The 471,224-nt window shown below is 40.7% G+C and overlaps 6 protein-coding genes, 2 long non-coding RNA genes, 2 other non-coding genes and 3 pseudogenes across 13 annotated transcripts; 7 read left to right on the top strand and 6 right to left on the bottom strand.

Annotated features, from left to right (window-relative positions):
* The first annotated feature begins 7,987 nt into the window (after positions 1-7,987).
* On the top strand, positions 7,988-8,339 carry LOC129010628 (protein yippee-like 5; annotated as a pseudogene).
* A 25,757-nt stretch (positions 8,340-34,096) lies between these two features.
* Positions 34,097-34,168, bottom strand: TRNAD-GUC (transfer RNA aspartic acid (anticodon GUC)). The gene has a single exon. It is a non-coding gene; the product is annotated as a tRNA-Asp (tRNA).
* Positions 34,169-34,241: 73 nt separating this feature from the next.
* Positions 34,242-69,227, top strand: LTA4H (leukotriene A4 hydrolase). Of its 2 annotated transcripts, XM_054443509.1 has the most exons (19): positions 34,242-34,832; positions 40,985-41,115; positions 42,605-42,725; positions 45,672-45,740; positions 47,960-48,064; positions 49,073-49,125; positions 50,956-51,028; positions 51,293-51,433; positions 52,614-52,637; positions 53,071-53,141; positions 54,486-54,597; positions 55,187-55,331; positions 56,328-56,431; positions 56,923-56,993; positions 61,031-61,085; positions 63,753-63,848; positions 66,232-66,314; positions 66,990-67,094; positions 68,951-69,227. In XM_054443509.1, the coding sequence occupies exons 1-19, from the start codon at positions 34,674-34,676 to the stop codon at positions 69,066-69,068; spliced, it is 1,836 nt and encodes a 611-aa protein (XP_054299484.1). In that variant the 5' UTR covers positions 34,242-34,673; the 3' UTR covers positions 69,069-69,227. The 2 variants fall into 2 exon arrangements, with proteins under 2 accessions (XP_054299484.1, XP_054299485.1); XM_054443510.2 differs by lacking the exon at positions 66,232-66,314 and having other exon boundaries at positions 34,565-34,832; positions 68,951-68,994.
* Positions 69,228-73,755: 4,528 nt separating this feature from the next.
* On the top strand, positions 73,756-97,390 carry HAL (histidine ammonia-lyase). The gene is made up of 21 exons (XM_054443508.1): positions 73,756-73,814; positions 74,055-74,382; positions 75,053-75,113; positions 75,220-75,247; positions 75,909-75,983; positions 76,075-76,147; positions 76,236-76,302; positions 76,582-76,619; positions 77,273-77,398; positions 79,545-79,684; positions 81,836-81,883; positions 82,846-82,993; positions 83,889-83,984; positions 84,083-84,141; positions 86,053-86,133; positions 89,185-89,250; positions 89,327-89,492; positions 91,967-92,101; positions 93,338-93,446; positions 93,546-93,615; positions 95,669-97,390. The coding sequence occupies exons 2-21, from the start codon at positions 74,136-74,138 to the stop codon at positions 95,807-95,809; spliced, it is 1,974 nt and encodes a 657-aa protein (XP_054299483.1). The 5' UTR covers positions 73,756-73,814; positions 74,055-74,135; the 3' UTR covers positions 95,810-97,390.
* A 2,358-nt stretch (positions 97,391-99,748) lies between these two features.
* Positions 99,749-118,993, bottom strand: AMDHD1 (amidohydrolase domain containing 1). The gene is made up of 9 exons (XM_054441958.2): positions 118,668-118,993; positions 115,848-115,954; positions 113,694-113,758; positions 111,407-111,684; positions 107,731-107,956; positions 105,851-105,975; positions 102,567-102,660; positions 101,837-101,997; positions 99,749-100,594 (listed from the first exon to the last, which is right to left on the bottom strand). Exons 1-9 carry the CDS (start codon positions 118,802-118,804, stop codon positions 100,507-100,509), a joined length of 1,281 nt encoding a protein of 426 aa, XP_054297933.1. The 5' UTR covers positions 118,805-118,993; the 3' UTR covers positions 99,749-100,506.
* A 565-nt stretch (positions 118,994-119,558) lies between these two features.
* CCDC38 (coiled-coil domain containing 38) lies at positions 119,559-185,722 on the top strand. Of its 2 annotated transcripts, XM_054441957.1 has the most exons (17): positions 119,559-119,779; positions 121,362-121,532; positions 125,720-125,770; positions 137,225-137,325; positions 138,899-139,064; positions 147,791-147,855; positions 153,921-154,084; positions 154,183-154,263; positions 157,548-157,702; positions 161,764-161,862; positions 164,182-164,230; positions 171,137-171,206; positions 172,894-173,045; positions 174,344-174,479; positions 180,267-180,472; positions 183,192-183,285; positions 185,580-185,722. In XM_054441957.1, the coding sequence occupies exons 3-17, from the start codon at positions 125,734-125,736 to the stop codon at positions 185,691-185,693; spliced, it is 1,689 nt and encodes a 562-aa protein (XP_054297932.1). In that variant the 5' UTR covers positions 119,559-119,779; positions 121,362-121,532; positions 125,720-125,733; the 3' UTR covers positions 185,694-185,722. The 2 variants fall into 2 exon arrangements, with proteins under 2 accessions (XP_054297932.1, XP_054297930.1); XM_054441955.1 differs by lacking the exon at positions 121,362-121,532 and having other exon boundaries at positions 119,570-119,779.
* LOC129009861 (oocyte-secreted protein 4B-like) lies at positions 166,877-170,378 on the bottom strand (annotated as a pseudogene).
* A 1,020-nt stretch (positions 185,723-186,742) lies between the features above and the next one.
* SNRPF (small nuclear ribonucleoprotein polypeptide F) lies at positions 186,743-211,977 on the bottom strand. The gene is made up of 5 exons (XM_054441954.2): positions 211,890-211,977; positions 193,908-199,353; positions 191,673-191,798; positions 187,500-187,564; positions 186,743-186,878 (listed from the first exon to the last, which is right to left on the bottom strand). Exons 2-5 carry the CDS (start codon positions 193,908-193,910, stop codon positions 186,812-186,814), a joined length of 261 nt encoding a protein of 86 aa, XP_054297929.1. The 5' UTR covers positions 193,911-199,353; positions 211,890-211,977; the 3' UTR covers positions 186,743-186,811.
* LOC129009285 (uncharacterized) lies at positions 190,777-252,824 on the top strand. Its single transcript, XR_008492744.1, has 3 exons — positions 190,777-190,868; positions 217,166-217,233; positions 252,498-252,824. It is a non-coding gene; the product is annotated as an uncharacterized LOC129009285 (long non-coding RNA).
* On the bottom strand, positions 227,458-245,181 carry LOC129009286 (uncharacterized). Its single transcript, XR_008492745.1, has 2 exons — positions 245,004-245,181; positions 227,458-227,683 (listed from the first exon to the last, which is right to left on the bottom strand). It is a non-coding gene; the product is annotated as an uncharacterized LOC129009286 (long non-coding RNA).
* A 2,701-nt stretch (positions 252,825-255,525) lies between the features above and the next one.
* LOC129010966 (U6 spliceosomal RNA) lies at positions 255,526-255,632 on the top strand. Its single transcript, XR_008493117.1, has one exon. It is a non-coding gene; the product is annotated as a U6 spliceosomal RNA (small nuclear RNA).
* A 1,690-nt stretch (positions 255,633-257,322) lies between these two features.
* Positions 257,323-386,837, top strand: NTN4 (netrin 4). 2 transcript variants are annotated; one of them, XM_054441953.2, is made up of 10 exons: positions 257,323-257,916; positions 260,698-261,227; positions 310,290-310,568; positions 335,104-335,230; positions 337,806-337,994; positions 360,959-361,172; positions 361,849-361,964; positions 374,394-374,462; positions 378,654-378,824; positions 385,420-386,837. In XM_054441953.2, the coding sequence occupies exons 1-10, from the start codon at positions 257,862-257,864 to the stop codon at positions 385,554-385,556; spliced, it is 1,887 nt and encodes a 628-aa protein (XP_054297928.1). In that variant the 5' UTR covers positions 257,323-257,861; the 3' UTR covers positions 385,557-386,837. The 2 variants fall into 2 exon arrangements, with proteins under 2 accessions (XP_054297928.1, XP_054297927.1); XM_054441952.2 differs by having other exon boundaries at positions 257,356-258,386.
* Positions 368,485-372,273, bottom strand: LOC129009283 (phosphoglycerate mutase 1-like; annotated as a pseudogene).
* Positions 386,838-471,224: the final 84,387 nt, after the last annotated feature.

Below are 471,224 nucleotides of genomic sequence, written 5' to 3'. Positions count from 1 at the left end.
AGTTCGAGGCCAGCCTGGGCAACATGACAAGACCCGGTCTCTACAAAAACTACAAAAATTAGCTGGGTGTAGTGGTGCGCACCTGTAGTCCCAGCTACTCGGGAGGCTGAGGAGGGAGGATGGCTTGAGCCCAGGAGTTTGAGGTTATAGTGAGCTATGATCATACCACTGCACTCCAGCCTGTGTGACAGAGGGAGGCCCTGTCTCTAAAAAGTAAACTAAAATAAAGTAAAATAAAAAATTTGGCTGCTGAGGTTTAGCCAAAAGAAGAAGAAAAGAAGAAACATTTTCTGAAAAGAAAAAAATTTTTGTGATTAACAAAAGATTTATGGGTAAATTGCTAATATCAAAGCTTATTAAGTGCTTAAAAGCCATTTGACTTCTTAAATAGATTGTTTACATTATTTTTCTAGTAAATCCTTTCCCCCATTGAGTGGAAAAATAAACTTAAAACCAACTCCTATCTAAATCATGGGAAATATGGGTAAGATCCAAATGAATTTATTTGGGTTTTAATTTTTTTGTTTTTTTGAGACGGAGTTTTGCTCTTGTTGCCCAGGCTGGAATGCAATGGTATGATCTTGGCTCACTGCAACCTCCGCCTCCTAGGTTCAAGTGATTCTCTTGCCTCAGCCTCCTGAGTAGCTGGGATTATAGGTGCCCACCACCATGCCTGGCTAATGCTTTTATTTTTAGTAGAGATGGGGTTTCACAATGTTGGCCAGGCTGGTCTCGAGCTCCCAACCTTAGGTGATCCGCCTGCCACAGCCTCCCACAGTGCTGGGATTACAGTTGTGAGCCACCGCACCCAGCCAAAGGTTTAAATTTTTTCAAGTTATCATGTTAAATTCATAGACTTCATCTATACAAATAGATTTGAATTTGCTTAGAACTTATTTTGGCTAAAGAAGTGGAAACAGAGTATAACAAACAATAATTGAACAAATTCTAAAAAATTATTGGTAACAACATTGGCTGTTCTTCCATTTTGCTTATAATTATTTTATTCTGACTTTTTTTTAGATAATCGAGCTGGTTTCACTTAGATAACCTCTAGCTCTCCTAATGTAGATGTATTTAATATAAATTAAATAAATATTTCTTTTTATATCCTGTGATAAATTAAATATAAATTGGGGAGCAATTGAAAAGTATGAGAGAAAACAGGCCCAAATTAATGTCATGCTGTCGGGTAGGGCTTCAGGGGCTGTTATCACATTCCTCGTTTCTGCAAAATGTTTCACTTAAATCTGGAAAAATGAAAAGGCACAGTGTTTGTTAAATGCCTGAGGGCAGAGATGGGAAAAGCAAAGGTAAACTTTGTAGAGAAGTGAAGTTGGCAGGAAATTGCAAGATGAGATTTGGCTTGAAAATAGCTTATTTATCAAGAAAACTATGAAAAGATAAAAACACAAAATCCTCCTTGCACATTCTCCCAAATGATCCTGTGTCTGGCTTGTGTGATTAGGTTAACCACTTCTACATTAAAACTAGAGAAACTTTACATTTTCCTGTTGCTACTCTACTTGAAAAAATGGGTCATTGGCCGGGCGTGGCGCGGTGGCTCATGCTTGTAATCCCAGCATTTTGGGAGGCCGAGTGGCGGATCATAAGGTCAGGAGCTCGAGACCAGCCTGGCCAAGATGGTGAAACTCCATGTCTACTATAAATGCAAAAATTAGCTGGGTGTGGTGGTGCACCCTGTAATCCCAGCTACTCAGGAGGCTGAGGCAGAGAATTGCTTGAACCCGGGAGGTGGAGGTTGCAGTGAGCCCAGATCGCACCACTGCACTCCAGCCTGGGTGACTCTGTCTAAAAAAATAATAATAATAAAATAAAATAAATTTAAAAAAAAAGATCATTGCCCCAAGGTGAGTGGCAGGACTCAACTTACAGCTTTTATCAATTAGCTAGGCTTTTGCACATATAGATAACTGCATTTCTTTTTATATCCTGTGATCCAATTGTATATTTTTCCCTTTAAAATATCTGTTGAAATAAGAAGCATAAGTTGTAATCATTAAAAGCATTTTTACATATTTAAAACAAAGTAAAATCTAGAACAAGAGTTGAAGACACACCAACAAGTATGTATACTCAAGCTCCTTCTTCTTGAATTAAGTCAGCTGCTAATATTTTCTGGTTTGACCTCAGAAATTCAGTAAGGAAGCCGTTGTGAATACTTTATTAGAGGCAAAAGTCCTTGATAATTTTTTTTTTTTTTTTGAGACAGGATCTTGCTTTGTCATCCAGGCTGGAGTGCAGTGGCATGATTACAGCTCACTGCAGCTTCAACCTCCTGGGTTCAAGTGATCCTCCTACCTCAGCCTCCCAAGTAGCTGTGACTACAGGTGCCAGCCAGCACACCTGAGTAAGTGTTTAAATTTTTAGTAGAGATGGTGTTTCGCCAGGTTGCCCAGGCTGGTCTTGAACTCCTGGGCTTAAGCAATCTGCCCACCTTGACCTCCCAAAGTGCTGGGATTACAGATGCAAGCCACGGTCCTCGGCCCTTTATAAATGATTTTTCACCATTGGAGCTTACTGTGCATAACAGACACCTTTGGGGATCTGTTCAACCCACAGTCCCACCTTTGTGGCCACTACTTCTGTTGGGTGGCCTCTGCCATGACTCCTCTCACTTGTGTCCAGTAACACCTTTCCTTTCCCCTTGCCCTTCAAGCCTCAGGGAGGTGCTGGCTCGCTGCCGCTGCTAATGCCTTGGTGATTTCTCATCCTGTTTGTGTGCCTTTAACCCTGGCCAAGCCTCTGTGAAACACCATGTCTCATTAAACTTTTGTCAGTTATGTCCTATATGTGTGCCACTTGTTCCCCACAGGGACCCTATCACACTGTCTGTATTATTTCCTATTGCTTCTCTAACAAATTACTACAAATTTGATGGCTTAAAAAAGCACAAGTGTAGTATTTTATAGGTCTGGAGGTCAGAAGTCCAAAATGGGTTTAACTTAGCTAAAAGGAAGGTGTCAGCTGCGATTCATTCCTAGTGAGGTTCTAGGGGAGATTCCATTTCCTTGCCTTTTCCAGCTTCTAGAAGCTGCATTCTTCGGCTCAGGGCCCCTTCCTCTCTCTTTAAGACCCACAGTGTAGCATCTTCTCTCTCTCCTCTGCTTCCATCATCACGGTGTCTTATCTGGCTCTCACGCTCCCGCCTTCATCTTTCCCTTAGAGAGCCCCCTGAGATTTGATGGGGTCCACCCAAATCATCCAGGACAATCTCCCCATCTCAACTTCATGACTTGAAGCACATCTGCAAAGTCCCATTTGCCAAGTAAAGTAACATACTCATATTTCCAGGAATTAGGACTTGGACGTCTTTGAGAGGCCAGGGTGGACATTATTCCATCTACCATCCTTCCTTCAAGGCAATGGGTCCTTTTGTTTTCTTTCCCAATGCTCTGTTCCCCCAAATAGAAATACAGTCATGTATCACTAAACAACAGGGATATGTTCCAAGATATGTGTCACATGTCAATTTGACCATTGTGCAAACATCATAGAGTGTTCGGTACTTACACAAACCTAGATGGTATAGCCTACTATACGCCTCGGCTATATGGTGTAGCCTATTGCTCTAGGCTGCAAACCTGGACAGCACATTACTGTACTGAACACTGAAGGTAACTGCAACACAATGGTATTTGTATATCTAAATATATACAAACATAGAAAAAGTACAGTAAAAATATGGTATCAAAGGTTTTTTTTCTTTAAAAAGGATACCCCTCTATAGGACACTCCCCGTGATTGGAGTTTGCAGGATGGGAAGTTGCTCTGGGTAAGTAGTGAGTGGGTGGGGAGTGAGTGTGAAGCTTCCTTCCAGTGGTTGCTCTGCTCTTCCCCAGCTTCCTGTCCTCAACCTCCTGTCAAAGCTGGCTCACTACTCCCCTATCCCTGTCCCAGCCTGGGGACAAGGAAAAGAGGACATAGAGGCAAGCAGCTTCCTTTTAAGGATGGAACTCTGAAATTGCAGACGTCATTTCCACTCACACCTCAGGTGTCTAGAATGTAGTTACATGGCCACATCAAACTGCGAGGAAGGCTGGGAAATGTCGGCTGTCCTTGGGCAGCCATGTGCTCAGCCAAAACTCATGAGCTCCTGTTACTTAAATAAAGGAAAAGAAAATGGAAGTTAGGAAACCAGGAGGAGTCTCTGTCACATTCTCTGCAGCTTAGTTTTCTCATCTACAAAATAAGAAGGCAGTTTTGATGATTAAATGTCATGCATAGAGAGGGATGAGAACTGTGTGCAGCACACAGGTGTTCAATAAACATTAGTTTATGTTATTGGATTATATTCTCTTCTCTTCTCCTCCATGCTTGAGTCTTGTCTTTTTGTTGTTTTTTGTTTGTTTGTTTGTTTTTGTTTTTGAGACAGAGTCTTATTCTGTAGCCCAGGCTGGAGTGCAATGGCGTGATCTAGCTCACTGCTACCTCTGCCTCTCAGGTCCCGGTTCAAGCAATTCTCCTGCCTCAGCCTCTCAAGTAGCTGGGATTACAGGCATGTGCCACCATGCCCAGCTAATTTTTGTATTTTTAGTAGAGACGGGGTTTCACCACGTTGGCCAGGCTGGTCTTGAACTCCTGACCTGGTGATCTACCCACCTCGGCCTCCCAAAGTGCTGGTATTACAGACGTGAGCCACCGCGCCCGGCCAATGCTTGAGTCTTAATGTCTGCTCCAAGGTAAATGAAGACCATGAATGATCCAAGGATGTTGGAGGCACATTCCATTGGGTATTGACCTCTAGGGTGTAAATGGACCGATTCCTTTAAAGGTGCAAGAATAGGGTGAACCATCTGGCACCCACAAAGGGCCTGGCCTACCAAAAGTACTGGATGAATGTGTGGTGCGATGAATTAAATCATCTCTTTACGGACATGGAGTAGGTTCAGCCTGAAGAGGACAGTAAGGAAAGAGAGAGAAAGGCTGAAGAAAGAGAATGATGGGGAGGAGGACAGGAAAACAACAGAGGAAAACGAAGGGGCCAGCACCTTTGTGTGAATGAGAAAAAGATTCCCCTTCCTCAAGACATGTTGCTGCCATCAGCCTCAACATTGTCATAATACATATGCAAACCTATGCTGACTATGGCATGAATGGTGTCCCCTAGAGTTTTCAGTTTACGATAAATACAACTAGCCCTAGAAAAGCCATATAAAGATTGAGGGATTGCGGATGGGGTTCGGGGGAGGGGTGGGAATAACAGAGAGTAAGAATGAAAAACCACATTGGTAGGAAGTGTGAGAATTAGGAATTAAAAAATGAAAGGTGTGTGTTATAAACTGAAGGGGGTCCCCTCCAGATTCACACAATGAAGCCCTAACCCCTGGTTTGACTGTACTTGGAGACAGGGTCTTTAGGGAGGTAATTAAGTTTAAATGAGGTAACTTGGATGGAGCCTAATCCCATAGGACTAGTGTCCTTATAAGAAGATGCTCCAGATCTCCCTTTCTCTCTCCCTCCCTAAAAACCCTATCTGCAGGCTGGTGCAGTGGCTCACACCTGCAATCCCAGCACTTTGGGAGGCCAAGGCGGGCGGATCACGAGGTCAGGAGTTTGAGACCAGCCTGACCGACATGGTGAAACCCTATCTCTACTAAATTACAAAATAATTTGCTGAGTGTGGTGGAGGGCGCCTGTAATCCCAGCTACTCGGGAGGCTGAGACAGGAGAATGGCATGAACACAGGAGGCGGAAGTTGCAGTGAGCCGAGATCGCACCACTGCACTCCAGCCTGGGCGACAGAGCAAGACTCGGTCTCAAAAAACAAACCAAAAAAAACCCTATCTGCAAATACAGTCAAACTGGCGGCTAGGGCTTCATTGTATGAATCTGACATCTCTCCCTCTCCCATTCCCTCTCCTTCCTCTCTCTGTGTGGCACAGAGAAGAGGCCCTGTGAGAATAACAGTGGGAAGGTGGACAGCTACAAGCCCGGAAGAGAAGCCTCACCAGAAACCAGCCCGTATGGCACTTTGATCATGGACTTCCAACCTCCAGAACTGTGATGCATTAAATATCTGTTGTTTAAACTACCAAGTCTGTGGTATTTTGCTGTGGCAGCCCAAACTGACTAATATGTATTAAGTGGGAAAGAAAGAAATGGTTCATTATAGCAGAGAGTGAGCAGAGACGGGAGACGAAGGAAGGGCAAGAGAGAAGAGGAACTTCACTTCAAGGCCTAAATGAGGTTCAGCGCTTTTTTATTTTTTTTCAATGTGTATCTGGACTTCAGCAGGGAGTTCTCATGAATCTCGTCTTTGGGCTCTGCCTTGATAGTGAGGCTCTTCTGCCACCTGGTGGCAACATGCTTAACCAGTCATTCACTCATTCATTTCTTCATTCAAGAGACATCTGTTGCATGCCTGCCCTGTGCAAGGTATTGTGCTAAGCAAAGGATATAATCCTTAACATCTACTCTGTGCTGAGCTCTGTCCTACGTGTGTTTTGTTTTGAGACAGAGTTTCGCTCTTGTTGCCCAGGCTTGAGTGCAATGGCACAATCTCGGCTCACCACAACCTCCGCTCCCGGGTTCAAGTGATTCTCCTGCCTCAGTCTCCCGAGTAACTGGGATTACAGGTGTGTGCCATCACGCACGGCTAATTTTTGTATTTTTAGTAGAGATGGGGTTTCTCCATGTTGCCCAGGCTGGTCTTGAACTCCTGACCTCAGGTGATCCGCCCGCCTAGGCCTCCCAAAGTGCGGGGATTACAGGCGTGAGCCACCATGCCCGGCCTGTCCTATGTGTTTTACATGGAGAAATGATTCACACTTCACCACAACCCTCTGGGCTAAATACTATTATCTCCGTTTTATAGAGGAGGAAATTGAGACACTAAGAAATTAAATAACCTGCCCAAGAGCCTACAGACAGTGAGAGAGTGAGATCAGGAGGCAGGGAGCCCAGCTCTAGAAGGCTTTACAGACATACTCCCTGCCCTGGAGGACCTTACAGTTTCCTTTTAAAAAGAGGTAAATAACCAGCTTAAAGGATATGTATTTTAAAAAAATGAATAACGTGAAATGGCAGTGTACCATTCTATTCCGTACTGACAGGGACAGGATGCAGAAAAATTCTGGGCAGAAGAGGGTGGGTCCCCAGCGACGGCCCCGCCCTCAAGGTGAAAAGCCTAATACCGCAGCCCAAAGTGAAAACTTACATCCCTGTTTTCCCGCTGGGATGTTGCCTTTTCCAAAGACACCCACAGCCTGCCCTGCCCCCATCCTGTGTCTATAGTAACCCCAGAACTCAACTGGCAGAGAGGAGAAGCAGCTTGACTTAAAAGTGTGCAGCACATCCACCTTAGCTCTCTCTTGCTCTGCCTCCCAAAGTGCTGGGATTACAGGCATGAGCCACCGCGACCAGCAAGGCTGTTTTCTTATAAGGACACCGGACAGCTTGACGTTGTAGCTTTGGAAAGGAGTCCAGCAGGGACGGCTGGACTTCAGGGGAAGATTACCTTCTTGCTCTGTGCCCTTTTCAGCTTCCCTTTCTGCAGAGAGCCACTTTCACTGGCAATCAAATCCCCCATGTATACCATCTCCAATTTGTTGTGTGACCTCATTCCTCCTAGATGCTGAAGGAGAACTTGGGTGCGAGTGCAAAAGGCTGTCACACTGACTTTCCACTGAGTTGTTAACACTTAAGCTGTCCACAGATGGCAATGCTAAAAGAGCACTGTAACACTCTTTCTGGGGCTTCAGGAGTCATGGGTACCCCACTAGACCATGCTGCAGGGCCTCATGGAGTTTTGCTCCTGCCGGCGCCCCAAAGCACTCGCCCCAGCTCCTGCACCCACTCACCTGCACTCCCCCTTCTGTGAGGGGTCAGGGAAAATTTCCTGCTTCAGTATGAATTCTGGTTTTAATTAACTGTCAAGAATCCTGGGGCCTTCATCCCAGGTGAGGAGATCTGGCAGCCACGGATCTCATCGCCACTCCGAGACTTTAGAACTTCAGCTATAAAAATGGGCAGAATTTTCCTTGATCATATTGGTGGTACCTGTCTGTGTTCCTGTGCAAACTGACATGATCCTGACCAACTGCCCGGAACTCATCTCCACTTAGTTCACAGGCGCCCTGGCCTTTTAACAAGGTAGTTAACCTGCTGTGCAGTGAACTTTAAGATCTGGTCATGCTCACTGGCAGCCACAGGGTTCAAGATGTGAGCTGCAAAAGTTGCAATAGCAAACCGGGATGGATTTACGAATTTGCCACTGGAGATAGCCGTGTTATAAGGAAGGCTGTGTGATCCTGGAAAGTGCTCTAGTTCAAGAGAGTGAGGGCTCTGAGGAGCATGTACCATCTGATAATTCTTGAAGAAAAAGAGATAAATTTATTTTTCCCAGGTCCCCCTCACTGAAAACAAACAATCAGGTGACATTCACTGTCACCTTAGCATCAGATTCAGATGTATGACCTGCAGGTTGCGAGAATCTGAGATGGAACCTTTTAAAAAAATTTTTGTATTTTCCATCCAACAGCAGTGTATAGAGAGAATATTAGACAGATGCCATTAATTTTTTCCCCTGTGTTTACATCTTGAGGTAGAAGAGTGTGTCTGCAGCTACATGGTGGGTTATGTAAGAAAAAATATCTGGGCTATTGGCATGAAAAGTGTGTTTTATGTGAATTTTGAAAGGAAAATATGACAAGAGTATGGTTTTAAACTTACTTGGGCTTCATTTTAAACTTAAAAAAAATTCCAGTTATTTCACTTGATTTGCTAACTTCAGAGAATAGATCTGAATCTGTGCTTGGCGCTGAAGGCCCAGTGTTAGCATGGCTGTGCTGGCTGGTGTGCCATATTCTTGTTGGAAATGAACTGTAGCACCAGAGCCCATTCTTCCTTGTTGGTCTTGACCCAAAGCTGTCACCATTCCTAGTTTTTTGTTGCCACATAATTGGCGATGATTGGAAACTTTTTCTGAAATGGGCAGAACTGCTTAGTTGTCTTTTTTCATGTAACTTAAGCCTAGTAATATAAATAAAGTAATACTTGGAAAAAAAAAAAAGAAAGAATCTTTCCCTTTGACTAAAAGAGGCCACATTCAACTGGTTCATTGTGCATCCATTAGGTTAGGGCACTGGCCCCGACTGGGAGGATTTTTAAAACACAGGAAGTTGGCCAGTACAGTGGTTTACACCTGTAATCCCAGCACTTTGGGAAGCTGAAGTGGGAGGATCACTTGAGCCCAGGGGCTTGAGACCAACCTGGGCAACATAGAGACCCTAGGAGTTCAAGACCAAAACAGAGCAAGACCCTCATCTCTACAAAACACTAAAGAATTAGCCGAGTGCAGTGGCTTACACATGTAATCCCAGCTATTCTGGAGGCTGAGGTGGGAGGATTGCTTGAGCCCAGGAGTTCAAGGCTGCAGAGAGCTATGATCAAGCCACTGCTTGGGTAACAGAGTAAGACCCCCCATCTCTTAAAAAAAAAAAAAAAAAAAAGTAGAAAGCCAGCTGAGCACGGTGGCTCACATCCATAATCCCAGCACTTTAAGGGGCCAAGGCGGGTGGATCACATGAGGTCAGGAGTTCGAGACCAGCCTGGCCAACATGATGAGACCCCCGTCTCTACTAAAAATATAAAAATTAGCTGGGCATGGTGGTGGGCACCTGTAATCCCAGCTACCTGAGAGGCTGAGACAGGAGAATCGCTTGAACCCGGGAGACAGAGGTTGCAGTGAGCCGAGATTATGCCACTGCACTCCAGCCTGAGCGACGAGAGTGAGAGTCCATCTCAAAAAAAAAAAAAAAAGCCACATTCCACAAGAGCATTTCTGCAAGAGGGGTGGTAAATACATAGAAGGCAGAGCAGGGAGGGACGAGAGAAAGAAACAATCAAACTACACTATCCAATATGGTAGCAATTGTTTAAATTAATTTTTTTTTTTTTTTACAAAGTCAGATTGCAGAAGTGCAACAATCCCAGAGCAAAGCAAATGGTCCCTCTCCTCCTGACCTGTCTCAGGGATAAGCTGAGAGTGGCGATGTTGAGTTTAATTAGGACTTAGCTATTTTTCTATGTGAGGTGATAGGATTTTAAGAGTGACCTTATTCCTCCCTTCCACTGAGTCCTGCAGCTGGTTTTTGGGTGCTGCTACTCACACCTTCCAAGTGTCCTCTTGCCTGGTGGTTAGAGAAAGGAAGGACAACTTCACCTTCCGGTCTCCATTTCATTTGGGACTGTTGCTGGCAGTTTATGCTCCATTAAGTTGCCCAGGAGCAGCCTTTACTGCAAACTTGAGTTATGTGGGCCTCCAAACTTCTACCCCTATTCTTATGAAGATCTGAAGGTATTGTTCAATAAAAGCTCTTTCTTGTAATAATCATGCTTATTTGCTTATATGTGAGTCTCTGATTCTCTATCATTAATTTTTTCACTTGTGATAAACTAGCAGAGATGGGTGATTTAGACAGGCAATAATCAGCCAGTACAATAAACTTTTAATTTAGGTTGGCTGCTAAAGAGACACCAAAAGACACAAATATGCAGAACAGGGTAGCACTCAGGCTTTAATCTAACTATTGCTCCACCCCACTCTGTATCACTGCCTTGTTAAATCTTTCTTTGGTATTTGTCCCTTCCCTTTCAATCCTACTCTTCAACTTGGTTGAGTCCCTTGATCACATCTTGCACTAAGTCCATTAGCCTTCCTAAAATGTCCCTCCTCTAAGGTCAGTCTCCTTCAAAACACTCTTCAGCTGAATTCATTTGACAAATATTGAGCATCTACTGCTCTCAAAGAATTATGGTTAGTAGGGAGACACCTTGGTAAAATGAAATACATATAGATATATAGACACAGATACATAGTGAAATGTATGTATTGGTTAATGTTCCTTCGGTTGCAAATGATAGATAACTCAAGCAGGTTTAAGCTCAAAAAGGGGATTTGTAAATGCACAAAATCTAAAGAATGCACAAAATTCAAGAATATATCTTGAATTTAAGTAAGGCATGATTCAGAGGATCAAATAATGTCACCAGCAGACTCTTTCTCACTCTCTCTCATTCCTTTCACTCTCTTTATTTTTGCTTCATGCTCAGGCAGTATGTGGTCTGCTGGCGGCTCCAGGCTTGCAATAAAAACTTGTGTGTTTCTTCCCAGCTGCTCATGCTCAGTCCCAGGATTCACTCTAATTAGATGAACCTGGGTCACATGATCACCTCTGAACTGTAGCTTCTTAGCGCTCTGATTGGCTAGACTTAAATCACATGGGCTACACCCAAAGAACGGGGTGGGGGTGGGATGGGTTGCTGAACTCTTGTCAGAGAAGGCAGAATAGAAGCTAGTGTTAAAAGAAACAGTTTAGACAAATTAAATTTAACAGAGTTTATTTAGGCAAAGAATGATTCATGAATCAGGCAGCACTCAGAACCAGAAAAGGTTCAGAAAATTCCACTTGGTATTGTGAACAATGAGCTTTTCTAGGGTGAACACAAAAGCAATGTAGAGAAACCACTTGATTGGCAACAGCTAGGCATCTGCCTTATTGGGCCTGGTCTCATCAATTGGGTGCTTATCATTGGCTGGAGCTTCTCTGTGATTGGCTGAAACCAGGCTATATGTTACAAAAATATACTCCTAAATTAGGTTTCAGTTTGTTTACATGCTATTAGGTTGCTGTTTGTTCCACAGAAACTCAAAATATGGAGAGAGCCTCTGGCCAATGGCCTCATGCTTATTTAATTTAACACTAGGTAGATAAAAAACAACAAATATTTCTATAGTATGGGTAAGACATATTGAGAACACAATAAACAGGTGCCTTAATCTGTATGTGAGTCACGGAAGACATCACAGCAGAGGGTAAATCCGAGTTGATGCTTGAAAAAGGAGCAGGAGTTTGCTGACAGGCAGGGAAAGCCAGGAGGATTGGGAGGGAAGGGGTCCCAGTGGCAAGAATGGCCTATGCAGAGTCACAAAAGAAAATAAACTATGTGTCCATCGGACATGGCTTGGGTGTGTGTTCCCATCAAATCCATGTGGAATTGTAGTCCCCAGTGTCAGAGGTGGGGCCTGGCGAGGAGGTGATTGGATCATGGGGGCGGATTTCTCATGAATGGTTTAGCATCATCCCCTTGGTGCTGTTCCCGTGATAGTGAGTGCCTGTGAGATTAGGTTTTTTAAAAGTGTACATCACCTCCTCTCTAGCTCTCTCTTGCTCTTGCTCCCACTATGTGAGACACCTGGCACCCCCTTTGCCTTCCGCCATGATTGGAAGCTTCCTGAGGCCTCCCCAGAAGCAGAAGCCACCATGATTCCTGTGAAGCCTGCAGAACCATGAGCCAATTAAACCTCCTTTCTTCTTTTTTTTTTTTTTTTTTTTGAGACGGAGTCCCGCTCTTTCGCCCAGGCCGGACTGCAGTGGTACAATCTCGGCTCACTGCAAGTTCCGCCTCCCGGGTTCACGCCATTCTCCTGCCTCAGCCTCCGGAGTAGCTGTGACTACAGGCGCCCGCCACCACGCCCGGCTAATTTTTTGTATTTTTAGTAGAGACGGGGTTTCACCATGTTAGCCAGGATGGTCTCGATCTCCTGACCTCATGATCCACCCGCCTTGGCCTCCCAAAGTGCTGGGATTACAGGCATGAGCCACCGCTCCCGGCCAATCCCCTTTCTTTGTAAATTACCCACTCTCAGGTATTTCTTTTTTCTTCTCTTTCTTTCTTTTTTTTTTTTTTTTTTTTTTTTTGAGATGGAGTTTGCTCTGTCACCCAGACTGGAGTACAGTGGTGCGATCTCGACTCACTGCAACCTCTGCCTCCTGGGTTCAAGTGATTCTCCTTCCTCAGCCTCCTGAGTAGCTGGGATTACAGGCACCTGCCACCACACCCGGCTAATTTTTGTATTTTTAGTAGAGATGGGGTTTCACCATAAGCCAGGCTGGTCTTGAATTCCTGACCTCGTGATCCGCCCGCCTCGGCCTCCCAAAGTGCTGGGATTACAGGCATGAGCCACCGTGCCCGGCTTCTTTTCTTTTTTTTTTTTTTGAGACAGAGTCTTGCTCTGCCGCCCAGGCTGGAGTGCAGTGGCGCAGTCCCGGCTCACTGCCACCTCCGCCTCCCTGGTTCAAGCAATTCTCTGCCTCAGCCTCCCGAGTAGCTGGGATTACAGATGCCTGCCACTACACCTGGCTAATTTTTGTATTTTTAGTAGAGACGGGTTTCACCATCTTGGCCAGGCTGGCCTTGAATTCCTGACCTCGTGATCCACCCGCCTCGGCCTCCGAAAGTGTTGGGATTACAGGCGGGAGCCACCGCGCCCGGCAGGTATTTCTTTATAGCAGTGCGAGAACAGACTAACTCACCATCTTTTTGCACAAGGCAGAGAGCCAGATTAAAAAGGTAGATTGTGGAGCCAGGTTGCTTGGTTTGAATCCCAGTTGAATCTTGGCTGCTTACTTAATTGCGCCATGCTTCAGTTCACCATCTGTAAAATGGGAATAGTAATAGTACCTACCTCTCAGGCTGTTGCCAGGATTAATTGAAATGTGTTAATACATTTAAAGTGTGTAGAAGAGGGCCTGGGATACAGGAAGTGCTAAAAACAATTGCTAAATTAATCCAATGAAGTAAAATAAAATTGGTGTGATTATTAATTCATGCTGTGCTACAACCTACTTTAAAATAATGGCCTACAATTATTTGGTTCAATGCACTATAAATTTGGTTTAACAGATCACAACAAAAGAACAACACGACTTTCTCATGATCATTTATATAGGTAACACACAATCCAATTCCTTCTCATATATAAATTTCCCTCTTTGTAGTCATAGTGTTGTTACACTGTTATCCCACAGTTCCACATTTTATAGGAAATGTAGTTTCTCCTTCCGGCTTTTGTTGCCTAAGGTCTAATCTTGCAGACTTATTATAGCAAAATGTTGCTCAATTTAGCCCACCCAGTCTCATGAGACAACCGGCTGACCCAAACAACCCCAAAGGAGAGAAACTGACCAGAAGGCGCATACAACCCACACTGCCTTGTGTTCATTTTGTAAACATCAAGCTCTGAAATTGGGTCAATGGTCTTGTTATCCCTTGTCTGTGAGTTACATTTTCTGAATTGTGTATGTGTTAGGAACTTTGGTTAGATATTCTCTGTATATTTTATTATTTGGAAATCTTCCAACCTCCACCCTTAAGTAACAATGACTTTTGAAATGGTCTAAGAAAAAGGAAAAATCTCATTTGCAATGTTTTGCGCGGTGAGGGGAAGAGAGGAAGTTAGAAAAAAAGGCCTGTGGTAAGGCCAGTGTATAGGGCAGTGCTCTAAAAGGATGTGTTCTGGGGTCTCATTGTCTGCGTTTGAACCCCAGACCTGCCTGTTCCAAGTTGAGTTGACTTGAGCAATTATTTATTGGAGCTTCTGTTTCTCCTCTGTAAAACAGAGATAATGCTTCACGGTGGCAGCCAGCTTCCAAGGAGTCTCCCAATGATCACCCCTCCTGGTACTCATGGCTTTTTGGCATGCCCTCCCTCCTATTGTATTGGGGTTTCTCTGTGTGACCATTGGAATATAACAAAAATAGTTGTATATTATTTTCACGGCTCAATTGTGTTAGCAAAAGGCAGCTTCCCCATGGCTGCCATTTCCTCCACTTTTAGAGAATGGGAAACTTCAATGATTCCCTGCCCTGATCACCAGGTCAGGGTAGACTAGACGGCCCCAGTGCACACAGACATCTTGTGTAAAATGTGAGGCATTCATTCTTCGGAAAAACACGTGGGGGTTCAATAAGTGTGTCTTAGTCCATTCAGGCTGCTATAACAAAATACCATAGACTGGGTAGCTTATGCACAACAGAAATTTATTTCTCACAATTTTGGAGGCTGAGAAGCCACGATAAAGATGCCAGCAGATGTGACGTCTGGTGAGGGCCCATTTTCTGGTTCATAGATGGTGCCTTCTTCCTGTGTCTTCACATGGTGGAAGGGCATACAAGCTCTCTGAAGTCCCTTTTGTAAGAGCACGAATTCCATTCATCAAAGGCCGCGTCTGCCAGTACCATCACCTTGGGGGTTAGGATTTCAACATATAAATTTTGGGGGTTACACAAACATTTAGACCATAACAAAAGATGAGTTTTTTTCTGAATTTGCTTTTTGTTCCTAACTTTGCTTATAACTGTCAACCTCATAAGAAGTATTTTCCCTCTCAAATACCCATCCAAACTTTACACATTCATTCATTAGAGGTTTCCAAAGTAGTATGGACATAGGCACGTGGCAATTATTTGGATGCAGGCAGAAACTATTAAATCTTTAAGATTATTTATGTAACTGGCTTCACAAGCATAATTTGTAACATAGAATTATAAACAACTATATTTTATTCTTCTACTGTCCCTTTAATTTTTCTCAGTGAACTGGTATTTCCTCTGCCTCTGGATAAACCTTGTGCAGGCTCATGATTTTCTGGATCCTCAGATAATTACAAGTTCTATGATCATGTTTCATATATTGCAGCCTTAATTTAGAAGTTAGAATGTAAGCATAAGTGAGTGCCTGAGTCAGCTAAGGCTGCCAAAACAAAATATTATAGACTGGGTGGCTTAAACAACAGATATTCATTTCTCACAGTTCTGGAGGCTGACAAGTTCAAGTTCAGACTGTGAGCAGATTCAGTGTTTGGCATGGCCTCTTTTCCTGGCTTGCAGATGGCCACCTTCTTGCTGTATCTTCACATGGCAGAGAGAGGAAGCTCTAGTCTCTCTTCTTCTTATAAGGGCACTGATTCCATCACAAGGGATCTACCCTCATGACCTCATCCAAACCTAATTACCTCCCAAAGACCTCACCTCATAATACCCTCACATTGGGGGTTAGAGCTTCAATATATGAATTTGGGGGAGACTTAAACGTTTAGTTCATAATATTCTGCCCTTTGTCCCTCTCAAAATTCACATCCTCCTTGCATTTAAAATATATTCCATCTTAACAGTCTCAAAAGTCAACTCATTCCAGCATCAACTCTAAAGTTTAAAGTCTCATCTAAATATCATGTAAATCCAATATGAGTGAGACTCAAAATTCACCCTAAGGCAAAATTCCTTTCCAACTGTGAATCTATGAAACCAGACAAGTTATGTGCTTCCAAAATACAATGATGGAACAGGCTCAGGATAGATATTCCTATTCCAAAAGGGAGAAATTGAAAGGTAGAAAGGGGTGACAAGTACCAAGAAATCCAAAATCTAGAAGGCAAACTTCATTAGGTCTTAAAACTGAAATACAATCCTCTTTGGCTCAAACAATGCTCTGCCCTGTAGGCCCACTGGGGTGGTGGTCCTCCCTTCCAGAACCACTGGAAGGTATCACCCCCATCTTTCAGTGGGGTGTCCCTGCTTCTTCAGCTCAGTGTAGTACTGCCCACATGGCTCTCTGTGAGGGCCACACCCACATGAGTGCTGAGTAGCAGTCCCACTCTTTGAAACCAAGATGGAGGCAGCCTTGTTCCCGGGGCCTGTGCACTCTGGGCCTGTGGTGGGAGTAGCAGCCCTGATGATGTCTGAATTGCCTTTGGGATCCTTCCTCTCTTTTCCTGAAGGGTATTGCATATTCACAGCCTTACTTCATTCCATCTTGTTTTCTCTTTTCCTGAAGGATGTTGCATATTCACAGCCTTACTTCATTCCATCTTGTTTTCTCTTTTCCTTTTAGTCCCAACTGGCAGGGGACTAAAGCATTATTTCTCCTGGAATAATCCCAACTCTATTTCTGGCTTCTGTTGAGATGGCTGATTAGGCCCATGGTTTATACTCACACTACTCTCCTTATCAAATGGGTGACCAGCTACACTCTTAATAATCTCTTCTTTTCTTTTCTTTTTTTATTTTTTAAAATAGAGATGGGGTCTCACCATGTTGCCCAGGCTGGTCTTGAACTCCTGAGCTCAAGTAATCTGCCTGCCTTGGCATCCCAAAGTGCTGGGATTATAGGCATGAGCCACCATGCCTGGCCTAACTCTTCTGAACATGGTTTCTCATTTTTTTTTTGCAATAAGGACAGGCTAAGAATTTTCCAAATCTTTAAGTGCTGGTTCTTTTTTGATTAACAATTTCTTCTTCAATTCATTTCTCTCGTCTTAAATTTTACTATCAGTAGTCAAGAGGAACCAAGCTGCTCTTTCAGCACTCTGCTTAGAAATGGCCTCAGCCAACTATCCAATTTCATTGTTTGAAAGTTCTACTGTCCACAAAACACTAGAACACAAACACAATTCAGTAAGTTCTTTGCCACTTTATAAAAAGGATTTTCTCCATTGTCCAATAACATGTTCCTCATTTCCATCTGAGGCCTCACAGAATAGCCTTTGCCACCTATATTTCTGCTAGCATTCTGTTCACGATTATTTACGCATCCTCAAAGAAGGAAGACAGAAGCTCTTTTTAAGTCCTCACCAGAATCATCTTTAGCAATTTTTTCACAGCAACCTTGGCTTTTTCTAGCATGTATCTCAAAACTCTTTTAGCCTTCACCCATCACCCTGCATCATCACTGCTTCCACATTTTTAGAATTTATTTTAATTTAAAAAAATGTATATAATGTAATTCAGAAGATCCAAAGATATCCCTTATGCACCATATGGATGCCAATTTCACTATGCAAATTTCACCATGCAAATTCTTCCTCTCTCTGAAATACTTTGGCCTTTATTATTATTATCATTATTTTAATTTGAGATTCAGGAGGTACATGTACATGTTTGTTACATGAATATATTGCCTGATGCTGAGGTTTGGGCTTCTGCTGAACTGTCACCCAAATGGTGAACATGAACATAGTACCCAATAGGTAGTTTTTCAACTCTCTTTCCTCCCTCCTTCCCTTTCCCCTTTTGGAGTCCCCTGTGTTTGTTGTTTCTATCTTTATGCCTGTGTGTACCCTGTGTTTATCTCCCTCCCACTTATAAGTGAAAACATGCAGTATTTAATTTTGTTTCTGTGTTAATTCACTTAAGATAATGGCCTCTAGCTGCATCCATGTTGCTGCAAAGGACAGCTTTTTTATGGCTGTATAGTATTCCATTGTGTATATGTACCACATTTTCTTTTCCAATCCATCGTTGATGGGCACCTAGGTTGATTCCATGTCTTTGCTATTTTTATACATTTGTTATAGCAGCACCCATCCTGGTACCAATTTCTGTCTTAGCTTGAGCTGCCATAACAAAATAACAGTGAGCAATGAGAAAGATTAGCAGACCTAATAATTCTCCTACTCCAAGATGAGTGCATTAACAAACAAAACAAAATAATGATGACAAATAAGATCTGACAAAAGGTGCCCCCCATGCAAATCATAATTATAAGATGCTTATTTAAAGTAAGGATTTACATTGACCATTGTTAAGAGTAAACCTTGCCCTCAATGTATTTTGCATCTTGAGATATGATTAATTAGCACATGTAAAGAATTTGCAAACATTTATTGAGGGTGTGTCCACCTTTTTTGCTGATATTGGTGAACAATAACAAAAATTAGAACCCCCTGTTTTTTATTTCCATGCAAGCCTCACTGCTTCCAGGAAGATGCCCACTGATGTCTCCATTGAGCTCCTACAGTGTTTGTGACTGGTCCACCTGGATACCCTTTAAATATTCAGTCTCCAACACTGATCTTTGGTGGTTTAATTTTATAGTCCCCATTTTCCCAGTACGTTTGCAAACTTCCAAGGGACAAGTGGGCATCCCTGCTGTTCAGTACCCACAAAAGATGTCTGATAACTTGCCATAGGTGTGTTTATGCTTGCCATGATTGCCCACTTCCTTTTGGCCTAGAGTTTGGGAGTTCTAGAATTGTCCCTCTCCAAGTGAAGATCAAGGAGTAGAGGATGAGGAGAGGGAGAAGAAAAGTTTGAAAAAAAATCAAAGAAACTGGAAGGTTTGTTCTGTTAGATTTTGTAAAGAGCAGCAGAAAAAGCCAAATCTGTCATAAAATATAACTTGATTTCTGATATTATATTATTCTACTTCAATGATTCAATGAAATAAAGAGGAAGCATTTAAGGAGTGAGAGATGAGAAGTTCTGGGAAGCCATGCCCACTTAGATAAGCAGCACCCTCAGCTTCCATGGTGCGTCTTTTCGTTCTGCCATCTTTCCTTCTTTTGTTCCTTCCTTCCTTTCTCCACTCCTGTCTTTTATTCCTTTTGAATCTTTTGAGGACCTACTATGTTGTTTGTACTGAGCTGGGGGCTGCAATAGAGACAACAGAATTGTAAGGTATACCTGGAAGAAACTGCCCCCTCTACTTCTTTGGGAACAGAGTGAGGGAGGTATAAAGAAACAAATACAAACTAACCAGAAGGACAAGAAATATATACAGTCGATTCTCATGATTTTGCAGTAATTATATCCTAGAAAGTTCATAAACATTGCATTAGTGAATCCTGAACCTTTGCTCCCAGGGGAAATATAGTAGGTTCCTGAGAGCCTCTGTTCACATTTTCGTCAATCAACACAAAATCTCATTGTATATGTTTTTCTGTTTAAAGACACTTTTGTAATATATAGTTGATTCATTAACATTGAAATCACAGCCAACAGCACTGTAACTCATGCTTAATGCAGCTTATCTAACACACACACTTTGTCCCTAAAGCACATCGCAGCCTTCTTGAACTTAACCCTATACAGCACTTCAGCACCCACTTGGGGAATATTTTAAACTGCAAAATCACCAACGAAAAGCACAAAAATGTGTAAACAAGGTGACACTAGACTGCAAAAAGACACTTGTGTACAGTATAAGCGCAGAAGCAGGAAGGCAGAGGGTCACTTTGTTTAACCTCAGTTGAGACCGTGTACCTCCGGAGACTCAAATTTTCACAGCTCTGAGTGTGTCCAAGAGTGACCACAAAAGCTCTGTAAATATTGATTTTGGAATAACAAATAAATTTTGGCAAGTAGGCAAACTTGTAAACACCAAATCCATGAATAATGAGGATTAACTGCATGCATATATGTATGTGTATATACATACACATACATACATACATACATAGGTATGTGAAGTTCATGTTCACAAGAATTAATGACCAAAAGAGAGAAAAATACACTGGAAATATATCTATGGCGAAAGGGGGCAGTGAGCAGAGGTAAGAAAAGTGGGTATGGAGGGCCTTCCAGTACCGTGCATTGGTTGGATAGAGCTGAGTGGGGTGCAGGGTGTGTGTGAGGAAGAAAGGAGAAGGGGGCTGCTTTGGAAGCCAAGGGGAAGCAGCTTGGAAGGGAGGAGGAGGTCAGGTCTGGGAGGTTTGCGGAAGTGCTTGGCTGGGTTTAAGAAATCCTGAGACACATGTGCAGGAGAGGGCAGAGAGTGAGTCAACCATGTGAGTCTCTTCCATGGGTTTACTCAACTTTGAATTTCAAATAAAAGCCTTTTGTAAGAAATGACAAAATAATAGTTCCTCAAACATGGATTTGTAGATGAGAAGAACGTTTAGGAGGAAAGCATTTTGGGTTAGCCTTTGCTCATGAAAATGTTATTTCCATGAGCAAATAGGCATAACCTGCTCTGTTGGCAGAGCAAGAGAAACTGGGCTCAAAGCCAACAAATATGACACAGAAATAGGACTTTTGAAAATGAAACCCTGCAAGCACTTACCAAAACCTACTTGTGCTTCAAGTCATCAGAACAAAAGGTGTAAGTACCTGCTGTGATGAAATATCACTGCCTACTTAGTGGGAAAAATGTAAGCTGAGCTGGAATCTCTGAGTCAGAAAGAAACAGGTACAATGAAGCTTGCAATCAGGCTTACCTGGAAAAGAAACGGAAGTGAGTGAGAGGAAAATAAAGTATGATCAAGGCCAGCAGTTGTAAAGAACTTTTTCTCATAACTTGAAAACAGCTTCCCTCCCTACTTCATCTACTTTTAACCCCTACCCAAGCTGGGGTAGGGAGAAGGGTGTTGGATTTGTGTCAACAACTACAGAATCAGGTTGCTGCAGTGCAGTGAATGTTTCTGGCTTGGTGCAGGGGTCTTAAAGGAAATCTCCTGGCAGGGTGCAACTGTCTAAACTTCAAAGCAGCATGTCAAAACCTGGCTACAATGTGTTCACTGAAAGACACGTACCAGAATGTCCATAGCAGCACAATTCATAATAATAACTCAGAACTGGAAATCACCCACTTGTCTATCCACGGTTGAAAGGATAAGTAAATCATGATATATCCACACATGGAACACTGTACAGCAGTGAGAATGCACAGCCTAGATGTACACACAACATTATGGAGAAATCTTGCAAAAGGAATGTTGAGCCAAGGAGCCAGGCATGACAGAATATACTGTATGTGTCTGTTTATGCAAAGGAAAGACAAATAGCCGAACAGGTCAAGGTAATATGCTATTGGAAGTCAGGCAGTGGTTACCCCTAGGAAGTAGGATTTATAGAGACTGAAAGGGAACTTAAGGGAGGCAACAGTGCAGTGGTGGTAATGTTCTGTTTCTGATCTGGGTGCTGACTGCACTGGCATGCTCAGTTTATAAAGTTCAATGAGCTATACACTTATAATATGTGCATTTTTATGAATGGATAGTATGCTTCAATAACAATGTTTTTAAAAGTGTTTACCATTAGTTGGGGGGTGGGCTGGCAAGGGCATTCTGTATCACAAACAAACATATTGCCTGGTGGCATCAGAGGTCAAGGGCAAGTGCAGAAGGTGGCTTTTTCTTGGCTGCAAAGTCAACACAGAGTGAAACACTGAATAAAAGGATGCCTGGAACCTCATGTGAAATCTCATTCGCTCATTTATACATTTGTTCATTCATACAACAGACATGTGCTGAGAGGGAGAATATACAATCAGGGTCTTAAAGACACACCATGTAGTAGGGAAGGCTGACAAGTAAACTGACAATGATGCAGTGTGGTAAATGCTTTGTTGAGGATAACACTAGGATATTAAGAGAGTAATGATTTGGGGGTCCAGGGCAGTGGACCCCAAGAGAAGTAGTCCTGACATGTTTGATTAACACTTGAACTGATTTTTCTCCAATGCCAAAAGTATTTCTTGAGCCTCTAAGGCAGTGATCTCATTTAAAATGCACACAGATCACCTGGGGATCTGGATAAAATGTGGATTCTGATCCAGTAGGTCAGGACAGGCCTGATATCTGCTTTTTTTTTTTTTTTTTTTTTTTTTTTGTTGAGACGGAGTCTTGCTCTGTTGCCCAGGCTGGAGTGCAGTGGTGTGATCTCGGCTCACTGCAAACTCCACATTCTGGGTTCAAGCAATTTTCCTGCCTCAGCCTCCCAAGGAGCTGGGATTATAGGTGTGCGCCATGCCTCAGACTCAGCCACCCAAGTAGCTGGGATTACAGGTATGCACACCACGATGCCCAGCTAATTTTTGTATTTTTGGTAGAGACTGGGTTTTGCCATGTTGGTCAGGCTGGTCTCAAACTCCTGACCTCAAATGATCCGCCCACCACGGCCCAAAGTGTTGGGATTACAGGCGTGAGTCACCGCCCCTGGCCAAGATCTGCATTTCTGATGAGGGTTCTAGGAGGTACAGATGCTGCTGATCTTCAAACACACTTTGTGAGACCTAAGAGAGAAGGCCATGTGATGGTGGGCACTGTCTGGCTCCAACTCAGGACAGCTTGATAGCCTATTTGTTTCAGGCCAGTCCCTCCCAAGGACACAAGCAGAGAAATAAAAGACAGAACTGTGTTGGAGGAGACACGGGTGGCTGGGGGGGCTTTCCAGACTCTGTCTGCGGTCAACCATGGGGTGGGGTGGGGTGCCAGAAAGGGATCTGGGAGGAGACCACTTATGCTATTTTACAAAATTGGCAGAACTTTTTCATTTTGGCCTTCCCAGCTGCCCAAACCTTGGTTTTTTTTTTTTTTTTTTTTTTTGAGATGGAGTCTTGCTCTGTCACCAGGCTGTAGTGCAGTGGTGTGATCTCGGCTCACTACAATCTCTGCCTCCTGGGTTCAAGCAATTCTCCTGCCTTAGCCTCCCAAATAGCTGGAACTACAGGTGTGCGCCACCACGCCCGGCTAATTTTTATATTTTTAGTAGCGATGGGTTTTCACCATGTTGGCCAACATGCTCCTGATCTCCTGACCTGGTGATCTGCCCACCTTGGCCTTCCAAAGCGCTGGGATTACAGGCATGAGCTGCCGCGCCCGGTCCCAAACCTTTTCTTGACATGCAGAACAGACTGGAGATGTGACTATAAATATAGAATTCATCCGCATGGCTGCACAAGGAAGAAGAAATTTCACAGAAGATGGAGAAACTGGTCAGGATTGCCTCAACTATGTTGTAAGGTGAACATTAAAAATGTGGCTAAAATCATTTCTTCTGTTTGCTCACACACTGAAGGGAGGAAGAGAAGGGTGTCACATGCACCTTGTTCTCTTAGCGAGGGAGATTCTACTAGACTCTAGCCCAGACTGGAGGGTGGGGGGCAGAGTCCTGAAGGGTAGGAGGAGAGCCCTGCCAAGGTTGCGGGAAGAGTGGGAGTGGCAAGGGCATGCAGGCTCAAGGAAGGGCAAGAGAGTGCAGAGAGCTTGAACACCTTGGTTCAGCATGGCTGACGCAGGGTGTATCGAGCCACTCAAGTGGAAGCTGCAGAGTCCCGAGGCCAGTGGTAGACACTATGAAGTCCACAGGAAGTCAGCAAGCGCTGTTTCTGTTTGGGGTTTGGGATTCCAGTGACCTTTATTTTTTTCATATCAATAAATAACCCTTTTGAGTGGGAAATATATTCACATTAAAATTCAAAAGGCTTACAAGATTATTCAGTTGAAATATCTACTTCTCACCTCTGTTCCTTGGCCTTCCTTCTCTGTCCACACAGGCAAACAATACCATGAGTTTCTTGAGCATCCCTCCAGAAGTATTTTATGTAGATATGAACAAATTTTTAGAATAAATTCTCTTCCCCCTTTTTACACAAAACAGTGAGTCACCCATAGTCAGAATTTCATCAGGCTCCCTGACCACAATGCTCCTTGATTTTTCCAGACGTCACTTGTCATCCAAGACACGGACTTCCTTGGTTTTCCTTCTTCATCGAGGCCATTCCTTTCCAGTCTCCAACGCTAGCGTCTCTTCTTCCCCCTGTGCCATCCACATGCTGAACTCCCCAATGTGTATCTCCAGCCCAGTTCCAGCTTTTCTTCTGGACTCATACTCATATGTCCAACTGCCTACTCAGCACCTCCACTCGAATCACAGACACCTCAGATTGAATATGTGAAAGATCGAGTTGGGCACAGTGGCTCACACCTGTAATCCCACCACTTTGGGAGGCTGAGGCAGGAGGATGGTTTGAGGCCAGGAGTTCATGATCAGCCTGGGCAACATAGCAAGACTGCTGTCTCTAAATAAATAAGTAAATAAAATTAGGGGAAAAAAAGGACTGGACTCCTGAATTTACCCTCGCCCACTCCAGTCTGCTTCTCCCACAATCTCTCCTTCTCAGCTAATCCTACTACATTTTCCTGGTTTATCAGGTCAAAAGTCTTGGCATTATCTTTGACTCCTCCCTTTCCTTCATACTCCGTATCTAAACTGCCAAGAAATCCTAGTAGGTCTGCCTTCAAAATTTATGCTGAATTTGATCACTTCTTACTAATGCTACTGCTGACTCCTGGGTCCAAGCCACCATCATCTCTCACCTGAGAATTGCTGCAGCTCCTACTTTTGTTCTCTCTCCAGTCGTTTTCCTGTAATAATCACCAATAAAACTCTCTAAATGGAAAAGAACTACATGTTTGTTTGTTTGTTTTTTGAAACAGAGCCTCGCTGTCGCCCAGGCTGGAGTGCAGTGGCGCGATCTCGGCTCACTGCAGGCTCCGCCCCCCGGGGTTCACGCCATTCTCCTGCCTCAGCCTCCCGAGTAGCTGGGACTACAGGCGCATGTTTGTCTTTTAAAGCAACAAGGGAAGAGGGCAAGAGGATGCATGGGCTTGGGAGTTTATTTTCTCTCCTCCTGTCTACACCTCCTCTAATCTGTCTTCCATGCTGCCACAGAGAAATCTTTCTAAAAGACAAGTACCGACCATGCATATCCCAGTTAAGACTCGTCGACTTCTTGCAGCCTTAAAGGTAAGTTCCAGGCTCCTTCTCAAGGCATATGAGATTCTTTCAAGTCGAGTCCCTGCCATCCCCTTCAATTCACCTCCCGGGTCTACCCGACATGTTCTCACTTTGCCAACTACTGCAGGTCGCCAGTGAGGGAGTTTTCCAGGCAGAATGTGGAGAAAGCAAAGAGGAGCAACATGTTTCTGGAGAAATAACACAAAAGCGAAGAAGTGGAGTTGTGAGATAGGCTGATGTGAAGGTGCAGTTCAAGGATAGAGTGCTTTGGGGGAAGAATGAAGTATGAGATGGGAATGGTAAGCAGGATCAAGATCCTGACAGACCTGGTGGCCACAATAAGACTGGTCATTTGTCAATCATGAACATTGCTGTGGACCAATATATAGAAATCAGTTTGATTGAGCTGAGCATGGTGGCTCACGTTAGTAATCCCAGTGTTCTTGGACCAAACTGAGGGTCAGGCTGCTATTTCTCGTGGCCCAATAAGGAGATGCAGGTGAACTGGGGAGGAAGAGGGTTTTTATTTCTGTAACCGGTTACAGGAATAGTGACCTTTATTTTTTTCTAAGGAGAAGGCCTGGAAATTATCACCAGACCAACTCAAAATTACAAAGTTTTCCAGAGCTTATATACCTTCTAAGCTATATGTCTACATGTAAGTGTGCATTCATCTAAAGACGTAAGTGATTAACTTCTTTCCGTCTATAACTAAGGTCTGAGTCTTGAAGACCTTCCTGTGGAGCGTCAGTAAATTAATCTAAATGGGTGCAGGTGCTGGGGTGATTACCCTTAACTTGTCTCCTGCTAAATCACGGAGGTTTGGGGAGTTCCTTCAGACTCCCAATAAACTTGTTTAATCAAGCTTTAAGGTTCAGGAAAGGCCTAGGCAAAACTCTTGGTGGGCTTTTGTTACACTCCAGCCTTTGTATAAGGGTACTGGCTTTTAATATTTAATTTAACCACTCAGTCAGTACTGAAACAGTTGTTATGGAGGCCTGCGTTAGTGGACCTGGCCTGCCGTACCAGCACTTCGGGAGGCCGAGATGGGCACATTGCTTGAGCTCAGGAGCGCGAGACCAGCCTGGGCAACATGGCAAAACTCTGTCTCTACAAAACAAACAAGCAAACAAACCAAAAATACAAAAATTAGCTCGGTGTAGTGGATTGTACCTGTGGTCCCAGCTACTCAGAAGGCTCAGGTGGAGGATCCCTTGCGCCCAGGAGGCAGAGGTTGCAATGATCTGAGATCGTGCCACTGCACTTCAGCCTGGGTGATAGAGTAAGACCCTGTCAAAAAAAAAAAAAAAAAAAAAAAGAATAAAACAAAAAGAAATGTTTAATTTAAAACTGGGGGTTTATGGCCGGGTGCAGTGGCTCACGCCTGTAATCCCAGCACTTTGGGAGGCCGAGGTGGGCGGATCACGAGGTCAGGAGATTGAGACCATCCTGGCTAACACGGTGAAACCCTATCTCTATTAGAAATACAAAAAATTAGCCGGACGTGGTGGCGGGCGCCTGTAGTCCCAGCTACTCAGGAGGCTGAAGCAGGAGAATGGCGTGAACCCGGGAGGCAGAGCTTGCAGTGAGCCGAGATCGTGCCACTGCACTCCAGCCTGGCGACAGAGAGAGACTCTGCCTCAAAAACAACAACAACTGGGGGTTTATACTACTTTGAAGATAATAAGAGAGTGTGAGTGATTTAACTTGGTATAAAGGGGGATACACTTTTTTTTTATTGACATAAAAAGCATATGTATTTATGGGGTATAGTGTGATGTTTTGATGCATGTAGAGGATACACATTTCTGTAAAAAAGAGGCAAGAGGCAGAGTTTAATCAGGAGCTAGCTAGACCACATCAGCAGGCAGAGCGAAGGGAGGAAACCATTTTGTTTAAATGGCAACATGGTCTCGAAGAGCACCCAACTGTGGAGTCCAGAGGTACTGCTGCAGTCTTCCATGTCATTTCTCAGAAAATTAGGATTCTCAACTTTTACAAATATCAAATGCCAAAATAACAACAACAAAAAAAGTGAACTTATACAAGAAATGAGACTCATCTTTCATTTTAATATAATTTCAGATTTAAAAAATCATAAAAGCATACAAATATAACAGTATTATAATATACTGTGAATAACTGGTTATTTAAAAAAAAATTGCCAAAGCTTTCTTTAAAAAAAAAAAAGCCCACATTCATCTTTTTTTATTTATTTATTTTTTTAATTTTTTATTTTTATGAAGTATTTATTGATGATTCTTGGGTGTTTCTCGGAGAGGGGGATGTGGCAGGGTCATAGGATAATACTGGAGAGAAGGTCAGGCGATAAACACATGAACAAAGGTCTCTGGTTTTCCTAGGCAGAGGTCCCTGCGGCCTTCTGCAGTGTTTGTGTCCCTGGGTACTTGAGATTAGGGAGTGGTGATGACTCTTAAAGAGCATGCTGCCTTCAAGCATCTGTTTAACAAAGCACATCTTGCACCGCCCTTAATCCATTTAACCCTGAGTTGACACAACACATGTTTCAGAGAGCATGGGGCTGGGGGAAAGGCCATAGATCAACAGCATCCCAAGGCAGAAGAATTTCTCCTAGTCAGAACAAAATGGAGTCTCCTATGCCCACATCTTTCTACACAGACACAGCAACAATCTGATCTCTCCTTCCTTTCCCCACACTTCCCCCCCTTCTTTTCAACAAAACCGCCATCGTCCTCATGGCCCACTCCCGATGGTCGCTGAATCTTCGGAGCTGTTGGATACACCTCCCAGACAGGGCGGCCGGGCAGAGGCGCTCCTCAACTCCCAGACGGGGCGGCCGGGCAGAGGTCCTCCTCACTTCCCAGACGGGGCGGCCGGGCAGAGGCGCTCCTCAACTCCCAGACGATGGGCGGCCGGGCAGAGGCGCTCCTCACTTCCCAGACGATGGGAGGCCGGGCAGAGGCGCTCCTCACTTCCCAGACGATGGGAGGCCGGGCAGAGGCGCTCCTCACTTCCCAGATGGGGCGGCCGGGCAGAGGTCCTCCTCACTTCCCAGACGATGGGCGGCCGGGCAGAGGCGCTCCTCACCTCCCAGACGATGGGCGGCCGGGCAGAGGTGCTCCTCATCTCCCAGATGGGGCGGCCAGGCAGAGGTGCTCCTCACTTCCTCCCAGACGTTGGGTGGCCGGGCATAGGTGCTCCTCATCTCCCAGACGGGGCGGCCGGGCAGAGGCGCTCCTCACTTTCCAGACGGGGCGGCCGGGTAGAGGCGCTCCTCAATTTCCAGATGGGGTGGTCGGGCAGAGGCGCTCCTCACTTCCTCCCAGACGGGGTAGCAGCCGGGCAGAGGCGCTCCTCACCTCCCAGACGGGGCGGCCGGGCAGAGGCGCTCCTCACATCCCAGAGCATGGGCGGCCAGGCAGAGGCGCTCCTCACCTCCTATACGGGATGGTGGCCGGGCAGAGGCGCTCCTCACTTCCCAGACGGGGCGGCCGGGCAGAGGGGCTCCTCACATCCCAGATGATGGGCGGCCAGGCAGAGACGCTCCTCACTTCCTAGACGGGGTGGCGGCGGGGCAGAGGCTGTAATCTTAGCACTTTAGGAGGCCAAGGCAGGCGGCTGGGAGGTGGAGGTTGTAGGGAGCCCAGATCACGCCACTGCACTCCAGCCTGAGCAACATTGAGCATTGAGTGAGCGAGACTCCATCTGCAATCCCAGCACCTCGGGAGGCCGAGGCGGGCAGATCACCCGAGGCCAGGAGCTGGAGACCAGCCCGGTCAACACAGCGAAACCCCATCTCCACCCAAAATACAAAAACCAGTCAGGCATGGCGGCACGTACCTGCAATCCCAGGCACTCGGCAGGCCGAGGCAGGAGAATCACTGGAGCCCGAGGCAGGGAGGTTGCAGCGAGCCGAGATCACGACAGTACAGTCCAGCTTCGGCAACAGAGGGAGACAGAAAAAAGAAGAGGGAGAGGGAGAGCCACATTCATCTTTTAATCCCTTGGATTGTATGCCAAAAATTCTAGTATTTGAAAATGGGCCTTAAATCAAAAAAGGCAGATAATATCAACTGGCAATGTTAGTAAGATCTTGAAGGATTTTAAGCAGGGGAGTGAGACGATTACATTAGAAAGAATGCTCTAGCAGATAACACAAGCAAGAAGGAAGAAAGATCTGTCCACAATAATGTGGTGGAAAACCAACAGATAAGGGCAAGTATCTGGGGCAAAACTGATAAACTCACCCAACTGAGACCAGGAGTCTTAGTAAAGATTGAGTTCCCTGTGAAGGACAGAAAACCCAAGATAACACTGTCTTAAACAAAGTAGAAATTTATTTCTTTGAGAAATTCAGAGCAGTTCACATGGGGTTTCCATGATCCCCAGAGACCTGGCTATTTCCAGCTCATGGCTCCTACCTTGCTGCTCTACCACTCTCAGCGCACGGCTCCAACCTCATGATACAACATGGTAGTTACAGCTCTAGCCATCAGTGTATCTTATCTACATTCCAGGAAAAGAATAGAGAAAAGGTTAAAAAGAAAATAAAGTTACTGTTAAGGACACTTCCTGGGAGTCGTAATTGACAATTTCACTTACATTCCATTGGACAGAACTTAATGGCATGGCCTAACTGCAAAGAAGGTTGGGAAATGTCTACTTCCGGGTGGCCATGTGTCCAGCTAAACACGGAAGGTTTTACTACTAAGGATGAAAAGATATATAGGTATTAGGAGACAACTAATGATCTCTGTCATGCCAGATGTATAACCTGGAGAGGAAAGAAGAAAGGCAGATTATTGAGGAGTGTGTGAGGGCACTGCATTAACTTGTAGGACTTTGTACCTTCAGAATTGTTCTTTCCCAAACACATCTCTGCTTCTGGCCCCAAGCCTTGATTCCTGCTAAGTCCACCTGAAAAATCTGCCCACCTCCCACTCCCCATGCTCAATCCTACCATTTTTCCTATTAATATTTTGCTCATCCTTCAAATCCCATCTCAAATGCTATGTTAATCATGATGTTATTCTTGACTTTCTCCAAAGGGATAGAACTTGTCCCTCTAGAATTTCATGTATAGTTTTCCTTGGGCCTTAGTCTCCTCTTAACACCATGTTGTCTTAGGTCATTAGTACAGCTGGGTCCTAGAGTATAAATTATCCAAGAGGTAAGACAGAACCTTCCCCAATTATTTTCTAGGTAGCACAGTGTAGTAGAATGTATTTAATAAATATCTGCAAATTACATTGACTGTTTCAAGAAAGGAAAGGTATATGTAAAGAAGGGGAGAAAACAATGTAAAGTCTTTTTGCCCTTTTAAGGGAAGCATTTGTGCAACAATTGAAATTTCCCATAAATGCATTTCAAAACATATCTTTGCTAATGTTGCCATTCCTTTTTAGAGGCCTAATTTGGTGTGACTTGTTTTGCTGTACAAACCATGGTTGCTTCTCACTTCCCAGGTTGTCCTAAAAGCTCTTGCTAACACAACAAGGAAAAATAACATTACAGTGGTTAAAATAGACAAAATAAAAGCCAACAGCAATAATCATGTTAGCTAACAGGTAACAAATGCCCAATCTGTGCCAATCACAGTGTCAAGCAGTTCCCATACTTTATCTCATTTCATCTTTTCAACAACTCCACAGGCCATAGTGCCTCAATTATCCTGAGAGGATTGAGGGATTAAGTAACTTTTCCAGGTGAATAGCAGGGCTGGAATTCTTCCTGTTCATATTGCTCTATAAATATAGGTATTATTTCTTTTCATAATATTTTATATAGATCATCTTTTCATCTTTAAGTCTCCTTTGGTAACTAAACCCTGATATTACCCTTCTTTTATTATTATTATTACTATTATTTGTAGAGACAGGGATTCACCACATTGCCCAGGCTGAACTCGAACTCTTGGGCTCAAGCAATCTGCTTGCCTCAGCTTCCCAAAGTGCTGGGATTACCGGTGTGGGCCACTGTGCCCAGCCTTGCCCTTCTTTTATAGATGCAATGGAAAGCCTCATTTTTTGAAGCATTCTCAATTTCCCATTGGATATCAATAATACTCCAATTGCTTGTAAATTGTGAATTTTGTACATTCTATATTTGGGGTGAGTGGTATCTCAGAAAAACAATTCCTACTGTATATTTATTTTTTGATGAATATATTAATGGAGGAATTTATTTGTGGCTGTCTGTGGATATTTTTATTTAAACACAAGTGGCATAAACTCTGTGGGTTCCTAGTAATCAATAATAGAAGATGATGATAATGACGTTCTTATTAAAACAAACTATCCTTTCTCCATACTAGATAAAGAAGATGATTTGATTGTGTATTATTTGACTAAATGAATTCTATGGTATCTATTGTATTGTATTTGTCACCCTAGATTTGGTGACCTCAAAAAATGTTTGCGGCTCTGCATGGTGGCTCGTACCTGTAATCCCAGCACTTTGGGAGGCCAAGGCAGGTGGATCCCTTGAGCCCAGAAGTTTGAGACCAGCTTGGGCAACATGACAAAACCCCGTCTCTACAAAAAATATAAAAATTAGCCAGGCGTGGTGGTGGGCGCCTGTAGTCCCAGCTACTTGGAGGCTGAGGCACAAGAATTGCTTGAGTCCGGGAGGTTGAATGTGCAGTTAGCCGTGATCATGCCACTGTATCCAGCCTGGGCAACAGGACACTTGCCAAAAAAATCCGAAAATGCAAATGTTGATGACAGATTCTTACACCCTATGAATGAGGACCTATGCATGTGTAAGGTATTAGATTTCATAGTTTGGGATTTTTTTGTTTTGTTTTCCTTTGGCTTGCAGGGGCCAACACAAGGATATCCAGAAATATAGCAGTTTTTTTTGTTGTTGTTGTTGCTGGAGCTAAATTTCGTCACTTTTGATACAGAATTGAACCATACCAGCTTGCTCAACCCATCAACTATCCCTCACACCTCTGAAATCTTTACTTTCTTCTTCTCTACCTTTTTGCCTCTGAATCGATTCTTCTGCAGAAACTTTCCTCTTCTCCAGAAGCCCTTTCACCTGTATATCTAAACATGTTAAAGTTTTCTCTTGCCCTGAAAAGCAAAAATTAAAAAAATACTTTCTCGGCTGGGCGCGGTGGCTCACGCCTGTAATCCCAGCACTTTGGGAGGCCGATGCGGGCGGATCACGAGGTCAGGAGATCGAGATCATCCTGGCTAACACAGTGAAACCCCGTCTCTACTAAAAATACAAAAAAAAATTAGTCGGTCTTGGTGGCGGGCGCCTGTAGTCCCAGCTACTTGGGAGGCTGAGGCAGGAGAAGGGTGTGAACCCAGGAGGCGGAGCTTGTGTGAGCCGGGATCGCGCCACTGCCCTCCAGCCTGGGCGACAGAGCGAGACTCCATCTCCACAAAAAAAAAAAAAAAAAAGCTTTCTCAATGCTGCATTCCTCTCTAGCTTCCCCTTTATCTTCCCTTCTCACATTGGCCAAGCAACTTGACAGTGGTTTATGCTCCACCTCCCTCTTCTCTTCATTGCTCAATCCACTACTCTCTGGCTTCCATCTTCAACCAAATCACGACAGTCAACAAAATCACCACCTTCCCCACTCTCACCCCACTGCCAAATCTAGAGCATTTTCACTTCTTACTTCGGTGGTCCTCTGGACTGCATCTGGCATTGTTGGTTGGCTCTTTCTGGTTTATTTCATGGGTTTCTCTTCCTCTAGCCCTTTTTAAAACAATAAATTCTGGTGTTCTCTCAGCTTCCAACCTGTTTTCATTACCCTTCTCTTTACACACTCTTCTTGGGTTGAGCTTACCCACTGTCATAATTTCATCCACCACGTTATGTGACATGGTCATGTCTACCTGACACTTCCCCAGAGCTATGGACTTAAATATCCAAGTGATTCATGGACATCTCCACTTCAACTCCCATCGGTTCTCAAATTTCGTATGTCCAAAATTGAATTTAGCATCTTCCCCTTAAATCTGTCTGATTTAGTTTGAATATATGTCCCTACCAAATCTCATGTTGAATTATAATCTCCAGTGTTGGAGGTGGGGCCTGGTGGGAGGTGTTTGGGTCACGGGGGCAGATCCCTCATGGCCTGGTGCTGTCCTCGCCACAGTGTCTTGTGGGATCTGATTGTTTAAGTGTGTGGCACCGGCCCCGCAATCTCTTGCTCCTGCTCGGGCCATGTAGAGGGCTGCTCCTTCTTTACCTTCTGCCATCATTGTAAGCTTCCTGAGGCCTACCTGGAAGCATATTGGAGCTATGCTTCCTGTACAGCCTGCGTAACTGTAAACCAATTAAACCTCTTTTCTTCCCAGTCTCAGGTATTTATAGCAATGCAAGTACAGCCTAACATACTGTCCTCTTCATATAGACTACTACCTCTGGTTAATGACTAGCCAGCCACTGAAGCAGAAAGCCTGGGCCCCTTTCGTCTCCTCTCAATCTGTGAATCCACTTATCTAAGTATTCTTTCCATTCATTCCTTCCTGTCTATCCTAACTTACTACTTACCTATGTCAGGCCCCCAGCATCTTCTGATTGAGCCATTTTAATAGTTTACTAAATCTCCTGCTAATGGTTTTGATACCGCATTTTATAACATGAGTCTGACCATGCTTTATCAGTCCCCTGCTGAAAACTCTTCAGTGGGTCCCCCATTAATGCACCCAGGATTAAAAGGCCACCTGTTTAAGGTCCTTCGAAACCTAGCCTCTTCCAATTTTTCCAGTTTTAATTTTCAGGCCCCACCCTAAAGGCAAGGCATCCTTCAGTCCTCCTTCACCTGCCACAAGGGCCCCAGAGCTGAGCTAGATGTCCCAGCTCTGCACTCCCATTGCCACCAGTGCATAACTTTTATAGAAATTCATTAGTTTCTAAGATGGGAATGTTGGCTTTCTCCGTTTGAGAGATGCAGGTTCTGGGGATGTACATAATAAACACTCAAACTGACAAAATAACTGTTTAAACCTTGAATTACTTACAGCTAAAATAAAAACCAATTATTGTGCCTCCCCGTCGGGGAATCGAACCCCGGTCTCCCGCGTGACAGGCGGGGATACTCACCACTATACTAACGAGGAACCGCACAAAAGAAACCCTTCTGAGAGACCTTTTCTACGTTTTTGCTCCGCCCCGCCCTCGCTACATGCAAGCACTTATGAACCTGATTTTCTTAAATTTGCCACCACAGCTTCCACAGAAGTTGAACAGAGCCAAAATGGTAGTGTTCAGTTTCATCTCCCCCTCTATTCTCATCATTTCCCTCAGGCCACCCTTCTCCTAACTGCCCCAACTCCCCTCCTCTTCTTCAGCTCCAGGAGCATTCTCGGTCCCCCCTCAACACCCCTAACACACACGCTCCCAGGTAGCCAAGCGCCCGCTTGCCGCGCGGCACCATGGAACTTGTAGTTCCTTCACACATTCCCCAACGCTCGTCTGACTTTAAGAAACTTCCTTTCCCGGCGTGCACCGCGAATCCCTCCTCCTCTTCTTTACCTCTCTCCCTCCTCCTCGGATTCTCTGTCGACGAGTCCGGTAGCTGAGCGTTGGGCTGTAGGTCGCTGTGCTGTGTGATCCACCAGAGCCATGCCCGAGATAGTGGATACCTGTTCGTTGGCCTCTCCGGCTTCCGTCTGCCGGACCAAGCACCTGCACCTGCGCTGCAGCGTCGACTTTACTCGCCGGACGCTGACCGGGACTGCTGCTCTCACGGTCCAGTCTCAGGAGGACAATCTGCGCAGCCTGGTACAGTGGGGCGCCTGCCCAGTGCCCGTCTCTCCCGGGCTCCCTGCCCCTCGCCCCTAGTCCTTGCGGGCTCCTGGATCTCCGGCTCACCCCGCCGCGGCCCCTGCCTAGCCCCACGTCCCCGTCTTCTCCTCTGTAGCCGCCATCCAACTCATGTTGTGCACTTCTCTTCAGCCCCCAGATCTCCCACAGCACCCCCTATCAACCCCACTTACGCCTCTGCATCCCTTCCCTCACCCCGCACTTATACGTATGTCTCCTGCGACCCTCGCCCGGATCCTCTCTCCGAGGTCCATGGGCACATCCAGCGCCTCGTCCACTCCTCTCAACTCACCCAGCCCTTAGGTGTCATCTTTGCAGTAGCCCCCATAATTTTAGTTCCTGGCTCTAATTACCCCATGGCCTCCCCATTGCTTCGGACTGCGGCCCAGAACCCCCTTCTTCAGGCCCCAGACTTTTCCCTGCCCCCAGGGCACCTTCCTCAGTCAACAATCTCACCCAAGTCTCAGATCCCATGTCCTGTCGATCCCTGATCCCACGGTTGCCTCCCGGGAACCCTTATTTCAATCCAGTCTGTAGGGCACCACTCATCCGTCTCCCTCCTAGTTCCCTGGATCTCCCTGCTAGTCGTTCTCAAGCCTCTTAGGATTCCCAGCCCCGGCCGGGCAGGCCTCTTTCTTTCCGCCCTACTTTGAAACTAACAGTCCCTGCTTGCTAACTCTAGGCGCAGCTCGCTCTCTTCAGGGTCCTTTCTACTTTTTAATCTTATCAACTTTCTTATCTTCTAATAATTTAAGAACGGATGGGACATTCAAGTTTTCTAAGGATGATTCAATATGCTTTATTAATAGTTGGTTCCGAGGAGCCAAGTAGTTATTTCACTTGGAAAACACATACTTCTACAAACTCTATAACCATTGGAATGAAGAAAGGTTGTAGATTCTTGGAATATTATTCAATGATTTTATCTGTATCATAACCTATATTTAATGTTCTCGCTCAAATTGCCCGATAGTATTTGGTTTATACCTTTCACCTGAAGAATTTCATAGAAGATCATTTAAAAAATAAGAGGGTCATGAAAAGACAGTCAAATTCGGCTTCTTCACGAGGGCAGGACGCTACATGTGTATGTTACACAGTGTAGCATGGTGAAATCTACTAAAGCACATCAATAAGCAATCAGATCAGATCGGGCAGATAAGAATTGGTGGCTTTCAGGCCTCTTTTTCCTACTTGTGTAGGAAAGATCTGCATTTTGATTTCATTAATATAAACTAATAAGTACTTTCTTACTCTTCGTCTTTCAACATTTTGCTAGACTGATTGATTTGAAAAATAGGTCGATTCCTCTATGTACTGATAGGTAATCAACAAAAGTACTATATGAAAGAAAATAAAGATATTATAAGCAGGAAGGCATCTATTTCCTTGTAGATCGCACTTTGGTCTTCTTGAAGTACCATGTTATCTTTAATTGCAGTAGCAACTTTGCCTGAGCAGGGCTGAAGTCCTAATTCAATGAAGTTTCAAAACTAAACACCGCATGTTCTCACTCATAAGTGAGAGCTGAACAATGAGAACACATGGACACAGGGAGGGGAACATCACACACCAGGGCCTGTTGGGGGTAGGGGCCTAGGGGAGGGATAGCATTAGGAGAAATACCTAATGTAGCTGATGGGTTGATGGGTGCAGCAAACCACCATGGCATGTGTATACTTATGTAACAAACCTGCACGTTCTGCACATGTACCCCAGAACTTAAAGTATAATAATAAAAAAAGAAAAACCACACTGTGGGACTGTCATATTTGAACATGTGTTTATATGTCCTACATTCAAAAATACTAGAGATTTAAAAATTAAGCAATTCAGGAAACTTGTGTTCAGATGTGAATAATTCCAAACCAAAACCGAGGTTGCTAGTGCAAGAAATTTAAAGAGGTTTTTCTAATACATGAACAGCAAATTATTTCTTGAATCTTTAGCTGCAACATGTATTTCAGAAGAAATATTCCAATTGGTTTAAGATATAATAAAACCTTGACTAAGCCCCAAACCCACTCAAAGCTCTCAGTTAACTGGAAAGTTCTTGCTCTTCACCTTTATTTAAAAAAATTAAATTATAAACTATGCTGAAAAAAGTAAAAGAATGAAAATTTTTATAGCTTTTTGCTGCTTAATGTGACCTCACACTTACCTTTGTTTTGTAAAATAAAAACTTAAAAAAATTTATTTTTTGAAGTTCAGGTGTACATGTGCAGGTTTGTTACATGGGTAAACTTGTGTCATGAGGGTTTGTTGTACAGATTATTTTGTCACCCAGGTATTAAGCCTAGTACCCATTAGTTATTTTTCCTGATCCTTTCCCTTCTCCTACCCTCCACCCTCCGGTAGGCCCCGGTGTGTGTTCCCCCCGTGTGTCCATGTGTTCTCATCACTTTTGTAAAATAAAAACTTTACCTCTGTTCTATAAGTAAGCAAGAGTCAGGATGTTTAAATTTTGAAAAGAATGTCCCAATCTAAAAATCTGCTCATTGTTTTTACATTCTCCAAATCTAGAGAAAAGTAAGATTTTAAAATTGTGATTTCTGGTTGGCATGTCTGTTTCGCAAATTAGAGCCTGGAATTATAATAATGTTAGATGTTATACAAGGAAGGCAATTTGTAGTACTAAATAACATGTTTATAATTGTTTGCTTATTTATTTATTTAGACCAGGGGCTTATCCTTATTAATTAGTTAATTAATATTTATTTAAAGTTAACTTGTTTCTTTCCTCCACTAGATTGTGGACTCTTGAATGTAGAGACTGTGTTTCATAACTCTTTGTATCTCAACTTCCTAGTATAGTCTATATCTGGCATGTAGAGGACATTCAAAAGTTTGATTAATGGATGATTTCAATTAGAAAACAGTGCCTAAGCTTAACATGGGCTACATTGATAATAGTGCCAGCTGTATTTCAGAGGTGAGATGGGAAGACCCAGTGCCAGTGCTGAATCAGGAGAGACGTCATGTCTTCTTTTCCTCTCCATTCTTAGAGTTTGTGATGTTGAGGAATGCTGAAGAGCCTTAATCGGACAAATTCTAAGCTTTCTAAAATTCTTTTCAAGTTTTGGGTTATTTACACCGAAGTTTGATCCTCCAAATTTATGATAACTTTCATACATTTGTTTCTTTTCACTGAAACTTCCAGAAATGTTTAGGTGTTCTTTTGGTTAGTGGCTCAAGAGGTTTTAGTGCCATGGCTAAGGCAGAAGCCAGCAGTTAACAATAGGTATTTCTGACTGCAAACCATCTTGTCTTCACTAAGTAAATGGCTCAACTGGGAATCAAATCAAGGTGGTTTTTTAGTTTTAGTTTTGTGTTTCACACATAAACCTATGTTTTTTTTCCCATCATATCCCTGCACATAGCAAGTAGAAAATATAAATTTAGACATCATAATGAGGCATAAAGCTTTTTTTTTTTTGAAAAAAAATTCTGCTTTGTTCTAGAAAGGACTGAGACTGCTTAAAGCAACATATATAGTATAAGATTAAAAATAATTAAATAATTTGCAGGAAGAGAGAATAAGGATAGGAGAAACAAAACCCATGGCATAAAGCCCTCTATACTTTAAAAGAAGTGGGCCACAAGGTTGACATGGAGCTTCCTACCAGCCTGTGCAAAAAAGGAATCAGATATCTATTCCATGTCAACTGACCAGCTACTGAGAAGTACAACTGTTTTTTGGGGGGATGGAGGGTATTGTTCAAAGAGGATACTGTGAAACATAGTAAATTATATCCTATAATTAGTAGAGCTGTTGATGCTTAACACATGTTTCTTAAAAAGTACTAAATCCAACTTGTCAACAATGCAGTTTTCTTTATTTTTCTTTCTTATTACAGTTTTTGACTATTTTTTTTAAATAACATCACTGAAATTTGAAGGGGAATTTTAAAAAGTAGTTTGCAAATGATAGTTGAGGCTTAGGACTTGAGATAATACAGCTTAAATATTGCATTTTTTGTTTTCTCTTGGTCTAGGACCTGCTTCATGCATTAATTGATACCTAGTGTTTTTGAGGCAGAGTGCTAAACCCTGGGAATACAGACCTAAGTAACATTCTGTTTTAGAACCCTTAGTCTAATGGAAAAAGAAATCATTATAATGCAGTACAGTAAGTATTATAGGAAAGGGTAGGGCCAACTGCTATAACAGACACAGGGGATATCAAAAGGTTTCACAAAAAATACTTGTCACTATGACACTTCTGATTCTGAACAGATTTGGAAAGTTTAGCCAATATAGAAAACAGAATATGTTCCACTGGGAAATGGCCCAGTTAATTCATCTATATAAGCATGTGTTATAAACACAAGATACTCAAATCAAGTTTTTAAAACAAGTTAGCTATTCTGAATAGCTATTCAGAACTAGGTACTAGACTATGAAGAGACTAGAGAGGTACTAGAATACAAAGGAGTAACCCTATTATTTTAAATAAGATATAAACCGTATCTTCTACTAATTTAGAGTAAGGATAACAGATGAGGTACCCCCAAAAGAAAGTACCCAGGGGCAGCTGGGAAATGGCTGGTTCTTGGCCTTACATGTAGCCAGGCCAGATTTCAGAAAAGGAAAAAAATAATGCCAGAGGTAGGGAGATCTGGTAGAAAGCAGTTCTACCAGTCCAGGGCCTGACCTGAGTTAGTAGTGGAAAGAAAGGAAAAGTATGAAGACATTGTGAAAGAACAACTTTTAAGTGGCTGTGTGGGATTGGGAAATGGAATCAAACCTTAGGTAACTGGAAGAGTTCTTTTAACAGAATCAAGAAATCTGGGGAGAAATATGATTCAGGGAGTATAAAAATCATTTTTGGAATTTTTAGAAGCCTATTCAATGTGTGGTGCTATGTCCCATGGAAATGTTGAGCAGGCAATTAGACTGAGGTCCTGGGGAGGGAATACAATTGTAGAACTAGAATGGCAGGCATCTTCACAGAGATACTAGTTGAAGATGTGGGCATGAGTAAGAGCTAGGGAGTGAAGGATATGGCAAGAAAATCAAAGGACTGGGGCTGGAACATTGGGACATATCCATATTTTTGAATTGGAATAAAGGAGGGGGAAGGAAAAAAACATTAGACAAATAGAGAACCATTTATGATGTATGTGTACTGGCAAAGAAGTGAAGGAAGGGGTTTTAACCAGATGACATGGTCCATGAGGGCTGTGAGTAGACAGAGGTCAAGGTTATTGGACAGAAAAGACTTTGTTGATCGGGGTGGGGGCTGCCCTTTCAATAGCAAGAAGCCAGATGAAGAAGGGGAAAGGGAGGATGATTAATGAGGAAGTAGAAGTAGTAGTCATAGCAGTCATAAACTCCCTTGGAGTTTAAGGAAGGAAGGAGGAAAACTAGAATATTTAGTGGGTAGATCCATCAAGTAGAATTTTGTTTATGTTGTTAGGAAACAGTCTTGTGGCATAGGAAGGTTCAAGATTCTAGGACAAGAGATTAGTTGAGAGATGATTAAAGAGTATGATTTCTAGGGCTCGGGATTTTGGGGATAGAAAATACTCTGATGATGCCACTCCTTCATGCCCAAAGCAGTTGTCCTTAATTGGCAATGGCAAGTAGATATGGCCTCCCAATCCTCTGCAGAATCATTTGGTCTGAGTTGCCATACCAGGTTGGGCTTTTTCTAGATATACAACCACAGTGATATACAGTCTGCTGATTTGCTTAACGAACATGAAGTTTGAAAGTACATGAGTTCTAGGAGGAAATATATTGTGTAATGTATTGAGGAGCCAGAGTGAAAGAAACTTAAGTTATAGGTAAAGTTTTTCATAATAGAGAAAATTTTAGGAGTCGGAAGCAAACATATTTTGATTTAGATTTGACTTTTACTTAAAGCCCAAAATTTGTGTGACTGTCCTAGGGTTACTTAACAATATATATGCAAATCTTAGAACCCAAAAATTTTCAGGATGCTTAGAGTCCCAAAAAATGAGACCTAGACTACCTTTTGACTCTTTAATTCTTCTAATTTCACTTTGTATTTTACTCTCCATAAGCAACTAGTTGTTGTAGCCTATATCTAAGTTTTTTCTGGTAAATGAAACTATTTTCTTACTATTTAAAATTATTAATTTTAGGTTTTGGATACAAAGGACCTTACAATAGAAAAAGTAGTGATCAATGGACAAGAAGTCAAATATGCTCTTGGAGAAAGACAAAGTTACAAGGGATCACCAATGGAAATCTCTCTACCTATCGCTTTGAGCAAGTATGAATGTTATGATCTTTCTCTTTTACAGCTAAATAATGGGGAAACATATTCTTAACTAATTTAAATATTTTTTCTTTTTAAATATGTAATGATTGGTACACTACTTCTCCTGATCTTCTGTTCAGATGAAAGTTGATACAGCAGTTAAAATTATATATACTTAAGATACTAAAAATGTTGTTTGTATATAATACAACAAGGACTTTGGGAACTGTTAGTTTTTAAACGATTCATCCTTTTACTAATATCTAGAGTGATGCTGGGGGCATGTCATCATAAGAAGGCATTTCAGGATAACCTGGGCAGCTTTTACAAGCTGCACATTGCTTGCCCTTGCCCCAGAGGCCAGCTGCATTTATTAATGGGACAATGATAATGCCAAAGATAGAACTGTTAAAGTGCAGCAATCTTGGGATAAGTGCTTTAAATGCATTCTTGTATCTAATCCTTACAGTAACCCTGCTGGTATAATCTACACTTAAAGATGAGGAAAGGGAACCTTAGAGAAATAACTTATTCAAGAAAGTGGCAACCAGAATTGTCACATTGGGAGTATATGCCACCTCTTGATATATTGGGGAGGGGAAAAAGGATGAAAACTATTGGCCTAGAACAAGGGTGATCTACCCTAGTTGTTCAGAGGCCAGTGTTTTCATGCCTTCTCTTTCCCTCTAAGAGAAGGGAAACACTTAAGTCTAGCTTGTGAGGTAGATGGTATTCACCCCATTCTACAAGGAAACTGTGGCATAGGGAGGTCAAATAATTTCCCCAAGTTTACAGTACCAGTAAGTGATAGAGTCAGGATTCGAACACCAGCAGGGCTGCTGGTCTCTAAAGCTCTGCTGTTCCCTTATTATCAGTGCTTCTCAAACTCTCTGGGGTAAAGGACCAATTTTTATCCTCTTCAATCTGTCATAGACTGATACTTTTGTAAAATGCAATAAAAATGAAATATGAGGAAGAAGAGATGAAATACAAGCACACATTTTTTTTTATTAGATTCAACAGACATAAAAATGACTCTAAAAGTTTTGCAATGCTGACTCTCAACTTCTGGTCTTGTCTTGTCCTGGGCCAGTAACAGTTTGCAGACTAGCACTGCTCTGTGTCATGCTGTGGCACCTGCTGCTGTGGTAGTTGAAGCCCCAAAATGATTTCTTTCACTTTACCACTCTAATAAAATATTAAATGATATCACAGATGCAAAGTACGTGACACACAATGGGGTAGTCAACCACTGTTGGTTGCCATTAAGCCTTCGCTAGCAGTTAGCATGGGAGAGGTAAAAGGACCCACAGGCTGGCAATTAGGTAGGAAAACTGAGAGGAGACTTACCCACTGAGGATGTGGCATACCTAGAGCTTACTGCCAATCAGTGATGAGAATGCATACTATGTTATTTATATTATTTAGTGTATATATTATGAGTTTAAATTTTCACTAGATGGAATCATACTCTACTAATATATTTATTTGTTTCATACAGAAATCAAGAAATTGTTATAGAAATTTCTTTTGAGACCTCTCCAAAATCTTCTGCTCTCCAGTGGCTCACTCCTGAACAGACTTCTGGGAAGGAACACCCATATCTGTTTAGTCAGTGCCAGGTAAAAAGGATTCCAGAATGATTTCTGATGCAGAAAATTTCAGCACATATGGTTGAATGAAGCAAAATGAACAGTGGTTTTATGGATTATGTGGGTTTTACCTAATATAATGTATTAATTGATCATATAAAAACATATAAGATGAATTATGTATTTTCATTTTATCTTTCATTATTAATACACTCATGCCTTACTTTAAGAAGCTTCTTTCAGTTTGGAAATATGTCCACCTAGATAAGACTTTCTAGGCCTGACTTAGAACTTGGCAGAGAGTAGGTACTCAGTAAATAGTCATAAAATGAAAGGAAAAATTAATAAATAATATGTACTGGTTATGAAAAATGCTAATAGTAAAGAAATGGAAAGTGAAAGATTTAATTTCCAAACCTTTTCCAGACACCATTGCCCAGAGGTAACCACCATTGAGTTTGGAAAGTAGCTTTTCCATATTTTTCTTACACATTTACAAAAGTACGTATTATATCAATATATTAACTATCTTTAAAATTGCATGACTTAAACTACTTTTGTTTTCTGTTTTAAAACTAAGGGTAAAGAGCCATACAATTAGAGATAACCTGTCACAAGGATAATACATTTCAAACTGTCTTCTGAAAGAAAAAATACCTACTTTTCATAGTAATCAAATAATTTACAATTAAGGGAACTGACTTCGTTAAACGTTTGCTCTGTTTCCAGGCATTGTGCTAGATTCTTTATATGTTTCATCCCTCCCAATATTCCTGTGTGTTAGGTTCAAATTTCAATACAAGTCCATTTAAAACAGGAATTAGCATATGAATCAGACCTGTTTACTTTCTATGGCCACTTGAAACATCTTTTTAATCTAAGAAACCCTCAATTTAATAATCTAGAAGAGATGAAATGTTCTACTCAAGAGTGTACAAATTGCACAATCTGTATCTCATGAATATCTGATTTTCAGGCAATATTTCTTAATAGAATGTCTTAATCAAGAAATTTTTAATAGAATTTCTTAACCAAAGTTGGCAAGAAATGCAAGATTTGTGAGTCATGAAAATGTTAATTTTGAATATATTATTCCATTTCTTATTGGCAGCAATGTTGGGAATATGGGAAACAGATTTCAGCTAAATTAATAAATGATTGAGGTGATAGGAATCATGTAGATATGATTTTGTTTGATGAATTTGCTTACGGTTGTTCTGTATGCATATTTGCCTGGGTTTGGCCTTATCCAGTGAAATACATTTAAAAACCCCTTTGGTATTGCCATGTCACCTAACTAGAAACCATTAAGGAACTCTAGAGGCATGGTCTTGGAACTCTATTTTGGGAGAGAGAACCAGGTGGCTCTGCTAGTCCTACTTAATCCATCTAGAGGTCATTTGGGAGCCTATATCTTTGGAGAATTTTCTAGAACTGAAATGAAAAGACCTGGAGTTTGGGGGTTTTAAGAAAGCTTGTGGTGGAATGAAGTTATGTTTAGGATTTGTAATAGCTTCAGAGAAGGGTGTTAATATCAGAATTCCTTTGAGTTTAGTAGACTGTCTCAATGAGGCTGGGTTTCCATTTCATTGTTCACCAGCAGTAGACAGACTTATTTGTAAACAGACCGGGTATAAGATTGTAGGTGCTCTTTTTTTTTTTTTTTTTTTTTTTTTTTTTTGGAGACAGGGTCTTGGTGTGTTGCCCAGGCTGTAGTGCAATGGTGCGAACTTGGGTCACTGCAGCCTAGAACTCCTGGGCTCAAGCGATCCTTTTACTTCAGCCTCCTGAGTAGCTGGGACTACAGATGTGCACCACCATGCCCAGCTAATTTTTTTTGTGTAGAGGTAAGGTCTCACTATGTTGCCCAGGCTGGTCTCAAACTCTAGAGCTCAAGCAATCCTCTCATCTGAGCCTCCCAAAGTGCTGGGATTGCAGGAGTGAGCCACGGCACCCGGCCTCTGGCCATACTGGATGGAACCAATGTTAATAACGATTGGTGTGGCAGTAGAGAAACACTTTGCATATGGTATGAATGAATATGTCTAGATGGTATTGAAAGAGATTGTTTTTTCTCCCTTCTTTGCTTCTTTGTTTTACTTACAAGGTTTGCTGCAAGATTGAAGTGTCAAGACTACAGCAACATTTCTCAGCCTGTGTTCGTTAGAACACTGACATCCCATTAGCTGTTAAACCAGAGAGAAATGGGTTTTGTGTTAACATAAATGTAAGAAATCAAACAGGTTTCTTTATTGTAGGTGTGTTCAGAGGCTTCAGGCGGCTAATGTTCTAGTGGCTCTGCAAGACAGCAGTGCAGTATGCCATACTTCTCAGGTCTGTTTTGCTACAGAGCCCTTTTTTCTCAGGTTTCTAAAAGATTCTCACTGGGCACTACTGTCACCCAGACCATAGAGTAGGAAACACTGCTTAAGAGTTTCTCCATGCTTCAACTGAAATGTGAGGGTTAACCATAGATTAAAATGGAAAATCTGATTTTTAAAAGTCCAAGAATCTGTTTTTGGACTTTAAAAGATCCCAAGAGGCCAGGTGTGGTGGCTCACGCCTGTAATCCCTGCACTTTGGGAGGCCGAGGTGGGCAGATCACCTGAAGTTGGGAGTTCGAGACCAGCCTGACCAACATGGAGAAACCCCATCTCTACTCAAAATATAAAATTAGCTGGGCGTGGTGGTACATGCCTGTAATCCCAGCTACTCGGGAGGCCGAGGCAGGAGAATCGCTTGAACCCGGGAGGTGGAGGTTGCAGTGAGCCAAGATCGCGGCATTGAACTCCAGCCTAGGCAACTAGAGTGAAACTCCATCTCAAAAAAAAAAAAAAAAAAAAAAATCCCAAGAAATGAGGACTGTTTTTATTTAAAAAAAAATATGTCTAAGAACAATGCTGCAATTTTTAATGATTTCTTAATGACTTACCGGAAGGATAAATAGCTATTTCTTCTTGTTTCTCCCTTTTTCAGGCCATCCACTGCAGAGCAATCATTCCTTGTCAGGACACTCCTTCTGTGAAATTAACCTATACTGCAGAGGTAAATATTACGAATTATTAACTCAATTAAATGATGCATATCAGTAAATATGGTATAAATGATAAGCAGAGATGATAATTGAATTCCTAGAGCTAGAATTATTTTTCTTAATGAAATTCTACCTGAAATATGTAAAAAAGAGGCTGTGGCACTCATTCTGAATCTCTACTTTAAAGGCAGTTTTAAACATTTTAACTGTGAAAAAAAGGAAATGGAAACCCATCTGACTTTTAAAAAGGAATTCAGGGCCAGGTGCAGTGGCTCACGCCTGTAATCCCAGCACTTTGGGAGGCCGAGATGGGCGGATCACGAGGTCAGGAGATCGAGACCATCCTGGCTAACATGGTGAAACCCCGTCTGTACTAAAAAAACACAAAAAATTTGCCGGGCATGGTGGCGAGCACCTGTAGTCCCAGCTACTCAGGAGGCTGAGGCAGGAGAATGGCGTGAACCCAGGAGGCAGAGCTTGCAGTGAGCTGAGATGGCACCACTGCACTCCAGCCTGGGCGACAGAGCCAGACTCCATCTCAAAGAAAAAAACCAAAAAACAAAAAAACAAAAAGAAAGAATTCAGAATCCTGGATCTAAAAATAAGAACTTAGGAACAATTTTTACTTAACTTTTAAAAACTGACATTTGCAGGATTCAAGTTTCTATAAATGCATTCTGTAGCCATATAAGCCTAGTGGGCATATATTCCAGACTTATCTGTATGCAATTCCAACTTATTCCCTTGGTAGGTACTGCTAATCCTTTTTGGAAAAGGTGGACTGTAATTACTAAATAATCACTATCCCAGAGGCTAGACCTACTTAGACCAAGCAAATAGAATGAGGACCAACCCATATTTATGGGGCCTTCTTGCTTCCCAAATCATCCCACAACCAAATTACACCTAGGATAGTGCAGTGATATATTATACTTGGAGGCAAAGAATCCCAGGGCTCTGGCTCTTCTCCACCACTTAATAACTGCGTGAAGTCCCAACTACTTGGGAGGCTGAGGTGGGAAGATCACTTGAACTCAGAAGTTCAAGGCCAGCCTGGGCAACATAGCGAGACTCCATTTCTAAAAAAATAAATAAATAATGATATGACCCTTGAACAAGTTTTATGACCTCACAACCTCAGTTGGCACATATATATAACGTATCACCACCTAAATGAAGGGAGGTGGCTGAACCAAATTATTTCCTGAATAGTTTTGTGCTTTAGAATCTATAATTGTTGTAGCACTGGTTCAGGAACTTCTAATTCTGTGCCTGCCTCAGTCATAGCTTTGGGTCCTGAGCCATGCAAGCAGAACATGAAAGTCTGTCCCCTACTGGAATATATTCTTGCTTGATCATTAATACCTGGGGGAGTCCTTTATTCTGGCATTCATCAGAAATAAAACTTTCAGAATCATGGAGCTAGGATACACAGTTAAATGACTATGTGGTTTGCCCCATAAGGGTCTTTTCCGTATGGATTTCCAGAGAAAATTATTTGACAGTTTTTAGCAATAAATTTTAGTTTTTCACAGTTACTACTTTCAAAAGTTTCCTCTATTTGTAACTCCAAGTGTGTGTTTTCAAAACAAAATTGTTCAAAACCATTCTGTCCTACAGTGAGTATATAACGTCCTTTTGAATCTGTTTTGTGAGTGTAGGGGGAGCAGGGATGGTGGCTGCCATTGCCAGGGATGGTGCTGGGCTCTTCACTTATATTATTTATTCCTTGCAACAAGCCTTTGAAGTTTTACACTTACTTGATGGGGAAACTGAGGCTTGGGGAGTATATTTATTTGCCCAAGTTTGTGCAGTTAGTTATTAGGTGGCAGAGCTGGGATTTTAATCCAGTTTCTACCAAAACTCTGCTCTTAGTGTGCATGGGTGAATGGATAGAAATTTCACATTCACTTTTAAAGAAGCCAGTTTTCCATATTGCTAATTTTATTTACAAAACTGATATGTATATGTATATATATATGCTTTTTGTGTTCATATATATATGTGTGCATATATATACACATATATACACATTGTGTTCCTATATATGTGTATGTGTGTGTGTGTATGTATATATATGTATACTTTTTGTATATGTATATACTTTTTGTGTTCATAGTCTGTTTATTAGATAGTCAGGAAGGGGACGAAAAGGTTATTTTACATATATAGTTTAAGACACATAAGAAGCTTTTATTTATGACTAGAAATGATTTTTCTCCTTGATTAGGTGTCTGTCCCTAAAGAACTGGTGGCACTTATGAGTGCTATTCGTGATGGAGAAGCACCTGACCCAGAAGACCCAAGCAGGAAAATATACAAATTCATCCAAAAAGTAAGATCCTAGGGTCGAGATTTTTGTTTTCATTGGCAGTAAACTACAGTTAGCTTGTACACATCCAGAGGGCAAAATTACTTTTGAAATATTTCAGAATTTTGAGAACAGCTTTTGGTTTTTGTTTTCTTCATTTTTTTTTCTTTTGTGCTTTTAAAGGGTTTTGTTCTACTTACAGAGTGTTGTATTGAAGAGAGGGTTTGCTGTAGAGACAGAGTAGGGAGCGTGCCTGTTTTCATTTTCCCTCACTCCAGTCAGGGGCTGGCTTCCTGTTCTTTTGTGTTCTTGCGCATTCTCCTGCCCTGGTACTACAGTGTGGGCAAGTGGCTGTTGAGAGTGTTTACAAATGGAGGAGTCAAAACCAAAAAAGCACTCAGTTACAGTCCTGGTCATTAGACATGTATCTTTGACCTTCAATGAACAGAATGTGTATGCATGTATGAGTGTGTGTGTGTGTATGTGAGTGTGTGTGTGTGTGTTTTCTTAATTGACCTCACAATGGATAATTTGACTTCCACTGCAGCTTCTGCGGTTCCAAGCTCCCATAACTTTGGCATCTACTTATTGCTGGGTTACTCTGTGTGTCTCTGCAACATGTCAATAGTGCTTTGAAACATAAAGGAATAAAAAAGAAAACCAAAACCTTTTAAAAGTCAGCAGGAAAAAGGCAAACACCGGGAAAAGCACTTCCTGTAGGTTACTTTTTGAGAAATGCCTAAAATGTACCTTTTAATAGTATGTGTGATCTTGTTTTACACGTGTGAGAAGCTTTTGTTCCTAGCAGAATAAAAGGCAAATAGATGTTTTGAACAATGTTTTTTGTATCACAATTTCAAGCTATATGTTAAAGATGAGAACTATTTGAGAAGCATAAAAGCAAAGTTATCCCTACTAATATTAGGAGATTTGAAAGGGAGTTTACTTACTTTTAAATATGAATTGTCTTACTATGTAACATTTGTAAACACTAATGCAAGCACGTGGTGTGCGTTTGTTTGCCCTCTTTAGGTTCCGATACCCTGCTACCTGATTGCTTTAGTTGTTGGAGCTTTAGAAAGCAGGTGAGCTTTTGGAAAAATTTTCAGGTTTGTGGAAAGATCAAAACTTAGGCATCTTGAACCTCTCTCAAGGTTAATTGGTCGATCATTTGCATACTTCTCAAGATATCAAGCTGACAGCTCTAGAAAAATTCAAATCTAAATATAAAATGTAGGCAACAAATTAATTTTACATTTAAAAATCTTGACCAGTTACCCCTTAGATTTTTCAAGTATTGTAAAATGAACATGCTCTTACCTTTAGAGATCTGGATTCTCAGGGAAGCTTGAACAAGTCACTCTCTTAATCTCTGTTTCCTTATCCTTGAAATTATAATGTTTGACTTTCTACCTCATAGTGTGGCTATGTGAAACAAATGAGATAAAACATATTAAAGAACTTGGAAGCCTACAAATATTACAGAAATGTAAGGTATTTTACTAATATTTTACCAATAGAGTGCACTTCCTTCTTAATTCTTTGTTCTAGTTTTAAGCACCTTAACTGTTTTTAAGTGTGCGGTTCCTTAGTGTTAAGTATATTAACATTGTTGTGAAACAGATCTTCAGAAATTTTTCATTTTGTAGAACTGAAACTCTGCACCCATTAAACAATAGCTCCTCTTTCCTCTACCCCCCAGTCCTTGGTAACGCCCATTCTATTTTCTGTTCCTATGAATTTGACTACTTTAGATACCTCACATACTGTATGATTTTATCTGTGTCTGACTTATTTCATTCAAGGTCTAATGACCTTAAGGTTTATCCATGTTATAGCATCTGACAGGATTTCTTTCATTTTCTATTTGTTTCTTCTTATATAAGAGTATTCAACCTTTAAGTGCATAACAAAGTTTATACCCATTCCTGTTCTAGAATAGTCTTGTAGGCTGGGCTGTGTGGCTCACGCCTATAATCCTGTCACTTTGGGAGGCCAAGGTGGGAGGATCGCTTGAGCCCAGGAGTTTGAGACCAGCCCGGGTCTCAACATAAGTGAGAGCATGTCTCTACAAAAAAAATCAAAAATTAGTTGGACATGGTAGTGTATGCCTGTGGTCCCAGCTACTCAGGAGGCTGAGGTGGGAGGATTGCTTGAGCCCGGGAGGCGGAGGCTGCAGTGAGCTGTGATGGCCCTTCTAAACTCAGCCTGGGCAGCAGAATGAGACCCTGTATCACAAAAAAAAAAAAAAAAGCTGGGCGCAGTGGCTCACACCTGTAATCCTAGTACTTTGGGAGGCCGAGGCGGGCGGATCATGAGGTCAGGGGATTGAGACCATCCTGGCTAACATGGTGAAACCCCGTCTCTACTAAAAATACAAAAAAAAGAAAAAATTAACCGGACGTGGTGGCGGGGGCCTGTAGTCCCAGCTACTTGGGAGGCTGAGGCAGGAGAATGGCGTGAACCCGGGAGGCGGAGCTTGCAGTGAGCCGAGATCCCGCCACTGTACTCCAGCCTGGGTGACAGAGTGAGACTCTGTCTCAAAAAAAAAAAAAAAAAAAAGTAAAATAGTTTCTTATGATTTGTGACTGGGTTTCTATAGTTGTGAAATTGAGGGATAAAATGAGACCCTCAAGAGGTCTTACAAGAGGCAATAAACTAACTGGGGACAACTTATGTCTTGGTTTTTTTCTTTTTGCCCAGCCTGTAACTCCTTAGAGAGCTGCATATCTATTGCTGCATATATAACAGCAGGTTTGCATCTCAGGCCATGTAACCTCATCCCTTTCCCATAAGCACATGGTAAATGCACTCTCACTGTAAAGGTAAAATGCACTCTCACATTAAATACTTTTTAGAACCAGATGAATCATTTGCTGTGAATTTCTTTTTTATTAAGCTTTTTAATCTTGCAGGCAAATTGGCCCAAGAACTTTGGTGTGGTCTGAGAAAGAGCAGGTGGAAAAGTCTGCTTACGAGTTTTCTGAGGTTGGTCATATTGTTATCCTTTGTAGTCATTGTGATAGACAGTAGATTGAAGATTTTGAGTGTGAAATGTGATGGTTTTAAGTGATATGGGGAAAGAATCAGATTGTCTTTTATGTAGATGTGCAGTTGCTACATTCTGTTTATCATTTTCATTTAAAATAAAAATCATTAACTTGTAACCTTCATAGAAAGCAATATACAATTTTAAGAAATGTACAATGGTGATAATTAAGACATACAGACATATATGTGTTGATTTTTCAGACTGAATCTATGCTTAAAATTGCAGAAGATCTGGGAGGACCGTATGTATGGGGACAGTATGACCTATTGGTCCTGCCACCGTCCTTCCCTTATGGTGGCATGGAGAATCCTTGCCTTACTTTTGTAACTCCTACTCTACTGGTAAGTGTAAATATTTCTTCATTTGAAATTGATGTCTTTCAAAAATAAACTTAAGAACCTTAAGAGTCCTAATAATATGTATATATATGTAAAGAACCTTAGAGTCCTAATAATGTATATATGTATAAAAATCTTTTCTCTTGTTCATGTAACCTTTGTTTCTAATTTTATTGTTTATTGTGGTTATCACAATCTCTTTTTTTGTTGTTGTTTTTTGAGACACAGCCTTGCTCTGTTGCCCAGGTTGGAGTGCAGTGGCGCCATCTCAGCTCACTGCAACCTCTGCCCCCGGGTTCAAGCGATTCTCCTGCCTCAGCCTCCTGAGTAGCTGGGACTATAGGTGCACACCACCATGCCCAGCTAATTTTTGTATTTTTAGTAGAGATGGGGTTTCACCATATTGGCCAGGGTGGTCTTGATCCCCTGACCTTGTGATCCACCTGCCTTGGCCTCCCAAAGTGCTGGGATTACAGGCATGAACCACCCCACCAGGCCTCCATCTTGTTTTTGAAAGGAAAATAATCTGGCCATTTGGAGAAGGAGAATATTATGTTCACAGTATTTGGGGAGCTGGGCATGGGGGTGCTGTGTAACAACAATTCGTGGATAAATTATGTATCCAGACAAACAGACTATACCAATTACACTTGGTGTGTAGGTACAATTAAAAAAAAAGTCAGTACACCATGCATAGGAAAGGATTAGGGCCATAGTACACTGCTATGTTTAATATGCCTGTGAGCTACTTTAAATTCTTCCTAGAACCAAAATGAGTGATGGATTAGCAACAAAATAAATAAAATACAGCACAGGACACATAGGACACTCTAAAGTTTTATTAAACATATTTTGGGTAATAGAGAAAGAAAGTGATGGGTAAGTAAGAGCAGATGTAAAAATGGAAGTAGAAGAAATGTTTCATGGAAGTTAGACACAAATGGACTGGCTTTCATTGTATTGCAAAAATTCCCTAGAATTAGGGCAAGAAAGAATGATGCTAATTTTTAGTTCTGTATTTTTTTTGTTTTTTCAATTAAGGTCTCTTTTACCATCTTTGAAGTGCTGTAGTAGAAATACAGTGGGCCACCAGTGCCAGTATGCCAAGTATTTAGGTAGGCAATCTTTTAGATAGTCTGTAATTTGATTGCTAAAACACTAAGGTAATTTTCTTTTTTTGTAGGCAGGCGACAAGTCACTCTCCAATGTAAGTTAAACTTTTTCATTGTGGCCTTACCTTCAAGAAGTATTACGTCAACTGATTTTAAAATATCCCTTGTATTTTTATGTTAAAGATATGGTTATAACGGACAATTTGGGGACTCTTGTCACATTATTAACAATTAGATGTAATAGATTTAAGGAAATTTTATGGTTTGATCTCTTCATATATTTATGAAATATTTTTGATGCAGTGATATATCTAATATTTTCTAAGTAATTTTTGTTTTCTAATTACTTTATGCCATATTTCTGTGTGTGTGTGTCTTTGGTTAAATTAAAGATTTTGCTGAACTGAGTAACTCCCTGAATATCTCAGCTAATATTTTTTAAAAATTGAATAACATGGAGTGTTTACAGAATGGGTTATTTTAGGTTAAGATAATCAGTCTTACTATTAATCACACTGTTTTCTTTAGGTCATTGCACATGAAATATCTCATAGCTGGACAGGGAATCTAGTGACCAACAAAACTTGGGATCACTTTTGGTAAGATTTTTGTTATTATTTCTTTATTGGTTCATGTTACTGATTTTTTTTTTCCCTGCCTCCTACCACTCTGAATTGTTTTGTGTGTATCTCTTGTTTATCTTTGTTATCATCTCTTAGGTAGGCAAGGATTTTTTTTTTTTTTGAGATGGAGTCTCTGTCACCCAGGCTAGAGTGCAGTGGTGCGATCTAGCTCACTGCAAGCTCTGCCTCCCAGGTTCAAGTGATTCTCCTGTCTCAGCCTCCCGAGTAGCTGGGATTACAGGCACGCGCCACCACGCCCAGCTAATTTTTTGTATTTTAGTAGAGATGGGGTTTCACCGTGTTGCCCAGGCTGGTCTCGAACTCCTGAGCTCAGGCAATCCACCCGCCTCAGCCTCCCAAAGTGCTAGGAATACAGGCGTGAGCCACTGTGCCCAGCTATTTTTTTTTTTTATTGGAGACAAGGTCTCACTCTGTTGCCCAGGCTGTAGTGCAGTGATGCGATCTCTGCTAACTGCAACTCCAGGGTTGCAATCCTCCCTCCTCAGCTTCCAAAGTGGCTGAGACTAAAGGCGCATGCCACTATGCCTGGCTAATTTTTGTATTTTTTATAGAGATGGGATTTCACCATGTCGCCCAGGCTGGTCTCAAACTCCTGAGCTCAAGTGATCTGCCCACCTCGGCCTCCCAAAGTGCTGAGATTATAGGCATAAGCCACCACGCCCAGCCAACAAGGATTTTTTTTTTTTTTTTTTTTTGAGATGGAGTCTCACTCTGTTGCCCAGGCTGGAGTGCGGTAGTGTGATCTCTCTGCCTCTCAGTTCAAGCAATTCTCGTGCCTCAGCCTCCCGAGTATCTGGGACTCCAAGTGCACACCACCATGCTCAGCTCATTTTTGTATTTTTAGTAGAGACGGGGTTTCACCATGTTGGCCAGGCTGGTCTTGAACTCCCGGCCTCAGATAATTCTCCCGCCTCGGCCTCCCAAAGTGCTAGGATTACAGGCGTGGGCCACCATGCCCAGCCAACAAGGATAGTTTTAAAAAATTCTGTAACACTTATTACAGTGTTGGGAGTATTAGGTTCAGTCTAGGTGTTAAGTTTAATTCCTGATATACTCACACTTTTAACATAGGGACATGCAAGAGCAGAACCAGTGCTTAACTTTCCCTGCTGCCATCTGCTGGGCTGGGCTTCCCATTGCTCTGGATTGACTGCCTGGGAGCCAGAGTCAGCTTAGACTGTAGTGGTCATGCCTTACAATTGCTTTCCTCTGTAGAAAAGCCAAAAAGAAAATATCTTGATTGAAATGTCTTTTCTTCTCAGCTGTGTCTGTGTTTTTATTAAAACAATTTTTTTTCAGGTTAAATGAGGGACATACTGTGTACTTGGAACGCCACATTTGCGGACGATTGTTTGGTGAAAAGTTCAGACATTTTAATGCTCTGGGAGGATGGGGAGAACTACAGAATTCGGTAAAGGAGTCAAAGTTTTAAAAACTTTCATCCAAAGTTGTATAGGTGTTAAAAACTGAGTTTTTTTAAAAGCGTCTTTACTGTGTAGCAACCAAAAAGTCATTTTTACAAGTGTGGAAAGTGAAGTTGATGCTGGAATAACACTGTATTGATCCACACCATTCACTGTTCTATGTAAGGTAGTTTTGATGACCTGGTCTAAACAGGGAGCTATGGGACCTCACTGGGTCTTTGCTATTAATATAGCTGTTTACTATGTTTGAATTTTATTTGGTATATTTATGTCATTTTTAAGTGTTGTCTCCTGAAATCCGAATTTGCTGACCAGGCATTAAATCATTTTTCTAGTCTTTTTATAAGAATAAAGCCTGTATTATTGAGCAAGAAACATCAGAGAATATTATGTAAGTAAGCATTCTATTAATAGGCTTCCAGAAGTTTATGCCAACATATCCTAGTATTCCAGTCTCCAAGTTTTAGATTCCCCTAAAGTTATACCACTGAGTGAAGTAATACCTCCTTATGAGCTTATTTGCATGGTGATAGCAGTCTTTCTATATGTTTCTCCATGTTATTTCATGTCTTGTAGGTAAAGACATTTGGGGAGACACATCCTTTCACCAAACTTGTGGTTGATCTGACAGATGTAGACCCTGATGTAGCTTATTCTTCAGTTCCCTATGAGAAGGGCTTTGCTTTACTTTTTTACCTTGAGCAACTGCTTGGAGGACCAGGTAAGTAGCTGGTATTTTATAATTTTTTTTTCTTTTTGAGGGTAATGTGAGAATTATGAAGAATTGTAAACTGTTGTTTTGTTCCATTTAATACTTCCAATTCATTCTGGATGTAGCTGCTGAAGAAATCTGTATTGTTTTCTAAGTTACCTCTCAACTTAAAACCATTAATAACCCCTAAGGTTTAAATTATGCTGCTTCATTTTTTAAAAAATCTTATCAGTTTTTGAAATTAGGATAATAGTGTGTACTCCCTGAAAACATTTCTATGGTACAGAAGTTTATAAGAGTAACAAGTGAGAGTCCACCAACCCCTTTCCACTCCCCAGGGGTAACCACTGTTAGCAGTTTGGTGTAAATGGCTCTAGATCATTTTCTAGGTGTAAATTAACGAGCAGACAAATAAATACATATAATTATTTTAATTATAAAAAATGGATCATGCTATATATTGGCTTTGCATTTGTGTTTTGTTTTGCTCGATATTTCACATACACCCTTCTATGTCAGTACATATAAATCTGTCTCATACTTTTTAATGCCATCATACTATTTCATGATAAAGCTATGCTGAGTTATGTACCCATCCCGCACTGATGGACATTGAGGTGGTCTCCTTGGTTGATTGACTTGGAAGGCTATCACCTGGATCCATTCTGCCTGTCCAGTCTTATTTTTCTCCTTTCTAGTCATATGAAGGTTATTGCTTTTAGAACTTGGGTTATGCATTCCTTTTCTGTGTCTTCATGTGTTATCCCCTTAGCTATAATTAGAATTTCTCTTCTCCCTTCCACTGAATTACATATATTCTTCAAGGCCCAACTTAAGTCCCACCTCCTTTTCTGAACATTCTTTCACTCTGAAAGTCCTCGTAGATTTCCCTATTCTCTGAATGTTCTCTATTCTCTGTGGTTAATAGTACAATGCCAAACACGCACACAAAATGTCAAATAATTACCTTTCTATGAATTGATTTCTTTTCTTTTTTACTCTTAGAGATTTTCCTAGGATTCTTAAAAGCTTATGTTGAGAAATTTTCCTATAAGAGCATAACTACTGATGACTGGAAGGATTTCCTGTATTCCTATTTTAAAGATAAGGTTGGATTTAAAAACATTTTCTACTTTTCATGCTCGATATATCTCTATTTATTGACTGATTAGGTTAACTTGTATTATCTAATAGTAGTATTGGTTCAGAACTTTAGGACTCAACCTCTCATTGCATATTTTTTCTATTTTAAATGTGATCTTAACCACATGAACTACCTGTAGAATTTTCCTATTTCAGAGAGGTCATCAATAGTATGGTGATGAATATAAATTTTAGAAGATAGAATTATATGAGGTAATGGATATATTAGCTTGACTTAGTCCACATTGAATACATATATCAGAACATCACATTGTGTCACATAAGTATACACAATTATGATCTATCAATTTAAAATATTAATTTTTAAAAAAGATTTAGAAATTATCTTGATATAGCAGATTAGACAAAATTATATATCGAAGGACTTATAAGTTTAAATTATTTTTCAACAGGAAAGGGCATTCTATTGTAAACTGTGAATTCTTACTATTCATAGGTTGATGTTCTCAATCAAGTTGATTGGAATGCCTGGCTCTACTCTCCTGGACTGCCTCCCATAAAACCCAAGTAAGTACTTGCCTGCTAATGCTTTCCTTCTCATTCTTCTAACTCCTAGAGAGCCTCAAAATATCTGAAAGAATAGTATGCCTTCCTGAAACTGTTACTAGTTAATGATGAGAGCAGAGTTCTTAGGTGTTCTGGCCTTAACCCTGAGGCCAAAAGGATAATTTCCGCGGTTTACAAATATGGTTTTTTCACTTCAAGTAATTGAGTGCCTCCTTTCTGCACAAGGATGGTGAGGGATTTAGAAAATAAGCTATTGTATCTTCCTTCAAACTTCTGCAATAAAAATATTTTATAAGTATTATGTTAATTACAACACTGTTATAAGTTATTATCCGCATTTCCCAAGGAGGTAAGTTAGGTTTAGCTAGGTAAAGTGTCTTGCCCTAGGTTGCACAGCTAGTAAGTAGTAAAAGTTGAGATTCAAACCCTGGCAGTCTTATTGCCTCCAATATACTGCTTGCTTTCTTCTTTTTTCTTAGAAACAGGGTCTCACTCTGTGGCTCAGGCTGGCGTGCAGTGATGTGATCTTAGCTCACTGCACCCTCTGCCTTCCAGGCTCAAGTGATCCTCCTACCTCAGCCTTGCAAGTAGCTGGGACCACAGATGCGCACTACCACACCCGGCTAAGTTTTTGTACTTTTGCTAGAGGCAGGGTTTCACCATATTGCCCAGGCTGGTCTCGAACTCCTGAGCTCAAACGATCCACCTGCCTTTGTCTCCCAGAGTGTTGGGATTACAGGTGTGAGCCACTGTGCCCGGCCTCAATATACTGCTTTTTATACTGAACCCCCTCCTTCAATCGGACCTGAACCCTGGTCTTTCACGAGTTGTGTGAGGACACTGACCATGGCATGTTCCAGTCTCTTGTTGCCTTTCTTTTGGATCACCAAAATTGCCTACCAGCTTCTCTTACACTAAACAGGTCAGTTTAATTGATGTGCAGGGAGCAGCAGGAGAGAAGCTAAGAAACAAGATGAGGCCTGGTCATGTTTGTAAAGCACTTTAAACAGCTAGGCTGAGAAGTGTTTGCTTGAGAAGTTACTGGGAGTTTTGAGTATGGAACAGATGTGGTCAGAGCGCCCCACTAACTGGGCAGTCCTGGTTATCATAGGCTGTGGTGGGAAACAGGAGCTCAGATAGGGAGGGGTGATTACAGTAGAATGTTTCAAATTTTGTTTTGGAAACAGGTGGCACAAATCATCAGTAAACCCTTTGAACGTCTAAAAAAGGTATCAGCAAAAATAATACTTTAGATTTTTTTCCTAGCACTTCATTAAGAAGTGCCATACATTATCTCGTTAAGTTTTACAACAGCCTTACTAGAGATTATGAGGACCTGAAGTAATACAAAGGCAGTGGAAAAGAAAGGAGTAACTGAGAGAAGAGACGTTTGGGGGCTAGAATCTATTGGCAACTGATTGGCTGTGGTGAGAAAAGAAGAAATTAAAAATGACTGAGCAGAGATGTAATAAAGATTCAGCTCAATCCAGCACACATTTATTGTCAGGCACTAATATGATGAATAAGGAACTCACAGAGCAAATATGTATGTATCAAGTCATTATAATACAATGAAAAGTATTTTTTAAAAAAATATTAATTGTTGCAGGTGAGGAAACTATTAATTTTAATGGTGATGGATTTGGACATCGTCTTGGAGATGACTTACAAAGGAGAATACAAGAAGTAAACTTTAGAACCTTAGAGGATCTTCATTTTAGAGCTAGGACAGAGGAAAGGTAGCAAAATAAATGGAAAATTAGAAAGATTTCAAAGGTTAATTCATTGTTAAGAAAGCTGTGGGAAGAAATAATTTAAAAGTGGTACGGAGAGTGGTCAGCAGTCTGGTGTGCTGTAGAATTATCAGGAGCCTGGGAATAAAAGCATAGAATTTGGAGTTTGGAGTCTTTCAAAGACTCTAACTTCGGGGGCCTGATAAAGCCAAAAGACAGTTCCAGGAAGTTTAGGAGTGGAGAAGGCTTTGCCCATTGCTTTTAAAATTGGGGAAATCTGGGTGGAAAATTAGTTCTTCAAAAGTGTTTCTTTGATATCACCGCTGCTAAGGGATCCTTTTTGGGCGTTGGTTCATTCTAGATCCCTTAGATTGCTTTCAAGTAATACCAAAGTGCTGGAGGAACCCTGGAATCATTCCTGTGCCCAGAGATTCTGTAAAGAGAGAGTATCTTAGAAAATCTCAAACCACAGAAAATACATTGATCCATTGCAGCACAGAATCTTGGCTTCCACGATCCTCTTTTTATAATGCTGTCATCATCATTTGTATATGTATTTAAATATCTGAGTCTATCCACATCTCTCCATTTCCACTACCACTGTTCAAGTTCAGTATCACATCTTCACATCCTGGAAGACTGTTCTGGCACCCAAACTGTGCACTTGTATCTATCTGTTCTGACTTCTCCCAGCCACTCTCCACACTAAAGCTAGAGTAAACCTTTAAAAGCACAAATGTGTCATGGTGTCCTCCTGCTTAGCAGTCTCCACTGGTATCTCTTTGCTGTTGGGCTAAGACAAAATCCTTTAGTGGGGATTATAAGCTCCTCACACTCTAGTTCCCTTTACTTCAGTCACACTGGCAGTTTTGGAGTTTCTCAAATTCCCCATATGTCCTCCAACATAGTACCTGAGCATGCTGTTTCCTCTACCCGGAGCCCTTTGCCCAGTTAATTCCAATCTCAGCTCAAGAACCACTTCCTCATGGAAGCATTTCTTGACATCCCTGGCTAGGTCAAATCTCCCATTCTAGGGCTTCTTAGTGCTATATCCTCTCTTTGTAGCAGTTGCACAGTTCTAACTTTACATTTATTCGTGTGATTAAAGTATTTCCTCTTCGCTATACTGTCAGCACCATGAGAACAAGGCACATATCTGGTTTTGCTCTTTACTTTTCTTAAGACTTTGCCATAAGTAGGGTCCTTTCCCAGGCTAATTCTTAACTTAGTACTTTTAATTACACTAATAAGGAAGTTTCAGGACACGAAGAAACAGACCAGCTAAAGGTTTTCTACTTTGCTATTATTTTTTAAGAAATCAATGCTAATAATGTTTTAGTTGAAAGCAGTGTATTCTGATCAGTCAAGGACCTCTGATCCCACCTGTTCTGGAAGACAAAATGGCATGCCTGCAGTCCACAACCTGACACTTCATGTAATAAACTGGCAGCTGCTTCGAGGTGGGAGCTGCGTTGACCTCTTTATTGTCTCCCCTAGGGAACAAACGGAGTCCCAGTCACAACTCTCTTTAAGGGAGATTCAGTGGTAACCTCTAATCAAAACTTACTTCATTTAGGCTCTAAGGGGCAGGTGCCTCTCTGTTCCCTAATACAAGCATTTCAGTGCAAGCAAGCATGATTTATGGACAAAGAGGGATGTTTTGCGAGAATTTTGCACACACTACATGTTCTTTCCCATTGTTGCAAAATATGATTTCTAAGTTGAGAACACACAAATATTGGTATAATTTGCTTAACAATTACCATGTGTTAATTTCACTTTCTTCTGAAAAGAAAGGAATGAAATCATCAGGCAATGGTATCAGGCTCTCTCAAGGGTCTAGCATCTAGAACGGTGCCAATTATGTAGCAGGTGCTTGCAGGTTTGTTAGATGATTAGATGTTTGGAACAACCAAGTAAAATCCATGACAGCAAGGACTTGGTGTTGTTCATCTTGTTGTCTTGAGTGCCTAGAACTGTTCCTGCCATATAGTAAATATGCTTAGCTGATTCCAACTACTTTACATATACTACTTGAGCACATGACAGTCTTTTGCTGAGGTGCTTTGGCATTCTTTCTAAAAGATGGGTGTTTCATTACTGTGGTATCCATTTGGGTTTGTGAGTTCTTGGATGATGCCAGTAGTATGTAAGTTAAGTAAAATATTTCCTATTTTCATCACTTTGGAGTTTGTTTTCCTTATATAAAAGGGACTTTGAAATTTAAGTATGTATTGTAGCTTTAAAACTGCATTTCTGCAAAAGCACGTGCATTTTTAAACAATTTAATCTTTATTTTTGCAGTTATGATATGACTCTGACAAATGCTTGTATTGCCTTAAGTCAAAGATGGATTACTGTAAGTAATAATGTGTGATTTTTGATTCCTTTTTGAATTGTATAAATATGTCTTTACTCATGAAGCAGGGAGGGTACTTTAAATCACAAACAGTTATATTTGGAAAGGCTATTTGAAAGTCAGGTTTATCTAAGGTGATATTATATCTACTCTCAATATAGAAAATTAAGGGTTTGAGACAGGGTCTTGCTCTGTTGCCCAGGCTGGACTACAGTGGCGTGATCATGGCTCATTGCAGCCTCAACCTCCTGGGCTCAGTCAGTTATCCTACCTCAGCCTCCCAAGTAAGTGGGACTACAGGCGTGTGCCACCATGCCTGGCTAATTTAAAACTTTTTGTACAAACAGGGTCTATGTTGTACAGGCTGGTCTCAAACTCCTGGTCTCCAGTGATCCTCCCACCTTAGCCTCTCAAAGTGCTGGAATTACAGGCATGAGCCACTGTGCCCAGCCTAGAAAATTAAGTTTTATGGAGGGAAAAAATAGATGTTGAAGGCATTAATCCTGATTTTTCTTGCTTAACTCTTAAAGTATGCAAAAATATTTGCATCTTACCTTTCTTCTTTTCCTTTTAAATCATTTATAAGATACTGCTTCCAATACAGCAATTTCACATACCAGGTAAATCTAAAATGATCTTGGGTGACCAACGGCTGACTATTAGTGGTGGAAAGAATCGAGGCACTTTTGCTCTTTGTTCACTTTCTATGAAGCTTCTTAAAGAGGAGCTTCTTCATATATGTACTAAAATATAACCCTTTACTGAAGCCAAAGTAAGGATGTGCCCTTGATAATTCTTTAATGAAAAATAACAGAAGATTTAGGAATACTTTTATTCCTATTAATTTGCAACGGATTTATAATTTTTTTACGTAATTTCAACTTTTAAGTTCAGGGGACACGTGCAGGTTTGTTACACGTGCATATTGTGTGATGCTAAGGTTTGGGGTATGATTGATCCCATCACCCAGGTACTGAGCATAGTACCCAATAGTTTTTCAACCCTTGCCCCACTCCTAGTAGTGCCCAGTATCTATTGTTGCCACTTTTATGTCCGTGAATACAGTCGTTTAGCTCTCATATGTGAGAACATGCTGTATTTGGTTTTCTGTTCCTGTGTTAATTCACTTAGGATAATGGCCTCCAGCTGTGCAATCAGTTTAGCCATTGCCTTTTAAAACCTGTTTTGTGTAGTTGACAAACTTGTCATGATGAAAAGTATAAGAGATTTCTATGGGAAACAGGATTTTTTAACAGTGTGAGTGTATTAAAATCCTCTGTTTTAGTTTGAAAAATGTATTCCAGCTTATTTGGTGCTAGATAAAACTGCTACTAATTTCTGCTCAAATATTGCTTTGGGCCCAGCAGTTAAGGTGGATGATGATCAACTCTTCAATATTAGTAGAAACAGGCAGTGTTAGGAACAGATTCAGGACACTGTATTCACTAATGCACTCTTTTCCTTATGTATTTTATTTCTCAATGATTTGTCTTAAATAGTAAATAAATGCAAAATAATACTTATAACATATTCATATGGTGTAAAAAACAATTGTGTGACCCACCACTAGCATAAGAAGTAAAATCTTACCGGTACCTCTGTAGCATCCCTCCCCATCTTATCCCCCTCTCCACCCTCCTTGCTGACCCATCCAAGTAACCATTGTCCTGAATTTTGGTTTACCATTCTCTTGCTTTTTATGTTTTTACCACAGAAATAATATATCCTTAATTAATATATAGTTTAGATTTGCAGGCTTTTGCACAGAAAATGAGCTGGAGCTGTAAGTTCTCATATTAAGGATAAGTTGTAAAGGGAGAAGAAGTATTGCTATTAAGGAGAGTTCTGAAGGAGGGGAAGATGCAAAATATTTCTTTAAAAGGGTATATACATACGCATTAAATTTAGTGGAAGGATATACAGAAACTAATATTAGTTACTGAGGAGTAGTACTTGGAGACAGGGAGCAAAACCAAAAGAATTTTTCCTTCTGTCCTATTTGATTTTTTAGTATTTGCATATATTCCTTTTAAAGTAACAAAAGCCCTAGTTTAAAAGAATATAAAAGTAGTTCTAAATGATTTAAAAATCCTTATTTTTATAAGTTTTATTTAATATTGCTTAATCATCTTCTCAAATATTTTTTAGAGTAAATCCAAATTTGAAAAGTGAAGACTCATTTTTCTTTTTCTTAGATGGTTTCTAAGATTAAGTGGGGAAAACAGAATATGTGGGGATGGAGGAAAACATTAGTTTATGGCCTTACCAATTTATTAATGTAATATTTAAAAATACACGATTTCGTTCTTTACCTACATTTTTGAATTGGTCTATAAATTAGTTGACATGCATACATTTTGAAATGTTTCTTTGCTTTGGAAATTTCTGTACCTCGTATGGTACAATGAATGTCAACAGTTTCTTCCACTCTTCCTACCCATAATCTACTTTTTCTTAAGTAATATAGATTCTAGGAGTCATATCAGCTATTTAAATTACAGTAACTCAATCTCAGGATTACTTAAGTAACTCAGGCTTAAATTTATTTTGAATAATCTTGTTCATTCATATGGTTCTTTTTCTCAATTTTTACTTTTATGTCAGATAAACCAATGAGTATTATTAAATTGTACTTGAACAAAAATAACTAGGTAACATTTATTTTAGGCCAAAGAAGATGATTTAAATTCATTCAATGCCACAGACCTGAAAGATCTCTCTTCTCATCAGTTGAATGAGTTTTTAGCACAGACGCTCCAGACGGTAAGTACTAGCTCAAAACCTTAGAAATTAAAATGGACAGAAAAGCACAGCATTTATGTTCTACCCCACTTGGCAAAAGATTATTAATGTGGAAACTAATGGGGGAAAAAATCATTTATAAAATTTATTCATTTCTTTAAAAAAGCATTGAATGCTTACTGTGTTTTATATTGTGCTAAATATGAAAATATGTAAGAAAGGATATACCTTATCTTCAAATAGTTTATAATCTAGTAGGAAGGGGAACAGATGCAAAATTTAGCATAAGCCAGGCGCAGTGGCTCACATCTGTAATCCCAGCACTTTGGGAGGCTGAGGCAAGCAGATGACTTGAAGTCAGAAGTTCGAGACCAGCCTGGCCAACATGATGAAATCTCGTCTCTACTAAAAATATAAACATTAGCCAGGCATGGTGGCAGGTGCCTGTAATCCCAACTACTTGGGAGGCTGAGGCAGGAGAATCACTTGGACTGGGAGGCGGAGGTTGCAGTGAACCGAGATCACACTCCTGTACTCCAGCCTGTGCAACAGAGTGAAACTCCATCTCATAAAAATTTTTTTAAAAACATTAGCAATAAAAGGAGGCATACTTTAGGTATCATTTGGAAAAACTTAGTGACTCTTCCAACTGGGGGCATCAGAGAGGGAATTTTGGAGGAGACTTGATTTGCACCCCCAGGGCTAGCAGGGAGGTAGAAATTCAAGGTGGAGGGAGCAGCAAGGGCTGGAATTCGTCTGCAGCATTGCCGGAGTAAACAGTAGCACTGGGTAAGGTAGTCAGTGAAGGTAACACTAGAAAAGCTGGTAGGACCAGATGTGATGACTCTCAATGCTAAGCTAAGAAATTTTAGATCTTACACTGATCAGTAGGAAAGGATTTTAAAAATCCAGCAGGAGTGTCGGGATGAAATGCTGGGTTGTGAAAACTAATCTGGGGCCGTGAAGGCTGCATGGTGGTGAAGTTACTAGTTGGGAGACTGGCAGGAGTACCAGACTTGAGGGAGTGAGTTGCAGGGAGAGGGGAGAAGAGGATGTGAGAAAGAGGTTACACAGGATGAAAGCACAGAGCTTTGTGACTGACTGGATATAGGGGTTGACAGCAAAGAATCCAAGCAGATTTTAAGGTTTTGAATCTAGGCAATTGAAAGAATAGATGAAACCGAAAGGAGATGCTGCATTTTGAGATAAACCAATGACTGGATTTTAAAGACTTCCATGAAAGGGAAGTCTTCAGTCTAAGGACCTTGAGAAGGAAGATTTGGAGTGGAATTTCCTGTGAAATTGATGCAAAAATTAGAAATAGGATTTTGAGGCAACAAAGGCCCCATCAAAGAGAGAATCTATTTTTAGTGCATCGGGTCATCATGGTTTCATAAATTGCTCTACTACTGCTGGGTGGCCTAAGGCCACAGAGAGAGACAACATGGTAGGGTGATTCTGGAGTGGGTATGGCAAAACTTAGGGCAAGTCAGGGAGCCTTGGAGATGACCTTAACCAGTTGGTCTACCAGGGTGGACTTGGAGTTGCATGTGTCCGTAAGGGGCTAATGGACTAAATTATTAGTGACAGGGTTAGTAGTTCATGAGAGCAGAGATTGGTTAGTGAGTGTGGAGTCCTGTAAGGTAAGGAGGTCATGGTTGGAGGGGAGAGTTATCATCTACCTAGAGGCACCTCTGCCTCTCACAGGCACTACAAACTCTGTGCTTGTCCAAACTGAACTCATCTTTTTTCTTTCCTTTACCCAAACTTGTCCTCCCTTTTAGGGTGAGTTAAGGTAGGGATAGGATGCTTATGAACCCCCTGAAATTGTATACAGAAGTTTGTATTCATGTAGTAAGTGTATTTTCCCCCTAGGGAAAGAGTCCACGTTATTCATCAGATTCCCAGAGAGATCTATAATACAAACATTTAAGAACTGCTATTATGTAGGGATGCAGATAATTTAAGAGGGATTTCAGAGGAAATAATACAAAGATAAAGCTAGGGGGAATCAGTCAGGCAAAAATTAAGGAACTATGATTTAATCTGGAGAATGGAATTGCATTTAAGATATATAAGGTATAGAGAATAACTAGAAAAACTCTAGGAAAGGTCTGAAAGATAATATTTATACATGCTAAAAAGTCTAAGAAGAGCAATTCTCATTTAATGCTGAATACTTCACAAAGTAAATTATCCCTGTGCTCCCAGTAGAATATTCTCATCTGGAATAAGTTTGCACAGAATTTACTTTAGTGTGCAATTTGTTTCTTTTATTTTTATCTAACATTTCTATATTATAAAATATTTAGGATTTTAATCTGGCTATGCATTTCTCTCCAGCTCCTTTCTTCCAAGGAATCCTGTTGAAATGATACGGTATACTTCTTTATTTTGCTCTTAGGCACCTCTTCCATTGGGGCACATAAAGCGAATGCAAGAGGTGTACAACTTCAATGCCATTAACAATTCTGAAATACGATTCAGGTACATCATTTTAACTTGTCTCTGTGGAAGAAAGCAGAAAACTCCTTTGAAAGGTGGAGAAAGGGAATGCAGAGTATGAGACATACTTGAGTCTTGAGAAGTCCTTGTCAAACTGACTGCTTCTATATAAATACTTATAGTGGTATTTAAGGAATAGTTGCAATGTGTAATCTGATAGTATTAATCTTTTTGTTAGACTTTGCTCTAAACCTCTCTTGCCTTAAAAGAAAAAAAAAATTAGAATGAAGGATTCCGTGGTAAATAGGCTTTCTCCACAACCAACTAAATCTACTCTGAAATGGAAATAGTTAGAAATATTTTATTCTATTATATGTTAATCTTTCTTAATTCAAATTTGTAATGTGAGGCTTAAACCAAAGTTGAATTCCTTCAGAAATTGCATTTATAAGGTGTGTGAGCACCTACCTGATCCAGACCTTTTAAAATATATGATCTTTTTCAAGAACCAGCTCCTCTTCCTTTCTCTTCACCAATTATTAAATTGTATATATAAGGATTTGAGAGTCTCAGAATCAAGACATACCATAAAGTGGTGTACAGTATAACTATAGTGGGGTTATTCATATCACTACAGAAGTAATATTAAGATATACCTGTCATATCCTGCCCCTTCCTCATTTTCTACCCCATGCTCCCCTCAAATCCTCCTTTTAGATGGCTGCGGCTCTGCATTCAATCCAAGTGGGAGGATGCAATTCCTTTGGCGCTAAAGATGGCAACTGAACAAGGAAGAATGAAGTTTACCCGGCCCTTATTCAAGTAAGAGCCCACTCAGACTGTGCCTTGAATTCATCTAAGAGATAGGAAGAAAACTGTCAAATGTTTAAACGTAATCTATATGACAATATTTTTTAATTTGTTAAAGTTAATCACTATAATTTTGGAATAGGGATTCACACTTATAAATATTTAAAATTTGAAATAATTTCATTCCTTTTTTTAGAAGCATTATATATGGATTACCTATTTTGGGCCAAATAGAGTTAGACACTGATAAAATGGAAATAAAGATAGCCTTATATACACAAAGATTTTTAAAGGTAACTAGAAGATAATTGGTGGGTAGGTACAGACAAGAAAGAGTCTGAAGTTAAATATAAGGAGAAATAAGCAGATAAAGCTAACTCTTTTGTGTTCAAATGTTGCATAGAGGTCAAGGGTAGGTTGCTTGACATAATAAAGGAATGCTTAGTGAGAGGGGGATAAGTTGTATCTTGACTGCAAGATACAAGTTAAGAATATCTCAGTCAAGTTCTTTATGAATTTTGTCCAAATTCTGGAAAAAAAAATCATGCCATAAATATCCATGATTACTTTTGTTTGCTTTTCATTTACTTCACAAGTATTTAGGTTGGTGCAAAAGTAATTGCAGTTTTGGCCATCAAAAGTGATGGCAATATAATAATAACATCATAAAACTTGGCAAAATAAGTCATTATCTCTTTTTTGATGTGACCACAAAATTAATTTTTAAGTATATTTTATATGCTTTCCATAATTAAAACCAATCTAGCTTTGAATTGAGTAAAGTATACTTTAAATAGGTTTTTAAATAAGAGTATACTTGGGCCGGGTGCGGTGGCTCACGCCTGTAATCCCAGCACTTTGGGAGGCCAAGGCAGGCAGATCACAAGGTCAGGAGTTTGAGACCAGCCTGGCTAACATAGTGAAACCCTATCTGTACTAAAAATACAAAAAATTAGCCAGGTGTGGTGGTGGGCACCTGTAATCCTAGCTACTTGGGAGGCTGAGGCAGGAGAATCGCTTGAACCCGGGAGGCAGAGGTTTCAGTGAGCTGAGATTGTGCCATTGCTCTCCAGCCCCTCCAGCCCCTCCAGCCCGGGTGACAGTGCGAGACTCTGTCTCAAAAAAAAAATGAATAAATAAGAGTATACCTTTTGTTGGAAAAATAGATATTTCTGTTTTATGATGTTTATAGTAGTTACATTAAAAATGACTAATCCTACCTTTTGTATGGTAGGTCCTGTTTATTTAATGTATTTATTATTTATTTAGTGTATTATTTATTATGTATTTATTATTTCACTGTGGTCAGGATTTTTATTCTCAATTATTTGAAATTTTCAGAAATTCTATATAAATTTTAGTGTTTTCATACTCTTAAAATCTTGATTAAAAATTTTTTTTTAAAAAGCAGTTTTTAAAAAGAAAGGCTTTGAGGCTCACTCTCACATACAGGGCTAATATTTAGCCAGGAGATGAGAGGACTCCGTTCAAATAATAAAATCCTTCCATGCTGCTTGGTAAATAGCCACTGGTCCCAGCCACTCTAGCCCTTCCCTGTAACTTGCTGCAAAATATCTGATCTGCCAGTATAAAGGCCAGTCTCTGGTACAGAAGGAGGTCTCTGGGACCCTGTGGCAGGACCAAACCCATCTGATTGGCTGGGACTGGTGCCTTATTTGGGTGACGTTGGCTGTCACCCCTGCTGACATCCTTTAATTTAATCTTGGGTATTGACTCATGTTCTTATTCTCTTTCTCCTTCCTTTTTCCCTTCCTCTGAACCCCTCCCCTCCTTTCTTTCTTCTCTCCCTCCCTTTCTCCTCCTCTGTCTCCTTCTCGCCTTTCTTTCAATTTTTTCTTTTTTGGCAGGGATCTTGCTGCCTTTGACAAATCCCATGATCAAGCTGTCCGAACCTACCAAGAGCACAAAGCAAGCATGCATCCCGTGACTGCAATGCTGGTGGGGAAAGACTTAAAAGTGGATTAAAGACCTGCGTATTGATGATTTTAGAGATTTCTCTTTTTTAAATGGCATTCGTAAAGAAATATAAAACTTCCGCTCATAATTAAAACTGTCTTTTTAGTTTTGGCTTTTTATTGTTTTGTTGGTGATTTTACTAAAATAAAGTTGAGCTACTGCTTCTTATAGTGGCATAGTCTTTGTAAATTTGAACAAGGTTTAATCTTTTGATTTACAAATTTAAAAATTTTGAATTAGCTTTATATTAATTTTCTCCCAGTATGATCACAAAATATGTCAAGGTAGTATTTTACCTAATATATGATTTAAATTCATTAATTTGAATCTGCTGCAGATTCAAAAATTCAACATGATTAGGATTTTGCTTTGCTTTTTAAATAACCGTAAACATAAGGCCGGGCGCAGTGGCTCATGCCTGTAATTCCAGCACTTTGGGAGGCCAAGGCAGGTGAATCACCTGAGGTCAGGAGTTTGAGACCAGCCTGGCCAACATGGTGAAACCCGGTCTCTACTAAAAATACAAAAATTAGCTGGGCGTGGTGGCACGACTGTAATTCCAGCTACTCGGGAGGCTGAGGGAGGATAATCGCTTTAATCTGGGAGGCGGAGGTTGTAGTGAGCCGAGATGGCGCCATTGCACTCCAGCCTGGGCAACAGAGGGAGACTCTGCCTCGAAAAATAAAAAATAAAAAAAAACCTTAAACATGAATGCTCAGTAGCATTTGCACACCACCTACCTGGTGGACAGCAGATGAACTCCTTACCAGAATGTGTCAACCCTAGCAGGAGCTCTCAACTCCCTCCTCCTGGACCCCTCTGGCTCATCCAGTGGGCTTGTCCTGGTCTTCTGTCCATCAGGGGTCAGATGGCCACCCCAAGCACCAGTCTTTCCCATCCCTCTCACAGTCTGTTCAAAGACAACAAAATAACTTGAACCAAATAAAGACAAACATAACAAAGCACCCCTGCCAATGCAACGTAATGCCCGAGGGCACCTCGGCACACATAGCTGTATTAGGTAGAATTATTAGTGTATTAGCTCTATTAGTTAGAATTAATTAGAACCATAGCTGTGTTAGAATTCTTTGATTGCAAGTAACAGCAATCCAAGTGACCAGAAGTCAAAAAGGGAAAAGGAAGATTATTTTAAGGATACTAGGTATGGGGAGATGATCAGAACCTGGGACGGACAGAAGGGGTCTGATGCCCAGGACTGCAGCACCATCAGTGCTCTTGTCCCTCACCTCTGCCTCTCTAGTCCACGTTGTACAGGCTGGCCACTCTCCAGCTTTACTGTTGCAAATAGCTCTGACCACATGGAGAGGCTATCACAATTCCAAATTCCCAGAGGTGAGACTCTTAACCCAGGTTGGGTCCACCTCTGGTCAAATAAATTGTGTAAGAGGAATGGTGTCTTAGAGTATAATTGCTGGCATGGGGTGGGGGGGTGGGGGTGGGGGACGGTGTCCTGACCAAATAACCCCTCAAAGTGCTAATGCAGTGACTAAAGTTACAATAGGAGCGAACACCCAAGGTGGGACAGGTATGGAAGAGACATATTCCTGCCTATTCCCGGAATCCTGGCTTCTCCCTGGCTCTCACTCTCCCTAGGAGTTTTTGTTTTGTTTTTGAGACAGGGCCTCACGCTGTCGCCCAGGCTGGAGTGCAGTGGCATGACCACAGCTCACTGCAGCATCGGCCTCTGGGTTCAAGCCATCCTCCCTCCTCAGCCTCTGGAGTAGCTGAGACTACAGGCATGTACCACCATGTCTGGCTAATTTTTGTTTTGTAGAGACAGAGTTTGGCCATGTTGCCCAGGCTGGTCTCGAACTCCTGGGCTCAAGCAATCCGCCCCCCTCGTTCTGTCCTCTTGGTCACTTATCTACATTGCAGTGTGATTCTTTGTCCAGGCTCTACTCTCCCTTGTCTTCCTTGCCAGGAATAGAGAGAAGGGAGTTCAGTTCAAATCAGTGGCATAAGATCACATTCTAAGATTAGACTTTAGCAAATCCATTTACCCAAATACTGCTCTTTAAGGCTTCTGCCCTATGAGCTTACAAGACAAGCTCTAAGTTAATGTCGTTTTTAGTTATCACTTAGTGATACTGAAAGTGAATTGTGACAAGGGATGCTTGAAGGGTGGTGTGGAAGGGTGCTGTGAAGAAGGTAGAGGGCGCTAAAGACAAACTTAATCTTGCTTGCTGGTTTACCTAGGGGCCAGCTCGGTGCTGTTCACATTTCTTCAGTTCAGCTAGTAAGCATATGCTAAGTGTCTTTGTGCCAGGTCAGATATATACATAATTATGGATGAACACAGACAAGTAATTTCTAGATAATACTAAAGAAGAGCTATGCTAAGGCATCCCAAAGAAGGGCCACTTAACCCAACGGAAGAATTTAGGGAATGCTTCCTGGAGAAGAAAAGGCCTAAACAGGCTTAAGGAGTAAGAAAGATCTAGCCAGGCAAAGGAAGTTGGAAAGTGCATTCCTGGAGAAAGAATAACAAGGAAGTCTCTGCTCCACAATGCGTAGGGCCTGAGTTTAGTGTCCTCAAACTGCTGGGGGTGACTTACATGGCTGGGAGGTGGTATCATCTGGAAGCTCCTTCCCTCACTAGTCTGATGTCTGGGCTGAAATTACTCAGAAGGTGGACTCGGCAGTGACTGTCAACTGGAGCACGCAGTAGTTTGGGTTTTCTTGCAGCATGAAGATAGTTAGACCTCTTATTAGTCATCTTTATACAGCTTTATCCATCACCAGACAATAAGCCTCATGAAGGGAGAGCATGTTTGTTATTTCATCCCCAGCACCTCGCATAGAGCTTGTTACATAACAGGTGTTGAAAAAATATTTGTGAAATGAGTCAAGGAATGAATGGAGGGGGGCAGAAGGTTAAGGTGGTTCACATGTGCAGGCCTCAGTTTTCTCACAGATGTAGGAGGTAAGGTCTCCTTCTGAGAATTAGAGGAGATGGATGTTGAGAAGGTCCTGGCAGAGGGGTCAAAGTTTTGGAAAGTCACTGTGGGCTGGACGGAATAAAAGGGCAATACCATCAGTCTATGTGATCACAGGACTTTCTCTATCAGTGTCTTCTGCCTGGGTGAACACATATGGCAGTTTAATTTTAAACAGGGTCTTGCTCTCACCCAGGCTGGAGTACAGTGGTACAATCATAACTCATTGCAGCATTGACCTCCTAGGCTTAAGAAATCCTTCCAAGAGATGGCTGTTTTTTGTGATGACTAAGGGGATGTGTGTTACTCCAAGTGTAGACACAGGTTTAGGGATGCAAAGGAATCTCAGAGTGCTTAAGAAAGAGTGGTCCAATGAGCAACTAGGGGACCAGCTTCCTAGGACAGTAAGTGAGGATGCTGGTGGGAAGTGGAGGGATGAAGGGACTGACTGGAGGTCAGGTCCAAGGCCGGTGGTGACTAAAGTAAGGGGGCAGCTGGAAGGTCGTGGTCAGAAGGTGGAATATTGGAATTTCAGATTTCTTAAGTGTGTCAAATTCAGGTCATGACAAATTCCAGGGTGATTTCTTAAGTGTGTCAAATTCAGGTCATGACAAATTCCAGGGTGCAGTCACGGTGTGGGTAGCTGAAGAGCAAGTTTCAATAAGGCTCAAGGAAGGGTAGCTATTTGTACACTTCCTGGGAAGCTGTCAGCAGATGAGAGGGACTCTGGGTATGAGTATAGGTGTTTTTCGTGAGCAACCGTGTCTCTCTTCCCAACAGAAGTCTGATTTAGTGGAAACAGACTCTTTAGGATTTTTCTAGTGCAATAATCAAATCTCTAAAAACTGGCTTACAATGAAAGTGCTGCTTAGTCAAAATAGCATCTGCATATCTTTGGTGCCTGAATCATGCTATCCAGAGTTCCTTAATACCAATGGTAATGAGGCAGGTGCAGGGAGCAGTTATCTGTGGTGAAGAAGCTTAATTGGGTGAGGCATATCCATGTGCCAAGATGAAAGACCATTTATGGAACATTATAGCTTTATAATTCATACAGAACATTTACAAAGCATTATAGTTACATAGAGTATTGGTGTCCAGATACTAGTAATCACAGACACTTCTATAACATTTCCACTATGCCAGGTGCTGTGTTGAGGGCTTTACATATATGAACTGACTTCATCCTCCCAATAGCCCTTTGACATATATACTATCATCATTATCTTCATTTTACAGATGAGGCAACTGAGGCCCAGAGAAGTCAAATCTCTTGCCCACAAGTCATACACTTAGCAAATGGCAGAGCCAGGATTTGATCACAGGTAAATCCTGCACATACTGGAGGGAGGCAGTTAGCCCCTAGGCCTTCTGATAAGGAAATACAGGGTAATACTCACCTAATCAAGGCTAATAAGTAGTAGAGCTGGACTCTCATCCATGGCTGTCTGAGCCCCTAATCTCCAAGTCAGGGTGGTACATTTGCCCAGATGACGACCTTTAGTTGTGAAAATGATCTCTGGCCTTTGCAGTCTTCCCTGGTGGAAAGAAAGCTTCAGAAAACCTTACTGGTGACAGGAAGTAGTTGCTCAATACATGTTTGTGGAATAAACAAATGAGTGACGATTGCCACACTCCCGGTGTCACAGTTGGCCTGCAGGACACATTTTACAGTTGAGTAATCTCAGATAAAGACAGGAACATGGTGTTTATAAGCTGCCCTTAATGGCAGAGAACACAGACAGAAACGAGGGAAGAGAGAGAAATTGGGTCCCTGAAGAAAGGGGGCCAGCAGCAGGTAGGTGCCATCAGGGACAAGAACAGCACCTCCCAGGGTGGGAGACCCCAGGCCTTTCTGGCAGCAGGTCTGGATGGAAAGTGGACAGGAGGCTCACCCGTCTGCATCCCCTGCTCCTGCCCCTACTCGGCTACAAAAACCAAAGGGACAGCGGGTACCTCAATAAATATTTGTCCAAAGCGTGAATGCGTAAAGGTGAAGGAGGGGGAGTGGTTTGAAAGTCTATTCTCATCCTTCCAGCTGACCATACCCCGGTAGCCACTCCTGCATAAAGCTCTCCCCTCCTGTGACCAGCTGAGGACCTCAGGCTGCAGCGGAGCCATGCCCAGATACACGGTGCACGTACGTGGGGAATGGCTGGCAGTGCCCTGCCAGGACGCGCAGCTCACTGTGGGCTGGCTGGGCCGGGAGGCCGTGAGGCGCTATATCAAGAATAAGCCCGACAATGGTGGCTTCACCTCCGTGGATGACGCGCACTTCCTTGTGCGCCGGTGCAAGGGCCTGGGCCTGCTGGACAACGAGGACCAGCTCGAGGTGGCCCTAGAGGACAACGAGTTCGTGGAAGTGGGTGAGTGGCTGCAGGAGAGGGCCGCGAACGGGTGCGGTTTGGCCTGGCTTAGTCTTTGCAGCATTGAACCCCCACCTCAGGGAAAATGATGCGCAGAGGTCAGGCTTGCCGAGGCTGGCTCTGTGCAGGCACATGCCACGCCTCTGGGGATCTTAAGTCCTCACACAATCCTGTGAGATGGGTAGGATTCTCCTCCACCTCTGATGGAGGAGAAATCAGAGAGGAGGTAACTTACCCAGACTCCAGCAGCGAGTAAGTAACAAAGACTACACTAGTACTCAAGGCTGCAGGTCTGAATCCCTTTGCAGTGACTGAATCATCTTGAGGTTATGTTGCCTTTCAAAAGAATCCACCCCCACCCCCAGACTGGAGGCCAGTAGCATAGCATCAGTTCAGATTTTGAAGAAAATAAAGCTGGGAATGGGGATGGAAGTGGAATTGTGTCTTGAACTTTCATCTAAACCCCTGGTCTCTGCCCTGACACCTATCTCTCTGCTTTTTGCTCTCCTCCTACATAAAGATGCTAAGACCACATGAAACCATCTGAAGTAGTTTTAAAGCAGCCATTTCTATAGAATTCATGGGCCAATGATGGGCCCTTCCTTGGTTTAACAGGGGGAACATGGCTGTACAATGTGATCTGTAACGAGTCTCCCGTGCATTGTTTTAGTTATAGAGGGTGATGCCATGTCTCCTGACTTCATTCCATCTCAACCAGAAGGAGTTTATCTGTATCCTTTCCCACAGGCTCTTTGGTCTGCTCTGGGGGCGGCTCCTGCAGATGGTGGGGCTGGGGTTTTTCCACACCACCCTATATGTTCCTTTACCTGGATACAGATACAGCAAGTACCGGGAACCTGAAAAGGTAAGCTTCAAACCACTCTCTTTTTCTTCAGAAAATTAAGGCCCCTTATTTAAGAGGGTGGAAAGCCAGGACAACTTCTGAGTAAACACTGTCAATTAGAACAGGGCTGGCTGGGAGCAGGGACTCATGTCTGTAGTCCCAGCACTTTGGGTGGCAGAGGTGGGCAGTTCACTTGAGGTCATCAGCTTGAAACCAGCCTGGCCAACATGGCGAAACCTCATCTCTACTAAAAATACAAAGATTAGCCAGGTATGGTGGCATGCACCTGTAATCCCAGCTACTCGGGAGCCTGAGGCACGAGAATTGCTTGAACCCAGGAGGCGGAGGTTGCAGTGAGCCGTGATTGTACCACTGCACTCCAGCCTGGGCTGGAGACTCTGTCTCAAAACCAACCAACCAACCAACCAACCAACCAACCAACCAACAACCAACCACAGGGCTTTTATCCAGCTCTGTAGTAGGGAAAGGGGGCTTGGAAAGGCATTATGCTTTTGCACCAATCAGGCTCCTCTTATGCAAGCTGCCTTTTTATTTAGCACATTCATGTTTCATGCAATGATCAGATCTCTGAAATGTCAGTTTGGTTCTGTTGGAGGTGTCCCTACTCTGGTTAGAATAATCAAGCTGTTCACACTCACTGAGATCCCCTTCTTTTGTGTAGTACATCGAGTTAGATGGAGACAGTCTGACCACGGAGGTTCTGGTCAACTTGGGAAAGGGACACTACAAAATAAAGGTATGGGGAGGGAGGGGAAATATGTCCTCTGGCCGTTTTTGCTGCCCGTGGAAGTCTTTAATGTGCTCAGTTCTGATCAACATTTTCCTAGCTCACCCTAACTGCTGAGAAGAGGGTGCAGAAATCCAGGGAGGTCATAGATAGCATCATAAAAGAGAAAACAGGTATCTTTTTATCTTTATGTTATAAATATTTTTATAAACAAACAAAAATCCCTGCATCTAATTGCATAATGTCTCTTTTTTATCCTAGTTGTTTACGGTATTACTACAGGTTTCGGGAAATTTGCCAGAACTGTAATTCCTATCAATAAGCTACAGTAAGTTTAAAACACACATATGTTCACATTCCACCTATCCTCATCTTTGAAATATTTTTCAACAAGGGAAATCACCTTTGCCCCAATTTACAGATCAGAGGATGAGGCTTGGGTTAACTTGCATGTGAGTTGGTATTGAAAACCCAGGCTGGCTGGTTTCTCCCATTGCCTTCCTTCTGTCCGTCCAAGGATTTGACCATGATTCCCTTCATTTTCCCAGCTGAGGGAACATTTTTTCACTGCAATGTATCTAAGAGGGTTTTTACCTTTCTGTTGCAGGGAGCTTCAGGTCAACTTAGTACGCTCACATTCTTCAGGTAAGTCAAAACGTTGGGTGCTTCCTGGATCTTGTGTGACTAGATGAATAAAGCACAGCACAGTGTGAGTTATCCAGTTATAGTCACAAAAATCTAGTTTCTCAAAACAGCATTTCAAGAACTAGGTGCCGAGGTGAGAAGGGATGCAGAAAGAATCAGCTGAGCCTTAGAAAAAGAAATGGGCCAGGTGGAGGGATGGGGTTGGTATGAGAACACATGTCCCATCCCGTGGAGACAGTGTTGCATTCAGGGAAGGAAATAAAGCCTGGAACTCAGAGAATGAGTTAGGATGGGCATAGTGAGATGGGAAAGACTGTCGCCAATCAGCACACATCAAATGGTAAAGAAGTTGTGCTAAGGACTCTGGATGCTATGTATTCTAAAGGTGAGTGGGAGGTCAGGGGTTCACTGAAGCTTCCCGAAAAGGGGAATTGAGAAGGCAAAACTGGGGTCTTAACCTTTGTCAGGAAGATGGGGCTCGGACAAGTCAGACAGGCAGGAGGGAGAGTAGTCCAACTACCTGAGCCGAGAGGAGAAGGTAATAGCAGGCTGGGCTACATATGGGAAAGATTGGAGGGAGGGAGGCAGGGAGGTTGTCAGGAGATAGAAAGGAGTTTGCTTTTCTTGGAGAAAACATCAATTCTGTTTTGCAGGTGTTGGGAAGCCACTAAGTCCTGAGAGGTGTCGGATGCTCTTGGCTTTAAGGATCAATGTCTTAGCCAAAGGATACAGTGGCATTTCCCTGGAGACCCTCAAACAAGTCATAGAAATGTTTAATGGTAATGCAATGGCTCCCTAGACGGAACCTCTGTGGAGGCTGGGCGTGTACCACAGGGTAGAATTGATTGGCCAGATGCTGAGGAATCACCTAAGAAGACATGAAATAATTGAAATGAGTGGGAAATGCCCTTGGCAAAAAGAAGGACAGTTAGATGGGGGAAGCGGAGAAAGTTGATCAGAGATGCTTACTCCTGTGAACTTTAACTTATTCTGCAAGACCCTTTCCCTAGCATTTGTCATCTTCAAGACTAGAACAGGACTCTTAAGTCTGCCCTTACATTCAAGCCTGCCTAGAAGAACCTTGGATCAAGTGGTACATGAATATGGTTAGAAAAATTGCATAATGGTATCAATGTCCATCCCAAAGGCCAATTCAGTAGTTCTGGTTGGTGCCTGGGAATCTGAAATCGTAATGCCCCCCAGGTGATGGCTAGACTCGCACACTAAAATCCAACTTCTTGCAGGGTAGAACAGAAATGCAAAGAGGTTAATGACTCCCTTGTAATCAAGAAGTCATGTAGTGGCAGGATATAAGAGAACTCAACTCTGGAGCTTTCTTCTTGGATAGGAAAATTCTAATGTGGAAACCAGATTTGCAGTGGTTGGAGGTACTGTCCCTTCTCACAGGTAAGGACAAGCCTTCTAGGTCAGTGGAGACTCAGAACTCTTTGAGGGGAAGGAGAGGGAGGAGAAGCAGAGCTGAGGAAGTCACAAACAGCAAAACACATTCTTGAGTTTCCATGTTATGGACGCAAGTGGCATGTAAACAGGATATGCCAATGGGTGGAGAGCAATTTGGATGAGCAGTCTATTGTCTATAGGGCTGTGCTGAACAGACTAGTAGTGATTCCAACACCTATTTCTACCCCTACCTTGGTCTGCCATACTATATAGCCCTAAAATCTCAGACAGTAGCACTCCAACCTTAAACCCACCTGTACTTTATGGGTGAGTCTAAGGCACCTCTGAGAATTCCCCAGCGTGAACTATGAGCCAGAAGCTGGTCTGTGGATGGCACTGCCATACCCGACTGACATTATTTAACAGTTGGAAAAAATGCTGCTGTCAGGAATCTGATTTTATTTCAGAAAAATGAAGCCTCTTTTTTGATAGCTTTTTGGGAATTTCTTAGAAAATGGCACGTGTTCATTGATAAAGGGCAGTGGAGTGTAGACTGGGTGACTTGCAAAATGAAAAGACTCAGTTGCCTATGACTTCTCTTTCCCTGGGAAACCTTGTTAATGCTTCGGTGCACCACTTCCTTCTGGAACATTTTATATTACTTTTCCAATGTTTCCAAACATTTTCCAATAGCTGTGAATGGCTAAACTTGGTCAAATGAATGTCCTTGAATTTCATATTAAGATAATTTCTATTTTTCCTTTAATAATGAACTAAAAAACAAAACAAAACAAAAACAAAAACAAAAAAACAGCTAGTTCCTGATCACATCTTTAAGATACATTGCTAAAATTTCTACAAGTGGAAGTACTAGGTCGAATTAGAGCACACAGATTTTGAGGGCTTTGCATCCAGAAGTGTCCTCCTTCCTTTTTCTTATTTATTTAGGAGACAGGGTCCTGCTTTGTCACCCAGGCTGGAGTGCAGTGGCGCGATCTTGGCTCACTGCAACCTCCGCCTCCTAGATTCAAGTGATTCTCCCATCTCAGCCTTCCCAGTAGTTGGGACTACAGGCATGTGCCACCACGCTTGGCTTAATTTTTGTGTTTTTCACAGAGACAGGGTTTCGCTGTGTTGCCCAGGCTGGTCTTGAACTCCTGGGCTCAAGTGACATGCCTGCCTCGGCCTCCCAAAGTGCTGGGATTACAGGCTTGAGCCACTGCGCCTGGACCTTCTTTCCTTCTTGCTATCTCTCCCTCCAGCCCTCCTTTCCTCCCTCTCTCTTCTTTTCCTTCCTCTCTTCCTCCTCTCCACCCCCACTCCTCTTTTTCTTTCTATAGCAATTCATCCAGGTCCCTTACATATTAGCTGGGTTTGAAGAATTGTCTTTCCCCAGGTATTTATGCCATAAAGTGATAGATATTGGAGGTAGGGTGTTTTGGGGGTGGGGGGGCGCTCACTGGCAAAGCAAGAAGAGTCAGAATGCAGTACTCTTGAACTAATTACTGCCTACTTCTCTCCCAGCCTCCTGCCTGCCCTATGTTCCAGAGAAAGGAACCGTTGGTGCCAGTGGGGACCTTGCCCCACTCTCTCATCTTGCTCTTGGGCTAATTGGAGAAGGGAAGATGTGGTCTCCAAAGAGTGGCTGGGCTGATGCTAAATATGTAAGACTTACAATAGCTTCCATCTGCAGCAATTGCCCTAGGCTGGACACCAACTGTGCTTGCATGCTTTGTATCACCTAATTCTTACAACAGCCCGGTGAGGGAGCCTCTGCTATCCTTACGTTATAGATGAGACAACGAAAGCTTAGAAGTCAGACTAGGCAAGACTGTTGTTAGCTTCTATACTCAGCTGTCAGCCTTCCGGGTTTGGTAATCACCGTGGTGAAAAGGTGTAACTGCTACTGTTAATCCCAATAATTTATCCTGCACCTACAACATTTCCAGTGCCTAGCAGGGAGGTCGCACACTGTCACAATTTTAATTAGGAGCTGGTCTCACAAGTGCAGTGGTATGGCTCATAGCACTTACTATATGGCTTCCGGAAAGCAGGTTTCATTTTTCCCTAAGCTCTTACCCTAGTAGCTAATCAAAAAAGCCTGTTTTTGATAAAGCTTTGGTGTTTTCTTCATCTGTGTCTGAATTTCATTACAGCAGCACAAAGCATCATTTAATGTATCATCCGTGATGAATTGCTGGGAGGTTCCCTGATAGTAAGTGAAAGGGGTAGAGGGCCCTGGAAGAGGAAACAGCTAAGGAAATAGATAATCCTTTTGGGGATGCAGCTTCTAGATCATCTGTCTTCTGTGCAGGCTTGTCTTTGATTATTTCACTATGGACAGTGTTTTCCTCCAACCACCCTCACACAGCAATCACCCTGACCTTGCTAAACAGCAAATTCAAGCATGTTCTGGTGAAAACCTCTAATGCTTCCCATTGTCCTCAGGATAAAGGCTAAACTTAAAGTGGCTTTCAAGGGTTTTTTTTTTTTTTTGGTCATGTTAGCCCCTAATCCCTTCTATGTGTGGTTCTGCATTGCAGAAACTGGAGGTTGCTTGTAGCAGGAATGTGCTGGGCAGAGGGTCTAGCACAAATATGTTCTTCTTTCTCCAACTTCTGCTTCTGAAATGTCTTCTAGGGATCTTTTGAAGCCAGAAGTTCAAGACCAGCCTAGGCAAGAAAGCGAGGCTCCTCCTCTAAATAAAATAATTTAAAAATTATCCTGGCACAGTAGCATGTGCCTGTAATCCCAGCTACTCAGGAGGCTGAGGATCACTTGAGCCCAGGAGTTCAAGGCTACAGTGAGCTAGGATTGCACCACTGTGCTCGCTTCAGCCTAGGTGACAGAGACAGGTGTCTAAAAAATAAAAGACAAAGAAAAAAAAGAAAAGCCCTCTAAGAAGCTTCCCTCTCTGCTGCTCCACTTTCTACCTCTCGAGTTCCTTCCTCCTGTATGCTCTTCCTAGCACCTTACGTGATTGTTTTCCACTGCACCCCACCCGCTTCCCACATCCTCAAGCACTGAATGTACTGTTACTCAGATTGCCCCTGAGCTTGCCTGTCTTCATTTTGCCTACTCCTAGACCCACCCGCACACCCAGAACAGAATCCAGCCTCTAGTTGATACTTGAATCTAATTGCGAAATTGACACAGTAAATGGGACCAGCTCTGTCCTTCTCTTACCTTAACTTCCCCTTCCTTCTTTCCTAGAGAGACCTTAACTTAATGATTCTCAACTTCTTTTATTTCAAGGGAAGATTGTTCTGCCCATTCCGCCTCGGGATTCTGTCTCCATCTAGTAGAGGGAATTTTATAATCCCGTCTTCATTGGTGCTCACACATGTGCCACAAAAGCCCTGCTCTGAGGTTTTGCCAGTATTTAAATGAAGCATTAGTGAGGTTAGAGGACTTTCTAGGTCAAGCTCTGGAGGCAGGGGAGCGTAAAGTGGGAGGAGTCCAGCCTGTGCACAACACAGATGCATGTATGTCAGGAGGTAGAGGTAAAAAAGGTGAACTGCTAAGGTGGAAACTGAACACAAAGGACTTAGAAACCAAAATTTAGGGTTGATTCTATAGACAATGGAACCCCTGATTTCAGTACAAAAATTAATTGAAAGATAAGTCTGCTTTCATGACTAAAGAACAGAACTAGAGAATAGACCAGAGAACATGAATAGAGCCAGTTCCTGTAGGTCTCATCTCTTATAAGTGGACTTTTGGGCATAAAGAGCTATTATTGGATTACATATGATATTGGAAACAGGCTAGTATTTCATTTGATACCCATTTTCATATTTTTAATCATTCTATAGGTCCTAGAAGCCCATGGATTGAAACCAGTTATTTTAAAACCAAAAGAGGTAAGGAAACTCAAGAAAAATATGTTCATAGTGCATAAGTTTTTATTTATGCAGTATTTTCAGTTTTAATCTCAGCCTCAATGGTTCCTTAAATGCAACTTGCATGTTTGTTTAAAGTTCATCCCTGAAGAAGGGGCACCTCTGTAAGAATTTAAAAGATTCTTTATGCCAGGCATGGTGGCGGATGCCTGTAATTCTAGCACTTTGGGAAGCCGAGACAGGTGGATTGCCTGAGCTCAGGAGTTTGAGACCAGCCTGGGCAACATGGCGAAACCCATCTCTACCCGCCCCCCCCAAAAAAGACAAAAATTAGCCAGGCGTGGTGGCGCACACTTGTAATCCCAGCTACCCTGGAGGCTCAGGTAGGAGGATCACTTGAGCCCTGGAGGTCAAGGCTGCAGGGAGCCATGGTTGCACCACTGCACACCAGCCTGAGCAACACAGTAAGACCCTGTCTCAAAAAAGAAAAAAGATTCTTCGTGCCACAATGCATAGGCGGTCTCTTAGGAACTTAAAACTTCAAATCGAGTTCTGTTAGGATCTCTGAGAGATAGATGTTCTCAGCCCAAATTCCTTAGAATGCTCTAAGCTAAGAGTCTTGGACCAGAATTGGGTTTTTTTGGATTTCTCGTCTATAACAGTAAGAATTTAAAGAACAAATGCAACCTAATGCACTAAAGATTTTATATGCAGCCTACACTCCAGAGCTGCATTGCTGCTTTGGGAATGGGGATACTTAACGAGTGTTTCATTTGCCAGATTCGTGCTTACAAGTTCACATATGATAGCACTTATTCTTCAAGGGCTTAAATAAACATTACTGTCCCATACTTTAGAAAACATAAACATAATTCAGCTGACTGGCTAATTTCTCTCTTATGAAAGCAAAAGATACAAAATCCACTGGTATGTAGGTTCGTTACAATAATCACAGTAGGAAACTTTGCTCTCTCCCCCGACAGGGCCTGGCACTCATCAACGGGACGCAGATGATCACATCCCTGGGCTGTGAAGCTGTAGAGAGAGCCAGTGCTATTGCACGGCAGGCTGACATTGTGGCAGCCCTGACCCTAGAGGTCCTGAAGGGCACCACCAAAGCCTTTGACACTGGTCAGCAGGGTTCTTCCTTTCGGTTGTTATTCATTCAACCAGAGGTGATGGGGCGGGGTGGCTGAGATCTTTAGACACAGAAGTGGTGGGGGCAGGTGGTAGGGAAGGAGAAATCCCAAGTGCCTGTGGTGTACCCAGTGTGCTGCATCTTCATCTAAGCCATGGCACAACTGATCCTTGAAAGAACCGCAATTTACAGATGCACAGAGCCCAGAAATTGAGTGACTTGCCTCAGAGCACCCGGGGTTCTGGGTGTGTCAAGCTCTGTGTTGTCTTAGGAATCTTTTTACGGGACTTAGGAGTCCCGTAAAAAGGAAGAGGATTAGAGTTGGTCCCGACTAGAAAATTGGGAAAGAAAAACTGTCGAATTGGTAGCTTATTTAGAAAGTAGTGAATTTTGACGACCCCCCCAACTATAATATGAAAAAGGGTAGAACATTGTCTAAAAGTGACTGAGTTAAATTAGGCCACTGTAGGGCTCCCTCCTATTATTAGCCCTATTCCTTTAAGGTAGGCCCAGTGTCTTGAGTGGAATTCCCAGTGGTCTCAACATATAGTTTGCTCTCAGATATTTAAAGTAGAAGGAATCAAGTCAATAAGGAAAATCGTGATTTTGGAGTTAAGTTTCTAATTTTGAGTGGTGGCTAAGGACCCTGGGACTTTTGAGGGCTGTGTCAACACTGTAGATGGTCCTGAACCATTGATGGTCATTTATTCTAATATCAGAATTACTCGACCTGGCATGGTGGCTCGTGCCTGTAATCCCAGCACTTTGGGAGGCCAAGGTAGGCTTGAGCCTAGGAGTTTGAAACCAGCCTGCGGAACGCAGTGAGACCCCCATCTTTAAAAAAATAAATAAATGGAATTATTCAGACTTTTTCTCCATCAATTCTAGACATTCATGCTCTTCGACCTCACCGTGGGCAAATTGAAGTTGCTTTTCGGTTTCGGTCACTCTTGGACTCAGATCACCACCCATCAGAAATAGCAGGTCTGACCATGTTTATGGGAGTGACCTATTTGGTTATGTGTTTTGTGAAAAGAATTGGTAACATGATCCCTGTCTCATCCCCTCCACCTCTTCCACAGAGAGTCACAGGTTCTGTGATCACGTCCAGGATGCATACACCTTGCGCTGCTGTCCACAGGTAAAAGCAAAAAAAAAAAAAAAAAAAAAAAAAAAGTCAATAAAAAATGCCAATAAGGTTTTTCTTTCCCCGGGTTCAGGATGAAAAATTTTAAACCAGGAAAGTGTTAGAAAAACATGTAATGGTCAACTATAGTCCAAATTTCTTACTGTCTGTATGAAAAGTTATGTATATTTTACCTTTATGTGTGCAATTGTTGTAAAGTTTCTATTCTATATGGTGAACTATTTGTTTTCTTTTGATTGCTCAACCTACTTTCAGAGGACAACCTCTTTTTTTTTTGAGACAACCAACAGATAACTTGTTTTGGAGAGAGTCTCAGTCTGTCACCCTGGCTGGAGTGCAGTGGCATGATCTCTGCTCACTACAATCTTCACCTCCCAGGTTCAAGTGATTCTCCTGCCTCAACCTCCTGAGTAGCTGGGATTACAGGCATGCGCCACCATGCCTAATTTTTGTATTTTTATTAGCGATGGAGTCTTACCATGTTGGCCAAGCTGGTCTCGAACCCCTGACCTCAAATGATCCACCTACCTCAGCCTCTCAAAGTGCTGGGATTACAGGCGTGAGCCACCGTCCCCAGCCCAGACAACCTCTTATGTTGATTCAGTGCCCTTTTAAAAATTCTTAGTAATAAAATCATAACCAGTTAGTAGAGTTGTACTGTTTCTCCCTGTTAAGATGAAACTTTAACCAGATAGTCAGAGGTGTTTACAGGAAAGTCTTAATTATATCATTTTGAAACTCAAGTGCATAGTAATGGTTATACCTTACTTGCATTTTATGGGCAATATAAGTTATTTTAAATGAACTTGTGATGCTTAACTTTAAATTAAAAATGCAGATGACCTGGGTTGGCATTAGGCATCTGTATTGCAGATGCATAATTTACATGTGACAATTAGAGAGCCAGGCATCTCAATAAACAATATTTGGGTCTGTGCCAAATTTCAGTCTATGGTGTAATAGAGTCCTCCCTAGAATAAATACCCTCATTTCCCTTTACTCAGCAAGTTATCTTTTCTAGCTAGCTTATTAAGCAATGGATCAAAACACCTATGGGTAAGAATTGCCAAATTAGATCTATAGGAAGATTAAGTCCTGATGTAAGACTTCCCTGATATTTTAATAACGATAGCAGATTCTATGTGACAGGCACCATTATCACTGTCTTTCATTTATTAATTCATTTAATCTTCCCAACTATAAGATACTCTTTCTCCCATTTTGCAATGGGGAAACTGAGACACAGAATTACGTACCTTGCCCACGATCACACAGATAGATAATTACTTCCTTGACTTCTGGGAGAAACCAGAGCTAGGTGCTGCTTTATAGATTGTGGCTATCTCTGGGGTTTGTACAGGGTAGCTGCCTTATGTGTGAGCATCTTCTAATGTGATACCTTCATGCTTAATGAACTTTACTGCCTTGGATAATAGCTACCATTTGAGTAATCTCTGCGAGTCACATCTAAGAATTTGTTTGCATTATTTTATATACGTCTCAAAAGCCGTAAGTGCTATTGTCTGTTTTCTAAGTCTTCCTCTCTTTTAACTATAAACCTAAGGAACTTGCCCAAGTCCTACCACTAACCTGGGAGTGAATCTGCCTGTGTCTAGAGTTGGCATTCTTCCTCCCACACCATGCTGCTTTGTATAGATTGATCTAATGTGAATATATATGATAATGAATTTATTCTAATTTGTTTCAGTGAAAACCCAAAAGAATTATAACAAAATTATCTTCAGTTCAAAATGAACAGAGTATAATTTCCATGGTTATAACTTTAAGATAAGATTTTCTATATTCTTTATAACTTTAAGATAAGATCTTCTATATTCTTTTAAGAATATTGGTACTCTTCAGATAATCAAATGGGTCACATACCTTATTTTGATTGTATTTTAGGTCCATGGTGTGGTGAATGATACAATAGCATTTGTGAAGAACATCATTACCACAGAACTGAACAGCGCAACAGATAATCCTGTATCTTTTGATTGTATACTAACCTACAATTATAGAATTGCAGCTGGTAATTTTAGGATCTACTGAAACAATCATTTTGTGTAGCTTCTCAGTTCCATTGCTCCATTTCACAGAGTAAATGAATCAGTACCTGAGGCTCAGAGGTTAACTGACTTTCTCCAGGTCAGAGCTGGTAAGTGGCAGAGGTGACCTGTGAACTTACTCTCAGGTGCCAAGTCTAACATGCTGTACTTTCCAAATGGACCCACTCAAGATTTAAGAAGAAATTTCCAGCATTGGCTGACATGTTTCCTGAAGACACTGGCCCTAAAACCCATTGCCAAGGTTGTTGGTGGAAGGGTGAAGACGTAGGTCACAAATGTGATTGCAGAGATGCTGGACAGTTTATTTATGCAGGCCTCTCTGCTTTGCATGAGAGCAGTTTGCGTTACGCAGAGGTCAGCCTTTTAACACTTACCAAAGTATTGATTAAAGAGTTATGGCTTCCTCATCCTGAGGTTTTTGGCATTTTTTTTTGTTTTTGTTTTTAGACGGAGTCTCTGTCTCCTAGGCTGGAGTGCAGTGGTGCCATCTCGGCTCTCTGCAACCTCTGCCTCACAGGTTCAAGCGATTCTCCTGCCTCAGCCTCCTGAGTAGCTGGAATTACAGGCATGTGCCCGCAGGCCCGGCTAATATTTGTATTTTTAGTAGAGACAGGGTTTTGCTGTGTTGACCAGGCTGGTCTCAAACTCCTGACCTCAAGTGATCCACCTGCCTTGGCCTCCCAAAGTGCTGGGATTACAGGTGTGAGCGACCACACCTGGCCCCCATCATGAGTTTTTATTTGTCATGTGCACTTTGCTCAAATTAGTGCTTTTGCATTTGTTCAAAGAAATAGTAAAACTGATTCCATTTCTCAAGGATGGAGCTCCTCTCTTCTTAATGGTGTGGTTTATCTCAGAGCCATCTGGTTTTTGCTATGTTCCATGATGGCTTAGTTCCCCAGATGTTGAGGTGATCAGTCAGGAGTCACACTGGCACAGTTTTCATGGAGACAGCACTGCCTCTGAAGATAATCAAATGCCTTTGGAATCTATTTTTCCTATTCCACATCTGCCTCAGTTCTGAATCCTAGAGAAAGTGCTGAGTCAGCAGCCCCAAAAGCAGGTCACAGGCTGAGTTAGCAGATGGTTATGTGATAGCTCCGTAAGGTTTCCCATGAGATGGCTTTTGTATGTATGTGTTTTTTGACAAGCATACTTCAGAATGTGTGTTTTATGTTCTCTCACGTTGTTTTACACTGAAGTCAACCCACACTAAATAAGCCTCAGGAATTGTGGGTCTCTCCATTCACTTCAATACCACCCCATCCCCCAGATGGAATAGTAGTTTTTATGAACTCTATGTAGTCTTATCTCACGTACCAGTCTTTTCACTGTAGGGAAGAGGTGTATCTATTCTACATTTACATCATTGCCTTTAAAGGGTGTCTCATAGTTTTTAGAAATTACCATTCAATTACTGAATATGGGGCAGGGGATAATTAATTCCTCACTAAATTCTTCTGCTACCACTTGCCTCAGCAAGAATTTCAGACAAAAGTCTTTTATTTTTTTCAATTAAAGATGCTAATTATTGATAAATTTCCAATAGGCTAATATTTGGGAGTTCTCTTGCAATACTGCTGTTACCTGAAAGAATATGTTTCTCAATTTTCTATTGCAGATACGGAGCCCCATCACACATGCTGGATATTATGGGAGTTAAATTCTAATTGTTTTAATCTACTAGCCAACAAACAAATTTGGAACAACTAGAGGACAATAAAAACATGTCTAAGTTCTAAATTGATGCAGAATTCCATTGCTATAGGGATTCAGAGAATGGAGAGGAGGCCGAGGCCAAGGAGCTAGACCCAATGGGCTCACAGTTACACATGCAGAACACAGTAATCCACACTTGACAAGGTTAATGTGACACATATATCTCCAAGTCTTTCAAAGTTAGAACCTTTCTTACACACAGCAAGTTCTCAGTTAATAGGCAATGAATATTCTTGAGCCCAAGAGGCAAAGATTAGTTAGCTCTTTAGAACCAGGAAGAAGGATCTGTTACTGCCTTTTCCTGGGTGCTTGCTGGTTTAAGTAAAGTGCATGATGTAATAGAATTATCTGAGCTGGGTTTGGTGGCTCACACCTGTAATCCCAGCACTTTGGGAGGCCAAGGTGGGCTGATCACTGGAGGCCAAGAGTCCAAGACCAGCCTGGCCAACATGGCAAAACCCTGTCTCTACTAAAAATACAAAATTTAACTGGGTGTGGTGGTGCGTGCCTGTAATCCCAGCTACTCAGGAGGCTGAGGCAAAAGAAATCACTTGAACCTGGGAGGCAGAGGTCTCAGTGAGTCGAGATGGCGCCACTGTACTCCAGCCTGGGTGACAGAGTGATACAGAAAATAAAAAAAGAATTACCTCAGAGTAATAATATTCAGCAAATTTAAACTTGCCACCTACTTAAAATGGATTCATGAGGACATATTGGCCACCATCTGCTGTTGAACACTGACACCAGATTACTGAGTAAAGAATTTGAAAATTTTCTTAAAATTGATTATTTCAGACATTTTGGTAGTTACTCATCAGCAGCATTTCCCATTCAACAGATTCTTCTATGGAACACAAGTTTGCAGTGCCCATTGAAGAAACAGAAGTTGCTTTCAAAAAGATGTGTTGGTCTCTGTTTTTAGTTTCAGGCTATAAACCTTTTGAGGGCAGGTATACTAACCACCAGGTTGGTACAGTTATGGTGCTTGAGAATCTAATCTCAAGAGAAAACATCATTTCAAGGTTCATGTTTTTTTGGCCTCCAAATTGGGTGTACATGATCCACCTTTAAGCCTTTTTGTTTTTTGCTTTTGTGCCCCTTTATGTCTCTTGCAGGAAGACTTGTCTCTTTCCCTCCACCCCACATTTGTACACAGACTGCCACCTCCATGTTAAAAAAGAGGGCAGGAAGGGGTTGTACTTGAAGTGACCGGCAAACGTTATCTTCAAGCCTTAACCTCTTTTGAAAGATGGTCTTCGCCAGTAGGGGAGAGACAATTTCTGGAGGAAACTTCCATGGTGAATACTCAGCCAAAGTAAGCTTTTTAGAACTGCTCTTGACCCCAAAAGCACATTCCAATATAGGCTGACTAAACAGAGACCCTCTTTCAGGCCCTAGACTACTTGGCCATTGGCATCCATGAACTTGCTGCAATCAGTGAGAGAAGAATCGAGCGGCTCTGCAATCCCTCCCTCAGTGAGCTGCCTGCCTTCCTGGTGTCTGAAGGTGGTCTGAACTCTGGGTTCATGATAGCTCACTGCACGGCAGCAGCCCTTGGTAAGGACACTGCCCTTTTCCCAGAACACACACCCGTCCATCTAAGGGTCTTGCCATTTCACCTAGAAGTATCAGATGTGATCTGTGAGTGAGATCTAACTTTTCACCACTTTTATTTGCATCCTAGTTCTCTCAGTGCAAAGGTAACAGGTTAACTCTAATATTTTTCAGAAAAAAATAGTTTAAAAACTTCAATAATGTTATATTGGAATATAATAATACAATAATAAGGCTGTAATGGACAATTTCTCTGTGGAAAGCAATTTGACATTGCATATGAACTTCATCTCTATAGCTTTTTTCCAAATCTCCATTTGAAGACTATTGGAAAAAGACTAAGATGGTTATAGTTAATGGTGAAACTTGAACCAACCTATAATTAAACTTTAAATTTTTAAACCTATAATTAAACTTTGGATACATTTCACTAGATATAACAACCACTAAAACCAAAGATGTTATTGCAACATAAAAAAATGCTTATAAGAATCAGGATACCCTCTGTGAAGACTGAGCTTCAATATAGTTTATTTCTGACTCAAGATTGTAAGAGACAGATTAACACATCAGAACAGTGCCTGGCACTAAGTAAGTGCTAAGGGCCTCATTTATGTTCATTCACTTAATTGCACAATTGTCACCTGAGGTAAGTGCTATTATTGTTATCTATAGATGAATATCTGAAGATCAGAGTTAAGTGACTTGCCCAATATTGCACAGCTAGCAAGATGTAAAGCAGAATTCAAACCCTGAATTTTGGCATGCAAAAATGTGCTTTTACTTCAATTAATGAGGATCTCATTTTAATCAATACTTAATCCTAAAATAGGGTTGTCAAATTTAACAAAAACACAGGATGACTAGTTAAATTTGAATTATTTGGGACATACTTATACTACAAAAATTATTTTTTTTAATCTAAAATCAAAATTTAACTGGGCATCCTCTACTTTATCTAACAACCCTACCCTAAAAGGCAGGATAGCATGAGTTATTACATGCGTAGATGCTAGATCAGAAGCCCAGCTCTGCCATTTACTAGCTCTGTGAGCCTCTTTATCCTGTTGATCCTCAATTTACACCTGCATAAAATGGACATAAGTTTACCTAAGGGGGTTGTTTGGAGGATTAAATGAATTGATGCATATAAAGCCTGGCACATCATAAGCACTAAATAAATACGAGTTGCTATTAATATTATTCCCAACCAACACAAATAACCAACTAAGAGCCACTGAATTCACCTCCTCTGACCAGTATCTTCTATTTGCTTACTTGCTTATTAATAAAATACCCCTTTAACAGGTAGAAATTTCTCACAATAACGTAGTCGTGGGGGAGTAGTCATTGATTTCTAGAGAATGGGATGGACATTGGGAAGCCTCATTTGAATATGTTTTAGTTTCCCAAGCTGCCTATTGAGGTTGTTCGGCTTGCTTTCATTGTAGTAAAATTAGTGTTTTTCTTTTTTTGGCCCTTGTAAGTTATCTTTCTGAACAAGCCTCACCACAGATTGCTTATCTGTATAGCCCTCAGTTTAGGGTCCAAGGACTTGGGACTTACAGTGCTGAAACCTGGAAAGTCATTGGCCAACCAACATGACCTTGACAAAGTAGCATGACCCTAGTTTAAAGCGAGATCATCTTAGGATACGATCCCATACAGCATAGAAAACAATTGAAGCTTCACCCATGACCACTCTTAAAGCCAAAGAAAGAGGAGAAGAGATTTTGAGTCTGACCTTTCCTGACTTCTAAGCCAGGGTGAGGGAACTTCATAACCTAAGTTCTTGCTACTTATAGTGTAGTCCTCAGACCAACAATATGGCCATCACCTGAGAGCTCGTTAGTACAGCAGAATTTCAGGCTCCCCACCCAAAGCTCAGTATCTTTGTTATAACAAGGTCCCCGAGTGATTCATGTGCACTGGAAAGCTTGAGAGTCCCATGTCTTGGTCCTCCCTAGAATTCCCCCACCTCCCAGATATTTCTGGTAGTCATCGAGCCCCTGTTTACATCCACTTATATCATCCTTGAACACTCTGAAGTGTTAAATCTTCTTGCCCAAGATTTATGGGTCCAGCCTCAGTCCCCAAATGCCACACCCAAATTCTGGTGACACAACCAAATTGACCTCAAGTACCCGAAAATGGCCATCATGTCTCTTTCTCCCCTACTCTCCCTGGCATGTTAAATGCCTCCCAGGTTTTCATCTTGGCCTTGTTATATTAGAATTCCCAGCTCTCCCATCCCTGTCTTACCTCAGAACTCACTATTGCTTTAGAATACTCACTTGGGGAAAAAAATGACCTGCTTCCTTTTCCCAAAGCAGCTTTCTACCATCAGGTGCTTGGATAATGTCCAAGATCTTCTGGAGAGTGTATCCCATGCTGTTGAGCACTCTGTGGAAGCCACGGGTCCTTTAGACAGCTCATCCTATAAGGAGCACTTCTTAACTGGTACTGGTCTCTTGCAGTTTCTGAGAACAAAGCTCTGTGCCATCCCTCGTCTGTTGACTCCCTCTCCACCAGCGCGGCCACGGAGGACCACGTCTCCATGGGAGGATGGGCAGCAAGGAAGGCCCTCAGGGTCATCGAGCACGTGGAGCAAGGTAATGCTGATGAGTCCGGGATGGCGGGCCTCCCTGATAGACCACTGTGCCCGTGGTTCTCAAGTGGGATCTCCCACCAGCAACATCAGCATCACCTGGAAACTTGTTAGGAAGGCAGACTCTCAGGCCTTGCAGGCCAGCTAATTCAGAAACTCCAGGAGGAGAGCGGAGCAATCTGTGTTTAATGAACCCTCCAGGTGATTCTGATCTTCACTAAAGATTAAGAACCAAGGAACCATGCAGAACTAAGCTGGTCCTTTGGCTGGCTTTTTTTTTTTTTCTTTCTTTTTTTTTTTGAGATAGGATCTCTATCTGCCACCCAGGCTGGAGTGCAGCGTTGCAACCATAGCTCACTGCAGCCTTGAACTCCCGGGCTCGAGTGATCCTCCTTCCTTAGTCTCCTAAGTAACTGACACTGCAGGCATGCACCACCACACCTGGGTAATTTTTAAATTTTTTGTGAAGATGGGTTCTTGCTGTGTTGCCTTGGCTGGTCTCAAACTCTTGGCCTCAAGTAATCCTCCCACCTCACCCCCCCAAAGTGTTTTTTTTTTTTTAATGAGACTTTTAAAACATATTCAAAGTGGAGAGACGAGTACCATGAACTGTCACACCCCACCTTGATTCAACAGCACATTCAATTTATGAAGTACACTATGAACTCTAGTGAGTGCAGACAGATCACAATGGCAGAGGATGAAGTTGTGGAATTCACTGTGGACCTGGAAGCAATTTCTCATCTTCTAGTCCAGTATCCCCACCCCGCAATTCATATGGAATTGGAAACCGCGAGATGTAAAGCATCTTGATGAAATGCATACAATTATTTAATAGAGCTGGGGCTCAAGATGAGGATCAGCTCTTCTTTCTCACTTCATTCCCTACCCACATGACCCAAACTTAGCCAACAAACCTTGGTTAGAGGATGTGAATGGGGCACATGGCAGATTTTGCTAGTGCAGATGAATGGGCAGCTTCCTGGGTAGGTGTGCGGGTCTGGTAATTATTCAGGTAAATGTCTCAATTCTCCCCTTCTCAGCATTAAAGATACAGTCAAGGGGTTAGAAAACAGGTTAAAATGGCAACTAAATATCAAAGCAACTTCATTCTGCCAATAGACAGAGAACAAACCATCTGTTAGTTGGGTGGTGATGGGTGTCAACTTTGGGAAATCCACATTCCTTAAGCATGAAGTCAGACTTTCATAAGCTACCATCTTGGAATTTCTTGTTTCAGTGCTGGCCATCGAGCTCCTTGCAGCCTGCCAGGGCATAGAGTTTCTACGTCCCCTGAAAACAACCACTCCGCTGGAGAAGGTCTATGACCTGGTGCGCTCTGTTGTAAGGTAAAATCAAACAGGTCTCTGAAAGTTACATCAGTTCGGCACTGTGAACCCTGGCAGGGTTTAATGTTTGGCTGATGGGTGGATGTGCTCTCCCTGTAGGCCCTGGATAAAAGATCGCTTCATGGCCCCGGACATCGAGGCAGCCCATAGGCTGCTCCTGGAGCAGAAGGCAAGCTGGCCCCTTGGCTTGTTTCTTAATTTTTCATTGTTACGGGAAAGCAAAGTCGGGGATGGAGAAACATTGCCTTATTCTATTGTTTTCTGGCCATTCCTTGGGAATTAGCAAAAAGGTATTTGAACAACAACTTGCAGCACCAATAAGAAGCCATATAATAAACACTAAGTGCACCAGGGTACAGTCAAACGTTGAATATCTAAGGATTAGAAACAGAAATGGATTTTAAAGGGAGTTTTGGAACAATATTCATGGGGAAAAAAATAAGATGTCAGGTTCATTGATGCCTCCCCACCCCTGCAAGATGTCCTCTTTGATTCAAAAGTGCGTTCCCTTCTGGGTGATGCTATCACAACTACCACCACTGGGTGCAATGGCTGTGTAGACCTGGAGAGAAAACCAAGGCCTGGGTGTTTACTTCAGAAAACTTTCAGTCTGTCTAGTGCTCTGGTGAGATGCGGGTTTTCTTTCCTGCGTATTTCCACTGGTTACATTGACCATATACTCAGCTGCCAGGTACAGATGCCCAGCATGCTGGCTTATCTTTTAAATATCGTTTTTGAAGTGCTTTAAACCTTTTGAATCACTTGTCGGTGTTATGTTCCCTAGAATCGCTTGATTTCCTTAAAACAGTTGCTCTGCTCTAGGGGAGTGATTTTTCCCTGTGATTTTCACACCCATTATTTCTAAGCATGTCCTGCACTCTGGGTGGGGAAGCTGCTTGTCTGCTGCCAACTTTGGTGCTAGGAGGGAGGTATACGAGAGGTTAGCCTTTAAGAGTATTCATTTTCCAAGGTCATAAAAAATAATAGGAAAGGCTCCTTGGCTGTCAGTGGCAATCAGTTAAAAAGCAAATATAAACCAAAAACACAGCCTTAATTTCATTCAATTTTTAAAAAAAAATTTTTTAGAGATGGGGGTCTTGCTATGTTGCCAAGGCTGGACTCAAACTCCTGGGCTCAAGTGATCCTCCCACTTTGGCCTCTTGAGTAGCTGGGACTACAGGCGCATGCCACCATGCCCGTCCAGGGCCTTACTTTGAGATGATGTTATGCTTAAAAAAAAAAAAAAAAAAAAAGAAAGAAAGAAAAAAGAGGTTGGTGGGTGGGAGGCAAAAACTAACCAAGGATCTGAGGCAGTGCCTCTCCAACATTAATGTGGCTATGAATCTGCTGGGCATCTTGTTGAAATGCAGGTGTGGATTCAGTAGGTCTGGGTGAAGGCCAAGATTCTGACTTGTCCCAGGTGATGCTGATACTGCAGGGGCACAGGCCACGCTTTGAGTAGCAGGGTCGAAGGAATAGAGCACCTGTGGCATGGAAATAAGGCAACAGGGAAATAAAATTCACTGCCTTTTATCATTTAAGGCTTGCTTTAGAAAACACACGGGTCCAGGCCATGTGTGGTGGCTCACACCTGTAATCCCAGCACTTTGGGGAGCCACGGTGGGTGGATCACTTGAGGCCAGAAATTCGAGACCAGCCTGGCCAACATGGTGAAACCCCATCTCTGCTAAAAATACAAAAATTAGCTGGGCCTGGTGGCACACTCCTGTAATCCCAGCTACTCAGGAGGCTGAGGCACAAGAATTGCTTGAACCTGGGAGGTGGAGGTTGCAGTGAGCTGAGATCATGCTACTGCACTCCAGCCTGGGCGACAGAGTGAGACTCTGTCTCACAAAAAAAGAAAAAAACCAAAAAAACAAGAAAAAACCGCATAGGTCCTGTTAAGACCCTGGAGCAACTATCCTTCACTCTGTCCACACTGAATTCTCTGGGTTTTGTTATTTGCTTGGGAAAAGTATGCAGCTTAAAATCTTTATGATGACTTTAGAAAGTTTTGGACTTTGTATATTTACAGTTTTTAATGCAACCAAAGACTAATTGACACAGGTCATGTGTCAAATGGCTTAAAATAAAAGCAAGCAAACAGCAGCTGTGTCCAGTCATGTATAGAGTATGTTTTCACTTCGGATGAAGTTGATGTTTAATAGCATGTGGAAAAAATGTCATCAATATTTCAACTTTGTTTTGTCTTTGCTTTTCAGGTTTGGGAAGTAGCTGCTCCATACATTGAAAAATACAGAATGGAGCATATTCCAGAATCAAGACCTCTTTCTCCAACAGCCTTTTCATTGCAATTTCTGCACAAGAAATCCACCAAAATCCCGGAGTCTGAGGACCTTTAATGGGCTTTGTCATGAAGTAGCAGATCAGAGGGCAGTCAGTTTAGCACAAAGCAATACTAGGCTAAAGGAGAGACCTGAGAACTTTCCTAGGTAGATCAATCCATTGTATAATTCAGTTCTTCTAAAGCCTACTTTGGTTAGGCTGATGGCAGTATTATAGTTGCTAAATTCAGCACTGTGTTCCTGTTGTCGTGGTTCAAGACCCACCAGGTATTTTCAGATTATAAAAGTTTTCTTTCTTTCTTAACAATTTCAACAGGCCACTCACTCTTAAGGGTGAGAAGAATAACCACAATTGTATGTGCCTGTTTTTTTTTTACTCTTAGCATTAGATGAATTCAAATTTGGAAATAGATTGATAGCAATTTTTTCTAAAAACTTTAGATTTTGTTAACCTTTTTTTTTTTAAAAAATTTGCTTCAACAAGCTCTCCACCAGTTGAATTTCTTTGGCTAATTTTACTTTGCATGATATGACTTAATATGCCTTCATAAATAACGATTTTATGTCATAATTTGTCCTTAAGCAGCTTTTTTCTTCTATTAATTGGATCATAGTAAAGAGTAGTCAATAGGGTCTTCAGCTATTAATTATAGAGGTAATTAAAACCAACAAGGGTTTTCATGTGCAAAGGAGATAAGGAATGAATATAAAGATTGCTATTTGGGTGGCTCTTATTAAACTGTGTATTTTGTACTTATCACTACACGTATCCCCCAAATGCTTACATGGGAGTTTGAGGTTAGTATTTTCACTTCCTAGGTGTTAGTACTCTATTCACATTCTTATTGTAACCTTCCTCATTTCACAGATAAGGAATCTCTGGGGATTAACCAACCTCCTTTCTGTAGTGGTAAATCATTAAAATGAGTCCTATTGACAAAGGTCAGATGGAGCCCTAGAATGTATTACCCCATCTATTTTTTCCCCCAAGAAGATAAAGGACCTTCAGGGATGGCTTAAGTGTATCTGTCCAGATGAAGGATGGGTCACATGACCTCTTGGCTTCCCAAGGCTAAGCTCTGTGACTTTGCACCCGTGTGTGCATATATGTGCAAGGCCCTTCAAGTGGTCTGAAACCGTGGCCCTAAAAACCACAGCTGGTGGAGAGGAGGACAGACACACTTGCCAGCTTGCCTACCTAATTGCCGTCTAAAATGGGCCCAACAGTGGATTTCACAATAGAGTTTTCACCCTTTAGATTTGCAACCTGTCCACAGGAAAGGTGGAAACTGAAGTGAAAACTGCTGCCCACAGCAATTCACGGAGCAAAAAATGTGCTGAGGAGCCTGTTTACCTAAAGGTTGTTCTTGGTGCTATTCTTTGTCAAAATGTGAACACACACAAATGAGGTTTGTGCATTGTCATCTATGAGCTGCCATTGAGCCAGTAACCCCCAGCGGTCTGATGGTGCTCTTCGCTCCAGTTTGGGGAATGCTGGATTCTCACGGCCCCTGCAGTCCTCCAGGTCAAAATGACACTTTGTCACTGAGTTTTCTACACAGCTCTATTAGTAACTGACAGCACACGCCTTCAAGGAAACTTCAAGGGAAACATGGAATAAACTGAGTCTCAATTGCCTATGGTGTTGCTTTATTCTTAGGTTTTTATAACAAAGTTTAGCGCCTCTAACAGCAGTTAATCAAGCTTCTGAAGGATTCGGTTGACAGATGTCAACCGTTTTTAAGAACATATGCTTGACTCAGTACACTCTTTTTCCCATTGGCTAGCAACAAAAGAGTCGGAGGCATCAGGATTTCCTCCCCAGCCCCGCAGGCTCACCTGGGCTTTGTCACAAGTTGTCTCAGGGCAGCCGGAGGAGGCAAACCCTAAAGCACAAGGGCTTTTCAAGCCCCTGTTGTGCCACGTTCGCTAATGTCCTGTTGGCTAAAGCAAGTCACGTTCCAGGCCCAGAGTCAATTTGGGAGGGTAACATTCAAGGGCATGGGCGTGTGATTTGGCGTGATCCATGGGCCTGTATCTGACAATCTACCACGTGCATAAAATCCCATCACAGCCTGGGTGCGGTGGCTCATGCCTGTAATCCCAGCACTTTGGGGGGCCAAAGTAAGTGGATCATGAGGTCAGGATTTCAAAAACCACCCTGGTCAAGATGGTGAAACCCTGTCTCTACTAAAATTACAAAAATTAGCCAGGCACCGTGGCAGGTGCCTGTAATCCCAGCTACTCGGGAGGCTGAAGCAGGAGAATTGCTTGATCCTGGGTGGCAGAGGTTGCAGTGAGCGAAGATCGTGCCACTGCACTCCAGCCTGGGTGACAGAGTGAGACTCCATCTCAAAAAAAAAAAAAAAAAGAAAGAAAAGAAAAAGAAAAAAAATCATCACAACTGGCAAAATTCAAAAGCAGATACATTTCATACTGCTTTAAACTTGTATCTGATTTTTGGGTCTGGTCACTGGATTGCTTTTTATTAAACTTTATGGTTCTCTCTTTATGGTTCATTTGCTTTTTTTTTTTGAGATGGAGTCTTGGCTCTGTCGCCCAGGCTGTGGTGCAATAGTGCTACCTTAGCTCACTGCAAACCTCTGCCTCCTGCATTCAAGCAATTCTCCTGCCTCAGCCTACCAAGTAGCTGGAATTACAGGTATGTGCCATCACACTCGGCTAATTTTTGTATTTTTAGTAGAGATGGGGTTTCACCATGTTGGTCAGGCTGGTCTCGAACTCCTGACCTCAAGGGATCCACACATCTTGGCCTCCCAAAATGCTGGGATAACAAGCGTGAGCCACCGCTCCCGGCCCATTTTGCCTTTTTGCTTACTTTTGTTGAGAGTATTAATTTATTAAATGTAAACATTGAAAATATACCAAAAAATAGTTGGAGAACATTAGTTTCAGCCCAGAGGGTAGACTTCATTAGTCTAAAATAGAAAAGACAGTTAAATTACAATGCTATAAAGGCTATCATAGAGATGTGGGAATGTGGGGAGGGGCATCCAGCTCCAGTTTCCCATGTAAGGAAGAGAAGGAAAGCATTCTGGGCAGAGGGAACCGTACTGCATGGCCCTGAGCAGCTCACTGTCCCCTAAGGAACAGTGTGAAGATTGGTGTGATTAGGGCTTAGAACTCAGCTCTGCTGAGACCTTAATGTGCATGCGAATCACCCGGGGCTTATTAGGATGCAGATTCCAACCCAGCAGGTCTGGGTCCAGCCAGAGGTTCTGCATTCCTAGCAAACTCTGTGAGTTGCACGGGCTTGCAGCACACTGGCCTGGGAGGACTAGGGCAGTTTTGGGTAGATGTCTTCTTCTGTCTTCTTTCAAAAAAGGCATGAATGCTATTTATTTAAAGTGAGTGCCTCCTAGATGAAAAATCGGATGTGCTTCTCCTTCCTGTTTCTTCAATAGAAGAATCTAATCTTGTGTTGCTTGAGTTCCAGGGAAGAGTGGACCTAACATTCCATTTTGGGTTTTATGTCTATCTCCTGCGTCCCAAATGTTCACAGTGCCTAGGTGACTGGCCACAGGGGAGCCATCACATACAGCAACTGTGTGCCCCCTACACTGTCCCAAGACTTCTTAAACAATCGCATGAGGTTCAGAGCTCCAGAGACCCCATCGTGATGACAACAATGTGCAATGTTACCTTTAACCTTCCAGTGAGGGGCATTTTGAGTTGCTTTATATTGACTACAGCAAAGCCTCATTCATTCAGGCTCTATTAAGCTGAAATTAGTGATCATTTGGAGAGTTAATCTTTACTTCTCAAATCATTTCTTACCAAGTTTGGTAATGTAGTTGTGATTATAAAGATGATTGAAACATTTAAAAAGATTTCAAATCAACTTACATGGCTTTTAAAAACACCCATTTATATGTAAATAATTATCCACTCTTCACAAATAATTTGGTAATTTCCTAAAAACTCTAATAGACAACGCTGCTGATCTACTTCCAGGCTGAAAGGAAACAACAACAATAAGAGCGACAGCAAACATTTATTGAGAGCTGTAAAATGTGTTTCACCCAATTGTAATGTGAAGAATCAAAAATTTTTAAAAATTTCCAAAAAAAATACATGATTGTAGTTGGTAAAAATGCATCCATTTCAGGAAGGCCTCTATGCCTGTGTATAAATGATGTGTCTTGAACACTGCTGGGAAGCTCTATTGCTGAGATTGAGAAGACCTTAGAAATGGAAGGACACTCTTCATCAGAGGACATTAATTCATTTGACAAGCATCTAGAAAATGAACTACTTAGGGAAAGGAAATACTATTTGCTTAGCAGAAGGCTATATTTTAGCTTCATTGGGGCATATCACTTAGATTTCTTTCGATCCCCCAATGTTCACTAAATATAGTTTAAAAACTGAGATGTGAAATACAGACACAAAATGGAAATTTTAAGCCAAGACACAAAATGGAAATTTTCCCCACAAAGGCATTTTGGTGATACCCCAGCATATTAATCTACAGAATATTTGTAACCAATATTTGTGAAATAATTGGATGTTTTGTGATTTTAATCACAATAGGTTTACCTGTTTATATGTCAAATGCATGTGTTAAATGAAAATAAATCTACCCCTTGGGTTTTTTGAGTGACTTAAGAAGACATTGAAATACATTTAGGTTTAAGTGATATAATTCTTGTAAATATTAAGGTGTTTTAACTTTTAATATAACTATATTGACTTATTTCATATAGTCAAAAAGTCTTCTCTTTTCAAATCTATCATGTTTTATAGATGACTTTTCCTTTAGCTATAACATATTCAATTAATTCATGATGGCCTCCGAACTGGTAAATCAAATTCTCCCATCTAGAAAAAACAAACAAACAAATATTACTTCAGTGTGTGCAAGTACAAATTATGACTTTATCAATAAATGCTAATTTTAAAATGCATTCCCTGCACATTTATTTACACCCAGTCAATGGTATTTGAGCTTTCTAAAAAACAGTGTATAACTAACTGGTCTATGGTAAATCAAACATTGTTTAATAATATTGTTTAAGTACTTGATCTTAAAATATTTGCTTCATTAAGTGATACACAAATGTCACCATCAGCATTATATTCAATACAGGGAGTGGTTTCTGATCATGGAGAGAATTTTAAAGCAGGTGTCTGGAGGACATGAGGTCCAAGGGCTGCAATGGGCTCGTAAGAGTCAAGTGGCCAAAGGATTTACAACTTGTAGGTCTAGAACAGTAAGACCCTGATATGGTTTGCTGCTATGTCCCCACCCAAATCTCATTTTGAATTGTAGCTTCCATAATTCCCACATTGTGGGAGGGACCCGGTGGGAGGCAATTGAATCATAGGAGTGGGTCTTTCCCATGCTGTTCTCATGATAGTGAATAAATCTCACAAGATTTGATGTTTTTATAAATGGGAGTTCCCCTGTACATGCTCTCTTGCCTGCTGCCATGTAAGACATGACATTGCTCCTCCTTTGTTTTCTGCCATGATTGTGAGGCTTCCCCAGCCATGTAGAACTGTGAGTCAATTAAACCTCTTTCCTTTATAAATTACCCAGTCTTGGGTATGTCTTTATTAGCAGTGTGACAACAGACTAATATCACACTGGAGGCCCAGGTGGCAACAGACTATGGGTGGGTGAGTGATAAGTCACCAGGAACAGGAAAACTAAGTTTAAGCTTTTGGGATCCAGTCGGCGTGAGAAATCAGAGAGGGAATGAATCAGAACCAAGGTGACAAGCCAGAGTTGGGAACAAGTTGAAAATCAGAAGCCGAGCAGAAAAACACAAACACATGCCAGAGGGCACAACCCGGCCAAAGTCCAGGTAAACAGAGCAGAAACCTGGAAATCTACGAAAGATACCAGACAGATAAAGAGATCTTGAAAACTTGGTCTACCCTGTCATTTAGGGTCTGTCGGTAGATTTGCTCATTGGAAAGGGATCAAGATAGAAGGGACTGGATAGTGTCTGAGTCCAGACAGAGTCTGACACTAATAATTAGTGGAAAAGGGATTTAGGCCTCATCTCTATACTTCAGTGGGCATAATATAAAAGAGCTAAGTTGAAGCACACTTACCGGGATGAATTGATGATAATGAGATCTCCCTGTTTGCCAACTTCCAACGATCCGTGTGTATGAGACTTTCCCAGTGCATAAGCTGCATTGATGGTGGCAGCAGCCAAGGCCTCAGGCATGGACATTCTCATGTTTACACAGGCCAGATGCATGACCATTGGCTAAGGCAGGAAGAGAAAAGTGTTGGAGGAAAGCGACATATGGCAACTGCAATTTAAAACATTTCTCAACACAGCACAACAAATAGAGGCAGTTAAAGGTATAGGAGGAATTGGCTCAGTTGCAACGGGAAAAATCTAAGTTTATACATAAAGATTCTTAGACTTTGGAAAAGATTACTTTATTATAGGGATTGTGTATTTAATATTTATTGACAACTTTTCAAGACCACTTACTGCACACAATGAAGTTCACTTCCACCCTTACTAAGACCTCTTGGAGTTTATGCTATTCTCTGGAGAAAGGAAATGGGTTATTGTAAAACCACAATACTCAAAGCTGAATCAGAAAATAATGCACATAGAAGCTTCTCTCCTCTCTCTATGCCTGCAGGCATTTATGTGGGACAGAAAAATCCAATTACACTGCTGTCTACCCCTTTTTTTCTTGTTTCACAGCAACATATTTTTAGATTTTTTTATACTGTTTTAAAAGCTAGTGAAATATTTTTAAATTATTTATATGCTTGGTAGATACTCTGCTCAGAAAGGCACATAAAAAAAATAATTACCATTGAAAAGCAATATGCATTGGGGTTGAAATCACTTCCCAGAGCAACTATTACGCCTTCATCTAACATCTTCCTGGCTCGAGGTTGTTTCAGTCTAAGGGGAGGAAAAAAATATGTCAGTCTCTAGAATGGGAACTTTTGTAGAATAGCTGTTCAGAACAGAAGAGAACTTGAGACAGTCAACGCCTTCATATTCTGGAAGAAGAAGCAGAAACTCAAGATTAAATGATTAGTGGTAGAGTTACATATATAATCCCAGGACTCCTGATTTTTATCATTCTGCTTTTGCAATTACTTAGATATGACTAACATTTAATTAATGATTGTTTATCTCATCCATCTTTTTACATATTAAGGCATTCTTGCAAAGGGAGGAAAATATAACTTACAAATGGTTTTGGAATTTAATAAGCTTTTGGGTGACTCCCAAATTAAATAATAAATGAGGTTACACTACGCTTTTTTTTTTGAGATGGAATCTCTGTCTCTTGCCCAGGCTGGAGTGCAGTGGCACGATCTCGGCTCACTCCAACTTCTACTTCCTGGGTTCAAGCGATTCTCCTACCTCAGCCTCCCGAGTAGTTGGGACTACAGGCACCCACCACCACGCCCAGCTAATTTTTGTATTTTTAGTAGAGATGGGGTTTCACCATGGTGGCTAGGCTGGTCTTGAACTCCTGACCTCAGGTGATCCACCCACCTTGGCCTCCCAAAGTGCTGGGATTACAGGCATGAGCCACTGTACCCGGCCACAATATGCTATTTTTATTAGTTTCCACTTTGCAATTTCCTATTCATATCTCTCCCTTCCCCCTCCCCTTTTTTTTTTGTTTGCCTCAAACATCTCTGTAGGTCCCTTAAAATCTTGAAGGCCCAAGAATTTAGTGTATAAAATGTTTATACTTCTTCCTGGATTAGTCATCCCCTTGACCTCCCTGGTGAAATATTCTTTGTTCTTTAGGACATATCTCAAAAGTGTTACATCAAAAATAAACAAAGCCTAAAAGCTCGTTAAAGCAGTGAGGACAGATTTAATTTGGGAATAACTGCTGCAATACAGAGAGTCCAGCAGAGATAATTCTTGTCCTAGAGTCACTCCCAGTCTGTGATCAATCATTTGTAGGACCACTTAAAATGTTTTTCAACAATGTATGAGAGGAGGTGAGTGAAGCAGAGACAGAGAGTGAGGAAAGGGTACAGCTTCAAATGTCCCTCCAGGTCATTTGAATGGCCCTCCTCCCCTTCCATAAATACGGCTAAAAGAGAAAAAAGTGAGGCTGTAAAAGTATTAGGGTGCTCCATAAAAATCAAGGTGAATATTTCCTGAATACATATAAATATTACATGCAAATATACATAAAATACATGAGTAAAGCAAGCCCTTAAGTAGCATAAGGCAATGGTTATTCTGGAAATGAAAGTCAAGAGAGGGTTCAGGGGAGAGCAGGGAGGCCTGCTGGTCTCTCCTGATGCAGAGATCAGAAAAATACAGAAAAGAGAAGCCAGAAAGCAGAGTGTGGCCTTCACTTCAACTGCCCTTGTGGTCCTAACAGGAGGCTAAACCTGTCTATGGCAATGGCAGATGACAGCCTCCGCTGGCATAGGAACAAAGTTCAGACTTTTAATGCTGAATTGCCCTCCGGTACCACAAAGTCTTAGGCTTTTGCTCCATGTCAAGAGATTCAAGACTAGTTGAAGAAAGTCTTTTTTTTTTTTTTTTTTTTTTTTTTTTAAGATGGAATCTCACTCACTCTGTTGCCCAGGCTGAAGTGCAGAGGTATGATCTTGTCTCCCTGCAACCTCTCCCTCCTGGGTTCAAGCGATTCTCCTGCCTCAGCCTCCCAAGTAGCTGGGACTACAGGCGCGCGCCACCATGCCCGGCTAAATTTGTATTTTAATAGAGACGGAGTTTCACCATGTTGGCCAGTCTGGTCTTGAACTCTTGGCCTCAAGTGATCTGCCCACCTCGGCTTCCCAAAAGTACTGGGATTACAGGCGTGAGCCACTGCGCCCAGCCGAAGAAAGCCTTTTCTTTCCAAAAAAATAAAAAACAAAAAACTTATTTCTTGGGTGGTGGAGACAAATATTGATTTATAACTTAGACTGATGACACTTGAAATGTATAAGACATTGGTCATACCAAGAACCGTTATTGATATTTCCTGATTGTAGTCTACATTGTGTTTACTCTTTAAGAGAATAGTAATAATAATAAAAATGTATAATATCATACATGTGTGTATAAAATCATAGTAGATTTGAGAAAAGCACTGAAGTATTCCTTTCTTCGCCCTTCTAAAAGTTACTTGGAGCCTGGTCTTACTTAACCTCAGCACAATTCATGTCTTGGGCTGGATAATTCTTTGTTTTGGGTAGCTGTTCTGTGCAATGAAGACTGTTTAGCAGCAAACCTGGCGTCTACCCACTAGAAGCCAGTAGCATCCCCAGTTGTGACAACTAGAAATGTCTCGAGACATTGCCAAATGTCCCCTGAGGGACAAAATTACCCTGGGGTTGAGAACCACTGTCTTAACTGCAGAATCACTCCCCATGCAAAAGACCACATATCCTAGCTACACAGAAAGCACTTAGTCCTAAGAGAAGATAAACTTCCTCTTGACAGCTGGCCTCCCACAGGCCACAAACTTGGATATCATATAAGTAAGTGGTACAATGGGAAGGGTCAGAAGACCTCAGATCTCATATTGGTTAGAATCAGAGCAACAGTAATGACAGATGAACTAAGTATATTCAATTCATAGACAGCATACAGCGAAATATCTGGGGAGATTTTACAAAATATATGTCTCCTCTTTCATCCCACCCCCAGGATTTATGCAGATTTATGACAATTATGGTACCCACTAACATCCCTTTAGAAAACAGCCCATACAGATTCTGAATACTGCTAAATATCCTTAATATCTTATGCATATATTTAAAAGTATAGCACCTATTTCATTATTTACCAATTATAAAAGTAATGCATAGTAATTCTTTTTAATTGGAAAATTCCAAAATCCATGAAAAAAAAAAGAAAAAGAAAGCACCAACTTCCTCAATAATCCTACCACTCAAAGGCAATCTGGGTCTAAATTCCTTCCTCAGGGAAATTCGTTTAAGAACATCAGTCCAGGGTTGGCATCTTCATTAACTGAGTTTTCTTCATCTGTATTTTTAAGGGATTTGTAAGGGCAATGAAATAATGTCTGGGCACTTTGGACATCTGTGTCTTCACAGCTTGTACTTGCAGCTCTTGGGTCTGGGGTGAGAAATGACCTTACCTCAGCATGTAGGCTGTGGTGGGCAGAAGGACGGCAGAGCACTTGGCTGTTGCCATGGCAACGATGCCTTCATCGCTCACTTCTTCCAGGTGGCTGATTGCCTGTGCTCCCAGTTCAGCCCCAAGCTAAGGAGAATGGGCAGAGAGGGAAAGACTTAACAAACAGCAACAACGAATGGATGAAGTTCCATTAAATTGTTTTGTTTTTTTGTTTGTTATTTTTGAGACGGAGTCTTGCTCTGTAGCCAGGCTGGGTGCAGTAACGCGATCTCAGCTCGCTGCAACGTCCGCCTCCTGGGTTCAAGCGATTCTCCCACCTCAGCCTCCCGAGCAGCTAGGACCACAGGCACATGCCACCACGCCCAGCTAATTTTTGTATTTTTAGTAGAGATGGGGTTTCACCATGTTGGCCAGGATGGTCTTGATCTCTTGACCTCGTGATCTACCTGCCTCGGCTTCGCAAAGTGCTAGGATTACAGGTGTGAGCCACCGAGCCCGGCCTAAATTGTTTTTCCCATAAAGAGAAACAGCATTTCATTATTAAGATTTCTTGCCAACCAACTGTTATAAGCCCAATCCCCCAAATGGGTGAAGGGTTCGTAATGAATGGGCACTCATTTGAAAATTAGTTAGTGGGCTACTTTAAAAACTATTCTTAAACACAAATCCTTCAGACATTTTCTGAAACAGAAAATTTTATGAATCTTATGGATCAGAGGTGAGAGAAGGGGATCTAGAGCTCTTTGGGAGAACTGGAAGGAATTGGTGGTTGCATGAAATGTGGTAGGTGAGGGAGAGGCAGCAGTCAAAATGATATCCAAGGTTTTGACTAAGCAACAGACAGGTGATGGTGTCATTTACTGAAGCAGAAAATGGGACAAGACTTGGAAGCAATAGTAAGAGATCAAGCTGGATATAAGGCAGTCGAGAGGCTTGCAGGTGGGATATCTATATCTGTATTTATGCCCCAAGGGCTTGTTTATTTAGGTTTGAAGCTTTAGAGGAGAGAAGCCTAGATTCATGACTGCAGGGACTTTGTCTTACTGCTGAATTCTCAATACCTAGAACAGTGCCTGGCACACAGTATTCATTCAAATATTTGTTGAAAGGATGAATAAGTGAATTAATTTGAGCAAAGATATATGGATTTGAAAATCATCCTGTGGCTATTTTTGGTGTGCTCCACTAAAATGATTTGGATGCTGCCACAGAAAGATCTGAAAAGGTACAAGTGAAATTAATATACTGTGCTAGTGTGGCTTTGTGTGCCAAGCAAAATACATTAGAAATTTAGTAAAAGAGATCACTGAGGTAATTCTTTTTCTTTTCTTTTCTTTTTTTTTTTTTTTTTTTTTTTTTTGAGACGGAGTCTTGCTCTGTCCCCCAGGCTGGAGTGCAGTGGCGTGATCTCAGCTCACTGCAACCTGTGCCTCCCAGTTCAAGCAATTCTCCTGCCTCAGCCTCCCAAGTAGCTGGGATTACAGGCGCGTGCCACCACGCTGATTTTTTGTATTTTTAGTAGATATGGGGTTTCACCGTGTTAGCCAGGCTGGTCTCAATCTCCTGACCTCGTGATCAGCCCGCCTTGGCCTCCCAAAGTGCTGGGATTACAGGCGTGAGCTACCGTGCCCGGCCAATTCTTTTGCTATTAATACTAATATCACCAGCAGATGATAATGAAAGTAAATGATCAGCAAAAAAGTAAGTTTTTAATGGAGGTCAGGGTTTTCAAGTCTCAACCAGACCAATCTGTACATTGTTCAAACAAATTTCCCCATTCAATGTCTTTTCAGAGGGCTTTGAAGACACTAATTAAGTTTCCCATAGCATGAATGTGCAAGAATGAATGTTGACGAGGAAAAAACTAAAAGTCAACCACACCTCAGCAGCCTTCATCAGGTGGAGTTCATCCCCATGGAAGTTAATCTGTAACCCTATATCTTTTCCACGTTGAAGAATCCTTCTGGTGGAATCGAGATCAAAGACACCTTTCTCACAAAATACGTCGATATTGTCCACGTGTATTTCCCCATTTCTGCCAAGTTCCTTCAGCTTTGGGAGGTGGTTATTGATGATGTCATCAGCAGCTTCAGTAGCAGTTTTTCCTCTGGGGGAAGAAAATGAGATTGCCATGGGCAAATATTAAAAACAAAACACAAAAAGACAGGGTTATCTGGCACTTGAAGAACCTGAGGAGCAGTAGAGGTAAATGACTTCAAGCCTCAGAAAGGTAGAGAAAGACTCAAAGCTACAACTCTGGGCTCTTAACTTTGGGCCATGTATACATAGTGGAGGTATTGACAAGACTTCTGTATGCACTGACCCTATGCACAGAGACTCAAATGGTTCATCCATTCTGGCAGACCTGTGTTACCTTTGGGGATGCCAGCAAGGCTATCTGGCTGAAAAGCTTAATTTGGCCGGACACAGTGACTCATGCCTGTAATCCCAGCACTTTGGGAGGCTGAGATAGGAAGATCACTTGAGTTCAGGAGTTTGAGACCAGCCTGGCCAAAATGGCAAAACCCTGTCTCTACTAAAAATACAAAAATTATCCGGGCATGGTGGCATGCACCTGTAATCCCAGTTACTTGGGAAGCTGAGGCGAGAGAATTGCTTGAGCCAGGGAGGCGGAAGTTGCAGTGAGCCGAGATCGCACCACTGCACTCCAGCCTGGGCGACAGAGCAAGACTCCACCTCAAAAAAAAAAAAAAAAAAAAAAGCGTAATCTTCCTGTCAAGGACTCTCAGAGGGCATCCTGGATACTCCCCCTGATGACCCACCTGTGGTCCCCTTACCTGAGCCCAACTATCACCCTGCCTTTTGCTTCCTACACAATGTTTCCTGAAGCACCTGCCTTAGGCTTTCTGTATCACTATCTGGGGATATGGGGGAGGAGGATAGTAGGAAGCTCTGAAATTCTCTCTAAAATTCTGGTGGAGTTGGGCATGGTACCTCATGCCTATAATCCCAGCAACTGGAGAGGCTGAGGCAAGAGGATTGCTTGAGCCCAGGAGTTTGAGGCTGCAGTGAGCTATGATTGCACCACTGCACTCCAGCATGGGCAACAGAGCAAGACCCTGTCTCTAAAAAAAAAATTAACAATAAGAAGAGTAGATAAAATCAAGTTCTGCAGTAGTTATATGTTAGAAAAACCTGGGCTTTTAGAGTCTGGTAGACACAGAGCTCTACCACATGGTGGCCACGTAATTTAGGAGATGCTCTTTAGCTGTTATTTGAGCTCAGGCTTTACCAATGGGAATCCAGATGCAGACCTCAGAGGCTCACTGGCAGATGGAGAAGATTTCTGTGAAACTTCAGCCCTATGTTTGGCACACAGAAGGCTCTCACTCAGCAAAACCATTGGCGTAGGTGAGTAGGGGTGGACTATGAGAGACAGGCACTTACGCAAGTTATTTCTTTTTCTTTTTTTCTTTTCTATTTTTTTTTTTTTTCTTTTTTGAGACGGAGTTTCGCTCTTGTTGCCCAGGATGGAGTGCAATGGCACGATCTCGGCTCACCGCAACTTCCACCTCCCGGGTTCAAGCGATTCTCTTGCCTCAGCCTCCCGAGTAGCTGGGATTACAGGCATGTGCCACCACGCCCACCTAATTTTGTATTTTTAGTAGAGACGAGGTTTCCCTGTGTTGATCAAGCTGGTCTCAAACTTGTGACCTCAGGTGATCCACCTGCCTCAGCCTCCCAAAGTGCTGGGATTACAGGCGTGAGCCACCGTGCCCTGCCATGCAAGTTATTTTTAATTCTCAAGACAATCATACAGAATAGGGTGGCATTTAGCTCTGTTTCACAGATGAGTAATTCATGTTCAGAAAAGTTAAGTCATGACCTCAAAATCACCCAGCTGGAAGTAGCCAAGCTGGATTCAAACGCAGGTCTGGCATCACTTCAAACTGAGACTTCTACCATGCCACACTATCCTTTCTACTACAAAAGAAAGCAGACTATTATACACTTTATATTCTGTTTGAAAAAAAGTCTACTGTTTTCTATAGAGAATGTCTCAAGAGTCTCAGTGAAATTTTAAGCTTTAATAATTTCAGAAATATAAATGCTAAAAACTTACAACAAAGATCACTGGAAATATTAAATATTTCTGTCTCTTTTCTATACAACTAGTTTTGTGAATTTTGAATAATAAATTTTAATGTTACTTTTTTAGTTCCTCTGATTGAAGATGATAACATGAAGAAGTTAATTTTTATTGATATTAAATATTTATATTTTTCCATTATAAAGTGACTATAGCTAATAGCAATGTATTATTTTCTTAACAATTGTTAAAAAATAGATTTTAAGTGTTCTCACCACAAAAAGTGCTAAGTATGTGAAGTAATGCATATATTAATTAGCTCGATTTAGCCATTTCACAAGGTATACATATTTTAAAACAACATGCTCTACATGATAAATATATTATTTGTCAATTAAAAATATATACATATATATTTTTTGAGATAGAGTCTTGCTCTGTTGCCCAGGCTGGAGTACAGTGGCGCAATCTCGGCTCACTGCAACCTCTGCCTCCCGGGCTCAAGGGATTCTCGTGCCTCAGCCTCCTGAGTAGCTGGGATTACAGGCATGGGCCACCACGCCTGGCTAATTTTTGTATTTTTAGTAGAGATGGGGTTTCACCATATTGGCCAGGTTGGTCTCAAACTCCTGAGCTCAAGTGATCCACCTGCCTTGGCCTCCCAAAGTGCTGGGATTACAGGTGTGAGCCGCTGTGCCTGGCCTAAAAACTGAATTTATATTCCGAAGTTTACAAAATCAGATAAATGTAAAAGAAATTTAAACAATTAAATTTTTAAATAATGATTGTAAGTCTGTAGTATTATATTTATCTATCTAAGTTATCAATGTTTAAGACCACACTAAGACTTTGGAGGCACCTTATGCATGTTCAAGTCCTGGATTTCTTTTAGATAGTTCAATTGGCTGTTGGAACTATGAGCCTTCCTATTTAGAAATTCCAGGACCAAAAGGAACTCTGCACAAATAAAATGCAAGTGCAGAAAGGAACAGAGTTCTCTACAGTAAGGCCATGTAGGAGGAACTTTTAGATAAAGGGGAAGGCTAAAAATCATGTACAACAACAAAACTGTTTGCTGTTAAGAAAGTAAACAGATGAACAAAAACGAACCCCTTTGAGTCACCTAGACCACGAGGTTTGAGCTACCTCCTAAAGAGTGTTATTATTAATTTCTAAAGTGCTTTTAGAAATGCTAATTAATTATCATGGGAAATTATTCAAATTAATATGTGTAATTTTAAACGACCTACAAGAAGCCATTTCTTTTTCTTAACCCAAAGAGCTTGAAACATCTCTTCTATCATAATTAAAGGACTAGCAGACTGATGAGGCTAAGGGATCGCCTTCCTAAAACCGAGTCTGCGGGATGAGTGGCCATTAGAATCAGGTCTTTCCAAAGACTTCTATCCATCTCCCTGCAAGAGTTTAAGTGCTAATGCACCTCCACCCCCGGGATTCGTTTTCAATGCTCTGAGTTAAACCCGGGTCCCCACTGGCTGAGATTACTTAGGCACTGAATGAGCCCCGCAGTAGGTAGCCGAGATGCTGATGTCCAGCTCCCGCCGGGCACGCTCAATCACACGCAGCATCTTGAGCTCGGTCTCCAGGTCGAGGCCATATCCACTCTTGCACTCCACCAGCGTGGTGCCAGCCCTCATCATGCACTGGAGCCGTTGCTGGAAGGAGCGGAACAGCTCCTCCTCTGAGGCTTGGCGCGTGCGCTCCACGGTGAAGTGGATCCCTCCTCCGGCCTGGTGAATTTCCATGTAGGTGGCTCCTGCCAACTGAACACACGCCTCACCCTTAGGCCGGCACATGCGAGGAAGTTGCAGGGAGGTCTGAAGAATCTACTTCCAGGGGCAATATTATATAATGATTAAGAAGCCATATGGCATAGGCACCAACCCATCAGATTAGAAAGGTGCTGGGATACACAGTCCTGGAAGCCCCTAGTCTGCCAGACACTGGATTGTGGGGAGCTCCGAAGGGGTCCTGGGAAGAGACTGGAGTAGTAGAGATGGGAGATGTGGTGGGTGGCCTGTTGGGATCTCAGGGCAGTGAGGCCTGGTGCGGTGGCTCACGCCTGTAATCCCAACACTTTGGGAGGCCTAGGTGAGCAGATCACGAGGTCAGGAGTTCAAGAAACCCCATCTCTACTAAAAATACAAAAATTAGCGGGGCATGGTGGCACGCGCCTGTAGCCCCAGCTACTCCGGAGGCTGAGACAGGAGAATCGCTTGAACCCGGGAGGCGGAGGTTTCAGGGAGCCGAGATCGCACCACTGCACTCCAGCCTGGGTGACAGAGCGAGACTCTATCTCAAAAAACAAACAAACAAACAAAAACAAAACAAAACAAAAAACTGGCACAGGAGTATTGCAATATTTTAACAAGTCAATCAACCCGCAATGTGTACTTGCTACGTATCAGCCCTCCCTCCATCCCTCAGCTTGTTTGAGAAAACAAAGCTTAGGCAATTCAGGAGTTGCAGGGAACCCCATTGCAATTATTCAGATCTCCACTAAAGCGGCCCCAGGAAGTTTCCTTGTCTCAATATTTGGCCATCCGAGTTTGGAGCTTGACCTTTGTCACTCAAAGAGGCTCTTTCTGGGGTCCCACTGGGCTCCAGTTACTCTGGGCAGCAAGGAGTGTGGTGCAGAGAAAGGATGCAGGCCTGGGGTCTCCTGGCCAGAGTTTTCATCTGGGTTCTGCCATCCTCCAGCTGGTGACCCTAGTCAACACTCTTCCCTTCTCTAGACCCGGCTTTCTCCATCTACATAATGAGAGGATTGGACTGTAAATCTCTTTCTCCATCTATACAATGAGAGGATTGGACTGCTTTTGGCTCTGAAATTCTGTGATTTAATAAAACAATCTTAAAAACAGCTCTAGTTTGTTGAAGACGGTACATGATAGCTGAAGAAAAGAATTTTTTTTTCTTTTCCTGAAATAAGCCAGTTTAGCTGCTAGGAGGCACACTTTTTTTTTTCTTTTTTTAAAAACACATGTGAAAGGCCGGGCGCAGTGGCTCACGCCTGTAATCCCAGCACTTTGGGAGGCCGAGGCGGGTGGATCACGAGGTCAGGAGATCCAGACCATCCTGGCTAACACGGTGAAACCCCGTCTCTACTAAAAATACAAAAAATTAGCCGGGCGCGGTGGCGGGCGCCTGTAGTCCCAGCTACTCGGGAGGCTGGGGCAGGAAAATGGCGTGAACCCGGGAGGTGGAGCTTGCAGTGAGACGAGATAGCGCCACTGCACTCCAGCCTGGGCGAAAGAGCGAAATTCCGTCTCAAAAAAAAAAAAAAAAAAAAAAAAAAAATGTGATAATCTCTCCAACCAGGGATTTAGGAGTTGGTTACAGCTAATATAGGACTAACACAGATTACATTTTGTGATTCTTAATAAAGTCTCGGTTTATAAGAGAAAAATTAAGGTATTTTATTTTTGTGATTAGTAACATTTTTCCAAGCTTTACTCCAATGAATGGCAATTTTCAAACAATTCCTTGGAGCACTTTCAAAGGCTACTAGAGATAGCGATTTGGAATGGGAATGTGGGGAAGGAAAGAGAGGGAGACATTAGTGGGCAGGAATAGCCCTGTGTATGATACAATGATTTGGGGCAGTTACAAATAAGTTTTGTTGTCATTTGTTTCCCATACCCAAGCAAGTAAAAATATCCACTAAAAAATATGTTGACATATGTTGCAAAGCTTGATAGCCTACTAACTCTTCAGCAAAAGACTTCATATTTGTGCTTTATTTTGATTTGCCATGATTTGTTGCAGTTACCTTCATTGCAAATTCGTGAACTCTTTCACCAGCCCATACTGGATGTGTGTGTGCATCCACCAAACCTGTAATCAATAAATCAAGTTATGTTGCAATTAACAAATAGAGAGCACTTAGACAGCAGGCAAACAGCAGCATACACCCTGCTGCTCTGGGGAAAGCGTGATGGTGGCCATCCATTTTGGAGGAGCATGAAAGGAAGAATTTGTCTGTCTGGTTCCCTTGATAGAGAGAAAAGAAGACTGCCCTGTTGTATGGCTGGTTTAGAAAGCTCTAATGAAGGAGGTGACGCAACATGATGAAAATATCCCTTACAGAAGTACAGCTCCTTTTGCTCAGTAAGTCCATGCTCACCAAATAAGTTTTTATTTTATTTTATTTTATTTTATTTATTTATTTATTTTTGAGAAAGGTTCTCACTCTGTCGCCCAGGCTGGAGTGCAGTGGCACACTCACGGCTCCCTACAGCCTTGACCTCCCAGGCTCAAGCAATCCTCCCACCTCAGCCTCCCTAGTAGCTGGGACTATAGGCATGCACCATCACACAGGCTAAAATTTGCCATGTTGCCCAGGTTGGTCTTGAACTCCTGGGCTCAAACGATCTGCCCGCCTCAGCCTCCAATGATCTGCCTGACTTGGCCTCCCAAACTGCTGGGATTACAAGCATCAGCCACTACTCCTGGCCCAAATAAGCTTTGAAATCAGGTTGTCAAGCCCCCTAGTTGAGCAAAACCATGAACCTTATCACAAGGAATAATCTGGATATGAAAACATAATACTACAATCCCCTCCCCCTGCAACTCTGAGAAGGGAAAATATGAAATCAGAAAGATTAATCTATTTTCAAGAAAGAAATATATTTTAATTAAGAAGAAACTGTAAAGCAATCACTTGAAACTTTTGTTTATCCAGGTACAATTCAGTAAAGTGTGTCTTTCCAAAATGTTTTAGATACCTTATGGATTAAATGACTCATTACTGGCTCTGACTGGACTAAAATCAAAAGCCGCTACTCAGATTGCTTTCTGCTATATTCCTCTTTTTCATAACATTTCACCCTGACTTTGTCTCCTGAACCTCAAGAATCATAAGGAAGGCCGGGCGTGGTGGCTCATGCCTATAATACCAGCACTTTGGGAGACCAAGATCAGCAGATCACTTGAGATCAGGAGTTCGAGACCAGCCTGACCAACATGGTGAAACCCTGTTGCTATTAAAAATACAAAAATTAGCCAGGCATGATGGTGCATGCCTGTAATCCAGCTACTTAGGAGACTGAGGCAAAAGAATTGCTTGAACCTGGGAGGTGGAGGTTGCAGTGAGCCAAGATCATACCACTGCACTCCAGCCTTGGTGACACAGTGAGACTCTGTCTCAAAATAAACAAACAAATGAAAATCCATCAGGTAGAAGCCCTGTCAGATGTGTACAATAAACATTTAAAAGTATAAAAATTTTATATAAAAAAATATAAATATGAAGCCCTTTTGTTTGTGTAGAACTGAAAGTTTGTGAAACTTGTTTTGGATGATTATATGAAGCCATACAACATAATGTAGGAGATGATAGTTAATAAACTGATTCTGTTATCAATCATTAAAGATACAAGTGAACTGCAGTGAAAGCTCTGGGATTTTTGTTTTTCTTTTTCTGCCCAGAGCTGGATCCTTTGTTTCACATCCTATACAAATTTAGAGTATTCTCGTATTAGAGACAGCAGCTGCCTTGTTAGCCTCTCCTATGCCGTGGATTAATAAAGTTCTTTTGACTGTTTTTGAACCTAAACACAACACAGCTGGTTTCTATTCGGCATGTGAGCAGGAAGAAGTGGAGTCGAATGAATGGGCTTGATTCCTAGGTTGCCTTTTTCCTGTTTAGGAACCTTGGGTAACATATTTCACCCTTAGCCTTCAATTTTCTAATCTGTAAAGTATAGATAATGATACCTCCCACACAGGGCAGTTATCAGGATTCAAGTGAAACCATGTTTGAAAGCAGCTAGACATTCAATAATAGAAATTCAATACATGGTACGATGATTTTTTTTTAAATATTATTTTGAGACTTTAAAATAAACTGTTACTCTTCCTCTTTACATTTCAGGAGCAACTGTTAAAGCTACTTGTAGACCTTTACTGAAAAAGAGGTAAATACCTGGTAGAATACATTTCCCAGAGCAGTCAATTATTTCTTCAAAAGTTTCTCCAGAAAACTGTCTTCGAATAACATCAGCAGGACCAATAGCTTTTATAAACCCATCTCTGAAGAAAAATCAAGAAATAGTTATTAAATTTGGGGAGATCTTGTGAGAAATCTGATGAGTGACTTAAAATATGTTTTCAGATTCTTTGGTGTTAATTAGTCAACATTTACTGTGTTTCTATCTTGAACCTGAGTCTTTGGAAAAGCGTCTCTAGCCACGTTCGAGACAACCATAAAAGACCCAGATTAGCCAAAGCTTCCTCAGCAAAATGAACAAAACTGGAAGAATCACATTACCAGACTTCAAATTATACTACAGAACTATAGTAACAAAAAGAGCATGGTACTGGCATAAAAAACAGACACATAGACCAATGGAACAGCATAGAGAACCCAGAAATAAGTCCATACATCTACAGTGAACTCATTTTCAGCAAAGATGCCAAGAATGTACATCGGGGAAAAGACAGTCTCTTCAATAAATGGTGCTAGGGAAACTGGCTATCCATATGCAAAAGAATGAAATCAAATCTAAATGGGTTAAAGACTGAAATCTAAGACCTTAAACTATGAAACTACTCAAAGAAGACATTGGGAAAACTCTCCAAGACATTGATTCAGGCAACAATTTCTTGAGGGATACCCCACAAGAACAGGCAACCAAGCCAAAAATGGACAAATGGGATCACTTCAAGTTAAAAGGCTTCTGTACAGCAAAGAAAATAATCAACAATGTGATGAGACAACCCACAGAATGGGAGAAAATAATTTGCAAACTATCTAATTGACAAGGGATTAATAACCAGAATATATAAGGAGCTCAAACAGCTCAATAGGAAAAAACCTAATAATCTGATTAAGAAATGGACAAAAGATCTGAATAGACATTTTTCAAAAGAAGAGATACAAATGGCAAACAGGTATATGAAAAGGTGCTCAACATCAATGATCATCAGAGAAAAGCAAACAAAACCACAATGAGAGATCATCTTACCCCAGTTAAAATGGCTTTTATCCAAAAGACAGGCAATAAAAAATGCTGGCAAGAATGTGGAGAAAGAGGAACCCTCGTACACTGTTGGGAATGTAAATTAGTACAGCCACTATGGAGAGTATGAAAGCTACTCAAAAACTAAAAATAGAGCTACCATATGATCCAGCAATCCCACTGGTAGATCTATACACAAAAGAAAGGAAGTCAGTATATTAAAGAGATAACTGCATCCCATGTTCATTGCAGCACTATTCACAATTGCCAAGATTTGGAAGTACACTAAGTGCCCACCCACAGATGAATAGATAAAGAAAATGTAGTACATATACACAATGGAGTACTATTCAGCCATAAAAAAGAGTGAGATTCTGTCATTTGCAACAACATGGATAGAACAGGAGGATGTTATGTTAAGTGAAATAAGCCAGGCACAGAAAGACAAACTTGGCATATTCTCATTCATTTGTGGGAGCTAAAAATGAAAACAATTGAGCTCATGGAGATAGAGAGTAAAATGATGGTTACCAGAGGCTGGGAAGAATAGAAGGGGAGAGGAGAAAAATGGGGATTGTTAATGGCTAGAAAAATATGGTTAGATACAGTGAATAAGACCTAGTATTTGATATCACAACAGGGTGACTACAATCAGCAATAATGTGTTGCACATTTTAGAATGACTGAGGAAGTACGATTGGAATGTTTATGACACCAAGAAATGATGAATGCTTGAGACGATGGAAACCCCATTTACCCTGATATAATTATTACACATTGTATGACTGTTTTAAAATAACTCATGTATCCCATATATATGTATAATATATGTATATATTATATACATATATGTATATATGTACCCATATATATGTATATATGTACCCCATATATGTATATATATGTACCGCATATATATACATGTAAAATTTACTCATGTAAAATAACTCATGTACCCCATATATATATATATATCTACTATGTACCCATGAAAATTTACAATTAAAAAAACTTTAAACATCAAACATATGTAGCAGACAATTGCCATTTGTTCCGCAAGATCAGTGTTCCCTTTTTTTACACTAGTAGAGCCCTAAATTTTAGCTGGACACATGATGACCCAAAATACAGACTACATTTCCCTGCCTCCCACTAGCCAGGTGTTGTTACGAGACTAAGGTCTAGCCAGTAGGATTGTCTTCTCTTCCTATTCTTACTGGCTGGAATGCAGACACCATAACTGGAGATGGGGCGGCCATCTTGGGTCATGGAGTGAGTGTAAGAAAGTGGGCCATGCATGTTTAGTGTACAAGATCACAGGGATGTGAAAGGTACTTTTGAAAAATTCAGGTCTCAACTCCAGCCCCAGTGATGCTGATCCTAAAATTCTAGGGATAGGGAGTGGGGGACGTAGGTGGAATCAGAAATCTGCCGTAAGAACAAAATAACCACAGGCCACCCTGACAAAGGTGGTCTCCTGGCCTCCCTTTAAGAAGCACTGGGGAGGACCTCAACCCCTTCTGATGGTTGGACAGTGATATTTTACCAGCAGAGGCAGGACCCTGATGCGTTCCAATGGGGTGTTCCTCCCTGAGCTCTTTGGACGGAATGACAACCCCAAGCAGCAGAGCGTGTTAGCAACAAGTACCCCAAAGGCTGGCTTGCCCGTGTGTCTCTGTGCAGGGACGCTTTCAAGGCGTTGTTTCCCTCCGGAGTGCACAGTGAGAGGAAGACCGGCCAGCTCCGCCCGTGGCGGCCCCCACCCTGCACGCCCGGCCACTTACTTGCCCACCACCAGGCTGGCGCCCTCCAGCACCGCCAGGCTGCGCAGCTCATCCCGCGCCAGGAAGCGCTCGCCGCGGGCGCACACCAGCACCACTTGCTGCGCGTTCTCCAGCAGGAGGCTGTGGCCGCCTGCCATGTTGCCTCGCGCCGCGCCGAGGGTCGCCGGGAGGCTACCGGGCTCGGGCCACCGGTAGGACTCAGTGGAGGACGAAAAGCCGCAGCCTGCGCCGCCCGGGGCCGGGAGGGTGGGGCGGGGGCGGGCGCTCGCAGCTGCTGCCCTTTGCTCGCCTCCCCCAGCCACAGCAACGGGGGCGGTAATCACTGCAAGAATGGCAATGAGTAATAAACCTGATGAGGAATCCTCTCTTTTTTGGTCGTCTTGTCTCGTCCCGAGTAAACGAGATGGAGACTAGTGTCCCTACTTTTCAGATAAGGAAACTTAAGCTTGGTCACCCCGAGAGATCAAAGTGAGCTGTGTCGATCACGTGGTTATGTGGAAGCGGGTCAAGGGGTGGCGGGGTGAGGGCGCCCGGAGTGTTCGGGGAGTGAGGGACGGGAACCTGGGGTAGAGCCCCGGAAGGGGGACAATGGGGGAAACCTCTGCCCAGTGGGTTGGGGTGGGAGCCTGGAGATAGCGCTCCTGGAGAGGGCAGAGTAGGGGAAAGCTGTGCCCAGGGGCAGGGACGGGAGCTTGGAGGTAGAGCCCCGGGAGAGGACAGAGTGGGGGAAACCTCTGCCTAAGGTGCTGGGACGCGAGCCTGGAGGCAGAGCCCCGGGAGGGTACTGCGTGGAGGAAACATCTGCTCACAGGTTCTGGGGCGGGAGCCTGGGACGCGGAGGGCCGCGAGCCGAGGGAACCTGGGGGTGGGGAGGAGGGGGATGCGGTAGGGGAGGTGCTCCTGGGTCCGCGCGGGTGGCGAGTGCCGCGCACTTATCCGTTGACCAGCTGCGTTCCGGGATCAGCTACCTGACGGTCGCTGAGATGACGGGGAACCGGGCTGGGGGAGGATAGAGCCGAGACTGGAGGATCGATTGGCACCTCCGCCCACTTTTCCCACAACGCTTTCCCGAACGATAGGTTGGAAAGGTTCCTGGATCCAAACTCATTGAGGTAAAATAGGTTTCAGCTCAGTGTCCGCCCCTCCGCATGCCCCCTCCCGCCCCTCAGCTGTGTCTGGTGGGGTCTACAAGCAACTTGCGACCAAAATTGGAGACAGAATCAAGTTTATGGAAGATGGTCTGTGATTCTCAGCCTCGTCGCTTCCTGCTACCAATTGCTATGGAAACACTGCCAGGCACAGGCTTTTGAGTCCTTAATTACTTGATTTCGTTTATTCATGTTTATTACAAGCTCTGTGTTAAGTCTTGTGGAACATACAAAGACAGGAAAGGCGCTTTCCCTGCCCAGTAAAGACTTTACAATAAAAATGATAGATGTGGACACAAATGATATACTATAAAAGCAGACTAAGCCTGCAAACCCACAAAATATAAAAGTTAATTTAGTCTCATTAAAAAAACCTAGAACACAAAGCAAAAACTCCTTTAGATGACCACGGTAAATAAGAACATAATTTAGCTTCATATTATGGCCTATAAAAGAGAGATCAGTTAGGAAAGAGAAAGGAAACATAAAAATTGGAAAATATATAGACAATGTGAGTGAAAGAGACCCTAAGGGCGGGGGTGGGGGGGAGGGGGCATCAGAAGATTATTCACAGCTCATATACACAATCACAAACAGGTTGTTTGTGTGTGTGTGCATAGCTTTTAGAAAGTTTATACATATATATATTTCCATGTCTTTAAAAAGAGAAGTAGAAATAGTGGGGAATAGAAACACATAAAGTCACTAATTCACAGAGAAATATTAAAATTTTATATTATAAAATTTCTGCTGAAGACTTTAATCGGTTACATTTTGCAATTTTAGGCATATTTGCAGAACTATGCAATTGTAGGTATAAATGATGGGTTAAAATTAAAGAAAAATAGAAAGGGTTCAATAAACGTGTCTTAGTCTGAGTTCTGTTTCCTACGAGCTGTTTGATCTTGGGGAATTTATTTACAGTAATTTCTCTAAGCCTCAGTTTTCTCATCCTCATCATAGGGAGAGCTGTTTCTACTTTATGGGCTTGTCTGAGTTTTAAATAAAATAAAACGTAAATCACTTAGCCCAGTGCCCAGCTCTAAACAAGTAATAGATATTATTACTATTATTAGTTTGTTTTAATCCTGCTATTTGTCTTGCTGGCCAATTAAGTTAAGGATTAGATTTCAGCCAATAGTATAGTTCCTCTCCTGACTTCACAGACCATGTACTTAAAGCTTGCAAGTTCTGGGTGAGTCTAAAAGAAATTCTATTTCTTTTTCATAGGTATTTATGTTTGTGGGTGAACTGTGCATCTGATTCACAGTCCAGACAGAAACATTACCTTATAAGCTCCTGCAAACAGGAGGTTTGCAAAAGCAGAAAGGATGAGTGAATTTCTTTCCTTAGTTACTGTTCAGTAGTTATAGATGGATAAGGATGACACATTTTTCTTTGGTAATAACCAACATCCCGATAGCAGCTCTTATAAAGCACTTTTCACATTATCTGACTTGTGTATGCTGACTCCTTAACCCATCCTTCCTTCCTCTTGACCTCCAGTTTTTGTTTTTGGTTTTTTGTTTTTTTCACTTTGCAAAAGGGGCAGTCAGAAATGTCAACAGAAGAGTCCATACCAAATAGCCTGACGCCAGCAGTGCCTTAAAGGTCAAGGTGAAAGTAATTTCCTCATCATTGTGCTGTGCTCTGACCCAGTCAGAAGAGGCAGCGTGCATCTAAGCAGGCCAAGGACCCAGTGGCTCCTGGCTTTTAGGTAAACAAAAAATTGCTAACTGTGATCTCCCCACACCATCCAGGGACACAGTTCACAGCCCCTTTTCCTAGTATTTGTCCAAGGTAGGTGGAAAGGAGGTGGGGAAAAAAATGGAAGGGCATTGGGTCTGAGAGAACCAGTCTAAATCCTCATATGCATGTGAAGATAAACATGGCTTTTTATCTCACATTGAGATCATCTGGAAATTCGTTTTCATTGGGTTTTAGAGGGGGTTGTTGCAAAAAACAAATAAACTGCTTCGAATAATATCTGGTAGACAGTGTTATTATTCATTTTATTTAGAGTTGATCTAGAACCTTAGGCCTGGGCCTTATCAAATCCCACTCCTCTTTCCCCACTTCCCCTGGAGCTCAGAATGTTAAGAATCTACATGAAGCTGATTCAGGTCCCCCAGATTTGCACTGATATTGCTGGTAGACTCCTCTCCAATGGCCAGGTTTCAAGAACTTTGATTGGGAGTTTCTTACAAAAAGTAGTTGCCAGTTATGCTCCCATTTCAAATGGCGGCAGTTGACAAGAGTGGGTCAGAAAGAAGAAGGATCTGGACAATATCTAGTTTGAAAAAAGTATAAGGGATCACTTCTTCACAAGCCTACTATGAGCAGGCACTTTGCATATATTATCTGTGTTTGAAAATTGCAGCAAGCCTGTAAGGAAGGTGTTATTATTCATACTTGATAGAAGATTCTACAGTGCATTAAGCATAATTCTCTAGACCCAAGAGAAAGAGTGGATAAGAATCAGAGGCAGGAGTTAAACCGACCTGCCCCCAAAGGCCAGGGGTCTTTCCATAGTGCCATTCCTACTACCCTTGCAATGACACTTGTCAAGGGACCTGACTCAGAGACCACATATAATTGTACAGCTATTAAAGGAACACAACAATTAATTAAATCAACCAGCATGGTGTGCACTTGAAAGAACAGTATACATTACACCCATGTCCCTTTAGATATCTAATACATATCTCAAATTTCACATGTTCCAAAATGAGCCTCTGATCTTCCCAAGTGCCCCTTCCCCCACTGCTTTCTCTGTCTCCATTTATGGCAACTCTATCCTTTCTGCAATCAGTTCTTTATCTCATACTCCACATCCAAATCATCAGTCAATCCTGTAGGCTCTACTGTCAAAACACATCTAGAATCGGACCACCTCTCACCACTTACACTGCTATCCCAAGGAAGGGATAGCATTATCTCTTGCCTCCCAGTGGCTGTAGTCTCCTAGTAGATCTCCCTGTGGGACCCTTTTCCCTTTCTACAGTCTCTTTTCAACTCAGCATCAGAGTGATTCATAGAATGGTTCCATTTCATTGAGAAAATGACCTCCAGGGCCCTCGTGATCTTGGACTGGTTGTCTCTCTGGCTTCATCTGGTGCGCTCCCCTTTGTTCACTGTGCTTTGTTCACTCTCCCCTTTGTTCACGCCCACTGGCGTCCTTACTGTTCCTGAAACACACCAGGCACATTCCTCCCTCAGAGTATACCTCTCCATGTGCTTACACTCCCATAGCACATACTATGCAACTGAGGCCATCCAAAGGCTGGACATGGTAACTTACTTAACAATCCCACAAGGTAGACACTATTTGCATCATTCGTCCTGAAAGATCGGGAAATTGAAGTGTGAGGATTAAGGGACATAGAGAGAGTCTATGCTCTTAATCAGTTAGCTTATGCCACCTCTAAAAAGGATGGCTGGCAGTTATACACCACCATTTTACATTCCTGATATTTCTGAGCTTTTCATCTTTTTCATCGATTGAAAGTTGGATTTGAACATGTATTTAAGATGTGAACTTTCAGGCATTTGCTATGCAATCCAATAACATTTTCCCTCTCTTTTGGTACAGAGCCTTTGTTTAGCCATCATGCTATTTTTATTTCGCACAACAAAGACATCCGCTGACTTTAACAATTTTTCTGATTGGAAAGGGGACTTTATAATCCCTTCCTAAGAATAACTGGTTCTGTTCCTCTCCCTCCCTTTTGTTCACCAACCTTTCATTCATCAATACAGGAATTCATGCATATGGAAGTATAGAAGTATAACAACATCTAGAGACAGCTGATTGCATTTACGTGTTATATGAACTATATAAGAGACGGAATAAAAGCAGATATCTGCTCTTAGCAATTGTTTTAGGGGAACAGAACTTCCAGTTTTTCTGTGAGTGAAAAAGTCCTTGAACCCATGGATAAAGATGCTCATTGCAAAAAGACTTTAAGGATAAAGGGAATGAGAGTGGGAAGGAGAGTGAATTTAGATAGACAGAAGGATCAAAGGAGTGAAAATGTGACAAGAAAGAGGTGATCAGAATCTTTAGAGTGGAGATGAGTACAGAGTGTAAAATTGAGAAAATCTACAAATTTTTAGTATTAGCCATCCAAATTCCAAATACTGATCAACCACAGGTTATCACCAATTTTTCACCGATCTTTCTTTTCCACCTGTGAGAATGAATGTAATGCCTGTGAAAAAATGTTTGGTCATTTGAAAAGGTATAATGTAAATGTTATAGGTTTTTATTCATTTTTTTCTCTTTTATAAGCTTTAACATAATTTTTTAAATATTTGTTTTTATAACCACTGGGAACTAAAATCAGATGCTAATTAGTAAATATTAGCACATAATAGTTCCCACTTACTAAGCTGGTCTGTAAGCTAGGCACCCCACTTGGTTAAATCCATTGCCCACTGAATCCTCAAGAAAGCCTTAAGAGGTGTGTCCACTTCATGAAACAGGAAGCAGAGGCTCAGAGATGCTGAGTAATTAAGATGTAGGCTCCATGAAGACAATGGTTTTTGTTCTTCTTTTTTGTCTTTTTAAAAATTGCCCTGTCCCCCACACGTAGAACAGTGCCTGACACATAGTAGGTACTCAATAAATGTTTTTTGAATGATACATGAACTTGCTCACACATAAGTAAATACCAAACCAAGATTCAAAAATCAGGCTTGTCCAAAGTCTGTGTTCTTAATCACACAGAGCAGCAGCTCTGCTTCCAGGATATTTAGCTCTTATATATGGCTCTTAGAGATTCCTGAGGCACATATTTAAATGGGCAGCCCAAAATAGAATGTGTTGTCCATTGTTTCTGTTGTGGGCACATTTTTTGACATAAACTCCTGGGTGTCCTTTATCCCCAAAATGAATATATCTTTATTATTTTTCTCAATGTAAGAGTTACACCAGCTCATTGAGAAATTTGAATGACACTAAAAGTATAGAAATCAGAACAAGGATTAGGGTAAAGACCAGTGAAGCTCTAGCTTAATGCACAAAATTTAAGGGGACAGCAAAAACTCAGTAATCAAAATAAACAATATTTTAATTCACTATTTTAAATATATAAATTAATGTAAAAAATTCATGATAAATGAAATAACAGAATTTTAAATAGAGACAAGTTCTGTGGGCCAGGATTTGGGTGAGTAGAGTGAGGCACTGGCTCTCAGGGTCACACAAGTACAAGGTCAGATACTGTCTGTATTTACAATTTTGATATTTTGTTCATTATAGAATTTCCTGCATTTATTTGGAATTTTATAAAAATATATTGCATTATCATTTAATTTATCATAATAACTGAAAGTTGATTTTTTTGTTTTGTTTGTTTATTTTGGCAATCCTTAAGCTTTGCAGCTAAGGTTGAGTGCCTCAATCACCTAACCCTAATCCCAAACCTGGTAAAAATGAGAGACTGCACCAAATCACATATAATCAAGATTCATGTTTGATGAACAGTATTTCAAACACCTCTCAGATTTTTTTGCATGCATTTTTTAATCCACACTATCCCTACTCTTTTGAAATGTTTTGTTTTTTAAACAATACCATGGACAGAGGTAAATAGTGACTACAGCATCATTTTAAGGGCCAACTGGTAATTTATTTTATGGATATACCATAGTTATTTGGTCAACTCTGTATTTATGAAATGACATTGAACAAACATTATTGCACATGCTTTTTTGGCTGCTTGTCTGATTATTTTCTTGACGTAAGATACTAGAATTGAAATTGCTGGGTCAAAGAGTATGTGTGTGCTCACTGCTTTTAAAAGCCATAAGGACTGTTAAGGAGTCATTGGCAGTTGAATTTAGCCCTTTTATACGATGTTCATAGAATTTTTAAAAAACGTAATTTTTTTCTTTCAACAGGACCAGTCGACAAAATGTCCTCAAATTTATTGCCAACACTGAATTCTGGAGGTAAAAAGAAATCAATCAATATATTCTTGTTTGGGCCTAGCAGTGTTAGGCTCCATAGCAGATTGTGAGCATAAGAAAAGGAGAATGTTACACAATAAATATAAAATGTAATGAGTTTATAAACTACCTGCAGAGAAGATTCTGTTCTACTTTTTAATTCAAAAAAAAAATCTTCAAATCAGAGGGTGCACTAAATTGTCATATTTAGCCAGATTGCCCCAGTCTCTCATGACAGAAAACAATTAACTGAATTATTTGTCGTAGTCAAGGACATACCTAACTAAACTTTATGCAAATCTGCCCTCTTCTTTCCTTTACCACCCTTTCTCTTCTTATCCTTCTGCCTATTTTTTATTTTTATTTATTTTATTTAATTTAATTAATTAATTTTTTTGAGACAGTATTTCGCTCTTGTTGCCCAGGCTGGAGTGCATTGGCGCGATCTTGGTTCACTGGAAACTCCGCCTCCTGGGTTCAAGTGATTCTCCTGCCTCAGCCTCCCAAGTAGCTGGGATTAGAGGCATGCACCACCATGCCCAGCTAATTTTGTGTTTTTAGTAGAGACAGGGTTTCACCATGTTGGCCAGGCTGGTCTCAAACTCCTGACCTCAGGTGATCCACCCACCTCGGCCTCCCAAAGACCTGGGATTACAGGCGTGAGCCATCATGCCCAGCCTCCTTCTGCTTATTTATGAGCATACAAGGAATTAGGATTTATTGGTATATAAGGAATTACAATTTTCTCTTACAAATCTGACAAAAATTTAACATTTCGATAACACTAAGAGTTTGTAATAGGTAACAGGCACTCAGGCGCTCTATAGGCATTCTCTTTAAAGGAACATTTGGCACTATTTGTATTTACAATGTAAAAGTTTGGCTGCAAGAGACAGAAAATATAAAACAACTGTGGCTTAAACATGATAGACGTTTGCTCTCTCAGGTAAAGTCTAGATACAAGCATTCCATATGGAGGTTCACATCAGGGGCCCAACTCCTTCAGGCTTGTTCCTGGGCTATGTTCTTGGTCCAAGAGGGCTGCTTCCGCACCAGTGATTACATCCATATTCCTGCCAGCCAGGAGAAAAGGTGAAGGGGGGACATGCCCTGAAGTTGCCTTCACCACTTCCGCTGATCTGCCTCCAAGGGAGGCTGAGAAACATAGCCTCTACTCTGAGTGTTCATTTAGGGTTCTATTCCTATAGAAGAAGGAAGAATGGATATTGGGGGTTCACTAGTAGTATCTGCTCCACTACCATTTTTTTAAAAAGCATTTAAAAGGAGCCATGTTTGGAATTTATTCTACAGATATGTATGCACAAGTGATTAAAGATGTGTGTACAGGAATATTTATTGCAGCATTGTTTACCATAGCAAAAGACTGGAATCAATCATAATATCCATTGGAAAGGGTTGGTTATATAAACTATAATACATCCAGGGAATGGGATAATGGGATACTAGACAGACAGCTTCTCTGTCACCCAAGCTGGAGTGCAGTGGCACCATCTCGGCTGACTGCAACCTCCGCCTCCTGGGGGTTCAAGCAATTCTCATGCCTCAGCCTCCCGAGTAGGTGGCATCACAGGTGCCCACCATGCCCGGCTAATTTTTGTATTTTCAGTAGAGACGGGTTTTCCCCATGCTGGCCAGGCTAGTCTCCAACTCCTGACCTCAGGTGATCTGCCCGCCTCGGTCTCCCAAAGTGCTGGGACTACAGGTGTGAGCCACCACACCCAGCCTAGTTATTTAGTTTTTTTTTTTTTGATGTCTTAAATATGTATTTGCTGATATAAAAGGAACTCCTAGCTATATTGCTAACTGAAAAAACAAGATGCAGAATATTAGAATAGTATGGATTGGATGATGCCTTTTTTAATTAAAGGATTTATATTACTTTGTCAAGAACTGTGACAGGGCTAAGATTTTCCTCTACTTGCAAACTAATAAGTTAGCTTGCTACAGTTTCCTGGATGTTGACAAGAGATACAAAACTCTTGGGTCAGAGACAAAGGACTTTATTACTCACAACACGACAAGCAAGTTTTGACATATTTGGTTTGACATATTTGGTACCAGTTCCCTAAGACCTATAGCCTTCTTTTAAGATTAATACAATTGTATATTAATAACATAATATGAACCTTTGAACACATCAGAACCCACAGACGAGGATCTTCACAAGAAATTACATCCTGACAATAGCTACATACTCTATCCCTTGGCTTTCATCACCTAAGCCAGGCGCCATGTTGAAGTCTGTTTAGACCATTTCTTTACTTTTTTATTTGTATGTATAGTTTTATACTGTATATATGTAGTCTTAAAGAGCATATTTTTCATTTTAGTTTTAACTTTTAAAAAAGGATATCTTGTTGACTATCATATTTTAGAACTTTTTCAGTTAACATTATACATATACATACATATATATTTATTTTAATTTTTTAAAAAACAATTGTTTTTATAGACAAGGTCTTGCCATGTTGCCCAGGCTGGTCTTGAATTCCTGGGCTCAAGCGATCCACTTCAGTGTCCCAAACTATTGGGATTACAAGAGTGAGCCACCATGCCCAGCCAACATTATATTTTAAGATTCATTCATACTGTTGTATGGTTTAGATAATTCATTTTCACTGCTGTATAATATCACAAAATGCAAATGTACCATAGTTTACAGTTGACACTTCTTTGGGTATTTGGGTTGTTTTCAGCATATTGCTATTAAATGGTGCTGCTAATAAACATTCTTGTTCACATCTCCTGGTATACAAGAAAGTTTCTCTTGCATGCATACCTAGGAATAGAATTGCTAAGTCTGATGTTGGCTGGATATTCAACTTCAGATAATAATGTCAAAGTGTTTTCCAAAGTAGTTGTGCCAATCACAACTCTACAAGAAATGTGTTAGAGATCCTGTGGAATTATATCCTCTCCAAACACTTGGTATTATCAAGTTTTTTAATGCTTTGCCAATCAAATGGGTGAAATTATGGTCTTTATTTGCATTTCCCTCATAACTAATGAAGTTGAACAACTCTTCATGTGTTTATTGACCATAAATGTTTCTTCTTCTGTTAAATGCCATTTAATACAGTCTTTTTTCTATTTTTTTTAGGTCATTAGTGCTCTTTATATTGATTTGTAGTTTTGTAGATATAGTATATCCCAATTATGTCATCTGTATGGAGTACAAATATTTTCTCCCAGTTTTAATTTATCTTTCACTTTGCTTATGGCGTCTTTTGATGAACAAAGTCTTTAATCTTAATATAGCTGAATTTATCAATATTTTCTTGTATAGTTACTACTTTTTATGTTTTTAAGAAATCTTTCCCTAGCAAAGGCCTAAATGATAAAACCTACATGTTCTACTGTTTGTTTTAAAGGTTTTTGGGGGACAATTTTATCCTTATTTCATCTGTAGTTAATTTTTGTACGGAGTGTGAGGTAAAGATCCAATTTCTTCTTTTATTCCATGAGAATAACCATTTTCCCCAACTCATTTTTTGAACAGTCTCTCCTTTCCCCATATGTGGATATGTTCCTGAGATTTCCATTCTAGTCCATTAGTGAATTTGTCCTTCCCTTTACTGTAGCTCCGTAACGATACACAGCAGAGAAATCTCCCCATCCTGTTCCTCTCAGGAAGGGTTCTCACTATTCTTGTCTCTTGGTTTTCCTTACTAATTTTAGAATTTATTTATCAAGTTTATTTAGAGAAACTCCTGTGGGACTATGTACTTATATTACTTTGAATCCATTGATCATTTGTGGAGAATTGGCATTTTTATGAAATTATGTCTCTCTATCCACAAACATGACTCATCTCTCTATTAATTTAGATCTACTTTAATGTATTTTAAGATTATGTTATGCAGTTAATTCGATTCAATTTTAGTGCCTTTTATATACTAACCTAGCTGCTCGGGGTTCAAATATGAATACATCAGTAAGATTGGAGACAGTAAAAGCCATGATTTCTAAAAAGATATTTAATATTGGTATGTACTCCAAATATGATTTTAAAAAAACAAAGTCAAGTCCAGAAACAACACCAAAAAATGAAGAAACAAATGGAAGGAAGAAAGGAGGGAAAGAAGGAAGGAAAAATGAGTGCTTGAGGGAAAACACCCCATATGCAATCTATTAGGGAATTCTGTTGGGTCTCCCTTCAGAACGTACTCAGAACCCAACCACTTTTCACCGTTTTACTCCTACCATGCTGGTGTGAGCCCATTACCTCTTACCTGAACTAGTCTGATCTCAACCCTTGACTCCCCCACTCCAAGTCTCTTCTTATCCAACTACAATGTATTAAGTAGGTCAGACCATATTCCTTCTCTGTTCAAAGCCCTCCAATGCTTCTCTAGTTTACTGAGGGTCATTGCCAAAGTTTTCAAGACTGCCTACAAGATACTAAGTAATTATCCTTGCTACTACAGTCCCCCGACCCCATTTATTTCACTCCAGCTACACTAGCCTTTCTTGAACACACACAAGAGATGATCCTGCCTCAGGACCTTTGCATTGGCTGTTGCCACAGCCAGTACCTCTCTTCCTCAGATATCCACTTGGCTGGTTCTCTCAACTCCTTTAAATACCACTTGATCAATGAGACCCATTCTGATCACTCTACTTAAAATTGCTCACCCCAGCCCTCCTATATTCTGCTTTATTTTTCCCACAGAACTTTATTACTTTAAAACATATTATAAAAGTTACTTTATTATATTAATGTTTATATTTTCTATTTCCAAACCTGCCACTTCACCTCAGTATAAGATCTTCAAGAGAAGCCATCTTTGTTTTGTTCACCAGTGTAACATCAGTGCCTAAAACAGTACCTGGCACATAGCTGAGGTTTCATCGGTATTTGTTGAATGAATGAATGAGTAGATGAATGAATTAATGAATAAATAGAAGAATTAGGACAAGACAAATAGAGTGTCAGTAAGGAGCAAGGCTAAGAAAGGAGTGAGACTGTGTGAGACAGAATAATGGCCCCCTAAATGTGTCCACATTCTAATCCCTGGAACCTGTGAATACATTACCTTACATGGCAAAAGGGACTTTGCAAATATGATTAAGTTAATTACCTTGATATGGGAAGGTTATCCTGGATTAGCCAATGGGCCTGATATAATCCAAGAGTCCTTATAAAAGGAGTATCAAAGACAGAGAAGGTGATGTGACAATGGAAGTAGAAGCTAAAGTGATGCACTTTGAAGATGGAGGAAGAGACCACAAACCAAGGAATGCAGGTGGCCTCTAACAGCTGGAAAAAGAAAGGAAACTGATTCTCACCTGGAGCCTCCAGAAGGAACACAGCCCTATCAACATCCTGATTTTATGCTCAAAGGACTCATTTCAGACTTCTGGCCTCCAGAAGTGTAAGAAAATAAATTTGCCTTGTTTTAAACCACTAGGTTTGTAGTAATTTGTTACAGCAGCAATAGGATACTAATACAGTGAGGCAGAAAAGAGAAAGCCTTCTCCCAAGGTTGTTAATTAGTAATGGCAGAGATTTGCAAGGCAACTTAGAGAAGAGTATAATAGTAACAAAAGGAAGAGATCTAGAGTTTAGAGTTTAGAGTAGCCAGGATTCAGCTACTAGAATTTGATTTGTAGAACTAAGCAGACCCCTTATTGCTAAAATGGAGTATTGGAGAGAGGTTGAGCCTAGCGTCCAGTTTGCTAAAGAGCTGGTAGAATGAGACTCTGTGTTGAGGTAGAAGACTATGATTAATGGTGGAATTCGATGTACATTGCAGGTATGGAGTGCTGTAAGGGGTTGAATGCAGACCCCAAAAGATATTTCCACCAAGAGCCTGAAAATGTGACCTTGTTTGGAAAGGGGGATCTTTGCAAAAGTAATTAAAGTAAGGATCTCAGGATGAGATCTTCTTGGATTTAGGACAAGTGCTAAATCCAATTACTAGTGTCCTTATAAGAGAACAGAAAAGAAGATTTGAGATACAGACACACAGAGGGGAAGGTCATGTGAAGAACGGAGGAAGAGATTGGAGTGATGGATCTACAATCCAAGGAATCCCAGGAATTTCACTACCAGAAGCTAGGTGAAAGTCATGGAATATATTCTCCCTCAGAGCCTCCAGAAGGAACCAACGCTGCTAACACCTTGATTTTGAACTTGTGGCCTCCAGAACTGTGAGAGACTACATTTCTGTTGTTTTAAGCCACCCTGTTTGTGGTAATCTGCCACAACAGCCCTAGTCCTGTGTGACTAGGAAAGAAATACAGGGAGAAGGGTTGCCTAGGGGCTAGTTCATGTGGTGAGTTTATAATATAGGAAATTTGGTGTAGCGGGTTGAATAGCGGCCCTCCACAAATGGTTGGCCTTCCTATTCTAACCTCTGGAACCTGGGAATGTGGCCTTATTTGGGAAAAGGATCTTTGCAAATGTAATTAAGATAAGGATCTCAAGATGAGACCACCCTGAATTTAAGGTGGGCCCTAAATTCAATGATAAGTGTCCTTATAAAAGAAAGAAAAGGAGAAGGCCATGTGAAGTTGGAGGCAGAGGTTGGAGTTATCCAGCCAATGAATGTCTAGAGCCATCAGAAGCTAGCGCTGTGGAAGGATTCTCCCCTAGAGGCTTCACCAAGAGAACATGGCTCTGCCATCACCTTGATTTCAGATATCTGACCTCCAGAATGGAGAGAATACATTTCTGTTATTTTAAACTACCAATTTTGTGCTATCTTATTATGGAAACAAGAGGAAACTAATATACTTGGTGTTCAGAAATTTAGTTTTCTTCTATTTCTCTGTAAACTGAAATAAACTCAGCTTTGAACTTGGAGAGACAAAAATATCATCTTGTCAATTCCAAGACACTTAAACTTGGTCAGTAGAGATTTTAACTCAGGCATTAAAGATTTTAAGACACTTGGGATAAGGCAGAATCTAAGTTTGTAGAGTTTCTCTTGGGAGAAGAGAAGGCTGATTGGGGAAGAGGTGTCCAGCCCACCAATAACTCATCCCCTGGAGGACAACAGTGGCTCCATATTGGGATGTCTGGGGCTCAGCCCTGGCCTGGGAGTGATGGTATATAAGGCATAGGTCCATGGACTCTGGAAACACCACTGTATTAGGCAGAGCTCTTCAGAAAAACAGAACCAATAAGAAGGAGATTTACTATGAGTAATTGGCTCATATAATTATGGAGGCTGAGAAGTCCCATGATTTGCCATCTATAAGCTGGAGACCCAGGAGAACTGGTGATGTAATTCAGTCAGACTCAGAAAGCCTAAGAAGCAGGGGAACTGATGGTGTGAGTTCCAGTCTCAGCATAGGAGAAGATGGATGAGATGTCCCAGTTCAAGCAGTGAGGCAGAAAAGAAGGGGTTATCTCATAATTCCTCAGCCTTTTCTACTCAGACCCTCAAGAGATTGGATGAGACTCACCCACATGGATGAGGGCAGTCTACTTTACTGAGCCCACCAATTCAAATGCTAATCTCACCTGGAAATACCCTCACAGACACAACCAGAAATAGTGTTTAATCTGGGCACCCATGGCCCAGTCAAGTTGACACACACAATTAACCATCACAGGCACCCAGCCCCAGGTCCTTTTGGGTCCTCAATCTCTGTTGCTCCCTCCTGGTCTCCAGCCTGTTGGCTTTGCTCGTCCATACTTCTGTTGTCCCAGAGTCTAGCTGCCTGGACCCACCCTCAGCTCTTTCTACTTCATGTTTTTAAGGCCTAAAATTTTATGTGCTGCCTTGACATATTTCAGTCTCACAGGCCCCCAAAAGCCTAACCATAAATCCTCTTGCTTTTGCCAAATATGACCTCCACCTAGCAGGAAAGTCTCCCTGCCTGGCTGGTTCCTCTATCAATTGGACCAGCTGCATTCCACCTGGTCTTCAACCTAATGGGTTTCACTGCACTGTCAGCCATGAAATTATTCAAACAAGTCAATCATATCCTCCTGTGGGGACCAGGGGACACCTCAGCCTTTTGTTACTACAAAGTTGCCTCCCACCACTGATGATTCACTGTGCTCCTGAGTGCAGTTCCCATGTGGCACTGCATTGCAGGCAGCGTTCTCCTCCCCCAGGCTATGAGTATATATGACTTATAAACTGCTTTCACTCTCATCTGTCCAGTGTTGGGTATCATGTGTTCAGCCATCTCATAGTATTTAGGATGGGGGATTCACTCCATCATCATCAGGGTGAATAGGAGATGATCAGAGTACTCCGTGTTGAACCCAAGACTTCTACTCTGCAATTTTCTTTCTCTCTAACCCATGACTTACAGAAAAATGTGTCTGGAGTTTCTATAATCCCAGCCACTCCCACTTTCTACACTGAATCCTTGGGCAAATGGCTGCTTCTCAGGTAGACTTTAAGCTCCAGTCCATTAATTCCTTAAACTTTGGTCCACTAGCTCTTAGCCCTGGATGTACATTGCAGCCACCTGGGGGACTCTCAAAATATTCCAGTGCTGATGTTTCCTTGACCAATTAAGTCAGAATCTCTGGAGGTGGGTGGAGCCAAAGTGATTCTAGTGATTTGGGGCAAGAATCATTGAGTTTCTTCACAGGCCCTCTGCTTGCTGGGAGGATGTGGAGTCTTTTTGTAAGGTTGAGGTGGACATGGGATGTGGGGTAAGGGTTGGGGAATGTGTCCTCAGGAATCCTCTTCCTAGCTCTGATTTAAGTGTCAACTCCACACTCCCAGTATTCTTGGTCATATGGTTTGGCTCTGTGTCCCTACCCAAATCTCATCTCAAATTATAAACCCCACAGGTCAAAGGAGGGACCCATAATCCCCATGTGTTGAGGGAGGGAGGTGATTGGATCATGGGGGCATTTTCCCCCATGCTCTTGTGATAGTGAGTGAGATCTCACAAGATCTGATGGTTTTATACATGTTTGGAAGTTCCTCCTTCATGCTTCTCTCTCCTGCCGCCTTGTGAAGAAGGTGCTTGCTTCCCCTTAGCCTTCTACCATGATTGTAAGTTTCCCGAGGTCTTCCCAGCTATGCAGAACTGTGAGTCAATTAAACCTCTTTCCTTTGTAAACTACCGAGTCTCAGAGAAGTTCTTTATAGCAGTGTGAAAATAGACAATTACACTTGACCTTGACTATTGGTTTTGAAAGCCGACATTTCCATCCTGCCACATCCCAAGAGTTAGAAAGTAAGAAATAAAGAAATAAAGAGAGACAGAAAGATTTTTTTGTCATATCAAATATTATAAATAAAAACAGGAAGTCCATGCAGAAATTCAAGTGACTTTTCTTTTTCTTTCTTTTTTTTTTTTTTTTGAGATGGAGTTTCGCTCTTGTTGCCCAGGTTGGAGTGCAATGGCGTGATCTCGGCTCACCGCAACCTCCGCCTCCCAGGTTCAAGTGATTCTCCTGACTCAGCCTCCCAAGTAGCTGGGATTACAGGCATGTGCCACCACACCCAGCTAATTTTGTATTTTTAGTAGAGATGGGGTTTCTCCATGTTGGTCACGCTGGTCTCGAACTCCCGACCTCAGGTTATCCACCCACCTTGGCCTCCCAAAGTGCTGGGATTACAGGCGTGACCACCACGCCCGGCCCTCTTTTGCTTTTTTAATGGCCAGCCTTCATTTTTTATTAAGTGTACAAGTCCATGGTTTTTACTATATGCACACATATGTGCAACCATCACTACAGCCAATTTTAGAACATTTTCACTAATTAAAAAAGAAACCTGCACCCCTCAGCCATCAACCCCTAGGCCTCATCCACCCTCCAGCCCCAAGCAACCACTCATCTACTTTCTATCTCCATGAATATGCCTATTCTAATGGAATCATATAATGTGTGGTCCTTTGTTACTGGCTTCTTTTACTTGACATGTTTCCAATGTTCATCCATGTTGTAGCATATATTGTACTTCATTCCTTTCTCTGGGCAAATGAGAGTTCCTTGTATGGATATATTGCATTTTGTTTATCATTCATCAGTTGATGGATATTGTATTAATCTGTTCTCATGCCGCTAATAAAGACATACCCAGGCTGGCTAATTTATAAATGAAAGAGATTTAATGGATTCGCAGTTCCACATGGTTGGGGAGGCCTCATAATTATGGTGGAAAGTGAAAGAGGAGGAAAGTCACATCTTATTTCGTGGCAGGCAAGAGAGTGTGTGGAGGGGAACTCCCCTTTATAAAATCATCAGATCTCATGAGACTTAATCACTATCACGAGAATAGCACAAGAAAGAACCCCTCAACACGATTCAATTACTTCCCATTGAGTCCCTCCCATGACCCATGGGAATTATAGGAGCTACAATTGAAGATGAGATTTGGGTGGGGACACAGCCAAACCATATCAGATATCTAGGTTGTCTCTATTTTTTGGCTATTAAAAATAACACTGCTCTAAATATTCATGTACAAGTTTTTGTGAGCCCCTATGCTTTCATTTCTCTTTGGTGTATCCTAGCAGTAGAATTTCTAGGTCATGTGGCAATTCTATGTTCAACTTTTTAAGGAACTACCAGATTGTTTTCCAAAGTGACTGCCCCACTTAAACATTCCTTCTAGGAGTGAATTTGGGTCCAATTTCTCCACGTGCTCTCCAGCACTTTTTATTATCTTTGACTTTCTTTTTTAAGACTCTCTAATCTGGGCAGAGGCTCTCCCTAAGGGTAGTGGCTGTATCTGTTGCTGTTGAAATGGTGGTGTAAGGGTAATGGTGGTATATGTATAATGGTGAGAAGAAACATAATAATATCTCAAAATTTTATCCTACTATTTTGGTAAAGACCTCCTTATTTTGTCAACTCATTCCTCATGAAGCAGTAAGAGCTATGTCAGTGCTGTGGGAAACAGACAGAGGAGCTGTGGCTCCTACCCAGGAGATGTGGAGGCAAGGCTGTCTGCATTCTACTGTTAAAGCAAACTAAATATGGCCTGAGAAGGACTCCATACTTCTATATTTGAGTCCTTGTGAACAAACTGCAACCTAACTTAATAGATAAACAAAATTAAAACCCTAACGTAGAAGTATGCCCTGTAACAATAGCTGAATCTTGGCCTAATCCCAGCAGCGGTACTTCAACCACTCATACACTGCTGAGTGCTCAAACTGTGTTCAAATAAGGCAAATGCCGAGCTGTAACCAATCCAGCTGTTTCTGTACCTCACCTGAGATTTCTGTACTTCACTTCCCTTTTTTGTCTATAAATTTGTTCTAACCATGAGGCATCCCTGGAGTCTCTGACTCTGCTGTGATTCTGGGGGCTGCCTGATCCACAAATCGTTCATTACTCAATTAAACTCCTTTAAATTTAATTCGGCCAAAGTTTTTCTTTTAACACTACCTTCTCAGAGACCCCTGCATCCCATTCATTCTACCCTAGCTGGTGGGAGACTTACTATTCTGGTCAGCAGAGGAAGGATGACAGAATTCATTCATTCATTCTTTCTTTTTTAACAGGTAAAGTAAAAGATGGCTCAACCAAAGAGGAGAGGCCTTATAAGATCTTTTTCAGAGATCTCTTTCTTTTCAAAGAAAATGAAATGGCAGCAAAGGAAATGGTAAAGTTTAATTAAAATCACAACCCCAATTAATGTTAGAATCATATCCACTTATCTATTGCTCTTATGAACTTTGCTGGGCTAAGACATGGAGTCAGCTAGACACAGACGGTGTGTGCCCCACGCCATGATGGGGAGACAGTGTGAACACAAACGACAGAAAAACATCCAGCTGACAGTAGGCAGCACGAAGATCGCCACCTAATGGAGGAAGAGAGATACACCACTGCAGTCCAGTAGGACAAGTATGGTACACTGTCCTTCATTGATTCCAACACACGCATCTCCACATTTTTTACATTTCTGAAATTGGTATCTAGCTTACATAGATGGGATGTCATACATCACTGGCCGTGCGTAAAATAATAGCACATCTTAAAATAAGTGGCATCTCAGAGTGGAGAAAATACAGTAACAGAGGTGTGCCAAGGAAGTATAGAGAAAGGGGTGTTCACCTTTGTTGATGAGAAGATAGAAAAAAGGCTGTTAGTGGTGAGGAGATAAAAGGAGGTGGGTCTTCAAGAATCAGATATGGATAAGACAATGTATATGTATGTGCTGGGGAAGGAAGAAGGGATGAAAGTGTAGGAGAGGGTGTTGTTTTCAAATCATGTGGTATGAAGCTAGATCAATGATAAGGCTAATTTTCCCACTGTGCCTTGCAGAGTTAATCTCACCACTGGTGTGGTCATCACACCTACATCGCCTGGTTCACATTTCAGTAGATTTACTTTCTTTCTTTCCAGAGGTAAAAGTTGATTACAGGACTTTGTCTACCCTAATTAAGATAAGGAAATTATCTAGAAATGCTCAACAACAGATTCATCTGTATGTGATGGTTCCTTAGCATGTATCATATGGTTTTGTGGAACATACTTAAAATTAAATTGAGAGAAGATGAATGAAATCACAAGCCTAATTTTTAAATATCTACTGGGGAGATCCCTTTCCTCTCAAGTTTTTAATTCCACAGAACCAACCCTTAGAATTTCCTTTTTTTTTTGACAGTCTTGCTCTGTTACCTAGGCTGGTGTGCAGTGGTGTGATCTCGGCTCACTGCCACCTTTATCCCTGGGTTCAAGTGATACTCGTGCCTCAGCCTCCTGAGTAGCTGTGACTACCACCACACCCGGCTAATTTTTGTATTTTTAGTAGAGAGGGGTTTCTCCATCTTGGTCAGGCTGGGAAAGAACTCTTGAACTCCTCACCTCAGGTAATCTGCCCGCCTTGGACTCCCAAAGCGCCGGGATTACAGACATGAGCCACTGCACCCAGCCCGGAATTTCCAAATTTTAACCGCATTTTGAGCAAGACTAAATTGTGAAAATGAAGCTGAGAGGACATTTTCCAGTCTTGTATTTGTGATGTACATATTTAATAAAAGTTAAATGATCTCAGCTTCATATGAGAAGGAAATTAAAACAACACACATTCCTTCAAAGAGAAGAACCTGGGGTTGCTTTTTTAATGTTAAGATTTTTGTTGCAAATGTTATTTTTATATATGATCACTAATTTTAAGATAACATACTTTGGTATATTAAAAATTCTTTTCAACTTTACCACTTGGGCAGGAAAAATTTATGAACCATAACATGAAAGTCTACCAGAAAACTACTTTTTCATCCAGAATGAAGAGTCATTCATACCTGAGCCAACTAGCTTTCTACCCTAAAAGGAGTGGTAGGTCATTTGAAAAGTTTGGGCCAGGTCCTGCTCCGATTCCTAGATTAATAGAAGGTGAGTCTAAATTACTCTTTAAGAACATCGTTTTGAATATTTACTATTAATGTCAGGTTTGGGAGCTTTGTTGGAGGGTGATTAAAACAGACAGTATGCTCTCTTATAATGGTAAGGGAGTCTTAGTAAATGGGGATTGAGAGTTAGGAGAAATTCTATGTTAAATAAGAAAACATACTTTTCCAAAATTACTGTTACTCATTTTCATAACTGTCCTCCCAGGAGGACAGTTACTGCCAAAAGAATATAGTATTAAAGTTTGCAAAAGTGGATAAAATGTAAAGGTAATAGCTCTGGCCATTCATACTCAGTTCTAGATGTCAAACTTAGAAAGTTTCTAAAGATAAAAAAGCCTTGATATCCAAGCCATAGAATTCATGCATCCAAAATAAGGAAGCTAATAAAATTAAATGAGCTTACCTGATGTTGCAAATACCTAATCTGGTTTTAGTGACCTTTGGAAGCAACATATTAAAATACTATAAGAAGATAATTACTACTCAACAAAAGAAGGCAATCTGATTATCAAAAATGTCATGGGTATATCCTACGTCTCAAACCAAGTAGTGCCTACAGATGAGATAGAAAGTACTTTGAAGTTAATGAAAATAAAGTAATTAATGCTAGGATGATGGAGTCTAAAATCTTCCCCCAAAATGAATGTTTTCCAAATTTTTAAATTGAAAAGTTTAAAATAAGAAGGGAAAGAAGGAAGGAAGGAAGGAAGAAAGGAAGGAAGGCAGGCAGGCAAGAAGGAAGGGAGAGAAGGGCATACATCATGCTGTGATAACTTAAAAAAAATTTTCTCTGGACCCCAAAGCCCATGCACTTTCTCAAACTATAAAAAAAATTTTCAGAGAACAAACAAACCACTTAGGGAAGGGCTTTGGATTCAATAATTAATGCAGGAAAAGGAAGCCATGTTAACTTATTCAGAAGAGCTTCCAAGTGCATATATAATTGTAGGTAAAAGCAGCAAATGATAGGCAGCAAGGTGATGCCAGGGACTGTGCCACAAGTTCTAGGGGATATCTACATTCAATCATGTGCCTCACAGTTTGCCTCCATAGAGTGGTAAACCTTAGGTCATCAAGAGCATTTACAATTACATGTGATATGTTTTAGAAAGAGTTCTACACCAAGTGGCTGGTTTAAAAAACCCAGGACACTCCAGCAGTTCTTAAATAAGTCAGAAGTATGGCTTTGCAGATGACCCCATTCGACAGCATTGCTATTTAACAGAGAAATTCCCGGTCTCTTAAAAGCAGGTGTCTTGGATGAATTTTGGGTACAAAGGAAAAACAAAGTAAATGGCATAGGGTCAACTCTTCAAAAGAAAACAGTAAAATTGTTTGGCATTATCCAAGGCAATTTGGGCTCTGTCAGCAATGGAAACCAGGTTGTCAGTTTCTGTCAATTGCACAGATAAGCAATTTGGACATTTTAACTTAAAATATAGAAGTCACCCTCAGACTGTATTTCCAATCAGGAGCTGATTTGAGTGAAACCCTTACTCCTCAACCTTGCACCCCCTGCCTGAATCCTGATTGAAAACAAACGTACATGAAAGCAAAATGAGCAAGCAACCACACACTGGGAGTTTAGGTGACTTTAATTTTTTGTGTATGCAGTAAGTGGCAAACTGCTCGGTGCCCATCAAAGAAATCACATGTACAACTAAGTGTCAGAGACAGATCAGTTCGCCTACATGAGAGAAGTGCCATTTCCATCTTCGCACAGCTAGCAATCTGACTCTGGTTTTGCTCTCAAAGCGCAACACCTGGGATAGTTGCAGGACTCTCTGTTGCAGTATTCTACGTCCTCAGATCTCTCAAACTGGTCTTTACATCCCCAGAAAGTGGTGGAGGTGCCCTCAGGTCTAGGAATGTTAGTGCTTTGGGTAGGGCTTTATTATTCATGGCCTCTTGTTTCAAAGATCTGCCTGATAGCTAGAATAGCCAAAATGGGAAACTCACTATAACGAGTCTACTTAGAGTTGAACAATAAAATTCTATCAACTCAGCCAGAGAGTACCATGTCAAAGTAGGCTGAAATGGGGAATATGGCTCTAAGATTTAGTAAGTTGACAGCACAGGATTTTTTTGGATATTGAAGTTTATTTTCAATTTGGCTGACCCATCAGAAGTGATCAAATGAAAGCTACAGTGAGCACTTCCATTATTTTCTTCTATTAAAAATGTTTGAGTAAATTGAACCTGAATCTAATCAAATAAATATGAGGATTGAAGACCATGTTAGATAGCACCATGAGGATACAATATGTCACATCCATTATATGGGAAATTCTACAGAGAAATTGACCTCGTTTCTTGAACAAATGAATGGCTTGGGGAAAAAAAGTGTGTGTAGGGTATAGGGTGTGAGGCGTGGGGGTGGCTATTATAGATTTAAAAGAGACTTAGGATCCTTACCATAAAATATTTAGATTTTAATTTTTAAAATTCCAAAAAGGTATTTTTAAGACAACTGGGAAGATTTGAATGCAGACTGTGTGTAAAATGACACTAAGAAATAGTTCATTTTGTTAGGGGTGATGGTGGTTTTATGGTTATGATTTAAAAATTTTTATCTGCTAGAGTTACATATTAAAGTATTTATGGTTGAAATGATACAAAGGCTTGAATTTGCTTTGAAATACTCCAGTGATGGAGACACTAAGGAGGGTGGCAATAAATGAGACAAGATTGGTAAAATGTTGATAATGTTGAAGTAGGTGACAGGTACACAGGGGAACATTATAAGGCTCTTTACTTTTATGAATGTCAGTGATTCCCATAATATAAAGTATTTTTGTTTTGTTTTGTTTTGTTTTTGAGACAGAGTCTTGCTCTGTCACCTAGGCTGGAGTGCAGTGGCGCAGTCTTGGCTTACTGCAAAATCTGTCTCCAAGGTTTAAGCAATTCTTGTTTCCCAGCCTCCGAGTAGCTGGGACTACAAGTGCATGCCACTATACCTGGCTAATTTTTTGTATTTTTAGTAGAGACGAGGTTTTGCCATGTTGGCCAGGGTGGTCTCGAACTCCTGCCCTCAAGTAATCCACCTGCCTCGGTCTCCCAAAGAGCTGGGATTACAGGCATGGGCCACCACTCCCAGTCTAAAGTTTTAAAATCTATTAAAAAGACAGCTGTGTGATAAATGCTGACTAATTTCGTATGTATTTTATTTAATCCTGAACAAAACATTGTGAAATATTTTTGCCTTCTCTTTGCATCTGATGAAAGTGGCTCACAGAGTCTGTCACTTATTCGAAGTCTCTCAGTGGGTGCAGAATTCAAGCCAAGGCCTGTCTGACTCCAAAGCTTGCTTTTTGTTACCTCCCAATTAACATTTATTAATGATTATAATAATCATTGTTGCCATTATTAACCTTGAGAAATTAAGTAATTACTCATCCCAATTGTATTGTTTAAATAATAGCCAGTAACAATTATTAAGAAGTTACTATGTGTTTTTGTAATATATTGCATCATTTTCCTCTCACAACACCATTACAAAGTAAAGTAGTGTATCTACCCGGGCTTACTTATGCTTTGGTAATAAACCACTTCTAAATTTCTGCAGCTTCCAATAACAGAGGTTTAATTATCCTTCACTTTCCAGTGTGGGTGCTTTTCACTGGGTCTTCCGCTGAGAGAACAGTTCCTGTCTAGGATGTTGCTGGAGTTATAGCAAAGGGAGAAAGGAGAGAAAGAGGTAGTGGTTCTTGAAGCTTCTTCCTGGAGGCAACATAAATCCCATCTGATCCCATTCCCTGGGCTGAATCTGTCAATAGGCAAGCTTGACATCAACTTAGTGGGGAAAGAGAATCCTCTCACAGAGAGGGGCAGCAAATATTTGGGAACAATAACATAATCTGCCACAGGCAATATCCTCATTTCACAAATGAGGAAGCTGAGGCATGGAGAGAGGGTAATTTGCTCATATTCCCACAGCTAGTAAGAGGTGAAGGTCAAAAGTGACCCAGGACTGTGGGCCTCCTAGGCAGCACAGGCTCACAGGTTACTTGGAAATATTGTTTCCTTTCTATTTCTATTTGCATTTTTTTTTTTTTTGCTTTTATTGTTAACTTTTGAGACAGGGTCTCACTTTGTCACCCAGGCTGGAATGCAGTGGTGTGATCATGACTCACTACAGCCTCGACCTCCTGGCTCAAGCGATCCTCCCACCTCAGCCTCCCCTCCCAAGTAGCTGGGACTACAGGCACACACGACCACGCCTGGCTAATTTTTGTATATTTTTGTAGAGACAAGGCTTCACCATGTTGTCCAGGTTGGTCTCAAACTCCTGCGCTGAAGCGATCCACCTAACTCAGCCTCCCAAAGTGTTGGGATTACAGTCATGAGCCGCTGCTGCTGGCCCTGCTTTTATTACTATTTTTAATTGACCCCATAATAATCATACATATTGATGGGGTACGGTGTGATGTTTCAATACATGTATACAATGTGCCATAATCAAATCGGAGTAATGAGCATATTCATCACCTCAAACATTTATCATTTATTTGTGATGGGAACATTCAAAATCCATTCTTCTAGCTATTTGAAAATATGTAACAAACTATTGCTAACTGTAGTCACCTTACAGAGCTACAGCACACTCGAACTTATTCCTGCTGTCTAGCTGTACTTGTGTGTCTGTTAATCAACCTCTTCCTATCCCCCCACCCCCATCCTTCCCTGCTTCTAGTGACCACTATTCTACTCTCTACTTCTATGAGGTCAACTTTTTTAGCTTCCACGTAGGGATGAATATTTCAATTCTTAAATTTTAGATTCAGGGGATACATGTGCAGGTTTGTTACGAGGGTATGTTGAATGATGCTGAGCTTTGGGCTTCTATTGATTGCATCACCAAAATAGTGAACATGGTACCCAATAGGAAGTTTTTCAACCTTGCTCACCTCCCTCCCTCCTTGCTTTAGGAGGCCTCAGTGTCTATTATTCCCATCTTTATGTCCATGTGTTCTCAATGTTTAGCTCCCACTTACAAGTGACAACATGCAGTATTTGCTTTTCTGTTTCTGTGTTAATTCACTTAGGAGAATGACTTCCAGCTCTATCCATGTTGCTGCAAAGGACATTATTTTATTCTTTTTATGGCTGCATAGTATTCCATGGTATACATGCACCACATTTTCTTTAGCCAGTCCACTGTTGATGGGCACCTAGGTTGAGTCTCTGTATTTGCTATGGTTAACATTGCTGTGATGAACATACAAGTGCTTGTGTCTTTTCGATAGAACATTTTATTTTTTGGGGGTAGGTACCCAGTAATGGGATTGCTGGGTTGGATGATAGTTCTATTTTTAGTTCTTTGAAAAACCTCCAAACTGCTTTCCACATGGGGCTGAATTAACAGTGTATTCCCATCAACAGTGTATAAGCATTCCATTTTTCTCTGCAACCTAGTCATCTGTTATTTTTTGACTTTTTAATAATAGCCATTCTGACTGGTGTGAGATGGCATCTCATTGTGATTTTGATTTGCATTTCTCTGATGATTGGCAATGTTGGGCATTCTTTCCAGTTTATCGGATGTCACTTGTATGTCTTCTTTTGCCTACTTTTTAATGTGCTTTTTTTCTTGTTAATTTGTTTAAGTTTCTTATAGATTCTGGATATTAGGACTTTGTCTTCGACAAAGGTTGCAAATATACATAGCTTGCAAATATTTTCTCCTATGCTATAGGTTGTCTGTTTAGTCTGTTGATAGTTTCTTTTGCTGCGCAGAAGCTCTTTAGTTAAATTAGGTGTGAATTGCCAATTTTTATTTTTGTTGCATTTGGTTTTGAGAACTTTTCCTAGGCCAATGTCCAGAAGAGTATGTCCCAGATTTTCTTTTGGGATTTCTTTTTATAGTTGGAGGTCTTACATTTAAGTCTTGAATCCCTCTTGAGTTAATTTTTGTATATGGTAAGAGGAAGGGATCTAGTTTCATTCTTCTGCATATGGCTAGCCAGTTTTCCCTGCACCATTTATTGAAAAGAGGATCCTCTCCCCATTGTTTATTTTTGTCAACTTTGTTGACAAGCAGTTGGTTGTAGGTGTGCAGCTTTATTTCTCGGTTTTCTATTTTGTTCCATTGGTCTGTCTATTTTTGTACCAGTACCATGCTATTTTTGTTACTGTAGCCTTGTAGTATAGTTTGAAATCAGGTAATATGATGAGTCCAACTTCGTTCTTTTTGCTTAGGATTGCTTTGGCTACTTGGGCTCTATTTTGGCTTCATGTAATTTTTATTTTATTTTTATGAATTATTTATTCATTTAGAGACAGTGTCTTACTCTGTCCCCCAGGCTGAAGTGCAGTGGCATGATCATAGCTCACTGTAACCTTGAACTTCTAAACTCAAGCAATACTCCTGGCTTAGTCCTGTGAGAGGCTAGGACTATAGGCATGCACAACCATGCTCAGCCAATTTTTTAATTTTTTTGTAAAGATGGGTTTCTTGCTGTGTTGCTCAGTCTGGTCTTGAACTCCTGGCCTCAAGCAATCCTCCCACCTTGGCCTTTCCGAGTTTTGGGATTACAGGCATGAGCTACCATGCCCAGCCTGAATTTTAGAATAGTTTTCTTCTAATTCTGTGAAAAGTGACATTGGTAGTTTGATAGGAATAGCATTGAATCTGTAAATTGCTTTGGTAAGTGTGGACATTTTTAATGACATTGATTGTTCCAATCCATGAGCCTGGAATGTTTTTCAATTTGTTTGTGTCATCTATGAATTCTTTCAGCAGTGTTTTGTAATTCTCATTGTAGAGTTCTTACACCTCTTTGGTTACAAATATTTGTAGGTATTTGTGTGTGTGTGTGTGTGTGTGTGTAACGTAAATGGGATTGCATTCTTGATTTGGCTCTCAGCTCAAATGTTATTGATGTATACAAATGCTATTGATTTCTGTGCATTGATTTTGTATCCTGAAACTTTGCTGAAGTTGTTTGTCAGATCTAAGACTCTTTTGGTGGAGTCCTTAGGGTTTTTCAGGTATCGAACCATATGCTTTTGTTTCTTTCTCTTGCTAGATTGCCCTGGTTAAGACTTCCAGTATTATGTTGACTAGGAATGCTGAGGGTGGAAATCCTTGTCTTGTTCCAGTTCTTAGGGGAAATGCTTCTAACTTTTACCTGTTCCGTATGATGTTGGCTGTGAGTTTGTCATAGATGGCTGTTATTATTTTGAGGTATGTTCCTTTGATGCCTAGTTTGTTGAGTGTTTTTATCATAAGGGGATGTTGGATTTCATTGAATGCTTTTTCTGTGTCTATCGAGATGATCCTATGGTTTTTGGGTTTAATTCTGTTTATGTGGTGAATCACATTTACTGATTTGTGTATATTGAATCAACCTTGTATTCTAGGAATAAAGCCCACTTGATCGTGGTGAATTAACTTTTTGATATGTTGTTGGATTCAGTTTGCTAGTGTTTTTTTGAGGATTTTCATGTCTATGTTCATCAAGGATATTGGTCTGTAGTTTTCTTTTTTGTTGTGTCTTTGCCAGATTTTGATATCAGGATGATACCAAATTCATAGGCTGAGTTAGGGAGGAATCCCTTCTCTTAGATTTTTTGTAATAACTTCAGTAGGATTGGTACTAGCCCTTTTTTGTACCTCTGGTAGGATTCGGCTGTGAATCCATCTGGTCCAGGGCTTTATTTGGTTTGGTAGGTTTTTTATTACTGATTCAATTTCAGAACTCATTATTAGTCTGTTCAGGGTTATAATTTCTTCCTGATTCAATCTTGGGAGATTGTGTGTTTCCAGGAATTTAAATATTTCCTCTAGATTTTCCAGTTTGTTTTCATAGAGGTGTTCATAATAGTCTCTGTGGATCTTTTGTATTTCTGTGGGATTGGCTATAATGTTACCTTTGTCATTTCTGAGTGTGCTTATTTGGATCTTCTCTCTTTTTTCTTTGTTAATCTAACTAGTGGTCTGTCAATCTTGTTTTTCTTTCAAAGAACCAACTTTTTGTTTCATTGATTCTTTGTATGGTTTTATTTTTTTGTCTCGATTTCATTTAGTTCTGCTCTGATTTTAGTTATTTCTTTTCTTCTGCTAGCTATAGTTACATCTTTATCAAGAGATTTTATTTTATGCCACATTCTGTTGGTTTTTATGAAGCAAACATTATTGAAATGTAGCATATGTATAAATTTCCAGAATGAAAAAAGCTTGAAAGGAAACATTTGGTATTTTCTATTGCTAGATGGTAAAACTAGTTGTCATCTTTTCCTTTCCTGACGTAAGTTTGGTTTATGAGCCCAAAAAGATTTTGCTTAAGAGCTTTGGTTTTATGTGTACATTGGCCAAACATTAAGATTTAAAATAGTTTAGTCTTACTTGGTACAGCAGAAGCTTAGGTTAGCTGTGTGATCTTGGATAAGAATTTTGACAGCTCTACACTTCAGGACCTCACAGACAGGATGGGGATAGTAGTAAGTACCTTATTCAGGTTGTTGTTAGGATTACATGATGTGCTTAAAGTGGCTAATGAAGTTTCTGGAATATGATGGACATAAAATAAATTGTAATTACTATTACTAAATTAGTTTGAGTGGCTAGGAAAAGGTTTATTTGAAGATATAGTATTTTTAAAAGATCACATACATACTGTAGAATAATTTAATTATATGGCTTTTATTTTATACAGCATTTTTAAGGATGATGAGCTGAACTTAAGTCTATTTCAACTTTCTTCACAGGTTCAGATACAAAAAGGACTGTCCATGAATTTATTAATGACCAGAGAGACAGGTTTCTGCTCGAGGTAGTAAAAATAACTTTTCTCCCCTAGCCAAATGGAAGACTTCTTGCATAGTGTTTTCAAATATTTACCTTGACATTTTGCTTGTCTATTACATGTCCCAAATCTATTGGTTGAACAGGTTGGTTTTTTCATGTGTTCATTAATTTGAAAAATACTTACTAAGAGTTTACTATGTGCCAAGCAGTAAACAAAGCAAAGACCTGCCTCTCAAAGGATTTACATTCTAATATCCCAGACAAGGTTTTATACTTCCTGGAACCTATCAGAAAAATTATTCTAGAAAATGTCTGGTTCTAGTTTGCCCCTTTTTCTCCAATTATCTCTCCTATGACCAGGATAGCGCCTGAGATGCCCTATTTAATGCAGCTTCTCCTGATGCTTTGGCTGAATATGGTGGGAATCCAAGCACTCTGGAAATTCACACAATTCTAGAATCCCTCCAGCTTCCTTGATACCTATTCATGTCAGAACAGTGTGCCAGGTCCCTTGTGGAGTCTTTTATAAAAAATAATAGAGGCTTTTTTTCCTGCCATCAAAAACTTTAACTAGAAGCCAGGTGTATAACTGAAAACATGATTATTTACTATGTCTATATGCATATTCATTTGCCATAGATAAAGCAGAGATGCCAAGCACTTAATGGGAAAATAATTACAAAATGAAAGAATTGAACATTTTTATACCTTTATTGTCAAGTATCTAATAATCTAAAGATGTTAATGTGTCTCAATTAAATTCTTTGATGCTAATGAGTAAATAACAATGTACTTGACTTTTCCTAATTTCACATCACATATTTTGGGGCATAAATTTATTTAGTTAGTACTTCCATATGCTGCCAGCTACAATCAACATAAAATATCTCGCTTAAAGTAACTGATAAAGTTATAAATAGAACCTGATGGCTTTGTTTGTTAAAAAGCATTTCCTGGGTATGAGTTTGATATTTATTATAAAGTCCTACTGACATAACTGATGTCCTAGGTAGTTTAAGGTGGTGCTTGACAGATACACTAGGATTTCAGGACATTTATATTAAATATACCTCATTTCCTTTCTTTACTGTATCCCTCCCTCCCTCAACCAGTTTGGTGAAGTGTCCACTTATCAAAAAGACTTGTACAGTCTACCCTCTGTATCCACAGGATCAGCATCTGAGAATTTAACAAACTGCAGATCAAAACTATTCAGGAAAAATGATAAAAAATAACAAAATAATATAAATTTTGAAAAATTACAAAGTATAACAACTATTTATATAGCATTTACATTGGTATTAGGTACTATAATTAATCTAGAGATTATTTAAAGTATATGGGAGAATGTACATGGTTATATGCAAATACTATTCCATTTTACATAAGCGACTTGAGCATCCACAAAGTTTGGTGTCCTTGGGGATCCTGGAGCCAATCTCCTGTTGATGCCAAGGAACAACTATTTGTAGTAAAAAATCTGGCCTTGTCCAGAAAGAGTCTGGCCTTTGCTCTCGACTTCTGGGTGGTAATCTATATCATACTTAATAAGGGTGTCTTTCTTTAATATAGAACTGGTCATATCTGACAGTCTTAGGGTGGAGGCTGTCCATCCCAGAAATATTAACAATGGGACTTTCAGGTGGGGCTTTGGGTCACACTCAGAGGGTCTGGAGACTGGAGACAGATCAACCACATGGTCAATCAATTAATCATGCCTAGTTAATGAAGCCCCAGTGAAAACTCTAGACACTGAAGCTCATTTGTGCTTCCCTTGTTGACAATATTCTCTGTGCGTCGTCACATGTAGATGCAGGGAGGATAACACCTCCTAGTTCCATGGGGAGGGAACACTGGAAGCTTTGCATTTAGAACTCACTCAGGCTCTGCCTTATGGGTCTCTTCCTTTGGATGATTTCAATGCATATTCTTTCCTTTTAATAAACTATACCCATGAGTATAATAGCTTTCAGTGAGTTCGTGAGTCCTTCCAGCAAGTTATCAAAACTGACAGTATTTGGGGGAACCCCTCAAACTTGCGGTCAGTGTCAGAAGTGAGAGCAGTCTTGGGGACTATGATACGAAATTTTCAATTTGGCTAACTCTGGGTAACTTGTAATAGTCTTCAAAAACTGAAGTGGCTTCATGGCATCTTTTTTTTTTATTTATAGCAGAGTTGGGACATGAAATACCCATTTAAAAATTATTAACATTGACATATTATGAATTTAATATTATAAACACTTTATGCCAATAAATTTGACAACTTAGATGAAATAGATTCCTTGAAAGATGCAAACTACCAAAGCCTACCCAAGAAGAAAGAAATAAATGGAATAGCTTTATGTCTCTTAAAGAAATTGAACTTACAGGTAAAAAACTTCTCACAAAGAAAAACCCAGATTTATTGGTTAATTCTGCCAAATATTTAAAGAAGAAATAAATTTAATTTTATACACACTGTTCCAAAAAAATGAGTAAGAAGAGGGAATACTTCACAACTCATGCTGTGAAGCCAGCATTACCCTCATATCAAAACTAGATAAAATGATTAGAAGACAAGAAAGCTAAAGACCAAGATCTCTCGTGAGCATATATGCAAACATTCTGAACAAAATGTAACAAACCAAATCCAATAATACATACAAAGATAATACATTATGACAAATTAGGGTTTAATCTAAGAATACAAAAGTAATTTAACATTTAAAAATAAATCAATGTAATACACATTAACAAATTAAAAATGAAAACCCATATGATTATCCCAATTGATGCAGAAAAACCACTCAACAATATCCAAAATGCATTCTTGATAGAGACTCTCAGCAAAGTAGGAACAGAAGAGAAGTTCCTCAACTTTATAAAAGGACATCTAGTAGAAACTTATCACTAACATTACATATCTAATGGTAAAAGACTGAATGCTTTCCCCCTAAGATTAGGAACAAGGCAAGGCTTTCCACTGCACCACTTCTTTTTGTCAGTGTTCTGGAGGTCCTAGCTAGTGCAATAAGACAAGAAAAAGAAATGAAAGACATTTAGATTGGAAATGAAGAATTAAAGCTGTCTTTATTTACAGACAACGTGATCCTCTCTGCAGAAAATCTGAAGAAATCTATTTTAAAACTACTGTAACCTATGAGTTTAGCAAGGTTGCAGCAAGGTCAATTTACAGAAATCAATTGTATTTTTATAAACTTGTAATGAAGAATTAAGAAATTAAAATTTAAAAAGCAATGCCATGTCCAACAGCATCAAAATATGAAATACTTCTAGATATGTTTGTAAAATATGTACAATAGATGTACACTGAAAACTACAAGACATTGCAGCGAAAAATTAAAGCCCTAAATAAATGGAGAGTGATACCATGTTCATTGATCCAAAGACTCAATATTGCTGAGATGCCAAATCTTTCCAGATTGGTTTATAGATTAAATAATTTATTTAATCTATAAATACAATCTCAATACAAATCCCAGGAGTCTTTCTTGTAGAAATTGAAAGGCTGATTCTAAATTTTATATGGAAATGCAAAGGACCTAGTTCCAAGAGCTATGAAGGATCTAAAATGCTATCCTACTTGCAAGCTAAGAAGTTAGTCTGCTACAGTTTCATAGTTTCAATAGAAGACACCAGACTCCTGGGTCGGAAATAAAGAATAGTTTCTTACTTATAGCCATTCCACTCCTGGGAATTTATCTACGAAAAATAAAAGCATATGTGCTCATAGCAACCTTATTTGAAGTAGCCCAACATAGGAAACAAGCCAAATGTCCATGAACAGGTAAATGGGTAACCAAACTGGGGTATGTCAACATAACTGATTACTACTCAGCAATAAAAAGGAATTAGTTATGGGTATTCTACCAACATGGATGACTCTTAAAATAGTTGTACTAAGTTTATAAATCCAGACAGAAAAATAGTTCATACTATAATTTCACTAGATAAAATTCTAGAAAATGCAAGCTCATCTATAGTGACAGAAGACAGGTCAGTAATTGCCTGGGAAAGGAGTTGGGGAGGAGGAAAGAAGGGATGGATTACAAAGGGCTTGAATAGACTTTTTGAGGTGATGAATATGTTCATTATTTTGATTGTGGTGATGATTTCCCAAGTATATACATATGTCAAAACTTAACAGATTGTATGCTTGAAAAATGTGGAGTTTATTGGATAATTATACCTCAATTAAGCTAGAAAAAAATTATGAAAATGATTCTACACTTACTCATCTTTTCTAATTATTATTTTTCCCTCTCTGCTGGATTATTGCCACCAACATACAAACATCCTATTATTTACCCCATCTTTTAAAACAACCCCACCCCAAAAACCCTCTTTAGATATCAATTTGGCTAACTCTGGGTAACTTGTAATAGTTTTCAAAAACTGAAATGGTTTCATGGCATCTTTATTTTTTTATTTATAGCAGAGTTGGGACCCTCTTTAGATATCACATTACATACCATCTTCTGTCCCAATTTTCTGCTCCCCTTTATAGCAAAATTTTTCAAAAGCATTATGCTTATTTCCTGCCTCCACTTCTTCTCTCCCTATTCTCTCCTAAATCCACTTCCATCAGGTTTTTATCCTTATCATTCACCAAAACGACTTTTGTCAAAGTTACCAGAGACTTCTCTGTTGCTAAATCAAATTGTCGCAGTATTCCTTTTATTTAACACTTGGCCTTTCAGCAGCAATTGGCCCATTCACTCCTTTCTTGAAATACTTTCTTCTGTTGGTTTCTGGGAGCCACTCTCTCAGCTCTTCCACCTCGCTGGCTGCTGCTGCTTCTCAGTTTTACGTGCTTGTTCCTCCTCTTCTCCCTGATCTTCAAGTGTTGGAATGTCCAGGGCCCATTCCTTACCCTTTGCTCTGTCTACCCTCCTTCAGGCTCATGTCTTCGAATTCCACCTCCATATTAACTTCCAAGTTTATTTCTCTAGCTTGATCTTCTTGCCTGAACTCCAGGCTCACAGATGCAACTGTAATTCTTAACATTTCCCATCGAGATGTTCAATAGGCATTTCAGACTTCACGTTTCCTAAACTCCACCCCTAATATACTCTTTCCTACCCTTACAAGTCTGTATCTCATACCATAGTCCCTGTCTCACTAAATAGCAATTCCATTTTTCCACTTGCTTAGACAAAAATATTGGGGTTATCCCTGACTCCATTTTACAATCCACATCCAAACAGATCTCCAAATAGGTCTGGGTATGGTGGCTCATGCCTGTAATCCCAGCACTTTGGGAGGAGGCCAAGGCAGGTGGATTGCTTGAGCTCAGGAGTTTGAGACCAGCCTGGCTGACATGGCAAAAACCATCTCTACTAAAAATACAAAAATTAGCCGGGCATGGTGGTGTGCACCTATATAGTCCCAGCTACTTGAGTGGCTGAGGTGGGAAGATGGCTTGAGCCTGGGTGGTCGAGGCTGCAGTGAGCCAAGATTACCCCACTGCACTCCAGCCTGGGTGACAGAGCAAGACCTTGTTTCAAAAACAAAACAAAACAAAAATCACCACATGGACTCTTATATTCTGTACTAAAAAAATAGAAGGAACTAGAAGGCAGATGTCAAAGTTGTGTTTGGGGATCTAAACAGGCCTCTTTGATTACAGTTAGATGTGGTACCCTTAGGCTGGCTCCCAGGAATGCACCATTGGCATGGCAGAGTTGAAACTGCTTTCTCCCATGGTCTTCCTATTGGTGGAGAAGCTGGTAGCTTTTGTGACTGCAGACAGCCCAGTTTCCCAATTCCCAGAAAGTACTGGAGGGTAATACACTGTAGGTAATACCAGATGCACCTGCTCTTTGGAGGAATATGCAGCTATATTTTATTTGTAGGGCAGAGCCCTTTTGGAACAACACTGACCCTCTTCATAGAAGTAAGAGAGGGAAATTAGTCTCCCCTCTAATTATCCCCGAAAATAAAACTCCTTCAAGAAATAAAGTCCATTGCTCCAAGATTTAGGCATACTATTATTTCTAATACAAATGTTCACTTGCTGTGTATAAGACTGTTGAAATTACTAAATGTGGAATCATGTTTTTACACCTCTGTCTTCAATACCCCTAGTATGCTTTGTCAACCAAAAGAAACACAATCAAAAAGTTTGAAAAAGACATAGCAATGAGGGAACGGCAACTTAAAAAAGCTGAGAAAAAGCTCCAAGATGATGCACTGGCCTTTGAAGAGTTCCTTCGAGAAAATGACCAGAGATCTGTAGATGCTCTGAAAATGTTAGTTTTATCACTCTGGCCAAATCCCTCCCACCTCTTTTGTTTGTTTGTTTGTTTGTTTCTAAGAAGCAAATTAACAGATCTTCATTGCTTTTCAGGGCAGCACAGGAAACGATAAACAAACTCCAAATGACAGCAGAGCTGAAGAAAGCAAGCATGGAGGTACAAGCAGTGAAAAGGTGAGGGTGGGCACAATCTTCTCGTGGCCAAATTTCCACGACCCATTAAAACCTATTCATGCCAGGTAAGACCTAATAATCCTGATCATCCTTATCAGTTGATGATGTCATAAGTATGAACGAATTTTGAAAAATAAGTAACCTGTCCATCAAGATTTGTTCCTGCCTGGGTATCAGGACAGTATGTGGCTTCTGGTTGGAAAGTCTCTCTAACTTGTAGATACAGAAGCAAAGAAATTAGATGAAGCAAAACAATTAGGAATAAACAATAAATTATTGTCTAAGTGCCCTTCTTCATTCATTCATTTTTTTCTTTTTATATTTTTAGTTTAGTCTGGTTGCACTTTTGCATTCATTCTGAGACATTTTTTCCCCCACATTTTAACATCTCTGAAATTGGGACTCATTCTACAATCATCTTACAGTCATCATGGGCACTATTTTTTATATTTACACTTACATAGTAGAAACTAGTATTGCTATTAAAAACTAAGATCTGCTGGGCACACTGCTTGCCTCTCAGCTCCTTTGGAAGCTGAGGCGGGAGGATCGCTTGAGCCCAGGAGTTCGAGTGAAATCTTAGCAACACGATGGGACCCCAACTCTAGTAAAAATAAATAAAAATTAAAAACTAAGATCTATAAAGAGAAAAAAGTATTGGAGCAGGAGTTGGGATAAAATTGTACCACCTGCCACTCTTTTTCAAACTTGGATGTTTCCTTCTATGGTCAAGGAAACTCACTTGAACTAATTTTTTTTTTTTTTTTTTTTTTTTTTTTTGAGAGGGAGTTTCACTTTTGTTGCCCAAGCTGGAGTGCAATGGTATGATCTCGGCTCACTGAAACCTCCACCTCCTAGGTTCAAGCGATTCTCCTGCCTCAGCCTCTTGAGTAGCTGGGATTACAGGTGCCCACCACCACGCTTGGCTCATTTTTTGTATTTTTGGTAGAAATGGGGTTTCACCACCTTAGCCAAGCTAGTCTCGAACTCCTGACCTCAGATGATCCACCCACCTCGGCCTCCCAAAGCGCTGGGATTACAGGCGTGAGCCACCGCGCCCGGCCTAACTAATTTTAAGTAGCTAAAGAAGCTTCCTCCTGTCATCATTTTTGGACAGTAATTTCATGATTCAGAAGACACTATAGTGTTGGTATCAGGTCAACGCTAAAACTTACTTTTCCTTTTTGAGAACTTGATGCTTACCTCCCCTCTAGAACTAGGTCCTAGGCTTCTTACATCCTTCAGACAAGCGAGTCTGAAATAAAGCAGAGTTGGTTTCCCTGAAACCAACTGCACTAACAGAATGTGCATTTCACATTCTGGCTACAGCAGGCTCTTCTATTTTAGGAGCCTAAAGCTGAAGCTGCTCCAAGATGGAGAATTTCCTTCTCTCTTTCACCCCTGATGCAATTAGAAGATTCTATCCATTTATAGAATATTTCTAGAGCTAGAGTAGCAGCCTCTATTTTTGTGCAAAGTATTGCATTTATGCACAATAGCCACCGAGTTGAGCCCTCCAAACGGTCTTGCTGAAGATAACTTTTGATCGTTTATGTGTCACATCATCCTAGAAAGGTGCAGGAGACCATGAAAAACAAGCTTGTAGTGGAGCAAGGGCAGCAGGTGCTCTTCTCTCTTTATGGCTCAAGATGGCCCCAGGAGGCCTCCTCTACAGGTAGGGCTGGAAAGGGAAGGAGGCATCTTCTGAAGCTTTTGCTTGGAAACTGTATATTTCCAGCCAATTGTCACCTCGTGTTCTTTGTAGCATATCTGGGAGGATTTCAATCTAAAATGGAGGCAGCAGTAGAATGAGGGTCTCCCATCAATCTTCCAACTGGTGATACATGAAGCAGCCATTTACTGACCCTTGAATATCACTCTTGCACCAGGGCTGAAGGAAGGCTCTGACAGATAGAAGTGTTACAGCTGAAAACATTGATACAAAGTAATATTGATAAGAGTATTGGTGAGGGTCTGAATAACGAAGGCTCTGAAAGATAAAGGTTTGGAAGCTCCCTTTCAAGTGGGCCTTCTTTTGTTATTTTAACATCCCTCTTTGTCCACTTTGTAATGTAATTACTATAACGCAATGTGAAGCTGGGCAAAAGCTTTTGGTCCAAGTCACTCAATATTGGCAAGAGCTTGGGCATCTGAGTCAGATGGACCTAGGTTTGAGTACTGGCTCTACCATTTACATCTCCTTTCCAAGATAAGAATAATAGTACATATTTTAAAGTGCTGTCCTAAGGATAAGCTTATGTCTGTAGTGTGTCCTGCCTGTAGTAATAGGTCCTCATTAAGTGTTAGTTTCTTTCTTTTCCTTACAAATGTACCATCTTTTGCTACCTTTTTTTTTTTTTTTTTTTTTTGAGACAGAGTCTTGTTCTGTCACCCAGGCTGGAGTGCAGTGGCGTGATCTCAGCTCACTGCAACCTCTACCTCCCAGGTTCAAGTGATTCTCCTGCCTCAGCCTCTTGAGTAGCTGGGATTACAGGCATGTGCCACCATGCCTGGCTAATTTTTGTATTCTTAGTAGAGACAGGGTTTCAACATGTTGGCCAAGCTGGTCTTGAACCCTTGACTTCATGATCTGCCCTCCTTGGCCTCCCAAAGTCCTGGGATTACAGGGGTGAGCCACCACGCCCGGATTTTTTTTTTTTTTTTTTTTTTTTGAGACAGAGTTTTGCTCTTGTTGCCCAGGCTAGAGTGCAATGACACGATCTCGGCTCACTGCAACCTCTGCCATCCCAGTTCAAGCGATTCTCCTGCCTCAGCCTCCCAAGTAGCTGGGATTACAGGCGCCCACCACCATATCTGGCTAATTTTTTGTATTTTTAGTAGAGACAGGTGTTCTCCACGTTGGCCAGGCTGGTCTCGAACTCCTGACCTCAGGTGATCTGCCTGCCTTGGACTCCCAAAGTGCTGGGATTACAGGCATGAGCCACTGCACCCAGCCCTTTTGCTACCTTCTAATTTCTCCCTATATCTAAAACTTAATACAGTGTTTCCCACAGAAATAATAAACAAGTCGAGTAAAACTATCATGTCTATTCTATGTGTGCATATCCTTGGACATGTTTTATTTAAACAGCATTCCTAGAGTTTTCTTTCATCTCATTTCATATTCACTGAAGCCCATATTTTTATGGCCATATTTATGCTTTTTGATAATTAAATTATTAATTCAGTACATAATCAAGAGAAATAATTTTGTAAAAATTTTTTTCTAATGAACATGCTTTCACACAGATATACCTAATCATATCTTTGTTTCTTTTGAGTAGTGAAATAGCAAAAACAGAATTCCTCCTCAGGGAGTATATGAAATATGGTTTTTTTCTGCTGCAAATGTCTCCAAAACATTGGCAAATCCAGCAAGCACTAAAAAGAGCACAGGCATCAAAAAGTAAAGCAAATATCCTTCCAAAAACATTAGCAAGTAAGTTACTTATACTCAACTTTCAAGAACTAAATATCCCTAACTCTAAAATCATCTGCTTCAATGTTTTTTATCTAAATAGATATTTTTTTAAGCAGGACCTAAACTAAGATTTTCACTATCTCTGTTATTGTATATCATTAATTTGGAAACTTGAGCTAATTTCAGATATAAAGTGTCTTAGTCTATTTGTGTTGCTGTAGAGGAACACTTAAGGCTGGGCAATTTATAAAGAAAAGAGGTTTACTTGGCTCACAGTTCTGCTGGCTGTACGAGAAGTGTGGTGCCAGCATTTATTTCTGGTGGGGGCTTCAGGCTGCTTCCACTCATGGCAGAAGGGAAACGTGTACAGAGACCACGTGGTACAAGGAGAAGCAATGGGGAGGGGAAGCAGGTGCCAGGCTCTTTTCAACAAGGAGCTCTTGTGGAAACTAAGAGAGTGAGAACTCACTCATTCCTATGAGGATTGCAACAAGCCATTCACAAGGGGTCTACCCCCATGACCTAAGCATCTTTCACTAAGCCCCACCTCTGACATTGGGGACCAAATTCCAACATGAGATTTGGAGTGTAGCATAAAGCAATAAAAGTATATGCATGGGGAAAGAGAAAATATATTATTTGCAACTGATATGGTAGCATACCTAGAAATCCCCTCTAAAAACCTGAGAGACTATTTGATTTTATTAAAGGATTCTGTAAACAGACACAAAGTCATTCATTTTTATTTTTATTTTTTGTTTTTTGTTTGGTTTGGTTTTGTTGTTGTTGTTTTTGAGGTGGAGCCTCGGTCTGTCACCCAGAGCTGGAGTCCAATGGCACGATCTCAGCTTACTGCAACCTCCGCCTCCCGGGTTCAAGATATTCTCCTGCCTCAGCCTCCTGAGTAGCTGGGACTACAGCCACGCCCCACCATGCCTGGCTAATTTTTGTATTTTTAGTAGAAACGGGGTTTCACCATGTTGGCCAGGATGGTCCTGATCTCTTGACCTTGTGATCTGCCTACCTCGGCCGTCATGTTTTATTAACCTAACATATTAGCCTGTTTTATGTTTTATTAACCTAACATGTTTTATTTATATATTAAGATATTTTTATGTATGCTATATATATATATGTTATTTACTTATATATTAACATATTTATGTTTTATTAACCTAACATATTAACCTAAGTAAACTAATTTTATTGATTAGAAAATACACAAGAAGGTGGGACATGGTGGCTCATGTCTGTAATCCCAGCATTTTCGGAGGCCAAGGCAGTCAGATCAGTTGAGCACAGGAGTTTGGGACGAGCCTGGACAACATGGCAAATCCCCTTCTCTACAAAAAACAAAATATTAGCTGGGCGTGGTGATGCACACCTCCCAGCTACTCAGGAGGCTGAGGTGGGAGGATCACCTGAACCCCAGAAGTTGAGGTTGTAGTGAGTCATGAGCATGCCACTGCACTCCAGCCTGGGTGACAGGAGTGAGACCCTGTCTCAAAAAAGAGAGAAAGAAAGAAAGAGAGAGAGGGAGTGTGAGAGAGAGAGAGAAAGAGAGAGAGAGAGAGAAAGAGAGAGAAAGAAGAAAGGAAGGAAGAAAGGAAGGGAGGGAAGGAGGGAAGGAAGAGAAGTTAAATCTAAGAAAACCTGTCTCAAAAAAGAAGGAAGGGAATGGAATGGAAGGGAAGGGAAGGGAAGGGCAAAGGAAGGGAAAAGGAAGGAAAAAAGGAAGAAAAGAAAGAAAATATACGAGGAAATTAAGTCTAAGAAAACAAAAATAACCTTAATGTGTTTGACCTGGAGTTTTGAGAAATAGAAAACTATGTCATGTTTTCAGATAGCAAGATTGATATTGTAAAGTTGCCAAATTTTCTAAAATGAATGTATAAGTCTTATGGAATTATAATTAAAATGTTACCAAAAATGTATCAGGGAATTGGGTCTTGGTTGGGGAGAACTTTGCACAATGATCCAAAGGTTCATCTAGAAAGATAAACAAATACTTTTGAATTCAGAAGGTAATGGGAGGAGGATTACAAATGCTTTAAAATTTTATATATTATCATGGAGTCTCAGTAATTGAAACAGTCATGTACTGGCATTGGGTCAGCTCAACGGACCAGATATGGGTCCCACTACATATGTATATAAGAATTTAAGGCCGGGTATGGTGGCTCACGCCTGTAATCCCAGCATTTTGGGAGGCCAAGGCGGGTGGATCACAAGGTCAGGAGTTCGAGACCAGCCTGACCAACATGGTGAAACCTTGTCTCTACTAAAAAATACAAAAATTAGCCAGGCACGGTGGCGCATGCCTGTAATCCCAACTACTCAGAAGGCTGAGGCAGGAGAATCGCTTGAACCCGGGAGGCGGAGGTTGCAGTGAGCTGAGATCACACCACTGTACTCCAGCCTGGGCAACAGAGCGAGACCCTGTCTCAAAAAAAAAAAAAAAAAGAATTTAAGCCAGGTGCAGTGGCTCACATCTGTAATCCCAGCACTTTGGGAGGCTAAGGAGGGAGGATTGCTTGAGCCAGGAGACCAGCTTGGGCAACATAGTGAGACCTTCTCTCTACAAAAAATTTAAAAATTAGCTGAGCATGGTGGCATGCAACTGTAGTTCTACCACTGGGGAGGCTGAGGTGGGAGGATTGCTTGAGCCAGGAGGAGGAAGTTGCAGTGAGCCATGATCATGCCATTGCGCTCCAGCCTGGGCAACAGAATGAGACCCTGTCTCAAAAAAAAAAAAAAAAAAGATTGTAATAAGTGAAAGCGGGGTCACAAATCAAAGGGGATGATTTGCACTTTCAACTAACACTGGGGTAACCAGGACCAGACTTAGCCTCTTGCCTGAAAAACTGGATAAATACATGAAACAGGAATTTTCAGACATTGGACATCAAACAGTAAAGCAGAGTGAGACTCCGTCTCAAAAAAAAAAAAAAGCAGAGTGGTCCCTTGGAGAGGGGAAACCAGGGAGGTGAGCCCTAGGATTGCCTCAGCTTACTACCTGGAGAGAGTTTCCAGGATGCAGTGCAGGGATGGGAGCCAGGGGCAGCCCAGCTGAGAACTGATGCCACTACTCCAGGATAGGAGCATTTACAACACAGAAATTGGCGAACTACAAATCAGGGGGAATTTGTTTTCTAGACAGTTGGTTGTTAAACCTTTACCAACATACCACTAAGGTTTCCCTGCTGAGTTCCCTAGGTCTCTCACTGTGCCAAGTGTGATTAAATTAGGTCATATGTGTAAAGTGTTTAGCACATGAAAAAATTTGGTTAAAGCTAAATGGTGTTGCACAAGAGGGAAAACAAATGGGAAAAAAAAAAAACCAAGAAGTATTTGCATTCAACAACTTAAAATTCAGTCCTTCTGGGGCCAGGTGCGGTGGCTCCATCCTGTAATCCCAACAATTTGGGAGGCCAAGGCAGGCGGGGTGCTTGAGTCCAGGAGTTGGAGACCAGCCTGGGCAACATGGTGAAACCCCATCTCTACAAAAAAAATACAAAAATTAGCCAGGCATACTGGTGAACACCTGTAGTCCCAGCTACTCTGGAGGCTGAGGTGGGAGGATGGATTGAGCCCAGGAGGTCAAGGCTGCAGTGAGCTGTGATGGCGCCACTGAACTCCAGCCTGGGTAACAGAACAAGACCCTGTCCCCCTCAAAAAATAAAATAAAATAAAATAAATTTCTGCTGGGTTCATGATCTAAATAGAGAATGTTCAGAAACTAGTTAAGTCTGTCAGTCCAGAGGCTTGAAAGCTAACATTTGGGATTTAAGGAGTTATGACAGATGGATGTTGAAAATGGAGATGACCTAGCACCCTATCGGTCAGTTCTCACACATTCTCCAATCCTAGGGACCAGCCCTTACTATCTGCATATTGTGTCTGCATATTACCATCTGCATATTTCGTTTGCCAGTTGATGATGTCTTCAACTTATATTTCTGTCCCTGGAAGTTTTGACAATAACTCTATCTTCACCTTGAGACAAAGCTCTCTTTCTCAGCAGTGTTTTGTTTCCCCCATCTTTCTCTTTCTCTCTCCTCTTCATTTTCCATTTCTAGAATTATCATTACATTCAAGTAACAAGGAAGGCATCCTTGAGGAGTCCGGGAGGACAGCCGTCCTTTCAGAAGATGCTTCTCAGGGAAGAGACAGCCAAGGTAAAGGTAGATTTGGGACTCATGAAAGTAAAACCTGAGAATGTGTCTATCTCAAAGTGGAGATAGAGGACTACAAGCCGACCTGCAAAATGGAGGGCTGCGTCCACCCCACCCTCAATCCTAGCAGCCAGGGGCTCTGGTTCTCGCTCTCATGTTATCACAAAATGCCAAGAGGTGCACGAGTGGATAGAGTAGGCAGAGAATCAGAGGAAGAGGGCCCCTGAGACATCCCCTGGCTGGCCAGCACATGTCCTGAAGTCCTTCCAAGCTGAGGCCCCTCGTTTCTCTGGCGCGGGCCTGCCTTCTGCCGTTGGCAGGCCCACTCCCAGGGCCCAGAAAACCAGGCCATTTGCAACGAGGTGACTGACTTTGGCCAGTGATTCAGAGAATTAACCCTTGGGAAAAGGATTAATTTAGAGCAGAGGTAGCTCTAACCTACCCACCATCAACTCCAAGAAGTCCTTCACTATCACCATCCCTCCCGGGTGGAATGACCCTCCTCTTCCCATTCTGCATCACAAATTCAGACCGGAGATTTGGCCCACTGGGCAGCGCTACCTGGCCCCAGTGTTTTGGTGTTGTTTGGCTTGGTGGCCAATGTTTAAAAATCAGCACATGTAGGCCAGGCATGGTGGCTCACACCTTTAATCCCAGCACTTTGGGAGGCTGAGGCACGTGGAACACTTGAGCCCAGGAGTTCAAGACCAGCCTGGGCAGCATGGCAAAACCCCATATCTGCCAAAAATACAAAAATTAGCTGGGGGGGGGGGAGTTGTATATGCCTATAGTCCCAGCTGCTGAGGAGGTTGAGGTGGGAGGATCGCTTGAGCCCAGCAAATCAAGGCCGCGGTGAGCAGTGATGGTGCTGCGCCACTGCACTCCAGCCCGGGTAACAGAGTGAGACCCTGTCTCAAATAAATAAATAAATAAATAAAGTAAAATAAGCATATGTCATGAAAAAAAATCTGTATTTCTATCTTCTCTTGAAAACCACAAGATCTGAAGTCTGGGATCAAGTTGGGAAATTTCTCGTGGGAGGGGTCTGATCTCTCCAGTTGCTTTGTTCTTACTGGGTCCACTCCACTCCTTTACCTGCCCTGCCCTGTATCCATCTGAGTTTGCAGCCCCCAATACAGGCTGACTCCTGGGGACTCCTTTTCTCCTGTATCCTGCTATCAACCTTGGGATGTATTTAGTATTGGGATAAAGGTCAGGAATACAAGTTGCCTGCCCAGAAATGACCCTGGTATAAGCCTGAAGCCTTGTGCATCTGGCCAGCTGATTGAAAAGTAAATTCTTTTGGGTTCTGAGGCCATTTTGGCTCACTTTAAGACATACTACTTTGCCTGTTGGAGGATCTTGAGTAGGGTGTGGGGGCAGGGGTGGGCTAGAGGGAGTGGGAGGTGGTGCCAATGTTCCCTTCTCTTTGAAATTTTGAATATAGAAGTTTCTCAGTTTAAATAGCACCTCTTAACAATACTTTTTAGTAGTACATGTTAGGGTACCAGCTTAAAAGCTGAGACAGGCTGGGCACGGGGGCTCACGCCTGTAATCCTAGCACTTTGGGAGGCTGAGGTGGGTGGATCTCCTGAGGTCAGGAGTTCAACATTAGCCTGGCCACCATGGTGAAACCCTGTCTCTACTAAAAATACCTGTAATCCCAGCTACTCGGGAGGCTGAGGCAGGAGAATCACTTGAACCTGGTAGACGGAGGTTGCAATGAGCCGAGATCATGCCATTGCACCCCAGCCTGGGTGACAAGAGTGAAATTCCATCTCAAAAAAAAAAAAAAATGCTGAGACAATAATAATAATAAGATAGTGATGGGACCCATCTGATTGGTTCTTCTTCATCCATTTTTTTTCCCTTCTTTCCTTTACTCACCATGTATTTGTTGGAGACATAAATGTTTCAGGTGCTCTTCAAGACCCCACGTACACAAAGACAAATAGTACATAGTTCTGCATCCCAGAACTACACACTACAATGGGGCGAATGATATATAGTTATAGACAGTAAGGGCTCTGGAGGGAAAAGCCAAAAATGTGATCTCTGCCTGAAGCATTTAAAAGAGTGTGTGCCTTTCATTTTATTCTTACTCCTGCAACTCAGTTTCAATAGAATAAAAGGCCTCCATTTTCTATGCAATTATCATTCCAATAATAAAATATTTTTTTAAAAAAAAAAGAAGTAATGGGCATGTCTGTGCAGAAAAATGAATACCTTGTACCAAGTGCACGGGCTCATTTCTAATTCCATGTTATTTCTTTTCACTCCACCATCACCAACGGCATGGACTCACCTGGACATTTTGAACAGGAAAGTCAAGCAGAAGCCTGACTCGCACTCCAGAGAAAAGGAAATCAAAGTACAGTATATACTTGACTAACTCCCTTGGAAACTGGGAATGGTTTTCAGCAAATAACTTTTAAAGCCTTTTCTCAACATATATGTCATGTCATGTATCCATAACTGTGGTAAGAGATCCTGGAAGTAGTGGTGCCATTTCTGTGCACTCCTGAGATCTCACAGGCCTCTCTCCATTCTTTGTTAAGTACCTACAGCTATTATTTGCAGAAACTATCTGCGCCCCCCCCCTCCCCCGCATCTTGGGTCTTTGCTTCTCAGAACCCACTGCCCTATTTTTTATTAAGCTATTCTGTTAGCCTGTGTGTTTGCAATTTCACCATGTGATTCAAAATTCCTGCAATTAGGATCATAAAGTATTTTTTTGTTGTTGTTTTCCCCCTCACTTAATTGTTCACTCATTTGTACTCATTTCAGAAGTCACTCGTTCTCAACCCTTACTAGCCCAAGAGAGCTTCTTTAAGAAAATATATTGATGCCTGGGATGGGTACACCAGCCCAGAGGAAGGGATCTGGGCCAGCATCACAGTATCATGACAATCACTGAGAGAAACAGAAATATTTTGCTGTGAATTCTAGGCACCCTCTGAATTCTAGACACCCACTTCTGTGGCATTTGGCAATCACTATTTTTTTGTAATTAAATGTTCATTTTGAGATCGTTTTAGATTCATGTACAATTGTAAGAAATAGTACAGAGAGACTCCATATACCCTTTACCCAGTTTCCTCCAATGGTATCATCTTGCAAAACTGTAGCACAATACCATAACCAGGATATTGACATGGATGCCATCAAATACAGAACATCAGCACAGGGTTCTTCATGTTGCCCTTTTATAGTCACACCCACTTCCCTCTCCCACCTCCCCTTAAACCCTGGCAACCACCAATGTGTTCTCCATTTCTATGATTGTGTTATTCCAAGAATGTTCTATAAATGGAATCCTACAGTATGTAATCTTTTGGGATTGGGTTATTTTACTAAGCATAGTTATCTGGAGATTCACTCAAGTTGTTTGGTCTATCAGTAGTTGGTTCCTTTTTATTGATGAATAGTATATTATGGTATGGACGTGCTACAGTTTAACTATTTGCTCATTGGAGACCATCTGGATTATTTTTAGTTTGGGGATATAATGAATAAAGTTGCTATAAATATCTTTGTTCAACCTTTTGTGTGAACATAATTTTCACTTCTCTGGAATAATTATAATGTAATGCCTGATTGGATGGTAGATGTGTGTTCAGTGTTTTTTGTTGTTGTTGTTTGTTTGTTTGTTTGTTTCCTTTTTGAGATGGAGTCTTGCTCTGTCACCCAGGCTGGAGTGCAATGGCACAGTCTCTGCTCACTGCAACCTCCACCTCCCAGGTTCAAGCGATTCTCTTGTCTCAGCTTCCTGAATAACTGGGATTACAGGTGCCTGCCACCACGTCCGCCTAATTTTTGTTATTTTTAGTAGAGATGGGGTTTCACCACGTTGGTCAGGCTGGTCTCGAACTTCTGACCTCAGGTGATCTACCCGTCTTGGCCTTCAAAGTGCTGGGATTACAGGTGTGAGCCACCACGCCCGGCCACATGTTCAGTTTTTAAAGAGATTGATAAGTTGTTTCTCAGAGTGGCTATATCACTTTACATTCCCACTAGCATTGTATGTGGGGTCCAGTTTCTTCATATCCTCAACAGCATTTGGTGTTTTCACTGTCTTTTGTTTTAACTATTCTGGTAGGTATTAATTGATTTTCCTAGTAGCTAATGATGTTGCGCATCTTGTCGTGTGCTTGTTTGCATCTTTATATCCTCTGATGAAATATCTATTCATGTCTTTTGCTCACTTTCTAACTGAATTGCCTTTTATTAAAACTGTTGGAATTTGAAAATTCTGTGTATATTAGATACTAATCCTTTGGGGATATGTGGTTTGCAAAGAATTTCTCTGAGTATGTAGATTGTCTTTTTTATCCTCTTAACAGGGTCTTTTGTAGAGTGAAAATTTTAATTTTGATGAATTTCGAGTTATGAATTTTTTATTTTATAGCTCGTGCTTTTGGTGTCAATTCTAAAACATTTTCCCTAGCCTTAGACTCAAATATTTTTTTCCATATTTTTTTCTTAGGTGTTTTATAGTTTTACATGTAAGTTTGTGATCCATTTTCCATTTTGAGTTAATTTTTATATAAGGGGTGAGGTTTAGATTGTGGTGATGGTGCTTTTTTGCCTGTGTATGTCAATTGCTCCTGCACCATTTGTTGAAATGGCTTCTTTCATTGAGTTGCTTTTGCACCTTTGTCGAAAATCACTTAGGCATATTTGTTGGGGGCTATGTCTGGATTCTCTATTCTGTTCCATTGATCTATGTGGCTGTCCTGCCACATGATCTTGACTACTGTAGCTATTAGTTTTTTGTTTGTTTTTAGTATAGGCAAGCTTTATTACGTATGGCCTTGATTTCACAAACAAAGTTAGAATAGCAATTACACTTAAAATTAACTCATTAAAAGGTGTAAATATCACAGTATAGATATATTATCCAAAACTCCAAAGGTAATGAAACTGGTAACATACTGCTACTTATCTTTGGACAGATACAACCATAGTATTAATGGAACTGGTTCTCAGACAAGTATGTGCCACTTGTTCCCGTGCCTTAGGCAGGATAGGATGTTATAACATAGGCATTATTGATACAGTGACTCATGGATAGTTGCTCCTAATTAACACTGCTAAAATTAGGTTCACATGTTTTACTTTGTGTGGGAGCTGATGACTCTTATTCTTCTGTGTTTTGAGTGATATCTTTCAAGGTGTTGACATCAAATCCACTCATTCCAAAATGCATCACAGATGGGAACCTAAGCCTCTTTACAAAGCAAACCACTGGAAATCTATAGGTAGTATGCAGCACTGGTTTGTAACTGATCTCTGATAATACAGCAACATCATTTCTTTGGAACATAATTTTCTTGATCCTACAAGAAGTGACAGGATAAGAAAACACATAGTTAAATGGCAACAGTCTTGTTACAGGACAGTTATCTCCCAGGTGTATGTCACCAGTTTTAATTTCTGTGTTGTTATCAAAGGGCCTTATTTTCATTCTAACAACCAATCATCAGAACATGTTGAAACTATTCCAAGTCAGACAGTGGCCTAAGCCATCAGTAGTCAACTCAGTCATTGCTGCAGTCCAAAGAGTGTCTTTTTTAACACTGAAGATCTGTGTCTTAGGACTGGGTCGAGTCCAGAAGAATTCCAAAACAACAGAGAAAACAGGAAGGACCTGCCTAAGAGCACAAAGGTCTTCATTGCTCCAGATTCGAAGACACAACACAGGGAACAGGAAATGGCCTGTAGCTATTAGTCTCAAGGTCAGGGAGACTTCTTATGTAATTTCTCTTTTTTAAAACTGTGTTGGCTATTCTAGCTTCTTTTTCTTTTTATATAAATTTTAAAATAACCTTATCTATATCTACAAAAAAACTTTCTGGAATTACGATAGGAATTGTGTTAAACCTTTTTATGGGTTGAATTACGTCCCTCACAAAGTTATGTTGAAGTCCTAACCCATGGTACTATGTACATGACCTTATCTGGAAAAAATATTTTTTTTTTATTACACCTTTGCAGATGTAATCAAGGTAAGATTAAGTCATTAGGGTGGACCCTTAATTCAGCATGACTGGTGTCCTTATAAGAGAAGAGACACAGGGAGAATGCCATGTGATGACAGAGACAGAGATTGAAGTGATGTGGCTGCAAGCCAAGGACTGCTGGCAATAGGAGCAGCTAAGAGAAAGGCATTAATAGATTCTTCCCTGGAGCCCTCAGAAAGAACATGTCCTGTTGACACCTTGATTTTTTACTTCTAGCCTCCAGAACTGTGAGAGAATAAGTTACTGTTGCTTTAAGCTGTTGTTTGTTACATCAACCCTAGGAAACTAACACAAACCTGTATATCAATTCGGGGATAATTGATTTCTTTACTATGCTACATTTTCCAATCCATAAACACAGTCTTCCTCTCCATTTGTTTAGATCTTCTTTGATTTCTTCAGCCTTCTGTAGTTTTCAGCTTACAAATCCTATACATGTTTTGTTAGATTTACAGCAAAATATTTTTGTCTTTTCTTTTTGAACAATTGTAAATGGTATTGTACTTTGTATTTTGGTGTCCATGCAGTCATTGCTAATGTAGAGAAATACAATTGATTGTATACCCTGACTGTACTGAACTCACTTATCAGTTCAAGAATTTTGTTTTGTTTTTAAAGACTCCTTTGGATTTTCTATATAGACCATTATGTCATTTGCACGTAGCAACCGCTTTATTTCTTCCTTTCTGATCTTTATGCCTTTTATCTCTTTTTCTTGCTTTATTGCAATGGGTAGAACTTTTGATGTTGAGTAAGAGTAGAGGGAGCAGATATCTTTGTCTTATTCCCAGTCTTGAAAGGATTTGGTTTTTCACCATTAAGTATAATGTTAGCTGGAGGATTTTTGTAGATGTACATACTCTATCAAGTTAAGAAAGTTCTTCTCTGTTCCAGTTTCCCTGACAGTTTTTATCAAAATGAGTGTTGAATCCTGCCAAATGCCTTTTCTACATCTAGATTCACACAGTAACATGCAGACACCACATTCACTCCCTCAGAAAGCTCACCACTCTCCTAGTCTCATCCATTCATTCAACGAATATTTATTGAGTGCCCCAACAATAAATAAAAGACAATCTCTGCCCTCAAGGGGCTTACCATTTAGGGAGGAAGACAGCCAAGTTAATTGCAATACAATGGATAATGTTATTAGAAGGATAAGCCCAGAGTGCCACAGGCATGCAAAGGTAGGACTCTTAACCCAGAGGACAGGTGAGGGCATGGGAGGGCAAGGGCAGAATCAGTGAATGTGCTTCAGAACAGGATGCCTCTAAGCTGAGTCTATAAGAGGAGGAAGAGTTAGTGAGGACAAGCTCTGGAAGAGGGAGCGCTTTCTGGTACAGAGATGACAGAGCTTGGCTCTGTTCAGAATGGCAGGTTTATCATTCCGGGTAAAAGGGGGAGAGGCTCAAGGAGTACATGGGCACTGCACCATGAGCAGGGAAGTGGTGATGCTATCTATCTAAGCAGCCTGTGCTTTGTCCCAAGGGCCCTGGGGAGACACTGAATGTTTTAAACAAGAGTGTGACAGAGACCCAATCCTATTTGCACTTTAGAAAGATGGATGTGGCAGTATTTTAGAGAATGAAATGGTGGAGGACAAAACTGGAGGTACAGTGGCCAGTTAGGAGCCTATTGTCACAATTCAGGTGAGAGAGATTGGACTGCCTAAACCAGATAATGGCATCGGGAACAAAGAAGGAAAGGCTGTGAGAGACATAGGGAAGTGGCACTGACAGGACTTTGAACGGCTTATGTAAAGATTGAGGGAAGTGTCAGGAAAAGAGAGTGGTTACAGATAACGCCCAGATTTTTAGCATGGCAACTGGGTGCATGGTCTTGCCATCCAACAATATTGGGAACCCAGTAAGAGCAGCAGGCCTGCCTGAGGAGAAGAGAAGGAGTGTGATTTTGGATGTTCATTTTAGCTCCCTGTGGGACAGCCATGTGGGTAATGACGTCCAGTTGAAGGTTGGACATTGAAATCTAGAGTTCAAGAAAGAGAGATGTGGGAGTCATTAGTGTATTAGCAGTGGTTGAATCCATGAGAGGGATGAGGTGTTCCCAAAGGAATGGGTAGAAGGAGAAGGGCAGAACACTGAGGAAGAGCCCCAAAAGACCACAAGAGTATCAGAGAGGTGGGAAGAGAGTGATTAGAAAGTGATGTCACTCAACCCAAGAGCAGAGAAGGGTGGAATGTAATGTCAAATGCTTTCTCAGGGTATGTGTCCCTAAAATTCATCTATGTCCCTGGCCCTTTCTGTTTTCCCACACCTTCTCTCCAACTGCTCAATAGGCAGCTCCAGGTGTGTATTTTGTCCCCTCAAACTCAACATGAATAAAGCAAATATTAATCTTTTTCTTATCCCATCTGTAAGCCATTTTCCTTCCTGTGAGTGCTACCTCCATTTTTCCAGGCTCCAGACCACAAATGTTGGAGTCATCTTTGTCTCTTCTCTTATGGCCCCAAGAGCCCTTTCTATTTTTGGTTCCCATGATTTCATTCTTCCATATATCTCTAAATTCTCCTCCCTCCCCACACACTTACTCATCGTTGCCATCATCACTGCCTTCTATCTGAAAGTGTTAATGACCTAGATCACAACAACAGCCAACTTACTCTCTCCCTATCCCTGCTTCTTCAATATTGCAATCAGTTTCCACTGATCTTTCTTACAGGATTTTTCCAGAGCCACTTTCCAAGCCACATGATTATGCTTTAAGGAGGTACCTCATTGTCCATTGCCCCAACCAACATTTTGTCAGCCTGATTGGAAGGTATTTTGAAAAGTAAAATCTGCTCTTAAAGAGAGAAGCATTGCCTTACTTGGGGACAGTCAGAAGGCTGTGATACAGCTTTCATTTTGAGCAGTAGAGCACATTTAGATTCTCAAGAAGAATGCATTAAAAGGACAAAACGATGAGGCAATGTAGGCTGTCATGTGTTTCTTTAAAAATAAAGTTACCTTACTTTATAGATGTACCTCAAATAATTGGTACCATATGGTATGGCCCTCCCATGTGGTCTCATTGTTTGTGTATGTCAGCTTTGTCTGGGACAGAATCCAATTTTCTTTTGTATATTCATGGAATCCATTGATTTCTGCAATCAGCAGTTCCCTAAAAGGCTAAACCTGCTATTGAAAATAATTATGTTACAGTTGGATTCCAAGGACAATTTAGAAAGGAATGCAAACCTGTTGACAGAAAATGGCTCACAAATCAGACATTTTCTTTTTCTTTTTTTTTTACAGCCTGGCTGAAAGTTTCGGTTCAGAAGACAGTTTGGATTTCCTTTTAGATGATGAAATGGACTTTGATTTGGTAACCAGATGATATTTGCTGGTTTAAATATTGGGTTTGGTGAAAAATACTGATGATCATTTATTCTTTTGAAATTAAAATATTTTATTCAAAATATTGCACAAACCTTCCAGAAAGAAATATAATTTTGATACTATTCTCCAATTGGATATATAATCTATCTTTGTCATAAGACATTTTATAACAAATAAGTATCTAGAAGAAGGTAATGATTTAGGATATATATTTTATATATATTTTATAAAATATTTATAAAATCTACAATCTTCCTGTAAAAATAGCCACTTGCTGATTGCATTTTATTGGGACTTGAGATGTGTTGGGTAGCTGAACTGTAAAATAAATAGGCCTTCAACAAAACAACGCTTTATTGCTGCAAGATTGACTTTGAGCTAACCCCACCCTAAATGCAACCACAGAAACTCAAAAGGGATAACAAATACCATTCGTTGTTGTATATTACACACCTTATCCAAGTCATCTTTTTAAAAAATTGTGACAAACATATAAAAAATTTACCATTTTAGCCATTTTAAGTGTGCAGTACAGTAGTGTCAGCTATAAGCAACAGATCTCTAGAACTTTCTGATTTTGCAAAATAGAAACTCTATATTCATTAAATAACTCCTCTTTTCTCCCTCTCATAGCCCCTGGTAACTGCCATTCTACATTCTGTTTCTAAAAGTTTTACTATTTTAGATACCTCATGTAAGTGGAATCACTCAGTATTTGTCTTTTTGTGCCTGCCTTATTTCACTTAGCATACTGTATCCAAGGTTCATCTGTGTTATAGCATGTGACAGGATTTCTTTCCTTTTTTTTTTTTTTTTTTGAGATGGAGTTTCACTCTTGTTGCCCAAGCTGAAGTGCAGTGGCATGATCTCGGCTCACTGAAACCTCCGCCTCCTGAGTTCAAGCAATTCTCTGCCTCAGCCTCCCAAGTAGCTGGAATTACAGGCACCCACCACCATGACTGGCTAATTTTTGTATTTCTAGTAGAGACGGGGTTTCACCATCTTGCTCAGGCTGGTCTTAAACTCCTGACCTCATGATCCACCCACCTCGGCCTCCCAAAGTGCTGGGATTACAGGTGTGAGCCACCGCACCTGGCCAATTAGTTTCCTTTTGAAGCCGAATAATATTCCATAGTATGTGTATACTACATTGACTTAATCCATTTATCCATTGATGGACATTCTTGCTTCCATGTCTTGGCTATTGTAAATAATGAGGAACATGGGTGTGCAAATGCCCAAGTCATTTTTTAAAAAAATGTTTAAGGTAACACATACTTTATCTTAAAAATGTAGGAAATATAAAATAATTAAAATGTGGGGAGAAAATGACTTTCACTCAGCCTCCTGTCATCTTTCTTCTATTCCTTCTCCCTTTCCCTTTTTCCTGCACTTACCTCTTCTGCTCTGTTTCCTTTTCCTCACCCTCTTCTCCTTTTTTTCTTCCCCATCCCTTTTTTAATACTCGCATCTCCCCACAACACTTCAAATGTGCTCTTTCTGAGAGTCAGCTCTCCCTTGGAAATAGGCGAGTTTCCCATACAAGTCCCTACCTGCATCTCCCTCATCCTTAGAACCGTCTTCCTTTACCCCACTGTATTTTCTAGATAAGTCACATGTGCATAGGTAGCATATTTTCAAGTAAATTATATTCTTCATTATTGATTAATTAGGAGCCAGCACTTTATTTCAAGGAACCAGAGGAGTTACTTCAAGTCCTCAGAGAGCTGGAAGAGCAGAATCTTACTTTGTTTCAATATTCCCAAGATGTAGATGAAAATCTCGAAGAGGTAAACAAAAGAGAAAAAGTTATACAGGATAAAACGTAAGTCATCAAAAACAAGTAGATTTATTCCATTAAGCAATTTCTAACCAGAGCCTGGGTCCAACTCATTCGCATGTGGCTCTTCCTCGTGGTCTCTTTGAATGTGGGCTGGGGTTTTTAATGGTTTACATTGTGGAGTGCAAAAGGTAGACGTCGTATTTACACAGAATAGACTGGCTTTAATTTTGTCCCTACTTCCTTTCACTTGTCAACATATTTTCCTAGCTAGTAATAATAAAAAATACTTTGAAAAATAACTAAAGAGAATTAAAATGGCACCTACTGCCTTAACTTTTGTCCAGTGTAGTTTTTGCCCTATCACTTGGCTAGCTGTCATTTACTTTACCAAATCATGCTGTGGATGATAATGCTAACAAATGTATTTCATTGGCTGTGACTCTCAGAAAAATAATTTTTGTGATTAAATATTATATCATTTTATAAAGTTCCTGTCAATATCTCAGGGCGAATATAGAAAGGATTTCTGTCAGGGGAAAGCAGCTGGATTTGATCCCTCACAAAATTCCTTCCTCATCTAAAAATATATAATATTACAAACTCGAAAAAGCGTTGAATTACAGAGAATAAATCTTTGTATCTACTCAATGCAAAAATGTGTAGAACCTTTTTTCAGAACAGTTTTCTGGGCCAGAAGATGGCAATCTTTTTAAACAATAGGTCAAACTACATTTAACTTCAAAACAAATTAATTTGTTCAGAAGGTAAGAATCTAAAAATCATTATCTCACAGCTACCTATTACCATTTCTGAGACTTTTTAATCCTTGTATCTTTTCCAATCTTCACAGTGTCTGATGGCCCTCCATCCACCTCCACAATAAGATTTTCTGGGACATGGTGGGTGCAGGTGGGCAGGAAAGGGGGATATATAGACTCTATCTCTAGAGGATCTTATCAGAATCTCTAGGTGAGGGAAATAGGAGTCTGTATTTTCCCTCTTGGCTCCCCAGATATTCTGATTATCAGCCACGTTTGAGAACACTGGGTTCCTGATGCCTCAGCTCTGCAGCTATTTGGGGGAACTCGAATGGAACCACAAAAGTAGGGGAGGGGAAGAAAATACCTTCTGATGGAAGTTAAAAACAGCATTTGTGCATGTACTTTTCTCACTTTAACTTGAAAAGTTGCATGTACTTTGGCAATGTCTTCAAATACAGACTTGTATTTGGCTCACTACGTGGATTTTGACACATGATCTAGAGAGTTGAAGCTCCTGACTGATGGTTATTTCACTAACCACAAATTTCAGATGAGGGTCTCTTTCTTCTTTTGCAATAGAAATAGCAACATAGAGTTTCTTTTGGAGCAAGAAGAAATGCTTAAAGCTAACTGTGTGAGAGAAGAAGAGAAAGCAGCAGAATTGCAATTGAGGTCCAGGCTCTTTAGCTTTGGAGAATTTAATTCAGATGCTCAGGTAATCACTCTTTGCCTATGGCGATTTCATTTTGGCTCATGATTATAATTTTTATTCGCTGTGTCCTACGTATGTGAATAAGGGAGTTAAAGCAAATCACATGTCCTAGGTTGATGACAGAAATGGAAAGCCAGCTTGGAATTTATCTTGCCAGTATGTAATAGCCAATTTACACAGGCAGAAAGCATTCAAATTGGCATTGGGGTTCTCTTAAAACGTTGCTCTATTGCAATCCATGATATTGACCATAGTTTCCCCTCGAAATACATTTCTTTTAGTCAGAGCCTAGACATATGTGGTAGTTCACTGTGTGTTATCATTTTGGTGGTAATTCAAGGAGTAATTAACAGAGGAAGCCGTGAATCAACACAATTTTAACAGTGACTCAACACTGACTAGAAAATTTTCCCAACACTGAGCCTGTACTAGATTTTTGCCTCTTCAGGCCTGCGTAGACTCATTATCAAAACAGCTGTGATATGTGCTAGTACACTTACTTATTGAGAAGTTCATCTCTCAGCTAGATGCAAACCACCTCGAGTGCAGGGATTGACTTATTATTCTTCGTTCAGTTGAGGGTCCCTTTAAAGTTGGTGCTCAATAAATGTTTGTTGAATGAATGATGAGGTTAGCTTTTAGACCCACAACCAGCTCCATCTAACATTGATTACCTTGTAAAAACCTCAAATGAAATAAAAATTCAAAGCTAATATATGAGGCTAACATTGTTTCAGGACCAAACTGAGGGTGGGGCTGCTATTTCTCGTGGCCCAATAACAAGATGCAGATGAACTGGGGAGGAAGTCAGTTTTTATTTCTGTAACTGGTTATAGGGAGAAGGCCTGGAAATTATTGCCAGACCAACTCAAAATTACAAAGTTTTCCAGAGCTTATATACCTTCTAAGCTATATGTTTATGTGTAAGCGTGCACTCATCTAAAGACATGAGTGATTAACTTCTTTTGATCTATAACTAAGGTCTGAGTCCTGAAGACCTTCCTCTGGAGCCTCAGTAAATTTACTTAATCTAAATGGGTCCAGATGTTGGGGTGATTACCCTTGTCTTGTCTCCTGCTAAATCAGGGAGGTTTGGGTAGTTCCTTCAGATCCCCAATAAACTTGTCTGTAGAGGCCTGGAGAGTTTCTTCATCCCCAGTAAAACTTGTTTAATCTTAAATGGGTCCTGTTAAGAATTCCTTCATTATTTTGTCATTCTTTAAGACTCTGGAAAGGTCTAGGCAAAACTCTTGGTGGGCTTTTGTTACATTCCAGCCTTTGTATAAGGGCACTGGCTTTTAATATTTAACTTAACCACTCAGTACTGAAACAGTTGTTAAGGAGGCCTGCGTTAGTGAGACCTGGCCTGCCACAACATCACATTTATGGATATGAACTTGATTTTCAAACAGAAGTGGAACTGGGAGAACTGCGTCAGAAGAAGGCTGTCCTCCCCTACCCACAGGTGAACAGGGTTACAAAAAGCACAAGCTGGTTATGGCTCCTCCACACACACACACATTTCCTAGGGAGTTATAGTGCCCTGAGTTAGTAGGGGATGGGGTTGTGCATTGCCGGGGCCAAGAAGTGTGATGATAGCCACCTTTCAATTCAGTGCTATTTTTTTCCAACCATTTTTTTTTAAAAACTGTGGTACAATATACATAACCAAATTTACCACTTAGCTATTTTAAGTGCGTGATTCAGTGGCATTAAGTACATTCTCAATGTTGTGGAACCATCACCACTATTTCCACAACTTTTTCATCATCTTTTCAACATAAAAATCTAACATCTTAACCATTTTTAAATGTACGGGTCAGTAGTGTCATGTACATTCACGTTGTTTTGCAATCTCCAGAACTCTTCATCTTGCAAGGCTGAAAATTCTATACCCATTAAACAACAACTTTCCATTCCTCCCTCTTCTAGCCCTTGGCAACCACCATTTTACTTTCTGTCTCTCGGAATTTGACTATTCTAGGTACGTCACAAAAGAAGAATCATACAATATTGGTCCTTTTGTGTCTGGCTTATTTCATTTAGCATAATGTTTTCAAAGTTCATCCATGTTGCAGCATGTATCAGGACTGCATTATTTTTACAGCTAGATAATATTCCATTGTATGTTTATACCATTTATTGTTTATCCATTCATCTGTTGATGGACACTTGAGTGGTTTCCACCCTTCAACTATTTTAAATAATTCTGAAACCAATTGACATGCAAAATGTCTGATAAATATCTGTGATATCTCCCCTCCTCCCTGCCCCATCCCAACCAAGCCCCTTTCATCCAAGTTTGGGGCAACCATTAAAAAATAAAAGCGGCATTTTTGATACTCTTTAACATTAAGGCAACCAGATACCTAAAGAAAGAAAGTAGAATTGAGGTAAAATTCCTTTTTAAATGGCTATCCATGAAATTTTGATCACAAGTGTAAATTTGGCATTCATGTATTGCACCCTGGGGAGATGGGACTAATAATCCATAGTGTCTTCTAGAGATGTGAAATGTGGGGTGGGGAAGGGGAGGCGAAGCAGGAAAATTGGGAGGGAAGCGTATTCTTAGGATTTTTTCCTTCTCTACCTCCATTTTTTTCAGCTCTCAGAATATATAAAACATAATCCTTTGAGTAAATTTACCTACAGCTCATTTTTTAAAAGTTTCTTTTCCAGCGTTATTGAGGTATAATTGACATATTTGATTGTGATATTCATAAATTATGTCACTCTGGAGCTATCAGTATGAAATGAATTTTATTCTTTCAAAACTTCCACACTCTTAATGATACTTAATCCCCTAAAAATTTTGCCCTTGATCCAATATTTTACTTTTAAAATAAAATTTTAAGTTCAAGTATAATGTAATGTTGAGAAGTGCACAAATCACAAGTGTACCTCTCAAGAAATTTCCTCAAAGCAAACACACCCGTGTGCTACCCCCCAGATCAGGGAATACACCATTATCAGCCCCCGCAAACCTCCCTCACACCTGCCTCCAGTCTTTACCAGCCCTCTTTCCCACTGTCCTGATATCTCATGCCATCAATCAGCTTTCCTGTTTTTGAACTCCACTGGAATGGAATAATGTAACATGTCTGGCTTCTTTCTCTCAACATTGTGTTTGTGAGATTCATCCATGTTGTTTAGTGTAGCAGTTGTTACTTCTTCATTGAACATGAAACGGAACATAAACTGCTCCATTGTTCAATGTAAGGAATGTGTTTATCTCTGGTTTTATTGTTTTCTTTGCACAAGGAGCTGATCAGTTGCAACTGAAAGAACTGTGTACAGTCAACACACAGCAGAAAGTCACATGGATTAGAATGACAGACCCTTGAGTTTGAAAAGACTTTCAATGACATCTAGATATCCACCCCCCCCACCTTTCCCCTCTCCAGTTTTGATACAATGATTCCTCCTAAAACACTGCTCTGGTCATATCACTTCCCATTCACTGTTGAAAGGCACCTGAAGTTCTCTATCAGTCTTCCATAATTCCTGTCCCATTCACCTGGGCAGACTCCCTTGGCAGCTCCTCCTCCGAGGTACTGTGGGCTGGGCCTGCCATCTGGGGGCAGTTCCAGGGATGGGGCTGAAACTTCCCTTCCCTGTCGTCAATTGGCATGTGCCTTGTGCTCCCTTTTCTTTAACTTTTTGCTTTGTCAGGCCAGGCTCTCAGTCCCTTTTTCATACGTGAACTACCTTCATTCATCTCATTCTCCTCTCCTATCTCTTGTTCTTACCTTGTTATCTTAAGAAAATATCTCTTCTCGCCATTTTCTCTCCTCTTAGAAGAGGGAATTTAAGAAAAAAAAAGGGGGAGGGGGCGGTGGTGTAGAAAAGACATCGTAAAAAGCCACTGCCCTGCTCATCCATCTCTAAAGCCATCTAAGTGTTCAAGAGGTCTCCTTCAGAAATTTCCATCAACTAGCAACCACTCTCATCTTAAAGTTGTTTTTCCTCAAAACCAGTGGTGAATATATTTTTAAAGTATTTTTCTCTGCTTTATTTAGTGACTCACGTTGCAGCAATGTTGTTTTCATACGCAATTTACAATATTTCAATCCAATGGGTTACTTTTATTTTCTTTCATATTTTTCTGTGTCTCCAAGGTTTAGAAAAAGAACGTACTATTACATAAATAGGAAACACAGTAGATGTTATTTTAGAGAGAGGGGAAAAGGGAAATTTATGGCCAATATAGGACTTTTGCTGTTTTCTTTTATATTATTATGTATCTCCAAGTTTTCTAAAAGGATCATGTCATTCATGTAAATAGGAAATATAATAAGTGTTATCTTATGAATGTTAAAAGGAGCTTTATGCTGAACAGGACCATCAGAAAGCTTTTTAAGCTAGGAGGTGGAAGAGAAAAGCTGTTGGAAGTACATTCTTGGTATCAGATCTTGGCTTGTAATTGTGTTGGTGGCTCTGTAAGGTGTTTGTGGTTCCAGGAGGGGCTTCCCATGGCTCCAGGAGCCACATCTGTCTTGAGTGTTATTTGTCACTGGCTTAATGGTGATTCTCATCTTCTTGAGTGGCAGCAGGAAATGGGGCAGAATGCTACCTGAAGAGTGATTCACATTGCCCAGCAGTTTGTTGAGCTCCTCTTAATTGCAAACACCGGGTTCACAATGGAGACAGAGGATGACAATTTTGTTACAGTCCCGAGACAAGTTACCTACCACCTCAAGAATCTCCACCAACAGTTAAAACCGCACAGTGTCGAGGTACAGGGATCAGCGAGGTTTGGCCTAAGCTTTTGTTCAGACTAGAATACTGCAATGGCTTCCCAACGAAAACAGTGAAAATCATACTTCTAAAAAGGCTTTGGTAGGCCAGCCTGGGTACGTGTTTGCTTACGACTTTTTTTTTCTGAGAATGCATTCAGTCATTTATTCAGCAAACATTTATTCAGTGCATAGTTATGTGCAAAGCACTGTTTTAGTTGTAAGTTTAAGCATAAGATGTAGCTGCTGTTCTCCTGGTCTATAAGGATAAGGCAGAGAACTATCATATAGGATGATTATAGTTTCGCAATTATAACAGAGTAATACATGCAAAAAAGGAGGGGGGCTGGGTTACATATTGTGCCAAAAGGAAATGCATCCAAGTGGCAAAAAAACGATTTAAAATGTTTGTTGCCTCTATTTGAATTCTTAGGGAGTCAGATATACAAAAATATTCAAGCAAAAAATATTCTGCCCATTATAATTACTTTTTATATCTAGGGTTCAATATATTTTAAGAAAATAATCCAAGGTGTTCTATAGTAATGCTCTGACTATAAATTGATATAGGTTAAATATCACTGCTGCATTTTCTCAATGATCTCTTTTATTAAAACTTCTCCTTTAAAAAAGTAAACATTAGGCCAGGCACAGTGGCTCATGCCTGTAATCCCAGCACTTTGGGAGGCCGAGGTAGCCCGATCACCTGAGGTCAGGAGTTCGAGACCAGCCTGGCCAACATGGTGAAGCCCCATCTCCACTAAAAATACAAAAATTAGCTGGGCGTGGTGGCACATGCCTGTAATCCCAGCTACTTGGGTGGCTGAGGCACAAGAATCGCTTGAACCTGGGAGGGGGAGGTTGCAGTGAGATGAGATTGCACCACTGCACTCCAGCCTGGGTGACAGAGTGAGACTCCGTCTCAAAAAAATAATAAAAATAAAAATGTAAACATTTAATAGCATATACATGGGATTTTACTGTAATATAGAAAATGGTATATTTATTGAATGTGCAATGTGATGTTAATGTTTTCTGCTCTTCTCAATCTCAGGAAATACTGATAGACTCACTTAGTAAAAAGATTACTCAAGTATACAAAGTCTGCATTGGAGATGCTGAGGATGACGGCCTCAACCCAATTCAAAAGCTGGTAAAAGTAGAATCTCGCCTGGTAGAACTGTGTGACCTCATCGAATCCATTCCCAAAGAAAATGTGGAGGCAATTGAGAGGATGAAACAGAAAGAACGGCGGCAAAAGTACAGTCAATAAGGATAAGAATGATTTAATGAGTAGCTGGTTTTGCTCAGATTCCACAAACACATTAGCAAGTCTCTTGTGTAACGTCATATGATAGGGACACAGTGAGGAGGAATGAAATCCAGCCCTGCTCTCCTCATATAGGCTATTATTTAGCGTGGGAGATCATTCATCAAATATTCTTAGGAAATAAATGTGTCATTACCAATGGTAATGGGCACTGCGAAGGAAGGAACTGGGTGAACAGAGTTCACCAGGGGCAACTGACCTAGTTTGGGATGGACAAACTAGCCTGGAAAAGCAAATCTTTGGTAATTATATGAAATTTATGGATAAGTAATTACATGAAAATTTTTGAATAGCTATCATGGGGAAGGAGAATTGCACTGGTGGTGAAGGACCCAAGACGTAGAATTAGGAGCCCGTCATGGGAAAACCGCAAGCAGACTCAATCTACCTGTAGTTCTCCCATGAAGGGCTCCTAATTCCTAATGAAGGAATTGTTTGAAAGTCTGAGCTACCCAGTGAGGGTTTTCCGCAGTGTATAACTGCCAACACGTACACAACATTCACTCATTTATTCCTCAACATTCACTCATTTATTCCTCAAGACAACCTCATGAGGATTATCATCCCTGGAGCCCCGCCCCATCCCCCACATGCTTGCATAGCTTGGTGCCCTTCAAAGGAGATCTGTGCATTGAGGGTGGTATGGCCTGACCGGGGCCTTTCAGAATGTGTTCATTTACAAATTTCCATACCAAGTTAAATAAGAACTTTTAGGTACAAACAGTTGTCCCTTGGTATCTGTAGGGGATTGGTTCCAGGACCTCCCAAGGATACCAAAATCTGCAGATGCTCATGTCTCATATAAGATGGCATATTTGCATATAACCTACGTACATCCTCCTGTATACTTTAAATAATTTCTCAACTACTTATACATAATACAGTGTAAACGCTAGAGTTGTCATACTGTATTTCTTAAAATTTGTATTATTTTTATTGTTGGGGCTTTTCTCCAAATATTTTCAATCTGCAGTTGGTTGAATGCCCAGATGTGGAACTGTGAATATGGAGGGCCTACTATCCTAGTTTGAGGCAATGATTATTGTAAATATGACCCGTAGTCTACTGTGGCATGTAGGGGATGTTTACAAGTGGGATAATGTTCACGTAATAGCAAAAAACATGTTGAGAGGCAGACTAGTACTCTGGCTACCAGCTTGGGGATTAGACCATGCTGAGTGAGTTCAGTTCAACTATTTATGACTTTGTGACCTTAGGCAACGTAAGCACTCTAGTTGGTTTCTTTATCCGTAAAATAGGAGTAATACTGATACTTACAGGTTGTTGTGAGGATTAAATTAGATGATCCAAGTAAATTACGAGAGCACGCTTGCCGCATAGTAAGCACTCAAATATTAGCCACTAGTATTAGATATTTTGTTATTGCCTACTACTTTATGGATGTATGGTGGATATGCTTACCCACAGTAAAAATGATGTCCAGACTATATTACGGTGATCCTGATGGGATCTTATTGAACATAAAGCAAGCTTTAAAAAAAATTATAAATGAAAAGTTACTCCTTCCCTAAGATGACCTCATTATGACTACACTAACAGCACTTGCATCTTTTTTACAGTAGCAAATATATTTGCATCAAAGTGTAATTACAACTCATTTTTAGCAGTGATACATGAATGTAATTCCAATTACTTACATTCTTCTTAAAAAGAATTTTAGCTGATTTTCCCCATGGTTTGGAGTACCTAACACGGCACCTAATTTTGCAATAAAAAGGCTCAGCACGTTATTTCCATTCCCTAGTATATAACCTTACACTTAGAATATCATTAAATAGGTCCATAAAATAGCTATCATGTATTTAGTGCCTACGGCTCACCACCTTGTACTTGATAAGTTGCAAGTTGCACAGATTACTTAATTTTTCCCTCAAAACAACCCTAAAGAGAGTATGACAAATAGCATTTCTTGCTCACAATTTGAGGATATTATTCAAAAAGATTAACTGGAAGTTACACTTTTGTGGCAGCTCACTAAGCTATGCATTCATTTGTGTACTTTTCTGTATGTATGTGACACTTCAATTAAAAGTTTTAAAAAGAGGGACACGTAGCTAAAAGTTAATTCAAGTAGCTATTATACAAACTATCTGTAAAGTGCTGAAACATTTAGGAGGCCAAGGCGGGCAGATCACGAGGTCAGGAGTTCGAGACCGGCCTGGGCAACATGGTGAAACCCCGTCTCTACTAAAAATACAAAAATTAGCTGGGTGTGGTGGCATGCACCTGTAATCCCAGCTACTTGAGAGGCTGAAGCAGGAGAATTGCTTGAACCCAGGAGGTAGAGGTTGCAGTGAGCCAAGATCATACCACTGCACTCCAGCCTAGGCAACAGACTGAGACTCTGTCTCTGGAAAAAAAAAAAAATAGACCAAGATCTGGGTATATTTTATGTTTTCCAAAATGATGAAATTTCTTCCCATTTCAAAATAGTATTTGTTGTCGAGATTTACCTGAATATTCAAAAGCCATTGTTAGGAGTAAAGACGAAGTGTCAAGATGAAGTGTCATTTTCATTTAACTTTAAAGGAGGTCTTCTATTCACATGGTTTATTACCAAATAGTAATGTACTTTTCTTACTTAATGTGATTTATAGTTACAAGAATGTTTCTCCCTTCTTGTGACAGGTTTCGTGAGGAGAAAATGAAAGAAAAACAAAGACACCAAGAGGAAAGGCTAAAAGCTGCTCTGGAAAAAGCAGTAGCACAACCAAAGAAAAAGGTTTGTTTCGCTATTAATAGATCCAGCCATATCAATATGTGAGTGCCTCTGTGGTACAAAAACAAAATACTTTATTCATCTAACTTAGCCAGGTTGAACTTTAGAAAGGTAATCTTTCTTGCTCACAGCTTCAATTGGTCTCCCCGGTTCCTTGTTACTTATAGAATAATTCAAATTAGTGGCTCTCCAGTTCTCAATTAGACACTTTTCAGTAAAAGAAGCCTCTTCTCTCCTCTTTTTAGCCCTAGGTTCATTAAAATCAGATAATTTTTTTTCTTTTTAGTTTTTTGGAATAGATTATAAAAGCATATGGTTCAAAGTTCAAAAGATACAAGAGTATTCAGTATAAAGTCAGTCTTCCTCAGTTCCCCTTCCTGGAGTCAACCACTGTTAACAGGTTCATTTGCATCCCTCTGGAAATATACATACACAAATATGTATTTATGTACATATTCTTTTTCTTACTAATGATAGCTAGGAACTTGGCTTCTTTAACTCAGTAATGTTTTGGAGATGTGAACCCAGAGAATCGCATGTAACTGTGGGGACTGTGTACAATCCTCACGTTGTAAAGACAATGAGATTGACAGTTGGAGTTAAAATGATTTGCCCAGAGTCACTTTGACTTAGCAGCACAATCAGGACCAGAAGCCAAAGTTCTCTATTTTGCAAGACTACTGTCCAATCAGAAGTTTGGGATCAGGTAGTCACATACATGTGGTCCATCAATTCTACACAGGGTAAGGAGTTTGTTTCTATATGCCACTCTTTCCCTCCCCGGAATAGCATCTGAAATATATTCCAGAAAGACAATTTCATGGTTATCTGCAAAGCTACTGCTGGATGCTGATTCTTACCACAGTGATAGCTAACACATAACAAATGCTTACTGTGTGCCTTACAACTAACCTCAGGAGGTAAGAACTTGAAAACAATTCTGAAGTACGGGAATTGTTAATATGTGCCATGCCAAAAAAATGATTACTTCAAAATATTTTATTGAAATAAATACTTCATCTTAAAAAGGGTATTTATCTAGTTCAATTCTTTCCATGAAGACTTTCCTCACCGGTCCTCTCCTCCCAAGAATTAACCATTCATCACCCTTCCACATGGACTACTTAGTAAACCCACCAAATTGAAATTATTATTTTTCAATATATTCACCTTTCCTTCTAGACCATGAGTTTTATGACATTTGTATGCCTAATCCTGGCACATCATGGATACTTGATGTGTAGTGGATTAACAGACTAAAAATGAGTATAAAAACTAAAACTGGAAAAAATTGGGGAAAAAAATGGTTATCTGATAAATCAACAACACACAAAGACCTCTGATAGAAGCTGACCCAGTTAGGACACTTCATCATTGCTAATTTTCTCAGACAGTATTAATAACAAATGTTACCAAATATCTCTGACAGTTAAAAATTCTGATACTGCAGAAGGAATTCAGAGATTCTAGTCCCCCAAGGACATTTTTGTTGTTATAGTGATGGGGTAAAGTGCTATTGTTATTTAGGTTCTCTTGGGCCTGCAATGCAGGGGACAACCTCACATAAGAATTGTCCTACAACGTCAATAGTGCCTTTTGAACACAGTGGCAATGTCCCATCGAATCTCATAGAATTATGGCAGTTTCCCCACTTTATACATTTATACAAATTCAGCTATAAAAGCAAAACAAAAAGCAGAGGAGGGAATCCCAAAAGTAAAGAGAAAAATAAGTAGTAATATACTTGAGTATATATGACCCAGAGAGAATGAATAGGTATGAACTAGGGGTTTCCCAAAGCCTCTTCTGTTGGGAACACCTCCAGAAGCCAACCAGTCTTCAAGATGGTACATGGTTTTCTGGACTTTTTATTTAACAAGATTTCTAAATGCTAGTCAGGTGCTCAACAGGAGAAAGCCATCTCTTCCAACCATGGAGGAAAAGCTGGCTATGGCACTTACTGAGAAATAAAATGGTGGCCTTCAACATGGTGCTTTTCTAGGTTGACCACATTTGAACCGTATACTATTTGATGACTTTACCTAAGTTTTCCCACTTCCCAATAAAACCTAACTGCTGTTCCTTCTGCATACTTATTGGTGTCCAGTTTGCTACTCAACTTTGCCTAGCATGTTAGACATCCGTTAGGTTATAAGTCCCTTTTAACTGTGATTAGTTAATATTACAAACCATATTATTCCTTGTAAAAATCGAGTTAATATTGGTATTTCATAAATTTCAATAGAAAATGGCTATGCTCAAAAAATATTAAGTATTTTGTTTTTCTTTTGTTTCAGTTGGGAAGACGACTTGTCTTTCATTCAAAACCTCCATCTGGTAACAAACAGCAGCTACCTTTAGTCAATGAAACAAAAACAAAATCACAAGAAGAAGAATATTTTTTTACTTGAATAAAAGCAGTAAGACATTTTATCACCAGAATGTCTTAGGTGTATTTTGTAAATTTTGGCTTTCACTAATGGCAATATTCTGCCCCATGTACCAGGCCTAATCAATTTGAGGAAGACAGGCCCCTATTCTAAGAGCTATAGGATTAGGAATGAGTTTTTTTGTTGTTGTTGAAGTCTTAAGTATTCATATCATAAGTATTATTCCATATAGCTAAACATTTTTATCTGTACTTTGAGTTGTCCCACTTGGGCATACACAAAGATAGTTTACTGATAAAACTATGGTAAATGAACACTGAAATGTAATAATGGCCATTCTCTTACAACATGAGAATGTAAATGATATATTTTCTCAACCCATCTGTAGGGAAGTTCATAGCATACTGTTATTACTATGGAATATACATTTTAACAATGTGCAACCCTAAAATATCTGAAGGGTTTGAGGGGCTTAAAACTCAACCTCGAGGTTACAGTCTCAGAACATAATGGTGAGACTGGTTTTTATTTGACATTACATCTTGTTCAGAGAACTTTTTTCTCTTCAGTGAACAAACCGTATGCTTTCAGCATGAATGTCAGTTCCCAATTTCTGTTGTGTCCTGTCTGTACAATCATTTTAATTTTTAGAAGATGTTTCAATTTTAGCTACAATATGTTCATTTAGCTTATACTGACACAGAATTAACATGTAATTTATTGACTACTAAGTAAAATAAGACAGTATATTATTAATACCAAGAAAATGTTTAATTTTATACATGTTAAAAGTGGCTCAAAAATAACTTTAAAAGAAAAAGTTGCATTTAAAAGGTCTCAGCTAATAAATAATTTTACAGGAAAAGGTCTGAAATTCACCTTCGTAAAAATATCTAATGCATATAAATAATTATCCTTTATGGAAAAAAAAGAATATTGGGCTCACAAAAGAAAAGCAACTTAAATGAAATTCAGTGGCTTTTAAAGCATTAGTTCTGTGAGTAATCTTTCCCAATTGGTTCAACATTTCGGCTTTGCTTGTAAATATCTGAATACAAATAGTTCACAAGTCAAGTTGAAAAACAAACAAATCTTTATTGTCTAGAAATATATATAAAAAAAATCCCCCACAAAAGATGCTATTCTCTCATTTCCCCATCTTCTTCCTCTTCTTCCACACCTCTGATATAAAGGACATTATTACACCTGTAAATAGAAAAAGTCGATTTTTTTGTTCCAACCAGAAACCATGTATGATCTGAATTACTGTATTTTTATTATGAAAATACTGAATGCTATATTTACAATATTCTTGTCTCTAAAAAATTTTTTTAGATATATTCGTTTTAAAAAAAAGTTTCACATAGATTTGTTGAAAAGCACATGGCACTTATTTTCCACCATATGGTTGTTATAAAATGACATCTTTATGATTTTCCAAAGGAAATAATTACCAGAATTTGGAGCTTTGAAGCTAGTACAGAAAATCAATATAACAAAACAGCCAGACCCAACTAAAATTCAAAACTAAGTTCCTGCAATGAAGGCCACTGCAAAAGGTTGCCACTGCAAAAGATTATAGCTAAGAGCTAGAAAATTTAACATCAACACTAGAAAAATCTTTTGGCCAGTTCCAAAACATTTGAAAACTTACCTCTGACAAGTTTAACAATTTGAAAGACTTCTGAAGTCTAACTGTAAAGTATTATAAGTTAATAGTGATTTTTTAAAAAAAAGTAATTCCAAAATTGAGGCACTAATATATTTAGAACAGGTATACCTAATGCTCACCAGTAACTCCTTACATATACTACTGCTGTTTGTTACCTTATTAAAACTTCACCCAGATGTCCAGACAAAGCTCCATCTATGTATTCTTCTGTATTTGCAAGCTTTCAATAAAAAGAAATATATTAGTATAATCATATGGGAAGAAAATATTACAAAACAGATAATATTGGTGAGAGAACTCATTAACTGAGACCTTTCTATACCAACAACTCAAATTTATCTATAATTAATAAACAGAAGATGAGCTTTCTATTACTATTGTAGTACTTTTGGTTTCATATAAACCTTCAATAAAATTAATATTCATGGCTGTAGAACAAATATATAATAAAGCTTGTTTCAACATAAGTTTCTAAATCTCCCAGGTTATGTAATATTTCTTTCTATTAGATATCAAAACTGTGTGTGGAAGAAGGCAGTCTCTAATTTATGAATAAATTATGATTAAAAAGTTTTCTGAAAATTCATTCTAAAGAACCAGACGTTAAGTTTTCTCAGAGTAAAACATTATAAATCATATTGAAGTGTCCAGATGGGTATACGAAAGCTATGGCTAACATGCCAAATACTTTTATATTAGTCAACAACCAAAGCAGATAACTGAGTAAGAATTTTCTTCTTTTCCTGTCTTTTAAGAAACAGGGTCTCCCTCTGTTGCCCAGGCTAGAATGCAGTGGCACAATCATAGCTGACCAAAACCTTGAACTCCTGGGCTCCTCCTGCCTCAACCTCCTGGGTAGCTAGGACTAAAAGCATGTGCCACAAAGCCTGGCTACTTCAAAACAATTTTTTTTGTAGAGATGAGATCTTGCTATATTGCCCAAGCTGGTCTTGAATTTCTGCCTTCAAGTGATCCTCCCACCTTGGCCTCCCGAAGTGCTGGGATTACAGGCATAAGCTACCACATCTGGGCCTGAATAAGAATTTTTTTAAATTATGTACTAATAAACAGGGAAAAACAAGTTCTTAAGAGGAAGTTAAATAGTTAACAGTGACCTTTACAGTTATTTTGGTGAACTATAGCAAAGTAGTGTGTTTCCCTTACGGTATTATTATGAATCAAATGTCTGAGCTCTTCTTACTTTAACTACAGTTATTTTGGTGAATTATTTCTAATTTTATATCAAAATGTTTAGCTTTCCTTCTACATATAGGTAACAAGCTTTACTTGTAATTAAAAGAAAAATCACAATCAATGCCACCTGGGACTCACAGACGGAACTAAGGAGTGATGGGAGAGAGGGAAGTTTCCTTCACAACTAGGCATGTGGAAAAGGAAAAGAAAAATAGGGCTTAACAGTAAGGATTAAAATAGGATGTTTCATAAGGCATGAAAAACATGTTAATGAACACTACTACTGGATGTTGCTCCCTCTCTTATAGAAAACACAAAGTAATCTCCATTATCCAGATGATACAGTTTTGTCTGAAATATACCAGGTTGTTGAGACAATTAGTTTGTATATAACAGCTGTAAGAAATAATGTATTAAGAGCAACTAATTTTTTGTAAAAAGTAATTACAACCTTTAACTGGTTTCTAAATGACACAATAATGCTCCAAATACTTTCTATCATGTATTAAATTCAGTCTTCACCATCACTTAACAGGCTCTCTATGGACGCCATTTTAATCTAACTTTCTGTCATTCTTCCCTTAACTCAATCCGCTCTGGCCTTTTTGCTGTGCCTTGAACACACCAAGCATGCTTCTGCCACAGGGCCTTTGTACTTGTTGTTCCCTCAAACTGGGATGCTTTTCCCCAGATACTCACCTGACTTGTACACTAATTCTGGTATCTTCCAGATTTCACCTCCTCAGAGAGGCTATCCTATATAATACTGAACATACTGCCTATTCCCTTTTTCTTCATGGATGGCATCTATCATGCCTATTATCACATTATATTACCACCTCCCACCACTAAAACATAAACTGTTGAGGGCAGGGACTTTGTTTTGTTCAATGCTATATTCACAGTGCCAGGCACATAATGGAGCTCAATAAATATTTGCTGAGTGAATAAATTCAAACACTGGTATCAATATGGTTGACTACTCAAAGTGGTTGGTTACTCAGACATTTTGCAACTCTAGCAGGGTCACTAGCAAGCTATATTCTAAAACAAAATTCACCCTTTTAAAGTGTACAATTCAGTGGTTTTCAGTATATTCAAAAACCTGTGCAACTATCACCACTAATTCCAGAATACTTTCATCACAATTCATGTACTTCCCAGATTTTTCTATGGTCTTGGTAAATGATTCCTGTTTAAGGAATTTTCCAAACTCAAACTATGCTTTGGGGACCTTAATGTCATGTGCTCAGGTGGTAATTGCCTAAGTTAAGGAAAATCATAGCTCTCTGCCTACTTAAGTACTCCTTTTAGTACTCTGCTTACAAGTATGGAATCCTTGGATTCATGATTGGATTGACCGCCTGTCTTGATAGCCTTTAAAAACCTGCCTGGAAACTACTACCATTAAAAAACAACAAAAAACCCCAAACTAATTTTTTAAATGTGCAAAAGACATGAACAGGCATTTCTCCAAAGATAAACAAATGGCCAATAAACACATGAGAAGGTGCTCAACATCATTAACCAAATGCAAATCAAAACCACAATAAGATACCACTTCACACCCATTAGAATAACTATTTTATAAACACCCATAGAAAATAATCAGTGTTGGTGAGGATGTGGAGAAACTGGAACCTTTGTGCATTGCTGGTGGGTATGTAAAACCACGTAGCTGCTGTGGAAAATACTGTGACAGTTACTCAAAAGAAAACAAAAATTTCTCTGTCATCCAGGCTAGAGTGCAGTGGTGCAATCACGGCTCGCTGCAGCTTCAACCTCCCCAGGCTCAGGTGATCCTCCCACCTCAGCTTCCTGAGTAGCTGGGAATACAGGTGCCCACATCACCATGCCTAGCTAATTTTTGTATTTTTTTTGTAGAGATGCAGTTTCACTATGTTGCCCAGGCTGGTCTCAAACTCCTGGGCTCAAGCAATCCGCTGCTTCAGCCTCCTGAAGTGCTGGGATTATAGGCATGAGCCACCACGCTTGGCCTCCTTAAAAAATTAAACATAGAATTACCAGTAATCCAGTAATTCCACTTCTGGGTATATACCCCAAAGAGCTGAAAGCAGGGACTGGAACAGACATTTGTATACCCATGTTCACAGCAGCATTATTTACTAGAGTCCAAAGAGGGAAGCAACCCAGTGTCCACCAAGAGGCAAATGGATTAGAATGTAGTATATGCATATAATGGAATATTATTCAGTCATAAAAAGGAAATTCTGACACATGCTACAACATGGATGAACCTTGAATAATACACTATGCTAAGTCAAACAAGCCAGACGCAAAAGGATAATATACGATTCCACTTATATGAGGTATTATGCATGGTCAAATTCATAGACATGTAGAATAGTGGTTACCAGGGGTTAGTTAGGTGGAGGAAGGAATGGAAAATTATTGTTTAATGTTTAATTGTAAAATTATTGTTTAATGGAAAATTATTGTTTAATGGGCAACAAATTTCACTTTTGGAAGATAAAAAAGTTCCAGATATGGATAATGGTGATGGCTGCAGAACAATGTGAAGGTACTTAATGCCACTGAATTATACACTTAAAAATGGTTAGAGTGGCAAAATCATAATGTGTATTTTACCACAATAAAAAAAAATTAATTACAAAAAAACCCACCAAAACACATGGCTGAATCATTTACAGAAACTCATTTGACAGACATACAGTCAGTTCAATTCCTTCGGCAGATCTGTCTTTCCCCTGAAGGAATGAATTTCCTCAATAGCTTTGGTGTTGTGCCTTTAGCATCCATTAAAAGACTCAAGAATTTCACTTGAAAACTTTCTTTCAGGGCTAAATGATGAGAAATGTTTTGTTTTCTCCAGCAAAGGAGTGTGTTTCCCTTATGGTATTATTATGAATCAAATGTCTGAGCTCTTAACTTTAACTACTAGGAATAAAATCTGTAGCTGAATTCTGGTTTAAGTCCATGTCTTCTACGTAGTTATATCACAGTATCCTCCCTGGCTTTGACTTCATTTTTGAATTTTGCCGTATATTTGTCAATTTAATTGTATGTATTCTTATTAGTCAGACTAAACCTTTGAGAAACAAGGTGAAGCAAAATAAATGCAATGTTATGACCTTTACAGCTCTTTAGCTTACCTGCATGTTCATGTAGCCATCTACAGATACCAGATAGCCCTTGTACTCCATTCCCCACTTAAGTTTCACCATCACTGGCTTTCCTGTTAGTCCATTGAGGAAAGGTTTGGGATTGAGGGGTAAACTCTGCACAAAGAACAAAAAAGGATCCAATTAATTATTTTTCCTCCCACCACCAACTCTCTTCTACCGAATCACCAATATTTTGTGGTATGCAAATGAAGAAAACTTTTGACTCCTTATTATTTTAGTACATAATTTTCACTTTTATTTGTTGAAGAGTACCGGGAAAATTTAAATATCCAGTTAGCCAGTTTCACCTTTAACTCATCAAAACAAAACACTCACTATTCACTTAAGATACACTGACTACCTACATCACTCACGGTTCTGAGCTCTGAAGAAACAAAGATAAAGGCACTAAAAAAAAAAAAAAAAAAATGTGCGCCAGGCAGGGTGACTCGTATCTGCAATTCCAGTAATCTGGAAGGCCAAGGCAGGGGGATCACTTAAGGTCAGGAGTTCAAGACCAGCCCAGGCAACATAGTGAGACCCCCATCTCTACCAAAAATAGTAAGGTGTGGTGGTGCACACCTGTAGTCCCAGCTACTAGGGAGGATAAGGTGGGGGAACTGCTTGAACCCAGGAGCTCGAGGCTGCAGTGAGCTATGATTAGGCCACTGCACTCCAGCCTGGGCAACAGAGCAAGACCTTGTCTCTTATATATAAATAAATAAATAAATAAATAATAAATAAGTCCCTGTCAAGAAGTTGGGAGATCGGGAGGGGAACTCCTCACATACAAATAATTATATTGCATACTGCAATGTAGTAAGAGAAGATATACTAGGCACAAGGGTACCAAAGCAATCCAGGGAAAAAAGGAAAGGTTGCCTGAAATAAGCAATACCTCAGTTTTAAAGGATGAGAGTTTATTTCCAGAGCGGGAAAAAATGCTGTTCCAGGCAAGGCTAGTTACTTATGCAAAAGGAGGGAAGAGTGATGCAACAAGGTGATTTTGGGGACATGCAATTCAGCATTGTCAGTCAAAGCCCCAAATGTAAGACTACAGAAGGAAGCAGAGGGCAGATCACGCTTGACAGTCTTTAACTGTGGAAGCTACGGCTAGGTCCTGTCTGACTTTGTCACTAGCACTGCCTCTTACTTATAGCAATTACTTAATGTTTATTTATTCAGCAAACCATTAACATCTCCAGTGATTTCGGTTTTTGCCCTCTTCTGCTCACTCACCAGTCAAACAAAGAAGAGAACTAAGAAACTTGGCTACTAACCCCCTCTAACATAAGCATATTCGGAGTGATTTTGATATGGCGATTACTCCAATAACCTAATAGGTCTCCAGTTTTCATTCTCCAATTTGTTATCCACCACAGCAACTATGATTTTTGAAAGTGCACATCAGATTGTCATATTTCTGCTTAAAATGATTCAATGGCTTCCAACCGAATCATTTTCAATTGATTTGGAGTACAATCAAAACCTCCCAATACAGCCTAAGAGGTCCTGCCCAACGCCTGCTCCTCTGATACCATCTCTTAACCACTATTCTCGCAAGTGGCTGTACCTTTCTGTCAATTTCTCCAACTGACCAAGCTTTCTTTCCGGCCGCAGGTCTTATGCTCCTATTCCCTGTGCTCGGTACACTCCTCCTCCTGCTCTTTAAAGGGTCGTATTTCATGACACTCAGGCTTCAGGTTAAATTCCACCTTCTAGGGAGGCCATCTCTGATTAAGCCTCTAATGTCTAACGCGCACCCTCACAGCCTCCTGTCTGCATTGTTCTTAGCACTTATTATTTGCAATTGCATACTTGTTATTTTTTGACTAATGTCTGTCTTCCCCACCCAACTGAGTTAATCTAGAGCATGGCCGTATCATTACTTTCATGGAGTGAAAGTGAATTTTGGAGTGTGGTTAAGTGGGAAGTGCAAATTCTCTTTGACTTTTACCCCGACCCTATAGCCCCAACTAAGAATATCCCAGGCCCGGATTCAAACAAAGAGGAGAAGGCACGGGCAATCCTAGGAAAAGAAAGGCATCAGGAGGAGCACGCGCCTCAGAAACCCTAAAAGCAGAGTGAAAGGAGCTGGCTACCGGGTGCGCGGCGCCTCACGCGGATGAATGGGAAACGCGCGAAGCAACCAGCAGGCCCCGCGAGGCTGGTCTCCCTCCTTCTCTTTCTCTCCGCTTCTCCCGCCGTTCTCTTTCTCCTTACCATCGTAACTACGGCCGAATGTTGCAGGCTACTCTCTGCCGACCAGGCCGCCGCCCGTCCCTCGTGACTACAGCAGGTACCGCAGGTCCCGAGCCGCAGTTTCAAGAAAAATGGCCGCCAAACAGGAGTATGACCTTTCACCTCCCACCACGGCCCTTTCTGCCTCTGTGATTGGACGCAAAGAGGTGCGTGCTGATTGGAGGAGATGGCTGGACCAGTATCTCCTAGCAACCAGCAGCGGCTTGGGTTTGCGCCTTGCAGGCGGCGCGCGGACCTTGGGAAACCGGCTCTGAGGATCGCTGTGAGGCAGCAAAGGACTGGAGGCAGGCCGGTGTTTGTAAATGTGCTGTCCTTCCTAGAGGGCGGTCTGGGAGAGGCTGTGTAACGGATGTGACTTTTCCCCAACTTGGCTAATGGGAATTTACTTTGTCTTTTTACACCCGTGAGAACGTTCGGGGTCCCAGAGTTCCTTCCTCACTGTTCCAACAGGTTCCATGATTTGGGGGCGCCTCTGCCGCAGGCCCTTTCTACCTGAGTGTTCTCTCTTCTGCAACACCCGTTTCAACCCCTTTTAAAGGAATTGGGGGCTAGCCAGACTAGACTAGGGGCGGCGAAACGCACTGAAGGGAGTCGGATACAGAATTTCTTGCAAACGAGGTCAAGTCGCGTCTGGGATACGGTATCATGCCCCACCCGCGCTCCACGACCCCGCCGGCCCCACCTTTCTTTTGCTTCGCCAGCAGAGACCGGCACGGCCTTCTTACGTGCATTTGAAATTACCTAAGGGCGTAAGCAATATTTCCTCTGTCACGGATTAAAACTTTCGACGTAACGGTGTTATCTGAATCTCACTAGTTTTTGTCGTAATCCTATTGAGTTCGGCTCACTCTGATCTGAAATGCTAAAGGCAGTTCTTGGAGAACACGCCCTTTGGGAAGTAACGCTTTTTTGCGGCCCTGAAGAGATGGATTTGGAGTTGAGGATGAAATGTTGGGTGTTGAGGCATTGTGGAGCAGTGGGTAAGACTTTGGAGGGGGCCTGCATTCGGAACCTGCGTCTATCAGGCGCGGCCGGTGTTGGGCAGCGTCTTAACCCTGAGGGCCATTGTTTCCTCGGCAGGAACGCGGCTTTAAAAACGGAACCATCCTCAGCGTGGTTGCGAGAATTTAACGTAAAACGGGGGTTGGCCTTGTAAAAGCTCAGTGTTTCACGTAAATGTTGAACACTGACCAGACAATGATTGTCAGTGTAGTTTTTACCAAACAGTTATTAGATTTATTCACCCTAAACTTCAGTGGATTTCTCCCTTAGTTTGTCTATTGTTTTATGAACTTTAAGTCTTTGTACAGACTTTGAGTTCCTACTATGTGTCAGGCTTTTTCAACAATTGTGGAAATCTTACCTTACTGTCTGATTCGGGGTGACAGCCCCGTTTAAGAGATGAGGAAGCAGGCCCAGCAGGTAACTGTAACCAGTTGAGGGTAGCTGTCCGAGTTCTTGGCGTTTTCAACAAAGAATTGGACAAAACACACAAACGAAGCAAGGCAGCGAAAGCAGAGATTTATTTTAAATGAAAGTACACTCTACAGGGTGGACACCGCCTGGTGCAAGCGGCTCAAGAGCATTGGTTACAGAATTTTCTGGGGTTTAAATACCCTCTAGAGGTTGCCCATTGGCCCACAACCAGTCTGATTGGTTGCGGGAGGGGACCAATAAGACGTACTTTCATTTTTCAGCTGCCACGCAGAAAAAGGAGGGGTTGAAATGGGAGTAGCCTCTGATACCCAGTCAGCATGGATGGGCCTTAGGTTCCCTGCTTCCAGCCGCTATTCTTCTGCCTCATAGCTTGCTCAGGACCACATACCTGGGTTTCAAAACTCTGCTTTTTCTACTTCATGAAGCTACCTTTCAAAGACTCAATATGTATTTCAAAAGCCTGACTCTTTAGCTGTTTTCTCAGTGAAGTGAAACGAAATACTACAGTAAACACATTATGTAAAGATAATGTATTTAAGGTTGGTCTTTCTCTTCATGTTAAATTTTTTTTTTTTTTTATTTGAGACAGGGTCTCATTCTGTCACCCAGGCTGGACTGTAGAGGTGAGATCTTGGCTTACTGCAGCCTTGACCTCTTGGGCTCAAGAGATCCTCCCACTTCAGCCTCCCGAGTAGCTGGGACCACAGGCATATGCCACCACACCCAGCTAATTTTTAAATTTTTTTTGTAGAGATAGGGTCTCGCTATGTTGTCCAGGCTGGTCTCAAACTCTTGGGCTCCAGCTGTGTGTACCCACCTTGGCCTCCCAAAGTGCTGGGATTACAGGCGTGAACCACCATTCCTGGCCCATATTAAATTTTAATCTTAAATACCTTATTAAAATTAAGTGGGCATAAGTCATTGATATTTGTCTAATTATAAATATTATACAAAATTTTGGAAAATGTAGAAAGTTCTAAACAATAAACCTAAAATCACTAGTAATCCCACCAATCAAAGAAAACAATTAACTTTTATTGTAACATATGCACTTTTTTTTTTTACAAGATATCTACAGTTTTTTGTTGTTGTTGTTTGTTTTTTCTTTTTTGTTGTCGTTTTGGAGACATTCTCACTCCATCACCCAGGCTGGAGTTAAGTGGTGCAATCTCAGCTCACTGCAACCTCCGCTTCCCAGATTCAAGCAATTCTCGTGTCTCAGCCTCCTGAGTAGCTGGGATTACAGGCATGCAGCATCACGTCCAGCTAATCTTTTGCTAATTTTTTTTTTTTTTTTTTAGTAGGGACGGGGTCTTACCACTTTGCCCAGGCTGATCTTGAACTCCTGAGCTCAGGCAATCCGCCCACCTCAGCCTACCAAAGTGCTAGGATTACAGGTGTGAGCCACGACACCCAGCCTACACACAGTTTTGTAACTTGTTTTCTTCACTTTATATTGAGCAAATTCTCATATGACTGAATATACTCTTCTAAAATGTGGCTTAATGTCTTCATTATACTTTGTATTTTGCATCTGTGATAATGTATTATTCTATTATTTTCATTTTTTCTCCGGTTATAAACAGTCTGCACCGAACATACTTTTATATGAATCTTCAAGTGTATTTTTGATTCTTTACCATAAATTCTTAAAAATATAATTCCTAGGTTAAAAGGCATTACTATTTTAAAGGCAAATATATATATTGCCATGTTGGCATATGGCTCCACAGAATATTCATCAGAATAATTGCTTCAAATATAGGGGAAATAACAGGCTTTATATTTTTTCGAAGATGAGATAGAATACATTTTGAGCACATATGAAGAAAATGACCCCTAATTGTTAATTAGGATGAACAGTTTGGTGAGTTCTACCATTATTTATCCTAGAACCCAAAAATTCCAGTGGTATACAACCATCTAAAAAGGAATTTATGAAATGATTTAGAAATATTTACTGAGGTGAGTAAAATGAATGTATGATGTCTGCCCTTGTGGAATTTTAAAACCTCTTTGAGAAGAAGGGGACCAATACATATTGAATGCCTTTCATGTTATGCTAGGATATTTTATTATGTAATTTGTCTAATTTAAATCCTCACAGTACTTCAAGGTAGATATTATTATCATCCCCATTTTACAGATGAGGAGACAGCTTCAGAGAGATTATGTATTTTTGTTGAAAGCCCTGTGGAAGGTAAAAGGGCTCCAAAGCCTAAGATTTTTCCTTTATACAACGCTGCCGCTCCCAAAAGTGTGGTTAAGTAGAGTACAAATAAACAAATATATAGAAATACAAATATTAATGCAGTTAATGAAGAGGGATAGCATTTAGGAAGTTACTTTTGAAATTGATGAGCTCTTCTTTTTATTTTGTTTATTCTCATAATTCCAACATCTTATTTTTTTCTGATTATGGCCAGAATCAGCTACAGGTATGATCGGAATAGGTTTAAAGGAGGAAAAATCCAAGATTTGAATGCTGTCTTGTGGAAGCTTTTTATATATTTTTTGTCAAACCTGAGAGATATGGTATTCTGTCTAGCGAAGAAGTTAAGATTAAAAAATATATAAGCTTCCTTGGATCATACAAACACTGAACCTAGATTAGAATTCAAATCTTTTTGGTGGTTCAAAGCCCATTGTACCATTGTAGAGAGACAATCATACCTCAAAGGTGTAGGAGCATAAGAACCTCCTCTCTCACCTCTTGAGGTTTGATATTTGAGTCTGAGAAATAAATAGACAATAGACCAATTGGTCTATCTATCCAAAACAAGGAGAAAAAGCACAGCATAATTGATTTATGCTCATGGGAGCATCACAGCAAGGCGAATGCCCAATTCTAGTAGCGCTAGACCCAATAAGGTCTAGAAGTTTATATACCGTTATTCATAGGGGGGAGGGGAATGCAGGATGTAGGCAATTTTAGAAGAGTAATAAGTGATTTTTACAAGAGAAGAATGGGTCCATAGAACAAACAATAGTCTGGGACAAAGTTCATCTGGGCTGTAGGTATGGTGTTTGATTTTCAGTCTTTTTCCTCTGTGATATGAGTTTAATTTTCCTTGGTTAATGAAATTTCAGTAAGAAGATTGAAGACAATTGTTTTCCTCTTCAGTGGATTGGATCTTTAGGTAGATAAGGAAACTTCAGAGAAAAGTCTCTTCCTGTGCTTCAGGAGAGGAGGAAGGCAAGAGATGGGGGGTGGGAGAAGGTCAGAGAGAAGGTCAGACCTTGGTTCTGAGGCTGCTGCTTTAGTGCAAAGTATCAGTATGCTTCGGGGTATCATTTTCTGAGCCCCAACAAAGGAAACCTGGTATTGTGGTTAGGAGCCAATACTGTCTGAGTTCAAATCCTGACTCTGCCATGTGCAGGTTATCTCTGCTTCAATCTCCTCATCAATAAAGAGGATGATCATGATAGTACCCATCTTAAAAAAAATTTTTTTTTAATGAGGTGGGCTCTAACTATGTTGCCCAGGCTGGTCTCAAACTCCTGGGCTCAAGCAATCCTCCTGTCTCAGTCTCCCAAGTGGCTGGGATTACAGGTGTACACCACCATGCCCAGTTCAATACCCATCTTATAAGGCTGCTTTTAGGATACAATATTTGTGGTGTGTATCCTCCTCCTGATACTGAATAGTTTCTGTAGCGAGGTACATAGGCACGTGAGTAGGTCAATGTGACCTACTAATAACTAATACTAATAACTAATATTGGACTACTTGTTTGCTGTTTGCTAAACTGCTGCTTGCTCAAAAAGTTCTGGGCTGTTGGCTCTGATTCTTCAGCTGTGCTGGAATCCACTGTGCACCTGACATCTATCTATCTGGGCCTATCACTTCACCTCTTGGGACCTAGGGGGCAAGGGAGGCTGACACAGCTAAGACGATGCTTCTGCTGTTTGCTGTGTGTAGTAAACTGTCTTGTTCTGATCCACATAGTCTCATGTCTCCTTTCAGCACCTGTGGAGAGATAGCAGGTTTACTCCTTGCTACCTAAAGTTGGGGTTCTCTCCTGACTCTCACAGGGTTAACATTAAATGAAGAACATTAAATGAGATAATATATGCAAAGCAGTACAATATCTGGTCAGTTCGATAAATGTTTGTTCTCCTACATTTATATTCAATCAAAATCTAACTATCCCCAAAAGCTTTGGTTTAAGTAATGTAAAACCAATGTAAAAGTAGCACCTTATATATTTATGGGGAGACCAATCCCTTTATGGACCAGAAAATTACTTTGCCTAATAACTCAAGATACAAGAGATTAGTCTAGACCCAAAACCACATTTATTAGCCATTAAGTGCAGAGGGAGCTAGAGGGAGCTAGCAATCAAGGACCCGGGAAACAGATGAGACAGAAAATGAGTGGATGCATACAATTTGTTCATATATATTGAGTCATATTAAAAAAGCAGTATAGGCCGGGCAGTGTGGTTCATGCCTGTAATCCCAGCACTTTGGGAGGCCAAGGTGGGTGGATCACTTGAGGCCAGGAGTTCAAGACCAGCCTGGCCAACATGGTGAAACCCGATCTCTACTAAACCTCGTCTCTACTAAAAGTACAAAAATTAACCAAGCATGGTAGTGCATGCCTGTAAGCTCAGCTACTCAGGAGGCTGAGACACAAGGATCACTTGAACCCAGGAAGCAGAGGCTGCAGTCAGCTGAGATGGCACCACTGCACTCCAGCCTGGGCGACAGAATGGGACTCTGTCTCAAAAAAAGAAGGCAGTATATACGGTAGCAGAAGATAATAAAAACAGTATATTTAATAGCACATTATATGATTGTTTTATATGATTGACAACATAATGGTTGATAATGCTGGTTCTAGAGGCCAGATTCGAATCTGAGTTTGAATCCTGCCCCCAACACTTACTAGTGGGAACTTGTGTAAGTTACCCGCCCTCACTAAGCTTATTTTCCCATGATATAGGGATGATTGTTTCTTTCTCCCATTGTGGTAGTGGATGTTAGGAGTTAATACAAGGTTGTTCCTCTATCCTTCCTGAAGATACGGTTTTAAAACCATTAGATGGAGTGAGCAAAGTATGCACCTGTGCTGGGGTATGGGGGTAGTCACAGTGGTCTGAATGGAGTGAGGAGAACATCCACATAAGAGAGCAGCCAGTGTGGGATGTCAGAGCCTGAGCAGGAGGAGGAAGGTATCTACATAAGAGGGCGGGCAAACATGGGAAGTTGGTGCCTGAGGAGGTGAGGATGGTGATCACGCGTGGTGAGGGGCAGCCCAGCACCAGCCATTGGAGCCCAAGTAGGATGAAGCATCCCTAGAGGGTGGCCTGACAGGGAGTGTTGGAGCCTAAGTGGGGTTAAGAGGGTGTCCCAACTGCGGGGAAGAGGGTGGCCTGCTGTGGAGTGTCAGAGCCTAAAGGAAGCGAGGAGGATGTCCATGCAGAATGACCTGGCACATGGTGTCAGAACCTGAATGGAATGAAGAAGAAATGCAGGGGAGGGGACAGTGGCAGGAAGGGAAATTTGTTACAAGGGCACTAATCAAAGGAATCAACCTATAACAATGAGCATACTTAATGCTCAGGTTTTAGTTTCTAGAAACTGCTTCTCACTAAAGGAACCAGGATCCCTTCGAACACTGGCTATTTTCAGTCTTCTTCACTATAGTAACTGGTAGACACCATCTTATTACAATCCAATGATCAAACAACTATCGTTAGCAATTGGAAAATCAAAATCAGGTGCCACATGATAAGATACAAAGAAAAGATGCATTCTGTGATACTCTTACCAAAGCCACATAACCTGAATCTAGTAATCAGGAAATACCAGACAAACCACATTGAGGAACAAAGTGGCCTGCAATGTTCAAGAGTGTCAAGGCCACAGAAAGATCTCCATGATAAATTGCTGAGAAAGACAAGGCACAGAATAATTTACAAAATATGCTGCCTCTGTATAAAAAGAGAAGGAAGGGGATAACAAGCTATCCATTTCTGTGTATGTGCATAAGTATACTGGAGGGCTCCTAAGATACTAAGAACACGGGTTGCCTATGGGTATAGTGGGAACTACACTGAGGGCAGACAACAATGAGATGTTTCACTATACATTTTTAAAAAACTTTTAATTATGAAATTCACATATTAACCATTTCAAAGTATACAATTGAGTGGCATATAGTACATTCACAATGTTATTGCAACCACCACCTCTATATAATTCCAAAACATTTTTGCAACTTCATTTATTTGTTTGTTTTGGGATGGAGTCTCACTCTGTCACCCAGTTTAGTGTGCAGTGGTGCAGCCTCAGCTCACTGCTAACCTCCGTCTCCTGGGTTCAAGCGATTCTCCTGGTTCAGCCTCCTGAGTAGCTGGGATTATAGGCACATGCCACCACACCGAGCTAATCTTTGTATTTTTAGTACAGATGGGGTTTCACCATGTTGGCCAGGCTGGTCTTGAACTCCCGACCCCAAGTGATCTGCCTGCCTCGGCCTCCCAGAGTGCTGGGATTTCAGGCATGAGGCACTGTGCCCAGCCCATTTTCACAACTTTAAAAGAAAACTCTGTAATCATTAAGCAGTTCCTCCCTATCTTCCTTCTCTCCTAGCCCATGGCAACTCTCAGTCTGCTTTCTATCTCTATAAATTTACCTGTTTTGGATATTTCATATAAATAGAAACAACATGTGACCTTTTATATCTGGCTTTCACTAAGCGTAATATCCCCAAGCTTCACCCACATTGTAGCTTGTTGTAGTAGTAGTACTTCATTCCTTTTAATGTATGAGTATGATTCCATTGTATGTATATACCACATTTTGTTTATCCCTGCACCTGTTAATGGACATCTGGGTTGTTTCCACCTTTTGGCTACTGTGAATTTTGCTGCTATGAACATTTGTGTACAAGTATTTGTTTGAATACCTGTTTTCAATTTCTTTGGACATATACCTGGGGTGTGGAATTGCTGGGTCATATCATAATTTTACATAGAACTTTTTTTGAGGAACTGCCAAACTTTTCCATGGCAGCTGCGCCATTTTATATTCCCACCAGCAATGTACGAAGGTTCCAATTTCTCCACGTTCTCACCAACAATTTGTTATTTTCCATTTTTGTCGTTGTTTTAATTATAGCCATGCTAGTGGCTATAAAGCAGTATTTCATTGTGGTTTTGATTTGCATTTTCCTAATGACTAATGATGTTGAGAATCTTTTCATTTGCTCATTGGCCATTTGTATATCTTCTTTGGAGAAATATCTGTTCAAATCCTACATATCCTTTTAATGTTCTATTTTTGGAAACTTTGAATGTATTGACTAATTAAATAAAAGAAAAAGTCATTTAATTGTTTTGGATCTTATTTTCTTCCTTTATACACTGTAGGGATTGGGCTAGATCAGAGTTTTCAACCTTGATATTATTGACATTTTGGGCCAAATAATTCTTTTTTCTTTCTTTTTCTTTTTTTCTTTTTTTGAGACCCCGTTTTTTTGAGACGGGGTCTCTCTCTCACCTAGGCTGGAATGCAATGGCTCAATCTTGGCCCACTGCAACCTCCACCTCCCGGGCTCTAGTGATCCCCCCATCTCTGCCTCCCAAGTAGCTGGAACCACAGGTATGCACCACCATGCCCAGCTAATTGTTTGTATTTTTGGTAGAGACAAGTTTTTGCCATGTTGTCCAGGCTGGTCTTGAACTCCTGAGCTCAAGCAATCTGCCTGCCTTGGCTTCCCAAAGTGCTTGGATTACAGGAGTGAGCCACCACACCCAGCCACAAATAATTCTTATTTTATGACTTGTCCTGTGCATAATAGGTTGCTTAGCAGCATCCCTGGCCTCTACCCATTAAATGCCAGTAGTCCCTCCCCCACCCAGGTTTGACAACCAAAAATGTCTCCAGGCACTGCCAAATGTCCCCTGGGGAGCACAGTTGCCCCTGGTTGAGGACCACTGGAGATCAGTGGCCCCACAGGCCCCTGAACCTGGATCAGTTTGCAGGTAGTGTTGTGGCTTTGCAAACTATTTTCAAAAACAAAGAAAAATAACTAACAAATTGTACATTTATTTTAATAAAGACGCTATAGACTAAGACCTCATATGTCTTTGCTTTTGCTTGGAATGAAGTCACCTTAAAATACGAATACTGGTGGATCATCATGGGTCAGAAGCTCTGACTGGCATTTATTTGTGTAACTGATTATTAAAATGGGAAACAAATTTTAAATAAATAATGTCTTTGAGTTTTGTAAATCATAGATTCAATCTGTGGGGGAGAGTAGGTAATAAAAGAAGTCTGTGGATGAAATGGCTGGAAACCACTCAAGTAGATGATCAGCATTCAATACTGACTTTAAACACTTTTCTGTTTTTTGCCATGGTTCCAGAGGGTGGCAGTGGTGAATCTGGAGTAAGATTTCTGTTTGCCACATAAGCACTTCAAAGTTAATCAGTACAAATAGGACTTCACTGTTCTCAAAACACTAAAAGAAACAAAACAAAACCTCATGGAATTTTCCCCATAGTATCCTGTGCCATACAGTCTCCCCCCACCTCCTTCACCCCTCAAATGTCTCCATTGAATCCAATTTTAAAAAATAAAGCTTATTCTACTTCCTCATCTATTACCCTGTTGCCGGAGGTATCTGACCTCCTTTCCTTCAAAACAAACTGAAGACCTGGACATATTAGTTGGATGCTCACCAACCTTTGTTGGTTACCCATGACTAGCAGCCTAAAACAAACTCCTTCATCTCTTTCCCTTCTGTCCCATGAACCGCAAAGCTGGCCCTTGCACCGCCGGCCATGCTTTTTCTCACAACTCCACGTACTTACACAGGATGTTCTTACCACCTAGAAATCCCTCCCCGTTTGCTTTGCCTGAAAAACGCCTCCTCATCTAATCTCCACGGCCCCGCTCAAATGGGCACTTCATATCTGAAGCTTTCTCTGACTTCCCTAGGTAACTAATTGTTCTGTCACATGGGCTCTACCCCACCTGTTTTAGCACTAACTACACTCTCTTTTAGAGAAAAAGGTATTTTATTCATTAACCCTTTGTCACTATTACTAGTCATTTACTAGCACATAATTGGTTCCCTGGCATATAATGGCAAATTTCTGGAATGAATAAATTAATGAATAACTGACTTGAGAGACTTGGACTTCAAAAATTTGCACCAATTCAAACATATATATATATATATATATATATTTGCCAAAAAAATGGGGAGGGGAATCAGGGTGTCCACCCTTCTTACTCAAAAGAATGGAATATACTGAACAGTAGAGCATTCTCCTGCCTCAGCCTCCCGAGTAGCTCGGACTACAGGCGCCCGCCACTGCGCCCGGCTAATTTTTTTTGTATTTTTAGTAGAGACGGGGTTTCACCGTGTTCGCCAGGATGGGCTCGATCTCCTGACCTTGTGATCCACCCGCCTCGGCCTCCCAAAGTGCTGGGATTACAGGGTGAGCCACTGCGCCCAGCCCTAGATAGCCTATATTTCTATTGGCTCCATTACTTGTGCTATTAGCCTTAACTTCTTGATTAGGGAACTATCTGCCAGGTTTCTTCATTGCAAAGTTACCTTTTAAAATTGTATTATTAAGAAGTATTTTGTGAAGGTACTTTGAGGCTATGTAGTTATCTCATTCCTCCTCAAACTTTCACCTACTGCATATTAGCATCCACTGTATTTCTGGGCTAAATCAGTTACTTATGCTGGCTGCCAAATGGTGATTTTCTGACTCCATCATTTCTTCTCCATCAGTTGGCATTCCACTGTAAGAAAAGCTTTCTCCTTTTCCCACTTGTTTATATCAGTATGGACTCATAGATTCTATTTTATTTAGTGGGTTAATCATGTCATGATTATTTATTTTGATGCTCTTTATTTTAAGGACTCATGAATTTCTATTTTATTACATGAATTTATAATCTGTTACTATTGTTACTTTTCTGCCTTAATTGTCACATATTTGGACAGGGGGAGCCCCTATTAAGCTGTCTTCTGTGTTCTTTTGACATGTCATCCTCATTCTTTGAGCATTTCCTTATTTTCTGTCCCAATAAGATGTTCCCTGTCTCAATCCTGGAATCAGTCAATTCTCCAAAAAGCCCTGTTTCGTTTTAGTGGAGAATGGCATTTAGGAAACCAAAGATTGGTCTAGACAATAGGCACGCTCCTTGGTAGGGGGGTGTTGGTTCTTCCAGGCCCTCTCACTGGACAAAACTAGAGAACGTATGCATGTGTATGCATACACACATGCATGCATATATGACCATATCCATACTTGTTTCAATATCTCTATTGAAAATTCCAGTTCAACACCACATGGCTTATTTTAGTTTTTTCAGTTTCCATTTTTGTAGTCCCTTCCCTAACAGTTAGAAAACTATCTCCCTTCATCCTCAATGTGTTTACATCTGATCAATCCCCTCCGTGTAACCAAACTTCCATCACCACTACCATCCCCCCTCCCACCCAACCCAGCAAGACAGCCTTGCCTGACTCTAACAGCATGAACTGGGCCACCACTCCAGAGCACTCTGACCTCCCCATTCCCACTTTGCTCAGCCCCACCTTGTACTTTTAGACAGGATTATTCAGAAATGAAGGATAGATAGAAGCAAACTATAAATCCCCTTTAAATTGATGTTTATAATAAAAACTAATACAAAAGAAAAAATATAGAGGGAAAGAATTTTAATTTTTTCTGGACACCCTCCAATTGTTTCAGTATACCAGTATTCCAAGTAAATAAAAAAAAATTTAGTCAAGCTTTATTATGTGATACTATTTTAGTATGAAAATGGTGAGGAAGGGCTATTCTTATTCTTTTCCAGTTTCCTTTTCTCTTTCCATTTCTTTTTTTTTTTTTTTTTTTTTTTTTTTTGAGACAGAGTCTTGCTCTGTTGCCCAGGCTAGACTGCAATGGTGCGATTTCGGCTCACTGGAAACTTCGCCTCTGGGGTTCAAGAAATTCTCTTGCCTCAGCCTCCCAGGTAGCTGGGATTACAGTCATGCATCACCACACCTGGCTAATTTTTGTATTTTTAGTTGAGATGGGGTTTCACCATGCTGGCTAGGTTGGTCTCGAACTCCTGACCTCAGATGATCCGCCTGCCTTGGCTTCCAAAGTGCTAGGATTACAAGCATGAGCCACCGTGCCTGGCCTTCCATTTCTATTCTATCTCTTCTATTTCATGGGTGGCTGAAATAAGAGCAAAGGAATTATATCACAAATTGATCTAATAAAATACACAATACTAGAAAAATCATTTGAGAAGTGTGTGACTCAAGGTAAAAAAAAACTCTCTTACAAAAAATCATATAGTCAATATTTTAAGAGTTAGAAGTTCATAAATATGGTGATTAACTCTTAGGAAAGAACCTATTATTTATCAGTATATTAAAGTCTTACTGAAGTAAAGTAAACAGGATAGGCTGGTAGATTTTAAGGCAAATTAAAGCAAAAAGATTAAGATTGAGAGAGGGAGCTGTTATTTATGGAAGGAGACTTAGTTAGGATTGAGAAAAGGAACTATAATTTATAGAGGGTAATTAGGTTGGGATTATGCTCAGCTATGATTAACAAAGACCCAAATTAAGGATGATTTAAACCAATTGAATCATACAGTTTGGATATATGTCCCCCTAAATCTTATGTTGAAATGTAATCCCCAAAGTTGGAGATGGGGCTTAGTGAGACATGTTTGGGTCACGAGGGCAGATCCTTTATGGCTTGATGCTGTCCTCATGATATTGAGTGAGTTCCTGTGAGATCTGGTTGTTTAAAAGTGTGTGGCACCTCCAGGTCCTCTCTCTCTTGCTCCCCCTCCTGCCATGTGAGATGCCGCCATTCCCCCTTTGCCTTTTGCCATGGTTGGAAGCTTCCTGAGGCCTCCCCAGAAGCTGATGCTGGTGCTATGCTTTTTGTACAGTCTGCAGAACTGTGAGCCAATTAAACATCTTTTCTTGTAAATTACTCAGCCTCGGATATATCTTTGTAGTAACACAAGAACTGCCTAACAAAAAGAAAGTTTATTGACCTCTTCTGTAAAGGTGAATAGTTCAATACTGGGGTGATGCTCTGCTGCTTGAAATCTTCAGAGACCCTGACTGCCCCTAGCTTTTGATCTGCCCTCTTAGGCTATGACCCTCATCTTCATCATCCCAGATGGAGCTCTAACTACCACATACATAGTCGAAGCGTTAAATGGAGGAAGGAGGGGAAAAAGGGCAAGCACCAGCTATCTTTAAAGGAAATTTCCTGGAAGTGGCTGCACAGTTCTTTTCCTTATAGCATGTTGACCAGAACCTGGTCACACGGCCACACTGGCTGCAAGGGAGGCTGGAAAAGGATTCTTACAGTCCCAGTGGCCCTATGCCCTGCTGAGAATCAGGGGTTCTAACACCAGTAGGCTGTTTGGGGTAGGCAACCATTGATCTCTATTGCCAGAGGGTCTACTGGATATTGTCTATTTCCTTATCATAAAATGGGTTAAATTGGCCTGGTGCATGGCACATGCCTGTAATCCCAACACTTTGGGAGGCTGAGGCAGGCAGATCACTTGAGGTCAGGAGTTTGAGACCAGCCTGGACAACATGGTGAAACCCCGTCTCTACAAAAATACAAAAATTAGCCAGGTGTGGTGGCACATGCCTGTAATCCCAGCTTCTTGGGAGGCTGAGGAAGGAGAATTGCTTGAACCCAGGAGGCAGAGGTTGTGAGCCGAGATCACGCCACTGTACTCCAGCCTAGGTGACAGAGTGAGTCACATAGAGTGAGACTCTATCTCAAAAATAAATAAATAAATAATTTTTAAAATGGGTTAAATATTATTAACAGGGTTAAACAAGGTAACAATAGCTAATACTTATACTTCTTATATTCCAGGGATTTCAGGTGAAAAACCTGTTTATAATTATCTTATACTTTTTAACATAATCTTTTTTGCTCTTAACACTGCATTTTTCAAAAATACAATTATCATGTAAATTCAGAGAAGACTATGCTTGCTTTTGTTTAGAGTTTTCCTAACAGTTTTCACTATTTCAGAAAAGTATTGACAACGCTGCAAGCTGCACTTGAATCACCAAGACAACATCCATGGCTCTGTTTACAGGTTCAAGCAGTTGACTACTTTGTGAGGTTTTCCAGTGTAAAAGTGCTTGAGCATTTGCATATGTTTATGATCAATTGTTTTTACATTTATGTCTGCTTGATGCTACAGTTTAGGCATTATATTTATTTTAAAATTACATGTGTAGGTAGGCTATATTCTGTGTGAATTTCACTTGATAGTACAGAACAGAACTGCTGCTAGCATGTAAGTTGCCTCTGTACAAATAAGAGGCCCCCTCTGAGTGGAGGAATTAGGAAAAGGCACCCCTTCTTTGGGGTTGATGTAGCACCCTGCCAGGGTGCATGACTAGGCAACAGAGTGCACCTAGAATTTGCCCCCCTTCTACCACCTGTGTAACTGTAGATGGCAAGCCCCTTTAAAGGCAGCATGAAAAAAAAATACTTTTTTTTTGAGACAGAGTCTTGCTCTGTCACCCAGTCTGGAGTGCAATGGCGCGATCTTGGCTCACTGCAACCTCCGCCTCCCCGGTTCAAGCAATTCTCCTGCCTTAGTCTCCCTAGTAGCTGGGACTACAGCTGTATGCTACCACGCGCGGCTAAGTTTTGTATTGAAAAAAAACTTCTCGTAGAAAGTAGGCATTGGGTCTGATGGGGCTGATGATTACTAATTTAAAAAGATAGTCAAGGATTGAACCTGGAAATACTTCCATGTTTAGAGGTATAGTAAGTGGACCCAACAGTTAGGAAGAAACCGAGAGAGTAGTGTACTAGAAACCAAGTGAAGACAGTGCTGTAAGAAGAGAAAGTGATCCATTGCATCAAATGCTGTTGTTAACCAGCGCTTTGGGAGGCCAAGGTGGGCGGATCACCTGAGGTCAGGATTTCAAGACCAGCGTGGGAAACATGGCGAAAACGTCTCTACTAAAAATACAAAAATTAGCTGGGCATGGTGGCACACACCTGTAATCCTAGCTACTTGGGAGGCTGAGGTGCAAGAATTGCCTGGGAAGCAGAGGTTGCAGTGAGCCGAGATCATGCCACTGCACTCCAGCCTGGGAGACAGAACGAGACCCTGACTCAAAAAAAAAAAAATCAAGGCAGATGAAAACTCATTCTGTCCACTGGAGTAGGCCATGTGGGGGTCACTGATTATCTTTACAAGAGCACCCAGTGAGGTAGTAGGATTGAAAGCTTGATTGACATGGATTTAGGTGGAAACATAGGGAGAAGTAAAGAAGGTAAGTATAGACAACTCTGGTGCTAGAGACTAAGGAGCTGAGGGTGTGTGCAAGGGAGTGTTGATACATAAGTCAATGAATAACAAAAATAATATTAGGTAGTGATTTACACTTTGAAGAAAAATATGTAAAATAGCACCCAAGGGACTGGGGCTCTAGTATTCATTCAGTCATTAGACTCTTTAAGTCCTTGAACAGGTCACCTTTACCTCACTGGGTCTCAGTTCCCTCAACTGAAAAAAATCCAAAGGTTGAACTTAGTGACCTCTTTTACCTTCAGCATCTGTTATTCTATATATTGAAAAATAGCTTCCAAACAAACGAGTTTACACTTTACCATCTTGTACAAGGTATTTAGCCTCCCTATATCTTCGTTTCTTCTAGTATTTTATTTTATTTTACACTTGATCTTAGCCAAAAAGCCAAGAAGCAATATTTTATTTTATTTTGAGACAGAGCCTCACTCTGTCACCCAGGCTGGATTGCAGTGCACTATCACGGCTCACTCCAGCCTCGAACTCCCAGACTCAGGTGATCCTTCTACCTCAGCCTTCCAAGTAACTGAAACTACAGGCACAGCCACCACACCCAGCTAATTTTTGTATTTTTTGTAGAGACGGAGTTTTGCCATGCTGCCCAGGTTGGTCCCAGACTACTAGGCTCACGTAATCTGCTTGCCTCAGCGTCCCAAAGTGCTGGGACTGCAGGCACAAGTCACTGCATCTGGCCAGTTTCTTCTATTTTAAAACTGTGGACATGTATAAAGATGTTCATGGTCAATACTAGTGAAGTGGCTAAATAATACTTCAATTGGCAATAATATTTTCATATGATAAAATTTAATACAGGCTGGGCACCGTGGCTCACACCTGTAATCCCAGCACTTTTGGAGGCTGAGGTGAGTGGATCACCTGTGGTCAGGAGTTCAAGACCAGCCTGGCCAACATGGTGAAACCCTGTCTCTACTAAAAATACAAAAAAATTAGCTAGGCATGGTGGCGGGCACCTGTAATCCCAGCTACTCGGGAGGCTGAGGTAGGAGAATCGCTTGAACCTGAGAGGCAGAGGTTGCAGTGAGCCTAGATCACACCATTTTACTCCAGCCTGGGCAACAAGAGCGAAACTCCACCTCAAAAAAAAAAAAAAAAGTAATGCAATAATTTAAAATAATATTTACAAAGATTCTAATGACATGGAAAAATACAAGACATCAAAATATGTAAATAAATATTAATAATGTCAAATAAAATACGGACACTTGAATATATGTGTCTAGAAAAACAGACTAAAAAGAAACACCAAAATGTTATCAGTTGTTATGTTTAGGTTATGGGATTTGGGATGGTTAAATTTTCTTTATAATTTCCCGGGTTTTTCATTTTAAAAAATTTTGCCATTAGAAAGTGTGCCATTGATAAAAGGGAGATTATTTTTTAACTCAGTTAGCTTTAGCTCTTTAACATTTATGAATGCTTATGCCCATAACTATTTGTTCACAATTATGTTCCATACGATGGATTTACAGAATATGGTCACCATGACCCTGAAGTCACTTGCATACACACTAATTTAAACATGTAAATGTTCATTCAAGAATATATTCATCTGGCCGGGCGCAGTTGCTCACACCTGTAATCCCAACACTTTGGGAGGCCGAGGCAGGCAGATAACAAGGTCAGGAGTTTGAGACCAGCCTGGCCAACATGGTGAAACCCCATCTCTACTAAAAATACAAAAATTAGCTGGGCATGGTGATGCATGCCTATAATCCCAGCTACTGGGGAGGCTGAGGCAGGAGAATGCCTTGAACCCAGGAGGCAGAGTTTGCAGTGAACCATGATCGTGCCACTGCACTCCAGCCTGGGTGACAGAGCAAGACTCCATCTCAAAAAAAAAAAAAAAAAAAAAGAACATATTTATCTGAGGAGATTAGCCAGTGAATCTTTCCTTTAAGAGGTGGTGGAAATGTATTCATTTTTAAAGTTAGCATTGGTAATATTAGAATAATAATAGTCTAAACAATATCTTGTGCTGTAGTCGGGTGTGAGCAGGGAAGGAGAGGGCTCCCCCACTACACACACACCAGGTGTGTCGGGAGACCATCCTGTGATGGTCAGGCGGTTGTTAACTGTTTCTCTACAGTAATAATTGGTCACAGCTGGCACTAGGGAAAGATAGTCTCTTACCAGACAGAAAACACCTGAAACTGGTGATCAGCAGCTTCCAGATCAGATCTCAGCGTTGGATGAGCAGGAGAAGCGACGCAAGACCTCGGAAGCCTGCCAAGGTATAAAACCCCAAGTCAAAAGTTCAAACCGTGCTGGTCTTTCAAATTGCCCGCTTGGCCCTCTTTCAAGTGTACTTTCCTTCCTTTCCTTCCTGCTCTAAAGCTTTTGAATAAACTTTCACGCCTGCTCTAAAACTTGTCTCGGTCTCTCCTTCTGCCCCTCAGTCAAATTGTTTCTTCTGAGGAGGCAAGAATTGAGGTTGCTGCAGACCCAGATGGATATGGATTCTCCACCGCTAACAGGGCTATATACACAATTAACATTAACCATTCTGTTATAATCAAAATCATCCAGCAGAATTTCAGAATCTTGCAAAAGTTGACCGTATGTATCTTATGGTCTTTTCCTCAAACCTCCTCCCCTCCCACCGCTGCCCTTTTTTTAAGACAGTGTCCCACTCTGTCGCACAGGCTAGAGAGCAGGGGTGTGATCACAGCTCACTGCAGCCTCAAGCTCCTGGGCCCAAGTGATCTCAGTCTCCCAAGTAGCTGGAACTACACCCATCACACACATTTTAAAATGTTTTATAAAGACAGGGTCTCATTACATTGCCTAGGCTGGTCTTGAACTCCTTGGCTTAAGCAATCCTCTTGCCTCAACCTCCCAAAGTGCTGGGATTACAAGCCTGAGCCACTGAACCTCTCCCTCTCTCCCTCTGTCCTCCCTCTCTCCTCCCTCCCTCTCTCCTCCCTCCCTCTCTCCATCTCTCTTCCCTCTCTCCCTCTCTCATCCCTCTCTCTCTCCTCCCTCTCTCCACCTTCTCTCCTCCCTCCCTCTCCACCCTCTCTCCCTCTCCTCCCTCTCTCTTTCCTCCCTCTCTCCATCTTTCCCTCTCTCCCTCTCTCATCTCTCTCTCTCTTGTTTCTCTCTCGGGCTCTCATCCCTCTCTCCCTCTTTCTCTCTCTCCTCCCTCTCTCCCTCTCTCTCCTCCGTTTCTTCCTCTTTCCCTTTCTCCCTCTCTCCTCCCTCTCTCCCTCTCTTTCTCCTCCATCTATCCCTCTTTCCCTCTCTCCTCCCTCTCTCCCTCCCTCTCTCCTCCCTCTCTCCCTCCCTCTCTCCTCCCTCTCTCCCTCCCTCTCTCCTCCCTCTCTCCCTCCCTCTCTCCTCCCTCTCTCCCTCCCTCTCTCATCCCTCTCTCCCTCCCTCATCCCTCTCTCCCTCCCTCTCTCATCCCTCTCTCTCTCTCTCACCCTTCTCTCCCTCTTTCTCTCTCTCCTCCCTCTCTCCACCCTCCGCCTCCCTCTCCTCCCTCTCTCCCCCTCTGTTTCCTCACTCTCTCCCTCTTTCCCTCTCTCCTCCCTCTCCTCTCCCTCTCCTCCCTCTCTGCTCTCTCTCTCTCTTTTTCAGGTTGCACACACTTACACTCCAAAGACTTATCTTTTAAGCACACTTCAACAGTAAACAAGGAAGCTGGCATTAACTCAAGCCAACACATTCCCTGCTTTCTGAACATTATAACATCTTGAGCCATAGTCCCTTCTGCATCTGAGTAAGTTTCCAGTATTTACCCACATTTCTGGCTGAGTTAACTCTCTCCTGCTGGGCAAGAAGATGAAAGTGAGATGAGATGGGGAGAGGAAATGTATAGAATGTGGATTTTAAACCAAGTATCTTCACCCATCCAAATAGGAATAGGACAGATATTTAGCCTTCCCTGAGCAGACGGGATGAAGTAGGTAGTGAAGATCCTCTTTTTATTTGGACAGAATGTTTGAAGTAGTTTCAGAGTGAAGAATTCAAGATTGTTTCCCAACTGCTGTTCGAAGTCTGTTTGCTACTTAATTACATTCACGAATGCTCTTTCATAAACCGTTTGAAGAGATTAACTGGAACGATGCCCAAGGCAGCATATGCCTTTTCCAGGCAAGAATAAGGATACACTCAAGTATGTGAATATGGACAATAGGCAAGCCAGCATAGTGACACACTTGTTTCATGAGTCATTTTAATTAAATAATACATGAACAAATACCGAGTAAGGCCTTACTCCATGACAAATAATAGGAATTCGTACGAGATCAAAGAACATGATGTTTTCATAGATAATTTGATATATTTGTGGTCCATTTGTGGGGAAAAGAGGATATTCTGTTCTTAATCATTTCATTCTGGATTATAATAAATCTGCATTCATATAAACTTGACTAATTTGGACTTTATGGGAATTCCATTAGAGCTGAATTTATCATTGTTCTCTGAAAAGAAAATCTTGCTAAGAAAGTTACTTGTGTAAACAAGAATGCACTGCACATGTATCCCAGAACTTAAAGTAAAATTTTTAAAAATTCCAGAAAAAAAGAATGCAGAAGAAATCATTAGGAATTTGCAAAGAATATTTTCTGACTTTTAAAAGGCATCCTTGATATCATCAAAATGTGTAGTTGCAATAGAAACAAAAGCCTGCGAGTTCTAGTTATATCACCTGATACTCATCATCGCCACTTTTTCCTCTTCTCACTTAGCAATATATCACGAACATTTTCACGTGTCAATATATATTATTTTACAACGAGATTTTTAGTAGCTGCATGATATTGCATCTCATGTTCTACCATAATTTATTTAACCTATTGTTGGACATTCAACCTGGCTGTGCCTTTTTTGTAATTGTAATGGCGCTGTGAACGTCCTTATCCATTTTTATTTGTATGTACCTCGTTGATTGTGTTCTTAGGCTAAAGTCTTAAAAATAAGATCATTTGATCATAGGATATGTTTAATTAAGGCTTTTAAGGTATTCCCAAATTAAAGGGCTGGAAGTCAGAGGGCAAGGGATTCCACTGATAGAGTCCATAGATTAACCTCCTGGGACAGAGCAAGGCAGAGAAGGACAAAGAATGCATCTCGAGAGGCTATCACAAGTCATTCAGCATCCTCCTTCCCCAAACTAGAGCCTCCTTGCTGCATTTTTTCCTGTAAAGCTTATTTCCTATTCATATATCCTATAATATATTTATTTATTATAATAATTATTATTTTTTGAGACGGAGTATCTCTCTCTCACCCAGGCTGGAGTGCAGTGGCACCATCTCGCCTCACTGCAACCTCTGCCTCCAGGGTTCAAGCAATTCTCCTGCCTCAGCCTCTGGAGTAGCTGGAATTACAGGCGTGCACCACCACACCTAGCTAATATTTCTTGTATTTTTAGTACAGATGGGGTTTCACCATGTTGACCAGGCCATTCTCAAATTCCTGACCTCAGGTGATCCACCCACCTTGGACTTCCAAAGTGCTGGGATTACAGGCATGAGCCACTGCACCTGGCCAATTTATTATTTATTTTAATTATTATCTGTTTGCCTTCACTAAAATATAAGGTCTACGAGGTCAGGAATTGGCTTTTTAATTCATTGCTGGATATCCAGTGCCTAAGCAAATGCCGTGTACATCATAAACAATAATTATATTTTTAATGAATAAGTAAAACAAAGGGATTGGTAGTCCTGCTAGATTAGGTACCAGTCAGATCACCTTTGAAGTATTCCGGTCAGGCCAGGCCCTACCTGGAGAGGAATATTGACACACTGGCAAGTGGTCTTTAAGTGTGTCCTGGGCAGAATGATTGAAGAAACTCTAATTGTTTGGTTTGGTAAAGAGAAGGGAGTTAGGGATAGGAAAGCTTGTCTATCTTAAAACATTCAACTCTCTTAAAACATTAAAAAGCCTTTCATATGAAAAATATTTGGGCTTATAACCTGTGCCAAAGGATGGAAATTGTTGACTTTTGCTCAGCCTAAGAAAGAGCTTGTTCGCATTTAGAGCTGCATAAGAATTGAATAGGATTTCTCTCTCTCTCTATATATATATACACACACACACATACATATGTATGTATATATGTGTGTGTGTGTGTGTGTATATATATATATATATTCCTCCATTTCTCTTCCTTGATATATATGAAAGAATTGGCTTTTTAATTCACTGCTGGATATCCAGTGCCTAAACAAATGCCATATACATCATATGCAATAATTCTATTTTTAATGAATAAGTAAAAAAAGGGATTGGTAATCCTACTAGATTGTGTGCCAGTCAGATTACCTTTGAAGTATTTTGGTCAGGCCAGATCCTACTTAGAGAGGAATATATCCTTGATAAATATGAACGGTATACATATAGAGGAATATATATATATTCCCTTGGCCATTTTAAGGAGAAAACACTTATTGGGAAGTAGAGGTGATGCAAGTGTCTGATGGGTAAAAAGATTCTGAAGGTTTCTTTCAATCTGGAGGTGTTATGATTCAGTAAATATATTAACATGGTTTTTATGAGTTTTATTTTGATAATTTTCCTACTGGTTCATCACCAGAGAAGGGGCCAATATAGGGGCAGAGAAGGGGCCAATATAGGGGCAAAGAAGCATATCATGATCTAATATAAAATAATACATATTTTGAGGGTAGCCAAAAGTTTTGCTTACCAGAAATGGTATCTTCCATTCATTTCCTAGAAAGCTAGAAAATTCACCATTCAAAATTAATTGCTTTAGGTTGAAATTGACAGTAAACCTTCTATTTATTCAGAGCAATGCTCAATAGAAAAAAAAATGTAAATATAGGGTAACATCAAGTAAGAAAACAATCTAATTTTAGAAAAAAAAAACTTAGAGAGAGAAACTATCCTAAATCAATATAGCTTAATATTATTGAGGTCATGGAACATAAAATAAATGTTAAGGAATATATTAATAACCTGGTATGATCAGTAAGTTCCTTCCTTTCTCCCAGTAAGTTCCTCCTTCTTTCTCTTTCTATCACTTCTCTCCTCTTTCTTTCCCATTCTTCAGTAAGTATCCATTTATCACTGACTACTATAAGCTCTGGGAATACCATGATTAACAAATAGAGACATGGTTCCTTCCTACTTGGACCTAGCAGGAGCCAGTTAACAAGAGGAAGAAAAAAAGACTTTCAAGACAAAGAAAGGAAGGGGGAGTAGAAAAGCAATGAACAGAAGGAAAATGGGCAACATCGTTTGCTTATTTTTTTTCTACCTTCATCCCACTCCATTCCTTGTATAGTTTTTCTTGCTGGGTGCCATCTTCTTTCAACTTCTGATAAAACCCGCTGCAAGGCAATAATCATCCAAGTGTTCTTCTGATTGTATAGCAAGTTCATTTATTTAATTATTTTCAATAAATTATTTTTAAATATGATCTTTTTCCCCAGGAAAAGAGGAAGACAGTAACTTGACAGTGGAGAAACCTGGAAGCCATTGCCTTAACCGAGTCATGAAGGTTAGTGTCATCGGTGATGTCCTCAGGGTATCATGTCATCTGCCAGATTTCTATTCTTTCCCTGGGCAGTTAGTGATGAGCTAACCATCTTAGAAGTCAAAGGAAATTTTTGTTTATGAAGAGACTTTAAGAAGTCTTGGGGCTCTCTTGAGTGTTACTTGCTTTCCCCTGAAATCCATTCCTATCCCATCCCTGCCCTCTGCTGGGTCTGCTCTCTGTCACTTTGACCTTATTTAGGGTTTGGCTTACTGGTTGGGGCCACTTCCATCACCACCATGTTTAACACAAGTTGCTTTTAAATTGCTTTCATTTAAATTATGGAGTATTTCAAACTGCACAAAAATGCCAAAAATAGTATGACAATGTAAAACATACTCCATCCCTGATTTAAAACGCGGTAACATTTTGCCATATTTGCTTTGCCCCCTTACCCCCAACTTTTAAAAAAGATATGGAAGTCCCACACCCACATCCCATTTCCCACCTGTCCGTTTGAGAAGGACTACAGGCTATATACCTGGAGTTGAAATTGACTATACCCATCTTCAACTTTTCTAGATATTGCTGAATTGTTCTTTAAAGTTAGTTTATATTAATCGGGGTTCTCCAGAGAAACAGAATCGAGAGGATAGAGATATATAGACATGGGTATGGATATGTAGATAGATGTAAATATGGATATAGATATAGATTTATTTTATGGAATTGGCCCACATGATTGTGGGCATGGTGGGGTGGCCCAGCAGGCTGGAGATTCAGGTAAGAGTTGCTGTTGTAGTCTTGAGTTTGAAACCTGCAAGGCGGTCCAGCAAATGGGAAACTCGGGCAGAGCTTTGATGTTGGAGTCTTGAGGCAAAATTATTCTTTATTGAGTCTTTTCTCCTAAGCCCTTCAACTGATTGGAAGAGGCCCACCCACATTATGGAGGGTAATCGACTTTACTCAATATCTATTGATTTAAATGTTAATCACATCTAAAAAAATACATTTGCAACAGCATTTAGACTCATATTTGACCAAACAACTGGGCACCTCAGCCTAACGAAGCCGACACATAAAATTACCTATAATTGCCGGGCACAATGGCTCATGCCTGTAATCCCAGCATTTTGGGAGGCTGAGGTGAGTGGATCTCTTGAGGTCAGGAGTTTGAGACCAGCCTTGCTGACATGGCAAAAACTCATCTCTGCCAAAATTCCAAAAATTAGCCAGGTGTAGTGGTGGGCACCTATAATCCCAGCTTCTCGGTAGGCTGAGGCAGGAGAATCACTTGAACCTGGGAGGCGGGGGTTGCAGTGAGCTGATATCATGCCACTGCACTCCAGCCTGGGTGACACAGCGAGACTCCATCTCAAAAAAAAAAAATTAACTGTCATAGGGTTGTACCAGTTTATACTCCCACCAGCACCTTTGAGAGTTCTTGTTGCTTGATACCCTTACCAGTCCTTGGTACCTACAAATGTTTTAATTTTGCCAATCTGCTTAGTGTGAATTGGTATCTTGTTTTAATTTGGATTGTTTTATTTTCCTGACTACTAGAAAATTGAGTATTGTTGTGTTTGCTTATCGGTCTGAGTTTTCTCTTCAGTTGATTGCCTATTCAAATCTTGCTCATTTTTATATTGGGTTCTTTGAATTTTTCTCGTTGACCTATAAGACTTTATAATTCTGGATAAAAATACCTTGTAGATTATTATAACTTTCTTTTCCTAGACTAATGGTTCTCAAAATTGGCTGTACATTAGACTCACTTGGGGAGCTTTTAAAACTCTAGGTATCTTGGCTGTACCTTCAAGCAATTAAAATCAGAATTTGGGGAGGTATAACCTAGGATCAGTACTTTTCAAAGCTCCCCAGGTGCTACCTGTGTGCTTCTGAGAAACACTGTCCCAGACTAAGGCAGTAGGGTCTCTGCCATACAGAAAGTTTTTTTTTTTTTCTTTTATTATTATTATTATTATTATTATTATTATACTTTAGGTTTTATGGTACATGTGCGCAATGTGCAGGTAAGTTACATATGTATACATGTGCCATGCTGGTGCGCTGCACCCACCAACTCATCATCTAGCATTAGGTATATCTCCCAATGCTATCCCTCCCCCCTCCCCCCACCCAACAACAGTCCCCAGAGTGTGATGTTCCCCTTCCTGTGTCCATGTGTTCTCATTGTTCAATTCCCACCTATGAGTGAGAATATGTGGTGTTTGGTTTTTTGTTCTTGCGATAGTTTACTGAGAATGATGATTTCCAATTTCATCCATGTCCCTACAAAGGACGTGAACTCATCATTTTTTATGGCTGCATAGTATTCCATGGTGTATATGTGCCACATTTTCTTAATCCAGTCTATCATTGTTGGACATTTGAGTTGGTTCCAAGTCTTTGCTATTGTGAATAATGCCACAATAAACATACGTGTGCATGTGTCTTTATAGCAGCATGATTTATAGTCCTTTGGGTATATACGCAGTAATGGGATGGCTGGGTCGAATGGAATTTCTAGTTCTAGATCCCTGAGGAATCGCCACACTGACTTCCACAAGGGTTGAACTAGTTTACAGTCCCACCAACAGTGTAAAAGTGTTCCTAAGAAAGTTTTAATTTTAATGTTTCTGATGCCTTAATTTTCTTTTATGGTTTCTACTTTTTGTTTTCTTTAAATTTTTCTATACCTGATGTCATTAAAATATTTTACTATATATTTTTCTCCCTATCTCTTTTGTGTATTAAAATTCTTACAGTGTTGTGACAAGGATTTTTCTACACAGATGACTAAAAACTCTTGTTTTGACAGATTGACAACCTCCTTTTTTTTTCAATTTGTTGTTACAGAACTAAGAAAAGGTAATTTTAGTAAAAGTTGTGCAAAATACTTATTTTAATGATGTGGCTATAAGTGAGAAGGAACCGTTGATTTTAATCATTGCATTCCAATTTTAGAGCTTCATTTTCATTTGTGTTAATATCCAAACTTTTGAAGGGTAATGGTTGGATGACATGCTCTAATTCAGCTTCAGTAAGAGTTATTAATCATATGTGTGGTCCAGTAGAAGTATTTTAATTACCATTGACTAAACTGAGGAAGAAAAGCTACTGATAAAAACAGGAAATTAAACTACTTCAGTGATATTCATGGAGCATTATTGAGTGTGCACTTGCACCTTTCTTTGCGACTAAAACCAGAAAAAGTAAATACATCTGTGATGGTTAATATTGAGTGTCAACTGATTGGATTGAAGGATGCAAAGTATTGCTCCTGGGTGTGTCTGTGAGGGTGTTGCCAAAGGAGATTAACTTTTGAGTTATTGGACTGGGAAAGGCAGACCCACCCTCCATCTGGGTGGGCTCCATCTATCAGCTGCCAGTGCAGCCAGAAAAACATGGGAAGACTAGAACTAGCTTAGTCCTCCAGCCTGCATCTTTCCCCCATGCTGGATGCTTCCTGTCCTCAAACATTGTCTTCAGCTTTGGGACTCAGACTGGCTTCCTTGCTCCTCAGCTTGCAGATGGCCTATTGTGGGACCTCAACTTGTGATTGTGTGAGTTCATACTCCTTAATAAACTCCCCTTTAAATATACATCTATCCTATTAGTTGTGTCCTTCTAGAGAACCCTGACTAATACAATGTCTTTCCTGCCCTCTTCAGTGTTATTAGGAGCACATTGCTTCTTACTGTTTTGTTCTTCTTTCCTTTCCGTTGCAACCCATGTGAGTTTTAAGTTTTCTTATTTTCTGTGAAACAAAATTTGTTTGTCCACATTTCTTTGCTGCTGCTTCTACTTGTCAAGAGTTTTGGTTGTATATAACAGAAACCTAAGTCAAACTAGCTTCAGCCAAAAAAAAAAGACCCTAATTATAGTTTTTGTTTTCATTTATGTATGCATTCAGGGAAGGAAACTATTGTTTAGGATCATTGACTAGTGCCTGAAAGAAATTTGGAAGCCAGTCAAGGAAAACAAAATGTGATTTACAAGAAAAAAGTGAAGTTGTTTGCTTTATGAATGGCATTTTACCAGATACAGAGTACCTTTTGGTTTCCCTAGCAGTACTGAAATACTTTCATTACACAAGGACTGTCAAAATGGTTTAAAGCTCACAATCTCAGCAGTATTGATTTTTTTATTGTGGTAAAAATATACATAATATAAAACTTACCATTTTAATCATTTTAAGTATATAGATCAGTAACATTAAGTAGTGACATTATTGTGCAACCATCACCACCATCTTCCTCCAGAACTTTTTAACTATTGACGTTTTGGACTGAATAATTCTTCTTGTTGGAGTGGTGGTAGGGTGTGTCCTGTACACTGTAGGGTGTTTAGCAGCATACTTGGAGTCTACTCATTAGACGCCAATAGCATCTCCACCCTCTCCCACCCCCACCCCATCCTGAAAATCAAAAATGTCTCTGGACATTGCCAAATGTCCCCTGGGAGGCGAAGTCATCCATAGTTGAGAACCATTGATTTCAAGGGGAAGAATTTCTATTGTAAGTTGTGCCATTTTAACTTTGAAGAAATAACTTGGGAAAAATGCATTATGGGCATTCATTAATATCAGACACAGAACTATTTGTAACTTAACTATGTACCAGATCAATTGTGCTTTCAGTAGTAAACAAATAGAGCATTTAATTGCCAGAACAGTGATAACATAATTACTTTGATTGGCATTGCTGCAGAAGAGCTAAGACTAATCAGAAATAGTCTAGATTGGAAATGACAGCTTTACATGCATGACTGAATGTGTATGGCTAGAAAATTGCTGAAGTATAAGGTTAAGAAGTTTATTTTAGTGTTTATCATAATTAATGCATGTTTTATAGAGTGACATCAACTGACTTGCAGAAAAATAGCAATTCTGTTATTCTCATACAGAAAGAGTATCTTCTGTTAAGAATTATTATTTTCTTTCATCTTGTTGTACCAGTATATGCTGTAGTTACAGTGAACAAGACAATATAGGCAAGTATTTGAGGGATATATTAATTGCATGCAAGGTAACATGAGATTTCCCAAAGCCAGATATGATTCTGCATCCAATTCTATCCAATGCCCAAAATGAAGAATCCTGAGTAGTACTTTAGCTTTCAAGGCACTAGAGAACATTTTTCCATGCATTATAGAATAATGTGATCCATTATTATCTTAAGAAATGAGGCACTTAATATTATTCATAACGTTATTCACCATGTTCCAAATAGCTGATATTTGTCCTTAGATGTGAGAACCAATTAAGATAGAAAAAGTCAGGTTTATTCCATGCAAAATTACTTCCATTATTTATTTCTAGCAATTATTAGGATATATTAGGTATGGCTGCTGCAATACAGAAGACAAAAATTTTAAAATATTAAACTTGGTTCCATTGATATTTGCATAAGTCCCTTGACCTATCCAGGCCTTAGTTTTCCATTAGTCAAATTCAGGGATTGAGAGATAATCTTAGGGATCTTTACAACTTTAAGATAGTATTATTTCCTTCCTTCCTTCCTTCCTTCCTTCCTTCCTCTCTTTCTCTCTTTCTCTTTTTGACAGAGTCTTACTCTGTCACCCAGGCTGGAGTGCAGTGGTGTGATCTCGGCTCACTGCAACCCCTGCCTCCTGGGTTCCAGTGATTCTCGTGCCTCAGCCTCTCTAGTAGCTGGATAACAGGCACCCACCACCATGCCTGGCTAATTTTTGTGTTTTTAGTAGAGACAGGGTTTCACCATGTTGGCCGGGTTGGTCTTGAACTCCTGACCTCAAGTGATCCACCCATCTTGGCCTCCCAAAGTGCTGGGTTTACAGGCGTGCGCCACTGCGCCTGGCCAAGATGGTATTATTTTCTTATAGTTTAAATTAATAACTGGAAAGAATGAAGATTAAAATAAAGAATATCCTTCGATTTGTGACCATGCTTTCAGTTATACAAATAGTTTATATAAATAGTCAAAATAAAGGGCAGGCTAGCATTTCAGTTTAAGTAACAATGAAGTCTTTTTGCAGGTAAAGCTTTCAGCAGTTTCCCACATATGTTGAGGACGTGAGATGGTGCAATATAATTATTTTAAAACCATACACTGTAAAATGAAGTTTTGCAAGCATGCTAATACTTATACCTTGATTTCAAAGTAGAGTAGAACAAGTAGAAGTGTGATAGATTAAGAAGATGAATGAAAACTGGTTCAGCTTTCTGCCTGATGACCTGATTATAGAAAGCAGGCTAGATTATTATGGATAGTACAGAAGATAAAATATGCTGGTATAAAATATTTTACTTATTATTCATTTATCCATAATTATTTAATAAAAGTTTTCATCTCCCTATAGGTGCATATTCTGTTCTGGAGAAAGTCTAGACTGCTCTTGGATATACAGAAAAATAATATTCATCATGATGATTGCCATTTATTGAGCACTTCTGTGCCAATGCTTTACATTCATTATCTCATTTAATCCTTACAGCCACTCTGTACAACAGGTATTATTAGCTAGAATTCCTAAGTAACTTGCTTAAGGTTTCACAAAGAATAAGTCACAGAGCCAGGATCTGTCTGCTTCCAAACTTGACTCCTTAGCTCTTCTAACCCAAACTGTGAGAACTTCAGGAAGAAACAAACAACAAAACAAAGCAAACACATCAATTCTTAATGCTATACATAGTTCATAGCCTCAGTAAGACAGTGAAATTCCTATGTTGCAGCCTGAGTGGGAATTATTTTGATATCTGTGACTGTCAACTTAATTACCCATACACATGACTTTCTGGATAGTATCAGATTCATCTGTTGATCTCTGAATTAAGTTTTGATGAGTGGTCAAAATTAAGATCATTCTGATGGTAGAAAGTCTGCTAGGCTTTATTTCATTCCCTGTCTGTAAGGAGAGGGCCTGCAGAGACTCCTGGAAGTTTAAATTAGAGGAAGACTTTCTTAGCTTCTTACAAACCTCACCCCCTCTTTTGAATTGTAGTCCTTCAGAAGCATGCTTAAAGAATAGACATTTTCCCACAGTCCCCTGCTGATTCTGAATGAACAGATTCTCAGACCCCCGCTGACTGGTGAATATATTGCGTATCCCCATCTTTACCCTTTACTGACAGCCTTCATAAAAAACTAGCTTAGAAGACAAATGGCACTGCAGAACCTCTGACAACTCATTAAGGAAGCATACAGTAGGTTTCTGCCAAAGATTGCTACTATTTTAATGTGACCTAACAGCAGTTTTGTCATGATGGAAGAAGGAAAGGATGCTGCCAAGAATGACTGCCTTTGGTCAAATGCAGCATAATGTCCCTTTGCACTGTATTTAAAGACAGAAGTAGTGAAGAAGTCAACGAACGTATAGATTATCTATGGCATGTGGCTTTCACACATGCTGCTTCCTCTGCATGGAATGCCTTTCTTTCCCTTCCCCATCTGCCCTTTGAGAGCTGGCCCAAATCGTAGCTTCAATATAAACTCTTCTCTCTCACCCATGGCATCACTTCTTCCTCTGAGTTCTGACAACACTTTTTTCTACCTGTTACAACCATTCACATGTTGCCGTATAGTTTGTAGAATTATTTGTCTTGTCTTGACTCAACTAGAAGCTCCTTGAACACAGGAACTATACCTTATTCACCACTGCATTTATTTTTCTTTCTTTTTTTTTTTGTTGAGACAGAGTCTCGCTCTGTCGCCCAGGCTGGAGTGCAGTGGTGTGATCTCGGCTCACTGCAACCTCCACCTCCCGAGTTCAAGCAATTCTCTGCCTCAGCCTCCCGAGTAGCTGGGATTACAGATGCCCGCCACTACACCTGGCTAATTTTTGTATTTTTAGTAGAGACGGGTTTCACCATCTTGGCCAGGCTGGCCTTGAATTCCTGACCTCGTGATCCACCCACCTCGGCCTCCCAAAGTGCTGGGATTACAGGCGTGAGCCACTGCACCCAGCAGGTGGCATGAGCTTTTAGGAGGTCTGCAAATCTGAAAAAATTGCATGTAACAATTTTATATGTTTTTATGTGTTCAAAAAAAAATTTTTTTTGAGACAGGGTCACCCAGGCTGGGGTGCAGTGGTGTGATCTCGGCTCACTGCAACCTCTGCCTCCCGGGTTCAAGCAATTATCCTGCCTCAGCCTCCTGAGTAGCTGGCATTATAGGTGAGTGCCATTATGCCCGGCTAATTTTTGTATTTTTAGTAGAGACGAGGTTTCACCATGTTGGTCAGGCTGGTCTCGAACTCCTGACTTCATGATCCGCGTGCCTCGGCCTCCCAAAGCACTGGGATTACAGGCATGAGCCACCACACCCAGCCTACCACTGCATTTTTTGTACCCAGGAGAGCACCTAGCACAGAGTAGGTCCTGGGTTACTGATTGTTAAATGACTTCCCTATTGTCATATGAGCTTATTCTTGTTGGAGGCCAGTTCTACTTAGAGAATGGTGATTATGATCATGAAATGACTGACAAGTCCTACCTCTGCCAATGACTTGATATGTAGCCTTTCAAGTTTCCCCATTCTGTAAAAGGGGAATTGCAATGATACCTACCTCATGGAAGAAATTTTCTGCAAATGATTTCAGGGTTTTTTTGTCATAATTATAGATATATTCAGGTTTCCTGCTGTTTATTCTTGATCCAGTTATGGTAATTTATATTTCCCTCAAAATCATTCATCTCTTGTTGTAATTTATTTTTTAAAGTAATAATAAGTATTCTCTTACTTGTTGATTTCATCTGTACATCTGGTTATAGCCCATTCCTAATTTGTATGTATGTGTATTTTCCTGCCTTTCCCTTTTCCTCTTTCTAAAGAGAAATATGTCAAAATGTTAATAATAGTTTTCTGTGGGTGATAAGATTATACATTACTTTTACTTTTATGTTTGTCTGTATTTTCCAAATATTCAGAAATCAGTCTATATTACTTATGTGTTCATGAAATGATACTTTATGCTTAATTTTCAAATAAGGAAACTGAAGCCAGGAGCATTTCATAGGTGGATCATGGCCTTATATTAGGACCAGAAAACCTGCCCTGGCCCAGCCACTCTTTAGCCAATAGGGTGAGAGTCAACAACCATGACTCTTCCAGTTCTCACTGATCTGCAGAAACAGCCATTAAACCACTTCACTGTCTCTTGTTCTCATCTTACATAAAAGGTTGTTAGCGTAAGGTAAACGATCACTGTGAATTGATCATTGGGGTTTAATCCACCTTATGTGGTAAGTTTTATTTTTTGGCATCTCAGCATATAGTCGGTAATAAAAGACAATTATTATAGTGATAAAAGATAACAGTTAACATGTGATGATAACACATATGGCAATGAGTGAAAACATCTGAATGTGTAATTGGAAGGTAGATGCTATATATTTGATATTTTAAAATTTCCTGTGATTCTGTAATAGGATTGTTAAAGGAAAACTATTTTTTATTTTTATCTTACTTTACTTTTTTTTTTTTTTGAGACAGAGTTTGTCTCTGTTGCCCAGGCTGGAGTGCAGTGGTACAGTCTCGGCTTACTGCAACCTCCAACTCCTGGGCCCAAGCAATCCTCCCACCTCAGCCTCCTGAGTAGCTGAGACTACAGACGTACACCACCACGGCCAGCTAATTTTTGTATTTTTTTTAGAGATGAGTTTCACTACGTTGTCCAGGCTGGTCTCAAACTCCTGAGTTCAAATGATCCACCCACCTCGGCCTCCCAAAGTGCTGGGATTACAACCGTGAGCCACTGCGCCCAGCACAAAACTTTTTTTTAACACTGTTTGGAAAAGGCTCCTTGTGGTTCCTAACTCACAGCAAATTAGAAAGGAAAGACATGCAGTGCAATTTGATTCAACAAATCTTTTTAGATTGCCTACTTTAAATCTTTTACTAGACCACATATAGAAATGCTTTATCTTGTAAAAATATAAGCTACTTTCAAAGAGATTTTCTTTAATAAGATTTTAACCATTAGATAAGGCATCTTATTTATCTTCAAACTCTTAAGTGACTTGCCCGGTGATCACCACATGAACACAATAATAATTGTGTGTTTTCCTATGAGGATATAAGCTTTATGAGGGCAAAATTTTATCCTTATTTCATTGTTCTAAGGTTGTTAACAAACCTTAGAACACTGTAACAAAATGGGGATTTTTAACAGGTTTTTAAATAATGATACTAATAGATGGCATTTTTAATATGCCAAACAGGTATTATCCCTTAAATGAGTTATTGCATTAAATCCTCACAATAAACCTATAAGACACTGTGAGCATTTTCATTTTATTGAGGTTTAGAGAGATTACAGAATTTCTTCAAGGTTGCACAGCTTGAAAATGGTGTGGCCAGGATTCCACCCAGGTCTGTCTGACTTCAGAATTGAGACTCTACTACTTTGATCTCCAAACTCAAAAAATATTTGGTGGCCAAATAAATGAGTGAACTTCTATTTGCAGAAATCTGTAATTAATTCATCACTTTTCCTAGAAAAGAAAAGGATTTCTGAGTTCACAAACATTTCCCTTAGAGAAAGAACAAGTACAAGTGCCTATGAGATTTATTTTACTCTATTTCAAAGATGCACCATTGTTTTATATACCAATTATGTGTTGGTTATAATTATAGATATCATGTATGTATCAATATATGTATCAACTAAAATTATAGACACCATTGATTACTAGTAATATCCCAAATTTAGAGACATTATAATATGTCCCTTAGCATGGGTAATAAGTGTAATGTGTGAATTTATAGGTTTTCTGTAATGCAATGTGAATTTTTTTCTGTAAGTTATGAGGCAGTACCACGCAGTGGTTAAGCACACAGACTATGGAGACAATCAGTGTGCCTGATTTCAAGTCCCGGTTGGCTACTTATTAGCTTGTAGTCTAGGGAAAATCAGTCAGTTTCTCTGATTTTAGATACTTCATCTATTAAATGGGGATGACAATAATATCTTCCTCTGGATCATTCAAGATATACTTCATTAGACCTAGTGAAGCATTTTTAGTTTAATTTCTAGAGCCTTTTGCAAAATGTGGATCGGATCCATTGCTTAAAATACCTATCAGCTGTCAGAGGACATATTTCTGCTTGTATTTTGTTTTCAAGATTGTCTTCTAGTTCAAAGATTTTTAACTGTTGTCAGGAAGTCATCTTCAGTCCTGTGATGCCCTAAAAACAGCCATCCTATCAGGTTATTGACCCTCACTGAGCTTATGGTAAGTTCGAACATGATGTTAATGAGACACATTTTCATCCACTCACTTCCCACTATAAGCTAGTTAATTTTGCATAAAGAAAACCTCCCATCCATAACTATAGCCTATAGTTCTCATTCCTTCCATCTAGGCAGGTTCTTGCTCCATATCTCTTTGCAATTGGAAGATATATATTCACTAATATTTTCTTGCTGTCTTGCTCTCTTTTCTTCCACCTCATCAGTTAGTCTTTGCACAAATAAGCCTCTTAGCTCTATTCACAGAGCAAATGAACAGAATTCATCTTTGTTAGATGAGGTCCATGGCCCAGTGGATCTATTTGGAATATGCCAGACTATTTGTTAACTAGGGTGAGTTATAATGTGTTTTGGAGATGAAAAAAATGATGTCTTTTGCTCTCCTAGGAAATGCTTTCTAAAGTTAAGTTTAGGAACTATAAGATGTGGGTTTTGTATGATTTTGTTGTTTGCAATTCTGATGGCTAAGAAAGAATAAAGATGTTAACAAAGGTTAACTTTGGACAGAGGATGTAAGAATAACCATTGTCTTTTTTGTACTCTTCTACATTTGAAACATTCTCCCTGGGAAAAGAATTCTAAATTCCTCCATCTGCTTGAAAAGGTCAGAAACCTCTTTCCAAAATACTTTTTTATCCTCTTAATGCAATAGTCTCAACCTTGGCCACTCGTTAGAATCACCTGAAAACATGTTTTTAAAATCTCATGCCTGGAAGGATATGAACAGACACTTCTCAAAAGAAGACATTTATTCAGCCAACAGACACACGAAAAAATGCTCATCATCACTGGCCATCAGAGAAATGCAAATCAAAACCACAATGAGATACCATCTCACACCAGTTAGAATGGCGATCATTAAAAAGTCAGGAAACAACAGGTGCTGGAAAGGATGTGGAGAAATAAGAACACTTTTACACTGTTGGTGGGAGTATAAACTAGTTCAACCATTGTGGAAGACAGTGTGGCGATTCCTCAAGGATCTAGAACTAGAAATACCATTTGACCCAGCCATCCCATTACTGGATATATATCCAAAGGATTATAAATCATGCTACTATAAAGACACATGCAAATGTATGTTCATTGCGGCACTATTCACAATAGCAAAGAGTTGGAACCAACCCAAATGTCCACCAATGATAGACTGGATTAAGAAAATGTAGCACATATACATCATGGAATACTATGCAGCCATAAAAAAGGATGAGTTCATGTCCTTTGTAGGGACATGGATGAAGCTGGAAACCATCATTCTGAGCAAACTGTCACAAGGACAGAAAACCAAACACCGCATGTTCTCACTCAGAGGTAGGAATTGAACAATGAGAACACCTGGACACAGAGTGGGGAACATCACACAGCAGGGCCTGTCATGGGGTGGGGGAGGGGGGAGGGATAGCAATAGGAGAAATACCTAATGTAAATGACGAGTTAATGGGTGCAGCACACCAACATGGCACATGTATACATGTACTCTAGAACTTAAAGTATAATTAAAAAAAAAAAATCTCATGCCTGGAACCAAACACAAAGATTCAAATTTAATGTTCTTAGGTGAGATTTGAGCATTATTATTGTTTAAAAATGCCCCCCAATGATTTTGATTTGCAGAATCCAATGAAATCCAATGAACTAATGTGTTGCCTTATCTAATTATCTCTCTGATGTCTTAGTAAGTTCCTTGAGAAATGAACTAATGGTAATATTTCATTTTATTCCTTATGGAACAGTCAACTAATATTTGTTGTTTGAATGAGGCTAAGAAGAAAAATAGAAGACATGATACAATGCATGTCTTTACAATACAATGCATGCCATTGTAATCCATCAGAGACATGATTGGATTTTTTTTTATTATATCTCAGTGCCAATAATTTATTTTATTATTAGCCTGGAGCTAAATTTTAATGCCTATCTCTGTTACAGAAACTAGAAATTTTACATCCCTGACTGGAATAATAATATAACATGCTCCAGGTCCCTCATCAATCTGTTCAATGAACAGATGATTGGCCATATGCCAAGGGAATCTGCTGCCCTCTGGAGGGTATTGTGCTGTTAGAGATGAAAACACCATTTCCCAGTGGATGTTCCAAGGCACATGGGAAATTATGAAACAAAACCAATGCAACAAAAGAAAAAGGTGTCATGGTCATTTGGAAAATTGATAGCATTTGAAAAATGCCACACACTCTATCTCTCTGCAGGGAAGTGACACTGCAAATTAGCAAAATAGAGACTGAGAAGTTCTATAATAAAGATATTTGTTTCCCAAACTAATTGGCCCACCTCCCATCCCACATACACACCTAATTTCTGTTAATATTTGGGAAACTAATATTCTACAAATAATATTTTGTATTCATAATCTACAAATTAATTAAATTAGGTATTTGGAGAAATTGAAGGAGAATAACTTAATGAAGGATTTCTTAAATAAACTACCAAAAAGGAAATATTGATGAAATGAATACATTAAAATGCAAAGATTCTGCATCCCATGCCATGACATTAACTGGAGGGATGCAATCTGATGTGGCAGTGTGATGTACCATGCTATTATATTCATGTTTATCTTTCTTCTTAGTGCTTATCCTAATGAAACATTTGAGATATTTACACCATTGCATAACAAATGGGCTTTTCATTTGTGCTTTGCAATAGAAAATGTTGACTTCAAGTACTATCATATTAGGTTAAAGATGTGTGAAGGATAGGTTGGGTGTGGTGGCTCACGCCTATAAATCTCAGCACTTTGGGAGGCTGAGGGGTGGATCACTTGAACCTAGGAGTTTGAGACCAGCCTGGGCAATATGGCAAAACCCCATCTTTACAAAAAATACAAAAATTAGCTGGGCATTGTGGCTTGTGCCTGTAGTTCCAGCAACTCGGGTGGTTCAGGTGGGAGGATAGCTTGAGCCTGGTGGAGAGAGAGGGACAGAGGTTGCAGTGAGCTGAGATTGTGCCATTGCACTCCAGCCTGGGCGATAGATAGAACCAGACCTTGTCTCAAAAAAAAAAAAAAAAAAAAGATGTATGAAGGACAGCAAGAGGCTAGGCAAGGCATAATGGAGTTCACCCTGAAGTTCAGTTAGTACAGAGTGGAGGACCCAAGTATGCAACTCGGGCCGGGAAGATGACAAGTTTGGTGGAAATAAAAAATGTGTAGTCAGGAGGCTTGGGTTTCATTCTTTTGTGTCACTAATTTTGTGATCCTGGATAACTACATAAAATCCTCCTCATCTGTAAAAGGAAATCATGCAGAGCTGTCTAACGGTTGAATGAGATACGACATATGAAAATGCTTCATACAGCCTCTGACATCATAGGCACTCAACGAATACAAGTTCAGTGTAAATATGATTTGTGAGCACAGAGATAGCACCAAACTAGATAGTCAAGAGGCCAACATAGGAGGAAGCAAAAACCACAGGATACATCTAAAGTGACCAACCATCCAGGCCAAGTTTGCCAGGGATGGTCACAGTTTTAGCACATAAAGTCTTGCATTTGGAGAAACCAGGTAGTTTGGTCCTGGGAAAACCAGGATGGTTGGCCATCCTAGCTCAGAACCTACAATAGGAGCGCAAACAACAAGGATTGGACCCCAAGAAAAAAACAAATGGTCAGAACGCAGGAATGGAATCTGGAAATACTAGGAAGAGTGGTCCTGACACTGACCAATATTTCTCAGACACCAGATAGCAAAACAGGCTCAGCATGTGAGTAGGGATAAACCCATAGATGGAAGTCAGTATACACACCTGACTTAACTGAGGGAACCTCAGGAGACAGGTAGTGCTATGCAAGACAAATCTTACAAAATTATTATTTTTTTCTTTTTTAAAGATCTGTCACTCAGGCTTGAGTGCAGTGGTGCCATCAAAGCTCACTGCAGCCTAAAACTCCTGGGCTCAAGCGATCCTCCTGCCTCAGCCTCCCAAATAACACAATGGCAGACACATCACTGTGCTGGGCTAATTTTAGAAAATTTTTTGTAGAGATGGGGTCTCACTTTAGTGTTTTCGAGGCTAGTCTCGACTCCTGGCCTCAAGCAATCCTCCTGCCTTGACCTCCAAAAGTATTGGAATTACAGGTGTGAGCACTGTGCCTGGCCCAAAATTAATTTCATAAGTGACTTTGGTGATGAGCTAAAATGAACAATGAGGAAAGGATGGTTTCTTCAATAAATAATGCTAGGACAGTAATTATCCATGATACAAAAGGAACAGAATTTTCTGCCTCACACAATACAGAAAAGTTTATAATTTAGAAACCTAAATAAGGAAAAAAAAACTTTAAACATTTTAAGAGAAAATAAAGGAGAAAAGCTTAATAAAGATTTTAAGGCCAGGTGCAGTGTCTCAAGCCAGTAATCTCAGCACTTTGGGAGGCCGAAGCAGGCAGATCACTTGAGGTCAGGAGTTCGAGACCAACCTGGCCAACATTGTGAAACACCATCTCTACTAAAAATACAAAAATTAGCTGGGCGTCATGATAGACGCCTGTAATCCCAGCTACTCAGGAGGCTGAGGTAGGAGAATCATTTGAACCCCAAAGGCAGAGGTTGCAGTGAGCCAAGATCATGCCACTGCACTCCAGCCTGGGCGACAGAGCGAGACACCGCCTCAAAAAAAAAAAAAAAAAAAAAAAAGATTTTAAAATAAGCAATAAAAAGGGAAAGATTCATAAAGTTGATTATTTATTTTTTATTTTTATTTATTTATTTTTTTGAGACGAAGTCTTGCTCTGTCGCCCAGGCTGGAGTGCAGTGGCGCGATCTCGGTTCACTGCAGCCTCTGCCTCCCAGGTTCCAGTGATCCTCCTGCCTCAGCCTCCTGGGTAGCTGGGATTACAGGCACACAGCGCCATGCCCGGCTAATTTTTGTACTTTTAGTAGAGACAGGTTTCACCAGATTGGCCAGGCTGGTCTCAAACTCCTGACCTCGGGTGATCCACCCGCCTCGGCCTCCCAAATTGCTGGGATTACAGGCATGAGCCACTGCGCCCAGCCAAAGTCGATTGCTTTAAAATGAAAAGATTCCATGAACACAGTGAACAGCCAAGCCATAAACTGACAAACAATATTTGCAATATATCAAGCCTACAAAGTACTTATATCAGCAAGTACTTTTAAGGAAAATGCCAGCAATCCAGTAGGCATAGAATAGGAATAGGCAATTCACGGAAGAAACTTCAGTAGTAAAAATCTATTTTTTAAAAAGCTCAGCCGGGCGCGGTGGCTCACGCCTGTAATCCCAGCACTTTGGGAGGCTGAGGCAGGTGGATCACGAGGTCAGGAGATTGAGACCATCCTGGCTAACACGGTGAAACCCCGTCTCTACTAAAAATACAAAAATTAGCTGGGCGTGGTGGTGGGCGTCTGTAGTCCCAGCTACTCGGGAGGCTGAGGCAGGAGAATGGCGTGAGCCCGGGAGGCGGAGTTTGCAGTGAGCCGAGTTCGCGCCACTGCATTCCAGCCTGGGCGACAGAGCGAGACTCTGTCTCAAAATAAATGAATAAATAAATAAATATAAATAAATAAATAAAAAGCTCAGTTTTACTACTTATCAGAGAAATGCAAATTGAAATCACAATGAGATAAGATTTTACATCAAGCAGATTGTCAGAAATTAAAAAGCCTGGCAGTACCAAGTGCTGGCGAGAATATGAAGCCACAGAATTTTTCTTACACTACTACTGAGGGTGTAAATTGGTACAACCATCTTGGAGAGCAAATGCTCAATAGCTATAGATGTTTTGAAAGTATACACTTGTGCAATATCTCCTCATTGTGCAGCCTAGAGAAACTTGCAAATGTGTGCGCAGTGAGTCATGTATAAAAGTGTTCACTGTAGCATGGTTTATAAGAGCAAGAGACTGAAAACACTCTGAATGTCCATCAGCTGTAAATTAAATAAATTGTTGTATAATTCATTCAATGGAATGCTAACATACAGCAGTTACAGTAAATGACTAAAGTTAGATGACCAACTTCACGAAATCTCCAAAGCATAATATTAAACTAGAAAAAGTAAGTTGCAGAAATATTTGTACCATATGGTATCCCTTATATCAGCTGTAAAATATGTGCAATATTATAAATTTTACGTGTACACAAGTATGTAAGAAAAATACAAAAACAGTCACAGAGATAATAAACCAAATATTGATTACTTCTATAGAGAAAAAGATGGACATGAAATCAGAAATAGTTAACAAGGCATCAGATGTGTCTATTACATTTTATGTTTAAAATATCTGATGTAAGTAAAGCAAAATGTTAAGATTTGACAGAGTTGGGTGGTAGATACATAACTTATTTCATTCTCTAGAACTTTCTGTAGGCGTTAAGCATTTTATTTTGAAAAAATAAAAACAATGTTATTAACATTTAAATTCAGATTATTTCAGAATTACTCTAAAATATTTTTAAAAGCAAAACTATGCTTTCTGGAGTTGGCAACTTAACAAAGCCAAGTTTAACAGTCTGTTCAAAGAAAGTTAAAGTATGCCTTGTCCTGACACATATTTCACTGCCACTTAACCAACACTAGATGTCACTTTACTTCATGCATTTAATTTGAGAGTTTCTGGTTGAAATTAGATAAACTTGGGTGTGTTTTATCATTTTCTTTCTCCAGTAGATACAGAGAATTATGAAAAATGAAAATGTCCTCTGCCGTATATCCATCCAGGAAGACAAAGGACACGTGTATTTGGGTTTATCCTTTTATCCTTGGCACCTACTTCGTATAATAGGGTTGCAAAAGTATTGTTAACCAAATAAACAAAGGGTACAAGAGACTTTCGCAGAAGAAATGTTTAATATCCCCAATATGTATATAATTACATTTGGAACAGTTTTTCCTTCAAACAGCAGCGAGCTGTTGAAAGTAGACCTTCCAGGGATTTGCAAGGGAAAGGTTACAACTCTAATTTCAAAGCCCAGCTTGTAGTCAGTGGAGAGAAGACAACATTTCAGATCTTTCAACCCAAAATTGTATCTCAGTTCATTGGAGCATTAGATCTCCAATAAGCCCTGTCAAATAAGAACTCCTTAAATCAATAATTGAACCTTTTTTAGAAGGAGAGGGACCTTTGATAATCATGAAAATCATGAACTCTCTGGAAATTTTCATCTAAATGTGTAAAAATCAGCCGGGCGCAGTGTCTCACACCTGTAATCCTAGCACTTTGGGGGCCACGGTTGGCGGATCACTTGAGGACAGGAGTTTGAGACCAGACAGGCCAACACAGTGAAACCTTGTCGCTACCAAAAAAATACAAAAATTAGCTGGGCTTGGTGGCACATGCTTGTAGTCCCATCTACAAGCTAAGGCAGGAGGCTAAGGCAGGAAAATCGCTTGAACCTGGGAGGTGGAGGTTGCAGTGAGCCGAGATCACACCACTGTACCCCAGCCTGGGTGACAGAGTGAGACCCTGCCTCAAAAAAAATTTTTAAGAAAACATATGAAAACATGTACAATTGTTACATGCAATTTTTTCAGATTTGCAGACCTCCTAAAAGCTCATGCATGAACTCCAGATCAGGACCCCTTGACCAGAATGGATAAAAGCACTTGCCCAGGTTCCTTTCCCAAGCTTTCTTAAACTCTGCCAATAACTAGAATTTCAGCTGAGGCTGGCACATGTCATGTGAACTAAACAACGTGACCACGCAAATGAATGGAATGGAAACTAACCCTGTAAATTCAGGTAATTAACCAAACGTGGGCAATGTCTACTTTGGAAATATTTGGCTTACGGATAACAATCAAAGTGTTTATATATACATTTTTCTAAGAATAATTAAGAAAAGAAAAAAGTAATAGATTTGTTAGATTTATTTGCTAAAATATTTATTTGGAAGCTTGTTTTTCCTTGGGGAGCAAACCAAATCCTAGGAGTTGCTCCACATAATAATATTTTCTAGTGCCTGAATAATTGTCCAACTGTTTTCATTTTATACCTTCTAACCGGAAAGAACTAGTTTATAATTTTGTTACTTTCTTGCAACATAAATATTACAGAATAGCCCAAACTAGGTGAAATTAGTTCATTGTATAAATACAAATTAATGAAATTTCACTACATTGTGTAGATACTCTAAATCAAATAAGCTTGAACTCCAGAGTCTTTCCCTCTAAATCAAATAAGCTTGAAACTCCTTTATCTTCTTTGTTCCAGAGTCTTTTCTTATTAAAAAGACTTCTTAGGCTGGGCATGATGGCTCACACCTGTAATCCCAGCACTTTTGGAGGCCAAGGCGGGAGGATCTGTTGAGCCCAGGAGTTTGAGACCAGCCTGGGCAACATAGTGAGACCCTGCCTCTACAAAAAGTTTCAGAAAATTAGCCAGGTGTGGTGGCACTGCCTATGGTCCCATCTACTTGGGAGGCTGAGGTGGGAGGATTGCTTGAGCCTGGGAGGTTGAGGCTGCAGTGAGCCATGATTGCACCACTGTACTCCAGCCTGGGCAACAGAGTCAGACTGTCTCAAAAGAAAAAAAAGACCTCTTTCCAGGGACACTCTGTTCTGTTAGCCACATATCAAGTTTTCAAAAACAGGTGTTGAATGACAAAGAGGGTTCTTCTTCTTCCTTTTTTTTTTTTTTAATGAAACGGAGTTTCATTCTGTTGCCCAGAATAGAGGGTAGTGGTGTGATCGTGGCTTACTGCAGCCTTGACCTCCTGGGCTCAAGCGATCCTGTTACTTCAGGCTCTGAAGTAGGAAGGACTATAGGAAGGTGTCACCATGCTCAGCTAATTTTTTTTTTTTTTTTTGAGACAGAGTCTCACTCTGTTGCCCAAGCTGGAATACAGTGGCATGATCTCGGCTCACTGCAACTTCTGCCTCCTGGGTTCAAGCAATTCTCCTGCCTCAGCCTCTCGAATAGCTGGGACTACAGATGCCACCACCACACTCAGCTAATTTTTGTATTTTTAGTGGAGACGGGGTTTCACCATGTTGGCCAGGCTGGTCTCGAACCCCTGACCTCAGGTGATCCACCTGCCTTGGCCTCCAAAAGTGCTGGGATTACAGGCGTGAGCCACCGCGCCCAGCTGCTCAGCCAATTTAAAAAATTTTTTGTATTGATGTTGTCTTGCCATGCTGCCAAGGCTGTTCTCAAACTCCTGGGTTTAAGCAATCCTCCTGCCTCAGTCCCCCAAAGTGTTGGGATTACAAGTGTGAGCCACTGTACCTGGCCAGCATTCTTCTTTATCATGATCACCCTGTTACTGAAAGTACGTTATAGGCTATAGTTACAATAGATAAATTGGGCCAATTTTTAAGAAGTATCATTTTACTCACTGGAGATTATGTTAATGCCATGAGAATGGTAAAACCAAGGTTTGTTTTTCTTCTGTTATGCAACTTTGCTGTATGTACTAAGCATATAAAGTAAAACAGTAGTATATTAGAGTCCTGATTTGGTGCAGTGATCATTTATAGGCTTAGCTGGTCATAGCACCCATTGTGAAATTACATGCAGAAAATGGATCCTGTTTTAAGACAACAGAATCTAACTTGGATTCTAATTCTTCAACCACCAAAAACTTCCACACCTCTTTCTAGGAGATACAGAAAAACACATGCCCTTTATCGGAATCATAAAGAGCTCTACATTCAGAGTTCTGTTTCCTTAAGGCAAAGAGCCTGAATGCTAACCCTTCTTTGTAATTGAGAAAAACCATAGGATGTTCTCTTAAAGAAAATTATCATTATATATATATATTTTTTTCTCCAGAGTTAAAATGTTGATACTGATAATTTTCTTTAAGAAAATATCTTAGGGATATTGTCAATTACAAACAAAGGAGGGTCAGTACTCAGGCATTTTAACTCTGGAGAAAAGTTTATATTTTTACAACTAAATACTTTACCATTTATCCAATAAAATCTGTAAATTTTCAGTTATTGATTTAACTATTTCTCTCTGACTTTAGAACTTGATATCATTTGACTGTTATCACAAGTACTTGATTTAATGACCATGTTTTTCTCTAGACGATATCATCCTACGTGAGTCATGGTAGGCTTAGTCAATAGACTTGTATTTCTTTTTTCTTTTTTTTTTTTTTTGAGACGGAGTCTCACTCTGTCGCCAGGCTGGAGTGCAGTGGCACGATCTTGCCTCACTGCCACCTCCATCTCCCAGGTTCAAGCAATTCTCTGCCTCAGCCTCCCAAGTAGCTGGAACTACAGGCACGTGCCACCACACCCAGCTAATTTTTGTATTTTTAGTAGAGATGGTATTTCACCATATTGGCCAGGATGGTCTCGATCTCTTGAACTCGTGATTTGCCCACCTCGGCCTCCCAAAGTGCTGGGATTACAGACATGAGCCACTGCTCCCAACCTTGTATTCCTATTTCTATAGCCATGATTCTATAATCTTATTTGATCATTCCATCAATTTATGGTTCTGTAGTAAAATATTTTGTTTGCATATGTTCATATCATGTACCAAATGTAAGTGTTTGTTTTACCATAATTTCTTGACACTTTAAAAATTGTTAGCATTTTCTAAAGTTTAGAATTATTCAGCTTGGGGGGAATTTCAGTGAAGACTGCTGGTGGTGGATAGCGTGAGACCTGGGTAATACTGAAAACAGCTCTGTGTCTAAGCTGCTCCTTGGATCAACAGACTTTCTTTCTGGGCCAAATTTTATCTCCTTTTCATTGACAGGTGAACATCTCAAGATCTTGTAGCCTTTTCTCCTTCTTAGAAAACACAATAGAAATAAATTGGTGAATCCAAAGCAGTATAATTTTAGCAAACAGAAAAGATATTACACTCCTTCTGGAGTATAATGGCATGATCATAGTTCACTGTAGCCTCAGGGCTCGAGTGATCCTCCCACCTCAGCCTCCTGAGTAGCTGGAACTATGGGTTTGTGCCACCATGCCTGACTAATTTTTGTTATCTTTAGTAGAGATGAGGTCTCAGTATGTCACCCAGGCTGGTCTCCAACTCCTGAGCTTAAGCGATCCTCCCTCTTCTGTCTCCCAAAGTGCTGGGATTACAGGTGTGAGCCATCACACCGAGCCCCTTATTCATTTTAAACCTTCCTGTATGCCTTTGGAGAATGTCTTTCTTGACCCTTTTTAGCATATCCAAACCTTATCATAGTTGCCATCAGCTTTTTTTTCTTTTTCTGGGTCTCCCAGTCTCTAGCATGTTTTATTGCCTTATAGTAGTCTCTCATTGCTTTATGTGCAAATTATTACGTGCCAAATCAGATTGTATGCCTCTTGAGAACAATCTTGTGCTTTATTTACCAAGCTTGGTAAATGCTGAATATATAATCTACTTTCCTTGCATTTAATTATCACTAAAGAGTTGATTCCCAATTTACTTTTTCCCCTACCGTTTATGCATTTTGTTGGGAAATGTTTACTTATGTGCTGGGAAACATAAATAAAGCCCAAGATTGTTCTCAAGAGGCTTACAATCTGAAACAAATTCATAAACTTTCTTAAAACATTATGAGATTTTTTTTTTGCTTTTTTCTTTTTCTTTTCTTTCTTTTTTTTTTTTTTTTAGCTCATCAGCTTTCTTTAGTGTTAGTGTATTTTATGTGTGGTGCAAGACAATTCTTCTTCCAGTGTGGCCCAGGAAAGCCAAAAGATTGGACACCCCTGCTTTAGACTATTAATAAGCAGTTCTTATTTCTAAAGAAGTTTTGGGTCATATTCTTCTCTCCTTTTTTTGGCCTGATCTACTGTAGGTGAACATTTGTAGATTAGCTGGTTCCCCTTCATTCCTTCTCTTCTGAAATGTGTGGTAAAGTAAAAATGCCTAAGGCAATAATTTGTGGATAAAAGCAGCTGCACATGAAAAATAATTGATGTGGTTTAAAAATTACTCCAAGGTGGAAAATAAAATGCCTTTTCAACCTACACTCTAGAAAGAGTACTAAAGCTAATTCTTTATAAATCATGGAATGGAAGCAACAAAAGACACATTTTTGGGTAGTTAATCAATTTTAAGTAAGGAGAGTTTTTAAATTTTGTATAAAAAATTAGAAAATGTTCAGTTCCCTAAAAGGACACAGCTGAAGATGAAGAAAGTCTTAACTACACCCTTAGCAATGTGAGTTTAATGTTTTCTATAATTATAAATAGGAAAGCTGATCACTTTGGTTTCTTTATAAGTTAATCATTTTAAACATCACACACCAGGGCCTGTTGGGGGATTGGGGGCAAGGGGAGGGAGAGCATTAGGACGAATAACCTAATGCATGTGGGGCTTAAAACCTAGATGACAGGTTGATAGGTGCAACAAACCACCATGGCACATACAAACCTATGTAACAAACCTGCACGTTCCGCACACGTATCGCAGAACTTAAAGTAAAATTTAAAAATAATAATAATAAGTTAATCTTTTTTTAAAAAAAATGCCTTTGTAGTTTTAGCTTTTTTCTATTATGTCTCTGCAACTTTCCTGGGAGTGACCCAAACGCAAACATTCTCTGCTTATGGTACTTCCCAAGGTGCTGTTGTCACTGTAGTGCTGCCCCAATGCCACCTACACCTGGCCTGCATGTGTGTTTACAATGCTAAACATTGGGATGGGACTAGAAGGTTCAACAAGATACATCAACGTGACGCAGATACCATTTGATTGTTTTTTCTTCTTATGTAGATCTATATAGAGCCATCCTTTCTAAACTTATAAAAGTGCTTTTGTTTTAGTCACTTATTTCTTCATCTGAAATTCTTTGCTCTAGAACAGGGGTCCCCAACTCCTGGTCCGTGGCCTGTTAGGAACCAGCCTGCACAGCAGGAGGTGAGTGGCTGGCCAGCATTACCACAAGAGCTCCGCCTCCTGTCAGATTAGTGGCAGCAATAGATTCTCATAGGAATTCGAACCCTATTGTGAACTGCACATGCGAGGGAGCTAGGCTGCAGGCTCTCTATGAGAATCTAATGCCTGATGATCTGAGGTGGAACATGTTACTACTGCATGATCTTGTTTAGTACAATAATAATGACCAGGAGATCTGGCATCTAATTTTTCAAATCCTGGCTCTGCCTCTGTCTTAGAAGCAGAGGTTCTTGTTCCTGCTGCTAAAACAAAAGACCTTACACTAGGTAATTTATAAACAACAGAAATTTATTCCTCATAGTTCTGGAGGCTGAAAAGTCCACCATCAAGGCAGCTGCAGATTAGATGTCTGGTGAGGGTCCCCTCTCTGCTTCAAAAATCACACCTTCTCAAGGAATCCTCCCATGGCAGAAGGGTGTGAACAGGGCAAACAGGCTTTCTCCAGCACTAAGTGCACTAATCCCATTCATGAGGTGACTCAATCACCTTCCACCTCCTAATACCATCACCTTGGGGGTTAGGTTTCAACACATGAGTTTTGGAGGAACACAAACATTCAGACTATAGCAGCCTCTTCTTAGGTGATCTTGTGCAATTTCTTGAATGGATTATACAGAAACATCCCTGCTCTGTTAGTGTTCCTGGGGTAAGGGTAGGAGAGGGTCATGGGTTGGGATAGGAGGAGAGCTGATTGAGAAAGGGAATGAAAGAGGCAGGAGGCTATAAAAGTATCTAAAATTGTTTCCTCCTAACCTCATTCGACATTTTCTCTTACTTTCTTGATGTTTTCTGTTTGCTTAATGATGAAATCTGTTCGATTCCTGTCAGCTTTTTCTTAGTCATATGAGAACTTTCTCGAACTAATGGGGTTGCATGAGAACTGACTTCCAGGCCCACCCATGCTGTTACAGTGAGATCACTTTTTGTAGGACTAGTTCTCGTTCTGCTTGCCATCTTTCCTGATGTGTCACCAATGTTGTCTGTGAACCACACCCACAAAAACAACTCAGAAACAGATTTTCTTGAACCACATGTGACGTTAGCAAAGTGTGGTATTTTTCAGTAGGCCACATAGCTATCTAACTGATCACTCTTCCTTCATTGTGGACAAATATGTATTGAGAACTTACCCTGTGCCTGGCACCAGTGATAGAAAGACAAATGTCCCTGGCTACTTCGTATTAGCAGCAAGCCTAGTATGCCTTATACACTGCCAGGGTAGATGGTTTTTTTTTTTTAAGTTAAGTTGCTTTCCAACTCTTGACTGTGCATAACTTTTTCTTATAACCTGTGGTCTCTATTTTTGCCTTCTGTTTAGCTCTTTCACTAGCATCATTACTTGCAAATACGCCAGAGCATCTCAACTTTATTCTACCAGGATCATGATTGATTTATATTCCTCTTTTGGCTCCATGCAGTGCTTTTTTCTGCTAATGCAAGCTATTTACATGCACTTACTCTGCACTTTTCACACATTATTCCCCTTGTGATATTACCCCCTGTGAGGTCTAGACCTGTGCTATCCAGTACTGAATGAATAAGATATTCCACAAATACATATACTATATATAGGTGTCTATCTATCTATCTATCTGTCTATCTATCTATCTATCTAAAGTCTCTCCATATTACCTATAATGTATATTATATATATGTAACTTAAAACTCTAGATATGCAGCTAAAAAATGAACTGGCTATAGTCTTTGCCCTTTTTAGTATTTAACTAAAGACCTGCCTTTCTAAAGAAAGCTTCTGGTTTCAATCGGATAAAACTAATTTTTGATGTTGCTTGTACATGGGATGGGAGTTTAAAAAGTTATAATATAATTGGTAATCTTGTGTCACTGTAAGTTTGGCATATATCATTTCTTAGTGAGAAAGCAGAAGCTATGCTATGAAATCCTCTCCCTCTCTGCTTTGAAGAAATTTTTATGGCAGATACTAAACTACAATGCAGCTTAAACTTGGAACTAAGCCAAACAACTAGGATTCATGGGCATATCAGCATCACTATGATGGTGATGATCATGATGATCATTACTACCTTACCATTATCATCTCATCACAAGTATTATTATTACTACTAATGAGAGTTGTAATTATATTACTTTTATGTTGATTCTTTCTCCAAAATGAATTCCTCCCCTCACTTCCCATTTTTTTACCTCGTCCTAATTGTGTTTATAGAAACAGAAGTGACAATTTACTTAATTACATAATACTAAATGAAAGAATATTGTATCAACACTGATTTGGCATGGAATGAGGTTGCCTATTAAAGCTGTATTATCATAACATATCTCTCAGACATGATATTTTTTCTGCTTGCAGCCAAAAGTAGAAATTTTTCTGAAACACATTTAGAGTTGTTTCTGGAGTTAGGCATTAGTAGATGATCACTAATGGCTTGAGAGACCCCACAGTCCTAATTAGACAGAAAAGTGAAATGCAGAGGCAGGGCTACCACAGTCAGCCTTGAAGATTGCGTGCTGCAGAATCCCAGGGCATGCTACTCACACAGTGATGTGAATGGCATTCCCAACATTGTGCAGCAGAGCAACCTGCACATTTGGAAGTACTGAGAATATTGTAGGAAAAAATAAAGAACATTTCTTGAAAGCATTTGGTAGATCCATGGTCATCTCATTGTCTTTGAAGGTAAATTTTATTTTTAAATTTAATTCTTTCTAGAAGCCATGAATATTAAGAAGTATAATAATTTGAATGAAAAGAGAAAAAAGTTCTTGGTAGGAGATTCTACAATCAATATTCAATTTCACAAAAGTACACCATTAGAAATGAGAAAAGCAAATGTAAAACTTGGACTTAGAGTGTGTAAAGGGTAAATCAACTAGTAGAGAAGGTAAACAGGGAAAAGATTTAAGAAAAGAAATGACTCTAGCAATAGTGCAGATTACATAGCTTGAATTCTCTTGGTACAAAACGTCTAGTGCCAGCTAAAAAACAAACATTTTAAAGCGTATTGTTTGCCTCACAAAGATAATAAAGGAAATCACCAGTCCTCCAATATTGTGACTATTCAAAATGTACTGCATATTCTAGCCAGTGTAATTAGAAAAGAAAAACAAATAAAAATTGTAAAGATTGGAAAGAAGACATAAATGGTCCCTAAATGTACACGATATGGTTTTTTATATGGAAACATGGAGTTAGGCATAAGAGACTACAAATTATTAGAATTAGGAATTTAGCAAGGTTGCTGGATATAAGATCAATATACAAAAATCAATGACATCCCCATACAGCAAAGATTAACAAATATTACTTTTAAAAATATATCATATATAAAAATAATCAAAAATATGTATAGGAATAAATCTAATAAATGATTGGCAAGATTTTTATGAAGAAAATTAGGCAACTTTGTTGAAATGTCTTTAAGAGGACCTAAATACATGCAGAATATACCATGTTCATAAAAATGTAAACTAAATTCCCTAAAGATGTAAATACTCCTTAAATTAACTATAAATGTAATACAATTCCAATTCAACCCAGCCCAACGGATCTGAGTAGTGGAATAGAATTGAGTTGCTGGTATTTGAGGTGAATCTGGAATTCTTTTGAGAGCCTAGTATAATTAACGGTGCCTCTGATAGAAAAAATATTCCCTGTAAATTTTGTTATCAAAAGGATGAATACTCAGATATATGTTGCAAATAGAAAATCTATCTTATTTACCAAGAACTTGAATATTTACCTCAACATAAGAAACTAAGGATATGATGATTTCTTGGCGAAGGAATTGCTGTGTCAGTTGCAAGATGGCATTTTTCATCCATGACTCAGAAAAGAAGTCTGGAATACCTGCCCAGTGCCTAATATGGATATAGACTCTAGGCTTCCAGACCCAGAGAGGAGAATGTTTAGCAAGTGCATACTGCCACACATGAGAGCATCCAAAGCATCCAAAGTTATCTGAACTACTATACCTCACCCAGAGGCTACCTGTTAAACTATAACAGGCATGCCACCTGTTCCTTCAGAGGCCAATAAGTGATCTTTGAACAGGGTTGGAGTTAAAAAGTAAACCTATCCTTCACGTTTCTGCATTGTTAAAACTAAAGTACTTATAACAACGGACTTGATATGACTCTGCAGTCAATGTTTGCTTCTAAGATTGGCTCACTGTTTACATTTTAAAGGAAGAACACATTTGTTATGAAAAAGTTTTTCCAAATAGTCTGATTGTTTTGGAAGCAGCTCTTAAAACTGTAACACTATGTAATTGGCCAAACTTTCTGTACTACAGTTACCCTTCCAACTCTATAACCATCAGTTTTTGGTATTTTTCAGTGAAAAGAGAGCCAGTTCAAAACATAAGATTTTATAGATGTCTTTTAAAAGAGCTATACTATCACTTCTGTGTTAGAAAACAAGAATTCCAAAGAACGCCAATAAAGATTAAAATCTTCATCAACAAGCGTTTATTTTCTCGATAGGCGTGAAAGCATTATATAAAATATGGAAAAAATCTCAGACTAGTGATGTGTTTGGTGTGTCCTTTCAACAATTTCTTCTGTGTTTCTGGCTCACCCTCTTACCCTGCTTTTCCTCTCTTACATCCTCTTCATTGTGGAAAGAGATAATAGATACAAACCAAAAACTTGAGGGAAAGCATGCATGGCAGTCTGTTTCCTACAATATACACTAAAAGTGTAATTAGTTTCCTATTTACTTTTCTCTTCTGTTGTTTACTAGTTGCTAACAGTGACTATCATTTGAAAAGGGTGAAAATAGTAAAGCTATAGATGATCTGAACAGATCAGTCAATTTGACCTAGTGGACATTTATCAAATACTTCAATAACAGCTGAATTACACATTCTTTTCAAATTCACATGAAATGTACACCACAATAGGCCATATCCTGGGCCATTAAACATACTTTAACAAATTTAAAAGAATAGGAATTATAAAAATATGATCTCAGAAAAGTTAGCTGGAGAATCCCCAAATATCTGCAAATTAAACAACATGTTTCTAAATAACTCATGAGCCAAAGAAGAAATCTCAGGAGAAAATTTTAAATATTTTGAATTAAATGTAAATAAAAGTACAACTTATCAAAATTCACAGGACACAGCAAAAGCAGTGCTTAGAGGGAAATTTGTAGCATTAAATGCATATATTAGAAATGGAGAAAGGTCTAACTTCCTTAGGAAATTAGAAATTCCATCTTAGAAAATTAGTAAAAAGGGTGAAATAAAACTGATTAGCAAGCAAAGAAAAAAATTCAATTTTACACATAATCTAATAAAAGAAATACTAATACAAATATCACTTTTCACATACTAAATTGGAAAATTTATACTTTTAAAGTATAATATTCAATGTTGGTATGGGTGAGGTGAAATAGGCACCATACATTAGTGATAGTTGTACAGATGGATGCAGCCTTTTTGGAGAGAAATTTGACAATGTGGCCTAAATGTAACTTTTCTTTGATCTGATACTTTCATTTTAATGATGATAAGAAAATAAAAATTAAAAAAACTCAAATTAACAAAATGTTTAATTGAGATAGCTATAAAACTATTATGAATAATAGCAAAAATCTGAAAATAACACAAAAGTATAATGAGGTAAATCCACTCACTGGAACAGTATATGGCCATGAAAACTGATGTTTGTGTAGAATTTCTAATAACTTAATAATAAGTGAAGAAAGGCCGGTTGCCGTGGCTTACGTCTGTAATCCTAGCACTTTGGGAGGTCGAGGCAGGTGGATCACCTGAGGTCAGGAGTATGAGACCAAACTGACCAACGTGATGAAACCCCATCTCTACTAAAAATACAAAAAAGTAGCTGGGCATGGTGGCAGAGACCTGTAATCCTAGCTACTCATGAGCCTGAAGCAGGAGAATCACTTGAACTTGGGAGGCGGAGGTTGCAGTGATCCGAGATCATGTCACTGCACTCCAGCGTGGGCAGCAAAAGCGAAACTCCATCTAAAAAAATTTAAAAAGTAAAGAAAACATGGAACAAAAATTGTATGGCTAGATAGGCCAGATATAAGATTAGAAGGAGACATACCTAAATGAAAGCTGGTTTTGTTAACGGCGGAGGGTGTCCAGGTTCTTGGTTTCTTGAACAAAGAATTGGACAAAACACACAAACAAAGCAAGGAAGGAATGAAGGGTTTTATTGAAAATGAAAGTACACTCCACAGTGTGGGAATGGCGCTGAGCATAGAGGCTCAAAGGCCCAGTTACAGAATTTTTGGGAGTTTAAATACCTAGAGGATTCCATTGGTTACTTCAGGTACACCGTATGTAAATGGAAAGGATGAAGTAAAGTTACAAAGTCATTTACAGCCTATGCCCTATGGAGACGATACTTCCTGTTATAGCTGAAGTGTGAGTCAGCCTTATGTTCCCTGCCTCCAGACCCTATTTTCCTGCCTCAGTTTCTTTGGAGGATGGGTTTGCCCTACTAACTGCTTTTCTATTATTTCCCAAAGACCCATGATGAACACAGTGGTTTCACTCGTGGGCTTTGGAATCCAGTGGTTGGGTTACAGTCTCAGCTCTATTATTTACTAGCTGGGTGAGTCTCAGTTCTCATTTGTAAAGCAAGGATGACAACTGGCAGTCTCTCCCTAGGGTGACTAAGAGGTCGGAAGGTGATCTTGTATGTAGAGTGTTTAGCACAGGGCCTGCTGTATATTAAGTCCCCAATAAATGCTAGCTATTTGTTATTGGTTATAATGAGGAAAAAATTTCTATCAAAAGTAAGCACATTAGGGCCAAGTGCAGTAGCATATGCCTGTAATCCCAGCACTTTGGGAGGCCGAGATGGGCAGATCACCTGAGGTCAGGAGTTCAAGACCAGCCTGGCCAACATGGTGAAACCCCGTGTCTACTAAAAATACAAAAAAAATTAGCCGGATGTGGTGGTGCATGCCTGTAATCCCAGCTACTCAGGAGGCTGAGGCAGGAGAATCATTTGAACCTGGAAGGCAGAGGCTGCAGTGAGTCAAGATGGCACCACCACACTCCAGCCTGGGTGACAGAGCAAGACTCCATCTCAAAAGAAAAAAAAAAAGATAAGCACCTCGGGACAGGCTCACCCAGATTTGCACGGGGAAGTTTTCCTTTCTCTGTTGGACTCTATTGATGTATTTCTTTGAATGAGATGCATTTTCAAGATATTTATTTACTGATTGCAGGATATCTGGAGTTTACAAATGGGGCACTTAAATGTCCTTTTATATACCAAAAAACAGGACACACTGAGAAACAATAAGTATATTTATTTGATTGTCTTTGTGTATTTAAAAGTGCTGTATCCAAGACTGTACCAGTGAGACTGAGAAAGGAATTCAAAGCTACTGACTTTAGCTACTTATTACCTCAAGTCTGCAGGCTGTGATTTTTTAAGTTTCAGAGTAAGAGATAATAATCTGTACTTCCTTCACCCTTCCTATAGGGTCATTAGTAGACTGGGAACTCCCCTGCCACTTCAGGATTCTTTTCAATGTAAAATTTAATATTATTTTGAAAGTGTTACTATAGCTTTAAAGGATTTCATTACCAAAGAAAGAATTCTGTTCATGATAGAAATATCATGCATTTTAAGAAGAATTCATCATTTTTTTTAAAAAAAGATTCCTTTTTCTCTGTTTGCAATAAATATTGTATTCATTCAAACATTTCTGAAGGAGGACAGATAGCGGGGAAATGATGTACTTTTTCTTTACGATGAAGGAATCTTCAATAGTTATGTTAGAGAGTTATGTTAGAGAGACTTACTACATGCATAAAAAAGTGCTTGGACTTCAGAGCAATTAATATTTTTGTATTAATTTGGCTTTAAAATTCTAATTCCTTAAATTTAGTGAGGAATATTTCTGTGAGTAAATAGCATTTATAAGTAGAGAAGGTCTAGGGTAGAACATTTGAGGTGTTATTTTGTAGAGTGCTGAAACCTAAATGGACTTATATTTATTGTAACCTTGAGTGGCTATGGCTAATTGGCTTAAAATTCTTCTTCTTCTTCTTTTTTTGAGATGGAGTTTCACTCTTGTTGCCCAGGCTGGAGTGCAATGGCATGATCTTGGCTCACTGCAATCTCCGCCTCCTGGGTTCAAGCAATTCTCCTGCCTCAGCCTCCAGAGTAGCTGGGACTACAGGTGCCCGCCACCACGCCCGGCTAATTTTTTGTATTTTTAGTAGAGACGGGGTTTCACCATGTTGGCCAGGCAGGTCTCAAACTCCTGATGTCATGTAATCCACCCACCTCGGCCTCCCAAACCAATTTGCTTAAAATTTATTTACAGGTTTTCAAAATGTATTAATACCCTGAAACCATTAATTTGAGCTCTGAGATGGTACAGTTTTAATACTGCTTAATGAGGTTTTTCTAATGTTTCTGATAACTGAATGCCTCTTCTGTGATGAGGTCAATTATACTAAATTTAGGGTTGAAACAGATTGTGTCATAGATTTACCCTCCAAATTGCATTGTAATCTTGTAAGGCATAATCGTAATAAAAATATTCAGAAAGGCACTTGTATTTGAAATTGCAGCACAGGTTTAGGATCAGAAAGTGTCTGGGGTAATTAGGACTTATGGGTAAAACCAAACCAGAAGCATATCTAGCTTAATTAACATCTTGAACATATTCTACTATATTACATATCTTGAAATCCCACCTATGGACAAAGGATGTTTTTAATCAAATTGCTGCTTCAGTAGATTGTGAGCTTTTTTAAGCTTGATTTTCTAATACTTGGACAATAGTACTTTCTTTGAGCTAGACAAATTAAGTAGAATCTTTGTACTCTCAATGCTTGCATAAGAGTACTAGGCAAAGAAAAGGCTAAATTTGCAAACCCAACTTAGTCACCAAACCTAACGAGGTGTATAACCTTGACTAGGCTGGGGCCTGTGAAATAAAAAGTTTTAAATGGACCTCAGTTTTCTCGTGTCAGAAAAGGTTGGACTAATAACTTCCAAGGTCTTTTCCTATGCTAAGGTTTTATCAGGATAATTTTGAATTAGGTAAAATTATAAATTTTATTGTCTGACTGTTCCACTAAGCTTCAAAGCCAGTTTAACCATCTGCTGGACATGACTGGTCTGCCATCCTCACTAAGTCAATCCGTTCCAAATGGAATCAGTCACCTTCCAAACCAACTACATTTCCTGATTTTCCTATTTCTGCAAAAGAGATTATTATTTTTTCAACTAACCAGATTCAGATCCCCCAATCCAAGTTACTTTTTTGTCCCCCCTCATCCACCCCCCACCCCCTCCTCGCCACGGGGTTCAAGTGATTCTCCTGCCTTAGCCTCCCGAGTAGCTGGAATTACAGGCATGCACCACCACACCTGCCTAATTTTTGTATTTTTAGTAGAAACGGAGTTTCGCCATGTTGACCAACCTGGTTTCGAATTCCTGACTTCAAGTAATCTGCCTGCCTCAGCCTCCCAAAGTGCAGGAATTACAAGCGTGAGCCACCGCACTGGCCCAAGTCATTTTTAATTTCTTCCCAGTCTTCGGCCAATCCCATGGTCAGTTACAAAGTTCTATCAATTTCTTTTTGGTTCTTCTTCAATTCCCCCCAACCCCTGTCCATTATCCCTATCCTCATCTTGGTGTAGACCCAGGTATTCTCATAAAGTAGCCCTTAGCTCACCTTCCAAGTCTTCTTTTCCTAATCTATTATGTCATTTCTAAATTATGACTCGGAGAACCTCCCAACACAAAGCAGCTTGACTTGCCAAAGCCTTTATTTGTTTGTCCCTCCTCTACTTTTTCTTCCCCATTCCATGGATCCCTATCAATCTCCTTCTCCTAACAGACTCCACCCATTCTCTCAGAGGCACTCTGTTTATTCACACCGGAGCACTTAGGCGACCACCACTGGCATGGCTGGCCCACACGCACCACCATATTTATCCATACCTACACAATTGTTAGTGTCCAGGTTCAGTCCACATCCTCCACGTGGTTTTTTTAACTTCCTCAGCCCACAGAGTTTCACCTATGCTAATAGCCTACTTTATATGCCACTCTTGAGGCACTGCCAGGCACTGCTTTATCATATCCTGCCTTAAGCTGTTATATTTTGTAGAATAAAAAATGGAATTGTAACAATCCTATGGTATTGCTGAAAGTTTAGAGGCCAGAGGAACAGTCATCTCTAATATTTTGATGTATTTCTTCCCAGACCTTTTTCATATGTATGTTTTCTGTTGTTATAATGAAAGTGGCCGGGCACTGTGACTCATGCCTGTAATCCCAGCACTTTAGGAGGCCAAGCGGGTGGATTGCTTGAGCCCAGGAGTTCAAGACCAGCCTGTGCAACATGGCAAAACCCCATCTCTAAACAACAACAACAAAAAAATTAGCTGGGCATGGTGGTGTGCACTTATAGACCCTGCCACTTGGAAGACTGAAGCAGGAGGATCATCTGAGCCCAGAGGTCAAGGTTGCGGTGAGCTGAGATTGCACCACTGCATTCCAGCCTGGGCAATAGAGTGAGACCTGTTTGAAAACAAAACAAAAACCAAAAACAATAATGAAAGCATACATACAATTTTGCTTCTTAGTTTTCTTTCACCCAATATATGAGAAAAAAAGTATAACTGAGAATAATAAAGTGATACAGGGGGTGCCATGAGAGGACAGAGGGGAAACTAACCCTGTTGGAAGAGGAGCCTAAGAAGGAAAGGTGTCACAGCAGTTATTGTCAGAACTGAATTTCCAAGGATCTGTCAGAGGTAGCCAGAAGGAGGAGAGGGTGTGCAGAAGCGAGAGGCATGAAGCAGTATTGTCCATCTTGAAGACTGCAGGTTGTTCACTGTGAGTGGCAAGGAACTGGGACATTATAGGTTTGGGTGCCAAGCCAAGCAACATGCATTTTATGTGCCAATGATGAGAAGCCACTGAATATGTTAATAGGTGCTTGGGCCAAACACATCAGTGAAATTGCTAACTTTGGATGACATACTGCTCCTGTAGTTGTCTACTTGATATCCAACCTCCCCTTCTTTCCAGTAGAATCTTGATTTTGTTAAGGGTGTCAATGTGCCCAGTTAAAATGCTTAGCTCTCCAGACTTTCTCATGGTCTGAAGAGCCATGTAACCCAGTTCTAGACAATTAGATATAAGCAGATGGGTGAGATTACTGGGAAAGTGTTTTAAGGACAGCTGGCATGTATCTTTTACCCTTTTCTCTTTTCTAGAATAAAAACACCGTCCTGGAGGCAGAAAAACCATCTTGTGCCCATGAGGGAGAACACCAAACAAATCTGGATGACTTCCTTGAGTAGCTGCATTTATATTGGACTGTCTACCTCCTGAATTCTTGTCCTGTAAGAAAAATCAATCTCAATTTGGTTAAGCCACTGAGTTGGATTTTCATCAATTTCAGAAAAAGCAATAGGTACAGAAAGTTTTAGCTAAGAGCCATTTAGAGGGAAAAATATTTAAAATGTGTGTCAATATAATGCTGTCAATGGTAGCTATATATGTAATAACAACACAACTGTTCTTGGTTTTTGTTTTTGTTTTTTAAAAAAATTTCTTGCCCTCATATAATTAATTTCAACATGAGAGAGCATGCGTGCTTTTTTTTTTTTTTTTTAGAAAAGTATGGTTACCTTCCTGGAAGAGCAAGTGTATTTTCAAAGGCTCTCACTCCCTTCCTAGGAACGAGCAGCTGAACCCAGGAAGCACGTGAAATAAGAAAGAGTGCCCATGGCAGGAGGCTTAAGTTAAAGCTTAAGGAAATTCCCAAGATGATATTTTTAAAGGGCATTCAAAGGGCACAGTCCAGGTAGAAAACAAAATCTAGGATTATTTTAATGAAAACAATTCTCCATTTTATCTTCTCCCAATAGTCTTCTAGTTCAAAGAGAGATAAGACTGTATTCATGGAAAATTGATGGATAAGCAATTAGTTTTTTTTTATCTGAAAACACAGGTCCTATCTTCAGTGTGTATTTATTGTATGATCTAAGTTTGGCACTTACATCTTTCATCTCACTTTCTCTTTGTATAAATGGGCACAACTATTCCTGTTCCCTCCCACACATTGATGCTGTGAGGATAAATAAGATCATGTTTATACTTCCATGGAGAAAAAACACTAGGTATACTAAAAATATCACTATTTTTGGAGTCTTTCTTTTTCTTGGAAATGTATAATAATGCCAGTTGTAAATAGTATTGTTGAAGAGTCAAATTTTCCATAAAAGTGATCAGCTTTTCAGAAAATAGGTAATTAGTCCTTTGAAAACTAAAAGTTTCTTTTAAAATTTGTAACCATTTTTCAAACTTAGCAGCTTAAATTTGTTGATTTATTCTTCGAATTCATGTTTATTGAATGCGTACTACATGCAATGTATTTTAATGGAAATATTTCCCTCTGGTAAAACAAAATATATTTTACCTTTTATTGATGAGTCTGTAAAATACCAATATATGAAAAAAGGATTTTAGTTGACTTCAAATATACCAGCCAACATCACATTAGGTTACAGAAATATAAGCCATAGAGCTAAGTTAAGGAAAATGTTAGTTCTATTCTATGTTGATCAGACAAACCTGGAGTTGAGTTCTAGGTGCACAGTGTAAGACAAGCTGGAGTATATCTGAAAAGAGGTGATTAAGATGGTGAAAAGTGTGGGAATCCTGTCATATGGGTGTTTAAACTAAAAGGATAGTTAAGATGAAAATTATTAAAACTTGACTTTAAATCATTGAATACCTACCAGAAGAGAAATTGGACTCATTCTGTATGGTTGCAGATGACTAAATTATGAACACAGAATTTTAAGAAGAGAAACATCCCACTTAAATAGAACTGTGCCAAAAATGAGCAGAATTGCCTTTGAGGCTTTTGTTTATGAAGATTTTTAGAACAGAAACTGGATGACCTTTGGACAGAGGCTTTGTGGAAAGGGGTTTTGAGGGAGTGAGAAGTTGGGCTCAAGGGTCCCTCCTGATTCTGAATGTCTTACGCTCCACTAGGAACCTCACTTACTCTACTAAGTTACAGGAGAGTGATGCCTTTATAGCTTTTTGGTGCTTTGTTTCTGTACTAGAAGGCCTCAGACTGCTGTGGATGTTTTGGTTTTGTTTTTGTACTTATGGCTGCTTTTTAGAGTTTTCCCATCCTTCTCATTACTAGATTGCCTCAGTTTATCCCCTGTCTTTAATAACATCCTGCTCCATTCTAATCTGTTACTTCTAATAGGCTGTGATCTAGAAAGATGTCATAACCAAACTTAATAAAAATACATGAATGATTTCAGTGAGGTCCTGAAGGGCTCTCCTGTGAGTAAAGTCTTTGGTGCACAGAGTTTTGCCATTTATTTTATTTTATTTATTTTGAGACAAGGCCTCACTCTGTTGCCCAGGCTGGAGTACAGTGGTGCCAACACAGCTCACTGCAGCCTCAACCTCCCAGGCTCAAGCTATCCTCCCACCTCAGCCTCCCAAGTAGCTGGGACCAGAGGCATATGCCACCACGCCTGGCTATGCCATTTATTTTAATTTTTAAAGACCCTTTTAACTTCCTTTCAAGTTCTCAGGAATAGTCTAGATTTAACTTATCAATTTTGTAGTTTCTGGGAATTGTTATTGAAATTCTGTAAGTTTGCTAAGCTTCCTACTAATTCATAAAATTACAAAATATTCTGAATCCATGACTGATGTTTTCAAAAACAGAACCATAGGCAATAATATACTTATCCAAGATTTTTCTTAGGTAGGTAACCTTTTCTTGGATAGCTTCTTCAAAATGAAAATATCCTTTGTAACTAAACTGGACTGTATAAGCAAATGATGTTTGTTAGAATGCTGACTACTTTTCTCTCCTGAGCTTTTCATATAGATAGTATTGGTGTCGAATGTGCAGATTCCTTTTGAATATGGGAAATCATTCTGATATAACTGGTTTTCTCCTTAGTCCTTAGCCTCCTTAGCCCCTTAGTATATAACAATAGTTTTAACATAACTCAGTCAAAAACATGTAATGAACACTTATTGTAGGTGTTCTTGGCTAAGAATAAGGAAGAATATCAGAAAAACATAGTAATGTTTTGTATAAACTGAATATTAAAGACTGTTCTACCATTAGAGAGCTTTCTGTCTTGTTAAAGGAAATAAGATCCAGTTATTCAGCAATCAAAGAAATATATTATCAATGCAGGATTCGTGCAGACAGTAAATGGCTTTGAAATTTGTAATGAGATATGGAGTAGTTCTGTGATTGCTTTGGCGGCACATATGCTAAAATTGGAACAATACAGAGAAGATTAGCATGGCCTCTGCATGAGAATGGCATACAAATTTGTGAAGTGTTCTATATTTTTAGCAATATATTGTGTTCTTGAAAAATGCTAAGACAGTGGGTGTAAAGTGTTCTTAAATGCATGTTAATATGCAAAAATGCATATGTTCATTGGCTAGATTTAGTCATTGCACACTGTATACATATTTCAAAACATCATGTTGTACATGATAAATACATACAAGTTTATTTGTTAATTAAAAAACAGAAATGGATTAGTTCTGCCTAAATATACTAGACTCAGAAGTTAATAATAAATGTGCATCCACCCCTTTGTTTAATTTGCCTTGGCTATTAAGTTAACATTTATGCTAAGAACCTTTGGCTGTTATAGTTTCCTATCATTTATTTGGTAAAAAGATTAATTGGAGAGGTGTTTCAATGGCTCCATTAGGGGATATGAAGAAAGCCCCACCATTGCCAGTATTTGAGAACTCAAAGGGTTTATTTTCTAAAGCAGGTGATGCTACATGAATTGCTGTCCACACCTTCTGCTACTTTCCTCTGTTGGCCAGAAGAATAATTTTAATGTCGCCCAAATGGATCATGCTGACCTCAACCCAGATCCCCCTGGGAGATATAAACTTACATGTTCCTGGCTGGGTCGTTGTAAATAATATCTACATGTATCCCAAAGCTCTGAATTATCCTCATCTGTAACAGACACAACGACTAAATGGTATCTGGAACGTAGTTAATTTTCTGGAAAATATTCAAAGGAACAAAATGAACACTGCAATACAAAATTGCTGTCGACTTAACTTTTGCCAATTTCCCTGGATGTGTAAGTAGAATTATATTTTCACAGCACTTGCAAAAATCTCAGACTCAGCTGCTATTTAATCTCTTTCCAGAAGCACCAGCCCTGAGCAATCCTATCTGCAATTAGCTGCGTGTGGTTGCTACTAAATTGCTCCCCATAAGTTAGTTCCTAACACTGTTTCACGGCACAGCATACTCTATAAAGTGAGAACGCTTGGAATGATCGAAGAGTTCCCTTTGTCATGCCCCTGCCCTGCCTCTGGACAAGGATGTTCTTACACTGCCCACTAGCTAACCCTGTGATCCTTTTCTTTCAGCACCTTGAGTTTGAGTTAGGCAATACCTCTTACACCAAAGTGGGCACACCTTCGGATCATGTAGGCAGCGATTGTTTAGCCGAGACATCCCCCTACCCCCGCAAAAGGCAGCAGAGAAGGAGCGAACGCCGCATAGCAGTTGGCGCGCTCTCACTGCGGGTGACCCGGGGCTGGGTTGGGGTGTTCCGTCCCCGGGTCGTGGGACTCCCCGAGAGGGGGTGGCTGGAGGAGGAGGGAGGGCTTGTTTCGCTGGGGGATGTGGGAAGTAGGCGCTAGCCTGTTTCGCGGTTTTTTAAGCCCCTTGGCATGCCCTGACCTGATCTAGAGGGAGTCCAATGCTCTTAGGAATGTTCCGGGAGAAGGTGGGAGATTGCTTCCCAGGGGAGGCCTGTGGGTGCTGCAGGGCACCAGGGGGGTCACCAGGGAGATGCAGGGCGCGCGCCAGGAGGGGCGCCAGGGCAGCCGGGGGCCAGGCTGAGGCGACCGGGACCAGCGGGCAGCGGGGCGGCGGGGGAGCCGGTCGGGGCGCGGGGGACCCCTCCCCGGGCGGCAGCGGCGGCGGCGATCCGGTCCCGCGGGCTGCGCCGCCCGGGCTGTCAAGCGCGGGGGGCGGGCGGGAGGAAGGGGTGGAGGTGTGAGGGGAGGAGGGCTGGCACCGGAGCGCCGCGGCGTCGGTGCAATAAAAATGCATCGCATGGAACTGCCCGTGGAGAAGGACGGGACGGAGCTGGGGCAGCCAGAAGAGGTGGGAAAAGCGGAGGAGGACGCCCAGGAGGAGGCGGCGGCGGCGGCTGCTGCGGCCGGGAAGTGAAAGGTCTCGCAAAGTTCAGCGGCGGCTGCGGGCGCCGAGCCCCGGGCTAGCGGCAGACTAGCCCGCAGGGCCGCTCCGCGGGGCAGCGCAGCCAGGCCGGCTATGGTCCCGGGGCTCCCGCCGCCCCTCAGGTGCCCGGGACCCGCCAGGCCGGTGCGCGAGGGTCACCCCACCTCCCCGCGCGGTCCCGGCCCCTGGCTCCCAGCTGCCGGCGCCCGCTGACCGAGCCCGGCGCCCCAGGAGGAGGAAGAAACCAGGGCCCGGGTGCCTCCCGAGGACGGCGGCGCTTCATCCCGCAGCCCAGAGGTCTCGGCTCCCTCCGGCACCCGCCCGGCCCGGCTGCTCCCGGCTCCTCCCGGCCATGGGGAGCTGCGCGCGGCTGCTGCTGCTCTGGGGCTGCACGGTGGTGGCCGCAGGTGGGTGGTGACGCGGCGGGGCCCCCACCCCTTCCCTCGCTGCTTCTCTAACCCATCTCGGGACTCGGGGGTGCAGGGGAGCCAGGGCTGCGAGCGCAGAGCGCTGCTCCCGAGGGTGAAATGAGTGGCCATGTTCCGCCTCCTTTCCCCGGGGCTCCGCAGTTTCAAATACTATTGATTTATTTTTACAACTAGGATACACATGCTCTTGAATAACCAGCTATCCTGGGTGCGCCCTGCCGGGGATACTGCGACCGGGGTTTCTTTCTTGGTTTGGCTTGTTAAAAAAACTGCTTTTCCACTTGGTGAGGGAACAAAGGACCCAGCTCGCCATCCCCCGGCACTTCATGGCCTAAGGAATGATGAGGAGGGGTGGCCCAGCGACCCTGGGCGCGCGTGGGCCGGGGCCGGTCTCTGGTGGAGGCCGATCGCTGGCGTCCCTGACCTGGTGCTGGGTACTAGAGAACCAGGTAAGGACACCTGGGGCAGGGCTGAGCGCCCTCTCCCCGGAGCAGTGGCTGGAACGCAGAGGGACTCCTGGCTTGGACGATAGGTGGTGATCACCCTGGGCTTGCATTGAGCTGGCTGGCCGCCCCTGGGGAATTGGTACCCTGGCAGAGACTCTGCGGGAGGTCGGAGGCGGGTCTGCTCCCTGGCTCGGTAACTGGACAACCGGCGGAGGCGTCGGCAGATGCCCTCTCCCTCCCACTCCCATCCTGCCTTTCTTGGGCTGCCCTAGGCCACTGGCTCCTGGCTCGTGGTTTCTGTATTTGGGAACCCCTTCTGCTCCTCTCCCTCCCTCTTGCGGGTCACCTGGTTTCCAGTTAGGCGTAAGCGCAGCCCCGTAGGTGAGGGGGAGAGATGTGAGGGAGTCTGCAGACATCCAGTCTCTCGTGCGGATCTCGCCTGCTTCAGAAAGGGGCGCCTGGGCTAGAGGGACGCGCTGGTGGCTACAGAACATTGTCGCACGCATCTCCTCCCTTGGGCTTCCACTCTTCCCTGAGGGCCGCTGGCACCCAGCAAAATCCAGGCTTTCCAGTCCGCATCCCAAACCAGTCCGAGTCACAGGAGCATCCTTAGTATCATTGAATAGTCACTTGAGGGACTCCAAGTATTTTGCCCCAAGGATTCTTTATCTGGCTCAAATCTTTTCTGGACTTAGGAGTTTAGGGGCATTTAAAATTATTGGATATTTTTCCCAGGGACCTATTAAAGGCCTAAGATTTTACTTTAATTCTTGCACTCTTAAAAGATGAGCTTTAAAAAAACCTTTTCCTTCTCAAACCACATTATGGCAAAAACATGCAAGCCATTGAAAGGTTGTAAATAAACATCACAAGGCAAGTGTTTCAAGTCAAAAATACTTGTATAGGCAGTATATGATTTTCCCTGAAATTTTTTACAGGTGAGTCATAGCACACTGTGTGTTTGTATGCTTCTGGCCACAAGCAACTGTTGCCCCAGCTAATGAGAAAAGTGGCAAACAGAACCCAAGCATAATGCACACTTTAATTTGACATTTAAAAAATAGTGCCTAAGGAAGCCTTTTAGTTGCAAGGCTTCGTGGGGTTGGCCATTGTCAGTGTGTGAAATGTCTCTGTTGCAGCCTAAGCTGTCATTTGGCCTCCTCCAATCCTTACTGTGATAACAGTTCAGAGGTACTGCTGCTTAAGCAGCAGAAACATTCAATTAGCCAGAATTTAAGGGTTGATTTCCTTTTCCCTCTTTCCCCCTCTGTTTTAACCTTTAAAATAGATGATTTTTGCTTAAGGTATTCATAATTAAAATGACAAACCCAAATCAAAGGATTATAGTATGTACTCAGAATATTAATAAGTGGATAATGTTTATCATTTTAAGTCATTTTAAAACATTAAAGTCTGTTGGACCTTTGGGAGGAAGGGTGTGTTTTTTAAAGAAGGTGTTGTAGTTCACAGATAATATTTAAAGGTGCTGTTAGTGGCTGCCAGACTGTAGACACTCTCCTGTTAAGCAAGCAGTTAACTACTATATAACCTGTCACAGGTAGAAACCCTGAAGAGAGAGCATGTAAAATAAGCTTTTCTGCCATTTGGCAGTTCAGAGAGTTTTTTCCTTAGTTATGTTTACGTAATGTTAGAAATTGATAGTGTACATCTGAACTCCAAAGGTCTCTAGCTTTGCCTCCCTCTAAATGAGGACCCATTGTATATTTATTAAATATCTCATATTGCTTTTCCTAGGGAATCTATCCCTTCACTGGCTTAAAAATATAAAGAAAATAGAATTCCACATTTCCTTCTAAATACATTCTCATAATAAACATGTTAAATCATGTGAAGGACTCACATTACATTTGAAAGACTAACTTAGGTGGTCTCAAAAACATGGTTTTTCGATAGTCATGACTTGAAAAACACATCAATGTATTTGAAATACACAAAACATTTATAAGGCAGAGTACTTGAAAAATTTTAGGCCAATCATCTTCACCCTGGTGCTTCTATTTTCCCTCCTCTTGCCCTCTGCCTAAAGTGTTTGTTTCTCTGATGTGAATTTTACATCTGAACATAAAAAGCAAATACACACACACGCACACACACACGCATACACGAATGCATTGTGAATGCAGAACAGTGTTCATGCTCAAACATGAACATGGTGGAGCATCGTAGACTTTGCCATTTATCGAAAGTCTCAAGCGCTTTAGGGGAGATCCTTGACTGTTGTCGATGGACTAGGTGGCCAAAAGAGCTTTCCAGATGGGTTTGTCCTGCATCACGCATGCTTTCCCTTTCTTAGGACTGAGTGGAGTAGCTGGAGTGAGTTCCCGCTGTGAAAAAGCCTGCAACCCTCGGATGGGAAATTTGGCTTTGGGGCGAAAACTCTGGGCAGACACCACCTGCGGTCAAAATGCTACCGAACTGTACTGCTTCTACAGTGAGAACACGGATCTGACTTGTCGGCAGCCCAAATGTGACAAGTGCAATGCTGCCCATCCTCACCTGGCTCACCTGCCGTCTGCCATGGCAGACTCGTCCTTCCGGTTCCCTCGCACATGGTGGCAGTCTGCGGAGGACGTGCACAGAGAAAAGATCCAGTTAGACCTGGAAGCGGAATTCTACTTCACTCACCTAATTATGATGTTCAAGTCCCCCAGGCCGGCTGCCATGGTGCTGGACCGCTCCCAGGACTTCGGGAAAACATGGAAGCCTTATAAGTACTTTGCGACTAACTGCTCCGCTACATTTGGCCTGGAAGATGATGTTGTCAAGAAGGGAGCTATTTGTACTTCTAAATACTCCAGTCCTTTTCCATGCACTGGAGGAGAGGTAAGGACACCTGTTTAACTCTACACTGTAGGTAAGATAGAAAAATGTTACCAGCCCGCATTTTTTTTTTAAAGCATGAAGCTATACTTGTAGCAACATGAATGAAATTAGAATTTTTCATGAGCTTTATTTGTCATAAATTATTTCTTACCCTTACATATGAATGTGTAGTCATTTTCAAGCAGATCGCCCACTGGCTGGGTTTAAGTCAGTATTCTAAGATTCAAATTTTTCACATTACAAAAAAAGAGCAGACACAAATCATCACTCTAGAGGCTCCTCATTGCTTCAGTTCTCGGGACTACTTACTGTGTTTCTGAAGGGGGAAGAGGGAAGAGTTACTGAGACGGTCTGTTCCTGGAGCCCACACCGGTATCTTCCTGATACTGTTAATATAAATAGGAAGTAAATAAAAACAAAGCCAAGAAAGAAAAAAATCTGTTTGACAGAAGGATACTTTTGCATGACAGTAGCAAACAAATGAAAGTAGTTTCTTTTAACATACGAAGGTTCTTCTGGGCTCACAGACACATGAATTTCAGCTTAGGCCATCTTCAACTCATTCTGCAAAACAGCCTTCTTAGCTACTGATCCAATTTCTATGTGGAATGTTTTCTCTTTAATATTCCTTTCTCCTAAGGGAGAAACAGTTCTTTTTTTAGCTCTTCTTAACTTATGTGGCAATACCTTGAAAGGCTCCCCCCAACCCTCAGGTGTATGAGAACAGAGAAAACTGAATAAAAGCAGATTAAGAGAATGTAATACTTCAATAAGTAGATGAAGAAATACTGATTCAGGAAAAAGAGAAGAGAGTATAATCATTCTAATTCTGGTCCATGTCATGAATATACAGACTAGATGAGTGGCTTTCAACTAGGGGTGATTTTTGGCCCCTCTTCCCTGGGGACATTGGGACACTTGGTCATATCTGGAGACATTTTCGCTAGGAGGAGGAACACCACTGGCATCTAGTAGGTGGAGGCCAGGGATGATGCTAAACCTCAGACGATGCACAAAATAGCGCTCCCTACCCCATCCGCAACCAAAAATTATCTAGCTCAAAATGTCAATGTACTGAGGTTGAGACAGCCTGGACTGTTAGGCATATATCCAATACATGGATCACAATGGCTACAGAAACTAGGATAAGCACTCTTCTAGCATCCCTTATATAACTATTCTCAGACTTCCCAGGTAGTTGTGTATAATCAGCATGTATTGACCCCCTCAGGCACTGTATTCCATGCTACTAATTCTGCTTTTGGTGTGGTACGGGGAGGTGCTTGCCAGGGGCCTGATGAAAAGGTTGGTTTGGGACCTCCTTTCCCCACTTCCATAGATACATGGAGACTTTTGCCATATTATTCAGCTGCTTCTTCTGTATGCACCTTGAGGAGACCAGCAAGAATAGTGCTGCTGGCACCAGAACCAAGTAGGACATGGTGCAAGCAGCACACCGACTGTTTTCCATTCTTCTTCACGGTCCCCAAAGTTGGCTGAATATTGTAAGCCCATTTGCAACCTGTCATGATGGACATTTTTAAAGATACCAGGACAGGAAAGAGACAGATAAGTTAGACTCATTGTTTTGTTATGTGGAGAACACTTTGTGCTGAAAACAAATGAATGGCTTGAACTCTCAAATTGCTTTGGAATTGATCCTCAGGCTCATATCGGCTCCTTACATCTCAGTGCTACTGGGCCTTGTGTATCTATGAAGTTGCAAAAATACAGTTTTAGTAACCAGATGGCAGGCATGCTCATTTAGCAAATATCACATTGAATTTATTGCAAATTTATTGCCACAGTCCAGCAATTATTTAACGATGACTATAGTAATCTCTACTGGGCCTTGTTTATCTATGAAATTGCAAAAATACAGTCTGAGTAACCAGATGGTAGCCATGCTCATTTAGCAAATATCACATTGAATTTATTGCAAATTTATTGCAACAGTCCAGCAATTATTTAGAGATGACTACAGTAACTTTGAACTAACCTATATGGAAATACAATCTTGTCTTTTTTAAAACCAACCATTTATTGTCATCAATGTTTATATCAAATTCCAAGCAGATAGAGACTAACATTTATGTAAGTTATTTCAGTGTACAGATACCTTCTAAACCTAGTTCATAAGTGTTTTTAATTGTAGTTGTTATTTTAGCAGACTTTTTTTTTTTTGAGACTGAGTCCTGCTCTGTTGCCCAGGCTGGAGTGCAGTGGCACAATCTTGGCTCACTGAAGCCTCCGCCTCCTGGGTTCAAGCAATTCTCCTGCCTCAGCCTCCTGAGTAGCTGGGATTACAGGTGCACACCACCACATCCAGCTTTTTTTGTATTTTTAGTAGACATGGGGTTTCACCATATTGGCCAGGCTTGTCTTGAACTCCTGCCCCAGTGATCCGCCCGCCTCAGCCTGCCAAAGTGCTGGGATTACAGGTGTGAGTCACTGTGCCCGGCCTCAGCAGACATATTTTAATGGTGAGAAAAGCATCAAGTGTGACCTAGTTCCCTCTAGAGCATTATTTGCAAGTGTAAAGTGTAAAGAAGTCATTATAGAATTTCTTCTTTACAGAGAACAGGTTTGGGAAGTAATCTTTCTCTCCTGAGTTAAAGAATGGAAGAGTCTTTCTCTAACTCAAGGACTACAGGAAGCCTCCCCAGAAGTGATTATTGCCTTCCTCTCCTCTGTCATGTTAGAATATAAATCAGTGCAGTGCTACAAATTTATTTTGCAGTTTCAACTCCATGTCACCAATTTCCATCTTTGAAAATTGTGTGCTCAGAAAAAGAAGCTAGTCAATCTAGTTTAAAAATAAGAAGTCTCAAATTTCATTTATGGCTTATTTGTAATATTATAGACCTATATTTTCCTCCATTCTATATAAGACTTAAGACTTCTCTAGGTATTATCCTATTAAGTAGGCTAACATAAATATATGCCAGACTCAATTTGTTTCCAATGTTCATTCAGAAATACTGCTTTGGGTTTTGAGAGCCTGGAGCTTCATGTCTAAAGAGTCAGCTACCTCCATCAACAGAGTGGAAGGCACCAGTCATCCAAAAGAGGACTTCAAAAACATGGGCCCAAAAATTCACCCAGAAGAACACTTTTTAAATAGACATTATACCTGCTATATAGAAACTTCCTAAACTGCCGAGCTCTTTCAAAGAATGGGATATGGCTATCCTAAAACATGTCTCCTTCCTGGGAGATGAGATTGAGTCTTGAGTTAAAATAATTTGCCCAACAACATACTGTTAGTTACGTGACAGAGCTAGGACTAAGTCACAAGTCTTCTGACCTTAAGTCTAGTATTTGTTCCATAAAATAAAGGTCTCTCCCTCTATTTGTGACCCCCAAGAACTACTGGTGGGGAATATCTTATGTCTCCCTCCTCCCTCACTCTCTTAAAGCCATTTGCTGCTATTCATTTGGAGATGACATGAAGGTAAAATGGAATTTGCCAAACAGTTTTCTCCTGAGCAGTGATGTCCTCTGAGATGGCAGTGGTATACTGAGAATAAAAGATCCCATTGTTAACTTAGGCTGGGAAACACTGACTGGGTTTAACAAATTGAAACATTTATAAATACATTAATATTCTCATTATGTACCCTGTATCCCCAAATGGGAGATTTAGGATGTGACATTCCTGGACTTACTTGGCTATGAAACCCTCTTTTAGCAGAATTCGTTACTATCTTTCAGGACCCTAATGATCCACAGAGCACAGCGTGGGAAATGCTGATGTGGAGGTTTAAGTGCTCCCAAAACCCTGGTGAAAGGCACAAACAGGCCTGGGGCTAGGCATCCTTGGATATCAGGACTCTGTCCATTGGGAGCTTAGCCTCCTATGTAGTTGGAGCAGTCTCTAATAACAACCTTGAGGCTAAAAATGATGGGTTAATTAGGCTTTTTCAGGATGTAAAAGAAGCACTCTCAGATTACCGCTGGATACAGCAAACACAAGGAAGTGGGGAGATGTAGCAAACCATCTTAGATGCCACACAGTCAGGCCTCATGAGACTGGAATTGCGATGATCACTGTTAGGAAACAGCATCTGTTCAGTGTGGCCCAACAGTAACTCTAAAGGGATGTAGTTACTGTCTCCTTAGAAGTGAGCATGACTTGCTCCCTGTTCTATTAACTCTCTATTAAAAGAATTCTATTCAAAATTGGATAGCAACCAACCAAAGCACACAGATTTTTAAAATTTTTCTCCAGGGCATTATGAAAATATACCATTCAAAGGCAGGACTGTAAAGTCAGAGACAGCAGTACAGAGAAGCCAAGAACAGAGGGCGTAGCTGGGTCTCAAAGTAATCTTTGAATAGAAAAGGATTATTAGGCTGGGCACAGTGGCTCACGCCTGTAATCCCAGCACTTTGGGAGGCAAGCAGATCACCTAAGGTCAGGAGTTCAAGACTAGCCTGGCCAACATGGTGAAACCCTGTCTCTACTAAAAATACAAAAAAGTTAGCCAGGTGTGGTGGCACACACCTGTAGTCCCAGCTACTCGGGAAGCTGAAGCATGAGAATTGCTTGAACCTCGGAGGCGGAGGTTGCAGTGAGCCAAGCTCACGCCCCTGCACCCCAGCCTGGGCGACAGAGTGAGACTCTGTCTCAAAAAAAAAAAAAAAAAAAAGGTAAAAGATTATTAAAGAGGGTAAGGTTTGTGTCAGTTTTATTTACCTGTATGTCCCTAGCATTTAGCACATTGCTTGGATCACAGTAGGCAGTCAACAAATCTGTAACTGAATAAATAAATGAGTGATATGACAAGCAGGGAGAAATGACAGGGGGAGAAATGAATAAGCCTTGGGCAGGGGATGAGGATCAGAAACCTTGGTTAACATGGAGAAGCTGAGTTGGTAGTCATATGAGATTAGTTATGGTATGGGAAGCGCAACCAATAGAGGATCTTAAATGATGTTTATTCACCCATTTATTCAAATAATTTTCAAGCTACTATGTGTCAGATCCCATTCCAGGTGGCACAGACATGGCAGTGAACCAAACACATAAAAATCCCTGTACCCATGAAACGCAGATTCTAATGTGGGGATGGGGGGATAGAGAACAAATAAGTAAAATCTATGTTATGTCAGAGTGTGGTAAATACTAAGGAGAGAAAACAAAATGAGGGAGGGAATGGGGAATGCTGGTAGGGGTAGGTTTGCTATTTTTAGTTTTCTATGTTTTTAAATTAATTATTACTTTTATTCAATTAAAGCAGAAAAAAGAGAAATGGGGAACATAAACAAATGGAGAAATAGAAATGACATGGTAAGATGAGAGAGTCAAGCTTAACAATTTTTTTCTTCCAACTTTTAAGTGCAGGGGTACCTGTGCAGGATGTGCAGGTTTGTTACATAGGTAAACGTGTGCCATAGTGGTTTGCTGCACAGATCATCCTATTACCCAGGTATTAAGCCCAGCATCCATTAGCTATTCTTCATGATGCTCACCCTCCTCCCACCCAGGTTTGCTATTTTTAAAACAGATTGAAAGATTTGTGTTTGATAGAAAGGACAGTGACAAGGACTATGAGTTCCTGGCAAGTTTTCATGCGTGAACAAAACCTATAATTAAGGGTCACATTTGTTTTATGGTAATGGTATGTTTTTTATTTATTTTTTATTATACTTTAAGTTCTAGGGTACATGTGCACAATGTGCAGGTTTGTTACATATGTATACATGGGCCATGTTGGTGTGCTGCACCCATTAACTTGTCATTTACATAAGGTATATCTCCTAATGCTATCCCTCCCCACTCCCCCCACCTCACAACAGTCCCCAGAGTGTGACGTTCCCCTTCCTGTGTCCAAGTGTTCTCATTGTTCAATTCCCACCCATAAGTGAGAACATGCAGTGTTTGGTTTTTTGTCCTTGCAATAGTTTGCTGAGAATGATGGTTTCCAGCTTCATCCATGTCCCTACAAAGGACATGAACTCATCAATTTTTATAGCTGCATAGTATTCCATGGTGTATATGTGCCACATTTTCTTAATCCAGTCTATCATTGATGGACATTTGGGTTGGTTCCAAGTCTTTGCTATTGTGAATAGTGCCACAATAAATATATGTGTGCATGTGGCTTTATAGCAGCATGACTTATAATCCTTTGGGTATATACCCAGTAATTGGATGGCTGGGTCAAATGGTATTTCTAGTTCTAGATCCCTGAGGAATCGCCACACTGTCTTCCACAATGGTCGAACCAGTTTACAGTCCTACCAACAGTGTAAAAGTGTTCCTATTTCTCCACATCCTCTCCAGCACCTGTTGTTTCCTGACTTTTTAATGATCGCTATTCTAACTGGTGTGAGATGGTATCTCATTGTGGTTTTGATTTGCATTTCTCTGATGGCCAGTGATGATGAGCATTTTTTCATGTGTCTGTTGGCTGCATAAATATCTTCTTTTGAGAAGTGTCTGTTCATATCCTTCGCCCACTTGTTGATGGGGTTGTTTGTTTTCTTCTTGTAAATTTGTTTGAGTTCTTTGTAGATTCTGGATATTAGCCCTTTGTCAGATGAGTAGATTGCAAAAATTTTCTCCCATTCTGTAGGTTGCCTGTTCAGTCTGATGGTAGTTTCTTTTGCTGTGCAGAAGCTCTTTAGTTTAATTAGATCCCATTTGTCAATTTTGGCTTTTGTTGCCATTGCTTTTGGTGTTTTAGACATGAAGTCCTTGCCCATGCCTATGTCCTGAATGGTATTGCCTAGGTTTTCTTCTAGGGTTTTTATGGTTTTAGGTCTAACATTTAAGTCTTTAATCCATCTTGAATTAATTTTTGTATAAAGTGTAAGGAAGGGATCCAGTTTCAGCTTTCTACATATGGCTAGCCAGGTTTCCCAGCACCATTTGTTAAATAGGGAATCCTTTCCCCATTTCTTGTTTTTGTCAGGTTTGTCAAAGATCAGATGGTTGTAGATATGTGGCATTATTTCTGACGGCTCTGTTCTGTTCCATTGGTCTATATCTCTGTTTTGGTACCAGTACCATGCTGTTTTGGTTACTGTAGCCTTGTAGTATAGTTTGAAGTCAGGTAGCATGATGCCTCCAGCTTTGTTCTTTTGGCTTAGGATTGACTTGGCAATGCGGAGTCTTTTTTGGTTCCATATGAACTTTAAAGTAGTTTTTTCCAATTCTGTGAAGAAAGTCATTGGTAGCTTGATGGGGATGGCATTGAATCTATAAATTACCTTGGGCAGTATGGCCATTTTCACGATATTGATTCTTCCTATCCATGAGCATGGAATGTTCTTCCATTTGTTTGTATCCTCTTTTATTTCATTGAGCAGTGGTTTGTAGTTCTCCTTGAAGAGGTCCTTCACATCCCTTGTAAGTTGGATTCCTAGGTATTTTATTCTCTTTGAGGCAATTGTGAATGGGAGTTCACTCATGATTTGGTTCTCTGTTTGTCTGTTAATGGTGTATAAGAATGCTTGCGATTTTTGCACATTGATTTTGTATCCTGAGACTTTGCTGATTTTGCTTACCAGCTTAAGGAGATTTTGGACTGAGACAATGGAGTTTTCTAAATATACAATCATGTCATCTGCAAACAGGGACAATTTGACTTCTTTTCCTAATTGAATACACTGTATTTCTTTCTCCTGACTGATTGCCATGGCCAGAACTTCCAACACTATGTTGAATAGGAGTGGTGAGAGAGGGCATCCCTGTCTTATGCCAGTTTTCAAAGGGAATGCTTCCAATTTTTGCCCATTCCGTATGATATTGGCTGTGGGTTTGTCATAGATAGCTCTTATTATTTTGAGATATGTCCCATCAATACCTAAATTCTTGAGAGTTTTTAGCATGAAGGGCTGTTGAATTTTGTCAAAGGCCTTTTCTGCATCTATTGAGATAATCATGTGGTTTTTGTCTTTGGTTCTGTTTATATGCTGGATTACATTTATTGATTTGCGTATGTTGAACCAGCCTTGCATCCCAGGGATGAAGCCCACTTGATCATGGTGGATAAGCTTTTTGATGTGCTGCTGGATTCTGTTTGCCAGTATTTTATTGAGGATTTTTGCATTGATGTTCATCAGGGATATTGGTCTAAAATTCTCCTTTTTTGTTGTGTCTCTGCCAGGCTTTGGTATCAGGATGATGCTGGCCTCATAAAATGAGTTAGGGAGGATTCCCTCTTTTTCTATTGATTAGAATAGTTTCAGAAGGAATGGTACCAGCTCCTCCTTGTACCTCTGGTAGAATTCGGCTGTGAATCCGTCTTGTCCTGGACTTTTTTTGGTTGGTAAGATATTAATTATTGCCTCAATTTCAGAGCCTGTTATTGGTCTATCAGAGATTCAACTTCTTCATGGTTTAGTCTTGGGAGGGTGTATGTGTCAAGGAATTTATCCATTTCTTCTAGATTTTCTAGTTTATTTCCATAGAGGTGTTTACAGTATTCTCTGATGGTAGTTTGTATTTCTGTGGGATTGGTGGGGATATCCCCTTTATCATTTTTTATTGCATCTATTTGATTCTTCTCTCTTCTTTATTAGTCTTGCTAGTGGTCTATCAATTTTGTTGATCTTTTCAAAAAACCAGCTCCTGGATTCATTAGTTCTTTGAAGGGTTTTTTGTGTCTCTATCTCCTTCAGTTCTGCTCTGATTTTAGTTATTTCTTGCCTTCTGCTAGCTTTTGAATGTGTTTGCTCTTGCTTCTCTAGTTCTTTTAATTGTGAGGTTAGGGTGTCAATTTTGGATCTTTCCTGCTTTCTCTTGTGGGCATTTAGTGCTATAAATTTCCCTCTACACACTGCTTTGATTGTGTCCCAGAGATTCTGGTATGTTGTGTCTTTGTTCTCGTTGGTTTCAAAGAACATCTTTATTTCTTCCTTCATTTCGTTATGTACCCAGTAGTCATTCAGGAGCAGGTTGTTCAGTTTCCATGTAGTTGAGCGGTTTTGAGTGAGTTTCTTAATCCTGAGTTCTAGTTTGATTGCACTGTGGTCTGAGAGACAGTTTGTTATAATTTCTGTTCTTTTACATTTGCTGAGGAGAGCTTTCCTTCTGACTATGTGGTCAATTTTGGAATAGGTGTGGTGTGGTGCTGAAAAACATGTATATTCTGTTGATTTGGGGTGGAGAGTTCTGTAGATGTCTATTAGGTCTGCTTGGTGCAGAGCTGAGTTCAATTCCTGGGTATCCTTGTTAACTTTCTGTCTCGTTGATCTGTCTAATGTTGACAGTGGGGTGTTAAAGTCTCCCATTATTATTGTGTGGGAGTCTAAGTCTCTTTGCAGGTCACTCAGGACTTGCTTTATGAATCTGGGGGCTCCTGTATTGGGTGCATATATATTTAGGACAGTTAGCTCTTCTTGTTGAATTGATCCCTTTACCATTATGTAATGGCCTTCTTTGTCTCTTTTGATCTTTGTTGGTTTAAAGTCTGTTTTATCAGAGACTAGGATTGCAACCCCTGCCTTTTTTTGTTTTCCATTTGCTTGGTAGATCTTCCTCCATCCCTTTATTCTGAGCCTATGCACGTTTCTGCACGTGAGATGGGTTTCCTGAATACAGCACACTGATGTTTCTTGACTCTTTATCCAATTTGCCAGTCTGTGCCTTTTAATTGGAGCATTTAGCCCATTTACATTTAAGGTTAATACTGTTATGTGTGAATTTGATCCTGTCATTATGATGTTAGCTGGTTATTTTGCTCGTTAGTTGCAGTTTCTTCCTAGCATCGATGGTCTTTACAATTTGGCATGTTTTTGCAGTGGCTGGTACCAGTTGTTCTTTTCCATGTTTAGTGCTTCCTTCAGGAGCTCTTGTAGGGCAGGCCTGGTGGTGACAAAATCTCTCAGCATTTACTTGTCTGTAAAGGATTTTATTTCTCCTTCACTTATGAAGCTTAGTTCGGCTGGATATGAAATTCTGGGTTGAAAATTCTTTTCTTTAAGAATGTTGAATATTGGCCCCCACTCTCTTGTGGTTTGCAGAGTTTCCACCAAGAGATCAGCTGTTAGTCTGATGGGCTTCCCTCTGTGGGTAACCTGACCTTTCTCTCTGGCTGCCCTTCACATTTTTTCCATCATTTCAACTTTGGTGATTCTGACAATTATGTGTCTTGGAGTTGCTCTTCTTGAGGAGTATCTTTGTGGCATTCTCTGTATTTCCTGAATTTGAATGTTGGCCTGCCTTGCTAGGTTGGGGAAATTTTCCTGGATAATATCCTGCAGAGTGTTTTCCAACCTGGTTCCATTCTCCCCATCACTTTCAGGTAAACCAATCAGATGTAGATTTGGTCTTTTCACATAGTCCCATATTTCTTGGAGTCTTTGTTAGTTTCTTTTAATTCTTTTTTCTCTAAACTTCTCTTCTCACTTCGTTTCACTCATTTGATCTTCAATCACTGATATCCTTTCTTCCAGTTGATTGAATCGGCTATTGAAGCTTGTGCATTCGTCACGTAGTTCTCATGCCATGGTTTTCAGCTCCATCAGGTCATTTAAGGACTTCTGTACATTGGTTATTCTAGTTAGCCATTCGTCTAATCTTTTTCCAAGGTTTTTAACTTCTTTGCGATGGGTTCGAACTTCCTCCTTTAGCTCGGAGAAGTTCGATCGTCTGAAGCCTTCTTCTCTCAACTCATCAAAGTCATTCTCCGTCCAGCTTTGTTCCATTGCTGGTGAGGAGCTGTGTTCCTTTGGAGGAGGAGAGGCGCTCTGATTTTTAGAATTTCCAGTTTTTCTGCTCTGTTTTTTCCCCATCTTTGTGGTTTTATCTACCTTTGGTCTTTGATGATGGTGACGTACAGATGGGGTTTTGGTGTGGATATCCTTTCTGTTTGTTAGTTTTCCTTCTAACAGTCAGGACCCTCAGCTGCAGGTCTGTTGGAGTTTGCTGGAGGTCTACTCCAGACCCTGTTTGCCTGGGTATCAGCAGCGGAGGCTGCAGAACAGCGAATATTGCTGAACAGCAAATGTTGCTGCCCGATCGTTCCTCTGGAAGTTTTGTCTCAGAGGAGTACCCGGCTGTGTGAGTTGTCAGTCTGCCCCTACTGGGGGGTGCCTCCCAGTTAGGCTACTCAGGGGTCAGAGACCCACTTAAGGAGGCAGTCTGTCCGTTCTCAGATCTCAAACTCTGTGCTGGGAGAACCACTACTCTCTTGAAAGCTGTCAGACAGGGATATTTAAGTCTGCAGAGGTTTCTGCTGCCTTTTATTCGGCTATGCCCTGCCCCCAGAGGTGGAGTCTGCAGAGGCAGGCAGGCCTCCTTGAGCTGCAGTGGGCTCCACCCAGTTCAAGCTTCCCAGCCGTTTTGTTTACCTACTCAAGCCTCAGCAATACCGGGCGCCCCTCCCCCAGGCTGGCTGCCACCTTGCAGTTCGATCTCAGACAGCTGTGCTTGCAGTGAGCGAGGCTCCATGGGCATGGAACCCTCCAAGCCAGGCATGGGATATAATCTCCTGGCATGCCGTTTGCTAAGACCATTGGAAAAGCGCAATATTAGGGTGGGAGTGACCCGATTTTCCAGGTACCATCTGTCACGGCTTCCCTTGGCTAGGAAAGGGAATTCCCTGACCCCTTGTGCTTCCCGGGTGAGGCAATGCCTTGCCCTGCTTTGGCTCATGCTCGGTGCACTGCACCCACTGTCCTGCACCCACTGTTGGACAAGCCCCAGTGAGATGAACCTGGTACCTCAGTTGGAAATGCAGAAATCACCCGTCTTCTGTGTCGCTCACGCTGGGAGCTGTAGACTGGAGCTGTTCCTATTCGGCCATCTTGGAACCAAGCCTCAGTAATGGTATGTTTTAAGGTATGGGAAAATGATGTTGGATATTAATTAACCCAACATTCATTGATAAAAACCCCTTTTGCTAGTGTTCCTTAGAATGAGAGCATTTGAAAAGGAATCTAAATGTTGTTAATGGAAAAGAATATTACTCATGAGTAATCTGCAGCCTAAAGATAGTTGAAGTGAGTTGTCTTTAATTACTCAGCTGAAATCTGTGTTTCCTGACTTCTAGCCCAGTGCTATTTCCACTATACTAAGTTGAAATGCCTTTGTGCCAAGTCAAGTAGCATGAAAGATACAAAAACTATATATATTCCTTTCCTTCACACTCCTTACAACCTACTGGATGAGAGAGTAAACATGATAATTTATGGACTGGTTCATTAAATTATATGAGATAGTGCATGCTTAATCCCCCAAATATGTGGTGTAGATAATATGCCTTTCAAGATCCAAGTATTCATTTGTCTCTAGGCCATGGAAAGGGCTGTGTTTCAATACCTTGTGATAAAGTCAGTATGGCACAAGTGTGCAGAAAATGATAAATTACTTAATCGGGGTTTTATGGGCATTTATATTTATGATATGTTAAGCAATATTTAGAATTTCTCAAAAGATAAAACAGTCGTATATGAGTAGGAATGCTTTCTAAGCATGACTGTTTGGTTAACTACTTGTAGTCTTCAACTGGCGAAATCTGTTCATGCCTATTTCCACAGTAGCAGTAGTCACGAGTCATGATGGCTGCTAATAGCTATGGAAACCTTCCCACCTGCCAGGTGCTCCCAGTGCACCGTGTCCCTTATTCTCACAAGAAGCTCCTTAGTTAGGCACCAATATTAATTCTCTTTTACAGACAAAGAAACTGAAACCTAGTGAGTTGAAATAATGCAAAGTCAAATAATAGCTAAAATTATTGAGCTAACCTATTCCAGAGTTGGGATGATTAGTTTGCCTTGAAGTTATTTATATGATTAGGCTTTATTATAACTCCAATTTTTTTTAAAAAAAAAGAGAGAGAAAAACTAAAAGTAAATTTCCCTGGTAATCAGTAGGTATTGTATACAACATGTAGTTTAACTGATAATTTGTAATATGGTGGTATGCACTTTGCATAATAAAGTTATTGCTTTTACATTAGATAGAAGAAGTATCTATAACAAGTGAAGACTCTTTGCACTTACTGTTATCCAAGATCATTTAAAATAAGCTGTATGGGAATGAACATCACAGTTCTTCAGTACCACTTAGCATACTTTGTTATTTGATTGGTTTAGTTTTTGCGGGGAGGGAAAGTACTTTTTATCTAGTTAGTACCTACTTTAAGTAGTATTTCTAATGAAGTCATCTAATGTATTAATGTTTCACGTTGCATCATATTTTAAATGTAAGGTGCTAAATAAATAAGTAAAATATGTAGAATGTTACATAGTGATAAGTGCAAAGGAAAAAAAAATAAAGCAGAGATGGGTACTATAGGGAGAAGAGGTTTATGTTGAGATGGGGCTCCCAGAGAAAGCCTCATTGAGATGTTCGAATAAGGACCCAAAGGAAAGTAGAGGTGAGTTGTGGACATACATAGAGAAGAACAAAGGCCTTGAGGAAGTCTGCCTGGCACCTTCCAGTCTGTGAGGAGGTTGGTACCAAAGCTAAGGGGTCCAGGTGCAGCGTAGTAGGTGAGATCAGAGTGATGGGGAGGTGTGGGCATGCGGGCCCTCAAAAAGAGGTGCCCAGGATGACCCAAACTTATGCCTAGATCAATTCAATCCTCTTCATTATTTTTAGCATTCCCTCAAAGGAGCCCTATTATGAACCATACGTTATTCTGGGCTTACTTATAAAGTCATTTGTTTTTAGTCTGGTGATATTAGAAGCCACTGGAGGCCAGGCACAGTGGCTCATGCCTATAATCCTAGCACCTTGGGAGGCCAAGGCTGGTGAATCACCTGACGTCAGGAGCTTGAGACCAGCCTGGCCAACATGGTGAAACCCTGTCTCTACTACAAATACAAAAATTAGCCGGGCGTGGTGGTGGGTGCCTGAAATTCCAGCTACTCGGGAGGTGGAGGCATGAGAATCACATGAACCCCAGAGGGTGGAGGTTGCAGTGAGCCGAGATCATGCCACTTCACTCCAGCCTGGGCAAAAGAGTGAAACTCCATCTCAAAAAAGAAAAAAAAAGAAAAAAAAAAAAGCCATTGGAGATTTTGAGATTTTAAGTGGTGGGGTGACATTATCTATTTTTAGTAGGATTACTCTGGCTTGTGTGTTAAGAAAAGACCAAAGAGGGAAGGAAGGTGAGGGAAGAGGCAGGGGGACCATTTAGAATCCTATTGCAATAATTCAGACTAGACTTGATGGTGCATGGGACAGAGAGCAGAGGTAGAAATGGTGAAAAGTGGTTGAATTCTGGATCTATTTTGTTGATAGAGCCAACAGCATTTGCTGACAGGTTGAATGTAGAATGTAAGAGAAAGAAGTAAGAATGTTTTTAGTTTGAGCACCTGGAAGAATGCAACAACCATTTACTGAGATAGAGAAGACGTGCCGGGGAACAGATTTGGAGAGGAAGACCAGGAACTCATTTTCAGACACGTTAAGTATGAGTTGCCTTTTAGACATCCAAATGGAGATACTTAGGAGGCCACTGGAGTTTAGAGTTCAGAAAAGCTGGCTGGACCAAATAGTGTGAGATTTTAAGCTATGAAGCTGGATGAGATTGCCAAGGGAGTGAGTATGGATTAAAAAAAGAGAAAGTTCTAAAAACTGAGCCAAGGGGAGGATTAAAGTTAGTCCACTGATGCTGCCATTATTGAAAACACTTTTGCAACTAATCTTGGGTGGATGTGGTGGCTCATGCCTGTAATCCCACCACTTTGGGAGGCTGAAGTGGGTGGATTGCTTGAGCCCAGGAGTTCAAGACCAGCCTGGGTAACATGGCGAAAACCTGTCTCTACAAAAAATACAAAAATTAGCTAGATGTGGTGGCACACACCTGTAGTCCCAGCTACTTGGGAGGTTGAGGTGGGAGGATCACCTGAGCCTAGAGAGGCTGAAGCTGCAGTGAACCATGATTGCACCATTGCACTCCAGTCTGGGCAACAGAGTAAGACCCTGTCTCAAAAAACAAGAAAGAAAACCAATCTCACTAATTTATGGGTCCAACTTTTGTTCAATTAAGCAACAACATGAATTGATTTATGTTGGGTTACCATAGTCAGAATGGTGGGTGCAAACTCTAAAATCACAGGTGAGAGAGAAGTTAGGAACGGCAATTTCACATTTTCAAAACATGACCTAAAACAAGCAGGGAGAAGGCAAAGTACTAATTGGATAACAAATGATGATGGAAAAGGGAGAGGGAGCAATAGTTGGCATGCTATATTGAAGGAGGAAGAAAACTGAAAATACTGTGCTGAAAGAGAAATGTTGATTTTAGAGACCTTCAGATTTTGAGGGCCTCATATTCCATTCATGTTGAAATTATCTAACTTTTCATCCTTTTTTGACTCTCAAAATTTCAGCGATAGGAGCAATTTTTTGGAATGCCCCTGGACTATCACAGTATTGTAAACGAAGTTAAAATACAGCATTGTACACATTTTTCTGCTTAATGTTATGAAATTTGATTTACAGAATTTGATGGAGAGCATCTACCTTGACAATCCCATTTAAGTAAAAGGGTTTATACTTTCACAATTTCAATTTGTGTGCAGAATTTTTTTAAAAATTTATTAATCTTCTAATTAGTATTGAATATATTAATATTTAATTGTTCTGTTAAGGAGGACAAGGGAAAACCAACATTGGGAGATCATCGTAGAATACAACAGTTTCTGTGCCAGGCAGTTTGCATACACTCAGTTTATCTCTAAGAAACAAATTCTTGGCCGGGCGCGGTGGCTCACGCCTGCAATCCCAGCACTTTGGGAGGCCGAGGCGGGCGGATCACGAGGTCAGGAGATTGAGACCATCCTGGCTAACATGGTGAAACCCTGTCTCTACTAAAAATACAAAAAATTAGCCAGGCGTGGTAGCGGGCGCCTGTAGTCCCAGCTACTTGGGAGGCTGAGGCAGGAGAATGGCGTGAACCCAGGAGGCGGAGCTTGCAGTGAGCCGAGATTGCGCCACTGCACTCCAGCCTGGGCGACAGAGCGAGATTCTGTCTCAAAAAAAAAAAAAAAAAAAAAAAAGAAACAAATTCTTTTCCTGGATGGTTCATCTTGCTAATGAGCAAACAAAAACAAAACAACACCCTTCTTTCTATGTCATATTTCTCTTCTCTTCTTCCCCTTCCTGCCACTGGCAGAGGAGCAGAAGTCTTCCCAAGCCTCCGCTATGTTTGCTGATGTTACTTTACACTTCATAATCCCAGTTCCTAAAACAAAAAATAATTATGAAAAATATTCACATGCTTTCTACATGACATCATGTTCATTTGTGCTGACACTGTCTTCTGGCTGCTACCGAAAAAGGCTTCTCTGTTTTAAAGTTGAATTGAAGAGAGAAGATGTGATCACCCTCTTACACTGTTTAATCTATGTCAAGAACTTCTGTTTCTTTTTATTTCAGCCAATCTGGCCCTTCTGAGGCCCTTTGAGGTTTTCCATCAGTTTCTTTTGTAACAGATGCCTACACTTCTCTCATATTCTGTCCCAGTAAATAGCCCCTGATCCCACCACCACCTCCAAATAAAAAGTAAAGGTAAATGGAGGTCACATCAAACTGGTGCTGCATCAGGAGAGCCGGGCACCTCACTCTCCAGGAACCCTCATCCTCGCCTTCCATCCTAACACACCCAAATGGGTGCAAAACTCTTCCTTTCGTAACCATAGCTCCCTCTCTGATGATCATGAAAGCTCAGAAGAATGTAAGCCCACTGGAACACCCTCTTGAAGGAGGGGAGTGTAGTGAGAAAGTGTAGTTTGCAGAAACCAAAACCAGGTGATTGGCAGCCCCTACATCCCACCTTTCTTACTCATTCCCGTTTGTTGCTTCTGGCCATTTTTCTTTCTAATTTCCACTTCTGTTAAGGGAAACTAAATATGGCCTGAGAAGGACTCTGTACTTCTATATCTGAGTCGTTGTGGACAATCTGTAACCTAATTTAATAAGTAGACAAGACTGAAAACCGGCTGGGAGTGGTCACTCACGCCTGGGAGGCCAAGGCTGGCGGATCACCTGAGGTCAGGAGTTCAAGACCAGCCTGGCCAACGTGCTGAAACCCCGCCTCTACAAAAAAGACAAAAATTAGCCGGGTGTGGTGGTGCATGCTTATAATCCCAGCTACTTGGGAGGCTGAGGCAGGAAAGTTGCTTGAATCCAGGAGATGGAGGTTGCAGTGAGCAGAGATCACACCATTGCACTCCAGCCTGGGTGACAAGAGTGAAACTCCGTCTCAAAAAAAAAAAAAAAAAAAAAAAAAAGATTGAAAACCTAATTTAAGAGTATGCACCTGTAACAACAGCTGAGTCTTGACCAATCCCAATGTCCATACTTCAACCATTCATGCACTGCCGAATGTTCAAACTGTGTTCAAATAAGGCAAACGCCAACCTGTACTAATCCAGCTCTTCTGTACCTCACTTCCAATTTCTGAACATCATTTCCTTTTTTTTTTTTTTGGTCTATAAATCTTCTTCCACCACTGGCTGCGGTGGCATCTCTGAATCAGCTGTGATTCTGGGGGCTGCCCAACCCACGAGTCATTCATTGCTCAATTAAACTCCTTTAAATCTAATTCGGCTGAAGTTTTTCTTTTAAGACTCCAACTTATGTCCCAGTAGACCACTTATTTTATCTCTGCTCTGGCTCCTATTTGTCTGTAAAAATGGACATGATACTTAGCTTGCCCCCATGATTTTCTCTCTGGAATCTTCTATCAGTTCTCTCAATTCCACTGCCCCCCGTCCTTCTGTCGCATCCCAATCCCAGCTCAATCTCACTGTTCACCTTCTTGCTCTTTCGGCTAGACACCTGAACTCTACTGGAGAAAATAACAACACAATCATACTGAGAGATGCCTTTATGTTTTCCAGTCTCAAGTTTGCCCTAAAACTTCCCTGGAAGTCCTTCTTCCCTTCTGCTCTCTTTCTTCCCTGCAGAGACTCTTTCAAAGCTTCTCTCTTCTCCCTGACATCTCCGCAAACCCTCTGCTCACTCTCAGCTAAAGAGCTTGCCTCCTGCTTCACAGAGAAAATAGATGTATACGTGGCATTGCTGTCTAACCCACAGAAGCTCATCAAAGCAAAAAGCTGAGAGTTTCTCTCAATTCCTTTCTCTCCTTCAGCCAGCTTCGATCATCCACCAGGTCCTATCCCATTGTGCTACTTGGGTCTCTCTTTAGTGGGTATGCCTCTCTCCATCCCTGTAGCTACTATCTTAGAGCAAACCACTCTTATTTTTCTTCTGCGTAATTGTGGCATTCTCCTGAATGTTCTGTTCTGTCTCGCTTGCTCCCCAATTTATTCTCTATACTGCATTCTCAAGGATATTTTAAAAATACAAAATGTTACTTCCTTGCTTGAAACTCTTCAGTGACTCCCCAGGTGCATTATCATGAAGTCCACATTCTTGAATGTGGCTTGCTAGGCCCTGTCTGAATGCCCCTCTGGCCTCCTGTCTCATCCCTGCTTCCTGAGCTGTAGCTTCTAGCTGGATCTGTTGAGCTGCTTGGATCACTCTCAGGTGCCGTGTTCTTTCTCACTCTCTGACCCTCCTTGGCTTGGTGGGGGAGGGCTCTCCTTTTCTGATCCCCTCCCCCTAATCCTGCCTTTCATTCATTTAATTAAGTCACTCAAATAATTTAGGGGTAGATGGAGAAATACTAGATAATTCCCACTCATCCTTAAGGAATTTGCTTAAACTTCACCTTGCACCAAGATTCTGGGTTAGGTGCAGTGTACACGTGCATCACATGTGTGCACCCACAGTATCCTACTTTCACCTCTGTCATAGCACTTACCACATTCTTTAGCGAGCTCCCTAAAGTAGCCCAGACCACACTTGGAGAAACACTGCCTTAGCATCTCACGTGCTGCCTGACATATTCAATAGCTATTGGTCAAGTAAACCAACTCTCGCACTATTGTTGTTATTGTTACTGACAACAACTTTGTATTGCTTCATATGGTTTAAAGCACTTTTATGGCAGAGTAAGGGATGTGCAGACACACTAAACAGTGTGTTGGAGAGATGCCTTGCTAAGCGTCTCGTAAGTTAGCCATTTAGGATGACAGATCCTCGGGCAGGCAGTTGGTCGGTGTGATTTCTCAACAAGGATGATGTCATGGGTTCCATCCCTCTGCAAATCCAAACCACAGGCTCTATTCCCAGTCTGCGAAGGCCTAGCACAAAGGGGTCCCATTTAGATGGAAAGGTACAGATCTATCACCACCTCCTGGAAAACAGTGCAAGATGCATCTGAAGGTTCACTTGGGGGGGTTTGTTTAGTTTTTCATCAATATGGGAAATGATTGGGAAAGGTGCCTCATGCTCCCAGCTGGGCTCTTTGTCACAATGCTGAGTTGGTTGCAAGGGGAGTTGTTTTGTGATTCTGAAAAACAACTGCCTTGTGACATTGTGGACAAGCTTGTGCAGCTATGTGGCTTACTGGGATAAATGGCCAAGCTTGTTACTTTCTCTCTGTAAGCACTGCTAAGCTACATTCAATTCACCTGTGTTTTTGGAGCTGGGAGGAGAAACTGGTTAAGGGAGAAAACTTTCTTCAGTGAGAGAGGTTTAAATATTATTTTCCTTGCCAAAACAAACAAAATAAACTTTTTTTGTGAGAAATTTCTGAGCTGTGCCTCTTCCCTATTACCTGTACCTCATTATAGTATATTCCTGTCTTTAAGGAGTTAACAGTCTGATTGGGACTTTTAAATTGCTGTCTCTTAAAGGATGGGTAATAATTGAAAGGTAGAGCAGGGAGTTCCTTGGAAAAGTGCACCTGTGTAAGGAAAGCCAATCCTGAGAGTGGTTGGAGATGGTGGTGTGGTGGGGGGTGGGGAAGAAAGGGAGACGGAGGAAGATGAAGCTAGCCCTGGGTGCTCCACGGGGAGCAGTTTGGACTCAATCCTATGGGTAGTGGAGATCCATCAACAGTTCTTCTGAGTAGAGATAACATAATCAGAACTGTTTAAGAAAGAAAACTCAGGGGACAGTGTGAAAGATTCTTGAGTAAAATATATGAGATGAAACTTAACAGTGATAAATATAAACTCCTTTTTACAAAAATCAGCTGTACTACACCAGAGAGGTGTGGCTTATCAGCCATTCATGTGAAAAAGACCTGAAGGTTTTAGTTGACGGAGATCAAGGTGAGTCAACAGTATACCATGACTGCCAAAAAAGCGAATGCAATCTTAGGCTACATTCGTGGAAGAATAATGCTCCAAACAAAAGAAGAGAAGGGCCCTTCTGTCTTCCCATCTAGGCAAGCACGGCTAGAATATTATGCACAGATCAAGATATTCCTATTTAGAGAAAGCTGAGCAGAACTGGTGAGATCAATGAGAAACCTTGTTATATAATGAACAATTAACTTGGGATATTTCGCCTATGAGAGAGGATTTATGGATGTTCAAGAATTGCTAGCATTCTTTAGATGTTTGAAGAGGGATTAAATGGGCTCTGATGCTTTCAAAAGGCAAGAGTATGACCAAATAACTTTCTAAAAAACTTGTTGTATCCAAAGACCAAATGAATTCCTTTCAGTTTCTCATCCCATGAAATGTTTCCGCAAAGGCTGAATGATCTACAGTGAGAAAAGGTACAGAGAGGATTTATGTCCAGATTCAGAGGCTTAGGTCAAGACCTTTGAATGTCCCATTTAACTGTGAATATAGATTATGACTTAAAATATTTTACATCCAATGACTCCAATAGAAGAGGGCTTGTGTTGGACACTGCTTAGCAAGATCACTGAGTCTTCAGCTAGCTAGGCAGGAGTCCATAATTTTGGTGAAACTCTTTTAGGGAAATCTTATTTCTTGCTACTGTAAGAGGAGCACCCTTTTTAGCCACTGAACATAAGGATGTCACTTAACTGCCAAGGAAAAGGAAGGCAGAGGAAAAAGGCAAGGAGTCCCTGAGTCTTTCTGAGTCTCTGTATTAATGGGTGACATTTTATCTATATTTATAATGATACTAGACACAATATGGCAGCCTGCGTGTGTGAGTTGGGCTCTAGTCTGTCACCAGGCTCTGGTGGTGCCAGCTCTTAAGTTGGTTCTCCACTTCCACTATTATCTGTCCAGTTCCATCTTTCTCATTGCACATTCAAATCTCAAAAGTACCCTAAAAGGCTGCCTCTGTATTTTAGGGGCCTTGGATTCTTCCTTTGTAAGTTGGAACAATGTGAGAAAGAATAAGATAAGGCATATATAAACATGTTTTTTAAATGGCTAAGTACTATATAAGTGCTAGTATTAATAATCATATAATTCTATTACATTATTAGTGAAGTAGACTTTTGGGGCCAGTTCAGCCTGTCACTCGGCAAATATGTGGATGCCTCTATGTGTCTAGCACCTTCCGAGGCTCCGAGGATATGGTAGTAAACAAAATAGACACAAAATGCCTTCTAAAGCCCAGACAACTGACGTACAAATAAATCTTTAGAGCACAACCCAGCTGTAAGTTAGGGACTTCCTGTACTAACTTTGGTCAACTGTCAATGTCTCCAAGAGCGTTGAGGGTCTACATTTTTGCTTAGTGCTTTTGGACAGACATTGAGTTAGAGGACAACATCAGTCTTGGCATTTAATAATAGATAACGTGAATACAAGAATTGTATCTTTTCATTAAAGCAGTAGCCCAGTCATCTACCTAGACAGGAATAATAGAGTGGGAGTTAGATTTAGATAAAAGTGAACAAATCAGAGGTACAAAGAACAATTCATGTCTCTTCATTCCATATTTAGTTTGACATATTTATTGAGACTTTACAAATTCTTTTTAAACTGTGTTATGAATATCAAGTACAAGATAAGGAACTATGTTTTTAAAGATATTTTTAGACAGCAATGTTATGGTAAGATACAAGTATGAGCTTAAAGCAAAATGTTTTATCAAAACTGAAAGAAATGTATCCACCTACATCTCGTTGGTATTTCAGACTCATGAAGGAATTTCCAAGTGATTCTGTTAAGAGCTTTCTCTACAGTGAGTGAGTGAACGAGTTAGATTTCTAGCCCTCCTCTGGCTTCCCTTTCGGGACTTGCCTTTATTCTTTTATTAGGGATAGACACTCCTCATGATTTATATGACAGGTTAATATGCTTTAAAAAATCTCTCTTAAGGTCCTGTTCAAGTTAGGGAGTTATAACATGTGTAAAAGATTCTCAATTTGAAGTACTGTAATCAGAACTCTCACACACACTCATTTTCCAAGAACTTTATAAAACATGCACCAGGCACAGGTAGAAAGTGACAGCCAGGAGTTCAGTGATGTATTATTTCTGGTGCTTTTTTAGCTCTTTTTTTTTTTTTTTTTGGTTGGGGCGGGGGGATGGAGTCTCGCTTTGTCACCCAGGCTGGAGTACAGTGGTGCAATCTTGGCTCACTGCAACCTCCGCCTCCTGGGTTCAAGCGATTCTCCTGCCTCAGCCTCCTGAGTAGCTGGGATTACAGGTGCCTGACGCCACGCACAGCTAATTTTTGTATTTTTAGTAGAGACGGGGTTTCGCCATGTTGGCCAGGCTGGTCTCAAACTCCTGACCTCAGGTGATCCGCCGGCCTCGGCCTCCCAGAGTGCTGGGATTACAGGCATGAGCCACCGCCCCCGGCCACCTCTCCTTCTTTAAAAGCCCACTTAATAAAGCAGTTAGCTACTTCTAGATGCTCTGGCAGGGGCTGTGAGTATAGCCAAGAGGGTCTTTACCTATAGATCTGACTCCAATTGCTGTCATCCACAAAGGCCATTTTAATCTCCTGCTCAGTTTCCAGCCAGCCTCCTGAATCACTTCAGCTGCTTAAGGGACAGTTACATGTTTTACAGCTGTGGCTCTCCACAACCCCACCCCTCTGTGACTCAGCCTTGACTACTAGTCTGCCTGTCAGTTTCATTGGCATGTAACCAGAAATATTATTTTCTTATGAACTAAATGATGCAATGACAGATGTTATAGAAATATGCAGGTCATATCAAAACACTCTAATTCAGATGTGGAAGTGACTCTTTCCTCCCCTTTCTCACCTCCCAAAATAATGACATTGGAACTTCAGTCTTGCATTCCGGTTTTACCATGATTAGAAGTGGGTGCTCAAGAGGCTATGTAAATAATAGGTCTCATAAAAACATATTTTTCTGTCTCATGCTACTGTCTCCATTCAGTCAGCTTCATTCCTTCCCCAACAGCTATGTTGAAAGTACTGTAGGTCTTTTTAATTCTGAATATTACATTATGGAAAAATCTTTGAAATTTATTTGGATTAAAAAAATAAAATTGGAAAAAGAAAGGTTCAGAAACAGAGGCTAGAATTTGCTTGACATCGTGGAGAGGAAAATGTCTAGAAAATACCATCATTAGTAACATGTGCTTGCAAGTTACAGAGAGGTCATTTGCTACTTAGCAAGAGTGGTAAATGGTGTAGAAACCATGTGATATGAGACATTATAGGTAATTTACCTGGAGAATAGAAGTTAAGTTGATGGCTGCCCTTAAATATTTGAAGGACTTCCATATTGGAAATAAAGTAGACTTGTTTTGTATAGCTCTAAGGCCAGTATTAGGAGTTACAGGGAACAGACTCTAGCTTAACACAGAAGAACTTTTTGATTATTAGACCTTTCTAAAACTGAAACATGCTGCCTGATGAGGCTGTAAGAGCTAGCAGAGAATGAATGGGCATCAGCCATTATAGAGGAACTTCTTGCATTGAGAAATTTGAGTTAAATGGCCTCATGTTCTTTTTTGACTATTAAAAATTATTTGAGCTGTTTCTAATACCACTTTTGATACAGATCAATTTTCAAGAATTAGGGGAAAATTGGAATCTTATGCATTATTAATTTATCCATTTTTGTATCCAGAGTCTCAGTGCCTGATACAAAGCATTTCCTCAACAAGTAAAGTTTGAACTAATAAACAAGTATTTCCTTATGAAAAGGCTTAAGATCACAGATTAGGATTTTTATCTTATTTAATTATGGCTTTGTCTTTATTTAAAAGCAAAAATGACACTGATGATGAGAGACACAGTCGGAATTTATATGAGCCACATTTGCAATTGATTCACATTAGAAATGCCTTTTCTTATCTAAATGTATAGGAAAGAAACAGTTTTAGAAGCCGAAATGAGAGTTAGTTTGTTTGCCAATTTCTCTTTCGAGCCCAGAATTTCTATTGTGAGCTTTCTTGCTCTGCAAGCCCAATGCTTAAACATCCTGAAAAATTCTGTACTTTCAGCTCTGCTATATAAATCTCTACTCCATGAGCAGAAGGAAACAGACTAATTTCATAGCATTTACTGTTTTTTGTCTCTATATGAATCATATGAATTAGACTCACCTGTCTTTCAGTTGAACTGATCGTACTTCAGTACATTTAGGACAAAGTAGAGAGAAAAGTATCTGCTTTTTACTTTTAAAGCCAATTGCTGGTCTTTATTTCTGCAAGCCTTTTCTTCTAACTCAGCTTTCAGTTCTCTTTCTTAATTCAACTCTTGCAACTAATCCTCATACTTCAGACTGAAACTTAATGGGAAAAGATATGTGAGATTCATCTCTACTGAGAAAACCTTTCATGATGTGATTAATACTTATCCTCAAGGTCTCCTACAAGTGAAGGACAAAGTGGCCCTATGCTGCCTAGTACTAGAGTAACAGCAAATATTTGTCTGTGGCTTAGGGCAAGTTGGAGGTCCCTTTGAAGTCTGTTTGGTAGCCAGGATCTCTCCACCAGGGTAACAGGGTTTAAAACTTGAAATTTTTTTAAACCTTAATCAGCACATTGGGGTTGCTCCTGATAAAGGCTCTTGAATGAAAAAAAATGGAAAGTACATTCTAGTCTAAGTTTGCATTTTGGAAATCCCCAGTAGGCACACACATGTTCAACAAGAAACTCAATTAGTTTTAACATCAAGTTAATTGCCAACTGTGGTGGTTTTCTGTGGCACCCAGTCAGGGAACGTGTTTAACATATATAATATGAATAATATATATGTATATATATGCATTTTTATAAGGAAGATTAATTGAGGAGATAAACAGGAGGTAATAAAATAATTTTAATGACTTAAACATGAAAAAATGGCTAAAAGCTTTTGCCACCATGGATAAGTTCACTAGCATTTGGTCTCATTACAGCTGAAGAGTTGTCTTACTCTTAAAGAGGGGGATAAAAGAAAAAAACTATGTGTTAATAGAAATGTAGATATAATTAGGTAGACTTAAAGAATTATTCTGGGTGCTCACAACTATGTGTTCATGGTTTATCGTTTTCCTAGTGTGACCAGGTTTTGTAGGTAAATTAGACAACCTAGGTGACTCTTCTAATGTCTTTTGATGCACTTTACTTATAAGACTATCTCTTTTGGGCTGGGCTTGGTGGCTCATGCCTGTAATCCCAGCACTTTGGGAGGCCAAGGTGGGCAGATCACTTCAGGTCAGGAGTTCGAGACCAGCCTGGCCAACATGGTGAAATCCCATCTCTACTAAAAATACGAAAAAATTAGTTGGGCATGGTGATGAGTGCCTGTAATCCCAGCTACTCTGGAGGCTGAAGTGGGAGAATTGCTGGAACCCAGGAGGTGGAGGTTGCAATGAGCCGAGATCACATCACTGCACTCTATCCAGCCTGGGAGACAGAGCGAGACTCTGTCTTGAAAAAAAAAAAGAATATCTCTTTTGTCCTGCTTCAGGAAAATTCACTTTTACTATGCACAGAATTCTCCATTCTGCATTAAAATACCTTGATATTAGAGTTAATTGACTGAAGAATGGAAGAGTATACATAGCTTTGTTCTGATCCTGTTGAATGACAGCAGGACCAAAATGAAAGTCTAAGAACTTTTAACCCAAGAAGTGAAATATCTACCCAGAGCTGTTGTAATTTTCATTTACTTCAGGGGGGAAAAAAGGATATCTGCAACACTATAGTTTCCACTACTTATATGCTGTGCATAACTCCTAATACAACAAACTATATAGGAAGCAATTCTTGCAACTTTCATTTGCTGAAAGGAAAATAAATCTCAAGTAGAATCCTCTCCCCTTTAAGGAAGAAAGGGAGATGGAGTAAAGAAGGAATAAGAAAGAAAGAATAATTACATTTTAGTATTCAAACTAATTTCCTTAAAATCAGATTGACTTTTCCTTTTGTCTCACTTCTGACACTCTAAAAGTCTCAACCTCTTAAAACTTATCAGTTTGAAATGAGATTTCTGCTTCTTCTCATGAAGGATTAATTGCTACAGGAATGACTGCCCCCTCTTCTTTCCCCACTACAAACACACAGCTTAAGTGAGAAAACCAAAAAAAAAAAAAGATGACACAATTGTGAGAAAGAAGAAACAAACATAACAATCCCTACAATTGCCCCAATTTGCTGATTGGACATTTCCAAGCCACCAGATAGGAAGGAGAACCCAGAGTCCAGTGGGCCCACTAAGTTGAGAAGACAGAGATGAGTGCTCAAGGAGGCCAGGACAGCTAGAACTTGTTGGGTTGAATACTGGGGAGGAGGAAGCTACATAAGAGAAGTCCAGAGATCTGTACACAAAGGTCTCCTTAAGTTTTTGGCTAAATACTGAGCTGCATATGTGTGAGGTAAACTCTAAAAGAGTGAAGAAAGAACTGTCAGAAAGTAGTAGTTGAACCATTCTTAGTATTCCTGTGAGTCTGGGAATAGTTCACCTTCTCACTCTCTGGACTGGAGAGACCTCATAATTCACAGGCATCTGGTAGAGCCCTCAGAAAACCTTTGTAATAGGGTTAAATTAGCCCTAAAATAAAGGCAAAACTGGGTTCACCCTAAATAAAAATTTACAGCAATCTTCAAAAAGCTGAACATGATCTCAAATAAATTAACTGCATATCAAAACAAAGTCTAACCCTTTTTAGAGAAATATATCAAAATCCATCAAGCAACAATATAAAATTCACAATGTCTCATGTTTAATAAATTACAAGGCATGAAAATATGACTCCTAACCAAAAGAAAAATTGATGAATAAAAACATCCAGAAATGGGAGGCAGCCAAGATGGCCGAATAGGAACAGCTCCAGTCTACAGCTCCCAGCGTGAGCAACGCAGAAGACGGGTGATTTCTGCATTTCCATCTGAGGTACCGGGTTCATCTCACTAGAGAGTGCCAGTCAGTGGGCTCAGGACAGTGGGTGCAGCGCACCGTGTTCGAGCCAAAGCAGGGCGAGGCATTGCCTCACTCAGGAAGCTCAAGGGGCCAGGGAGTTCCCTTTCCTAGTCAAAGAAAGAGGTGACAGATGGCACCTGGAAAATCGGGTCACTCCCACCTTAATACTGCGCTTTTCCAACGGGCTTAAAAAATGGCGCACCAGGAGATTATATCCTGCACCTGGCTCGGAGGGTCCTACGCCCACGGAGTCTCACTGATTGCTAGCACAGCAGTCTGAGATCAAACTGCAAGGCGGCAGCGAGGCTGGGTGAGAGGCGCCCGCCATTGCCCAGGCTTGCCTAGGTAAACAAAGCAGCCCGGAAGCTCGAACTGGGTGGAGCCCACCACAGCTCAAGGAGGCCTGCCTGCCTCTGTAGGCTCCACCTCTGGGGGCAGGGCACAGACAAACAAAAAGACAGCAGTAACCTCTGCAGACTTAAATGTCCCTGTCTGACAGCTTTGAAGAGAGCAGTGGTTCTCCCAGCACGCAGCTGGAGATCTGAGAACGGGCAGACTGCCTCCTCAAGTGGGTCCCTGACCCCTGACCCCGGAGCAGCCTAACTGGGAGGCACCCCCCAGTAGGGGCAGAGGCAGACTGACACCTCACACGGCCGGGTACTCCTCTGAGACAAAACTTCCAGAGGAACAATCAGACAGCAGCATTCGTGGTTCACGAAAATCCGCTGTTCTGCAGCCACCGCTGCTGATACCCAGGCAAATAGGGTCTGGAGTGGACCTCTAGCAAACTCCAACAGCTGACCTGCAGCTGAGGGTCCTGCAGCTGAGGGTCCTGTCTGTTAGAAGGAAAACTAACAAACAGAAAGGACATCCACACCAAAAACCCATCTGTACATCACCATCATCTAAGACCAAAAGTAGATAAAACCACAAAGATGGGGAAAAAACAGAGCAGAAAAACTGGAAACTCTAAAAAGCACAGCGCCTCTCCTCCTCCAAAGGAACGCAGTTCCTCACCAGCAACAGAACAAAGCTGGACAGATAATGACTTTGACGAGTTGAGAGAAGAAGGCTTCAGACGATCAAACTACTCCAAGCTAGAGGAGGAAATTCAAACCAAAGGCAAAGAAGTTAAAAACTTTGAAAAAAATTTAGACAAATGTATAACTAGAATAACCAATACAGAGAAGTGCTTAAAGGAGCTGATGGAGCTGAAAGCCAAGGCTCGAGAACTACGTGAAGAATGCAGAAGCCTCAGGAGCTGATGCGATCACCTGGAAGAAAGGGTATCAGTGATGGAAGATGAAATGAATGTAATGAAGCAAGAAGGGAAGTTTAGAGAAAAAAGAATAAAAAGAAATGAACAAAGCCTCCAACAAATATGGGACTATGTGAAAAGACCAAATCTACGTCTGATTGGTGTACCTGAAAGTGACGGGGAGAATGGAACCAACTTGGAAAACACTCTGCAGGATATTATCCAGGAGAACTTCCCCAATCTAGCAAGGCAGGCCAACATTCAGATTCAGGAAATACAGAGAATGCCACAAAGATACTCCTCAAGAAGAGCAACTCCAAGACACATAATTTTCAGAATCACCAAAGTTGAAATGAAGGAAAAAATGTTAAGCGCAGCCAGAGAGAAAGGTCGGGTTACCCACAAAGGGAAGCCAATCAGACTAACAGCGGATCTCTCGGCAGAAACTCTACAAGCCAGAAGAGAGTGGGGGCCAATATTCAACATTCTTAAAGAAAAGAATTTTCAACCCAGAATTTCATATCCGGCCAAACTAAGCTTCATAAGTGAAGGAGAAATAAAATCCTTTACAGACAAGCAAATGCTGAGAGATTTTGTCACCACCAGGCCTGCCCTACAAGAGTTCCTGAAGGAAGCACTAAACATGGAAAGGAACAACCGGTACCAGCCACGGCAAAATCATGCCAAATTGTAAAGACCATCGAGGCTAGGAAGAAACTGCATCAATTAACGAGCAAAATAACCAGTTAACATCATAATGACAGGATCAAATTCACACATAACAATACTAACTTTAAATGTAAATGGACTAAATGCTCCAATTAAAAGACACAGACTGGCAAATTGGATAAAGAGTCAAGACCCATCAGTGTGCTGTTTTCAGGAAACCCATCTCACGTGCAGAGACATGCATAGGCTCAAAATAAAGGGATGGAGGAAGATCTACCAAGCAAATGGAAAACAAAAAAAGGCAGGGGTTGCAATCCTAGTCTCTGATAAAACAGACTTTAAACCAACAAAGATCAAAAGAGACAAAGAAGGCCATTACATAATGGTAAAGGGATCAATTCAACAAGAAGAGCTAACTATCCTAAATATATATGCACCCAATACAGGAGCACCCAGATTCATAAAGCAAGTCCTGAGTGACCTACAAAGAGACTTAGACTCCCACACAATAATAATGGGAGACTTTAACACCCCACTGTCAACATTAGACAGATCAACAAGACAGAAAGTTAACAAGGATACCCAGCAATTGAACTCAGCTCTGCACCAAGCAGACCTGACAGACATTTACAGAACTCTCCACCCCAAATCAACAGAATATACATGTTTTTCAGCACCACACCACACCTATTCCAAAATTGACCACATAGTCAGAAGGAAAGCTCTCCTCAGCAAATGTAAAAGAACAGAAATTATAACAAACTGTCTCTCAGACCACAGTGCAATCAAACTAGAACTCAGGATTAAGAAACTCACTCAAAACCGCTCAACTACATGGAAACTGAACAACCTGCTCCTGAATGACTACTGGGTACATAACGAAATGAAGGAAAAAATAAAGATGTTCTTTGAAACCAACGAGAACAAAGACACAACATACCAGAATCTCTGGGACACAGTCAAAGCAGTGTGTAGAGGGACATTTATAGCACTAAATGCCCACAAGAGAAAGCAGAAAAGATCCAAAATTGACACCCTAACATCACAATTAAAAGAACTAGAGAAGCAAGAGCAAACACATTCAAAAGCTAGCAGAAGGCAAGAAATAACTAAAATCAGAGCACAACTGAAGGAAATAGAGACACAAAAAACCCTTCAAAGAATTAATGAATCCAGGAGCTCGTTTTTTGAAAAGATCAACAAAATTGACAGACCGCTAGCAAGACTAATAAAGAAGAAAAGAGAGAAGAATCAAATAGATGCAATAAAAAATGATAAAGGGGATATCACCACTGATCCCACAGAAATACAAACTACCATCAGAGAATACTACAAACACCTCTATGGAAATAAACTAGAAAATCTAGAAGAAATGGATAAATTCCTGGACACATACACCCTCCCAAGACTAAACCAGGAAGAAGTTGAATCTCTGATAGACCAATAACAGGCTCTGAATTTGTGGCAATAATCAGTAGCTTACCAACCAAAAAGAGTCCAGGACCAGATGGATTCACAGCCGAATTCCACCAGAGGTACAAGGAGGAAGTGGTACCATTCCTTCTGAAACTATTCCCATCAATAGAAAAAGAGAGAATCCTCCCTAACTTATTTTATGAGGCCAGCATCATCCTGATACCAAAGCCGGGCAGAGACACAACCAAAAAAGAGAATTTTAGACCAATATCCTTGATGAACATTGATGCAAAAATCCTCAATAAAATACTGGCAAACTGAATCCAGCAGCACATCGAAAAGCTTATCCACCATGATCAAGTGGGCTTCATCCCTGGGATGCAAGGCTGGTTCAACATACGCAAATCAATAAATGTAATCCAGCATATAAACAGAACCAAAGACAAAAATCACATGATTATCTCAATAGATACAGAAAAGGCCTTTGACAAAATTCAACAGCCCTTCATGCTAAAAACCTCTCAAGAAATTAGGTATTGATGGGACATATCTCAAAATAATAAGAGCTATCTATGACAAACCCACAGCCAATATCATACTGAATGGGCAAAAACTGGAAGCATTCCCTTTGAAAACTGGCACAAGACAGGGATGCCCTCTCTCACCACTCCTATTCAACATAGTGTTGGAAGTTCTGGCCAGGGCAATCAGGCAGGAGAAGGAAATTAAGGGTATTCAATTAGGAAAAGAGGAAGTCAAATTGTCCCTGTTTGCAGATGACATGATTGTATATCTAGAAAACCCCATTGTCTCAGCCCAAAATCTCCTTAAGCTGATAAGCAAATTCAGCAAAGTCTCAGGATACAAAATCAATGTACAAAAATCACAAGCATTCTTATACACCAATAACAGACAAACAGCCAAATCATGAGTGAACTCCCATTCACAATTGCCTCAAAGAGAATAAAATACCTAGGAATCCAACTTACAAGGGATGTGAAGGACCTCTTCAAGGAGAACTACAAACCACTGCTCAATGAAATAAAAGAGGATACAAAGAAATGGAAGAACATTCCATGCTCATGGGTAGGAAGAATCAATATCGTGAAAATGGCCATACTGCCCAAGGTAATTTATAGGTTCAATGCCATCCCCATCAAGCTACCAATGACTTTCTTCACAGAATTGGAAAAAACTACTTTAAAATTCATATGGAACCAAAAAAGAGCCCGCATTGCCAAGTCAATCCTAAGCCAAAAGAACAAAGCTGGAGGCATCACACTACCTGACTTCAAACTATACTACAAGGCTTCAGTAACCAAAACAGCATGGTACTGGTACCAAGACAGAGATATAGATCAATGGAACAGAACAGAGCCCTCAGAAATAATGCCGCATATCTACAACCATCTGATCTTTGACAAACCTGAGAAAAACAAGCAATGGGGAAAGGATTCCCTATTTAATAAATGGTGCTGGGAAAACTGGCTAGCCATATGTAGAAACCTGAAACTGGATCCCTTCCTTACACCTTACACAAAAATTAATTCAAGATGGATTAAAGACTTAAACGTTAGATCTAAAACCATAAAAACCCTAGAAGAAAACCTAGGCATTACCAGTCAGGACATAGGCATGGGCAAGGACTTCATGCCTAAAACACCAAAAGCAATGGCAACAAAAGCCAAAATTGACAAATGGGATCTAATTAAACTCAAGAGCTTCTGCACAGCAAAAGAAACTACCGTCAGAGTGAACAGGCAACCCACAAAATGGGAGGAAATTTTCGCAACGTACTCATCTGACAACGGGCTAATATCCAGACTCTACAATGAACTCAAACAAATTTACAAGAAAAAAACAAACAACCCCATCAACAAGTAGGCGAAGGACATGAACAGACACTTCTCAAAAGAAGACATTTATGCAGCCAAAAAACACATGAAAAAATGCTCACCATCACTGGCCGTCAGAGAAATGCAAATCAAAACCACAATGAGATACCATCTCACACCAGTTAGAATGGCGATCATTAAAAAGTCAGGAAACAACAGGTGCTGGAGAGGATGTGGAGAAATAGGAACACTTTTACACTGTTGGTGGGACTGTAAACTAGTTCAACCATTGTGGAAGTCAGTGTGGCGATTCCTCAGGGATCTAGAACTAGAAATGCCATTTGACCCAGCCATCCCATTACTGGGTATATACCCAAAGGACTATAAATCATGCTGCTATAAAGACACATGGGCACGTATGTTTATTGTGGCACTATTCACAATAGCAAAGACTTGGAACCAACCCAAATGTCCAACAATGATAGACTGGATTAAGAAAATGTGGCACATATACACCATGGAATACTATGCAGCCATAAAAAATGATGAGTTCTTGTCCTTTGTAGGGACATGGATGAAATTGGAAATCATCAATCTCAGTAAACTATCGCAAGAACAAAAAACCAAACACCGCATATTCTCACTCATAGGTGGGAATTGAACAATGAGAACACATGGACACAGGAAGGGGAATATCACACTCTGGGGACTGTTGTGGGGTAGGGGGAGTGGGGAGGGATAGCATTAGGAGATATACCTAATGCTAAATGACGAGTTAATGGGTATAGCACACCAGCATGACACATGTATACATAGGTAACTAACCTGCACATTGTGCACATGTACCCTAAAACTTAAAGTATAATAATAATAAAATAAAAAATAAAAAAATCCAGAAATTACACAGCTGGTAGAATTAGCAAGCCAGGACATTAGATCATCTACTATAAATATACTCCATATGTTCAAGAACATGAACATGTGGAAGAGAGAAATGGAAGATATTTTTAAAAGATGTAAGTGGAACTTCTAAAGATGAAAAATGCAATATCTGAAATTTAAAAAATATACTACAAGGGGCCAGGTACGGTGGCTCACACCTGTAATCCCAGAACTTTGGGAGACTGAGGCAGGTGGATCACTTGAGGTCAGGAGTTCCAGACCAGCCTGGCCAACATGGTAAAACCCCGTCTCTACTAAAATACACAAAAATTAGCCAGGTGTGGTGGCAGGTGTCTGTAATCCCAGCTACTCAGGAGGCTGAGGCAGGAGAATCGCTTGAACCCAGGAGACAGAGGTTGCAGTGAGCCAAGAGAGAGCAAGCCCCATCTCAAAAAAAAAAAAAAAAATACTACTAGGGACTGACAGTAGATTAGATAGTGCAGATGAAAAGTTTGGTGAACTTGAAGGCATAACAATAGAAACTATTAATTAATGAATCACAGAGAGAAAAGATGATTAAGTAAAAAAAGCATCAGTGAAATGTTCGACAATGTTAAGTGGTCTAACATTCAAGTAATTGGAGTCTAAAAGAAGAAGCTGAGGACAAAAAAAATCTTTGTAGGAGTAACAGGAAAAAAATTTCCAAACTTGATGAAAGTTATAAATCCATAGATCTAAGAAGCTCAGTAAACCCCAAGTGAAAAATAAAACAAACTGTAAAGAAAAGCACATCAAACAAAGTTACCATGCTGATTCAATGAAGAAAGGTTAATCTTTCTAATAAACAGTGCTGGAATAATTAGACATTCATATGTGAAGGGACAGAAAAAGGAACCTCAACACTTAGTTCATCTGTAGAGAAAAATTAACTCAAAATGGACTACAGACCTAAATGTAAGAGCTGAAATCTATACAACTTCTAGGAGAAAATATTTATGACCTTGAGTTTAGGCAAAAATTTCTTAGAATGGGACACAAACAGCACAAACCGTAAAAGAGAAATACTGGTAAACTGAACATCATAGAAATTAAAAACTGGACAGGCACAATGGCTCATGACTGTAATCTCAGCACTTTGGGAGACCAGATCACTTGAGCCCGGGAGTTTGAGACAAGCCTGGGCAACATAGGGAGACCCCATCTCTACAAAAAATTAAAAAGTTGGCCTGGTGTGGTGGTGCTTGCCTGTAGTCTCAGTTATTTCGGAGCCTGAGGTGGGAGGTACACCTGGGCCCAGGAGGTTGAGGATGCAGTGAGCCGTGATCATGCCACTGTTCTCCAGCCAGCCCAAGTGACAGGGCAAAACCCTGTCTCAAAAAATAAAATAAAATAAAAAACTATTGCTATTAAGACACTGATAAGGAAAGTGTTAAAAGGAAGCCACAGACAGAAAATATTTGCAAATCATTACAAACTGAATATATATTTACATATCATAATTCATAAGGAACTCAACTCAATAAGAAGAAAAAAAGAATTGAAACTGAGCAAAAGATTTGAACAGACACTTCACCAGAGAAAAGGATGCATGTCAAACACATGAAATGATGCTCAGCATCATTAGTCAACATGGAAATACAAACTAAAACCACAGGGAGATACTGCTCACATTCACTATAAAGCCTAAAATTCAGAAGACTGATAACACTAAATGTTGGAGAGGAGGTATAGCAACTAAAATTTTCATCATACATTGCTGCTAGAAGTGCAAAATAGTACAACAACTTTAGAAAACACTTTGGCAGTTCCTTATAAATATCCACTTACCATACCACCTAGCAATTCCTCTCCTAAGTACCTGTGAAAAATAACTTACATGCTTATAATGACTTGTGTGTGAATGTTCATAGCACTTTTATTCATAATAGCCAGAATCTGTAAACAACCCAACTATCCATCAACTGATGAATGAATAAACTGCCAAAATTCTTCAATCAGTTCTTTCTTGCTTCCATTTACTTGTCTCATGCTCTTTCCTGAGTCCTTTATAGCTGTCCCTTATTCCATCTAAGCTCTCAATAGTCTTCTGTTATCCAGCCAAACCCAGAAAGGTTTTTGTAATCTCCTTTTTTCTAATAAATTGCATTTGCCATTGTTAATTACATTTTTTTTTTACTTTGCATTCTCACTCCCTTGGGCTTCTATGATATTGAATTTTCACTATTTTCCCATATTGCTCACGGATATTTTTTTTTGTATTATTTTTGGCTCTTCTTCTTTCTGACCTCTAACCATAGATGGCCCCCAAAGCTCAGCCTTTAGTTCTGTTTTTGTTCCAACATTCATTTCTTTGCCTCTCACACGTGGCTGTTCTTCCCCTGCTCCCCACTATATCTCTTATTCCCCAAACTGCCTTTACCATGGTTAGAGTCTTCTCTTTGCCATATTAATTCTCCTGAAGGGAAGGTCTGGTCATTTCACTCCCCTGATCACTTGCTATGTATTCTATAACCAAACAAAGTCAGCTGTGATGTAATGGTAATAGCACTGAACTTGGACTCCAACAACCTGGGTTCAAGTACTGGCTCTGCCACTTACTAGCTAGGTGACCTTGGATAGGTTAATTAACATCTTCTCAGAGTTTCTGTATCTGAAAGATGGGAATGGATAATACCACATCATAGATTTACTATAAGGATGAAATGAGATAAAAATAAAGACAGTTTATAAAATGTAAGCCATTATTAAACATGAATATGAGTTTTCAACAAATACGTGTTAACTCATATATGCCAAGCATTGCCTACACACTGATGGGCAAGCAGACAAGGTCCCCTGCACTCATGTCTCACTCACAGTCTAGAGAGAAATACAAGCAATTAAGCAAATTTACAAATAGACATGGTATATTCTAAGTCTGGAAGAAATAACAGGTGCTTGAAGTAGCACATAGAAGGAACAGGGATGATTAAGAGAGCTTCCTGAATAAAGTTACATCAAAGATGACATCTAAAAGATTGGCATGAGTTGGCCAAGTAGAGGATGGGAGTGGAATGGGTGGCAATAACAGAGAGGTGTGGCAAGTGATCCAGCTGGGGAATAGCATGGGCAACAGCTGGGCAGGCCGCAAGTTCATGGAGCTTTCCAGGAACAGAAAGGGGTTCTCGGTATGGCTGGCGTGTAAAGTTGGGTACAAAGAGAGGGAGAAAGAGTGGGGAACGATGGGCAGGGAGAAAAAAGAGAGATCATACATGCAATTTCCAGCATAGGTCAAGCAAGCAAGAGATTGATGATCCAAGATGAAGTAGTGGGGTATTCCTAAGTGTGGGCCAACCATGGTGATAGGAAATTGAGATGATCAGTATTGGGAAGTTACCAATGTAGGCAGACAGCATCCAAGAGGCCTGTCCATGAATCCTAGTCACCAAGCTGTACTCCCCAGGAGGACTCAGTCCCAAAGAAGGGAGACTGACAAAAACAAGGCAGGTTCCCAGCAAAAAGCGACACACCGATCAATTTTATTTATAAAGGGCAGTGATTTTTCAAGGCATTTCCACATCTCAGACCTTTGAAGAAAACGTTCACTACATTTTTGCGAGCCGGGCAGAAGCAGGTATTACTATTTTTAACCAGTGTACAGTTAATCACATCCATTAACAGAATAAAGGTGGCACAGTTCATCCTATCCATCGTTTGGTTGACAAGTGCTGATGGTATCAATCATATATAATATTTTCTTTAATCCTATGTTTTAAATTTAATTTTAATCCAGGAATGGCTAGCTCCAAAACAAGTATAAAATGGGATATAGTGAAAAAATCATTAGATTGGAGGTTAGGATTTGGATTTCAGTCTTAACTCTGTCACCAACCTATTGACTGACACTTGGCAAATCACTTCAAGTTCTCAGAGTCTCAGTTTCCTCTAACTGGACTAGCCCATTGATTGCTAAGGATGTTTCTGACACTCAGATCCTTTGACTTCAAGTCCTGAGGGCAAAAAGAAAAAAGGCTAGGATTTCACATGTATTGAAGAATTTTTAAAATGTATTTTTAGCCCCAGTCTTTATTTTTAATTTGGTTTTCTATCTTGTTTCTCATTCCTCAGTTACAGTTCTGTCATTTCCCTTTTCCCTGAAGATATTTATGAGGCTGCCTTTGCATCACTTTAAAACTGTAAATATGCCCTTGAAACATGCAAAGAGGCTTTTGTGTACTTACAAATTGAGGTTATTATCGTACAAGTAAGTCACTTGAGTGCACTGCATTCCTCAGCTTGCTCCATTGAGAGCTTTATTAGGTTATATTGTCCTATCTCAGAAGATAAGACTTTCCCACTTTAAAGGGTGGGCTATCTGATGAAACAGGGTGCCGAATGCTCCAGAGTATAAGCAAAAGGATTTTGGTGCTGCCCAAAAGACAGACATACTTCTCTAAGACAAGTAGGTACTTCACTTAAAGGGGCACAGTCAAGGACAAATGTTCTAAAATTAAACCAACCAGCTGCAGACGCCCACATGTCAATTATGCTATCTTCTAGTCCAGCCTTCTCTTTCCATGAAACCAGAACTCCCACTTACTGCAACCCTGGAAACTTCACATACTTTCCAAGTGGCCACCTATCCATGGAATCAGAAAGCCTGTTTCAGAACATACTAGGAACTAGGATACAGGTACTCATCTGACAGAATGTATGCTCTTTGGGTTTTTCAACTCTGGTACCAAAACGTCAACTTAGGCGATGCCAGAAATTGGTTTCACAAGTCAATTGAAGTATAACCTTCCTCTTTAAGTGAGGTGACAATACAAAAACTAGTCTGTGAATTACATATATTTTAGGAACCTAAAAAGCATGACAGATTTAAGTTTTTACATAACTTGATAAACAACAGAAATGGAGACAAATGTGTCTGTTTCTATGTTTGGGTTTTAGGTGTATTATCAACCTAACAATAATCAGAACAGTTGTGAATGTGTAGTGACAAGATTTAACTGAATTAACCAGATGCTATTTGTAAATAACTAGTAAACAACCACATAAAACAAATGATGACTTTATAATACAAGTGGAAATGTTTCTTACTATAGATCCTATTCTAACCAGGCTTAGACACAGTAGGGAAGAAATGTGATTTTATATATATATATATGAAAATAAAAATAGGGCCAGGCACGGTGGCTCACACCTGTAATTCCAGCACTTTGGGAGGCCAAGCTGGGCAGATCACCTGAGGTCAGGAGTTCGAGACCAACTTGGCCAACACGGTGAAACCCCAGCTCCACTAAAAATACAAAACTTAGCCGGGCATAGTGGCACGTGCCTGTAATCCCAGCTACTCTGGAGGCTGAGGCAAGAAAATCACTTGAACCCAGAGGTTGCAGTGAGCTGAGATCATGCCACTGCATTCCAACCTGGACAACAGAGTGAGACTCCGTTTCAAAAAAAATAAAAAGAAAGAAAAGAAAAGAAAAGAAATAGAAATAGGTTTTACTATGGAGGTGATTTGTCTTTTTATTAGATTATATTAGGCAAAAGTTCCAGGGATTTCTCCCTAAATGTTTGTAGTCATTCCTGCAGTTGGTGTAAATTTATTACTGAAAATATTCAAATATCAGTACTTTTTGAATGCCATATTTGAATAGTGTAATGAATAAATAATATGCTGATTAATATTAAATCTATTTTTTCTTTTCTTTTTTTTTTTTTTTTTTTTGAGACAGAGTCTTGCTCTGTCACCCAGGCCGGATTGCAGTGGCATGATCTCAGCTCACTGCAACCTCCGCCTCCCGGGTTCAAGTGATTCTCCTGCCTCAGCCTCCTGAGTGGCTGGGACTACAGGTGCGTACCACCACGCCTAGCTAATTTTTTGTATTTTTAGTAGAGATGGGGTTTCACCATATTGGCCAGGCTGGTCTCGAATTCCTGACCTTGTGATCTGCCCACCTCAGCCTCCCAAAGTGCTGTGATTACAGGTGTGAGCCACCATGCCTGGCATATTAAATATATTTTTTCTATAAAGTAAAATTGTACTAGTTATGTTGAAGCGGGTGTAAGATTACCATAAAAATTAAGATTTTTTAAAGTGATAAAGTTTATTGTGAGGCAATATGTACCTAGAATTTTTGCTTATTAATGAAATGTACATTATAAAAATAAATTATTATAGTTATTCCATTATTTTTATATTGGAAAATCAAAATAAACCTGTATTGACATGATTCAGATTCACTCATTCAGTAACATTATTGAGAATTCATAAGACATTGTATTAGATGTTGGGGATATATAAGGATGCATCAAAACATAGCATAAACACACACAAAAAATATAAACAGTCCAAGCACAGTGGCTCATGCCTGTAATCCCAAAACTTTGAGACACCAAGGCAGGAAGACCTCTTGAGGCCAGGAGTTTGAGACCAACCTGGGCAACATAGTGAGACTTAGTATCTACAAAAAATAAAAAAGTTAGCTGGGCATGGTAGCATGCACCTGTAATCCCAGCTATGCAGGAGGATTACTTGAGCCCAGTAGTTCAAGGCTGTGGTGAGCTATGATCACGCCACTAGACTCAAGCAAGACATTGTCTCTGAAAAAAAAAAGAAAAGAAAAAAATACATACATATATAGGCAATCATAATAATAGGTATCATAAATTATTTGAAAAGTTCTAATGGGAGTTTACTGGTATATTCAGACACAAATTACTAAAACAGAATTATTGAATAAATGTACAAAGTTTAGATGCTTATATTTTCTTTTTCAAATTTTTCAGGAACATATTTTATTGATTTTTCATGCCTTTCTATCTACTAAATATAACTATACTTCTAACTTTATTATAAAACATCCAATATGCCATTTCTATATATTTGAGTACAAAATAAAGGCTTCATTTATGTACAGTTTTATAAACTGTGTTTTACAAAAGTTGAGCCGCCTTGGGTTTTTATATGTCACTTCTAATCCAGGATGGGTAATAAGGACCAGATTTACCCTCCCACCTGAAACAACTAAAAAACTAGACAAAATATGTGAAACAATTGTTTTAAAGTATTGAACTTCAAGCAGAAGAGGACAATGATCCCTGAGAGAAGGGAAACAAATGAGGTGAGCCCTACAATTACCCCAGCTTACCGCCTAGAGAGGGTGTCCAGTCTGCAGTGCAGGGAAGAGGAACCTAGATAGAGCTTGATGGATTTCCTGACTTAAGGACTCCAGAATCTGGGAAAGACCAAGGGAGCTAGAGTTTGCAAGGTAGAGTTCCAGAGAGGAGAGCACTATATTGGAAGAGACTTTCAGAGATTTGCAGATAGTCCTTCTCAAGTCTCCAGCTGAGAACTGTTCAACACATGTGCAAGAAAACTACCTGAGGCCAGAGAGAGAAACACCCTTGTTGTACCTGAGCGAGTTAGAGAAAACGCCACACTTTGAGACGAATTAAGAGTCCGTTTATTTAGCCGGCGGCCAAGAGACAGCTAATGCTCAAAGTTCTCTCGGCCCCGAAGAAGGGGCTAGATTTTCTTTTATACTTTGGTTTAGAAAGGGGAGTCGGGGGTCTAGTTAAAACAACTTTACAGAAGTAAAGTAGGCAAAAAAGTTAAAAGGATAAATGGTTACAGGAAAGTAAACAGTTCCAGGTGCAGAGGCTTTAAGACTATTACAATGTGACAGACGCGGGGCTTTGGGCATTATCAATCGGATGAATTCCTGGGAACTGCGGATATTGCTCGCCACAGTATCTTATCAGTTAATTGCATTCTTGGATGTGCTGGGAGTCAGCTTGCACAAGTTAAGTCCTTGAGGAAGGGGCTGCCAGTGAAAGAGCCAAGATGGAGTCTGTCTGGCTCTCTTAGCTAAGGGAGAGTCAATTCAGGTGGAAACAAGTCTAGGTGATTAAAGGAAAGGGAGAGTCTAAGAACAGGGTTAGTAAAAACAAGGTTGGGCATTACACCCTGAAGGAGGGAGGGAACAATCCCCAGAGGTAACATGGGGCCAGGAACAGACAGACAGTGTGGAAAACCTTGTAATTCATTGTTAGAGTAATTAGAAGGGTATCACCTCAGTAGAGGGACAGAATTAGCCTTATGCTAGAAAATGCATTGGTCCCACATGACAAAATGTAAAAGCAAGACTCAAAAGGATCCAGCTATTTCCAAAGAACTGAACTGCATCCCAAGAAAAAGCTCAAGAATACAAAAATATTCAGCCCCCAACAAGGTAAAATTCACGATACCTAGCAGCTAATCAAGACCTGCAAAGAAACAGAGAATACAACTCATAATAAAAAGAAAAACAAATCAATAGAAACAGACACAGAAATGATACAAATGATAGAGTTAGTAGCTGAGGGCTTTAAAACAGTTATTATCACTGTATTTCTTATGTTCAAAAGGTGAAAGAAAGATGGAGCACATTAAGCAGAGGCATGGAAAAGATAGCAAAAAAAAAAAACTGAATGACCATTTTTGAAGATTCTGATGCCTGAGATGAAAAATACACACCAAACAGGATCAGTAGACTAGACAGTGTAGAAGAAAAGATTAGTGACGTTTAATACATAGCAATAGAAATGACCCAATATGAAACACAGGGAGAAAAAAAAGCCAGAAAAAGAAATAAATATAGCATTAGTGAGCTCTGCGACAGCTTCAGGCAATTTGGTACATGTAGTTGGAACCAACAAAGGAAAGAAGGGAGAGGAGGGGAACAAAAATTTTTAAGAAATAATGGTTGAAATTTCTCTAAATTTTATAATAACTATAAATCCATGGATCCAAGAAGTGCAACAAACCTTAAACACAAGACACAAGAAGAAATCTACTCCAAAACACGTAACAATCAAATTGTTTAAAAAGCAACGGTAAAAAGAAAACCTTAAAAGCAGCCAGAGAAAAAAATGGCACATTACGTACAGAGGAACAAATCTAAGAATGACAAAAGCTTTTTGTCGGAAACAATGTAAGCCTGAAGACAGTGGGGGCAGAACTTTAAGGTGCCGAAAGAAAAAAAGAAGTCAACTTAGAATTCTATACCCAGCAAAAAATATTTTACAAAAATGAAGATGAAGTCAAGACTTTTTCAGACATAAAGAAGCCAAAAAAAAAAAAAAAAAGTTTTTCACCAGCAGATTTGCATTGAAGGAAATCCTTCAGACAGAAGAAAAATGGTATCAGATGGATATCTGGACCTACAAAAAGGAATGAAGATCATCAAAAAGGAAAAGTAGGTGAATACATGTGAAATGCCTTTTTTTATTTCTAAAATCTCTTTAAAGATAATTAGCTGGCATTTTAAAGCCAAAGTATTAACAGTGTGTTGTGGAGCTTATAACATATACATAGAGGTAATATGCATGAGAACAGTGCAAAGGTTGAGGGGAGGAAATGCAAGTATACTATTCTTAGTTTCTTATACTATATGTGAAGTGGTAAATATCATCAATCACATTAAATGTAAAAGGTGTAAACATCCCCATTAAAGGCATAGATTATAATATTGGGCAAAATTTTTAAAAAAGATTAGGTATGCTGCCTATAAGAAGCCCACTTTAAATATAAAGATATAGCTAAGTTAAAGGTAAAAGGATAAAAAAAGATATACCCTACTAATACTTTGAAAGAAAGCTCGAGTGGCTATATTACTATCAAAGTAGATTTTAGATCAAAGAATATTGCCAAGGATAAAAAGGGACATACACTGATAAAACAGTCACTTCATCAAGAGAATATAACAATCCTCCATGTTGGCAGGGCACAGTGGCTCACGCCTGTAATCCCAGCACTTTGGGAGGCCGAGGTGGGTGGATCGCCTGAGGTCAGGAGTTCAAGACCAGCCTGGCCAAGATAGTGAAACCCCATCTCTACTAAAAATACAAAAATTAGCCGGGTGTGGTGGCAGACGCCTGTAATCCCAACTACCCGAGAGGCTGAGGCATGAGAATCACTTGAACCCAGGAGGTGGAGGTTGCAGTGAGCCAAAATCACGCCACTGCCCTCCAGCCTGGGGGACAAAAAACAAACAAAAACCAACAATCCTCCATGTTTATGCACCCAAAAACAGAGCTTCAACATACATGAAGCAAAACCTGCAGGGAGAAATAAAATAAGTTGATAATTATAGCTGGATATTTCAGTACTTTTTCAAGGATACAAGGTGCATTATCAAGACAGACCATATACTGAGTCATAAAACAAGTATTGATAAATGTAAAAGGATTCACATCATACAAAATATGTTCTTTGACCACAATGAAACTAAGTTAGAAATCAATAACAGGAAGGTATCTGGGAAATCCCGAAATAACTGGAATAAACACACTTTTTATTCCAATTATCCAAAGAAGAAATCAAAAGGAAATCAGGAGTATTTTGAAATTGAATGAAAATGAAAACACAGCATATCAAACTTTGGGGGGGATGCAACTATAGAAGTACTTAGGGAAAAAGAAACATCTCAAATCAATGATCTTCAAGTCCAACAGAGCTTAAAAGTAAAATAAGCAGTGAATTATTTTCAAAAAGTCAAATCAATGATCTAAGTTTTCCCTTTAAGAAACTAGTAAAAGAAGAGCACATTAAACACAAAGTAAGCAGAAGAAAGTAAATAATAAAGATAAAAACAGAAACCAATGAAAAAGAAAAAACAGAAAAACAATGGAGAAAATCAAAACAAAAAGCTACTTCTTTAAGAACATGAAGATGTCTAGTATTTCAAGAACTATTAAAGAACAAATGCAGTTATGTTCCTGAAGTTGCTATTTTTAGTAAATAAGAAAACTAGATCAGAAACTATGGAAAAGATTTGTATTTCTTGGAGTGTTTGCTGTACCTGCCTGATCCATTTTCTTAAGAATATGAAAGATCTTGTGTGCTACTGAAGAGAAGAAATCCATAAAGCATTTTGAAATGTATTACATATTTCTACATAGTGTTTATACATAGATGTGTGTGTTCACATCGTTCTCATCAAGAGTGCAGAACTTGTGGTAAGAGCATCTTGCTATCTGTGTTCTTCTAAACTCTAGACCCTGTTTGGCTTCTCCTCTTAGAATGATACTTGGAGAAATAGTTCATTCATTTATTCATTCAACAGTCATTATGAAATGCTACAATGTGCCAGAGACTGTGGGACATGCTGGGGAGCACGGCTGTGAACCAGACAAACAGGATCCCTGCCCTCTGAGCACCGAGTCTGATGTGAGATACAGACAAGTAAATAGGCAACAACAATAGACCAGTGTAAGCGTGCCGTCATGGAAAGAACGAGTTCCAAGGGAGTCCACAAGACGGCCTTGAATATTCCTCAAGCTAGCAGCTAAAAAGAATTTTTAAAAATGTGATCACATTTATTATTACAAATTTTTATAACTCAACATAGGCAATACAGTATTAGGCATGGAGCAATATGTTAAGGTATGAGTTCGATTCTCAAAGAATTCCCTGACTATTATGTACCTAATATTTACTCCTTATTCTGTTCACACTGTGTTGATGCTCTGTTTAAATTTTCATCTCAAAGCATAAATAAGACATATAGAATTTTTTCTTTTTTTACACCACCATGCCTGGCTAATTTTTGTATTTTTAGTAGAGATGGGGTTTCACCATGTTAACCAGGCTGGTCTCAAACTCCTGACGTTGTGATCCACCTACCTCGGCCTCCCAAAGTGCTGGGATGACAGGCATGAGCCACCGCACCTGGCCTAATTTTCCATCTTCTTCCTGAGAATTTTTTATGAGTATTCTAGAATAGAAAGATCATATAGGTCATTTTCACCTGTTCAGGACTTTGTATGGATTTCTCTGTTACACTGGGGCACAAAGAAATGGCAGAACCTGAGCCAAGGATCCCCATCCTCAGGCAAAGTTCAGGGGATTCGAGGCTTAGAGAAATAAGGCAAGACCAGGAAAATGTGAAGATTCCAAAGGTTAGGTAGGAAGGGGTCCATGATTCATCCAGAGGGTCAGATATTTTTTAAATTATGCATTTCCTTTACCCATTGATTTCAGCTTTGGAAATGTATCTTCAGGAAATTATTACAGTAGTCCTCCCTTATGTGCAGTTTCACTTACCACGGTTTCAGTAACCATCAACCATGGTCTAAAAATAGATGAGTACAATAAATATTTTGAGAGAGAGAGAGACCACATTTACATAACTTTTATTACAGTATATTGTTATAATTGTTCTATTTTATTTTTTGTTGTTCTATTTTATTATTTGTTATTGTTGTTAATCTCTTACTGTGCTATTATAAAGTTTAATTTATAAATTAATTATATATAATTTATAGATATATTAAACACTTTAAAAGAAAGCTTGAGTGGCTATATTACTATCAAAGTAGATTTTAGATCAAAGAATATTGCCAAGGATAAGAAGGGACATACACGGATAAAACAGTCACTTCATCAAGAGGATATAACAATCCTCCATGTTGGCATGGAGGATATATATAATATATATATATAATTTATATATAATTAATTGACATTATAGGTTTTTCCTATACATACATACCTATGATAAAGTTTAATTTATAAATTAATTATATATAATTATATTTAATATATAATTAATTATATATTTAATTAAATATTATTTAAATATTAAATTAATTAAATATATAATTAATTTAATATAATCAATTATAAATAATTAATAATTATTTATTATTTTATACAAATAAAATTAAATAATTAATTAAATTATATTTAATTATATATAATTCTATATAAATATATATAATTATATTTAATATATAATTAATTTATAAATTAAACTATCATAGGTATGTATGTATAGGAGAAACAGTCTGTATGGGTTCAGTACTGTCTGCAGTTTCGGGCATCCCCTGGGGGTCTTGGAAGTCATTCCTGGAGGATAAGGGCGGACTACTATCTATACATCCACATTTTAGCTACAAGGTTGTTCCCTGCAGTGGGTTACACTGAAAAGGTGGAAGCAACTTAGTTGCCTAACAATAGCAGCCTGGCTAAATAAATCATGTCATATCCACACACTGTAATTCTAAGCAGGTTTTTAAATTATGTAACGGTGTTTCTCAAATTTTGTTATGTATCAGTATCACCTGGAAGGCTTGTTGAAACACAGATTGCTGGGCCCCACCTGCAGAGTTTCTGATTCAGTTGATCTTGGATAGGGTCCAAGAATTTGCATCTCTAACAAGTTCCCTAGGGGTGCTGCTGATCTGGGGAACCACTCTTTGAGAACCTCTGATGTAGAGATACATTTATTGACTTGGAAGAATACTCACAAGGTATATAAATATGTTTATGTTGTATTTTATATGTATGCATACATACAGAAGTTTAGGTAGAAAGATATTATCAAGTTGGCATCCCTGGTTATCTTTGGAGATAGATCACGTTGTAGGTACTTATTATCTTTAATATTTTGCATGACTGATTTTTCTGTAATGAGCATAATATTAACCACCAAAACATAATAAAATTTCTTAATTAAAAAAGGAGATCATGAAGTCCTGGCCAATAGCACTAACAAGCCAGAAATACTGAAGTATGTTTGAACCTGGTCAAAAAGCGCGATCCCTGGCTTTCTAAATATTAATATATCTTGTTGGGAGTGTGTATTAAGAGGCAGTTGCAGACAGAGGATCAGTGATGGGCCTATAGATACATTCCCTTCCTTATGGGAACAAAAAACAGAAGAGGCTGATACTACCCTGAGGGCTTCTACGTGTTTTCTTACTTCATTTCACTCATGCCATACAGGCTTCTTCTGGGGAAGTTTGAAGGAAAACTGAGTGGGACCCAAAGGGCGGCCTGCCAGAAGTTGGAAGCATCTGGATTGGCGCACTCTTTGTTTCCTGACGCAGGGTAGATCCATTCCCAGGGTATCAGATTAAGGCGTCTCCTTTCTGGAAAAAAGATTTCATGGTTTAAATTCCTGTTCACTTTTGTGTCTGTGGCACTCTGCTGTCTCCTTTCCAGCACACAGCCTCAGGGGTCATGATGTCCCTTCCCTACTGATATCCGCGTGCCAACTGTGGTGTCATGCACACCAATAACAGAGCCGCCATTCAGCTCCCACTGTCTGGGCTCAGGAAGCAGAAGAGCTTCAAAGTTCCTACAGACCTTGACAGAGCTTCCTCTGGCTTTGCCTGTGCGGAACAATTCTCAGGGTGAGGGGGAGATGGAATGGGGTGAGAGAGGGAACTAGGGTAAATGTCAAGGGTAAATACGTGGCAGAGACAGAGAGAGACCAAACAGTTGCCACCGAGGCTCAGGAAAAGGAAGGGTGGGCAGATAACGAGGAGAAGGACACCACAGACTTTTCAGTGGAGCCCTTACTTGGTTAGCACTGGTGTGTCCTTTTCCATGTCCTTGCATTACTGTGGTTGATAAAATAGGAGGTAGCACATTATTGATATCATTTAGAGCAAGGGTTCTTCCTGTCTAACAGAAATGCCAGTGTTTGGAGGTCATATTGAGAATAAGTTCCATATAAAGCCCATAATGGATTCAATTTTTAAAAAATGCTTCGAAACAGAAAATCATGTTCTAGCTGTTGTTTAAAGAAAAAGATGTTACTTCTGTACTGACTTTTGAATATATGACATAGTTTGTTGGAAAATTTTATTTTCTGATAAGCTTCCTTCCACCACTTTGCATGTGGATAAATGGGACAGAATGTGGTTTGAGTTTAAGATACAATGTTTTTTAAGCTTTAAAAGTTCAAAAATAGCTAGAAATACAAATACCAGTTAATTATTCCGTTATTTCTTATTATTGTCATAACACTGGTGCTTAACGTGAAATTCAGTATGCGAATGAATTTAGACCCGACATAAGAAAGTTATTTGGAATTCTCACCTATTATACAAATGCCAAGAACAGTGTTAAATTAATTAATTTGTTTACAAAAATTTATTGAATACTATGTGCCAGCCACTGTCCTAGGATACATCCGTGACTGCCTACATGAAGTTTTTGGTCTGGACTGGGAAGACAGTAAATCACTAAACCACTACAAATATAATGTCAGATGGTGATAAGTACTAAGAACAAAAACCAGGCAGAGCCATTATAAGGAGTTTGTATCTCGTTCTGAGGACAATGGGAGGTCTTCGGGTGGGGGTGGTTTAAGCAAGGGAGTGACATGATCCAATCTCTGTTTATAGAGAACCACTCTGGCTACTGGCTAGACAATGAGCTGCAGAGGCCAAATGTCTGCTGAATTATTACCCTCTCCCCCAAAGTTATATTTCACTGAGGACAGGTCTGTACCAGTAGACCTTGGACATGTGACACAGTCGATCCTTTCCTTTTCATACTTTTAGTATGAAATTGATGTCTAAGGTGATACTTTTATATCCAAAAAGAGAGAGTTATATTTTTAGGCAAGGTAAATCAGATACCACCTCTCTGCCTACAGTATCCCAGTGGCTTCCGCTACGGTCAGCATAACTCTACTGTGACTTCCACAGGACTCCATTCATGTCTATCTCACACCTGCTCTCTGTCCGCCTCTCCAGCCACTCTCTCTTTGTTCACTGGTCTCCAGTCACATTGACTTTGTTGTTCTTCCTTGAACAAGCCAAGCTTGACTCTGCCTCAAAGCCTTTCAGCTTGCTCTTCCCTCACCCAGAATGCTCTTCCTGGCAAGATCTTTGTATGGCTGCCTTTATCTCAAGGGTCAGGTCTCTGCTGGTCACTCAATGTATACTTCTGTGTACAAACAGGCAGCACATCTGCTCCTTAGAATAACAGGGCAGCTCTGTCCCAGGTGTGCTCAAGGTCTAAAAACTTGTTATCTTATCGTTCATAGATGATATAAGGCATAAATCAAACAGGGACTACATTAGGCAAACAATTCAGGGTTTGCACACAGTCCTATAAATGCATGGTATTTTCTTTCTCCTTACAGGTTATTTTCAAAGCTTTGTCACCACCATACGATACAGAGAACCCTTACAGTGCCAAAGTTCAGGAGCAGCTGAAGATCACCAACCTTCGCGTGCAGCTGCTAAAACGACAGTCTTGTCCCTGTCAGAGAAATGACCTGAACGACGAGCCTCAACATTTTACACACTATGCAATCTATGATTTCATTGTCAAGGGCAGCTGCTTCTGCAATGGCCACGCTGATCAATGCATACCTGTTCATGGCTTCAGGCCTGTCAAGGCCCCAGGAACATTCCACATGGTAGGTGAAACAAGTCCTCCCCTAAGAAAAACAAATCATAAGTTACCTTCAGCTTTGGGCATTGGTTGGTATATGCTTAACATAGTGCTGCTAATTTTTTCCTCTGCCCATCACAGCTCCGACTCCATACCCGTCCTATAAAGTGCCTATTAACTTGTCTTTTAATCTTCAGTTTTAGAGTTGTAGTCAAGCCTGATAACCAGATTCCTTGGAAAACACCCATGCCAGTTTTTAGTACTGTGAGCTTCAGATATAAAGTGTAAAGTGAGCAGGAGTAAGAGGATGGCATGATCATATTAGTGGTATTATCACACAGAAGCCAGCTTTGACAGTAAATGGGGACCATTGTGGAGTAGATTTTAAAGTGGGAAAAATAAGAACCTCGATTTTATGCCTGGTATCTTTGCTGTCCAGCCAGCATAATGAATAAAAACTCTCCTCCGTGAAGAGGACTGACCACCTCCTCACCTAAGGCAGAGTTAAACTCTCTTTCCTCTAGGTTCACACATCTCCTGGGCTTTCCTCTGAATTTTTACTTCTCTGCATCCCCCAGGAGACTGCGAACTCTCTGAGGAACTGTATGATCTTTGTATCCTCAGGACCAAGTGTATTACCGGGCCAGAAGTAGGTGCTCAGTAGGTGTTTGGTTGAATGATAGCAACATAGGAATAGGGAGATGATGAAAAATTCATGTCATTGTTTATCTGTCCTTACCTCTCTGACTTCCAGAAAAGATACAGAGTGGCTCAGCAGTAAGCACCTTGTTGGGACACATCCAGAGACTATGGATGGGGATTGGGCAAGGAGAAAATAAAGATGAGTGCTCCAATTATTTGATTTTATATTTTGCTCTGATACTTCTGAGCAAACCAAAGCAAAATGAATAAAATGGAAAAGGCTGCAGAATATTCTACTGCATTTCCTAAAGGGTAGACATCCCTATTCTTTCTTCTTTCTCTCAGCCCTAGTATACGATAGGCCACCAGCAGCCATGATCCAGTTAGCCAGCAGAACAGTTTGTGCTGGCTGGGCTGAGTCGCTGGGGCAGCACCAGGGTAACTAAAATGACTAGGACAGTAGCCAGAAAGTAACCAAAATAGAAACAGTGCTATTACTTGTAGAAGTTAATCTGGGCTCCCAGAGTTGAAGAAAATGCAGCATTCATTCAACAGATACCTGCTAGTTTCTAGACACTGATGGATCTTTGAAATCCTACAGTATTGTTTCAAATAAAGGGTGCTATGATTTAGTGTATCTCAGTTAACTGGGTTCAGGTAGGATTCAATCAGAAAATAACAAATATTTAGAGACATGTCAACCTACCAGACTGTGAACTAGAAAGCTTATATGAGGTAGAGTGCTCAAAATATTTTGCCATGATATTTTAGTGAATTCGTGAAAGGAGAGCATGCAGATCTTTTGTTTCCTCAACTGTCTCTTATAATCCAAGCCATACAGGACCACCTCAGAGTACAGTCCTGAGCAAAATGACAGAGGCCCCCATAACATGGCACAGGGTGGACCCTCAATATTTGTGGACTGAAGGACCTATGAGACACCTGAATGGCTCTGATCAACCACAACAAAGTGCCAGAGTTCTCAAGGGCCTTATAAAAACTTCAGGTGGCCGGGCACAGTGGCTCACACCTGTAATCCCAGCACTTTGGGAGGCCAAGGCGGGTGGATCACCTGAGGTCAGGAGTTCCAGACCAGCCTGGCCAACACAGCAAAACCCCGTCTCTACTAAAAATACAAAAATTAGCTGGGCGTAGTGGTGGGCACCTGTAATCCCTGCTGCTCGAGAGGCTGAGGCACAACAACCACTTGAACCTGGGAGGCGGAGGTTGCAGTGAGCCGAGATCGTGCCACTGCACTCTAGCCTGAGTGACAAAGCAAGACTCTGTCTCAAAAAAATAAATAAATAAATAAATAAAAATTAAAAAAAAAAACATGAGCAGGCATTTAAAAGTATTACTTTCTTTTTTTAAAGTAAGTCCTCTAAATATAGACTTTCAGAGTTAACAACACTTTCTAAGGCTGAAGATAAAAATTCTAGAAGTTTCTCTTTGTTCTGCCAAATTCAACAACGGATAATTACTCAAAGCTAACAGACACTTTCGAAGAAGTCTTAAAATACAACTATTCTATACAATGTACTGCCAGCAAGCAAATTATCAGCCTGTAAAGAGGTTCAGGATAACCAAGTAAAGGAGACTATACAGTAAGTGTTTTTCCATTCCAAAAGGATGTTAGAATGAGACATCTCCATCCTAGAAGACCCTATGGAATGGAAACCTCATTTTCTTACTAATCTCCTGCTGCTTTGAAATTGGAAGCAATTTCCTTTTAAAATAATATTAGTTTGCTCACATCTTTCTATTCCATTTTCATATTGATTTCAATTTGTGCAGCAGTGGTAGCAGCCCCTAGTGCCATTACTAAGCATATGTTTGAATGGAGCTAAGCCAAGCCAAAACTGTGGATAAGGCCAGGTGGGGGGTAAAAAACAGCCTAAGTGGCCAAGACTATGTTGGCTTCCAGGGATCCAGTTCCATGACAATTCTTGCTATCCCTACTCTCTTTAGAAAAAAGAAAAAAAAACCCATAAGCAATTGGACCAATAGCGGCCACGGTTGGAAGTGTGAATTATTCTGGTTTTCGATTTTTCACTCCTAAGCTTGGGTGTATTTGACTTTTATCTATACTTTTTTCTGAATTAGAAAAGAGCTTATATTAAATTTGGAAATGGTTGCCTCCTTTGAATGTGGTTTTTGTTTTGTTTTGTTTTTTGAGATGGAGTTTCGCTCTTGTCGCCCGGGCTGGAGTGCAATGGCACGATCTCAGCTCACCACAACCTCCGCCTCCCTGGTTCAAGTGATTCTCCTGCCTCAGCTTCCAGAGTAGCTGGGACTATAGGCATGTGTCACTACGCCCGGCCAATTTTGTATTTTTAGTAGACATGCGGTTTCTCCATGTTGGTCAGGCTGGTCTTGAACTCCTGATCCGCCCGCCTCAGCCTCCCAAAGTGCTGGGATTACAGGTGTGAGCCACCACACCCAGCCTGAATGTGATGTTTTAATTTCTATGATTGCTTCACTGAGCATATTGCACATTGAAAGTATAGCCTTTTGCCTTACTAGGAACATAGGCATAGATTGATTGTCCCACATTTGTGTGTCTCTGGACACCATTCATTTTATGTACACGGCTGTAGAAGAACTGAAATATGATTGTGCCTGCAGAATGGAAGGTAGCTTCTTAAGAAATGCTGTTCTTTTGCAGGTCAGCTTATCATAGATATGTGCACACAAATCTAAATTTTTAGCAGAGTTTTTATTTGCAGCAGTGGAATGTGGTCCCTAAACCAGCACCATCAGCCTCACCTGGCAACTTGTGAGAAATACACATTCTCAAACCTTACCCCAGACTTACTGAATCAGAAATTCTAGAGATGAGGCCTAAGAATCTATGTTTAACAACCCCTCCAGGTGTTCTAATGCTTGCTAAAGTTTGAAAACCATTGCTTTACAGACTATGCCAGTTCATCTGTGGCTAATATTGTTGCTAAAATGAGTAATTAATGAAACCTGATTTTATGGGCTAGAATTTTTTATGGCTGATGATAGCAAATTAGGGAAGTTAATGGAAATGGCACGCTATTTCTTAAACTATCGAAAAAATAAGAAAAGAGATTCAAACTAGGAGCCTCATCTACCTTAATACATTCCTTTTTTTTTTTTTGAAATGGAGTCTCGCTCTGTCACTCAGGCTGGAGTGCAGTGGCGTGATCTTGGCTCACTGCAACCTCCCCCTCCCGGGTTCAAGCAATTCTCATGCCTCAGCCTCCCAAGGAGCTAGGACGACAGGCACGCACCACCATGCCTGGCTAATTTTTGTATTTTTAGTATAGATGGGGTTTCGCCCTGTAGGCCAGGCTGGTCTCCAACTCCTGACCTCAAGTGATCTGCTTGCCTCGGCCTTCCAAAGTGCTGGGATTACAGGCATGAGCCACCACGCCCAGCCCCCTCCTGTGTCTTTTAACACAGCATCACCTTCCCCCCATGTTTCCCCGTCTCCCCAGATCCATTCCACTTAGTCTCACCAGTTTAGTTTTCCTTCATCTGTCTATTTTACTGGAAGGCAGAACAGTGTGATGATTAAGACCCTGGTATTGGAGCCAAACACAGCTAAATCTGACTTACCACAGCATTTACTAAGTTACTTGGTCTCACTGAGCCTCAGTTCTCTAATAAAATGAGGATAATAACTCATAATATTGTAGTTATGGTCAGAATGTAAAAGTCTGATGCTCTGTGCCCAGGATATGGTAGACACTACTTACATTGCTGTCATGATTCTATTGTATTATCTCAGCCACCTCTACTCTTCTCCTTCATACACTTCTTTGCCAATAATGACAAAAATAAATCACAGCTTATGTACTGTTTGACATGTTTACAAGGCTGAGGGTTTTGTGGCAAGGAAAACTGGACTTTGACTCCAGCCTGCTGGAATCCCAGAAATTGTGTGAAGAGATCTTAAGCTTTTTTCTCTTCGCAGCTGTAGAGCACTGATTTAGTTCTCTTTTTCCTAGCAGCTGGTGATTTTACAGCTGTTGGGTGATGAATGGTAATAAGAGGGAATATGAAATGTTTCATTATTTTATTCAATTATCATCCACTGGATAACATGGAGGCCTTAGAATACTGTGAGAAATATTTAAATGCCCTGAGCTGCACTTGTTAAGGCAGATTTTTCTCCTGTAATTTGGAACTTATTTTAAAAGATGGTCAATATTTTGACTGATGGGTCTAAGTCTGAGGGTAAGCGCTGAGACCTGTGGAACCATATAATAGGGTTTGAGGAAAATGTTCCTTAGCTACCTAGCTGTGTAAGGCAGGTTTTAGAATCATTCATATAGTCTCATTATGAAAGTGTTTCCCGAGGAATCCGGATACATTCATTCATGTATTTATGTTTTCATATATCATATGTCATGTTTTATAAATTAAGGACAGATTTAAAACTACAGTTTTCATCTTCTTTTTAAAATTTATTTTAAATTCTATTCACGTTCTATGAATAAGCCAAAAGTATCATTAGAAAACTCTTCAGGCCGGGTACGGTGGCTCACGCTTGTAATCCCAGCACTTTCGGAGTCCAAGGCAGGCGGATCACCTGAAGTCAGGAGTGATCTGCCTGGCCAACACGGTAACACCCTGTCTTTACTAAAATACAAAAATTAGCTGGGTGTGGTGGCGCTCGCCTGTAGTCCCAGATACTCCAGAGACTGGGGCGGAAGAATCGCTTGGACCCAGGAGGCAGAGTCTGCAGTGAGCCGAGACTGCGCCATTGCACTCCAGCCTAGGTAACGAGAGCGAAACTCCGTCTGAAAAAAAAAAAAAAAAAGAGAAAGGAAGAAAGAGAGAGAGAGAAAAGAAAGCTCTTCAATCTTTAAGGTGTCAAGGAAATGAACAGGAGATTTTAAGAACGATAAAGTTATTAAATTTGACTATAAAATCAGGATTTTAAGAGAGAAAGAAAAGAAAGGAGAGAGAGAAAGAAAGAGAAAGGAGAGAGAGAAAGAAAGGGAAAGAAAAAAAGAAAGAAAGAAAAAGAAAAGAAAGAAAGGGAGAGAAAAGAAAGCTCTTCAATCTTTAAGGTGTTAAGGAAACGAACAGGAGATTTAAAAAACAATAAAGTTATTAAATTAGACTATAAAATCAGGATTTTAAAACACTTTATACGGTAAAACATGCATATATGTTTGGAAATGTACATCTGTAAATTAGTTTTCGGTTTTAGCACAGAAAAAAACTATCATGAATTATAAATACTGATGACAACAGTTACCCCTTACTGAATGCCTACTATGTGCCAGGTCTTGTGCTATCATGCTACAAGTATTATTGAATTTAATCTCCATAACAACTACATAGAGTATCATCATTATTTTCTTTCACAGATGTGAAACCGAGACTTGAAAATGTTGACTTTCCCAAAACGAATGAAGGGTAGAGCCACAATTTACATTCACCTGTCAGACACTAAAGCCCATTCTCTTTTTGTTGGTGTTGCGCTATGAAAGACTTGGATCTAACCAGGGTTGACATCGTGCCAAGAACAGAGAAAAGACAGGGAGGGGAAAAAGGATTGGAGAGTGCAGGGGCGATGAGGCTGGGTTCCAGGGATTGATCAGCATGATAACCACAGAATCTAAACTAAGGAGGGAAGTGAGAGAGTAAAGACAATTCTCACCCCCCAAAGGTTAGCTGATTTATTTATTTATTTTTATTATTATTTTTTGAGACGGAGTCCCGCTCTGTTGTGCAGTGGCGCAATCTCGACTCACTGCAACTCTGCCTCCCAGATTCAAGTGATTTTCCTGCCTCAGCCTCCCAAGTAGCTGGGATTACAGGCACCCACTAACACGCCCGGCTAATTTTTATTTTTAGTAGAGATGGGGTTTCACCATGTTGGCCAGGCTGGTCTCAAACTCATGACCTCAGGTAATCTGCCCACCTCGCCCTCCGAAAGTGCTGGGATTACAGGCGTGAGCCACCATGCCTGGCCTAGCTGTTTTATATTTTATAAAGTCCTTTCCTCTGCATTATTTCACCCCATCTTTACTATAACCCTAGAAGGTATGACTGCTCTTACAGGGATAGGTAAACTATCCAAGTCCTCTACATTTCAATGTAACCAGAAATTAGCATTGATTCTCTTTCATTAACAACTAGTGAAATGGCTCCAAAGGGAAGAAAAAGAGAAAGAATAAAAGCAAAAACTTTGGATATTCTACAAAGTAAATAATTTAGAAGTGACTATCTTTGGAAGGGTATGGATATCTATGGTTTTATTAGGAAGAGGGATTTCTGGATCTACCATTCTTTACTTCCCTCTCTAGCCCTAAATCATTTTTGCTGCTGATGAAAAGCACCAGCAACCTCTATCATTTAATTTGTCACATTAGGATCTGGAGGAATAGGTAATCCTGTCACCAAGGGAGTGCAACATATTCCTAATACTAACAAAATGTAAAGCTTGCCAATTTGATACAATTAGTGTGAGCCTATCCTCAATCCTTATTTCAGTGCTCCTGTGTTAGCATGGCATAGTTCTACTGGTAGTCCCTTAGCACTGAGAAACCACAGGTGCTATAGAAGGTGTACAGAATGTTGATTTTACTTTATTTACTACCTCATATTTCCTAATAGAAGGGCAAGCCAAATTCACATTCATGGCTGGAAATTGTTAGTGTTTTGACTGTGTTTTCTCTCCACACAGTAAGATATACTTTCTTTTAATGGCAAAAATTGCCCAGGATTACTGTTTTTGATGATTAGGAAACAAGAAGACTTTGGGACCAGAGGCATTCTAAAATAATCTTGGCACCCATGGAAGGATTTCCTGTGGGGTTCCTTTCAAGAGTTCCCCCAGAACAATTAGATATTTATTTATAGGCCTTTATTTCACAGAGAGGTAAAAGGATAAAAATACCTGAAAGGTAAAATGTTGGTATCAGAGCTGACATCTCTAAAAGTGAAATAGAAGCCAATGGGAAAGTAAGGTTGATTCTCTAAAATATAATATTTGTTCATTTAACTTTTCATGAACATGCTTTCCAGAAAGTGAATGTTTTTCCAGAAAACATATGTATTTAGGTCAAAATTGGGGTATTGTAAAAGTGCAAAAATGAATCTAACAGGTTTGAAATACTTGTTCTATAAATTTGGGAAGGAACAACTCATATTTGACCTTCTTCTTACTATAAAGTACTCCCCAAATATTCAAGGCATATCTCACTTTGCAAATTTTCTCATGAATACTTCCTTTTCAGTATAACATTTTTGGGTCCATCTGTGAATAGCTGGGAGCCTGGAGTCAGATCTCTGTGTATGGAAGACCTGGCCTTCCAATTTTACTGCTAATATAATGGGTTCATGAGGAGAAGGAAGCTGTATGGAAAGAGAAAAGCTGAGGTTACTGATAGATATCTGACTTCCGGTGCACAAATCATGTCTCCACGGTATTTCATTTGTGTCTTGCCAATTTTGTAATAGCTGGAAGCATACTTCAATTTGTCCTGAAACAGTTATATTCAGTAGAAGATAAACTGTGATTTAAGTCCTTATTCTCCCTTGCAAGGGAAATTTTTAGTGACAAGACACATAAGGTTAAAATACACACACACACACACACAGACACATACACTCTTTATAATAATTCCAGAAGATGGAAAAAAACCCACAGCCATTTCAAATAGTAAGGAAAACAAGATCTGTTGATGTTGACATTCAAAACCTTAATAATATAATTGGGACTACAATTGCATTACATCTTAGCAATGTAAATATTTTAATGGAATAAAATAGTAAATTAATACACATATAGGGATATAGAAGGGCTATAATATTTGTTAACTCATAAAAGATTTTTTTGTAATATGGGATTCTAATTTGGCATCTTTTTAGCTCTTTTCCTAGTCTTTAGGTAGAACAAAAATAGAGAAAATTATGGTTTCAAAAACCAAGACAAAATATATTTTAGCTTTAAGATAGCTCACATATTATAATGGAAAAAATTATTATATTTGTTCTACTATTAAATATTTTATATATAATATAAACATTATGTAATTCATACAAGTAAACATGAATCAAGTGTCTTGCCTTTTAATTTTGCATCTCTAAGGGCATGTATTAGTCCATTCTTGCACTGCTGTAAAGAAATACCTGAGACTGGGTAATTTATAAGAAAAGAGGTTTAATTGGCTCACGGTTCTGCAGGCTGTACAGGAAGCATGGCAGCATCTGCTTCTGGGGAGGCCTCAGGAAGCTTCCAATCATGGTGGAAGACAAAGCAGGAGCAAGACCTCTGGCATGGCAGGAGCAGGAGCAAGGGTAGGGGAGGTTCCACACACTTTTAAACAACCAGATCACTTGAGAACTCTGAGGACAGTGCCAAGGCGAATGGTGCTAAACCATTCATGAGAAACAGCCCCCATGATCCAATTGCCTCCCACCAGGCCCCACCTCCAACATTGGGGATTACAGTTTGACATGAGATTTGGATGGGGACACAGATCCAAACCATATCAGGGCAACACTACCAGGCATGTAACTTAGCTAGCTCAGTGAGCTCTCAGAATTTCTGAAAGGCAGTGATTTTATTGTTTCCCATATAAGAACCTAGTAGCCATTAAAATTAAAGAGAACACAGGATCATAGTATTTCCATAGGCTGAACAGAGGCAAAAAATCCTGTAGCCTATTTGTCTTTTAGTTCAAATTTATAACTTAATTCAATCCAACTTAACACACCAGGAATAGAAAGGAACTTCCTCAATGTAATAAAGGTTAGAAAGGAACTTCTCAATGTAATAAAGGTCATCCATGAAAAGTCCCCTGTTAACATCATACTTAATAGTGAAAAACCAAATACTTCCTCCCATGATCAGGAATCAGACAAGGATATCTGCTTTCACCCCTTCTATTCAATGTGGTGCTGGAAGTTCTAGCCAGGGCAATTAGGCTAGAAAAATAAGTAAAGAGCATTCAGATTAGAAAGGAAGACGTAACCCTGTATTTATTCACAGATGATATAATCTTAGATTATAGAAAACTCTTAAGAATTCACCAAAAAACTATTACAGCTGATAAACAAGTTGTAAGATACAAGATCAACATTTTAAAAATCAATTATATTTTTATACACTGGCAATGAACAATCCAAAAATGAAACTAAGAAAACAATCTCATTTACAATAGCATCAAAAAAGAATAAAATAGAGAGAAATAAACTTAACCAAATGCAGGGCCTATACACTGAAAACCCTGAAACATTGTTAAAAAAAATTAAAGAATACCTAAGTAAAGGGAAAGACATTTTGACTTCATGCATTAATTAGAAGGCTTAATATTATTAAAGTGACAATACTCTCCAAACTGACCTATAGATACACTGTGATATCTATCAAAATTCTAGCTGCCCTTTTTGCAGAAATGGACCAGCTGAACCTAAAATTCATGTGGGAAAGCAAAGGACCTCAAATAGCCAAAACAACCTTGAAGAACAGCAAAGTTGGAGAACTTACACTCTCCAATTTCAAAGCTTACCTCAAATCTATAGTAATTAAAACAGTGTGGTACTGGCAAAAGGATAGGCATATAAATCAATGGGAGAGAGAGTTCAGAAATAAACTCATACATTTGTGGCCAAAATTAACAAAAATTAACCAAAATGGATCAAAAACCTAAATATAGAGCTATAATAATAAAACTCTTATAAAGAAACATAGGTGTAGATCCTCATTACTTTGGATTAAGCAATTGTTTCTTAGCTATGACACCAAAAGCACAAGCAACAAATAAAGAAAACAAATAAATTGGACATCATCAAAATGAAAAACTTTTGTGCATCAAAGGATACTATCAAGAAACTGAAAAGACAATGCACAGAATGGGAGTAAATACTTTCAAATCATATATTTGAAAAATTTCTAGTATCCAGAATGTATAAAGAACTCTTACAACTCAACAACAAAAAGACAAATAACCCAGTTTAATAATCAGTAAAAGATTTGAATGACTGGTCTTGAGCCACCCAAAGAAGGTATGCAAATGGCCAATAAGCACATAAAAAGACGTTCAACATCATTAGTCATTAGGGAGATGCAAATCAAAACGACATTGTGATACCACTTTACATCCAAGGCTATGATCAGAAAGACAAACAATAACAAGTGTTGGGGATGATATGGAAAAGTTGGAACCTTCATACATTGCTGGTAGAAATGTAAAATGCTGCTGCTGCTGTGGAAAACAGTCTGGCATTTTCTCCAAAAAAATTTTTTTTTTTTTAGACAGAGTCTTGCTCTGTCTCCCAGGCTGGAGTGCAGTGGCACAATCTCGGCTCACTGCAAGCCCCGCCTTCCAGGTTCATGCCATTCTCCTGCCTCAGCCTTCCGAGTAGCTGGGATTATAGGCACCTGCCACCATGCCCGGCTAATTTTTGTATTTTTAGTAGAGACGGGGTTTCACCATGTTGAAGGCTGGTCTCGAACCCCTGACCTCAGGTGATCCGCCCATCTTGGCCTCCCAAAGTGCTGGGATTACAGGTGTGAGCCACCGTGCCCGGCCCTGTCAAAAATTTTAATATGGAGTTACCATATGACCCAGCAATTCTACTCCTCAGTATATACCCAAGTGAATTGAAAACATGTCTACACAAAATCTTGTACATGAATATTCATAGAAGCATTATTCATAGTAGCCAAAAAGTGGAAACAACTCAAATGTCCATCACTTGATGAATGGATAAACAAACTACGGTATGTCTGTACAATGGACTATTATCCAGCCATAAAAAGGAATGAAATACTGATACACATTATAATTTGGATAAACCTTGAAAATGCTGTGCTAAGTGAAACCCAGACACAAAAGCCCACATATTGTATTATTCCTTTTATATGAAATCCCCAGAATAGACAAATCCATAAAGACAAAATAGGTTGGCGATTGGCAGGTACCGGCAATTAAGGGGGAATGAGAAGGGACTGCCTAGTGAGCATGAGATTTCTTTTTGGAGTGGTGAAAATGCTGTGGAATTAGATGGTGGTAATGATTGTACAACATTTTGAATATACTGAAACCACTGACATGTACACTAGAATGGTTAAAAATAGTGAATTTTATGTTACATGAATGTTATCTCAGTAAGAAAAAAATCAATAGCTTAAAAAAAAACCTAAACAAACAAAAACAGAAAAACAAACATGGTGGGTTATATAGGAATTTTACAGAATAAATATATTTCTTTTCAAGACCAGTCATTAAACTGACTGATTTCAAAAGCATTAGCTTTTGGATGGATGAGTATTGAAGAAAACCAATTCTTTCAATAGCTGTAGCTGTTGTTTCTGGCCATATACAGATAGTCACAGATTTCTGAATGGCTCTGTATTCTGATAGAGTTTCTAAACAAGCACAACTTTTGCATAAACCAGTATTCCACCTTCATTTTTCATGTGCGCATACTCAATAATGAAGACTGTGTTTTACAAGATTCACCTAGAAACAAACAATTTCCCGATATGAAAAGAAGCATCTGAATGAATTAACAACAAAAAACAATGGAAGACAACATGCCCTAGTAACTGGCTTCTTGTACTACAATCAGGGGCTCGTTTATCTTAAACATGTCAACTTTTGTAATACCCTGTGCCCTGTATAGAATACTGAGTGACAGTCAGACAGTGCTGTCAAGAAAGAAGGGAAACAGCAGGAAACGTGAACTAGACTGGATCTTTAAAAAAATCTTTGTAAGAGAATGCATAGTAGCCTGTGACAAGAAATTTTTTTCCTTTAAAACAACCAGAAACTATGCAAACGCATTGAGCAAATGAATCTCAACGGGTGAAAAGTACTTAATAATCCTCACAGCATTTCTAATAGAATTTACCTGGCCCCCAACTAATTATAATAACTCTTCTAAATCCTAGAAGACAGTGAATAAAACCCTACAACATCTTCCTTCATTCTCAAACACTACTTGACAGATAAGTTGCTTACAAAATGAGTTCTACTCGTTTTTTGCTTTCACGCAGTTTCCCAGGTTCTTGCCTAATAGTTGTGTTAAGAGTTTAAACGGCTTACTAGAAGTTATATATTGTTAATTCCATTTTTACTGCCTCTTTCTAAAATTATTAAAATTAAATAGGTACTAAAAGATTGAAATCGATGTAATCCCCTTTTCCCTCCAAGAGATTTTATTATAAGAAGTTATTTTAGGTGTTTGTGGGAAGCAAAAAAAAAAAAAAAAAAAAAATCCTTCTGATGACATCACTGTTCTAAGATGGAACTTCTAATATTTTAGGAATCTCTTGGGAGTTCTGTTCCCTATTCTGTCATTGATTTGCTTTCTGACCTTTGGAAAGTTTAAGTATAAAAAGACAAGCGCAAAGGAAAGTTATCAAAACAAGACTGAGATAGAATGAAGAACAAAGATGGAGTAGGTAGAATGACTATGTAGCTACTGTCTTAGTAACTGAGCATAGTGACCTAGTAGCAATTTGGCTTGAAAGAAATTTCAAATTACTTGGCTGTGTATTGAGAAAGTTTCCCATATAGTATTATAGAAAAGTCTGTCTATAGACAGGAATTACAGCAAAAATCTAGTATTTTTGTTGTAATACTTGTTGATCATCTTTTGCTCTATATTTGCAGCTGAACAAACTACAGCTATTATAGAGAGAAAAGGAGCCAATTTGATATTCTAATGCAATGAAATCTTAGATATATTGAAATAAATGTCTTAAAATCAGAGTGCCTTACTTTATTGCCATTGCATACATGCAAATCTGCAGCCAAGTTAAGCCCATACACCAGCTCAGTTCACTTGTAGGATCTAGTCAAGTAAATATCCCTGTTGGACAGAAATCATTTTTAAAAGGCCAGTAGTCAGAAATAATTTTTAAAACCTATTGGAAACAAAGAAAAAGAAACAGTTCTATAGAGTGGAGTAATGATGGAAAAAATCTCATAAGTTGGTAACAGTATGATCTTATCTAAATGTAATCTTCTTAAGCCTCCTGGGCATTACAATTCTTAGTCTAATGCTATTTGCATTTTTATGGCAGAAATATTTATTACAGTCCCCAGAGGGGAGAGAAACTGCGTGATGATACTGAAAAGAGGAAGCTAGCAGAATTAATCTTGTGAAAATATAAGGCATTCCAACCCCACTGTACAAAACATGTTAAAATTCCATTTTTAGAAGTAAATCCTCAAGTATTCTTGATTTAAAAAAAAAAAAAAAAAACTTTAGGTAACATGTGAAGGGTAAGAAATGGTAGTGTTAAAAAATAACTTTGTAAAAAGAAAGGTCATGACTCTTATATATATATAAAACGAACATGAGTCAAAGATGTATTTAACTCATTAATGAATGACAGGCCAGTAAGACATTACAGACAGTTCAAAGGAAAATTCAAAGAATTACACATATATAGGCAAATAAAGAATGCTGAAATAGGCCAGGCGCAGTGGCTCATGCCTGTAATCCCAGCACTTTGAGAGGCTGAGGTGTGTGGATCACCTGAGGTCAGGAGTTCGAGACGAGCCTGGCCAGCATGGTGAAACCCCATCTCTATTAAAAATACAAAAATTAGCCAGGTGTGGTGGCACCTGTAATCCCAGTTACTCAGGAGGCTGAGGCAGGAGAATCGCTTGAACCCGGGAGGCAGAGGTTGCAGTGAACCAAGATAGCGCCACTGTACTCCAGCTTGGGCAACAGAGTAAGACTGTGTCTCAAAAAAAAAAAAAAAAAATGCTGAAATGTATTTACAAATAGATGCAAAACAAGTCAATATGAAGGGCAATGATCAATTGCATTCTACCAGACACAACTGATTTGCATTTCTATGGACAAAAATTATTTGCATTATTAATCATTTCCTACAACTTACAGAGTTGTAAAATAGCTGAATGATGATAAAAGGCCAAGAAAACCTAGCAAGGGTGTGCTGCGGTAACACACTTGGTAATCTCTTGGTCGGGAGCACGGGGAGTGGATTTCAGAGTCTTTCACTATTTTTCCCCGACAACAGGAAAGGTAATTTTGGTAGTAAGGTTTCCCAAAAGATGCTATATTTGAACCTAAAGTCCACAGTTATAAATAAAAGTAGTCTCTATCGCTGGCCTCACAAAAGAGAGATTTGTTCTGTTCTAGGAAGTCATTATTCTGAAGAGTAAGAGAGACTCCTACCTAAAATTACTCAGCCCAAATTTAAACTGTACTGCTCACTTGCAAAAAATACTCTCGAACCAATTATATAGTTTTAAAACAATGGATTTTTTTTTTTTTTTTTTTTTTTTTTTGAGACAGAGTCTCACTCTGTCACCCAGGCTGGAGTGCAGTGGCACGATCTTGGCTCACTGCAACCTCTGCCTTCTGGGTTCAAGCGATTTTCCTGCCTCAGCCTCCCAAGTAACTGGGATTACAGCACACACCACCATGCCCGGTTAATTTTATTATTTTTGGTAGAGACAGAGTTTCACTATGCTGGCCAGGCTGGTCTCGAAATCCTGACCTCAAGTGATCTGCCCGCCTTGGCCTCCCAAAGTGCTGGGATTACAGGCATGAGCCACAGCACCTGGCCTAAAATAATGGAAATATTTTAAAATCTTCTTTCACTTGGCTTTTTAAGTGAGGTTTTTGTTTTGTTTTCGAAGACAAGGTCTGGCTTTGTGGCCCAGGCTGGATTGCAGTGGCACAATCTCGGCTCACTACAACCTCTGCCTCCCAGGCTCAAGGGATCCCCGACCTCAGCCTCCTGAGCAGCTGGGACTATAGGTGTTCACCAGCACACCCGGGTAATTTTTGTACTTTTTGTAGAGATGAGGTATTGCCATGTTGCCAAGGCTGATCTCCAATTTATGAGTGGAAGCCATCCACCCTCCATGGCCTCCTAAAGTGCTGAGATTATAGGTGTGAGCCACCACGCCCAGCCTAAGTGAGGTTATGTTATCAACACTATTTTTAAACTCAAACATGTTTTGTGATTTATTTGAAAAGTCCAAGTTGCGCTTTTCTCTGCCCTTGAGCAGTTTCTGCCTTCCTTCCTGCAGATGGGTGGGTTTGGGGGTTCGTTTTTGCTTTATTTCATTTTTGGCTAATCATCTAATTTTTACAAAAGTGGCCGTGCTATATAGAGAAAGATAAACCACAAAACTTGACTTTAGGTCTTAGTTCTAGCTGTAATACTACAAAAAAAAAAAAAAGATCTACTGAATCACAACTTTAAGCAGTCTCGGAATCAGTGCCCACCGTATATATATATATAGATGTATACAGATGTGGCCAATCAATGTACACAGATGGGGTCGCATTTGGAAATTTGTGTGTGAGTGTGTGTGTGCGCGCGTGCGTGTACATGCACATGCACACTTGCACTTCTGAACACTCTTCAACTCCTGATTTCTTATGGTAAGTAGCATATACCATGGCACAGATGAACTTGGACTTAGATAAATAATTCAAAGCTTTGGGGCATATAAAATTTTGTACATGAAAAAATGGAAATAAGCCAGCAACCGCAATTTAAAAATTTACCTAAATCATTCGGTTATGCACAGCGTACTTCTTATTCTTCATAACTAAATTTAAACTGACTAGAAGTCATCACACTACCTATTACCATTCTTATCAGATCGTATCTAATAGGGATGGTAAATAACATAAAGGAGGTGCTATCCACAAAGAGCAAATCTTTAATTAGAGTTTATTTACATTCCTGCTGTCATCTCTGTTTGTAAATGTATTCAAAGGAGTTCCTAATAAGGACTTGTTGAGGCTTGCAGTGGCCTGGAAATTCCCCTAGAAGGCATCAGAATCTCCAGTGCGCAGATAGAAAGGTTTTACATAGAACCAGTGAAGATCAAAAAGTATTCTCTACCCTTACTTGCCTGAACTTTATGCCAGGTGTGGGAAATTGGGGCCAGTCTCCCTGTATTCACCTATCTTCAAAGCTGCTTGGCTTCTTCCAGAGGAATAGAACCGATAATCCATTCAAGCACAGACCACTCATGAAGTGGCTCACCATGAGTCCAAACCAGACTCTGTCCTGGACAGCTCTTACTTAAAGGACAAGTTTTGGGAGGACACACCAATTTTATTTATAAAAGTGTCATCCTGAAGACACTTGGCCAAAGTGGACCCCTCAAAATCCTTCTGCCAAGGGTCTTACAATGGCATAGTTTAGGGGTTAAGATGAGGATGCTAGAGTGAGACTGCTAGAGTTCAGGTAGCTTTACCACTTATTGGCTTTGTGGCCTTGGGCCGATTACTTAAACTCTTTGGGCCTTCATTTTCTCCTTTGTGAAACTGGGCAATAATAGTTATACCTACTGTATGGGGTTTTCATGTGAAGGAATTGAGTTAATATTTATACAATGCCTACAATGGTGCCTGGGTATATAGTAAGAGCTACTCAGTGTTAGTTACTATTACTATTGTTGTTGTTATTTATCATCAGGTCCATAACTGACCCACATTCCTTGAGCTTACAGTAGATCTCCCGGAGATGACCACTGCGCATGAGGACATATTTATCAACATGCCTTGCCCAGGTATAAGCCTGTATACCCCTTATAGGAAGCAATCTGGACAAAGCTAAATGTGACAAATGAAATTATCTCATTCCCACTTCAAATGCATAATTATCACCCTGCCTTCTTGGCAGTTTTAAAAATGAGACTAAGCTCGGTAACTTGAGTTCTCAAGGCTTCATAATATATATATTCCCTGAATGAAAAAAAGATACACATTTATTGGAAACCCATTGTATGTCAGTTACCAGGGATTCAAAGACATTTAAGCTACTGTTTGTTCCCTGCAAGGTCTTACAATCTAGTAGAGAGAGGCGGATAATGTATGATTCCCATGCTGTACACTAAATGCCGTTTTCTTAGGGAATTTGCATTGGCTCCATTCATGGTTTTTTCAGGTCTGTCCATCAGAGCAAGGTCTTGGCAAATTAGTGAAGTAGGCACAGTTTGTTTTTGGCTCCTCTCTCCCCTTAAGACATTCCCTTTCCCTCCTCCGGGAAGTCCCAGTTCTAGGATTGAAAACATGATTATAATCTCTGCTGACATGTTTTTGCTAATAATATAAGGATTTGCCCCTCCTGAGGGTAAGTGCATTTTTGTAAGGAGGTCTTGAACCTAAAACATCATTCTAGAGCTAAAGGAATGAATTTCTACAGAAAGAATTTCAGGTTACAGTTTAGCTGGGGGAAACGAAGCCTTAAGTACTGGCTAATTTTTATTCTTTAATTATAATTGTTTTTACCCTATGCCTATCTTTATTTTATTGCCCATGCTTTTTTATGAGTGGGTTTCCTCTAGTGTTCAAGTATAGGCCAAAGAATAAGCAGTAAAGCTTTTCATTTCTGCTTGCATTTTCACTACTTATATTATTGGGCAAGGGTTTGAAACACTCAGGCTTCAACCTATTTTGCCCCATTCTGACAGTAGGTTTCAGGCCTCCTTTTCACCAAACTCAATTATTATGCTTGATATTCACCATAGAACTTCTACTTCTTCTGTTAAATTAAAACATGCAAACCTTTAATGGGAAAGGGCATATTTTATTCGTTAATGAAAAAACATGTTTTTATCACAATGCTTTCTATTGAAAGGTTGTGTTGTAGCATTTGTTGTGCATATTTTTGTCCTGAATAAGAGCAGCAGGTTCTAACAGGCTAGCCCATTATTAGAATTTATTTCTATTCATGAATAACAAGTTCATTATTTTAGAAGTTTAATCCTTTTCTCTAAAAGGGGCATACTATCTCTTTAGAAATTAATCAGTTTTTGCCTTCACATTTGGTCTTCAATTGCTGTATAGCGTTGTTTCACTCTCTAAATTATGTGTCATAGCTATAGAGGTCCATGAATTGCTGCAGCTGCCGTTAAGGGGGCATTTTTCTATGGTCTATAGAATAAGCACCATTTGTATCCTCTTTTCACAAACATTTTTTTAAAGTTCCCATGATGGTCTAAGAGAATATTCATTTTCAATTGGAATTAAAAGTCGCATGGTAACGAATTGAAATAAAATCATGTATATAAATAATAATGGCACAGTAGCACAAGGAAATTGCTCGACTGATGAAATTCAAAGATTTCTGTGTACTTTGCTCTAAAACAAATCTTTTTTTCATTAACTTTCATTATAATTTTTAGTAGGACATGATCAACAACAGACTCAAACAATAGTTGTTCCTTTCTTTCTTGGAAAGCAACTGGGAAGCAAATTTTATCGGACATTCCTAGGATAATTTAGTTAATGTAAGTCCTTCAAAGCATTAACCAGGTGGATTTTCTGCTTTTGTAATTCTATTATGGTCAACGTCTGTGGTAAATATCACTGGAGATAAAGTACATCTTTATTTGGGAGGAGGAACTAGAATAACATTTAGTCCAAGAGTACTGTAGTCACAAGCAATGGGAAACATGCAGTAGAGAGAGAAGAAAGCTGAAGGAGAGAAATAAAAAAGGATCGTATTTATTTTCATTTAAGTATAGTCAATATAGATGAATGAAAATCTGTCTTCAGAGACTATTAATATTTGTTTACTTTTCCATTTGTGTCACATTGGGTAGTTTCTGCAGGAAAGAGGAAATACTCTCTTAGTTCTTCCTCGTTTGATTTTCAGATGATTCCAGGAATGTTCTGCATTGGTGAAGTGGCAACAGGATCCAGCTATATGTCATTTAAGCCTAATCCGGTGGCTCAAAAAGGATTTTGGGTAGTTCCTGCAACCAAATAGTATTTACAATACAGAGAAACAGGCCTTGAAATCATAGAACCTTAAGACTAGAAGCAACCTAAAAGTTGTTTAAGCCAATCTTCCATCCAATGTTTAAATATTCTACAACAATCTTGGTAAGCGTCCATCCCATGTGCTTGATGCTATCAATAACCAGCTTCCCACAACCTCCTGGCTGGTCAGTTTCAAACTCAACCACATGATTGCTGACTACTGAAAGCCTTCTGCCCCAAAAGGAAGGACAATGAAAAAGCAGCTTTTCTAGGCAAGTCCCGTGTATCTTCCAGTTATGAATCTAAAAGATAATAATTTCCCCATTTCACCTCCCCCCGACCTAAATTCTTATGTCTCTTGCCTCAAATATGAGGAAATAATATTTTCTCTTCCATGCCTATTTGGCTTTAATATATGATATTATCACCAAAGTAAACAGCTCTTAACGAGCATGCTGTTCCAGTAATTCCTTGACTGACTGGTTCAATGTGTGTATGAGTCCCTTCCTGTAAGATAAATGTGCTAAAAATGACTGGCAAGTGCGTTAATATTAGTAGCAAATAAACTCAATTAAATACGAGTGTGAAAACTTTTGACATTGGCATAGAAGAGTATTCTTAGCATAACAGGGAATTTATGGAAATCATAGAATATCCAAAATTCTGTTCACCTCTTGGGTCATTAGAAGTTGTAGTTTTGCTGTTAAGATAAATTACTCATTTTTTAGTTAAATAACTAGACACCGCTTTTCTTCAACTAAACCTTAAATACATAATCCCATTTTCCTGCTCCTTATCTAGTTCATGTTTGTATACCAAACAAGAGCTATGTTTAACCTATTACTAAAGTTTCCTTTTTCTGGTTTTTTTTTTTTTTTCAATGAAGACCTAGTTTTACTTGCACATTTTTCACAAGCATCAAATAGTAGATGATCTTTCAAGCTTGAACAGCAACAGTTGTATCGCTGAGGAAGGATTTCTTGTTTCAAATTGTCTAGGTAATGATTTACAGCTATTTTTGGTAATTCTCAAAATGACAGCTCCTTGAATTTTTCTGTATGCAGAAAAATTTGCTGGGCTAGCATCTTTCAGACCCTGGGAGGTTCATCCCAATCCTTGGCATGTGGGATCAAGGGAATGCTCTGAAATCCTCGCTGTAGAGGGAATTGACCTGTCCAACATTATCTTGTGATACATGTGAATGTTTGATGAGGTAACTCTAAATGTCTGCGGACTCCTGAGGCCTGGGATTTGTGGCAGGATGAACCCATGTGTTGGGTGATATTACATATAGGCCTTAGGCCTTCCAAGACCAAACCTGATAAATTGAACCTATGATGATGGTTGAGCTCCTTTGAAGAAGACTCACAGTACTTTGCAGCATCTTTCTTCATACAGTATTCAATAAACGGTTGCTAAAAAGTGGAAAAGAGGGCCAGGCATAGGGGCTCATGCCTGTGATCCCGACCCTTTAGGAGGCTGAGGTGGGAGGATCACTTGAGCCCAGGAATTGGAGACCAGCCTGGGCAATGTAGTGAAACCCTATCTTTAAAAAAATACAAAAATTAGCTGGGCATGGTGACGTGCCTGTTGTCCAAGCTACTCGGGAGACTCAGATGGGAGGATCACTGCTGCCCAGGAACTCAAGGTGTCAGTGACCTGTGATCACACCATTACACTTCAGCCTGGGCAACAAAGCAAGACCCTATCTCTAAAAAATATTAAAAATAAATAAGTAAAATTAAAAAATGGAGAGGATGCAAAAAAACTACATAAGAATTAACATGCTGATATAACTGGAAAATCAGGAAAAAGAAATTAACAACCTTTTCAACTTCTGAATATTTTCAGAAAATACATGTGGGTGCCACTGGTTATTGTAAGGCATGAGCTGGGGGGAAAGCTGGAGAAGAAACCATAAAAGGAGAAAGGGAAGAAAGAACATAACAGGCAAGATAGAGGAGAGGTAGAAAGAATTTTTTTTAAAAAGAGAAGAAAAGAAAGTGTATTTAATATACCTTTCACATCATTTCCTTACTTAAAAATCTTCAATGGGTCTGCATTGCTTACAGGATAAATTTCAGCCTCTAAGCTAATGTTTAGTGTGTTCCGTGATCTGGATTGAACCTCCCTCTTGAACACATACCTCTGGTTTATTTATTGACTGTCCCTGACTATTCCTTTAGGGTTTTTATATTCTTGTCTTTGCTCCCTAAGGAAAATCCCATGTACCCTTCAGGACACAGACTCAGGGACTACACTTAGAAGTTTTATACAGACAGCACCAATTGACCTTGTTTTCTATCATATTTACTTTACACCCCTTAACATTTTCCCTAATGCCCTCCTTAGATAGAACTCCCTTAACAGCAGGAACTCTGACTCCAATTCTATCAGATTAGTTATGTGTTTTTTATGTATGTTTGGCTTTTTTGTGTGTGGGTTTTTTTTTTTTTTTTGACATGTAGGATTTAGACAATTACAAAACTGTTTTTCCTGCTAGTCTCCATTGTGCTACTTCTGCCAGCTACATAAGGATGCCTTCATCTTACTAAATTCTTCAGCCTCAGAAGATTTTTCCTACACAATCATTTTTTCAAAGACTCCCTTTTCTTTGAAATCAGCGTTTAGTACTACAAGTAAAACAAAGAATCATCAACTTTTCCCAAGAGCCTTTACAGAAATTTGCCGCATAGAAGTTATTTGATTGGCAAGAGTTTATATTTTTTCATGATGAGAGAGAACACTGAATTTAAAAAGGTGCAATAAAAGTAATATGACTGAGGCACCTCTACTTCATATATTTTATAATAAAAAATGGATATGAAAAATCAGATACCCAGGAGCTAGGATGAAAAAAATCTCATTTTTATAAAGCAGTAGAAATTGAATTCCTGCAGCTCTCAAAATTTAAGTGCAGATTTGTCTTTAGAGCTTGCCTGGATGTGTGAATGCAGATTTGTAGTGAACCCTTATAATTCCATGGAATTTCGATATATAAACATTTCATATCAGAGAGCAATGAAGAGAAGGCCAAGAAGGTAGATTATTATAACTCAATTCATACTTGGGCATTCCAAGACCAAAACCAGTGAATTGAATCTATAGTATTAGTTGCATTTCTATAAAGAAAATTAACAAAAATTTTTGCAACATCATCTTTTTTCAAGGAGCCAATTTACCCTATTTTTTAAAAATCTATATACTCACTAATCCCTGAGAATTAAAAGAACTTCTATAGTTTTCATGAAGCATGAGAACCTTACATGACAATACACTGAAATGAAATTTAGCAAGATGGCCGCCAACATATTGCTTATGAAATTTTCCAGCTAACTGTTAGGCGTCATGTTCACTCACACGCAGCCTGAAGTCCTCTAAGCCCTGTGTGTAATTCCTGAACTTGGACATTATGTGAGCATAAGGCCCATAGCAGTCATATAGCGCACTCAGATAATTGCATGGGCCATTTGCAGAGTGCCTCCACCAGTGGTAGGAAAGTATTAAAAGAAAGAAGGTCCTGGATGAGATGACACAAGTTACTTGAGTGTTATCTTAGGTCAAGCAGTAGTACGTCAGTGCATCGGTGTGGCTGTTTTCAGGTTTGTTGAACTTTACCTTAGGGACTCATTTTGGTTTGGCCACTCTGAGCACATGTCATTTTTAGTAGTTCATTTTTTGTCACAATCAAAATATTTTAGATGCATTGAAATAAACTTTGCTCACAGATTCTCCTTACACCTTGGTTCATTTTGTTTCCTTTTCCTGAAAAGTTTCTTCCCTTCTGTCTGTTAAAAATGCCACCCATGTGTCAAGGGCCAGCTCCAATCTCCACCTTTCTCATAAAGCCCTCCACAGCTGTCAACCTGTAGTGATTTCTGCATCTTTTGAACACCAGCATTATTTTGCTTCTTAGGTATTTGTTTATTGTCTTGTTTATTGGTTATTTTATTCTATGTAGCTCTTTTTTCTCCAGCTATTATACATTTTATCTTTCTTAAAGACAGAAAAGTTTTCTAATACTTTGTGTACCAAACATGGCCTAGCATAGTGACTCTCCCTCGTAGGTACCCATTAAATATTTGTTGACTAGTTGACATAATTTGTTACCTTTATGTTACCTTTAACACTGTTGCTCAAGGAAAAAATATAAAACCTCATAGATCCACACTTATGGACCCCATTCCGAGCTACTTTGCAAACCTTTCCTTTGTACAGTCATGATATTGTGTAAATAAATAATCTTGGTACTGGAGTGCATCTTGGTATTGAAATTCATTGCAAGTCTTCATTATCAGGAGATAGTTCAGATGATTCCACATATTAATTTTTAGAAGTTATCAGTGAAATAATACAAAAAATATTAAAATTCCCATGTTTCTAAGAATTCTACTGAAGTATTTCTCTGTGGGAGAAATGCTATTTTAATAAACCCTATGCTACTCCGAACTATGGGGAGGAAAAAAAAATGCCCAGTCATTAGGGCAAACTGTATTCAAAGCCCTAACAATACACATATTTTGACCTTTCAATATTACTTCTAGAAAATACATTCAAAGGAAATAATTAAAGATGCACTCAAATACTTAGGTACAATGATATTCATTATAGCATTGAATATAATATATACATACATTTAAAAACCTAAATTACAATAAAATAGTTGGTCAGATAATTGTACATCATACGGGGCACCATTAGAATGTGTATTATATGAGAATATTTAACAAAATGGAAAGATATTCACAATATATTATGTGAAAAAGGTTGTAAATATAATTTTTTTTAAGTACTGGAAATATGTGCTCCAAATGTTGATATTAATGTCATTTTGCAGTGAGATTATGGATTTCTAAACTTTCTAGAATGAAGGTATGTTACTTTTGCATAAAGAATTTTTAAAAATTAAAGATATTTAAAACTTAGCCAGTACTTTAGAATTCAAGTGTTTGCTCAGCCAGTACCTTAGAATTGCTCTATAGGGTCATATACCCTTCGGCCAAGAAACTATATTACTTAATCTTTTGAATTTTTCAAAAGATTATAAGACAAACTAAAGAAAGCATCTCTCGTCTTGATGGCTAACTTCTTCAGAAAAGTGAAAGAACATCTTATGACTAAAGCCAATCCATGAGATGAGATTGTGGGAAGCATGTTCTTCTTTGGCGACATTTGTGCTCATAGCTCTCACTTGATGTTGCTTGTAGGTCCATGGGAAGTGTATGTGTAAGCACAACACAGCAGGCAGCCACTGCCAGCACTGTGCCCCGTTATACAATGACCAGCCATGGGAGGCAGCTGATGGCAAAACGGGGGCTCCCAACGAGTGCAGAAGTAAGTAACAAGCCCATGATACTCAAAAGCTTTCTTTGTAAAGTCACCTTATCTGTGGACTCCTTGTTGTCTCTAGAAACGCAACACAAAGTGGTGGGTGACAAACACTAGACCCTACACAAACATAACCATATTACTGCCCACTGAGGCTTCAGCCACTGAAAACAGTTGCCGTTCATTACATTGTCAATGTGACTGTTTTGCCAAGAATACGGTGCCTATTTGCTTGGATGCTTTGTGGAGCTAAGAACCCTTTTATAATTTGATATAATAAAAACAGGAGGATGGCTCACACCTGTAATTTCAGCACTTTGGGAGGCCGAGGCAGGTGGATCACTTGAGACCAGGAGTTCAAGACCAGCCTGGCCAACATGGTGAAATCCCATCTCTACTAAAAATACAAAAAAAAAAAAAAAAAAAGAAAAAAGAAAAAAAAATTAGCCAGGCATAGTGGTGTGCACCTGTAATCCCAGCTACTTGGGAGGCTGAGGCAAGAGAATCACTTGAAATTGGGAGGTGGAGGTTGCAGTGAGCCAAGATCACGCCACTGAACTCCAGCCTGGGTGACAGAGGGAAACTCTGTCTCTAAATAAATAAATAAATACATGAGTAGACACAAGAACATCTGATTCTGTTGTACTCTCATTGCTGAGATGGTGAATTATAAACATGAAATAGCTATTTTGAATTCAGTTCTCAAAACTACCCAATAAAGCAGGTGGTGTTAATCCCATTATAGAGATCAGGAAACTGAGGCTCAGTAAGATTAAGTGATTTGCCAAAGTTAGTAAATGATAGTGGGGACATGATCCCAAGTCTCAAGACTCCAAATTAGGTACTTTTTCCCATAATACCACATTGCCTTTTTTTCACTTCATGATGCTTGAAATGAAAGATTAGATTTGAAATTAAGCCAGTAAATTAAGAATGAGATTTCCCTACAAGGACTAACTAACTTGAGGTTTGAGGCTGGAGATTAAATAGGAAGGTAAAAATATGGGAACATGAGCCATTTTTTTCTTTGCAATTTAAAATGTTCAGAGAAATGTGCATGCCCACCACAATGTTAACACTCACAAACCTCTCTCTTACAAGAATTTAAAAGCAGGTTCTGTGGGTAAAATTGTGAGAAGTCTCTTCCCATACATAATTTGGAGTCATAACTGATTTGTTTTTGTTTCTAGGAAATGTAAAGGATTTCCTGTAAGAATAAATCTTAAATTATCTTGTAATATACTTTTAAAAGATATGAATCTGGTCAGAATTTCATAACACATCAAGGAAACAATGAAAAACAATAGCACAAACATTTTCAAATACATTTGACCTCCACAAAAATCTGGATTCTTATTCTAAATCACTCATGAAGAGAGTCGAAAGGATTTCTCCTGAATTCCTAGGGTGCCTTTCTGGCTCTTTCCACAGAAATCAGCTGCCTATCTAAATACATATAGAACACAGAGACATGTCACTTGATGCTATTGACTTATAATCTTAGAAATGCCTTTGAGGAACTGTTATGTAATAAATACTGCAGGCCTCTTCCGTAAGAAAATTGAGGCTTCAATAGGAGTCCGCCTTCTACTCACCAGTTCAACAGCTGAAGAATAGTATTTCATGAAAGATAAATCAATCTACTTGCCAACTTACTAAGCTCTGTCCACCAGAAGCTTCCTTCCAGGCTCATTAGTAAGCATGAATTCATGCCTGCATCTGTAATATGAATGCTCATTTCCACATAAGGCCTGACAATCTCAGCTTTTCTTAGCAAGGACAGGAGACCCACAGGGATGACCCTTGAGAAGTAACAGGAATGGGAATTGTGAAGTGTTACCAAAAGAGAGGGTAAAAAACTGGTTGTCACTCCTGTAATCTTTCCATAATAAATGTCAACCCCCGTTGATAAGTTCATCATAATATCTCTGCCCAACTAGACAAATCTACACTTTGCTGATTTTCATGCATCTCCTGAAACTTATTTTTTTTAAATTAACAGCCTATAATGAAAAACTAGAAGGCTACACAAGAAACTCTTTTAAAAAAAAGTAGTAACCTATTGAAGTCAGGAAAAACAGGGTAAATGAGGAGGCCGAGGCTAGATTTCTCAATGGATACCTTTCTATATTGCTTTGATTTTTGTATTGTTAACTACTCAGAAACTAAAACTAAATATTAACAATCAGTTTATCCTATTTTTAGTTTATTTATTTATTTATTTTGAGACGGAGGCTGGAGTGCAGTGGCGCAATCTCAGCTCACTGCAACCTCCACCTCCTGGGTTCAAGCGAGTCTCCTGCCTCAGCCTCCCAAGTAGCTGGGACTACAGGCATGTGCCACCACATCTGGCTAATTTTTTTGTATTTAGTAGAGATGGAGTTTCACTGTGTTGGCCAGGCTGGTCTCAAACTCCTGGCCTCAGGTGATCCACCCGCCTTGGCCTCCCACAAGTGCTGGGATTACAGGTGTGAGCCACCACGCCTGGCCAACTCATCCTATTTTTAACTACCTGAATATGAGATAACCCATCATTTTATTTTTACTTATTAGTGTTTCTCTCCACGCTTCTTATTTCCAGCCTGCAAGTGTAATGGACATGCTGATACCTGTCACTTCGACGTTAATGTGTGGGAGGCATCAGGGAATCGTAGTGGTGGCGTCTGTGATGACTGTCAGCACAACACCGAAGGACAGCATTGTCAGAGGTGCAAGCCAGGCTTCTATCGTGACCTGCGGAGACCCTTCTCAGCTCCAGATGCTTGCAAACGTAAGTAACCTGTGGTTTCCAGAAAATAGGCTGATTTGTACAAGAGATAAATCTCTTTATCCTTCATTCTGCTAACCCAAGAGAAGGAGGTAATTGAGGTTCTGAGATAATACATTCACAGATATCAGTTAATTTATTCATTGATAAGAGGCAAGAATTTTCAACTGGTTGGGTGAAAACAGTACAATATTCATCAAAATAATTTCCTTTCTCACTCTCCATAAAGTAAAATTATTTCCTGTAGCACCGCATTTTGGTAAACAGGATGACTAATAAAAGAGAAAAAAGAGTGATGAAGAGGGAGAGCTATTTAATTTCTTAAGACGTTACTTGTGAGTAGAAGGTGGACTCAAGCTGATGAAATAAGGGGTAGTTGCTGCACTTGGGTTATTCTTTTACCTTAACAGTGAACTTAAACATGAAAAAAGACTAGTTTTGGTTTCCTTATAAATCCATTTTGATTGACACTGCTCTAATGTATCCTATCATAACTAATTTAGGAAATCATATTAATTTTATGCTCTCCCCAAAAATACTAAACTCTTATAGCATGGGTTCTGCTTTTTTATTGACATAACTCTGAGAAGAGGTTTACTTGGAGGCCAGGCATGGTGCCTTATGCCTGTAATCCCAGCACTTTGGGAGGCCAAGGCAGGCGGATCGCTTAAGCTTACAAGTTCGAGACCAGCCTGGGCAACATGGCAAAACCCTGTCTCTACAAAAACTACAAAAATAGCTGGGCATGGTGCTGTGCGCCTGTAGTTTCAGCTATTTGGGAGGCTGAGGTGGGAGGATGGCTTGAATCCAGGAGGCGGAGGTTGCAATGAGCTGAGATGGTGCCACTGCACTCCAGCCTGAGCAATAGAGCCAAACCTTTCTTAAAAAAAAAAAAAAAAAAAGAGAGAGAGAGAGAAAGGAAAGGAAAGAAAAGAAAAAGAGGTTTATTTGAAAAAAGAATAGAATTTGAAAAGATCTACCCAATTCATAGGACATTATCTGAAATATGTGAATATAAAGGGTGCATGCAGGGCTTACGTAAATGTCAAATGTGGATGAATAGCTTATCTAACCACATCAGTATTTACCCTCTATCAGCTCAGAAATCATCAGATAACAGAAGCCACTCAAGACTATTAATGGAGATTGATGATCATGCCCTTCCTTTCTCTACCAAGGACTCCATGTTCTAGCTCAAAAACAGTGACAGGAAGAAAGCACTACAACGGGAAATAAGCATTTAAAACCTTGGGGTTATTTGCGAGTTTTTTAAAGGAAAAACTATATTGCTCTTTAAAAATATTTTTTAACATCAGGGAGAAGATATCAATGTGCAATTTGAACGGGCTTGCTTGTTAAAAGCTTTTCTCTTAAATAGTGGCAGATAAGATATAGTACTGCTCACTTTCCACACCAAGCCCCAAATCTGGATCTGTGTCATAATATTTCTCCCAGCATCCTGTTTTACTCTTGCTCCTTGTTTGTACTCAGACTTTGTAATATTTAATAGGTTTCAGACAGATGTAGATTCAATGCCTTTACTGCCAATTGCCAGCTGTGTGACCTTATGCCAGCTATTGAAGCTCTTCGGACTTCAGTTTCTTCATATGTAAAATTCCTGCCTGTAGTGTAATGAGAACTATATAAGACAAAGTGTGTATATAAGATAAAAGGGTTAGCACATTGCCTGTCATAGAATAAGCCGTCAAGAAACGAAAACTAGGCCAGGTGGGGTGGCTCGCATCTGTAATCCCAGCACTCTGGGAGGCTGAGGTGGGAGGATCACTTGAGCCGAGGAGTTTGAGACCAGCCTGGGCAACAGAAGAAGACCCTGTCTCTATTTTTAATATTATATTTAAAAATAACAATAAAGAGGCCAGGAGCAGTGGCTCACGCCTGCAATTCCAGCACTTTAGGAGGCCGAGACAGGTGGATCATGAGGTCAGGAGATGAGACCATCCTGGCTAACACGGTGAAACCCCGTCTCTACTAAAAATACAAAAAATTAGCCGGGCGTGGTGGCAGGCGCCTGTAGTCCCAGCTACTCGGGAGGCTGAAGCAGGATAATGGCGTGAACCCGGGATGCGGAGCTTGCAGTGAGCAGAGATCGCGCCACTGCACTCCAGCCAGGGTGACAGAGCAAGACTCCGTCTCAAAAATAAATAAATAAATAAATAATAAAATAACAATAAAGAAATAAAAAATGAAAACTAGTATTATAATAACTGTCATGTCCTATAAGCCAGAAGGTGGAAAATAATACTATAGGGTTTCTACTCTTTATTGATCAAAAATACCTTATGTTAAAGATAATTACTTCCTTAAAATCTGCAGCTCCTTAGGGTCTAGGTTATAGCTCCTAATCTCCATGTGCTAACAAAACGGTCTCTGCTTATAATATTGCTTCAACCTAGAACATAGTTAGTCCTGACACCATTTTGTACAGAATATGTTTAAATGAATAGATATATATACGTGTGTATCCCATAGCCTCAGACCACTAGTAGAAATGTCTAAAAATGAGAATGTCTGAACTACTAAGCAGATAAAAGAGGAAAGAAAAATAATTTGTCATTAACTTGGATAAGTTATCTTGTAGGGCAACAGGAAACATTTTCAAAAAGATACTGTTATATAGCATTTCCTTGAAACAGTATGCTGTACAGTATACCTAATGTGTTCATGTATTCATTCATCCAGTTACTTTTATTGAGGGCCTACTATGTGCCAGGTGCTTAAGATGCATCAGAGAATAAGACAAAGATCCTTGCCCTCAAGGAGCTTATATTCTAATAGAGGAGACAGACAAGAAATACAACTAATAAGTGAAATATACAGTATGTGAGAAGTTCATAAGGGCTAGTATCATCAAAGAAGAAAAAAATAAAATAAGAGGGAAGGGATCCAGGGAGCCAAGGGCTTGGGGTGGGAAGAGGAGTGGCAGGGTACAGTACGGGACAGGATAATGAGGGTAGGCCCCAGCACTGGGAAGGTGAGATTTCAGCAAAGATTTGAAGACAGTGAAGAAGTTCACCAAAGAGTTAACTGGGGAAAGAACATTCTAAGGAGAGGGAATGCCTAAAGTGAACATCTTAAGACAGGAAGGTGCCCGATGTGACAAAGGAAATAACATGGGGGTCAGCATGGCTGTATCAGAATGAGAGTTGGGGGTGTCAGGAGATGAGACTAGAGAGGTGACTGGGGAGGGGAGAAAATCTAATATGTACTGATGGGCCACTGTAAGCTCACCAGCTTTTACTTGGAGTAAAATGTTGAGCCACTGCAAGGGTTTTCAGCAGAGAAGTGGCATGATCTGACTTAGTTTTCAAAAGACCGTTCTTGTGTTACACAAAGGCAGCTCAATTCATATTGAACTTGCACTTTCAGCATTCAGCTTTAGTTGAAGTTAGCAAGCAAACTAGTGATTCTCAAAGCGTGGTTCTTGGACCAGCACCATCGGCATCACCTGGGAAATGTGTTAGACTTGCAAATTCTCGGGCCCTGAGACGGATCAACTGAATCAGAAATTCTGCAGATGGGGCCCAGCAATCCAAGTTTTCACAAGCCCTCCAGGTGATTCTGATGCACAGTAAAGTTTGAGAAACACTGATCTCAATAAAGCATACCCACCCCCCCAAATTTTACATTGGTTAACAAAGCCAGTTTCTAACATTTTGCTAAATTTGAGCCTCTTCTATGTGCTGGTGTAGCAAACAGCGTCACTTCCGTTAGAATAAAGAGTAGAATACCAAGGGGAATAGTGCAAGAAAATGTTGGAGGATTGATTGGGGCTAGATTTTAGAGGGCCTTAACTGCCAACCTAAAAATGTTGGTATTTATTTTCTAGGGTACTGGGGGCCATCACAATAATTCAGTTAGTATAGTGTGATATATTTGCAATGTATTTTAATCATGTATAGCTCAGATTAATTTCAAAGCATTACATATTATTCCTTGCATTTTACTTTACTGATTTTTAAATTGTTTGGCTTTGTAAAGTCATAAGATAGGTAAGTGTACAAAGAATTAAAACAGATGAAGCCCTTTTATAGTGCCTAAGTCTGACCAATTAAAAAGAGAAAAAAGAAAATGTTTACTGGCAAAGTTGGAGCCAAAATAAATACCTTTTTGTTTATTTTGTTTTAGTTTTGTTTTTTGTTACTGTTCTATGTTCAAGATATGGCTCATATTCTTACTAAAAGTAAAAAGTCACCAGCCCTAGCTTTTTAAATCCTAGAACACTCATAGCTTCAGAGTTTTATAAAAAGAGTATGAAAGAGGAGTTAGGAAAAAAAGTGACCTCTTGTTAGTAGTTACTGTTACTTATACAGCTCATCTAGAGACTTACGCAAAACAAGTTTTATAGGTTTTGGTTCCCAAACTACCAGGTCTGTGAAAAACATAAGCAAATTCCGAGAATGCAGCTAAAATTAAACAACACCCATAACATTTTATTATTTTTTCAATCCACGAAAATGTCTGAACATTCATCAACGAACTTGAGCAATTAGAATATTTTTTAAAGCTTATTCTTTCACTCAACTCATTCTTATTCAGTGCTACTATGTGCTAGGTGTGCTAGTTCCTGGGAATTACAACTGTAAGCAAAAGAGACACAGTCTTTTGACAAAGCTAACAAAGTCTAGTGAGTTATCTGTAATGTATACATACACATATGTGTATATAGGCAACTACAGGTATACACACACACACTCATACACAGAAGTATAATAAGTATTGTGTTACAGAGTATGGAGGGGAGCACATCAGAGGGGCAGTTAGCAAGAGTGGAGTGTTCTGAGTTTTGAGAACCTGAGACCTGAAGTTTAATGGAAATTAACAAAGCATGAGTAGAGATATTCCCAGCAGAGAGAAAACTCAACAGGATTTGCCAAAAAGGAACAGAAGGAAGAAAGAATATAGCATATTCTGACAACTGAAAAAAAGTTCAGAATGGCCAGAGACAGGAAAGAGCGAGGAGGTGATTAAAGCAGCGTGAGGATGAGGGAAGTAGAGCAGGTAAGTGGTTGGCTGAAAGTGCCTGCATCTTGGACATCTCAGTCAGGGAGCAAGAGTAACTCTCGAGTTGAACTACCAACAAGTAGTTGATAATCAGTCCATGTGCGTCATCTACTATAATTGCCTGGTTGATATTTATAGATATAGCCAAGTATATTTATAGATAATACCCAAGTACCAGAAGACCAAAGGCTCCAAAGTCATTTCAAGGAAAACTCCATCAAGACCACATTAAGATACTCTTAAAAAAAAAATGCCCTGAAACATAATAAGGTAATTGTAACATATTTGTCTGTAATTCTAACATAATTGTAACAAGTTTCTGATCCCCTTATGTTGTTATGGATTCACCTACATCTGGCTACTGAAAAACTTGAAGCTAAAAACTACTACTACTAAGTCATATTAGTAATCATTCCTAGTTAACAAATACTTGGATGGTACTTAATGCACCAAGTAAGAAAATTATGAAAATAACCGACACCAATTTAGTTCTTTTAGCATAATGTATAGGAGGTAGATGGGTTCATAGCGAAGATCTGTATTTCTTTCTTTCCCTCTCCAGACAGCTCCCTGATCCCTGGGTAGGCTTCCCTAGGAAAGCCTGTCTCCATTCACTTTATGACTATTCCAGGATACATTTGGGGCAGAGATGCCTGTGTCTGCTTCCCTAGCTTATGTTTCCTTACTGGCATCTGCTTCCAGAATATTACTCTGGTTCTTCTCTTCTCTTTTTCTGAGCCTGCAGTAGATCCCAACATTTATCAGCACATCCATTTCTCTCTACCTATGTACTCTCTACCTACGTTGTTTGATTGGCAGTATGTTTGAGAGCATTTTCATTACTCTTTAGTAATATTTTCATATCATTAATTCCCTCCTTAGTAGATGTATCCCTATGTCACCTCTTTGTCACTGCTTCAGTTATAATTGATAATTAAGCTTATGACAAATAAGTTAACGTACTTAACATTTATTAAGTACCTATAATTACCAGATTTCATGTGAGGTGCTGACAGCGATACTCTTATAGCTAGATGTTTTCCCCCCATTATTTCCCACTTTACTTTTATGAGGAAGGTAGTATCAAGAAAACAAGTTGATATTTTAAAAATTTAAACTATTTCAGTATGTGGTTCCATCAACAACATGTACAGTGTTATTCAAAATAACAATTTTATTATATTTATTTTACCGAGCTTACCAGGGCAGAAAAGCAAACTGCTACTCTGTGTGTGGTTTGCAGACCAGCCGCATTGGCATCATCTGGTTGCCGATTAGCAATGCAGAACCTCTGATCCTACCCCAGAGCTATTGAATCGTATTAAAGGTTCAGAGTAGCCAGCATTATGGCGCACAGCTGACATCCCAGCTCCTCAGGAGGCTGAGGAGGGAGGATCACTTGAGCCTCCAAAATTCGAGGCTGCAGTGAGTTAGGATCACACCACTGCACTCCTGCCTGGGCAGCAGAGAAATTTCCCATCTCTTAACATTTTTTTTTAAGGTTGAGAGTGCTATTGAATGCTTTTCAACAAGGGTTCTATGCACTTAATCTACAGTTAAACTTTTCAGAGTTAGCCAGAACAGCCTAGTTAAGCAAACATCCAAATTAACGAAGGTTTACATCTCTATTTGTGTGCATATAGACTTAGAATATTTTAGAATAAATTATATAGAGGTTTACTGAGAAAAAATGGAAATCTGAATAAATATGTTTCTGTGGTACAGCATTTTCCAGAGTTTGATCTGCAGAGCTCTAATTCCATGAAATGTTAATAGAAATTATGTGAGGGGAAATTTTGCTATGGCCTTCAAATTTAGGAAATAAATCAATCAAAGGTTTCTTCACTTCAGGATGTCTCAGAGCCTAATATGCTAATGTTTATTATAAACCTGTTTTGGAGTTTTGACATCTCTCCAATTTAACCAGAGAATGCTTTTCTTTCGAAGCATCTTTTGGGACCCATGTTCTATGGCACACACTGGAAAATGTTGTTATACTGGCCATATCTATATGAAGACTTAGCTTGGGAAGACACATGCTAGAAGATTTTTTTCTATATATTTGTTCCCCATTTCCAAGTGCTACAGCCTACAAATGCATATCAAGGAAATGATGAACCTTACATTTCTATCAGTGAAATAATCATAAACATAATATTAACTAGGCTTGGGCAATCTAGTCTATTGGACTGCCAGCAATGAACATATGACAGCCCTTTTCTTCTTCTCTCTCTTCTTTTCCAGTTTTTATCTTCTCAAAAGTTAGAACCGGGCCAGGTGTGGTGGCTCACACCTGTAATCCCAGCACTTTGGGAGGCCAAGGCCAGTGGATCACCTGAGGTCAGGAGTTCGAGACTAGCCTGGCTAACATGGTGAAACCCCATCTCTACTAAAAATACAAAATTAGCCAGGCATGGTGGCAGGCACATGTAATCCCACCTGCTTAGGAGGCTGAGGCAGGAGAATCCCTTGCATCTGGGAGGCGGAGGTTGCAGTGAGCCAAGATTGCGCCATTGCACTCCAGCCTGGGAGCCTCCAGAGCAAGACTATGTCTCAGAAAACAACAACAACAACAACAACAACAAAAAACACATTGAAAACCTGAAGCAACAGCTGAGATAAATTTACTAGAAGCACATAAGTTGTAGCTCAGTTTATTTAGTTCAGAAAACATTTATTGAGTTCTTCCCCTGTGCCAACACTAAGTCTGTGAAAATGAGAAGATCTTCCCTAAGAGATGTTACATTCTAGATGGGGAGAAATGTATAATAATAGATCATTTCAGTACTCTGTGGTGGTGATGATGATGACAATATCATAGTAATTGCTGACGTATATTGAGTGCATACTATTTTCTGGTCACATTCAAAGGGCTGTGTATGTTTTCACTTTTTTAATTTTCACTAAAGCACTTCGATGTAGGTAACGTTATTACCACCCATTTCACAAGAGGAAAATGCAATGAAAAAGATACAGCAAGTGCCTTAGGGAGAGTGTGGGGGTGAGTGAGGACAATTTAGGGAAGCCTTCCTTGAAAAGATCCCTCCCTACTTCTTAGATGGCTGTTTCTGTTTTTTCCTGTAAAATTGCTGAAATACAGTTTGTCCTGCTTTCTTTTTTTTTTTTTTTTTTATTCTTTTGAGACGGGATCTCTCCCTGTCGCCCAGGCTGGAGTGCAATGGCGCAATCTTGGCTCACTACGACCTCTGCCTCCCAGGTTCAAATGATTCTCCTGCCTCAGCCGCCTGAGCAGCTGGAATTACAGGCACTCGTCACCACGCCCAGCTAATTTTTGTATTTTTAGTAGAGACGGGGTTTCCCTATGTTGGCCAGGCTGGTCTCGAACTCCTGACCTCAAGTGATTTACCTTCCTCGGCCTCCCACAGTGCTGAGATTTCATGCATGAGCCACCGCGCCCAGCCAGTTTGTCCAGCTTTCTAATCTCAGTCGTTTTTAATGAGTTGATCTAGAAAATGAAACAAATTGATGATGTTCTTCCTCACAGCATCTATGATACATGTAATAAAATACTTACCTGGGCATGTTGATTCATTCAACAAATATTGATGACATTAATCTTGGGGTTTTGTTTACAGTTAGGTAGCTAGTTTCCTGCCAGGTGAGCCAAGGACTTACTGGTTCCATGAGTGTTCTAGGAGATTTTTTTTCCTCCCACTCTCCTGAGAAGCACCATGCTAAATGCTATGGTTCTTATGTGTACATTTTTACTTAATGGTTATAAATTCATCAAACCTGAAGAAACGAGGCCCTGAACCAAATCTTCTAGGCAATAGATTTATTTCTTGTGAAAAATTAAATCATCCCTGTTCTCACTTCCTCTTTATTTCAACCTTAATCAGAGTCTACTGTTGGACCCAGCACAATCAACTACACATTACCATGCCAAGAAATCACTTCTGAGGATTCCAGGGATGTTGTTTGTTTTTGTAAGACTAGGGAGATCACTGAAACTGAATTTATTTCTACAGCTTAGGAAAAAAAAATTTTTTTAAAGGACAGTGCATTTAAGGTCTGTAAACACAAGGGAAAACATGAATCTCTCCAGCTGAACCTAGGGCTGAGAACAGAAATGGAGGCTCAAAGTGACTCGTTGCTCAGGCACAGAAAGAAAAAGGGGAATGTAATTCTCACTGTGTACTGAAGTACTTTGAGGAATCTCATCTCTCTGTTCTAAAAGAGGATAGTCTCTTTTAGAGTAACTCACTTGAAATCTCTAAAGTCACCTATGTGACTTTGGTAACCTATAACACAGGTAGATTTTTCTATAGCAGGCATATTTTTAAAATGTGACAACAGGGGTGGTGGCTCACGCCTGTAATCTCAACACTTTGGGAGGCAAAGGTGGGCAGGTCACCTGAGGTCAGGAGTTCAAGACCAGCCTGGCCAACATGGTGAAACCCCATCTCTACTAAAAATATAAAAATTAGTTCGGAATGGTGGAGGGTGCCTGTAGTCCCAGCTACTTGGGAGGCTGAGGCAGGAGAATCACTTGAACCCAGGAGGCGGAAGTTGCAACGAGCCAAGATTGCACCACTGCACTCCAACCTGGGCAACAGAGGGAGACTCTGTCTCAAAAAAAAAAAAAAAAAAGAAAGAAAGAAAAGAAGGAAAAAAAAAGAGTAACCTTCCTGGACAATTGTGTACTGGCTTTTGCGGCAGGGTTCGTGGTGGGAGGGAACCCTGACCTGATTCACACCATTTAGCAATTTCTGTGGTTGAAACATTCTCACCACGGCCAGTTTCAAACTCTCAGGTCATTTTTCATCAGGAAGTCAGACTCAGACTCTGAGTTAAAAGTGAAATGGTTTGGACAAGGTCTTGCCTCCACTTTCACAGCCCCACTTTTCTCACCTCAAATCATTGGTTCCCAAACCTGGCTGTGGGTCAGAATCACCAGGGAGCACTTACTCAAAATATGCAATCTTAAGAGTCCTGCCCAGAATACACTGAATCAGAATCTCCAACAGGGTGTCTGGACAGAAATCTGCATTCCTTTAAAAAGCATCGTTGGTGATTCTGATTCAGCCTTTCGGTCTCCCGGCCAGCATTTGAAAACCACTGCTTATAGCAGTCTTGTCTCTAGCATAAGCTCTCTTAAAAAAAAAAAATTAATTAGCTGAGCATGATGGTGTGCATTTGTAGTCCCAGCAACTCAGGAGGCTGAGGCAGGAGGATCACTTGTGCCCAGGAGTTTGAGGCTGCAGTGAGCCATGATCACGCCACTGCACTACACAACCAGGGTGGCAGAGTGAGACCCTAAGTAAAAACAAAAAACAAAAAAAAACCTCACTTTAGAAGAATACACTGTTTGAAACAGGTGTCTAAAGAAATGCCTGTAGAACAGAATTAACTCTTTTTAGGAAACAACCAGTTAATTCCTTTACAATAAATTTATTGACTTTCATGCCAAGACACATATTTTGAACTATTACATAGTCTTTCTCCATATTAAAAGAAAAATCAGAAAATGGAAAAGAGAGCAGAATTCATTCTCTGTCAAAGTAAACAACCTCTTGAAAGATTGGCATGCCCTTCCTTCCTCCCTGATGGGCCAAAATAAATGTAGTCAATTGCCTTTTAGCACAGAGTGAATAAAAACAAACTTGGTCTCTCTGCCCTAAAACCCAAACCAAGCATTTACCAAGATAGCATCTGGTTTCATGGCTACCTACCCAAATGAACCAGCTATCTTTGTAAAGAAAGGGTTGTATCATCCAGATCTTTTTTTTTTTTTTTCCTTCTTTCTGGCTTAGGTGAAAACTACTCAACTGATGGAGATGCAGGTGCTTTGGGTGGATGACTCTCTTGCCTCAGTCTCTATTGCCATTCTTCACACTCTACTCAAATAGCCCCTTCTCATGATGCTCTCAGAAGAGTCTCTGCATTTCTGTTTGCACTGATCTCTCTTGAACAGTTATTTCATTTTACCTCTTGTATAGTGATGCTTTCATTTCAGTCTATCTTTCAAGTACAATTTTTACACTAATTAAATCCAGAATACCTTACCACAATTACACATGTAAGAACACATAAGCACCTTTCATTTGTTTATTCTCGTGCCTGTGAACCAGTCCATTCCTTCCCAAAGGTTATTGAGGTCTCTTCAAATAGTAACTTGTGGGCTTTTTCTTTCAAAATTGTAGGTTTGGCAAAGTCACATGAGTTCATTTTATACCATATAAACAACATAGACATCCTTGTTTTATATTGAAAGCAACTGTGAATGATTCCAGCATAGAATCAATATGAAGTAACTGTTTGTGGAAACCACACTTTAAATAGAACAGTAACTTGGCAGTAATAGTTGGGAAACTTTAATCTCAGCTTTTTTTTTTTTTAAATCCAAGAAGTAAAACCAGAGTTTAAGAAGTGAGAGAAATAGAGAAAATAGATATGTCATAACATAATAATCATACTAAGGCAATCCTTTAAAAAGATTAAATAACACATATTGAAATTCACCAAAAAAAGAGAAGCTACAATTTTTTTTATTTTTTATTGTGTTTTTTTTTGAGGCAGAGTCTCACTCTGTCACCCAGGCTGGAGTGCGGTGTCATGAGCATGGCTCATTGCAGCCTCAAACTCCTGGGCTCAAGCAATTCTCCTGCCTCAGCCTTCTGAGTAGCTGGGACTACAGGCATGTGCCATCATGCCCAGCTAATTTTTTAATTTTTTATTTTTAGTATAGACAGGGTCTCACTATGTTGCCCAGGCTGGTCTTGAACTCCTGAGCTCAAGTGATCCTCCCACCTTGGCCTCCTAAAGTGCTGGGATTACAGGCTGGAGCCACTACACCCAGCCAAAACTTTACAAATTGATGGATAATAAAAATCAGTCACATTTGGGAAGAGAAGTGGACAAGGTCATGAAATTCTCTAAAATGTCTTCTAAGCAGAAAGTGGAATGCAGTAATTCACTGAATAAATAGATAGTATACCATTCTACTTTTGATGAGGACATGTAATCATCAAGCAAACAATTAGAAAATATCAAAATCTTCAGAAGGTCTGGACAAAATTAGAAGGCGCATAAAGAAGAGAATGAGCATTTGGTGAATGGCTGTTATGGACCAGACCTCATACTAGGTAATTTAGCAACGTTTATGTGCTAAGTTATAGCTTTATGTGCTATATTTTCTATTTTACAAATGAAGACACTGAGACTTAAATTGATTACAGTTGTCCCTGTTCCTCCATCCGCAGTATCCTCGAGGGATTGGTTCCAGGATCCCCGAGGATACCAAAATTCGTGGATGCTCAAGTCCCTTATATGAAATGGCTTAGTATTTTCATATAACCTATGCACACCCCCCTGTATACTGTAAGTCATCTCTAGGTTACTTATAATACCTAATACAATATAAATGCTATGTAAATAGCTGTTATACTGTAATGTTTAGTTGTATTGTTGTATGGCTATTTTTTACTGGGTTTCTCCTCAAATATTTTTGATCCACAGTGGGTTGATTCTATGGATGCTGAATCCACGGATGTTGAGGGAAGACTGTATATAATTTGCCCATGTTCACATAGCTGGTCAGTGTCAAGGCTGGGATTTGAACCCAGGTTAGTCTGACTACAAAGATCCAATGACCTACAAAGATCCAAAGAACTTTATTACACAGTGTGACCCAGTTAATGACAACAGAATCAAAACCCAAAGGAAGAAATAATAAGATATATATTTTAAAGGCGAAAATAATTTTTAAAGAACCTAGTTTTTTTTTTTTTTTTTAAAAGTAAAAGCCTTTAGTTTTGTAAGGCCCTGCTTACTGATAAATAGCCATGTAGTATTTGAATCTAAAGAACTGAATTCATCCTAGGGAATCTTAGTATAGGAAAGATGGAAATGACTGGAGAATATTCCAGATAGGCCAAAAAAAACCATTGAGAAAAGAGAGATACTAATGAATAAGTGTGAAAGATGATAAATATTGTCAGATTATCCAGGAAATTTCTCAAGGACACTACAGCAACTTTCTATAAATACTCAAAAGGTGTAAGGGGGAAGTAGAGGTGTGGCAAAAAATAATTTACTTTCCTTGAACAGAGTTCTAATTAGATATAATTGGGTGAAAGGAATTTCAGATTGATTAATGTGAAAGAAATTTTGCTGCCAGTGAAAGGTACTTACGGGTGGAGAATGTCCCCTATCAAGTTAGAATAAATAACTTTTTTTTTTTTTTTGAGACAGGGTTTTTGCTCTGTCACCCAGGCTGAATGGAGTGCAATGGCATGATCACAGCTCACTGCAGCCTTGACCTTTTGGGTTTAAATAATCCTCCCATCTCAGCCTCTCGAGTAGTTGGGACTACATGCACATGTCACCACACTCAGCTAATTTTTTTTTTTTTTTTTTTTGTAGAGAGGGGCTCTTGCTGTGTTGCCCAGGCTGGTCTTGAACTCCTGGGCTCAAGTGAACCTCCAGCCTCAACCTCCCAAAGTACTGAGGTTACAGGTGTGAACCACCGTGCCTGGAAAGAACTTTTCTTACAAAAAATAAATAATAAAGCTGGACTGACTGAAGCATTAAATATAGGATATAGTCTTGCTCTGGGAAGGTGCAGAATAATCTGCTTTGTTTTGACCATTTGAGTTTACCATAGATTTGTTGGGGTGGTTTTCTGTTTCTAGTATCCAGTATCCAGTATTGCAATCCTGTGGTGTTAAGATATTATTCACAGAAACCTATAAAGAGCAGTATGGACCTTCTAGGAGGTTCATCAAAACATAAAAATCATTTCATGGTTGTTGCTTATTAAGATGCACATTCATTTATTAATGCAACAAAGGTGAGTGATTTGCTAAAATGGGTCAGGCATTGTCCTAGGTTTGGGGGATACAGCGATAAAAAGATGTGGTTCCTATCCTCTAGCCCTTCACAATGTACTATAGTGACAGCAGTGAGGTGAAAAATCAGAAGAAGATTATTGGAGGCCAAAAGATCATCAATTATTAAGAAATATTTTTTAAATGACACAAATCATTCAATTTAAAAAACTCAGCCTAGATTTATTCGGTGCCTCTCATGTGGCAGACCTATTCTAGTCACTGTCTATACAACAAAATAGTCTCTATCCCCATGGAAATAGACTCTAAATAAATTTACCCAAGTAAATATGTAATTAAAAGCTTTAATAAATGTTATGAAAAAAAGGGGAGCATGATAGATTATGGCAGGATGAATTGCATCAGTTCAAAGGCGAGATCGAAGATAGACACAGTTAGGTTTGTTTCTCCAAAGGAAAAAGGAGCTAGGGATAACTCCAGTTCCTGGCTAGGTGCCTGCATAGATTGGAAATACAGGAGGCTGAACAGGTGGAAAAATAAGGAAGGAAGGGAGGAAGGAAGGAAGGGAGGGAGGGAGGGAGGGGAAGGGGAAGGGGAAGGAAAGGAAAGAAAAAGAAAGAGGGAGGGAGGGAAAGAAAGAAAAGAGAAAAGAAAAGACGGAGGGAAGGAGGGAGGGAGAGAATGGTGCACCCAAGTTTTCCCATGATAAAATTTGTCTGTATATGCAAAAGTGCTTTCTTCAGTTTTAATTGAAGTAGCAAATCAAGAATATAAAATTGGCTTTTTAGCTGCCTAAGATCTCTTAGATATACCTAGGAATAAATAGTAACTGGCCCAGCTACAACTAGTAAACATGAAAGGAATGATACAGAAATTAAGTAGGGAATCTGAGCAGTAGTCATATAGCAAAGCATTAAAAATAAAGGCTATGGCTGGGTGCCTGTAATCCCAGCATTTTGGGAGGCTGAGGCGGGCAGATCACTTGAGGTCAGAGTTCAAGACCAGCCCGGCCAACATGGTGAAACCTTGTCTCTACTAAAAATACAAAAATTAGCCAGGTGTGGTGGCACACACCTGTAACCCCAGCTACTCAGGAGGCTGAGGCAGGAGAATCACTTGAACCCAGGAGGTGGAGGTTGCAGTAAACCAAGATCACGCCATTGCACTCCAGCCTGGGCGACAGAGCAAGACTTGTCTCAAAATAAAATAAAATAAAGGCTATGACTTTTGTATTTATTTGCATTATGCATTTAAATGTGTATAAAAGACAGGAAACATACTTAAATACTGTACATTTATTTTTTAAAGCTTTAGAAGCAGATCTCATGCATCCTACCCCTCTTTTGGGTAGGATGTACAAAAACTCAGGAGACGCTGAACTTCAGTAAATGAAAGGCAAATCATAATTCAGATTGTTTTCTTATTAGACTGATTCAAGCATAATTTTTTTTTTTTTTTTTTGAGACCGTCTCACTCTGTCGCCCAGGTTAGTGTGCAGTGGCGTGATCTCAGCTCACTGCAACCTCCACCTCCCGGGTTCAAACAATTCTTGTGCCTCATCCTCCCAAGTAGCTGGGATTACAGGTTTGCACCACCACGCCCAGCTAATTTTTGTATTTTGAGTAGAGATGGGGTTTCACCATGATGACCAGACTGGTCTTGAACTCCTGGCCTCAAGTGATTTACCTGCCTTGGCCTCCAAAAGTGCTGGGATTACAGGCGTGAGCCATCATGCCTGGCCATAATTTTATTTGAAATTAAATACCCCTTGAATATTGTGGAACTAGCTACCATTGAACATAATGTATATAACATTGCAAGGATCAATAGAAAAATGTTCCCTAGGATAGTAAAGGGGTACCATATGGCCTTTCACAGAGTAAAGCACATTTACAACTTTTTCTTATTGTTTTATAGCTTTTCATCCACTAGCAAAAATAGTTGATAGCAGAAGGAAAGAAGAAAACAGTGCCAAAAAGAAAAAAAAGATTAAAAATCTCATTTTTTCTACTATTTAACTTCACACTTTATTTATATACAACAGTTCAAATTGTGTCCTTTCTTCTTAAAGCTGTGTCTCGAAATCATCTCCCTTAAGTCCCCCTTGCTCTAAGAATTCAGCAGGCAGCTGGGCAGCTTTTGGAATGACGTCACTATTAAAAATCCCCCTCAGAAATTCTGTAGGGCCTTGGCCTTTTCAGGAGAAAACAATGTTGGGAGCCTGGAGGCGCTGCCGAGGGAGTGGCCGCGCCGAGGGAGCGGCTGCCGAGGTCGTGGTGAAAGATCTTGACAAGCAGCTTCTTTCCCAGCTAAGGGCCTTGAACTTTGAGTTCTGTTTTTAGAAAAGCTAAATCAGGAGCAAATACTTTTAGGGTATTTTTCTCCCAGTGTAGCTTTTAAAACAAAATAACGAAAGTTAGATCCATCAGGTAATATTAAAGGAGGCCAGTTTCAGAGCGGTAAGATGCTGAATTCCGTTGGTGGTTTCAACAGTGAGCTTGAGATCACAGATCACTCCCTCAGTGGAAGACAGGCAGACTCCTAGAGTTCTAGTGGAAGGTGGGAATAAAGATGAACCGGCAGCAATTACCTCCTTTGACTCCACCATCAAAGGCTATAGCAATCCCTTCAGAATAAAGGGAGCCATAATGGTTCCATTATGTTCCTGTTTTGTGCTTGTGTTTGTATACTTTTTATATTCATGCAGGTTGACCAGTGTGACTCTTGTCCTATATGACATTTCAGGGCAGCAGGACCATAGATCACACCCTCCTTTTTTTCAACATACTCCGATCCACAAAATGAGAGTAATAGGTTAATTTTTTTTCTCTTTTTTTTTTTTCCAGTTGAGACAGGGTCTCACTGTATCACCCAGGCTGGAGTGTAGTGGCATGATCTTGGCTCACTGCAGCCTCCGCTTCCCAGGTTCAAGCGATTCTCCTGCCTCAGCCTCCTGAGTATTTGGGATTACAGGGACGCACCACCATACCCAGCTAATTTTTGTATTTTTAGTAGCGACGGACTTTCGCCATGTTTCCCAGGCTGGTCTCGAAATCCTGACCTTAAGCGATCTGCCTGCCTCGCCCTTTCAAAATGCTGTGATTACAGGCATGAGCTTCCGCACCTGGCCAATAGGTTAATTTTTTTTGTCCAAAGAAAGGAACATGTAACAGGAGAGTAACTTAATTCCATAGAACTTAGAGTAGTCAAGAAAGCAGTGTTCCTCTCTAATACAAAGGCAAGGAGGCTATTTTGAAAGCCAGTTAGATCATTAGTTTCCTTTTAAAAAAAACCATATCTACAATGAGGCAGTTCGTTTCTCCTGTATTCTCATACACCCTGAACTACCTCGGGTATAATGCTTACCGCCCTGTCATCTACACTTCTCTCTTCTCTCACTCAAGAGATACGAATTTTTGTAGTCATCTTTGTATCTTCGGCCCCTAGCATAGTTCATGTTATGTTAACTTTAAAGTTCAATAACCCTTTGGTAAAGTTGTGAGTGAATGAATGAATGAGCGGTGAGCATTTTTATACGAATATGTTTCATCTAGATAATAATATCCTTTTTTTTTTAGCATTTGGTGCCACTAGATGCCTGATACATTGCTAAATATTTACATACATGATCTCAAACCTTACAAAACATCCCTGTGGCTTCCTTCATTAATGAGAAAACAGACAGCTGAAGAAGTTAATTTCACAAAGTCTTGTAAATAATAAGCCTCATCACCAGAATCTTGTTCTGGTTAGAATCTAGTCATCTAGTCTGATTCCCAAGCTTGTGCTCTTACCAACTTTATTATATTGCCTCTATTTTATTTTCTGTCTTCTAAGAAATCTTACAGCAAATTTCCAAACAACTGTATTTATTGTCGGCCTTCGTGATTGATACAAATATTAGTTTTAGAGCCTTATGCACGCACAAGATATTTGAAAATGTGTCCATCCATCGTTTCATTAACAGGTGTGTTTCCTGCTAGAAAGTCCTACACAGCAGCATTGCCTCCTCTTCTATAAATGCTGCAGGGGCCCTGCTTCACTTTTCAGATGTATTGCTGCAAACATATAGCTATAGATAAAATTTATATCACATTCAGCAATTATTTAGATAATTGCATTACTTGAAGGGAATCTGTTGTGAAATCTTTTGTAAAGTACTCATTTCCTCTACCTCATCTGTTTCAAAACTTTTGCACTGTTACCATAGATTTTCTTCCAGTAGAACACTTGGGTAAAGAAGGTACCAGCCGGGCGCAGTAGCTCACGCCTGTAATCCCAGCACTTTGGGAGGCTGAGGCGAGTGGATCACCTGAGGTCAGGAGTTTGAGACCAGCCTGGCCAGCATGGTAAAACTCCATCTCTACTAAAAATACAAAAATTAGCTGGGTGTGGTGGCGGGTGCCTGTAATCCCAGCTACTCGAGAGGCTGAGGCAGGACAATCACTGGGACCCGGGAGGCAGAGGTTGCAGTGAGCCGAGATCACACCATTTTACTCCAACCTGGGCAACAAGAGTGAAACTCTGTCTCAAAAAAAAAAAAAAAAAAAAAGGTACTATTCAAAGTAAGTCTCATGCATTATTGATGAACTCTTGTGAAAATATCTGGAAATTAAATTGACATTTTTAATAATTTTGTTTTGTCACCATGGTTGTGGGTGTGAGAGCAGGTTAGGGCAGATGTTTTCGGGGGGAAATGATAACTCCAATGATGAATGATTTACCACCTAGACAGGCCATACAGCTTCTAAATATACCTGGTTACCACTCAATGTAATATTTTGGCTCTTAAGGACAGTTCACCACAGCTGTGAACACTAAAAATTATAATGAAAAGAATAATTAATGTCAGCATAATAGTATATGATGATGGTTCAACTGTTGGGTCTAACAAGAAGACAGGCGGGATATGGTGGCTCACACCTGTAATCCCAACACTTTGGGAGGCTGAGGCAGGTGGATCACTTGAGGTCAGGAGGTCAAGACCAGCCTGACCAACTGGCAAAACCCTGTCTCTACTAAAAATACCACAATTAGCCAGGCGTGCTGGCGCATGCCTGTAATCCCAGCTACTCAGGAGGCTGAGGCATGAGAATAGCTTGAACCTGGGAGGTGGAAGTTGTAGTCAGCCAAGATTACGCCACTGCACTCTAGCCTGAGCAACAGAGCAAGACTCTGTCTCAAAAAACAAACAAACAACAACAACAACAAAGACAAAGCTAAAGTTAAGAACTTACGTCACTCTGGGTCACAACTTTGACATTTATTGTGAAAAAATAAGTTCTTGGGTTGCATTTTAGAATCAACAATTAGTAAGAAATATATGTTGGGGAATCAGAACTGAACCAGAACCTGAGGAGATCCTTTTTCCTTCCAAACAAGAAGAAAATATGTTTGCATTTTGGAAGAAAATAAGAAATGTAGATTGTATGTGTCAGATATTGACTGCTATCAAGCTTCAGGAGATAAGTATGCAAGGCAGACCTCGGTGTGAGTCTTGAAAAAGTATGCCATGAAAGATGTCAGGGCCTTCGGCCTGGAGCTAGTTCTGCATAGTTTCCAAATGGTATCTTTATCTTGTAATTATGTGAGAAGTCAGGCTGACAGAAATCTACTAGCACATATGACAGAAACACATTCTTCTCTGGCCATTCCTGAAATGAGTGTGGCTTTTAAAATATATGGTAGAAGGGAAAGGTCAACTCCTGGAAATGCTTGAATTTTCTGTTAGAGGAAAAGATAGGAGTGGTGGACTACCATATATTACCATAGAAGGGGTTCTTATAATATCTTTCTTCTGGCTAAATCTCTCCTATCTGCTTTAAGAACCAAATTGACTTGACCGAGTGATATAGTAACTATAGGTTTTGTCATCTCAAAATTATATAATTTTCATACTAGATTATGTGATTTCATTTTAAGTAATGTCTACACTGTTTTGAATATAGCATTTTGACATATTCATATTGCATATTATATAATCCAAATGAATTATTTCTTAATTAGAAACAAACCATAAATCAATAGTGCATTGATACTTTAAGAGAAAAATGCCTAAATGTTCTCATAATAAAAACCAAGTGAAGAAAAAAATTAGGAAATTTAATGTAGAGACAGTGATTACCATAAATGTATGAATATAAAGATGTTCTCCTTAGAACCTCAATGTTTTAGAGGCAAAATCTTTACTTTCCTCTGGTATTAAGATTTTTTAAATCTTGGAATAATTCTTTTAAATTTGGGATCTCTTCAAGGACCAAGACTATTTTATTCAAGTTAGATCCCTAGCAATTTGCACAGTAGTTAGCACATAGCAGGTGCTCATTAAATGTTTGTTGAGTAAGTGAATGGGTAAATAAACCCTGCGTTAAATACACACATTATTAGCCTTTCAAACAATGTCTCCTATGCTGTTTTCCTCCATTGTCCTTTGTAAATAGTGCTTATATCATGGCCTTTTAATTCAGTTCAAGGGTCATTTTTGAGCAGCTGTAATCTACCATTTGCTAATGTCTTACCAAGTGTTAGTGACGTACATTATCTCTGGTTTAGTCCTCAACAAAACCTGGTAAAATAGAAACGTGGGGCTCAGAAAGGTAAAACAAATTTCAGCTAGGAGTTAAGTCTGCCTCCACTAAGCACTGCAGGGGGGATAGGTGAGTGAGGCCCATGCTCCACTTCAAAGAGCTTACAGACTGGTGTGATAGACAAAGAAAACCCCCAATTGCCTAATGCAAAGTAGAATGTGATCAGAGCTATAAGAAATGTTTCTTTAAAGCACTGGAGGGTTACAAAGAAAGGGTAAATCATACTCAACTGCATTGGAATAAGGAATGATTTCTAAAAGAAGGTGGAGCTGTCCCTTCTGGGCAAGTGGAGCTACTGCCCTGGCTTCACATTTGGTGAGGTGGGAGGGGGTGGCAGAGGAAAGGGTGCTGAACCCCACTTTTCTTTTCTGAATATCATTGTATGTCAAAAGTTCTGTCTTTAAGAAGGAAGATACCAACAGAGCTCCTACCTTGAGCATGCTAACCCCCCCAGATGGTTGAATTGCAGCAACCCTTAGGAGTGACATTAGATAAAGGTTTTGAAGGACATGTAGAATTTTGAAAGATTGTTATGGGAAGAAAGATTTCACTATTGAAATTAATAAAGGCAAAGAAACAAGAAAGATGGAGGATGTGTCTAGAAATTGTCCCAATTAATTAGAACAAGGGCTATATGCAAGAGAATAATGAGAGGAAGGACTGGAGAAGTAGGCTAGGGCTCTGCTATGAAGGACCTTACATGTTTGACTAAGGAGTGACCACATTTTGGAAACTACAAATGCTTCATAAACAGGATTCAGGAAAGTTATATTTCTCACCTGAGGTCACAGAGGCTCTGGGAGGCAGAGCCATCAACCAAGGTTTCTCCCAGCGTTTCTCACTTGATTCTCAGAGAAAGCAGTGGGAAGATGAAAAAGATTTTGAAATGGAGAAAAGATTATCCAGAGGACCCTACCAGTGAATTAGAATCAGACTAAGTGGGTAGGTTGATTGAGAAGCCTAGGGAATTTCTGAGACAGCCACTGTGAGAAATGTTATTTTTTTTAAATCCAGGAAAAATTGAATAAATAGAGTTGATGGGCTAGGCACAGTGGCTCAGGCCTATAATCAATCCCAGCCCTTTGGGGGGTTGAGGTGGGCAGATCGCTTGAGTCCAGGAGTTTGAGACCAGCCTGGACATGGTGAAACCCATCTCTACAAAAAATACAAAAATTAGCTGGGCGTAGTGGTGTGTGCCTGTAGTCCCAGCTACCTGGGAGGCTGAAGCAGGAGGATTGCTTGAGCCCAGGAAGTTGAGGCTACAGTGAGTGGAGATAGCACCACTGCATTCCAGCCCGGAACAAGAAAAGACCCTGTCTCAAAAAAGCAAAAATAGAGTTGATGAACATTGGTTTGGAGATCCAACTGAAGTTAGGGCTCATTAATTTGTGATAAGCCCAAAAAGCACATTTCACACATACATGTATATGAAAAAAGTGTGTATATATGTATACAAACACATATATATACACTTTGTTCAACTATTTTTGCCATCCCAAGAACAAAGAAACTGCTGCAGGTTGTCAGACAGTGAGCAATAAGCAATTCCAGGAGTAGGGAGAGGGCTGAGGAGAAGGACTTTTGACCAGTATTAAAGACTTATGGCCAGGCGCAGTGTCTCACACCTGTAGCCCCAGCACTTAGGAGGCCAAGGTGAGAAGATTGTTTGAGGCCAGGAGTTTGAGACCAGCCTGGGCAACATAGCAAGACCTTGCCTCTACAAAAAAAAAAAAAAAAATGTTTTTTTAATTAGCCAGGTATCATGGTGCCAGCTTGTAGTCCCACCTACTCGGGAGACTAAGGCAGGAAGATCGCTTGAGCTCAGGAGGTTGAGGCTGCAGTGAGCCCTGGGGGTACCACTGCACTCTGGTCTTGGTGATAGAGTGAGACCCTCTCTCAAAAAAAAGAAAAGAAAAGCTCCTCAAAAGAGCTATCTGTTCACATGCTCAAATTCCTGTACTCCCATTCTCCCCTGAATCCTCTTCCACTGGGTTCCCCTCTCACTATGTATTACACTGAAACTGGGTTCCCCTCTCACTATGTATTACACTGAAACTCTTCCTGTGAAGAACACCAACAGCCTTTGTGCTGTTCAAATGCAATACTCCATCACATGCCCCATCTTCTTTGACCTTTCAGCATCTGCCACAGCTGATGCTGCCCTCCTCCTTGAAACCTTCTTTGGCTTCCAGAACACTATACTCTCATGACGTCTTTTCCTTTCTCACTGAATCCTTCCACCCTGTCTTCTTTGCTGGTTCATCCTCATCACCCCAACCAAAGGGCATTCATATTTCATGCCTTCCATATTAGGATAAATTATGTGTTTATTTTTGCAGCAGACATGCTTTTCTGATTATATCTCACTTATCTGTCATTTAATTAGCTTTCATTCTCTGAGCATACACTCATGGCTAAAGGAGGAGTCTCAGAAATATGCTGTGTGGTGAAGGGAAGCCACTTGGGGATGGTCAAGCCTAATGTTCACACGGGTGATCTACAGTCAGTCTTTGATCCTTGCGTGTCCTCTCTGTCCTCTCTGTTGTAGCGTGTTCCTGCCATCCAGTAGGATCAGCTGTCCTTCCTGCCAACTCAGTGACCTTCTGCGACCCCAGCAATGGTGACTGCCCTTGCAAGCCTGGGGTGGCAGGGCGACATTGTGACAGGTGCATGGTGGGATACTGGGGCTTCGGAGACTATGGCTGTCGACCATGTGACTGTGCGGGGAGCTGTGACCCTATCACTGGAGACTGCATCAGCAGGTGAATGTGCAAGGCTATTGCTCTCAGCTACATGTATTTCAGGCTCTTTTGAAAACCTATAGTGATTTGGAAAATCTTGCATTCTGTTAATGAACCCAAGATGTATTTGCACATCCCTTTTAAAGAATTTTTGTCAGGCTGGGCATAGTGGCTCACACCTGTAATTCCAACACTTTGGTAGGCTGAGGTGGGTGGATCACCTGAGGTCAGGAGTTCGAGACCAGCCTGGCCAACATGATGAAACCCCATCTCTACTAAAAATATAAAAAAATTAGCTGGGCATGGTGGTAGGCGCCAGTAATCCCAGCTACTCAGGAGGCTGAGGCAGGAGAATCGCTTGAACCCAGAAGGCAGAGTTTGCAATGAGCCAAGATTGCACCGTTGCACTCCAGCCTGAGCAACAGGAGTAAGACTCCGTTTTAAAACAAAACAAAACCAAACCAATAATTTTTGTCTAATTACAAACTCAAGTAATTTGTTCTTGCAAGATTCTAGAGATCATCTAATTCATTTTGCAAAATAATTATTTGTCTTCACAATAGTTCCTTAAAACATTATTTCTGGAAAAAGGAAGAATGGGAAGGTAGAAGATAAGGTTTAAATCTCTATAGATTCATTTCTATACAAGTTCTAAAAAATTCCTGAATACGTTCTTTATCATGTTCTATTTTGTTAGCCACACAGACATAGACTGGCATCATGAAGTTCCTGACTTCCGTCCCGTGCACAATAAGAGCGAAGCAGCCTGGGAGTGGGAGGATGCGCAGGGGTTTTCTGCACTTCTACACTCAGGTGAGATGGATGTAACCAGGCGTCATATTTTCAGGTCTGGTCTTATGTAACAGTGATACGTGACAAACCAGGGTCCAGCTTTTGGATCCTATGAGGGGAACTCTTTAGTTCTGGGGTTTCATGGTATAATAAAGTAGTGACTCCCGTAAGTATGAAACTGTAAAGTATAGCTAAGGGGTATTTTAACACACTTTTGTTTGTTTTCTGATGATTAGAGTAATATATGTAGTTGGTATAGAAATGTGGAAAATGCAAAACATCATAGTAAAAAAAAAAAAAAAAAAAGGTCACCCAAAATCTCATTATTCCACTGTTAATACTTTGGTATGTTTTTCTCACTCTAAAACACAGTTAAGAGCCTGCTGAGTGGGGTGAGTATAATCCCAGCATTTTGGGGACCAAGGCAGAAGGATTGCTTAAGGCTAAGAGTTCAAGACCAGCCTGGGAAACATAGCAAGAGTTATCTCTACAAAAATAAAAAGTTAGCCCAGTGTGGTGGTGCACGCCTGTAGTCCCAGCTACTTGAGAGGCTAAGGTGGGAGGATCACTTGAGCGGTCAAGGCTTCAGTGAGCTGTGATCGTGCCATTGCATTCCAGCCTGGGTAACAGAGCAAGATCTTGTCTCAAAAAAAAAAAAAAAAAAAAAAAAAAATGCCTACTGAACATATTAGGTTTGGAAATTTACAGAGCCATTGAAAGGAAAAATATTCTTATAAACCTAGCTTAACTTCATAGGTACAAAGCAAAAGCCAGATGTGAACTTCTTATGTTTATAGCTTTTTTACAACTAGAAAGCAAAAGTAATTCTACAAACTAGATATAAGCCAAATAATGAAGCCAAAAAATCAAATTAATGACATTAACTGAATATGAAAAATGATTTGTACCAAAGCCAAAACACTGCTCACTACATAAATATAGCTCTTTGAGTTTACTCAATATGGGCTCCTATTTCCTCTGACTCAATTTCCATATGACATTGTTCTGTTTATTCTTTTGAAGGGCATGCCATGATAGTGGTATGTATTCTCAGTTTCTGTGTTCATCTTGCCTCTGTTCTCTTCTTGCAGAAAAGCAAGTGATTATATTTAGCACTAACTTGCTCCTTAACACAAACTCAAATGTGGGCATGAAATCTTGCATCAACACTTGGCTGTAAAGTGCTCACCAAATGCTCCAAATTAAACTCACAGCAAGTTAAATATATTTTATTATGAAACATTACAAGTAGTAAAAATGTTATGCAATGAGCACCCATACACACCTTCAAAGGGTTGGCAAATCTCATACTTTGCCATAATTGTTTCATATTCTCATTTAGGTTATAAAATGTTACAGATGCTTTTGAAGTCCCTGATGTACCAGCCCCAAGCCCAGTTGCCTCCCTTTGTCCACAGAATAACCACAATGGTGAACTTGGTGTTGATCATCCACTTTCATGTTTTTACTGTTTTGTTACCTATATATATATTGAGTATTTCAGAATTCCATGCACATGATATCTACTCTTTTTTTTTTTTTTTTTTTGAGACAAAGTCTCACTCTGTTGCTCAGGCTGGAGTGCAGTGGCACAATCTTGGCTCACTGCAACCTCCACCTTCCAGGTTCAAGCAATTCTCCTGCCTCAGCCTCCCAAGTAGCTGTGATTACAGGTGCCCACCACCACGCCTGGCTAATTTTTTGTATTTTTAGTAGAGATGGGGTTTCACTATGTTGGCCAGGCTGGTCTCAAATGCCTGACCTCATGATCCACCCCCCTCGGCCTCCCAAAGTGCTGGGATTACAGGCATGAGCCACCGCCCCTGGCCCTTATATACTCTTTTAAAATGTTTTTGGTAGCCAGGCTTGGTGGTGTGCACCTGTAGTACCAGCTACTCAGGAGGCTTAAGCAGGAGGATCACTTGAGCCCAGAGGTCTGAGGCTGTAGTGCACCATAAAAGCACCTGTAGATAGCCACTGAACTACAGGGCAACATAGCAAGAGCCCATCTCTGAAATGTAAATAAGCAAAACATTTTTTACCTGATTATGTAGTTTTTTGAGGTTTATCCATCTCAAAAAAATTCATATAAAAGCGGTTATATACCATTTTTATTCTCTCATTTGTTTGCCATTTAGGATATCTCCAGTTTCTAATTTTCCACCATTATAAATAACGCTGCCCTAAATGTTCTCTTGTATGTGACTTTGTGCACTTGAGAAGGTGTTTCACCAGGCCAGGGGCTGGCAAAACACAGCCCTCAGGCCAAGTCGGCCACCTGTTTTTCTATAGCTTGCAGGCTACCTGCCCTAAGAATGGTTTCCACAGTTTTAAATGCTTACACTTTAAATGGTTATAGAAGTACCTGTCTTTATTCTTGGCCATTCAGGTTTCCTTTTCTGTGAATTTCCTATCTGTAATTTTCTTACTAGTTTGTAGTAGTTCTTTATAAATTTATTAATTCATCCAACAGATACTTACTAAGTACCTCTGTCATGTGGCAGCACTGTAAATAGAGTAAGTGAACAAAACAGATTAAATCTCTGCCTCTGTGTCTCCTACATTCTAGTGAAGAAAAACAGCTAATAAATAAAATATTTAGTATAATAAATGTTTAGTATAATAGAAAAATAATGCAGGGACGGGATAAGATATGTTTTAGAGGGACATACTTTTAAATAAGGTGATCAGGGTAAGCCCTATGAAAGGTGACATTTGAGGGGAAAAAAATCTGCAGGGGGTAAGAAGGGTAGCTATACAGGTGGCAGAGGAAAGAGAGTTTAGGCAGAAGATACAGCAAGTCTTTAAAGCCCTGAGGAGGAATTCAGGAAACAGCAAGAAGGCCAGTGTGGCTGGAGCAGAGTAAGCTGGGAAGACAAGTGGAAGAGGAAATATAACGAGGCTGCAGAGGCCAGTATAAGGACCTTGGCTTTCACCTGGAGTAAGATGGAAACCACTGGAGCATTTCAAGCAGAGGTGTGGCATTTAGAGTAACACCGGTCAGCATGGTTGTGTGTTTTCCCTAGTCACATTCAGCATTGTGGATATAGGCATACACAAAGAAATGACTTTAAGCTGGGTTGAGGTTTTTCCAAGCAAGAATGAAGCAAGAGAGGGCAATAATTGTTCATGAAATTTAAACTAGGTAAATAGGGATGTGAGGATCAAGGATTATAGAGTTTCAAAGGATTGTTGAAGTTGGAAGCAAGCTAGGATAGCATGTAGAGGTCAAAGAATGGGATGCTTGAAATTGAGATTGGAAGAGTAGCAGTTATCGATAATGGTGATGTCTAAGATATGGTCATGGGAATGAGCAGCTGAGGCCATTATTTGTAATGCTACCTTATCGTATATCAAGTTTCTATATGTGAATGGATCTGTATCTTGTCTCTCTATCATGTTTCATGAGCCAATACCACAATATATTATTACAGTTTTATAATGAGTCCTGATGTCTGAGATGGCAAGTCCCTTCATTTCATTGTTCTTTCTTAAAATTATCTTAGCTATCGGTTCTTTGCCTTTCATGTGAATTTTCTATTAAGTTTATTAAATCCCACAAAAGGCTCTGTTGGGATTTTTATTGCAATTGCATTGACTTTATAGATCATTTTGAAAAAAGTGACAGCTTTGTAATATTGAGTAGTCCCAAACATGAAGATACTTTTCTATATATTAAAGTCCTCTTTAAGGTCTTTCAATAGCATTTGTCACTTTTCTCCGAAATGGTTTTACCTGTCTTTGATTAAATTCACTCCTAAATACCTTTCGATTTTATTGCTATTGGGAAAGTGTTCTTTACCTGAGTTTTTAAAATGATTGTTGATGATATAAAGGAATACTATTTTTTTTTTTGTATTTTGAGGTTGTATCCAGTGACTTTGCTGAACTTGTTTACTGATTCCAGTATGTATGGATTATCTTGGATTTTCTAATGTAGGCCATCATATTGATAAATAAGGACAGTTTTGTCTCACTTGTGTAGTTCTCATGCCTCATTTTTTTTGACTCCAGTACAATGTTTTCCCAAATTTGATGGAAATAGTTTGAAATTTTCACCACTATAAAACTTGGTATTGATTTTTGATACGTAGACTTTATCAAGTAAATGTCATTCTCTTCTATTTCTAATTTTATTGTTAATGAGTTTTGTGTTTAGCTGAATGCCTTCTCTGCATCTTTTGAGAAAGTCAGTTGGTTTTTCTCCTGTAATCTATCAATGTGGTAATTGAAAATAATTTTTTTCCGGTATCAAGCTTTTTTTTTTTTTTTTTTTTAAGTTCTGGGATACATGTGCAGAGTGTGTAGGTTTGTTACATAGGTATACATGTGCCATAGTGGTTTGCTGCACCTATCAACCCCTCATCTAGGTTTTAAGCCCTGCACACATTAGGTATTTGTCCTAATGCTCTCCCTCCCCTCACCCCCCACACCCCTAATAGGCCCCAGTGTCTGTTGTTCCCCTACCTGTGTCCGTGTGTTCTCATTGTTCAACTCCCACTTATAAGTGAGAACATATGGTGTTTGGTTTTCTGTTCCTGTGTTAGTTTGCTGAGAATGATAGCTTCCAGCTTCATCCATGTCCCTGCAAAGGACATGAACTCATCCTTTTTTATGGCTGCATAGTATTCCATGTTGTATATGTGTTACATTTTCTTTATCCAGTCTATCATTGATGGGCATTTGGGTTGGCTCCAAGTCTTTGCTATTGTAAACAGTGCTGCAATAAACATATGTGTGCATGTGTCTTTACAGTAGAATCATTTAGAGTCCTTTGGGTGTATATCCAGTAATGGGATTGCTGGGCCAAATGGTATTTCTGGTTCTAGACCCTTGAGGAATCACCACACTGTCTTCCACAATGGTTGAACTAATTTATACTCCTGCAAACAATGTAAAAGCGTTCCTATTCCTCCACAGCCTTGCCAGCATCTGTTGTTTGTCAGAATGGCAATTATTATCAAGCTATTCTTTTAGTCTTAGGATAAGTTTTATTTGCTGTGATGTATTTTAATTCATACGTTGCTGAATTTGATCTGCTAGGGTTTTTATCTTTTATTTATTTGTTTATTTGCTTGCTTAGGATTTTCATATTGATGTTTATAATTGATATTGGCCTATAATTTAATGTATTGCATTGTATATTTGAGTAAGTTAGGAGGTCCCCTTACCCACTGTTTTTTTTTTTCTATTCTCTGCAATTATTTATATAAAAATAGAATCATCTGTTACTTGAATTTTTGTTAGAATTTATCTATAAAACCATTGAGACACAGTGTCTATGAGTAGACGAAAGTATTACTGATTCAATATCTGTCATGGTTATTAATTTGTTTTATTTGTGATTTGGTGTTGGTAATCAAAGTTTTCTAGAAAATTACCAATTCTTTTTTTTTTTTTGAGATGGAGTCTCATTCTGTCACCCAGGCTGGAGTGCAGTGGCGCGATCTTGGCTCACTGCAACCTCTGCCTCCCGGGTTCAAGCAATTCTCAACCTCCCAAGTAGCTGGGACTACAGGCGCATGCCACCACGCCCAGCTAATTTTTTGTATTTTTAGTAGAGATGGGGTTTCACAGTGTCAGCCAAGATGATCTAGACCTCCTGACCTTAAGATCCACCCACCTCAGCCTCCCGAAGTGCTGGGATTGCAGGCGTGAGCCACCTTGTCCAGCCACCAATTATTTTAATTTTAAAAAATTGTATTGGCATAGAGTTATGCATGGTATTCACTCATAATTTATTAAACCTTTACTCAATCTGTCCTTAATCTTCCTTTTGTCCCTAAGCTTATCTGTGCCTTTTTTCTTATTGTCTTATACTGATCTTAATTTGCTTCTCTCAAAGATTAACTTTTGGTTAACTTGATCCAACCTATTTAATTTTTCTTTATTTCACTAATTCTGCTCTTATCTTTTTTTTTATGTTTTCTTTAAGTTTGCTTTCTTAGTCCTTTTCTACCTTTGTGAGTCCAGTGATTATTAACTCATTTACTTTTAGTCTTTCTTATTTTTAGCAAGTACTCTTAAGGTTATACATTTCCTTATAAGATCTTTTAGCTGGATCCTATTGGCCTTTATATGTAGCATCTTCATTATCATTCAAGTTCTAATGTTTTTCTAATTTCCATTAAGAATTTCTCTTTAATCCACTGAGTTGTCTAGGATATTTAATTGTTCAAACATCAGGGTTTTTAGAATATTTTTTTTACCTGGGGCTGGGCACGGTGGCTCACACCTGCAATCCCAGCACTTTGGGAGCCCAAAGTGTGTGGATCACCTGAGGTCAGGAGTTCGAGACCAGCCTGGCCAACATGACAAAACCCCGTCTCTACTTAAAAATACAAAAAAATTAGCTGGGTGTGGTGGCATGTGCCTGTAATCCCAGCTACTTGGGAGGCTAAGGCAGGAGAATCACTTGAACCTGGAAGGCAGAGGTTGCAGTAAACTGAGATCAGGCTACTGCACTCCAGCCTGGGTGATGGAGGGAGACTCCATCTCAAAAACAAAAAAAACAAAAAAGAATATTTGTTTACTGATTATCTCTAATCTAATTTCATTGTATTATATCTATTCTTTGAAAACCAGGAGGGCAACTTGGATTCATTTCTAGGTCACTTAAGGACTAGCTACATAATTTGCAGGACTAGATGCTGGATGAAATGCAGAGCCCTTTTTAAGAATTTCATCAAGTGGCCATGAATAATAGTTTGGAGTTTTGTGTATGTGGTTGGTTTATTGTTTTTTCCCAGCCTCCTTTCATTAGCAAGGAGAGCCTTACCCAATCTCTGTCTTTAAAAAGGGAGTCTGACTGTGATCTCTTTTTTGTCCTATTAACCCCTTTGTATCTGAACTCCTGACCACTGCTGCCTAATTCTGAAAGCAGACCCCAAAGCCCTATCCCCTGAATGCACATTCATTCATTTCTTTTCTTTTTTTACTTTCTTTTAATTCAAGAAGTATCAACAAACTGAAAACATTCATTTCTAGTCCACAGAGATAAATATCTAGTTTTTGATGCAGGCTATGTCTTTTTTTCCATCCTTTATCTAATATTGCTATATGCTTGGAGCTGAGGATGTGCTAAAGTATGAATTCACAAAGCTGTGTTGATTGAGAATGTCTGTGATAATTTTCCCAACATTTTATTATGAAAATTTTCAGACATCCAGAAAAGTTTTAGAAGTTGCGCACTCACATACCCGCCGCCTAAATTCTATCCACCCATCAATCCACATTTTAGATCAGAAAGAAATCACAGTTTTAAAACCTTCTCATAGAGAACATATGGACCCTTCAAGAATCAAGAACCTAAATCTGAGAAACAAGGTTAGTTGCCCATCTGTATCATGGTTTTTTCACTTAACATAATCTTATGATAATTTTCCTAATGGCTTCATGTTCAATCACAACAGGAAAGAAGGTGCGAAAGAGAAGGCAACATGAAGTTATCATATTTATCTTTTCAGCATTTGAAAAAGAAAACAACTCTTTACTATGAATTTTTTTTGCCTTAATGCTACGTAGTCTGGAATTTTATGATTTTAACTTTAATAGCCACTTTTAAAAGTATTCTTCCATTTTTCTAAGCATACAATGACTTTTTATAATTCTCCAAGTTTGCTAAACCAAATCTGTAATAATCCGGTTTTTAGGACTATAGGACATTCACTAAGCCCATCATGCGTGTTATTAGAGAGTTGGCAGCATTCCAGCCAAGCACATAAAGTGCTGGCACCAGAATGACTCCAGACTCTCATGTCCACAGCAGCTGTTAGGTCTGTGATGTCCCCAGAGAGTCTCTGAAATTCATCTGGATGAACGCCAGATTGAGGAAGACTTTATTTAGTTCCCTGCATTGGGTATAGAATGGTGCTTCTGAGCACCTTTTTCAACAAAAGTATTCTAAGCACTGAAAAAAAAAAAATCTACCTACCTATATACCTCCCATAAGTTTCCATAAAAACAGCTTTCAACTAGGAGTATAATATACTTTACCAACAAAACACCCTTAATTTCTACCACTTCTTACACCAGATGTAAAATTTCACTTCCTGAATAACAAAACCGGCCTTAACTAGTACCACAGAACTGTAAACAACACTCTTTTTTTTTTTAATGTCCTAATAACCTAGCATAACTAAACAAGCTTTTCTTCCCTTCCAGATTTCTTTTAAGAAAACACATCTGGGCTGAAGCCTGATCAACAAATATTGTTTGAGCTCTAAGCATATGAAAAAGAAGTATTGGAAAGCAGCCAAAGAAAGGTCATCAAACAATAGACCTATGTCTGCTCTTCTAGGCTGAAGGGTTAAAGAGAAGAGCATTGTGTTGAGGAACAGTATATGCCATTTGGAGTTCCATTAGGTTTTATAGCACAGTAGTTACTGTACTCTTCTGCTTTGTGGAATCATCAAAGGCCATAGGCTATTCATTTAGGTTACTACAATTTCTTTTTTCTTTTTTTTTTTTTTGGCAGAGTCTCACTTTGTGGCCCAGGCTGGAGTGCAGTGGCGCCATCATGGCTTATTGCAGCCTTGACCTCCTGGGCTCAAGCAGTCCTCCCATCTCAGTGCCACCAATGCTCCCCTCCACGAGTAGCTGGGACTACAGGCACATACTACCACACCAGGCTAATTTTTTTAATTGCACGTAACTCCCTTATTATACTCATTCCTGGAGAAAGGATTTAGTACACTTATGCTCAAATGAACACTGGACCCATGTGGCCGAGCAACTAGAACATGATTCAGAAAATCAGTCAGTGAAAGACACACTTGGACAGGACCAAGAGGCATTTCACCGCCATGAAACAAGGCAGCAGAGGGATTCTAAAACACACAGCAGGAAGCACTCCTACTGCTCCGAGGTCAAGGAGCTTATCCCATATTAGTATGAGGAATGGCTAATTTTCTGATGACCACATGTGGGACTATTTCAGCTGCCACGAGAGATCCCAGAAGGGTTATGGTTTTGTATTATTTATATATACTATACTTTTTTTTTATAAAAGTAAATGTAACACCTAAACTAAATTCAGGATTGATCCCAACCTTCTAGAGCCAGCTCCCCTGGGGTCAGGGAGGAAACAGCTGTCACATCACCATGCAGGTTACATTCATCTTCTGCTGGAATGACTAGAGCCCCCAGGCAGTGGCCTGACTACAGAAGAGCAGAGGACTGGCTCTTGGGGACAGACAGGCTCTCTTGCTTCTCCTCATTGGTCATGGCTTAGCATGGTTCCTCCCCCACAAGTTCTTAGTAAACAAAGCGGTCGCAAAAACCCAAGTCACTACCTTTAAACTCCCTTGGACGAGGGGAGCTTTTCCACAGCTTGGACTGAGAACCCATGCCCTAGAAGTGCTATTCTGACTAGAATGTATGAAGGGAGTGGGTGCAGGAGACAAAAATGGCTAAAACGAAAATGGGAGCCACTGGCCCCCATCCGCAGCTACAGTTCAAGATGCCTACAGATGTGGTCAGTGTGGCGTGTGCAGGAGGGATGAGCAGAGGGACACTCCGGGCAAGGAGGGTGCTCCTGGGGACAGTAGTCTGCCCGACGGCCTTCACTTCTTGGCCTTGCCCTGGGCAGCCACAGCTTCCATGGCTTTATACAGGGTCCCTTCATCCCCCAGGAACTCCATGTGCCTGATGGGCTTCGAGCTCTTGTCCAATTTACAGACAATGGGAATACCAGTCAGCAGGTTCAGCTCCATGATAGCCTCTTCAGAGAGACCTTCCAGATGCTTGACAATGCCCTGGAGGCTGTTGCCATGGGCTGCAATCAGTACCCATTTCCTTTCCTTGATCTGGGGAACTATTTCTTTATTCCAAAAGGGCAGCGCACTGGCATTAGTGTCCTTCAGCCTCTCACAGGAGGATAGCTGATCATCTGTGAGGTCTGCATACCTACGATCCTTACTGATGTTGCTGTAGAAAGGATGGTCAGGCCCTAACAGAGGTGGTGGGACATCATAGGAGCACCTCCAGATCTTTACCTGGGCCTCACCATGCTTTGCAGCAGTTTCTGCTTTACTGAGATCGGTCAGACCCCCATAGTGCTGCTCATTGAGGCGCCGAGTCCTCATTACAGGTGGACCACATCTGATCAATGGCATCTAGCACTGTCCAGAGGGTCAGGGTCGCTCTCTTCTGCACTGAGGTGAAGCAGATGTCAAACTCATAGCCAACATCTAGCAGTGCCTGCCTGCCCACGCTTCACCTCCTGCTGGCCTGCCGGGCTCAGGTCGGAGTCGTACCAGCTGCTGAAGTGGATCTCCAGGTTCCACGTGCTCTCGCCATGCTGGATTAGCACCAGTTTGTAGGCGGCCATGGCGGCGGGCTTGTGGGGCAGTGCCAGCTGGGGTTCACAGATTCCAGAATCACAGCCTGCCCCCGTCCCCCCTCCCCTCCCCCCCACAACCCGACCACTGAGCCTGCGTGCTCGACAATTTTTAATCTTTATTATAGAGACAATGTCTTACTACGTTACCTAGTCTGGTCTTGGACTCCTGGACTCAAGCAGTCCACCCATATCGACCTCCCAAAGTGCTGGGATTACAAGCATGAGTCACCACACCTGGCTGCTCACTCTTTTATCTCTATAATCCTACCAGATTTCTACCTATGAGAATATTAAATGAGTAAATTAATGTAAAATGCTTAAAACGGCCTGGTATACAGTAAGTGCTCCTCAGTAAGCACTAGCTGCTGTTATGACCACTCAATGCCTATGAAATGCAGTGCATGAGGGCAGGAGGGGAGAGGAAAGGGGAAAAAGTATATCTAATTGTTAAATCAGTGAGTGAAAATCCTATCCATGCTAGGCTCCAGAAATGTAAAGTTGATAAGATATAGCCATTGTCTTGAAGGGACACAGTCTAGAGAGGAAATGAATATACAAATGAGTACGAGAATGCTATATATCTGTGGTCCCCAACCTTTTGGGCACCAGGGAGTGGTTTCATGGAACACAATTTTTCCATGGATGGCAGGGGCAGGGGATGGTTTCAGGATGAAGCTGTTCCACCTCAGACCATCAGGCATTAGATTCTCATAAGGAGAGCACAACCTAGAGCCCTCATATGCACAGTTCACAGTAGGGTGGGCACTTTTATGAGCATCTAATGCCACTGCTGATCTAACAGGAGGCGGAGCTCAGGCGGTAATTTGAGTGATGGACAGTGGCTGTAAATATAGATGAAAATCAGCTCACTCTTCAGCTGCTCACCTCCTGCTGTGCGACCCAGTTCCTAACAGGCCACAAACCAGTACCAGTCCACGGCCAGGAGTTTGGGGTCCCCTGCTACATACAAACTATGTACAGGCTGGGCGCAGTGGCTCACACCTGTAATCCCAGCACTTTCGGAGGCTGAGGCAAGTGGATCATCTGAGGTCAGGAGTTCGAGACCAGCCCGACCAATATGGTGAAACTCCGTCTCTACTAAAAATATAAAAATTAGCCAGGCGTGGTGGTGTGCACCTGTAGTCCCAGCTACTCGGGAAGCTGAGACAGGAGAATTGCTTGAACCCAGGAGACAGAGGTTGCAATGAGCTGAGATCACACCACTGCACTCTAGCTTGAGTGACAGAACGAGACTCCATCTCGATAGATAAATAAATAAATATATACATACATACATACATAAAATAAACTATGCACAAAGACATTTTGAAAGTCTTCCATAGGGCCTGGCAAATCTCTCACATGTAATAGTGGCAATATATAATTTAAACTATTGAGAGAAAATATTCTACTTATTCTTCAAAGTCCCTTTTAAATCCTTCTTGATCCAAGAAGCTTTTTCCCATCTTCCCAGACACATGTGACTCTTCCACCCAAGTACATTGTACTTCTCCCAGACCACTTATCACTTTATCACTTTTTGTACACTTGGTTTCTTCACCTTACTGAATTGCAAGCCTTAAGGCAAGAATTGTATCTTGCTTATCTTTATGGTGCTGAAGTGCGAAGCACCATGCCTTGCATACCAAAGGTGCTCAATAAATACTTTTAAAATGGATAACAACAAAAAAATTGGACGACATTACCTTCAAGGGACTGCCCAATCAGTTTATTTAATTTCACTTTTGTTGTGGTGAACATTAACTGCAGAAAGACAATTGTTTTCCATTCAGTTTTTCCTTTCTATTAGCATGGAATATTAATACTAGACTGTATTTATCACAACATCAATTACAAGCATTGAAATATATCACTGTTTCTACCTTCTGTATTTCTCTTGGATGAATACTTTATTGGAAGATAACTAATTTAGAAAGAGACTCTACTTCCTTTGAATGACTTTCGTGGTTCCTCGGTACTTACAGATTACGTTGTATGCATCACTCAAGGCTTAAAGGGATGTGTTATCTGGATGCACTTGCTGATCTCTTATTTTTTCTTTCTTTGTTTTTCTAATAACTAACACCATTTTAATTTACTTTCCGTAGGTAAATGTGAATGCAAGGAACAGACATTAGGAAATGCCAAGGCATTCTGTGGAATGAAATATTCATACGGTGAGTCTGAAATCCTTGAATGCTTCTGAGAACCTGTTCATACTAAGTTTAGAGAATTTTTAAGAAAATAGGAGGCCTGACTGATGACATTGTGTATAAATGAAAGCACAAAGCATTAGTCTTACATAATAACACTAAACACAGTGTTCTGGTCTTGAGCTAGATTTTCTTGATGTAGATGGTGATGGATGTCCCAGGGAGGACAGGATGCTTGTAGAGCAAAGGTAGAGTTATTATACCATAAGAAAAAGAGGCAGAGAGCAGAAAGAAGAAATCATGATATGAAATCCTTTCTCATGGATATTTCTTGCCTTATTCATCTAAAAGGGACATTTCTAGCCACTTCAGTGACTCTTGTGTTCATTTGTCATGCAGTAATACTGAGTAGAAATCAGTTTAAGGCAGCATTTCACTATGGTTGAGAGCACAGGCTTTGGACTCAGACCTATGTGAGTTTGATTTCTGGCTTATTGGGTGGGAGACTTAACCTCTCCAAACTTGTTTCCTCATCTCTAAAATAGGGATCATGCCACCTTCCTCGTGGAATGAGATGTTTGAAAAGCATGCAGCACATTACCTAGCACATATTCGATGCTCGGTAAATGGTAGGGGGAGGGAGACGATGTCTTATTTGTGAGGCACTGAGACCAGCTCTCCACCTGGGTCTCTTCCCCACCCTCTCTGTATACTCTAGACAACCCTATCTTTCAAATAACAGGAAAATACATCCTGTACAAAAAGGGAAATGGCACTGCCTAAGTAAAGACTGTTACTATCTTCAAATGGCTTTATATTTACTATTAAATATATTAAGATATCATATCTTGCCAACACATTCTTGCCTAGTGTCAGAGACTTTTTTTTTTTTAGACAGAGTCTCGCTTTGTTGCCTAGGCTAGAGTGCAGTGGCACAATCTAGACTCACTGCAACTTCCACCTTCTGGGTTCAAGCGATTCTCATACCTCAACCACCTGAATAGCTGGGATTACAGGTATATGCCACCATGCCCAGCTAATTTTTTTTTCTCTTTTTTTTTTTTTTTTTTTGAGACGGAGTCTCACTGTGTCACCCAGGCTGGAGTGCAATGATGCAATCTTGCCTCATTGCAACCTCCACCTCCCGGGTTCAAGCAATTCTCCTGCCTCAGCCTCCCAAGTAGCTGGGACTCCAGGCATGTGCCACCATGCCCAGCTAATTTTTGTATTTTTAGTAGAGACAGGGTTTCACCATGTTGGTCAGGCTGGTCTTGAACTCCTGACCTCGTGATCCGCCTGCCTCGCCCTCCCAAAGTGCTGGAATTACAGGCGTGAGCCACCGCGCCTGGCCTGATTTTTGTATTTTTAGCAGAGATGGGGTTTCACCATGTTGGCCAGGCTGGTTCTGGACTTCTGACCTCAAATGATCTGCCTGCCTCAGCCTCCCAAAGTGCTGGGATGACAGGCATGAGCCACCATACCCCGCCTGAGACTTTTTATTATTCTATAATATATATGGCCTGAAATATACACTACAATGAGGAGAAAATTTTAAGTCATGATTTATGAAACCAAGTATTTAGGTTCTGGATAACATTGTCTCTAATCTCATACAAGATTTTAAAAAGTAAATAAGTGGTAAAAACCTCATGAATCTTATCTAAAATTACATGCACACTTCCCTCTCCACTTTCTAACTTGGCTAAATAATAGAAGAAAACTTCTGAAATGTACAGCACTCAATAAAGGAAAGGCAGTTTAGAGGGAATGGCATTGACTATTAAGAGCAAAGAATATGATAATTTAGTTCAAAGTCAGTTCATTCAGTGAAAATATCAACTGGTTTTCCTTATCACATCAACTTGGTAGCTCTCTGAATTTACAAATAACCAATCTTTTAATACAACTGCATTAATTTTCTACTTAAGAAGAATCTGAACCCTCTTAATGTAATGAAACATCTTGGTCTTATTAAGTGCAATACTGCTACAGACCTGGAAAAAATTGGTTTCCTCCTCCCCATTCCCTGGCTTAATAGAAAAAAAAAAAAAACACTTGACTTACTTGCTTACTCCTTTAGCAAATATCTATTGAGCAATAGAAGTGACAGACAAGGTCCCTGCTCTCTTTGAGCTTACAAGTCTAGTGGAATAATAATAGCGAACATTTACTGAGCGTTAGCCACACGCCGGGCACTATGCTCCCTGTCCTTCATGCATTTATCTCATCAGGCTTCTAGCCCAAACTCTACCTCTAGCCAACCAGTTATATGAACTTGAACGGTTCACTTTATTTATTTGTTTTATTTATTTATTTATTTATTTATTTATTTTTGAGAGGTGGAGATTTGCTCTGTCACCCAGGCTGGAGTGCAGTGGCGTGATCTGGACTCACTGCAACCTCTGCCTCCCGGTTTCAAGCATTTCTCCTGGCTCAGCTTCCCAAGTAGCTGGGACTACAAGCATGCACTACCACGCCCAGCTAAATTTTTTGTATTTTTTAGTAGAGATGGGATTTCACTGTATGTTGGCCAGGGTGGTCTCAAACTCCTGACCTCAGGTGATCCACCCACCTCAGCCTCCCAAACTACTGGGATTACAGGCGTGAGCCACTGCACCTGGCCTTAATTTCTTAAAACTTGCTTCCTCACGTATAAAATACATGAGCTTTTAAGACCCCTTAGAAGTCTAAAATGTGATGACTTCATAAAGATAGCTGTCTGACGCTGTATTCGCAGAGTATGAGACCAGCCAAGATAGAGTGCTCTCATTACACACACTCTTCCATGGAGATGTGGATAAGCCGATAAGAACTTCCCTGTGAAAAAAAAAAATATATATATATATATGAAAATTAGCCGGGCATGGTGGCCTGTAATCCCAGCTACTCAGGAGGCTGAGGCAGGAAGAATTGCTTGAACCCTCGGAGGCGGAGGTTGCAGTGAGCCAAGATTGTGCCATTGTACTCCAGCCTGGATGACAGAGCGAGACTCCATCAAAAAAAAAAAAAAAAAAAGAACTTCCCTATGTTCCCTAGTGTTCCTGAGTAGCTCAGTGATCCTTAGCTTTACTTTCCTTCCGACCCCAAATTATTCCATTACTTAATCCCCAGCCACATCAATTTCATCAATGGGAGGGCGTAATAGAATCATGAGTCATACAGAATACTGGAGCTCCGTCGTCATGCATGGGTGTCCAGCCCTTTGAATGTGAAGACTTTTTGGTTTATCTGTGGTGGCGGATATCACAAAAATTATGCACAGACTTTTTGTTTCAGTTCATCAGCTATCATTAGTGTTAGCGTACTTTATGTGTGGTCCAGTGTGGCCCAGGGAAGTCAAGAGGTTGGACACCCATTAAGGGACAGCTTCCCTAACTCCAGTCAGCTTGCATTTTATGCCAGGAGAAGAATATTAAGTAGTCAATCGTATTATTTAATCTCTTTAGAATATGCAAAATATATTCTAGCAGTAGCATTTTGCTCTCTATCATAACATTAAACACAATCAGCCACAAAAGCATAATATAGTAAGAACCTAAATAAAAGCCAGGATAATTCTACTTCCTATGTTTCCTCTCTCTGTTTAGATTGGTAGCCGAATGTATTTAAGATTATAATTGCAATAGGCAAATGGTTGATATTCTCTTAGGATAATGATATTGGAGGGAGTCACATTTGAAATTGCCTAACACATAAGAATATCGTTAATATAGATAAATGAGATAAAGCCAGTGCAAAACTGAATGAGCCTATGATTTTTTTTAATTTAGTATTTTTTTTTTTTATTTCAATAGTTTTGGGGGAACAGGTGGTTTTTGGTTGCATGGATAAGTTCTTTAGCGGTGATTTCTGAGATTTTAGTGCACCCATCATCCAAGCAGTGTAGACTGTACCCAATGTGTAGTCTTTTATCCCTCACCCCCTCTCACCCTTCCCCGAGTCCCCAAAGTAAGTGTTATATCATTCTTAGGTCTTAGCTCCCACTTGTAAGTGAGAACATAATAAGGTTTGGTTTCCCATTCCTGAGTTACTTTCCTTAGAATAATGGCTTCTGACTCCATCCAAGTTAATGCTTAATGATTTTTAAAGCAAATTTTCACATCCTCATCATCAATTCACCTTTCCATTATATTCTGAAATGCATATTTAAGTGTTGTTCAAACTTCAAATGATAATATGAAATTCTATGTGTTTTGACTTCTGTGTTGTTAACAGTGCTAAAAATAAAGATTTTATCAGCTCATGATAAAGGTACTCATGTTGAAGTCAATGTGAAGATTAAAAAGGTCTTAAAATCTACCAAACTGAAGATTTTCCGAGGAAAGCGAACATTATATCCAGAATCATGGACGGACAGAGGATGCACTTGTCCAATCCTCAATCCTGGTGAGTATTAGACTTTCCTATCTTAGTACCTACCTTGTCTCTGCTGATTTGCTGCTTGTCTTACATCCTCTGAAGCACAACATAAACAAACTCAGCAGGAACATCTCTCCTTTTCACCATCTGACTCCTGCGGAAAATCCAAATGCAATTCTTTGAACTAACATCGAAAAATTATTTCTCTTCCATGTGCTTTATAAAACTTTAATATTTTAAAATCCAGAAATATAATACTCTCTATCCTAAAAGAGGAGGCTCAGATTGGTTCCAGGTGCCAGTTGCATAGAAAGCACTTTCATGAATTTATCTGCCACTTACTCTTTATCTGAAAGCTAGGTCCTATTACAGTAGAACCTGTTCCCAAAGGAAGTTCAAATGCAAAATTCCATCTGTGGAAATAATATTGAATTCATTTCGACTATTGCTTGAAAAGCATGTTTCTCCTGGAGAGAAAACAGCTCTCAAGTTCTCATCATCTTGTTTTCATGAAATGATATTTCTGGTTTCAAATTAGAAACAGCAGAAATAAACAAAACAAAAACTGTAGGATTTTAGAGCAACTTGAAATGGAGAGAAATTTGATTTGCACCTTTAAATGTTATAACAGAAGTGAAGACAAATAAATAAGCACAGGGGTTCTTGCCCCAAGCACATGGTTATCCTGGGTTATAAGCTGCTTATTTCTCTGTCCCCCTCATCAAATTTGAGGATGGGATTTAGGCTTTTGATCACAGTATCTTCAATACCTACCATTAGTACCCAGATAATGGTAACATAATACTTAGCAGGTTCTAATAAAACAAATCATAATTCAAAAAATCCTCTGCATCTCCCTGCTTGTGTGATCGTCATCTGTGTCTTAGTGGCACTGATGAAACAGGTGCATTATTTATGTTCTTGTTCTAATTCCTTCCCCATATAAGCTCATTGTTACGTTAATAAGAAGTCTTTTGCACCCAGCCTGGCCAACATAGTGAAACCCCATCTCTATTAAAAATACAAAAATTAGCCCAGTGTGGTGGTACGCACCTGTAGTCCCAGCTACCCATTAGGTTGAGGCAGGAGAATCACTTGAACCCAGGAGGCAGAGGTTGCAGTGAGCTGAGATCGCGCCACTGCACTCCAGCTTGGGTGACAGAGCAACACTCCAGCCTGGGTGACAGAGCAACACTCCATCTCAAAAAAAAAAAAAAGTCTTTTTCGGTCTTTGATTAATAAATTTGAGAGAAACAGATTACTGAGAGAGAAAGAGAAAGAGAGCATAAACTAACAATAAAATATCCCCTCAGTCTAAACAAACTCAACATTGATACAGAACTTTTGATTTTGGCCAAGTGTTGACCAATCTCTCACATCCTTTTCTACCCTTTCAATAATATATTTAAATTAATTTAGATTTTAATAAAGAAACTGTGAAAAATAATGTTTTAAATTATATAAATAAATAGATAGACTGGGCATGGTGGTTCACGCCTGTAATTTCAGCACTTTAGGAGGCCAAGGTGGGAGGATAGCTTGAGCTCAGGAGTTCAAGACCAGTCTAGGCAAAATAGTGAGACCCAGTATCTACAAAAAAATTTTTTAAAAATTAGCTGGGTGTGGTGGCACATTCCTGTAGTCCCAACTACTTGGAAGGCTGAGGTAGGAGGATCACTTGAGCCAGGGAAGTCAAAGCTGCAGTGAGCCATGATTGAGCCACTGCACTCCAGCCTGGGCAAACGGAGCAAGACCCTATCTCAAAAGAAATTAAAAATACATAAATAAATAAAATTCCAAAGAACAAATTGAAGTAATAAGAATCCTGGGCTTTGAATACAAGAAACTAAAAATAATTCATGTAAGTTCTATTTCCCAGTGATTTGTGCTTAGAGGCATCTCTTATAAGAGCTTTCCTACTGTCTTGGCAAAAGAAAAAAAAAGTCTGCCCAGTTTAGTGAGACATTAAAAACAAAAGCTTTGACCATGTGAGCCACCCTCCAGGAAGTGAACTATACTTCCTAATCAGGTTTCTGCCAAGCCAAGTCAAAGAATCAACTGAGTTCATCACAATTGAAAACATAAGCGCAATTATTCAAAGAATTCTTGAAAACATGTTTACTTGCTTTGAAGAAAAGACTGGAACTTGCCAAAGCAAAACCAGACACTCTTTCATTTTACTTTGTTTTTCCATTTTTACAAGTTCAACAGCTAAGGCCAAAGAAAGCTGATAAGAAAACTGAAACCTTACACGCCAACCTGCTTCCTTGGCTACTTTGGAAAAGAAACAATCCTATTGGGTATCCCTGCATATTCATTCTTAATTCATGCATACATTTACTCATTCATCAGTCATATATTTTAGAACACCAAAACTAGCACTAAAGTATTGTATTTTCTTTTTCTATGGATACAAAATAAACTTCGTGTTCTCAAATGTGTAGCAAAGTAGATGTCAAAACCCTAGAGATAGGAAAATAAAATATAAATGCTAATAAGAGGTTTTTAAAGAACATCGTTTTGCATGTTTGTTTTTGGTGTGATGCTGCTTCATAATTTATGGTTTTAATCAGTATTGTTTTTATCAATTTAACTTATACTAATGGTAAATTCCTGTTTATTCTATTGGTAGTTTCAAAGTAAATTAATGTAAAAATACTAGACAACCCTGAGATTGATTTCTTTCTTTTTTTTCTTTTTTTAAAGACAGTTCTGTGCTCTGTTGCCCAGGCTAGAGTGGTGGTACTATCACTGCTCACTGCAGCCTCGACCTCCCAGGCTCAAGCAATCCTCCCGCCTCAGCCTCTTGAGTAGCTAGGACTACAGACGTGCCACCAAACCCAGCTAATTTTTGTTTGTTTGTGTTTTTGTAGACAGGGTCTTGCTATGGTCTCAAACGGGTCTCAAACTCCTGGTCTCAAGCAGTCCTCCCACCTCGGCCTCCCAAAGCACTGGGATTACAGGCGAGAGCCACTGCATCCAGCCCTAACCTTGAAGTTTAAATTGATTATTGTATTTTTAAATGAGGAGTTTATTATTTTAGACAGTATACGAACAATTTTAAGGCTATTATATTTTTAACTAGTCTGTTAATTAAATATTGAGATTCTTTTTCATGCAGAAGTTAAGGTCACCTTTTATAATTTAAATGCCTTTTCATTCATTTTACATTGTACTCTCCAGTGTTTGAAACCTCTCTGTGTCATTATTTTCCTTTTTCTGTTTTTCTGAAAACACCATAATAGCTTTTTTTAAAGTTTAAGATTAGTTTCTTTTAATAATCTTTTAGCAGGGTGCAGTGGCTCACACCTGTAATCCCAGCACTTTGGGAGGTTGAGGTGGGTGGATCGCTTGAGCCTAGGAGTTTGCGGGCAGCCTGGGCAACACGGTGAAACCCCATCTCTAACAGAAAATACAAAAATTAGCCAGGTATGGTGGCATGAGCCTGTTGTCCCAGCTACTCAGAAGGCAGAGGTGGAAGGATTACCTGAGCCTAGGGAGATGGAGGCTACAGAGTTGAGATGGTGCCACTGCACGTCAGCCTGGGTGACAGAGTGAGACCGTGTCAAAAAAAAAAAAAAAAAGAAAAAGGAAGAACGGAAGGAGAGGAGAGGGGAGCGGAGGGGAGGGGAGGGGAGGGGAGTGGAGGGGAGACATTTAGGGGAAATTTTTAAATTTCACATTTCTATCCCCCAGAGATCATCTCTGTTAATAGCTTAGGCAAATCCTTTCCAATCTTCCTCTGTGTGTATGTATTATATTTTTTAACCAAAACGATATCATAGTATATGCTCCATTCTGTAACCTGCATTATTCTGTTAATAAGCTTTACCTTCAATTTCAGTTGATTTTCATATTATCTAATACTCAGGTCATATTTCTATTTCCCAACTGATCCCAAAATGTCCTCTAGAGCTGATTTGTCCTTGCCAGTATTCAATCCAGGATCACACATTATATCTAGTTTTTCAGTCCCTCAAGTCTCTTTTATTCTAGCACAGTTCCTTTTTTATGACTTGTTGAGGAAACCAGGTCAGATGCCCTATCCATTATCTGACCATCAACATTTGTGTGTTTGGTTCATTTATGGTGGTATTTAGCTTGTTCCTCTATCTCTTCTATCTCCTGTAATCTCTAAAGAAAGGCTTGATTGATTCAAGACAAACATTTTGGCTAGAGTCCATTATAGAGATCATTGTGTGCTTCATGTTGAACCATGTCGAATGCACATGGTACCTGGATAACCTCCCATCAGTGTCTCTAAGCTTGACCTCTGGATTACAATGAAGGCACTCTGATCTCTCCATTGCCAAAGTTTTGTTTTACCTTTAGAGATAGAAAAGAATGAGTGTGATATTATGTAGCATTCTACACGCATCCAGCTTTCCATTAACCGTTCATTTAATGACTTTATCGCCAATTGATAATCCTTTCCTGAATCAATAATTTCATTAGAGTCTGAGAAATGATGTTTTTCTAATTCTTTTGAATTCTCTTCTCTTATTAGCTGGCATTCTTCTGTAAGAGGGCTTTCTGTCTCAAGCTGGGTAACTAGGTTATTATGAAATACAGTTCTTATTGTAAAGACAGGACAAATGCTACATTCTTTCCCTTTAATTTCTAATTTTCAAAGTAAGAAATGGTTTTAACAGCTACCTCTAAAGATGACAAGTTAATTTTTCTCTGGCTTTCTCATTTTTTAGTGTCATTTTGGAATTAGGGATTTCTATGGATTTAATGTGTTTTCCATAAACACAATTATTATGTTTCTTGGTGCTCAACTTATCACAGCTTTGACAAGTTATAACCCCTTCCTGCTAGCTGCTGTGTCCTTTTAAAAAGACACACATTCATCTTTGAAAGCTTTCTTGTTTTTTAACACAATAAGATGTCCCATGCTCAACTCCCTGCCCTGAATCTGGAATAAGCCATTTTCCAAGAAGCCTGTATGGTTGTTACAGGTGTTCCTTACTACTTGGATGACATTTTTTTTCTCAGTCATTTTAGTGAAAAACGAGCAACGAATCAATTTAAATTGTGAAATTAAATTGATATTTTCGTTGAATTTTAGCATCTAGCATTCACTTAATTTAGTTTTTAAAAGTGTGTCTCTATTTTATATTGGAAAGTTTTTATTTTATAAACATAATTATTTTATCTATCCTATAATTTTTAAAAATTGTTCCTAAATACCAAAATCTATGTTATTACAAACATTAACTAAGGACAATTATTGTATTTCTTTTTACTAATCTATAGGTGATGAGACTGTCCTTTCATTTCTTGGATGTATTAGCTAAAATTTGTTATCTAAAGCTTGAAACGAATTTTGAATACAAGGTCATCACAAGATCTAGGCAAGTTTTATCATTTATTTAGTTTTTTTTTTTTAATGTATGACAAACAAACATCCAATTCCAAAAACACATAGGCTTTATGTAGGGAATATGTGTTATTTTCTATAATTCATAGCTTCTTTCCTATATGTTTTCCCAAATGCTTGTTTCACTTTTATAAAAATCCTCCTTAGGCTGAGCACGGTGGCTCATGCCTATAATCCCAGCACTTTGGGAGGCCGAGGCAGGCGGATCACCTGAGGTCAGGAGTTCGAGACCAGCCTGGCCAACATGGTAAAACCCTGTCTCTACTGAAAATACAAAAATTAGCGGGGCATGGTGGTGCACGCCTGCAATCCCAGCTACTTGGGAGGCTGAGGCACAAGAATTGCTTAAACCCAGGAGGCAGAGGTTGCAGTGAACCAAGACGGCACCCCTGTACTCCAGCCTAGACAACAGAGCGAGACTCCATCCAAAAACAAAACAAAACAAAACAAAAACAAAAAAAACCTCCTTAATATACACTACCATATAATACACAGTGAGTATCCAAGATGTACTGATCTAGGGCAGTATGATAAGTGTCCTTAGAACCCTCAGTTCTTTGCCATAGAGCATGGTATAGTACAAAGGAAAGGTTCTAGACTCAGCATGACCTGAGTTTGAGTCTAGGTGCTGCTACACTTACAAAAAGATATCGAACAAGTTTCTTAGCCTTGCTGAGCCTCAGTTTCCTCATTTGCAAAACAAGAAGGAAAAAAATATCTACCTCACATGGTCATTTTCAAAGCTAAACGAGATCATACATGTAAAGCATACATGCGCTAAGCATAGTAAATGCTTACTAAATGGCAGCTATTAATGTTTCTTACTCCTTATTCCAACCCTGAATATATAAAACTGCTGGAGTCAGGAAGGCGTGGTGGCTCACACCTGTAATCCCAGCACTTTAGGAGGCCGAGGTGGGCAGATGGCTTGAGTCCAGGAGCTCGAGACCAGCCTGGGCAACATGATGAAACCTCATCTCGACAAAAAATAGGAAAAAATTACCTGGGAGTGGTGGCGCACACCTGTAGTACCAACTACCTGGGAGGCTGAGGAGGGAGGATTACCTAAACCCAGGAGACTGAGGCTGCAGTGAGCCAGGATTATGCCACTACACTCTGGCCTCGGTAACAGAGCAAGACCTTGTCTCAAAATAAATGCAAAAGAAAACCTGCTGGAGTCACATCTCTTCCTTCAACAAAGTGTGATACTATATAGCCCCTAATTTTGTTCTCTTTTAGGTTTGGAATACCTTGTAGCAGGACATGAGGATGTAAGAACAGGGAAACTAATTGTGAATATGAAAAGCTTTGTCCAGCACTGGAAACCTTCTCTTGGAAGAAAAGTCATGGATATTTTAAAAAGAGAGTGCAAGTAGCATTAAGATGGATAGCACATAATGGCACTTGTCTATGTACAAAACACAAACTTTAGAGCAAGAAGACCTCAGACAGGAAACTGGAATTTTTTAAAGTGCCAAAACATATAGAAATGTTTGAATGCATGGGTCTCATCTAACTTATCTCTTCTGGACCCATGTTTAAATACAGTTTTATTTCATGAAGAGAAATGAAAACCCCTACACTGATACCTGTTTTCTATGGGACTGATTCTGAAATTCTTAACTATTAAGAATATTTTAATAGCAGCATGACATTTAGCGGTAATCCATTAAGGGCAGTACCTCTAACAAGGACGACTTCCAGCTTCAGCTATGTTACTTACGTTTGATGCTACTTAATGAATGAGGTTTTAAGGAATCCCCAACCCTACTATCAGAAAAGGTGTTTCTTAAAAAAAGAGCCTTCTCTTGTGTGTTATGCATGAACTTTGGTCTGTAGGTGTTAAATGGAACCTCTCTATGTGTATATAGTATTTCCTTGTATAAAGCACTTTACTACCTACCACTTGTGTTGTGAACGTTTGGAGACTGCTGTTGAAAGAAGGAAAAGGGTGTGTGAGAAAGCCTACTGAAGCAGCAGCACTGCCACTACATGTGGACAAAAGTGACCATATAAAAGAAGTTGTGTTATTTAACTCTGAATACTTGGAGAAACTAGGTGAAGATGCAACCAGAAAGGAGAATATGTATGCATGAAGTCTCAGCTTCAAGCTGGAGGCTAGATTCCAAGATGACAGCCATGATGAAACTTTTTAAAAAACTAAACCAGAAGAGACTTTAAAATAAGAGAAAGAAATCATAAATGTAGACATATGCTTGGCTAAAGGGGAAATGAACTTTAAATTTTAAAGAGCTCATTTGCAATGCACTTGTATACACTTCAAAAATTATTGTAGACACAGAATTTGTTATATTTTTGTGCTTAGTATTTAAACCTGAACATTGAAACAGTTTTCCTCCTTGTCTTTCTTAACAGTAATAGTCATTATATTTACCTGTTTTTTAACACAATGTATGTGATAGTCAACAAATCACAGTTTTTCATTATTATTCATCTTCTGTACCCATGCATAACCACTATACATAGTTTCTTTTGTACTTGAATATACAAAACATGAACACAGTGCCATATGAATAATTTCACATACAGAACTTTTTTTTCCCTGAAGTCCTGTGGACTTGCAAAAATATATATATATTGCTTTGTTAATTTGTTTTTATATTTCATATATGTAATAAAGGAATATGATCTCCTGATTTTTGTCTCATTTCTTAACTCAGTGATGCTAAAGATTATCTTCTCATAATGAGGGAACTTAAATCTAATTCATTAATTTAAGAAAATAAAAGAAGACCTTACTTCCTCTCTATTACTCTGGGGTTTTGGAATGGAGTGGAAGCTAACTCAGATGGATTTATTTTCTGTAGCCTTTAGACACAAACTTTTTTCATCAGATACATTGTGATTTTTATATTAATTTTAACTAATTTTAAAAGTAATAAATGTTCATTGTTGAAAACACAGAAAAAGCCTAACGGGAAAAAATATTTATACTCCAGCCATCCTGGGATAAGAGCCGTTAGCACTCTGGTGTCTATAACGTAGACTGTTTTCTGTGCATACATATATATGTTTTATATAAGTGGAATTATACTAAACATAGTCTTATGAAATCTGCTTTTTCACCTGCAGCATGTCTCTTAGCTTCTTACCTATCCTATCTTATCCTGGTAGGTGGACCACTATCTAGTATGGTTATCATTTAGAAGCAACTTATAAAACATGTTGTTAAGTATAGCATGCCAAAAAAAGTATTTTAAATACATCAGATACAGAATTTTCCATTTCACTTTATTTAAAATAACAAATACCCACTTTAAAAAGAGTAGAAATTTTTGTTTTGTTTGTTTTTTGAGAGGGAGTCTCGCTCTGTCCCCCAGGCTGGAGTGCAGTGGCGCGATCTTGGCTCACTGCAAGCTCCGCCTCCCGGGTTCATGCCATTCTCCTGCCTCAGCCTCCCGAGTAGCTGGGACTACAGGCACCCGCCAACAAGCCCAGCTATTTTTTATATTTTTAGTAGAGACGGGGTTTCACCGTGTTAGCCAGGATGGTCTCGATCTCCTGACCTCGTGATCTGCCCATCTGGGCCTCTCAAAGTGCTAGGATTACAGGCATGAGCCACCATGCCTGGCCAAAGAGTAGAAATTTTTTAAAAAGAGTAGAAAAAAGTCCATAAAACATTAAGTTAAAAAAATTGCAGAACACATATAATTAGCCCCACCCAAAAACACATTTATAGTATATATAGTGTTTTTAAAGTTCTGAAAGAGGGCCAGGCACAGTGGCTCACAACTGCAATCATAGCACTTTTAGAGGCTGAGATGGGAGGATTTGTAAGGCCAGGAGTTTGGGACCAGCCTGGGCAATGAGTGAGACCCTCATCTCTTAAAAAAAGAAAAATAGCCAGGCATGATGGTGCACACGTGTAGTTTCAGCTACTCAGGAGGGTGAGGCAGCAGGATGTCTTGAGCATAGGCGTCCAAGGTTACAGTGAATTCAAGGTTACAGTGAGCTATGATCATGCCACCGTATTCCAGCCTGGGTGACTGATTAAGACCCTGTCTCAAATACATAAATAAAAGTTCTGAAAGAGAGACAGATTATAACAGTATTGGTCCCTGTCTGGCAAAGAATGAAGGAGATTTTTCCTTTCTTATTTTACATACATTGGTATTGGTTGACTTTCTTTCACTAATCATGTACTACTTTTGTAATTTTTTTTTTTTTTAATTGAGACAGAGTCTTGCTCTGTTACCCAGGCTGGAGTGCAGTGGCCTGATCTTGGCTCACTGCAGCCTTCGCCTCCCAGGTTCAAGCAATTCTCCTGCCTCAGCCTCCCGAGTAACTGGGATTACAGGCACTCACCACCACGCCCGACTAATTTTTGTATTTTTAGTGGAGACGGAGTTTCACCATGTTGGCCAGGTTGGTCTCGAACTCCTGACCTCAGGTGATCCACCTGCCTCAGCCTCCCAAAATGCTGGGATTACAGGTGTGAGCCACTGCACCCGGCCTGTAATTTATTTTATAAAACAAAATTTAACCAATTGTTTTTAAAGTGTGTTCAAGTAAAATCAGAACTGAAAGTTTAATTTTGTCTAGTTTACCAAATTGTTGGGTCCCAGTGTCTTCCCAGTCCTCTTTGACTAGAATCTGCTTCCTTCATTGCTCTTTCAAGTACCTTTTCCAGCAACATTCAAAAAGATAGGTTACTATTAGAACCGTTTCTTAAGGTCTTGATTTTCAAATCACTTGCAGCCTTCTAGTGCAGTTTTAAATTTCCTGTGAGCATCATTTGGCTTCCAAAGTGGAAAAAAAAAGGAAAAGGAAAAGAAAGAAACCTTATGTTCCCCATTTTGTAAATGCAAAGAAGAAAATGGAGCTGGCCCCCTCATGACCCCATTCCCATTCCCATCATCCCATCATCCCAACATCCCAACATCCCATCATCCCAACATCCCATCATCCCATCATCTCAACATCCCAACATCTCATCATCCCAACATCCCAACATCCCATCATCCCAATATCCCAACATCTCAACATCCCATCATCCCAACATCCCATCATCCCATCATCCCATCATCCCAACATCCCATCATCCCAACATCCCAACATCCCATCATCCCAACATCCCATCATCCCATCATCCCAACATCCCAACATCCCATCATCCCAACATCCCATCATCCCAACATCCCAACATCCCATCATCCCAATATCCCATCATCCCAACATCCCAACATCCCATCATCCCAACATCCCAACATCCCATCATCCCATCATCCCAACATCTCATCATCCCAACATCCCATCATCCCAACATCCCAACATCCCATCATCCCATCATCCCATCCCAAAATCCCAACATCCCAACATCTCATCATCCCAACATCCCAACATCCCATCATCCCATCATCCCATCATCCCAACATCCCATCATCCCATCATCCCCACATCCCATCCTGCCATCCTGCTACATGCACTTTCTCCTCCTTAGCCTCTTTCAAAATAACCACCTCGGTACTAAGGCAACGGAGTCAAATAAGACTTCCATCTATGGCTTCAGTGGAACCTGAACACTTCCTTCAAGAGCTACTGGGAAAATCTCTGCTCCTGGACCTTTACTCTGTGTGCCACTGGGCTTTATTAGTCAGCACTGAGTTTCATAATTGCCACATACCTATCCGTGTGATTTGCCTGAGGTCAACACAGCCTTGCCCTCTTCTTACATCATTTTCCCTGTAGAGGAATGTTACTAATATTTGCTATTTGATGCAATGGAAATTCTCAATAATAGGATAATCTTTTAATAGTGTCCTCTAAATGAGGTCAAATCTGTGGGGATATGACCATGAGCCAAATAGCAGTGTCCATCTGGCTATGTTAAAGAGAGAGCAAAGCCTATTATGGGTAAACATAGTTCTTGGGGACACTTTAGGTTCTTGCAAAACAAATCCTTTTCTAAACGATCAGAGACTTACCAATTCTAAAGGGTGGGAAAAAGAACCTTGAAAATGTCTCATGCTGGCAGTCCCTCTGCCACTCCCCTGGAATGCCTGAGAACAAGAGTGAGCACCGCCTGGCCCGCTGAGTTTTGTGAGAAGTCCCAGGACTGAATCGCTTTTGTGCGCATTGTTTCAATGATAAGCAGTCCCTGAGCCTAACTTTATCAAAGGGCCAAACTCACATCTTATTTCCCACAGTTTGGAAGGAAAATATTTATGAATAACATCAATTTTGCAAGAGAGATTGGTATGATAAAAATGGAATAGAAGCAAAAGGGTGTGCCTCAAATGACTGACAGTTTCTTTTTTTAAGTCTCTCAGAAAATGATTTGTCTGAAAATACTTTTTAAAAAATGATTCCCTAGTCCCTGTGTTCCTACACTTTCACCAAAGAAATGTAAACATGTCTCTACTTTTTAAGGATTACTGATTGTGTTTGAAATGTGCATTTTTTTAAATGACAAATTCCCAGATTTATTATCAGTCAGTTTATGTATGTGAATAACTAAAAAAGCAGAATGTTAGTCATAAGAAAGAAAGAAATATGCACTGGGGTAATAGATATTTCCAGAATGTGAGATGTATGTTCCATTAAGAGAGGGTTTTGGCCAGGTGCGGTGACTCATGCCTGTAATGCCAGTACTTGGTGAGGCCAAGGTGGGTGGATCACTTGAGCCCAAGAGTTTAAGACCAGCCTCGGCAACACAGGAGGACCTCATCTCTACAAAACCCACAAAAAATTAGCTGGGTGTGGTGGTGCATGCCTGTAATCCCAGCTACCTGGGAGGCTGAGGTGGGAGGATCGTTTGAGCCTGGGAGATGAAGGCCATCATTGCAACACTGCACTCCAGCCTGGGCCACAGAGTGAGACCCTGTCTTAAAGAAAAAAAGGAAGAGTTTTGGTAAATGCTGAATACATTTCTAGTTTCTTAGTATGTCACAGGTAGGGAACCATGTTCCAAAGTGTGATCATTAGTAATTAATTTATTATTAAATCCAAGAATATCCAAGATTTACTAGGAATGATTTAATCATAGTGTGCCCATGTAACCAGAGGGGAACAGCAGCCAGACAAGGAACCCTGCTTCCCAAAAAGAAAAACAACCACTGTTAGCAGATTTTCACAGTATCGGTTAAATATTCTGCCCAGAAACTCCCTGGATGCCTCCTCAGCTAGGACACTACCAAAGATTTCAAACTTGGTGAATAAAAAATAATCCCAGCACTTTGGAAGGCCAAGGTGGGAGGACTGCTTGAGCTCAGGAGCTCGAGACCAGCCTTGGTAACATAGTGAGACCACGTCTCTCCAAAAAAATAAAACAATTAGCAGAGCATGGTGGTGTGTGCCTATAGTCCTAGCTATTCAGGAGGCTGAGGTGAGGATCACTTGAGCCCAGGAGGTCGAGGCTGCAGTGAGCCATGATCTTGCCACTGTACTCCAGCCTGGGCAACAGAGCAAGACACTGTCTCAAAAAAGAAAAAATATATCAATGATAGCAAGCAGTAATTAAGAGTTTACTACATGCAAGGCACTTTTCTTAGTGCTTTACAGGTGTTATCCCCATTTTATGCTCCTAACCACCCCTGAGGTGCATGCTATTACTATTCCCATTTCTCAGATGAAGAAGCAGAGGTGCAGAGAGACTGATTAAATTGTTCAAGGACGGTCAGATAATAATTGTGAAGTCTGAATTTGAACCCATGCATTCTAACTCACAGTGCTCCTATTTCAGCCCCTAAAAGGGCGTTCTTGCATTTAGAAAGGAGTCTATGTGAGATAATGCCAACTGCACCATTTTCCTTCACGCCTGTTTCCTTAGTTGAGGAAAGAGAATTGAAAATCAGCATTTTCTTCCAGTTTTTTTTCTTCACACTCCAAATTGCAATGTATTCTATCATGCCACTATGCGGCTGTGTCATTTTCTACTCTTTCCTATGGTTACAGCGCCATCAGATTAATGCTGCCTAATGTCATTTATACTAAGAGGAAATGGAAATGGTAAGAGTCCCTTCTTTTTTTTTTTTTAATTTTTTCGAGACAAGGTCTCACTCTGTCACACAGGCTGGAGTGTGGTGGCATGATCACAGCTCACTGCAGCCTCAACCTCCTGGGCTCAAGCAATCCCCTTGCCTCAGCCTCTTGAGTAGCCTGTGGTCCCAGCTGGATGCATGCCACCACACCCAGCTGATTTTTTTTTAAATTATTTGTAGAGACTGGGTTCTGGCTATGTTGCCCAGGCTGGTCTCAAACTCCTGGGCTTAAGCAATCCTCCCTCCTCAGCCTCCCAAACTGCTAGGATTACAGGCATCAGCCGCTGCCCAGCAAGAGTCTCTTCTTTACCTTTGCCCTTTTCCTCTTGGTCTGATTTTCTGAGGTCGATTTTGGCAGAAGGTCCACTTTTGCATGTATCAGTAATGATCTTGAATGAGCAACTATGAAATTCAACAGCATTTCAAATCAGTCCTGTCAGCTCTGACCTTTGCTGTATACAGAAATTCTGCTTGCAAGATGAATAAGAAGGAATTACACCAGAGAGAGACAAGGAAATAGGAAAAAATAGAGAATGTAGGCACTTTGTCAACCAAGGGGAGGGAGATAGGGGCAGGAAACAAAAAATAATGATATAAGAGAATCAAGGAAAGCAACAGCTAGAAAAAGGCAGTTTGCAGGTGGTGGAGGCTGCAGTGAGTTGAGATGACACCACTGCCCTCCAGCCTGGGCAACAGAGCAAAACTCTGTCTCAAATTAAAAAATAAAAATAAAAAAAGGCAGTTTGTTCTAGTAAAAATATGCAGAATATTTCAAGGTAGAATATATTCAGTCAATCAATTCTTCCATTGCTAGACACCATGATTTATGTAAGGTATTTCTGAATATTTATTACAAAAATTTTCCATCTAACTTTCCTGCTGTTAGTTGTGTTTGAAGAGCCAGAAAAGCTACAGAAGGTGAAATAATACGGAAACCATAAACAATGGTAACCAGGAAATTAGGGAAACCCATTACTTTTACCATACACAAAAATTGATTTTTTTTTTTTTTTTTTTCAGACCGAGTCTTGCTCTGTTGCCCAGGCTGGAGTGCAGTGGCACAATCTTGGCTCACTGCAACCTCCACCTCCTGGGTTCACGCCATTCTTCTGCCTCAGCCTCCCGAGTAGCTGGGACTACAGGTGCCGCCACCAAGCCCAGCTAATTTTTTGTATTTTTAGTAGAGACGGGGTTTCACCGTGTTAGCCAGGATGGTCTCGATCTCCTGACCTCGTGATTCGTCCACCTCGGCCTCCCAAAGTGATGGGATTACAGGCATGAGCCACCGTGCCCTGCCACACAGCTGTTTTTAATGCAGAGACCCAGGCCTCTACCTCAGAGAGTCTGTTTCCAAAGGTCTAGATGGGGCCCGGGGAGGGAGATTTTCATAAGCACCAGTGGTAACTCAGATAGAGGTGGTCTATAGACAAGACTTCGAGAAGGACTGCTCTGGACACTTTTACAGAACAGTCTCGACAAATCCACTTGGATTTGTCGGATATAAATCTACTCGGCCTTTGTCACAAATATTATTTTATGAATAACAGAATCATTAGTCGTGTTATGGTTACCCCAAAACTAAGATGGTGGAAAAGGAAAATTGAAAGAACCTCACATAACAGCCCTGTACAGTCAGTAAGAGAGATTCCTTAAAGTCAGTCAGAAAGGAGATTCCTCCGGCAATTATGTACCCTTACTTCCTAACCTGGCCTTAAACAGACCTGTGAAATACCTAAATTTGTCTTTGCTATCTCTACCCCTCAATCCACTTTGTACAATCTCTCCCCAGCTGCCTGTCGACTTCATCCTCCACAGGGTGTACACCAAGATGCTGGACAAAACTCTCAACTCCCAACTTTCCCTCCAGCCTCAAACAGTCTACTTACTTATCAAGATGTTACTCTTGACCAGGAGATTGATAGGTTCATAATATAAAAAGAAATCATTATAATGCAATACTTTCCCATTTTCCCACTTCCCAATTTTCTCCTAACACAATGCCTTCATGACACAAAGAAGCCAGGCATGTCTGCAAACTTTTTCTTTCTTCTTTTCTTTCTTTCTTTTTTTTTTTTGAGACAGTCTCACTCTGTCACCCAGGCTGGAATGCAGTGGAGTAACCTCAGCTCACTGCAACCTCCACCCACTGGGTTCAAGTAATTCTCGTACCTCAGCCTCCCGAGTAGCTGGTATTACAGGCGCCCGCCACCACACCTGGCTCATTTTTGTATTTTTAGTAGAGATGGAGTTTCACCATGTTGGCCAGGCTGGTCTCCAACTCCTGACCTCAGGTGATCCGCCCGCCTCGGCTTTCCATAGTGCTGGGATTACAGACGTGAGCCACCATGCCCGGTCTGCAGAAAACATTTTAATGGGTGATTCTAATCATAGGTATTTCAGGCACTGGTGGCAGGCCAGTGGGGGAGATATTTTTGGTCAGATGTGCCTTTCAATGCCTCATAAATCAGGCTGCCTAGGCAGCTTCCTAATTTTCCCTCAGGCAGTGGCAGTCCTGCACACACACCCCATTGTAACCCTCAGAGGCTTAAGAAGTAAGGAGAAAGGTGAACAGAAAGTGACATTGAGAAAGGAAAACATGGAGGGTGGCTTCACTTACCCTCTCTCAGAAATGTACATTCAAGCCACAAATAAAATAAGAGAAATCCACACAGACTCCACATTTTTCCTTCCCATTCCTGTGAAAGAGAAATAAAATCCAGGATAACATTTTTTTGGTTACATATGGGGAGAAAAATCAAGGAGATGTACACAACTCGCATCACAGCAACCAGAATTCCTTAACATCAGAAACACTCTTACATACCAACACTCTCTTACACATGGGGACTTGCTGGGCAGTGACCTTCAGTGACCTAGCTTTTGATACCAACTGAGAATACACAACTGAATATTTTTATCCGCATATTCTCTGCCTCTCTGATAAATGTTATACTAAACAGTGGGAAGCAAAAATACAGTGAATGCATTTTTTCAAACCATATTTACAAGTACACTTAATTTGCACGCCCACAAATTTTACAAGTTTCACCAAATGCTTCAGGAGAGAAGATTAAGTTTAGGAAAAAACTGCCTCTCCAAGTTTTCACTTGCCCGGGGATATTATCCTACCAGAACTGGCTAAGGCTCTTTGAGAAGTAGTGTTTAAAGCCTCATATTGGTCAGGCTCACATCTATAATCCCAGCACTTTGGGAGGCTGAGGCAGGAGGATCCCTTGACCCTAGGAGTTCAAAACTGGCCTGGGTAGCATAGGGAGATCCCACTTAATTAATCCAAAAAATTTAAAAATTAGCCAGGCATGGTGACACGCACCTATGGTCCCAGCTACTTGGGAAGTTGAGGTAAGAGGATTGCTTGAGCCCGGAAGGTCGTGGCTGCAGTGAACCATTATTACGCCACCTAACTCTAACCTGGGCAACAGAGTAAGCCCCTGCCTCAAAAAATAAAAATAAAATAAAAGTTGACTTTTTGGGATTCAATAGCTTTATGAAATGTCTTTTCCTTTTGTAAACACAAAATAACACACATGTAAAAACAAAACAATAAATACCTTAGGACATCAAGAGTAATTTGTAATCTACAAATCTGTAAATGAATAAATAAATGTATAAACTATCAACTTTTTTTTGAGACAGGGTGTCGCTCTATCATCCTGATTGGAATGCTGTGGCGAGATCACAGCTCACTGCAGCCTTGACCCCCGGTGGCTCAAGTGATCCTCCCACCCGAGTAGTTGGGACTACAGGCATTTGCCACCATGCCCGGATAATTTTTTTTTTTTTTAAGAAGATACAGGTTCTCCCTATGTTGCCCAAACTTAATCTATAAATTTTTGTGGCAATAAATAGATGCTTCCGCTTTCTAACTCTCCCACTGAATAGATAGTTCATTATGTAAATTCCTTACTGAACTGACACGATTTAAGGAGAGAGAGGGTTGGGATCAGCATTTTCAGAGTGTCAAACACCATCACAATCATCATCTCAAGGAATCCTCAGAACAACTTTGAAGTTGGCATTATTATTTCATTTTAAGATGAAGACCACGAGATTAAGGGGAGTACAGTAACTTGCTGTAGGCCAGACAGCTAGCAAACTAGCAAAGCCAAAACCTATAGGTGCTAAGTTAACGAATAAACCTATAAGTGCTAAATGAACAAATGAAGATCTACAATCCAACAACACTATATCTGCCTGATTCCACACCCTATGCTCCTGCAACTACATCATACTGCTTTAAAGCTCTGAGCTCCCGAACAGCGTCATTTGTTGGATTGTAGATCTTCATTCGTTACTTTAGCACCTATTTCTTGTCAGCCTCCTGTGCAATAGGTCCAGTTCTAGGTTCTGGAGATATAGCAGCGCATGACACAAAATCCCTACTCTGCATTCTACACTCTCCATTCTAGTGGGGGAGGTCCTTCAGAAGATCGCTCTAATAATCCCTGCTCTTTCTCTCCATTGTAGGGCTTCTTTTGGGAGTGCTCAATGCCCTAAATGGATTCAGAGAAGTATTTTGTTTCCATCACTAAAGGGAAAATTCAAAACAAGCGACCTCATCCTCTTGATCGTATTGAATACTGTTTTCCCCCAGGTGACTTGAAAGCAGTCAATGACTAAATTCTCCAGAGTAGAAAGCTGTTATAATTGGACAATGGCCACAAAACAGGAGTTTTTGAGTTATACTTAATGCCCAGGAGGAAGCAGCAGAATTCTTCCTCCCACCACCCATTACCGAGCTGACAAGGTCCTGCTCTGTGCTGTGCTCATTAATTTTCCTTTTGGCTTTAAGATTTACAACAGCTCCTGTCTGCCCCCCATGTGAGAGAAAGTCAGGGATCCCTGCCCACCCAAGCCATGGAGAGCTGGCTGGCTTTGTTCTCCACAAGCCTGCCGGGAGCTCCTCGACTCCCGTCATGGTAGCTTGCTTGGGAAGATTCACTTGCCTCTGTGAGAAATAACAGTGACCATAAAAGAAAAAATAAATTCTAGGCATTCTTTCAAGCCTTTGGGAAGTTCCGGCACATTCCAGCTGCGAAAGAATTCAAGTCTCTCCACTCATGTCACAGCTCCAGCCCCTTGCATGTGTGCTTTGCACATTTAATAGACCCAAGCCTAGTAATTAACTCTATAAATTCTCTCCCTGCCTTATTTGTCATAAACTGCAAGCTGATTGTATAGGGAGGTCAACCTGGGATTTAGTGAGTTATTCTCAGGCTTTAGGCAATGACAGATTTCAAAGGTTTGAAACTTCTCAACATTAAGCATTGCTATTCCAGAGCAAGGAGCCAATCATCTGTGACCCGGAGATTTTGCTGAATATTTTATTCCTTAAGCTTCAGAAATTCACATCCATAACTATTTATGGTTGTTGTAAAGAGAAGTCTTCACTCCTTTATACAGTCCAGACAGCCAGATGTTCTTGTGTCTTTTTCTAGGCCCAAGTGCATCCTCCAAATCACCCCTGTTTGAGCCTCTCCTGTAAATCTCAAACTCACCTATGATTCCATTTAAGAAGACTCACTTCCTGCTTACCTCCTAACTTTTCTTTGCCTATTTCTTCCTCTATAAAGGAAGGGAGGGCCAGACGCAGTGGCTCACACCTATAATCCCAGCACTTTGGGAGGCTGAGGCAGGAGGCTTGCTTGAGCCCACGAGTTTGAGACCAGCCTAGGCAACAAAGTGAGATCCAATCTCTAAAAAAAAAATTTAAGGCCAGGCGTGGTGGCTCACACCTGTAATACCAGCACTTTGGGAGGCCAAGGTGGGCAGATCGCCTGAGATCAGGAGTTCGAGACCAGCCTGGCCAACATGGTAAAACCCTGTCTTTACTAAAAATACAAAAATTAGCCAGGCATGTTGGTGGGTGCCTATAATCCCACCTACTCAAGAGGCTGAGACAGGAGTATTGCTTGAACCCGAGAGACGGAGTTTGCTCTGAGCCGAGATCGCGCCATTGCACTCCAGCCTGGGCAACAGAGCAAGACTCTGTCTCAAAAAAAAAAAATTTTTTTTAATTAGCCAGGTGTAGTGGTGCATGTCCACAGTCCCAGCTACTTTGGAGTCTGAGGTAGGAGGATCCCTTGCGCCCAGGAGTCTTTGAGGTTGCAGTGAGCTATGATCATGCCACTGCACTCCAGTCTGGATGACAGAGTGAGACCCTGACTCTAAAATAATAACAACTATAGCGAAGGAAGGGGGAAGAATAAAAAGACTAACAAAAGAAGTTGCTTCAAGTTTTCTTAAGGCAAGAAAAAAAATCATTAAGAAGTGTTACTGAGGCCAGGCACAGTGGCTTACGCCTGTAATCCCAACACTTTGGGAGGCCGAAGCAGGCAGATCACTTGCGGTCAGAAGTTCAAGACCAGCCTGGCCAACATGGTGAAACCCCATCTCTACTAAAAATACAAAGATTAGCAGGGCATGGTAGCAGACACCTGTAATTCCAGCTACTCAGAAGGCTGAGGCAGGGGAATCACTTGAACCTGGGAGGTGAAAGTTGCAGTGAGACGAGATCACGCTACTGCACTCCAGCCTGGGTGACAGAGCGAGACTCTGTCAAAAAAAAAAAAAAAAAAAAAAAGGCCGGGCGCAGTGGCTCGTGCCTATAATCCAGCACGCTGGGTGCCGAGGCGGGTGGATCATGAGGTCAGGAGATCGAGACCATCCTGGCTAACACGGTGAAACCCCATCTCTACTAAAACTACAAAAAAATTAGCCAGGCGTGGTGGCGGGCGCCTGTAGTCCCAGCTACTCGGGAGGCTGAGGCAGGAGAATGGCATGAACCCAAGAGGCGGAGCTTGCAGTGAGCCGAGATTGCGTCATTGCACTCCAGCCTGTGTGACAGAGTGAGACTCTGTCTCAAAAAAAAAAGAAAAAAGTTGTCCCTGAGGCCAGGCATGGTGGCTCACACCTGTAATCCCAGTACCTTGGGAGGCTGAGGTGGGAAGATCACTTAAAGCCAGGAGTTTGCAACCAGCCTGGGCAATATAGTGAGACTGTCTTTATTTTATTTTTTATTATTTATTTTCTTTTTTTGAGACGGAGTCTCACTCTGTTGCCCAGGTTGGAGTGCAGTGGCACCATCTCAGCTCACTGTGACCTCCGCCTTCGGGTTGAAGTGATTCTCCTGCATCGGCCTCCCAAGTAGCTGGGATTACAGGCATGCGCCAACACACCTGGCTAATATTTTTGCATTTTTAGTAGAGACAGGGTTTCACTATGTTGGCCAGGCTGGCCTCGAGCTCCTGATCTCAAGTGATCCGCCCACCTCGGCCTCCCAAAGTGCTGGGATTATAGGCATGAGCCATCATGCCCGGCCAAGACTCTGCCTTAAAAAAAAAAAAAAAAAAACTTAAATTAGCTGGGCATGGTGGTATGCACCTGTAGTCCCTCCTACTTGGGAGGCTGAAGTGGGAGGATGGCTTGAACCCTGGAGCTCAAAGCTGCAGTAAGCAGTGATAGCATCACTGCACTCCAGCCTGGGCAACACAGTGAGACTCCAGAAGGAGGAGGAGGAGGAGCAGGAGGAAAAGGGGAAGGGAGAAAAGAAGGGGAAGAGAGAAGAAGAAGGGGGAAGGAAGGAGAAGAAGAAGGAGGAGGAAGAAGAAGAGGAGGAGGAGGAGGGGGGGAGGAAAGGAGGAAGAAAGGGGGAGGAGGAGGAGGAGGAGGGGGAGGAGGAGAGGCAAAGTACAGAAGAGGAGAGAAGAAAGAATAAGAAGTAGTGTTCCTGAGCATCTAAAACTGGTGCAAATTTAGGCTACTAGTCCTAGGAGTCCAGAGCACTGACCTTGCTAACACGGCAGGATCATTATTACACCTTACAAAGAGAAGACATTTCTTTATGGCACCACAGATTAGCACTTAATTCCTTCCATATAGAATGCAAATGTCCTCATGCCAACAGTTGGGAATGAAAAATTAAGGGGTGGAAAAGGAGAAAAGACTAACACAATTCAAACACTAGCCAAGAGAGGCTTGACTGGGGAAATAACGCAAACAAGCAATAATGTGGTGCCCTGGGAGAAATGCTATCAATAAGTTACAAGTCAGCTCTCAGGAAGCTCCGAATGAGACTGTGGAAGACATTCTAGAGAAGACGATCTGAACTAGGTCTAGCATCAGCTTCCCAGCTTTTGAATCTCACTAGGCAAGGGGGACAGAGCTCCCTGTTGTGGTTTATAACAACTGTGATAACAGACACCCAGAATCCCCTGCAATCCAAATACTGTTGTTGCTGAGGGCTGCTTTATATGAGTTATCTTCACAATTTGATGGTAACCTCTGAGGCGGGTGCTATTATTATTATTATTCCCGTTCTACACATAAGGAAGGGAAGCTCAGGTAAGTAGGCTGTTGTATCACTGTTAGTAAGTGACGCATCCAAAGTCCAAGCCCAGGTCTGTGCCCCAGAGTCCGTGCTCTCAGTCATCACACTGAAACACCTCCTCCCCAGCACATGCTTCCTCGGTCTGCAGAGGCAGCTAATGACCTGGCTCCCCCTGGATCTCTCTCTTCCCTCAGGATCATTTGCTGGAATGATTCAGGAATTGACGCCTGAGACAATGAATTGAGTTAGGAACTGTAGGTGACTCCCTACAGCAGCCGTTCCCAACTTTTTGGCACCAGGAACTGGTTTCATGGAAGACAGTTTTTCCACAGACACAGGGCAGAGGTGTGTTGGGGGGCAGTGGGCTGGTGATGGTTTGGGATGATTCGAGTGCATTACATTTCTCGCGTACTTTATTTCTATTATTATTGCATTGTAATATATAAGGGAATAATTTTACAACTCACCATAATGTAGAATCAGTGGGAGCCCTGAGCTTGTTTTCCTGCAACTAGATGGTCCCATCTGGAGGTGATGGAAGACAGCAACAGATCATCAGGCATTAGATTCTCATAAGGAACGCGCAACCTGGATCCCTCACATGCGCAGTTCACAGTAGGGTTCACTCTCCTGTAAGAATCTAATGCCACCACTAATCTAACAGGAGGCGGAGCTCGGGGGTTAATGCAAGTGATGGGGAGTGGCTGTAAATACAGACGAAGCTTAGCTTGCTTGCTGCCACTCACTTCCTGCTGTGTGGTCTGGTTCCTAATGGGGGTTGGGGACCTCTGCCCTACAGCTAGTCACCATCAGCAATAGAAGCTTCATCATCCCTATTCTCTTCTTCCTGCTAAGGCTGAGAAAGGTGAGTGTCCTTCAAATTTTTTTTTTTTTTTTTAATCATTAACTGTAGGAAATGCTGTCACCATGGTCCTGTTAGCTGACAGTATACCCTATAGAAGAGGTCTGGGTGGATGAGTGGTACTCCGATTGCCTGAAAAGGAAACCACGCATTAGGATAATGGCCAGTAGGTAACAATGTGCAATAATATAATCGTTGTCATATATAGTCTATTCTCTTCCTTCATACTGTGCAAGCTCTTTGAGAGAGAGGTCCCATTTGCTTTGTTCACATTGCATCCCCAGGCAGATCACAGTGTCTGGCATATTGTAGGTGCTCAAACAATATTCGTTAAATGAATAATTAGATGATGTCTTCAGATTACAAAAGCACACCCAGCTATTTTTTATTTATTCAAACATTTAACAAACATCTATTGAACAGCCGCTGCAAAAAAAAAAAAAAAAAAAAAAAAAAAAACCAGCATAATGGAGCGGTTATGTACGTGTAATCTAGAGCCAGATTGCTTGGGTTCAAACACTGGCCCTGTCACTTACCAGTTGTGTGACCCTGGGCTAGCCAACTAAGCTTTCTGTATTTTAGCATCCCAATCTCTAAGTGGAGAAGATACTAGCACCTACCTCACAAGGTTGTTGTGAAGATAAAGTGTATGAATATACTTAGAACAGTGTGTGGCATATAATCAATACTAGATGTTTGCTACAGTGATGATAATGACGTACCAGGCTGGTCAGGGCACTAGGGACACAGGAGTAAAGAAGTCAGATAAGTCCATTCATGCATATAACTTAGATTCTAGTAAGAGAAACAAACAACCAATCTATAAGCAAAATTTCAAAGATTTGTAAACACTGAGAGGGAAATGATGCTTCACTGCTGTGGAGAAAGCCACACTGAAACGGAGTTTAGCATGCAGAGCGTTTATTAAGGAGTGTCAATGTCAGTGGAGAGGGGGAGGAGAAACTGGAAGTGAGCAGAGAGAGAAGGTGAGCTGCAAAGCATGCCTAGTGATAGCCTCAGCCAACCCCAGAAGGAATGCAGAAGTGGAATGACCCTTCAGGGTCATCCCAAGTTGACCTGAGGCAGACAGGCCTTCAGATATCCCACTGGATGCTGGCCACCCTAGGATGGGGCATGGCACTGGGGAAATCTCTCTGTGGCTGAAGCAATTCCTATAGGGGCTGACAGCTGGAGACTGTCTGCCACTGGCCCTCCCAGCAGCTGGAGCAGCAGGCCTCCATTGCAGGAGTATCGGCTACACAATCAGTTTGCAGATAGTGTGAGTGGGAGCTACCTAAAATAAAATAGTCATACCTTAAATATTACCTCTTTGAGGAGGTAATATTTAAGCTGATAACCATATGGTGAGAAGGTGGTAGACTTCCAGATAGATAGATGATAGATAGATAGATAGATAGATAGATAGATAGATAGATAGATAGATAGATAGAAGAAATAAATAGATGGGAGAAAACACTCTTATTAAAGGGAATAACAAGTGTGATATCCCCAGGTCAGAACAAGCTGGCAGCACTTGAAGTGCAGACAGCAAGAAGACCCATGAGGCCAGAGCATGGCATAAAATGAGGTCTGAAGAAGCCAGCAAGGGCCAGAACATGAGAATCTTGCAGGAGTTTAGATTTATTCTAGAAAATGATGAGTAGCAATGGGAGGGATTTATTTATTTTTTAAGGTCCCGCTAGCTGAATGGATTGAAGAAAGAACCAAAATGAAAGCAGAAAGAACAATTAAAAAGTTACTGAAGTTTTCCAAACACGAGGTGGCATGTGGATGAAGATAGAGAAAAGTGGCTGTGTCTATATGCAGTGCTTTGTAGGAAAACCCACAGACAGGGCTTGCTAATGGATTAAACGTGGGAAATGAAGGAAAGGGGAATGAAGACTGACTCCTAGTTTTTTGGCTTGATAACTGGAAGGATGATGGTATAAGAGCAGATTTAGGCATGAAAATAAAGAGTTCCATCATGGATTCTTTTGGTTTGAGATGCATGTTAGCCAGTGAATGGAGATGCCAACTAGCCAGATATACAAGTCTAGAGCACAAAAGAAGCAACGTCAAAGGCTAAACATCTGTACTTGGAAGGCATAAGTAAACCGATGATATGTTGATTTGCTATCGCTACATGACCATTCCCAACACTCAGTGTTGTAAAACCACTGATTTTTGCTGCCATCTGCAGATTGCCTGGGGTTCAAGTGAGGCATCTCTGCTTCTGTCTGCAGGTCTGTGGGTCAGGAGGGCAGCTCTACTGTGTCTCTCATCCTCCTGGGACCAACAGGCCAGCCAGGCAATGGCAATGGCTCAAGAGGAAGCGCTGGAGGCCTTGAGAAAGACCTGGGGGCCGGGCGCAGTGGCTCACACCTGCAATCCAAACACTCTGGGAGGCCAAGAGGAGGAGGAGGATCATTTGAGCCCACGAATTAGAGACCAGCCTGGGCAACATGGCAAAACCTTGTCTCTACCCAAAAATACAAAAATTAGCCGGGCCTGGTGGCACATGCCTGTAGTCCCAGCTACTTGGGAGCCTGAGGTGGGAGGACTGACTGAGCCCAAAAGGTTGAGGCTGTAGGGAGCTGTGATTGTACCACTCCAGTCTGGGCGATAGAGTGAGACCCTGTCTCAAAAAAATAAAAATAAAAATTTACAATAAATAAAAGGTGGGGGTTCATGATACACCTGTACTTCTGTCAATATATTAGTACCAAAAGCAAGTTACACGTCCAAGTCCCACATCAAGGGCAGAAGTATATTCTGCCTGAGATGACACCCTGGATGCAGGAAGTGGGAGAGAGGATAAAATTGGGATCCATAATGTAGTCCACCACAGATGAGATGACCAGGATAAGAACGTAGGCAGGGCTGGGCGCGGTGACTCATACCTGTAATCCCAGCACTTTGGGAGGCCGAGGCGGGCAGATCACGAGGTCAGGAGTTCGAGACCAGCCTGGCCAACATGGTGAAACCCCATCTCTACTAAAAATATAAAAAATTAGCCAAGTGTGGTGGCACATGCCTGTAGTCCCAGCTACTTGGGAGGCTGAAGCAGGAGAATTGCTTGAACCCGGGAGGCGGAGGTTGCAGTGAGCCAAGATCACACCACTGTACTCCAGCCTGGATGACAGAGTGAGAGTCTGTCTCAAAAAAAAAAAAAAAAAAAAAGAGAGAGAGAGAATGTAGGCAAAGAACAGGGCCTTGGACAAATCCCTAAGGTACCTCTGCATTTGCTGCTCAACCACAAGAAGAAAAACAAACAAGGATTTAGAAAGAGCAGCAAGTGCCGTTGGAGAATAATTAAGAGAAGGTGAGAGAAATGAGAGAGAGTGAGATTTCAGGAAGGAGACTGTCAAATGTTGCTGAGAAGTGAAATTACATGTGAGCAAAGAAGTGGCTACCATAACTGACAGCCTGGTCAACAAATCCAGATTTCCTATGGCAAGATGAGAAGACAGTTGAGACAGTTTTCATCTCTTCCTGGGTTCTCAGAGAACAAGAAAGCAAATTCTGTGTGGACAATGAAAAAAGACCACTCTGTCCAGAATAGGAGGATTAGGAAGGTGAGCAGTGGACGATAAGGTTGGAAAGGTTGTTGAAGGCCAGATTGTCAAAGCTCTTGAACACCTGGCTAAGGAGTTGGAACTTGGTTCACTGGGCAAAAGGGAGTCATCCAAACCTCTCTGAGCACAGAGTAATGTATCTCAAGTTTTGTTTTAGGAAGAAAAATCCAAATGCAATACAAGGTGGCTTAGAGAGAGAAGAAAGTGGTAGCAAAAAAGCCAATTATCCCAGTTCTGTTGGTCTGGCCTCTTGCCCAGACCTTAACCTCTCCAGAGGGCCTGGGGTCCTTTTACACTAAGCTGCTGGTGTTTGCAGTTGTTGATTGATTGATTGATTGATGGATTGATTGATTGATTGATCTGACAGAGTCTCACTCTGTCGCCGAGGCTGGAGTGCAGTGGTGTGATCTTGGCTCACTGCAACCTCTGCTTCCCAGGTTCAAGCAATTCTCCTGCCTCTGCCTTCCAAGTAGCTGAGATTAGAGGCATGCATCACCACATCCGGTTAATTTTTGTATTTGTAGTAGAGACGGGGTTTCGCCATGTTGACCAGGCTGGTCTCGATCTCCTGACCACAAGAGATCCACCCCCCCTCAGCCTCCCAAAGTGTTGGGATTACAGATGTGAGCCACCATGCCCGACTAGTTGTTGGCATCTTTCTTGCTTGCTTCCTCCTTGCCTGATTGACCTTAGTTGCTTTATGATAACTTTCTAATCGCAATCTGGGTCCTGACCCTCTGCTCAACTTTCCGTCCCAGCACTCACTCATTTAGGAAAAGCAGAGGCATCTCCTTCCCTCTTGTGTTCGAGCGGAACCACAGCCTGGCCTGTTGGACCAGGCTCACAATTTCAGGCTGCTGCTCACATCTGTCCCCCCAAGTTCCTGCTGCTCTCCTTCCCCAGGTCCCGTTCCTGTCCACCCTCCCAGACTCCTCACAGCCTGCTAAACGTCCATGGAGTTCAAAGCATGGTGACAGCACACCTGACTTGCTGGCGTAGGCTCTATTCTTCTTCCTGTCTCACCTTAAGTGTGGTATTGGAGAGATCTTCCACCTTGTGCAGATGCTGGTCCTATCTAAAGTCTCACTTGGTCCCTCTAGTGACTCTTAGCAGAAAGTTGAGATGGGGAGAGCATGTAAGCAAGCCCTGATCCTGAGAAGCAGTCACTACCTCCACTATGTGACACCTTCTGCACCATTTTGCAAGAAGCCTAAAAGAAAAATACGCCAACAAGTGTCTCACATAATGAAGTATCACTATTAGTATTACATAGTAATTTGGCTTGGAAAATTTTTCCTGCATTCTCACGCCTGGGCTTCCAACAGATCTACAGCAGGATGAACAGATGTTGTTTCTACAACATAAGGATTACGTGAAATGAACTACAGTTAACGTGAGAAGTCATTATTGCATCTGTGCTAGGAATTTTCCTTGTTGATTTTATAGGGCCAGGAGATTTTTCCATAGCACATACATATTCAGTTGCTATGCATGGTATTTTCCTGTTGTCCACCAGCCAAATATTCTTTAGCTGACTGGTTCCAGTGGGAAATAGAGAAAAGCATAAAACTAGAAATGAGGAAGTAATGACATCAGTGTTCAAATCACAAAAAACAACATGAAAACAAATATTCCACTTTAACCTGGTTTATGCTGTTAACAAAGGATTGGATTTGGCAAAATCAGAAACTGCTAACTCTTCTGTGTCACTGCCATTAAGTAACAATTTGTTTTCCTCAATTTGGTGCCTCTTTTGCCAAAAGGGTTCACTGGGAAGTCTTTTCCCGTGTAAAGGGACACGTGCACGCTCTCAGATTCCACCACTGCGTTCTAGTTGCACTCCTTGCTACTGAATCCTTTAGTGATCTCTGCCTCTGAGAGTAGCCATGCTACCTGCCTAGTGACAGAGCCACTCTGAGCTGCCTGTTCTCACATTACATTACATTACATTACATTACATTAGGCAGGTCCAGAAACAACTTGAACTCCCGACTCTGCTCTCTGACTATTCCATTATTGGATTTATTTCAGTTTGTGATAACCAGACTGGATTACTGTGCCCAACAGGGACCAGGCTCTTTAGTCTCAGGCTCCATGCTGTTCCCTCCCGCCATGGCCTCCCCTCCTGGCAAAGCTTCATGTGCTCTGATGTCCCTTGTTACCTGGGCAGTTAGTCACTAACATCTCATAGTCACTTCTTTGCCATTGTGAATAGTGCTGCAGTGAATATTCACGTGCATGTGTCTTTATGATAGAATGATTTATAGTCCTCTGGGTACATACCCATAATGGGATTGCTGGGTTGAATGGTAGTTCTGCTTTTATCTTTTTGAGGAATCACCACACTGCTTTCCATTGCAGCACTATTCGTAATAGCGAAGACATGGAATCATCCTAAATGCCCATCAATGACAGATTGGATAAAGGAACTATGGTATATATACATCATGGAATACTATACAGCCACAAAAAAGAACCGGATCATGTCTTTTGCAGGAACATGGATGGAGCTGGAAGCCATTATCCTTAGCAAACTAACACAGGAACAGAAAACCAAATACTCACATGTTCTCACTTACAAGTGGGAGCTAAATGATGAGAAATCATAAACACAAAGAAGGGAACAGCAGACGCTGGGGTCTCCTTTGAGGGTGGAGGATGGGAGGAGGGAGAGGAGCGGAAAATGACTGCTGGGTGCTAGGCTTAGTACCTGGGTGATGAAATAACCTGTACAACAAACCCCGTGACACAAGTTTACCTGTATAACAAACCTGCACAGGTACCCCTGAACCTAAAACAGAATTTTTTTTCTAAAAAATAAAAGAGTTACTTCTTAGAGGTGCTCTGCAATACCTTTGTCAAAAGGTAGCTCATAGCCGTTTCTCCACTGAGTCTCCATACTGCTGCAATAGATTATATTTCATAGCTCTTTCCAAAAAGTCTTTTTGAACTAAACTTGTGTAAGTCCCTAAAACATTAGTAGGGGAGTCCAGGCATGGTGGCTCACATAATCCCAGCACTTTGGGAGGCTGAGGCAGGCGGATCACCTGAGGTTGGGAGTTCGAGACCAGCCTGACCAACACGGAGAAACCCCGTCTCTACTAAAAATACAAAATTAGCCAGGCGTGGTGGCAGGCACCTGTAATCCCAACTACTCGGGAGGCTGAGGCAGGAGAATCGCTTGAACCCAGGAGGCGGAGGTTGCAGTAAGCCGAGATCGCGCCGTTGCACTCCAGCCTGGGCAACAAAAGCAAAACTCCATCTCAAATTGTCATGCTTGGAGCTGCCACTTAGACTGTGTCCTTTGGGTCCCTGAGGTGGGATATGGGCCCACTGACTCTCTTGTAGCCTCATGTCCTTGAGTGTGTTATTGGCCTTTCCTAAATGAATCCCATCCCTACTGTCACCTCCAGATGAAACAAGGATGCATTAGTAACACTAGCCCCCAGCCTCTCAGTTCCCCAGGTGTAGCCCTACCATACCCTGGATTATATTTTTAAAGGAATGGAGTCCATGACTATAGGCTGTATAAGAGTCAAGTTACTCAACTATTTATTAAGCACCTTTTTATGCCCACTACCAAGGAGTTCCTGGCACTCAGCTATCATCACTAGTCTCAACAGGAATATCTGGAAGGGTGATTACATCACATGTTTTTCACAGCCCCCTTGACCTCCAATAGCTGTGGTGTAATACTGGGTGATCATGGACACAGAACAGAGCAAGTCTAGGCCGCAGATGACCCCAAGGCAGACGCAATGCAGCTGACTCTCCCATCCTCCTCCGTCCTTCAAAAGGTTCAGAGTAAACAGTGCCTTTATGTTATGGTCATTATTCTGTGATTCCCTTCTCTGCTTCATTACCTCATGTCTGTTGCTTTGACTGTAAACACAGACCAAATGCCAAGACAGAGAGTAAAGTCACCAGGAAACCCAGCTCCAGTGCCAAACCCACCTTTGCGCCCTTGGACTGCAGCTATGTTTGTTTAAGGATGGTAGGAAAAAGGTGCACACATGGCTCAGTGCTCATTTGCTTCCTGCTCTGTTAGGTATTAAACCTCACAAACTAGGGCAACTCTCAGTCTCTCTCGCTATAGCCAACTGACTAGAACATTAACCTCCAGTTTAACATCTGATATGGTTTGGCTGCGTCCCCAACCCAAATCTCATCTTGAATTGTAGCTCCCATAATTCCCATGTGTTGTGAGAGGGACCTGGTGGGAGATAATTGAATCATGGAGGCAGTTTCCCCCATACTGTTCTCATGGTAGTGAATAAGTCTCACAAGATCTGATGGTTTTATAAGGGGACACCCCTTTTGCTTGGTTCGTATTCTCTACTTGCCTGCTGCCATGTAAGACGTGCCTTTCACGTTCTGCCATGATTGTGAGGCCTTCCCAGCCACATGGAACTGTGAGTCCATTAAACCTCTTTTATAAATTACCCAGTCTTGGGTATGTCTTTATCAGCAGCGTGAAAACAGACGAATACAACGCCCAATGAGTGTTTGCCTCCTCTCCTCTTCTCTTCTTTTTTCTTATCTCCTCCCAAGTTCCTGTAAGCTAAACACCATAATGTAATAAGCAAGAAGTATATGTTGCAGGATTTCTCTTGTTTATGGTTCTTACAGAAAAAATATTGTTGATTATCTTAACCTGCATGTAACTTATAATAACAAAAAGATTCCTGTCAAATAATTCTCCCTTAATAAATTCCCTTTGCCATTATAAAATAAGACACGACCTTGAAGAATTAATACCCAGACAATACAACATTTGTGTGTTATTTAATTAGCTTACTGCTTTTGTTAATGTACATTCCTGTGGTCACACACCACTTTCCACTCAAACTTGAAAAAAATGCTACATGGGATGAAAAAATTTTTTACCAGTGTGTCCATATTTGTGCTCCCTTAAAAATTGTTTTTAACCTCCTAGCCAGGAGTTTTGAGGTTATCTCAGGACAATAGCTAATTTATTAAGTCCCAGACAATTATAACAACAATAAGTCTTTGTGCAAACTTTTGGCATACTAGAGATTTGGGGTTAAAAAAAAAGAGAGAGAGAGAATTTGTCAGATCCAGCAGAGACCACTGTCATTTTGGTACCATCTAATCCCCATTATGAAGTGATTTTTATCAAACTGGGAAGTGATCATCTGGCAGCAAAAACGACACTGGAGAAACGAATTCAATACGTCAGAGAGGTTATTCCATGTCATCTACATGCTCAAACAAGAGAGACAGAGAACACTGGCTCTCATAAATCCTTAGTTTCCGGCCAAAGGCCTCTCAGAGCTCTTGGCTGCCTAATCAGATGTCTGGGATTGTGAAAGCAAATGAAGTTTATGGAGCTGAGGGGGAACTTCTGATTTACCATAAAAATGAGGTTTGAACTGGATAACTTCTTCAGTATTCTAGTAATTTTCTGATAATTATGTAATTATCTGATAATTATTATCTCCATTTTACATATGATACAATGAAGACTATAGAGAGTTGAGAAACTTGCTCAGTCTGGCAGCAAGGAAATGATGGATTCAGAATGCAAATCTTCCCACCACACCCACATCACAGAGGCAGCTGCAGATCTTTACTGGTGATTCCATTTCAGCGCCCCCAGGTTGCCCAGTCTGGGCATGATGTAGTAACCTGGTGACTCACAGCACCGCACTCATGAGGTTGAGAGTCATTCAGTGATTCAGCAAGTATTACTGAGCAGCTACTATGTGCCAGGCACTGGTCTAGGTGCTAGGGATACAGCAGTGAATGGAAAAAACTGCTGTCCTCACCAAGTTTACATTCTACTCAGGGGTAATAGATAAATAAATAAGTACATAATAATGTCAGGTAGTGATGAGTGCTATGAACACAGATAAGGAAGGGCAGGGGGCAGTGGCTCATGCCTGTAATTCCAGCACTTTGGGAGGCCAAAGTGGGAGGATCGTTTGAGGTCAGAAGTTTGAGACCAGCCTGGGCAACATAGCAAGACTCTGTCTCTACAAAAAATAGAAATAAAAAATAACTGGGTGGGATGGTGTACGTCCATGGTCTTAGTTACTCGGAAGGCTGAAGACAGAGCAGCAGGAGGATCATTTGGGCCTGGGAGGCGGAGGCTGCAGTGAGCCAAGATTGTGCCACTGCACTCCAGCCTAGGCTACAGAGTGAGACCCTGTCTCAGAAATAAATAAAAAAAAAAACTAAATAAAATTTAAATTTATATGTATTTGAAAAGAAGAAGAATACATTTGAGCAAAGACTGAAGGAAATGAGGGGAGAGGGAAGAAAGTGACCCATGTGGTATCTGGGAAAGAGCATTTCCGGCAGAGGAAATATCAAGGGAAGGGCCTAAGCAGGAAGCTTAGACAGTTAAGGAAAAGTTCTTAGAATACTGCGCCAGGCTGCTGCAGAGTGAGCAAAGTGGTATTTGAAAGAGATGAGGGGCATGGGGTGGCAGGGATGGAGGGGATCAGGAAGGGCCCTATGGCTTCTGAAAATAATTGGGATTTTAATCAGTCTGGAAGTCTTTGGAAGGTTTTCTGTAGCGAAGTGATATAGTCTGATTTATATTTTAAGAAACTCACTCTTAGTTGCCAGCTGACTTGGCTGTCACTAGTTAGCAAGGCCCCAAACCACAAACAGAATGAGAGGTAAGATGATAGTGCAAAAAGCACAGGTTTGGGAACTAGATCTGTTTCCAAATCTCAGGCTTCATCATCTGCTGGCTCTATTAACCTTGCACTTGTTACTGTAGCCTCTCTGAGCCTCAGTTTCCTCAACTGCAAAAGGAAAAAATAACCTCCTCTATACTTATTAATTAAATATAAAGCACATGAAATATAGTAGTTAGTACTGAAAAAAATAATAGAAAAACAGCCATTGTAGTTATTTGATTTAGTGATCAACTATTGAGTTACTTTATCATTATAAAAAATAATGCAGGCAAAAATTAGCCAGGCATGGTGGTACACACCTGTAGTCTTAGCTACTCGGAAGGCTGAGACACAGAATTGCTTGAACCTGGGAGGCGGAGGTTGCAGCGGGCCGAGATCGTACCACCACTCTCCAGCTTGGGTGACGGAGGGAGACTCTGCCTAAATAAATAAATAAATAATACAGGCAAGACCTGGATTGAATAATATTTCTTCTCTGCCACTAGAATAATCACAATAAAAAATTAACAGTGGGGAAAAAATGAAAGAAAAATGTGCTCTTTCTTGCTCTTAAAAAACAACCCGGAAAATTGTATCCTGGGAAATTTTTAAGTATATACAAATAATTGTAAAGCAAATAATGAATCTTAGTTCATTGTACATAGTTTCAGTAATTAGCATTTATCCAATCTTATTTTATCTTGTTTTTCTGGAATATTTTAAAGCAAATACCAGATACATTATCATTTCAACTATAAATCCTTCAGTTTGTATTCCTAACAGAAAAGAAGTTTTTGTTAACGTAACTCCAATACAATGATTGTGTCGAACAAAACTAGCAATCATTTCTTAGTATCATCTAGTTAGTACCTAGTCCGTGTGCAAATTTCTCAACTGTCTCAAAAGTATCCTTTTACAATTATTTTGCTCAAATCAAGATCTAAACTAGGCCCATCAATTGCAGTTAGCTGATAAGGCTCTCATGTCTCTCTTTATTTGTTTATTATTATTTATTATTTTGAGACAGAGTTTTTTTGTTCTTGTCGCCCAGGCTGGAGTGCAGTGGCACGATCTCAGCTCATTGCAACCTCCACCTCCTGGGTTCAAGCGATTCTCCTGCCTCAGCCTCCTGAGTAGCTGGGATTACAGGTACATGCCACCACTCTTGGCTAATTTTTGTATTTTTAGTAGAGACAGGGTTACACCATATTGGCCAGGCTGGTCTCGAACTCCTGACCTCAGGTGATTCACCCGCCTTGGCCTCCCAAAGTGCTAGGATTACAGGCGTGAGCTACCTCGCTTGGCCTCAAGTCTCTTTTTATCTGCAACAGTCTCTTCTTCTTCTTCTGCCCCTTCCCCTGCTCCTCCCCTACTCCCTCTCTCTCTTCTCTCCTCCCTCCCCATCACCTCTCCCCTGTCTTTTGCTTTGAAAAAACTGTCCCTCTACATGCAAAGACATCAAAGACTATACTGGGGACACTCTCCAGTGCTTCAGAGAGGAGTAAGAGGAATGCTTTTTTGTTTCCAAGAGAGGAGATGAATACTATCAACTCCCGTAGAGAAAATACCATGTAATATGGTGAGGAGATGGCTGAGAGCCGACTTAGACTTTTTAATATGGGTATAAAGGGCTGTCATGGAAACGGACCATATGATCTGAGGCTTCTCTTCCAGTCCTAGAATTATCTGGGATCTATCAAGAGATAGGTATTTAGATGATTACCATGGGAAAATGACCAACAGAATTTCCTGTTTTCTGTTAAGGAGCAACCAGAAAATGTTTTCATGTTGGTTAGAAATGACAAGAGTGTTTCCTTCCTGCCTGGTGGAAAGGAAGGGCATAGGCTGGTTGTCACTATGGAAGGCAGATGCTGCCCTTAGCACTGATGGCCTAATTGGGTTGGTTTAACTAAATCCAACTCTGGAGTCATAGCTAAAGCTAGTCAGCCTTTATTAATTCTGTCAGGTAATTCTTAGAACAAGACTAAAAAGAATTATAGGGATACTGATAAATTCTGAATGAGCAGAAGTGGTTTTTTGAGATGAGAGGAAAGAAAACCAGGTGAAGATACCTCCTTTTGATTCCATACCATGGTATAAGTAAGTTTTGCCAAAGGATCACTTGTGGAAATAACTACCAAGGTGCTAAACTTTCAAGATCTTGTCCAAGAAGTGACTTCTGAAAGCAAGTCCAAAAGTCACATTTAGATATTGGTTCCCATACAGTTAAATAAAGTGTATTTATTTAATTACTTTATTTAACTATCAAGTACAAAATCCCTTTGCAGACTTTAATAAAACCTGGGATCGCGCCACTTCACTCCAGCCTGGACAAAAGAGCGAAACTCCATCTCAAAAAATATACATATATATGGTGATAAAGTTTCCCATTTTCCAATGCAGCTTCACATTTGAACAGCTCTAATTGATATAGCATTATGGCAGGATTTTCGTGTGTGAGTGAGATCCAAAACACTCAATCCTGTAAAAGGGTACAGTCCTGTTGTATGTTAACACACTGATCATGTAAGCCTATGAGATGAGCCAATCATCAATTATGTTACAGTCGAATCTGCTTTGTGTTGGGATGCTTTAATGTAAGGTTTCACTAAATAAATGAATTTTCATATACTGAACTGAAAAAAAAAGACCAAAATTAGAAATGAAGTATTTGTATTCGTTGCCAATTATTCTGGACTTGGGGATCCTTTTGAAATGCCCATGTGAATCAACAAGCAGTGGGAGGTGGAGAAAAAGAGCGTGGTCTCCCACTCATAGCTAATTCTGGCTCTGGTAATCAGAGAAACACAAGAGGCAGCCAAGTAAGGACTGGCAGCTCCAACCAGCTTGTTTTGTTATTTTGTCTTTGATTCAGTAGTCAACCTTCCTTTGGCATTCATTGGAGCGTGACCTAGGACTAGGCCCACTGTGTTCTGAGTATAATAATTCCTCATCAAAATGTAAAGCCAGGAGTCTAGTTGAATGGGAGGGCCTATCACATGGCTGAAAATGATGCAGGACAGGCAAGCCCCAAAATTGGGGTTTAGCCCGGGAGGGTTCTTGGCTTCACCCGGGAAAGAATTGTGAAAGGAAAATCTTGGAGTCCCAAAATCATTAAGCTAAAGGGAAAAGTCAAGCTGGGAACTGCTTAGAGCAAACCTGCCTCCCATTCTATTCAAAGTCACCCCTCTGTTCACTGAGATAAATGCCTATCTGATTGCCTCCTTTGGAGAGGCTAATCAGAAACTCAAAATAATGTAACCATTTGTCTCTTATCTACCTATGACCCGTAAGCTCCCTCCCCACTTAGAGTTGTCCTGCCTTTTTGGACTAAACCAATGTTCATCTTACATATGTTGATTGATGTCTCATGTCTTCCTAAAATGTATAAAACCAAACCGTCCTCTGACCACCTTGGGCACATGTCATCAGGCCCTCCTGAGGCTTTGTCACCTATTTATTGGCAAAATTAACTTTCCAAATTAACTAAGATCTGTCTCAGATATTTGGGGTTCACAGAATTCAAGGGTGAGTGGTGGTATTAGAAAGCAGGGCTGCTCCATGGGCTGTGTGCCCAGATGAGCAGCTCACAGGCAGTTCTGTACTCGTATCTATACCTACTTTTAATTATATGCAAATTAAAGTGCAGTTTATGCAGACATTTCTAGGATGAGGGTGGTAACTTCTGGGTTATCAGAGTTGTTGCCATAGAAAGGGGCAGTAGCTTCAACATGAGTGTTGCCATGGCAATGGTAATCTGACATGGCACACTAGTGGGTGTGTCTTACGGAAAGCTGCTTCCACCAGGACCCGCTTTTTGTTTTTTGTTTTCTGAGGAGTTTCCCTCTTGTTGCCCAGGCTGGAGTGCAATGGTGTGATTTCGGCTCACTGCAACCTCCACCTCCCGGGTTCAAGGGGTTCTCCTGCCTCAGCCTCCCAAGTAACTGGGATTATAGGCATGGGCCACCACGCCCAGCTAATTTTGTATTTTTAGTAGAGATGGGGTTTCTCCATGTTGGTCAGGCTGGTCTCGAACTCCCGACCTCAGATGATCCGCCCGTCTAGGTCTCTCAAAGTGCTGGGATTACAGGCCTGAGTCACTGTGCCTGACAAGACCTGTTTTAGCTAGTCCTTGGTTTGGTCCAGTGTCCAAGCCCCGCCTCCGGAGTCGAGTCCTCCTTCTGTCTCACTCCCTGCTCAGAGATTAGATGCTCCTTCTTTTTTTTTTTTTTTTTTTTTTTTTGAGACAGAGTCTCGCTCTGTCGCCCAGGCTAGAGTGCAGTGCGCAGTGGGGAGATCTCGGCTCACTGCAAGCTCCGCCTCCCAGGTTCACGCCATTCTCCTGCCTCAGCCTCCTGAGTAGCTGGGACTACAGGCGCCAGCCACCACGCCCGGCTAATTTTTTTTTTTTTTTTTTTTTTTTTTTGTATTTTTAGTAGAAACGGGGTTTCATCGTGTGAGCCAGGATGGTCTCGATCTCTTAACCTCGTGATTCGCCCTACTCGGCCTCCCAAAGTGCTGGGATTACAGGTGAGAGCCACCGCGCCCGGCTTAGATACTCCTTCTTAATCTCAAGGGGGCTGCAGAAGGGCGGAGGTCCATCTTCTGTAACTGCTTCCTACTGAGTTTATGGGCAGTCGGCCCCACCTAGCACTGGGGGAGTAAAAATCTCTGGATACCTGGTCTAAGGGGCCCAAAGGCAGGACGTGTTCACTCTCCAGATCAGCAGACCAGATGGGTTGGAATTAGCTGGTCCTCAGTTTGGTCCAGTGTCCAAGCCTTGCCTCCGGAGTTGAGTCCCACCCCCTGCCTCAAAAAGAAGGCACAAATCTCACTAGGTGGGAAGGAAGCAAGAAGTGTCTGCAGATAAAGGGAATGGGAGTGGACCACAGCTCTCCACTCGAAAATACATCTCTTCATCTCCTATGTTTGTCCTACCTCTGGGAACTAAGTTTCTGACAATAAAGCATACGCTAGAGGTAGCACATGCTGTGCTAGGGTTGCCACTTTGGGTTCAGTGCCCTGAATTACCCTATTTTTTTTAATAGTTAGCCATATCTTTTAATGTCCAGAATTGATAGAAAGAGCAAAATTTTTAATTTTTTCCATTTTAAATTACAATAGGAGGAATTTTGGTTAGATTTGACCAAGACTCTAGTTTATAATAAGTTGCTTTTAAAGAAAAAAAAAATGAAAAGCCAGCTACTGATAAAGGCTGTTCTTTGGAAAAAGACATAATGTACTAATCCCATTTCCTCAAACTAAAATCAATAAGACCAATGGGAAAATACAGGGAGACAGGTTTCAATTCAATACAAGGAAGAACATTGTAACACTTTTATCGGCATAAAACATGTCACTCCCTGAAGACACACAACAATGGAAATAGTCACGCTTGGATGACTTCTTTTTGTTTTTGTTTGTTTGAGACAAACAAACTCAGCCACCCAGGCTGGAGTGCAGTGGCATGATCACGGTTTGTTGCAGCCTCGACCTCCCTGGGCTCAGATGATCATCCCACCTCAGCCTCCCAAGTAGCTGGGGCCATAAGCACGCACCACCATGCCAGCTAATTTTTGTAATTTCTGTAGAGACAAGGTTTCACTATGTGGTCCAGGCTGGTCTCAAACTCCTGCAAGATTAGATGACTCCTTATTAGGAAATAGACTACCAATGATTTCCAACCATAGTAGATCTGAAGATTCTTAGCATAAAGAATTTTGAGACCCCCAGCCCCCAGGGTAGTATTTGCACTCTTAGAATCTATTTAGAACCAGTATGCCACAATAACTGTACACTTAAAAATGATTAAAATAGTAAGTTTTATGTTATATTTTACCACAATAAAAAATACGACAGCTGGGCACAGTGGCTTATGCCTGTAATCCCAGCACTTTGGGACGCCAAGGCGGGCGGATCACCTGAGGTCAGGAGTTCGAGACCAGACTGGCCAACATGGTAAAACCCCATCTCTACTAAAAATACAAAAATTATCTTTGTATGGAGATAGCACCATTGCACTCCAGCCTGGGGGACAAGAGTGAGACTTCATCTAAAAAAAAAAAAAAAAAAAAAAAATTAGCTGGGCTGTGGTGGCACACCTGTAATCCCAGCTACTCAGGAGGCTGAGGCGGAAGAATCACTTGAACCTGGGAGGCTGAGGTTGCAGTGAGCCAAGATGGCACCACTGCACTCCAGCCTGGGCGACAGAGGGAGACCCTGTCTCAAATAAATAAATAAATAAATAATAACAAGGCCAGGCACGGTGGCTCACACCTGTAATCCCAGCACTTTAGGAGGCCAAGGCGGGTGGATCACCTGAGGTCAGGAGTTTGAGAGCAGCCTGACCAACACGATGAAACTCCGTCTCTACTAAAAACACAAAAATTAGCCGGGCGTGGTGACATGCGCCTGTAATCCCAGCTACCCGGGAGGCTGAGACAGGAGGTTGAGACAGGAGAATCACTTGAACCCGGGAGGCGGAGGTTGCAGTGAGACGAGATCATGCCATTGCACTCCAGCCTGGGCGACAAGAGCGAAACTCCTTTTCAAAAAATAATAATAAAATAAAATAAATTTGTATTTTATTACAATAGCATTTGCAGATAGGAAACTCATGTTTATTATTCCTTTTATGAATTTACTGACTTACGGAATACCTAATATGTAGCAGGCACTGAGGTAGGCACTGAAGACACAAAGGTAAAACCAATATGGCACCTGACCTCATCTAGCACAGATATATGCAAGAGGTGCTATTTATTCAGTCTACAGACAAGGCTCACAGGTGGATGGGAGCACCCTGCCTCTGACTCCTCAGAATTAGCAATTGCTTCCTTCTTTAGCCAGCAAACTTCTGCTGCATACACTATAAACCAAAACACAGGTTAGGAATAATACTTGGTTACCAGTAATGTGATAAAGTGTGAACACCCAAAATGCCCTTGACAATGAAAGTAACTGATACATGTTGATCTGTCACTCTAGGTCTGGACTTTTATGTCTATTGTTCAAAAAGAAAAAAGAAAAGCCTGCTTTTCAAAGTTCTTAGCATGGAATTTTTAGGGGTCTCTAAAGCAAGACTATGAACTAATAATTTAAAATAAAGAGGCTTTGCTTTAATATCACACTCAATTTTGCTCTTGTAAAAGAATAGTCGGATAGTTAACAATTTACCTGATACGCTGGGTGCCTGCCAAGGTACTTGCCGGTTTTATTCTAAAATACGTCCTGCCAGGGGGACAAATGAGAGGAATTCCTCCATTTTGCATCTGTGTTTCATACCTGTGCTCTTAGCAAAGGAGTAGGGTGTGGGGGAGAAGGAGGGTCTTTTATATTCATCTGTATGTATTATTTGACATCAGAGACCCCATGAATAATAACTCTTTTTTCCATTCAGCCACCAACTAGCAGGTTGCAATTCTTTCCTACCTGGAGCGCTGCAGGGGGTGGGGCAAGTGGAGACATTACTGGACATTTGCATTTAAAGAATTAATAAAAATTCCTCATTTGCCTGAAAGCCCCATGAAGTTTATAACTTGATGCTTTATAGCCCCCTGCACTGGTTTCTCTCCTGGTATGGCCCAACGAAGCAGCATAAATCTGTATTTTAAAGTATGCAATTAGTAATGTGCTACTGGACCGCATACTGGAACTATGCAGTTCCCTTGGCCACAGAATTTCACAAAAGGGAAACAAACAATACAGAACAATGAAAGGCATTCCCTGAGCGATACTAACCTTGAGGTCACCCATATTAATGGCAGCTATTCCATGTGAACATTTCTTACTTCAAGCAAACAATGTGTTGAGGACAAAAAGGTCAAAACTGCCTTTCTTTGGGTTGACATAAAAGAACTTTTTAATTATTCTTGCCTAGAAATGGACATTACTGGGACTTCCGGGGGGTGATTTTCAGGGTTTAGTTTGCAGACCTACCTTAGGATGCTCTGAGATCTACCCTTACAACCTCTAGGGTCCTGCACCCTTCTAGGAAAAGACAGAAAGAGGAGATTAGGGCTGTTACCAAGACCACTAGACTCCTGAGAATGGGTCCTGACGGAAGAAGGTGGGAGTCTCCACCGCTAACACCCTGTAGGTGCAGGGAGGAGGTGGGAGCACTGGAAAGGGAGTACCTTTGGAAAATTCAGGAATATTTCCTAGGTCGGGTGCGGTGGCTCAGGTCTGTAATCCCAGCACTTTGGAAGGCCGAGGTGTGTGGATCACTTGAGCTCAGGAGTTCGAGACCAACCTGACCAACGTGGTGAAACCCCGTCTCTACTAAAGCTACAAAAATTAGCCAGGCGTGGTGGCAGACGCCTGTAATCCCAGGTACTCGGGAGGCTGAGGCAGGAGAATCGCTTGAATCCGGGAGGTGGAGGTTGCAGTGAGCCGAGATCGGGCCATTGCACTCCAGGCTGGGCAAAAGAGCGAGACTCTGACTCAAAAAAAAAAAAAGATTTCCTGACCTCAAGGAGAGAGAAAGAACCTAGCCCTGGGCTTGGCAACTGAAGAACACCAATTAGGGCTCCACAGGCCTGCCTCTCTCGTGTAACCTTTAAAAATGAATTTCTTGGAATGTAAATGGAATCCCAAACTAGTGAGGCCACTCAGGGATTTGGTAGAGACTCAAGCGCCCTCTAGAGGCGACGCTGCGGTGTCTGGTCATTGGGCTGCTTGAGGAGGTTTGAGGAGGCGTGAGCGGTAGAGGGTAGGGGTTGGGGTGGGGTAGTTACCAAACACAAAAACGGGAGAAGGTCGTCAAGACACAGCACCACTGGGAGCTGCCAAGGCAGCCCTAGTTAATAAGAGCAGTTCCCAAAAGCAGCAGTATCTTCCCTTCCTGATTGTCACCCTTAAGGGAAACTGAAATTAGTCTTTGCTGACTACTTAACATCTGGGGATAGAGGGGGGAGGAAGAGCAGTCTTGCTTTGTTTTTTGAGACAGGGTCTTGCTCTGTCACCCAGGCTGGAGTCCAGTGGCGTGATGACAGCTCACTGCAGCCTCAACCTCCCAGGCTCAAGCGATCCTCTCACCTCAGCCTCCCAAGGACGTGGGACTACAGGTGGGCACCGCCACACCTGCTAATTGGCAGTTTTTCCATCTTTTGGAGACCACTTTGTGCTCTTGAGCCCTTTTATGCTACACTGTCTGGATCCTTGACTCCAAAATTAATTCTTATTTCTTCCTCTGAAAAACCTTTGCAGACTTCAACTTTCCCACCTCCCCGGGAACCCGACTCAGGCCACTGCCTCTCACAATGTCCCTAGTAAGACAGCCACTCTACAGAACATAGCTTGCTCACCACCGCTCTGCTCTGACCTTGGGAGATGAGGCATCGTCCTCCCTTTTACCACACCTTTGTAACCCCACAACAGGCCCCTCTAGTGACTGACTCATCACAGCAGAACACCACCTAAGGCTTCCACAAAGGTTCAAAAGCAACCAACTGGAGACAATATAAGATCACCTATCTTCTAAAATGTGAACTAAATGAATTAGAATTATCTAGGGTGTTTGTTATAAATAAGATTAAGGACCGCATTCAGAATTTTATTTATTATTATTATTATTATTGTTATTGAGACAGGGTCTCACTCTGTTGCCTAGGTTGGAGCGCAGTGGCGCAACTTTGGCTCACTGCAACCTCAACCTCCCAGACTCAATCTATCCTTCTACCCTAGCCTCCCGAGTAGCTGAGACTTACTGGTGCACACCACCACGCCTGGCTAATTTGTGTATTATAGAGACAGGGCTTCACCGTGTTGCCCAGGCTGGTCTGAAACTCCTGGCCTCAAAGCAATCCTCCCACCTCGGCCTCCCAAAGTGCTGGGATTACAGGTGTGAGCCACCATGCCCATTAAATACTTCAAATTTTAATTAGAATTTCTGGAAGTGGGTCAGATATCTGCATAGACGGCAAACTTCCCAGGTGGTATTTATGCACATTAATATTTGTTTTTGGGTTTTTTTTGGGTTTTTTTTTTTTTTTTTTTTGAGACAGAGTCTCGCTCTGTCGTCCAGGCTGGAGTGCAGTGGCACCATCTCGGCTCACTGCAAGCTCCGCCTCCTGGGTTCACACCATTCTCTCGCTTCAGCGAGAGGGGATTCAGCGAGTAGGGAATTACAGGCATGCGCCACCACGCCCAGCTAATTTTTTGTATTTTTAGTAGAAATGGGGTTTCACCGTGTTAGCCAGGATGTACTCGATCTCCTGACCTCGTGATCTGCCCACCATGGCCTCCCAAAGTGCTGGGATTACAGGCATGAGCCACAGTGCCTGGCCCATGCACATTAATGTTTGAACCACTGGCACGAAGAATAATTTTTAACTGTTATAAGATGTGGCTCTTCTTAGCGCCTAGAGAACCAGGTCCCAACACGGGGGAACCTTCCATGCATAGATTTCAACCTGCATTATTCTGTCAAACATTGTCCCACCCCCACCACTGGAAGTATACTGGTATGTCTGCTCAGTAAAGCTCTCCCAGGCAAAATGCCAAAAGACCCAGAGGAAGAGTTCTCCTTTTGTCCTTAGGCTAAGGCTTGCCCAAGTCCTTATTTCCAGTCCGAGGAATTGTTTCTTCCAAGATAACTGACCTGGGAATTACCACCGTGATGGAGACCACCTCCGAAATCTACAAAGGTATGATCTTGCCCTGAGAGACTCAGGACAATCACTTTAATATGCTTCCAAAAGTTGGGATTATTCTTTTCCTAAATAACACCTCAGGTCAGGCTTTGACAGTCCCAGCTGAGCTTGCTCAAGTCTAACCCAGTTTTTTTAATAGTCTCTCCTCTGTTATAAGATAAAGATGATGCCTAAGGCCAGGTGTGGTGGCTCACACCTGTAATCCCAGGACTTTGGAAGGCCAGGGCAGGAGAATCACTTGAGTCCAGGAGTTCGAGACCCATGTGGGCAATGTAGTGACACCCTGTCTGTACAAAAAAATTTAAAAAATAAAAATTACCCAGGAATGGTGGTGTGCTCCTTACTTAGCCTCTTAGGAGGCTGAGGTTGGAGGATCGCTTGAGCTCAGGAGGTCAAGGCTGCAGTGAGCCAGGATCACACCACTGCACTCCAGCCTGGGCAACAGAGCAAGACCCCATCTAAAAAAAAAAAACATAAAGCATGTATCCCTTCCTTGAACTAGAAATACAGTAGAATTCCTTAAGAAAAAGCAGGCAGTAATAAAAGAGAAAGCCCCATACCTAGAAAAGAGACATTTTGAATTCTTTGATCCTAAAATGTGATCGATTTTTAGACAGACCATCAGTATGATGCAGGGTTGTTATTTTTTCCAAAAATGACCAGTATATTAAATGCACACAAAAATGTTTCACCAATCAACCACAGCATATATTTATTCATGCAATTATATTCCACTTTGTTGTGCTCTGTTACAATCAAAGTTTGAGGCTTCTCTTGCTCATGAACTTCCAAATCACTTCTTATGCACAGCACCGAGTGGCAACACTCCATGCACCATAAAACTTGCTCATCTTTACCACTTTGGGGACTAACAGGATAATGTCAAGGCATATTAAAGAATTCCAGGTTGTGGCCAGGAGCGGTGGCTCATGCCTGTAATCCCAGCACTTTGGGAGGCTGAGGCAGGCAGATCACCTGAGGTCAGGAGTTCGAGAACAACCTGGCCAATATGGTGAAACCCCATTAAAATGACAAAAATTACCTGGGAGTGGTGGGTGCATGCCTGTAGTCCCAGCTACTTGGGAGACTGAGACAGGAGAATGGCTTGAACCCAGGAGGCGGAGGCTGCAGTGAGCCAAGATCGTACCACTGCACTCCAGCCTGGGCGACAGAGCAAGACTCCATCTCAAAAAAAAAACCACGTTGTTTCTGCTTTTTGCATTTGTTTTTCTCAGTAAAATTACATGTGACTGGCAGTTAGGCAGCTTTCTTCAAATATTAGCTAGAAAATGTTGACATATTCTAGTGCCTGAGTCTTTCATGATATATGATCAGTCATACCAATGTCTCCTATACCTGGCAACTTCCATTTCCTTTCATTGCATTGCCAGGCCCTTGACATAATCGCTTTGTGCATCACAGTGACAAAATCAAACAATGTATTTGTGAGTGGCTCCCCTTCTTGGAACCTGTAAAGCAGGGGTCCCCAGCCCCCCGGGCCATGGACTGGTACCGGTCTGTGGTCTGTTAGGAACCGGCTGCACAGCAGGAAGTGAACAGTGAGTGAGCATCACTGCCTGAGCTCTGCCTCCTGTCAGATCAGCAGTAGCATTAGATTCTCATAGGAGCTCGAACCCTATCATGAACTATGCATGCGAGGGATCTAGGTTGCGTGCTTCTTATGAGACTCTAACTAATGCCTGATGATCTGAGGTGGAACAGTTTCATCCCAAAACCATTCCCCTTCCCCACCAGTGCATAGAAAAATTGTCTTCCATGAAACCAGACCCTGATGTCAAAAAGGTTGGGGACCACTGCAATCAAGCATATGATTTTTGCTAATCAAGAAATATGAACAGGAAGCCAGTCTTCCAGTGACAACTTTTGTTCCCTTATAAGAAATTTATATCTCATAGCTGTATGTCCATGCCCTTCCAAATACACAGTAACTTTTGTTTTCAATGCTACAATAAAGTGTAACCTTTTGAAATTGATTTTTGTTGCTGTTGTTGTTTTTAAATTAATATGAGATAGGGTCTCACTATGTTGACCAGGCTGGTCTTGAACTCCTGGCCTCAAACAATCCTCTCATCTTGGCCTCCCAAAGTGCTGGGGTTACAGACATGAGCCAACACGTCCAGCCCGAAACTGATTTTAAACAACAGAGGATAGGCATGGTGGCTCATGCCTGTAGTCCCAGCACATTGCAAGGTAGAGGCAGGCGGTTCACCTGAGGTCAGGAGTTTGAGACCAGCCTGGCCAGCATGGTGAAACCCTGTCTCTATTAAAAATACAAAAAAATGAGCTGGGTGTGGTGGCAGGCACCTGTAGTCCCAGCTACTCGGGAGGCTAAGGCACGAGAATCACTTGAACCCAGGAGGCAGAAGTTGCAGTGAGCCAAGATTACGCCACTGCACTCCAGCCTGGGCGACAGAGTGAGACCCTGTCTCAAAAAAAAAAGAAAAACAACGTCATCTTACTCCTTCCCTGTACCACCTAATAAGCAGTATTTGGTTCTGCCACGGGTCTTTTGTATGGTACAGAATTGTGTAAGGCACTTGTTTGCGTTCTATGGTTTCTAAGCAATAAGGAGAATATAGAAGACTGTGCTAAAATTGTCTGGTGAAGAAATACATTGATATACATTTGCAAAAAAAAAAAGACAAAAAAATTATTTAATGATGCAAAATTGTATTTTGCCAGTTTGGTTGGTTTGTTCCTTTACTGAATTTTTATGATATAGTTTTGAAATATTTTCACTGTGCAAATTCCTTCAAACTGTTTCCTATTACCTCAAGTTTAAAAGGCGGTTAGGTTCATTTCTGAAAATTTGATAGCTGTCAGAGATAGCATTATAAATTAGTTTATAAAGGATGTACTATTCAATAAAAGGTGTTAGGATAAATAGTTATATATCCAGAAAAAAAACAACTCATACCACACACACACACACACACACACAAAATCCAGAAAGTATAAAGATTTAAATATGAAAAGCAAAGCTTTAACGCTCTTAGAAAAAAATAAATAATTTGGAAGAATTATCAATAAACATCTAAAGAGAAGATGTCAGAGGCCAGGTGTGGTGTTTCACACCCGTAATCTCAGTACTTTGGGAGGCTGAGGCAGGCAGATTGCTTGAGCTCAGGAATTTGAGACCAGCCTGGGCAACATGGTGAAACTCTGTCTCTTCATATAAAAATTAGCTGGGTGTGGTGGTGTGCACCTGTAGTCCCAGCAGGTGGGAGGCTGAGATAGGATTGTTTGAGCCCAAGAAGTAGAGGCTACAGTGAGCTATGATCATGCCATTGCATTCCAGCCTGGGCAACAGAGTGAGACCCTGTCTCAAAAACAAAAACAACAAAAAGAGTATAAAACAGTCATACAAATACCCCAAACAAAATAAAATACCCCAGGCATGGGAATGAGAAATAACAAATTGAGGAGAGTGGTTAACAGGAGAAGGATTGAGGAGAGATATACCAGGTATTTCAACTCTATCTTACTTTTTGGTGCTGCTATTCCATCAAAGGAAACAAACAGATCTGAAAGAAACATGTTATGGCAAGATGCTAAGATTTGTTAAAGCTGGGTAATGGGTATATATTATTTGTCATATTATTTCCAGAGTCCAGAATGCTAACCATTACACTATAGATGTCATATTATTTTCTATATGCCTAAAATATTTTATTATTATTATTATTTTTTTAAGACTAGTCAAGGCCAGATGTGGTGGCTCACGCCTGTAATCCCAGTGCTTTGGAAGGCTGAGGTGGGCGGGAGTTCGAGACCAGCCTGGCCAATATGGTGAAACCCCATCTCTACTAAAAAAAAAATTAGCTGGGCATGGTGGCAGGCACCGGTAATCCCAGCTACTAGGGAGGCTGAGGCAGGAGAATCACTTGAATCTGGGAGGCGGAGGTTGCAGTGAGCCAAGATCACGCCACTGCACTCCAGCCTGGGCGTGACTGAGCAAGCCTCCATCTCAAAAAAAAAAAGACTAGTCAAGTGCAGTAGTGAGAAGGAGGAAAAGACAATCTGTAACTAACTGTGAACAATCGGTTGAAATAGTACAGTACTTTTGGACCAGCCTTTTTTTTTCTTTTTTTTCAGATGAGTCTCGCTCTTTCACCAGGCTGGAGTGCAGTGACACAATCTCCACTCACTGCAACCTCCGCCTCCCAGGTTCAAGCAATTCTCCTGCCTCAGCCTCCCGAGTAGCTGGGACTACAGGTGCGTGCCACCACTTCCAGCTAATTTTTGTATTTTTAATAGAGACGGGGTTTCACCATGTTGGCCAGGATGATCTCGATCTCTTGACCTCGTGATCTGCCTACCTTGGCCTCCCAAAGTGCTGGGATTATAGGCGTGAGGCACCACACCCGGCCCAGGCTTTTTTTTTAAAAGGGAGGGTATACTATATTATGGTGTACTAGCAACGGAATAGTACAACAGTGACTAACACAGTATAACTGATACCGTGTTAGCTTTGTCTTCCACTATAGATAAGAGTTACTCCAAGTAGATAAATGCTAATGTCCAAAGTTTTCTGTGGCACAGTGCTTTTAAGCATTAGTATAATTCAGTAGATATTTTAAACATAGAAACATTTCAACTGAGTTGTGTTAATGGGAAGTAATTTTCCATCATTTCCGTTTAATGATAAAGCTTAAAATTGAGGACAACTAATATAAGAAAACCTCAGTTTTTCTTCAGAAATGGTCCTCTCATTTTGAAAACACTAGTTCTTTCATACCTCTGAGGTTTTGGGAGAGGTCATTTTCTAAGTGATGTTTTAGTGACTTGAAAGAAACAGAGTTCCAAAAGGTGAACACGCTGTCTTTTTTCAGTGCCAGATGGTTATTAACATGGTGGAGGCAGAACACAAACCCAGAAATCAAGAAACTGAATTCTGGCCGGGTGTGGTGGCTCATGCCTGTAATCCCAGTACTTCGAGAGGCCAACCTGGGCGGATCACTTGAGCTCAGGAGTTCGAGACCAGCCTGGGCAACATGGCGAGACCCCCATCTCTACAAAAAATACAAAAACTAGCCAGGCGTTGGTGGCTTACGCCTGTCGACCCAACTACTCGGGAGGCTGAAGTGGGAAGATCGCTTGAGCCCAGGAGGCAAAGGTTGCAGTGAACTGAGATAGCACCACTGGACATCAGCCTGGGTGACAGAGTGAGACTCTGTCTCAAAAAAGAAAGAAAGAAACTGAATTTTAATCTTGGTTTCGGTGCTAACTAAACAGAGGGAAGAGTATAGTCTCTTTCTCTTTTTTTAAATAAATAAATTATTAGATATTTTTAATAGAGACAGGCTCTCACTATGTTGCCCAGGCTGGTCTCGAAATCCTGGGCTCAAGCGATCCTCCTGCCTCAGCCTCCCAAAGTGCTGGGATTCCAGGCATGAGCCACCGTACCCGGCCCTAGCCTCATTCTTAAAATCAGTAGAATATGGATATTGGACCAGTTACTCTAAATTCCCTTCCAGTTCTGACTATGAATATGTTCATTTGTCTTGAACAGTAAGGTATATGAGATGGTGGTAAGCAAAATCAAAAAGCAAAATGTAACCCCCAAATGCAAGAAAAGCATTTTAAAACTTCCATCCAGTGGCCTAATCATCTGAATTAAGAATACAACCTACTCAAGCACCAAGTAATAGCCAGATGGTCATTTGGATCCTAGAGGTACTTGTAATATAACACTATCTTAATGAGCTTCTTGGGGCTTGGGAAATGTTGGAAGTAATTGAGGAGAACTAAAGCTGTTGAGAGAAGGACACTATAATCAGTGGTTCTCATCTTTGTTATGTATAAGAATCACTCATTTGTCTCATGGAAAACACAGCTGCCTGAGCTCCACCCTAAAAATTCTGATTCAGGAAATAGACTTGGCTGCCTTCTTCAGAAGCCCCACAGATGATTTTAGTGTACACAAAAGTATAGGAACTGATGCCATCAGGGAGCCATACCAGCAGATTTCCCTGTCATTTTACTTGGTGATTAATAACAGAATTGTAACCACATGTCTACAATTATTTATTTATCATTGACTGCCTCATATTATCTTTTTTCTTTTTTCAGCAGGTCCAGGATTATTCAGTCTGATACTGCCTCACATTACAATTAAAACATTGAGCCCAGGAGTTTGAGACCAGACTGGGCAACATAGCAAGACCTTATCTCTACAAAAAAAAGAAAAATTAGCTAGGCGTGGTGGTATGTGCCTGTGGTCCCAGCTACTCGGGGGGCTGAGGTGAAAGGGTTACTTGAGCCAGGGATGGAGGTCAAGGCTACGGTAAGCCATGATTGCACCACTGCACTCCAGCCTGGGAGACAGGAGTGAGACCACATCACTTAAAAAAAAAAAAAAAAAAGAAAGAAAAACCAAAAACTGATGTAATGATGATGATAATAGTGATTAACAATGATGATGATGTTGATAGCAGCTAATATTTATTAAGCATATATTGGGTGGGTGCGGTGAATCCTAGCACTTTGGGAGGTCAAGGCAGGCAGATCACCTGAGCTCAGGAGTTCAAGACTAGCCTGGCCAACATGGCAAAACCCCATCTCTACTAAAATTACAAAATATTAGCCAGGGTGGTGGCACAGGCCTGTAATCCCAGCTACTTGGGAGACTGAAGCACGAGAATCACTTGAACCCGGGAGACGGAGGTTGCAGTGAGCCGGGATCGTGCCACTGCACTCCAGCCTGAGCAACAGAGTGCGACTCTGTCTCAAACAAACAAACAAACAAACAAACAAAAAACAAGCATATATTATGAGCCAGACATCATACTACTATTATGTTATATTATTATTACCATCAGCTGGCCCAATTTAATACAGTTAATGAGTGACCATGCCAAAATTCCAACTCAGACATTCAGAACCCATACTATCAACCACTACCTTATACTGCCTCTATACATATAGTACCATCAATAATAGCTGTTGGTAACAAGAGCTACCATTTTATAGTGTACCAGCTACATGCTGACCTCTGTTAAATACATACATTATCTCACTTAATTCTCAAGGGGTTCCTGCAACTTAAGTATTTCTGTTCCTGTTTTGCAGATTGGAAAACTGGGACTGAGATTAGGGAAACCCAGCTATGAAGTGGCAGAACTCCAAGTTGAGGTCAGATGTGCTGACTCCTAAGCCTGTTCTCTTTTGGCTACATCAAGCTGCCTCTCTAGCTATCAGTGGCTACAGCCACTATTCTGTCCAGGAATTTTATCATGGTCCTATCTGGGTTGGTCATGTGACTCTAAAAGTATATTGTCCATTATATTTACTTCTGAAGGCCAAACATCGCTTTTGGATACCTGCCTCTTAAGGATAAGTTTTCATTTTTCAAGCCCTCCAAGGTAGTGGTTCCAAGACTTTTTTTTTTTTTTTTTTGACTGCTCAACTCTACCAATAAAACATTTTGAGCACAAATCCCACTATATGTATATTTATTTCTAAATTATATCATATAATATGACCTCATATATTATGCATTTGATAAAACATAAAAATACAAAACATTTTAAAGGATGAGGTTTTGTTTTTGTTTTTGTTTTTGAGATGGAGTCTCACACTGTCACCCAGGCTGGAGTGCAGTGGTGCCATCTCGGCTCACAGCAATCTCTGCCTCCCGGGTTCAAGCAATGCTCCTGCCACAACCTCTCAAGTAGCTGGCATTATAGGTGCCCACCACCACACCCGGCTAATTTTTGTATTTTTAGTAGAGGCAGAATTTCGCTGTGTTGGCCAGGCTGGTCTCGAATTCCCGGCCCCAAGTGATCCGCCCGCCTCAGCCTCCCAAAGTGCTGGGATTACAGGCGTGAGCCACCACTCCTGGCTAAGGATGAGATTTTTAAATATATAAATATTTCTAATGTTTTATTCCAACATCCTCCCTTTGGAGGCTGTTGTTTTAAGAAACCCCCACTAGGCCAAATGGCCATAGTCACTGATCTAACAACTTGAAAATGGGAAAGCTCCAAGATAGTAGCTGCTAACCTGGCTGAGTTGAAAAGCTGTTGCTGTTTTGTTTTTTGAGACAGGGTCTCACTCTGTCACCCAGGCCGGAGTGCAGTGACGCAGTCATGGCTCACTGCTGCCTCAACCTCCTGAGCTCAAGAAATCCTCCCACATAGCTAGTACTAGGGGTATGTACCACCACGCCCAGCTAATGTTGCCCATAGGGAGGCCTCATCTCTACAAAAAAAAAAAAAAAAAACAAAGGGGGCTGGTCTTGAACTCCTGGGCTAAAGCCCTCCCAAAAATTCTGATCCTCCCCACTCAGCCTCCCAAAGTGCTGGGATTACAGGTGTGAACCACTGCACCCAGTGAAAAGTTTTTTGTTTTTTTTTTTTGATGATTCTCAAGCCCCGTTCCCAAAGATTTTGACTTAATAGATATTAACACCTCAGTGCGTCTGACACTCGGATGTGGAAACTGCTGCTCTAGAAGATCCAATCCTGGCCAGAAGACCACAGTCAGTGACAACAGTGACTACATCTGTTGGTCCTAATAGCATTGCCTCTCCCTGCCTGGCCTCATCCCTGGCCATCTCATCTTTCTGATAAACTCTGACTCACAAGATTCCCATTATCCTCCTGATGTATGCTTTAACTTGGGAGGACGGATTTGTTTCAGCTGTTTGATTTTTAGATGGAAGAAAATAGTTTCCAGGTTAGGCACGGTGGCTCACACCTGGAATCCTGCACTTTGGGAGGCGGAGGCGGAGGCGGGTGGATCACCTAAGGTCAGGTGTTCAAGACCAGCCTGGCCAACATGGTGAAACCCTGTCTCTATTAAAAATACAAAAATTAGCCAAGTTTGGTGGTGGGCGCCTGTAATCCCAGCTACTCGGAAGGCTAAGACAGGAGAATCACTTGAACCTGGGAGGTGGAGGTTGCGGTGAGCCAAGATCGAGCCATTACACTCCAGCCTGAGCGACAAGAGCGAAACTCCATCTCAAAAAAGAAAAAGAAAAAAAAAAGTTTCCAAAGGAGTTTTACCACCAGGAAGACTGACCTAGGTAACAACAGACAACTTTATCAGTGGGCTGGTCCTTTATCCCTTTTAAAGAAAACTCCCAATCTCAGCACTTTGGGAGGCCAAGGCGGGCAGATCACCTGAGGTCAGGAGTTCAAGACCAGCCTGACCAACATGGAGAAACCCCGTCTCTACTACAAATACAAAATTAGCTGCGTGTGGTGGTGCATGCCTGTAATCCCAGCTACTCGGGAGGCTGAGGCAGGAGAATTGCTTGAACCCGGGAGGCAAAGGTTGTGGTGAGCCGAGATCACACCATTGCACTCCAGCCTGGGCGACAAGAGCAAAACTCCATCTCAAAAAAAAGAAAGATAAATAAATAAATAAATTAATTAATTAAAACTCACCTTTTTCCCACAGTATAGCACAAGCACAAAATAGCATTTAGAGCCTCTGGCTAGCCTCAATGCAGAACAGTGTTTAATTATTTCTTGTCCACTACCTATGGATTACTCTCAAGATACTACTACTTCTAAAATAAGAATTGTTAGTAATTAATTATATTCACACAGCTGCATTTATGGACCTGGGTGTGTACTGTAAATGACTAAGGAGGAATATAGCCATGCAATCTGTTCCCAAGGTCATGGCTTAATGACTAACACACCTGAGAATGCTTTATCAAATGTTTTGCATAAGCCATTGTGTTTTGGCATATCAGGAGGAGGTTTTCACTAGGCCAGCTGATTAGCATTCATTAAAATGAGAAAAGTATCTACTCTGCTTCTCAGACCTACTCTAACCAGCCTCAATTCTTGTCATTTACTTAATTGCTTCTTTCCTGATTTGGTATTAATTCCCAATCTATCTCTCATCACCCTACCACTTTTCTAAGATCTTTGTCCCTACTTCCACCCTCCAGACACCTGCCCAAATGGCAGGAGTGATAATATCAAGCCTACAGCAGTAGGTGGATTGCTATGATGGGAACAATGGGGCTTTCACTTAAGGGGGACTCCAAGCCATTTCGTTCCACAAATACATTTACAATATTCACAAAATTAGCTTGGTGCAGTGGCTCACACCTGTAATCCCAGCACTTTAGGAGGCTGAGGCGGGTGTATCACTTGAGGTCAGGAGTTCAACCCCAGCCTGACCAACATGGTGAAACCCTGTCTCTACTAAAAATACAAAATTAGCTGGGCATGCTGGTGCATGCCTGTAATCCCAGCTACTCGGAGGCTGAGCAGGAGAATCGCTTGAACCCGGGAGGCAGAGGTTGCAGTGAACCATTGCACTCCAGCCTGGGCAACAAGAGCGAAACTGTGTCTCAAAAAAACAAAAAAAATTCACAAAATCACATACACACAACCACTGATAAAGCTTCATTTATTGGACAAGTCAAAACTATCTTTCACATTTTTTTAAAAAAGAAGACTATTTTGTCATGAAAATTATCTGTCATGCAGAAGCTGAAAGAAATTTTAGACTTGAAAATAACAATTTTGGGGGCCAGGCGTGGTGGTTCATGCCTATAATCCCAGCACTTTGGGAGGCCAAGATGGGCAGATCACTTGAATTCAGGAGTTGGAGACCAGCCTGACCAATATGGTGAAACTCTGTCTCTATATAAAATGCAAAAATTAGCTGGGGCATGGTGGCATATGACTGTAGTGTCAGCTACTTGGGGGACTGAAGCAAAAGAATCCCTTGAGCCCAGGAGGCAGAGGTTGTAGTGAGCCAAGATAGCACCTGGGCAAAATCCCATCTCAAAAAAGAGAAAAAAAAGGAAGGAAGAAAGAAGAAGAAAATAACAATTTTAAAATTATTTCACCAGTTAAAATTGAAGTAACTCTGGGCCCCGTAATCTTAGATTTAGGGATTTTTCCTAAGGAAATAATCAAGATGCATTCAAAGATTTATGTTCAATGGTGTTCTGCTGAATGTTACTATAAAAAGAAAAAATTGAACCCAATCTGAATGTCCGACAATAGAAATTTTGTTTAACAAATTGTGGTATGTTCATTTGATTAAGCTTCAAAATCATGTAAGCAAATAATATTTAAAGAAATAATAAAATGTATAAAATATCAACATACGGTGGGAGGAAAAGCAGACAGTAAAACACGTGAGTTTATGCTGATTTTGATATCAAAATGTAGTAATTATCAGAAGTAATTATCTGATGCAATTTCAGGGGTTTTTTTTTCCAAATTTTCTATAATAAGCATTATTTTATTTAAATACATATGCACGCATATATTTTTATTTTAAAAGAAAAGGGTGAAAAAAAGGTAGGTATAGTTGTTGAAACACTAAAAAATAATTTCATCATGAAAGTATACTTTGGTTCCTAAATCAATTTAATTTGAAATCAGTGTAAATGTAAGTTTCCACATTTTTAAATGTTGACTACTCAGTGCATACAAATTATTATTCAGAGCACTAACTTAGCTATCACAAAATGTTTAAGCCATGTTATTTGCATAAACACATGGATAATATTCTTCTGTTGTTTTTATCCCATCTACTTTTCTTTTTTCTTTTTTTTTTTTTTTGAGACGGAGTCTCGCTCTGTTGCCCAGGCTGGAGTGCGGTGGCGCGGTCTCGGCTCACTGCAAGCTCCGCCTCCCGGTTTCACGTCATTATCCTGCCTCAGCCTCCCGAGTAGTTAGGACTACAGGCGCCTGTCACCGCGCCCAGCTAATTTTTTTTGGATTTTTAATAGAGACGGGGTTTCACTGTGTTAGCCAGCATGGTCTCAATCTCCTGACCTCGTGATCCGCCCACCTCGGCCTCCCAAAGTGCTGGGATTACAGGCGTGAGCCACTGCGCCCGGGCTATCCCATCTGCTTTTCTTATTGCTTTAGAAACATGAGAATAATAAAAAGACAGACACTATGACATTCAGTACTAAATAAATGATAATATGCATGCTAAGCAGCCTACTCATAATATTGTTTCTTTTGTAGAAAAAGATACATTTTGAGTCAATTACTCATAACTAGTAAATGACCTGATCGCTGCTAAGTACTGATACGACTCATATTTTCCAAGATCCTATATTATATGTGTTTATATTAAATGATGTCACCTTATTCTTTTTTTGAGACAGAGTTTCACTCTTGTTGCCCAGACTGGAGTGCAATAGTGCGATCTTTGCTCACTGCAACCTCTGCCTCCCTCCTGTCTCAGCCTCCCAAGTAGCTGGAATTACAGGCATGTGCCACCATATCCAGCTAATTTTGTATTTTTTCTTTTTTTGTAGAAATGAGGTTTCACTATGTTGGTCAGGCTGTTCTCAAACTGCTGATCTCAAGTGATCTGCCCGCCTCAGCCTCCCAAAATGCTGGGATTACAGGTGTGAGCCACTGCGCCCAGCCTTATATAATTCTTTAGGCTATAAATTACTAACTCTAAAAATTATCAAAAGGAGAGTTAGAGCTTTTTATACATAACTCCTCAAGATTCTTAGTCTTTTAGAAACAGCAAAAGAGGAATAAAAATTTTCAAACAAATAGTTGAAAGTGTTGATTGTGGGAATCCTTTTTTGGTTTGTCTGTTTGAGACAGTCTTGCTCCATTGCCCAGGCTGGAGTGCAGTGGCAAAATCTTGGCTCACTGCAACCTCCGCCTCCCAGGTTCAAGCCATCCTCCTGCCTCAGCTTCCTGAGTAGCTGGGATTACAGATGCCACCAAGCCTGGCTATTTTTTGTATTTTTAGTAGAGACGTGGATTTCACAATGTTGGCCAGGCTGGTCTTGAACTCCTGATCTCAAGCAATCCACCCTCCTCGGCCTCCAGAAGAGCTGGGATTACAGGCGTGAGCCACTACGCCCAGCCAACTGTGAGAATTCTTAATAGCCCATCTCTTCATGGGAGTTTTGCCTTTAAAAGCACAGATAAATCACAGAAGAAAAGCACCATTCATCTAATTATTCCAAAGAGGATGGGTCAGAGGAAGGAAAGGGAAAGCTTTTACGCAGCAGCTTGGCTTTGAGCCTTCATGTGTTTTTCTTCTGAAAAGGATCCCACTGTTGTTGGGACATAACAACATGACTAGTTTGAACACACCCAGGAAACGGTATTCCTCTGACAAGGTATTTAAAAGATTAGTGCCAGATATTGAAAGGTGGGTGTGAGTGTGAAGGCTGAGCTCAGCTGGTGTAATCGTGGGTCTTTAAATTGAGCCATCAGATAATAATATTTTTCTCCAGTCATCTAAGCAACATAGGACAAAAAGGGCAGGCAAGCTTAAAAGAGCTACTCACAAGAACAAAATTAGAGCTGTGAGTCAACTATCTACACATTGCAAATGTACTTCACCCACATTAACACAACATTATGCCTGGCAGTAAAGCCTGCCAACCTTGAGCCTGTGAGCCTGTTATAAGTAGTGGTTAAAGGAGCTGGCCAGATGCGGTGGCTCATGTTTGTAATCTCAGCACTTTGAGAGGCCGAGGTGGGTGGATCACGAGGTCAGGAGTTCGAGGCCAGCCTGACCAATATGGTAGAACCCCATCTCTACTAAAAATATAAAAATTAGTTGGGCATGGTGGCACGCGCCTGTAATCCCAGCTACTCAGGAAGTTGAGGCAGGAGAATCGCTTGAACCCAGGAAGCAGAGGTTGTAGTGAGCCGAGATTGTACCATTGCGCTCCAGCCTGGGCGACAGAGTGAAGACTCCAACTCAAAAAAAAAAGGCCAAAGAACTTGACGATGTGCTTTAAAATGTCCCAAAATGCACTGTTCTTCCAAGCGAAGAGGGAGCACCTGAATTTTGGATTACCTGTCTCATAAACCTACTGTATAAACTCCTAACTCGGAATCTCTTAGTATATCAATGCTATCGTAACTGGAAAGGGTTTCCCAGATAAAAAGCAAACACGGTTCAAGGTTGAGACCTTATTAGCATTTCCAAAGAGCTGTGAAAAGCCTCTATTCTCTCTCCCCTGCCAAGTAAATTTTGTTTTGCTGAGCTTTGGCACGGTTCCTCTGTTGTCATGGGGGGGGGGGCATTATTGTCACAGCTGTCTCGGGGGTGCTGCCTTGAATACATTTCGAAAATAACACACGAATAAGGAACATGACATTGGCTATATCAAAAGAGCTTTTATAAGACAATCACACCTGCTACTGCAAAACTCCAAACTGGCAGTATAAACATCACTTTGCACTTATTTAAAATTATGGGACCAAAAGATGACATTAGGTAAATGAATAAATAATTAGGTAAATAAATGTTCTTAGAGATAAGAACTTAAAGAATAAGTTAGAGAACTTACAGGTAAGAATTTAGAGAATAACTACTTATTAGGTAAATAAATAAAGTAAACACAGATGTCTTTGCTAAAAGGACTAAGGAAAGCAGAGAAGATACTTGGAAGATATATTTTTAATATGAACAATTGATGTAAACTTTCTCAAAAACAACTGTAATCCATTCTTTCCAACTGCTTCATTTAGTAAATTTCTTCTTCAAAATGACCAATTATTTTGTTTTGGTTATCTTGCTCGTTAGAAAATAGTGGACTGTCATCAATATGAAAAGAATTTCACTATTCTTCTTAATTTTATATTGATGATAAATTTAAAAGGTGGTTAGGGAAGTTGACAATAGCACATGCAATGCCTTGAATGATGGGCAAAGTGTGAATATGTTATGCAATATATGGAAATTTTCTTTACAAGTATACTGCCTTTAGGATATTTATGTTGAACCAGAATTGCAGGTTGGAACCTGCAACTAATTTGCATTTAGTGAAATGCAAGTTATTTACTATATCCTTACTAGTAAAAAACTGGCTCTGAGGTCATTTAACATCTTCTAAATGTCAAGAGGTCATTCAACCTCTCTACAATGACTTCAAGTTAACAACAAAAGCAAAGAAACGTTATCTTTAGTTGCTGCTTCCAACTGGCATCTTCAGAATCAAGGGATATAGTGCCACATCAGTACCATGTCAGACTTGTTACAGGATTTTGAAAAGATGAGTTTCCCAATCATCACTCTTTTTTCTAGAACTAGATTAGTGACTAAAATAAAGTAATAACACTCCCAGGGGACTGTGATCATCCATATTTAGATACTTCTCACCAGAAGATATAGTTGCATTACGATATTGGTTTGAACACCTTAACAGAATCCAAAATAACAGTGACTTAAATAAGAGTTAAGAACTTATTTCTCAGGCTGGGCACAGTGGCTCATTCCTGTAATCCCAGCACTTGAGGAGGCCGAGGAAGGAAGACTGCTTCAGCCCAGGAGTTCAAGACCAGCCTGGGCAACATGGTGATACACTGTCTCTACAAAAAATTTTTAAAATAAAAAATCAGCCAGGCATGGTGGCATATGCCTGTAGTCCCAGCTACTTGGAAGGCTGAGGTGGGAGGATCACCCGAGCCAAGGGAGGTTGAGGCTACAGTGGGCTGTGATCCTGCCACTGCACTCCAGCCTGGACAACAGTGTGAGATCCTGTCAAAAACAAAAAACAAAACAAACAACAACAACAAAAAAAAAAACACAAAACACCTTATTTTTCCTTCACATAGACATCTGAGTTAGTAGGTGATCTGGAATGTAGGGCAGCTCTCTTTCCAGGGCATCCAGGGAACCAGAGTTCATGAATGTTATTGTTCCACCAGAGCAGAGATGCAGAGATAAACAAGCTATAGTTAGTAGGCACCGATTTTAGTAAATAAAATTTTACTGGAATATGGCCACATCCATTGTAGAAGTCTTGTCAATGGCTGCTTCGGAGCTACAAGGTCAGAATTGAGTCACTGGGACAGAGACCCTATGACTTGCATGGCAAAATATTTCCTATCTGGCTCTAAGAAAATGTTTGCTTGGCTGGGCATGGTGGCTCACACTGTAATCCCAGCACTTTAGGAGACCGAGGTGGGTGGATTGCTTGAGGAGTTCCAGATCAGCCTGGGTAACATGGCAAAACCCCACCTCTACAAAAATTAAAAAATTAACTGGGGCCAGGCGCAGTGGCTCACACCTGTAATCCCAGCACTTGGGAGGCCGAGGCCAGCAGATCACTTGTAGCCAGGAGTTCAAGATCAGCCTGGCCAACATGGTGAAACCCCCTCTCTTCTAAAAATACAAAAATTAGGCGGGCATGGTGGCTCATGCCTGTAGTCCCAGCTAGTTGGGAGGCTGAGACATGAGAATCCCTTGAACCCGGGAGGCAGAGGTTGCACTGAGCCATGATCACACCACTGCACTCCAGCCTAGGCAACACAGCAAGACTGTCTCAAAAAAAAAAAAAAAAAGAGAGATTGAGAGAATGAATATCAGAGGCCAATTAGCAGGTTCTATAGACCACCTTTCTGGCCACCCAAGAATCAATGCATACCCTTCTGAGACATAAGAACACATTCATCTTCTTCCCAAGGAAACCAATCCAAAGTCCTACCCAGTTACCCCTCAGAGTCCAAGACCTCTCCATTGAGTTTGGATGTGGCTCCTTTTGGAGAAGTGACTCATCTACTAAACATCCACTCTCCACTTCTGTGACAAAGACAGGATAACCACAAGTAAAACTCCAAGTCAGACAAGGGAAGAATGGGAAATATACAGTTGTCACTCGTCCTCAGCAACTGTGAAATCCTAATAAGCAGAAGCTGCAAAGATTCCCTGCCCTGGCAGAGAGTAAGTTCCTTGGTTGACCCACCTGATCACCCCGAATTCTGTTGTCTGGGAGGATCTTTTGTGTCCATTATTCTCTATAGCATCATCTGGGTCAGTATTGGAAACTACATCCTTCTTATTTTATTTATTTTTATTTTTTAGAGACAGAGTCTTGTTCTATCACCCAGGCTGGAGCACAGTGGTGCCATCTTGGCTCACTGTAACATCTGCCTCCCGGGTTCAAGCGATTCTCCTGCCTCAGCCTCCTGAGTAGCTGGGATTACAGGTGCCTGCCACCACGCCCAGCTAATTTTTTCATTTTTAGTAGAGACGGGGTTTCACCATGTTGGTCAGGCTGGTCTCAAACTCCTGACCTCGTGATCCACCCGCCTCGGCCTCCCAAAGTGCTGGGATTACAGGCATGAGCCACTGCGCCTGGCAGACTTCCTCATTTTTAAAGTCAGTTTTAGTTGCACATTCCATTAACTGCATCAACATCAAGCTTTTATTAAGTAACTACTGCTGGGCACAGTGGCTCACGCCTGTAATCCCAGCCCTTTGGGAAGCTGAGGTGAGCAGATTACTTGAGCTCAGGCATTTGAGACTAGCCTGGGCAATATGACAAAACACTGTCTCTATAAAAAATATAAAAACTAGCCGTGATGGCACAAGCCCATGGTCCCAGCTATTCGGGAGGCTGAAGTGGGAAGATTTCTTGTGCCAAGGAGGTCGAGGCTATAGTGAGCCAAGATCACACCACTGCACTTCAGCCTGGGCAACAGAATAAGATCCTATCTCAAAAAAAATAAAAACATAAATACTGTGTCAGGGACAATATTAGGCACAGAGAATATAAAAATGAAGAAGACAGCCAATTGGCTCAACATAGAGTTTTTATTCCAAAGGAAGACATGAATACCTAAAGAAATAATTATGATATATGCTATAATCAAGACAGGTGTAATGTGAGCCTAATAGAAGAAGCATTCCTTCTGCCTGTCTGGGACATTGAATCTGTTTCCCATAGTAGATTCCCCAAGGGCAGAGAATCAAATCATTTTCTTCTTCTCATTCTCAATATTTGGCATAATTCCTTACATACAGCTGTTCAATAATAATTAATACAGTATACTTATCAAAAGGATCAATTTTACTAAGTTCTCTAATGTGCTTGTTGATTTTTAGAGAATAAAGTTGAGTCCAAATACAATGCATAATTTCATTAATATTTCCACCTAGTTTGCCAGAAGTCTCCAGCCCTATCTAGTATGTATGTGTGTATTTGGTGTACCTCCAAAATATGTTTAACATACCTTAAAATATAAAATACAGGTAAAATTTAAACTGAAAATTGCTAATCAAAGTGAAAAGACAAAATTGGAGTAAAAAGGAGGAAAGGGAAGAAGTAGGGAGAAGGAGACATTCTGAAACATCTTAGAAAATCTTAAAGTGGATGATGCCAGTGGGCTTTGTAAAGATAAAAATGCTTAATTACAAAGCTTGGAGTGAAAGACAAACTAAAAACAAAACTACTGATCGTCTGTGCTTAAAGCGTCCTTTTCACTGCTCCCAACACACCCAACAGAAAATAGCTTACGCTCTGTGGATTCATCCATCATATCGTCAGTACATCTTAAAATCAACAGGCATTCCTAAAGAGATACAAGGGCCACAGTTCCTTCGTTTCAGTTATTTCCTTGGGTCCTATATTCCTAATATTTTGGGACGGAGTGAAGCAACAACTCTATTCCCTGAACTAAAACTTCCCAGTAGGTCATAATACATTTTTTTGAAAGATATGGATGGAGAATCTTGTCAGACAAGGCACCACCTGCCTGGATTAAGGAAACCACTCTCACCTCTAAAAAATTCTCACCTTCCAAAAAATTACCAAATTATATGAAAACCTGTTCTAAAGTTTCAACAACTGTGATTTACATTTCTAAGAAGGAAGCTATTTTTAAGGTTGCATACATTTTTTCTTAAAGACTACGTTGCTGTTAATTATGACTCTTGGATTGCAAATGAGACAAACACAACTTAAATGCGCTAAAGTAAAAAAGTAAATGAATGTCTTAGAAGTTCAAATATAGCTGTATTCAGGGGCCAGACCAATATTGGCACTTCTCATCTTCTCTGTTTCCACTCTGCTCCCATGTGTTACTTTTCTCTTTATTTATTTATTTATTTTTTGAGACGGAGTCTCCCTGTGTTGCCCAGGCTGGAATTGCAGTGGCGCTATCTCGACTTATTGCAAGCTCCGCCTCTCGGGTTCACACCATTCTCCTGTCCCAGCCTCCTGTGTAGCTGGGACTACAGGCACCCACCACCATGCCCAGCTAATTTTTTGTATTTTTAGTAGAGACGGGGTTTCACTGTATTAGCCAGGATAGTCTCGATCTCCTGACCTCGTGATCCACCTGCCTCGGCCTCCCAAAGTGCTGGGATTACAGGCATGAGCCACTGCGCCCGGCCTAGTTTTCTCTTAATATAAGGCAGACTCCGTGTGGCTTAGGACGATTACTATGTGTGGTTGCATGCTGCATTCTAATGTAGCATCTTCTGCAGAGGAATCTTCCACCATCATCCATCTATCAGTTCAGCCAAGTCTCTGATTGGCCCCGCTTGGAACAATTGCCAACACCTGAACCAATCCCGGTGTCCAGACGAAGAAGTTACCATGACTGGTCAAGCCTGGATCATGTGCTGTTACTATAGTGAAATAAGTGAAGCCTGGGAATTGTAGCCCATCAGAATCACAGGATGTAGAGGAAAGACACTTCTTGAAGAGAAAGGATGCTGAACAAAAAACAAAAAGCAAAAAAAGATCCACTACGTAGGAAAGCACAGAGTCATGATCTCTGGGGTAAATCATATTACCCCAGAAAGTGTTTAGGCAAATGTTTAAGGGGCCTGTGACAATGAGTGCTTTTCCAATTGGAGTGGGTTGAGGGGTGAGTTGGAAAAACAGTGGCCTTCTGCCCTAGAACTAGTAACCTTGCACCATGGGAATTCGTGTTGCGTGAATCTTACAGTCTGCCTGCCCCATAGATCAATGCTTCTATTTTGTTGTTGCGTCAGGTAACATGTTAGCTCCTAGATAGTCTATCATCTGCAAGAAAGGAGAGGTGGGCCCTAAAAGGCATGCAGTTCTTTTCAACAGCATTTTTTGAAATCCTGGGAAGATGGGAGTTATGGCATATGCTCCAGTGAGCCTGTTAAGATTACTCATGATGACTCTAGGCTATGTTTGGAACTCCTTCTAAACTGAATAAACAGATGGCCAGCAGTGGCTAAACCTGAAAGTAGTTTGAAAAACGCTGAGAATCAATTACTTTAATGCTCTCTGAGCTTAAAGTTCCTTCAAAAATGACTGGACAATATTTATTAGGAAACATGTTCCTTCTGGAATAAATTCAGCTCAAGGAGAACAGATGTGCTGTAATATTCTGAGACATGAATTCAACGTGATGTGAAAAAGAATTACTGGCTTTACATCCCTATCACAGAAGTCTTGAGGCATAGTTAATTGATGATGATTACTTCAGGAATATTCTGAGCCAAGACTCCACCAAAAAAGAAAAGTATTTTTCTCATTAACTTCCTAATAGCACATGTTATTCACAAGAAATTCACAGGAATGGGCATGCTATATCTTGGAAAAAGAGACCAATTTGGGAATATGCTTGAGCCAGAAACAGCAAAATGGGTGGGAAAGGCAAGTTTCAGAGTTTTGAATCCTAGAAACTATGCCAATAAGATTTTCTGAGGGCCAAAAAGGACAGCGAATCTGCCAGTCCAGCTGTGAGAACGCAGCTGTGAGATTTCTGAAGAAAATGATGAAGGAGAAGGCAAGCTCATAAAGTGGACACATCACCAAGCTGGCAGCAGTATTAACACACTGCAGGATGGAAATCGGCACCTAAAATACCGATTTAAAATGATTCTGGCGAGTTAGAGACTTGAATCTAAGGGGGGAGAAAAAGAGAATAAATTTCAACAAGCCTAGTCACAAGTTAGTATCAAATAAGAATATACAGGACCAATATCAGGTTGTAGGCGGAAGTTGAGCAGCGATGGAACAACACAGACTACACTCTAATAGGTTATAAGAGGTAGAGATTAACTTGTCCAACTAATTCACTTTACAGGTGAAAAAAAGAAAGCCTCGCCCAGAGACAGTGTTTCAATTATTTCTCGGTATCTCACAAATTACTCCAAAAAATACTGTCTTAAATAAATGATTTGTTCACAATTCTTCAATTTGTACAGGGCTTGGCAAGGAGAGCCTGTCACTGCTCCACATGGCGGCAGCTGGGATGGCGCAACTATGACTAGACAACCTACTTCCAAGATGGCCTCATTCATAGCCAGGCCGGTGGGTGCTAGCTGTCCGTTGGAAGATCGGCTGAGGCTGTTGGCCAGGGACTTTGTTCTCCACCACATGGCTTCTCCATGTGGCTAGGTTGGGCTCGTGGAGAGGCCATGTGGAGGACAACTGCTCACAGCATGGCGGTCTTAGGATGGACATATTACATGGCAGCTGGCTTCCCCGAGAAAGCTGTTAGGTCTTCTTAAGGCTTAAGCCTTCCTCTGTGTTCTGTTGGTTAAAGCAGGCCTCACGGCCAGCCCAGATTCAAGAGAAGACTGCAGAGGGGTATGAATATCAGGAGATGTGGTTCAATCTGCTGCAGAGGGGATATGACCTGTGCAAGTTAATTATATGCTACTGTCAATTACAGGAAAATTTTATAATAAAAATTTTTTCTTTAAAAAAAGGAGAAAAAAGAAAGTCGGCAGAAATAGTAAAAATAATCCTATTACAAGGAACGTGATCAAATCTCAGCTTCACAATGTAAAAGAAACCTGGAAGTCTTGGAGATAAGGTAGAAGAGAGCAATGATTATGACTGAAAGATAGGAAAAGAAAACAGAATGAATTATTATTATTATTTTTATTTTTTTGACGACAGAGCAAGACTCTGTTGTCCAGGCTGGAGTGCAGTGGCACAATCCTGGCTCACTGCAAACTTTGTCTCCCTGGTTCTAGTGATCCTCCCACCTCAGCCTCCCGAGTAGCTGGAACTACAGGCCTGCACTACCTCACCCAGCTAATTTTTTGTATTTTAGTAGAGATGGGGTCTCACTATGTTGCCCAGGCTGGTCTCAAACTCCTGAGCTCATGCAATCTGCCCACCTCAGCCTCCCAAAGTGCTAGGATTACAGGCATGAGCCACTGCACCCGGCTGAAAATTTTTTAAAAAGTAAAGTTGTATAGCCTGGCATGGTAGTGCATGCCTATAGTCCCAGCTACATATGAGGCTGAGGGGGGAGGATCACTTCAGCCTGGGAGCTGGAGGATGCAGTGAGCCGAAATCACACCACTGCATTCCAGCCTGGGCAACAGAGCAAAACCCTATCCCCGTCTTCAAAAAAAAAAAAAAGAAAAAGAAAAAAAGAATGAAATAAAATTGTATAGCCTGGAGAGTGACTTAATAATTAAGCGAATTAAAATTAAGTCACTGGAAAGTAACTTAATAATGATCCTCAAAGCCATAGATGAATATTCACTATCAATTCCTATTCTCTAAGAACAGAAAAGGAGGGTGTCTACTGAAATTTATTATATAAGATTTAGGTTGAAAGAATTTCCTGGAAAAAATGATAGATCAGAAAGAGGAGAATATAAAACTTTCTTTCTAAAAATCTTTAAGAGGCTAGGCGCAGTGACTCACACCTGTAATCCCAGCACTTTGGGAGGCCAAGGCGGGTGGATCACTTGAGGCCAGGAGTTTGAGACCAGCCTGGCCAACATGGTGAAATTCTGTCTCTACTAAAAATACAAAAATTAGCCTGGTGTGGTGGCGCGCGCCTGTAATCCCAGCTTCTTGGGTGGTTGAGACGGGAGAATCACTTGAATCTGGGAGGTGCAGGTTGCAGTGAGCCAAGATCACACCACTGCACTCCAGCCTGGGCAGGCAGAGTAAGACCCTGTCTCAAAAAATAAATAAGTAAATAAAAATTTAAAAATAAAAATGCTTAAGAGAAGTTACAGTTAAATATATAGGAAAGAGGCCAGGCACAGTGGCTCACGCCTGTAATCCCAGCACTTTGGGAGGTCGAGGCGGGCGGATCACGAGATCAAGAGATTGAGAACATCCTGGCCAACATGGTGAAATCCCATCTCTACTAAAACTACAAAAATTAGCTGGGCATGGTGGTGGGTGCCTGTAGTCCCAGCTACTTGGGAGGCTGAGGCAGGAGAATCACTTGAATCCAGGAGGCGGAGGTTGCAGTGAGCCGAGATCGTGCCACTGCACTCCAGCCTGGCAACAGAGTAAGACTCTCTCTCAAAAAAAAAAAAAAAAAAAAAAAAATATATATATATATATATACACACACATATATATATACACATATATATATACACATATATATACACATATATAATACATATATATGTATATATATATGAATGAAAGCATTCTCTGCCCTTCAAAGAATGGAAGCCTCCATGATGACTCTTTTATGAAGCTGTGAAGTTCCTAAAAAGTGGTGACACTATCTATAGTCAGTTGTCTACACCTGCCCAACTGCATTATTATTAATCCTTTTATGCCCTTGTCCTTGTCCCTGCCCTAAACCCCACTGAGGATTGGAGGTTCCTTGAAGGCAAAGATCATGTCTTGATCTTCTTATCTCAGAGCCTACAACTTGCTGTCGACAGAGTATGTACTCAACAAATAAAGCATTTTGATACCTTTGCCCATGCTAACTGATTAGATGCTAAGCATAATGATTAAATAACTGTCCAAGTATTTAGCTTAATTGATATTTATTGTGCATTGACTCTGTGCCAGGTACTGTGCTATATGCAATGAGATACTGTGGCCAGCAAAACGAACATAGTGTCCTTATAGTATAGTTTAAAAAAAAAAAAAAAAAGCCCCACCAACAGTGTAAAAGTGTTCCTAAACCATTGTGGAATACAGTGTGGTGCTTCCTCAAGGATCTAGAACTAGAAATACCATTTAACCCAGCCATCCCATTACTGGGTATATACCCAAAGGATTATAAATCATGCTGCTATAAAGACACATGCACACGTATGATTATTGTGGCACTATTCACAATAGCAAAGACTTGGAACCAACCCAAATGTCCATCAATGATAGACTGGATTAAGAAAATGTGGCACATATACACCATGGAATACTATGCAGTCATAAAAAAGGATGAGTTCATGTCCTTTGTAGGGACATGGATGAAGCTAGAAACCATCATTCTCGGCAAACTATCACAAGGACAAAAAACGAAACACAGCATGTTCTCACTCATATGTGGGAATTGAACAATGAGAACACTTGGACACAGGAAGGGGAACATCACACACCGGGGCCTGTCATGGGGTTGGGGGAGGGGGAGGAATAGCATTAGGAGATATACCTAATGTAAATGACGAGTTAATGGGTGCAGCACACCAACATGGTGCATGTATACATATGTAACAAACCTGCAAGTTGGGCACATGTACCCTAGAACTTAAAGTATAATTAAAAAAAAAAAAAGCTTGTAATCCCAGCTACTTGGGCGCAGTGGCTCGCGCCTATAATCTCAGCACTTTGGGAGGCCAAGGAGGGCAGATCACCTGAGGTCAGGAGTTCGAGACCAGCCTGGCCAACATGGTGAAACCCTGTCTCTACTAAAAATATAAAAATTACCCAGGCCTGGTGACAAGAGCCTATAATCCCAGCTACATATATATACATATATATATATAAAACATACGTGTATATATATATGTGTGTATATATATACGTATATATATATATATATATACGTGTGTGTGTGTGTGTGTGTATATATATATATCTCTCTCACTATATGGTTTTTTAAGGAAAACTAGGATAACTTAAGTGATGAAAATAAGAGGACTGGCCGGGTACGGTGGCTCACACTTGTCATCCCAGCACTTTGGGAGGCTGAGGCGGGTGGATCACCTGAGGTCAGGAGCTTTAGACCAACCTGGCCAACATGGTGAAACTCCATCTCTACCAAAAATACAAAAATTAGCCAGGCGTGGTGGTGGGCGCCTGTAATCCCAGCTACTTGGGAGACTGAGGCAGGAGAATTGCTGGAACCCAGGAGGCGGAGGTGTAGTGAGCCAAGATCGTGCCATTGCACTCCAGTCCAGCCAACAACAGGGAGAATCCGTATCAAAAAAAAAAAAAAATAGGAGGACTAATTTATCTGGGGAGATTGAATAGTAAGTAATTACGAGCATGGGCTCTGGGGTTGGACTGGCTGCAAGGGGTTTTTTGTTTGTTTGTTTGTTTGCTTTTTTTTGAGATGGAGTCTCGCTCTGTCACCCAGGCTGGAGTGCAGTGGTGCAATATTGGCTCACTGCAATCTCCACCTCCCAGGTTCAAGCATTTCTCCTGCCTCAGCCTGCTGAGTAGCTGGGATTGCAGGTGCGTGCCACCACACCTTGGTAATTTTTGTAGTTTTAGTAGAGATGGGGTTTCACCGTGTTGGTCAGGCTGGTCTCGAACTCCTGACCTTGTGATCCACCTGCCTTGGCTTCCCAGAGTACTGGGATTACAGGAGTGAGCCACTGCACCCAGACAGGCTGCAAGTTTCTTAACCCTGAACACTGAGGGTTTTTTTAATCTGTAAAATGGGGATCAAAATAATATCTATCATGTAAAATTGTTACAAAATTAAGCCCTTGGTATGTCAGTGTCTTTTAAACTCATTTTGATTTTTGATTTTTTTTTTTTTCTTTTTTGAGGCTGGGCATGGTGGCTCACGCCTGTAATCCCAGCACTTTGGGAAGCCGAGGCGGGCAGATCACTTGAGGTCAGAAATTCAAGACCAGCCTGGCCAACACAGTGAAACCCTGTCTCCTCTAAAAATACAAAAATTAGCCGGGCATGGTGGTGTGTGCCTGTAGTCCCAGCTATTCAGGAGGTTGAGGCAGGAGAATTGCTCAAATCCGGGAGGCAGAGGTTGCCACCACTGCACTCCAGCTTGGGTGACATGGTGATACTCCGTCTCAAAAAATAAAAAATAACATAAAATAAATTTATTTTTTGAGCTGTTCTATTTGTAAGGATTGACTTTTTCATAAAGATCATTCTCTAGGAAGATTGACTTTGGTTTTATCTTAGAATTCTTCAAAAAACAAAGACGAATTTTGCTCTTTGTTTTTGAATTTAATTTTCTCTTATTATTTTATTTTTAATATTTGTGGGTACACAGCAGATGTAAATACTTATGGGGTATGTGAGCTATTTTGATACAGACATGCAAAGCATAACAATCACATCAGGGTAAATGGGGTATCCATCACCAAGCATTTATCCTTTGTGTTACAAACAATCCAATGATACTCTCTTTGTCAATTTTAAATGTGCAATTAAATTATTTCTTTGGTTTTAATAGGCTAAAACGTATTCTATTTTGCAATTGCCATATGCGTCAACAGGACCCTTATAAAAACTAAGATAAATTATGAGATGTTAGTGATCTTGTTTTTCTCACATTTTGAAATATTTTGCTGTTTCATTATCCTAGGAATTCGTTCACCATTTCTGATCAGCTTTTCTCAACTATGATTTTTTTTAAAACTAAAATAATAAGAAAATGGAAGAATTGTGGAATTGCTTAGAAGGATGATACAATAGTGAAGTAAATTACCACTAATACGTTAATTTCTAATTGTACTAACCAAAGTATTAAATCGTCTTTCAAGGAGGTATAAAAGATAAATGAAAAACTATCTGCATTTTTTTTCAGCTTTTTTTAAACACAGTTGAGAGATCTGAGTGTACAAGTGAAGTTTAGGAGATGACAGAATTCAGAAAGGGGGAAGTAACACTTCATGTGGTACACAAATATAACAACGACAGAAAAATGGTGAATAACTAACTAAGGTTTAGGAAACATTCCTCTTGATAATCTTGTGATCCCTCAGCTAGATTAAATGCATAGAAAACGCTTATAATTTTTTTATTCCCCCAACCCTGGCTGTGCTGGACTCACAGTATGTTTTTAATAAAGACTTGATTGACCATTTGAAAGGAATGTATTCAAATCAGTCCTTAATGTCAATAAAATGGAATGGATAGAGGCATGAATCTTGCAGTCCAATTAACCTGGGTTCTCATTCCTGCTCTGCACTTACTAGATGTTTGACCTTAAGCAACCTCCCCCTCTGAGCCACAGTTTTATCATCTGTAAAAGAGGGTCAATAATATTATTAGCCTCAGCCAGGCACAGTGGCTCGCGCCTATAATCCCAGCACTTTGGGAGGCCAAGGAGGGCAGATCACCTGAGGTCAGGAGTTCGAGACCAGCCTGGCCAACATGGTGAAACCCCGTCTCTACTAGAAATACAAAAATTACCCAGGCATGGTGACAGGAGCCTGTAATCCCAGCTACTCAGGAGGCTAAGGCATGAGAATTGCTTGAACTCGGGACACAGAGGTTGCAGTGAGCCCAGATTGTGCCACTGCACTCCAGCCTGGGTGACAGAGTGAGACTCTTATCTCAAAAAAAAAAAAAAATTTATCGGCCTCTTAAGACTGAGAAGATACTTAAATGACATAATGCCGGTAAAATACTTAGAACAGAGCTCAATAAGTGCTAACCTCTATTATTCATATTAGTATCATTTTTCCTAGTTAACAGATATTTTTCATCAGCATAGCAGTCAAATACAAAACTAAATGTCAACAGCAATAACAAAATAGTCTCACATGATTATTCTTCCTAGAGCCGGAGCCAAGTTTTTATTTAATATTAGGACTTTTGATGGTGTTACATTTGTCAGGGGGATGAATTAAAAGCCTCAGCCTGGCTTTTCCCTTAATAAGCTGGGAAACAGAGTTCCTTAGGAATCATTGAATGACACTGAATTCGATCTCATAAAAGCAAAAGGGAAGATTAAAATTTTCATTATCATGTGTAAAGGGATTAGCACTCACACTACAGGAAACAACCCCAAATTTGAAACTTTTTCAGGGCCAACTCGACATAATGTATGTACAACAGAAATGTAATAATATTCTTTTCAACTAGTATCAGATCTGTTTCCCAAGCTTTGTTTTTATTAAGCATGCTTAATAAAAACAAAGCTTGGGAAACAATACCAGGTCTTTTCAAGATATCTGCTAAGTGAGAATAACAATATTAATAATTATAATAATGATAGCTAACATTTAATAAACCATAAATATTTCACATTTTCTCATCGAATTATCATACTGATACACACTACATCAATTTTGAAGAGAAATAAAAGACACATAAGGGTTTTAAACTCCGAGAAGCTGATCCCAAAAATAAGAACGGTGCGTGAGGTAGGCATTGTGATAACCGCTCAGAGGCATCTTCAATGAAGGACGTGTTACCCAGCTGCTAGTTCTGTTGGCAGATAGCCTTACCCTGTGTTAGCAACTTGATTAGCCTTCAGCTGTCACATATTCACTTCCCAGCTTGCCTCAGAAGCAGAAAGAACCTTGCCCAAAGTCACACCCTTTCCAGGGTGGCCCATATCCAACGACTGGATGATGAGGGAATAGAAAGACTTGGCCATCTAAGGCCAACTTAGGACAACCCCAAAAGGCTATTCTAGCTTCAGAGCTTCTGGTGGGATTGGCTGAGACTGTGGCGGGTGTGCATCACAGCTGGATTTATCCCTCTGCTTCCCTCCCCCTCATTCCACAAGTCGTGATCCCAAGGGCACTCCTTAATAAACATCCTGCATGCTAAGCTCTGAGTCTGTGGCTGGGGAGCCCAATTTGCAACAATGCAAGTACACTACCAATAAAAGGTCATCTGTAGTCACACAAAATACATCATATTGTTAATAATTTACATTACTAAATTTAGTCATCATGAAATACTCAATCTCAAACAAGCTACATTATTCTTAGTCTTATTCTCCACACTTCTACAGCCTGCAGATTGGAGGAAAGATGGCCGTGGAATATCTGTGCTTTTGATGCATAGAATACAGTGCTAGTTCCAGCATAGAGTTGTAGGTGAATATTGAGAAACAAAATTTGTCAGGCTAAAGGTGAGAACTGATATTCTTAATCAAGATACAATCAAAATATAGAAAAGTAGTATCTTCCCCAGGAATAAAGAACAAATGCAAGAATACACTGCAAGGGGGGAAATTTTAATTAGAGAAATTGTAAAAATAAAAAGGGAGGCCAGGTGCGGTGGCTCATGCCTATAATTCCAGCACTTTGGGAGGCTAAGGCAGGCAGATCACTTGAGCCCAGGAGTTTGAGACCAGCCTGGCCAACATGGTGAAACCCCATTTCTACAAAGAATACAAAAAATTAGCCTGGTGCGGTGGCACGTGCCTGTAGTCCTAGCTACTCAGGAGGATCACCTGAACCCGGGAGGTTGCGGCTACAGTGAGCCAAGCTGAGATTGCATCACTGCACTCCAGCCCAGATGACAGAGTGAGACCCTGGTTCAATATGAAAAAAAAAAAAGGAAAGATATGACCCTTTTCCTTACCTCAACTCCCATTTAATTCCCCAAAGGAAATAATTGTTGTACATTGTTTCCAGACCTTTTTCCTTGAGTATTTGTGTATATGCTTGAACATAAATGTTTAATAGAAATGAAATTTACTATATATATTGCTCAACAACCCACATTATGGAAGGCAATCTGCTTTACTCAAAGCCTACTGATTTAAATGTTAATCACATCTAACATACACCTTTACAGCAACATCTAGACTGGTGACCAAACATCTAGGCACCCTAACCAAGTTGACATATAAAATTAACCATCACAGGTCTACCCCTGGTCAATTTGGCACCCATAGACATCTCTTTAAACCCTACTTGATCTCCAAATAAAGATAGTAACAAGATTTTACTTCTGCCTAACATGATACAACTATCTTGTACACAACTGAAATTGTACTAACCCTCTCCCCAGAAGAGGATGCGCAGCCTTTAAGTGATGTGCACTCATCTTGATACAGTGTAACTTAAATTCTACAATGCAAAGTCAATACATCCTATGCTGTATAATAAGCGGATAAGAGAGGGGAAGAAAACAAAGATAGTTGTGTGTGTGTGTATATATATATATATATACACACACACACATACACACGTGCATAAACATATTCATAACAAAGTAAGGAAGAAATACTCATGACACAGTTCTCATTTCTGTAACTGGTCACATGGTCAGAGCTGATATTTATAACTACCTTCTTCCAAGACTTGTTCTGTATTTCCTTTGCCTTCAGCAAGCACCTCAGCTGGCTGTGGCTCTTCAGCTAGTGGAGTGACTCAAACGTTCATTCCTGAAGGGTCTAGGTCATTAGTACTCCCGCCCGGATTGAGCTGTTGTAGTTTCCCATTGACCTTAATCACAGGACATAGTGATACTAAGGGACACCCTAAGAGATCTCCCATATTCCAGACATACTCCTCCTCGCCTCTACTGTGATCCATTTTCCCCTTGGTAGTGAGGATCAACTACTCCAGCCAGCGCAGTTAACTCCTTTGCCTTTTGATTCAGAGGTCTAAAGAGTCCGCAGTGGCCAGGTAGCAGTCTTAACTTCCAGTTCAATGAAATGATTATTCATTGAATAATGTGTCTCCTAGTGGAAGCATTTATCCCTTTGGAACTAGGATTTCTAGGCCAGCAGAGAAGGTCATGGAAACAGAAATAAAAAATTTGGCCAGTGGATCATTACAGGTAATGGTGAGTGGTACCACTCCCATTTTCACCCCTTGATACCTGGCCTCATGAATCCAGGCTATGGGAGAACAGCATCATATACTGGACACTGATTCAGAGCATGCACAGACTCCTGGGAACCTTGTCCCAGCCCTGCAAAGTACTGCCACCTGGCTGGTGCTGTAACTGAGTCTTCAAAAGGCCATTCTACTATCATACCAAGCTGAGTGCTTCAGAATGATGGAGAACACGGTAAGAGCATGGGCCCATTGTGACACTTTGTTGAATATGAAGTGAGTTCTTTGGGCAGAAGCAATGCTGTATAAAGTACTATGATGGTGGGGTGAATAGGCATTCTGTAAGTCCACAGATGGTAGTTTTGGCTGAAGCATTGCATGCAGGGAAGGCAAAGCCATATCCCAAGTAAGTGTCTATTCCAGTAAGAGCAAAATGCTGCCTCTTCCATGATGGAAGCAATCCAAGGTAATCAACCTACCACCAGGTGGCTGGCTGATCACCCCAGGAAATGGCGCCATATCAGGGACTCAGTGTTGGTCTCCACTGCTGGCAGATTGAGCAGTCACCAGTGGCTGTAGCTGTCAGCCTTGAAAAGTGGAAATCTATGCTGCTGAGCCCATGCTTACCTCCAGCCTTGCCATGAAGGCCACTATTTTCATGCACCTACCAGGTGATGACATGGGTGGCTGAGGAAAGAGGCTGACTGGTATCCGCAGACCAGGGCATCTTATCTGCTTGATTATTTAAATACTCCTCTGCTGGCTGGGCACAGTGGCTCACACCTATAATCCCAGCATTTTGGGAAGCTGTGGCAGGTAGATTGCTTGGGCCCGAGAGTTCAAGACCAGCCTGAGTAACACAACAAAACCTCATCACTACAAAAAACTACAAAATTAGCCAGGCGTGGTGGTATGCACCTGTAGTTGTAGTTACTCAGGAGGCCGAAGTAAAAGGATAGCCTGAGTCCAACCTTGGTGATCCCATGTTCTTGCTTTACCTAAACCTGCAGTGAGCTCTGATCATGCCACTATACTCTAGCCTTGGCAACAGAGTGAAACCCTGTCTCAAAAATAAACAAATCAATTAATTAATTAAAAACTTCCTCTGGGTCTGGTGCAGTGGCTCACGCCTGTAATTCCAGCACTTTGGGAGGCCGAGGCGGGAGGATCACCTGAGATCAGGAGTTTGAGACCAGCCTCAACATGGAGAAACCCTGTCTCTACTAAAAATACAAAATTAGCCAGGCGTGGTAGTGCATGCCTGTAATCCTAGCTACTCGGGAGGCTGAGGCAGGAGAACTGCTTGAACCTGGGAGGCGGAGGTTGCAGTGAGCCTAAATCGTGCCATTGCACTCCAGCCTGGGCGACAAGAGTGAAACTCCATCTCTAAATAAATAAATAAATAAATAAATAAATAAATGTAGCTCATTCATTTTAACAACTGAATTACATTCCACTGTATCCTTGTACCATAATACAGCTTTCCCATTATAATATATTTTCAGCTTGTCTCCAATTTCTTGTTTTTAAAATGTTCCAGTGAACATCTTTATATACATGTCCTTGTGTATCTGTGAGAATTCCATAAAAACTGGATACTAGAAACAAAAAACAAGATTTCTATTAGTGTGGTGAGGAGATTGGCCACCCTAGAACAAAGATACATCAGGATACTCAAAGGACCATTTTTGACACCTATTAAAGGAGGTTTCCTGGCTGGGTCCAGTGGCTCATGCCTGTAATCCCAGCACTTTGGGAGGCCAAGGTGGGTGGATCACTTGAGGTCAGGAGTTTGAGACCAGCCTAGTCAACATGATGAAACTCCCATCTCTACTAAAAATACAAAAAATAGCTGGGCATTGTGGTGCATGCCTGTAATTCCAGCTACGCGCGAGGCTGAGACATGAGAATCGCTTGAACCTAGGAGGCAGAGGTTGCAGTGAACTAAGATGGTGCCACTGCATTCCAGCCTGGGCAACAGAGACTCTATCTCAAAAAAAACAAAAGGTTTCCCTGACTTATCAGAAAATAAACTAATTGAAACTCTCAAGAAAATATGTGTGTGTGTGTGTGTGTGTGTGTATCTACATATTTTATCACATGTATATCGTTGAGCTAAAATCTAAACCAATATAGGAGTAATTGTTTTTACCCACAATTTTGAGGTGGCTTAGTAATTACTGGCACCAAATGACTTTTGGGTATTCAACAGCCAGAATATAGTCCAAATTGTTTCAAATTATTCTGTTAGCTGCAAGTACAGGTCTACAAATTACCTAGCAAATCAGTTAGCTAAAATACTTCTAGTATTCTGTTTTTTTTCACTAATTTCTATTACAGAAGACCGTTCAATCTTGGGGATAATTGTTTAAAGAATGCATTTCAAATTCAACAGAAGTCTTATTCTTATACTTTTGCATAAAGATATATCTTTTCTAACTTTGCCAAAGTAATGATCTTAAAATTTACACTTTATAAGTCAAAGAAACTCATTTCATCCCAGCCAACAGTCATTTTTCCAGCTGCTTTCTTGGTCTCCCTCTGTCACTCAGGCTGGAGGGCAATGACGCGATCGTAGCTCACTGTGACTCAAACTCCTGGGCTCAAGCGATCCTCCTGCCTCAACCTCCCAAGCAGCTGGGACTACGAGGGCATGCCATCATGCCCAACTAAGGTTTTCTGTTTTGTTTTGTTTTAATTTTTTGTAGAGACGGGGGTCTCACAGAGGCTGGCCTCAAGCAATCCTCCTGCCTCAGACTCCCAAAGCACTAGGATTACAGACATGAGCCACAGTGCCCAGCCTCTAGTTTCTTTTATGAAGGACTTCTAAGTTTCATATTTTAGTGGTTGGTTATATTTCACTTGACTGAGCTGAGACAAGCTGTTTCATACATGGGCAGCTAAAGTGTCTACTACCACTATTTACAGTTCATTGAGTTAGTAGAGATTTCATCTCTCACATAGCAAAAACTTCAGGCAAAGTGCACTAAATCTTTGTCAATTTCAAAAGAAACCAACACCTAGCCAGAAGGAATCTCTTCTTTGGTAGGTCTTCTACAAGCAGTGGTTGCTTGTTACTTACAATACCTTACAAGTAAGCCATCTTGTGAAAAATGGCCTCACATTTCTCAAAAATAGCTTAAATTCCATCATCTGAGATTTTATTTGGGGTCTATAAAGCCTTTAAGTTTACTTCAAAAAAACTCTTAAAATACAAATTCCTGGAAGAATTAACCCCTTAAGTCAAGAGAGTAGCTATCATCTTCGTTAAACAAATTAGAAATGAGATGCAGGATTTGGGCAAGACAATAAAACCAGAAGGGAAGAGGGCATAGAGCCAAAAGCTTTTTTTGTCAATTTTATAATTTTACCTATAATCTACCCTTGTAGGATTTCAGGTAAATACAAACCCCTATTACAAGTTAGGCTTGGATATTAATTTTTCCTCTAAATAATTCAAAATATTGACCTCATAACTCTAGATAATATCTTTTATTTTTTATCTTTTTTTTCTTTTTTTTTTTAGATGGAGTTTCACCCTATCACCCAGGCTGGAGTGCAATGGTGCGATCTCGGCTCACTGCAACCTCTGCCTCCCGAGTTCAAGTGATTCTCCTGTCTCAATCTCTTGAGTAGCTGAGACTGCAGGCACCTGCCATCATGCCTGGCTAATTTTCGTATTTTTAGTAGAGATGAGGTTTCACCATGCTGGCCAGGCTGGTCTCGAACCCCTGACCTCAAGCGATCCACCCACTTGGCCTCCCAAAGTGCTGGGATTACAGGCGTGAGTCACTGCACCCAGCACTAACTTTCATCCTTATCACGTTCTTCCTTTTCTTCAGTTTTACTCCCCATAAGTATATCCTTAAATAATATAGTTTAGTTTTGCCCACTTTTGACATTTCTTTAATGGAATCATACTGTATGTATGCTCTTATTTTTTTTTGCTTCATGTCATTGCTTGCAGCTGTAGTTTGTTTTCATTTCTGTATAATTTTCCATTTCATTTTTATTAATTTTTTTTTTTGAGACAGGGTCTCACCCCGTCACCCAGGCTGGAGAGTAGTGGTGTGATCATAGGTCACTGCAGCCTCAAACTCCTGGGCTCAAGTGACCCTCCCACCTCAGCCTCCCAAAGTGCTAGGATTACAGGCATGAGCTACCATGCCCAGCCTCCCCATTTTATAAATACACCCCAATTTATTCTTCCCTTGTACGGCTAATGGATATTTATGTTTCCATTTTGGAGCTACAATGAACAATGGTGTTATGAACATTGTAAAACACAAACTGTAGTAAACATAAGCACACAGTATATACTTGGGAGTGGAATTATTGTGTCATAGGATATGCTTATCCACAACCTCATTTGTTAATGCAAACTAATTTCCAAAGTGTTGTGTCAATGTCCACTGCTATTAGAAGTGTATGAGAGCTCCTACTGCTTCCTATTCCGGCCAGACTTTGATATTGTCAGACTTCCCAATTTTTGCAAATCTAGGGGGTATAAAAAAGTATCTGAATTTTTGTGATTTTTTTTTTATTTGTGGGGTTTTTTTTTGTTGTTTTTTTTTTTTTGAGACAGAGTTTTGCTCTTGTCACTCAGGCTGGAGTGCAGTGGCACGATCTCAGCTCACCGTAACCTCTGCCTCCCGGGTTCAAGTGATTCTCCTGCCTCAGCCTCCCAAGTAACTGGGATTACAGATGCTAGCCACCACGCCCAGCTATTATTGTATTTTTTAGTAGAGACAGGGTTTCACCATGTTGGCCAGGCTGGTCTTGAACTCCTGACCTCAGGTGATCCACCCACCTCGGCCTCCCAAAGTGCTGGGATTACAGGTGTGAACCACCATGCCCAGCCCTGTGATTTGTTTGTTTGTTCATTTGTTTTGGAGACAGGGTATTATTCTGTCATCTAGGCTGGAATGCAGTGTGGCATGAACACAGCTTACTGTAGCCTCAACCTCCCAGGCTCAAGTGATCCTCCCACCTCAGCCTCTTGAGTAGCTGGGACTACAGGTGTGTGCACCACCATGCCTGGCTTTTTGTTTTGTTTTGTTTTGTTTTGTAGCGATGAAGTCTCACTATGCCGCCCAGGCTGGAATTGAACTCCTGAGCTCAAGTGATCTTTTGGCCTCGGCCCCCCAAAGTGCTGAGATTACAGGACTGAGCCACTATGCCCGGCTGTGACTTGTTTAATAAATAATTTCTTACCCTTGAAGTACACTCATATATTATCTCCTGAAAGCTTTATAGGCCAGGCATGGTGGCTCACGCCTGTAATCCCAACACTTTGGGAGGCCGAGGTGGGCTGTTCATTTGAGGTCAGCCTGGCCAACATGGTGAAATCTTGTGATATGGTTTGGCTATGTCCCCACTCAAATCTCATCTTAAATTCCCACATGTTGTGGGAGGGACCCAGTGGGAGTTAATTGAATCACGGGGGCAAGTCTTTCCCATACTATTCTTGTGACAGTGAGTAAGTCTCACAAGATCTGACAGTTATGTAAGGGGGAGGGAGTTTCCCTGCACAAGCTCTCTCTTTGCCTGCTGCCATCCATGTAAAATGTGATTTGCTCCTCCTTGCCTTCTGCCATGATTGTGAGGCTTCCCCCACTACATGGAACTGTAAGTCCATTAAATCTCTTTCTCTTGTAAATTGGCCATTCTCGGGTATGTCTTTACCAACAGCATGAAAACAAGCTAATATAACTTGCCTCTATCAAAAAATACAAAAATTAGCCGGGCATGTTGGTGCATAGCCAACAACTAGCCATAATAATGACATAAAATAAAATATCTGTTAACACTGCCAAGTAGCATTTTGTTCCCATTTTAAAGTGGTTGCAGTCCCAGCTACTCAGGAGACAGGTGCATGAGAACTGCTTGAGTTCAGGAGACGGAGGTTGCAGTGAGCCGAGATTGCACCACTGCACTCCAGCCTAGGCAACAGAGTGAGAGACTCTGTCTCAAACAATTAAAAAAAAAAAAAAGCTTTATGGTTTTGACTTTCACATACCTGGAATTAATTTTTGTCTATGGTGTAAGGTTGAAGGCAGTTCAATGTTTCCCCATATAGATACCCAATTGTTCCAGCACCACTTATTGTGAAAAGAACAAGAAGAGATTCTTCAAGGTTGTTTTTTCTTTTCTTTCAGACATAGGAAATCTCTAGCTCTTGATTCAATTATTTGCAGCTCATAGAGAAGGTAATGAGAAGGAGTTCCATTTATTCCAATAGCTGCTAAAACCCAGAAGGGTTATTTTTGACATTGTTAGTCATAATAATCTAAAAAGAGGCTAAATGTAGAAATAGATTTTTCTATAAAAAACTGAGATCCACACTTGAGCTCAAGAGTTTAAGACCAAATTGGGCAACACAATGAGACCTTTGCTCTACAAAAAGTTTTTGTTTTTGTTTTTGTTTTGAGATGGAGTTTTGTTCTTGTTGCCCAGGCTGGAGTGCAATGGCACTATCTTGGCTCACTGCAACCTCCGCCTCCCAGGTTCAAGTGATTCTCCTGCTTCAGCCTCCCAAGTAGCTGGGATTACAGGCACGTGCCACCACGCCCGGCTAATTGTGTGTTTTTAGTAGAGACACGTTTTCTCCATATTGGTCAGTCTGGTCTCAAACTCCTGATCTCAGGTGATCTGCCCACCTCAGCCTCCCAAAGTGCTGGGATTACAGGCGTGAGCCACCACGCCCAGCCCAAAAAGTTTTTGAAACACTTAGCCAGGTGTGATGGCATGTGCCTGTAGTCCCCGCTACTCAACAGGCTAAGGTGGGAGAATCCCTTGAGCCTAGAAGTTTGAGGCTACAGTGAGCCACAATCATGCCACCATACTCTAGCCTGAGTAACAGAGTAAGACCCCATCTCAAAAACAACAATAACAACAGCAACAACAACCAAGCAAGAAAAAACCCCTCAAATCCAGCATTTCTTATTTTTTGAGACAGACTCTCACTGCCACCCAGGCTGGAGATGGGGTTTCACCATGTTGCCCAGGCTGGTCTCAAACTCCTGGGCTCAAGCGATCTACCCACCTCGGCCTCCCAAAGTGCTGGCTGGGTGACATGGCTCACACCTGTAATCCCAGCACTTTGGGAGGCCAAGGTGGGCAGATCACTTGAGGCCAGGAGTTCGAGACCAGCCTGGCCATCATGGTGAAACCCCATCTCTATTAAAAATATAAAAATTAGGTCCGGTTATGGTGGCTCACACCTGTAATCCCAGCACTTTGGGAGGCCAAGGCAGGCAGATCACAAGGTCAGAAGTTCGAGATCAGCCTGGCCAACACAGTGAAACCCCATCTCTACTAAAAATACAAAATACAAAAATGAGCCAGGCATGGTGGTGCATGCCTGTAATCCCAGCTACTCAGGAGGCTGAGGCAGGAGAATCGCTTGAACCCAGGAGGCAGAGGTTACAGTGAGCAGAGATCACACCACTGCACTCTAGCCTGGGCAACAGAGGAAGACTCTGGCTCAAAAAATAAATAAATAAATTTTAAAACATTTACATTTACAGATGGGAAGGCAGGGCAAAAAACAAATACTGAGGCTGGCCGGGCACGGCGGCTCACACCTGTAATCCCAGCATTTTGGGAGGCTGAGGCTGGTGGATCACGAGGTCAGGAGATCAAGACCATCCTGGCTAACACGATGAAACCCCGTCTCTACTAAAAATACAAAAAATTAGCCGGGCACGGTGGTGGGCGCCCATAGTCCCAGCTACTCGGAAGGCTGAGGCAGGAGAATGGCAGGAACCCAGGAGGCGGAGCTTGCAGTGAGCCAAGATCGTGCCACCGCACTCCAGCCTGGGCGACAGAGCAAGACTCCGTCTCAAAAAACAAAACAAAAACAAATACTGAGGCTAGGCACAGTGGCTCATGCCTGTAATCCCAGCACTTTGGGAGGCCAAGGTGGGCAGATCACCTGAGGTCAGGAGATGGAGACCATCCTGGCCAACATGGTGAAACCCTATCTCTATTAAAAATACAAAAATTAGTTGGGCATGGTGGCGCATGCCTGTAATCCCAGCTGCTCAGGAGGCTGAGGCGAGAGAATCACTTGAACCCGGGAGGCAGAGGTTACAGTGAGCCAAGAATGTGCCACTGCACTCCAGCCTGGCGACAGAGCAAGACTCTGTTTAAAAAAAAAAAAAAAAAAAAACTACAAAAAAAAAAAATACTGAAAACATTTTTTCCTTTCTGTTTTAGTTATTCACCATTTGATAATCTCCTATGGCTTCTAATATTAAACTCTTAAGGAAAGTCTTTTCCTTAGGATGTTCTGTTGTAATCAAGAGTCTAATATGTGAGTTTTTTTTCATGGGTGGGAAAAACAAAGGAAATACAATTTTAAACCTAAAAATTAAGGGGTAGAAAAGCTCATGTACATTTTCCTTTAACCAGAACTACTTTTTCCTCTTTTGCTTGTATCACCTCTAGGAAAAATACAAACACACCCCATAAAGAAAACCAATTCTAGGAAATGAAACTTAACAAATATTTAAGAAAAATGTTTTTAGGTTTTTTTGTTTGTTTGTTTTGTTTTTGAGACAGAGTCTGGCTCTGTCCACCCAAGCTGGAGTGCAGTGGCACAATCACAGCTCACTGCAGCCTAGCTCTCGCAGGCTCCAATGATCCTCCCACTTCAGCCTCCAGAGTAGCTGGGACCACAGGTGCACACTACCATGCCTGGCTATTTTTTGTATTTTTTGTAGAGGCAGGGTTTCACTGTGTTGCCCAGGCTGGTCTTGAGCTCCTGACCTCAAGCGACTGCCTCAGCCTCCCAAAATGCAGGGATTACAGGAGTGAGCCATTGCAACCAGCAGGAAAATGTATTTTTTAAAAGTAGGTATTGGCGGCTGGTCGTGGTGGCTCACACCTGTAATCCCAGCACCTTGGGAGGCTGAGGTGGGTGGATCACCTGAGGCCAGGAATTCAAGACCAGCCTGGCCACATGGCGAAACCCCATCTCTACTAAAAATACAAAAATTAGCCAGGCGTGGTGGTTCATTTCTGTAATCCCAGCTACGCCGGAGGCTGAAGCAGGAGAATTGCTTGAACTCAGTAGGCGGAGGTTGCAGTCAGCCAAGATCGTCCCACTGCACTCCAGCCTGGGCAATAACAAAGCGAGACTTCGTCTCGAAAAAAAAAAAATGTAGGTATTGGTATGAATATATCTTGAACTTTTAAAAAGTACTGGCATAACGAGGATGCTAAAGACCAATGACTAGACATTAGTCTCTCATAAAATCCCCCAAGTTAAATTATGTAAATCCTCAGCCAAATTTTCATTTTGTATATGGAGTTAAATGCTCATGAAGATGACTAAAGAAGCTTCATCTGCTTTTGCCTAATGAGATGAGTTCAGAGAATGTGTACAGAGAGAACTGCTCTCTATAAGCAAAGGTGTCACATTCCTCCCAATCCCTGTGCTGTATACCAGGGCTATTTGTCACCCAGCCTGGAAGGAACCAGCACCTTCAAACATGCTGCCATAGAACCCAGGGAATTCTTTCAACCAAACATTGAGGACTCTCTATTCTGGCCTCCATATTGTTGCCATTTCTCCTAATGTCCTGTTGGTGACGTTGACAGGTCTGTTGTCCTTCACAACATCATGTGCTTAGAATAGCCATAATTGCTACTGGTTGCCTCTCCCAAGTACTTGAAAACCAAATTGAGTTTCCTCTCTACCTCCTCACCCCACACAATTAGACAGGAATAAAACCTAAAAATTGGCCAGGCATGGTGGCTCATGCCTGTAATCCCAGCACTTTTGGAGGCTGAGGTGGGCAGATCACCCGAGGTCGGGAGTTTGAGGCCAGCCTGACAAACATGGAGAAACCCTGTCTCTACTCAAAATACAAAATCAGCAGGGCATGGTGGAGCATGCCTGTAATCCCAGCTACTTGGGAGGCTGAGGCAGGCGAATCACTTGAACCCGGGAGGCGGAGGTTGCAGTGAGCTGAGATCGTGCCATTGCACTCCAGCCTGGGCGACAGAGTGAGACTCCGTCTCAAAAAAAAAAACAAAAAACACCTAAAAACTGATTCATAAATGTGACAGAGGTGAGAATGAAATTACTTTGTAATTCTTGATTCCTATGCCTTTCCCCAAGGATGGTTTAACACTGACAGAGTTTTTTAAGAAAGCAATTTCAACCATAATGAATCTCCACAACATTAGTGGAAAGATATAGTTAAAATAATGCTACCAAAAAAAATAACTAAAGTAAAAGGACAAATACAAATCCTTTATGGCTTTCTTCTCCTAACCCAGAAGAAATCCAGTGCAGCTTTGTTCACCGTGACTCTAATCTCTCCCTTTTTTTTTTTTTTTTTTTTTTTTTTGAGACAGAGTTTCACTCTTGCTGGCCAGGCTGGAGTGCAGTGGCACAATTTTGGCTCACTGCAACCTCTGCCTCCTGGGTTCAAGCAATTATCCTGCCTCCGCCTCCTGAGTAGCTGGGATTACAGGGATGTGCCACCACACCTCGCTAATTTTTTGTATTTTTAGTAGAGAATGGGGTTTCACCATGTTGGCCAGGCTGGTCTCGAAATCCTGATCTCAGGTGATCCACCTGCTTCAGCCTCCCAAAGTGCTGGGATTACAGGCGTGAGCCACCGCGCCCGGCTCTAGTCTCTTATTGGATATTGAGTTCCCCTGTTTATTCGAGAAAAGCATCCTAATTATTAATCTACAATCGCTTTATGCTAAAGGCACAGTATCTATCCCACCATAGCAGGGTTCCTAAAAGCCCTAGCTAAGGAAGTCTGAGCCCTACAAAAAGAGTTTTCAGCCGGGCACAGTGGCCCACGCCTGTAATCCCAGCACTTTGGGAGGCCGAGGCAGGCAGATCACGAGGTCAGGAGATCGAGACCATCCTGGCTAACAGAGTGAAACCCCATCTCTACTAAAAATACAAAAAATTAGCCGGGCGTGATTGCAGGCACCTGTAGTCCCAGCTATTCGGGAGGCTGAGGCAGAAGAATGGCCCAAAACCGGGAGGCAGAGCTTGCAGGGAGCCGAGTTCGCGCCACTGCACTCCAGCCTGGGCGACAGAGCGAGACTCCGTCTCAAAACAAAAACAAAACAAAAAAAAAAAGAGTTTTCAATGTTTGTCTTTTCCTTAGCAGTCAGACACTGGTTGTTTACATTTTAAATAGTTTTCACTAATTTTTTTCATATTTTTAATGTAAATGGACATGTTTTGAAGATTAGTGAATACAGATGGGATGCAGAATTAATAAATGCTTGCCTTTTTTCAGTTAACAGAGCAGAAGAGACCACCGCTTTGCTGAAAAGTATTATCCCAGAGCACCCCCTTATGGTAAAATGCACTAAGGAAGTAAATCCATGAGAAAAAAAAATCGGAAAGTGTGTCGATCTCAGGAGACAGATGCTGCTTTTCTACTCTTAAGAACTTTTCACCTTTTCTTTTTTTAAAAAAAAACAGGGTCTCTGTCACCCAGGCTGGAGTGCAGTGGTGTGATCATAACTCACTGCAGCCTTGAATTCCTGGACTCAAAGGATCCTCCTGCCTCAGCCTCCTGAGTAGCTGGAACTATAGGTGCATGCCACCGTACCTGGCTATCTTTTTTTGGGGGGACAAGGGTAGAGATGGGGTGTTGTTGCCCAGGCTAGTCATGAACTCCTGGTCTCAAGCAATCCTCCCACCTAGGCCTCCCAAGCAATCCTCCCACCTAGGCCTCCCAAATCACTGAGATTATAGGTGTGAGCCACTGTGCCTGGGCTGAACCCTATACTCTAGATCCACTCAGTTATGGCAAATCTAAACTAGCCTAGTTGTTAAACTCGTAATGAGCTTAATTCCCAGATGGATTTCTTCTACCACCAGCTGGACTTGAAGTATTTTGTAAAGTGTAATTTTTCATTAAACCATTCATACCCACTAACCCTTAACTCTTCTTGGATGCCACTTCATAGCCAGCTCATGTTATGAACACTGTATGAACTGCTATTCACGAGTAACAGTAAGCTGTTATTCACTAAACAGGATCACTGATTTCTATTGTTAAGATCATGAATGGCCATAGCTGAAAACATCGTTCTCTGGAGGATTTTTGCTGCAGCTGGAAAGACAACAATTGAGATAATAATTCTGACTCAAGCAGGCAAACGTCTATAATAATTTAGCACATCAGGAAATTCACACATAGCTTCTTTTTTCCTGTTACATTTTAACATACTGTTTAGACTTTTCAAGTGTTCTGTATGTCTTGAGAATAAATCTCTATGTTCTTGTCTTAGATATTTGAAAAAGGCATCAAATTTAAGCATGCTTGGACAGCAACTAGTATGATAGAACTTGGTTTACTAGCATATTTAAGTGCTAATAAAGATAATAATATTAGATATTGAGTTCCCCTATTTCTTTGAGAAAAGCATCCTAATTATTAATCTACAGTCACCTTATAGTGAAGGCACAGTATCAATCTCACCATAGCAGGGTTCCTAAAAGGTCAGCCCTAGATAAGGAAGTCTGAGGCCTACAGAGTTACATGTGGTCTACATGTTAAATATGGGATCAACACCAGCAGTGGTGACTTGAAAAGCAGTCTCACAGGTACAATATTAAATATCAGGATATAGGGGGCCAGGGCAGGAGGGACTGCTATTAGACAAAAGACCCAAACCAAATATCCAAACCAGGCCAGGCGTGGTGGCTCATGTCTGTAATCCCAGCACTCTAGGAGGCCAAGGCAGGTACACTTGAGGTCAGGAGTTCGAGACCAGCCTGGCCGACGTGGCAAAACCCCATCTCTACTAAAAATACAAAAATTAGCCAGGCGTGGTGGTGCATACTTGTAATCCCAGCTACTTGGGAGGCTGAGGTGGGAGAATTGCTTGAACCTGGGAGGCAGAGGTTGCAGTGCGCCAAGATCATAACACTGCACTCCAGCCTGGGACACAGAACGAGACTCCATGTCAAAAAAAAAAAAAAAAAAAATGTTCCCCACTGTGAGAGTGAGCCAGTTGCTGCCAGGGTTTGGGTCCTCATGACCAGAGCTGGAGCAGGGTATCTTCCTCAAAGCGTCTAGGGGTAAGAACATTCTGAAAGGTAAGTCCAAATTCTTAAAGAGTTCTAAGAATTCATTTGGGGTAATCAAGATCAATGCAAGTCCAAATGGCAGGAAACATTATCTAGAGCAAGAAAAGGAACCAGGGTGGACACACCCTGGGCAATATATGTGAATGGATCTTGTCTTTTTTTTCTGGTTGTTGAGTTGGGTTGCATAAAAGGTACAGAGTTAGGGTGAGAGAGAAAAACAAAGACAGAGACTAAAAGACTGAGAAACTTTCATCTCCTTATAATCTCCTTTCCCCACCTACATACACATAGATACACTACTAAGCACAGTGCCTTGCATATAGAAGATACTCAATAAAGAGTTGTTAAATTTTATTTGTTTGAGACAGGGTCTCACTCTGTCACCCAGGCTGGAGTGCAGTGGCGCCATCTTGGCTCACTGCAGCCTCTGCCCCTCAGGCTTAAGCGATCCTCCTAACTCAGCCTCCTGAGTTAACTGGGACCACAGGCAGGAAGGGCCACCACACCCAGCTATTTTTTTGTATTTTTCATAGAAACAGGGTTTCGCCATGTTGCCCAGGCTGGTCTCCAGCTCCTGAGCTCAAGCAATCAGCCCACCTCAGCCTCCCAAAGTGCTAGGATTACAGGAGTGAGCCACTGTGTCCAGCCACATTTTTAAAAATAACTTAAAACAAAAATCAATATCATTGGCCGGACGTGGTGGCTCACACCTATAATCCCAGCACTTTATGGGGCCAAGGCAGGTGGATCACTTGAGCTCAGAAGTTCGAGATGAGCCTGGCCAACATGGTGAAACCGTGTCTCTATTAAAAATACAAAAATTAGCCGGGAGTGATGGTGCACACTTATAATCCTTGAGCCCAGGAGGTGGAGGTTGCAGTGAGCTGAGACAGCACCACTGCACTCCAGCCTAGGTGACAGAATGAGACTCCATCTCAAAAAAAAAATAAAAACAAAAACAAAAGGTCAGTATCCCCTAGAGTTCCATTATTGACTTTCTTGTCACTGGGTGATCTCTCACCTTCACTTGTATTTTTCAAGTACCTCTCTTACGCTAATGACAAAATCTCTATCTTCAATTCTAACCTCTTGCCTATTAGGTTCACCTGGATAACCTAGAGGTAACCAGATTTACCATCTCCCAAACAGAATTCATTAACTTCAGTTGTGACTTCCTCCTCCAGACCCTCCTCAAGTATTTGTGAATCACTCATTCATCCAGTTAGAAATCTGGAAGTCAGGCCAGGAGCAATAGCTCACGCCTATAATCCCAGCACCTTGGGAGGCTGAGGTGAGGGGATCGCCTGAGGTCAGGAGTTCTAGACCAGTCTGGCCAATATGACAAACCCTGTCTCTAAAATATACAAAAATTAGCCGGGCGTGGTAGTACTCTCTAAAAAATACAAAAATTAGCCAGGCATGGTGGTGCGTGCCTGTAATCCCAGCTACTCTGGAGGCTGAGGCAAGAGAATCGCTTGAACCTGGGAGATGGGGGTTGCGGTGAGCTAAGATCACACAACTGCACCGTGAAACTCTGTCTCAAAAAAAAAAAAAGAAAGAAATCTGGAAGTCATCTTGAACTCTTCTCTTTTACTCACCCCAACAAATAGTTACCAGATGCCATCATTCTGAGTCCCTGTCTCTCGAAATCAACCCATCTTTATCCCCCACTATCTTAATTCAGGTCCTGATTTCTTCCCTGGATTACTGTGTTAACATTTCAATATTGCTGCTTCTAGCTTCCAGCCCTCATCCCCATCCCAGTCATAATCTGCATCACTTGGGGACTTTTCCAAAAGGCAAATGTTTATGTTGCTTTCCCACTTAAAATCCTTCACTAGCTCCCATCAGTTATGAGAAAAAAACCCCTAGATGCTGTAGCATGGCATAAAATCCCAGCCTGGTCTTTTTCTCCATTCATGCATCTATCCAACAAATATTTCTTTTTGTATAAACATTATATTACATAAATATTTATATAAGAGCACCTTTTGTACTCCAGACACTGTGCTGATCACTGGGGATAAAATGCTGAACCAAGGCCAGGTGCGGTGGCTCATGCCTGTAATCCCAACACTTTGGGAGGCCAAGGCAGGTGGATCACCTGAGGTCAGGAGTTCGAGACCAGCCTGACCAATATGGTGAAACCCCGTCTCTACCAAAAATATAAAAATTAGCCAGGCATGGTGGCATGCATCTGTAATCCCAGCTACTTGGGAGGCTGAGGCAGGAGAATCACTTGAACCCAGGAGGTGGAGGTTGCAATGAGCCAAGACTGTGCCACTGCACTCCAGCCTGGGCAATAGAGCAAGAGTCTGGCTCAAAAAAAAAAAAAATGCTGAACCAAACAGACCTGGTTTTTGCCCTTGTAGTTCTCACAGCCTAGTATGTCCTGGAAATGAATAGAAACCCAGTCCTGGAAAGGAATGGAAAGCTGTCTTAGGGGGCTTTACACCTCGGTTCAGAGCCGAAGGATGAGTGGCGTGTTGGCCAAAGAAAGGAGGCAGAGGGAACAAGCATATGCAAAGGCTCAGAAAAGAGGTGATCTTGATGTGAGAAGGGGAGAAAGAATTAAGACTGGAGATGTAGACAAGGATAGAATCATACAGGCCTGGAACTCAGCTAAAGGTGTTTGGAGTTAGTCCTAAAGGTCATTCAGTAGGTTTCAGTGAGAGAATAACTTAATCAGATTTGTGTTTTAGAAAGTCACTCTAGCTGTTCGATGGAGAATGGCTTGTGGATGAGAGGCAAGACTGAAAGCCTGCAGAACAGATAGATATTTAAAGGTAGAACCAATAAGACCTGGTGATAGACTGGATGAAGGAGGGACGAGTGAGGAAGAGAGAGAGGCAGCTTGAATGGCCTCCAGGTTTCTGGCTTCAACAACTCAGGATGTGGCAACACCATTCTTCAAGATGGGAACAGAGTGGGAGGCAGTTACTTTGGGCATGGTGGAGAGATGATGAATCCAATTTTGGACATATAAGTTTTAGGTTTGAGGCACCTATGAAGTCATCCAAATGAAGATGTCAAGGGTTTTATTCAAAGGTCTTAAGTTCAAAAAACCAATCTAGACAAGAGATAATAAATTTGAAAGTCATAGTCTCAACTACTGGAGAGGCTGAGGTGGAAGGATCATTTGAGTCCAGGAGTTGAGTTGAGGCAACAGAGCAAAACTTTTTCTCTTTAGGAAAAAAAAAAAAAAAAAAAGAAAGAGAGAGAGAGAATCAGCTATTTTTTATTTATTTTTATTTTTTTATTATTATTATTTTTTTTTTGAGACAGGATCTCACTCTGGAGTTGCCCAGGCTGGAGTACAGTGGCACGATCTCAGCTCACTGCAACCTTCACCTCCTGGGTTCCAGAGACTGTCATGCCTCAGCCCATAGCTGGGACCACAAGTGTGTGCCAACACTCTGCTAATGTTTGTATTTTTAGGAGAGACGGGGTTTCACCATGTTGGCCAGGCTGGTCTCAAACTCCTGTACTCAAGCAATCTGCCCACTTTGGCCTCCCAAAGTGCTGGGATTATAGGCGTGAGCCACTGTGCCCAGCCTAAGAGTCAGCTACTATTGATTTGAATAAGAATGCCAAAAAAAGTACAAAGAATGAAATAAAGACAAAGATCAATACAAGGTTAAAGCTGGGCAGAGAAAAGAGAATGAAAAATTGATTTAGACTGGAGATAGGGATTTGGAAATCAATCAGCATAGAGATGGTAATGGAAGCAGTCAGGTAAGCATATAAGTGAGAGCTCTCAGGAAGAGTGTGCAGAAAGCAGAGAGAGGAGCTAGCGCACAGCCCTAAGCTACAGGAAAAACTCAGAAATAGGTAGAAGAGAAGCCCTCAAAAGAAACTGAAGCAGGCCGGGTGTGGTGGCTCACACCTGTAATCCCAGCACTTTGGGAGGCCGAGGTGGGCTGATCACAAGGTCAAGAGATCAAGACTATCCTGGCCAACGTGGTGAAACCCAGTCTCTACTAAAAATACAAAAATTAGCTGGGCATGGTGGTGCAAGCCTGTAGTCCCAGCTACTCGGGAGGCTGAGACAGGAGAATCACTTGAACCCAGGAGGCAGAGGTTGCACTGAGCCAAGATGGCACCACTGCACTCTAGCCTGGCGACAGAGCGAGACTCTGTCTAAAATTAAAAAAAAAAAAAAAAGAAAAGAAAAGAGAAAAGAAACTGAAGCCATTGCAGTGGCTCATGCTTGTGCTCCCAGCACTTCAGGAGGCCAAGGCAGGAGGGATCCCTTGAGCCCACGAGGTCAAGACCAGCCTGGGCAACATAGGGAGACCCTGTCTCAAAAAAAAAAAAAAAAAAAAAATTTAAGTAGCAGGCATGGTGGTGTGTGCCTACAGTCCCAGCTACTTAGGGGGCTGGGGTAGGAGGATCACTTAAGCCGGGAGGTTGAGGCTGCAGTGAGCCGTCATTACGCCACTGCACCCCAGCCTGAGTGACAGAGTGAGACCCTGTCTCAAAGAAAAAAAAAGAGAAAGAGACTGAGAAGTAAATGGAAATATAGAAAGAAACCAAGAGAACTTTATCTCTGAACATTTCTGCATTGTACTGATTCCAGCCATAAAGAGCTGCTTGTGGTTCCTTGTCTGTTTCATTCCTCCACTATGCTTTTGACAGGATAGTCCCTCAATCTAATAAATACAAACGCCTAGTCTTTCCCCCAGCACATTTCTTTTTCTTTTATTCTCTTTTTCTTTTTTTGAGACTGAGTCTCACTCTGTTGCCCAGGCTGGAGTGCAGTGGCGTGATCTCCACTCACTACAACCTTCAAACCCAGGGTTCAAGCAATTCTCCTGCCTCAGCCTCCCAAATAGCTGAGATTACAGGCATGCGCCACCATGCCCAGCTAACTTTTATATTTTTAGTACAGACAGGGTCTCACCATGTTGGCCAGGCTGGTCTCAAACTCCTGACCTCAAGTGATCCACTCACCTCGGCCTCCCAAAGTGCTAGGATTACAGGTGTGAGCCACTGCACCCAGCCTCCCTCCAGTACCTTTTTAAAGACATTTCTGCAATGACCTGTGTTGTCCATTAAAGTAGCCACTAGCTGCATGTGGCTACTGCATACTTCAAATGTGGCTAGTACAACTGAGGAACTGAATTTTTAATTTATTTGACTGAATTGAAATTTAAATAGCCACATATGGCCAGTGGTTACTCTAATGGACAACACAATAGCCTGCACAAATGTTCATTCCTTTCTGATGCTGCCCCTCCCCCTTCTCTCTCCCCCAGGTAATCATGGCATTCCCAGGTCCCTATAGCATTTGATTGAAGAGCCTGTCAGAATTCATCAAATCGTATGCAATAATTTATTTGCTGGAGATGATACTAAAAATAAAACTACCTCTCAGATGTTTTATGAAGAGTAAAATAAATGTTTAGCCCTCTGCTGGAACTTTAATAATATTAGTTTCCTTCTCTTCCTCCCACCTAAAGTCCCACCACTCAGAACATAAAATGTGGA

Source organism: Pongo pygmaeus, chromosome 10, assembly GCF_028885625.2.
Source record: "Pongo pygmaeus isolate AG05252 chromosome 10, NHGRI_mPonPyg2-v2.0_pri, whole genome shotgun sequence".
NCBI classification, from domain to species: domain Eukaryota; kingdom Metazoa; phylum Chordata; class Mammalia; order Primates; family Hominidae; genus Pongo; species Pongo pygmaeus.
The sequence above is the reverse complement of the archived record's forward strand: the minus strand, read 5'-3'. Positions and strand labels throughout refer to the sequence as shown.

What these genes read in the sequence shown, in the direction of transcription:
- LTA4H (XM_054443509.1), top strand. Translation starts at nt 34,674, where the DNA reads ATGCCCGAGATAGTGGATACCTGTTCGTTGGCCTCTCCGGCTTCCGTC. An exon ending in CTGCTTACGAGTTTTCTGAG is followed by an intron (nt 51,029 to 51,292) that starts GTTGGTCATATT and finishes TTGATTTTTCAG; the next exon opens with ACTGAATCTATGCTTAAAAT. An exon ending in TTTACCCGGCCCTTATTCAA is followed by an intron (nt 67,095 to 68,950) that starts GTAAGAGCCCAC and finishes CTTTTTTGGCAG; the next exon opens with GGATCTTGCTGCCTTTGACA.
- HAL (XM_054443508.1), top strand. Translation starts at nt 74,136, where the DNA reads ATGCCCAGATACACGGTGCACGTACGTGGGGAATGGCTGGCAGTGCCC. An exon ending in ACAGCGCAACAGATAATCCT is followed by an intron (nt 86,134 to 89,184) that starts GTATCTTTTGAT and finishes CTCTTTTGAAAG; the next exon opens with ATGGTCTTCGCCAGTAGGGG. An exon ending in CTGCACGGCAGCAGCCCTTG is followed by an intron (nt 89,493 to 91,966) that starts GTAAGGACACTG and finishes GGTCTCTTGCAG; the next exon opens with TTTCTGAGAACAAAGCTCTG.
- AMDHD1 (XM_054441958.2), bottom strand. Translation starts at nt 118,804, where the DNA reads ATGGCAGGCGGCCACAGCCTCCTGCTGGAGAACGCGCAGCAAGTGGTG. An exon ending in ACCTGATGAAGGCTGCTGAG is followed by an intron (nt 105,976 to 107,730) that starts GTGTGGTTGACT and finishes CATTCTCCTTAG; the next exon opens with CTTGGGGCTGAACTGGGAGC. An exon ending in ACCACAGCCTACATGCTGAG is followed by an intron (nt 102,661 to 105,850) that starts GTAAGGTCATTT and finishes TCCTCCCCTTAG; the next exon opens with ACTGAAACAACCTCGAGCCA.
- CCDC38 (XM_054441957.1), top strand. Translation starts at nt 125,734, where the DNA reads ATGTCCTCAAATTTATTGCCAACACTGAATTCTGGAG. An exon ending in GCCAACACTGAATTCTGGAG is followed by an intron (nt 125,771 to 137,224) that starts GTAAAAAGAAAT and finishes CTTTTTTAACAG; the next exon opens with GTAAAGTAAAAGATGGCTCA. An exon ending in CCTTCCAAAAACATTAGCAA is followed by an intron (nt 157,703 to 161,763) that starts GTAAGTTACTTA and finishes TTCCATTTCTAG; the next exon opens with AATTATCATTACATTCAAGT.
- SNRPF (XM_054441954.2), bottom strand. An exon ending in ATGGCTACATGAACATGCAG is followed by an intron (nt 187,565 to 191,672) that starts GTAAGCTAAAGA and finishes TTTTATTGAAAG; the next exon opens with CTTGCAAATACAGAAGAATA. An exon ending in CTGGGTGAAGTTTTAATAAG is followed by an intron (nt 186,879 to 187,499) that starts GTAACAAACAGC and finishes TTCTATTTACAG; the next exon opens with GTGTAATAATGTCCTTTATA.
- NTN4 (XM_054441952.2), top strand. Translation starts at nt 258,119, where the DNA reads ATGCTCTTGAATAACCAGCTATCCTGGGTGCGCCCTGCCGGGGATACT. An exon ending in GGCTCCCAACGAGTGCAGAA is followed by an intron (nt 335,231 to 337,805) that starts GTAAGTAACAAG and finishes TCTTATTTCCAG; the next exon opens with CCTGCAAGTGTAATGGACAT. An exon ending in AGCTCCAGATGCTTGCAAAC is followed by an intron (nt 337,995 to 360,958) that starts GTAAGTAACCTG and finishes TCTCTGTTGTAG; the next exon opens with CGTGTTCCTGCCATCCAGTA.